We start from the raw sequence: 576716 nt of genomic DNA, 5'->3' as shown, positions 1-576716 counted from the left end.
ATTGGAAAACACCCTATTCATAAACAAAGTTGAATGTCTCAATTTGTGTTCCACTATTGATCAACACTTCTACAACATTTGGCATTTTATTATTCAAGTCCAAGGGAATGACAGAGTTCAGGTTTCTATCTACAACAATACTCACACAGATCAAATTTTTAGATTTGACATTTTGAAAAGCTTCTCTGAGTAGTATAATATTGGTTCTCTTCTTCTAAGTTACCACAAGCTCAATAAGTATTGCAGAGTGAGATTGTTACTCTTATTAGTGATCTTGGAAACCCAAGAATTAATGATCTTGGTGCACAACTTTCATAAGAATTAGGGGGTTTTTATATTATTTAAGTTGCAACTATTTGGCATTGTTTGATATATTCTAAGAAAGTGCATTTGTAGTTGAAACATTGTTTTGAAATGGATCGAATGGATGATGTATTAGAGTTACTGAATACCCTAATACATTCCAGTATTCATGGGATGGTAAAAGTTAGCATGTATTCTCTCTCTAATATTCAAACATGTTTGCAAAATGCACAAGAGAAGATAGAACTTTTGCAACTTGAATCACAGTTACAGAGAGATGAGTTACAACAACATAAGCATCATGACACTCGTCAACAACCAAAAAGTGGTCAAATCAATAACATTGAAACAGACTCCCATCATCAACAAGAAATGGAAGATGTAGTACCCATTTTAGGAGTAGATGTGCAAAAAGATGCAGAGGTTCAGTTTGCACCTCCCAAGCCCATCATCAGACCTTGGGAAGAGCTTGTCCACAACAAGCATAGAACAGGTCTTGGATATGATAAGGAGGTTTCCTTTCATATTCCAGATTACTCAAAGCCCAACCAGTTTCAGAGTATTGGATTCCTTCATGACAGTTCACCTTCAGGTGTTCCAGATTCTGCTCCTCTTCCACAACAACAATAATAGATTATGAAATTCCAACACTATGACCGAGTTGGCCACATGAAAGATCATTATTTTGATCTTCATCCATGTAAGCGTTGTCATAAAACTAGTCATTCTTCAAATAGATGCTTCAGAAACAAACCTCCTATAAGAACAAAGATTCATCTTGGATGGATTGCTTCTTGGCAATGGGCTTCAACAACCAAGAAGATATTTCGCTCATACAATAGGATTTGTTCTCGAATATTAAAAAATCTGGCAATTGAGATCACCTCGTCTTCTCACCTTGTATCTGACAGGGGGGAAGTGATGGTCATCTACAAGATTTAAAGCCACATCAAGCAAGCCTGAGCCCCAACCTACCATACCAGATTCAGAGTTGTAGCCAGAGACAAAGATGCCCCTGAGCATGCGTTCAGTTGGTGACACCTCTTTAAAGAATTGGGGACACTTCCTCTAGCAGAAGACTTCAGCTTCATTCTAGTTTTCGAAGAGTTCTAGGAATTGCAGTAAGCATTCCAGAGTTATTGGTCATCCTTAAACCATCATAGGTTGAGACCTCCTTTTGAGGTTGACGTTCTCCCTTTTATGCAAGGTGAGACCTCCCTTTCATGGTTGAAGGTTTCCCTCTCCAAAACATCACAAGCACTTCCTCTAGCAGAAGACTTGAGCTTCATGCCAGATTTGAAAGAGTTCTGGGAACTGCACTAACTGTTCCAGTGTTGGTGGCCATCCTTAAAACACCTCCCTTTATATCAATATTTCAGAGAGCACATTCAACCTAGTGCTGCCATGTATTTTTGCACATTTTGTATTACATCTCTCTTCTTGGACTCATACATACCCCTTTGGCTTAAGGGGGGAATGTTGGACACCTAATCCTCTATGGGTTGGTGTAGAATGTGAATAGCCATGGGAGTCCAAGAGACCTTGGGATGTGGAACCCAACTATCACACAAATGTGCTATAAATGCATATCATGCCAATAATAATGTATTCAATGTTTATCATCCATCTTTGTTGTTTACATTCCATGTGAATTTAATGCAAACACTACTCGTACTCCTACACTAACGATATATGGACCTAATCACGTGAAGTGATATTTCCAATGCAGCCACCAGCGCATTGGTTGACCCATGTTGGTGAAGACTCGGTCTGCGAGCAACCCAGTTGTGCGAACCAGCAAGCAAGAATGATATAACAATGAAGACAACCATACTTCATGTTTGGTAGTGCCCACGTGACATAAGTGAGTACAAGTGCATGATGAGAAGTTTGTGGACTTATCATGGTGTTTTGTGACACTACGTGCAACTTTGAAGCATAAGCACACTCTTGACTATTACATGCAAGAAAACAAAAGAAACAAAGATAACTTTCATCGTGCACGAGTGCTTGAAATGTAAGATTCCTCCAATGCATGAGCGATGGGATCATGCTATTCGAGTGGAGGAAGTATGATCTGTGAGTGAGATGGATCTTCAATGCATATAAATGAGTGATGAGGAGCCTAGGGTGATTGAATAATTTCATGACTGGAAGTGAGACTAACTCCAAGAGAGTGAGGACCTGACATAACCATCAGCTTGGGATGAAGTGCCTCAACAGTCTTGGGTGTTTCACCCTCATCATCAGGTAGATCATCATAAATCGGTGGCTTCAAAATATTAACTAAGATAAAGTCATGATCGTGATAAAATACATAAACAAATGGATCACGACTGCCATGATCAGAAAAATAAATGATTTCATCGGCATCCTCATGATCAGATGAATCAAACAGAGGGGTAGATGAAAAGCAAACAAACTCATCCTCTATGTTTCTAGAAAAGACAGGTGAATGATCAAGTGGACTTTTAATGAATAGCTTATCCTCTCCGTTGGCGAATGATGGACCAACATCTGGTGAGTCTTGCGAGTGATCAATAATGGGTGCATCCATAAATGAAGGCACACATGCAAAATCATGGATGGTAGGTTCACCAAAGGTGTTAGGAAAGAATAGAGGTGGCTCAGACGGAAGGGAGTCCTCCTTCGCCAAGTGTTGATGCTCAAGCTCTCACTCATACTCTTCGTGAATAACAACACATGTTGGTTGTGCAACACCAACTCCGTTAATGGGTTGTTTCTCATTCACAACAAGTGAAGAGTCCGTAATGGATGAACACAAGACAATATCATCTGGAGGAATACCGAGTGCGAAGACAGAGCTCATAGAAAAGAATGCATATGAGAACTCGAAGGACTCACAACCAAATATACAGGAAAATTAGTTGAAGTGATGTTGGGAGGATGTGAAAGATGAACAGGTGTGTGAGAATGATCTTCAACATCACTAGGCAGTTGTGGAGCTGTTGAATGAGAGGGAGGCAGACAGTCAGTTGAGACAGTGACCACATCCACATGAGATTATGCAGCTCCATCAATGAAGAATGTTGAATCAGTCTTGATATCAAGATTCTTATTGGAACGGGCAGAGTTGTTAAGACAATACTTGAACCAGTCCCAAAGATAAGCAAATTTCATCTGGCTCCTCAAAGCTTGAAAATGAAAGTCATGGATGCGCTGCCAAAAATCAATAACCGATTCATGCGAAGCCTTCCATTGCTGTAACAACTTTTGGTCAAGATGTTCTAAATCAAAATGATATAAAGTGTCTTCAATAAGATCACATAAGTGCTCAAGTGAGTGCATGCTGTTAGCCGGTAGGCCGAGCAACCATCTACGTGGAGATTCGCGAAGTTTGTGTGAAAGCAAGAAGCTATCTTGTTTGTTAGAACACCCATCTTCCTCATGAACCATGGAAATAAAGGCATGTAAATACTCAGGCTAGGCCACTTCACCTTCAACAGCATATGTGAAGGTGGACAAGAGATTGAAAAACTACCCCATGATGGAGACATCTTCATGATTCGAAAAACATCGTGGAGGGAGAAGAGTGCAAGAATCCATGAAAGGTATGAAAAGGTTAAAAATTAGATGAGAGGACACAACTTGTAATCTGGCCCTCCTTCTAGCTCCAGAAATGTTGACGGTGCTGAACCCACCAACATATCAAGGGGATCTCCGTAGTAAGAAGCCCTAATTAGACCTCAAAATGTTTGGTGTAGGATTCCTAGCAGTGGGTCGTAAGGTAATGACTTGACTGTGATGTCTCATAGAGGCAAGTAAGATAACTCTATCAGTAGAAAGGGTGTGACCGTTGCAGTGAGCCAAGGAATGTGAATGAGAGGTTCTAACACAGGTGGGTTGAGATGAGTGCACCCCTTGGCAACCTGTAACAGTACTCAATTGGGAAGGGAACACATGAGCGAAGATGCATCACAAGCTAGAAAGCAAATCAGTTGGCAATCCAAAGTGATGGTTAAACCAACAACACATCTATAATAAGATTCATATAATTTCATACAAAGAAGTTCATACACAACTATGTATTTTAAACAACATATATTGCTAAGTAACCAGAATAGTCCAACTACAATAAAAACATATGCATGAAAATGTGTTGGCTCTTATTAAATAAAGAAGTGCAAGTCCCAATCATACAATACATCCATGTAAACCTGCTAGCCTTAACAGTGGAAAATTACAGCCACATCTGCTTACACGTCCAAAGAGATGAACTAGCTTCGTGTAGTGGAGAAGCCAAGGCGTGTTACAATACTATCCAATCTTTCTCCAAGATAGTCTTATCAGAAGCTTGGCTAACCAAAAGCCTATACAATGAGTTATGAGGGATTATTTATAGCAAAGGGTGGGGTGGCCCTTGACATTCCCCTTTGTGACTGTTCAACTAGCTTCATGACTCTTCACCTACTCTATGACTGTTACATCCACTATTGACACTTGACTTACACTTGACATGACTCAACATTACAATGCACATGTACCCATGTGAACACAATGGCTTGAGCAAGCCAAACTAGACATCACTCTGACTTAGACAACTATAGAAGTCCAACTGCTCAACATCCTCATGCTGATCAACAATAACATATTGATTCCAAGCTCTGTAGTATCTGATAATGTCCATGTGTTCTACAGTGACATCCATCTGAAACCTAAACTTCGCCTCCATAGAATCTAGGTACACTACTCGGGCTCCTTTGTCCAACTCATCTAAAATCATGCACATCATTGTCTTCAATGTGGTCGGACCAGCAACATACTTATGCATGATGTTTGCACTTATAGGCAAGCTTGGGTTGGTGGTGATGTGCATCAACTCGTTGAAGAATGAGTCAAGCTCAAGGCAGACCTGTTTCTTTATCTTATCCTAGGTGAGAGTATTGATTGATGGGATTGCATGCATGTGCACCACAACATCCCTACTCTTAAATACTCGTGCATAGGAGGCCTGTATTCTAGCGATGAATTGTAGGAGCTCTTCCTAAGTCTAGATCTGACTCCAGATACATGCTTTTAGATCGATCGCATTTGGCCTCATCATCTTTGGCAAGTGATGTGGGGTCCCTTGTGCTTCATCATCCATTTTTGCATGTCATCAACAATAGCATGCATGTTCATCAAGATACTTTGACATCTGATACATCTCATCATAATCCTATTCCTAGAAGTCTGCAAGCTTCGTTCCACTGACACTGCTCAAGGTCATCATCTTGGGATCAGTGTGAGAGATGATGCAGTGTATTATGTCCTCGCATGGGAACATGAGATATCTGCATGTAATCTAGTACAAGTGGGATTTTTGAATGTTCATGTACACCTAACAGTCTTCGAGGTGTTCCCCAAAAGTGCTTGCAAATGTTCCATTGACCTCTTGCCACTTTAGTTTGATGTCCTTGTCTAGATACAACTTTGTATCTTCATAGATTGCGCAGACTAGAGAACACTTGCTCAATTGCTTCTCCAGCTGCATTTCCATCAGTGTCTTGAGATCTTGTTCTCTTGGAATCCATTTAGACAAATGAACACCTGAAAGATCTCGAGACAATCAACATGCATGGAAAGAAATATGTCCATGAAAACAAGGAAAATTATGGGGAATGACACAAAACATACCTGGGAAATGGATGAGTAAGATTGCACAATTTCTTCTGGGAGGCTGGGTGACTGGCTTCCAAAATTATGCAAAAGGTAGTTTGGGTTGTCTGGGAGGTAGGATTGGCTTCTAGATCTGCACAATTCTAGCCTGGAAGGACTGCAGGCCCAAGGACTGAATTGCGCAAATTCCTGGGCCAACAGTCACTATCCTCCAGAAATGCGAAAAATAGTCACCTATTTCTGGAGAGGAAGGCAGATCATTCCTTCCCCAGATTACGCAATGCAGTTTTAGTGAGGCAGAGTCCGAGCCAAGGTTGGCTCAACTCGCCGACGGGCAATTGAAAGAAAATAAGACAGTGAATGCATGGCGATAGTAAGTGATAGCAAAAGTGTTTGACATTGCATGCAAAAATGAATGAAATATTCAGCAAACAGATAAACATGCATGTGGGTGAGATGATTTGCCGGTTTGGCAAATGTCCGTGTAAAATAGTTTCATGCATGTGACAAAAGTGAGATAACAATGAAAACTGAAACAAATCTAGGACAAGCTAGTATACATAATGACAACAAGCATTCAAATAAATCAAGCAAGCAACACTCACACAAGTGAATCCACAAAAAGTGATAGAAATGTTGAAAAAGACAAGTTGACGCAACTTTCTAGTGAATAGCTAAGATGTATGTGTCGAAGAGACGTGGGTGTGATGTGGGATGTCAAAGCTCCAAGGACGATGTGAAAGAATGAGCTCTGATGCGTCGAATAAATAAGTTTGGGCTCATGACGCGCATGCCAGATATTTAGGAAAAATCGACACTTGGAGGGAAACTTCTAAAACAACTTTGCATGTATCCCCCAACTGCTAAAAATATCTCCCTGAATCTTGGGATGCCTTTTGCATGTTTCCGTTTGCTATTCTGGGAAGAGCAAGTCATGCATGCATGCAAGTCAAGTTTCCTTGGTCCCAGTTGGAACTGGTCAATTGGACTACTCATGCATGCATCTTCTCAACTGCTTGAGAAAAATGTGGAGTTCTGGCTGGGAGTTGGGCTAACTTCCCAGGTGGTTTACACAATTTCTGGGTAGAGCAGTTGACTGCTACCCAAATTTACGCAAATTCTGGGCTGAGTAGCCTTGTTGGGGAAATTTGGGTAATTTCTGCTGGGAGTGTTGGCTGGTAGAATTGCAAAATTCTGGAGCCCAGTAGGTTGCTAGATAGAATTGCGTAATTTCTAGAGGGAAGGTTGGTTTCCCTCCAGAAATGCACAGTTTTCTTGGGGAAGCTACTTAGCCTACAGTTGGACCAAGTCTGGGTGGACAACTTGTGAGGGAAGTGAATCAAGCTGTGATCGAGAGGTTGCCTTTGTGCATGAAAACACTGAAGCTTGTGTACTTGACGAAGCAAGATAAAGTGTTGTGAAAGGTTGGTAGGGAGGCTCCAAAATAGGCTAAGGCAAAATTTTGGAGGGTGGTTGTTACCGCTACAACACCAACAAAACTATTATAATAGCTATTAATGTTACTTATTCTTTCCAAGAAATACCTATGTCTTATATTTTCAAAAGGGAAACACATAGGGTAATTATTTTTAAACATAACTACTCATTCCTCTCCAAAAGAAAATCCCACAATTCATAATCTTCATGCATGAGAATTTGTTGAAAATATTTCCAAAAAATATAAATGGCTAGCACAAGAATTTAAAAGAAACCATTCAATAAGATAACCTTATTTTATGTGCGTCCCTATGCCTAATAACTCGTGAAAGTTTTTCCCAAAAACATTAACTGTTCTCTTTGAGGAAAATATAATGAATTTTTATCTTTCTACACAAAAGGGTTATATGCATCTCTTTTTCTAAGAAACAATAGCATGAATTACTTATATTTTTAATACTTGGAATCCATTAGCCCATCAAAACTCCTGACGCAATGTTGTATGTCCAAACAAAACTTTTTTGCACTCTCTTATAAATAACAATGGGTAGGGAAGAGATGAATTAGTCCTTTGTTGAACTCCTCACAAGACCAAGCTTCTCAATCTCTTTGGAGGGTGGTTGTTACACTAAAAAATGTCACCATGAATATTTACAGTTAGTATGGCTCTATCAACAGTCATGCTATCCTCTTAGGCAAGTCTTATGCCTCTGCTCTCCATGTCAAACTCCAAAAAGAGAGAAAGTCTTTATAAATGTATTTATCTCTGGGTACGCAGGTTCTCTCAACCTTACCTGCGGGTACGCACCCAATGTTCACAAAAGCTGCGTACTTGTATGCTCTGTATGTAAAGGGGCAGGTGCGTCCCCCTGTAAAGGTCAAAATGCGCAAGTTTCATCTTTAAAAAGTTACTTGTGGTCATTTCTAGAGCATTCTAGAAGGTTGTTCGACGTGTATTGAGCGCCTCCAGATGGTTCATGTACCCCTACCAAAGAGGAACTTATCCCATCAATAAGGGAGCTATCCCATCCAAAGAGGGGATTATCCCATTGATGGTGGACCTAATTAACTTCCTCTTGAAAACTATAAATACAGGCATTGGGCCAGAAGGAGGAGAGGTTGAAAGCTAAACATTTCTAAGGGTAGATGCTGCAGGAATTAGGACTCCCATTTAGAAGCTTGTAAGGAGAGATTACCATCTTTGCTTGTTCTATTTGGAAGTGGGTGAGCTTTGTCAAAGTAAAGGAGAACTCTTGATGGACCCTGGGAGGGACTTGCACAACACCAAGGCTCAGGTTGTAATTGTTCCTTTTGTTTCCTATTAATGCAAATGAGTCCATTCTTCTCAATAACTTGTTATTTATGAGTTGTTTCATGTACTCCTTGGTCTATGTGTTAAATATGTTTTATTTTATGAGATTATCAAGTGTTATTTAATCATTTGATTGTTAGTGAACGCAAGTTTCAAAGTGAAGGAGGAGCTCATCCGGATCAGCGAGGCTAGACTACTACAACAGCGTTGGACTACAGGTAGGATCTAAACACTTGATTTCTTATATAGTAAATGCATGTTTAGAGAAGGATCGCTCTTGTTTGTCTTGTTTGTCATTAGAGAGTCTTAGGCTCCTAGGGAGGTTGATTTGTGTCCGCACTATCGACTCTTTCCACCTGACAAAATGGCGACTCCACTGGGGAATCCATTGATGTGAAAGTCTTTTCCTTTGTATGCAACTTTGATTTGAGAAAAGTCATTTATTTTCTGGTTTTTGGCTCTGTGACTTTGTTTTTGGGTGGGTTAGCTTAGGGTTAGATTCAATTTAAGTTTTTTGGTTTTTTCAGTAGTACGCACCCTCTGAGTATTGCACAGTGTGTACTTGTACGCACTTTTGCTGTGTGCACAGAGCGGGCCCGCACCTGGCTTAACCGGTTGCCTGCGTACCCTGCTAAAAATTAAGAAAATTCCATTTTTTGCATTTTTTCTCTTAGATTTTGCTTTTTATTAGTTTTTACTGCCCAGATCCATTAGTCTCTTGTCAAAGATCTTCACCTGAACTTGTTTCGATAGCATTGAGTGTTTTAGTGGATTTCATAGAAGTTTAAGCCCTAGGGTTTGATTTTTGAGTAGGTCTTGTAGTGACTTTGGCGGTAGAAGTTGTCAAGCCTTAGATCTCTCTGGTTTTGTCAACCTTCTTAGAAGTCGGACCTATCATAAAGTCTACCTGTGAGAGCAACTTACCTTTGAGTGGTCTCTTTGGCAAATTTCGAAATACTTGTTGATTGAGTATTGAATTTCATTTTACAAAAAGAACAAAAAGATTTGAGTTTTGTTTTCACTGGTCTTTTGATTCTGCATTAGCTGGTCCTTGACTTGATTGTGGTCAAGTAAAACAACCTAGAATCATCCTTGTAGGCTTTTGCCTCGTTAGGTTTGCTTAGAGTAAATTTCTTTTTGATTTGCTTGTGAGTCAAGTTTTCATAGATTTTATAGCTTTTGAGATTGATTTTTGTTAAAATAGATTTATATGCTTTATTAAATAAGAGAAAATACAAAAACATCTCCTTTGAAAAGTTTTATTTCAAGTAGCTTTGAGGCATTTTGAAAGAAAAAGAATTTTTCGTGCACGTAAGGAGTGGTCATGTTTGTATGCTTGGAAAGATAAAGAGAATTGTTTCTTTGATTGTCTTTACTAAGAAAGTTGTTTTCTATAAAATTTGCATTTCTCAACTCTCTTAGTTAGGAATTTCATTGAAAGAGAAAAGTAGCGTAAATCATCCTAGGTGCATTTTTGTAGTGGTTTGAGTCGAGTCTACACACCATTGGTTTCACTTCCGCTACCTTTTGTCTTTAAGAAAAACCATAAAATTAACGCTTAAAGTAAAATCAACGTAGTAACTTTTATTTACTAGGGCTCTGAAACACCAATTTAGATCAGGCTAGTGTCTTGGAGTAGGAGAGTAATTAACTCTCCAAGACAACAAAACCAAACAAGTAGCTTATCTTGTGATAGAATAAATCCAATTGTCTCATTTGTACTCTGGGAAAGCTCCTCTTAAAGGAGAAGCACGAGCTCGTGTCCGAACCAGTGAGGGGATCAATCCTCCCTCGTTGGGAACGACACCAGACACGCACGTATTACAAACGGTAAACCTCAGATTAACCATTGTCGAGGAGCCAGGGGTCACTTGTCGGTAAACCTTGGATTATTGTCAAGGAACCGGCAAGGGGATTGAGCTTGATACTCTGCCCTTGCGTGCTGTCGGAGTGTAGACTGTTCCCCCAGGTGCATTTGTTGTGGTTGGTAACCTTAGTGACCATTATCTTTAGGATTCTACCGAGGTGACGGTGGAGGGAAGATCCCACTGTACCTGGAGCAGACGTCGGCTAGACTCACTTGGATTTTTCGGGGGGTTCACTTCACTCGAGACGGTTAAAGTGAAGGAACTTGTGCCGGTCTATTCATTAAGCAGGTTGCCGGTGTAACTGTTCCACCCGCCACTTCTGTACTGAATCCGGCGATGTTGGGTTTCATCTCCAACTAGAGTTTTTGGTCTGGAAGGCTACTGTTTGTGCTTGGTTTGACGCCCTAGATTCTTTAGGCGTGTGATTCAAATTTGTTTGGTTCTTTAGCGACTTTAGGTGGTTTGATTTGAGATTTTACTTTGTTTTCGTGTGTAGTAGTTAAAAGTTTTTAGCTGTGGCGGAATTACCGAGACAGTCCCGTAGACTTCGGGGCAAGTCACCTGAGATTGTTACCGGAACTGATTTGTTGAGGAAACTCCGTAGATCGCGGGGTGGACCTCCTGAAGACGTCCCGGGGCAGTACGAAGGATTGAAGGTCCTTGTAACTCCTCCTAGTGGCAGTAGAGTAGGTTCACCTGAAGAAGGAGAATCTTCCTTGGTAGTCCATCCAGATTACCAAAGTCTAGAGACAGGTTATAATCCTGAAGCTGTTACAGTTTCCGAGCTTGCTGGTAGTTTTTCATCTACTAGTGATATAGGCGAAGAACTTGAAATATCTGAACCTGTTACTCCGACTTCTAGTGTTCCAGATTCACCAAGAGTAGAACGAGTTATCACCGAAAATCTTCCTACTGGTTTGATTGCTATTGAAGAACTTGCTCCAGAGGAAGAAATAGGCGTCTCTAACCTTGAAGATCAACTTACTATTGATCTAAGGGAGCGTGAATCTATCTTTTACAGTCCTCCTAGAAGTACTACTTGGTACCTTTCGTTAACTAACTATTTAGACAACTCAGGGTTAAGTTTTTCTCCACCTCGTACTCCTTTTCCACCTGGAGGTATTTATACTCCTGTAAATATGTCTGGTCAGTCGTCCGTGTTTACTCAAACTCCTGAATCTTTCTTACACGGCGGTCCTTCTGTTCCCACTGGGTATCAGTCACTTTCTGGTACCTTTGCGGGGGCATCTCCTCAACCCGTCGATCATGGGTTATTAGCTGGAAACAATGGTAATAGACCGTTGGGTGTAGGGGACATTTACATGATGTCAGGATCAGTTCCCGTTTCTCAACCTCAAGGTGGCCAATTACCGCCTGGGGGGCAGCCTCAATTAACGCCTGGGGGGCAACCTCAAGGTACACAAATTGTGTCTGGGGGGCAACCTCAAGGCCAGTATGTACCTATGGTACAATACATGCCTCAAGGTCAACCCCAGCCTCAATATGTACCCCAGGGTCAACCTCAGTATCAATATCAACCTCAAGGGTATCAACCTCAAGGGTATCAACCTCAAGGTCAAGGTCAACCCCAGTATCAGTATTTACCCCAAGGTTATCAACCTCAAGGTCAATACTCGAGTCAAGGTTATCAACCACCTCAAGGTCAGTCATATGTTCAAGGTATGGGAACTGTACCTTTCAGTTATCAACCCTACCCTCAACCTGGTTACGGATCTCAGTATCCTCAACCTGTTACGGGTCAATACCCCGGAATGATAGTGTGGGATCCATCACAAGGTCAACAGGTGTTGCAGCCAAGTATACAGTTGTTACCTCAAGCTGGACAACCTGTAGTTTCTGGTTCACCCCAGCAACCGCAACCTGTCCAGTCAAATGTTCAAACTTCTGTAACTTCGGTAGTTACTCAGCCGCCAATTGCACCTAGTACTCCATCTCAAACGGCTGCTGCAACTACCGCTACATCTGCCGCACTTACTTCTGGAGTATCGACAGCTCCGGTTTCTACTGTCTCTGCAACCACTCCTCAGGCATCTTTACCGTTGTCTGGATCTACGATTCAAACCACGGTCCAGATGCCTATAGGTCAGCCTGGTATAAGTACGGTTGTCACTACTCAACCTCAATTTGTTCAACAACCGTACCAGGGACAGTACCAACAAGGGCAAGCTGTCCAACAGCCGGTTTACCAGTATCAACCGTATCCTGGGTACACTTATCAACAACCTCAACAACCCCAGTACGGTCCGGTTAATCCTGGTTTTCCAGGAGGATATAATATCCCTAATGCGATTCCTGTTCCTAGTTATCCTGGATATCCTCCTCCTGGGACTGGTCTTGTGACCCAGAGTTTTAGAGATCCTAACCGGCAATTACCGTTTATCGCAACTTTGGATTTACCAGATTTGACGCGCCTAACGAATGATCCAATTCAATATCTTCAGTTCTGGCCGCCAATGCCAAATAAGTTGCCCAGTGATATACCCAAGTTCGAAGGTAAGTCTGGAGAGGATCCGTCGAATCATGTGATGACTTACCACCTCTGGTGTGCTTCAAATTCTATCTCGGATGATTCGATCCGCTTACGTCTTTTCCAGCGTACACTCATTGGTCTCGCGGCCAAGTGGTACATTGAGTTGCCACGGGCCTCTTTTTACAATTTTAGCCAGTTAGCTACCTCGTTCTTAACTCACTTTCAGTTGCCGGTCAGATACGATAACGGCACGGAGTTATTAACTTCACTAAAACAATCGACGTCCACGTATATTTCTGATCACATTCATGAGTGGAGACGTCGAAGGAGGTTAGTGAAAGTTTTTATTCCGGACCAAATCTTAGCTGAATGGTTTGTTAAATCATTATTACCGAAGATTACTGAAGATGTAGCTAAGGCCGGAGTAGTTACTGAGGAGCAAGTCATTGCTCAGGCGAAGTACCTTGACTTAGTTTATACTCAGTCAGGTACGTTACACGAGAAGATCCCAGATCTTCCAAAATCGAATCAAATCGCTGCTGCTCCTTCGGGATCTCATGCCGCTGATGGTATGATTGGTACGGTGAACACAAAGAGTAAGAAGAAGTCTTCCAAGAGTTCTACTACTCCTATAATCACCTTGCCTGATTCCCCGACAGGAGAGTCTTCTCCTGAACTTTCCGCCGATATTCACGCTGTAGAGTCATCTACGGCCAAATCAAAAAACGGTGGAAAGAAGAAAGGAAAGAAGAAGGCTAAAGCAGACAAGGCTCCGAAGGAGAAAACAGAAAAGTCGGAAACCAATGACGAAAAGCGCAAACCTCGATATCCTTGTCTTATTTGTGAAGAGGATCATTTTACAAGAGATTGCCCTCATCGGGCCGAGGTTGTGAAAATAGTCAAAGGTTCTCCCACTCCTGCTGTGTTGAAAGATCCATTTCCAAAGCAGGAGAGTAAGATGATAGGTTCTTCCTCGACTGCCAGTGAAGAACCCATTTTGATGATGTCTCATGTGAGGATTGCGACTCGGTCGCAAGATTATGGTAGTAAGAATCCTGTTGATGGTAAGGAAGCAGAATCTTCTCATTCTAATCCATCAACCTCAGCTCCTGGTTCCGATCCACTACAGATCGAAAAACCTAACCCGGACTTAGTAATCAAACCGCCCGCCAAGGGTGTACTTCGAAGGTCTGCTTTCAATCCACATGCGAGAGCGGCCCAGAATTACAACATTGTTGAGGACTTAGTTGTTTCACCCTCAGCAATGTCGGCTTTAGAAGTGCTGCAATCATGCCCAGCACAACGAAAATTACTTTTGTCGGCTATCGGAGCTGTTGATGTTCAGGACCCGAATCTGATAATCTTCGATCTAGAAAATAGTACACCGCGTCTACCCCATCAAATGGCTTTCCAAATTCCAGTGATAGTAAAAAACAGGCCTATTCATCGGACTGTAATTGATGAGGGAGCTTCCACGTGTATTATGTCGATTCAGTGTTGGAGATCGCTTGGTTCTCCTTCGCTGAACCAATCCCCGACCATCCTTAAGGCCTTTGATGGCCGTGGGTTCCGTCCGTTTGGTATTCTACAGGAATTGCCTATAGGGGTAGAAGGTAAAACCGTTAGTCTGGATGTGGAGGTGGTTGATGCCCCTCTAGACTACAACCTTCTTTTGGGTCGAAGTTGGTCATATGCTATGACAGCGGTCGTTTCATCGGTCTTCAGAATAATAAAGTTTCCACATAACGGTAAGATCGTGACAATTGATCAGCTGACATACTTTTCATCCGACCCAGCCTCTTCAGAGAGTATCCAGCATGTCGGTAAGACGACAATCCCTTATAGGGACGTTGGCGTAGGTTTAGTTAAAGATTCCGGTTTACTGGGAACTTTTCCTTTCCCTCCAATCAACGCAGACCCTTCATTTGCATCAATTCATATGATTACATCAGACACCATTATTTACGATGATCCTTGGATTGTCCCATCTGAATCTGAGATAGACTCATTCGGTGATGCTATGCCTTTGAGTCCATATGAAATTGCTTATGAAGCCGTCATGTCTTTTACCGACTCGCGTTCAACCCAAATCGACCAAATGAATGTGGTCAGTGAAGAATCACTTTTCACATCAACCTTAGAACGGATAGCGTTTCCCGAAGTCGTGTCATCTGACGAGCAACTTCGCGAAATCCTAAGTGTAGACGATCTACCATGGGAAGATCTTCATCATAGATCTTCGTTTTTACCTGAGGATGATGCTTTTGAAAACGATTTTTCATCTATCTTTACCGCCAATATGTCAACGACGCTCAGAATCCAACGAAACATCCTGATTCAGAGTTGAATTTAGGGAATATTTCTCGCACTATTCCCATTGACATTTCAGTGAAGCCCGGAATTGAGGAAAACATTCATATAGGCCTCATGTACAGAAGATGAAATTCAAACTTACAAGGCCCTATTCCAAGAATTCCGCGATGTGTTTGCCTGGTCTTACGAGGAAATGCCAGGAATCGACCCTGCCATTGTTGTTCATGAAATAAAGACCTACCTGGACGCTAAACCCGTCCGGCAACGGTTGCGTCAGATTCACCCTCGGAAAGCGGCTGCGATTAAAGCAGAAGTCGAGAAGCTGTTGAAAGCAGGTTTCATTTATCCAATCCCGTTAACGGATTGGGTATCGAATATTGTTCCGGTTAACAAGAAACAAGGAACAATAAGAATCTGTATCGATTATAGGGATATAAATCGAGCTTGTCCAAAAGACAACTATCCAACGCCTTATATCGATCAAATAATTGATGATTGTGCCGGAAGTGAAATGTTTTCCTTTATGGATGGTTTTTCGGGCTATAATCAAATCAATATTCTACCTGCCGATCAACCAAAAACGACATTCATTTGTCCATGGGGGACATTTGCTTACTGCAAACTACCTTTTGGGCTTAAGAATGCCGGAGCCACTTTTCAACGGGCGATGTCTTACGCATTTCATGACATCAAGCACATTGTGCAACCGTACCTCGATGATTTGCCTGCTCATTCTTTACATCGAGCTGATCACCTTGTCCACTTACGAGCAATCTTTATGAGGTGTAGGCATTATCGTATTCGGTTGAATCCACACAAGTGTGTTTTCTGTATAGAAGCGGGTCGATTGCTGGGATTTGTTGTTTCAAAAGCCGGCATTCGCGTCGATCCCTCGAAGGTCGAAGCCATCATCAAATTGCCTCCTCCTTCGAGTTTGCGCCAACTCCAAAGTTTGCAAGGGAAAGCAAACTTTTTACGCCGATTCATTCCAAACTACGCCGAGGTCACTAAGGGTTTTACACGGTTGTTGAAACAGAACGCTCAATTCTTTTGGGACGAGATTGCCCAACAATCTTTTGATGCACTTAAACACGCGTTGACCCATGCACCGTTGTTGCATCCTCCCAACTACAACCAGGACTACTTCTTATACCTCGCAGCTTCGCATTCCACTATTGGAATGGTGTTAGTCCAAGAAGATGAATTCAGAACGGAACATGTGATATATTATCTTAGTAGGACGTTAAACCCCACTGAGCTAAAATATTCGCATGTGGAGAAATTGGCCCTGGCAGCCGTTCAAGCTGTCCAGCGTTTTCGTCACTACATTCCTTCTTCGTAAAACTACAGTTATTTCGGATTGCAACCCTATGATTTATATTTTGACAAAACAACTGCTAGGGGGCAAGTACTCTAAATGGATCGTTATCCTGCAAGAGTTCGACTTGGAGTTTGAGAAGTCCAAGTCTAAGAAATCCTTAGTTTTTGCGGAATTGATGTGTGATTTCCCGCGTGCTGACACAGAGACTGTGGCAGAGGAGTCCATTGTGGATGAATCTTTGTTTCTTATCAGTACTTTAGATCCGTGGTACGGGGATATAATCATCTATCTCCAAACCCAAACCTTTCGGCCTGAAGCTTCAAAGTCAGAACATCGAAAAATTCGGTTTCAATCCCAGCAATACAAGATTATTGGAGATACACTTTACCGCCGGGGGGCAGACTTAGTTTTTCGACGTTGTTTAACTCACAAAGAGGCTGAGAGGGTTTTGAATGATTGTCACTCTGGAGCATGTGGCGGTCATATGTCTGGGTATGCCACAGCTCAGAAGGTGTTGCGCGCTGGCTATTTCTGGCCGTCCATGTTTAAAGATTGTATCATTGCGGTCCGGAAGTGCCACAACTGTCAAGTGTTTGATCGCAAGATGCACGCACCACCTGCTCCTCTCCATCCTATAATTTCCGTTGGTCCTTTCGCCAAATGGGGTATCGATTTTATTACTTGTAACCCTCACTCGGCCGGGGGGCATGCGTATATCATCCTCGCGGTTGATTATTTTACTAAATGGGCCGAGGCGATGCCTACATTCGACGCAAGCGGCAAAACAGCTGCAGTTTTTGTATTCAATCATATTATAACTAGGTTTGGTGTCCCACAAGCAATCATCACTGACCATGGGAGCCATTTTCGAAACATCATGATGACTGAGCTTACAAGCCAGCTTGGTTTGCGCCACGATAGCTCTACTCCTTATTATCCGCAAGCCAATGGTTTGGTTGAGTCTATCAACAAAGTTCTGGTTATCATGATCTGACGAACCATTGGTATTCATCGGTCGAATTGGCACAACATGTTATTTTCAGCGCTATGGGCATACCGAACTTCAGTGAAAACTTCAACAGGGTTCACTCCTTTCCAGCTAGTTTATGGCTTGGAAGCAGTGTTACCCATTGAATGCGAAATCCCATCACTTCAAATGGCTGTCGAATTACTCCCAGCTACTTCCGAAGAGGAGAAACGTTTATTATACTTAGCTCAGTTAGATGAGACTCGACGTAACGCTGCATTGGCAATCGAGACTCACGCAAAGCGAATGAAAGCTCAGTATGATAGAAATGTGACCCCTCGAAGTTTTTCGGAGGGAGACCTAGTGCTATTATATGATCAAGCTAACGATAAACTAGGTGCTGGGAAATTCGTTCCTATGTGGCATGGACCCTACATTGTAAAGCGAAAGCTAGCAAAAGGGGCCTATGAGTTGGTAGATTTTGATGGGAACTCTTTGGGTAAACCCAGAAATGGACTTTACCTTAAGAGGTATTATGCTTAAATGATGGGTATGGAGAATGTTAGTTAGGTTAGGTTTTCTTTCTAGCTAGTATGTTTGTTAGTTTAGATAGTGTGCTTAGCTTAGAAAGTGTGTTTTTAGTCGTTATTCTGGCTTATCTTGGTTTTACTCTTGATATTGCAGATGTCGACGCCTCTCCAAACATACATTGGATTTGCTGATGGTGCTTGTCGTAGTACACGGAATATCTCTTCCGCAGCTTGGATTATCTATTCGCCCTCTAACGAGTTAGTTTCTATGCATGGGGTAAGCCTCGGTCAAACGACGAACAACATTGCAGAATACAGTGCAGTAGTTGAATTATTGTCTGAATCTATTACATTTGGAATTCGACGTTTGATAGTGAGGTTAGATTCTGAACTCGTTGTATTACAGCTTAATAGAGTATATGCCATTAGAAATCCTGTGTTATTAAGGTTGTTTTTGAGAGTGCGTCTCTTGGAACGTGAATTTGATTACATTGAATATCAGCATATTCCAAGGTCTTTAAATACATTAGCAGATGCAATTGCTTCTCAAATGTTGGACAGACATTTACGATAATCATGCAAGTAAATTTAAAAACATCTCATCACATATGTTAAACAAAATAAGCCGGTAATAATGATATATATATAGATAGGAGTGTGTCAAAAAATATACATCGTCTTCGATCATAGGTTGAAAAACACCTTATGATCGCCAAAAATGATAAGTACAAAAAACCAAAAATGTCATATGTGTCTACAAAAGTGACTAGCCAATCATTGGTGGTGCTCTCTATACGAGACCACTGCCCGTGCTACCCTACACAAGAACCTCCTAAAAGGTCCTGGTACTGCGACCACATAGCGCTAGAGTCGAATGGGAATATCATCTATGGTGGTCTCTGGTATATCCGCCGTCAGACGCTCTAGATCCTGTTCCAGCTCGGCTAAAGTCTCTGCGGCCGCATCCTGTGGGGCTGGCACTGGTACAGCTGGTACTCTCCTCTCAAAAGCCCGGAGGTTGGCTGGACGCCGTGGACCTACATCTGCATTTTGAAAATTTGTGCTGTCAGTTTTGAGGTGATATAAAAAACAAAAAAAAAAATACATAATTTAAAAACTCGTGGAAAATGAAGTACCTCTGTCGTCCCATTGTTCTCCCTGTGGAAGAACCATGTCCGGATCACCTCAAAAATCTACTCCGGCATACGGAAAGTCCTGGATCGCAAAAACCTGGTCCTCTAACCAGTGAAAATAACCAGCAGGGAATCGAACAACTACCGCGCCCTCGTCAGGATGCCGGGCCATCACCGTAACCCATCGTATCAGCTTTGGCTCCCGAGGACCCAAGATATCAACAGTGAGATGCTGAGGGATCAGCATCGGAACTCTCTCTAAGGCAAAGCTCACAACTAGAGGCCCATATCCAAAGGTCTTCAGTTGTCCGTTCTTTGCCCTAGTCAGTTGGCCCTTCATGTTGGCCGACACAGCATCGCACCAGTTGAAGATGGTGCCTCGAAAACAGTCAATCGCCATCCGCATTTGGGACCTGGTGGAAATATGTAGAGCGGTTGCGCCGCAAATTCTGGTAACCGTGAAAGCTATAACCATGAGTTCACGCCGAGAGATGTATTTGATTTCTATGCCTTTCGCATGGTTTTGATTGGGTATGCACCAATCTGCCCGGAGACTAGCAAGGGATTGGCCACCCGGCCTAGTCCCGGCTAGATTGAGTTGCTCGCCCCTATTTGGCAAGCCAGTGAGAAAGTATATGTCAGAGGGCTCTATCTCGAGCTGGTGCCCTCCGATGTAAAAACATTGCTCATGAATGTTCCATCTCTCAACCAGCCACTCCAAGAATCTCACTTGAGCCCTCATGCCAGGTATGGCCCAGTATTTATATAGTCCGCATGCTTTTAGGGCATCAATGGAAGGTTGGTGACCAATTGCAGCTAAATCAATGTCCTCGTGCTCTCTTTCTCTCCAATCCAACATGGTGAGTGCCCTACACACCAAGAAATAAAGGTTAGAATTAATTTGGGAAAATTTAAATGGTTATTTTTGGGGTTTGGGGTTTCAAATTCCGCCCTTCGCAGGGTACGCACCCCGCGTTTAGGACACAGAGCGCCGGTACACAGCTGGCCTGAAGGTGGGCTGCGTACCCCGACCTTTTTCCTGTGTAGGAAAAGGTCGGGGGACGCAGGTCACCCTTAGGACACCTGCGTACCCCGCAGAGCGGTTTTTAAAACCTAATACCCCCCAAAAACCAAAACTAAAACCTAAAACAAAATTTTAATCGGATGAAATTGAAGAGGAGGATGTTGTGAAATACCTGGAAGAGATGGCGTTCGATTCTGACGGTCGGATTCTCCGCAATGACCACGGGAAGTTTCTTGCCAAAAGCCCTTTTCTCAACCTCAACAGTAAAATTGTAAAAATGACATGGTAAAAAGTCTTTTTATAGGTTTTTTGGATGAATGAATGCTAGGTTTGTTTATTTTTCACCATGGAAGGATATTTTTCAATGTATTTTTGCCTATCTTAAACAGGTATGAGTAATGTGTCGTTTTTGTACAGGACAAAGGGATTTAGGGGGAAAATTGTCATTTTTCACGAACCAAAACATCAGAGTCATCTTTTAAGCCCTTTTTTGACTCCTAAAATATGAAAAGATTGCCGAGCGTTTCTTTTACACTCGTTAAAACGGAATTAAAAGACGGTCCCCTTATAGCCCTTTATTGACCGTAAAAACAGGAAAAGATTGCCGGGTTTTTGTCGTTTGAAACTCGATACTGGAAATAAAACGATGTGTCCTTGATCGCTTTTTACTTTTCAGGTCAGAGACACTAATCATGAAAGTACTCCTTGGTCGCAAGATCAAGCGGTTCTCCCAGGTATTATTTTATACTTTTTCGGGCTTGGGGGACACAAATCTATGAAAAAGTTCAACTTGGAGTCTTCTTAAGTTTTTCAGACTCTCTAAAATTGAAAAACGCCGAGTTTCTCCTATACTGGGCTCGTTAAAATTTCACAGTAGAGGACCTGTTCAATTACAAACAGGAACGAACCACTCCTTCCTAGGGTTCGAATCAAAACTAGGTTGGACTCATCCGAAGGATGAGCTTATAATCAAGCATATGTTATCCTCCTCAAGCTTGTTAAAAATAAAGAGGTACTTGCCAGAAATGGTGGGGGAAAAGAGAGAAGAATGAGCCTATTTGTTATCCTTTGTCTCAGAAGAAACCTTATTACCACTCTTGAACACGGCACTTTTCATTCACCTGGGTTGGGAAATCCTTTACCTCACAGTTGATCAAACCACATTGAAAGTCTTCAGCCGGGTTCCGGGGATTAACTTTGAGTCGTTTATCACCAAGCCATCTGTTGTGTCGTTATGTGTTCAAGAGGTCTGCAAGCAAAACTTTCATCTGCAAAATACTTGTCATCCATTTGACCATCCCTGAGTCAGTCCTTATAGCAACATTTCTTCAACTTGAACAATGATTTCGTGTTGTGGGCTTGCCTGCAACGGGTCGCTTTCTATCGACATCAGCACATTATCTAGAGAGATGACTTAGAAATCGTCAGTACCTTGAAGTCTGCATGCATCAATGGCAGGTTTCTCGCCTTTGACGTCAGTTTACATCATTGACTTTCGATCGAAGGATTCCGTGAAATGTTCGACATCAACTCATTCATTCACATCTCATGGATTGTACTGGGTACTTTGAAAACCATTGACATTACTGGTGGCCTCTCTCACACTTGTTAACAGTTTACATCATCGACTGGTAATCAAGTGGTTTCTACCATGTTCGACATCAACTCATTTATTCGCATGGCTAGAATCGTACCAATTCGGGAAGTAGAAATAAAGCCCCTGGATCTAGTTTCCACCATCCAGGCTACGAGGAGTTTTGTATTCATTATCTAAGTAGACTAATCATAAACAGATGGTTGCGCCCATACTGTGTCTACAAAAGTCTATGATTATGATGTACTACAAGATCATTCCTGTATCAGAGTAGTTAGTCTGTTAGTTAAAGTTTTGATCTGAGTATGGGAATGCCTACCTCAGTGATGATATAATCTTATACATGTATTTTGTGTTGAAAATTGCAGGTTCTGACCAGGCTCTCCACGAGATAATCCTTGAAATGATAAAGCGCTTCACCCTTCCTAGATAAAACAAAACCCTAATCTATTACAGGCTTTGCACTTTAGGGGGCAATCTGTTACAGTAAAAAATGTCACCATGACTATTTACAGTTAGTATGGCTCTATCAACAGTCATGCTATCCTCTTAGGCAAGTCTTATGCCTCTGCTCTCCATGTCAAACTCCAAAAAGAGAGAAAGTCTTTATAAATGTATTTATCTCTGGGTACGCAGGTTCTCTCAACCTTACCTGCGGGTACGCACCCAATGTTCACAAAAGCTGCGTACTTGTACGCTCTGTATGTAAAGGGGCAGGTGCGTCCCCCTGTAAAGGTCAAAATGCGCAAGTTTCATCTTTAAAAAGTTACTTGTGGTCATTTCTAGAGCATTCTAGAAGGTTGTTCGACGTGTATTGAGCGCCTCCAGATGGTTCATGTACCCCTACCAAAGAGGAACTTATCCCATCAATAAGGGAGCTATCCCATCCAAAGAGAGGATTATCCCATTGATGGTGGACCTGATTAACTTCCTCTTGAAAACTATAAATACAGGCATTGGGCCAGAAGGAGGAGAGGTTGAAAGCTAAACATTTCTAAGGGTAGATGCTGCAGGAATTAGGACTCCCATTTAGAAGCTTGTAAGGAGAGATTACCATCTTTTCTTGTTCTATTTGGAAGTGGGTGAGCTTTGTCAAAGTAAAGGAGAACTCTTGATGGACCCTGGGAGGGACTTGCACAACACCAAGGCTCAGGTTGTAATTGTTCCTTTTGTTTCCTATTAATGCAAATGAGTCCATTCTTCTCAATAACTTGTTATTTATGAGTTGTTTCATGTACTCCTTGGTCTATGTGTTAAATATGTTTTATTTTATGAGATTATCAAGTGCTATTTAATCGTTTGATTGTTAGTGAACGCATGTTTCAAAGTGAAGGAGGAGCTCATCCGGATCAGCGAGGCTGGACTACTACAACAGCGTTGGACTACAGGTAGGATCTAAACACTTGATTTCTTATATAGTAAATGCATGTTTAGAGAAGGATCGCTCTTGCTTGTCTTGTTTGTCACTAGAGAGTCTTAGGCTCCTAGGGAGGTTGATTTGTGTCCGCACTATCGACTCTTTCCGCCTGACAGTAATTTCTGCTGGGAGTGTTGGCTGGCAGAATTGCAAAATTCTGGAGCCCAGTAGGCTGCTAGATAGAATTGCGTAATTTCTAGAGGGAAGGTTGGTTTCCCTCCAGAAATGCACAGTTTTCTTGGGGAAGCTACTTAGCCTACAGTTGGACCAAGTCCGGGTGGACAACTTGTGAGGGAAGTGAATCAAGCTGTGATCGATAGGTTGCCTTTGTGCATGAAAACACTGAAGCTTGTGTACTTGACGAAGCAAGATAAAGTGTTGTGAAAGGTTGGTAGGGAGGCTCCAAAACAGGCTAAGGCAAAATTTTGGAGGGTGGTTGTTACCGCTACAACACCAACAAAACTATTATAATAGCTATTAATGTTACTTATTCTTTCCAAGAAATACCTATGTCTTATATTTTCAAAAGGGAAACACATAGGGTAATTATTTTTAAACATAACTACTCATTCCTCTCCAAAAAAAATCCCACAATTCATAATATTCATGCATGAGAATTTGTTGAAAATATTTCCAAAAAATATAAATGGCTAGCACAAGAATTTAAAAGAAACCATTCAATAAGGTAAACTTATTTTATGTGCATCCCTATGCCTAATAACTTGTGAAAGTTTTTCCCAAAAACATTAACTGTTCTCTTTGAGGAAAATATAATGAATTTTTATCTTTCTACACAAAAGGGTTATATGCATCTCGTTTTCTAAGAAACAATAGCATGAATTACTTATATTTTTAATACTTGGAATCCCTTAGCCCAACGAAACTCCTGACGCAATGTTGTATGTCCAAACAAAACTTTTTTCCACTCTCTTATAAATAACAATGGGTAGGGAAGAGATGAAGTAGTCCTTTGTTGAACTCCTCACAAGACCGAGCTTCTCAATCTCTTTGTAGAGCTCCTGATGTTCTTCAGGAATGCAGATTTCTCCTTCGCACCAAATTTTTAGTCTACTACAACTTCTTCTTCGTGATTTAATACCTACAACCTTGTTTGGAAGAATTTAAAATTTCTTCTTGTTTATGTGGATTTGAAGGGGTGTGAGGTAAGGAACAAGTGGGTGGTGGTAATTTTTTAGCCAAATCACTTAGTTGAGTAGTTCAATTTGAGTTTTTGGGAAAGAAGTAGAGTTGTGCATGAGTTGATTGCTAAGATCTAGTTATCTAGTGGAGTTATTTTTAGTGAAACTTAGTTATCTAAGCTCTAGTCTATAATAGATTCATTATGAGATCAATTGATTAGTTGTAACCATTGTTAACTCACTCATCTCTTAGTTAACTAGTCAATTTCCTAAAAAATTCCCTAGTCATACATGCAATTTGAATTACGTAGTGAAGTTGGAAAGAAAAAACATAATGTAATCATTATTGTATACTAGTGAGAGTACATTGTTTACATGTATTAGGTGAGCTAATTTCCTCAGGAATTCATAAGGAAATAAGAGCTTTCATATTCTTTAAGAGAAGGAATTGTGTAAGGAAATAGGAGGAAACATGAAGCCCATTTCTCCTAATTATTAGGCAGAAAATACTCAGGAGGAGGAGATCAATATTATATTGCAGGTTGAGATTCAAGGATTGAAGCTATCATTTTAATAGATCATTGTTCTCATCTAATATAATACAAAAATAGGAGATGTTTCTCTCAGTTGGATTCCCCAGTTAAAAAAAAGCTACATTCATTGTGAATGAATGATTGCATTTTTTTTTGTTGTATGTTTTTCTTTCTAAAAATTGAGTAGAATAAATTTGTTTCTATTGTTTTTAGTTTGAATTCATTAGTAGCTACAAATTTTGAGTTATTTCTAAACAGTTTCAGAGCTATTGAAAATTGTATGTAAACCAGATTCTTGATCACCTTTTAGAGAAATTTTGAATAACAGATTTGTGGTGTAGGAATTCAATTTCTACAAGTGCAAGAATTCAAGTCCATGAATTTATTCAATGTAGGATAAATGTCTTTTAATGGATTGAGGCTTGATTATGCATTGGAGGGAACTTATAATTTCATTGCATGGAAAGACAAAATGGAAGTTGTTCTGGATGACAATGGAGTATTGGAATACACAAAAACATATATTCCAAAACTAGTAGCATTAGATGCACAAAAATTGGCTTAATGGAAGTAAGATACTACAAAATCCAGGAGGATTATCCTAGAAGGATTCAGAGACCATGTGGTTTTTAATTTGCATGGAAATGAGACTTCTTATTCAAAGTGGAAAACCCTCACAAATCTATTCCAAAGAAGTAGTGATGCCTGGAAATTGGCATTGAAAGATAAACTTAGGAACATTCAAATGAATAAAAATGAAATGTTGTTGTTCAGTACCTTTCTAGATTCACTCATATGAGAGATGAACTTGGAGAAGTTGGAGAAAATGTGCCATCATCTAAAATTGTGAGCTTAGTACTCCTTGGTTTTCCAAAGTCCTGGCACAACTATCAAGATTCAATTAATGGAAGAGACAAGCTCCCAGATTAGGAGAGACTCTAGTATGACTTGGTGCAGGAAGATATTAGAAGAAACACTAAAGATGGAGTCACATGCAGAATTGATGAGGAAAAAAACTTTACTATAGTATGAAAAGGAAAGAAATCCCATGGAAAGAAGGCCCAAGGAAAGGTAGAATCCATCCAGAACCATGGCAAGGAGAAATACCTCATTAAAATTAAATTCTTTCACTACCATGAGTATGGACATTGTGCAACCATGTGTCCATACAATAAATCTAGTAAGAAACCTACAACAAGAGTAGGAGGAGATGCTCTCACATCACAAATCGAGTTGGATTTCACTCTCATTGCATGCGTGGAATGTACTGTATGGTACTTAGAATCTGGTGCTTCATTTCTTATGAAGGGAAATAAGGAGTTATTCAACAACTAACTGGAGAAGGACCTATAATTAGACTTAGAGATTGGTGATGATGGAAGGTATAGTATCAAAGGGATTGGAATTTTTACCTTTTAGAGGGAGTCAAGATCCCATATTCACCTAAATAATGTAACGTATGTTCCTTGTCTAAAGAAAAATCTAGTTTATGTAGTTGTACTTGACGACAAAGGATATGATATGGTGTTCATTAGAGGGAAGGCCTATTTGAAGCATGTTTCTTCTAGACAGGGTAAACAAATTGTTGTTCTGGTTAAAAATCTCTGCAAGCCAGAGGTGGATGCATGTGATGCATTGAGAAGCAAGGAAGAACATGTTGAGGGCCGAGATGTTGGAAAGATCTGGCATAAGTGCATGGGATGCACACCATGGAGCTTTCAAAATAATGCAGCAGATCACCTCTGGACTTCCAAAATGCACCCTTGATTAACATGATGTCTGCAAGGGATGCACTATTGGATAATATGTTCAATCCTTCTTCCAGGGTTGAGATAACAAAGCTTAAGCCATATTGGAGCGAGTTCACCCAGATGTGTGTGGACCATTTTCCACAGTCTCAACTACAAAGCACAGGTATTATGTTATCATCATAGATGATTTTCACCACCGTGAGGAGTTCTCTACAGGGAGAGTTGAGCATACCACCAGAGGAGGAGATTTTAATTCCAAAGGAGGATCCTCAGTTAGATCCACAGAGTCAAATCTTGCATAAAGACAAGAGGACATTCCAGGAGGATGATGTGGAGCATCCACATGTGGAGGCATAGAGAGAAAATTGAGTGGAGGCACCCACTCACATAGAGCCTTCCAAAGAAGGTAGTAAGAGGACTAGGATGGTTGAAATATTGGTGCAGGAAGCTCAAGAGTAGGTTGGAGCTCCCAGTTCCTCTCGCAGATAGAGGAGATCAATAGATAGGTATATAGGATATATGACACTAATGTCAAGGTTGATTGCTTATGAACAATCTTCTTTTCAAGAGGTAGTTTCCCAACAGATGTGGGTATATTCCATGGTGGAGTATGACTCCATCATGAAGAATGATGCTTGGGAGGTTGTGCCTAGACCTGAGGGTGGATCTGTTATTGGTTCTAGGTGGGTGTATAAGGTGAAACATGCAACTGATGCCAGTGTTGAGAAGTACAAGTCCATATTTGTGGCAAAAGGCTTCTCACATGTGGAGGGGATTGATTATGAGGATATTTTTTCACTTGTGGCATGTTGTCTTATGGGGACCTAAACCAGGTTCAGAGTTATTTAGCAAAAAAAATCCCTATATTACTGGCCCTTTAGGCATCAACTCATGGAGCGCAGATTGAAGTCTCAGCTGAGGCAGTATGGGGGGATGATAGAACCAAGTTTCCGCACCCTTGAGATGGATGTGATGTCAGTTTAGTCCAGCTAAACTTGCCTTCCTGCAGGTCGCTTCGCACACTGTTCTACCCTCTAGTACCTTCACGATTTGTTATAATTGACTTTCCCACAGCCCTAACCAGGGGCTAAAGTCTTTTCGCGCTACTAAGGCAGCGAACTGTGATATCTCATAAACTATGCCAAGTATCTTACTTATCTTTTTAACAGGTCTTGATTATCTTTGCGTAAACAAATATTCTATATCTCATTCACTTAGCCAATACAATTATACACATTCGTGCATCATATAAGCATTAAAAGTGAAATTCATACCCAGTGTAACAGATGCATAAAAAAAGAAATAAAGATGCAGAATTGATACAAAATTCTCTTTATTAATACTTCCATTGTTTACAAACTTGATTTTCCCTATGCACTCAACTGCAAGGGTCTGCGCACTCAGCTACAGACTACTAGGCCTCTACACACTTAGCTGCAAAGCCTCTTCCTATGCTATGACCCAAAACTAGACTTTACACTTCAAAACTATGCCGCATACATCATTCTTCCTTAGACATTTTGTTATTGATTAACTTAACTACTTAGAGCTTCGCTCTATTTATACAATCCCACGACAACCTTACGACTCTTTAACAAACTACGCACTTCGCGCCCACAAAATGTGGAGTCTTTACATTGGAATTACAAAATTGACCAGAATCTGGGCTCTAATCCCCAAAACTTCCCTTGCAGGATTCTGTGCCCAAAAAGCCCCCAACACAAACATCGTGACTCCCCCTCGAGTCACTCTGTGGGTGTGGAGATCTTTGCATAAAGACCTCCCAAATTTGATTAGATCGCTACAAGTTCGGTAGCGCACTAAGCGGCTGCCTACTCAACTTCCTCTATGCGCTGTTCGGTGTCTGCTTTCATTGAACTGATTCCTTAAATCCTTTCCTAAGTTGCTTGTAGCTGTGTGAGCTTTGCTTCAATGGAGGTTGTAATGGTATACACCTCATCAATCCACAGCTGTAGGCGCGCTTTCAAAACTACCTCCTTATGTCGAGCAACATCCACCTTCTCCTTGAGTGCCTTTGAATTTGAATTCAACTGTTCCTACATTTAGTCCATTAATGCCAGATTGGCGGAATATTTTCAATAATCTAGCCCATAAAGTTCACCTTAAATGCCTGCCACCCACTCCATTTGGCCTCAAACCAAGCATCACATCGTGAATAGTGAATGTAACGGTCACTTTCCGGCAGACCAAGGCGCCAACACAACTGTCTTTGCGCTATCATGGACCTTGTGAAACTTCACTACTGTGCGCAGTCCTGACATCACGCAGTTCCCAAGAAGAGTAGTTTATAATCCCGTGCCTCCTTTCAGCTGCCTGGAGTGCTAAGACTATGCTTCAATCGGTTAGCCAGGTGGCCGGGCCACCTATGTATGGCTTCAAATGACTACCATTCACTTTTCCTAGGAAGGGCTGTCCATTTAACTTAACCAATCGTATCGCGCCACCATCTGTAATCTCCTTAATAACATATGGTCCTAGACAATGCATTCTGAACTTTCATGGGAATTTATTACTTACTATCATACAATAACGCTAGATCGTTTACGTTGAATGTGGGTAGTTTGATGTGTCCATTGTGCCATGTCTTTTCATGCTACTTTTGGACCTGCTGGTGGAATCCAGCCAAAAATCATTCTTCTTCGAGCTCTTCCAGCTACATGAGCCTCTCCTCCAAGGCTCCATGATCAGTCATACCTGTGAGCACTACTATGCACAGACTAGGCACAATGTATTCCATGGGCATTATGGCTTCCACTCCATAGACAAGCCTAAATGGTGTCTATCCTGTCAGTTTCTTGCATGTCGTTCGATAAGCCCATAGCACTGCACATATGCATAGGTCCCAATCACTTCACTGCACATTGCATACCTTGGTCAGCGCATTTCATACCTTGTTGAACACTTCTACACGTAGAATCTTCTGCACAATTTCTCTTCCTGTATAATGTCTTCCCAACATTAAGAGCCATCTATAAGGTCACCCCCCAGCACATGCTTATTGAGCATGTATTTTAGTGCAGAGTATGTGGGCATCTGCGCAATTTGGGGCTTCTCTCCATAGGCCTACATCCACTTGGCGAGATGTGCACACGGGTCATCCTGTTCATCATACTTGTCTGCGAATCGCATCTTAGGCTTCCCAAATCATACTCGCATTTTTCTCCTACATTCGCTCGAATCATCAAAGCTTCCTTTGTGTGTATGCCACCATTTTACAGGCGTAGTGCGCAATGCCCAATCCAAGGCTTGGAAGCATTTCTTTTTTAGCACCTCTCTTCCAAATGCATCCAAGAAGATATCTACCTCATTTAGACCATCATAAGTAGGTAGATATATTACTTCTATCGACACGCCGCACAACGACCTTGTCATCATACTACAGTTCAGCGTAGTTACTTCGTGTAACTGTTTCTGCCATTGTTCTACTTCTTCGTCAAAATCCAAAGTGTAGGAACTTTCGCGCTGCCATGTAATGCATCCATCCATGGTGGGATTCACCTAGTCTTGGTCTCGCATCGTTATCTTATAGGTAAAGTCCAAATCATCATCACTCTCATAGTTGCAAAACGGTTCCGTATAGCACGATCCTTTAGCAGGGTCCAGGGGTACTATTACACACAGTGACTTCTTTTCAAAGATCATTTTTCGCTTCTTCAGATTAATTACCTAGTTCATGTCAGTGGCCTAGTCAATTCCTAGGAGTACGAGGTAGGGATTTCTGTCATAAACAATCTCTATTACTTCAAAATATGCTAGTGCGCTTGCTCCCTCAATATCCACAATTATTCCCTGTAATTGCCCCATAGGTATTATTTTCTCCTGATTCGCCACTCTTAGTTGAATTGGAGACCATTGTAGTGCAAGTCTTCCCATTCGCTCCCATGTCCACTTTGGTAGAACATTTGCATCTAATCCCAAATCTATAATGACTTGATCCATCTCATATTCTCTGATCTGCCCGGTATGTCTCATTTCTCATCCGATTCTTGTTTTATGTTCTCTGATCTTCTAAAATACATGTGGTTCTCCTGGTGTGGTCCCAGCACATCTATTGATGAGTTCCTGTAGCCTTTTCATAGCCTTAATGTCATGTTGTAACTTCGTACATGTTTCAAGGAAATTTTTCAGCATGGATGGGTCCATTTTGGCTCTGGTTTATCTTTGCTTCCTGAAGTCGAGGCATCAATGAAGCTCTTCTCAGCTTCCTCGAAGGTTTCATGAGCACACTCCAAATCAAACTCTGCTTGCTTCGCCGGAGCTTTGCAAACCTAATTACCATCTTTTGGTTGTTTGCCTTTGTCATCTCCCTTCGAAATTCCACTTCGGAGCACAATGTTTACATGCGGATCTTTCTCGCGCGGCTCAAACCTCATCATCTACAGGTTCTGAGTCAGGGGAGGTGGTAACACTCCTTTGTCTCGTATCCTTGCTATTAGCATAAGACAATCTTCTATCTCATGATCAAAAAACGTGAAATACTTACACGATGGGCGCATTGGATTGGTGCAATTGTGGGCATAGTGTCCTATCCCTCCAAAATTGTAGCAAATAAACTATTCAGAACCTCTCCCAGGTCCTCCTCTACCTTGACCTCGTCCGTTCCCCTGAAATCCTATTCATGCCATTCCTGCATTTTGGTCAAGGGGTGGCGTTTTGGCCTAAACCCTGTAGGTGGGGGTTCTATCCATCATCAACTCACAACTTCTGTAGGTATGCTTGTCATGTCCCATCAACCTGCAAAAGTTGCAGAAAAACTATTGTGAATTTTCCATATACTTCTCTAACAAGTGACAATTGTCCGTGGCATGTTTTCCAACTATTTGGCAGATCACACACCACAAAGCAGGCGTCGCACTAGGTCCTTCTTGAGCTTTCAGTCTTAACATCATCGGTCCTGCTCCTACAAGGTAATTTGTAAAAATCAGGCAGTGGCCTTTGTCATGACCCTGGCTCTTGTATTTTACACACCACACTTCTTCGTGCACTTCTGGTCAAACCATCTTATCCTTTTTTAGACTCTGCATCTCTAGGCACATATTATTCAGCTACGCATGGATCTGCTGAACTCCCAGATTAAGATCTTGCATCGAGGTCTCATGTAGCCTCACAACAATCTCTAAGGCCTCTGCATGAGTTGTTATCTTCTGATGCGATAGCACACTCCTTAAATGTGGTAGTTGCGAAGCTACAAACCACTCGCGATGTTGTCCATCTGTCAGATTCATATTTTCTTCATGAATCGTATATTTTAGCCTCTGATCTAGTTCCCAAGGAGTCTCACTTGGTAGCATCATGATCTTTTTAAATCCTACAATTCACTGTGCTTTAGACTTAGTTGTGCTAAATTCTCTATTTAGCACTGTTTGGATATCCACGACTCTCGCATTCGCGTTATCGTTGGAGTAATTAATATACTAGGTCAATGTGCAATCCTATAGGCACTAACCAGTGTCGCCCTCATTATATGGTCATCTATAACACCTTGCGCTTCCCATACAGCCCTTACAATGAACCAGAATTGGTCTGGATCCTCATTTCCCAAACCATTGAACACAGGAAACTTCACTGTGCTTGCCATATTGAATCATGGTTGTGGTGGAGTTTGTACGGATGAAGATGGAGGTGAATTCGATGGTGGTGTGGATGGAGGTGGTATTTGTGGAATTCTTTGTCTTATCAAATTAATATCACTTCACGAAGATACCTTCGCAAGCTCTTCCTCATTTCCTCATGAAGGTGAAATCAAGGGGCTATATTCTAGACCCTTATTTCCTTCGTTCCTATAAACCTTTCCACTTCCCGTAGCCCCGAACATCAACGTAATTGCATAACCCACTTTTTGCACAACATCATTTTAATCCAAGTACTCAAAGACTTTACATACTTACCTCACGGTCCTTTGAGAAAGCATCACTCCGCCTCGCTGTAGCTGACTTAGGTGTCAATTGCGAACTTAGTAATGGATTCTCCTATAATACAATCGAGCTAGTGATCAACAACGTGTGCAATCTTATCCTTTGACGCTTTCAATCTCCGCACTAGCTCTGTGGTCCACAAAATAGGACTATCAAGTTTTTACCTTCCTTGGCTATCTACTAGCTTCATGATCCACTTGTATAGATCAGTAGGAAAGGATGCGAAAACTATTTCATGGATCTCTATATACAGGTAGTTGTCTAGCCACTCTTCTTTTGATAGTCACGGGTTTCTATTTTCCTATGCCTTAAACTCGTGAATTCTTCTGTCTAACCAACCTTCAATTTCTTTCTTAGTTGGATTCCAGTGATACGACATCACACATCTCTCATGCAGATTCTAGTCCCAGCAACGGAACCATTTTTTGGCTTATGGGTGCTTGACCTAGGTTGAGATTTATTTAGCCAAACAAATCCCTACACTACTAGCCCTTTCGGCATCAGCCCATAGAGTGCGGACTGAAGTCTCACCCGAAGTAGTATGGGGGGATGTTGGAACCAAGTTTCCAAACCCTTGAGATGGATGTGATGTCGGTTTAGTCCAAGTAAACTTGCCTTCACACAACTTACTTCGCGCACTATTATACCCCTCAGTACCTTCGCAATTTGTTATAATCAACTTTCATGTAGCCCTAACTAGGGGTTGAAGTCCTTTCGTGTTGCTAAGGCAACGAACTATGATATCTCCTAAACTAACCCAATTATCTTACTTATCTTATTAATAGGTCTTGATTATATTCACGTAAACATATATTCTATCTTGCGTTCACTTATCCAATATAGTTATACACATTCGCGCATCATATAAGCATTAAAAGTGAAATTCATACCTAATATAACAGATGCATAAAATAGTAAATAAAGACATAGAATTGATAGAAACTTCTCTTTATTAATACTTCCACTGTTTACATACTCGACTTGCCCTATGCACTCAACTGCAGGGGTTTGCACACTCAACTGTGGACTACTAGGCATCTGTGCACTCAGCTGTAGAGCCTCTTCCTATGCTATGACCCAAAACTAGAATTTACACTTTAGAACTATCTCGCATACATCATTCTTCCTTAGACATTCTGTTATTGATTAGCTTAACTACTTAGAGCTTCACTCTATTTATACAATCCCATGGTTCGCGGACCATGGCTAGCTCTTCTATAGCCAACATTATATTATCAAAATAAGCGCGGACAACCCTATGACTATTTAACATACTACGCACTCCACGCCCACAAAATGCAGAGTCTTTACATTGGAATTACAAAATTGAACAAAATTTGGGTTCTAAGCCCCAAAACTTCCCTTGGGGGATCCTCCGCCCAACATGGCAATATACTCATCGATTAGGACCATACTTTCTTTAGTTACACTATTTGGGTGGAGTATACACCAAATGGATGTTAAGCCTTCCTTCATCAACGGAGTGGTTGAAGAAGAGATCTACATTGAGCTGCCTAGTGAGTGTGAGACCTTTAACAGGGAGACACATGTGTGTAGGCTCATGAGATCCCTCTATGGTCTCAAGCACGCACCTCATGCTTGGTACACTCACATAGATTCTTATCTTAGTGGATTAGGCTTCACTAAGAGTGAAGAAGATGCCAATATCTACTACATTATGATAGATGGTAGTCTTCTCATCTTAGTTCTCCATGTCGATGATTTGATATTGATCGGAGATGTCAGGTTGATCCATTCTTGCAAGGAGGACATTGCAAGAGAGTTCGAGATGAAGGATATGTGTTTGATGCATTGCTTCATTAGATTTGAGGTGCGACAGGGAGATGGAGAGATATTTTTTGGATAGTGGAAGTACACCTCTGGAATCCTTCATAGATTTCATATGTAGGATTGCAAACCCATGGATACTTGTCTAGGTACTAACTAGAGGAAGGAGGATGCTTCTACAAGGGAGGTTGTAAATGGCACTATCTATAGACAATTTCTGGGCTCCTTGATGTACTTGGTGAACACAAGGCCCGATATTTGTTTTGGATTTAATAATCTTAGTCAGTTCATGGTTAAGCCTTCCAAACTTCACTAGAAAGCAACACAACATGCTCTTAGATAACTCAGATAGGAAGAGCACATCGGGAGAAGTTTTCAGTGTTGGGTAAGTAGTAGTTTCTTAGTACAATAGGAAACGAAGATATGTAGCACTCATCTTAGCAGAGGCCAAGTATATGGTTGCTAGTCAAGTAGCATATGAGGCTATTTGGATGAGAAATATCTTAGTTGGTCTCTTCAGTCAGGGGATGGAGCCTACATTAATCCACTGTGATAATCAGAGTTGTATAAAACTCTCTAAAAATCCATTTTACATGATAGATCTAGGCACATAGACATCATGTACCATCACCTAAGAGATTATGTGCAGAGGAGGATTGTTAAGTTACGATACATTCCTACAGAGGAGCAAGATGCAAACATCTTGAGAAAGGCTTTGTCAAGAGGCAAGTTCGCATTCCACGGGAGCAAGATTGGGGATGTTTAAAACCCTTTTCTTGCTAAGAGGGAGTGTTAAATTGTAGCAAGAAAAGGATTCATTTGACTTGTTCCTTAGTAAAATGGATAAATTCAAATTTCCACTTCAGCAGGATGACTTGAGTTGCAGTTAGCATGAGTGGCATGGCCAAATGACTCAATTAAGTTAGTCAATTCGAGTTTGTGGGAAAGAAGTAGAGTTGTGCATGAATTGGTTGCTAAGATATATCTATCTCGTGGAGTAATATTTAGTGAAACTCATTTATTTGAGCTCTAGTATAAAATAAAGTCAGTATGAGAAGTTGTAACTATTTCTAACTTATTGATCTATTAGTTAACTAATCAATTTACTAGAAATAGCCTTAGTTATGCATGCAATTTGAATTGCCTAGTGAAGTTGGAGGGAAAAGGCATAATGTAATCATTATTGTATACTAGTGAGTGTAAAATGTTTTCATGTAGCAGGTGAGATAATTTCCTCAGGAATTATGCAAGGAAATAGGAGCTTCCCTATTCTTTAGGAGCAGGAATTGCACAAGGAAATAGGAGGAGCATGAGGCCTATTTTTCCTAAGTATTGGGCAGAGAAGACTCAAAAGGAGGAGATCAATATTGCAGTGTTAGTTCATCTTCAAGCATTGAAGTTATCATTGTAATGAATCATTGTTATCCTATGATATGATACAAATAGAGGAGGGCCTTTTCCTAGTTAGATTCCCCAACAAAAAAAATAAATTGTGTTCATTGTGATTGAATGATTTCATGTGTTTCTATTGTATTTTTACCCTTTCGTATATTGAGTAGAAGAAATTTTTGTCTATTGTTTTCAGTCTGAATTCATTAATAGTTGCAAATTTTAATTTATTTCTATAGGTATTTCTATAGGCGGTCTAAATATATACATAGATGAATGCATTCTCATGTGAGAAAAAGAATTTGTAGTACAGGGGCTCACCATAGCCAATATTTTCCTTCTTACACCCCCTTCGTTTAGTTGACCTTGCCTCTTCTCTTGTTTTCACCCTCTGTTTAATTTTCATGAATGTCAATAATTAGTTTTGTAACTAATTCATGATTCTAACCAATAAAATAACATGACCTTAACAATAATATTTCCATAAATGGTAAATGATATTTTAAAGTTGTGTGTGTATGAAAGAGAGATATTGCAATAATTTACTTAACACGTTATTGAAATATTTTATCTACAAATTGTATGTTCCACATTTTTTTTTTTGAAATAATTTTTAAATACATGTCAAATTAATTAACCATACATATTGAAATGTTTTATTTGATCCACTTTAAATTATTATTATTATTATAACACATCTCCCTCTTATTACTTTTATTAGGAAGTGAATGAATTATTTTAATTTCAATTACATTTTTTTAATCTCTAAGCATTGAAATATTTTATTATGGTCAATATTAAAATAGAGTCTTTTTTACTCTCTCTATATACATATACATGAAATTGATATTAATACAAATTAGTTAACATGGAAATTCAAATAGTTTATTTAAATACATTTTCTTTATACCTTAAAGTGAAAATATAAAAATTATTATTTTATTTTATTTTATCTCTCTAAAGTTGATATAAAATTTTGTTACTTTACATGTATATCGAAATATTTTGTTTATGCTTAAGATTGAGTTTGAAATATTCTTACTAGACCTCCTTCATACTAGGTTGTATAACTACTGTATTTAAAACTAATGATATATATTCTTTTTTTTTCTTATTATATACATTTTTTTTCAATTTAGAGAATACTTTCTTCTATTTTAAAATAAGCAAGTGCTAATTCGAAGATGACCATGGAATGAATCACGCATTTCCTTCATACTAGGGTGTAGAATGCATAATTACACATCTCCCTCATATACTTTATATAATGTAAAATAAAATGTCAATATTACTTGATTCCTGCCCATTGAAATATTTTATTTATGTCTTATATAGAATTTTTTATTATCATTAATATTTTTAAATGCCACATGTGGATTTTATATTAAGAATTGAAAGAAGTATACATCTCTATGTTATTAAGTCTTACTTGATTTTTTTACTTCGGATTACTTGTTTTCTGTGGAGATTGAAATACTTTTTTATGGTCAACATTAAAATATTTTATTTTTTACTTTCTATTTATATATACATATACATACAAAGTTGAGGTTTAAATATATTAAGTAATATTATATTCAAATAGTTTATTTAAGTTCTATATTGAAATATTTGTAAAAATATTTTCGCTCAAAAATAAAAATTTGATTTTTTTTTTTAATTGAGATAAAATTGTATTATTTAGCATGAGCATTTAAATATTTTATTTATGCATAGAGTGAATATTATTTACCACATTTAATTAAAATAACCAAATGTACATTAATTTTTTGTTTTTTAAATTATATTTAAGTGTCTAAAATATATTTATTTTTATTTTAAAAGAAACATATTTCAAATAAATGTTAAACACAAAAGAAATTATATATCTCTCATACTAATTAAAATATTTATTTTTCTATTTAAAAAAAATATTTCAATTCAATGTTGAATAAGAAAGAAATTATATCCCATATTGGGTTGTACAATATGAATATAACACATCCTACTTATTATTTTATTTTTATTTTTTAAAAATATACATTTTTATTATTTCTAAATATAAAAACTTAATAATTTAAACATATATTTTTTTCCATATATATATATATATATATATAGATATATAAAATTAAAAAAATCAAATAAAGTTAAATGTTTCAAATATATTTATTTATTTTCTTTTCACTTAAAAGTGAGAAGCACTAACTTAAACTTAACTATTAACTTATTTATATATTGAGTGATTTAAGATTTCTGTGGTGAGAAATTTTAGAATCAATGTTCATAATATTAACCACAATAGTCATGTTTAATATCGACGTTTCAAGTTTACAACAAGACTCATCGTCAGAAGAAATCCACAGAGAAGAGTAAAGAGGAAGGGAATAAATAGCACAAGGAAGGAAAAACAAAGAGAAATGGCTGATCATGTAACCCTAAATTATTAATAGAGGAATAAATAGAAAAAAGAGGGTTTAAAAATGTGAATAGAAAAAATAACGAGGGAAATTAGAAATGAAAATTACAAATGATAATAATAATTACTAATAAATGATATTAATTGTTAATATCTTTTAATAAAGCTTAATTTAAAATAATGACTAATTAATAAAGTTAATAATCATATTATTATTATAAAAAATAATTATTATCATTATTGGTAATAATATTTATTACTAATAATGAGGTTGTATTAATCATGTAATAATTATATTATTAACTAAATTAATAAACATGATACTAAATTAAACCTATACTAATACTAATTTAATATATTTTTAGAAATTAATACTAATGGTTTATATTAAGGGGTGGGCAGATAAATGAGGAGGAAGAGATTAATTATAAATGATGAAAGATACTATTATTATAAAGGTTTAATAGTTATTATTGAAGAAATATAAACAAATCTTATATTTTTTTTTTCTCTGCAAAGACTAAAATCTATTAACTGAAAAGAGGAATAATTTTACAAGGAGTTGAGGCCTTAGAGAATAGAACCCGAGAGCACTCAACACAGCAGAACTGCCCCCTTACAAAAAGAATCTGGGGAGACCAGTTACAAAGAGCTAGAAGACAGATATAGAACCCAGAGATAGACTCGTAGAACGTAGATAGAGACATTGACAACAAAAAAGCCTAAGTACTTGATAAACCAGCCGGTAAATAAACAACCACTTCCCCGAGGGGAAGCAAAAACAACATGTTGAAGATGTTGAACCTTGACTGTGAGCAGAGTTGCCTGGAAGTAGTCACCTGAGCGATATGAAAACCAAAAAGGGAGAAAAAACAGACCCAGGTGGCATTAGACTTCCACATCCTCACCAGGAGTCTTCTCTGCTACCAGACACACGCTACCAATCCTCAAATTTTCATTGCCACCCGTCTCTCTTGCTGGGTTCGCCAAGGAATGACTTGTAGCTCCAAAAGTCCCTTCCCTAGCCACTGGAATTATGTCTTCAAGAGGCGGAATGCCTTTGGGAATTTCATCCTGATCAAACTTATCATTTGTCTGATTCTCCTAGCTTCCCTCATCCATTGAATGTTCACTGCTTTGAGAAGGATCAGGAGCCGTGCATGACAGAGGAGAGATTTGATTTTGTTCTTCCGAAAGGATTATAGTGATGTGAGCAGTAACCAGAGGCCTATTCAGATTGCTTTGGAATTTGAAATGCATGGTTTGGAAATCACTATTTGGAATTGGCTTGCGCACAGGGCTCGGAGGAGGCAGATCGACATGAGAGGAGGGAAGATTGATAGGTGACTGTTCAGGGTCCATAGAGTGACTAACGGTTGGACGTTTGCCGCTTCCACGTCGCCCCCTGGAACGGTTCCTCCCACCCTGGTGAACCATTATGAAGAGCGAAGAGGAAGGCATAGAGAAACCAGAGACAACAACAGGGGGATAAAATGATTGACACAGAGACCGAATCAAACGCGCAGAGAAAGCCCGAGACGGAGATGCAACACGTCTAGTTCTAAATTCAAGAGCTTTAGAAAGCTTACCCCTTAAATTCGTGCTAATCCTACCATGGGGAACCTTAGCATAATAGTACCTCTTCCAGAAGAACAGAGAGCCAGCTTGGAGCTTGCCTCTATTTGCAAGGTTCTGCCTGTCACCAAAAACCACATCAAACCAGGGCCCGGAACAATAAGACTGAGCGCGAGGTGTGAAGAGAACATACAGGATTGCCATGATTATAACAACCACTGTTTTTCTTTGAACAACGCACTCCATTAATGCAAAATTCCTACAATATCCATCCTTCATAATGCTATCCCTCTTGCGTGAGGTGAAAACCTGGGAAGCCATGCTGCCCTGCAGCTGGCAGTACCTGGTCTTACAAATTGTCATGACTGTCATTTAATTCGTTTGTGTCACTCGAATCTGGGGATAAACAAATCTTATATTACAATATTGGTATATTATTATTAAAAGGAATGATTAGTTTATATTAGTTAAGGAAATTTAAGGGAGGAAAGGAAGGGTTATGGGAAGGGAGAGAATTGTGAGGGAGGGATGAATGTGAGGAAGATGAATATGAAAGGTAAGAGGGAAGATTAAATACATGACTAGTCATGTTTGAGAGCTCTAGCGTTTTGAGTGATGGCAGGAATCCAACTTCTGCTTATTTCTAGACCGCCATCTCTATTAAGATTTTTAGGATGCTTTATAATTTCAAGTGCTTCTTGGATTTTCCATTTATATTGATGCTTCTCTTTAGCGATTATTTTAGAGTCTTCAAGGCATATGTGGTGAAATGTCTTATTTGAGTGTTCTACAAGTGAAGACAACCTATTTTTGTTATTTTTTATGTCAGCACCATGCTCTTTGAGCCTTATTTTAAAGGACCTTCCTGTTTCACCAATATAACAATTCCCACATGAACACATTATTTTGTAAACTCCTTTTTGCTAGAGGTGATCCAGAATGTCCATTAGGGGAATTTTGAGGTCTAAAATGAGACTCTTGAGGAAATTTTAAAATAATTGTGGAAATAATAAAATAATATTAGATTATATCATCAGATTTTAGAGGGAATAAAGAAAAAAATATTTTTTCAACTCATATTTTCAACTTATCTACCTATGGGTTTACTCAAATTTCAAGCAGAAATACTTTTTGGATGCAGAATCTGATTCCTAATCCAAAGAGTACCCATGTTGCATACTTTCGATGGACCCTACTACACGAAAAATGAGAAATACATGAAAAACGTGATTGCAATCATACTTTTTCAAGTATTTCTCATTTTCGTGTTAAAGGTTCCATTGAAAGTATGCAACATGGGTAATCCTTGGATGAGGAATTAGATTTTGCATCCAATGAGTACTCATGCTCTAAATGTGAGTAAAACCTTATGGATATAAGTTGAAAATACGAGTGGAAAAAGTAGTTTTATTATTTTATTATTTTTTAATCTTTTAACTTTTTCACTCCAAAAATGGTGAATCATCCCCCATGGTTGACAACATCTTCTTGAATCCTATTGGTTCTTATAAAGTTTATTTTTGTTGTACATTTTTCTTAGGAGGCCCATTTTAGACCTCAAAATTCCCCTAATGCTTTAACAAATCTCATCTTATGTCTAATGGTAGTTAAGGATTTGAAAGAGGTTTCGATACCATTCTTTTTTAGAACCCTGACAAGCTTGTCAGTGACTCCTTGAATGAAAGTAAGATAAGATTTATCGTTAGAAGTTTGAGAGTTAGTAGCAAGGGGTCTTACTTGATTTTTGGTCTTAGCTCTTTTGATGGTCTTAATGATGTCTTTATTTTTATACCCAATGCTTAAAAATACCTTTCTTAAAATATTCAATTTCTTCCCCAACATGATTAGTGTCATATATTCTTAAAGCCCTGGTGAAGAGGGTTTTAAGCACTCCCATATTTTGAGTTGTGTGATGGTGAGATTCTGCATGAAGGTAGTTATCAGTGTGTGCTTTCTTTCTAAACACCTTGTGCCCAAGTGATCCATCTTTATTTCTAAGGAGGAACGAAATGTTGTTGTTTTATTTAACTTCCATTGTGACTTTGATGTCATTAGATAAATTTCTAAGGTGGTCTAGGAAGTTAATCAACTCCTTGTCCCCATGAGGCCAGTTTACACTAGTGTCATCAATGAACCTGATCCATAATTTTTGTTTTAGCAGGCAAGTATCAAGCACATTCTGTTCAATTTTTTCCATAAAGAGATTGGCTACTATAGGGGAAAGTGGAGATCCCATAGCCACTCCTCATATCTGTTCGAATATTTCACCTTGGAAGAGTTTATATCTCTTCAACAATAACTATTAAACCTTATATAATAGTTATCCCACAACCACTCCTAATGTCTGCTCGAAGAGTTTATATTTCTTCAATAATAACTATTAAACCTTTATAATAATACTATCTTTCATCATTTATAATTAATCTCTTCCTCCCCATTTATCCCCCACCCCTTAATATAAATCATTAGTATTAATTTCTAAAAAAAAAAAAATAAATTATTATTAGTATAGGTTTAATTTAGTATCATGTTTATTAATCTAGTTAATAATATAATTATTATATGATCAATTCAACCTTATTATTAGTAATAAATATTATTACCAATATTGATAATAATTAATTCTTATAATAATAACATGATTCTTAACTTTAATCATTATAAGTTATCCTAAATTATGTTTTATTAATAATTAATATCATTTATTAATAATTACTATTATCATTTGTAATTTCCCTCATCATTTTTTCCATTAACATTTTTAAACTGCTATTTTCTATTTATTCCTCTATTAATAATTTAAGGTTACATGGTCGACCATTTCTCTCTGCTCTTCCTTTCGTGCACTATATATTCCCTTCCTCCTTACTCTTCTTTGTGGATTTTTCCTCACAATGAGTCTTGTTGTAGACTTGAAACATCGATATTAAACATGACTACTGTGGTTAATATTTATATATTGATATTTAAATTTATGTATAAATCCCACCACCTATATTACATTCAAATATTTCTCATTGAAATATTATTCATTGATGCTTTATACTCTTAAACTAGTATATGTGATAATTTAATATAACCATGATTATATGTAATAATGTAAAATAACAGATTCTTCTTTATGTGGTGTAAGTCTCTTTATTTGTATATTTGGGTGGGGCATCTTTGGTGGGGCCGGGTAGTATGCCACTTTATTTAGGTAGGGTACACATTACCTAGTTTGTGTCCTCTTATACATATTTTATATAAACATAAATATAAAATTTTAATATGGTAATGAATTATATGTTAATTTGTGATGATATAGATATATATCTACATAAACGATTATGATATTTAATTATTTATATATGTAATTGATTTTGAAAAAATATTATGGTATTTGAAGATTTTGAATATAAATAATATTAATTGGAAATGATAAAATGTTATATATATACCCTGATGGGGTTGGTAGTTGAAGAAACCGCGGCTTAGAATACGGCTCAAAAATCCCCTCCCATGTGTCATTAATATCGATTGAGTGGCCTAAGGATGCTTCACTTGGCATTAGCTTGGTGAAGGTTCTAGAGAACCTTAAACGTTTAATTTCCACTAGTCTAGTCGCAGGGTTTGTGTTTGGGTTTCAGGAGTTGAGGGATAAGTTTGTGGAGGGTGGAATTTCATCAAGTGATTAGTGTGACTTCCAACCCAAGCCATTCCTTGCCCCTTGTTTGAATATTTCAATGATTTGTTATGTATGTAGGAAGAATGGTGTTTCTCTAGCTTCGTTGGTGGCACAAGTAGTTAAGCAATAGTTGATTTCAGTTAGTGTGTGCATGATATTTTCTTGAAAAGGGCGACTTATTATTGGTTCTTAGGATCTCCAACTCTATTATATCACAGGTACATTCTTCCAGGTCGTCCTTTTCCAATGTTCTTTTAGGGAGATTTGAGCAGGTTTGTCTTGTGCTCCTCATAGGCATTGGTGGATGTTGGGTATTTGTCGTGGTGATTGAGAAATCCTTTTGCAACCACCCTGAGGCAGTTGGGAGCCTCAAAGGGTGTAATTTTCCCGTAGGACTTTAGTGTCAAGTGTGGCCAAGTGGCACAGGGTGGTTTCTCTGGGTTGTAAGTTTAGGGAATTTCTTAGTGAGTAGGGTGGCAAGGCGTTTATCGTGTCAAGGGTTGTGACAATCTCACTGGTCGTTTGTGGTCTCATCTTGTAGGTTCTAGGTTGGAACTCACAGGGATGTTCTCCATTGGTGGTTTGCATTGTGGGAGTCACTATTTATTCTCAGCGAGGGGGCAGGTTGGTGGTTGATGCAATGTCAAAATGGATTTTCTCATAAGGGTGGTTGGCCTCAAGGTTTTAGTGCAGTGCATCTTATGGAACAACACGATATTAGGGAGGAGTTAAACCAACAACCCACTAACTCTTTACGAAGAGTCGATCTACCACCTCCATTCGACGGTTTTGAAGCTCATTTGCATCAAGTCACACTGTTGGTGGAAAAACTAGCTCAGGATCATCATGATGACCGCAATGAGGTTATAGCCTTTATATTTATATATGGGGTAAATATTGTATTTCTTTCTAAACTAGAATTTACATGTATATACTAGATATGCAAGGTTGGTCTTTCACTAGGGAGACCATACCATAGCCACAAGTGCACTATTCATAGAGGTATAGGAAATCATGGTTAAACAAAAGAATATATATATATATATATATATATATATATATATATATATATATATATATATAATCTACTTCATTATCCTGACCAATATGGCCCATATATATATATATATATATATATGGGCCAGATTGGTCAGGATAATGAAGTAGATAATCATAATACAAAATAAACTAGAGCATAAGAAGACTAAGCTGAGGGATCAAAGTCAGTAGTAGCAAACTAAATAGGGTCTTTAGCGTTGCTAGGGTTGATCCCTACCAGGGGATGAATGCCAAGACACTAATGTTATCATAACCAAATTGGTGATCAAACTAAGAAAAAACCTCTGAACGCGAATTGGTTAGGACCAGATGAGAACTAGTTAAAAAACTAGACCAAAGAACCAATTGACCAAAGATAGATAAAATATTTGAATTTTAAATAAAAACATATATATTAATCTACATCCATGTAAATTCAAACTATTTATACAATAATAAGGTAAATTTATCACTTACATAACATGTAAGGGTGCACATAACCAAAATACCATCAAGTGCCAGCCATTTATGAAAGGAAAATACAACCACCAATAGGCTCTAGATGGCCTCTAGCATCCAAAAAAATCATGCTTCAACATATACCTACATATTATCAAAATCCATTTCCTATATTGAGATATTCATGATCGATATCACCGTATAAGCATTAAAATAAGCTAGAAAAATGTAGCATGTCAAGTCAAGATTTTCTTTAAGTAACATGTACATTTTTAGGAGGTTCATGATAGAGGAGTTTGAAAACCAGTGCCACTACCATCAAGGTACATAGAGGGCTTGGTGCTCTTGATTAAATACTAGTTCCATACCCTCGTACATGACAAAATCCAATGGAAACATTGCAATACCTTAATCATGAAATCATGAAAAAGTGTTAAGTTTTTTGGATTTTGAGTGAGATCTAAATTATATTTTCTCCATATGAAATTCAATTAGGTCAGAACCACTTTCAAACATCTTGAGTCATTTCATGGTAATGTTAAAAATTTAAGTAAAATGAAAGGTAAAGGAGAATGTCTCTTTTACTTTAAGAATTTAACATTACCATTAATTACATAACAATACAAGGGCCATAGGCTTGAATATTAGGCTACCCCACTCAAAAACTTATGTTTTGTTCTATTTTTATTTATTTATATAAATTGTGTTTGAAATATCTTTGGTTAAATTGTATGAAACCAGACCATATGATACAAAATTAGCTAGTTGAGTGAAAAAAATCTAGTTCAATCCCAAACTGACCATTTCATGTTCTAGAACTCAAACATCCCATTTTCTTTTGATCCCAATGAATAAAATATATCATATAATTTTTTTTAATATAATTGGAACAAAACCTTCTATTTTCGATTCTAGACCTCGAACTGAATTGATTTGACCCCCAAACTAGTCAAACTAGCTAGTTCTACTGATTCCAGTATGGTTCTAATAACACTACAAGGCACTTCTCAATGTGGCCCAAGCATTGACCTATGTACCTTAGATGATGGTGAAGATGCTCTAGACATTGTAGGATGTCATCCTAGTGTTCAAAGCAGTCCATATGAATTCTTCCAAGGAGAAAATTCAAATATCAATAAAGTAAATGGTGTACATGTACTATTTAAAGGGGCCTCACGTATGTACAATATCCAAAACCCAGTTAGATAGATCATTAAGAATATTTTTATTTGAAAGTTGCTGAAATTGGGAAGCCCCTTCTTGTTCCATATTTACTATCTCCTCCCTGATGGAACATGGGGTGAGGTCTCAAAACCTAGCATATAACTCTTTAAGCCTATTGTGTACACGTGTGTCCCTAAGAGGCTTGCACCTGATAGTAGGCTTCCCTTCGATGGACGTGTGCTCACTGATAGGGAATAGTGAAAGGAAAGACCTAGATACATGAGTGGATAGTCGAGAAGATGAGTGGATAAGTTGTGGGCTTAAAGGGGTATTCCACATAAGGAGAGAAGGGGACTCGATAAAAAAGATTCTAATGAAACCAACAATTAGAGAGAAAGAGGGTAGTTAGGCATTCACAGAGAAGCAACAAGAGCACAAGGGTGGACGAGGGAAAATGTTGAGCCTACTAAGGAGGCTGGTAAAAGGAGACGTCAACCTATGAGAGAAGGATTGGTGGATGAATACAGAGCTTTAAGAGAGGACAAGGAGAAATGCAGAACTTCAATAGAGGACTGGTAGGAGTAAGGATGACGATAGATGAAATGAAAGCCAAGAAGGTGAGTGTAGAAAATATTATACTAGAAGTTGTGATCAAACAAAGAGAAGAGAGAAAACCAGAGACTGTCAAGCCGACATTCATTGCAGTGTTCAACTGCCCACAAGGGCTAGTTTCCACCATCCAATAGAATATTGTATCACGAGTCACAACATGCTCACCTGCTTGCACATTCGATGAACTACAAAAGGGAAATAAGAACACTATGCTAATACTTCAAGCCAAATTGAATGTGCCACTATAACTCTAGATGAGGAGGAGAACATGGTTATTTCTGAAGCCACCTTTTGCATTAAAAACAACTCATAAGGAATGCAAATTATATATTTGAAATGAAAAGAAATCAAATAAAAATTTAAAAATATGTTAAATTCTTGATAATCATTTAAGATATGAAATATTTAAATGTATATTAAATATACATATATTTAAGAAGAGAAATAAAAATATAAATGATAAAGTGTAATTAATTAAAGGAAAACAATTTCAATTTAAAAAATAAAATAAATAAATATATATAAATTTATATTAGAATAAATTAGTTTTATTGAAATTGTATTAATATTGATTTTAATTTGGGTTGATATTGTCATTAGTGAAATGAATTTATAAATGATAAAGTATAATTAATTAATTAAACGGAAAATAATTTTTATTTCAAAAAATAAAATAAAATAACATAGTATTTTTTTATTTTTTTTTACTAAGAATAAGTTAATTTTATTAAAATTTTGTTAATATCAATATTTTAATTTTTTATATGGGTTGATATTGTCTTTAATATTATTAACTTTCGCTTTGTATGAATTTGAATTATACCTTCTAAGAGTATTTAAGTTGGTTTGTTTTCTTTAAAAGGAATTTGTATAGTTGCTCAAGCATTGATATTGGTAGAGAAATATACCTAAATAATATTGTATTATTTGAATTTGATTGAAGCAACAATACTTGTAGGCTTGTTGACTAAATATTTCAAACACACAAAGGTATTGTAAATAATAATTTATTATATATAAAATGTATAAGTGATGAATGTTACAATAAGGTCTCGCATATATATAACTAAGCAAGTGTCTTTTTGTGATTGGGCATGTCTTTTATACATGATTTTTCACTTAACTTAATGACTATTTAACATAACCAATATTTGATTATTTAATATTTACATTTATTTTATTTATTTACTTGTTATGAATTATATTCATAACATAGCCCCTTCCTTCAGAAGCTTTGTCGTCAAATTTGCATTGCTAACAATTTATTCATCTTGTGTTTATCATCTCGGCATATGTAATTCGCTGGAACACTGTCTAAATCCCGAGTTATCGATTTTTTTTTTTGATATAATAATTTTTTTGAACTATATATATATATCTACATATATATAGATATGTATAATATTTTTTTTTTAATTAATTAAATGATATAAATTAATTAATTAGATTAATTAATTTATATGAATTGATTAATATATTTTGATTAATTTATATGATTTTAACCGGATGGCTTACGCTTATATGCTTGATCGAAACAACACCAGCCGTTGACCAAATCACGTCGTTTAGGACAACCCGCTCTTTAACAATGCTATGTGTGTTGTTGTCGTCGGTGCAGGAACGAAGAACTGGCCACATGGCACTGCGTGTTGTGTGTGCTATTGTCGTCGGTACAGGTGGACACGTAAGTGTTGCTGTCGTCAGTACAAGAGCAGATAATGGTGGAATCGTTGACATTGACAACTCGATAGACCATGCAGTAGAGACAACGACGGTAGACGCGGGTAGTCACAATGCAATGATGAACGACTGCAGTTGGGAGATATGGAACTTTGAATTGAAGGGCACATGGAGTAGGTGGTGCTGCCTGTAATAATCCTGAATTCAAACAACTTTCACAGTTCTCCTTTGCTACCATGTGGAGTTACCTTGAAATGATGCATTCCATTGGATTCACTCTCTTGTTTTTCTACAGATAGATGCATTGTTGCATCTTGTTCACTATTATATAAATCATCATTATTTTCCTCCGAAGAAGAGCTTCGATGTTCAAAAATATCATTTTCTTCCAACACAACATCAGTGACTGTCTAGGATTTTTTGTGCTTTTTTTTATTTAGAAGCAACAAATCCATTTGATTTCTCAGGTGACAAATCCTTGTTAAAGACTACCTACCCCTTTCTTATGCCATTTCCATAGCCCTCATGAGATACAGCTATATCATTTATCATGCTTTTTCTTTTTACCTCATGAACAAGCATGTTGGAGTTTTGAAGACTAGTCTTCTTTTGTTCTGTTTTTTGTTGAAGATTTATGTAATATTTCGAAAGGGGGCTCATTCCAAATACTTTCTCAGCCTGAAGAAATGAGGATACAATCGCATTATCCTTGGGAGAGAATGATATGTCCTCTCATTTTTTTATTCACATATGCAACATTGCATTCAACCTGATCTATGAGTTGCTTCACTTGGCGCCAAAATCTATCAATGTTGGTTCTTTCATGGAAACATCGTAAAGGTACAAGGACTTTAAATGATAAGTCAGGGAAAGCTACATGATAGCTCCATTGAGCCAAGTGTTCAGTGAGGTGATGAAGCACATAATATACACACTCGTCTTGGAAAGCATGAGTTTTCGAGAAAACTTTTGGCACCTTTAATGCTATTGAAAAGTCAAAAGCTTTCCCATATCCTCTAGTTGGCGTCTTGTCTAGTTCTTTACACTCTAGCATATCAAAAACTAAAGAAGCCATAGGAATAAAAATTCCTCTAGCAGAAGCAAGTGTGTTTAACATTTTGGTACATATAAGCTTCAAAGGGGTATATAGCCTGTGGTAGGCACCAAATGAGAAAATCCAATTAAAATTTGAGCTATGGATAGGAAGGAGGTTGGAAGTCAATATTGCTGGGATTGGCACAAAGAAATGTAAACCAAAGTTCAAAGAATTCATATATTGCCAGCTGTAAGCCTTCTCTAGTTCTTCCTTGTTATTTAATGTGAGAGCACATCGTAAAATCATTCCCAAATAATTAATGAATGTAAATACATGATGATAAGCATTTGATAAGTCCACTCCATAGAGTTCCACAACATAGTTCTTTAGGAACCTCAATCTATTGAAGGTTTGCTGTGTTGACAAAATATGACTTGATGAGACCTTCAAGGTCCTTCCATCGTGGAGTGTATTTCATTTCTAAAATTTCTTCCTTCTTTCCACTTGACAGAGGCATTCACAACAATTTCCTGAATATACCATCAATCTCACCACGAACAGATATCATGATTGTGTTAAAGGTACTGCTGTTTACAATTGTCAAAATTGAAAAAGAGTCATCTCTTCTCCCATCCCCATAGTGACATGCAGTTCTAAAAGCTTGAAGGAAACAACAAAGAGCTCCTATGTTTTGTCACTCCTTTATTTCTTGACACTAAGCATCAACATGAGCAGCTGTGAGGACCTTTTTTGATTTCAAACTTTTGTTGTCACTCTCTTCTAGTTGACCAGGCTTCAGAACACCTTCCTTGAGATTCTCTTTGTCTTCTTCAGAGTCAGTATTAAATTGATGATTGAATTGAAGAAGTACCTTTTCATGTTCTTTTAAAAATTTCAAAAATTTAGGATCCCTCTCTATCTCTAACTATTTCTTGTGCTTATCAATCTTGAACTCTAGTGTCTTATTTTGGCCTTGCAAAGCATTACCAACATCATCAACTTCTTCTTAATTATCTTCCACAAATTCACTTCTAAATATATCTGAGAAGTCATTCTCTTCCTCCAAGGGTAGACCATCACTTTTTGATATTGTGTCCTCAACAAGAGTATCGTCTTCAGTGCTTTGTTCTTCCATCTTGACCTCTACCACAATTGCAGTATCTTCGACCTTACCTTCTGAAATTTTGGCTCGAGAATCTTCTACAACATTCTCATCCATATCAAGATTAGCTTCATCGGAATCCTCATCTTGATCTATGTTAGCTTCATCAGAATCATTATCTTAATCTAGACCATCCTCATCCACATCAAGTTTAGCTTTATTTGAATCCTCATCTTGATCTGTATCAACTTCATCGGAATCATCATCTAGATCATTTTCTGCAACATCTTCATCTTCAACATTATAATCATCTAATGCTTCATCTTGTTTTGTTTCACCATCACTATCATCTTCCTTATTATTGATTTCCTTTTGACATGCTTTAACTTTTGCATATGATTTTTCTAAACGTTGAAATGCTTCTTGGATTTTACTAAACTACTCCATGAATTCAGGACATGAATGTAATGACATATTGTGTGGTGAACAACATTCAAAGACTCGCATGATTATATTGTGCATCATGGCTCTGATACCACTGAATCATCAAAACTAATAAGTTGTTGACTTAAATGTGAAAATACACGAGTATTTGTAATAATAAATTATTATATATAAAATGTACAAGTGATGAATGTACAATAAAGATCCACATATATATACCTAAAGAGGGTGTCATTTCATGACTCATGTCTTTTAGACACACTTTTTCACTTAATTTAATGGCTATTTAACATATATTTATTTGTTATGAATTATATTCATAACATTGATAAGATTAATTTTTGTATTATTTAAATTTGATAAGAAATTTTATATCACCTAATTATTTAATTAGGTGTGTTTATAAATTTGATAAAGAATTTTATGTGGAATGATTATTTAATTTGATATGTTTATAAATTTAATGTTATTGTCTCTTATTTTAGACAATGGTAAGATAAAATAAATTATGTTTAAAAAATGGTTTAATTAACTTTTACAAAATGTATGGTATTGAATAATGTTATTAAAATATAAAAAAATTGTGTATAATTTTTTTTTTTTCATTATTAATTAATTAATTCTTTTCCTTTATGCGTTCTGGACGTAATGCCTAAACAGAAATGAATCTTAAACTAATGATTAATTGCAAATTAATGAATCTTAAGCTAATGATTAATTGCAAATTCACTACGGTGAGACTACGCAGAAGTTTTGTAACACCTCTCCTAATTAGGTGGTGACCCCATTATGGTTTGTCCCTGCCCTCGTTTCCCTCCGACAAAGTTTATGTTTTACTAGGGGTGGACAGCACTTGGGTTTACCATTGGATCGTAAACCGATGGCGATCCCCCCTTTTCGTCGGCGCCTTCCATGGATGGATTTAATAGCAGCCTTTTGTGTCAGTCCGGCCAAGGCTGACCCCACGCTCGGAATGAGGTAATTGGGTTACTCCGCAGTGCGCATTCAGGAATTAGGGTTTGGACATATCCTTTCATAGTTATAACTATGGCTCAAATTGTAGTTTTTACAAATGATTGTAAAGATATAAATATGGGTTCCCTCCTAGGGTGATATGTTGTAATTTATACACGCAAGTGTAAAAAATTAATTGTTGGTTTAATATAAGAGAGATATTTTAATAAATTCAAACCTGACGTAGGTATAATAATAAAAATAATAATAATATTATTCAATCTATATATATATATATATATATATAAATATAAATAATAAAATCAAACTTGACGTCTAATAATAAAAATAAAAATAATATTTGTTCAATTAATATATATATAAAATTAATAGAAATATATTGAAATAAAATATATATATATATATATATATATATATATATATAGATATATATATATAATTAATAGAAATATATTGAAATAAAAAATATATATAGATATATATGATCAATGATGAATTATATAAATATAAATATCATAACTTATATTATTAATTATTATATTTAAGAATTTTATATTTAAATTTAATTAATGAGCAAATAAAAATTTAATATTTATAATTTTTTTAGGTTATTTAATTATTTATTTATATGATCAATGCTATTCATATCACATTACAAATTTAAATATTAAAATTACAAAACATTCAAAGAGAAATTTAGTATAATGTTATTAGAATTTTAATAAAATTAAAAATAAGAAAATATATATATGAGAATAGATTCCTTTTAAGTTTAAATCTACCAACCGCTGTTGAAGTGTAAATTTTTCTTTAAGTTTTACTAAAAAGGTAATATTTCTTCAAGATTTGTACTAAAAAAGAGATTTGCATTTTGAAAGATTTAATCTTCCATAGACATAGATCTAAAGTTAAGATGGATCTATGCTAATATATATAATAATCATAAATAATCCAACACTATTCTATATTATAAACATATATTATGAATGTTAATTTTAATTTAATTTTATTGTATTTATTATAAGTATTACTCATAGTTTGATTTTATTGGACGTGAGTTCTAACAATTTTCAAGGATAAATAAAAGCTCAACTTTTCACACAAATATTCTATTTTTAAAATGTAAATTATACTAATTGTATTTATGGCGATTGCAACTTTCAATGTTCAATAGGCATGGAACAAAATAAATAGTGTTAATAATTGCCTTTGTTCCTTAAACGAAATCTACCGTCTACGTAAAAACTAGCACAACCACATTAATAAATGTGGTTGATATATACCAATAGTAGAGGTGTCAATAGATATGGATTTAATATTAATATTAATATTAATATTGATATTGATATTAATAAATATATAAATATAATAATAATATGCTAACAATAATAATATTATAAAATATTATTATCATTATATTATAAATACGATAATAATTATAACAAATGACAATTTATAATGTAATTATTATATTATAATAATATGATAATATTATTGATATATCAATAATATAATAAATATTGATATTATTATTTTATTTTTTAAATAATGGTTATATTTCTATTAACAAAACTAGATTATGGTCAAAACCAATACAATAACAAGCAACATCCAGTCCATATCTATGAAAAATTGCTTTGGCTATTGGCAACCGATATTCATGGTTTTCTTTCTTATTTCTTCTACTACATTATTCTTATATAATCACCAAAACACCCCATTAAACTTTACATACTTTCATAACATTAAAAACTATATAAGTTAACTAACTTATCTGCATCATCTAGCGCATGTAGTCCAGTTTCGTCCATCTCTTTTGCCTCAACTTCTACTAACTGACCTGCATCCTCTGATTTCAATTGTGTAACCACTTGTTGAATGCCTAGGTGAACCATATTCTCCTCAGCAGGAGCATCTTGAGTGCCTCTGCCTTGTTCATTATTGCTAACGTTCCCAAGCCCAAATGCCTCCTCCAAGATAAAGACAACCGTTATTTCCACCTTTTCCTCAGAAATTTCTACTCTGTGATCTAGGTTCTCAATCTTTGTCATAATTACTTTCAAGGCAACCTACACTATTTCCATATCCTTCCTAAGACTTTCTAACTGGCTCATCACAAGAGAGAAATGGGACCTAGCTTCAGAGATGGTTTTCCCTCTTATGCGCGATGTCATTTTCTCTATTTCATGCTTGAATGCCCCTGAAGAATTCTCATAAGAGTCTCCAACATCGTTTCCAGACAGGGAAGCCATGTCTTTGTAAATGGTAGGATCTGATGCTAACCATAAAGCAAAGGCCCTGGCCAACCATATCCTTAAAGTCGAGATCAACTCCAAGTTGACAGTACCAAGGGTTGCTTCAGAATCAATGCCTCTTGCAAACAAATTCCTTTCCATAGCTTCCTTCTCCAAGAAAACTTCCCATGTGATTGGTCGAAGAAAATCCTCCTCGAAATTTGCATGCATAGGTCCTTCACATCCACTCCACATTAAATCTTGGTTGCCTGCCTTCCAACTGTCCAGGCTCCTATCAAGCTTAACAATTATTATCCACCTGGGGGTGAGATATATGTCATGTCTCTAAGCCTTCTTTCGCATATCATTTGTGCCAAGTAGTTAATATAGCAATGATTTCTCGTGACAGTTGTATCACCCTTCTCTAGGCCACTCCTACAAATTGAGGAAATACATTTAATTCGGGTCATGGAACTTGACATTTAGTTGGGGAGCCTTCATCCACCTTCAAATCACTTTGCTCCTGGATAACTTCCTTATTGGCTTGTTCATCCATGACTTTTTTATGTTCCCTTTTTATGTGCAATAATTCTATAAATTCAAATTTGTCCAATATTAGTATTATTCTTTGCATGGTTGGACTTAGATAAAAAAACATGATGTTTGGACCACTCAATACATTTTTGAATAGTTATAAGGGAGTCACCAAAAACTGATAAATGTGTGATGCCATCTCTAGAGACATTTTCAATCCTTTCCATAAGCCAAGTTCTTCTACCCAATTGTTTGTGGCTACTCTCAGACCCCAAGCAAACTTTTTCTAGATTTTTTTCGTCAGGGCATAGAATTAGCCCTCCCACTCCAGCCTCCCCCAATAAATACTGATATTATTAACCAAATGGATTATTAATATTATAAACCCAATGCATTATAAACCCCAAAAAATAATATCAAACTTGAAGGATTAATATTATAAACCCAAGGGATTAATATTATAAATTCAAGGGATTAATATTGAAAACCCAAGAGATTGATATTATAAACATTTTGGATTAATATTATAAACTGAAGGAATTTATATTATAGACTCAATTGATTATAAACCCAAGGGATTTATATTAAACCTTGGGATTAATATTATAAACCATATCAATAATATTATACCCTAGGAATATGAATCGTTAGATTAATAAACCCAAGGGATTTATATTAAACCTTGGGATTAATATTATAAACTCTATCAATAATATTATACCCTAGGAATATGAATCGTTAAATTAATAAACCCAAGGGATTGATATTATAAACCCAAGGGATTACTACTAAAAACCCAATGGAATAATATTAAACTCAAGGGATTAATATTGTTGACCATGGTTAACCATGATTCACCATAATTGACCATGATCGACCATGTTTCACCAATGTTAACCATGATTGACCATGGTTGATTTTCATATTGAGAAAATCCTATGATAAACCCTCAAATAAATATTATAAACCAAGGTATATAAACCCTATGATAAATATTATAAATGGTAAAATAAAAATGGTTGACCATGGTTGATTTTCATATTGAGACAATCTTTGTCATAATGTGATGTTGGACCGTGGTTAACCATGGTTGACCATGATTGATTTTCATATTGAGATAATATTTGTCACAATGCGACGTTGGACCATGGTTGACCATGCTTGATCATGGCTTATTTTCATATTGAGATAATCTTTGTCACAATGCGACATTGGACCATGTTTGTTCATGATTGACCATGGTTAACGATGGTTGACAATGGTTGATTTTCATATTGATATAGTCTTTCTCACAATGCGACGTTCGACCAAGATTGACCATGATTATAAACCCAAGGGATTTATATTAAACCTTAGGATTAATATTATAACCCCTATGAATAATATTATACCCTAAGAATATGAACCCTTAGATTAATAAACCCAAGAGATTAATACTAAAACCCCAAGGGATATGAACAAAAGGGAATTATATTAAACCCAAGGGAATAATAGTATAAGCCCAAGCTATATAAACCATAATATAAATATCCATGGATGATTTTCATATTGAGACAATCCTTTTCACAATGCGACATTGAACCATGATTGACCATGCTTGACCATGATTGATTTTCATCTCGAGACAATATTTGTTAGAGTGCAACATTGGGCCATGGTTGACCATGGTTGATTTTCTTATTGAGGCAATATTTGTCACAATGTGACATTGGAGCATGGTTGACCATGATTGATTTTATAAAACATGGTGGATGTCACGTCTCCCTAATTAACCTACTATTTTTTAATTTTTTTTACTCTTTTATTAAATACTATAATCACCACTTGTTGTTACTCATTCACTTTCTGTTACTCATTCACCGTGATGATAGTCGACTTATGTTTATTGAATGTAGGGTGATAATGAGGGAAATATAATATTCAACCTAAGTTTAACATGTTCTCCTTATGTATCTATAAATTAACAACATCCTATTTCTTACATGCCTCACTTAGGCAGCTTGTATGCATGGTTTTTACATTGCTTATATTACTAAAGGTCTCATTATGCTTGCAAGCCAATTACAATATTCCTAGGTGGATTTTACATGTCTTTTGAAATCTTGGTGAAGTCTTTGTTTTGTACCACCATACTTCAATGTGGCTAGGATGTTTGCTTACCTACCCCAAGGTTTCTTTTTGGGTTTTGGTTATACCATTCAACATACGATATTTGGTCTTTAGACACTATGGAAGTTAGTGTTTTAATGGGTATCTATCAAACAATAACGTTATTTTTGTTATATATCATATGTTACGTTCCCACTGTTCTATCCTACACGCGACAACTGATAAGAAAGGCAATACCATTGCGCACTACGCGACAAATCCTATCATGCCACGTGTTCATTATCACGTGTTGGTGATATGGGTTTGAAGTTGGTGGTCAATATTGAATTTTGGTGAATGATTCTGATCGATTGAGGCAATCGCACAGTTGATGTTTTCTTTGCAAACCCTAAACCCTTAACCTTATTTTTTTGATAATCATCTATGTGTCACTCTCCGGTTATCTGGGGAGAGTGTTACCAGTGAGTGCCTTGGAAGAAAATTGTGTTGTCATGGAGGAGATATGTGAATTTCCCCTCATAGCGGTTTCACACCTGGCCCTGCATAATGATCTTGGTGTCAAAATCTAACATTGGTGTCATGAAAATGAGATATGGATGACACTTTGTGTTTTCTTTTTTTCTCATTGCTCTGATAGGCATTTCATCATCATGAACTCTCCCTGTGCCTACCCACTGGTAAGTCCTATGCTCTGGCTATAAATATAAGTTCATTTATTTTGCATTCTAGTCCTTTATATGCGCGCACACACAATATACTTTAGTCAATGCGCTAACCTATGAAATATTTGCTTCTTTTATGCAGGTTTCCTCTGCTGCATTTTCTGTGTTGCTTAATCCACTTCTTATGTAAACGTATGTAAAATTTCTCTTTGTTCTTCATTACTCATGTTTTTACTGGTCTTAGTTCAAGAGGTGATTGGGTCTTCCAGGAGCAAGGTCTTGGGTTCGATGCTTGCTCTAGGAAGCTGATATTCGCAGTATAGAATCTTTACTTGTAAGGCCTGCCTCTAATCACCTCAGTATATTCTATTGACAAAATTCCGCTCTACCAAGGAAACAAAATTTGAATTTATTTCACTCTTTGATACCCTCACATAGGTAAAATTCCCAAAATATCTATGTGGTCATCTGCTCTCAGCTTGATCTACATGGAGCTAAGTCTACATTAAGTTTATTGCTGATACCTTCTTATCGAAATTTTGGTAACTATCCTTATTGCTGGCATCATGCAGATTCTTCCCAGTGCAGAGATCCTGTGACCTTTTGATATCGTTGAAGGATATTTTTCGGATTAGGAGAAGAACAACAAATTTCCCAATGAGCCACAGTGTTGGAATGTGAAACCCATAACCAAGTAAATATTATGGTTTTTTGTTCCACGATTTCTAGGGTCAAATTTCATTAACCACAACTACTCTTACCGTTTGTCCATCCTAAGCATGTAAAGGTTTAATGTACGCCTTGTTTTCTTCCATTCTTATTTTATATCCTAAATTCATTCTACATAATTACATATTTGGTTTTGAAATATAATGTTCAGGCTTCTTCTTTTTCCAGGTGACTACAACCCCTTTCGTTAACCTCCTTTCGAGCTCATCTAAGAGGATGTCATCATTAGTTCAGAGAGTCTGCTAGGATTCCAGGTTTGTTATCCCACCTTCTCTATGACTCGAACACTACAACTCATCTTGACCTTTCTGGTCAGTGATGTTAGATTACACATCCATTTCGGAGCACTATCTATATATAAGCCTACTGGGTCATCACCATGTTGGTGTTCTGTCTCTCTTCCTCTCCTATTTACTAGTCCATTATATTTGTCGTGGCTTCTTAAATTGTTTCCAGGCTCAACCGAGGGCATTCCTCAGGACCCTGGGCATAATCTTGTTTACTAGGTTTTCCAGCGTGGTTCTCATGCCATGACTATTATGAAATTGGAAATAGGAGAAATTTTCCCCTTTAGTATATGTTAAAAAAGAATTGAGTTGTATTAATGAACTGAGTTTTTCATATAGCCTTCTCGGGGCTGGTTGGAAATGTAATTCTATCCTTTGAAGTTGAAACAATATAATTATATATTTAGGTCATTCAAATCTATCTTCTGTGTCAAGTAAACCATACTGCTATTGCCGTGTTGATGGCACTTGCCAGTTATGTTAATCGAATTTCCACACAATTTTCTGTTTCATGGTGATTTTATTTTCTTTATTGGCTGCTACCGTAGTATATATTTTTATGTATTTTTATTTTCAATTATTGAGTTGAACCAATGCAATTCTCCCATGTCTTACTTATCTTCTTCATAATTTTTTCCAATGTTTCATACCACTAGTCGTATCATCTATGTAAAGGTGGGTATAATGTTCATTCTATAGATATAACAATAAATAAATAGTTGTGATTGTTATTCTATGTTGTTATTTCTATTACCTCATAGCAATTTCAATCTGTAAATCGATTTATCCTCTTTAGTAAATTTATATTCAAAATTTATAATATTTTTTGCTTGATGATCACGTATACTGACTATATACTAACTTTCTCACCAAGGATTCTAATACTGTCCTAAATCCATTGAGCAATACGTTCTTGCATAGCTCTAAATTCCAACTACTGGAATAGCATGATACGTAATTCGTAACATAATATAATTGGTACTGCATTTTATTTAAAATATATTCTCTGATGAATTTCCTTCTTTACCTGTACCATGCATTTTTAACACATAGAGTGTCGGAATAATTATAAGTCACTCGAAGGTATTTTTTTCTCTGGAATTATAGTTGAATTATTTGATTTAGGAGTATAAATATCTCTGATTTAGGAATCATAGTTGAATTATTTGATTTAGGAGTATAAATATTCCAGTTTCCGATTATATTTTTTGATTATTACTTGTAGTAGATTACTTCACATTCAAAACCCTAATAGGTAGTAAAATAACGAGAATTTCAGCTAATCCTCTATATCCACTAAATTCAGAATTTCAAAGTTACTTATCTATATTTACAAAAATAAGCATATACATTTTAAGTAAGCTATGGAATTTATTTTAGGGTAGAATTTTCAGTTCTCATTACTACATACCCCCATCCTCACCATGAATATCCTTTTCTAGTGACTAGATTTATAAATCAAACCCCATGACTAGAAAGATTAATCTAGTAACAATTATCTTTTTGTCATAACCTCTCTCTTCATCTTAAAGTAGACATCTTACAGTAGACACGAATTATGTGTGTGGTTGATATATAGAATTAGACTACATAAATGCCTGTAAATACCCACACAAGATTACATACGTAGCAAGGTTAACATTCCTTCATGCAGTTGTGAAGTTATATATTTATATATATATCCCTGAGGTCACTTTCACCAATTGTGTGTATAATAATTATTAACTAGTTGGGCATATCTAATTTCTCAATCCTATTAATACTTTTCACCCTATTCATATACACTCCTATGAAGTTAATTAGTCAAAATTAATCGATGTTAATTCTATTCATTCTCTGTGACTTGTAAATCAATGCACTGGTAAAACTGCATGCAACATAGGAATAAAAATCTACTCATTCCAACTAGATTTCTCCTTTTTAAGCAATACAATATAAGAAATCATTGACCTGTAAGTTCATCTCCTAGCTGAAATAACTCTTCAAACCACTGAAATCACTATTCCCCAAATACGTGTGGCTTTATAGAAGATTCAATTCTTCCATAGAGATAACTTAAAACTATAGATAATCTCTAAATTGCAACATTTACATATGATAAATTCAAATAAAAGAATAAAATAACAACGAATTCACATCAAGGAAACAATAGAAATACTTGGGAATTTCACACCTATGTCCACCCAACCTAGAACTGTTTCCTCCAGTTCACCCCCGAGCTAAGAAGGCCTTGCCATGGTATCAACAAAACTCTGTTGATGCCTTCAATAGGTATTTAATACCTTTCCTTCTTGATAAGGTTTCCTTTAGCGGTGTCCCACTTTGTGGACCTTTTCTTATCCACTTGCCTAGGATTTTCCATAAAAGTCTGCCTTTCTCTCCTGCGAAGATTTTATGTTTTTCCATGTTTAGCATATTTCTCTAGCTAAAAACATAATGGATCTTTCTCTCCCATCCATTAAGATTATCTAGAATTTCATTTAGAATTCTTATCATGAAGGCATGGCAAGAATCTCATTTCTAGGTGTCTCATTCTCAAGTACATACATCTCATTTATGTATTAATAAATATTCGTTTACATATTTATTCCAATATTGCCCCCCATGGCTTTCCTGCCATTTTATCCAATATAACTTAATCAAATCAAAATAGTACTATAATAATGAAGGGATATTACAGTGGACGATGGTTTTCCATGATTAACCATGGTTGACCATGATTAATATTATAAACCCAAGGGAATAATATTAAACCCAAGGAAATAATATAAAACCAAGTTATATAAACCGTAAGATAAATATTATAAACCCTAAAATAAACATGTTTCACCATGATTTATTTTCCTATTGAGACAATCTTTATCACAATGCGACGTTGGACCATGGTTGAACATGATTGATATTATAAACCCAAGGGATTAATACTAAAAACCAAAGGGATTATAAACCCAAGTGAATAATATTAAACCCAAGGTATATAAACCTTAAGATAAATATTATAAACCCTAAAATAAACATGGATGACCATGGTTGGCCATAGTTGATTTTCATATTGAGACAATATTTGTCACAATGTGACATTGGACCATGCTCGACCATGGTTGACCATGATTGGTTTTCGTATCAAGACCATCGTTGTTACAGTTAGACATTGGATGATGGCTGATCATGTTTGATTTTCATATTGAGACAATCTTTGTCACAATGTAACATTGGACAATGGTTGACCATGATTGTCACAATGTGATGTTGGACCATGGTTGACCATGATTATAAACCCAATGGATTTATATTAAGCCCTAGGATTAATATTATAAATAATATGAATAATATTATACCCTAGGAATATAAACCCTTAGATTAATAAACCCAAGGGATTGATATTATAAACCTAAGGGATTTAGACTAAAACACCAAGGAATTATGAACCCACCAAAATAATAAACCTAAGGGATTAATACTAAAAACCCAAGGGATTATAAATCTAAGGGAATAATATTAAACCTAAGGAAATAAAATAAACCCAAGGTATATAAACCCTAAGAGAAATATTGTAAACCCTAAAATAAACATGGTAGACCATGGTTGATTTTCTCATTGAGAAAATATTTGTCACAATGCGACGTTGGACCATGGTTGACCAAGATTGATTTTATAAAACATGGTGTACCAATATTGACCATGATTGACCATGGTTGGCCATGATTGATATGATAAAGCTAAGGGAACAATAAACCCAAGGGATTAATACTAAAAACACAAGGGATTATAAATTGAAGGGAATAATATTAAACCAAAGGGAATAATATTAAACCCAAGGGAAAAATATAAACCCATGGTATATAAACCCTAAGATAAATATTATAAAACCTAAAATAAATATGGTTGAACCATGTGACATTAGACCATGGTTGACCATAATTCATCATGGTCGACAATGTTAGACCAACGTTGACTGTGATTGACGATGTTTGACAATGGTTGACAATGGTTGACCATGAATTACCATGGTTTATCATGATTGATATTATAAACCCAAGAGAATAATAAACCCAAGGGATTAATACTAAAAACCCAAGGGATTATAAAACCAAGGGAATAATATTAAACCAAAGGGAATAATATAATCCCAAGGTATATAAACCCTAACATAAATACTATAAACCCTAAAATAAATATGGTTGACCATGGTTGATTTTCATATCGAGACAAATTTTTTCACAATGTGATGTTGGACCATGGTTGACCATGATTTATTTTCATATCAAGACAATCATTGTTACAATCAAATGTTGGACCATGGTTGGCTATGGTTGATTTTCAAATTGAGACATTCTCTGTCACAATGAGATGTTGGACCATGCTTGACCTTGGTTGACCATGATTGATTTTCATATTGAGACAATCTTTCTCACAATGCGACGATGGTCCATGGTTTACCATGGTTGATTTTCATATTAGGACAATATTTGTCATAATGCGGTGTTGAAGCGTTGTTGACCATAATTGACCATGGTCAACCATGTTTGACCAATGTTGACCATGATTGACCATTCTTGACTATGTTTGAAATTGGTTGTGCATGCTTGTTGGGCATGGAAACCCCCCAAGGCATGTTTTGGGGCTCAAAGCCTAAGTTTTGACCGAATCTTATTGTAAAGCTCCACGAATTACAGGCATGGGGTGCAAAAGAATGATAGAGTCACAGGGTTGTCCTCCCTAGTTTTGTAATGTAATGTCGGCTGGATAGACCTACCCATGGTCCACGGACCATGGGATTGTATAAATAGAGTGAGGCTCTAAGAGGTAGAAGAAGCAGAGGAAAAAGAGTCTAAGTGATTGAGTCGTAAGTTGAAGTGTGTCTTTGGGTCGTAGGGTAGGAGAAGGCTTCGCAACTGAGTGCACAGACCCCTACAGCTGAGTGCACAAGGCAGAGTCAAGACTGTAACCAAGGAAGGAATTAATAAAGATAAGTTTTATCATAATTCTATGTATCTGGTCATGGGTTAATGCATGTTTGATATAATTTGCAAATTTCTGTTTATTTACTGTGCGCACTTGTATGAATGGTTTATGTTGTTAAGTATAATTTAAAGCACGCAAGTAGGCTAAAATAATGAACTAAGATTGGAATACGAGTAAGGTCTTGGGTAATAACACAACCCTTGAGTAGGGCTGCACGAAGGAAGCATATTAGGCTGTAAGGTACAGGAAAGTGCGCGAAGCGACTTGCACGCATGGTCAAACCGCGGACAACTTGAGCTCATCAGACATCTCCAAGATGCAGAAACCTAGTTTTAGAACCCTCCCATACTACTTTGGGTGAGTCCTCAATCCGCGCCCCATGGACTGTTGCCAAAAGGGCCAGTAGTACCGAGATTTGTTTGGCTAACATAGCTCTGAACCTAGGTTAGGCCCCAATAAGCTAACAAATGGTTCCGTTGTCGGCACCGAGATTTGCATAGAGATGTTTGATGTTGTATCACTAGAATCTGACAAAGAAAGGAATTGAAGAGTGGTTGGAAAGAAAAATTCATGAGTTCATGGTGTAGGAAAACAGGAATCCGTGATTATCAAAGGAAAAGTGGTTAGATTGCTTCCTATATACGGAAATCCATGAAATTTTCTTTGCATCTGTCCCCTTTGAGTTGTACGAGTGGATCGCGAAGCTAGCAGACAGTCAAGGAAGGTGTAGGCTCGACAAACCTATTATGTGGACTCCAGAGGTGGTGCGTAGACTAGAAGCATTGGAAGATAAGATCACACATGTTGTGGATCACTGGCTTGATCCAATTATAATAGGATTTATCACTAAGCTCGCGGTAGATACTTCAGTCAGCTATAGCGAGGTAGAACGACGCTTCCTTAAAGGACCGTGAGGTAAGTATGTTAAATCTTTGAACACTTGGATTAAAATGCTACTGTGTGAAAAGTGGGTTATGCGAATAAATTGATGTTTGGGGCTACGTGAAGTGGGAGGATTTACAGAAACGAAGGTAGCGCAAAACTAGAAACTAGCCCCTTGATTTCACCTCTATGGAAAGTGAGGAAGAGCTCGCAAGAGTTTCACCAAGAAGTGTGATTAGTTTGATAAAGCAGTGAATTCCGTGCATAACACCCCCACCTACACCACCACCAGTTTCACATCTTCACTCATGTCTTCGCCCACACCACCTCCACCCGGTGTTCAAAGGAGTAGGGAGTGAGGATCCCGACTAGTTTTTGTTTGTGGTAAGGGCTGTATGGGAAGCACAGGGAGTCACGTATGACAATATAAGGAAAGAAACGTTGGTCAGCGCTCTGCAGGATCATGCACTGACTTGGTACATTAAGCATTCCGATGACAATCCGAACGCAGGGATCGTGGATATCCATGCTATGCTAAACAAGGAATTTAGCAAGCCAAAATCAGAGACACAGTCAATTATTGGATTTAAGGAAATCGCAAAGCTTCTAGGAGAGACCCCCTAAGAGCTGGATCAGAGACTAAAGTGTAAAATTCGGAAGCCAATATGACCTTGATGGATGGGCAACACTGCACATGGTTTGTAGCATCGCTAACACCACATCTAAGGAATGCGTTGTCACAGTAGAAGCTAACTACTCAGGCCGAGGCCTTGGAGATTGCAATGAGACAGCACGAGACCTCAATACAAGATCCTAACCTTGGAGTTCAACAGATCCACGCACAGTTGAAAAACTTGTGCCTTGAGATGCAAAGTTTGAAATAAGATAGGACAGCTCACTTAGAAGCACGTTAGGAGGTATGGTGCATAAAATACAAAGGCTAGCGACATGACAAGGACCATTTCCTAGTGTTCACAAACTACCTGGCAAGAGGAGGACCAATTCCATTAAGACCAGAGGCACAAGCAGGACCGAGCGCGACACCTGCATTATGGTGCGTGATTTGTCAAATTGGAGGGAAGCGTGCTACAGATAACTTCCATCTATTACATAAGTATATGCAGAATTCCCAATATTTATTCTGTAATTTTTGTAGGTCAGTAGGCCACGATGAGCACACCTGCATAAGTTATGAACTAATGATGGATTAGAATCCTACTTACACAGTTCGGACTAAAACACGGGCCCTTGATCAAAATACAGGGATGGTGCGCACTGGATTTCACGAGTGCTGACAAGGTTGAGGAGGAATGGGACTAGGAAGAGGTCGCAACCAGCTAATATGTTACAATTGAGGAGGGGCAGGGCATTATGCCCATGATTGTACAAATCCAACAAGACCATCATGCTTATATTGTACCCAGTTTGATCATGATAGAGAGGAATGTCCCACGCTAATAGCGAGGTTGCCCAATAAAGGAGCACTCCAACCTCCCTAGCCTCAGAACCTGCAAATGATGAGGTCTGAGCCATGCAAGGAAGACTCGAAAGTAAATATCGTGCTCTGAAGTGGTATCACGATAGGAGATGACAAAGGCAAGCAGCCCAAAGAGAGTGCTTGGGTTTACAAGGCTCCAACAAAGGAACTAGAATTTGATTTGGAGCGTGCTAAGGAGACATTCATGGAAGCTAAGAAGAGCTTCATGGAGGCCTCCACTTCAGGAAGTAAAGACAAACTAGAACCAGAAATGGACCCATCAATGCTCACTACATTTTTGGAGACGTGCATGAAGTTGTTGTGTGAAAACAAAGCTATGAAGGGACTGTAAGTTCTCATCACTAGATGTGATGGAACCACGCCAAGAGAACTATGCGTAGTCCGTAAGTTCGGGAAGCACACAACGTGAACAGGAAGAGAGATGAGATTGACCACACAGATCAGGGAATATGAAATGGATCAAGTGATTTTGGGTCTAGGATCGGATGCAAACGTCTTACCAAAGCAGACATGGGAGCGCATGGGCAAGCCTACGCTGTAATGGTCTCCTATTCAATTGCGAATGGTGAACCAACAAAAGATCTTACCTATGGGAAGATTACAGGGAATAACGGTAGATATTGAAGGTGTGAGCGCGCTTGCATATTTTGAAGTGATAGAGATTGTTGATGATAGCAATCCCTATCCCATACTACCGGGAATAAATTAGGCCGCTCACATGAAATGAGTGATAAATCTAAAGTAGCGTAACATGATTTTTGAGAAAAAGTCACTATGCGTAGTGGTACCTTTAGACCTCGCGGAAGGATTGCGCTACTCAGAGCTAGTGCGCAACTACGATAGCAATGACGATATAGATTGTATCTACAAGATAACCGCATAGGAGTAGGATTCTGTAAATCCAACAGTGGATGGCAAGATTTCTTGGGAGCGTGAAAGCTCCTGCACCTAAGATTTAGACGAGGAAATAGAACTATGGCAGAACCAGTTACACGAGGTAACCAGGATCAACTGTAACATGATGACAAGGTCACTACGCTACGTGGCAACCGAGGTAAGAGATCTGCCTATGTATGACGGGTTGAGCGAGGTGGATGATTTCCTGAACAAATTTGAAAGAGAAGTACCTGAACAACAATGTTTCGACACTCTGAAATGGGTATTGCGAGCTACGCCTAAAAGGTGGTGGGGTACGCACCAGCAAAATTTTGAGGACTAGTGTGATTGCAAAAGGATGATGCATCTATGATTTGGGAAGCCTCAGATGCAGTTAAAATCTAAGTATGTCAGACAAAACGACTTACGCACCCACCTTTCCAGATGGATACAAACATATGGTACGCAACCTACATGAAGGTGCACCATGTACACGATACGAAACATGATCAGCAAGCAAGAGTAGGCAAGACAATGGCGTGAACAACCCCTCCATTTGAGACTAGGAGGTATGATAAGACCAAGCACGTAGAAGCTTATCCGCATGGAAGCCTTTGACAAAGTGTGCAAAATACTAAACAAGGTCCACAATGTGAAACACACTCACTGGGACCTACGCGTATCAATGGTTCTATGGGCGTATAGGATTACGTGCAAGAACCTGACTATGTAGGCACCGCCAAGGCTGGAATATGAGACAAACAGCCATTTAGCACTTGAAAAGCCTAATCTAGCACTGGTAGGGATGACGGTTCGTGGAACCTTGGAAGCCAAAATCCAACAAGGAAACCTTAGACTCCAATAACTTGAAGAAGAAAGGGTACGGTTAAGAAAGAAAAGCGCTTTGGTGGACACAGAAGTCAAGAAGCTGGAGGATGAGATAAAGGATGATTTTCTCGCCAAAAAACTAGGATGGTAAGGTGAGGTGCATACAATCATGCTAACAAGTTTGAGAACCATCGCCGTGAATTGACTAATCTAATGCCTTGGCTTGGACTGCATATTGCTAAGCATACTAACCAAGGTAGCGTGTTGCAAGTGGTGAAGTGCATGATGCTGATCGTAACAATACAAGGTGGGGATACTCGAGGAACCATGATGAAGGACAAGATGAAACTCTACATGGGTGGTGCGGCCACCTGACTAGCCAAGGGAAGGACATTCTTAGAACCCTAGGTAGTTGGAAGGGAGCACGGGACTATAAACTATTCTGCTCAGGAGCTACGCGATATTGTAGAAGTGCGCAGAAGAAAAGAGTTACAAGGTCTGTGACCGTGCACATGGGGCAGCGTTGCCATGTGGGTTGGCCAGAAAGTGACTGTTGAAGTTACTATTCACGATGGGATGCTCGACTTGAGGCCAAATGGAGCAGGCGACATAAATTTAAGATGCGATTTAGGGCAAGATTTGGGAAAGTTTGCCGCCAAGAAAGCATTAATGAACCAGAATTGTGGGGAATGGTTGAATTCGAATTCAAAAAGTGCTATAAAATACAAAGGGTTGCCCAGCACACAACACTTGGTCATTTGTGAATTGAGCGATTGAGCAGAGCCCTAAGTGTTATGAGCCGAGCATTGATTGAGCCCCTGAATTTGCAAGTGATAGATTGCAACACGGATACAATGGCAACAACTAAGGATGACATGGAGATAGCAAAAGTGACCATTGAGGAGGCTGTGTAGGCCCTAACTGTGGTGGATGTTTTAGAAGGTGCCAGGATTGTGGTAGAAATCTCGAAATCACCACGCACACCAAGCCCCAAGAAGGATGAACAGGCAATGGCTCCCATACCCGTGTCCCCACGGAACTCGCTATGCAGAAAACTGTCGATGGAGGAGAAGGGGAAGCCATCACCATAGAAACAAATGAAGAAGAAGTTCTGTAGGAGCTTATCATCACAAAAGAAGAAGATGAAGCCATGTAGGTGGATACTCAGCCTATACACTCTACGAAAAAATTACCTAACTATGTCCCCTCGTGAAAAGGGAAGGCCAAAGTGCCCAAGGACTTGGACGAGACCAAGAGCTCGCTCCAGACCCACTCCTCCTAGATGGAATTATGTTTGAAGTCATGCACCTGGGCCACATGACAAACATGAAATTCGAAGATTGGGACCTCCCTGACCACGAGAAGTTCCCTCACCTTGAGACCAAAAACCTCATGAGGCAGAACACCACACGGGTGGTGACAACATTAGAGCCGCAAAAGTGTTTGCGTGGAGTGGAAAAGGCCGGGCTGCTGAACCTACTCTAGGTGTTGCATTTCCACCGCGCTGCAATAACCATTTTCATCATCACGTCGCTACTCTACCTGGTGCATGATGGGTGTTTATGGATGGAGGAGCCCATGTCCATCATGATAGACTTGATTCATCATGTCTCCTGGCTTCCATACAAAGGAGAGGACCCTGTGGCCATATCGAAAGGGAAGGGCAGTGATTTGGCCATCGCGGAGGCTATGAAGAAGAAGTACAATTTGGAAAAGAAGAAGAGGGACTACACCATCTCCAACATCAAGGACAAAGAAATACGCCTAGCAACCCAAATGCTCACAAGAAAAGTTATGCATAAGTACCACGCAGACGAGGTACGAAGCCGATGATTGCACTAGCCGAGCAGTGCGTGGAGTGGGTCTAGTTTAACTGGTTCGAATTCGTCTCGATGGAATTTTTAGAGAATTGTTGCGAAGCCCAGGAACAGGGCAAAACGTTCCACTATGCATAGGTGTTGTTGTCCATAGTGCTCATAGTAGGGAATTACTGGAGGATAGTTAATTCCCCATAATTGATAGAGATTTACCAAAGGCCACGAAGTACGCTTCACTCTGGGCCACGAAGGATGCTAAAAGGATACACGATAGCAAGATCTTCTAGGTGCTCATGGAGATGAACATCCAAATGTGGATCAACTGTAGGTCACGGTTGTCACCCACAGTTTACAACCGCCTGTAGAGTTTTGGATAATTTAAGGCAGACATGCGTAACATATATATTAGGGCGCGTGAGGACCCGACTAAACAGTGGACAAAGCTACCCTTTGTAGCCACCGATGACACAATTTTCGATGTCCTGGAGGCATGGCTACCAGAATGGCGTGCCCTAGACATTGCAGAAATCGAGAAATCTATAGCACGAAATAAGAAAGATGATGCCAACATGCGCATTGCACAGTTGGCTGAAAAACGAAGAAAGGAAACAAAAACAACAGAAGTGCAGGCAGTGCGAGAAGCGGCACAGAAAGCAGCTAAGCAGGAAAAGGCTACAACAACAACAGTAGCACAGGAAGCAACCGCGAAGGTGGGTGAGGGCCAAACAATGCCTTCACAGGGGTAGGAAGTAGAGGAAGTAGAAATAGAAGGAGGTGTAGACCCACGAACCGTGTCAACACAACTGAAGCGCCAACACCCGGCAAAGTGGGGAGGGTCACGGAAGAAGGTCAAGGCCTCAAAATTGTCCATTGACCCGATCACCCTAACCGAGGGTGGTCTGCATGACATCAATGAGACGGTGTGTGATGTCACCAATGAGGCTCTCCAAGATTTCATTCAGGAGAACCAGATTGTGTTGGGGGCCCTCATAGCGTAGTTACAGGTATTATAGGTGTGCCCCCCTCAGGTTGGTACCCTTTCAGCCAACCTTGTAGTTAGATCCACGACAACAAAGCAGATGTTGCGTGTGCGGATGATGAACACAATAGTGCTATAGGAAGGCGCACTAGTGACATCAAATGAGGCCGACAGGGCTTCGGTTAACATGCTGAAAGGTCTCAATATTAATCTGGCGGTCCTTCTGCACGAGACATTATATGTGTTGCAGGATGGAATAACTACATAGTTGCGAGCTAGGAAGAGCCACACGCTCCAAGTCCTCAGTGACAGAAGATAAATATGGAATAGCTAAGATTGCAGCATGATGAATTGGTGTCGCAAAATCGACAACTGGTACAGGTGATAGACAATGCTTGCCAAAGCGTCCCTGATCTAGCCATCCCAGCAGATATACCAGCGGAGGCACAGATACATAGGTTAGCAGTAGGGGTCCATGAGGCCTGGGAGGAAATGACAAAGGTTCAATTGGAGTTGAATCTTTAGATCACTGAGCTGTGGTTAAAGGCACAACCATCCACTCCCCCGAAAGTTAGAGAACAACGTGCTAGCACTATCACAACAGGATTGGAGGAAATAGGAGGTGTAGTGCGAGACTACACTAGCATGTTGGAAGAATCACTTGAGATCCTCACAACTTTGCAGGAGGACCCCAACATCCAATTCTTAGAGACAGAGGCGGGAGAACTCCAACAGCAGTATGACAGTGTCCGAGGAACTGTGCAGATAGTGGTCCTCACCTAGAGGCTTGCGAGGATGCAGCAGGCTAAAGCACTGAAGGAGCAGGTGGATGCGACACGACATAAGGAAGCAGTCCTAAAAGCACGCGTCCAGCCTTGGATCGACGAGGCCTTCACCATCACGAAAGACATTGAAGGCAAGCTCGCACACATATAGGGGATGCACACATTGATGCAAAGAAGCACTCCTGACACAAAGGTCTTGGAATAATGGATGCATCATATCCATCAAGAAGTAACTCAGTGCGTTGTTGACCTGTGTGCTGTTCAAGAACAGTTGGAGGGACTCTGCGCAAAGATCGTCGCGCCACGAGAGTGACTCAAGGGCAAGTCACGATGTTTGTGTTGGGGGCCTATTCGGCATGGAATCCCCCAAGGCATGTTTTGGGGCCTAAAGCCCATGTTTTGAATGAATCTTGTTGTAAATCTCTACGAATTGCGGGCGTGGGTGCGAAAGAATGATAGAGTCACACGGTTGTTTGCCTTAGTTTTGTAATGTAATGTCAGCTGGATAGACCTACCCATGGTCCACGGACCATGAGATTGTATAGATAGAGCAAGGCTCTAAGAGGTAGAAGAAGCAGAGGAAAAGAGTCTAAGTGATTGAGTCATAAGTTGAAGTGTCTTTGGTTCATAGGGTAGGAGAAGGCTCTGTAGCTCAGTGCGCAAAGGCGTAGTAGTCTGCATCTGAGTGCTTTAGCCTACTCCTTCAGTGCTTTAGCCTGCTCCTTCAGTGCTTGAACATGATTAATTTTCATATCAAGACAATCGTTGTCCTATTCAGACTTTGGATCGTGGTTGATTTTCATATTGAGAAAATATTTGTCACAATATATTTAGTTGTTGTTTATATTATTATTTTATTTCTTTCTTATTATTATTTATTTTATTTATTAGTTTTATTATTTGGAACAATTAAGTTTGACCATATAATTCTTTTTTAGTTATTTCTATAAGACCTTCCTTTTGTTTAAATAATAATAGTAGTAATAATAATAATAATAAATTTAATTTAATTCATGATTTCTATTTATTTTATTTTATTTTTAAATTTGTCTTCATTTTTTTTAGTGCTATTTATTTTATTTACTTTATTAGTTTGACCATATTATTAGTTAGTTTAAGTTATTTCTATATGACCTTCATTTTCATTAAAACATTAATAATTATGATAATAAAATTAATTTAATTCATTATTTACAGCTATTTGTCAATTGTTAATAAAAAAAATTGTTTATTAATCAATAATAATTATTTAGTCAAAAGTAATTGTTATATTATAAAGACCAGAAAACATCTCTATATATATTTAATTTGATGCCAAGATCTAATTTTTCATCTTGTACTGAAGATGGACCAACTTGATTGTACTGAAGATGGACCAACTTGATGGTACGAAACGTTTCGACAAAAACATTCTCTTATGTGATTTTCACCGAAAGATTTATTAACATAAAAGTTATAGATCACATAAAATTTAATTCATAAATTATTAATATTATTATGATTATTATTATTATTATTATTATAAAATTAAAATTAATTATTATAATATTAGAACTAAAATTATGATTAATATTATAATATTAAAATTATTAAAATTATATTAAATTTATAATAATTATTAATATAATATTAGAATTATAATAATTTTAATTATTGTTATTATTATAATATTAAAATTAATTACGATGATGTTAAAATTAAAATGATTAAAATTATTAAAACTATAATAATGGTTAATATAATATTAATATATTAATATATTATTAAAATTGTTATTAATATTACAATATTATTAATATTATATTACTATTTTCTTTTTGTATTAAAGAAAACTTTAACTATACTGCTCTATGTTTATGATCTCCACACATGATCTACTTTTCTCTCAACGATTGGTGATGTAATTCAATACCTAGCATCGTATTGGTTTGGAGTGAGCACTTATTATATTGTGACCTTATTATTTAAGTTTTGGTAGCAACTTTACTATAATTGTTGTCAAAATAGCTAATTAATTTCTGCATGGAGATTTATTTAAAATTAGCGAGTCAGAGTCAAGTCAAGTTAAGTCATAATCAAATTTAGTGTGTGGTTGCATGTCAAGTTAGTTAGTTGGAAAAGGTTAAATACCCTTCACCATTTTCATTATAATCATCAAGTTGTTGTGTCATCAATTGAAGAGCAGCATCTCCTATGGTTTGTGTGTGTTATTTATTGTTTATCCTCTTTGTGTTTCCAACAAATTGGTATTAGAGCACTAGAAGATGCATGGTCAGGTATGTCTTGCAGCATATCTCATCTCAGAGTGTTTGGATGTGTAGCTTATGCACATGTGGCTAAACAACTAAGAGGAAAATTGGATGATAAAAGTGAAAAATGCATATTTACTAGTTATATTGAGCAATCAAAAGATTACAAATTGTATAACCATGTCACCAAGAAGACCATAATTAGCAAAGATGTCATGTTCAAAGAACAAGAGTCATGGAATGAGACTATAGACAAAATAGTTGATGCACAAGTGCCATTGATGGAAGAAGATGATGTAGCAGAAAAGGAGCAGCAAGAATCACAGGTGAAGACACCAAACTAGCTGTCTAATATAGCTGTTACTTAATAATATTTGTTTTTAATATATTAATAAATTAATATCATAATTTAACTATTATTGTTCAAATATAGGCGTTAATTGAAATTATGGTATCTACATTGCTCTCTATTTAAGTCTTTGCCATGGTTTGCCTCTTCATCCTGTCTTGGTGATGAACCACACTTGTTGGTTTGACACGCTTCGGCTAAAAAATTCTCTTATGAGATTTTTACCGAAAGACTTTTCTTAAAAAATGTGTTATTTAATATTAAAATTGGTAAATTTTTGGTCAATATTATCCATTTAATTACATATATATGTATATGTAAAAACTAAGTGAATTTTTAATCAAATAAGAAGTCCAAAATTTCACTCCAAAATTTTTCCTTTCATTACATATTCACCCTCCAAATTACAAAGAATTTGCTACAATTAAGTCTACAACAATAATTTAACTATCATATAAATAGAATTGATTTCGTGATAAATCGTTTGTCCAATGTTGGTATAATTTAACTCTCAAATAAATGGAGACGATTTTAGATATCATTTACCATACAATGTTACTCTCCACAAAAAGGTCTAGTACTTTAAGAAAACGCTTTAGAGAAGCTTTGGAATCATTGCTAGGGAAAACCATTATTTAAGAAGACATTTTAGAGAAGCTTTGGAAATCATTGCCACAGAAAACCATTATTTAATAAGACACTTTAGAGAAGCTTTAGAAATCATAAAAAAAACTCTAATAGTCTAAACAGAGACAATGGCCTTAAAAGCAACAACTCTTGGATTCGGCTCATCAAAAGTTCTTAAGATCTCTAAAAATCCCACCTTCCTTACCTTTCCCTTGTATTTTCCTCCACATCCTCTATTTTCTTTCCATCCCCTCTTCATAATTCTGAAATGACTCTTCATTCAAATTATTAATAAAATTATAAGTAATAAAATTAATTAATAAAATTATATTATTAACATCAATGAAAAATACAAATTATTAAATAGGATTTATAACATTACCACTATTTTAATAAAACTAAACTACCACTGTTGTTTTTTTTTTTCCAAAGGAAAAAGCGAAACTTTTTATTAAGATTTATAAAAAGTTTACATTGTAAATGCTGAGCATCACTGATCCGTCTGAGGGATTACCATAACTGTTTTACAAAAACATGCTGTCTTATACATCACCTGTTCCTTAGTAAGCTGCTGAAACTGTTCTGTTACCTCTGAACCGAGGTGCCATTCATATACTGAAAATCAGAGGACTGTTTGCACAAAAAAATAAACCAGCATGCCGGGCCTCCTCAACATAGAGGAAAACAACCCGACACCTGATATGGAGTTTTATAAGCCGATCTACCAAAACTGTTATGTTTGTATGGAATTACGAAAATTTTGGAAACAGTAGAGTGAAACAAAAAACCGCCAGAGTGTCAGGAAGGCTGATTATAGGGCGGCTGATCCGTTCTTCTGGTTTGTCCTTGGTCTTCTTCTACGATCTTCCAGCTGCCCAAATCCTGTTGTAGACCGTCTTTAGAAAGCTGGTCCGCTGATTCATTTCTTTCCCTGAAAATGTGGCGAAGAGAGAAACTGTTAAAATAAGATTTTAATCTCTGAACTTCTCCCAGGATTTGTTTTAATAGTTGGTTTCTGCAGGTGCTTTGTCCATTTACCCATCTGATCACTATTTGGGAGTCCCCAAAAATTTGAATTGTGAGGGTGCGCCTTTGAATGAGCCAGCATATAAGGAGTTTCAGGGCAAGTAGTTCAGCATAGTTATTAGAGCCAGTTCCAAGTCCCACAGAAGCTTTTAAGACATGAGATGGGGATTCATTGATGACTAAACCTGCTCCAGCTTTATTGTTTTGAGATGCACCATCAAAGAAAGCCCAGGGGATTCCTTCTGTGATCTGCATTTCTGGGATGATTCTTTGGGGATGGGCTTCCTTAGGCTCGGGGATACTAGAGAAGATGGCAGCGCTCTGGCTTGTGGTGATAGCTATAGGAATTTCCTTATCCTGGAAAATACTCCTGTTCCTAGCTATCCAAATACCCCAGCTAATGATGAGAGGGAGGTTGCGCAGGTTCCCGTTTGGATGAGAGTCCCACCACTTTTGCCAAGCTTCTTGCACAGTGTGTCCATCCCATTCTAACTTTTTGTTCATGAGGTTCCCTACCTCGCCCCAAATTTTAATAGCTTCTGAGCACTTTAAGAAGAGATGGTTTATAGTTTCTGCTTCTGATTTACACAGAGTGCATCTCCCAGGCCCATACATAAATCTGGTCTGCAGGGAGTCCCAAGTTGGGATTCTGCTTTTTAAGATACACCAGAACAGGATTTTTGACTTTGGGGGGCTCTTAAGTTTCCATAGTTGTTTTGACCACCACTCAGGATTTTCCCATCCTTTTCTTGACATAAGGAAATTATATCCACTCTTTGGAGCGTATTCCCCAGAGTCTGCATGGGCCCAAATTAACTCATCCTGTCTATCATTCAGCCGGACATTTGTTCTGAAGAGTTCTTGAGTAAAGGTACTCCATTCGTTCCACCATCTTTGCTCCAGATCCAACTCTTCACCATTCTTCCAAGCTTGGCCCCAGATGGTTGAAGATCCCGGATTTGCCACTTGGCTAAGGTAAAGAAGCCCTTTATCCTCTAACTGCTGAACCAGTTCAGGGGTAAGGGCAAAACTTTCAGTACAGCCGACCCAAGGGTCCTTTCCTATCTTAACCTTTTCTCCATTCCCGACTTTCCATGCTAGACCTTGTTCAATCACTTTAAAAGACTCCAGAGTTGCTTTCCAGATTGCCGACACATTCTTATGGCTCTTGACTGGGTTCCTGATCCAAACTTCCAAAGGAGTTGGATCTATGTATTTCCTTTTAACTGTTCTAGTCCAGAGATTTTCCATCTTAATGAGGCGCCACCCTGATTTTGCTGACAATGAAAGTCTGAAATCGGGTAAACTTTTTATCCCCCAACCGCCCCAGTCTTTTGGTCTCGCCACTTTCTCCCATGCAACCCAAGGGAGAACCGAAGATTCTTTGGATCCTGCCCACAAAAATCTGCTACAGATTCTCCTAATTTTCTCCAGCACACCTTTAGGGACCCATGTTAAAGCTGCCCAGTATACTGGGATGGCTAGTAACACAGATTTTATCAGGGTCAATCTCCCTGCTCTAGAAAGCCATTTAAAGCTCCAATGCCTGATTCTAGCTTCAATTTTTGCAATTAGCCAAGACCAGTCCTCCTTCTTATAATCGTTTGGCTTCAACCAGAAACCCAGATACTTGAACGGGGATGCCATATTGCACATTTCATATGGAAAATACAAGCTGAACTGTTCCTTTTCCTGTCTACTTAGCCCTTCCATAATGATTTGTGATTTCCTGGGGTTTATCTGCATTCCGGTAGCTTTCAAAAAGAGGTCAAAGATATTTTTTAGCTCCTTTAAATCATTTATGGAGCCATTAGTAAAAACCAGAATATCATCTACAAAGAGAAGATGGGATATGAATAGGTTTACTGCTACCTCTATACCTTTTATCTTACCTTCCCTTCTGCTTTTATGAATCAGCTGGCTTAGACCTTCAGCCACCAAGAGGAACAGCAGGGGGGACAGAGGGCAGCCTTGCCTCAGTCCTTTTTGTCCTTTGAAGAAAGGGGTAGCAGCTCCATTTATGAGTATTGCATAACTAACATCCGTGATGCACCCCATGACCCATCTGATGAAATCCACTTTGAATCCAAGGTGCGTTAGGAGCAGGCGAATATATGACCAGTTTATCCTGTCGTAGGCCTTTGATAAGTCAATTTTTATTATAGCTCCCTTCTTGTTTTTCATCTTTACACTATGAAGGACCTCCTGAGCCACCCCTATTGCTTCATGAATTTGTCTCCCATTCAGGAACCCAAATTGTTCAGGAGAGATATGCCTTGATAGAATTGGTTTGATCCTGAGAGCTATCACTTTTGCAATTATTTTATAAATACTGTTGCAAAGGGAGATGGGTCTAAAGTCCTCAAAGGATTCCGGGGCTTCCTTTTTTGGAATGAGAGCAATGAAGGTTGCATTGAAAGGACTATAAATTTCTCCCTTTTGTCTTGATTCCTCCACTACTTCTGATATTTCTTCTCCTATCTGCTCAAAGAAGTGCAAGAATAGCTCTACCGTCCAACCGTCCGGCCCGGGGCTTTTCTCTTTTGCCATGGATTTTATGACACTTTCCACTTCCTCCTTCGTGACCGGCTCCATTAGGAAATCTGCATCTTCCTCCTCCACATATCTGTGAAAACATTGCGCTGTTTGGATGACTTCCGCAATGGTAATCTCACCATTGTCTTTGAATAAAGATTGGAAGTGATTTACCCCAAGGGATGATAGGGCTTCAAATGTCTTAGCCTCCCTTCCATCTTCAGACTTTAAATGCCAGATGGTGTTTGCACTCTTCCTTCCTTTTGCATAATTATGGAAGAAGCTGGTGTTGTCATCCCCAGCTTTGAGCCAGATTGCTCTGCTCTTAAGTCTCCATTCTTCCTCTCTTGCCAGCAGGATTTGATTCTTGTGCTTTTCCAGGGCTACAATTTTCTCCTTTGATTCATGAGTCGCATATCCATCTGCCTCTATGCTTTCGAGATTTTGGAGTTCCTCGGTTATCTTGGATAGGTCTTCATTCTGCTTTAGTTTCCTATCCTTAGCCCACGATATAGTTGCCTTTTTCAGTCTTTTGAGGTTTTCCATAAGTAGAAATCCTTTATTCTCTTGAGAACCTCTGGCAGGATGTATCCATATTTCTTGGAACAGTTTGATGTATGATTCTTCTTGAAGCCAGGAGGCATTGAATTTGAAGGGAGCTGGAGGTTTTGAGGGGCCATTGGAGAGCTCAAGATAAATCGGAAAATGATCCGAAGGGCCCCCTTCTTCTACCCATTGCCTGAATAAAGGAATTGCATTAGATAAAGCCTCATTAATTAGGAAACGATCTAATCTCTTCGCCACTCTGGCAGCTCCAACTCTTCTGTTTCTCCATGTTGGTTTCAGTTTGATGAGATTCGCTTCAATAAGATTATTTGAGGCTAAGAGATCCATAAAAAATTCTGATTGCGGGTCCTCTCTTGCAGCAGGGCCCCAGGCTTCCGCTCTTCCTAAAGAGAAGTTTAGATCTCCTCCCATCACCAGGTAGTTATTCTTCATAAGCGAGTTTCCCATCAAATTATTCCAGAATGGAATCCTTCCTTGACACGGCCCATAAATATTGATGATTGTTAAGGGGAATTCGAATTCTGTGGACTGGCATTCTATCCCCAACACCTGCTTCATTCCCCACCGGTTCCAGATCTTAATTTTACCTTCTCTGATTCCAACAGCCAAGCCTCCAGAGTGGCCGTCAGAATCCATGGCTATAAAGGACCATCCTGGAAGGAGAGCATTAAGCATTGATTCAATGTCCTCCCCTTTCCCCAAAGTCTCCTGAAGAAGGAGAACATCCGCTTTTGAATTCATCACTAACTCCCTAAGGGCCAGTTTTTTGGGTTTACTGGCTAAACCCCTACAATTCCAGGAGGTAATTATCATTTTGAAACAGGTGCGGGGCTTTGCACTGCTCTAAGTGCCCCTGTTATTGAAAGTTGTTTCCCATCTGCCACATCGAAGATAGCCTGGACTTTGGCTTCAGAGAGCTTAGATTTCCTACCCCTTTTTTTCCCTGGCTGGCTCAGTGATGAGGCTGGGTCGATGCCCCCTACAGCAGTCATGGAACCAGGCTTGCTTACAAGGGAGCGGAGGTTATAGGGACATAGGGGTTGTTGGTCCGGGGCAGGGGAGATTAGGCAGCACCCATCACGATTCAAATCCAGGGAGGGGATAGCGGCTGATAAATTTTCAATTGAGTTTTCCAGTTTGCCATCTTCCATCATTACATTTTTAGCATTTAAATCAGAATAAAGAGATTTAATTGTTGGATCATCAGATGAACGTTTATCCATACAATTGTCTTTATTTTCAACGATAGGAGGAGAAGAGAGAATTGAATTTGAATTCATACCCTTTTGATCCTCTACAGGGCTTGGGGCTGCGGTCGATGGTGCCTCTTCAGCGGCCTTCAGAGATTCCCCTGGTTCCGGATCGGCAACATTTCTTTCCTTTGGTGGTGCCTGGGTTCCTGCTTCCTGGCCTTGGCTCCCCTGCTGCATGTCTATATCCATATGATCATCCTCCTGAGCTGCTGGGATCTCCTTGTTTGGATGGAAATGAGGGCGCCTGTAGGTCTTTTCCGTCCTCTCCCTTGTTCTCTGAAACCTTCTCCAGCGTCTTCCTAAAGGGCATTCCTTTGCCAAATGCCCATACTCATGGCATCTATGGCAGCGAAACGGTAAATATTCATAGTCCAAGATTTGTTCAAAAACATAATCTTTGTACTGAAGGATGATTTTCTCTGCCAATCCTCCACTGGGCTTAAGATTAACCAGGATCCGAGCCATTGTCCTGTTGTGAGTTTCCTGAAAAGACATATCAGCCTCCAAATAAGTGCCTAGCCGGTTCCCGATCGCCTTGAACACCGATTCGACCCATAGGAACGATGGCAGCCCTGGTGCTCTAACCCATACCGGGAAGACATCAGCCTTTTCGTGGTCTGCATCAAACATTGGACTCCAGTTTTTAAAAAGCACCGGGATGTTTCCAAGCGACCAATGTCTCTTCATAACCCAATCTGCTGCCTCTTTATTATCGAACCTGACTGAGAACCATCCTTTAGCTAAGGTCAGAACCCGAAAATCTCTAATTAAATCCGATTGCCAGTTCTGCTTCCCCCAGGCTTGAATGAACTCGGAAGAGAATTTCTTCCCTCTGGCTCTGCCAACCAGGGTACATTCAGCGACCTCCAACACTTCTTCAATCTGGACATCCATTCCAAGCACCAAATTCCCTTCTACCCCTTGGGATTTGATCAATCTCTGCTTTTTCCTCTGCCCTTCTGAAGCTTTGGTTCCTCTTGTGGTGTTTCTTAGGGCTTCGTCCGTCTGCAATCCTCTATGAGGATCTGGCCCAGCGATCTGGGGAGAAATTCCGAGCTCCGGGCTAATCTCCTTCTCATAAGAAATCAGAGGATTTAGGGATTCAATCAGAGAGGGATTAATTACCTGAGACCCTTGAACAGATCGCCTTTCTTCCTCCCTTGACTCCTGGATTCCTTCGTAGCTCTGATCCGGTCTCTCAGTCTCTTTAGGGCTGTTCCTGCTAGATGCTAAAGATACTCTTGAAATGGGTGCTGTATTTCCGGCTTCTCCTCCCGGCCTTTGCCCTAGCTTTGAGCCAAGGTTTACAATATCTTCCAAGCCGCCTGAAAGAAACGACCCTGGAAACCCTGGTCTCCCTTTATTTCCGAAGTGGGGTATGATCGAGCTTGTCTGTTGAAATCCCTTGGGCGATCTTGGCAACTGGTGCTGAAACTTTCCTTTTGGGAGTTCTGTTGCCGTCTCATGCGTTTCTTTGGTCGCGATTGAGAGGGTATGAGGGGATCTAACAGAGTCCGAACAGAACGGAGAAGGTGCTAGGTTTTCCACCGTTCCGAAGTAGCGATCAACGTTCTCAGATGTTGGGTCCTTTCCCCAGACAGAGAGAATATCTTCCATAGCTGGGTCCAGGTCAATACCCTCCTCCGGATTAACCATGGTTACAGAGCAGATCACGGTTTGCTGTCCCTACCACTGTTGTTGTTGTTGTTAACCCGCTACATATTTTTAAAAATTAATTGGGTTATTATTTTATAATTAAAGTTTTTATTATTTATTTTATAATTAGAGTATTTTATTATATTTTATAATCATAAATATTATACTTTATGATATTATAAGATTATAATATAATTTAAGATTATAATATATTTATTATTATTATTATTATTATTAATTGGGTTATTATTTTATAATTAAAGTTTTTATTATTTATTTTATAATTAGGGTTTTCATTATTTATTGAGTCTACATTTCATTTTAACTTTTCATGTCTTATATAAATAAGTTATTCTTTAGACACTATTTCCTAAAAAAAGAATTGTCTTGCTAATGGATCCACCTATAAGCCCGAAACCTAGACATTCTTAACTTTAGTAAATCCAAGCATCCAAAATAAAAATAACATTTGTTTACATAATTTTACATCATCATCTAAACACTTTGCCATCTGAAAATCCTTGTCAAATAGCAGTCGAGCCTCCATATGAGATTATGAATGTGGACGCGAAGAATTTTTTAGTCATCCCAATTGGATATCTTCCATACATATATAATGATTATTTATAAGAATATTTGGTGTTTTTATTCAACCATGTTAAGTTTAAGTCAACAGCAGTTTGAAAGTCGGATGGAATAATTATTTAAGTTGAATTTAATTTTAATGTTGAATGGGAGCATTTATCTATGGTTAAGTTGACCCCACCTTCGAAGTGCACATAATTTGTTTTGCATTAAGACTAGCGATAGATCATAATTCAAGTGCACATAGTTGTGTGCATTAAGAGTAGCTGTAGATGATAATTCAAGTGCATATAATTGTTTCAAAGATTAAAAAGATTAAAATTTGCAATGCGATGATCATTATCATTCAAAGGATTATGATGTTAGCTTTATGTGTAAATCTCTTGTTAAAAGATTAAGATTTTTGGATTTGACATTCACACGTAAGTATTTGATGGGAAGATTAAGGTTTTAGATTCCCGTGTAAATCTTTGATTAAGATAAAAGATTATCTTAATCAAAACAACTTTATATGTCAAAACTTGGAGAACATATTCGTTTGTGCTATGGACACTCGACCCAGCACATATGATAATGCGACAAGACATGTTTCTTTACTGGTGTACGCCTATTTGTTTGTATGCTTAGGTACATGCTGTGTTACATTATTTATATGGTACTATGACATTCCCTTTTATATATAGCTTTATTTTACACATTATCAACGGTGTGGGACATACCATTATCACGGGATGTAGTATATGTAGTATTTGGATTTATTTTATAGGTATAAGTTATATTAAATTTTAATATAATAATAAATTATAGGTTAATTTGTGATGATATTTGTATGTGTTAATGTTTTTTAATAGTGAGAAAATTTATTATAATTTAGTTGTCAAATCAGTAGTGAGAGTTATCTAGTTGCTATCCAAAAATAAAGGCTAATTTATCACACTTATTCAAAACAAACCATTAATACGTAAAAAGATAGACTTTCGCTCTAGTTTAACATATTTCCTTAAATCATACAAATTCTTTACCAAGCAACAATAATTTTAAAATATATTCCAAACCCAAAAATATGTGTTAATGAACTAATTATTATTTGATTTTAATTATATATATTTATTTTAATCAAAATAAAATTAAATAATCATTAACATTAACACATACACATATTATCACAAATAAACATATAATTGATATTATGTTGTTTAATTGTTTACTCGTAGAAGGTTGGATTATCAAAGGTATTTAGTCTTCTTCTTTTTTCCTAAGTCTAGGTTAAATTTGTTTACTAGTTCATTTCATGGATTCAAGGTTGATTGGAAAATAATATTTTATTGTGTAAGTTTTTTTTTTCTCATTGTTGAAGAGATTGACAATGTATTTTTGAGGTTTTTTTTGTTTACATGAAAATTATAAACACAATGAAGAGATTGACCATTTATGTTTGAGTTTTTTTGTTTACATGAAAATTATAAATATAATTTAATTATAAAATTTGATATATAATTTTTATTAATTTAATATTTTTTTTTAATTATTGGTTAAAGGTAGTTTTAGTAGTTAGGATTCATGGTGATAATTTTATTTTATTTATTTGGAATCATGATTAATCTCGGTTATTATGATATTAAATCAAGAAATATTTTCTTGGTAGTGACCCATCTTATTCTTGACAACAATCATTATTATATGTTATTATAATTAATTTGTTTTCTCAAAAGAAAAATTAATACAATGTAGGAACATCTTCCTTGCAATTTATAAGTCTAAAAAATCTTAAAAAAAATTATGTTTTCTAGATTTCTAGAAAATCTTGGACTCATGTAAAAGAAAAAATATTTTCTTTAGAAAATCCTAAACTCTATATTTAATCAAGAAGTTTCATAATGAAGAAACTTCCTCTAAACTTTCCCGAGGGGTTGTATCATGAAAAGGAATGTAACTAATCATTTGAGGCATGCAACAAGTTTTGAACTACTCTGGAGGACTAAAGTTAACAATTTGAAGTTCTATGTGAGTGGTAGTCTAAAATTGATTATGAGTTTGTAATTCTTCTATGTCATTTTCATATCAAGGTGAGGTTGTGGAGCCTTTGTAAAGAGTTAATTCATTGAATGAAAGTGTGGTGTGAGACTTCATCGTTGTGCATTGTATGCAATTTTGTGGACACTGCAAAACATTGAAGTGTGGATTGTGAAAGTGTGTGGAATATTGTTGTGTGAAAGTGGCATACAAGTGATGTAAAGAATGCTTTTGGGAGGGAGGTTTGTGAATTTCATTTTGTATTAACCTTTAATAACAAAGTTGTCACCACTAGTAGTTGATGTCTTCAGAAAACTTGGAGCAAATCCAAAGCTTTATCACAATATCACTCAAGCCATGTCCATCTGTGGTTATGCTTAAATACCCATAAATCACCATCTAGTTTTGCTTAGCATATTCAAGTCTTTCTTTTCTTCATCAGAGGAATATATTTTTTTCAAAATAGAAAAGAACATCCTTGCTTTCAATTAAAAGAAGTTGCATATACATAGACTTTTCAATGATTTTCACCGATTCATAGAACTATCCCTCTTCACTTCTGTTTTTTCCACATTTGGATCTAATATATATCTTAATTTGTTATCCTCTAACTATCTCTATCATATACATCAAAATTTCAAAATGAAAAAAAATGTTCTTGGTCTTCATATTGTCTCATGTAACTACAAAACATAAGTATTAGTACTATAATTACATTGCAAAGTATAAAAAAAACTGCTACTAACAAAAATAGACTTAACATTCCTTCATATTCTAATTTTTCCTGAGAGCTTCATACTCCTTTTTCATAAACAATGTACTTGATCAAGTCTGGTTCAATGTTGCAACCTTCTCTTGACAATAAATCTGCAACTTGATTTTGTTCTTTGTAGATGTGTGTGAAGGATATCATTTTAAATGCCTCAATCAACAACCTAATCCTCTCTATCCAGTTAGTTACCGTTGGAGCCTCAAAATCATTAACCAATTTAGCCCTTTTGATAATAAATTTAGAGTATCCAAAGACATAGATCTCATCCATGGCTAGCCACTTGGCACAAAAGATGACACCCCACAGAATAAGAAGCTCCAATCTATTATTTGAACTCATGCCGCTGTACCATCTAAAATGATAGAAATCTCTAGGCCTGATAAAAATGTTCATCACACTACCATATACCTCTGAAGATGAGGCCCTGTCAAAAGATCCAGGTGGGAATTCAACCCATATATCCTTAAACTACATTTTCTGTTGGGTAGGTTCCCCTTTATTGGGACTGTCTCCAAAAAGTATGTTGAATTCTTAAGGTATGTCACTCTCACATCTAGATCATATGGTCAAATATCTTAGCATTCCTAGCTCTCCAAATTCCCCACATGAAATAAAAGAGCAGGGTTTTATAATCCTTAAACTCCAGGAACCACCATGATAGACATTCCCCAATAGAGGACCTTTCGTAAGTGACTCTTAATTAAGTATTTGAAATACTTTGATCCAAATAGAAACCAGAAATTGACACAAAAGAAAGAGATGTACCACATATTTAGTGGAACCATGGCATAAATCACATCTACCTGGTCCATGTATTCCTCTTTTGTGCAAATTTTCCCATGTTAGAATCTTATTGTGGACCACCAACCAGATAAAACACTTCAATTTCTATGGAATGTTCCATTTTCAAGACTTTTGGAAGAACATGTAAATCAAATCTGCACTATGACCTTGGGAGATATGAGAGTATACCTCATTGACCAAAATATGTTCTTTAGTAGTGCTTTCATTTCAAGGCATCAAATCCTCCTTTGTCGACAATGTGATGCTTGCTAAGCCTAGTAATTGAAGGATGTATGCACCCCATTCAACAACTAGTGGACCCAAAAATCTATTTTTCTCTGCCTCCCTCTAATAGCTCATAACCATATTTTGGCCGTGTTCGAAAAATATATCTTTCAAATAGTAGAAGCCTTTATTATGACGCTAATTTAGTAAAGGAAATGACAATGAATGGTTTCCTACCGAACCTCTTATTGCAGCCAATTTGATCTCCACCCTCATCCCTAGGCCCACTTCCTAGCTCAAATTACCAAGAATCCAATGCCTAATTTTCATTATACTTCTCCAAAAAATAGAAGCCTATTTTTTCTTTGGAGCCCCTTCTCTGATCCAATTAACCAACTGTTTGTTCTTTTGATATTTGTCTTTTATAATATATTTCCATATATCTACTCCATTGAGTTCCCTCCACATATTCTTTAACAACAAAGCCATATTAAAACATTCTAAGTTAATGATGCCTCAACCACTTATATCCACCTACCAAGATAGATCCTTCAAGCGAGCTAAGTGGATTTTCCAAGAGTTACCAAAACCAACACACCGAAAATTTTCTATTATTGAATTGATTCTATTAATAGTCTCTTTCGATAACTTTTATATATGCATCCAATAAATGGAGATGATTTAAAGAAGCTACCTGATCATAACTAATCTACCCCCGAAAGAAGAACACCTAAGTGACCATAATGACAATTTTTTTTTTTCAAATTTCTTAATGATCCATTCTCAATTCTTATTCTCATAACCATTCAGTTTAATGAAGAACCCCATATATTTGAACCCTCCATCCATAAGCACCGACTGAACATTTAAAATTTTGGCAATCACCAACCTCAGAGGATCCTCATGGTCATTTTAGATCAATATAGACTTACCCTTGCTCATAATTAAGCTTGATGCTTCCCCAAAACTAGACAGATCTGACGGAAAGCTCTCCATTCTGAAATAGAGGTTTTTCCAATCAGTTGAAAATTGTATATGAACATAAGATGAGAAAGAATAATTCTCTTGGATAGCCTATAACTAGAAACGATACCCCTAGACCATGCCTCCATAATACTCCTACTTAAACCATCAATCACAATAAGGAACAAGAGAGTAGAAAGGGTACATCCCTGTTTGAGACCTCAAGATGTCTTGAAATTCTTTGTTGGAAGAACGTTAAGAATGGCTGCATAATTCACTGTACAAATTCAAGTCATGATCCATTCAATCATCAATACTCTGAAACTGATCTTATGAATGATCAACCTTAACAATTCAAAATCCACATTGTTGTAATCTTTAATTAAATCTATCTTCACGAGGAAAACCTCCATCTGATGAGATTTAATTGAATGTATACATTCTTGGGTAATGGGAACAATATCATGAATCTGTTTATGTTATAAGAAACCAAATTGTTTGGCAGAAATATTATTAGATAACATAAGTTTTATCCTCTTAGCTATCAGTTTGGAAACCAATTTATAAACCATATTACAAAGCGAAATATGACGTGAATTGAAAAAGTAAGAGGAATTTAAAACCTTATAAATACAAATATTGAATGTAGCAATTACTGAGTCCGAGATCAAACAAAGGCAACAAGATTCTTCAACCATAGCTGAAAGTTCCTCTAGCATAATGTCCTAAAAATGAATGAAGAGCTCCACAAACTAGCCATCTCATCCTAGACTATTATCCCCGACCAATACTTTTAATACCCCCAAAACCTCTTCTTTTGTGACCTATCTCCTAATGATTTCCTTATACTTCGAGTCACTAACCATATTGGAAAGAGGTTTATAATCTCCAAGTGTTTGTCAAATTGTACCCCTTCTCTAAATTTGTATAACTGGATAAAAAATAGGACCCCTTCCCTATAAATCTATTTTTATGTAAAGATAGAGTTCCCCAAACCATATCTAATATCCCATACGGTGTTCTTATTCCTTCTAAATGATGCTTGATAATGAAAAAATATAATCTTCTTGTCTCCTTCAGCCACCCACGTCGCCCTACTCTTTATACGCCATTCCTCTTCTTATGTTTTTAATATCTGATTTTTTCTTTCTTCGAGTGCAAGAAGATTTATTTTTGTGGGGGAAAATAAATATCTTGAATCCATTAGATCAACCAATGAATTTATCCTAAAATATATAGAGATCAACTCTCTCATCAAAGCCTTCTTCTTGTCCCTCAACCAAAACTCAATCGCTTTCTTCAACACTTCGAGCTTGTAAAAAATTTTGTCCATACATGAAACTCCATGCTCAAGAAGTGTAGATAGCCAAGTATCTCGAACCAACACTTCAAAGGATTTCTCCTTAATCCAGTAATGGTTAAATTTGAAAGGATAATCCTGGTTTGAGATTTCACCGAACCATTCAAAAAAAATCAAAAGATGGTCAAATAATAATGTAGGGAGGATCCAATAAACCAAGTTCATCATATTCCCTGCCAAAGTTGAATGAATAAGGAAGTGATCTAATATTTTCAAAATACCCTCATTCCTTGAACTCTTGTTCCCCCATGCCAGGCAAATTTTTGTAGGTTTGACATCTAACAATGAGTTAAGAGCAAATAAATCCTTAAATCATGTACCCATCATGTCCTCCTTACTATGGAGTCCCCATACCTCATCCTTATCCATATTAAAATTTAGGTCACTTACCAAAATCAAGGAAATCAGGTCCAAAATTCAGTTGGCTTCAACGTGATCCTAGAACCTCTTCCTGTCCAGTAAAGTGGGATATATATTGGGGAGGTGAAGATACACATTAAACCCTCTCTTAAATATTGATAATCAAATACCTACATCAAAATTAAAAATATTTGAATTTAATCAAATTTGGATCCCACACAGCAACTAGTCCTCCTGAGAGATCAGAGGCACTAGTCACACACACAAACCAGAGAGGACAAATAGTCAATAAATATTCCCACACCTTTTCCCTACAAATCATAGTCTCTTATAATATAACCAAAACCAATTTATAAATGTAAATTATACTACGTAGGGATATTCTTTTCTAGGCAAATTCCAAACCCCTCACATCTAACGACATTACTATCATTTTGGGGAAGTTACCATGGGAACATACCCTCTAAGAGCTTAAGAACCATTAATTTTGACATCAAAATGCCTGACCTTAATCCATTCAATATCATCATTAGGAAGAGGAAGATCCTCCAATGAATCCTTGAAAGATGAGAGAAAATTGAAAGGAGCCATGCAAAATTTCGATACTTTTTTAAATTTAACACCTTTTTTCTTTTGGGTAGTGATGTTTTCATAGATGTTGGACTCACAAAGACTTCCGCCTCAGAGAAAAATGACTCTTGATAGTAAGTGGCTCTATCCCAAAAGCCTCGTCCCATGCTAGGTTTTTCGACTCCACATTTTTCAAGACAAGAGAGGATGATCAACTTAACGACACCCCAAATTTGATAGGTGAAGAGAAATAATTATCCTTCAAAAAATTAACACCTTCCACAAAAATCTTGTCATGCCTTTCACTTGAAGACATAATTTTGTTGCGTGACGACCGATCTGACCATTTGGAGGAGACATTATTCCTAGGCAAAGGCAATGAGGAACCCATCTTCTTGGCCCTATTTTCATGGTCATTACAATTCACTTGAGGGGATACCTCTCCACTGGAATAGGCTAAAATGACATAACTGATGATAGGAAAATTGGCATCAATAGTAGGGGAAGAGGAGAAAATTTTATTACCTATACTTGATAAATTGATGTTTTTGGAATTCTAAAGAATATCCTACATAGAACCTCATTGATTCAAACCAATCAACTCACCATGATGAGAACCCCTCCATCGGTTCGACGTAAACCTCCCAGGGAATTTTTCCATGAAGTGACCCATCGCATGATGGTAGAGGCACCTAAAAGGGACCCCCAATAGTCCAAACATTGCCTAAAAGAGAAAGGTCCCTAGAAGAGATCGATTTATACTGGAAAATCTCTGACATAATCCGTTTCTACTAATACCCAAGTATTTCTCTTGTCGAGGCATCTTAGGTTTCCTTCCTTCAAATAGAAAAATTTGCCAATTTTGTTTGCAATGGATGAAATGGCCTTCTTAGACCACAACTCTAGAGGCAAGCTAGAAATTTTAACCCACATTATATTATGTCATGGCATATCTTTCATAGGGTTAAAGCCAACTTTCCATGTTGGAGTAAGAGAAAGCCCCTACCTTTAACCCATGGAATTGTGGCAATGTGAGCCATGTACTCAGAGCTAAAAAAGAAAAAACAAAACCATATGTTAAATCGATCACTCACCTTTAGCCTATACTTCAAAAGAGGTGACCAACTTTTATCTACCCACATGTTCATCTGATCCCCCAACATCTTGCAGAATTCCCACCTGCTTACTAGTTCCCCTTGCTTCAAACCTTCCACCTTATCCCAATAAACATCCACCTCGAGAACTAGACTCTAAACTCTATTGAATATCTTAATTTCCTTCCCCCATCTAGAATTCTTTCTTGGACCAAAATTAATATGTCCATTGTTTTCCAGTAAAACACCACCCTTCTCTGTCACCCCCTATCAAAATGACCCCCCTCCACGACCCGAAGAAGCCTCTACAAATGACTTGTAGCTAGTGAATTTAGTTTTTTCTTCTGCTAATACTATAACCTCGATTAATTCCTCTAACCTCGAGGAGGAATCGTGCAATAATTTCCTTTCTAAGTCCATTAACCAAAATAAAGCCGCCAGAACCCTAAAGATGCCCCAGACCAGATATTGGGAACTCAGAATGGTAGAGCCTATAACCTCATCCTTTCCTTATCTTTCCTCCATATAAACATGAGAAAACCAAATGTTGAGAGGAAAGGAAGAGATTAAATCTAATCACAATCCTAGAGATCAAACTTGGAGGAAATCCCTACATCACTTGTACAAATATCCCACCACCCACCATGTGTCCTACATGCATGAAGATACCTTGGAATATGCGTGAACAAAGAAAAACACCTCTAGATTGATCCACTCTACTCCCTCTCCAGAATTAGATCTCCCATCGCATCACAATAAATACACCAAATTAATGTGGATAATCTCCCAATCCAATTGCTGAGATGTATCTTGTAGTGATGGAAAAACATTGAAGTGTTTTGTACTCAACATTAGGGGTATATAGGATGGCTTTAATAAAATCCCACCAACCTCCTAACTCAAAATACTTTTGAAAAAATCCCTCCGAAAGCGGAGATGATCCAGGTGCAACGACTATGAAAAAGTTTGATCCTCTGCCTGGTCATAGAGAATGTTTGCATAGGCACACCATCACCATACACTAACAAAAATTCAACCCCAAAACTCTAAAGACCGATAACCAAATCTCATATGAAGGAGATGAAATAGGAAAAATAATGGCCCAAAATACAACAGGGATGAAACTCAGCACAACCCACCTAGAGTGGTAATACCACTCCCATATCACATATGATATAATACCCTGTGGTACCCATACAAACATAACCACCTAAGGAGATGAACCTAGAAGTGAATGCGATCCAAGAACCAAGATAAAAGAGGAAAGAGAAACTGACAACAGTGGAGAGAAGCAACTAATACCATTGAAGGCTCCAACCAATCCCCTTTGAGGAGATATAATAGAAAACATATAAAACCTTGGCAACACCTTGATAGCTAGTAAACAAAGTTTCAAAATGTGTAAACTACCCAATGACTGTCTCAAAAAGATGGATCCCTAAGCATATGCACTATGCATGCACAAATCCTCCCACATCCTTATTCTCAAGTCTTTCTGACTCTATACCATAATCCCTCAACCAGCTCTTGAATGCTCTCACTCCTCCATCTTGGATAGGCATCTCTCAATGGTCTCATGTAAGAAGAAACTACACATCATCAACACTAGCTACACCAATACTAGCTGTGCTAGCGCAACCACAAGTAGCATATCCATTCGAAACTCAAAATCTCTTTCTGTCTCTCTCCCCACTTCTAATATTGCACATTAGACATTTTCTAGATCACGAGGTATGTTTACATCTGTGGCATTAATCTTACCTCCCCTCAGGTCATCACTAGCCATTTATGTCCATTAGAGGAATATATTATCTATATTGTGTGTTTTGGCCACTGAAAAAGATAATCTTGTTCATAAGATCGTCAATTGATTTGGTCATTGGGTCTTTTATATCATTTTTTTACTAAGTATATGATATTGTAGATAAGAATCTAAAGATTGTAACATTTTAGTATAAGCAATATCATTTATGGAATGTAAATCAATATTAACTACATTTTTCTGGCTTTCATTTCGAACTGGTGCTTATTATCAAAAGGTGGTGTAAGTGACTCATAGTGGTCCCCTAGTTTCACTGGTGTAGCTATAGTGGTAAAATTTTATTTTTCATACAAGGGTGCAACAAGTGTACTAAAATGCATTTCGAATCAGATTCCATCTACACGATTTTGAGAACAACAATTAGTTCAAATAAGAAAGAGGTTACCACCGTAGTATATTATTAATGGAAAACAATATTTCTTTGTTATATTTCCTTTATCAGTGCAATCTATATGCCCTAGGTGTTATTCAAATATTGAGGAGTTTTTGAGATATGTTTTTTATATTTGGTATTATTGTGTCCATGAACAGAGCTCTTGCGAGTGATCTAGTTGGTAATTGCTAGTTTAAACTTATAATCTAAATATTTGTTTTTTGATTATATTATTTATGTATTGATTTGTTTTTATAGTAAATCTCACCCAAATTTTTTTATATTAAAAAATAAATAAATAAAATTATATCCTTTTAAGATAAATTAAGATGTCACATAGTGTTTGAGGAGCGAGAGGAGCAGCAGTTGGATGAGGAAGGTTAGCTACAAACCAAGCTTTACAAGAAGAAGTATTAGTTAAAATTTTTGTCTCCAAGAATTGTTGAAGAAACCTACTGATAGCCCTTAATATAGATTCAGAGAAGCTAGTAAGAAAGAAAAGTCATAAAGTAAGGGGATAGAATAAAGAAGGAAGTAGAGGACAATGAAGTTGAATATATCCCATCCAAGGAGAAGGAGGTAGCAATTCTTATTATCCAACATCATCACCAAGAGGGAGTAGTTCCTATCAACCAACATCATCATCAAGAGGCAATGATTCTTATCAGCCAACATCATCAAGAGGCAACAATTCCTATTAGCCAACACCATCATCAAGAGGCAAAGATTTTAGAGGAAAAATTCCATCTCAATGAGGTAGATGACATAATTTTGTAGTTCGATGCTATACATGTGTCATAATTGGTCATAAACATAATAAATGTCTAGAGAAGGCTTCTAGTCAAGGAAGCACACATATTTCACACAATGATACAGAAAGGTATAAAATCATTTGTACATTAAAATCACCTGAAACTGGAGAATCTCTAATGATGAAAATAACCTTATAAAAATATAATAAAGAAGTAAAGGAACATGCACAAAGAAAACATTATTAAGAACTATTTGTAAATTAAGGGAGAAATGTTACAAAGTTAATATAGATAGTGGGAGTACTAATAATATTGTATCTACAAATATGGTAGAAAAATTAAAACTAAAGAAAACCATACATCCCACTCCAAACAAAGTATCATGGTTGTAGAAGGGACATGAGGTACTAGTTAATGTGTAGTTAATGAGAAATGTGAAGTAGAATTTCCTATAGGACACTACAAAGGCTTTGTGATGTTATGCTTATGGATGTATGTCATGAGATATTAGGAGGGCCCTAGAAATATGATGGATATCCATACATGATGGAAAGAATAATACATATACTTTTGAGAAGGATGGTGAAAAGCATACATTCTTTCATATATATATTTTTTTTTCTCAGTAAAAATGAAAGTATACCAAAGAAAAATAATCCAAAAATATTGCTACTTAGTGTCAAGGAGTTTCTGCAAGAAATCAAACATGAGAACGTAAAATTTACTTTGATTAATATGTAAAGGTAGTCATCACAAGCACAAATTTCAATGATTTTCCATAAGAAATTAAAAATATGTTTAATGAATTTTTTCATATTATAGTAGATGATGTACTAGATAAATTTCCTCCCATAAGAAGGATTAGCCATCACATGGATTTGATTCAAGGGGCCAACCTTCCAAATAAAGTAGCTTAAAAAATGACTCCAAAATTGAATAAGGAGATTAAGAGTCAAGTACAAAATTTATTGGATAAGGGTCTCATTTGAGAACTCTTAAGCTCATGTGTTGTTCTAACAGTATTAGCTCCAAAAAAGGATGGACGATGCAGAATATGTATAGATTCTTAAGAAATTCACAAAATTACAATCAGGTACAAGTTTTTTGTTACCCCATATTAATGATCTAATATATTGCTTAAGTGGTGCTGCATATTTTTCTAAAATAGACCTAAAAAGTTGATTTCATCAAATTAGAATTAGAGAAGGTGTTGAATTGAAAACAAAATTTAAAACTAATGAGTTATATGAATGGTAGGTAATGCCTTTAAGCCTTACCAATGCTCCTAGTACCTTTATTAGGTTGATGAATAAGGTCTTAAAAGAATTCATTGGAAAATTTGTTAATCTTGATGATATCATAATTTACAGTTAAACAAAAGAAGAACATTTGAGGTGTATTAGAATGGTGTTGAGATAATTTCTACAAGAGAAGTTCCTAATTAATTAAAGAAATGTAGCTTCATGAATACATAATTATTGTACTTGGGATTTGTGGTGTCAAAGGACGGTTTGAAGATGGATCAACAGAAGACCAAGGCCATAAACAACTAGCCTACCCCAAGGAGTTTTTCTAAGCTAAGAAGCTTCTATGGTTTGGAAAGTCTCTTTAGAAAATTTATCAAAAAATTTAGTGGTAGCCTTGCTCCGATTCTAGGCACAATGAAGGAAAGTAAAAGACCATTTTAGTGGAAATAAGTTGTTAATAAGGACTTTGAGTTGTTAAAGAACAAATAAAATAACAACATGTCCTGCCACTTCTAGATTTTAAAAAACCTTTCCACATTGAAATTGATGCCAATGGAATTGCAATAGGAGTTGTTCTAAGTCAAGAAGGGAGACTCATTGCTTACTTTAGTGAAAAAATCATCGAAGCCAAAACGAAATATTCTTCATAAGATAAGGAGTTTTGTGTCATCATATGAGCATTAAATAAATGGAGACATTACCTCATGCCAAAAGAATTCATCCTTTATACTGAAAATCATGCTTTATAATATAACAAAAAAGAGACAAAATTGAATCAAATACATGTTAAATGGGTTGATTTTCTTCAAAATTTTATATTTTCTATCAAGCATAAAGGCATGCGGTCAAATAAAGTGGTAGATGCTTTAAGTAGAATCAATCTAGTTCTACATGAATTCCAGGTGAATGTTTCAGGGATGGATGAGTTGAAAGATATGTATAAATATGATCCAGACCTCAAAGACACTAATGCAGATTATGAAAATCATGTAAGTAAATACATAACTCCATGGTTATATTACATGATACAAGAAGGATTTTTGTTTAAAGGAAGTCAATTATGCATTCCAAGATGTTCAATGAGAAAAAATATAATAAAAGAGAAACATAGTGGACGATCTGGTAAGAAACTTTTGTAGCATAATTATAGAAATTTTACTTTTGGTCAAGAATGAAGGATGATGTACAAAGAATTGCTAAAAGATACATAAGATGTCAATATGCCAAAGGAAGAAGTAGAATACTAGATTATATCAACTACTAACAATTCCAATTAGACCATCAGACTCTCTAAGCATGAATTTTATACTAGAAATAACAAAAACTCAAAAGGGAAATGATTCAATTTATGTAGTTGACATATTTTCAAAAATGACAATTTTTATAGCATGCAAAAAGACAAGTGATGTGAATAACATAAAAAATTTATTCTTCAAAGAAATAGTTAGATTGCAAGTGATATGAATAACATAGAAAACTTATTCTTCAAAAAAAAATAGTTAGATTGCATGGATTACCAAGAAGCATTTTCCAAATAAAAACACCAGGTTTGTCAGCCATTTTTTAAATCAATAAAATGTAACTAAATAATCGTCTTACTGTATTAATAAAGGCTATTCTGATATGTTTATTGTTGGGGTCTGCAGCTCCAATGAACATGTTCAAGAAAATTAAGAAATTACAAAAGTATTTTCTTTGGAAAGGTTCTACTTCTGAACGCAAATGGCCATTGGTGACCGAGATATGGGTCGGCGAATTAGAGGGATGGCGGATTTTAATAAATTCATAAATGTGAGACTATGTGATGATGGTTAATTGACAGAGCACCATTGTGGGGCACTCTTTGGAAGGAGTCTCCAAATCTTTTTAAAAAACATTTATAATGATAAATGTGAAGTTAAATAAATTTACTCTATTATTTATATACAAATTTTTATAAATAAATTTCACTTCATATTATATATATTTGATCTAAATATAATATTATTTTAATTAATATAGATTTATTTTAACCACTGATCTAATATGACTTGAGAGATCAAATTTTTTCATGTGAAAACTTATTTTAGAGTCCAAAAATTATGTGTAATCTTTTATTGTTTAAATTGTATTTTTGAATGTTATAGAGATTACATAACATGTGTATTGAGCCATTTTATCAATGTTATTAATATATTTTTAATTATAAATCAATATTAATTCATATTAAAGTATTTTATTCATAACCCCAACACTGGATATTTTATTCTATACAACATTAAAATATTTTCTTTAACATTTTTTTTCCTATATAAAAATAAAGTTGATATCACATGTTGAAATATTTTTGAAAAATATGAAGTTTAAAAATATTATTGACATTTTTTTTTAACTTCTAATTACTTTAAATAAAATTATAATATAAATATTTTTAATATAGATAATAATCATAAATAATTTAAAGCTAATCCATATTATAAATTTATATTAAAAATGTTAATTTTGATTTAATTTTGTTATATATATTATAAGTGCTACTCTTCACGCATTTAATTGTATGTGAGATCTAACCATTTTTAAGGATAAATAGAATTTCAACCTTTTCAGTTTTAAAATTTAATAAATATTATTTAAATTTACTTAAATTTATGAAAATTACAATTTTAAATTAATAAATTATAATATTTAACAATTATGGAACAAAATCAATAATATTAATAGCTTTCTTTGTTCCATAAGCGAAATCTACCATCTACATAAAAATAAATGCCCCCACACTGATGCATCTACCATCTACATAAAAATAAATGCCGCCCACACTGATGCTTGTAAACTATAGCAGGGGAGATTCAAAGAAATAAGAAATAAATGCAAATGTGAATGGGAATTCAACTATGATATCAAAAAAGCACGTGAGATTTAAACAAATCGGAATTCAACTATCTACATAAAAATAAATGCCCCACACTGATCCTTATAAACTATAAATGCCCCACACTGATCCTTATAAACTATAGCAGGGGAGATTCAAAGAAATAAGAAATAAATGCGATTGTGAATGGGAATTCAACTATGATATCAAAAAAGCATGTGAGATTTACACAAATGGGAATTCAACTATGATATCAAAAAAACATGTGAGATTCAAACAAATAAGAAATGAATGAATGAACTGTTGAAAGGGATTTCAACTATGATGCCTCTAGGATATCAAAAAATAATCTGGTGGATGACGCGATTGACAGATGAATCTACCGTCTCAATTTACATAGAGATTTGATAACAAAACTTTACCATAACAAACATCGAATTATCAATTGCTAATTGAGTATTCCAAGGCTACATAAGGAATTTTTTTGCCTTATGATACACAGAGTTGGAATTGGCATTTATTTTAAATTAATGATTGATTACAAATTTATCCTCCAGATTACCAAGAATTTGCTACAATTAAGTCTACAGCAATAATTTAATAATTTAACTATCAGATAAATGGAGTTGACTTCATGATAAATTGTTTGTCCAATTGTAGGATAATTTATCTCTCAAATAAATGGAGACGATTTCAGAAATCATTTACCAGACAGTGGTACTCTTCACACAACATGTCAAGTACTTTGACAATCACATATGTTTTACATAATTCGACATCATCATCCAACACTTCGCCATCCAAAAATCCTTGTCAAATACCACTTCAGCCTCTTCGACACCGAGAACTCTTTTGTCGTCCGTATGAGATTTCTTTCACACATACGACAAGTATTTATTATATTTTGTGTTTAGATTAAGTTTAAATTTAGTGATGGAGGAATGAATTATTTATGTTTATCTATGAAATGTCGTGATCAAAATATGTAAAGAGACAGTTTTAATCCTTACATATGCGGCCACCTTCGAAGTGCACATAATTAGTTTTGCATTAAGACTAGCGATCGATGATAATTGAGGTGCGCATAATTGTTTGTATTAAGAATAGGCATAGATGATAATTCAAGTGCGCATAATTGTTTCAAAGATTAAGATTTAAGATTCCCACATTATTGCTCAAGGGTTAAGATTTTAGCTTTATGCGTAAATCTTTATTAAAAGATTGAGATGTTGGGATATGAGATTAACGCGTAAGTATTTGATGGGAAGATTAAGATTTTAGATTCCCGTGTAAATCTTTGATTAAGCGAAAAGATTATTCCATATAACACTGAACTATATCTCAACACGAAGAAATTATTCGTTGGTGCTTTGTACTCTCGACAGAGTATATGTGATAAAGCTACATCACATGTTTCTTTACATGCTGTGTTACGTTATTTATGTGGTACTATGATACTTTATTCAGAGCTTTATTTACACATTAAGAATGGTGTGTATATATATTTTTAAAAGGAAAACTATATTTTTAATATTTGATAGAAAATCAATTTACACATTAAGGGGTGTGTGTATATGTCCATCAATAATGTGCGTGTGAAGTTTCAAAATGGCTCATCCTATTCCAGATTTTAATCTTTGAAAGAAGTATGCGCACTTGAATTATCATCTACGCCTATTTTTAATACAAATAATTATGCGCACTTCAATTATTATCCATAGTCAATTTTTCAATCAAGTGGTCAAGCAAGGGTTCCGTAAACTACAGACTCAAAGCCTTATTATCCCTATTTTTAAAAGTGTGGATACGACAATTATGATGATCAGCCCTCTCTTATCCAAGTTATATAGTATTATTTTGGAAAAGAAGTTGAGCATATGGCTTGAAACTGAAGGTAAGTGGGTTAAAGGCCAAGTGGGTTTTAGAAGGCATCACTCAACAACGGACCACCTGGTAACACTTAGGATCATTGTGGAGAAATGCCGCAATGATAAATCCAATATCTTTTGTTGCTTTGTGGACTTTAGAAAAGCTTTCGACACGGTTCCTAGAAACAACCTATGGAATATATTAAAAGAGTTAAATGTTCCTTTCGAGTTGAGATCTGCCACTATAACGTTATACGAGAATGTAATTGCCAACTTAAAAGCAATGAGGGGTGGTCAAAAGATATTAAGTGTAATATTGGAGTTAAACAAAGTTTCCCCCTCTCCCCTACCCTATTTGACATTTACATCCATAATTTAAAAATTAGGTTAAGACAAAATCTTAGATATATATTTTGGACATTAAATATATCTTGAAGCTTAATTAAATACTATTTAAATTAAATTAAATATATTAAAAAACAAAAAAAAAACATCGCATTACTAATGATACATATCATTATAGGGAGATCGAGTACTTAGATTTATTTTATAGAATATAAGTTAGGTTAAATTTTCACAAAATAATAATTTATAAGTTAATTTGTGCTCTCGTATATACAAAAACATTATTTATTTGTTGGAAATGTAATAATATTTATTATTGAATTTAAAAGTTATTTATTTTTAAATTATATTTTCTAATAATATTATATAAAATATTAAATACATTTTATTTTTAATAATTTTATTATTTAAATATTCAAAATAATATATATATATATATATATGAAAATATTTTGGGCGTTTTTAATTGATTTTTTTTGGGTTTTTGACAAATAGGTTTTATAATAGATTTTGGATCTATACTTTTCTTGTAAGTATAATTTTATTATTATAATTTTTTTTAATAAAATGTTGAATATTTGATTTTGAATATATAAATGTATTTATAAATATAAAACATATTTGATTTATAAATTTATAATTTATTTATTAATTTAATAAAATATTATAATATTATGATTTTTTTAAAATAATAATAAAATTATTAAATAATTGTTTTTATTTATTTTAAATTTTTAATTTTTTTTTAATATATAATATTAATCTTATTTAATCGTTTTGAATTTCAATAATATTTTATTAGAAATAATATTTATTATTAATATTAATTTTTATTTTTATATAGTTAAATTTTAAAGTTATCTAGAAGTTGAAATAAACTAATATAATTAATAAATTTAAATTTAAACGATATATTTTAATTTCTAGATTAGGATTGGGAATTAGAGATTACAAAATTTGGCTATTAACCAAATTCTAGTTATTGAACAACAGGTGATCCATTCACCACTTTTCCTATGGTAGATGCTAGCAGAGGGAGTGTTTTTTCTTCCAACAGTCAAGTTGTTGCCAAACTTAACAACTCAAGGCAATCGTCTACCATGAATCATCCCAATGTGGGACAAAACCTAGATGGAAATAAAAAAATCCCAACAACCATATCTCCCACTAGGGAGACACAAACCTAGAAGTTGCTTACCGAAGGCAACTTTCAACCCAAAATTTCAAGTTCGCTCTAGTCACATCGGAGGCTATATTTAGTATATGGAGGACCATGACCTAATAAGAATGTTCTTAGATATATGACCATCAAAAATGGACATCATCCAATGGATTCAACTTAAATGGAATCCCAAAGGGAAGACAAAACTATAACTGTGCATGAAAGGTTTCTTCACAATTGTCTTTGCCAATATGGAGGATAGAATGGGAGTGTTCGAGAATAAGTCATAATTTTTTAATTCAACTGGGCTTTACCATCATTTTTGGATGAAACATTTTGTACCAAACAAGGAGGATTTTGCAACTACACCGATATGGATTTGTATGTACTCATCTCCAGACGAGCTTTGCTATGAGGAGACCTTGGCAGGAATCATGAATGCTCTTGTAAACTACATCAAGTCCTTGGAGGAAACTAAGCAAGCTAGGGATATATACTACACTAGATTTTACGTATATATGAACATTTTAGAGCCACTTCCGTAGTCGATCGAGATATATTATTAATATGTGCTCTGGAATCAAACTCTTGACTATGAGCACATCCCGTTATAATGCAAACATTTCCATGAATATGACCATCTATACCAAGATTTTGTTTACCTACTACAAGTTCTACCTCTATTGTTCCTCCTAGCCAAGATGCATATGACTATGCCAAAGTGGGGGGTAAGTGCACTAACCCCAAGCCCTTGACCTTGCAACCCACAATGTTCACTTCCAAATAGGGGTCCTCATCTCAAAACCCCTTTGAAACCCTCTCATCCTTAGACATCACTGACCCCCTCCTATCAAGTAGTTGTTAGAGATGGAGATGTAGGATTCGACCTTTCCCCCACATGCCTCCATGACCCACTGTGTTTGCACTTTTGAACCCTCATTTCCTCTTCCATCTCACCTAAAACCCCAAGTACCTATGTCAGATATCCATGAAATATCCCTTCACCCCATTGATGAAATGGAGCTTAAATCCCCCAAATTTCTGAATATGGCGAAATCATGGAAAGAGAAAGACCCCTTCTGTTAATTTGGTAGATTTAGTAATGAATTCCAATCATGGGACTAGATTCCTCTTTTCAATAGGACAAATTTTGATTATTGAAGCACTAAATTTGGACAAGGGAAAGTGTATTTTTGAATTAAATCCCACATGTGCATAAAAGGATAGGTTGGCCCAAAAGAGAAATTGAACACCCACGGATGGATATAAATACAAGACAAATGACCCTCATTTTGACATCATCATTATGATCATTCTTCTTTCTTTATGTTTGCCTCACACAACTCTGAGGTTGGGTCGTGGAGATTGATTCGTACAGGTTTGACATTATAGGGTCCGAAGCTCACACGTGTGTTTAGGGTTTTGGTTTTGAGTCGCAAGCATGACATAAGCAATTTTCATTCACAATCACAGGCACACTAGCTCATGCATGTGTTTGGAGGTTTTTAGCCGCATGCACATCACTCTGAGTGTGCAATTAGAAGCTAGGGTTTGAGTTTTATAATTAACCACAAATTTCGTCAGCTGACCACAAAGTTCGACAGTGGACTGCAAACAGAGATTGTTGATCACAGGTTTCAGAATTAGGGTTTTGATTATTAGCATTATTGGGTTCATCTCATGGATGTTGTTTAGCTGATTTTGCTAGATAGGTTTATGGTTGAAGATATGGATCATTTCACTCTCCCTATGCTAAATCATTCAATGACAATCTAATAAGAAGAAGAATTTGAAAAGGTTTTCCCCATAGTAGGTTTTACCCCAGTCTCTGACCAATCCTGGTGTGTCTATGTTTCAATTCTTTGCCTTTAGTGTTCCTTTATGTTTTGTTGCATTGATGATGATATTGTTCTTTCTATATAATTGCATATGTTGCAAATCTGAATAATATTATGATGTTCTGGGGTGACTTTAACATGGAAATAATGAAACGTAACTATCAAATCAAAAGCAATATAGCCCTAAGAAAATTCAACATGGTTTCAGAGCTGGGATGAAGAAAAGTCATTGAAGATCACCCCTATGAAGACACCTTTGTTGGAAGCAAGAGAAGATGGTGGAGACCTAAAAGAATACTAGGGTTTTAAGGAAAGCCTAGGAAAATTGACTATTAGGGTTTGATGGATATTATGAGGTTATGCTTTGGAAGAAACCCTAGATTATGACAAAGATTTGAGATATGCATGATCAATGTGAATATGTTTAAGCACTTGTGACAGGTTTGATGTAGCACTAGATGGGATAGTCTAAATTAAGCCTAATTGATGATGAAGTTGGTTGAAATATAATGAAGAAAACAATGTTGTATGGACAATGTACAATCATGTCTCTTGAAGTCTAGTTCAAGAGGGAGATGATCACCTCTCATTGAAGATAAGTACGTTTTCTATTTATGTTACTTCTTTATGTATTTACTTTTGTTTAGATTTATTGATTTGATCATTGATTATACTTCCTACATGCATATTAGAGTATAGTGATACTTCTAACCTCCTAATGAGATGTGATAAGTGAATCCTTCTTGACGATCATCTGAGGTGCAGGAAAATATGGGTAGTGTAGGAAGAGAAGAGCTAGTGCTAAAAAAGGAAAGAGGCACATGATGAAAAGTTGACAAAGTGCTCCAGGTACCAATGTCAAATAAGAAGGTGCACATGTATCTGAAGGCTATAAGGTATGCCTATTATATTGTTTTAGGTTCAATATTGGATGGAAAGGTAAACCCTAAGGTATGATGAGAATATCACCTTAATGAATGACTAATATATGAATATGAGAGTAAGTTTGATTATGGTACATATGATATATATTGGTACACAATATTTAAGAAGAACATTTTGTTTTAGACATGCTGGATTTCACAATGAATTTTATAAAGAAGGCTCGAACATTGTTTTTGATATATGGTAACTTGATATCGCTTCGGATAAGCATGATAACCTTGATGATAAAAGTATAACAATAAGAGTTATATTTAGGATCTTCTTATTTACCTTGGTTAGGTTTAGATAAGATTAGTAAATTGGAAAATGTGATAAATCTGGATGCCTTAACTTAATGGTTGGATAATGTAATAAAAAAAAAAGGTGATGTAGTGATTATGATCCTTGGATTATGGTGATACACCTGTCAATTGCCCTAATCATATGACTCTAACCCTTAATAAAAGTTTGATGTCATGCTCATATGTGATGATGATGTAGTTGATGCTAACATGTTATAACCATGATGAATATATGTTTTAGAACATGATATAGTTTGATTTCATGATCTAACAGTTATGTTGATGCATGAAACTGTTATGATAGATAAGTTGATGTTTTGAATGATGATGACTAAAGTGACTTCCCACTGAGAGGGAGAAACTCTCCATAAGATCCCTACACCTATTATAACTTGCATTAAATGCATAAAAGATTCTTTATTTTTGAAGTAAGATTTTTGGACATGAATAGTCAAATATTTGATGTTCTTAGTCTAAAAGAAGTTCTAGTTTGAAAAGAGAAGGTTTCTCCTAGTCTAAACCCCAACCACATAGAAGAAGGCCTATGGGTGCAGTTGTGCATGTAGTTCACAAAAACTAAATCCCTATCCATAAAAAAAGGAGCACACCTAGAGCATGACATTCTTCGAGATATGGAGTAGAAAATAGAAAGTTCTATGAATAGGGAATGCTTGACTTACTATAGAGAATGTGAATGTGTTGACTGAACTTGTGTTTGCAGTTGACCCGAAAATGCATATTAATATTTATTTTTTATTTTATGATTGATTTGATAACAATTGCAAGGGTTTGAAAAGAATTGGCTTATTGTTTAATATAGATTAGTAGTACTCGAATTTTGACATGATGCTTAATAATTCATAGATATGCTTTGACTTACAGATTGATTGAATTTAGTGATAATAAATTAGCGTTTTGATTTGATAACTGATGGTTTTCCTTGATGACAGTGCTATGTGGGCATAGTAACTTTTAGTGACTAATTGGAATTCAATAGTGATTTTTTACTGGCACCATTAGATTTGGAACATTAATTAAAGTATAAACAGTTGTGATTCAGTATGTTGTAATCTCACAATGAATGCATATGACTTATCCTTGATGTATAATGATAAAAATAATTCATATTATAATTAAGCGAATGACCTGATGAAGTTTGATATTGCTTAATAAAAATTTATTGACATAACGATACATGAAATCATGACTTGGTATTTGGATGTGAGCTCTACCTGACACTTGATCTAAATATTTTGTGATAGTGATATTGGTAGAAACTTTTATGACTACAATACTAGTTTTGATTTGACATCTAAAGCTCGTTAACTTTACTTAGTTGATTTAATTGCACATTGTTGATTTGTGTGTAGCTGAGTATATTGGTTTGATCAATATAACGTTTGTAGATACAATTGTATAGTTTGAAGCAAGCTTCCCAAGCCTAGTATGACCGCCTTGGCAGTTACTTGGTGAAGCTAAGAAGATGTGCCAATCCAAACCTCTACTTTAAAAAGTGGTCCAAGGTATGGCTTTGATTTTGGTTTTATATGTTGATGGCTTATTCTTGACAGGTAATGAGCCTTTGATGATCAAAGTAAGAGGAAGTTGGCCTCTAAAGTTTGAAATGAAGAATCACGGCATGACGAATTACTTTCTAAAGTTTGGAAAAGAAATTCTATATCATGAAGCCATTGAATATTTTTTGGAAAGTGGATCCTTGGACACTCCGATTGAATTTCAAGAAGTTATGAAGAGATATTGTTGAACCTGAGTTGGAAACCAATAGTGTATTGAAACATTGGTTTCCCATGTGAACAACCATCCATATATCTATTTATTTTGCATAGAATATGAGTCAATTCATGATTGAGCCACTTCATACACATTGGGTTGCTACCAAGATCACTTTGAGATATTTGTATGGGATGATCAATTTTTGGTATCTGATATTCTACCTATGATATGTGACTGTAATGATTTAATTAGGCTATTTCAGATCATTATTGATGAGATCAACACATCTAGGTGTTGCCCTACTATGAGATTTGGCATGATACTTTTGGATGAAAAAGTTCATAGCTTTGAGCATGGTCGAGGTTTAGTGCGATGTTCCTATGATGGCTAGTTGTGAGGCAGGTTGAAGAAACTCTTTGGAGAGTTATTTTGAATAGGTTCTGGATGTGAAAATGATACATTGTGATAACAAAGAGAGGTATCACATTGACAGATAATCCCATATATAGTTGGGACTAAGATATATTTTTATATTAAGTCAATCCTGCTTTAGAAAACGAGCTTAGGCTTTTAGTTGTTGCTTCCATGAGAGGGAGAATGAATAAGGTATCCTTCTTGTGATATATATTTGTTCTAATATAATATTTTATTTGATGTCGGGCATCAACATGATACTATTTCTATTGAGAAATTATGATTGAACTCTTCAGTGAGTTATTTAAGTCGGTACTAGATATGAGCATGGTGATATGTTTATGATATATAAAGAGCACTGTTGATCGAGGACACTGAGCTAGCTCTTCACTTTTGTCTGAGCTCCCAAGGTGTGGAATTAAGATGGAGGGATCCTAGGGTTCTGGGATCTCTGGATAATAGGGCATCACCTCTATCTGTTACCCATAGGGTCAGAGATGTTTCTCCCCTATATTGGTTTATGTAGAGTATACCCTAGTTGGAATCATACCCACAAGTTGGGCTTGTTAGGAATACAACTCCCCATTTGGCCAATGGGTTGAGAGAGTGCTTAAAGGTGAACAACCCAAGTCGATTATGATGAAGGTGTTCTACCACATGACTACTGAGTGTCATTATTGGGAAGATAAGCAGGAAAAAAGATGGTTTTGATCCTTACCTCATATAGCAAGTTATATCTAACCCATTGGTTGCACAATGAGATGGTTATGATCCTTGCTTGGTAATTTGTATCTCGCTTATTGATCGATGAGATGACTTGGGGTGAGAGTGTCCCATAGGACATTCCCCACTGTCATCAACATCAGGTGAGAGTTTCCAATAGGAATTTCCTCATTGTCATTTCATTCTAGGTTGATATGTGCTCCTTGATGTGGTTCCAAGTTGAGCAGGGCTCCCCGATGATCATTTCTTTGATGTTTCCTGTGTGGTAGCATTGTTCTTCCTGCTGGAAGTGATTTTGGGTGGTATAAGTGGCTCCTTGATAGATAGAGGGTGGTATATTAGGCTCCCTTCCAATGTCAAATTATTCTTCTTTTAGATTTGAGAATGTTTATCATATGAGCAAAGATAATCAAGATATAAGCAGGGATAGGCAGAGATGGGCAGAGATGGACAATGACGTCATTTGATATTTGAGATAGGATATGATTTGATGACAGGATACTTGTGATGATTACATGATGTAATTGTAATTTTTCCCTAGCTGAGAGGGAGTGTAAATTTTGCAACTCAGTGATAAAGCCTAATCATCGGACTAGATTCTTTTTTTTGAGAAGACCAATTTTGACTATTGAAGCACTCAATTTGGACAAGGGAAAGTGTATTTTTGAATTAAAGCCCACATGTGCACAAAAGGATAGGTTGGCCCAAAAGAGAAATTGGACACCCATGGATGGCTATAAATGAAAATCACGTGACCCTTAGTTGGACATCATTATTATGATCATTCTTATTTCTTTAGGTTTGTCTCACACAGGTCTGAGGCTGGGTCACAGAGATTGATTTGCATAAGTCCAAGGTTGCAGGGTTTGAACCTCACACACGTGTTTAGGGTTTTGGTTTCTAGCCGTTAGCATGATAGTCGCAGTTTTTGGTCACAATCGTAGGCACATAGGCTCATGCGTGCAATTGGAGGGTTTCAACTACACGTACAAAACTCTCTGCATGTAGTTGGAAGCTAGGGTTTGAGTTTTACTATTCACTAAATATTTCATTACTTGATCACAATGTTCGTTAGTTGGCCACAAATAGTGACAATTCATCGCGGGCTTTAGAATCATGGTTTTGATTAATAGCATTGTTGGGTTCATTTCATGGATGTTATTTAGTTGATTCTGATGGATAGATTTATGGTTGAAGATATGGATCAATGTACCATATCTTTACTGAATCATTCAATGAAAATCTAATAAGAAAAACAATTTGAAAGGGTTTTCCCTATAGTAGGTTTTCCCCTGGTCTCCAACCAATCCTGGTGTCTCTATGTGTGAATGATTTTATTCTATTGTTCCTTTATGTTTCGTTGCATTGATGATGATATTTTTATTTCTATATAGTTGCATATGTTGTTGAATGATGTTGTAAATCTGAATAATGTTATGATGTTGTGGGGTGAATTTACTATGTAAATAATGAAGTAAAATTATCAAAGCAAAGAACAATATAGCTCTAAGAAAATTCAACACATTCTCCCACCCTCAACACGAGGGTAAATTGCTAAGCACGACATACTTTAATTTGTTCCATGAAGGTGTGCAAATAGTTGCTGTCCATTCCAACTTTGGCATGCTCAAATTCCAATCTCAACCTATGAAAGACTCAACAAAGCCACATAAAGAGGATAATAAAAAGGGGCTTAGAACAAATATATAACATTTGAATGCACTGGGGGGTTTGCTGGTAAATTCAGGGTGTATTAAAGAAACAATGGATGTATTCCCTACCTCCAACTTACCCCTAAAATGAAGATCATCTCATGGAATATACAAGGCCTAAACTATAAAATTAAGCAAAGGGTCCTCAAAGAAAATTAGAAATCTGAAAATCCCAAAGTGATGATGATACAAAAGACCAAATCATCAAGTGAATCCCTCTCTAGCATGGTCAATAAATGTGGTAATGACTATCTTGTACCAATCATAAATTCCAAAGGTAGTGTTGGCAAGACATCTACCTCCCCTCTCATTCACTACTTGATGATATGAACCCATCTCTATTTCTTTGAATTTTTCTATTGATTTCAGATTGTATTTATATATATCGAGAATCTCTTTCATTTTACCCATGGATTAATATTTTATATATCTTGACTTATGGGCATCAATTTGATTATTTTCCCCTATGTTCTAGTGTTTGTGATATCATCCCCAAATTTATAAATTTTCCATGTATTTGAGCATTTATATAACCAGAGAAAGACTATTACAAAATTTGAGAATATTTGTAACAACCCTTATATGTATAAATTTTCAATATATTTTGGTTTAGTTACCATAACTTGTTCGAATACATATGTGTTACACCATGATTTAGGTCTTGATACATATTATAATGGTTTGGTTTCCCTTTCCTGGGACATTCCTATTGTTATTGGCGTAAGTACTTGACACTTTTAATTGTTGATAACTATGTAAATTGGCGCAGGACCTGGCCTTTGGAATAAGTCTGATTTATTGCTTGTGAATATTACAATACCCAAATCTCTAAGCTTTAGAATTGTGGGTCTAACTCTCTCAAATCACAATTATGCAAGTGTCGAGATCAGGGAATAATTGTATTAGGATTATCAAAGTTGGTGATATCATTTCATTGATTGATCCTTTCCACATGTAGCCATCCGATGGATGAAATATCCAACCTTTCATGATTGTACCTTACCATCGAATGCATGATTTGTCTTATTTTTTATGGTTTATTCCATTTTTTTCTATGTTATTCTCTTTTGGTTCATGGCTCTCTCAAAACGATAGGTTAGGATTTCCAGGGTTTGGTGAATCCACAATGATTCAGTGATGTTGAAAAATGGTATTCCCATAGGTTATTAATGTCTCGAGTTACCCAGTTTGAAACCAAAGGAACTGACTTAATAGAAGTGTATGACGATTGTGTCGAACGTTTTAGCGTCGTTGGCTAGTTCAATTTCTATAAGTTGTTCCAAGGTTATAACCAAGTAGTTGCTAAGGAAGTTTCTTCTTGTTTTAATGGTTATAAGGTTAAGATAAGAGATATTGAGTTTATGGTGCATGTCGACTTCATCACTCAGACTAGCTACCAAAATGGGGGGGGTAAAATATGTTTGAAAAACAAAAGGTTCAATGGCATTGCATGGAATAAATTGTTGGCAAGGAAGTGATATACATAAGATATAAAAAGTATTCCTACATCCTATTTAAACCCAAGGTGGAAAAATATGATGTTGTTTCTAAAGAGTTATATCAGCTACGAAGGCTGATATAACCTTGTATTTCTCTACCATATTAGGTCACTGATGGTTTTTCTGGGATATCCATTAAATTTGTCACATTTTATGTATATTTCATTGGTTAATATTTCCTCGGCGTATCAAAAATGCCACAATGATATGTATCTCTCTTTGGTTCATCATAGTCTTATTGCTATATTGGTTAAATTCCATTTGAGGAATTTAGGGTTGGACTAGGAATATTTTCTATTAAGAAATGGTTTTCATGAAAACCCTCTTGTTGAGAAAATTCACTCTCAGGATTCTTCAGACCTAGGTATAATGCCTGATAATACTCTTGTTGAGCCTTCAAGCAATGACACACAATTTAGCAACCTTCATTCTACTCCAGAAGCAGCCTTTTCGATTAAGAAAAGGGATGAGGTTCAAGATCCTGAAGCTGTTCTATTATGCTGTAGTCAAAATAAAAATGTTCCTGTTGAATTGCGTGAGGTTCAAAGGAAATCTATTCAGAAGTATTTGAGAAGGAAAAACCATAGTTGGACTCCTTTAATCCAGACTCTGAAAAATAATTCAAAGATAGTCAGTCGTGATGGGAAAATAATAAACATATAAAAGATAAGTTATTGAATAGGAAAATCTCTCGAATGCGACATAATAAAAAAAAATATCCCCTTCTGATCAAAGTGTTGTTTATTTGGAGGAAACCCTACCAAAGAAGGTTAAGCCCGAGATTACCAATGACTGAGAGACTTTGTAGAGTGTCAATAAGTTACCAGAATAAACTAGAGTAGATAAAGCCACCTCTAAGGCTTTGTTAGACCTTTATTGGCATCGACACTATTTTGTAATTGTTCCACAACTAACCCATCGAATTGAGAAATTAACATAGGAAAATGAACAAGTAAGAATTGGTTGTAGTTGTCATGAAAATTCAAGAAAACAAGAATCAATCAACTCTGTTGAGATCTCACAAGGGCCAGATACCCAAATAATCGTAAAATATGATAGGGTAAAGATTGTAATTTATCTAGAGTTAGAAAGTACTAAATAATGTATTACTTTGATATTTCTTCCAAATACTTGATCAGGTATGATTTTGCTTTCATTTTAAACTTTCTAAAAAAAATAAAATGTTACAAAATTATAATTTTTGTAACAACCTCATCTAGCATCATATTGTTTTCTTAACTACTTGGTATATTTATCATAGGTGAATAGGTTTCCAGAAATATGTCACCACAGAGTACACGGACACCATCGCAGATTACCAAGATTGGCATCAGTTCGCCATCATCAACCATCATGAGGATGTCAAAGAGTTGGTGTTCCCACAGTTGTCCAAGTCATAGTGATGTCTTGCATGGCTTGCTCAAGCCTATTTCATCTCACATGGGTACATGTGCAGATTATATGTAACATCTTGTAAAGTGGAAGTTCAAGTGTCAATAGTTGAATGTAACAATCATAGAGTAGTTGAAGGGTCATGAGGGTAGGTTAACAATCACAAAGAGGAATGTCAATGGTCACTCCACCCTTTGTTATTTATAGTACCTCATAACTCATTGTATAGGCTTTTGGTCAGCCAAGCTTCCGATAGGAGTATCTTAGAGAAAGCTTGGAGGCAGTGACTGTAATGTTCCATTATCAGGACTAGTAGTTGGTCATGGTTGTACTGTATGATTGGAACTTTCACTTCTTAATATAAGAGAGGCAACACGTTTCATGCATATGTTGTTATTGTATTTAGGTTAACTTGTTTACTCTAATGATATATGTATCTGTTTTCTTACGCATGTATGTATAGACTCTTTCTGTATATGTATCTATGAATCTTACTAAAACATGTTGTTGGTTTAACCATCACTTCGAATTGTTGGTTTACCTTCCTTCCATCTTGTGATGCATTTTTTCTCGTGTGTTCCATTCCAAGCTGCGTGTGTACACAAGTTTCCAAGGGGCACACTCATTCTACCTTCCGCGTGTTAGATTTGTTCATGCACCTTCCTTGTCTTGTTGTGCATGTCACACCCTTGCTACCGACAAGGACATCTTACTTACCTCCGCACACAATTGTGGTCAAGGTGATACCGTACAACCCACAACTGTGACACCTACAACAAATAGTCTAAGGTCTAATTGGGACTTCTTACCAGGGAGATCCCCTGACATGTTGGCAGGTCCAACACTATCAACATTTCTAGCACTAGAAGGAGGGCTAGATGACAAGATGTGTCCTATCATCGTATTTTGAATCTTCACACATCTATCATGGATGCTATCACACTCATCCCTTTACGATGTTTTTCGCATGCCGAACGTATCAACATCACCAGGGAGTTTTCTGAACTCTTGTCTGAATTCACATATGATGGTGAAGGTGAAGTGGCCTATCTTGTGTAATTACAAGACTTCTTTGCAATGTTTTATAATGCAGATGGATGCTCTAATGAAGAGGCCAGTCTACTGCTTGCATACACAATTTGTGAATCCCCACAATGGTGGTGCTGGAGTTTTCCATGAGGAAGCATGCACTCACTTGAGCAGTTCTGTGATCTCATTGAATCTACTTTTAATCATTTTGATCGAGAACCTCTTGACCAAAAATTGTTACAACAATGGAAGACCTCACAAGAATTGCCTATGGATTTTTGGGATCACTTTCGTGTATTGCAGTTTGAACCTCCGAAAAGTTGGATGAAATTCTAGTATCTCATGGAAAGATTTGAATATTGTCTTACCAAATATGTCAATCCTAAGAAGAAGTTTAAGCCCAAGCCCCACTCAGCATACTTCGGTGATGGAGTTTCGTAATCATAGACGGGTACAGTCATTGTCACAAGTGACTGTTTACCGTCCCCTCATCAAACAACTCCACCACTACAGAGTGATGTGGGAGAACATGCACACACATCCATTCAACTGTCACATCCTCCCAACATCACTTCTCTCAATTTTTTCATAGATTTGGTTGCGAATCCCATGGGTTGTCACATGCATCTCTTACCTCAACCTCCATCTTCATGTTTTGTTGATCCTCTGGATTGCATTGTCTTGTGTTCTTCCATTCCGAGCTCTACACTTGTTTTGAACGAGGATCAAGCTATCGAAAATGTTGGTGTTGCAAAACCAACCTATGCTATCATTCATGAAGAGTATGACTAGGAGCCTAAGCATCAAACCTCGGCGAAGGATGAATCCCTTCTATCTGAGCCTCCTCCATTTTTCTGTGACATGTTTGGTGATTCTACCATTCCATATTTCGCATGTGTATCCTCATCTATGGATGCACCCATTGTTGATAATTCGTAGAACACACCAGATGTCAGTCCATTATTCGACAATGGAGAGGATAAATTATTCATTGAAAATCCACTTGATCTTTCATTTACCTTTTTCGGAAACGTAGAGGGAAATTTTTTTTGCTTCTCGTCTACCCCTCTGTTTGATTAATTAGATCATGAGGATGCTGATGAAATCATTGATTTTTCAAATCATAGCTGTTGTGATCTATTTAGCCTAGTATTTGATCACGATGATGATTCCATCGCAGTTGATTTTTCAAATCCACCTTTTTATGATGATCTATCTGTCGTTGAAGTCAAAACCCCGTAGATTGTTGAGACACCTCAGCCTAAGTTGATGGTTATGTCAAGTCCTCATTGTCCTGAGGTTGGTTTCACTTCAGATCAGGAAATTGTTGAAACACCCAAGGCTCCTCATAACTCATCTGTATGCATTGAAGATAAATCTCAGAAATAGATTATGCTTCCTCCACTTGAACTACATGATCCCATCACTAATGCACTGGAGGAATCTTACATAACAAGCACACATGCGTGACTCAAGTTGTCTTTGTTTCTTTCGTTTGCTTACATGTCATAGTCAAGAGTATTTAATGCTTAACAGATGCACGCAATGTCACACAACATCATGGTAAGTCCACGGATCATATGTCATACACTTGCACTCAGTTATGTTTTGTGGACACATCTAAACTCAGAGTGTGTTTGTCTTCATTGTTATATCTTTCATGTTTGCTGGTTCACACAGTTGTGTTGCTCGCGATCCATACCTTCACCAACATGGGTCGACCAATGTGCTGGTGGCTGCATTGGAAGTATCACTTCACGTGAGCAGACCCATGCACCGTTAGCTTAGGAGTAGGAGTAGTGTTTGCTTTTGGTTTGTTTTCTTGCATGCATGTTTGCTTCTTACTTTGCATGTTTGTTTGTTTGCTTGCTTGTTTTCTTACTCGCTTTGCTTACGCATTTACTTCTTATTTTTCTTTGTTTTGTTGTTTGTTTGCTTGTTTACATTCGTAGATTAGTTCGCATGAAACTGTGTGCGACTCTTGAAACAAGCTGGGTAAATTACAAGAGGACTTGTGCAATTATCAATACTTGGTTATTTGTCATCCAGCCTCTGCATGAAGAACTTGTTCTGTTCAGTCCATGATACATCAATGGAAAATACGTACTGTTCGAAGTGATCCTTGGTTAAAACACAACACTTGTGCGCTAACTAGTATAACCTACTCTAGTCTGTTGTTTTTGCGTTAATCCTTGTCAGCTCAGTCAAGTAGAGTAAGGTGAGGGGGAAAACCTTAACAAGCACCTCAGAGGTATATATAAACTAATTATTTGAAGGAAAAAAATCTTTTGTTCTCAATAAGTCAGGATCGCTTTTCCCCCTCTGAAATGAATAAGTGCTATGCAGAGTTACGAAAAATAAAAAAGATGAAAATGTAAGAAATTTCAAAAAATGAAAAATAAATAAGGCAAAAGAAGAGAAAGGCTTCCTACATAGAGAGGTGATGCAAGTAACTCTGCCAAGGTACTGACCAGGCTCAGTGGTAGCGGAGCGATGCTTGTGTTCCTGCGTGACTCCACTGGGGTACTGTCTAGGTCTACCAACAGCGAAGCAACACAAGAGATGAAACTAAAACTATGACGATCATATGACTTGTGCATCAATATACCCCTCATTGCCAATCAAAACAACTGTGTTGGTTTGGCTTGGAATGTGTGCCAACAAACCAAGAATTTGGCAGATTCTACATCTTACAATCAAGCAAGTGTGGAAACCGAGACAAACAGAGAACTGAACAATACTTCCGGAGATGTTAGAATTTCTTTTCATGAACAAGGTTCATTCAGAGAGTTGGAGTTCTACCAGTATGTCACCAGGTGTTGTAGCGGCTACAACCACCCACCAAAATTTTTCCTTATCTTCATTTTGGAGCCTCCTTACCAACCATCCTAGCAGCATGTCTTACATTATCAAGTACATAACTTTATCACTTTTTCAGTGGCTTGGCAGCTTGTGTATGTCAGTTTGCTTCACTCCCCTCACAGGCCGCCATTTCGAACCTAAGATAGTTGCTGGCTTAGTAACTCCCTCAGAAAATTGCACAGTTTTGTTGGGGAACCAGCCTTCCCTCTAGAAATTGCGTAAATTTGCTGGGTAGTGTGTTGGGATCAGAAATTGCGCAATGTAGTTAGACATGCTTCCTTGAGAGAATTATGCAATCTAACCCAGCACTGTAGCTCAGCCCAGAAATTGCGCAATTCTAGGCAACAGTCAACTGGAGACCCCAGAAATTTCACAATCCCTCAAGGACAGCCAACTCAACTCCTCCTAGAAATTACGTAAATCCCTCTATCAGTCAAGCAGGTTGTTGCATGTGCCTTTAGGTTGACCAGTTCCCTTCGGGACCCAGTAGACTTTATTTTCATGCATGGGCTTCTTTTTCCCAAAATAGAAAAAAGAAACAAGAAAAAAGCATCCCTAGATTTTGGGGATCTATTTCTAGCAGCTGGAGGTTACATGCAAAGATCATTTTAGAAACTTCCCTCCAAGTGTCACTTTTTCCTAGATTTGTGGAATGCGCTTCATGAGCTTCAAACTTATTTATTCGACGCTTCAGAGCTCATTATTCACATCAATCTTGGAGCTCTCACATCCCACAACACATCTAGGAGTCCTCGCACATTGAGCTTAGCTATATTCAGGTAAGTCCACTTTACTTGTCTTTTGTAGCATTTTTGTTGCTTTTTGTGTTTTGGCTTGTGTGAGTGTTGTCTGCTTGATTTCTATGAAAACTTGCTATCGTTTACATGCATATTAGCTTGTACAAGTACCGTTTCAGTTTTTGTTTGCATCTCACTGTTGTCGCATGCATGACACTGTTTTTCACAGACAGTCGCTGATTCAGGGACTCGTTTCACACACATGCATGTTTTCCCATTTTCTAGATCTTGCATTCGTTGTTTGCATGCATGATCATTCACTCTTGCCTACACTTATTTTCACCATGCATTCATATCTTCATATTTTTGTAGTCGTCTGTTGGCAGGTTTGGGCAACCTTTGCCTAGACTCTCCCTTGCCCAGACAACATTATGCATTTCTAAGAGGGAAGGCTCTGCCTTCCTCCTAGGAAATGTGCAAATCTAGCTAGACAATGTCCTCCAAACTTTCTTTGCGTAATTCTAAGAGGGAGTGTCTGCTGGCCCAGAAAATTGCGTAATGCAATCCTTGGTTCTGCCTGACTTGCCCACTGAAATTGCACACTATGCAATCTCAACACCTAGTAGGTCAGTCAGGATTGCACATTGTGTAATTCTAGCAGTAAACCAGCCTCGTGGTAGTCCAGACTGCCTTTTGCATAGTTCCGGCAGTCAGTCTCCCGACCTCCTAGTGAAAATTGTGCAATCCTTGCCAGCAGTCTCTCGTGAATGTTACATGTCAGTCCTCAAGTTTGCTTTATCTTTAACTGATAGATTTCTTTCCATGCATGTCATCATGTCTCCAGGTATAGCAGGTGTTCGTCCATCTACAGCAGTTCATGATCAGTGGCCTCCAAGAGAGCAGGGTCAAAGGAAACTGACAGAAGCGCAACTAGAGAAGCAATTGAACGAGTGTCTATGAGTTTTCTGATTTACGAAGACATCAATCTGATCGTAGACAAAGACATCAAGCTAAAATGGAAGGAGATTAATGATACATTCTCAAGCACATTTGAGGAAGATCTTGAAGACCATAATGTCTATGTGAACATTCACAAGTCCAGCTTGTACTGGATTTCATGCAGGTATCCCACGTTTCCATGCATGCAAATGATACATTGGATCGTCTCACACACTAATCCCAAGACGATGGTGTTAAGTAGTGTCAGCGAGGCATAGATTGCTACTTTCAAGGCATAGGACTATTAATAGATGTACCACTTACCGAAGCCAGTGATCACGATGGAGACACCCTTCAACATACCCAGCAACAATGTAAACTCCAGGGATATCTTGAAGAACTGGGTGAAGGAGCCAGCCAAGTTCAGGATGACACCCAACCAGATTTACAAGACAAAAATATTATGGAAGGCATATCAGTACTTGGTCATCTTCGTATTCCGCTTGTACTAATAAGAGAGCACAGGGACCTTCCCGCAGAGTTGGGTGATCGCATTGGACGAACTGGCCAGTGAAAGCAAAGCATGCAACTGGTCTTACATGTTGGCTCACAGGTTGAAGGAACAGGTAACAGGACCTCAAAAGCTGCCCAAAGGTCAGTAAGAAGAAATCTACATGTCCGCATACATATTCAATGCAATATGTTCCCATCGGAAGTTCTCAGGCTTGAAGTGGGCATGGACATCAGTAGAAACCTCCGTAAACACTTATTGCAAATTGTTTTCCAAATGCAGCTTCTGCAGAGTCATCACACAGTTGTTAGACTATTTTGTCACCCCGGTGTACAAGATGATATTTGAGAAGGACCCATCTTGCATGTCGAAGGCAACAATGGAGGCAATGATCGACATAGCAGATTGGTATGCCTCAAACCTTTTGGCACCTTCATATGGATGTGTAGTGTAGAGGATCCTGCGCATGTTTTGTTGAGGTTTTCCATGGACATGCTCGTCATGCAAGAAGTGTCCTACCACATCTCGGTAGGATTGTCAACTAGACTACATCAGAAGAAGAAGGCACCCTGTCCCACTCTTCCTTTGTGGATCAGGTTGTACAAGATACAAAATCGCAAGCATGTGGATGCCAAGATAGAAGAGTTTAAAAGAATTACCTTTGGCACTAGAAGCTTCAATCCGTACGACCTGCATTACTTTGTGAAGGATTAATGTGCAAGAGTGCAATTTCCTTGGATCCATCGGGCGTGTCATTTGGCTGAGGAAGACCCATGGAGATATTGTCACAACTTCTCTGGGCCCAATGAATTGGTCAAAATCGTAGTGGAATGGTTAGCAAAGCAGCGTGAAGCAGCATCTAGGAGAGCACCAGCAACAGAGGGTAACATACCTGCACGTGACAAAGCCAAGAGAAAGATGGTTGACAATGCAGAGGCAGAAAAAAGTTGCAAGTTCAGAGCATATCCACTTGTGTAGAAAGCCACTTTGGAGATAGAGGTGAAGAGGTGACAACGCGACAAGAGGAACACGAAAAGGTAGAGAGATAAATAGAGGATGCAAGAAACATTGGAGGAGTTACAAGAGTTTAAGGAGAAAATCCGAAAATAACAGGAGCTGTGTAGACAGGAGATGGAAGCGTAGTAGGGACAGACACAACAGGGGGCACAACATGAAAATATTGATGAAACTATGCCCATACAGGTAGTAGACTCATCTGAGTAGTTGGCATAACGCAGAGAGGGTGAGCAGTCATAGGAGAGGGACTTCAATCAAGAGATTGAACAAGTACTTGAGAAGATGGGATAATGAGATGGGGTAGCTAGAGTTAGAGAAAGACATCGACCTCATGTCTTACCACCAAGAGGTTGACCCACTGACTTCACTGGATCCGGAAGCAGAGCAAGTCTTGAGTGACTATAGAGATATTGAGATCCTTGGAGAGAATGTAGAAGAAGATAAGGACAACATATCACTGACAAGTCACATCATATAGTTATGCAAGCGCATAGAGTGTCTACTCTAGATGTCCACACATATCCTGTGCAGTTTGAGGAACGAGTGGTCGTATCCGATGTGTGCAAACATCCAACATCATTGGCTGATGCTACCAGAGCATATGCCGAAGCCACCAGCTCGAGTGTTCACTTCTTGATAATAGAGAATGAGCAGATGGTTAAGGATTTACAGACAACCAAGCAAGGAGGACAACTGGTTACATCATTCTCCAGAGAAGAGATGAAGAAGGCAATATTGGATGAAGTATCATCCCTTTAGACAATCATGCGGACGTTGTATTCCAGATTTGGTATCATGCATAAGGTAGTTGTACATCTCAACGGTTGGCAGTAGCGTTGTGCTAGGAGAGCATGTATCTTGTCAAAATTGCATACTATAATTGACCACAAACATGGACAATGAGATACAAGGGAGCCCCATTACACTTGCCTAAGATGATGAACGCCATGGCGGTTGAGTTGAAGGCACGCATCTAGAGTTAGATCCAGAACTATGAGGAACTCTTGCAGCTCATCACTAGTTTGTAGGCTTCCCATGCACGAGTGTTCAGAAGCATGGATGTTGTTACGTGTGTGCATGCGATCCCATCTATTGGGTCACTCACCAAGGCAAGGACAAAGAGTCAAGTCCGAATGGAGCTGGACACGTACTTTGACGAGTTGATGCGCATACCCACCAATGCATACTTGGTGATCAGTGCAAACACAATGCATCAGTATGTCACTGGTCTAGCTACACTCAAGACAATGATGCGCATGTTACCAGACGAGTTGGAAAGAGGAGCCAAATCAGTGTACCCAGATGCAATAGAGGCAAGTGTTCACTTCTAGAAAGATGTCACCACAGAGTACACGGACACCGTCGCGGACTACCAAGCTTGGCATCAGTTCGCCACTGTCAACCACCGTGAGGATTTTGAAGAGTTGGTCTTCCCACAGTTGTTTAAGTCATAGTGATGCCTCATGGCTTGCTCAAGCCTATTTTGTCTCACATGGGTACATGTGAAGATTGTATGTAACATCTTGTAAAGTGGAAGTTCAAGTGTCAATAGTTGAATTTAACAGTTATATAGTAGTTGAAAAGTCATGAGGGTAGGTGAGCATTCACAAAGGGGAATGTCAAGGGTCACCCCACCCTTTGCTCTTTATAGTACCTCATAACTCATAGTATAGGCTTTTGGTCAGCCATGCTTCTAATAGGAGTATCTTAGAGAAAGCTTGGAGAGTATTGTAATGAACCTTGGCTTCTCCATAGTGCATAGCTAGTACATATCTTTGTAGGAGCAGGCGACAATGACTGTAACATTCTATTATCAGGACTAGTGGTTGGTCATGGTTGTACTGTACGATTGGAATTTTCACTTCTTAATATAACTGAGCCAACAAGTTTCATGCATATGTTGTTATTGTGTTTCAGCTAACTTGTTTACTCTAATGATATATGTATATGTTTTCTTATGCATGTATGTATAGAATCTTTCTATATATGGATGTATGAATCTTACTGAAACGTGTTGTTGGTTTAACCATCAATTCATATTGTTGGTTTACCTTCCTTCCAACTTGTGATGCATCTTTACTCATGTGTTCCCTTCCAAGCTGCATGTTTACACACGTTTCCAAGGAGCACACTCATTCCACCTTTTGTGCGTTAGAATCGTTCATGCACCTTCCTTGACTTGTTGTGCATGTCACACCCTTTCTACCAACAAGTACATCTTACTTACCTCTACATGCAACTTCAGTTAAGGTGATACCATATGACCCACAGTTGGGACTCCTACACCAAACGGTCTGAGGTCTAGTTGGGACTTCTTACCAGGGGAGATCCCCTAACATGTTGGTGGGTCCAACAACATCAAAATGTACTTTATAACTCCATCAACTAGAATAAAGCTGCTAGAACACTAAACAACTATCCAGATCTATCAACAAAACATAAAGCATTTAGAAAACCATATGTGGCCACTGAAAAGACTCCCCAGATGAGATATGGGGAACTCAGAATAGTAGAGCATATAACCTCATCCTGTCCTTATATTTCCTCCATCTAAAAATGAGAAAACCAAATGTTGAGAGGAAAGGAAGAGACGAAATCTAATCACAATCCTAGAGATCGGACTTGGAGTAAATCCCCACATCACTTGTACAATTATACCACCACCCACCACGTGTCCTACATGCATGAAGATACTTTACAATACACGTGAGCAAAGGAAAACACATGTATATTGGTCTACTTTACTCCATCTCTAGAAGTAGATCTCCCATCGCATCACAATAAATACACCAAAATAATGTGGATAATCTCCCAATCCAATCGCTGAGATGTATCTTGTAGTGATGGAGAAACCTTAAAGTGTTTTGTACTCAACATTAAGGGTATATAGGATGGCTTTAATAAAATCCCACCAACCTCCTAACTCAAAATACTTTTGAAAAATCCCTCTGAAAGTGGTGATGATCTAGGTGCAACGACTATGAAAAAATTCAATCCAATGCTTGGTCACAGAGAATGTTTGCATAGGCACACCATCACCATACACTAACAAAATTCAATCCCAAAACTCTAAGTATCGATAACCAAATCTCATATGAAGGAGATGAAATAGGAGAAATACTAGCCCAAAATACAACAGGGATGAAACTCAGCACAATCCACTTAGAGTGGTAATACCACTCCCATATCACATATGATATGATACCATGTGGTACCCATACAAACATAACCACCTAAGGAGGCGAACCTAGAAGTGACTGTGATCCAAGAACCAAGATAAAAGAGGAAAGAGAAACTAGCAATAGTTGAGAGAAGCAACTAATACCATTGAAGGCTCCAACCAATCTCCTTTGAGGAGATATAATAGTAAACATATAAAACCTTGGCAACACCTTTACAACTAGTAAACAAGCTTCTAAATATGTAAACCACCCAATGGTTGTCTCAAAAATATGGACCCATAAACATATGCACTATGCATGCAAAAATCCTCCCATGTCCTTATTCTCAAGACTTTTTGACTCTATACCATAGTCCCTTGATCAACTCTTGAATGCTCTCACTCCTACATCTTGGATAGACATCTCTCAACGGTTGCATGTAAGAACAAACTACACATCATCAACACCAGCTACACAAATACCAACTGCACTAACACCAACACAAGTAGCATATCCATTCGAAACTCTAAATCTCTCTCTGTCTCTCTCCCCACTTCTAAAATTTCACATCATACATTTTCTAGATCACGAGGTACATCTACAACTGTGACATTAATCTTACCTAGCCTCAGGTCAAAACTACCCATTTATGTCCATAAGAAGAATATATTATTTATATTGTATGTTTTGGCCACTCAAAAAATAATCTTGTGCACAAGCTCGTCCGTTGATCTGGTCATTGGGTCTTTTATATCATTTTTGTACTGAGTATATCATAGTGTAGATCAAAATTTACAGATTGTAACATTTTAGTATAAGCAATATCATTTACGGAATGTAAATCAATATTAACTGCATTTTTCTCACTTTCATTTTGAACTGGTGCTTATGATCAAAATGTGGTGTAAGTGACTCATAGTGGTCCCCCGGTTTCACTGGTGTAGCTATAGTGGTAAATTTTTATTTTTCATACAAGGGTCCAACAAGTGTTCAAAAATCCATTTCGAAATAGATTCCATCTACACAATTTTGAGAACAACAATTAGTTCAAATAAGAAAGAGGTTACCACCATAGTATATTATTAATGGCAAACAATAAGTCTTTGTTATATTTCCTTTTTCAGTCCAATCTATATGCCCTAGGTGTTACTCAAATATTGAGGAGTTTTTGAGATACGTTTTTTTATATTTGGTGTTATTGTGTCGATGAACACTCCTCTTTCGAGTGATCTAATTGGTAATTTCTAGTTTAAACTTATAATCTAAATATTTGATTTGCGGTTATATTATTTATGTATTGAATTTTTTTATAGTAAATCTCACCCAATTTTTTATTTATTTATTTATTTTTATATTAAAAGATAAATAAATAAAATTGATATTTTAAAGATAAATTAAGATGTCACATACAGTTTGAGGAGCGAGAGGAGAAACAGTTGGATGAGGAAGGTCAACTACAAACTAGGCTTTACAAGAAGAAGTATGAGTTAAATTTTTTGTCTCTACGAACTGTTGAAGAAACCTACTGATAGCCCTTAATATAGATTCAAAGAAGCTAGTAAGAAAGAAAAGTCATAGAGGAAGGGGACATAATATAGTAGGAAGCAGAGGATAATCAAGTGGAATATCTCCCATCCAAAGAGAAGGAGGTAGAAATTCCTATTAGACAACATCATCACCAAGAGGAAGTAGTTCCTATCAGCCAACGTCATCATCAAGAGGCAATGATTCATATTAACCAACGTCATCAAGAGGAAATAATTCCTATTAGCCAACACCATCATCTAGAGGCAAATATTTCATAGGAAAAAGGCCATCTCCATGAGGTAGAGGAAGTAATTTTGTAGTTAGATGCTATACATGTAACATAATTGGTCATAAATTTAATAAATGTCTAGAGAAGGCTTCTAGTCAAGGAAGCACGCATATTTCACACAATGATATAAAAAGTATAAGATCATCTATACATGAAAATGCGGCCGAAACTGGAGAATCTTTAACGATAAAAATGCCTTATAAAAATATGCTAAAGAAGTAAAAGAACACGCACAAACAAAAACATTATTCAGAACTATTTGTAAATCAAGGGGAAAATGTTGCAAAGTTATTATAGATAGTGCGAGTACTAATAATATTGTATCTACAAATATGGTAGAAAAATTAAAACTGAAGAAAACCATACATCCCACTCCCTACAAAGTATCATGGTTGCAAAAGGGACATCATGTACTAGTTAATGTGTAGTTAATGAGAAATGTGAAGTAGAATTTCCTATAGGACACTACAAACACTTTGTGATGTTATGCCTATGGATGTATGCCATGAGATATTAGGAAGGACCTAGAAATATGATGGATATCCATACATTATGGAAAGAATAATATATATACTTTTGAGAAGGATGATGAAAAGCATACGTTTTTTTCAATAAAAAATGAAAGTATACCAGAGAAAAATAATCGAAAAATATTGCTACTTAGTGGCAAGGAGTTTCTGCAAGAAATCAAACATGAGAAGGTAAAATTTACCTTGATTAGTAAGTGAAAGGTATTAATCACAAGCACAAATTTCAATGGTTTTCTATAAGAAATTAAAAATATGTTTAATGAATTTTTTGATATTATAGTAGGTGATGTACCAGATAAATTTCCTCCTATAGGAGGATTAGCTATCACATGGATTTGATTCAAGGGACTAACCTTCCAAATAAAGCATCTAATAAAATGACTCCAAAAGAGAATAAGGAGATTAAGAATCAAGTACAAAAAATATTGGATAAGGGTCTCATTTGAGAAAGCTTAAGCCTATGTGTTGTTCTAATAGTATTAGCTCGAAAAGAGATGGACGATGGAGAATATGTACAGATTCTCAAGAAATTCACAAAATTACAATCAAGTACAGGTTTTTATTTCCCCACATTGATGATCTAATATATTGCTTAAGTGGTGTTGCATATTTTTCTAAAATAGACCTAAGAAGTGGATATCATCAAATTAGAATTAGAGAAGATGTTCAATGGAAAACAACATTTAAAACTAATGGGTTATATGAATGGTAGGTAATGCCCTTCAGGCTTACCAATTCTCCTTGTGTGTTTATGAGGTTGATGAATGAGGTCTTAAAAGAATTAACTGGAAAATTTATTAATCTCGATGATATCTTAATTTACAATCAAACAAAATAAGAACATTTGAGGTGTATTAGAATGGTGTTGAGGAAAGTGCTACAAGAGGAGTTACTAATTAATTTAAAGAAATGTAGCTTCATGAAGACATAATTATTGTACTTGGGATTTGTCATGTCAAAGGATGGTTTGAAGATGGATCAAGAGAAGATCAAGGCCATAAACAACTGGCCTCCCTGAGGAGCTTTTCTGAGGTAAGAAGCTTCTATGGTTTGGCAAGTCTCTTTAGAAAATTTATCAAAAAAATTAGCATATCTATGCTCCAATTGTGGACACAATGAAAGAAATTAAAATACAATTTTATCGGACATAATTTGTTAATAAGAACTTTGAGTTGTTAAATAAAAAATAAAATAACAACATGTCCTAGAACTTCTAGATGTTAAAATACCTTTCCAAATTGAAATTGATGCCAATGGAATTACAATAGGAGTTGTTCTAAGTCAAGAAGGGACACTGGTTGCTTACTTGAGTGCAAAAATCAACGAAGCCAAAACAAAATATTCTTCATATGATAAGGAGTTTTGTGCCATCATACAAACATTAAATAAATGGAGACATTACCTCATGCCAAAAGAATTTATCCTTTATACTGAAAATCATGCTTTATAATATAACAACAACAAGACAAAATTGTATCAAATACATGTTAAATTGTTTGATTTTATTCAAAATTTTACATTTTCTATCAAGCATAAAGGCACACGATCAAATAAAGTGTAGATGCTTTAAGTAAAATCAATCTAGCTCTACATGAATTCCACGTGAATGTTTTAGGGATGAAAGAGTTCAAAGATATGTATAAATATGATCCAGACTTCAAACACACTAATGCAGATTATGGAAATCCTGTAAGTAAAGACACAACTCCATGGTTGTATTACAGGATACAAGAAGGATTTTTGTTTAAAGGAAGTCAATTATGCATTCCAAGAGGTTCCATGAGAGAAAACCTAATAAATTTAGAGAAACATAGTGGATGATCAGGTAAGAAAATTTTGTAGCGTAATTATAGGAATTTTACTTTTGGTCAAGAATGAAGGATGATGTACAAAGAATTGTTGAAAGATGCGCAAGATGTCAATATGCCAAAGGAAGATGTTAGAATACTAGATTATATCAACCACTACCAATTCCAATTAGACCATCACAATCTGTAAGTATGAATTTTATACTAGAAATAACACAAACTCAAAAGGGAAATGACTCAATTTATGTAGTTGACATATTTTCAAAAATGACACATTTTATAGCCTGCAAGAAGATAAGTGATATGAATAACATAGCAAACTTCTTCTTCAAGAAGTAGTTATATGGCATGGATTAGCAAGAAGCATTGTCCTAATAAAGGCACGAGGTTTGTGGGACATTTTTTAACTCAATAAAATGTAACGAAATAATCATCTTACTATATTAATAAAGTCTATTCCGATATATTTATTGTCGGCGTCGACAACTCTAATGAACATGTTCAAGGAAATTAAGAAATTACAAAAGTATTTTCTTTGGAAAGGTTCTACTTCTGAATGCAAATGGTCATTGGTGATCAAGATATGGGTCTGCCAACTAAACACGAAATATGTAATTGGAATTAGAAGGGTTGAGGATTTTAAAATTTCATAAATGTGAGACTATGTGATGATGGTTAATTGACAAAACACCATTGCGGGGCACTCTTTGGAAGGAGTCTCAAAATATTAAAAATAAATAAATTATAATGATAAATATGAAGTTAAATAAGTTTACTCTACTATTTATATACAAAAATTCATAAATAAATTTCACTTCATATTATATATATTTTATCCAAATATAATATCATATTAACTAACATAGATCCATCATAACCACTAACCCTAGAGGGATCATGTGCAAACTTATTTTAGAGTGCAAAAAAATACGTGTAATATTTTATTTTTTAGATTTTGTTTTTGAATGATATAGAGATTACATAACATGTGCGTTGAGTCATTTTATCACTGTTATTAATATATTTTTAAGTATAAGTCAATATTTATTCATATTAAAGTATTTTATTCATAACCAACAGGGAATATTTTATTCTATAGAACATTAAAATATTTTATTTTAACATTTTTTTCTATATATAGATATATATATATATATGAAGTTGATATCACATGTTAAAATATTTTTGAAAAGTATGAGCTTTAAAAATATTACTGACATTTTTTTTAACTTCTAATTACTTTACATGAAATTATATCAGGTTATATGGACAACTAATTAAATATATATATATATATATATATATATATATATATATATATATATATATATATATATATATATATATATATATGAGAAAATACTTTTAATATAGATAATAATCATAAGGAAAACCTAAGGAATAGTTAGGGTTTTCCCATCAACCCTACTAGAGACTCTGCTGCTGCACACCACTATCCCCTGCTGCGTTGGCATCTACACCGTCACGGTCAGCTGGGAAACCATCCCTATTTCGTTGTCAAATGGCTCCACGGTCCGTTCTTGCTGTCTCCGGGATTGGCTGCAGCATGTTGGCGATGGATGAAGATGTGGTCGATTATTCGATGGATCCAAATCCCTACGATTCCATCTGGTCAAGCCCTAGCACTTTGCCAAAGGTGTTAGTTTCGAGGTCTCTGGGAACACCCTTTTCGTTGCTGTCAGGTTTCTTGCCCATCTACTCCGATCCCAGCCCTCCTGCGCCCCACCTTCTGTTCTCTGCTCTCTCTATTGCTTCTCCGGGACTTGACTGCCCTGCCCTCTCACCAACCACCCTACATCTCCTCGCTTCATGCATTCCACTGTCCTCATCGTTTGATTCACTGCAACTAGAATCTCCACATATGCCACCCTCCTCTGCTCTCCCTTCATGAGCAGTGTTTTCATCTACAATATACTTCATTCCACTCCTGCCGGATTGTCCACCTTTCCTGCACTCCTCTACTGATCCTAGACCTTCTACCTCCTCGTCTAGTTGTTTCGACATCCCAGTTGTGAACCTTTGGACCTGTAGCCCACAATCTCAGAACGATACTACGGGTACACAGAATCCCCTCGAGGACCACCTGACAGCTCCACGCTCCGACAAAGACAATAAATTTAAGTGTGTCAAAGCCTCCTGAAAGAATCTGGCACTTTGTTTTGGTGAGTGGGTGCAAATGAGGGATGATGTGGATACAAAAAGTAAGGTCTTGGTGGGCAGAGTCAGAGGAAGAGCTCTTACCTGATTGTGCCTCTGGGTCATGGAAATTTGGGGGAATATTCTCATGGAACTCTCACCTATCGCCACTTTGGCTTGATGACGGTTCGCACTAAGCTTTTAGAGGGAGGACTACACCTCTTGGGTCCTTTTGTGGTACTCAGACATTGAGATGGCCCCTATATTGCTCAAGCAATGGAGCCCATTATTCGATCCTGAGCTAGAACAGATGGGTGTTAGTCCGCTTCGGGTTAGGCTACCTTGTCTCCCCCTTCATTTCTGGTCCGAGGATATCTTCACCCACATTGGGAATGCACTTGGCACCTTCCTGGACTATGACATGTCATATGAAACATCAGGAAACAAATACATGGCTCATATATTGGTGTACCTGGACACCAGAGAGGGCTTGGAGGAGCAGATTACATTGCATTGGAGAAGATTCACTCGCATCCAAATCCTGGACTATGAAGGGGTGTCATTTAGATGCAAGAGGTGTCACAAGGTTGGTCATCTTCATAAAGAATTCCACTAGTTACCTCTGCTACTTCTCCATCCAAATCCACGGTTGATGTGGTTCCTGCTACACCTTCATCTACTAAAGGTCAGTCTCCTTGGTCATAGGGTCGAAATACTACGAATTGCAAAATGACTCAGTTGTCATCTTCGGCCTCTCCCCAGCCTCCATCCCCACCTATGACGAGATCCTGGGCTATTGCTATGGCCGCTCGCTCATAGAGTACTCCTTCTCCCCTCTGCTCTGTATCTACTTTTTCTTTATCTAATTTTGCACAACATTTGCATGTCACATATGCATCCATCCCATGCATTTCATCATCACCTATTACCTGCCCACTAAAACTTCACTCTCCATCTATCTCGACCACTCTGTCCTCTATACCTAGTTTGGATACAACTTTCCCCTCTTCGGAGCTCTCGGCCACCTGTGGACACTCTCACTCATACAATCTCCGCTCATGGGTGTCTTATCATCCTGAGCATGTTGGGATTGGGTTGATATCCCCTCCCAAAATCACCAAGATCTCCAAGGGTAGACATTCCTTTATCTCTAAAGCTATCATCCAGGGCGGGGTGGAAGTGGCTCATGGCCGACAATCTACACATGACAGGGTTATTAGAGCATCGATTACCCATCCCTGCTCTCACCCATGAAGTGGGTATCCTTCAATTTTAGAGGAATGGCTAGCCTTGCTAAAAACCTAGCCCTCATAAGACTATTGGATTATGAGCCTATTGACATTATATACCTTCAAGAAAACCTTGGAATGGGTGATCAGATTATCTCAGTTATGTAATCTCTAAATCCGGGTTAGACAATCCATACACATGATGTCATTGGAAGATCTGGTGGCATTTCCCTAGGCATTAATCCTTGCTCTATCAAGATTTTTTCTACTTGGTGGGGGGGGGGGGTAGTTTTATTGGCATGGGCATTTTTTCCTCAGAACTAGGCATGGACTTCAGAATCATCAATGTTTATGCTCCTTGTCTCAACATAGTTGAGTTATCGAGTCATCTTCTCAATCTATCCCTGGTTAACACAGACAATCTCATCGTGGGTGTGGACTTGAATTTCTCTATCAGATATGGGGAATATTGGGGATGAAATTCATAGATGGATCCCCTATCAGACACCATGGCGCAACTTATGGAGCAACACCATTTGATTGATATTCCCATGAACAAGATACAACCTACTTGGCACAACAAAAGAACGGGTGGAGCATCTCTGGCAAGGTAATTGGACCGATTTCTAATCAAGGAACATCTGGTAAGATCTTTGTCTAATTATCGATAGTGGGTGAGATCTGGTGGGATCTCTGATCACTATCCTATATTCCTTGAACTGTCTGGTCCCTTCCCAAAGCCTAGGGCCCCTTTTAAATTCAACTCTACTTGGTTGATGGACCCTTATTACATCAAATTGGTCAATGACTACTGGCGAGCACATCCACCTGCTTAGGGGAGATCCATAACAAAAGGTTTATGCGATAACCTCCATGAGATAAAGAGTTTATCTATCAAATGGGTAAAGGATAAGAGAGATCAGGATGAATAGACTCTCAAGAACATTGAAAACATGTTGGTTGATCTTTTGGATGAGTAGGGTCGAGGATTCACATATGAAGAAGTGAAAAAAAATCTCACTGATCTCAAGACTCAAAGATCTAAGATCCTCAAATATCATGAGGAAACTTGGCGCCTTACGAGTCACGCAATTTGGTTAAAGGCTGGAGAAGGAAATACCAAATTTTTTCATAACTACGCAAAGGGGAGAAGGGCCAGCAACACTATTTAAAAAATGCCTACAAAGGATGGACAATTCACCCACTCCTTCCACCAACTAGCCCATCTAGGCAATTCACACTTCCAACAAGTATTCAAGGCCCCTCTTGGAGCCACAATTACTTAAATAGTTTGAATTGCTAGGATTTTCCCTTGCTTTCTAGACCAAGATGAGCATGATAATATTATTAAACCTATCTCTATGGGGGAACTGGAAATCACCCTAAAATGGTTCAAAAACAATAAGAGCCTGGGTTTGGATGGTTGGTTTGTTGAATTCTATACAACCTTTTTTGACACCATTGGACTCGATCTCCTCAAGGTTGTGGAGGACTACAGGTTATATGGTCGCATGTATGAGGCTATCAACTCTAATTTCATTTCCCTCATTCCTAAAGTGGTCTCCCCACTCTCATTTAATGATTTCCGACCTATTTCACTCTGCAACTACCTCTACAATATTATTGCCAAGATTATTGCCAATCATCTTAAGCCCATTTTATCTAATCACATCTCGCCCGAGAAATTTGCATTCTTGCATAATCATCAGATTCATGAGCCTATTGGTATTACTGAGGAGGTCCTCCACTCCATCAAGATAAAGCAACTCAAAGGAGCCATTCTCAAGATCGATCTCGCCAAGGCATTTGATCAGGTTAGCTAGCTATACATAAGAATGCCCCTCACCCATTTAGGCTTCCCCCCCTCCTTCATTAACTGGATCATGTGCTACATTACCAATGTGTCCTTGAGTGTCCTCATTAATGGTTCAACCTCCAACTTTTTTCATGCCAAGCGCGACCTTAGAAAAGGTTGCCTTCTCTCCCCACTCCTTTTTCTCATGGGAATAGAAGGACTTAGTAGACTAATATTATGGGCTAGAAGGGAGGGGCACTTATAGGGTCTCAAGATAACTAAACATTGTACTATAACCCACCTCCTTTTTTTGTTGTCGATGTGCTATATTTTCTCAATCGTAGTATTCGTGATTCCTCTATATTACATTATATTTTGTTTCTCTTCTCTGCTGCTATAGGTATGGAATCTAATAGGATGAAATCCACTATTACCTTCTCATCTTGCACTCCACAGGAAATGCAGATTGCCACACAAAAATTTCCATTTCTAAGACTACAATTGGAAGATGGGCTCAAATATCTTGGGTTTTGAATCAAACCCCACTGTTACAAAATTGCAGACTGGATATGGCTTGTGGCCAAGGTTGAAAAGAGATTACACAACTGGAACCATAGGTTCTTATCTAGAGCAAGGTGATTAGTCCTCATAAAATTGGTCCTGGAGGCAACATCGGTGTATTGGATGTCTTTGGCTTGGATCCCCAAAGGAATTCTTTCACGGATACAAAAAATATGCTGCAGATTCCTTTGGAATGGATACAAGGAAGGGAAACCCTTTGCTTGGGTGGGATGGAGCCACATTGCACTCCCCAAGAAGTGGGGTGGCTGGGGTTTGAAAGACCTTCCTTCTTTTGCTCATGCACTTGCTGCCAAGATGGGATGGCTTATTCTTACCTCACACAGTCTATGGACTGAAGTGGTACACTACAAATATATATGGCCCTTACAAAATATGGATTGGATAAACCTCCTTCCATGGCAAATAACAAGTACATCTTTGATTTGGAGAGTTGTGTTACATACCCTACCCACTATTAGAAACGGTCTTGCATGGTGCATTAGAAATGACAAATCTGTGCATATTGGCTTGCATCCCTAGACTCGATGTGGAAACATGTACCGAATTCCTCTCGAACTTATTTATTTCCTTAAGAATAGAGATATTCATATGATTGCCAATATTGTTGATTTGGAGTACACTACCATGTTTGTTCAAGCATTGAAATCGGCTGATTATTTTGGCATCCCTATACAATGGCACCAGGCATGGGTAGGTCACATATCTGCAATGATAGAACCCCATGTTCACATCAAGGAGGGTGATGACAAACTTGTTTGGGCTCCAGCTGGGCATGGAGTATACACACCCAAAGAAGGTTATCCTATCATTTATGCTACTCACATGCCACATGTGCATATATTGGTGGCAAGCACTTTGGAAACTTAAAGCCCCCCTACACGAGATTGTTTATGTGGAATGTTTTAATGAACAAGACACCTTTCACATCCCCTCCTAGTGTGTACTATGTCAACAGGGTTAAGAAACAAATGACCATCTCTTTCTCCATTGTCCCATAGTGATCAATATCTGGATGCAAATAATTGAGGCTTGGAATCATTGGAGGGAGGGGACCATGAACCATGAAAATCATTGTCTCCCCCTGATTATATGTTGGACCATCTCGCTGATTAGGAATGGTATCATTTTCAGAGACAAGCTGCTGGTTGGCCATTATCCATTGCCTAGATCATAAATGCCTATCATGAAATTCCACACGATGAACCCACACCATCTTCACGGGTTGTGAGACCTGAAGTCATTAAACGTAATCATTCCTGGGCTTACTTTGATGGTGGGAACAAGGGTGTGGCGGGGGAGGGGGGTATACAAATGCACAAATTTGAAAATCATGTTTTCCGAATAGAGATGGGCTTGGGGATTGGCACTAATAATTTTGCAGAACTTATCACCCTTAGACATTTGCTCCATTTTGCACTAGCACATGATTGCAGACATATACAGATATTTAGGGACTCAAAAATCATCATAAACTGGTTCAATAATACATCTGCATGTCATGTGCACTCTCTCATGAATATTTTGGATGAAGTTATGCTTTTAAAATCACAATTTGAATATATTTCTTGTCAACACATTTACAGGGAGCAAATCAAGCTGCTGACTAGTTACCCAAGGTGGCACGGTCCAGCCCAGGGGGATTTGGCTAATACAAGAGTAGCAATATGACCATCATTTTCAATGCTATCATCTGCCTTATATTGATCAGTTTTACCAGTGGGCTGATAGGCCTTAATTATTTCTCTCGGTAAGGTTTTATATATTTTGTCTATATTATTTACATGAACAGTCATAGTATACCCTATGTGGGTAATTTTGTATAAACATATTTTTTTATGGTTACTGTCAACTTTCAAGCAGCATGTAATTTTCTTAATTAATAGAAAATTGTAATTTTACTTAAAGGGAAAAAAATCATAAATAATTTAAAATTAACCCATATTATAAATTTATATTAAAAATGTTAATTTTAATTTAATTTTATTATATACATTACAATTACTACATTTCATTTAATTGTATGTGAGATCTAACAATTTTCAAAGATAAATAAAATTTCACATTTTTTCCTTTTTAAAATTTCACACTTTTTCCTTTTTAAAATTTTACACTTTAGTCCAAAAAATTGGTTTCAAAACTGTTCACAGGTTTTTCCTCAAAATAAAAATTAATAAATATTAATTAAATTTACTTGAAGATTACAATTTTAAGTTAATAAATTATAATATTCAACCAGCATCGAACAAAATCAATAATATTAATAGCTTCCTTTGTTCCATAAACGAAATCTACCATCTACATAAAAATAAATGCCCCACCCTGATCCTTATAAACTATATCGTGGGAGATTCAAAGAAATAAGAAATCAATGCAAATGTGAATGGAAATTCAACCATGATATCAAAAAAATGCATGTGAGATTCAAACAAATGGGAATTCAACTATGATATAAAAAAACATGTGAGATTCAAACAAATAGGAAATGAATGAACAGTTGAAAGGGATTTCCACTGTGATGCCTCCAGGATATCAAAAAATAATCTGGTCGATGAAGCGATTTCATAGATGAATCTACTGTCTCAATTTACGTAGAGATTTGATAACAAAACTTTACCATAACAAACATCGAATTATCAATTGTTGATTGATTCGATTCCAAGGCTACACAGAGAATTTTTTTGTCTAATAATACAAAGCTGGAATTGGCACTTAAGTTTAAGTTAATGATTAATTACAAATTTATCCTCCAGATTACCAAGAATTTGCTACAGTTAAGTCTACAGCAACAATTTAACTATCAGATAAATGGAGTTGACTTCATGATAAAATGTTTGTCAAATAAATGGAGACGATTTCAGAAATCATTTACCAGACAGTGGTACTCTTCACACAACACGTGAAGTACTTTGACAATAACATATGTTTTACATAATTCGACAACATCATCCACACTTCGCCATCCGAAAATCCTTGTCACATAGCACATCACCCTCCCCTCCGTATGAGATTATGAATCTGGACACCAAAAACTCTTTAGTCGTGATCCGTATGAGATTTCTTTCACACATACGACAAGTATTTATATTCTACGTGTATAATTTGTGTTTAGATTAAGTTTAATTTTAATGTTGGAGGAAGAAATTATTTAAGTTTATCTATGAAATGTTGTGATCAAAATATGTAAAGAGACTGTTTTAATGCCTACATATGTCGCCACCTTCGAAGTGCACATAATTAGTTTTACATTCAGACTAGCGATCGATGATAATTGAGGTGCGCATAATTGTTTGTGTTAAGGAGTAAGATTTTAGCTTTATGCGTAAGTATTTGATGGATGATTAAGATTATATTTGATTCAGCGAAAAGATTATTCCATATAACACTCAACTCATATGTCGACACTTTGGAGAAATTATTCGTTGGTGCTCTGTACTCTCGACATAGTATATGTGATAAAGCGACATCACATGTTTCTTTACTGGTGTATGCTTTTTTTTATATGTTTAGTTGCATGCTGTGTTACGTTAGTTATCTGGTACTATGATACTTTATTCATAGCTTTATTCTACACATTAAGAAGCGTGTGTTTATATGTTTTTTAGGGAAAAATATATTTTTAATATTTTATAGAAATTAAGAAGCGTGTGTATATATGTTTTTTAAGGAAAAATATATTTTTATATTTTATAGAAAATAAAAAATTATAATTTTTTTAGTTATATAATAATATACTTAAAAATTTAAAAATTAGGCTCGACAAAATTTTAGATATATTTTAGACTTTAAATATATCTTCAAACTTATTTAAATAAAATCAAACATATTAAAAAACAAATTAAACATCTCATTACTAATAGTATATATCATTATAGGCACATGTAGTACTTGGATTTATTTTATAGAATACAAGTTATGCTAAATTTTTATATAATAATAGATTATATGTTAATTTGGGATTATATATATATTTTGGGTTAAAAGTGTAAAAATATTTATTATAAAATTTACAATTTATTTATTTTTTAAATTATATTTTCTAATAATATTATTAGAAATTTTAAATATATTTTATTATATATATATATATTATAGAAAATGGCATAAAAAAAATCTAGGTGCTTTTGATTGATTTCTTTTCATTCTTGATAGATAAGTTTTGTAATGGATTTTGAATTTATATTGATTTCTTTGTATTCTTGATAGATAAGTTTTGTAATGGATTTTAGATCTATACTTTTCTTGTAAGTATAATTTTGAAAAGTATAATTCTATTATTTAAGTTTTGAAATGGATTTCGAATTTATATTTTTTTTTGAGTATAATTTGATTATTACAGTTTTTTTAATAAAAAGTTGAATGTTTGATTTTGAATATATAAAGTTATTTATAAATATAAAACCTATGTGATTTATAATTTTATGATTTATTTATTAATTTAATAAATAATATATAATATTATGGTTTTTTAAATAATAATAATATATATATATATATATATATATATATATATATATATATATATAATATTTATTATATTTAGTTATTTTGAATTTCAATAATATTTTATTAGAAATAATATTTTTATTAATATTAATTTTTATTTTTATATATTATTTTAAAAGTTATTTAGAAATTGAAATTATTGGACACCTAATCCTCTATGGGTTGGTGTGGAATGTGAACAGCCACAAGAGTCCAAGATACCTTGGAATATGGAATCCAATGGTCACTCCAATGTACTCTAAATGTATATCATGTCAACAATATATGCAACTCAATGTTTATCATTCATATTCTGCCTCCGCCATGTATGTGTTTAACATGGTATCAGAGCACACGTTCTCCCGCCCTGCTTCATTTTGAGCCACTGATTTTGTGATTTCTATGTTCATGAAAGTTCGGCTATGAGTCCTGCATTTGATGAATGTCCTATCAATTATGTTTTACCTGCATTCTCTTCCTTAATAACTTGCATTTGATGAATATCCTATCAGTTATATTTTAGCTGCATTCTCTGCCTTAGTAACTCCTTTTTGATGCTCTATCTATTCTAATGATATGCTTTCTGATGCTCTGTCCACTCGAAGGCCCTGACATCTGTGCATCACTTATACACATAACTTTCTAGCCTTCATACCCACATCGCTGACTGCTGGTGTTCGTTGAACTCCGTTGAATCCTTGTGCGTTGAGCCAAGTCCTTCTGATCGATTCATTAATTAAGACCCTGTCTTTCTTCTTGTTACCATGGGAGTTGTTGCGGCACCGAAAATTGCGATTAGGTAGAGCACTGATAGCTAACCAAAAAAAGTCACCATGACTTCAAAGATGAGCACCAGATAAATGTAGAGATGTTGGAAGTAGGTGGTCCATGCTTTAGACAACTCACCTGTTAGCCCCATGGGTATGATCAAAAGGGGTAGCCCAACTGCCGTTGAACAAAACAACATTTCCATCTTTGAAGTGGCTAGATTCATTTTAAATATTGCCTCCTGTAAATTCTGAAGGAAAGGATCCATTATCATAGGTCCAGAGACTATTATCACTCCCAAAACATTGAAATTTGGCGACGTTTGAGCACCTGCGAGTGTGAAAATAATTAAACCGACTACGAGAAGTACAACAAAAATATATTCATGCACAAGATACTTCTGCCTTAGCCCAGGTATAAAATCTCCCATCACCATCAACAGTATATTCTAAATTTCTTTGAAGGGTTGTACACTTAACAAAGCTTAAGCTTTGGGTTGATTGTGAATGAACCGCATTGGTGGTTTACGGAGCACTTTTATATTGTTCCAAAGTTTATATTAAATATTGTACAAAGCATGCGAAAGGAGAAACTATGGGAGATCTTTTAGTGATATCTATAGGAAGAGAATAGTTGAGGCAAAGCTTGTAGGGTACTATCTACAATGTTTTAAAAACAAAGCTTCAAACATACATCCAAAGTATGGAAAATAGGTTCTAATGTCTGTGACCTATGCGTTAACACATATTCCTATGCGTTGGTGTTTCATCATATAGTTGAACAATCATTCATTGTCATATGCTATTGTTGTCATATGCTTTGAAGACTATATTGGTATATATATTATTCGATTGCACTAGCTAATGAGTTGAATTTCAGAGAATATCAAGATTCATTGAAGAGTGTGTAGAGAAGCCTTTCAAAAAAAAGGGTTGTAAGTTGCAGCTACTATAAAAGAAAAAAAGAGGATTTTGTGCAATTTCTAGCTGAAGATATTATTTATAAGGTTGTAGAAAATGGCTAGACTTGATGGTGCATTAAAGTTGCTAAATACTCTAATTTATTCCATTGTTGATGAGATGGTCAAAATCACTAGGGACACTCTCTCTCATATTTGAAATTTTTTACAAAACACAAAAGAAAAATTGAATTTTTGCAACTCGAATCTTAGCTACAACAAGCAGAATTACAACAATGGAGTCATCATTCTGTATCTGTTTTTATTTAGAAAATTGAGACGGACTCCCATCAACTGCAAGAAAGTAATCATATTAATGAGATTAAGATTGATTCAGATGCAGTATCCATCTCAAGAGTAGAGTTGAATGTAGAAGTAAAAAATCAACATACGCTTCATAAGCCCATCATCATACCTTGGGAAGAGCTTGTCCATAACAAGCAAAGAACAAGCCTTGGATATGATAAGGAGGTTTCCATTCACATTCTAGATTACTCAAAGCCCATCCAATTTCAGAGTGTTGGATTCCTTCATGACAATTCACTTTCACCTGTTCTAGATTATGCTCCTCCACATTCACAGTGAAAATTTGTTAAATGCCAACACTGTGACCAAGTTGGCCATATGAAAGATCACTATTTTTATCTTCATCCATGTGATCATTGTCATAAAACCACTCATCCTTCAAACACATGCTTCAAAAACAAGCCTCCTGCAAGAACAAAGATTCATCTTGGATGGATCGCTTATTGGAAATGGGCTTCAACAACCAAGAAGATATTTTAGTCATATGTCATAACTTGTTCTCACCTTGTAGCTAATGGGGGGGAAGTGATGGTCATCTACAAGCTTCAAAGCCACATCAAGTGAGCTTGAGCCACAACTTGCCATACCAAATTCAGAGTTGTAGCCAGAGACAAAGATGCCCTGAGCATGCCTTCAATTGATGATCAACCTTAAACCATCTATGTGGGGTCGAGACATCTCTTCAAAATAATTGGGGAGACTTCCTCTAGGAGAAGACTTCAACTTCTTACCAGTTTTGGAAGAGTTCGAGGAATTGCATTAAGCATTCCAGAGTTGTTGGTCATCCTTAAACCATCACAGGTTGAGACCTCCCTTTTCAAGTTGAGGTTCTCCCTTTTTATTCGGGGTGAGACCTCCCTTTCAAGGTTGAAGGTTTCCCTCTTCAAAACATGAGGAGAACTTCCTCTAGCAAAAGACCTCAGCTTCATGCCAGATTTGGAACAGTTTCACGAACGGCACCAAGCGTCCAAGTGTTGGTGGTCATGCTTAAACCACCCCCCTTATACCAACATTTTAGAGAGCATAGTCAACCTAGTGCTGCCATGCATTTTTGCACATTTTGTATTACAGCTCTCTTCTTGGACTCATAAATACCCCTTCGGATTAAGGGGGGAATGTTGGACATCTAATCCTCTATGGGTTGGTGTGGAATGTGAACAACCACTAGAGTCCAAGAGACCCTAGAATATGGAATTCAACGATCACTCCAATGTACTAAAAATGTATATCATGTCGATAATATATGCAACTCAATGTTTATCATTCATATTATGCCTCCGCCATGTATGTGCTTAACAGAAATAAAAAAATATAATTAATAAATTAATATTTAAGTGATATATTTTAATTTCTAGATTAGGATTGGGAATTGAAGATTACAAAATTTGGCTAGCAACCAAACTCTAGCTACTGAACCACAGGTGATCCATTCACCACCCTTCCTATGATAAATGTGAGTAGAGGGAGTGTTTCTTCTTCCAATAGTCAAGTTATTTTCGAACTTAACAACTAAGGGCAATCTTCTACCATGAATCAGCCCAACATGGGACAAAATATAGATGGGGATAAAAAATATCCCAACAACCATATCTCCCACTAGGGAGACACAAACCTAGAATTTTCTTATTGAAGGAAACTTTTGACCCAAAATTTGAAGTTCACTCTAGTCACATCAGAGGATATATTTAGTGTATGGAAGACCACGACCTAATCAGAAATTTCTTATATATATGACCATAAAAAATGGCCCTCAGTCAATGGATTCAACTTAAATGGAATCCAAAAGTGGAGACAAAACTAGAATTGGGCATGAAAGGTTTCTTCACAATTGTCTTTCCCAGTATGGAGGATAGAATGGGAGTGTTTGAGAGCAAGTCATACTTTTTTAATTCAACTGATATTTACCATCATTTTTGAATGAAACATTTTGTACCAAACAAGGAGGATTTTTCAACCACACTGATATGGATTTGTATGACTCCTTGCCAGGCAAGTTTTGTTATGAGGAGACCCTAGTAGGAATCATGAATGCTTTTTTAAACTACATCAAGTCCTTGGAAGAAAATAAGCAAGCTAGGTATATCTACTACACTAGAATTTATATATAGATGAACATTTTAGAGCCACTTCCATAGTCAATCGAGATATATTATTAATATGTGCTCTGGAAGAAAACTCTTGACTATGAGCACATCCTATTCTAATGCAAACATTTCCATGAATATGGTAGTCTATACTAGATTTGTGTTTACCTACTACAGGTTCTACCTTTATTGTTACTCCTAGCCAAGATGCAGATGAATTCGCTAAAGTGTGGGGTGAGTGCACTAACCCCAAGCCATCAACCTTGCAACCCATAGTGTTCACTTGATAATAGGGGCTCTCATCTCAAAACCCCTTTGAAACCCTCTCATCCTTATACATCATTGAGCCCCTCCTGTCAAATAGCTATTAGAGATGGAGATGTAGGACTCGACCCTTTCCCCACATGCCTCCCCAGCCCACCCTGCTTCCACTGTTGAACCCTCACTTCCTCTTCAATCTCACCTAGAACCCTAAGTACCTATGTCAGATATTGATGAAATTTCTGTCGACCCCATTGGTGAAATCGAGCTTAACTCCCTAAAATTTCTAAATATGGCAAAAGCGTGGAAAGAGAAAGACCCCTTTTATTAATTTGGTATCTTAGTAATGAATTCCAATCATGGGACTAGATTCCTCCTTTCAAGAGAATGAATTTTGATTATTGAAGCACTCATTGGACAAGGGAAAGTGTAGTTTTGAATTAAAGTCCACATGTGCACAAAAGGACAGGTCAGCCCAAAAGAGAAATACAAGTCAAGTGTGTTATGAAACCAGCTCACAAAAAGATAGAAAAGATAGATCAATGCCTTAGAAATAAGCCTCTTCGAGGGGGCAACCTCCTTTATATTACACAAATGAACAATTCTTGGATGATACAAATGACAAGACTTCCTTTCTATATATATGAGTCTATGGGTCATAATATAATCAGAGCCTACATAACAATAATAATGTAAGAGCACAATAATAACAATAGTGGGCTTCTATTAGGCACAATAATAACAATATGGGGACTACATGGGCACAACAATACAATAAGGGGGTTGTACTAATAACAATAAGGGGTTACACTAGTAGTATAGGGGCCTAACATGCCCTTATTGTTATTAGTACAACCCCCTTATTGTATTGTTGTGCCCATGTAGTCCCCATATTGTTATTATTGTGTCCCATAGAATCCCACTATTGTTAACTAGTGTAACCCCTTATTGTTATTAGTACAACCCCCTTATTATATTGTTGTGCCCATGTAGTCCCCATATTGTTATTATTGTGCCCCATAGAAGCCCACTATTGTTATTATTGTGCCCTTACATTATTATTGTTATGTCGGTTCTGATTATATTATGACCCATAGACTCCAATATATAGAAAGGAGGTCTTGTCATTTGTATCATCCAAGAATTGTTCATTTGTGTAATGTAAAGGAGGTTGCCCCCTCGAAGAGGCTTATTTCTAAGGCGTTCATCTATCTTTTCTATCTTTTTGTGAGCTGGTTTCATAACAAAGTGACCCTCATTTGGACATCATCATTATGATCATTCTTCTTTCTTTGGGTTTGGATCGCACAACTTTGAGGTTTGGTCATAGAGATTGATTCGTACAAGTTTGAGATTACAGGGTCCGAAGCTCACACAACTTTGAGGTTGGGTTACATAGATTGGTTCGTAGAAGTTTGAGATTACAGGGTTCGAAGCTCGCACGTGTCTCTAGATTTTTAGTTCCAACCACAGGCATGACATAGATAATTTTCATTCACAACCACATGCACACAAGCTCATGCATGTGGTTGGAGGGTTTTAGGTGCATGCACATCACTCTTAGTGTGCAATTATAATCTAGGGTTTGAGTTTTCTAGTTGACCCCAAATTTTGTCAGTTAACCACAGAGTTCAACAATTGACTATAGACAAAGATGGTTGATCACATGCTTCAGAATTATGGTTGATCTCATGGATGTTGTTTAGTTGATTTTGATGGATAGTTTTATGGTTGAAGATATGGATCATTGTACTCTCCCTTTGCTGAATCATTCAATGACAATCTAATAAGAAGAAGAATTTGAAAGGGTTTTCCCCATAGTGGGTTTTTCCCTAGTCTTTGACCAATCTTGGTGTCTCTATGTTTCAATTCTTTTCTTTTATTATTCATTTATGTTTCGTTGCATTAATGATGATACTGTTCTTTCTATATAGTTGCATATGTTGTAAATATGAATAATGTTATGATGTTGTGGGGTGAATTTAATATGGAAATAATAAAGTGAAACTATCAAAGAAAATAACAATATAGCCCTAAGAAAAGTCAACATGGTTTCAGAGCTGGGATGAAGAAAAGTTATTGAAGATCACCCCTATGAAGCCACCTTTGTTGGAATCAACAAAAGCTGGTGGAGACCTAAAAGAATGCTAGGGTTTGAAGGAAACCCTAGGAAATTTCACTATTAGGTTTTGATGGATATTGTGAGGTTAGGGTTTGGAAGAAACCCTGGATTATGACAAAGATTTGAGATATGCATGTTCAATGTGAAGATGTTCAAGCACTTGTGACAGGTTTGATGTAGCACTAGATGGGATTGTCTTAATTAATCTTGATTGCTGATGAATTTGGTTGAAATATAATGAAGAAAAAAATGTTATACAAACAATGTACAATCATGTCTCTTTCAGGCTGGTTCAAGAGGGAGATGATCACCTTCATTGAAGATAAGTACTTTTTCGATTTATGTTACTTATTTATGTCTTTACTTTTGTTTAGATTTCTTTATTTGATCATTGATTATAATTCCTACATGTATATTAGAGTATCTGGATACTTCTAACCTCCCAATGAGATGTGATAAGTGGATCCTTCTTAAGGATCATCTGAGGTGCAGGAAAAGATGGCTAGTGGAGGAAGAGAAGAGCTGGTGTTGAAAAGGGAAAGAAGCACATGACAAAAAATTGATAAAGTTCTCAAGCTACCAATGCCAAATAAGAAGGTGCACAAGTATCTGAAAACTATAAGGTATGTATAGTATATTTTTTAGGTGCAATATTTGATGCTAAGGTAAACCCTAAGGTATGATAAGAATATCACCTTCATCAATGTCTCATATATGAATATGAGAGTAAGTTTGATTATGGTACATGTGATATATATTGGTACACAATATTTGGAAAGCATCTTTCATTTTAGACATGATGAATTTCATAAATAATGCTAGCACATTGTTTTTGATATATGGTAACTTGATACCGCTTGTGATAAGCATGGTAACCTTGATGATAAAATTATAACAATAAGAGTGATATTCAAGATCACCTTGTTGACCTTGGTTAGGTTTCTATAAGCTTAGTAAATTGGAAAGTGTGATAAATCTGGATGCCTTGAATTGATGGTTGGATATTGTAATAAAAGAAAAAAGTGATGTAGTGATTATGATCCTTGAATTATTATGATACACCTGTCAACTGTCCTAATCATATGAATCCAACCCTTGATAAAAGTTTTATGTCATGCTCATATGTGATGATGAAGTAGTTGATGCGAACATGTTATAAGCATGACGAATATGTGTTTTAGAACCTCATATAGTTTGATTTCATGATCTAACAATTATGTTGATGCATGAAAATGTTATGATAGACAGGTTGATGTTTTGAATGATGATGACTGAAGTGACTTCCCATTCAGGGGGAGAAACTCTCCATAAGATCCCTACACATACTATAATTTGCAATAAAATGTATAATAGAATATTTATTTTCAAAGTAAGATTTTTGGACATGAATAGTCAAATATCTTATGTTCTTAGTATGCAACAAGTTCTAGTATGCAAAGAGAAGGTTTCTCCTAGTCTAAGCTCCAACAACATAGAAGAAGGCCTATGGGTGCAGTTGTGCTTGTAGGTTATAGAAACCAAAACCCTATGCATAAAAATAGGAGCACACCTAGAGCATGACATTCCTTCAGATATGGAATAGAAAATAGAAAGTTATATGAGTAGGGAATGCTTGACTTACTATAGATAATGTGAATGTGTTGACTAAACTTGTGTTTGCAGTGGACCAGAAAATGCATATTAATATGTTATTTTGATTTGATTATTGATTTGATAACAATTGCAAGGGTTTGACAAGATTTGGCTTATTTTTTAATATAAATGAGTAGTACTACAATTTTGACTTGATGCTTAATAATTCATAGACATGATTTTATTTATGAATTGATTGAATTTGGGGATAATAAATTAGGGTTTTGATTTGATAACTAATTATTTTACTTGATGACAGTGCTATGTGGGCATAGTAACTTCCAATGACTATTTGGTATTAAATCGTGATTTTGTATTGGCATCATTGGATTTGGCACATTGATTGATTTATAAACAGTTGTGATTCAATATGTTGTAATCTCACAATGAATGCATATGACTTATCCTTTATGTATAATGACAAAAATAATTCATATTATAACTAAGCAGATGACCTGAAGAAGTTTGATATTGCTTAATAAAAATTTATTGACTTAACAATAGATGAAGTCATGACTTGGTATTTGGATGTGAGTTGTACATGACACCTCATTTAAAGATTTTGTTATAGTGATATTGGTAGAAACTTTTATGACTTGAATATTAGTTTTGATTTGGCATCTAAAGCTTGATTCGTTGACTTAGTTGATTTAATTTCACATTGTTTATTTGTGTGTGGCTGAGTATATATGGTTTTTATTAGTATAATGTTTGCAGATACAATTGTATGGTTTGAAGCAAGCTTCCGAAGCCTAGTATGACCGCATTGACAAATACTTAGTCAAGCTAGGAAGATGTGCCAATCCAAACCTCTACTTAAAAAAATGGCCCAAGGTATGGCTTTGATTTTGGTTTTATATGTTGATGGCCTATTCTTGACAGGTAATGAGCGTATGATGATCAAAGTATGATGAAGTTGGCCTTTGATGTTTGAAATGAAGAATCATGGCATGAAGAATTACTCTCTGAAGTTTGGAAAATAAAATTTGTATCATGAACTTATCGAATATTTTTTGGAAATTGGATCCTTGGACACTCTAATTGGCAACCAATAGTTTTTTGAAACATTGGTGTTCCATGTGAACACCTGTCCATATATATATTTATTTTGCATAGAATATGATTCAATTCATGATTAAGCCACTTCATACACACTGGGTTTCTACCAAGCTCACTTTGAGATATTTGCATGGGATTATCAATTTTTGGTACGTGATATTCTTCCTATGATATGTGACTACATGGATGTACTGAGGTTATTTCAGATCGTTATTGATGAGATTAACACATTTGGGTGTTGCCTTAAAATGAGGTCTGCCATAATACTTTTGGATGAAAAATTTCATATCTTTGAGCACAACCGAGGTTGAGTGCGATGTTCCTATCATGGCTAGTTGTGAGGCAGGTTTAAGAAACTCTTTGGAGAGTTATTTTGAATAGGTTTTGTATGTGAAAATGATACATTGTAATAATTAAGAGAGGGATCACATTCACAGACAATCCCATATATAGTTGGGACTAAGATATCTGTATATCTTGAGTCAGTGCTACTATACAAAACAAGATTAGGCTTTTAGTTGTCACCTCCATGAGAGGGAGGATGAATATGGTATCCTTCTTGTGATATATATTTGTTCTAATATAATATTTTATTTGATCTTGTACATCAACATGATACTGATTCTATTGAGACATTATGATTGAACTCTTCACTAAGTTATTTAAGTCGGTATTAGATATGAGCACGGTGATATGTTTCTAATATATAAAGAGCAGGGTTGATCGAGGACATTGAGTTAGATCTTCACCCTTTTATAAGCTCCCAAGGTGTGGAATTAAGATGGAGGGCTCCTAGGTTTGAGGGATCTCTAGGTAATAGGGTATCACCCCTATATGTTACCTATAGAGTTAGAGATGTTGCTCCCCTATCTTGGTTTATGTAGAGTATACCCCATTTGGCATCATACCCACAAGTTGGGCTTGTTAGGAATACGCCTCCCCATTTGGCCAATGGGCTGAGAGAGTGCTTGGAGGTGAGGAAGCCAAGTTGATTATGATCTAAGTGTTCTACCACATGACTATTGAGTGTCATTGATGGGAAGATAAGCAGGAAAAATGATGGTTTTGATCCTTACCTTGTATAGAAAGTGATATCTCACCCATTGATTGCACAATGAGATGGTTATGATCCTTGCTTGGTAAGGTGTATCTCACCTATTTCTCGATGAGATGAATTGGGGTGAGGGTGTGCCATCGGAACATCCCCACTGTCATTGACATGAGGTGAGAGTTTCCAATAGTACTTTCCTCATTTTCGTTCGATTCCAAGTTGATATGTGCTCCTTGATGTGGTTCCAAGTGGAGTAGGGCTCCCTGATGATAATCTATATAATGTTTCTTGGGTGATAGCAGTGGCTCCCTGATAGATAGAGGGTGGTAGCTTAGGCTCCCTTCCAATTTCAAATTCTTATTCTTTTAGATTTGAGAATTTTCAACATATGAGCAGAGATAATCAAGAGATAAGTAGAGATGAGGAGAGATGGACAATGACGTCATTTGATATTTGAGATAGGATATGATTTAATGACAGGATACTTGCGATGATTACATGATGTAAATGGAATTTTTCCATCACTGAGAGGGACTGTAAATTTTGCAACATAGTCATAAATTCGAATCATGGGACTAGATTTCTATTTTAGAGAGGACCAATTTTGACTATTGAAGAACTCAATTTGGAAAAGGGAAACTGTATTTTTGAATTAAAGGCCACATGCACATAAAAGGATAGGTCAACCCAAAAGAGAAATTGGACACCCATGGATGAATATAAATATAAGTTAAGTGACCCTTAGATGGACATCATTATTATGATCATTCTTATTTCTTTGGGTTTGGGTCGTACATGTGTGAGGTTGGGTCACATAGATTGATTCGCATAAGTCCAAGATTGCAGGATTTGAAGCTTGCACATGTGTTTACGGTTTTGGTTTCCAACCATCAGCATGACATTGTTAGATTTTTGGTCACAACCACAGGAACGCAGGCTCATGCGTGCAGATGGAGGGTTTCAACCGCACACACATCACTCTCTGCATCTGGGTTGAATCTAGGGTTTTAGTTTTACTATTAACTGCATATTTCATCAGTTGACCACAGAGTTTGGTAGTTGACCACAAACAATGACAATTGATTGCAGGATTTAGAACCATGGTTTTTATTATTAGCATTGTTGGGTTCATCTCATGAATTTTATTTAGTTGATTTTGATGGATAGGTTTATGGTGGAAGATATAGATCAATCCACTCTCTCTTCGCTGAATCGTTCAATGACAATCTAATAAGAAAAATAATTTGAAATGGTTTTCCCCGTTGTAGGTTTTTTCCGAGTCTCCGACCAATCCTGGTGTCTCTATGTGTGAATTATTTTATTCTATTGTTCTTTTATGTTTCATTGCATTGATTATGATATTTGTATTTCTATACAATTGCATATGATGTTGAATGATGTTGTAAATCTCAATAATGTTATGATGTTGTGGGGTGAATTTAATATGTAAATAATGAAATATAATTATCAAGGCAAAGAACAATATATCCCTAAGAAAATTCAACACCTTCTCCCACCTTGAACACCAAGTTAAATTGTTAGGCATGGTATAATTTAAATTGTGCCATGAAGGTGTGAAAATAGTTGCTCGCCATTCCAACTTCAGCATGCTCAAATTTCAATCTCAACCTATGAAAGACTCAACAAAGCCACATATAGAGGATAAGAGAAAGGGGCTTAGAAAAAATCTACAACATTTGAATGAACTAGGGTGTATGCTGGTAAATTATGGGTGTATTAAAGAAACAATGGATGTATCCCCTACCTCCAACTTACCCCTAAAATGAAGATCATCTCATGGATTATATAGGGCCTAAACTATAAAAGTAAGAAAAGGCTCCTCAAAGAAAATTAGAAATCTGAAAATCCTAAAGTGATGGTGATACAAAAGACCAAATCATCAACTTAATCCATCTCTAGCATGGTTAGTAAATGTGGTAATGACTATCATGTATAAATCGTAAATGGCCAAGGGTAGCGTTGGTAAGCCATCTACCTCCCCTCTCATTCACTACTTGATGATATGGACCCGTCTCTATTTCTTTGAACTTTGCTTTTGATTTCAAATTCTCTCTCTCTTTATATATAGTTCAATAATCTCTTTCATTTTATATATCTTGACTTATGGCCATCACTTTGATTATTTTTCCTTATATTCTAACGTTTGTGATATCATCCCAAAATTATTAATTTTCCATGTATTTGAGAATTTCTATAACCAAAGAAAGACTATTAAAAAATTTGAGAATATTTGTAACAACGATTATATGTATAAATAAAGTTTCAGTCTATTTTGGTATAGTTACCATAAATTGTTTGAATACATATGTGTCACCCAATGATTTAGGTCCTGATACATATTATAATGGTTTGGTTTCCCTTTTTCGGGACATTCCTACCTATATTGGCCTAAGTAATTGACACTTTTAATTGTTGATAACTATGTAACCTGGCACATCACCTGGCCTTTGTAATAAGTCAGAGTTATCTATTATGTATATTATGATACCCCAAACTCTAAATTTTAGAATTTTGGGCCGAACTCTCTCGAACCACAATTATGCAAGTCTCAAGGTCAGGGAACGATTGTAGTGGGGTTATCAAAGTTGGTGATATCATTTCAATGATCGATCGTTGCCACCTGTAGCCATCCAATGGTAGAAAATATCCAACCTTTCATAATTGTACCTTACCATTGAATGCATGATTTGTCATATTTTTCAGCGGTTATTCCAATTTTGTCTATGTTATTCTCTTCTAGTTCTTGGATATGTCGAAACAATAGGTTAGGATTTCTAGAGTTTCGTGAATGCATAATGATTCAATGATGTGGAAAAATCGTATGGCCATAGGTTATTCATGTCTCGAGTTACCCAGTTTGAAACCAAAGGAACTGATTTATCAAAAGCGTATGATGTTTGTGCCGAACTTTTCAGGTTCGTTGGGTAGTTCGGTTTCTATAAGTTGTTCCAGGGTTATAACCACGTAGTTTCTAATACAATTTCTGCTTCTTTTAATGGTTGTGAGGTTACGATAAGAGATATTGAGCTTACGGTGGATGTTGAGTTCATCGCTCACGCTACCTACCTACCATTGGTGGGTAAAATATGTTCGAAAAACAAAAGGTTCAAGGGAATTCCATGGAATAAATTGTTGGCAAGGCAGGGATATACATACGATATAAAAGGCATTCCTACTTCCTATTTAAAAACAAGGTGGAAAAACATGATGTTGTTTCTAAAGAGTTCTATCAACTACGAAGGCTAATGTAACCTTGTATTTCTCTACCATATTAGGTCAATGATAGTTTTTCTGGGATATTCATTAAATCTGTCGCATTTTCTCTATATTTCAGTGCTTAAGATGTCCTTGACGTATCAAAAATGCCAAAATGATGTGTATATCTCTCTATTTCGTCATAGTCTTATTTCTATATTGGTTAAATTCCATTTGTGGAAGTTAGGGTTAGACTCGGAAGCTTTTCTTTTGAGAAAATTCACTCTAAGGATTTTTCAGACCTAGGTCTGATGCCTGATAATGCTTTTGTTGAGCCTTCAGGAAATGACAAATAATTTAGTGACCTTCATTCTTATCCAAAAGAAACCTTTTCGATTAAGAAAAAGGATGAGGTTCGAGATCTTGACACTGTTGTATTATGTCGTAGTCAAAATAAAATTGTTCCCGTAGAACTGTGTGATGTTCAAATGAAATCTACTCGGCAAGGTAAACCTGTATTTGAGAAGGAAAAACCATAGTTGGACTCCTTTGATCTAGACGCTGCAAAATAATGCACAGATAGTCAATCACGACAGAAAAATAATAAACATATAATAGATAATTTATTGATTAAGAAAATCTCTCGAATACGACATAATAAAAAAAAATACGCTTCCAATCAAAGTGTTTTTGATCTGGAGGAAACCCTACCTAAGAAGGTTAAGCTTGAGATTACCAATGACCAATACACTCCCTAGAGTGTCAATATTTCACCAGAATCGAAAACTAAAGTAGATAAAGCCACCTTTAAGGCTTTGTTGGACCTCTATTGACGTCAACACTATTTGGTAATTGTTCCACAACTAACCCATCGAATTGAGAAATTAACATAGGAAAATGAACAACTAAGAGTTGCTTGTACTCGTTATGAAAGTTCGAGGCAGGAAGAATCAACTAACCCTGTTGAGATTTCACAAGGGTCAGATACTCAAATCATAGTAAAATTCGACAAGGTAAAGCTTGTAATTTCTCCGGAGTCAGAAAGTAATAAATAAGGTATTAATTTTTTATTTCTTCCAAATTGTTGATATGGTATGATTTTGTTTTCATTTCAAACTTTCTAAAAACAATAAAAATGATGTTACAAAATTCTTAAATTTTGTAATGACCTCATCAAGCATCATATTGTTTTTTTAACTACTTGGTAGATTACTTGGTAGATTTATCATAGGTGAATTTGTTAGTAAGATATGTTGTTGCTTCACTTGCGGGATACATTTTCATAAATTGGAACTTGTTACAAATTCTCTTGTCAATTATTGTCTTTGGTTACTAGATGTTTTTCATTGGCTATCATGCCCCAACAAACAAAAACAATTTCAATTATTGTTTAATGATACATTTCTAATTTCAGTTCAAGAGGGACATGGTTGATGTAGGAATTTTGTATGTAAATCCATTATTTTGGAATAAGGAAAGGTGGGGGGATTTCTAATTTCAGTTCAAGAGGGACATAGTTGATGTAGGAATTTTGTATGTAAATCCATTATTTTGGAATAAGGAAAGGGGGGGGGGACCATAGTGTGAAAGAGGAATCATTTTTGAAATAGAGAAGTGCATTTTTTACTGTGGAATGAATGAGAAATTTCAGACATCTTGGAGTGGTTTAATTCCATTATTGTTTGTAATATTTGTTTCCATAATATTTATTATAGTTTCAAAATATCTTTTAGTTTATGAAATATATTTGTACTTGTTGGTCAGCTTTGTGCACTAACGAGTGAATTTTTACAATTACATTTCTCTCTTAATTTAAATTTCATCTACTTAGATTTTTTATCTTTTATAAATCAATTGTTCAACCTTTAGTGAGTGGCCTCTTAAGGAGGACAAATTGACTTAGATAGTAGCTTATTTTGAATGATTGTCAAACTAATTGCACTGACTGTTCTTCTTGTTAATGAATATATAATGGATTTTTTTTTTTTTTTTACTTTTTTTTTTTAAAGAGACAAATAGTAGTATTTTATATAAAAATGTAGAAACGGGCAAGTTACCATACATACATAAGAAATTATGTCTCAGAAACATACATATATTGTTCCACTGAGACCCTAATTCTACCATCTTTATACCTATTTCCCACCATTACATCATTTATACTAAAAACTTCCAAAAACACCCCACAAAGATTTACAATCTAACATAACATATAAAAAGAGAAACAAGCTACCTACGACCATCTTGTTCCTCGTCATCTTGGGCTGCATCACAAAGCTGGCTCAAGTTCAAGTTATTTTCAATGGACGGTGCCAAGACGAAATTCACAACATCTTCAACAACCTCTGCCATTGGCACTGGAGAATCACACACATCGAAGACTTCCTTTAACACACAAACAATGGTTGTTTCCACCTTAACCTCAATATTATCAAATTTATACTTATGCAACAATTACATATCCTTCCCTAACCCTGCAAACTAAGCTAGGATGATAAACATTTGGTCTTGGATCTCCTTCAAAATTTTCCTTAATGAATTTTCAATCATCTCCTCTACACTTCCACTGCTCCCGGGTTCCTTGACACCATTTCGGCTGCCAGAGTTTATCGCTTCCATCTTCTTCTCTATCCTTTCTTGCACCACAATAACTTGTTCCTCATATGCAAGACTCATCTTCTATATATAGTCGATGGTTGTTAAGAGAAGAGAATCCCATATTATCGTTATTAATTGTGTTCCCTGCCTACATCTCCTTCCAAGCGCATCCTCCATCCACAACACTATCAAAATATATTCACAGTGATTTTCTAATGTATTGAACCAGATCTCGCCTACTTTCCCCATTAAGAATTGAATGGGAGGAATCCACCTATCCTGCAACATGACCTCATAGCCCAATCACTAACATTTGTAATTTAATGTCTAGCTACCTTCCCCACCTTCCGATGGTAGTTTCGCCATCCCATAGATTATCATTAATACTCTCAGTATAGTGATTATCCTGATGGCCCTTATGTTCTCCATTAATTGCGAATGAATGCCATTCATTAAGTTACATGCCTTTGATTGATAACCCTATCTTTATGTAATACACTTTGCGCTAATGTCACTCCCACATTATCTTGGCAATCAGCCTTTTGATTGTTATCCCATTTGATGTGAAAAGTTTAACTTCTTCCCAAAATTTAAGAAAGATCAAAATCCTAATTAACAATGAGGAGGCTTATAACTCAAATAGATGTTCACTTCTGAGAAGCGATGTACATTTTTGGATCACCACCATTGAATCGCCTATTATAATTAATTTTTTTATACCTTTGCATATGCTTATCATCAAGTCTTGCCAAAGAGAGAGTTCTTTGTCTTGGTTATTAGAAGATTTCCTAATTCCCCAAGTGAACTTTATTTCATATTTTTCTTCGAGGTTAAAATTCACCCCTCCCACTCCTCTGTCCCTGGGGTTACCTTTCGAAGCACCAATGAAAAAGGGATGAACTTGTCAAAGTTTTCTTTGCCATTCTTCGAGGTGTTCCCTAGACAATCTGAAACAAGTTTTTTTTTTCTTGGATACATGTTTTGGATGGGTGGAAAATTTGAGCTAGTCTTTTTGTTTAATACTTAGATCATTCAATTTTGATTCCTCAAATCCCATAGAGGAGGTCACCTAGAAAAGCAATTGCAATCCTTTTATGGCTACCAATTCTGGTGTGCACCTCTTATCACGGAATATTTCAGGGACAACCATCGAACACCGCATGAAGAGGGAGATTGAATTCATGGGAGAGGAATATTAAGAGCACCAAAGGACAAACATTTCATTCCACTCCTCAGTGATAGATAGTAATTGAAATATGGGAATGAGGGAAAGTTTCCATGTATCCAATGTAAAATGGAATTGCAAAAGAGATGTATGATGGATTCCTCCTCCCTACCACAAAGCACGCAACGGGAAGGTCCTTGAATGTTTCTTTTTCTGATATTATCAGCTTTCAAAATTTTCCTCTGAACTAGCTCCCAACATAACATGTTAATATTTGGTAGGCCATCAGTATTCCATATTTTTCCCCATAATTTAGTACGAGGAGGAGAGGGCAGATTATTTATAAGAATATTATATCCCTCCTTGATAGTATAATTCCTTTTGTCCCTCCAAGCTAAATTCTTTTGTCTATTTTACTAGTATCTAAAGATAAAAATCATTTTAGATGCAATAAAAGGGATTGCCACATGTGCAACAAGTGCCCAGGTAAATTCATTGATCTCCACTCATTCCAATTTCCAAGCTCGTCCCAATTGGATATGTCAGAAAGATGGGTAAGACCTTGCTCGACCATCTAGTTTGTTAAATCAAAGAACCTATGATTAGCTATGAAAAATCAAAATGAGGGGAGTAGTCTTTCCACAAATGAATACACTTCCCATTGCTTAGTTTCCAACCCAGCTGATCCAACTAAAACAAAGTCACTACTTTACAAAGCTTCCAAGTTTTTGTTCCTTTCCCTTCCTAAGATTCTCCTTTAGGTCTGAGCAGATTGTTTTTGTAAAAGTTCTTTCTTGTGAAAGCCTTTTTACAGCACTCATTAGAGTCCGAGAGTAGTTTCCAACCTAGCTGATCCAACTAAAACAAAGTCATTGCTTTACAAAACTTCCAAGTTTTTGTTCCTTTCCCTTCCCAAGATTCTCCTTCAGGTTTGAGCAGATGGTTTTTGTAAAAATTCTTTCTTGTGAAAGCCTTTTTCTAGCACTCATTAGAGTCTGAGAGTAGCCTCCAAACCAGTTTTTCTCGCAGACCCAAATTCATGATTTCGGGGTCTCTGATTGCTAAACCCCATCATTCTTTGGTCATCTTACCACTTTCCAATTTACAAGATGGAACTTAATTACATTATTTTTACCTCCCTGAAAAAGGAATTTATGAATTAGGTTGCTCATACTAATGATTATATTCTTTGGAGATAATAACCCAAACCCTAGATACACAGGAAGAGAGGAGAGAACCAATTTGATAAGGGTAACTCTACAACAATATTTAACCATAGAGCTCCCCAAGAATGAATTATTCTTTTAATTTTCTGAATGACAGAATCCTAACCCTCCCTAGATACTTGCTTAAAGGATATTGGAATCCCAAGGTAGGAAAAAGGAGGTTTTACCAATATCAACAGGGAACCCAAGTAAAAGAGAAATTTCAAGCAGAGTAGATCCAAGATAGTTCCAACTTATCAATTGACATTTCTTTTAATTAATCATCCCATAAGATAGAAGAAGGTAGTAGTCCAATATATTGTTTAATCATGAGGCTATAGCTAAGGATGCACCACCAAGGAGAAGGGTATCATTAACAAATTGAGAATGATTGATTTTACGAACATTTATGGCAATGCTTAATCCTACAAGATACCCATCCATTCTAGCAACTTTAAGATTCTATCTCAAGGATTCATCCATTATAATGTACATCAGAGGTGATAAGGGACATCATTGTCGAATACCTCTGGAAGCAAAAAAAAATTGGGTTGGCCTACCATTGATCATATGGGAGATCTATGGGGAACCAATGCAACCATTTATCTAGAAATTATTTCTTTAATGAAACCTAATTTTTCAAAAACAAGGAAGAGAAAGGAATTATTTACCCGATCAAAGGCATTGTCCACATTCAATTTAATAACCATTCCATCTTCTCCTACCACGTTGCTCGAATGAATAGATCACTACACCAAAATAATGTTGTCTAAACTATTCCTATGATGCATAAAACCACCTTGATTCTTTGAGATAAAGGAAGAGAGTAAGGGTTTGACTCTATTAGCAATGATCTTGGTCAGAATTTTATAAGAAGAATTGCACAATGATATAGGGCAAAATCTGGAAAAGTTAGATGGGTTGGATTCCTCGGGAATAAGAGAAATAAAGGAAGATTTTGTTTTCCCACCATTTTTTCTTTTGGTAATTCAACATTCGAAGAAGATCCCTTTTTATAGTAGTCCAGTATATTCTATAGAGTAAAATGGAAAATCCATGAGAACCAAGGGTTTTCTCCAGGTCGAAGGACTAGACCAATTTTCTTACTTCCTCTTCTAATATATCATTTAAAAGAATCTGTTGGCCACAAGAGAGATAACCTGAGGGAGAACAACAAGGAATTACTTGGCTTGGTCAAGAGGAGTATGTTCTTTGTGAAGAAGAGATTTGAAAAAGATAAAGGACTATTCCTTTATTTCTACAAAGGAACTTACCTTTGGTTTCCCCTCAGGTTTAATTTACTTTATTCTATTTCGAGTCTCCTAGAATTTGTATTGCTTATGAAATAAGGTGGTCTTGGATTCCCTAGCTTTTAACCATAAGCTACGGGATTTTAACCTCCAAATATTTTCATCTTGGAAACTTAAAGTGAATATCTGTTTGGAGAGTTCCTTTTCAATACGAATGTGTTTCTCTTTTATTGGAGCTTCTTCCATATATTTATAGTGTTCCTCAAGTTCTTGAACTTTGTCACTCCTTCTTTTACTGAGAAGGTGGTAGTTCTCCTTTCTCCATTTCCTTAGTTCCCGCTTCACATTATTTAACTTTGATTCCCAAACAAAATTTGGGGAGCCCTGTACTATGGTCTTTCATGCCCTTACCACTATATCCCAAACCTCTTCTGAGAGCCCCCAATCTATTTAAGAATCTAGGGAAATGAATGGCTTAGTGATTCTTCACAGACTTATTGATAATAGTTTGTGTAGTCTTCTTCAAATTCACTCTGTTATGTTATTGGGTTGTTCAATTATCAAACAATTATAAAAAATAGAAGATCAACAATAGTACAAGTACAGAAGATGTTGGCTCCATGTCAGCGTAAACCTTTCCTCTTGAGAGTAAACCCTTGAATCTCTTCTTATAAATGTTTAGATGAAGAATAGCAAGACCCTTGACAAAATAGACACCAGGTTACCTCCAAGACATTTTTCACTATCCTCTGCTATGTTTAATCCATAATTCCCTCTAGTCCTTCTTCTTATGTTCTTACTATTTAGTCACTGTCATTGATTCGTCCTTTTCTCGGCTACCACAATCCTTCATTTATGTTGATTTCTTGAGACAAACTTGCATACCCTTCTTTGGTCATGGTACTGATTAAATGTGCCACCACCAAGAGCTATAGTCACCACCGAGATCTGTAGTCACAATACATGCCACCACCGAGAGCAATCACTTTATATGCATACACAATCCTTTGATACCTTCCAAGACCTATCACAATGTATAGATTTTAGAGAGACCTCTGAGATATATCATAGACTTTCAAGATATTACTCTGCTCACTATGTATGCTTTCCTTTTCTTCATTGACTGTGATCTGAACTAATCCGAAGACTTCACTTTTTTGGCTCCACGTTACTCCTTGTATATATATATATATATCAATGATGGATATTTGAGCCAACATGAGTGCCTTGTATCTAAGCCGACATATCATCAAGGAGATTACTTCATTTTCGTAGAGCGGATTTGCATGAGGATAGTGACACTTTTCTTGGAGTGTTAGCCTTTGACCTTATGACTTTGATAATACTTATGATGTAACATAAAATCCTAAAGACATCAAGAAGGAGTATTTGACCTATGGTAAACACCAAGGAAAATTTTAGGGGAAAATATTCGCAAAGTGGGCTAATATTGCATGCTTTTCCAAAAAAAAGATTCACCAATTTCTATTTTTCTAATAATGAATTCGCCCCAATTTTATAGTATAAAATTATTTTACCTTAAAAATTTCCATTATTATATATTGTTTACTATAAAATAATTAGAAATCTAAACATTTTTACAAAATTATCATCGAACATTTTAAAACTTGGATATTAAGGACTAGTAAGATTCGCTATGGTTGCAACACTTTAAGATAAACTTTCATCCTTAAAATTTTCCCTGGTAAAAACATCTTGCTCATGAAGCCCATGATGAAAGGAATAACAATTTTTCTTCATAATATTATAATTACAAGTCATAATGAAAACCAAGCATAGTTACATTTCCTTCAACACTCCCTCTTAACTAGGGAGGTATTCAGTAAATGGTACAAGGTTATTCAACACTGAAGAGATCTCACAAAAAGGTTCGGACTAGAAATCCATCTGTATAGCATCATTATAACCAACATTGTCACATAGCCAGGCCTTGACTAACAACTCTATCTCTTAATAGATTAGAGCACAATGTTGGCGAGATGAATGATGATAGACACCTACATTATTGTCTCTCAAGGTACATACCCACCCTAGTGTTCACTGAGTATGACCTTCTAGGACTATCCTTATCTTGGGTCCCCATCCCTCAAAGAATATCGGTCCTCTTACCTACTCTTACCTTGGATGCCCTACACATCCTCAAAGCGTATCGGATGCCAAATGATTACTCAATCCTCCATCCTTTCTTAAAAATGAAGATAAGGTTAATGTGTCTATCTCTTCCTCTTAATTGAGGAAGATATGCCCAAGTTTCCTTTGACCAGAAACTTGACCAAGCTCCTTTGTAATTAGGAACTTGTTAGAACTCCCACTTAACTAGGGACTCATCCATTCATCATCAACTTATTCTTCATGGGTCCTTTAGCTGCTTGATCAACTTCTTTCCTTGATGTCATGAAATTCAGTTGAGCTTCTTCCTTGTAGGGCAACGACCATCGATCACTTTCCTTCTTATTCCGTCATGTCATTCCTTTCTTCATGGAAAGTGGCCTTCCTGGTATATATTTGGAACCTTCTTTATATGGCTACTTCTTTCTCTTCATGCTTCTTTTAGGAGTTTCCATCCATTGCATGAATGTTGGATGTACTTGTACTTACAAATCTTGTTCTAGTAGCCCTGTATGAACTTCATCCAAATATTATTCAAGAAATCAAAAAATATCATTAAATCAAATCATACCTTTCAAGATGGCTCTTTATCATGAAATATTTTCAGTAGGTATCATCATCTTGCATACTTATTGACACATTTCCCAAAGATATACATTGCAAGGGTCTCCATATTTTTCAGACTTTCATCATAATGTTTATATCTTTCGAAGGAGATTTCCTAGTCAACTCTTCTTGCTCTTTTGGATGTTTATTTCCTTCATCATGGTTTCATAGCTCAAGATCTCTTTCTTCCTCACTCATTCCATTCTCGTGGGTTTCTAATCAGAGTTCTTGTAATCATAGTCAACCACCTCATACTTTATATGAGAAGATATTATGTTGATTTTATCTAGTGTGACTTGTGCTTTTCTGCATATTTTTAGAGAAGGAGATCCTTTTTCTCTTGATCATGCTTCTTAAGTAGAAGTAGTGATCCATGTTACCTGCAACCATATGACATCACATTATAAAATTAAATACAAGCATACATACTTCATTTTACCTTTAGGTCATATATGCTTCTTCCAACAACTTCGTTAATCTCATGTTGATCATGTCAACTTCTTTTACTAGCTTCTTTACCAATATGATGTACTTGCAGCACTTAGAAAACAAGTACAAACCAATTCTATAGAAGCACAAATTGGTCATAACGAAAACTTTATAGTAGTGGAAGCATTTATAATTTTTATAATCAACAAGAGACTACACTATTAATTAATTCAATCATCTAGACCAGGTTTGATACAAACCCGAAGTCATATTATAAATTCAATCATGATTAGATAACTTGAGAAACCATATGATAGACTATTTACTAGAGTTTTGGGTAAACCCTATATTTTATCAATATGAATTGCTTCTTCTAGGGTTTGATGTAAACCCTAGATTTTCAATCAACATATATAAAGAGTTTGTTACTAGGGTTTGCGATAAACCCTAGATTTTCCATCTATAAATTCTCAGCACACAATTTATAGATTCATATGAATACACATAGTAGAGAATTTAATCACTACTAGGATTTAGTTGTAAACACTAGATTTGAATCATCAACCTAGAAATTTCAAACTTTGACTAGGGCTTAACTATTAAACCCTAGATCCCATAATATTTAGAAAATTTGATTAACACATATTTCTAGGAGATAGCCATCATGTATGGACACATTATATAGTTAAACAATACATTGACTAAGACTAAGCTAGGAAAAGAAACATGTACCTAGTGTTTCATTCCCAAGACTTTTCATGGCACAGATCTTGCTTGTAGACCTAACCAAAACTTAGGGTTTTGATTCATTGTAAAAGAAAATCCTTATTCTATCAGAACTTCAAGGGTTCAATATTTCAACCTTAATAGGTTAGATCTTCCATGATCATATAAAAAACCCGACTATAACATTAACAATAAATCAGTTAGTATAGGAATTTCTTCATTAATAGCCCTAATTAGGTTTAGGGTTTCACACATCATCATTTTATGTGAATCACTTAGCAATTTTTATCATTAATATTCTTAATAAGATTTAGGGATTGACATCCTATCAACATCCCCATAGGTTAGGGTTTCCAGAGAACCTTTCAAGGTTATTTCCATTCAAACAATTTAGAGATGAATAGGGTGGTAGATTCATTGGATGATGAATTACCTCAAACAACAATCTTTTACGATTCAACTAAGCTAAACAATATGAGCGTTAATAGTGTATATAGGATTTGACAAAGAGAATAAAAAAACTTTATAATAGAGACATACCTATGAATTTTGAACAACCTTTGTAATGCCTTCCTTCAGACTCCTTCATGTTTTAGCAAGTCCTTCCTTAGAATAGTTAATAGTGGCTATGGTAGCTCCAGGTTAGGAAATGACTGTAGCATCACCATAGGCTAAGACTGAAGTATTATCAAAACTGTGGTATATTAGAGAAGGAGAGTTCGAAGATTATGTTATGACTTAAGTCAAGGTGATGCCTTTGAAGTGGCATCTTTCTCATTTCTGAATTTTCAACGATATTATTTTTATTCACACCACATCCTCATGCCCTCCTCGAGATTGAACTAGCATTGTGTTTTCATCATACCCGAGATTGTGACATATTGTGATTTTTCTAAGACTGTGATATGGTCGAGACCGAGGTTCTGATATATACATCTCTATATTGTAGATATTTCCTCTGTGACTGTGATATAGACACTTCTTCTGAGACAGTTTTGATTATGATAGCACTGAGACCCTTCTAACTAAGACTGTGATATATAAGCATCGTGACCCTTCAGTAGGATGAACACTTCTTCACAAGATTTTCTGTGACATAGTTGATCTCCTTCATGCCCTTCATGAACCATAGCTTTGAAACCATGTTGAAGAATCTAGGGAAATGCATGGCTTAGTGATTCTTCACAGACTTATTGATAACAATTTTTGTAGTCTTATTCAAATCACTTTGTTATGTTAGTGTGTTCTTGAATTATCAAACAACTATAAAAATGAGAAGATCAACAATAGTACAATTACAAAAGATGTTGGCTCCAAGCTAAGGAAAACCTCTCCTCTTGAGTGTAAACCATTTAATCTCTTATTATAGATGTTTAGATGAACAATAGCAAGACCCTTAGCAAAATAAGCACCAGGTTACTTCCAAGACGTTTGTCACTATCCTCTGCTCTGTTTAATCCACAGTTCCATGAACTTGTTCTCCTTATTTCCTTGTTGTCCAGTCACTGTCTTCAATTCCTCCTTTTCTTAGCTACCACGGTCCTTCATTTATGTTGATGTCTTGAGACAAACTTGCATACCTTTCGTTGGTCATGATATGGATTAGATATGCCACTAGTGAGAATTTTTTTTATACATATATACACATGCCACCACCTAGAGAAGTCATTGTATATATATATATATATATATATATATATATATATATATATATATATATATATAGATATATATATATATATATACATTCCTTTGACACCTTCCAATAGTTGTCATAGCATATAGATTTCAGAGAGACCTCCGAGATATATCACAAACTTCTGAGATATTACTCCGCTCACTGTGTATGCGTTCCTTTTCTTCTTTGACTGTGACCTAGACTTATTCAAAGAATTCACTTGTCTGACTGCACGTTGCTCGTATATATATATGTATGAGTCAACAATGGATCTTTGAGCCGACAGGAGTTCCTTGTATCTAGGCTGACATATCATCAAGGATATTTTTGTAGAGTAAAATTGCATGAGGATAGTGACACTTGTCTTGGAGTGTTAGCCTTTGACCTTATGGCTTTCATAATTCTTATGATGTAACATAAAATCCTAAAGAATCAAGAACAAGTTTTTGACCTATGGTAAACACATCTTGATCATGCAACCCATGATGCAAGGAATAACAATTTTTCTTTATAATATTATAATTACAAGTCATAATTAAAACCGAACCTAGTTACATTTCCTTCAGCACAATGTGCATTGAACTCGAAAGGCAGAGGACCTAATTTTCCACCTTTTCCATTTTGATCATATTGGGATGATGATCAAAATCCCCTTAGGATTCTATTGTCGAAGAGAAATCAACGCCTTTGAGTGACTAACAACTACGAATAAAAAAGTGATCCAAGAGAGCTACTATGTAATGAATTCCCATTCTTTTGTTGGAACAAGTGTTTTTCCCAACCTTTGGAATAATATCCAACATATCCCAAGTTCATATTGAGTCTTCCATATGATCTCTGAAAGGATCCATCACTATAGATCCACCTCCTTTTTTCTACATTATTTAAAATGGTATTGAAGTCTCCTCTAGTCACACTATTTATATGAAGATTCCTCCCCTTTAGTACTTCTAAGGAATCCCAAAATTGAACCTTCTCATTATAAAGAACTTGAGCATAGAAATTTATAAAGGGAATTTGTTCTCCTATTTCTCTTACCTCTAACATAGACAACACCTAGGATTTCAATTTTAGTTCTTCCACCATGGATAACAACTTGTTTGACCAAAAAATTTCTAGACCACCAAAAGTACCTATGGATGATTAAATTGTCCCTGAGCACTCCCTCCAAAATACATATGCAGGTTTGAAGGCCTCTGATTCTTCCAACTTTGTTTGTTGAATAAAAACAACCATTGGTGATTCTTGTTTTATTAAATCTCTCATAGCTAGGTTTTTGGCAGGGTTCCCTAGTCCCCTTATGTTCCACGAAATTACTTTCATTTAAAAGGGGATACTTGACTAGGCCCTCCACCATTTCCTCCATTATTTTTCGTTATTTTCCCCCTCATAATTTCTGTAATGACTGACTGACTTCCCAACTTTTTGTTCAACTTCGCTTCCTTTTCCCTCAATTCCTTTTGTCTTAGCCTGCCTTTCTTTTTTGAAATTTTCATTTCTTGACTGCCACAATCATTGTCCCATGATAGATTCTGAGTCATACGCCAAGTGATGACTCTCCTTATTTCCTCATTAACGTTTCCAAGATGATCACTTGGGAGCTCTAGAGCCGGAACCACCCTGGAGGGGGAGGTAGTGTTCTCGATTCTTTTAGATGGACTACACTCAACGACTATTTCACTTTCCTTAACACCTCCTTTTGCTGTTTCCTTTTCATTAAAATTTTATGCTCTTTGAGGTGTAGGAGTTTCATCCTCCTTATAGGGGGAACTAAGAACATAAAACTGATTCAAGGAGGGATGGATAGTGTTTATACTAGTTGAACCTGGGTGCTTGATAGCAACATTACCTTTCGATCCTTTTTTTTCTTCCTCCACTTCTCCTCCCAGGGAGAAGAGGTATCCACATATTTTTTCCCTAATTTAGAGAAAACCCTTACAAAATGACCATAATCATGATGGTGAAGACTCTTGAAAGGGATTTGTTCATAGTACAATAATTGTGTATGCTTCCATTCTCTGAGGGTTAAGTTAATGTATTTTGGTAAACCTTTTTCCAAGTCTATTTCCACACATAATTTAGCATAAGAAAATTGAAAGCACTTCGGTTCATATTTATCCAAATACTTTCCCAACCCATTTCCAGTGGCTCTGAAATAATCATCACTCTAGCAATAAATGGGGCGCCTTGGGAGCTTCACCCCAATGGGGATATCATTGTGGACGTTCTCATCCGAGTTTAAATCTAGAGCTCATTTGTTTAAATGCATACCCCTAGATCCAAGGAAATAAGACCCATTTTGAAAAACAAGGTCTCTATCTTCTTTATTTTCAAATAGGAAGATGAAGAATCCATTTCCCATTGCAAATAAGTCAATCTCACCTTTCACCATAGGTTTCCATGTCTTGCTAATCCAAAGTTCCATTGAACTGGGGGATAGCCACAGCCCAGTGAAATTTATAATGAGTGCTCATTCGGCATAAACAATGGAGGTTTTTTGAGCTCCATCAAGCAGGGTAACATTTTTAATATCCTCTTTTCGCTTCACAAACTTGGACGGAGAAACTGACTTAAGTTGTCTCTTAGGAATAGAAGCCACCAACATTTGAAAGGCCTCAGTGACAAAGGGGTCAAATAGCGGTGGAGGGGGGATGACCCCCTCCGTGGAGACCATTGAAGGAGTTCGGGAGAAGGAAAACAAAATGGTGAATAAGGAGCAGAGCTGAGAGCTAGGTCTAGACACTCAACAAAGTTTGATAGTGGATCGTTTATTATGAATGTTATCTAAGTTATTTATTTTAGTTTTAATCTAATGATCAATTGGTTTAATCCATTAATTGTCAATTAAGGCATGAATTTTATTTAAAGGATACCATTCGTTTAGCAATTTTTCGCTCATAATTCTTGGCCAAGTGCTAACCATAGTTTAGTTGAAATAATTTTCTTATATTTTCCTAGTTTAGTGTTTATTTAACTGTATTAATTCCATGCTTTAATGTTGTTCTTCATCATGTTTTCTTTATTAGATTAAGAGAAGTGATATTTATTCTTTCTACTAATAATATTCATATTAGCTTAGACCTATTGAAGAATATTTTTTACGTTATAATATGTTTGATTTCTTTTAACAATACTAGTTACATTGTCGTTCTAGCCTTACTCTATTTTTGTATTAAATTATAAATGTTGTAATATAATTCTCATTTTATAACAAAAAATTAACCTTTACAGTTTCTCTATATTCATTCAATTTAGGATTCTAGAAATTTCTTCAATTTAAGTTCTAGTAATTCATTGACTTCACTTAAATTAAATAGAATTAGATATTGTTAAGTTAGATAATATCTTAGAATAGTTTACTATATTTTTCTTCGTAAGGAAGAGGAGACCAAAGGCTAAAAGAGCCTTAAAACCCGTCAAGAGTGACCATCCCAAATAGTTGGGGCTATGTGAAGAGCCTTGGTTTGGGTCATTTATCCTTTGTTGACATACGTGTGTCAATGTCTGTGTCAACAAAATGACACTAGAAGGAGGGAATTTTTTACTGTAGATGAAAAAAGGGTATTAATAGAATTCAAACTATGACGACCCCAGTTTCCATTAGGAGTCATGCCAACCCTCCACCTACTAAAATTTCTCAATATTCTCCCCCTTCTTTTGAAGAAACAAATATTGAATCAAATACCCCAATTAGGTCTTAATATCAAACTGATATTGAGTAAGTTCTTTAAAGATCTCGCGAGATTATTTATAGAAGGTAAGAAAGGACTTACCAAAGTTCTGCTTTACGTATGATTTTATCCCCTCGTCTTGTGACACCTCTTGATTTGAATTTACAAGAACCTTCAGTGATAGAACCACATGTCATGTCTACACAAACTACTAGTTCAGTGAATGAGAGGTTGCATGATATTCTCACTGGAAAATTAATTGACTTATGTGAAGTACCTGATCATGAAATAGACTTATTTGGAGGATCTATTTCTCCCCCTTCTCCATCTAGTTCATCCTCATCCTCAGGAGATTCTTGTGAATGAAGTTCATTTGAATCTAAAGATTCCCCAAGAATGGTTGATAACCATGATAATCACGAAGATGATCAAAACTATCCCGCAAATCCTGGGTTAAATCAGGATGTTGTGGTTGTACCTAGTTTAAAACATCCCTTGGAGAAGAATCTTCATACATTCCTTCCCAAATATGAGCTTGATTCCAATATTCTTGTTGAAGATCATATAAAGGCATTTATGCTTTCCATAAGGCATAAAAATTTACGTCATGAAGATGTTGTTTGTTGACTCTTCTCATACACCTTTTATTGAAAAGCTACCACATGGTACTTTGCTCAGCCCCCTCAAAGTATAAATTCTTGGACACAATTTAATAAATCATTTCCGGAAAAGATCAGAGATGAAAACCACCCAAACTACTAGTTGATGAGTTATCTACCATGAAAATGCAAAACAAGGAGAAGGTAAAATATTTTAATATGAGGTTTTTGTCCTTAAAAGGGAAAATTATTGTAGATTCACTACTACGACATAATATTATGATAGCCTACTACATTATGGATCTTCACCATGATATTATTATATGGGTTAAAAGGGACCAGGAAACTACTCTCCAGGACTATTTTGAAGAGAACTTAACTATGGAAAAATATATCCTTGGCGTTAAACCTACCTCAGATAAGCAAGATGAATTCTTTTCTTCCTCTGGTAAGAAAGTATAAACATCCATACAATCCACCAGCAAAAAGAACCAGTTCACTTTAGATTTTAAAATCCTACAAAATGTCATTAACAAAGTTTCAAATGAGATAGTTGACCTTAAAAAGAGGAAATCTTAAGGGTCACCATATAGGGGAAATTTTAAACAGTATTTTAGGATACCACCTATTAATAAACCCACTTTCCTAAATGAAGGTCTAAATATTGAATGGTTGGAAAATATCCTGCAAGCCTTAACATCTGACTATGATTCTAATCCTAAAAATAGTGAAGATAAGGAAGAAGAAATGATTTCTGAAGATAAGGATGAACTTCAACCTCCTTATTTCTCACTTAATGTTTATGAGGATTTTGGGTTTATCTCTGCCTACACACAAGCTAAAACTCAAGCTGAAAAATAGGCTCAACCTCCATTAAATAAAGACACAAAAAAACAAACATCTAATGCTTAGAAAGTTTCTCTCTTGGAAATAGAATATGACCTTATAGATGATATTAAAAATATCAAAGCCAATATATCCCTATACAAACTTTGGAAAATTCCTATTATCCAAAAAAGGTGTAGTATCAGATCACTGACTTAAAAGCTCTCATTGCCAAATATATATGTGCTTATGATAAATATATTCTATAAAATGCTAGAATTATGAAATGGTCTCCTAATGATTCTTCCCTAAAGAAAAAAAATCCTCCAACATTCCTGATAACTTTGCATATTTTTAACAAAAATATTCATAATTGCATGATAGGCACTGTAGCATATTCAAATATTATTCCTTTATCTATTTGTAAAAAAATAATTTCTCAAATGAATCCTTCAGATATAAAAATCATGCAATTAAATCGATCTTTTATTAAAGTTGTTGGTGAATTAAAAGAGTTTTTAATCTGATTTTTGGTTGATAGTAGAGTCCACCAAATAATTCATATCGTAGTAGCAAATATCCCTAAATTCTATGGGTTTTTTCTTAGCAGGGACTGGCTACAACATTTGAAAGGATTCATCGACACTGATTTGACTCAGTTATGGTTTCCTTGGGAAGGGGAACCTAATAAAATAAGAATTAACAAAGAAACTTAGATGAAGCACATAACCATTGATCTCAATGACATTAATGAATTAGCAAAACCAACTCATTTGACATCTATTGCTTCCTTCTTTAGAAATCTTACTGTGACTGTGTTGTAATTTCTAATTTAGAAGAACAATAAGATTGAGAGAAAGTTAAAAAAAATGTTACTTTTGATCATGAAATTATTAATATTAGTGATATGTCTAATTCTGATGAGTTTTAGGTCTAGTCCTTATATTTTGATTGCTCTAAGTCAAAGGAAGGAGTTGGTGTAGGTTGTTTTCTTTTGGATTCTGAAGGTAACCAAATTTGTATAGCTTGTAGAATTGAGTTTCAATTCATGAATAATGTTGTAGAATATAAAGCATTGATTCAAGGACTAGGGAAATATCTTGATCTAGGAATTAAGTCTCTAAAGGTTTATGGAGATTCTGAGATAATAATTAGGCACGTAAAAAAAAATACACATTGCCTTTCAACTCATCAAAAAGTCCTGCCAAAATGAGGTATGGGATATGATGTCAAAATTTTTGGCTTTCAATAGTCAAGTTGTACCTAGAGCTGCTAATCAGGAAGGTGATATGTTGGCAAATATTGCTTCAAAATTAATTCCTCTAGAAAATTTTAATCTCAATGCATTTTCTGTTGAACTACATTTTAGACCTTCCATACCAAACACTATTTCTAATTGGCGTATGTACAATTATCATAGGAAAATCATTATTTTTTTCATATGGAAGGCGCCTTCAAGGATTCAGTCATTGATGAGGTTACACATGAGTATAACCTACAATAATTATTGCGGAAAAGTAAACAGTAATCATTCGATAAGATTATTAAAATGGGAAAACTGATATCTAGGTCTCTTGTAAGGTTAGAACATATTTTTGATTTGCATGATAGATTCAAAAAGGTTAACTATAAAACTAATAGTTTTGTCATGTCAAGCAAAGTCATAAACCTAGGAACTAAAGAAAATCCCTAGTGTGTCCATCTAGGAGTCAATTTTTCACCTCAAGAAATAGTTGATTTTATCATCTTGTTCAAGCAATAGAAACACATATTTGGTTGGACATATAACGATCTTAGGAATTTTGACCTAAACAGTATGCAACAAACCATTCCTATAAAAACCCATACTAAACCTTTTCAACAAAATCTTAGGAAGGTTCACCCAAATATGGAGTTAGTCATGAAAGAAGAGTTGAATAAACTCCTAACATCTAAGATAATTTTTCCCATATGAAACACATAGTGGGTCACTAATATAGTCCTTGTTAGGAAGAAAAATGACACCAACCACCTTTGTGTAGACTTCATAAACTTAAATCAAACATCTTAAAAAGATCATTACCCAATTTTTCCCATGAAACAGATCCTACAACATGTTTTAGGATCTAAGATGTTGTCCTTATTTCAATGGTTTGTCCGAATATAATCAAGTCTTGGTAAATCCCACTAACTGACTGAAAAACGCTTTTAGGAACCCATGGGTAACTTTCGCATACATGAAGATGCCCTTTGGACTTATTAATGTTGGGGTGACTTTCCAGCATGCCATGGATATAGATTTCTGGGGATTTATTAATGAATATGTGGTCATATACTTAGATGATGTCACTATTTTTCAAAACAATGTCCTAATCAACTGTAGCATTTAAAGACTGTCTTTGAAGGATGCATAAAAACATGAATCTCCCTTAACCCAAAAAAATAATTCTTTTTAGTTATTGAAGGGAAGTTGTTAGGGTGTATTGTATCAAAGGAAAGCATAATGATTGACCCAAGAAGAAATTAGATGATTAGGTCTTTAACGCTTCCTAATTCTAATAATTCAGTACAATCGCTTATGGGTAAAATCAACTTTGTAAGATGTTTCATCCCAAGTTTTTCAGAGATCGTTAAACCCATTCACGATTTTGTCAAAAATATTGTTGTCTTCATGTGGGGATAGCCTCAAAGATAAGCTTTTGACATAATAAAAAAATCATTCCAGAAGCACCTACTCTTGTCATCCCATATTTTTACAAGGAGTTCCTTTTGTACACTTTTACCTCTTATTCAGTCTACGTTGTAGTCCTTACACAAAAAATTGATCAAAATGTAGACATTTTGGTTGCATTCATGAGCTCCTAATTTAAAGATGCATAATTTAATTATGCACCATTTGAAAAACAAGCTTTTGCGATCTGTAAAGCAGTCGAACATTTCCTCTTTTATCCACTAAAGTCTAGGATGAAAGTGATTGTATCTTATCGTGCAGTTAGGAACTTGTTTGTTCAAAAGGTTCTCGGTGAAAAAAGAGCACATTCGATGATGACCTTGCAATAATTTGATCTTAAAATTAAAACTTCTCAGATTGTTAAAGGTCAAGGACTTTGCAAGCGTGTTGTTGAATCTGTTTATGCCATTGATAATCATTCTGTCAGTCACGATGACTCTTCTCTTGACAATAAAATGTATTTTATTCAGAATAAAACTTTGTGTACTGATTATGATTATGATTCTTGGTATGTAGAAATAAAATCATATCTAAAAAATGGTACCACTCCATCTCATCTAAATTCAACCCAGCAAAGAGCATTATGACTGAAATCTTCCCCATATCAGATCATTGGTGATGTTCTTTTGAAGAGAAATTATGATGGGGTGTTTCTCCATTGTCTTGAGGAAAAGGAAAATTATAGAATCCTTAATGAACTTGATTCAGGATATGCTCGTGGCCACTTTTGTGGCATGAATACTTCTCACAAGATGTTAAGGGTAGGCTACTATTGGCCAACCATGTTTACAGATGCCCATTCCTTAATGATAAAGTGTCAAACTTCCCAAAAGGTTGCTCACAGGTTAAGTAAGTCCATTTTTCCCTTACATCATGTTTCCATTGAAGATCCCTTTCAAAAATGGGGCTTGGGAATGACAGGGTATGTCAATCACACTTCATCGAAGCAACACAAACATATTATAACAACAACATATTATTTCACGAGATCAGTTGAAGCGATGCCACTTAGTGTAGTGAATGAAAATCAAGTCATAAATTTTCTTGAGAGCCACATCATTTCATGTTTTGGCATTGCTCAATATCTAGTTTTTTATAACGCATCATATTTTTTGATCACATGATTTAGATGCATATGCATTTGAAGAGAGCATAGATATTAAATATTCGACGAACTATTACCCGCAAGGGAATGGTTTAGCTAAGTCATCCAATAAGAATTTGCTAAGAATTTTGAAAAATATTGTATCTAAGAACTAGACAAATTCGCATGTTAACTTTTTAGCACATTATGGGATGATAGGGTTACTCCAAAAGTTTCCATTGGAAACTCCCATTTCTTTTTAGTTTATGGCAGAGAAGTAATTTTGCCACCTCACATTTTTCTGCCATCTCTTCATTTGTCCCAAAGTGTATGGGAAATCAAATCGTTAGCCATGGAAAATAGGATTAATGAATTACTAAGGCTATTAGAAGAGATACTTAAAGCCAAGACTAAATTTGACCTGTTGGCATGTTTGTGTTTCCATTGATGTCACCTATTGTAAGTCATGTACTCATGAGTCATTATGAATCATATTGAGTATGTTGTATACTTGTTAAAGGTTTCCATGACGATGTAAAATAATTCCATAGTCTCAAAAGGTTTTTAGAGTAGGTGTCATGATGTAACAAGGCCTCATCTAAAGCTAAGCTACAACTTTGTTGGAGGTCTAGTTGATGTTGTGTATTGAGTCTTATTGAGTCATGTAGATTGTTTCATGATGTCAAGTTGAGCTTGGAAGGATGTTTTATAGGTGATATCAAGCCCCTGAAGCCTTGTTGCAAGTTTGAGGGAAATATTTTTGTTTTAAATCATGCTCGACCTTGGTTGCATGGAGATAAGCCTATGCATATGGCTAAAGGGATCCAGTCACTGGAAGGTGGGTCTATGCATGCAACTATAGTCTATTTTTCATAGGATTTTCTAAGCAACTGAAAGGAAACACAAAATTGACTTTGGATTTTGTGTGCACAATTGAAATTATTTTGTATTTGGAAAAGCTTATGATCAAAATTTTCCAGACAAAGTTTGAGATAAGTTGTGGGGTCTCTAGAAGTTTATGAAAGTTGAAAATATCAAAAGGATAGTTGAGTAAGTGGCATTATTTTTTCCAGAAGCCTATCTCAATCAAATCTGAAGTGTGTGAAAAGGTTTTGGGTGAGCTTCATCATCTAAAGGATTTATTGATTTAACCATGTCCATAATTTACAAATATGAAAAGGAAAGTTGCTCATTTGGTTGGTTCTTTTGTAGTGTGAGTGAGTGAATGCGCATGAAGAGAGTGCACAAACTAGTGATTGTAGAAGACACTTCAATAGTGCAATATGCTTAAGAAGTTATTCATCAACAATATTTCAGAGTCGTGTGCAGAGATTGAAGATCAGTTTGAAGGGAGTGTGTGTGAAGAGATTTGTTCTCTCATTCGGAGTGTGCAATCGTGGTTGCATGAGTTTTCTTATTTGATGTTATTTGTTTTTAATGTAGTATTGTTTTCAGTTTTGAACCATATTGTCTTATTGAAGAATTGTTTCTACTTGGATTAGGCACTTCAAGATAAGTGCATGTTTATTGCCTATTGTAGGAGTGGGTGCTCCAAGTTGGTTGTAGCCAACACTTCTCATTTCTGTCAAGGAGTGGGTGCTCCATTTCTAGTGGTGGCTAGATGATGCAATGTAAATGAGAATATTTTGAAGAAATAGATAATAAGAAGAAGTAGAAAATAGTTCGGTGGTTTACTACCTTCGAGGGGGGTTTTTCCACCTAATATCTAAGTTTCTACATGTTATGAAACCAGCTCAAGAAAAGATAGAAAAGATAGATCAACGCCTTAGAATTCAGCCTCTTCGAGGGGGAAACCTCCTTTACATTACATAAATGAACAATTCTTGGATGATTCAAATGACAAAACCTCCTTTCTATATATAGGAGTCTAAGGAGTCACAATATAATCCAGCCGACCTAACAATAATAATATAAAGCTACAAAAATAACAATAGAGGGATTCTATGGGGTACAGTAATAACAATATGGGGGCAATAGGAGCACAACAATATTAATAAGGGGTATAACTACAATAGTAATGGGGTAATCACTAGTATTATGGGGACCCAACATGCCCCTCTCCTTCAAAAAAGTGTTGTCCTCAACGCTTGAGTAGTTCTGGATACTTCTGCATAAAATTCTCATCCTCCCATGTGGAATCTTAAGCGGATAAGTTCTTCCACTTGATAAGATACTCTGAAATTGATCGATTTCGTAGCTGTCAAGTTCTTGTTTTTGTGACTGCTTCCGGTTCCAATATAATTTTTCCTTCCTCGTCAAGTTCTGGCAATATTGTTTGAACTGGGAGCTTGTCGCCTATAACCTTCTTTAAACATGAAACATGGAAAACTGGGTGCAATCGAGAAGCTGCAGGAAGCTCCAATTTGTATGCCATAGTACCAATTTTTTGCAACACCTTGTACGAACCATAATACTTTGGTGATAATTTATTATCCTTCTTAGCTTGCTTGAGGGACATTTGCTTATATGGTTGTAGCCGTAGGAATACCCAATCACCTACATCAAAACTTCTTTCACTGCGATGTTGATCTGCCTGTTGTTTCATTCTATTCTGTGCCAACACGAGGTTATCCTTTAAGAGTTGGAGGACTTGTTGTTGATGTTCGATGTGATGTTCCACTGCTTGAACCTTAGAATTTTCTCTTAAATATGATGTGATGGATGGTGGTTGATACCCATAAAGTGCCATAAATGGGGTCATTTTTGTTGCTGTATGGAAGGAAGTGTTATACCACCATTCAGCCAGAGGCAACCATTTGACCCATTGTGTCTGTTTATCAGATACAAAGCAACGAAGATATCCTTCCAAACATTTGTTTACTATCTCAGTTTGCCCATCAGATTGAGGATGATAAGATGAGCTATGAGCTAACTGAGTACCAAGACAAGAAAATAATTCTGTCCAAAAATTTCCAGTGAAAATGGGATCTCTGTCACTTACAATAATCTTTGGGTTTCCATGTAGCTTTTGAATTGTTTCCATAAATGCAGTAGAAACTGTATTGGCTTTAAATGGATGTGATAATGCACAAAAGTGTGCATACTTGGTAAGTTTGTCAACTACCACCATGATGACACTCTTTCCCTCAGACTTGGGTAAACCTGTGATAAAATCCATTGAAACCTCCTCCCAACGTTGGCTTGGAATGGATAAAGGTTGTAATAGACCCGGTGTCTTAATTGTTTCAACTTTATTTTGTTGGCAAACCAAACATTCTGCCACAAACTTTTGAATATCTGATTTAAGGCCATCCCAAAAAAATTCCTTCTTAACCCTGTGGTAAGTTTTTAAAAATCCTGAGTGCCCTCCTAAGGGAGAAGTGTGCAATTCCATAAGAATCTTTTGTTTTAGCTGGGAATTCTTACAGAGGTATAAGCGATCTTTGTACCATAACGAATCATTTTTCCAGCTAAATGTATCAGACGTACTGGAATCTTGTTGTAACTTTCGAATAAGTGCCCACACTTCTTCGTCATTCTTCCATTCCTCCCTTGCTTCATTTATCCAATCTGGTTGGATAATAGAAATGGCGCACAACAATGCTTCCACATCCTCATCCTTTCTTGAGAGTGCATCTGCCACCACATTTTGCTTCCCTTTTTTGTAGATGATTTCAAAGTCATAACCCAACATCTTTGTGACCCACTTTTGTTGCTCTTCAGAGGATAATCTTTGTTCTAAAAAGTATTTAAGGCTATCATGATCCGTTTTTACCTTGAAGTGTCTTCCCATTAGGTAGGGTCGCCATTTCTTAAGTGCATGGAGTATTGCCAACATTTCCTTCTCATAAATAGCTTTGCTTTAAAACTTTCCCTTGATTGGACGACTTTCAAAAGCAATGGGTCTTTCATCTTGCATTAGAACAGCACCAATTCCATTTCCTGAAGCATCACATTCCACAATAAAGGTTTTTGTGAAGTCCGGTGTAGCTAAGACCGGTGCTTGGCACATTGCCTCTTTAAGATGTTCAAAGGCCTTTGTTGCTTCCGGAGTCCATGAAAATGCATCTTTCTTCAATAATGTTGTTAGAGGTGCTGCTATTCTCCCATAATTCTTAACAAACTTGCGATAATACCCTGTCAACCCGAGAAATCCTCGCAGATGCTTTATGGATGTGGGGATTTTCCATTCCTTAATGGCTTTAATTTTGCTAGGGTCTACCTTAACTCCTTCATGAGATACAATATGACCCAGATATTCCACCTCCTGGACTCCAAAGAAACATTTGGATCTTTTTGCATATAATTGTTTCTCCTCCAATAGTTGTAGCACCCTGTCAACATGTTCAACATGATCCTTCCAAGACTTGCTGTAGATTAGTATATCATCAAAAAATACTAACACAAATTTTCTAAGGAATGGTTTGAAAATTGAATTCATCAAACCTTGAAATGTTGAAGGTGCATTGGTAAGGCCAAAAGGCATGACCAAAAATTCATAATGACCCTCATGAGTTCTAAATGCTGTTTTCGGAATGTCTTCAATCTTCATTCTGATTTGATGATATCCTGAACGAAGATCCAACTTGGTGAAGTAAATTGATCCATGCAATTCATCCAGTAATTCATCAATGACAGGAATGGGGAACTTATCTTTAATAGTGAGCTTGTTGAGCTCCCTATAATCCAGACACATGCGCCATGATCCATCCTTCTTGTGCACCAATACTACTGGAGCAGAGAAAGAACTTTGACTCGGTTGAATTATACCAGCCTCTAGCATTTCTGCAACCATACGTTCAATTTCACTCTTTTGGACATAGGGATATCTGTACGGCCTGATGTTTGGAGGAACACTTCCTGGAATCAGATGAATAGCATGATCATGATCACGCATAGGTGGGAGACCTTTGGGAGTCTCAAATACCTTGGAATGATTGTCCAGGACTTTTTGGAGATCTGGAGAAATAGATGATTCCGATGTGGAAACATCTAGCGAACATAATTGTGCAATTACACCTCTTTGCTCCTCTTTTAGAAGCTTTGTCATACCATTAGAGCTGATTATCTTTCCTGGTTTCCCTGCAATACCCCTTAATTCAACTTCCTTTCCTTCCGTAGAAAATTTGATGAAAAGTTCTTGAAAATTAAAAGCTATTGTACCCAAGGATTGTAGCCATTGGACTCCTAGTACAACATCAGCACCTCCCATTGGAATGGAAAGCATTGGGCTAGTCAATACATATTCTCCCATGGATAGCTTGATATTATGGCACTTTCCAGAGAAATTTATTGTTCCTCCATTTGCAATCATCACTTGACACTCTGGTGCTGGATATAGGAAGCAATTCAATTCTTTTGCTACCTTACAATGAATAAAATTGTGGGTGCTTCCTGAATCAATCAACACTATTACCTTTTTCTTCTTGATTTGTCCTTCTATCTTGATGGTTTGAGGAGTGGTAATTCCCGCCAATGCATTACAAGATATGGTCGGATTTATTTGTTCTTCATCTAGGCTTTGTTCCTGGAGTATATCCTCTTCTTTTGACCTTTCTTGCTCCTTTTCTTCTTCCTCTTCACAATCTATGTAGAATAATTTCTTCTCAGCACACTTATGACCTTTAGTGTATTTGCTATCACAACTGTAACAAAGCCCTTTTGCTCTTTTTTCTTCCAATTGTTGTGGTGTCAACCTTATAGGTTGTGGAAGACTAGGGGCAACAACACTTCCGTCTTTATAGTTGTGAGTGGTATGCTTCCTGGTTGCCATAATTTTGCTTTCCATTTTTCTTGCTAACCTGAATGCCTTCTCTAATGAATCAGGTTCCCAAAGGCGAACATCATGTTGGATATTATCCTTTAAAGACCCTATGAACACATCAATCCTATGCTCCTCTGGAATATCTTTTACCCTTATGTTCAATTTTTGGAACTCCTCAATGTGCTCCATTATTGAACCCTTTTGTTTGAGACTTATCAATTGGCTAAAAAAAGTGTTGCTTTTTGTATCCTCATAATGTGCTATCAATTCTTCCGTAAAAATTGCCAAAGTGATAAATTGTTTACGAGAGCAAAGCCATTGATACCATACAAACTGATTTGGTTCCAAATATAAAGTTTCCATACGTACCTTTTGTGTGTTTTGCACATTATTGAGATCGAAGAATTGCTCCATCTGTAATATCCATGTTGCGGGATCCTTGCCATCAAACTTCCTCATATCGATTTTTGGAATATGGTGGGTCTTCGATCCAACATTAGAGTCTATGGAATCATGATTAACATTTCTTTTGTTCTCATCATGAGTTTCCTTTACTACCCTTTCACCATTAGTGACCCTTTCTTGTAGCAACTTCTTCAATTCTTCCATGTCTTTCTTCAATTCTATCTTCAAATCGTCCATCTTAGCTTCTACGCCTTTCTTTAAACCATCCATCTTAGCTTCTACATCTTTATTTAAACCATCCATCTTAGATTCTGTTCCTTTTTGTGCAAGTGACACTTGTTGCACTTGGTCTTGTAATTTTGATATATCATGTTGCATTTCTTCCTCTTCTTCATGAGTCATGCTAGAGCTTTCAGGTTGCTTACTAGGTGTTTTAATTTTCTTTCCTCGGGGCATCAATTACCGATAATAATGCTTTAATATGCCCTTTGAATTCCTTCAAACCAAGCTTATGCAAAAATTTAAAAAAAACTACACACCTTTTTTCACTTTGTAGAAGCCTGATATTGAATCTGATGTATCTCTGGAATTTCAAATCATCCAGTTCTGAAATTGTGACTTGTAGTAGCCTTCTGTGTCCTCTTTCCAATGCCACTAGTCTGATCCAAATTGGATTCTCCAAGAAAGAGTTATGCACATTCTCCCGCAGTGACCTGATTGTAGACTAGTTCAGTAGAGCGAACTTGTATGAAGTGCCACGTGTCACTGTTTAGACCTTTGACTCTAAAAAATATATACAAGAAAACTAAATTCTGTCCTCTTTCTGTAAATGCTTGTGAAATTTCAATCCGATGCTCAGAAAGAATGTTATGACGATTTTCCCCAGGTCACCTGTTTGGAATGTAATTTAGGAGTCTGCAAAAAGACCAACTTCCTCAGATCATATCTCCTCAAATATAGCACGAAAAGCTCTAAAATTTAGATCCGAGGTTTAGCATGAATTCTTCTCAAATGGGTTTTTTTTACGACTTCTGAAACGTCACAGAAAAAATGTTATAGCGAAAATTCCACGATGACCTGTTTGGAGCAGCGAAACCCTAGAATCCAAAGCTCTGATACCAAATGTTAAGAAACCAGCTCAAGAAAAGATAGAAAAGATAGATCAACGCCTTAGAATTCAGCCTCTTCTAGGGGGAAACCTCCTTTACATTACATAAATGAACAATTCTTGGATGATTCAAATGACAAAACCTCCTTTCTATATATAGGAGTCTAAGGAGTCACAATATAATCGAGCCGACCTAACAATAATAATATAAAGCCACAAAAATAACAATAGAGGGATTCTATGGGGTACACTAATAACAATATGGGGGCAATAGGGGCACAAAAATATTAATAAGGGGTATAACTACAATAGTAATGGGGTATTCACTAGTATTATGGGGACCCAACACTACATGTGATGATTGTTTGTGTTTTTCATGTGCATGTGAATTATCTTGTCATATATTTTTAAGTGAATTTCTGAATAAGTTTTAATTATATAAATTTTATAATATTTTTGTAATACTGATTCACAACACACCCCCCCCCCCCCCCCCCTCAACCTTGCCAATACTTGAGTCTTATAATTGGTATCAAAGTCGATCCCTTTGCCATAGCTTGACCATTGAAAGGAGAGATTGAGAAGGGAGAATGGTTGACCATGATGTGAAGCTTCCAATTTTTAATGGTGAGAACTACAATTTATGGAAGATGAGAATGCAGGGGCATCTCATGAGTTTAAGTGTTGATGTTTATTCTACTATGGTGACCAGATATGCTATTCCTGATGTTCTTCCTTCATACCCTAGTGAAAATAAGACTTTTTAAAATAATGCTAAGGCCAAAAAAGGTATTTCGGCAGGACTTAGTGAGAATGAGCTGATAAAAAGTCGTGCATTGTAAACAAGCTAAAGACTTTTGAGACAAACTTAAGAATAGATATGAAGGTGATAAGAAGGTGAAGAAAGTGAAGCTCCAAACATATAGGATGAGGTTTGAGAGCTTTAAAATGAAAGAAGATGAATCTTTTAAAGAGTATTTATGAACGGTTGAAACAGGGACAAATATGATCTAGAGCTTAGATGAAAAATTTGAAGATGAGGTCATTATTTAGAAAAGCTTGAGGTCTTTACGAGTAATATTTAACCCCAAGGTTTTTGTTATTGAGGAGATGTCTGACTTGAGAACTATTACTATGGATAAATTTCTTGGAATTCTTACAACTTATGAGATGCACATTGTAGAAAGAAATTTGAGTCTAGTGAAGAGACATTCAAGGCATCCAAGAAGATCAAGGCTCTTACCAAAAAGCTTAAGAAACTTCCAAATAAGATCAAGGAAGAGGAAAATTATTCAATTAGTGAATATGATGGATTATTTTCTGAGCTTTCCAATAAATTAAAGAGAGGTTCTAGAAAGTATAAAGGAAAGTTTCCCTTCAAGTGCTTCGAATATGGAGAAGTTAGGCATTTCACTACAAAGTGTCCAAATAAAAGAAGTGAAAAGGAGGAGATGAAGAGCAAGGATAAAACTCAAAATTTTTGAAAAGTTAAAGCCAAAAAGAGAAGGATCTACTACTCAAAAGAAGAAAGTGATATTTCAGAAGAAATCAATGAAAAATATTCATTCGAAGAAGAAGGGAACAATGAATGTGTTCTTATGGCTTTTCAATCCAAAGATTGATTATGAAGGTGAGCTCATTACTACACTTGATGAGCTAAGCAAGGCTAAAAAAAGGACGAGTTGTTAAAGGAAGAAATATGCAAACTAAAGGATAATAAGCCTCCTTTAGCTGACAGTTCTCTTAAGACATAGTTGGATGAGCTTGAAAAATTGGAGGAAAAATCTTGCAACAAATTGTGATTAAGAAAAACAGTATGTTTAAGTTGGAAAGAGAAAATGAATCTTCGAAGAAGAATATTGGTGAAGCTCCAATTTATGCACCCATGAAGGGGACATCATTTTACTAAGGAGATATTTGGAAGAGGAAAAAATGAAAGAAAATGTGCTCACTAATCAACTAGAAGAATACAAATTAAATTTTCACAAACTTGAGGAGGAAGCTGTTGCATTAAGGGATAATATATCAAAAGCAGAATCTAAAGCATGTCTAAATGAGAAATTTGTGAAGGATTTGAAACCTTACAAGATATTCTTAATATGGAAAGGTAACCGAAGGAAAAAAATGGTTTGGGCTTCAAGCCTTCTCTACAAAATCTCAAAGATCAACCGAGTACTAGTTATGCAGGTGCATTAAAAGGAAAGGAAAATCAAGCTAATATTGTAGCAACCAAAAAGAGTGTGCAAAATAATGGAGCTAAAATCAAATCAATAGAAAATTAGCAAGTAAACCAAGCAAGATCATCAAATTATTCTCCTCCATCTTGGTTACAAAAAGTCAGGTATCCTACTCTATTTTATGGTTACTGTTTCGCATGCAACAATTTTGCACACAAGGCCATAAATTGTAGGTTGAAGATGTTTCCTAGAAGAAATGTTGATAGATCTAGAATTGCTCAATGGCCAAATATTTTTCATTGTAAATGGAAATAATTCTTTTGCTCCACTAATGAATGAGATCAAGTGTTTTAGATGCAATAACTGTGGTCACAAAGCTAATGAGTGTAGATCTATCTTTCCAAACTCTTTCATGCAGCACACACAAGAGAAATCTAATTAGAAAAAAATTATGAGAACATGAAATAAGAAGGCTCAAAATTCTAAGAATTATGAGGTTATTTTGATAGCTCATGATCAGCCTGAGTAGTGCCTACTTGATAGTTGTTTATCCAAATATATGACCAATGATAAGAACAATTTTTCGTAACTAACATAATACAAGAAAGGAAATACCAGTTTTGGAAATGATGCAACAGTACCCATCAAATCAAAAGGAACAATTAGATTGGACAAGAAGACAAAAGCTATAAATGTTCTCTACATTAATGTATTGAAGAAAAATCTCCTCAACATAAGTTAGTTGTGTGATAATGGTCATGAGGTGAAATTTAGATCAAAAGAGTGTGAGATCAGAAATGCAAAATCAGGAAAGTTGTTGACAAAGGCCATTACAAGCTACAACAACATGTATATTTTTTATGACATCAAGCACACTTGCTGTATGAGCAAAATAGAGGAATTTTGGTTATGGAATAGAATATTAGATCATGTTAATTTTGATAATCTAATCAAAATTAAAAAGATTGGAACAATTAGAGGACTACCAAGGTTGGCTAAACCAAATAACACAATATGCAAGTCATCGCACTTTTGGAAACAAACAAGAGTACACTTCTGCAACAAGACCATTCAAGCTAGTGCATACAAATGTATGTGGTCCTATAAGGAAGAAAAGTCCAATAGGAGAGAGACACTTCATATTATTTGTTGATGACTTCACTAGAGTCACCTGGATTATGCTCATGAAGGAAAAATATGAAGCTTTCATCAAATTTGAGTATTTTAAGGGACTTGTTGAAAATGAAGTTGATTCGAAGACAAAGTGTCTTATATATGATAGAGGATATGAGTACATGTCCAAGGAATTTTATGAATTTTGTGAGGAGCATGGGATCGAGGCAATACTCCATAGCTAGAACATGAAGGAAAAATCGAGTAGTTGAGAGGAAAAATAGGTTGGTCCAAGATATGGCTAGATTTATGTTAGATGAGGCTAGTGTGTCAGATATGTTTTGGGGAGAAGTAGCTCAAACAAAAATATATTTGGATAATATAGTTCTTCTTAGGCCCAATTTTGAAAAAACACCATATGATTTGTCGAAAGGAAGACAAACAAAAGTTGACCACTTCAAATTATTTGGGAGCAAGTGCTACATCAAGAGGACCAAAGACAAGCTTGGGAAGTTTGAACCAAGAGTTTATGAGGGCGTATTCGTTGGATATTATTTGAAGAGCAAGGGATACAAACACTTCAACAAGAGAACCAAAAAGGTAATTGAAGGTATGGATATTGTTGTTTGTTAGTTCTAGTCTTCGCAGCCTGTCACCAGGGATCAACATGAGCTCTTACTAGGTTTGGTTTGGTTAGATGTTTTGCACATGATATTCAGCACAAAACATGTCAAAAGTGTGTCCATCAGAGGAAGCTCGGAAAGAGATTTCCAATGGTATATCACACTCCCGTAACTAGTTTCTCGATCAGAAGATATGATCGAAATGAATGAGTGATTCTTGGTTATGCATGTTTTGAGGTTAGTTGTTGCACACAATGACAATTTTACTACAAGATCAGTTTCTGAAATAATGGTAAGGAATTGTTCAAAAGTGAAAGAGGTTTTTTTCCATCACATACCAAATAACAAAAACCTCCTTCAGTTTATTCACAGGTGCTACTATGTGGGAGATATGCAGTGATATTTGGAGCCTACATTAAAACAAAGCAAATTTTTTATTTATTTTACTGTTTTTGTCATTTTAGTGCGGTGCCATTTTACAATAGATGGAAACTAAATTTGAAAAACCCAATGATTTTTTTGTTCTCCACGAGTCAGATAACAAAAGCCTCTTTCAGTTTATTCACAGGTGTCGTGAATTTGGATATGCGACTAGATCCTTACAGCTCATTTTCACAGATTTAAATTTTTAATATTTTTTGTTTTAGAGATGATTTTGTGGCATAGATTCCAAGCAACTGGAAACAAATTTCCAAAATTTGAGGGACATTTTTCTCCAAAATGACCTTATCTACAAAAACCTCCATTAGTTTTGTAACAAGTGCTATGGTTTAGGAGATACGAGTTCATCTTCAACACATATTTTCAGAAATTCATTCCAAGTTTAATATAACTGATTCTATTTTGAAGAAGATGGTTGAACTCAATTCCCTTAATACATGGATGAGCTAAATGTATAAATTTTATGAATTTCATAGTGTATAGGTTTTATTTTTGCAACAAAAAGAAGCATTTGGACTGTGTAAAGTATTATTGAATATCATAATAAAGCAGTTTTTTCCCTTTAGGACTGGGATTCATCACGGTGCTGATGTTTAGTATGTTTTTCCTGTAATTCATTTACACATTATGTTTTTCTGCCTTATTACAGTATTATCTAAGTGATATATTAGAAATTCATCCATAATGATGCTCCTTTCGTGATGATTTTGCTGTTAGTTGTAATGGTTGTCTTAGCGGAATTCATCCTTGGCTAGATGCTCTGTTGAACAACCTCGTGATTCTCTTTCATCTAAAGTTGTTGTTGCAGATTCATCCTTTGTCTGATGCCTATAGGGCAGTGGGCTTTCTCCCTCATACTTCTCACATTTACAATATTCACTTGGCTGAACATGGCACTTAATTTGCCCCAGGTTCGCTGGCAGAAACTAACATCGATTCCATAGTCCAATCACCCTTTCTCTTGTTGTTTTCGACCCAAAACAAATCCAATCAAATCCGCTGAGCTACTATACCTAGCCTAAAAGCTATATTTGATTCCTTCATCTCCACTGAGATTGATAAGGAGAGAGTCCTCTCCCGACTTGGTAGGGCTAGCTACCAGGTTAAGTGTGGTTTGTGGTTATCCTAGGATTGCCTCCCTTCAGCATGAGGTCAATCTAGGCTCTAACATATATGTTATCACTCAGAATTAACCGCAAGGCTAAGAAAGGCAATTCCGAGGTAACCACAGACCAAGCTTCGATCTGGCATCTAGCCCTGCCAGACCAGAGAGGGCTCTCTCTTTGCCAACAAGATGTGGCTACAATAAATGAAATTTTAGGCTAGATACGGAGTGCAGGGTTTTGTTTAAAAGTTTTGGGTCGAAAAAACAAGAGAAAGGGTGATTGGACTATGGAATCATTGTTAGCTTCTGCCGGCAAACCTGAGGCAAATTAAGTGCCATGCTCAGCCGAGTGAAGATTGTAAATGTGAGAAGTATGAGGGAGAAAGGCCACTACCCTGCAAGCATAAAACAAAGGATGAATCTGCAACAACAACTTTAGATGAAAGAGAATCACGAGGTTGCTCAACAGAGCATCTAGCGAAGGATGAATTCTGCATAAGACAACCATTATAGCTAACAACAAAATCATCATGAAAGGAACATCATTACAGATGAATTCCTAACATATCACTTACATAATGCTGAAACAAAGTAGAAAAACATAATGTGTAAATGAATATGAGAAAAAACATACTAAACATCAGCACCGTGATGAATCCCAAATCCAAAGGGCAAAAGACTGCTTTATTAAAATGATATTCAAGAAAAATTTTACACAAAGCCAAGACGACCTCTCTGCTACCAAAATCGAACCTCTAAATTCATAAAATATATAAATTTTTTCATCCCTTTACCAAGGAAATTGAGCTCAATCATCTTTGTCAAAATAGAATTAGTTACATTAAACTTGCACTGAATTTCTGAAAATAGGTGTTGAAGATGAACTCGTATCTCCTAAACCATAGCAACTGTTACAAAACTGAAAGAGGTTATTGTAGATAAGATCATTTTGGAGAAAAAACTCTCTCAAATGTTGGAAATTCGTTTCCAGATGCTCGAAATCTGTGCCACAAGATCATCTCTAAAACAAAAAATCATTAAAAATTTAAATCTGTGAGAATGAGCGGTAAAGACCTAGTCACATATCCAAATTCATGACACCTGTGAATAAAATGAAAGAGGTTTTTGTTATATGGCTCATGGTTAACAAACACCTCCTTGGGTTTTTCAAAATTGCTTTCCATTTTTTATAAAATGGCACCGCACTAAAATGACTAAAACAGTAAAAAATATGAAAATTTTGCTTTGTTTTAATGTAGGCTCCAAATATCACTACATATATCGCACATAGTAGCACCTGTGCATAAATTGAAGGAGGTTTTTCTTATTTGATATGTGGTGGACAAAAACGTCTTTCACTTTTTTAATATTCCTGTCAAAACTGATTTTGTAGTAAACTTGTCCCTGTGTGCATCAACTGACCTCAAAACATGCATAACCAAGAATCAATCATTCATTTCGATCATATCTTCTGATCCAGAAATCGGTTATGGGAGTGTGATATACCATTGGAAAGCTATTTCCGAGCTTCTTTTGATGGACACATGTTATGAAACCAGCTCAAGAAAAGATAGAAAAGATAGATCAACGCCTTAGAATTCAGCCTCTTCGAGGGGGCAACCTCCTTTACATTACATAAATGAACAATTCTTGGATGATACAAATGAAAAAACCTCCTTTCTATATATAGGAGTCTAAGGAGTCACAATATAATCCAGCCGACCTAACAATAATAATATAAAGCCACAAAAATAACAATAGAGGGATTCTATGGGGCACAAAAATAACAATATGGGGGTAATAGGGGCACAACAATATAAATAAGGGGTATAACTACAATAGTAATGGGGTAATCACTAGTATTATAGGGACCCAACATGCCCCTCTCCTTCAAAAAAGTGTTGTCCTCAACGCTTGAGTAGTTCTGGATACTTCTGCATAAAATTCTCATCCTCCCATGTGGAATCTTCAGCGGATAAGTTCTTCCACTTGATAAGATACTCTGAAATTGATCGATTTCGTAGCTGTCGAGTTCTTGTTTCTGTGACTGCTTTCGGTTCCAATATAATTTTTCCTTCCTCGTCAAGTTCTGGCAATATTGTTTGAACTGGGAGCTTGTCACCTATAACCTTCTTTAAACATGAAACATGGAAAACTGGGTGCAATCGAGAAGCTGCAGGAAGCTCCAATTTGTATGCCATAGTACCAATCTTTTGCAACACCTTGTACGGACCATAATACTTTGGTGATAATTTATTATCCTTCTTAGCTTGCTTTAGGGACATTTGCTTATATGGTTGTAGCCGTAGGAATACCCAATCACCTACATCAAAACTTCTTTCACTGCGATGTTGATCTGCCTGTTGTTTCATTCTATTTTGTGCCAACACGAGGTTATCCTTTAAGAGTTGGAGGACTTGTTGTTGATGTTCGATGTGATGTTCCACTGCCTGAACCTTAGAATTTTCTCTTAAATATGATGTGATGGATGGTGGTTGATACCCATAAAGTGCCATAAATGGGGTCATTTTTGTTGTTGTATGGAAGGAAGTGTTATACCACCATTCAGCCAGAGGCAACCATTTGACCCATTGTGTCTGTTTATCAGATACAAAGCAACGAAGATATCCTTCCAAACATTTGTTTACTATCTCAGTTTGCCCATCAGATTGAGGATGATAAGATGAGCTATGAGCTAACTGAGTACCAAGACAAGAAAATAATTCTGTCCAAAAATTTCCAGTGAAAATGGGATCTCTGTCACTTACAATAATCTTTGGGTTTCCATGTAGCTTTTGAATTGTTTCCATAAATGCAGTAGAAACTGTACTGGCTTTAAATGGATGTGATAATGCACAAAAGTGTGCATACTTGGTAAGTCTGTCAACTACCACCATGATGACACTCTTTCCCTCAGACTTGGGTAAACCTGTGATAAAATCCATTGAAACCTCCTCCCAACGTTGGCTTGGAATGGATAAAGGTTGTAATAGACCCGTTGTCTTAATTGTTTCAACTTTATTTTGTTGGCAAACCAAACATTCCGCCACAAACTTTTGAATATCTGATTTAAGGCCATCCCAAAAAAATTCCTTCTTAACCCTGTGGTAAGTTTTTAAAAATCCTGAGTGCCCTCCTAAGGGAGAAGTGTGCAATTCCATAAGAATCTTTTGTTTTAGCTGGGAATTCTTACAGAGGTATAAGCGATCTTTGTACCATAACGAATCATTTTGCCAGCTAAATGTATCAGACGTACTGGAATCTTGTTGTAGCTTTCGAATAAGTGCCCACACTTCTTCGTCATTCTTCCATTCCTCCCTTGCTTCGTTTATCCAATCTGGTTGGATAATAGAAATGGCACACAACAATGCTTCCACATCCTCATCCTTTCTTGAGAGTGCATCTGCCACCACATTTTGCTTCCCTTTTTTGTAGATGATTTCAAAGTCATAACCCAACATCTTTGTGACCCACTTTTGTTGCTCTTCAGAGGATAATCTTTGTTCTAAAAAGTATTTAAGGCTATCATGATCCGTTTTTACCTTGAAGTGTCTTCCCATTAGGTAGGGTCGCCATTTCTTAAGTGCATGGAGTATTGCCAACATTTCCTTCTCATAAATAGCTTTGCTTAAAAACTTTCCCTTGATTGGACGACTTTCAAAAGCAATGGGTCTTTCATCTTGCATTAGAACAACACCAATTCCATTTCCTGAAGCATCACATTCCACAATAAAGGTTTTTGTGAAGTCCGGTGTAGCTAAGACCGGTGCTTGGCACATTGCCTCTTTAAGATGTTCAAAGGCCTTTGTTGCTTCCGGAGTCCATGAAAATGCATCTTTCTTCAATAATGTTGTTAGAGGTGCTGCTATTCTCCCATAATTCTTAACAAACTTGCGATAATACCCTGTCAACCCAAGAAATCCTCGCAGATGCTTTATGGATGTGGGGATTTTCCATTCCTTAATGGCTTTAATTTTGCTAGGGTCTACCTTAACTCCTTCATGAGATACAATATGACCCAAATATTCCACCTCCTGGACTCCAAAGAAACATTTGGATCTTTTTGCATATAATTGTTTCTCCTCCAATAGTTGTAGCACCCTGTCAACATGTTCAACATGATCCTTCCAAGACTTGCTGTAGATTAGTATATCATCAAAAAATACTAACACAAATTTTCTAAGGAATGGTTTGAAAATTGAATTCATCAAACCTTGAAATGTTGAAGGTGCATTGGTAAGGCCAAAAGGCATGACCAAAAATTCATAATGACCCTCATGAGTTCTAAATGTCGTTTTCGGAATGTCTTCAATCTTCATTCTGATTTGATGATATCCCGAACGAAGATCCAACTTGGTGAAGTAAATTGATCCATGCAATTCATCCAGTAATTCATCAATGACAGGAATGGGGAACTTATCTTTAATAGTGAGCTTGTTGAGCTCCCTATAATCCGGACACATGCGCCATGATCCATCCTTCTTGTGCACCAATACTACTGGAGCAGAGAAAGAACTTTGACTCGGTTGAATTATACCAGCCTCTAGCATTTCTGCAACCATACGTTCAATTTCACTTTTTTGGACATAGGGATATCTGTACGGCCTGATGTTTGGAGGAACACTTCCTGGAATCAGATGAATAGCATGATCATGATCACGCATAGGTGGGAGACCTTTGGGAGTCTCAAATACCTTGGAATGATTGTCCAGGACTTTTTGGAGATCTGGAGAAATAGATGATTCCGATGTGGAAACATCTAGCGAACATAATTGTGCAATTACACCTCTTTGCTCCTTTTTTAGAAGCTTTGTCATACCATTAGAGCTGATTATCTTTCCTGGTTTCCCTGCAATACCCCTTAATTCAACTTCCTTTCCTTCCGTAGAAAATTTGATGAAAAGTTCTTGAAAATTAAAAGCTATTGTACCCAAGGATTGTAGCCATTGGACTCCTAGTACAACATCAGCACCTCCCATTGGAATGGAAAGCATTGGGCTAGTCAATACATATTCTCCCATGGATAGCTTGATATTATGGCACTTTCCAGAGCAATTTATTGTTCCTCCATTTGCAATCATCACTTGACACTCTGGTGCTGGATATAGGAAGCAATTCAATTCTTTTGCTACCCTACAATGAATAAAATTGTGGGTGCTTCCTGAATCAATCAACACTATTACCTTTTTCTTCTTGATTTGTCCTTCTATCTTGATGGTTTGAGGAGTGGTAATTCCCGCCAATGCATTACAAGATATGGTCGGATTTATTTGTTCTTCATCTAGGCTTTGTTCCTGGAGTATATCTTCTTCTTTTGACCTTTCTTGCTCCTTTTCTTCTTCCTCTTCACAATCTATGTAGAATAATTTCTTCTCAGCACACTTATGACCTTTAGTGTATTTGCTATCACAACTGTAACAAAGCCCTTTTGCTCTTTTTTCTTCCAATTGTTGTGGTGTCAACCTTATAGGTTGTGGAAGACTAGGGGCAACAACACTTCCGTCTTTATAGTTGTGAGTGGTATGCTTCCTGGTTGCCATAATTTTGCTTTCCATTTTTCTTGCTAACCTGAATGCCTTCTCTAATGAATCAGGTTCCCAAAGGCGAACATCATGTTGGATATTATCCTTTAAAGACCCTATGAACACATCAATCCTATGCTCCTCTGGAATATCTTTTACCCTTATGTTCAATTTTTGGAACTCCTCAATGTGCTCCATTACTGAACCCTTTTGTTTGAGACTTATCAATTGGCTAAAAAAAGTGTTGCTTTTTGTATCTTCATAATGTGCTATCAATTCTTCCGTAAAAATTGCCCAAGTGATAAATTTTTTACGAGAGCAAAGCCATTGATACCATACAAACTGATTTGGTTCCAAATATACAGTTGCCATACGTACCTTTTGTGTGTTTTGCACATTATTGAGATCGAAGAATTGCTCCATCTGTAATATCCATGTGGCGGGATCCTTGCCATCAAACTTCCTCATATCGATTTTTGGAATATGGTGGGTCTTCGATCCAACATTAGAGTCTATGGAATCATGATTAACATTTCTTTTGTTCACATCATGAGTTTCCTTTACAACCTTTTCACCATTAGTAAGTATTTCTTGTAGGAAATTTGTCAAATCTGTCTTCAAATCTGTCATGTCTGTCTTCAAATCTGTCTTCAAATCTGCCATGTCTCTCTTCAAATCTGTCTTCGAATCATCCATCTTAGCTTCCATGCCCTTTATCTTAGATTCCACTCCATTTATCTTAGATTCCACGCCACTTATCTTAGCTTCTGTTAGCTTTTGTGAGCGTGACATTTGTTGCACTTGTTCTTGTAATTTTGATATATCATGTAGCATTTCTTCCTCTTCTTCATGAGTCATGCTAGAGCTTTCAGGTTCCTTACTAGGTGTTTGCATTTTCTTTCCTCGGGGCATCAGTTACCGATAATAATGCTTTACTATGCCCTTTGAATTCCGTTAAACCAAGCTTACACAAAAATTTAAAAAAAAACTACACACCTTTTTTCACTTTATAGAAGCCTGATATTGAATCTGATGTATCTCTGTAATTTCGGATCATCCAGTTCTGAAATTGCAACCTGTAGTAGCCTTCTGTTTCCTCTTTCCAATGCCACAAGTCTGACCCAAATTGGATTCTCCAAGGAAGAGTTATGTGAAATCTCCCACAGTGACTTGCTTTTAGACTAGTTCAGTAGAGCGAACTTGTACGACGTGCCACGAGTCACTGTTTCAACCTTTGAATCTGAAACACACACAAGAGAAACTACAGTTCATCCTCTTTCTGTACCTTCTTATAAAATTTCAATCTGATCCCCAGAGAAAAAGTTATGACGATTTTCCCCAGGTCACCTGTTTTGAATGTAATTCAGGAGTCTGCAAAAAGACCAACTTCCTCAGATCATATCTCCGCAAATATCACGCAAAAAGCTCTGAAATTCGGACCCAAGGTTCAGCGCGATTTCTTCTCAAATGGGTTTTTTTTGCGACTTCTGAAACATCACAGAAAAAAGTTATAGCGAAAATGCCACGATGACCTGTTTGGAGCAGCGAAACCCTAGAATCCAAAGCTCTGATACCAAATGTTATGAAACCAGCTCAAGAAAAGATAGAAAAGATAGATCAACGCCTTAGAATTCAGCCTCTTCGAGGGGGCAACCTCCTTTACATTACATAAATGAACAATTCTTGGATGATACAAATGACAAAACCTCCTTTCTATATATAGGAGTCTAAGGAGTCACAATATAATCCAGCCGACCTAACAATAATAATATAAAGCCACAAAAATAACAATAGAGGGATTCTATGGGGCACAGAAATAACAACATGGGGGTAATAGGGGCACAACAATATAAATAAGGGGTATAACTACAATAGTAATGGGGTAATCACTAGTATTATAGGGACCCAACAACACACTTGTGACATGTTTTGTGCTGAATATCATGTGCAAAACATCTAACCAAACCAAACCTAGTAAGAGCTCATGTTGATCCTTGGTGACAGGTTGCAAAGACTGGAACTAACATCCGCCTTATTGGGAATGGCAGCTCCTTGGAGGTGTCAAGAACACCATAGACCAAGTGCCTCATCCATTGGGCAATACAACCAAACAACTCATACCAATCCATAAAACATACACATACTGCAACTTGTACATAAACAAATACCGAAAACTGAAATGCTGCCTCAGGCGGCTTATTTATGTACAAATCTAGCCTACTTTGCTGCAAAATTGATAGATCAGACTTCATCGTTGTGCATTGTATGCAATTTTGGGGACGCTGCAAAACATTGAAGTGTGGATTGTGAAAGTGTGTGGAATATTGTTGTGTGAAATTGGCATACAAGTGGTGTAAAGGATTCTTTTGGGAGGGAGGTTTGTGAATTTCATTTTGTATTAACCTTTAATAACAAATTTGTCACCACTAGTAGTTGATGTCTTCAGAAAACTTGGAGCAAATCCAAAGCTTTATCACAATATCACTCAAACCATGTCCATTTGTGGTTATGCTTAAATACCCATAAATGACCATCTAGTTCTGCTTAGCAGATTCAAGTATTTCTTTTCTTCATCAGAGGAATATATTTTTTTCAAAATAGAAAAGAACATCCTTGCTTTCAATTAAAAGAAGTTGCATATACATATACTTTTCAACGATTTTCACTGATTCACAGAACTATCCCTCTTCACTTCTGTATTTTCCACATTTGGATCTTATATATATCTTAATTTGTTATCCTCTAACTATCTCTATCATATACATCAAAATTTCAAAATGAAAAAAAATGTTCTTGGTCTTCATATTGTCTCATGTAACTACGAAACATAAGTATTAGTACTATAATTACATTGCAAAGTATAAAAAAAATGCTACTGACAAAAATAGACTTAACATTCCTTCATATTATAATTTTTCCTGAGAGCTTCATACTCCTTTCTCATAAACAATGTACTTGATCAAGCCTGGTTCAATGTTGCAACCTTCTCTTGATAATAAATCTGCAACTTGATTTTGTTCTTTGTAGATGTGTGTGAAGGATATCATTTTAAATGCCTCAATCAACAACCTAATCCTCTCTATCTAGTTAGTGAGCATTGGAGCCTCAAAATCATTAACCAATTTAGCCCTTTTGATAATAAATTTAGAGTATCCAAAGACATAGATCTGATCAATGGCTAGCCACTTGGCACAAAAGAGGACACCCCACAGAATAAGAAGCTCCAATCTATTATTTGAACTCATGCCGCTGTACCATCTAAAATGATAGAAATCTCTAGGCTTGATAAAAATGTTCATCACACTACCATATACCTCTGAAGATGAGGCCCCGTCAAAAGATCCAGGTGGGAATTCGGCCCATATATCCTTAAACTACATTTTCTTTTGGGTAGGTTCTCCTTTATTGGGACTGTCTCCAAAAAGTATGTTGAATTCTTAAGGTATGTCACTCTCACATCTGGATCATATGGTCAAATATCTTAGCATTCCTAGCTCTCCAAATTCCCCACATGAAATAAAAGGGCAGGGTTTTATAATCCTTAAACTCCAGGAACCACCATGATAGACATTCCCCAATAGAGGACCTTTCCTAAGTGACTCTTAATTAAGTATTTGAAATACCTCGATCCAAATAGAAACCAAAAATTGACACAAAAGAAAGAGATGTACCACATATTCAGTGGAACCATGGCATAAATCACATCTACCTAGTCCATGTATTCCTCTTTTGTGAAAATCTTCCCATGTTAGAATCTTCTTGTGGACCACCAACCAGATAAAACACTTCAATTTCTATGGAATGTTCCATTTTCAAGACTTTTGGAACAACTTGTAAATCAAATCCACACTATGACCTTGGGAGATATGAGAGTATACCTCATTGACCGAAATATGTTCTTTAGTAGTGCTTTCATTTCAAGACATCAAATCTTCCTTTTTCGACAATGTGATGCTTGCTAAACCTAGTAATTGAAGGATGTATGCACCCCATTCAACAACTAGTGGACCCAAAAATCTATTTTTCTCTGCCTCCCTCTAAGAGCTCGTAACCATATTTTGGTCGTGTTCGAAAAATATATCTTTCAAATAGTAGAAGCCTTTATTATGAAGCTAATTTAGTAAAGGAAATGATAATGAATGGTTTCCTACCAAACCTCTTATTGCGGCCAATTCGATCTCCACCCTCATCCCTAGGCCCACCTCCCAGCTCAAATTACCAAGAATCCAATGCCTGATTTTCATTATACTTCTCCAAAAAATAGAAGCCTATTTTTTCTTTGGAGCCCCTTCTCTGATCCAATTAACCAATTGTTTGTTCTTTTGATATTTGTCTTTTATAATATATTGCCATATATCTACTCCATTGAGTTCCCTCGACATATTCTTTAACAACAAAGCCATATTAAAACATTCTAAGTTAATGATGCCTCAACCACCTAAATCCACCTACCAAGATAGATCCTTGAAGCGAGCTAAGTGGATTTTCCAAGAGTTACCAGAACCAACACATAGAAAATTTGCTATTATTGAATTGATTCTATTAATAGTCTCTTTCGATAACTTTTATATATGCATCCAATAAATGGAGATGATTTAAAGAAGCTACCTAATCATAACCAATCTACCCCCCAAAGAAGACCACCTAAGTGACCATAATGACAATTTTTTTTTAAATTTCTTAATGATCCATTCTCAATACTTATTCTCATAACCATTCAGTTTAATGAAGAACCCCATATATTTGAACCCTCCATCCATAAGCACGGAATGAACATTTAAAATTTTGGCAATCCCCAACCTTAGAGGATCCTGATGGTCATTTTAGATCAATATAGACTTACCCTTGCTCATAATTAAGCCTGATGCTTCCCCAAAACTAGACAAGATCTGATGGAAAGATCTCCATTCTGAAATAGAGGCTTTTCCGATTAGTTGAAAATTGTATATGAACATAAGATGAGAAAGAATAATTCTCTTGGATAGCCTAGAACTAGAAATGATACCCCTAGACCATGCCTCCATAATACTCCTACTTAAACCATCAATCACAATAAGAAACAAGAGAGTAGAAAGGGCACATCCCTATTTGAGACCTCAAGATGTCTTGAAATTTTTTGTTGGAAGAACGTTAAGAATGGCTGCATGATTCACTATACAAATTCAAGTCATGATCCATTCAATCATCAATACTCTGAAACTGATCTTATGAATGATCAATCTTAACAATTCAAAATCCACATTGTTGTAAGCTTTAATTAAATCTATCTTCACGAGGAAAACCTCCATCTAATGAGATTTAATTGAATGTATACATTCTTGGGTAATGGGAACAATATCATGAATTTGTTTATGTTATAAGAAACCAGATTGTTTGGCGGAAATATTCTTAGATAACACAAGTTTTATCCTCTTAGCTATCAGTTTGGAAACCAATTTATAAACCATATTACAAAGCGAAATATGACGTGAATTGAAAATGTAAGAGGAATTTAAAACCTTATAAATACAAATATTGAATGTAGCAATTACTGAGTCCAAGATCAAACAAAGGCAACAAGATTCTTCAACCATAGTTGAAAGTTCCTCTAGCATAAAATCCTAAAAATAAATGAAGAGCTCCACAAGCTAGCCATCTCGTCCTAGACTATTATCCCCAACCAATGCTTTTAATACCCCCAAAACCTTTTCTTTTGTGACCTATCTCCTAATGATTTCCTTATACTTTGAGTCACTAACCATATTGGGAAAGAGGTTTATAATCTCCAAGTGTCTGTCAAATTGTACCCCTTCTCTAAATTTGTATAACTGGATAAAAAATAGGACCCCTTCCCTATAAATCTATTTTTATGTAAAGATAGAGTTCCCCAAACCATATCTAATATCCCATACGGTATTCTTATTCCTTCTAAATGATGGTTGATTATGAAAAAATATAATCTTCTTGTCTCCTTTGACCACCCACGTCGCCCTACTCTTTATACGCCATTCCTCTTCTTGTGTTTTTAATATCTGATTCTTTCTTTCTTCGAGTGCAAGAAGATTTATTTTTGTGGGGGGAAATAAATATCTTGAATCCATCAGATCAACTAATGAATTTATCCTGAAATATATAGAGATCAACTCTCTCATCAAAGCCTTCTTCTTGTCCCTAACCCAAAACTCAATCGCTTTCTTCAACACTTCGAGCTTGTAAAAAAAATTGTCCATACATGAAACCCCATGCTTGAGAAGTGTAGATAGCCAAGTATCTCGAACCAACACTTCAAAGGATTTCTCCTTAATCCAGTAATGGTTAAATTTGAAAGGATAAGCCTGGTTTGAGATTTCACCGAACCATTCCAAAAAAATCAAAAGATGGTCAAATAATAATGTAGGGAGGATCCAATAAACCAAGTTCATCATATTCCCTTCCAAGGTTGAATGAATAAGGAAGTGATCTAATATTTTCAAAATACCCTCATTCCCTGAACTCTTGTTCCCCCATGTCGGGCAAATTTTTGTAGGTTTGACATCCAACAATGAGTTAAGAGAAAATAAATCCTTAAATAATGTACCCAACATGTCCTCCTTACTATGGAGTCCCCATACCTCATCCTTATTCATATTAAAATTTAGGTCACCTACCAAAATCAAGGAACTTAGGTCCAAAATGCCATTGGCTTCAATGTGATCCTAGAACCTCTTCCTGTCTAGTAAAGTGGGATATATATTGGGGAGGTGAAGATATACATTAAACCCTCTTTGAAATATTAATAATAAAATACCTACATCCAAATTAAAAAGATTTGAATTTAATCAAATTTGGATCCCACACAACAACTAGTCCTCCTAAGAGATCAGAGGCACTAGTCACAGACACAAACCAGAGAGGACAAATAGTCAATAAATATTCCCACACCTTTTCCCTACAAATAATAGTCTCTTATTATATAACCAAAACCAATTTATAAATGTAAATTATACTACGTAGGGATATTCTTTCCTAGGCAAATTCCAAACCCCTCACATCTAATGATATTACTATCATTTTGGGGAAGCCACCATGGGAACATACCCTCTAAGAGCTTAAGAACCATTAATTTTGACATCAAAATGCCTGACCTTAATCCATTCAATATCATCATTAGGAAGAGGAGGATCCTCCAATGAATCCTCGAAAGATGAGAGAAAATCGAAAGGAGCCATGCAAAATTTCGAGACTTTTTAAAATTTAACACCTTTTTTCTTTTGGGTAGTGACATTTTCATAGATGTAGGACTCACAAAGACTTCTGCCTCAGAGAAAAATGACTCTTGATAGTAAGTGGCTCTATCCCAAAAGTCTCGTCACATTCTAGGTTTTTCGACTCCACATTTTTCAAGACATGAGAGGATGATAAACCCAATGACACCCCAAATTTGATAGGTGAAGAGAAATAATTGTCCTTCAAAAAATTAACACCTTCCACAAAAATCTTGTCATGCCTTTCACTTGAAGGCATAATTTTGTTGCGTGACGACCGATCTGACCGTTTGGAGGAGACATTATTCCTAGGAAAAGGCAATGGGGAACCCATCTTCCTGGCCCTATTTTCATGGTCATTACAATTCACTTGAGGGGATACCTCTCCACTGGAATAGGCTAAAATGACATAACTGATGATAGGAAAATTGGCGGGGAAGAGGAGAAAATTGTATTACCTATACTTGATAAATTGATGTTTGTGGAATTCTAAAGAATATCCTATAGAGAATCTCATTGATTCAAAGCAATCAACTCACCATGATGAGAACCCCTCCATCGGCTCGACGTACACCTCCCAAGGAATTTTTCCATGAGGTGACCCATCGCATGATCGTAGAGGCACCTGAAAGGGACCCCCCAATAGTCTAAACATTTCCTAAAAGAGAAAGGTCCCTAGAAGAGATCGATTTCTACTGGAAAATGTCTGACATAATCCATTTCTACTAATACCCAAGTATTTCTCTTGTCGAGGAATCTTAGGTTTCCTTCCTTCAAATACAAAAATTTGCCAATTTTGTTTGCAATGGATGAAATGGCCTTCTTAGACCACAACTCCAGAGGCAAGCTAGAAATTTTAACCCACATTATATTATGTCATGGCATATATTTCATAGGGTTAAAGCCAACTTTCCATGTTGGAGTAAGAGAAAGCCCCTACCTTTAACCCATGGAATTGTGGCAATGTGAGCCATGTACTCAGAGCTCAAAAAAAAAAGAAAACCATATGTTAAATCGAACACTCACCTTTAGCCTATACTTCAAAAGAGGTGACCAACTTTTATCTACCCACATCTTCATTTGATCCCCCAACATCTTGGAGAATTCCCACATGCTTACTAGTTCCCCTTGCTTCAAACCTTCCACTTTATCCCAATAAACATCCACCTCGAGAACTAGACTCTAAACTCTATTGAATGTCTTAATTTCCTTCCTCCATCTAGAATTCTTTCTTGGACCAAAATTAATATGTCCATTGTTTTCCAGTAAAACACCACCCTCCTCTGTCATCCCCTATCAAAATGACCCCCATCCACGACTCGAAGAAACCTCTACAAATGAATTGTAGCTAGCACATTTAGTTTTTTCTTCTGCTAATATTGTAACCTTGATTAATTCCTCTAACCTCGAGGAGGAATCGTGCAATAATTTCCTTTCTAAGTCCATCAACCAGAATAAAGCCACCAGAACACTAAAGATGCCCCAGATCAGATATTGGGAACTCAGAATGGTAGATCCTATAACCTCATCCTTTCCTTATCTTTCCTCCATATAAACATGAGAAAACCAAATGTTGAGAGGAAAGGAAGAGATGAAATCTAATCACAATCCTAGATATCAAAGTTGGAGGAAATCCCCACATCACTTGTACAAATATCCCACCACCCACCATGTGTCCTACATGCATGAAGATACCTTGCAATACACGTGAACAAAGAAAAACACCTCTAGATTGATCCACTCTACTCCCTCTCCAGAATTAGATCTCCCATCGCATCACAATAAATACACCAAATGAATGTGGATAATCTCCCAATCCAGTCGCTGAGATGTATCTTGTAGTGATGGAAAAGCATTGAAGTTTTTTGTACTCAACATTAGGGGTATATAGGATGGCTTTAATAAAATCCCACCAACCTCCTAACTCAAAATACTTTTGAAAAAATCCCTCCGAAAGCGGAGATGATCCGGGTGCAACGACTATGAAAAAATTTGATATTGTGCCTGGTCATAGAGAATGTTTGCATAGGCACACCATCACCATACACTAACAAAATTCAACCCCAAAACTCTAAGGACCGATAACCAAATCTCATATGAAGGAGATGAAATAGGAAAAATAATGGCCCAAAATACAATAGGGATGAAACTCAGCACAACCCACCGAGAGTGGTAATACCACTCCCATATCACATATGATATAATACCCTGTGGTACCCATACAAACATAACCACCTAAGGAGACGGACCTAGAAGTGAATGCAATCCAAGAACCAAGATAAAAGAGGAAAGAGAAACTGAAAACAGTGGAGAGAAGCAACTAATACCATTGAAGGTTCCAACCAATCCCCTTTGAGGAGATACAATAGAAAACATATAAAACCTTGGCAACACCTTGATAGCTAGTAAAAAAAGTTTCGAAATGTGTAAACTACCCAATGACTGTCTCAAAAAGACGGATCCCTAAGCATATGCACTATGCATGCACAAATACTCCCACATCCTTATTCTCAAGTCTTTCTGACTCTATACCATAATCCCTCAACCAGCTCTTGAATGCTCTCACTCCTCCATCTTGGATAGGAATCTCTCAATGGTCGCATGTAAGAAGAAACTACACATCATCAACACCAGCTACACCAATACCAGCTGCGCTAGTGCAACCACAAGTAGCATATCCATTCGAAACTAAAAATCTCTCTCTGTCTCTCTCCCCACTTCTAATATTGCACATTAGACATTTTCTAGATCACGAGGTATGTTTACATCTGTGGCATTAATATTACCTCACCTCAGGTCGTCACTAGCCATTTATGTCCATCAGAGGAATATATTATCTATATTATGTGTTTTGGCCACCCAAAAAAATAATCTTGTGCATAAGATCGTCAATTGATCTGGTCATTGGGTCTTTTATATCATTTTTTTACGAAGTATATGATATTGTAGATAAGAATTTAAAGATTGTAACATTTTAGTATATGCAATATCATTTACGGAATGTAAATCAATATTAACTACATTTTTCTGGCTTTCATTTTGAACTGGTGCTTATTATCAAAAGGTGGTGTAAGTGACTCATAGTGGTCCCCTGGTTTCACTCGTGTAGCTATAGTGGTAAAATTTTACTTTTCATACAAGGGTGCAACAAGTGTACTAAAATGCATTTCAAAATAGATTCCATCTACACGATTTTGAGAAAAACAATTAGTTCAAATAAGAAAGAGGTTACCACCATAGTATATTATTGATGGAAAACAATATTTTTTTGTTATATTTCCTTTATCATACCAGTCTATATGCCCTAGGTGTTACTCAAATATTGAGGATTTTTTAAGATATGTTTTTTTATATTTGGTATTATTGTGTCCATGAACAGAGCTCTTGCGAGCGATCTAGTTGGTAATTGCTAGTTTAAACTTATAATCTAAATATTTGTTTTTTGATTATATTATTTATGTATTGATTTGTTTTTATAGTAAATCTCACCCAAATTTTTTTATATTAAAAAAATAAAAAATTTAATCCTTTTAAGATAAATTAAGGTGTCACATAGTGTTTGAGGAGCGAGAGGAGCAACAGTTGGATGAGGAAGGTTAGCTACAAACCAAGCTTTACAAGAAGAAGTATCAGTTAAAATTTTTGTCTCCGAGAATTGTTGAAGAAACCTACTGATAGCCCTTAATATAGATTCAGAGAAGCTAGTAAGAAAGAAAAGTCATAAAGGAAGGGGATAGAATATAGAAGGAAGCAGAGGACAATGAAGTTGAATATCTCCCATCCAAAGAGAAGGAGGTAGCAATTCTTATTAGCCAACATCATCACAAGGAGGAAGTAGTTCCTATCAACCAACATCATCATCAAGAGGCAATGATTCTTATCAGCCAACATCATCAAGAGGCAACAATTCCTATTAGCGAACACCATCATCAAGAGGCAAAGATTTTAGAGGAAAAAATCCATCTCAATGAGGTAGATGACGTAATTTTGTAGTTTGATGCTATACATGTATCATAATTGGTCATAAACATAATAAATGTCTAGAGAAGGCTTCTAGTCAAGGAAGCACACATATTTCACACAATGATACAAAAAAGTATAAAATCATTTGTACATGAAAATGCACCTGAAACTGGAGAATCTTTAATGATGAAAATAACCTTATAAAAATATAATAAAGAAGTAAAGGGACATGCACAAATAAAACATTATTAAGAACTATTTGTAAATTAAGGGGGAAATGTTACAAAGTTAATATAGATAGTGGGAGTACTAATAATATTGTATCTACAAATATGGTAGAAAAATTAAAACTAAAGAAAACCATACATCCCACTCCATACAAAGTATCATGGTTGTAGAAGGGACATGAGGTACTAGTTAACATGTAGTTAATGAGCAATGTGAAGTAGAATTTCCTATAGGACACTACAAAGGCTTTGTGATGTTATGCTTATGGATGTATGTCATGAGATATTTTTTTTTCTTGGTAAAACTATACTAATATATTATATACAGAAGTCAAAATTTACATCAGATCAAAACAGAAAGAACCAGGCACCTGATGTGTCAACCTGGAACAGCTGAGACTGCACCATTCAAAAGGACTAGACCATTCAAAAGAGCTAGCCCTCGCAGGGGTGCCAACCAAAAATCCAAATTATCCCGCGCAGGGGAGACTGACATAACCCAGACCATCAACAAAGTTTCTTGAACACAAACAAAAAGCACAGATGATGAAACTAAGCTAATACAGACAGCATTAGAGACCAAAAGACCAGACAAAAGAGCCATGTAGACCTTGAGCTAGGGTGTCTCTATTCTTCCAGTTGCACCTCCTCTACCCGGCACCATCAGTAAGCCTCCCTCTCCGTAGCAGTAGGGGCAGTTTCCATATGGATGTCTTCTGTTTTGCTAGTCCTCGCCTTCTGATCCAGCATGCTTTTCGAGACATTCTCCAGGTCTGTGGCAGGATCCTTTATTTCTTTCTCCGGGCCTGTAGCAGGATCCTTTGTTTCTTTCACCGTGCTGTAAGCATTCACCTGCCCACGATCGTCTAGAGAGTCATTGTCTTACTGGGAATTTTCAATGAATAGAACCGAAACGTGCGCACTGATCTGGGGGTTTTTCATAGAACTGCTGAAGTTAAAAATAGCAGAGCCAAAGGCGGGCAAGGAGGCCGAGCTCAAAGCACCAACGTCCATGAATTGACTAGATTGAAGGGGATTAGCTCCAATAGAGCGAATTCCATGACAATGACAACAGTGGGCAGAAGTATCAGCAACGGGAGTACGTGAAGTAACTCCCCTGGAGGTGCCTCGATGGCTAAGCATGCGCTGTCGAGGCCTCACCATCCTCGCAGGGACCGAAGGGATGAGACCCAGCTCCCGAGCGTGATACAACTCCTTCCTATGAGGAGAGCGAACAGACTGCGGAATAACCCAGACAGACAGCGTGAGGACCCCAACGGAGACGGAGAGGCAGGGCATCTGAGGTTGCAGAGACCTACCTGAAGGAAAAACCAGAAACATTCCCTGACCTGACGCAGTGACATGGTTTAGAACCTCAGCGACCTCAGCTTGGAATGCGGCCGCCATAACTGCAACCTCCAAGTGAGCCGAATAGCCGTGCAGGGCATTAACTCTGCTCTGCTGAATGGCCTTATACCAGCTTCCACTTATGCATGTACAAGCTTGAGCCCAAACGTCTGCCACGTGATGGCACATGGCCGGCATGTGGGCAGCGGTATACTCCCGTCCCATCCTAACTATCACCCGCATCCGGGGGAGCTGCATCTTTTTGGACCAGATGTGTGCATTCTTGAGCTTTGTCATGAGTCAAAATGGTATCCATTTGCCCAGTGAGTAGAGAGTTGTCATTTTCCACCCCCAAATTGGCCATGAAGTCGGCAACCTTGTTACCTTCCCTTTTTATGTGATTGAAGGTGATAGCTCTGTTTCTGTGGAGCTCAAGTTCTATGGCCTCCAATCTTGCTTCGAGCCTCCAGCTGGTAGCTATTTTCCTGGCATGAGATCCATTTAGGAGATGCTTGGCCATATTTATGAGGATCTGAGAGTCTCCTTCCACCTCCAGGGGATGGAAGTTATGACTCCATGCGAGAAGGAGTCCCTGCCATAGTCCCTCTAACTCAGCTGAGTTATTGGTGTCCCATCCAATGTTCCCGTAGTACAGCATCAGGGGTTCACCTTCATGATTCCTTATTATTCCGCCAAAGCCTGCAATTCCGGGATTCCCTTTTGAGGCGCCATCGAAGTTGAGCTTAAACGTGTGCTTTGGAGGGGGAGTCCAGGTAACTTTTTTTTGAATGCTGCTTTCAGAATGGCCTTGCTTGTGAGATCCTTGAGGAAGATGTATTTGCCAGTTTTCCAAAATGGCTTTCTCATTATCTAGAGTAGGCAAGTCCTCCCCCTTCCAAGATCTTAGCCTCAGAGTCTCTTGAAGATTTCTACAAAGCAGGTTCCAAATATTATCTATCGAGGAGCGCTGATTTTTGAATATGCGTTTATTTCGTTCCTTCCATATGCTCCATAGGAGCAACCCGGGAATTAGTTTCCATAGGTGATTGAGGATTTCACTCTTGTAAGGATCCCGTTGCCACTGACGTATTGAGTTGGTGATTTCATTCTCGAGTCTGCATCTTCTTTGACATCTGAAGCTGGCCTTTTCCCATAGCTGATTGGCCAAGGGACAGGAGTCTAGAAGATGTTGGAGAGTTTCCTCATGGGAGTTGCAATTAAAACAAATGGAGGGGCCATGAAAATTTCTGCTCCTGAGTTTGTCCCACGTTAGAATTCTCTGATGTCCTACCAGCCAAAGAAAATGGGAGATTTTGGGCCAAGAGCCAAAACTCCAGATTTTGCTCCAGATTGGGTCCTGGGGAGCAGAACTATTGCAAATGATTTTGTAGGCCTCAGATGTGGTGAAGGCTCCTTTAGGCTGGTATCCCCATCTTAGAATGTCTCTGCTTTCATCATATCTGATTCTTCTTTTGCACAGTTCCCTATCCATCTCCTCAACAATTTGGTGATCTCCATTTGTGATTACTTGGTTGCCCTATTTCCAAATCCTGAAGCCCTGCTCAGTTTCCTGAGTCCAGTACTGCCAAATATTTTCTTGCTGCTGCTCCTCCCTAATGAGGTTCGGTGGCAGGTTAAGTACTCGGCTGAGTTGAGGCATTTGATTCCAGGCATCTGTCCAGAATCTTGCAGTATTACCATTTCTTACCTCCCAAAAACTGTGCTTCTGAATCATTTGGAAGTGTTCTTTGGCTGCATTCCAAATTAGTGAGCCTTTATCATTGGGAGTGAACCTGATGAGCTCTTCCTGGGGTCGGTGATTGGCATACTTGGCCGTCCAAATTGTGACCCAAGGTTTTCCTGGGCTGGTGAGCCATTGCCACCATATTTTAGCTCCCATGATGGCGTTGCTATGCTCGGGATCTCTTAGGCCAATGCCCCCTTTTTCTCTGGGCTTGCAAACAGTGCTCCATTTTACCAGGGCCCATTTGCGATTGGTTGCAGTGTTTCCCCAGAGGAATCCTCGCTGAAGATTCCTTATTCTTTTTAGGACCCACTTTGGCGCAGCAAGGATGGAGAATAAGTATAGCGGCATTGCTTGAAGGACAGACTTTATGAGCACTGCGCGACTGGCTAAGTTCAGAGCTCTGTGCGACCATAGGTTGAGATGGGATTCGAGCTTCTCAATTAGATTACGCCAAGAGGAATGCTTGATGGCGGAGACCGTTAGGGGGGCTCCAAGGTACTTGGAGGGAAGAGTGGCAATAGGGAATCCCAAGATTCGGGCGATTGCAGTCTTAACAATAGGAGGGGTGTTAAAGAAAAAGATCTGCGATTTTGAGCTGTTTATGCTGGTTCCAGAGGCTTCAGAGAAGTCATTGAGCACGGCTTTAAATCTAGAGGCCTCCTGGACAGAGGGGTAACCGAAGAGCATAGTGTCATCTACAAACTGCTGATGGGAAATGGCAGGCGAGTGGTGAATGGAGAGGCCTTTGAGCTGTTGAGAGTGGAGGGCTCTTTTAATGTGACGACCCAGGCCTTCAGCCATTAAAACAAAGAGGAAGGGGGAGAGGGGATCTCCTTGCCTGATTCCACGGGAGGGAGAGAAGGGGCGAGAGGGGATCCCATTCACGAGAATGGAGAAGAAGGAGGAGGAGATTAGACTCATAATCATGTGGATCCATATGGGGCTGAATCCGAAAGAAATTAGCATTTGCTGTATGTAAGTCCAACTGAGCTTATCAAATGCTTTAGAAAGATCAAGTTTTAGGAGCATACCTGCCTGTTTTGAGTGCTTGAGTGAGTGCATGATCTCATGCGAGAGGATAATGCCATCCATAATCTATCTGCCTTCCACATATCCAGACTGTTCCGGAGAAATGAGCAGTGATAAGAGGGGCTTTAACCTGTTTGCAATGACTTTAGAGATGACTTTGTATATGACGTTGCAGAGAGAAATCGGCCTGAATTTGTCCGGGGTGATTGATTCCTCCTCTTTAGGGATTATGGCAATGAAAGTAGAGTGAGGGAAGCACCCAATGATGTGCTCGCAATTCCTCTACCACTTGCCAGACTTCCAATTTTATCAGCTCCCAGAAATTGTGGAAGAAAGTAGTGGTGAAGCTGTCTGGGCCACGAGCTTTTCCATCTTTGAGCTGGGCCATAGCGATATCCACTTCCTGAGTTAGAATTGGACGAAGGAGAAGTTCATTGTGTTCCTCCGTGATTAGTTTTGGCACATTGTGTGTGATTCTTTCAATTGCAGGTCGCCTGTCAATTTCAGGCTCTTGATGAACTTGCTTCAAGTGATTAAGGAATTCCTTCTCAATTTCCTCATATTGTTCTACCCTTTCCCCTCCTTGTTTTTGAATAAAAGGGATGTTATTGCACATTCTTCGTTGAATAGTGGTTCGGTGGAAGAACTTGGTGTTTCATTTGCCCTCTTTCAACCATCTAATCCTGGACTTTTGCTTCCAATATATCTCCTCCTTTCTTCTCTCCTCCAGCTGATTCTCGATGCGCTGCTCCTCCTCAAGGGTTCTTTCTGTGTGTCCTCCTGTTCTTGTTTCTTGCTGTAGTTCCGCCAGATCTTTTTGAAGATCATGTTGTGCCTTGAAAATGTTTCCGAAGGTCTCACTATTCCATCGCTTTAAGTTGAGTTTTAGATGTTTGAGTTTCTGTTGGAATTGGTAAATATTGGAGCCTTCTGGCGGGATGAAGGTTGTCCAAGTTGTGTTAACAAAGTCTTTGAAGGAGGGATGGGTAAACCAGAATTCCTCGAAGCGAAAAGGTCTTCTTGTGGCACTGCCAGGACGTTGCCATTGAAGAGCAATAGGCCAGTGATCCGATCCTGAGTGTGGAAGAATGGCCGCTGATATGTCTCCTCCCAGATGAATCGAGTTGTCTGAAATTAGAAACCGATCCAGTTTGGAGGCAATTTGATGCCTTCCTGCTCTTCGATTGCTCCACGTAAAAGTGCCATTACAGAAATGCAGATCTATTAGAGAGGTGTTCTGGATGAAGTCTTTGAAATGGGTGTTTTCCTGTTCCAATCTATTTCTTCCCCCAATCTTTTCCTCCAATTTGGTAATCATGTTAAAATCCCCCCCTATAATCCATAGCGGGTACCTTCTATTGAAGTTTAGAGCTTCTATGGTGTTGAGGAGAGCAATTTTGTTTCCTGCTTCCTGTGGGAAGTAGACATTCGAGAGATTTCCATGAATATTAGTGCCAATAATGTGGAACGCAGCCTGGATTAGATGATGAGAAGCATGAAAGTATGAGAGAGTAAGCGCTTGAGAGTTCCAAGCAATGGCTAGCCCCCCAGATGCACCAGATGCATCCACAACCACCAATTGACAACCTGGCCAAGCCTTAGAGAGGATAGTACCTAGAGTTGAGCTATTACATTTGGTCTCCTGGAGAAAGCATATTTGCGGCTTTTCCATTTTTATCATATTTTTTAACATTCTGAGTTTTCCTGGGCTATTGAGCCCCCTTAGGTTCCATGAAATGAGCTTCATGATTCACTATTGGTAGAGGGCTTATAGTACTTCGTCAGCTTAGCATACCTGCCTGAGTCCACCAGGATTTTCCCTCTCACTATTGTTCATTGGAGATCAGTTCTTCTTCCCCTTTTTTTGGAATCTTTTGGGGGAAGGCCTATATCCCATTGACTTCCTGATTCGATGCCAAGATGATACTGATGATAAGCTCGAGAAATGACCACTTCCAGTTTGTTGAGCTGAAGCTCTGGGATACTTTCATAGGCCTTCTTTTTGCATGCTGCTTCTAGTTCTAAAATATCTAGTCCATTCAGATCTATGCTTTCTGGTTCTTCCTCCATCTGTTGCACTTGGCTATTTCCTTCTTTGGGAATATCTGAGCTTTGGAGGGGATCTGAAGTTCCGTCTACTTCCATTTCATTGTCTTTTTCTACATGCTTCTCTTTATCTTCCTTGGGGTTTGCTAGGGTGACTTTGGGGGGCTGGGGTTCAGAGGGATGGGTTGAAGCAAGTGGCTGGGCAGAGGAGGAGGGGAGAGCAGAGTTGGACTTAGAGGACGGGTTTTGCTCTTCCGTAGATTGAGCTAGAATTTCAAAGCTGTTTCTAACCGCTGGATCAGAGGTATTGTCTTGCTGGGGCTTTTTCCCTGTTGTTGGTTTTTTATGTGCTCGTTTGCAGTTAGGAGCTTTGGTGAAGCCATCATGGGTCAGAGAGTCAGAGGGGGCAAGAGCATTAACTTTGGCATTTAGGGGATAGTATTTGAAAAGATGCCCTATGGCATGGCATTTACGGCATCGAAACGGGACATGTTCATAGTCTAAGAGTTGAATCCATTCATAGTCACAGTGAGAGAGACTTACCGATTCTGGCAGAGCTTTGTCCAGGCACATGAAGACGCAGATGCGGCCGTATGATGTATATCTTCGCATTTTTGTTTCTTCTGCTCCCTTTATGTATTCCCCTAGACCATTTCCTATGTCTTTGAGAATATCTTCATCCCAGTACTCATCTGGAAGTGAGTACATTCTTATCCAGACTGGTGCCCAAGTGAGGTCTTCCTTGTCTGGATTAAATCTGGCTGTCCATTCCCTTAAGTATAGGCCAGCTGAGTTGAAGAAGTAGGGTCCTTCAACCAGGATTTTGTATTTGTCTTCCAGGCAAAAGAAAATCGCAGTGAAGAATCCTTTTGGGCCTAGCTGCAGAGTCACATCTCCTTTAGGCTTCCACTTCGCTGCAATCCAGCCGTATAGGGCTTTTTCCGTCGGCCAGAACCCTATAAATTTCCCAATGAGGGCATGATCTCTCATATATTGGATTCGTTCTTCTATTTTCTGTCCCGACAGTTCTATTCTGGGCCGATCTGTTGCTATTGGTTTGCAAGTAGTCGAGGAAACCTTCGGGGCTCCTTCTGGTTTGTTCATCCGTCCGGGTATTCCTTCTGTCTTGTCTCCCTGACTGTCTTTTTCAGTGCACTCATTCCATTGTGGGATCTCCTTGTTTATCACTTCCTCATTGACCGAACCAAATAGAATCGTCCGTTCAGGTCCTTGCTGCAGGTTACTTGCTTTGGGGGAGGGCGTTGAAGCCCCCCCCTGGGGAATGTCCATTCGCCTTTCGATCCGTCACTGAACAGCTGAGTAGCGACAGAGCAAGAGGTCAGGTCCGTGATGGCTTTCTGAGCTGAGCAGACTGCGCCGTCTGAGATGTGTTCAGAACCCTAGCAGTCGAGTTCCCAGCGCTAAAAAAAAATCATTATCCAGATTACATCATATTACAAACACACGCCATGTCATGAGATATTAGGAGGGCCCTAGAAATATGATGGATATCCATACATGATGGAAAGAATAATACATATACTTTTGAGAAGGATGGTGAAAAGCATACTTTTTTTTTAGTAAAAATCAAAGTATACCAAAGAAAAATAATCCAAAAATATTGCTACTTAGTGTCAAGGAGTTTCTGCAAGAAATCAAACATGAGAAGGTAAAATTTACTTTGATTAGTATGTAAAGGTAGTCATCACAAGCACAAATTTCAATTATTTTCCATAAGAAATTAAAAATATGTTTAATGAATTTTTTCATATTATAGTAGATGATGTACCGGATAAATTTCCTCGCATAAGAAGGATTAGCCATCACATGGATTTGATTCAAGGGGCCAACCTTCCAAATAAAGTAGCTTATAAAATGACTCCAAAATTGAATAAGGAGATTAAGAATCAAGTACAAAAATTATTGGATAAGGGTCTCATTTGAGAAAGCTTAAGCTCATGTGTTGTTCTAACAGTATTAGCTCCAAAAAAGGATGGACGATGCAGAATATGTATAGATTCTTAAGAAATTCATAAAATTACAATCAAGTACAAGTTTTTTGTTACCCCATATTAATCATCTAATATATTACTTAAGTGGTGCTGCATATTTTTCTAAAATAGACCTAAAAAGTGGATTTCATCAAATTAGAATTAGAGAAGGTGTTGAATTGAAAACAACATTTAAAACTAATGAGTTATATGAATGGTAGGTAATGCATTTAAGCCTTACCAATGCTCCTAGTACCTTTATTAGGTTGATGAATAAGGTCTTAAAAGAATTCATTGGAAAATTTGTTAATCTTGATGATATCATAATTTACACTGAAACAAAAGAAGAACATTTGAGGTGTATTAGAATGGTGTTGAGGAAATTTCTACAAGAGAAGTTGGTAATTAATTTAAAGAAATGTAGCTTCATGAAGACATAATTATTGTACTTGGGATTTGTGGTGTCAAAGGATGGTTTGAAGGTGGATCAAGAGAAGAACAAGGCCGTAAACAAGTAGCCTACCCCAAGGAGTTTCTCTAAGGTAAGAAGCTTCTATGGTTTGGAAAGTCTCTTTAGAAAATTTATCAAAACATTTTGTGGTAGCCTTGCTGCAATTCTGGGCACAATCAAGGAAAGTAAAAGACCATTTTAGTGGACATAAGTAGTTAATAAGGACTTTGAGTTGTTAAAGAAAAAATAAAATAACAACATGTCCTACCACTTCTAGATTTTAAAAAACCTTTCCAGATTGAAATTGATGCCAATGGAATTGCAATAGGAGTTGTTCTAAGTCAAGAAGGAAGACTCATTGCTTACTTTAGTGAAAAAATCATCGAAGCCAAAACGAAATATTCTTCATAAGATAAGGAGTTTTGTGTCATCATATGAGCATTAAATAAATGGAGACATTACCTCATGCCAAAAGAATTCATCCTTTATATTGAAAATCATGCTTTATAATATAACAACAAAGAGACAAAATTGAATCAAATACATGCTAAATGGGTTGATTTTCTTCAAAATTTTACATTTTCTATCAAGCATAAAGGCATGCGGTCAAATAAAGTGGTAGATGCTTTGAGTAGAATCAATCTAGTTCTACATGAATTTCAGGTGAATGTTTTAAGGATGGATGAGTTGAAAGATATGTATAAATATGATCCAAACTTCAAAGACACTAATGCAGCTTATGAAAATCATGTAAGTAAAGACATAACTCCATGGTTATATTACATGATACAAGAAGGATTTTTGTTTAAAGGAAGTCAATTATGCATTCCAAGATGTTCAATGAGAAAAAATATCATAAAAGAGAAACATAGTGGACGATTTGGTAAGAAACTTTTGTAGCATAATTATAGGAATTTTACTTTTGGTCAAGAATGAAGGATTATTTACAAAGAATTGTTAAAAGATACATAAGATGTCAATATGCCAAAGGAAGAAGTAGAATACTAGATTATATCAACCACTAACAATTCCAATTAGACCATCGGACTCTCTAAGCATTAATTTTATACTAGAAATAACAAAAACTCAAAAAGGAAATGATTCAATTTATGTAGTTGACATATTTTAAAAAATGACACATTTTATAGCACGCAAAAAGACAAGTGATGTGAATAACATAGAAAACTTATTCTTCAAAGAAATAGTTAGATTGCAAGTGATATGAATAACATAGAAAACTTATTCTTCAAAAAAAATAGTGAGATTGCATGGATTAGCAAGAAGCATTTTCCAAATAAAGACACCAGATTTGTCGGCCATTTTTTAAATCAATAAAATGTAACTAGATAATCGTCTTACTGTATTAATAAAGGCTATTCTGATATATTTATTGTCGGGGTCCGCAGCTCCAATGAACATGTTCAAGGAAATTAAGAAATTACAAAAGTATTTCCTTTGGAAAGGTTCTACTTCTGAACGCAAATGGCCATTGGTGACTGAGATAAGAGTCGGCCAACTAAACGCTAAATATGCACTTGGAATTAGAAGGATGGAGGATTTTAATAAACTCATAAATGTGAGACTATGCGACGATAGTTAATTGACAGAGCACCATTGAGGGGGCACTCTTTTTGGAAGGAGTCTCCAAATCTTTTTAAAAACATTTATAATGATAAATGTGAAGTTAAATAAATTTACTCTATTATTTATATACAAATTTTCATAAATAAATTTCACTTCATATTATATATATTTGATCTAAATATAATATTATATTAATTAATATAGATTTATCTTAACCAGTGATCTAATATGACTTGAGAAGATCAAATTTTTTCATGTGAAAACTTAGTTTAGAGTGCAAAAAATTATGTGTAATCTTTTATTGTTTAAATTGTATTTTTGAATGTTATAAAGATTACATAACATATGTATTGAGTCATTTTATCAATGTTATTAATATATTTTTAATTATAAGTCAATATTAATTCATATTAAATTATTTTATTCATAACCAACAAGGGATATTTTATTCTATACAGCATTAAAATATTTTCTTTTAACATTTTTTTTCCTATATAAAAATGAAGTTGGTATCACATGTTAAAATATTTTTGAAAAATATGAAGTTTAAAAATATTATTGACATTTTTTTAACTTCTAATTATTTTAAATAAAATTATAATATAAATACTTTTAATATAGATAATAATCATAAATAATTTAAAGCTAATCCATATTATAAATTTATATTAAAAATGTTAATTTTGATTTGATTTTATTATATATATTATAAGTGCTACACTTCATTTAATTGTATGTGAGATCTAATCATTTTCAAGGATAAATAAATTTCAACCTTTTCAGTTTTAAAATTTAATAAATATTATTTAAATTTACTTAAATTTATGAAAATTACAATTTTAGATTAATAAATTATAATATTTAACAATTATGGAACAAAATCAATAATATTAATAGCTTTCTGTGTTCCATAAGCGAAATCTACCATCTACATAAAAATAAATGCCCCACAATGTTCCTTATAAACTATAGCAGGGGAGATTCAAAGAAATAAGAAATAAATGCAAATGTGAATGGGAATTCAACTATCTACCTAAAAATAAATGCCCCACACTGATCCTTATAAACTATAGCAGGGGAGATTCAAAGAAATAAGAAATAAATGCAAATGTGAATGGGAATTCAACTATGATATCAAAAAAGCATGTGAGATTTACACAAATGGGAATTCAACTATGATATCAAAAAAACATGTGAGATTCAAACAAATAAGAAATGAATGAATGAACTGTTGAAAGGGATTTGAATGAACTGTTGAATGAATGAACTGGATGACGCGATTGACAGATGAATCTACCGTCTCAATTTACATAGAGATTTGATAACGAAGCTTTACCATAACAATCATCGAATTATCAATTGCTAATTGAGTATTCCAAGGCTACATAAGGAATTTTTTTGCCTTATGATACACAGAGTTGGAATTGGCATTTATTTTAAATTAATGATTAATTACAAATTTATCCTCCAGATTACCAAGAATTTGCTACAATTAAGTCTACAGCAATAATTTAATAATTTAACTATCAGATAATTGGAGTTGACTTCATGATAAATTGTTTGTCCAATTGTAGGATAATTTATCTCTCAAATAAATGGAGACGATTTCAGAAATCATTTACCAGACAGTGGTACTCTTCACACAACAGGTCAAGTACTTTGACAATCACATATGTTTTACATAATTCGACATCATCTTCCAACACTTCGCCATCCGAAAATCCTTGTCAAATACCACTTCAGCCTCCGTATGAGATTATGAATCTGGACAACGAGAACTCTTTTGTCGTCCGTATGAGATTTCTTTCACACATACGACAAGTATTTATATTCTACGTGTATATTTTGTGTTTAGGTTAAGTTTAATTTTAATGTTGGAGGAAGGAATTATTTATGTTTATCTATGAAATATGTAAAGAGACAGTTTTAATCCCTACATATGTCGCCACCTTCGAAGTGCACATAATTAGTTTTGCATTAAGACTAGCGATCGATGATAATTGAGGTGCGCATAATTGTTTGTATTAAGAGTAGGCATAGATGATAATTCAAGTGCGCATAATTGTTTCAAAGATTAAGATTTAAGATTCCCACATTATTGCTCAAGGGTTAAGATTTTAGCTTTATGCGTAAATCTTTATTAAAAGATTGAGATGTTGGGATATGAGATTAACGGGTAAGTATTTGATGGGAAGATTAATATTTTAGATTTCCGTGTAAATCTTTGATTAAGCGAAGAGATTATTCCCTATAACACTCAACTATATCTCAAAACGGAGAAATTATTCGTTGGTGCTTTGTACTCTCGACAGAGTATATGTGATAAAGCTACATCACATGTTTCTTTACCTGCTGTGTTACGTTATTTATGTGGTACTATGATACTTTATTCAGAGCTTTATTTAGACATTAAGAATGGTGTGTATATATATTTTTAAAAGGAAAACTATATTTTTAATATTTTATAGAAAAACAATTTACACATTAAGGGGTGTGTGTATATTTTGATCAATAATGTGCGTGTGAAGTTTCAAAATGGCTCATCGTATTCCATATTTTAATATTTGAAAGAATTATGCGCACTTGAATTATCATTTACGCGAATGGGCAATTCAATTATCATCCATAGCTAGTCAAATTTTTCAATCAAGTGGTCAAGCAAGGGTTCCATAAACTACATAGTCAAAGTATTATTATCCTTATTTTTAAAAGTGTGGATACAAATAACGGGTCTAATTATCGGACAATTATGATCAGCCCTCTCTTAGCCAAGTTATATGGTATTATTTTGGAAAAGAAGTTGATCATATGGCTTGAAAGTGAAGGTAAGTGGGCTAAAGGCCAAGCGGGTTTTAGAAGGCATCACTCAACAACGGACCACCTCGTAACACTTGGGATCATTATGGAGAAATGGCGCAATGATAAATCCAATATCTTTTGTTGCTTTGTGGACTTTAGAAAGGCTTTCGACATGGTTCCTAGAAACAACCTATGGAATATATTAAAAGATTTAAATGTTCCTTTCGAGTTGAGATCTGCAACTATAACGTTATACAAGAATGTAATTGCGAAGTTAAAGAGAAATGAGGGGTGGTCGAAAGATATTAAGTGTAATATCGGAGTTAAACAAGGTTTCCCCCTCTCCCCTACCCTATTTGGCATTTACATCGACAAGCTAGAAGGTTGTTTAGAGGAAGCAGACTGTGATGGCACGATCTTAGCTCGGATAGTCATCATCCATTTTCTCTATGCTGATGATATTGTTCTTCTCACAAGGTGCTCATCTGATATTGATAAGCAACTTAGACTTCTTAAGGATTTATGCTCTGCCATGGGTATGACTATTAACACTCACATAAAAAAAGTTATGATTATCAAATCCAAGAAGAACACTTATGCTAATTTTATGTATGCCAATAGTAACTTGGAGGAAATGTCTTCTTACAAGTACCTAGGAATTGATATTCATCACAAGCTCAACTGGAACTATAGCATTGAGAAAATGATTAATGTGGGATGGAAAGCTTATTTTGGTCTTGAAAATAATTGTAAAATGACAAACCTCGTAATGTGGGATAGAAAGAAGTTCATCTTTGAAACTTTAGTCACTCTTGTTATCTTATATAGATGCGAGGTTTGGGGTTGCAGCATCTCTAGAGAATCCTCGAGAAAGATTGAGCAAATCCTGAAGTGTTGTATAATGTATAACCTAAAAATTAAAAGCAATACACCCTATCCTATTCTCCTTATAGAAGTGGGTATTTCCCCTATCGAGAGCCTAGCTATGACTAACCTTATGTTGTACAAGAACAAACTCAATAACATAGGAGACCATAGACTTCCTAAGCTAGCTTTAAATTCCAGCCAAAACCACCTAAGGCTCAAACGAGGTTGGTATAAAGACACTAGGGCCTGGTTAAACCATTGGGAGATCGACGAGAATGTTGCATTGCAAAACATTAATAACATTAAAAATATTGTTACTTCTAAGTTTAAAGAAAAAATGTGGTGTGAGAAAGATTTAGCATCTAAAAGAAAATTAAGATATTATAAGGAGGTCATTTACCCCACCCTAGAAGATCAAAAGTATTTCTCTGTTTTAACTAGCTCAAAGAAGAAAATTAATATAGCCAAGATTAGAACCAACTCTCATGAGCTCCATAGTGAAACGAGTCGTTGGGTAGTGACTAAAACACCATGGCTGGAAAGGATGTGCCATCTCTGTGAGAATATGAACATCGAGGATGAAAATCACTTCCTATTAGAGTGTCGTGCCTACAACCACATTAGATCTCAGTTTCATAATCTTTGTCGCAATAGTGACCTTCTTAGCCTTTTACGATGTCAAAATTATAGTGAGCTCAGGAGGCTTCTCTCCTAGCTTTTTGAGCATAGGAATAAAGTCTTAAATCAATCTAAATAATTCATTTCTTTGGGTCCGGTAGACCAAAATTTGGTCTCATAGACGTTAACCACCATCATCATCATATATTTTTAAAAGAAAAAATATGTTTTTAATATTTTATAGAAAATAAAAAATTATAATTTTTTGATCGTATAATATTATATTTGATAATTTAAAAATTAGATTAAGACAAAATGTTAGATATATTTTAGACATTAAATATATGTTGAAGCTTAATTAAATACTATTTAAATAAAATTAAATATATTAAAAAACAAAATAAGCATCGCATTACTAATGATACATATCATTATAAGGAGATGGAGTACTTGAAGCTTTATTAAATACTATTTTAATAAAATTATATATATTAAAAAACAAAATAAACATCGCATTACTAATGATACATATCATTATAGGGAGATGGAGTACTTGAAGCTTAATTAAATACTATTTAAATAAAGTTAAATATATTAAAAAACAAAATAAACATCGCATTACTAATGATACATATCATTATAGGGAGATGGAGTACTTAGATTTATTTTATAGAATATAAGTTATGTTAAATTTTCACTTAATAATAATTTATAAGTTAATTTGTGCTCTCGTATATACAAAAACATTATTTATTTGTTGAAAATGTAATAATATTTATTATTGAATTTAAAAGTTATTTGTTTTTAAATTATATTTTCTAATAATATTATATAAAATATTAAATACATTTTATTTTTAATAATTTTATCTTTTAAATATTTAAAATAATATATATATATATATATATGAAAATATTTTTGGCGTTTTTAATTGATTTTTTTTGCGTTTTTGATAAATAGGTTTTATAATAGATTTTGGATCTATACTTTTCTTGTAAGTATAATTTTATTATTATAATTTTTTTAATAAAGTCTTGAATGTTTGATTTTGAATATATAAATGTATTTATAAATATAAAACATATTTGATTTATAAATTTATAATTTATTTATTAATTTAATAAAATATTATAATATTATGATTTTTTCAAAATAATAATAAAATTATTAAATAATTGTTTTTATTTATTTTTAATTTTTTAATTTTTTTTAATATATAATATTAATCTTATTTAATCATTTTTAATTTCAATAATATTTTATTAGAAATAATATTTATTATCAATATTCATTTTGTATTTTTATATAGTTAAATTTTAAAGTTATCTAGAAGTTGAAATAAGCTAATATAATTAATAAATTAAAATTTAAACGATATATTTTAATTTCTAGATTAGGATTGGGAATTGGAGATTACAAAATTTGGCTATTAACCAAATTCTAGTTATTGAACAACAGGTGATCCATTCACCACTTTTCCTATGGTAGATGCCAGCAGAGGGAGTGTTTTTTCTTCCAACAGTCAAGTAGTTGCCAAACTTAACAACTCGAGGCAATCTTCTGCCATGAATCATCCCAATGTGGGACAAAACCTAGATGGAAATAAAAAAATCCAAACAACCATATCTCCCACTAGGGAGACACAAACCTAGAAGTTGCTTACCGAGGGCAACTTTCAACCCAAAATTTGAAGTTCGCTCTAGTCACATTGGAGGCTATATTTAGTATATGGAGGACCATGACCTAATAAGAATGTTCTTAGAAATATGACCATCAAAAATGGACCTCACCCAATGGATTCAACTTAAATGGAATCCCAAAGCGAAGAAAAAACTATAACTGTGCATGAAAGGTTTCTTCACAATTGTCTTTGCCAATATGGACGATAGAATGGGAGTGTTTGAGAATAAGTCATAATTTTTTAATTCAACTGGGCTTTACCATCATTTTTGGATGAAACATTTTGTACCAAACAAGGAGGATTTTGCAACTACACCGATATGGATTTGTATGTACTCATTTCCAGACAAGCTTTGCTATGAGGAGACCCTGGCAAGAATCATGAATGCTCTTGTAAACTACATCAAGTCCTTGGAGGAAACTAAGAAAGCTAGGGATATATACTACACTAGATTTTATGTATATATGAACATTTTAGAGCCACATCTGTAGTCGATCGAGATATATTATTAATATGTGCTTTGGAATCAAACTCTTGACTATGAGTACATCCTGTTATAATGCAAACATTTCCATGAATATGGCCATCTATATCAACATTTTGTTTACCTACTACAAGTTCTACCTCTATTGTTCCTCCTAGCCAAGATGCATATGACTACGCCAAAGTGGGGGGTAAGTGCACTAACCCCAAGCCCTTGACCTTGCAACCCACAATGTCCACTTCCAAATAGGGGTCCTCATCTCAAAACCCCTTTGAAACCCTCTCATCCTTAGACATCACTGACCCCCTCCTATCAAATAGTTGTTAGAGATGGAGATGTAGGATTCAACCTTTCCCCCACATGCCTCCGCGACCCACCATGTTTGCACTTTTGAACCCTCATTTCCTCTTCCATATCACCTAAAACCCCAAGTACCTATGTCAGATATCCATGAAATATCCCTTCACCCCATTGATGAAATGGAGCTTAAATCCCACAAATTTCCGAATATGGCGAAAGCATGGAAAGAGAAAGACCCCTTCTGTTAATTTGGTAGATTTAGTAATGAATTCCAATCATGGGACTAGATTCCTCTTTTCAAGAGGACGAATTTTGATTATTGAAGCACTCAATTTGGACAAGGGAAAGTGTACTTTTGAATTAAATCCCACATGTGCATAAAAGGATAGGTTGGCCCAAAAGAGAAATTGGACACCCACTGATGGATATAAATACAAGACAAATGACCCTCATTTGGACATCATCATTATGATCATTCTTTTTTCTTTATGTTTGCCTCACACAACTCTGAGGTTGGGTCATGGAGATTGATTCGTACAGGTTTGACATTATAGGGTCCGAAGCTCACATGTGTGTTTAGGGTTTTGGTTTTGAGTCGCAAGCATGACATAAGCAATTTTCATTCACAATCACAGGCACAGTAGCTCATGCATGTGTTTGGAGGGTTTTAGCTGCATGCACATCACTCTTAGTATGCAATTAGAAGCTAGGGTTTGAGTTTTATAATTAACCACAAATTTCGACAATGGACTGCAAACATAGATTGTTGATCACAGGTTTCAGAATTAGGGTTTTGATTATTAGCATTATTGGGTTCATCTCATGGATGTTGTTTAGCTAATTTTGCTAGATAGGTTTATGGTTGAAGATATGGATCATTTCACTCTCCCTATGCTAAATCATTCAATGAAAATCTAATAAGACGAAGAATTTGAAAAGGTTTTCCCCATAGTAGGTTTTACCCCAGCCTATGATCAATCCTCGTGTGTCTACATGTTTCAATTCTTTTCGTTTAGTGTTCCTTTATGTTTTGTTGCATTGATGATGATATTGTTCTTTCTATATAATTGCATATGTTGCAAATTTGAATAATATTATGATGTTCTGGGGTGACTTTAACATGGAAATAATGAAATGCAACTATCAGATCAAAATCAATATAGCCCTAAGAAAATTCAACATGGTTTCAGAGCTGGGATGAAGAAAAGTCATTGAAGATCACCCCTATGAAGACACCTTTGTTGGAAGCAAGAGAAGATGGTGGAGACCTAAAAGAATACTAGGGTTTTAAGGAAACCCTAGGAAAATTGACTATTAGGGTTTGATGGATATTATGAGGTTATGCTTTGGAAGAAACCCTAGATTATGACAAAGATTTGAGATATGCATGATCAATGTGAATATGTTTAAGCACTTGTGACAGGTTTGATGTAGCACTAGATGGGATAGTCTTAATTAAGCCTCATTGATGATGAAGTTGGTTGAAATATAATGAAGAAAACAATGTTGTATGGACAATGTACAATCATGTCTCTTGAAGGCTAGTTCAAGAGGGAGATGATCACCTCTCATTGAAGATAAGTACTTTTTCGATTTATGTTACTTCTTTATGTATTTACTTTTGTTTAGATTTATTGATTTGATCATTGATTATACTTCCTACATGTATATTAGAGTATATGGATACTTCTAACCTCCTAATGAGATGTGATAAGTGGATCCTTCTTGACGATCATCTGAGGTGCAGGAAAATATGGCTAGTGTAGGAAGAGAAGAGCTAGTGCTAAAAAAGGAAAGAGGCACATGATGAAAAGTTGACAAAGTGCTCCAGGTACCAATGTCAAATAAGAAGGTGCACAGGTATCTGAAGGCTATAAGGTATGTCTATTATATTGTTTTAGGTTCAATATTGGATGGAAAGGTAAGCCCTAAGGTATGATGAGAATATCACCTTAATGAATGACTCATATATGAATATGAGAGTAAGTTTGATTATGGTACATATGATATATATTGGTACACAATATTTAAGAAGAACCTTTTATTTTAGACATGCTGGATTTCACGATGAATTTCATAAAGAAGGCTAGAACATTGTTTTTGATATATGGTAACTTGATATCGCTTGTGATAAGCATGATAACCTTGATGATAAAAGTATAACAATAAGAGTTATATTTAGGATCTTCTTATTGACCTTGGTTAGGTTTAGATAAGCTTAGTAAATTGGACAATGTGATAAATCTGGATGCCTTAACTTAATGGTTGGATAATGTAATAAAAAAAAAGTGATGTAGTGATTATGATCCTTGGACTATGGTTATACACCTGTCAATTTCCCTAATCATATGACTCTAACCCTTGATAAAAGTTTGATGTGATGCTCATATGTGATGATGATGTAGTTGATGCTAACATGTTATAACCATGATGAATATATGTTTTAGAACATGATATAGTTTGATTTCATGATCTAACAGTTATGTTGATGCATGAAAGTGTTATGATAGATAAGTTGATGTTTTGAATGATGATGACTGAAGTGACTTCCCATTGAGAGGGAGAAACTCTCCATAAGATCCCTACACCTATTATAATTTGCATTAAATGTATAAAAGATTCTTTATTTTTGAAGTAAGATTTTTGGACATGAATAGTCAAATATTTGATGTTCTTAGTCTACAACAAGTTCTAGTTTGAAAAGAGAAGGTTTCTCCTAGTCTAAACCCCAACCACATAGAAGAAGGCCTATAGGTGCAGTTGTGCATGTAGTTCACAAAAACTAAATCCCTATGCATAAAAAAAGGAGCACACCTAGAGCATGACATTCCTCGAGATATGGAGTAGAAAATAGAAAGTTCTATGAATAGGGAATGCTTGACTTACTATAGAGAATGTGAATGTGTTGACTGAACTTGTGTTTGCAGTTGACCCGAAAATGCATATTAATATTTATTTTTGATTTTATGATTGATTTGATAACAATTGCAAGGGTTTGAAAAGATTTGGCTTATTGTTTAATATAGATTAGTAGTACTGGAATTTTGACATGATGCTTAATAATTCATAGATATGCTTTGACTTACAGATTGATTGAATTTAGTGATAATAAATTAGCGTTTTGATTTGACAACTGATGGTTTTCCTTAATGACAGTGCTATGTGGGCATAGTAACTTTTAGTGACTAATTGGCATTCAATAGTGATTTTTTACTGGCATCATTGGATTTGGAACATTGATTAAAGTATAAACAATTGTGATTCAGTATGTTGTAATCTCACAATCAATGCATATGACTTATCCCTGATGTATAATGATAAAAATAATTCATATTATAACTAAGCGAATGACCTGATGAAGTTTGATATTGCTTAATAAAAATTTATTGACATAACGATACATGAAATCATGACTTGGTATTTGGATGTGAGCTCTACCTGACACTTGATCTAAATATTTTGTGATAGTGATATTGGTAGAAACTTTTATGATTACAATATTAGTTTTGATTTGGCATATAAAGCTTGATAAGTTTACTTAGTTGATTTAATTGCACATTGTTGATTTGTGTGTAGCTGAGTATATTGGTTTGATCAATATAACATTTGTAGATACAATTGTATGGTTTGAAGCAAGCTTCCCACGCCTAGTATGACTGCCTTGACAGTTACTTGGTGAAGCTAAGAAGATGTGCCAATCCAAACCTCTACTTCAAAAAGTGGTCCAAGGTATGGCTTTGATTTTGGTTTTATATGTTGATGGCTTATTCTTGACAGGTAATGAGCCTCTGATGATCAAACTAAGAGGAAGTCGGCCTCTAAAGTTTGAAATGAAGAATCATGGCATGATGAATTACTTTCTAAAGTTTGGAAAAGAAATTCTATATCATGAAGCCATTGAATATTTTTTGGAAAGTGGATCCTTGGACACTCCGATTAAATTTCAAGAAGTTATGAAGAGATATTGTTGAACCTGAGTTGGAAACCAATAGTGTATTGAAACATTGGTTTCCCATGTGAACAACCATCCATATATCTATTTATTTTGCATAGAATATGAGTCAATTCATGATTGAGCCACTTCATACACACTGGGTTTCTACCAAGATCACTTTGAGATATTTGCATGGGATGATCAATTTTTGGTATGTGATATTCTACCTGTGATATGTGACTGCATGGATGTACTTAGGTTATTTCAGATCATTATTGATGAGATCAACATATCTAGGTGTTGCCCTACTATGAGATTTGGCATGATACTTTTGGATGAAAAAGTTCATAGCTTTGAGCATGGTCGAGGTTTAGTGCGATGTTCCTATGATGGCTAGTTGTGAGGTAGGTCGAAGAAACTCTTTGGAGAGTTATTTTGAATAGGTTCTGGATGTGAAAATGATACATTGTGATAACAAAGAGAGGTATCACATTGACATATAATCCCATATATAGTTGGGACTAAGATATATTTTTATATTAAGTAAATGCTACTTTAGAAAACGAGCTTAGGATTTTAGTTGTTGCTTCCATGAGAGGGAGGATGAATAAGGTATTCTTCTTTTGATATATATTTGTTCTAATATAATATTTTATTTGATGTCGAGCATCAACATGATACTATTTTTATTGAGAAATTATGATTGAACCCTTCAGTGAGTTGTTTAAGTCGGTACTAGATATGAGCATGATGATATGTTTATGATATATAAAGAGCATTGTTGATCGAGGACACTGAGCTAGCTATTCCCTTTTGTCTGAGCTCCCAAGGTGTGGAATTAAGATGGAGGAATCCTAGGGTTTTGGGATCTCTGGATAATAGGGCATCACCTCTATTTGTTACCCATAGGGTCATAGATGTTTCTCCCCTATATTGGTTTATGCAGAGTATACCCCAGTTGGAATCATACCCACAAGTTGCGCTTGTTAGGAATACAACTCCCCATTTGGCCAATGGGTTAAGAGAGTGCTTAAAGGTGAACAACCCAAGTCGATTATGATGCAGGTGTTCTACCACATGACTACTGAGTGTCATTATTGGGAAGATAAGTAGGAAAAAATATGGTTTTGATCCTTACCTCGTATAGCAAGTTATATCTAACCCATTGGTTACACAATGAGATGGTTATGATCCTTGCTTGGTAATTTGTATCTTGCCTATTGATCGATGAGATGACTTGGGGTGAGAGTGTCCCATAGGACATTCCCCACTGTCATCAACATCAGGTGAGAGTTTCCAATAAGAATTTCCTCATTGTCATTTCATTCTAGGTTAATATGTGCTCCTTGATGTGGTTCCAAGTTGAGCAGGGCTCCCCGATGATAATTTCTTTGATGTTTCCTGTGTGGTAGCATTGTGCTTCCTATTGGAAGTGATTCTGGGTGGTATAAGTGGCTCCTTGATAGATAGAGGGTGGTATATTAGGCTCCCTTCCAATGTCAAATTATTCTTCTTTTAGATTCGAGAATGTTTATCATATGAGCAAAGATAATCAAGATATAAGCAGGGATAGGTAGAGATGAGCAGAGATGGACAATGACGTCATTTGATATTTGAGATAGGATATGATTTGATGACAGGATACTTGTGATGATTACATGATGAAATTGTGATTTTTCCCTAGCTGAGAGGAAGTGTAAATTTTGCAACTCAGTGATAAAGCCTAATCATCGGACTAGATTCCTGTTTTTTAGAAGACCAATTTTGACTATTGAAGCACTCAATTTGGACAAGGGAAAGTGTATTTTTGAATTAAAGCCCACATGTGCACAAAAGGATAGGTTGGCCCAAAAGAGAAATTGGACATCCATGGATGGCTATAAATGAAAGTCAAGTGACCATTAGTTGGACATCAATTTACCGATGGTGACTTATGGGAATCAATTTGATTATTTTCCCCTATGTTCTAGTGTTTGTGATATCATCCCCAAATGTATAAATTTTCCATGTATTTGAGCATTTATATAACCAGAGAAAGACTATTACAAAATTTGAGAATATTTCTAACAACCCTTATATGTATAAATTTTCAATATATTTTGGCTTAGTTACCATAACTTGTTCGAATACATATGTGTTACACCATGATTTAGGTCTTGATACATATTATAATGGTTTGGTTTCCCTTTCTTGGGACATTCCTATCGTTATTCGTGTAAGTACTTGACACTCTTAATTGCTGATAAGTATGTAACTTGGTGTAGGACCTGGCCTTTGGAATAAGTCTCATTTATCGCTTGTGAATATTACAATACCCAAATCTCTAAGCTTTAGAATTGTGGGTTGAACTCTCTCAAATCACAATTATGCAAGTGTCGAGATCAGGGAATAATTGTATTAGGATTATCAAAGTTGGTGATATCATTTCATTGATTGATCCTTTCCACATGTAGCCATCCGATGGATGAAAATATCCAACCTTTCATGATTGTACCTTACCATGGAATGCATGATTTGTCTTATTTTTTATGGTTTATTTTATTTTTTTCTATGTTATTCTCTTTTGGTTCATGGCTCTCTCAAAACGATAGGTTAGGATTTCCAGGGTTTGGTGAATCCACAATGATTCGATGATGTTGAAAAATGGTATTCCCATAGGTTATTCATGTCTCAAGTTACCCAGTTTGAAACCAAAGGCACTGACTTAATAGAAGTGTATAATGATTGTGTCAAACGTTTTAGGGTCATTGGCTAGTTCAATTTCTATGAGTTGTTCCAAGGTTATAACCAAGTAGTTGCTAAGGAAGTTTCTTCTTGTTTTAATGGTCATAAGGTTAAGATAAGAGATATTGAGTTTATGGTGCATGTCGAGTTCATCTCTCAGACTAGTTGCCTACCATTGGGGGGGTAAAATATGTTCGAAAAACAAAAGGTTCAATGGCATTGCATGGAATAAATTGTTGGCAAGGAAGTGATATACATAAGATATAAAAAGTATTCCTACTTCCTATTTAAAACCAAGGTGGAAAAATATGATGTTGTTTCTAAAGAGTTATATCAGCTACGAAGGCTGATATAACCTTGTATATCTCTACCATATTAGGTCATTGATGGTTTTTCTGGGATATCCATTAAATTTGTCACATTTTATGTATATTTCATTGGTTAAGATTTCCTCGGTGTATCAAAAATGCCACAATGATATGTATCTCTCTTTGGTTCATCGTAGTCTTATTGCTATATTGGTTAAATTCCATTTGAGGAATTTAGGGTTGGACTAGGAAGATTTTCTATTAAGAAATGGTTTTCATGAAAACCCTCTTGTTGAGAAAATTCACTTTCAGGATTATTCAGACCTAGGTGTAATGCGTGATAATACTCTTGTTGAGCCTTCAAGAAATGACACACAATTTAGCAACCTTCATTCTACTCCAGAAGCAGCCTTTTCGATTAAGAAAAGGGATGAGGTTCAAGATCCTGAAGCTGTTCTATTATGCTGTAGTCAAAATAAAAATGTTCCTGCTGAATTGCGTGAGGTTCAAAGGAAATCTACTCTGAAGTATTTGAGAAGGAAAAACCATAGTTGGACTCCTTTAATCCAAACTCTGCAAAATAGTTCACAGATAGTCAGTCACGACAGGAAAATAATAAACATATAAAAGATAAGTTATTGAATAGGAAAATCTCTCGAATGTGACATAATAAAAAAAAATATCCCCTTCTCATCAAAGTGTTGTTTTTTTGGAAGAAACCCTACCAAAGAAGGTTAAGCCCGAGATTACCAATGACTAAGTGACTTTGTAGAGTGTCAATAATTTACCAGAATAAAAAACTAGAGTAGATAAAGCCGCCTCTAAGGCTTTGTTAGACCTTTATTGGCATCGACACTATTTGGTAATTATTCCACAACTAACCCATCGAATTGAGAAATTAACATAGGAAAATGAACAAGTAAGAGTTGGTTGTAGTTGTCATGAAAATTCAAGAAAACAAGAATCAACCAACTCTGTTGAGATCTCACAAGGGCTAGATACCCAAATAATAGTAAAATCTGACAGGTTAAATATTGTAATTTATCTAGAGTCAGAAAGTACTAAATAAGGTATTACTTTGATATTTCTTCCAAATACTTGATCAGGTATGATTTTGTTTTCATTTTAAACTTTCTAAAAAAAATAAAAAGGATGTTACAAAATTATAATTTTTGTAACAACCTCATCTAGCATCATATTGTTTTCTTAACTACTTGGTATATTTATCATAGGTGAATAGGTTTCCAGAAATATGTCACCACAGAGTACACAGACACCATCACAGATTACCAAGATTGGCATCAGTTCGCCATCATCAACCATCATGAGGATGTCAAAGAGTTGGTGTTCCCACAATTGTCCAAGTCATAGTGATGTCTTGCATGGCTTGCTCAAGCCTATTTTGTCTCACATGGGTACATGTGCAGATTATATGTAACATCTTGTAAAGTGGAAGTTCAAGTGTCGATAGTTGAATGTAACAGTCATAGAGTAGTTGAAGAGTCATGAGGGTAGGTTAAAAATCACAAAGAGGAATGTCAAGGGTCACTCCACCCTTTGCTATTTATAGTACCTCATAACTCATTGTATAGGCTTTTGGTCAGCCAAGCTTCCGATAGGAGTATCTTAGAGAAAGCTTGGAGGCAGTGACTGTAATGTTCCATTATCAGGGTTAGTGGTTGGTCATGGTTGTACTGTATGATTGGAACTTTCACTTCTTAATATAAGAGAGGCAACACGTTTCATGCATATGTTGTTATTGTATTTAAGTTAACTTGTTTACTCTAATGATATATGTATATGTTTTCTTACGCATGTATGTATAGACTCTTTCTGTATATGTATCTATGAATCTTACTAAAACGTGTTGTTGGTTTAACCATCACATCGGATTGTTGGTTTACCTTCCTTCCATCTTGTGATGCATCTTTGCTCATGTGTTCCATTCCAAGATGCGTGTTTACATAAGTTTCCAAGGGGCACACTCATTCTACCTTCCGTCTGTTAGAGCTGTCCATGCACCTTCCTTGGATTGTTGTGCATGTCACACCCTTGCTACCAACAAGGACATATTACTTACCTCTGCACACAATTGCGGTCAAGGTGATACCGTATGACCCACTACTGGGACACCTACAACAAATAGTCTAAGGTCTAGTTAGGACTTCTTACCAGGGAGATCCCCTGACATGTTGGCAGGTCCAACACTGTCAACATTTCTGGCACTAGAAGGACGGCTAGATGACAAGATGTGTCCTATCATCGTATTTTGAATCTTCACACATCTATCATGGATGCTATCACACTCATCCCTTTGCGATGTTTTTCACATGCCGAACGTATCAACATCACGAGGGAGTTTTATGAACTCTTGTCCGAATTCACATATGATGGTGAAGGTGAAGTGGCCTATCTTGTGTTATTACAAGACTTCTTTGCAATGCTTTATAATGCAGATGGATGCTCTAATGAAGAGGCCAGTCTACTGCTTGCATACACAATTTGTGAATCCCCACAATGGTGGTGGTGGAGTCTGCCATGAGGAAGCGTGCACTCACTTGAGCAGTTCTGTGATCTCATTGAATATACTTTTAATCATTTTGATCTAGAACCTCTTGACCAAAAACTGTTACAACAATGGAAGACCCCGCAAGAATTGCCTATGGAATTTTTGGATCACTTTCGTGTATTGCAGTTTCAACCTCCAAAAAGTCGGATGAAATTCTAGTATCTCATGGAAAGATTTGAATATTGTCTTACCAAATATGTCAATCCTAAGAAGAATTTTAAGCCTAAGCCCCACTCAACATACTTCAGTGATGGAGTTGCGTAATCATAGACAGGCACAGTCGCTGTCACAAGTGACTGTCTACCGTCCCCTCATCAAACAACTCCACCACTACAGAGTGATGTGGGAGAATATGCACACACATCCATTCAACTGTCACATCCTCCCAACATCACTTCTCTCAATTTTTGCATACATTTGGTTGCGAATCCCATGGGTTGTCACATGCATGTCTTACCTCAACCTCCATGTTCATGTTTTGTTGATCCTATGGATTGCATTGTCTTGTGTTCTTCCATTTCGAGCTCTACACTTATTTTGAACGAAGATCAAGCTATCGAAAAAGTTGGTGTTGCAAAACCAACCTATGCTATCATTTATGAAGAGTATGACTAGGAGCCTAAGCATTAAACCTCGGCGAAGGTTGAATCCCTTCGATATGAGCCTCCTCCATTTTTCTGTGACATGTTTGTTGATTCTGCCATCCCATATTTCGCATGTGTATCCTCATCTATGGATGCACCCATTGTTGATCATTCGTAGAACACACTAGATGTCAGTCCATTATCCGACAATGGAGACGATAAATTATTCATTGAAAATCCACTTGATCTTTCATTTACCTTTTTCAGAAACGTAGAGGGAAAAATTTTCTGCTTCTCATCTACCCCTCTGTTTGATTAATCAGATCATGAGGATGCCGATGAAATCATTGATTTTTAAAATCATAGCTATTGCGATCTATTTACCCTCGTATTCAATCACGATGATGATTCTATCGCAGTTGATTTTTCAAAGCCAACTTTTTATGATGATCTATCTATCGATGAAGTCAAAACCCCGTAGATTGTCGAGACACCTCAGCTTGAGCTGATTGTTATGTCAAGTCCTCATTGTATTGAGGTTGGTTTCACTTCAGATCAGGAAATTGTTGAAACACCCAAGGCTCATCATAACTCATCTGTATTCATTGAAGATAAATCTCAGAAACAGATTATGCTTCCTCCACTTGAACTACATGATCCCATCACTAATGCAGTGGAGGAATCTTACATAGCAAGGACACATCCGCGACTCAAGTTGTCTTTGTTTCTTTCGTTTGCTTGCATGTCACGGTCAAGAGTTCTACCAGTATGTCACCAAGTGTTGTAGCGGCTACAACCACCCACCAAAATTTTTCCTTATCTTCATTTTGGAGCTTCCTTACCAACCATCCTAGCAGCATGTCTTACATTATCAAGTACATAACTTTATCACTTTTTCAGTGGCTTGTCAGCCTGTGCATGTCAATTTGCTTCACTCCCCTCACAGGCCGCCATTTCGGACCTAAGCTAGTTGCTGGTTTAGTAGCTCCCTCAGAAAATTGCACAATTTTGGAGGGGAACCAGCCTTCCCTTTAGAAATTGTGCAAATTTGCTGGGTAGTGTGTTGGGATCAGAAATTGCGCAATGCAGTCAGACATGCTTCCTTGAGAAAATTGTGCAATCTGACCCAACACTGTAGCTTAGCCCAGAAATTGGGAAATTCTGGGCAACAGTCAACTGCAGACCCCAGAAATTGCACAATCCCTTAGGGACAGCTAGCCCAACTCCTCCTAGAAATTACGCAAATTCCTCTATCAGTCAAGCAGGCTGTTTCATGTGCCTTTAGGTTTATCAGTTCCCTCCGAGACCCAGTAGACTTTATTTTCATGCATGGGCTTCTTTTTCCCGAAATAGAAAAAAGAATCCCTAGATTTTTGGGATCTATTTTTAATAGCTGGAGGTTACATGCAAAGATCATTTTAGAAACTTCCCTCCAATTGTCACTTTTTCCTAGATTTGTGGCATGTGCTTCATGAGCTTCAAACTTATTTATTCGACGCTTCAGAGCTCATTATTCACATCAATCATGGAGCTCTCACATCCCACAACACATCTAGGAGTCCTCGCACATCTAGCTTAGCTATATTCGGGTAAGTCCACAATACTTGTCTTTTGTAGCATTTTTGTTGCTTTTTGTGTTTTGGCTTGTGTGAGTGTTGTCTGCTTGATTTCTATGAATGCTTGCTATTGTTTACATGCATGTTAGCTTGTACAAGTATTGTTTCAATTTTTGTTTGCATCTCACTGTTGTCGCATGCATGGCACTATTTTTCACAGACAGTTGCTGATTCAGGGACTTGTTTCACACACATGCATGTTTTCCCATTTTCTGGATCTTGCATTCATTGTTTGCATGCATGATCATTCACTCTTGCCTACACTTAGTTTCACCATGCATTCATATCTTCATATTTTTGTAGTCATCTGTTGGCAGGTTTGGGCAACCTTCGCCTAGACTCTGCCTTGCCCAGACAACATTATGCATTTCTAAGAGGGAAGGCTCTGCCTTCCTCCCAGAAAATGTGCAAATCTGGCTAGACAATGTCCTCCAAAATTTCTTTGCGTAATTCTAAGAGGGAGTGTCTACTGGCCCAGAAAATTGCGTAATGCAATCCTTGGTTCTGCCTGACTTGCCCACTGAAATTGCACACTATGCAATCTCAACACCTAGTAGGTCAGTCAGGATTGCAAATTGTGTAATTCTAGCAGTAAACCAGCCTCATGATAGTCCAGACTGCCTTTTGCGCAGTTCTGGCAGTCAGTCTCTCGACCTCCCAGTGAAAATTGTACAATCCTTGCCAGTAGTCTCTCGTGAATGTTGCATGTCAGTCCTCAAGTTTTCTTTGTCTTTAACTGATAGATTTCTTTCCATGTATGTCTTCATGTCTCCAGGTATAGTAGGTGTTCGTCCATCTCTAGCAGTTCATGATCAGTGGCCTCCAAGAGAGCAGGGTCAAAGGAAACCGACGGAAGCGCAACTAGAGAAGCAATTGAGTGAGTGTCTATGAGTTTTCTGATTTACGAAGACACCAAGCTGATCGTAGACAAAGACATCAAGCTAAAATGGAAGGAGATTAATGATGCATTCTCAAGCACATTTGAGGAAGATCTTGAAGACCATAATGTCTATGTGAACATTCACAAGTCCAGCTTGTACTAGATTTCATGCAGGTATCCCACATTTCCATGCATGCACATGATACATTGGATCATCTCACACACTAATCCCAAGACAATGGTGTTAAATAATGTCAGCGAGGCATAGATTGCTACTTTCAAGGCATAGGACTATCAATAGATGTACCACTTGCCGAAGCCAGTGATCACAATGGAGACACCCTTCAACATACCCAGCAACAATGCAAACTCCAGGGATATCTTGAAGAACTAGGTGAAGGAGCTAGCCAAGTTTAGGATGACACCCAACCAGATTTACAAGACAAAAATATTATGGAAGGCATATCAGTACTTGGTCATCTTTGCATTCCGCTTGTACTACTAAGAGAGCACGGGGACCTTCCCGTAGAGTTGGTTGATCGCATTGGACGAACTGGCCAGTGAAAGAAAAGCATGCAACTGGTCTGACATGTTGGCTCACAGGTTGAAGGAACAGGTAACAGGAGCTCGAAAGCTACCCAAAGGTCAGCAAGAAGAAATCTACATGTCCACATACATATTCATTGCAATCTGTTGCCATCAGAAGTTCTTAGGCTTGAAGTGGGCATGGACATCAACAGAAACCTCCGTAAACACTTATTGCAAATTGTTTTCCAAATGTAGCTTTTGTGGAGTCATCACACAGTTGTTAGACCATTTTGTCACCCCGGTGTACAAGATCATATTTGAGAAGGACCCACCTTGCATGTCGAAGGCAACAATGGAGGCAATGATCGACATAGCAGATTGGTATGCCTCACACCTTTTTGCACCTTCATACGGATGTATAGTGTAGAGGATCCTGCGCATGTTTTGGTGAGGTTTTCCATGGACATGCTCGTCATGCAAGAAGTGTCCTACCACATCTCGGCAGGATTGTCAGCTAGACTACATTGGAAGAAGAAGGCACCCTATCCCACTCTTCCTTTGTGGATTAGGTTGTACAAGATACAAAATCTCAAGAATGTGGATGCCAAGATAGAAGAGTTCAAAAGATTTACCTTTGGCACTAGAAGCTTCAATCCATATTACCTACATTACTTTGTGAAGGATTACTATGCAAGAGTGCAATTTCCTTGGATCCACGAGGCGTTTCATTTGGGTTAGGAAGACCCATGGAGATATTGTCACAACTTCTCTAGGCCCAATGAATTGGTCAGAATCGTAGTGGAATGGTTAGTGAAGCAGCGTGAAGCAGTGTCTAGTAGAGCAGCAGCAACAGAGGGTAACATACTTGCACGTGACAAAGCCAAGAGAAAGATGGTTGACAACACAGAAGCAGAAAAAAGTTGCAAGTTCAGAGCATATCCACTTGTGTAGAAAGCTGCTTTGGAGATAGAGGTGAAGAGGAGACAACGCAACAAGAGGAACACGAAAGGGTAGAGAGATAAATAGAGGATGCAAGAAACATTTGAGGAGTCACAAGAGTTTAAGGAGAAACTTTGAATAGAACAGGAGCTGTGCAGACAGGAGATGGAAGCGCAGTAGGGACAGACACAACAGGGGGCACAACATGAAAATATTGATGAAACTATGCCCATACAGGTAGTAGACTCATCCAAGTAGTTGGCACAACACAGAGAGGGTGAGCAGTCACAGGAGAGGGACTTCAATCAAGAGATTGGACAAGTACTTGAGAAGATGGATACTGAGATGGGGCAGCTAGAGTTAGAGAAAGACATCGACCTCATGCCTTACCACCAAGAGGTTGACCCACTGACTTCAGTAGATCCGGAAGTAGAGCAAGTCTTGAGTGACTATGGAGATATTGAGATCCTTGGAGAGAATGCAGAAGAAGATAAGGACAACATATCATCGACAAGTCACATCATATAGTTATGCAAGCGCGTAGAGTGTCTACTCTAGATTTCCACACATATCCTGTGCAGTATGAGGAATGAGTGATCGTATCCAATGTGTGAAAACATCCAGCATCATTGGTTGATGCTACCAGAGCATATGCCAAAGCCACTAGCTCAAGTGTTCGCTTCTTGATAATAGAGAATGAGTGAATGGCTAAGGATTTAAAGACAACCAAGCAAGGAGGACAACTAGTTACATCACCTGCTAGAGAAGAGATGAAGAAGGAAATATTGGATGAAGTGTCATCCCTTTAGACAATCATGCGGACATTGTATTCCAGATTTGATATCATGCATAAGGTAGTTGTCCATCTCAACGGTTGGCAGCAGCGTTGTGCTAGGAGAGCACGTATCTTGTCAAACTTGCATACTATAATTGACCACAAACATGGACAATGAGATACAAGGGAGCCCCATTACACTTGCCAAATATGATGAAGGCCATGGCGGTTGAGTTGAAGGCATGCATCTAGAGTTAGATCTAGAACTATGAGCAACTCCCGCAGATCATCACTAGTTTGTAGGCTTCCCATGCACGAGTGTTCAGAAGCATGGATGTTGTTACGTGTGCACATGTGATCCCATCTATTGGGACACTCACCGAGGCAAAGACAAAGTGTCAAGTCCGAATGGAGCTGGACACATACTTTGACGAGTTGATGCGCATACCCACCAATGCATACTTGGTGATCAGTGCAGACACAATGCATCAGTATGTCACTTGTATAGCTGCACTCAAGACAATGATGCGCATGTTACCAGACAAGTTCGAATGAGGAGCCAAATCAGTGTACCCAGATGCAATAGAGGCAAGAGTTCACTTCTAGAAAGATGTCACCACAGAGTACACGGACACCGTCGCGGACTACCAAGCTTGGCATCAGTTCGCCACTGTCAACCACCGTGAGGATGTTGAAGAGTTTGTCTTCCCACAGTTGTCTGAGTCATAGTGATGTCTCATGGCTTGCTCAAGCTTATTTTGTCTCACATGAGTACATGTGCAGATTGTATGTCACATCTTGTAAAGTGGAAGTTCAAGTGTCAATAGTTGAATTTAAAAGTTATAGAGTAGTTGAAGAGTCATGAGGGTAGGTGAACATTCACAAAGATAAATGTCAAGGGTCACCCCACCCTTTGCTATTTATAGTACCTCATAACTCATTGTATAGGCTTTTGGTCATCCATGCTTCTGATAGGAGTATCTTAGAGAAAGCTTGGAGAGTATTGTAACGAGCCTTGGCTTCTCCATAGTGCATAGCTAGTACATATCTTTGGAGGAGCAGGTGACAGTGACTGTAACATTCTATTATCAGGACTAGTGGTTGGTCATGGTTGTACTGTATGATTGGAACTTTCACTTCTTAATATAACCGAGGCAACAAGTTTCATGTATATGTTGTTATTGTATTTCAGCTAACTTGTTTAGTCTAATGATATATCTATATGTTTGCTTATGCATGTATGTATAGAATCTTTCTATATATGTATGTATGAATCTTACTGAAACGTGTTGTTGGTTTAACCATCAATTCATATTGTTGGTTTACCTTCCTTCCAACTTGTGATGCATCTTTACTCATGTGTTCCCTTCCAAGCTGCATGTTTACACATGTTTCCAAGCGGTGCACTCATTCCACCTTCCGTGTGTTAGAATCGTTCATGCACCTTCCTTGACTTGTTGTATATGTCACACCCTTTCTACCAACAAGGACATCTTACTTACCTCTACGTGCAACTGCAGTTAAGGTGATACCATATGACCCACTGTTGGGACTCTTACACCAAACGGTCTGAGGTCTAGGGGAGATCCCCTGACATGTTGGTGGGTCAAACAACATCAAAAAGTACATTATAACTCCATCAACTAGAATAAAGCTGCTAGAACCCTAAAACAACTATCCAGATCTATCAACAAAACATAAAGCATCTAGAAAACCATATGTGTCCACTGAAAAGACTCCCCAGATGAGATATGGGGAACTCAGAATAGTAGAGCATATAACCTCATCCTGTCCTTATATTTCCTCCATCTAAAAATGAGAAAACCAAATGTTGAGAGGAAAGGAAGAGATGAAATCTAATCACAGTCCTAGAGATCAGACTTGGAGTAAATCCCCACATCACTTGTACAATTATACCACCACCCACCATGTGTCCTACATGCATGAAGATACTTTAGAATACACGTGAGCAAAGGAAAACACCTCTATATTGATCTACTTTACTCCATCTCTAGAAGTAGATCTCCCATCGCATCACAATAAATACACCAAAATAATGTGGATAATCTCCCAATCCAATCGCTGAGATGTATCTTGTAGTGATGGAGAAACCTTAAAGTGTTTTGTACTCAACATTAAGGGTATATAGGATGGCTTTAATAAAATCCCACCAACCTCCTAACTCAAAATACTTTTGAAAAAATCCCTCCGAAAGCGGTGATGATCTAGGTGCAACGACTATGAAAAAATTCAATCCAATGCTTGGTCACAGAGAATGTTTTCGTAGGCACACCATCACCATACACTAACAAAATTCAACCCCAAAACTCTAAGTACCGATAACCGAATCTCATATGAAGGAGATGAAATAGGAAAAATACTAGCCCAAAATACAACAGGGATGAAACTCAGCACAATCCACTTAGAGTGGTAATACCAATCCCATATCACATATGATATGATACCATCTTGTACCCATACAAACATAACCACCTAAGGAGGCAAACCTAGAAGTGATTGCGATCCATGAACCAAGATAAAAGAGGAAAGAGAAACTAACAATGGTTGAGAGAAGCAACTAATACCATTGAAGGCTCCAACCAATCTCCTTTGAGGAGATATAATAGTAAACATATAAAACCTTGGCAACACCTTTACAACTAGTAAACAAGCTTCTAAATGTGTAAACCACCCAATGGTTGTCTAAAAAATATGGACCCCTAAACATATGAACTATGCATGCACAAATCCTCCCATGTCCTTATTCTCAAGACTTTTTGACTCTATACTATAGTCCCTCGACCAACTCTTGAATGCTCTCACTCCTCCATCTTGGATAGACATCTCTGAATGGTTGCATGTAAGAACAAACTACACATCATCAACACCAGCTACACAAATATCAACTGCACTAACACCAACACAAGTAGCATATCCATTCAAAACTCAAAATACCTGTCTGTCTCTCTCCCCACTTCTAAAATTTCACATCATACATTTTCTAGATCACGAGGTACGTCTACAACTGTGGCATTAATCTTACCTAGCCTTAGGTCAAAAGTACCCATTTATGTCCATAAGAAGAATATATTATCTATATTGTATGTTTGGCCACTCAAAAAAAATCTTGTGCACAAGCTCGTTCGTTGATCTGGTCATTGGGTCTTTTATATCATTTTTGTACTGAGTATATCATAGTGTAGATCAAAATTTACAGATTGTATCATTTTAGTATAAGCAATATCATTTACGGAATGTAAATCAATATTAATTGCATTTTTCTCGCTTTCATTTTGAACTGGTGCTTATTATCAAAAGGTGGTATAAGTGACTCATAGTGGTCCCATGGTTTCACTGGTGCAGCTATAGTGGTAAATTTTTATTTTTCATACAAGGGTCCAACAAGTGTTCTAAAATCCATTTCGAAACAGATTCCATCCACACAATTTTGAGAACAACAATTAGTTCAAATAAGAAAGAGGTTACCACCATAGTATATTTTTAATGGCAAACAATAAGTCTTTGTTATATTTCCCTTCTCAGTCCAATCTATATGCCCTAGGTGTTACTCAAATATTGAGGAGTTTTTGAGATACGTTTTTTATATTTGGTGTTATTGTGTTGATGAAAACTCCTCTTGCGAGTGATCTAATTGGTAATTTCTAGTTTAAAATTATAATCTAAATATTTGATTTTTGGTTATATTATTTATGTATTGAATTTTTTTATAGTAAATCTCACCCAATTATTTATTTATTTTCATATTAAAAAATAAATAAATAAAATTGATATTTTTAAGATAAATTAAGATGTCACATACAGTTTGAGGAGCGACAGGAGAAACAGTTGGATGAGGAAGGTCAACTACAAACCAGGCTTTACAAGAAGAAGTATGAGTTAAATTTTTTGTCTCCAAGAACTGTCGAAGAAACCTACTGATAGCCCTTAATATAGATTCAAAGAAGCTAGTAAGAAAGAAAAGTCATAGAGGAAGGGGACATAATATAGTAGGAAGCACAGGACAATCAAGTGGAATATCTCCCATCCAAAGAGGAGGAGGTAGAAATTCCTATTAAACAACATCATCACCAAGAGGAAGTAGTTCCTATCAGCCAACGTCATCATCAAGAGGTAATGATTCTTATTAACCAATGTCGTCAAAAGTCAATAATTCCTATTAGCCAACACCATCATCTAGAGGGAAATATTTCATAGGAAAAAGGCCATCTCAATGAGGTAGAGGAAGTAATTTTGTAGTTAGATGCTATACATGTAACGTAATTGGTCATAAATTTAATAAATGTCTAGAGAAGGCTTCTAGTCAATGAAGCACACATATTTCACACGATGATATAAAAAGTATAAGATCGTCTATACATGAAAATGCGGCCGAAACTGGAGAATCTTTAATGATGAAAATAGCCTTATAAACATATGCTAAAGAATTAAAAGAACACGCACAAACAAAAACATTATTCAGAACTATTTGTAAATCAAGGGGAAAATGTTGCAAAGTTATTATAGATAGTGGGAGTACTAATAATATTGTATCTACAAATATGGTAGAAAAATTAAAACTGAAGAAAACCATACATCCCACTCCCTACAAAGTATCATGGTTGCAAAAGGGACATCATGTACTAGTTAATGTGTAGTTAATGAGAAATGTGAAGTAGAATTTCCTATAGGACACTACAAACACTTTGTGATGTTATGCCTATGGATGTATGCCATGAGATATTAGGAAGGACCTATAAATATGATGGATATCCATAGATTATGGAAAGAATAATACATATACTTTTGAGAAGGATGATAAAAAGCATACGTTTATTTCAATAAAAAAAGAAAGTATACCAGAGAAAAATAATCGAAAAATATTGCTACTTAGTGGCAAGGAGTTTATCAAACATGAGAAGGTAAAATTTACCTTGATTATTAAGTGAAAGGTAGTAATCACAAGCACAAATTTCAATGGTTTTCTATAAGAAATTAAAAATATGTTTAATGAATTTTTTGATATTATAGTAGGTGATGTACCAAATAAATTTCCTCCTATAGGAGGATTAGGTATCACATGGATTTGATTCAAGGGGCTAACCTTCCAAATAAAGCATCTTATAAAATGACTCCAAAAGAGAATAAGGAGATTAAGAATCAAGTACAAAAAATATTGGATAAGGGTCTCATTTGAGAAAGCTTAAGCCCATGTTTTGTTCTAACAGTATTAGCTCGGAAAGGGATGGATGATGGAGAATATGTACAGATTCTCAAGAAATTCACAAAATTACAATCAAGTACAGGTTTTTATTTCCGCACATTGATGATCTAATATATTTCTTAAATGGTGTTGCATATTTTTCTAAAATAGACCTAAGAAGTGGATATCATCAAATTAGAATTAGAGAAGATGTTCAATGGAAAACAACATTTAAAACTAATGGATTATATGAATGGTAGGTAATGCCCTTTAGGCTTACCAATTCTCCTAGTATGTTTATGAGGTTCATGAATGAGGTCTTAAAAGAATTAATTGGAAAATTTATTAATCTCGATGATATCTTAATTTACAGTCAAACAAAATAAGAACATTTGAGGTGTATTAGAATGGTGTTGAGGAAATTGCTACAAGAGAAGTTACTAATTAATTTAAAGAAATGTAGCTTCATGAAGACATAATTATTGTACTTGGGATTTGTGGTGTCAAAGGATGATTTGGAGATGGATCAAGAGAAGATCAAGGGCATAAACAACTGGCCTCCCGAGGAGCTTTTCTGAGGTAAGAAGCTTCTACGGTTTGGCAAGTCTCTTTAGAAAATTTATCAAAAAATTTAGCATATCTGTGCTCCAATTGTGGACACAATGAAAGAAAGTAAAATACATCTTTATTGGACATAATTTATTGATAAGAACTTTGAGTTGTTAAATAAAAAATAAAGAGCAACGTGCCCTAGCACTTCTAGATTTTAAAAAACCTTTCCAAATTGAAATTGATGCCAATGGAATTACAATAGGAGTTGTTCTAAGTCAAGAAGGGAGACTCGTTGCTTACTTCAGTGAAAAAATCAACGAAGCCAAAACAAAATATTCTTCATATGTAAGGAGTTTTGTGCTATCATACAAACATTAAATAAATGGAGACATTACCTCATGCCAAAAGAATTTATCCCTTATACTGAAAATCATGCTTTATAATATAACAACAACAAGACAAAATTGTATCAAATACATGTTAAATTGTTTGATTTTATTCAAAATTTTACATTTTCTATCAAGCATAAAGGCACACGATCAAATAAAGTGTAGATGCTTTAAGTAGAATCAATCTAGTTCTACATGAATTCCACGTGAATGTTTTAGGGATGAAAGAGTTGAAAGATATGTATAAATATGATCCAGACTTCAAACACACTAATGCATCTTATGGAAATCATGTAAGTAAAGACATAACTCCATGGCTGTATTACAGGATACAAGAAGGATTTTTGTTTAAAGGAAGTCAATTATGCATTCCAAGAGGTTCCATGAGAGAAAATCTAATAAATTTAGAGAAACATAGTGGATGATTGGGTAAGAAAATTTTGTAGCGTAATTATAGGAATTTTACTTTTGGTCTAGAATGAAGGATGATGTACAAAGAATTGCTGAAAGATGCGTAAGATGTCAATATGCCAAAGGAAGATGTTAGAATACTAGATTATATCAACCACTACCAATTCCAATTAGACCATCGTACTGTGTAAGTATGAATTTTATACTAGAAATAACACAAACTCAAAAGGGAAATGACTCAATTTATGTAGTTGACATATTTTCAAAAATGACACATTTTATAGCCTGCAAGAAGATAAGTGATATGAATAACATAGCAAACTTATTCTTCAAAGAAGTAGTTAGATGGCATGGATTAGCAAGAAGCATTGTCCTAATAAAGACACGAGGTTTGTGGGACATTTTTTAACTCAATAAAATGTAACGAAATAATCATCTTACTATATTAATAAAGTCTATTCCAATATATTTATTGTTGGTGTCGACAACTCCAATGAACATGTTCAAGGAAATTAAGAAATTACAAAAGCATTTTCTTTGGAAAGGTTATACTTCTGAATGCAAATGGTCATTGGTGATCAAGATATGGGTCTACCAACTAAACACTAAATATGTAATTGGAATTAGAAGGGTTGAGGATTTTAAAATTTCATAAATGTGAGACTATGTGATGATGGTTAATTGACAAAACACCATTGCGGGGCACTCTTTGGAAGGAGTCTCAAAATATTAAAAATAAATAAATTATAATGACAAATATGAAGTTAAATAAGTTTACTCTACTATTTATATACAAAAATTCATAAATAAATTTCACTTCATACTATATATATTTTATCCAAATATAATATCATATTAACTAACATAGATCCATCACAACCACTAACCCTAGAGGGATCATGTGCAAACTTATTTTAGAGTGTAAAAAGCTATGTGGAATTTTTTATTTTTTAAATTGTGTTTTTGAATGATATAGAGATTACATAACATGTGCATTGAGTCATTTTATCAATGTTATTAATGTATTTTTAAGTATAAGTCAATATTTATTCATATTAAAGTATTTTATTCATAACCAAGAGGGAATATTTTATTCTATAGAACATCAAAATATTTTATTTTAACATTTTTTTCTATATATAGATATATATATGAAGTTGATATCACATGTTAAAATATTTTTGAAAAGTACGAGCTTTAAAAATCTTACTGACATTTTTTTTAACTTCTAATTACTTTACATGAAATTATATCAGGTTGTATGGACAACTAATTAAATATGTATAACATATATATATATATATATATATATATATATAGATATATATATATATAGATATATATATATATATATATATATATATATATATATATATATATATATATATATATATATATATATATATATATATATATATATATATATATATATATATAGATAGATAGATAGATATATATGAGAAAATACTTTTAATATAGAAAATAATCATAAGGAAAACCTAAAGGAGAACAGTTAGGGTTTGCCAATCAACCCTACTATAGACTCTGCTGCTGCACACCGCTATCCCCTGCTGCGTTGGCATGTACACTGTCACGGTCAGCTAGGAAACCATCCTTATTTCATTGTCAAGTGGCTCCGTGGTCCGTTCTTATTGTCTCCGGGATTGACTGCAGCATGTCGGCGATGGATGAAGACGTGGTCGATTATTCGATGGATCCAAATCCCTACGAGTCCATCTAGTCAAGCCCTAGCACTTTTCCAGAGGTGTCAGTTTCTAGGTCTTTGGGAACGACCTTTCTGTTGTTGTCAGGTTTGCTGCCCATCTACTCCGATCTCAGCCCTCCTGCACCCTGCCTTCTGTTCTCCGCTCTCTCTATTTCTTCTCCTGGACTTGACTGCCCTACCATCTCACCGACCACCCTACGTCTCCTCGCTTCATGCATTCCACCGTCCCCATCGTTTGATTCACTTCCACTATCATCTCCACATATGCCACCCTCCTCTACTCTCCCTTCATCAGTAGTGTTTTCATCTACAATATACTTCATTCCACTACTGCTGGATTGTCCACCTTTCTCGCACTCCTCTACTGATTCTAGACCTTCTACCTCCCCGTCTAGTTGTTTCGACATCTCAGTTGTGAACCCTCAGACCTGTAACCCAAAATCTCAGAAGGATACTACGAGTACACAGAATTACCTCCAGGACCACCTGACAACTCTGCGCTCCGGCAAAGACAATAAATTTAAGTGTGTCAAAGCCTCCTGAAAGAATCTGGCACTTTGTTTTGGTGAGTGGGTGCAAATGGGGGATGATGTGGATACAACAAATAAGGTCTTGGTGGGTGGAGTCAGAGGAAGAGCATACACTCTTGCCCGATTGTGCCTCTCGGTCATGGAAATTTGGGGGAATATTCTCATGGAACTCTCGACTGTCACTACTTTGGCTCGGTGATGGTTCGCACTAAGATTTTAGAGGGAGGACTACACCTCTTGGGTCATTTTGTGGTACTCGCACATTGAGATGGCCCCTGTATTTCTCAAGCAATGGAGCCCATTATTCGATCCTGAGCTAGAAAAAATGGGTGTTAGTCCGATTCGGGTCAGGCTACCTTGTCTCCCCCTTCATTTATGGTTTGAGGATATCTTCACCCACATTGGGAATGCACTTGGCACCTTCCTGGACTATGACATGTCATATGAAACATCAGGAAACAAATACATGGCTCGTATATTAGTGTACCTAGACACCAGAGAGGGCTTGGAGGAGCAGATTACATTTGATTGGAGAAGATTCACTCACATCCAAACCCTGGACTATGAAGGGGTGTCATTTAGATGCAAGAGGTGTCACAAGGTTGGTCATCTTCATAAAGAATTCCCACTAGTTACCTCTGCTGCTTCTCCATCCAAATCCACGGTTGATGCGGTTCCTACTGCACCTTCATCTACTGAAGGTCAATCTCCTTGGTCATAGGGTTGAAATACTACGAATTGCAAAATGACTCAGTTGTCGTCTTCGACCTTTCCCTAGCCTCCATCCCCGCCTATGAAGAGATCCTAGGCTGTTGTTGCGGCCACTCACTCATAGTTTACTTCTCCTCCCCTCTGCTCTGTATCTAATTTTTCTTTATCTAATTTTGCACAACATTTGCATGTCACATATGCATCCATCCCATGCATTTCATCATCACCTATTACCTGCCCACTAGAACTTCACTCTCCATCTATCTCGACCACTCTGTCCTCTATACCTAGTTTGGATACAACTTTCCCCTCTTCGGAGCTCTCGGCCACCTCTGGACACTTTCACTCATACAATCTCCACTCATGGGTGTCTTATCATCCTGAGCATGTTGGGATTGGGTTGATATCCCCTCTCAAAATCACCAAGATCTCCAAGGGTAGACATTCCTTTATCTCCAAAGCTATCATCCAGGTCGGGGTGGAACTGGCTCATGGCTGACAATCTACACTTGACAGGGTTATTAGAGCATCGATTACCCATCCCCAATCTCACCCATGAAGTGGATATCCTTCAATTTTAGAGGGTTGGCTAGCCTTGCTAAAAACCTAGCCCTCTTAAGACTATTGGATTATGAGCCTATCGACATTATATACCTTCAAGAAACCCTTGGAATGGGTGATCAGATTATCTCAGTTATGCAATCTCTAAAGCCAGGTTAGACAATCCATACACATGATGTCATTGGAATATCTGGTGGCATTTCCCTAAGCATTAATCCTCGCTCTATCAAGATTTTTTCTACTTGGTTGGGGGGGGGGGATAGTTTTATTGGCATGGACATTTTTTCCTCAGAACTAGGCATGGACTTCAGAATCATCAATGTTTATGCTCCTTGTCTCAACAGAGTTGAGTTATCGAATCATCTTCTCAATCTATCCCTGGTTAACACAGACAATCTCATCGTGGGTGTGGACTTGAATTTCTCTATCAGATATGGGGAATATTGTGGATGAAATTCATAGATGGATCCCCTATCAGACACCATGGTGCAACTTATGGAGCAACACCATTTGATTGATATTCCCATGAACAAGATACAACCCACTTCGCACAACAGAAGAACGGGTGGAGCATCTCTGACAAGGTGATTGGACCGATTTCTAATCAAGGAACATCTGGTAAGATCTTTGTCTAATTATCGATAGTGGGTGAGATCTGGTGGGATCTTTGATCACTATCCTATATTCCTTGAACTGTCTGGTCCTTTCCCAAAGCCTACGACCCCTTTTAAATTCAACTCTACTTGGTTGATGGACCCTTATTACATCAAATTGGTTAATGACTACTGGCGAGCACATCCAACTGCTTAGGGGAGATCCATAACAAAAGGTTTATGCGATAACCTCCTTGAGATAAAGAGTTTATCTATCAAATGGGCAAAGGATAAGAGAGATCAGGATGAATAGACTCTCAGGAACATTGAAAACATGTTGGCTGATCTTTTGGATGAGCAGGGTCGAGGATTCACATATGAAGAAGTGAAAAAAAATATCTCACTAATTTGGAGACTCAAAGTTCTAAGATCCTCAAATATCATGAGGAAACTTGGTGCCTTACGAGTCAGGCAATTTGGTTAAAGGCTGGAGAAGGAAATACCAATTTTTTTCATAATTACGCGAAGGGGAGAAGGGCCAGCAACACTATTTGGAAAATGCCTACCAAGGATGGACAATTCACCCACTGCTTCCACCAACTGGCCTATCTAGGCAATTCACACTTCCAACAACTATTCAAGGCCCCTCCTGGAGCCACAATTACTGAAATAGTTTGAATTGCTGGGATTTTCCCTCGCTTTGTAGACCAAGATGAGCAGGATAATATTATTAAACCTATCTCTATGGGGGAACTGGAAATCACCCTAAAATGGTTCAAAAACGATAAGAGCCTGGGTTTGGATGGTTGGTTTGTTGAATTCTATACAACCTTTTTTGACACCATTGGACTGGATCTCCTCAAGGTTGTGGAGGACTACAGGTTATATGGTCACATGTATGAGGCTATCAACTCTACTTTCATTTCCCTCATTCCTAAAGTGGTCTCCCCACTCTCATTTAATGATTTCAGACCTATTTCCCTCTGCAACTACCTCTACAATATTATTGCCAAGATTATTGCCAATCGTCTTAAGCCCATTTTATCTAATCACATCTCGCGTGAGAAATTTGCATTCTTGCATAATCATCAGATTCATGAGCCTGTTGGTACTCCTGAGGAGGTCCTCCACTCCATCAAGATAAAGTAGCTCAAAGGAGCCATTATCAAGATCGATCTCGCCAAGGCATTTGATCGGGTTAGCTAGCTATACATAAGAATGCCCCTCACCCATTTAGGCTTCCCCCCCTCCTTCATTAACTGGATCATGTACTACATTACCAATGTGTCCTTCAATGTCCTCATTAATGGTTCAACCTCCAACTTTTTTCATGCTGAGCTCGGCCTTAGACAAGGTTGCCCTCTCTCCCCACTCCTTTTTCTCCTGGGAATAGAAGGACATAGTAGACTAATATTACGGGCTAGAAGGGAGGGGCGCTTACAGGGTCTCAAGATAACTAAACATTGCACTGTAACCCACCTCCTTTTTTGTTGTCGATGTTCTATATTTTCTCAATCGCAGTATTCGTGATTCCTCTATACTACATTATATTATGTTTCTCTTCTCTGCTGCTATAGGTATGGAATCTAATAGGATGAAATCCACTATTAGCTTCTCATCTTACACTCCACAGGAAATGCAGATTGCCACACAAAAATTTCCATTTCTAGGACTACAATTGGAAGATGGGCTCAAATATCTTGGGTTTTGAATCAAACCCCACTGCTAAAAAATTGCGGACTCGATATGGCTTGTGGCCAAGGTTGAAAAGAGATTACACAATTGGAACCATAGGTTCTTATCTGGAGCAAGGTGATTAGTCCTCATAAAATTGGTCCTGGAGGCAACATCAGTGTATTGGATGTCTTTGGCTTGGATCCCCAAAGGAATTCTTTCACGGATACAAAAAATATGCTGCAGATTCCTTTGGAATGGATACAAGGAAGGGCAACCCTTTGCTTGGGTGGGATGGAGCCACATTGCACTCCCCAAGAAGTGGGATGGCTAGGGTTTGAAATACCTTCCTTCTTTCGCTCATGCACTTGCTGCCAAGATGGGATGGCTTATTCTTACCTCACACAGCCTATGGACCGATGTGGTACACTACAAATATATATTGCCCTTACAAAATATGGATTGGATCTGCTTCCTTTCATGGAAAATAACAAGTACATCTTTGATTTGGAGAGTTGTGTTACATACCCTACCCACTATTAGAAACGGTCTTGCATGGCGCATTAGAGATGACACATCTGTCCATATTGGCTTGCATCCCTAGACTCGCTATGGAAACATGTACCGAATTCCTCTCGAACTTATTTATTTCCTTAAGAATAGAGATATTCATATGATTGCCAATATTGTTGATTTGGAGAACACTACCATGTTTGTTCAAGTATTGAAATGGGCTGATTATTTTGGCATCCCTAGACAATGGCACCAGGCATGGGTAGGTCACATATCTGCACTGATAGAACCCCATGTTCGCATCAAGGAGGGTGATGATAAACTTGTATGGGCTCCAGCTAGGCATGGAGTATACACACCCAAGGAAGGTTATCCTATCATTTATGCTACTCACATGCCACGTGGCCCCTCCTAGTGTGTACTATGTCAACAGGCTTAAGAAACAAATGACCATCTCTTTCTCCATTGTCCCACAGTGATCAATATCTCGATGCAAATAATTTCTTCACTATCCACTACTATAAGATGACTCGACAATATTACAGTGGAGGCTTGGAATCATTGGAGGGAGGGGACCATGAACCATGAAAATCACTGTCTCCCCCTGATTATATGTTGGACCATCTAGCTAATTAGGAATGGTAAGAGACAAGCTGCTGGTTGGCCATTATCCATTGCCTAGATCATCAATGCCTATCATGAAATTCCAGAGGATAACCCCACACCATCTGCATGGGTTGTGAGACCTGAAGTCATTAAGAGTAATCATTCTCGGCTTACTTTGATGGTGTTGCACAGGAACAAGGGTGTGGGGGGGGGGGGGTATACTAATGCACAAATTTGAAAATCATGTTTTCCGAATACAGATTGGCTTGGGGATTGGCACTAATAATTATCACCCTTAGACATTTGCTCCATTTTGCAGTAGCACATGATTGCAGACATACAGATATTTAGGGACTCAAAAATTATCATAAACTGCATGTTATGTGCACTCTCTCATGAATATTTTGGATGAAGTTATGCTTTTAAAATCACAATTTGAATATATTTCTTGTCAACACATTTACAGGGAGCCAATCAAGCTGTTGACCAGTTATCCAAGGTGGCATGGTCCAGCCTAGGGGGATTTGGCTAACACAAGAGTAGCAATATGACCATCATTTTCAATGCTATCATCTGCCTTATATTGATTAGCTTTACCAATGGGCTGATAGGCCTTAATTATTTCTCTCAGTAAGGTTTTATATATTTTGTATATATTATTTACATGAACACTCATAGTATACCCCATGTGGGTAATTTTGTATAAACATATTTTTTTATGGTTACTATCAACTTTCAAGCATCTACAACATGTAATTTTCTTAATTAATAGAAAATTGTAATTTTACTTAAAGGGAAAAAAATCATAAATAATTTAAAATTAACCCATATTATAAATTTATATTAAAAATGTTAATTTTAATTTAATTTTATTATATACATTACAATTACTACATTTCATTTAATTGTATGTGAGGTCTAACCATTTTCAAAGATAAATAAAATTTCACACTTTTTCCTTTTTAAAATTTAATAAATATTAATTGAATTTACTTGAAGATTACAATTTTAAATTAATAAATTATAATATTCAACGAGCGTGGAACAAAATCAATAATATTAATAGCTTCCTTTGTTCCATAAACGAAATCTACCATCTACATAAAAATAAATGCCCCACCCTGATCCTTATAAACTATAGCGTGGGAGATTCAAAGAAATAAGAAATCAATGCACATGTGAATGGAAATTCAACCATGATATCAAAAAAATGCATGTGAGATTCAAACAAATGGGAATTCAACTATGATATAAAAAAACATGTGAGATTCAAACAAATAGGAAATGAATGAACAGTTGAAAGGGATTTCCACTGTGATGCCTCCAGGATATCAAAAAATAATCTGGTCGATGAAGCGATTTCACAGATGAATCTACTGTCTCAATTTACATAGAGATTTGATAACAAAACTTTACCATAACAAACATCGAATTATCAATTGTTGATTGATTCGATTCCAAGGCTACACAGAATTTTTTTTTTGGTCTAATAATACAAAGCTGGAATTGGCACTTAGTTTAAGTTAATGATTAATTACAAATTTATCCTCCAGATTACCAAGAATTTGCTACAGTTAAGTCTACAGCAATAATTTAACTATCAGATAAATGGAGTTGACTTCATGATAAAATGTTTGTCCAATGGTAGTATAATTTATCTCTCAAATAAATCGAGACGATTTCAGAAATCATTTACCAGACAGTGGTACTCTTCACACAACACGTGAAGTACTTTGACAATAACATATGTTTTACATAATTCGACAACATCATCCAACACTTCGCCATCCGAAAATCCTTGTCACATAGCACATCATCCTCCGTATGAGATTATGAATCTGGACACCAAAAACTCTTTAGTCTTGATCCGTATGAGATTTCTTTCACACATACGACAAGTATTTATATTCTACGTGTATATTTTGTGTTCAGATTAAGTTTAATTTTAATGTTGGAGGAAGAAATTATTTAAGTTTATCTATGAAATGTTGTGATCAAAATATGTAAAGAGACTGTTTTAATGCCTACATATGTCGCCACCTTCGAAGTGCACATAATTAGTTTTGCATTCAGACTAGCGATCGATGATAATTGAGGTGCGCATAATTGTTTGTGTTAAGAATAGGCATAGATGATAATTCAAGTGCACATAATTGTTTCAAAGATTAAAATCTGGAATACGATGAGCCATTTTGAAACTTCACGGGCACATTATTGCTCAAGGAGTAAGATTTTAGCTTTATGCGTAAGTATTTGATGGATGATTAAGATTATATTTGATTCAGCGAAAAGATTATTCCATATAACACTCAACTCATATGTCGACACTTTGGAGAAATTATTCGTTGGTGCTCTGTATATGTGATAAAGCCACATCACATGTTTCTTTACTCGTGTATGTTTTTTTTTATATGTTTAGTTACATGCTGTGTTACGTTATTTATCTGGTACTATGATACTTTATTCATAGCTTTATTCTACACATTAAGAAGCGTGTGTATATATGTTTTTTTAGGGAAAAATATATTTTTAATATTTTATAGAAATTAAGAATCGTAAAGAAAAATATATTTTTAATATTTTATAGAAAATAAAAAATTATAATTTTTTTAGTTATATAATAATATATTTAAAAATTTAAAAATTATGCTGGACAAAATTTTAGATATATTTTAGACTTTAAATATATCTTCAAACGTATTTAAATAAAATCAAACATATTAAAAAACAAAATAAACATCTCATTACTAATAGTATATATCATTATAGGCACATGTAGTACTTGGATTTATTTTATAGAATCTAAGTTATGTTAAATTTTTATATAATAATAGATTATATGTTAATTTGGGATTTTATATATGTATATATTTATTAGGTTAAAAGGGTAAAAATATTTATTATAAAATTTTAAATATATTTTATTTTATTTTATATATATATTTTATAGAAAAAAACATAAAAAAATTATCTAGGTGCTTTTGATTGATTTCTCTGCATTCTTATTCTTTAGATAAGTTTTGTAATGGATTTTGAATTTATATTGATTTCTTTGCATTCTTGATAGATAAGTTTTGTAATGGATTTTGGATTTATACTTTTCTTGTAAGTATAATTTTGAAAAGTATAATTTTATTATTTAAGTTTTGTAATGGATTTTGAATATATATATATATATATATATATATTTAGTATAATTTGATTATTACAGTTTTTTTAATAAAAAGTTGAATGTTTGATTTTGAATATATAAAATTATTTATAAATATAAAACATATGTGATTTATAATTTTATGATTTATTTATTAATTTAATAAATAATGTTATGGTTTTTTAAATAATAATAAAATTAATATATATATATATATATATATATATATATATATATATATTATTAATTATATTTAGTTATTTTGAATTTCAATAATATTTTATTAGAAATAATATTTATTATTAATATTAATTTTTATTTTTATATAGTTATTTTTTAAAGTTATTTAGGAATTGAAATTATTGGACATCTAATCCTCTATGGGTTGGTGTGGAATGTGAACAACCGCTAGAGTCTAAGATACCTTGGAATATGGAATCCAATGGTCACTCCAATGTACTCTAAATGTATATCATGTCAACAATATATGCAACTCAATGTTTATCATTCATATTCTGCCTCCGTCATGTATGTGTTTAACATGGTATCAGAGCACACGTTCTCCCACCCTGCTTCATTTTGAGCCACTGATTTTGTGATTTCTATGTTCATGAAAGTTTGGCTATGAGTCCTGCATTTGATGAATTTCCTATCAATTATGTTTTACCTGCATTCTCTTCCTTAGTAACTTGCATTTGATGAATATCCTATCATTTATATTGTAGCTGCATTCTCTGCCTTAGTAACTCCTTTTTGATGCTCTATATATTCTAATGATATGCTTTCTGATGCTCTGTCCACTTGAAGGCCCTCACAATCTGTGCATCACTTATACACATAACTTTCTGGAATGCATACCCACATCGCTGTCTGCTAGTGTGTTGGTTGAACTCCGTTGAATCCTTGTGCGTTGAGCCAAGTCCTTCTGATCAATTCATTAATTAAGACCCTATCTTTCTGCTCATCACCATGGCAATTGTTGCGGCACCGAAAATTGTGATTAGGTAGAGCACTGATAGCTAACCAACAAAAGTCACCATCGCTTCAAAGTTGAGCACTAGATAAATGTAGAGATGTTGGGAGTAGGTGGTCCGTGCTTTAGACAACTCACCTGTTAGCCCCATGGGTATGATCAAAAGGAGTAGCACAACTGCCGTTGAACAAAACAACATTTCCATCTATGAAGTGGCTAGATTCATTTTAAATATTGCCTCCTGTAAATTCCAAAGGAAAGGATCCATTATCAGAGCTCCAGAGACCATTATCACTCACAAAACATTGAAATTCGGGGACGTTTGAGCACCTGCGAGTGTGAAAATAATTAAACCGACTACGAGAAGTACAACAAAAATATATTCATGCACAGGATACTTCTGCCTTAGCCCAGGTATAAAAGCTCCCATCACCATCACCAGTATATTCTAAATTTCTTTGAAGGGTTGTACACTTAACAAAGCTTAAGCTTTGGGTTGATTGTGAATGAACCACCTTGGTGGTTTACAGAGCACTTTTATATTGTTCCAAAGTTTATATTAAATATTGTACAAAGCGTGCAAAAGGAGAAACTATGGGAGATCTTTTAGTGATATCTATAGGAAGAGAATAGTTGAGGCAAAGCTTGTAGGGTACTATCTACAATGTTTAAAAAAAAAGCTTCAAACATACATCCAAAGTATGGCAAATAGGTTCTAATGTCTGTGACCTATGCGTTTACACATATTCCTATGCGTTGGTGTTTCATTCATATAGTTGAACAATCATTCATTGTCATATGCTAGTGTTGTCATATGCTTTGAAGACTATATTGGTATATATATTATTCGATTTCACTAGCTAATGAGTTGAATTTCAGAGAATATCAAGATTCATTGAAGAGTGTATAGAGAAGCCTTTCAAAAAAAAATGGTTGTAAGTTGCAGCTACTATAAAAGAAAAAAAGAGGATTTTGTGCAATTTCTAGTTGAAGATATTATTTATAAGGTTGTAGAAAATGGCTAGACTTGATGGTGCATTAAAGTTGCTAAATACTCTAATTTATTCCATTGTTGATGAGATGGTCAAAATCACTAGGTACACTCTCTCTAATATTTGAAATTGCTTACAAAACACAAAAGAAAAAATTGAATTTTTGCAACTCGAATCTCAGCTATAACAAGCAGAATTACAACAATGGAGTCATCATTCTGAATCTGTTTTTATTTAGAAAATTGAGACAGACTCCCATCAACTACCAGAAAGTAATCATATCAATGAGATTAAGATTGATTCAGGTGCAGCACCCATCTCAAGAGTAGAGTTGAATGTAGAAGTAAAAATTCAACATACGCTTCGTAAGCCCATCATCAGACCTTGGGAAGAGCTTGTCCATAACAAGCAAAGAACAAGCCTTGGATATGATAAGGAGGTTTCCATTCACATTTTAGATTACTCAAAGCCCATCCAATTTCATAGTGTTGGATTCTTTCATGACAATTCACTTTCACCTGTTCTAGATTATGCTCCTCCACATTCACAGTGAAAAGTTGTTAAATGCCAACACTGTGACCAAGTTGGCCATATGAAAGATCACTGTTTTTATCTTCATCCATGTGATCATTGTCATAAAACCACTCATCCTTCAAACACATGCTTCAAAAACAAACCTCCTGCAAGAACAAAGATTCATATTGGATGGATCGCTTATTGCAAATGGGCTTCAACAACCAAGAAGATATTTTAGTCATATGTCATAACTTGTTCTCACCTTGTAGCTAATAGTGGGGGAAGTGATGGTCATCTACAAGCTTCAAAGCCACATCAAGTGAGCTTGAGCCACAACTTGCCATACCAAATTCAGAGTTGTAGCCAGAGACAAAGATGCCCTAAGCATGCCTTGAATTGATGATCAACCTTAAACCATCTATGTGGGGTTGAGACATCTCTTCAAAATAATTGGGTAGACTTCCTCTAGGAGAAGACTTCAACTTCTTGCCAGTTTTGGAAGAGTTCCAGGAATTGCATTAAGCATTCCAAAGTTGTTGGTCATCATTAAACCATCACAGGTTGAGACCTCCCTTTTCAAGTTGAGGTTCTCCCTTTTTATGCGGGATGAGACCTCCCTTTCAAGGTTGAAGGTTTCCCTCTTCAAAACATGAGAACTTCCTGTAGCAAAGGACCTCAGCTTGATGCCAGATTTGTAACAGTTTCACGAATGGCACCAAGTGTTCAAGTGTTGGTGGTTATGCTTAAACCACCCGCCTTATACCAACATTTCAGAGAGCACAGTCAACCTAGTGCTGCCATGCATTTTTGCACATTTTGTATTACAGCTCTCTTCTTGGACTCATAAATACCCCTTCGGATTAAGGGGGGAATGTTGGACATCTAATCCTCTATGGGTTGGTGTGGAATGTGAACAACCACTAGAGTCCAAGAGACCCTAGAATATGGAATTCAACGATCACTCAAATGTACTAAAAATGTATATCATGTCGATAATATATGCAACTCAATGTTTATCATTCATATTATGCCTCCACCATGTATGTGTTTAACAGAAATAAAAAAAATATATAATTAATAAATTAATATTTAAGTGATATATTTTGATTTCTAGATTAGGATTGGGAATTGAAGATTACAAAATTTGGCTAGCAACCAAACTCTAGCTACTGAACCACAGGTGATCCATTCACCACCCTTCCTATGATAAATGCGAGCAGAGGGAGTGTTTCTTCTTCCAATAGTCAAGTTATTTTCGAACTTAACAACTGAGGGCAATATTCTACCATGAATCAGCCCAACGTGGGACAAAATATAGATGGGGATAAAAAAGATCCCAACAACCATATCTCCCACTAGGGAGACACAAACCTAGAATTTTCTTATCGAAGGAAACTTTTGACCCAAAATTTGAAGTTCACTCTAGTCACATCAGAGGATATATTTAGTGTATGGAGGACCACGACCTAATCATAAATTTCTTAGATATATGACCATAAAAAATGGCCCTCGGTCAATGGATTCAACTTAAATGGAATCCCAAAGGGGAGACAAAACTAGAATTGGGCATGAAAGGTTTCTTCACAATTGTCTTTCCCAGTATGGAGGATAGAATGGGAGTGTTTGAGAACAAGTCATACTTTTTTAATTCAACTCAGATTTACCATCATTTTTGAATGAAACATTTTGTACCAAATAAGGAGGATTTTGCAACCACACTGATATGGATTTGTATGACTCCTTTCCAGGCAAGTTTTGTTATGAGGAGACCCTAGTAGGAATCATGAATGCTCTTTTAAACTACGTCAAGTCCTTGGAGGAAAATAAGCAAGCTAGGTATATCTACTACACTAGAATTTATGTATATATGAACATTTTAGAGCCACTTCCATAGTCAATCGAGATATATTATTAATATGTGCTATGGAAGAAAACTCTTGACTATGAGCACATCCTGTTCTAATGAAAACATTTCCATGAATATGGTAGTCTATACTAGATTTGTGTTTACCTACTACAAGTTCTACCTTTATTGTTACTCCTAGCCAAGATGCAGATGACTTCGCTAAAGTGTGGGGTGAGTGCATTAACCCCAAGCCATCAACCTTGCAACCCACAGTGTTCACTTGATAATAGGGGCTCTCATCTCAAAACCCTTTTGAAACCCTCTCATCCTTAGACATCATTGAGCCCCTCCTGTCAACTAGCTATTAGAGATGGAGATGTAGGATTTTACCCTTTCCCCACATGCCTCCCCAACCCACCCTGCTTCCACTGTTGAACCCTCACTTCCTCTTCAATCTCACCTAGAACCCTAAGTACCTACGTCAGATATTGATGAAATTTCTGTCGACCCCATTGGTGAAATCGAGCTTAACTCCCTCAAATTTCTAAATATGGCGAAAGAATGGAAAGAGAAAGACCCATTTTATTAATTTGGTATCTTAGTAATGAATTCCAATCATGGGACTAGATTCCTCCTTTCAAGAGAATGAATTTTGATTATTGAAGCACTCATTGGACAAGGGAAAGTGTAGTTTTGAATTAAAGTCCACATGTGCAAAAAAGGACAGGTCAGCCCAAAAGAGAAATACAAGTCAAGTGTGTTATGAAACCAGCTCACAAAAAGATAGAAAAGATAGATCAATGCCTTAGAAATAAGCCTCTTCGAGGGGGCAGACTCCTTTACATTACACAAATGAACAATTCTTGGATGATACAAATGAAAAGACTTCCTTTCTATATTTATGAGTCTATGGGTCATAATATAATCAGAGTCTATATAACAATAATAATGTAAGGGCACAATAATAACAATAGTGGGCTTCTATTGGGTACAATAATAACAATATGGGGACTACATGGGCACAACAATATAATAAGGGGGTTGTACTAATAACAATAAGGGGTTACACTAGTAGTATAGGGGCCTAACATGCCCTTACTGTTATTAGTACAACCCCCTTATTGTATTGTTGTGCCCATGTAGTCCCCATATTGTTATTATTGTGCTCCATAGAAGCCCACTATTATTAACTAGTGTAACCCCTTATTGTTATTAGTACAACACCCTTATTATATTTTTGTGCCCATGTAGTCCCCATATTGTTATTATTGTGCCCCATAGAAGCCCACTATTGTTATTATTGTGCCCTTACATTATTATTGTTATGTCGGTTCTGATTATATTATGACCCATAGACTCCTATATATAGAAAGGAGGTCTTGTCATTTGTATCATCCAAGAATTGTTCATTTGTGTAATGTAAAGGAGGTTGCCCCCTCGAAGAGGCTTATTTCTAAGGCGTTCATCTATCTTTTCTATCTTTTTGTGAGCTGGTTTCATAACAAAGTGACCCTCATTTGGACATCATCATTATGATCATTCTTCTTTCTTTGGGTTTGGATCGCACAAATCTAAGGTTTGGTCATAGAGATTGATTCGTACAAGTTTGAGATTATAGGGTCTGAAGCCCGCACAACTTTGAGGTTGGGTCACATAGATTGGTTCGTATAAATTTGAGATTACAGGGTTCAAAGCTCGCACATGTCTCTAGATTTTTAGTTCCAACCACACGCATTTTCATTCACAACCACATGCACACAGGCTCATGCATGTGGTTGGAGGGTTTTAGGTGCATGCACATCACTCTTAGTGTGCAATTATAATCTAGGGTTTGAGTTTTCTAGTTGACCACAAGTTTTGTCAGTGAACCACAGAGTTCAACAATTGACTATAGACAAAGATGGTTGATCACATAGTTCAGAATTATCGTTGATCTCATGGATGTTGTTTAGTTGATTTTGATGGATAGTTTTATGGTTGAAGATATGGATCATTGTACTCTCCCTTTGCTGAATCATTCAATGACAATCTAATAAGAAGAAGAATTTGAAAGGGTTTTCCCCATAGTGGGTTTTTCCCTAGTGTTTGACCAATCTTGGTGTCTCTATGTTTCAATTCTTTTCTTTTATTATTCATTTATGTTTCGTTGCATTAACGATGATACTGTTCTTTCTATATAGTTGCATATGTTGTAAATATGAATAATGTTATGATGTTGTGGGGTGAATTTAATATGGAAATAATAAAATGAAACTATCAAAGAAAATAACAATATAGCCCTAAGAAAAGTCAACATGGTTTCAGAGCTGGGATCAAGAAAAGTTATTGAAGATCACCCCTAGGAAGGCACCTTTGTTGGAATCAACAAAAGCTGGTGGAGACCTAAAAGAATGCTAGGGTTTGAAGGAAACCCTAGGAAATTTCACTATTAGGTTTTGATGGATATTGTGAGGTTAGCGCTTGGAAGAAACCCTAGATTATGACAAAGATTTGAGATATGCATGTTCAATGTGAAGATGTTCAAGCACTTGTGACAGGTTTGATGTAGCACTGGATGGGATTGTCTTAATTAATCTTGATTGCTAATGAATTTGGTTGAAATATAATGAAGAAAAAAATGTTATACGAACAATGTACAATCATGTCTCTTTCAGGCTGGTTCAAGAGGGAGATGATCACCTCTCATTGAAGATAAGTACTTTTTCGATTTATGTTACTTATTTATGTCTTTACTTTTGTTTAGATTTCTTTATTTGATCATTGATTATAATTCCTACATGTATATTAGAGTATATGGATACTTCTAACCTCCCAATGAGATGTGATAAGTGGATCCTTCTTAAGGATCATCTGAGGTGCAGGAAAAGATGGCTAGTGGAGGAAGAGAAGAACTGGTGTTGAAAAGGGAAAGAGGCACATGACGAAAAATTGATAAAGTGCTGGAGCTACCAATGCCAAATAAGAAGGTCAACAAGTATCTAAAAACTATAAGGTATGTATAGTATATTTTTTTAGGTGCAATATTTGATGCCAAGGTAAACCCTAAGGTATGATAAGAATATCACCTTCATCAATGTCTCATATATGAATATGAGAGTAAGTTTGATTATGGTACATGCGATATATATTGGTACACAATATTTGGAAAGCATCTTTCATTTTAGACATGATGAATTTCATAAATAATGCTAGCACATTGTTTTTGATATATGGTAACTTGATACCACTTGTGATAAGCATGGTAACCTTGATGATAAAATTATAACAATAAGAGTGATATTAAAGATCATCTTGTTGACCTTGGTTAGGTTTCTATAAGCTTAGTAAATTGGAAAGTGTGATAAATCTGGATGCCTTGACTTGATGGTTGGATATTGTAATAAAAGAAAAAAGTGATGTAGTGATTATGATCCTTGAATTATTATGATACACCTGTCAACTGTCCTAATCATATGAATCCAACCCTCAATAAAAGTTTTATGTCATGCTCATATGTGATGATGAAGTAGTTGATGCGAACATGTTATAAGGATGATGAATATGTGTTTTAGAACCTCATCTAGTTTGGTCTCATTATCTAACAATTATGTTGATGCATGAAAATGTTATGATAGACAGGTTGATGTTTTGAATGATGATGACTGAAGTGACTTCCCATTCAGGGGGAGAAACTCTCCATAAGATCCCTACACATATTATAATTTGCAATAAATGTATAATAGAATATTTATTTTTGAAGTAAGATTTTTGGACATGAATAGTCAAATATCTTATGTTCTTAGTATGCAGCAAGTTCTAGTATGAAAAGAGAAGGTTTCTCCTAGTCTAAGCTCCAACAACACAAAAGAAGGCCTATGGGTGCAGTTGTGCTTGTAGGTTATAGAAACTAAAACCCTATGCATAAAAATAGGAGCACACCTAGAGCATGACATTCCTTGGGATATGGAGTAGAAAATAGAAATTTATATGAGTAGGGAATGCTTGAATTACTATAGATAATGTGAATGTGTTGACTAAACTTGTGTTTGCAATGGACAGGAAAATGCATATTAATATGTTATTTTGATTTGATAACAATTGCAAGGGTTTGACAAGATTTGGCTTATTTTTTAATATAAATGAGTAGTACTACAGTTTTGACTTGAGGCTTAATAATTCATAGACATGATTTTACTTATGAATTGATTGAATTTGGGGATAATAAATTAGGGTTTTGATTTGATAACTAATGATTTTCCTTGATGACAGTGCTATGTGGGCATAGTAACTTCCAATGACTATTTGGTATTAAATAGTGATTTTGTATTGGCATCATTGGCTTTGGCACATTGATTGATTTATAAACAGTTGTGATTCAATATGTTGTAATCTCACAATGAATGCATATGACTTATCCTTTATGTATAATGATAAAAATAATTCATATTATGACTAAGCAGATGACCTGAAGAAGTTTGATATTGCTTAATAAAAATTTATTGACTTAACAATAGATGAAGTCATGACTTGGTATTTGGATGTGAGCTGTACATGACACCTCATCTAAAGATTTTGTTATAGTGATATTGGTAGAAACTTTTATGACTTGAATATTAGTTTTGATTTTGCATCTAAAGCTTGATACGTTGAGTTAGTTGATTTAATTTCACATTGTTGATTTGTGTGTGGCTGAGTATATATGGTTTTTATTAGTATAATGTTTGTAGATAGAATTGTATGGTTTGAAGCAAGCTTCTGAAGCCTAGTATGACTGCATTGACAAATACTTAGTCAAGCTAGGAAGATGTGCCAATCCAAACCTCTACTTAAAAAAATGGCCCAAGGTATGGCTTTGATTTTGGTTTTATATGTTGATGGCCTATTCTTGATAGGTAATGAGCCTATGATGATCAAAGTATGATGAAGTTGGCCTCTGATGTTTGAAATGAAGAATCATGGCATGATGAATTACTTTCTAAAGTTTGGAAAATAAAATCTGTATCATGAACCTATCGAATATTTTTTGGAAATTGGATCCTTGGACACTCTGATTGAATTTCAATAAGTTATGAAGAGAGATTGTTGAACCTAAGTTGGCAACCAATAGTTTTTTGAAACATTGGTGTTCCATGTGAACACCTGTCCATATATATCTGTTTTTCATAGAATCTGATTCAATTCATGATTAAGCCACTTCATACACACTGGGTTTCTACCAAGCTCACTTTGAGATATTTGCATGGGATTATCAATTTTTGGTATGTGATATTCTTCCTATGATATGTGACTACATGGATGTACTGAGGTTATTTCATATCGTTATTGATAATATTAACACATTTGGGTGTTGCCTTAAAATGAGGTCTGCCATAATACTTTTGGATGAAAAATTTCATATCTTTGAGCACAACCAAGGTTGAGTGCGATGTTCCTATCATGGCTAGTTGTGAGGCAGGTTTAAGAAACTCTTTGGAGAGTTATTTTGAATAGGTTTTGGATGTGAAAATGATACATTATGATAATTAAGAGAGGGATCAAATTCACAGACAATCCCATATATAGCTGGGACTAAGATATTTGTATATCTTGAGTCAGTGCTACTATATGAAAGAAGATTAGGCTTTTAGTTGTCACCTCCACGAGAGGGAGGATGAATAAGGTATCCTTCTTGTGATATATATTTGTTCTAATATAATATTTTTTTTGATCTTCTACATCAACATGATACTGATTCTATTGAGACATTATGATTGAACTCTTCACTGAGTTATTTAAGTCGGTATTAGATATGAGCACGGTGATATGTTTCTAATAGATAAAGAGCGGGGCTGATCGAGGACAATGAGTTAGATCTTCTCCCTTTTCTGAGCTCCCAAGGTGTGGAATTAAGATGGAGGGCTCCTAGGTTTGAGGGATCTCTAGGTAATAGGGTATCACCCCTATATGTTACCTATAGAGTTAGAGATGTTGCTCCCCTATCTTGGTTTATGTAGAGTATACCCCATTTGGCATCATACCCACAAGTTGGGCTTGTTAGGAATACGCCTCCCCATTTGGCCAATGGGCTGAGAGAGTGCTTAGAGGTGAGCAAGCCAAGTTGATTATGATCTAAGTGTTCTACCACATGACTATTGAGTGTCATTGATGAGAAGATAAGTAGGAAAAATGATGGTTTTGATCCTTACCTTGTATAGAAAGTGATATCTCACCCATTGATTGCACAATGAGATGGTTATGATCCTTGCTTGGTAAGGTGTATCTCGCCTATTTCTCGATGAGATGAATTAGGGTGAGGGTGTGCCATCAGAACATCCCCACTGTCATCGACATGAGGTGAGAGTTTCCAATAGTACTTTCCTCATTTTCATTCGATTCCAAGTTGATATGTGCTCCTTGATGTGGTTCCAGGTGGAGTAGGGCTCCCCGATGATAATCTATATAATGTTTCTTGGGTGGTAGCAATGGCTCCCTGATAGATAGAGGGTGGTAGCTTAGGCTCCCTTCCAATTTCAAATTCTTATTCTTTTAGATTTGAGAATTTTCAACATATGAGCAGAGATAATCAAGAGATAAGTAGAGATGAGCAGAGATGGACAATGACGTCATTTGATATTTGAGATAGGATATGATTTAATGACAGGATACTTGCGATGATTACATGATGTAATTGGAATTTTTCCATCATTGAGAGGGACTGTAAATTTTGCAACATAGTCATAAATTCTAATCATGGGACTAGATTTCTATTTTAGAGAGGACCAATTTTGACTATTGAAGAACTCAATTTGGAAAAGGGAAAGTGTATTTTTGAATTAAAGGCCACATGCACATAAAAGGATAGGTCAACCCAAAAGAGGAATTGGACACCCATGGATGACTATAAATATAAGTTAAGTGACCCTTAGTTGGACATCATTATTATGATCATTCTTATTTCTTTGGGTTTGGGTCGTACATGTGTGAGGCTCGGTCACATAGATTGATTCGCATAAGTCCAAGATTGCAGGATTTGAAGCTTGCACATGTGTTTATGGTTTTGATTTCCAACCATCAGCATGACATTGTTAGTTTTTGGTCACAACCATAGGAACGCAGGCTCATGCGTGCAGTTGGAGGGTTTCAATTGCGCACACATCACTCTCTACATCTGGTTTGAAGCTAGGGTTTGAGTTTTACTATTAACTGCATATTTCATAAGTTGACCTCAGAGTTTGGCAGTTGACCACAAACAATGACAATTGATTGCAGGCTTCAGGATCATGGTTTTTATTATTAGCATTGTTGGGTTCATCTCATGAATTTTATTTAGTTGATTTTGATGGATAGGTTTATGGTGGAAGATATAGATCAATCCACTCTCTCTTCGCTGAATCGTTCAATGACAATCTAATAAGAAAAATAATTTGAAAGGGTTTTTCCCGTTCTAGGTTTTTCCCCAATCTCCGACCAATCCTGGTGTCTCTATGTGTGAATTATTTTATTCTATTATTCTTTTATGTTTCATTGCATTGATTATGATATTTGTATTTCTATACAATTGCATATAATGTTGAATGATGTTGTAAATCTCAATAATGTTATGATGTTGTGGGGTGAATTTAATATGTAAATAATGAAATATAATTATCAAAGCAAAGAACAATATATCCCTAACAAAATTCAACACCTTCTCCCACCCTGAACACCAAGTTAAATTGTTAGGCATGGTATACTTTAAATTGTGCCATGAAGGTGTGAAAATAGTTGTTGGCCATTCCAACTTTAGCATGCTCAAATTTCAATCTCAACCTATGAAAGACTCAACAAAGCCACATATAGAGGATAAGAGAAAGGGGCTTAGAAAAAATCTACAACATTTGAATGAACTAGGGTGTATGCTGGTAAATTATGGGTGTATTAAAGAAACAATGGATGTATTCCCTACCTCCAACTTACCCCTAAAATGAAGATCATCTCATGGATTATATAGGGCCTAAACTATAAAAGTAAGAAAAGGCTCCTCAAAGAAAATTAGAAATCTGAAAATCCTAAAGTGATGGTGATACAAAAGACCAAATCATCAACTGAATCCATCTCTAGCATGGTTAGTAAATGTGGTAATGACTATCATGTATAAATCATAAATGGCCAAGGGTAGCGTTGGCAAGCCATCTACCTCCCCTCTCATTCACTACTTGATGATATGGACCCGTCTCTATTTCTTTGAACTTTGCTTTTGATTTCAAATTCTCTCTCTATATATAGTTCAAGAATCTCTTTCATTTTATATATCTTAACTTATGGCCATCACTTTGATTATTTTTCCGTATGTTCTAACGTTTGTGATATCATCCCCAAAATTATTAATTTTCCATGTATTTGAGAATTTCTATAACCAAAGAAAGACTATTAAAAAATTTGAGAATATTTGTAACAACGGTTATATGTATAAAGTTTAAAGTTTCAGTCTATTTTGGTATAGTTACCATAAATTGTTCGAATACATATGTGTCACCCAATGATTTAGGTCCTGATACATATTATAATGGTTTGGTTTCCCTTTTTCGGGACATTCCTACCTATATTGGCCTAAGTAATTGACACTTTTAATTGTTGATAACTGTGTAACCTGGCAATCACCTGGCCTTTGGAATAAGTCAGATTTATCTATTATGTATATTATGATACCCCAAACTCTAAATTTTAGAATTTTGGGCCGAACTCTCTGGAACCACAATTATGGAAGTCTCGATGTCAGGGAATGATTGTAGTGGGGTTATCAAAGTTGGTGATATCATTTCAATGATCGATCCTTGCCACCTGTAGCCATCCAATGGTAGAAAATATCCAACCTTTCATGATTGTACCTTACCATTGAATGCATGATTTGTTATATTTTTCAGGGGTTATTCCAATTTTGTCTATGTTATTCTCTTCTAGTTCTTGGATATGTCGAAACAATAGGTTAGGATTTCTAGGGTTTGGTGAATGCATAATGATTCAATGATGTGGAAAAATGGTATGCCCATAGGTTATTCATGTCTCGAGTTACCCAGTTTGAAACCAAAGGAACTGATTTATCAGAAGCGTATGATGATTGTGCCGAACTTTTCAGGTTCGTTGGGTAGTTCGGTTTCTATAAGTTGTTCCAGGGTTATAACCACGTAGTTTCTAATACATTTTCTGCTTCTTTTAATGGTCGTGAGGTTAAGATAAGAGATATTGAGCATATGATGGATGTTGAGTTCATCGCTCACGCTACCTACCTACCATTGGTGGGTAAAATATGTTCGAAAAACAAAAGGTTCAAGGGAATTCCATGGAATAAATTGTTGGCAAGGAAGGGATATACAAACGATATGAAAGGCATTCCTACATCCTATTTAAAAACAAGGTGGAAAAACATGATGTTGTTTCTAAAGAGTTATATCAACTACGAAGGCTGATGTAACCTTGTATTTCTCTACCATAGTTTTTCTGGGATATTCGTTAAATCTGTCGCATTTTCTGTATATTTCAGTGCTTAAGATGTCCTTGACGTATCAAAAATGCCAAAATGATGTGTATACTCTCTATTTCGTCATAGTCTTATTTCTATATTGGTTAAATTCCATTTGTGGAAGTTAGGGTTAGACTCGGAAGCTTTTCTTTTGAGAAAATTCACTCTAAGGATTTTTCAGACCTAGGTCTGATGCCTGATAATGCTTTTGTTGAGCCTTCAGGAAATGACGAATAATTTAGCACCTTCCTTCTTATCCAAAAGAAACCTTTTCGATTAAGAAAAAGGATGAGGTTCGAGATCTTGACACTGTTGTATTATGTCGTAGTCAAAATAAAGTTGTTCCCGTAGAACTGCGTGATGTTCAAATGAAATCTACTCGGCAAGGTAAACCTGTATTTGAGAAGGAAAAACCATAGTTGGACTCCTTTGATCTAGACGCTGCAAAATCACAACAGAAAAATAATAAACATATAATAGATAATTTATTGATTCGGAAAATCTCTCGAATACGACATAATAAAAAAAAATACGCTTCTGATCAAAGTGTTTTTGATCTGGAGGAAACCCTACCTAAGAAGGTTAAGCTTGAGATTACCAATGACCAATACACTCCCAAGAGTGTCAATATTTCGCCAGAATCGAAAACTAAAGTAGATAAAGCCACCTTTAAGGCTTTGTTGGACCTCTATTGACATCAACACTATTTGGTAATTGTTCCACAACTAACCCATCGAATTGAGAAATTAACATAGGAAAATGAACAACTAAGAGTTGCTTGTACTCGTTATGAAAGTTCAAGGCAGGAAGAATCAACTAACCCTGTTGAGATTTCACAAGGGTCAGATACTCGAATCATAGTAAAATTCGACAAGGTAAAGCTCGTAATTTCTCCGGAGTCAGAAAGAAAGTAATAAATAAGGTATTAATTTTTTATTTCTTCCAAATTGTTGATATGGTATGATTTTGTTTTCATTTTAAACTTTCTAAAAACAATAAAAATGATGTTACAAAATTCTTAAATTTTGTAATGACCTCATCTAGCATCATATTGTTTTCTTAACTACTTGGTAGATTTATCATAGGTGAATTTGTTAGTAAAATATGTTGTTGTTGGAACTTGTTACGGACAATTCTCTTGTCAGTTATTGTCTTTGGTTACTAGATGTTTTTTCATTGGCTATCATGCCCCAACAAACAAAAACAATTTCAATTATTGTTTAATGACACATTTCTAATTTCAGTTCAAGAGGGACATGGTTGATGTAGGAATTTTGTATGTAAATCCATTATTTTGGAATAAGGAAAGGTGGGGGGATTTCTAATTTCAGTTCAAGAGGGACATAGTTGATGTACGAATTTTGTATGTAAATCCCTTATTTTGGAATAAGGAAAGGGGGGGGACCATAGTGTGAAAGAGGAATCATTTTTGAAATAGAGAAGTGCATTTTTTACTGTGGAATGAATGAGAAATTTCAGACATCTTGGAGTGGTTTAATTCCATTATTGTTTGTAATATTTATTTCCATAATCCTTATTATAGTTTCAAAATATCTTTTAGTTTATGAAATATATTTGTACTTGTTGGTCAACTTTGTGCACTAACGAGGGAATTTTTACAATTACATTTCTCTCTTAATTTAAATTTCATCTACTTAGATTTTTTATCTTTTATAAATCAATTGTTCAACCTTTAGTGAGTGGCCTCTTAAGGAGGACAAATTGACTTAGATTGTAGCTTATTTTGAATGATTGTCAAACTAATTGGACTGACTATTCTTCTTGTTAATGAATATATAATGGATTTTTTTATTTTTTACTTTATTTTTTTTAAAGAGACAGATAGTAGTATTTTATATCAAAATGTAGAAATAGGCCAGTTCCCATACATACATAAGAAATTATGTCTCAGAAACATACATATATTGTTCCACTGAGACCTTAATTCTACCATCTTTATACCTATATCCCACCATTACATCATTTATACTAAAAACTTTCCAAAACACCCCACAAAGACTTACAATCTGACATAACATATAAAAAGAGAAACAAGCTACCTACGACCATCTTGTTCCTCATCATCTTGTGCCGCATCACAAAGCTGGCTCAAGTTCAAGTTATTTTCAATGGACGGTGCCAAGACGAAATTCACAACATCTTCAGCAACCTCCGCCATTGGCACTGGAGAATCACACACACCGAAGACTTCCTTTAACATACAAATAATGGTTGTTTCCACCTTAACCTCAATATTATCAAATTTATACTTCAAGTGTATCATATTGATATTCATAGTTTCCATGGACTTATGCAACAATTACATATCCTTCCCTAACCCTGCAAACTAAGCCAGGATGATAAACATTTGGTCTTGGATCTCCTTCAAAATTTTCCTTAATGAATTTTCAATCATCTCCTCTACACTTCCACTGCTCCCGGGTTCCTTGACACCATTTCGGCTGCCAGAGTTTATCGCTTCCATCTTCTTCTCTATCCTTTCTTGCACCAGAATAACTTGTTCCTCATATGCAAGACTCATCTTCTATATATAGTCGATGGTTGTTAAGAGAAGAGAATCCCATATTATCGTTATTAATTGTGTTCCCTGCCTACATCTCCTTCCAAGCGCACTCCTCCATCCACAACACTCTCAAAATATATTCACAGTGATTTTCTAATGTACTGAACCAGATCTCACCTACTTTCCCCATTAAGAATTGAATGGGAGGAATCCACCTATCCTGCAACATGACCTCACAACCCAATCACTAAAATTTGTAATTTAATGTCTAGCTACCTTCCCCACCTTCCGATGGTAGTTTCGCCATCCCATAGATTATCATTAATACTCTCAGTATAGTGATTATCCCGATGGCCCTTATGTTCTCCATTATTTGCGAATGAATGCCATTCATTATGTTACATGCCTTTGATTGATAACCCTATCTCTATGTAATACACTTTGTGCTAATGTCGCTCCCACATTATCTTGGCAATCAACCTTTTGATTGTTATCCCATTTGATGTGAAAAGTTTAACTTCTTCAAAAAATTTAAGAAAGATCACAATCCTAATTAACAATGAGGAGGTTTATGACTCAAATAGATGTTCACTTCTCAGAAGTGATGTACATTTTTGGATCACCACCATTGAATCGCCTATTCTAATTAATTTTTTAATACCTTTGCATATGCTTATCATCAAGTCTTGCCAAAGAGAGAGTTTTTTGTCTTGGTTATTAGAAGATCTCCTAACTCCCCAAGTGAACTTTATTTCATATTTTTCTTCGAGGTTAAAATTCACCCCTCCCACTCCTCTGTCCCTGGGGTTACCTTTCGAAGCACCAGTGAAAAAGAGCTGAACTTGTCAAAGTTTTCTTTGCCATTCTTCGAGGTGTTCCCTAGACAATCTGATACACGTTTTTTTTTCTTGGATACATGTTTTGGATGGGTGGAAAATTTGAGCTAGTCTTTTTGTTTAATACTTAGATCATTCAATTTTGATTCCTCAAATCCCATAGAGGAGGTCACCTAGAAAAGTAATTGCAATCCTTTTATGGCTACCAATTCTGGTGTGCACCTCTTATCACGGAATATTTCAGGGACAACCATCGAACACCGCATGAAGAGGGAGATTGAATTCATGGGAGAGGAATATTGAGAGCACCAAAGGACAAACATTTCATTCCACTCCTCAATGATAGATAGTAATTGAAATATGGGAATGAGGGAAACCTTCCATGTATCCAATGTAAAATGGAATTGGAAAAGAGATGTATAATGCATTCCTCCTCCCTACCACAAAGCACGCAACGGAAAGGTCCTTGAATGTTTCTTTTTCTGATATTATCAGCTGTCAAAATTTTCCTGTGAACCAGCTCCCAACATAACATGTTAATATTTGGTGGGCCATCAGTATTCCATATTTTTCCCCATAATTTAGTAGGAGGAGGAGAGGGCAGATTATTTATAAGAATATTATATCCCTCCTTGACAGTATAATTCCTTTTTTCCCTCCAAGCTAAATTCTTTTGTCTATTTTACTGGTATCTAAAGGTAAAAATCATTTTAGATGCAATAAAAGGGATTGCCACATGTGCAACAAGTGCCTGGGTAAATTCACTGATCTCCACTCATTCCAATTTCCAAGCTCGTCCCAATTTGATATGTCAGAAAGATGGGTAAGACCTTGCTTGATCATCTAGTTTGTTAAATCAAAGAACCTATGATTAGCTATGAAAAATCAAAATCAGGGGAGTAGTATTTCAACAAATGAATACACTTCCCATTGGTTGGTTTCCAACCCAGCTGATCCAACTAAAACAAAGTCACTACTTTACAAAGCTACCAAGTTTTTGTTCCTTTCCCTTCCTAAGATTCTCCTTCAGGTCTGAGCAGATTGTTTTTGTAAAAATTCTTTCTTCTGAAAGCCTTTTTCCAGCACTCATTGGAGTTCGAGAGTAGTTTCCAACCTAGCTGATCCAACTAAAACAAAGTCATTGCTTTACAAAGCCTCCAAATTTTTGTTCCTTTCCCTTCCCAAGATTCTCCTTCAGGTTTGAGCAGATGGTTTTTGTAAAAATTCTTTCTTGTGAAAGCCTTTTTCTAGCACTCAATAGAGTCTGAGAGTAGCCTCCAAACCAGTTTTTCTCGCAGACCCAAATTCATGATTTCAGGGTCTCTGATTGCTAAACCCCATCATTATTTGGCCATCTTACCACTTTCCAATTTACAAGATGGAACTTATTTACATTATTTTTACCTCCCTGAAAAAGGAATTTATGAATTAGGCTGCTCATACTAATGATTATATTCTTTGGAGATAATAACCCAAACCCTAGATACACAGGAAGAGAGGACAGAACCAATTTGATAAGGGTAACTCTACAACAATATTTAACCATAGAGCTCCCCAAGAATGGATTCTTATTTTAATTTTCTGAATGACAGAATCCCAACCCTCCCTAGATACTTTCTTAAAGGATATTGGAATCCCAAGGTAGGAAAAAGGAGGTTTTACCAATATCAACAGGGAACCCAAGTAAAAGAGAAATTTCAAGCAGAGTAGATCCAAGATAGTTCCAACTTATCAATTGACATTTCTTTTAATTAATCATCCCATAAGATAGAAGAAGGTAGCAATCCAATATATTGTTTAATCATGAGGCTATAGCTAAGGTTGCACCACCAAGGAGAAGGGTATCATTAACAAATTGAGAATGATTGATTTTACGAACATTTATGGCAATGCTTAATCCTAGAAGATAGCCATCCATTCTAGCAACTTTAAGATTCTATCTCAGGGATTCGTCCATTATAATGTAAATCAGAGGCGACAAGGGACATCATTGTCGAATACCTCTGGAAGCAATAAAATATTGGGTTGGCCTACCATTGATCATATGGGAGATCTATGGGGAACCAATGCAACCATTTATCTAGAAATTAATTCTTTAATGAAACTTGATTTTTCCAAAACAAGGAAGAGAAAGGAATTATTTACCCGATCAAAGGCATTGCCCACATTCAATTTAATAAACATTCCATCTTCTCCTGCCACGTTGCTCGAATGAATAGATCACTGCACCAAAATAATGTTATCTAAATTATTCCTCTGATGCATAAAACCACCTTGATTCTCTGAGATAAAGGAACAGAGTAAGGGTTTGACTCTATTAGCAATGATCTTGGTTAGAATTTTATAAGAAGAATTGCACAATGATATAGGGCAAAATCTGGAAAAGTTAGATGGGTTGGATTCCTCAGGAATAAGATAAATAAAGGAAGAGTTTGTTTTCCCACCATTTTTTTCTTTTGGTAATTCAACATTCGAAGAAGATCCTTTTTTATAGTAGTCCAGTATGTTCTATAGAGTAAAATGGAAAATCCATGAGAACCAAGGGTTTTCTCCAGGTCGAAGGACTAGACCAATTTTCTTACTTCCTCTTCCAATATATCATTTAAAAGAATATGTTGGCCACAAGAGATATAACCTAAGGGAGAGCAACAAGGAAGTACTTGGCTTGGTCAAGAGGAGTATGTTCTTTATGAAGAAGAGATTTGAAAAAGATAAAGGACTATTCATTTATTTCTACAAAGGAACTTACCTTTGGTTTCCCCTCAGGCTTAATTTACTTTATTCTATTTCGAGTCTCCTAGAATTTGTCTTTCTTATGAAAGAAGGTGGTCTTGGATTCCCTAGCTTTTAACCATAAGCTACGGGATTTTAACCTCCAGATATTTTCATCTTGGAAACTTAAAGTGAATATCTGTTTGGAGAGTTCCTTTTCAATATGAATGTGTTTATCTTGTATTGGAGCTTCTTCCATATATTTATAGTGTTCCTCAAGTTCTTGAACTTTGTCACTCCTTCTTTTACCGAGAAGGTGGTAGTTCTCCTTTCGCCATTTCCTTAGTTCCCGCTTCACATTATTTAACTTTGATTCCCAAACAAAATTTTGGGAGCCCTGTACTGTGGTCTTTCATGCCTGTAACACTATATCCCAAACCTCTTCTGAGAGCCCCCAATCTATTTAAGAATGTAGGGAAATGAATGGCTTAGTGATTCTTCACAAACTTATTGATAATAGTTTGTGTAGTCTTTTTCAAATTCACTTTGTTATGTTATTGGGTTCAATTATCAAACAATTATAAAAAATAGAAGATCAACAATAGTACAAGAACACAAGATGTTGGCTCCATGTCAGGGAAAAACTTTCCTCTTGAGAGTAAACCCTTGAATCTCTTCTATTAAATGTTTAGATGAAGAATAGCAAGACCCTTGACAAAATAGACACTAGGTTACCTCAAAGAAATTATTCACTATCCTCTGCTATGTTTAATCCATAATCCCCTCTAGTCCTTCTTCTTATTTTCTTACTATTTAGTCACTGTCATCGATTCGTCCTTTTCTCGGCTACCACAGTCCTTCATTTATGTTGATTTCTTGAGGCAAACTTGCATACCCTTCTTTGGTCATGGTACTGATTAAATGTGCCACCACCAAGAGCTATAGTCACCACCGAGAGTTGTTGTTATAGATATATACATAGGCCACCACTGAGAGAAATCACTTTATATGTATACACAATCCTTTGATACCTTCCAAGACCTATCACAATGTATAGATTTCAGAGAGACCTCTGAGATATATCATAGACTTTCAAGATATTACTCTGCTCACTATGTATGCTTTCCTTTTCTTCATTGACTGTGATATAAACTAATCCAAAGACTTCACTTTTTTGACTCCATGTTACTCCTTGTATATATATATATATATATATATATATATATATATATATATATATATATATATATATATATATATATATATATATATATATATATATATATAGATATATAGATATATATATATATATATATATATGTATGCGTCAATGATGGATATTTGAGCCAACATGAGTGCCTTGTATCTAGGCCGGCATATCATCAAGGATATTACTTCATTTTCATAGAGCAGATTTGCATGAGGATAGTGACATTTGTCTTGGAGTGTTAGCCTTTGACCTTATGACTTTGATAATACTTATGATGTAACATAAAATCCTAAAGACATCAAGAAGAAGTATTTGACCTATGGTAAACACCAAGGAAAATTTTTGGGGAAAATATTCGCAAAGTGGGCTAATATTGTATGCTTTTCCAAAAAAACGATTCACCAATTTCTGTTTTTCTAATAATGAATTCGCCCCAATTTTATAGTGTAAAATTATTTTACCTTAAAAATTGCCATTATTATATATTGTATACTATAAAATAATTAGAAATCTAAACATTTTTACAAAATTATCATCGAACATTTTAAAACTTGGATATGAAGGACTAGTAAGATTCGCTATGGCTGCTAAACTTAAAGATAAACATTCATCCTTAAAATTTTCCCTGTAAAAACATCTTGCTCATGAAACCCATGATGAAAGGAATAAAAATTTTTCTTCATAATATTATAATTACAAGTCATAATGAAAACCAAGCATAGTTACATTTCCTTCAACACTCCCTCTTAACTAGGGAGGTATTCAGTAAATGGTACATGGTTATTCAACACTAAAGAGATCTCACAAAAAGGTTTGGACTAGTAATCCATCTATATAGAATCATTATAACCAACATTTTCACATAGCCAGGCCTTGACTAACAACTCTATCTCTTAATAGATTAGAGCACAATGTTGGCGAGATGAATGATGATGGACACCTACATTATTGTCTCTCAAGGTACATACCCACCCAGTGTTCATTGAGTATGACCTTCTAGGACTATCCTTATCTTGGGTCCCCATCCCTCAAAGAATATCGGTCCTCTTGCCTACTCTTATCTTGGATGCCCTACACATCCTCAAAGCGTATCAGATGCCAAATGATTACTCAATCCTCCATCCTTTCTTAAAAATGAAGATAAGGATAATGTGTCTATCTCTTCCTCTTAATTGAGGAAGATATGCCCAAGTTTCCTCTGACCAGAAACTTGACCAAGCTCCTTTGTAATTAGGAACTTGTTAGAACTCCCACTTAGCTAGGGACTTGTCCATTCATCATCAACTTATTCTTCATGGGTCCTTTAGCTGCTTGATCAACTTCTTTCCTTGATGTCATGAAATTCAGTTGAGCTTCTTCCTTGTAGGGCAACTATCGTCGATCACTTTCCTTCTTATTCCGTTGTGTCATTCCTTTCTTCATGGAAAGTGGCCTTCCTGGTATATTTTTGGAACCTTGTTTATATGGCTACTTCTTTCTCTTCATGATTCTTTTAGGAGTTTCCATCCATCGCATGAATGTTGGATGTACTTGTACTTACAAATCTTGTTCTAGTAGCCCTGTATGAACTTCATCCAGATATTATTCAAGAAATCAAAAAATATCATTAAATCAAATCGTACCTTTCAAGATGGCTCTTTATCATGAAATATTTTTAGTAGGTATCATCATCTTGCATACTTATTGACACATTTCCCAAAGATATACATTGCAAGGGTCTCCATATTTTTCAGACTTTCATCATAATGTTTATATCTTTCCAGGAGATTTCCTAGTCAACTCTTCTTGCTCTTTTGGATGTTTATTTCCTTCATCATGGTTTCATAGCTCACGATTTCTTTCTTCCTCACTCATTCCATTCTCGTGGGTTTCTAATCAGAGTTCTTGTAATCATAGTCAACCACCTCATACTTTATATGAGAAGATATTATGTTGATTTTATCTAGTGTGACTTGTGCTTTTCTGCATCATTTTAGAGAAGGAGATCCTTTTTCTCTTGATCATGCTTCTTAAGTAGAAGTAGTGATCCATGTTACCTGCAACCATATGACATCACATTATAAAATTAAATACAAGCACACATACTTCATTTTACCTTTAGGTCATATATGCTTCTTCCAACAACTTCGTTAATCTCATGTTGATCACGTCAACTTCTTTTACTAGCTTCTTTACCAATATGATGTACTTGCAGCACTTAGACAACAAGTACAAACCAATTCTATAGAAGCACAAATTGGTCATAACGAAAACTTTATAGTAGTGGAAGCATTTATAATTTTCATAATCAACAAGAGACTACACTATTAATTAATTCAATCATCTAGACCAGGTTTGATACAAACCCTAAGTCATATTAGAAATTCAATCATGATTAGATAACTTGAGAAACCATATGATAGACTATTTACTAGAGTTTTGGGTAAACCCTAGATTTTATCAATATGAATTGGTTCTTCTAGGGTTTGATGTAAACCCTAGATTTTCAATCAACATATATAAAGAGTTTTTTACTAGGGTTTGCGATAAACCCTAGATTTTTCATCTATAAATTCTCAGCACACACTTTATAGATTCATATGAATACACATACTAGAGAATTTAATCATTACTAGGATTTACTTGTAAACACTAGATTTGGATCATCAACCTAGAAATTTCAAACTTTGACTAGGGCTTAACTATTAAACCCTAGATCCCATAATATTTAGAAAATTTGATCGACACATATTTCTAGGAGATAGCCATCATATATGGAAACATTATATAGTTAAACAAAACATTGACTAAGACTAAGCTAGGAAAAGAAACATGTACCTAGGGTTTCATTCCCAAGATTTTTCATGGCACAGATATTGCTTGTAGACCTAACCAAAACTTAGGGTTTTGATTCATTGTAAAAGAAAATCCTTATTCTATCAGAACTTCAAGGGTTCAATATTTCAACCTTAATAGGTTAGATCTTCCATGATCATATAAAAAACCCGACTATAACATTAACAATAAATCAGTTAGTAAAGGAATTTCTTCATTAATAGCCCTAATTAGGTTTAGGGTTTCACACATCATCAATTTATGTGAATCACTTAGCAATTTTTATCATTAATATTCTTAATAAGATTTAGGGATTGCCATCCTATCAACATCCCCATAGGTTAGGGTTTCCAGAGAACCTTTCAAGGTTATTTCCATTCAAACAATTTAGAGATGAATAGGGTGGTAGATTCATTGGATGATGAATTACCTCAAACAAGAATCTTTTACGATTCAACAAAGCTAAACAATATGAGCGTTAATAGTGTATATAGGATTTCACAAAGAGAATAAAAAAACTTTATAATAGAGACATACCTATGAATTTTGAACAACCTTTGTGATGCCTTCCTTCATACTCCTTCATGTTTTAGCAAGTCCTTCCTTAGAATAGTTAATAGTGGCTATGGTAGCTCCAGGTTAGGAAAAGACTGTAGCATCACCATAGGCTGAGACTGAAGTATTATCAAAATTGTGGTATATTAGAGAAGGAGAGTTCGAAGATTATGTTATGACTTAAGTCAAGGTGATGCCTTTGAAGTGGCATCTTTCTCATTTTTGAATTTTCAACGATATTATTTTTATTCACACCACATCCTCATGCCCTCCTCGAGATTGAACTAGCATTGTGTTTTCATCATACCCGAGATTGTGACATATTGTGATTTTTCTGAGACTGTGATATGCTCCAGACCGAGGTTGTGATATATACATCTCTATATTGTAGATATTTCCTCTGTGATTGTGATATAGACACTTCTTCTGAGACAATTTTCATTATGATAGCACTGAGACCCTTCTAACTGAGACTGTGATATATAAGCATCGTGACCCTTCACTGGGATGAGCACTTCTTCACAAGATTTTCTGTGACATGGTTGATCTCCTTCATGCCCTTCATGAACCATAGCTCTGAAAACATGTTGAAGAATCTAGGGAAATGCATGGCTTAGTGATTCTTCACAGACTTATTGATAACAATTTGTGTAGTCTTATTCAAATCACTTTGTTATGTTAGTGTGTTCTTCAATTATCAAACAGTTATAAAAATGAGAAGATCAGCAATAGTAAAATTACACAAGATGTTGGCTCCAAGCCAAGGAAAACCTCTCCTCTTGAGTGTAAACCATTTAATCTCTTATTATAGATGTTGAGATGAAGAATAACAAGACCCTTAACAAAATAAGCACCAGGTTACTTCCAAGACGTTTGTCACTATCCTCTGCTCTGTTTAATCCACAATTCCATGCACTCATTCTCCTTATGTCCTTGTTGTCCAGTCACTATCTTCAATTCCTCCTTTTCTTAGCTACCACGGTCCTTCATTTATGTTGATGTCTTGAGACAAACTTGCATACCTTTCGTTGGTCATGATATGGATTAGATATGCCACCAGTGAGAATTTTTTTATACATATATACACATGCCACCACCTAGAGAAGTCATTGTATATATATATATATATATATATATATATATATATATATATATATATATATATATATATATATATATATATATCTATATATATATATATATATATATATATATATATATATATATATATATATATATATATATATATATATATATATATATATATACATTCCTTTGACACCTTCCAATAGTTGTCACAGCATATAGATTTCAGAGAGACCTCCAAGATATATCACAAACTTCTGAGATATTACTCCGCTCATTGTGTATGCGTTCCTTTTCTTCGTTGACTGTGACCTAGAATTATTCAAAGAATTCACTTGTCTGACTACACGTTACTCGTATATATATATGTATGAGTCAACAATGGATCTTTGAGCCAACAGGAGTTCCTTGTATCTAGGCTGACATATCATCAAGGATATTTTTGTAGAGTGAAATTGCATGAGGATAATGACACCTGTCTTGGAGTGTTAGCCTTTGACCTTATGGCTTTCATAATACTTATGATGTAACATAAAATCCTAAATAAATCAAGAACAAGCTTTTTACCTATGGTAAACACATCTTGATCATGCAACCCATGATGCAAGGAATAACAATTTTTCTTTATAATATTATAATTACAAGTCATAATTAAAACCGAACCTAGTTACATTTCCTTCAGCACAATTTGCATTGAACTCGAAAGGCAGAGGACCTAATTTTTCCACCTTTTCCATTTTGATCATATTGGGACGATGATCAAAATCCCCTTAGGATTCTATTGTCGAAGAGAAATCAATGCCTTTGAGTGACTAACAACTATGAATAAAAAAGTGATCCAAGAGAGCTGCTATAAAATGAATTCCCATTCTTTTGTCGGACCAAGTGTTTTTCCCAACCTTTGGAATAATATCCAACATATCCCAACTTCATATTGAGTCTTCCATATGATCTCTGAAAGGATCCATCACTATAGATCCACCTCCTTTTTTCTACATTATTTAAAATGGTATTGAAGTCTTCTCTAGTCACACTATTTATATGAAGATTCCTTCCCTTTAGTACTTCTAAGGAATCCCAAAATTGAATCTTCTCATTATAAAGAACTTGAGCATAGAAATTTATAAAGGGAATTTGTTCTCCTATTTCTCTTACCTCTAACATAGATAATACCTAGGATTTCAATTTTAGTTCTTCCACCATGGAGAACAACTTGTTTGACCAAAAAATTTCTATACCACCAAAAGTACCTATGGATGATTAAATTTTCCCTGAGCACTCTTTCCAAAATAAATATGCAGGTTTGAAGGCCTCTGATTCTTCCAACTTTGTTTGTTGAATAAAAACAACCATTGGTGATTCTTGTTTTATTAAATCTCTCATAGCTAGGTTTTTGGCAGGGTTCCCTAGTCCCCTTATGTTCCATGAAATTACTTTCATTTAAAAGGGGATACTTGACTAGGCCCTCCATCATTTCCTCCATTATTTTTCATTATTTTCCCTCTCATAATTTCTGTAATGACTGATTGACTTCCCAACTTTTTGTTCAACTTCGCTTCCTTTTCCCTCAATTCCTTTTGTCTTAGCCTGCCTTTCTTAAATTTTCATTTCTTGACTGCTACAATCATCGTCCCATGACAGATTCTGAGTCATACGCCAAGTGATGAGTCTCCTTATTTCCTCATTAACGTTTCCAAGATGATCACTAGGAAGCTCTAGAGCCGGAACCACCCTGGAGGGGGAGGTAGTGTTCTCGATTCTTTTAGATGGACTAAACTCAACAACTATTTCACCTTCCTTAACACCTTCTTTTCGTGTTTCCTTTTCATTAACATTTTATGCTCTTTGAGGTGTAGGAGTTTCATCCTCCTTAGAGGGGGAACTAAGAACATAAAACTGATTCGAGGAGGGATTGATAGTGTTTATACTAGTTGAACCTGGGTGCTTGATAGCAACATTACCTTTCGATCCTTTTTTTTCTTCCTCCACTTCTCCTCCCGGGGAGAAGAGGTATCCACATATTTTTTCCCTAATTTAGAGAAAACCCATACAAAATGACCATAATCATGATGGTGAAGACTCTTGAAAGGGATTTGTTCGTAGTCCAATAATTGTGTATGCTTCCATTCTTTAAGGGTTAAGTTAATGTATTTTGGTAAACCTTTTTCCAAGTCTATTTCCACACATATTTTAGCATAAGAAAATTGAAAGCACTTCGGTTCATATTTATCCAAATACTTTCCCAACCCATTGCCAATGGCTCTGAAATAATCATCACTCTAGCAATAAATGGGGCGCCTTGGGAGCTTCACCCAAACGGGGATATCATTGGGGACGTTCTCATCCAAGTTTAAATCGAGAGCTCATTTGTTTAAACGCATACCCCTAGATCCAAGGAAATAAGACCCATTTTGAAAAACAAGGTCTCTATCTTCTTTATTTTCAAATAGGAAGATGAAGAATCCATTTCCCATTGCAGATAAGTCAATCTCACCTTTCACCATAGGTTTCCATGTCTTGCTAATCCAAAGTTCCATTGAACTGGGGGATGGCCACAGCCCAGTGAAATTTCTAATGAGCGCTCATTCGGCATAAACAATGGAGGTTTTTCGAGCTCCATCAAACAGGGTAACATTTTTAATATCCTCTTTTCGCTTCACAAACTTGGACGGAGAAACCGACTTAAATTGTCTCTTAGGAATAGAAGCCACCAACATTTGAAAGGCCTTAATGAAAAAGGCGTCAAATAGCAGTGGAGGGGGGGTGACCCCCTCCGTGGAGACCATTGAAGGAGTTGGGGAGAAGGAAAACACAATGGTGAATAAGGAGCAGAGTTGAGAGCTAGGTCTAGACACTCAACAAAGTTTGATAGTGGATCGTTTATTATGAATGTTATCTAAGTTATTTATTTTAGTTTTGATTTAATGATCAATTGGTTAAATCCATTAATTGTCAATTGAGGCAAGAATTTTATTTAAAGGATACCATTCGTTCAACAATTTTTCGCCCATAATTCTTGGCCAAGTGCTAACCATAGTTTAGTTGAAATAATTTTCTTATATTTTCCTAGTTTAGTGTTTATTTAACTGTATTAATTCCATGCTTTAATGTTTTTCTTCATCCTTTTTTCTTTATTAGATTAAGAGAAGTGATATTTATTCTTTCTACTAATAATATTCATATTAGCTTAGACCTGTTGAAGAATATTTTTTACGTTATAATATGTTTGATTTCTTTTAACAATACTAATTACATTGTCGTTCTAGCCTTACTCTATTTTTGTATTAAATTATAAATGTTGTAATATAATTCTAATTTTATAACAGAAAATTAACCTTTACAGTTTCTCTATATTCATTCAATTTAGGATTCTAGAAATTTCTTCAATTTAAGTTCTAGTAATTCATTGACTTCACTTAAATTAAATAGAATTAGATACTGTTAAGTTAGATAATACCTTAGAATAGTTTACTATACTTTTCTTCGTAAGGACGAGGAGACCAAAGGCTAAAAGAGACTTAAAACCCATCAAGAGTGACCATACCAAACAGTTGGGGCGATGTGAAGAGCCTTGGTCTGGGTCATTTATCCTTTGTTGACATACGTGTGTCAATGTCTGTGTCAACAAAATGACACTAGAAGGAGGGAATTTTTTACTATAGATGAAAAAGGGTATTAATAAAATTTAAACTATGACGATCCCAGTTTCCATTAGGAGTCATGCCAACCCTCCACCTACTAAAATTTCTCAATATTCTCCCCCTGCTTTTGAAGAAACAAATATTGAATCAAATACCCCAATCAGGTCTTAATCAGAAACTGATATCGAGTAAGTTCTTTAAAGATCTCGTGAGATATTTATAGAAGGTAAGAAAGAATTTACCAAAGTTCTGCTTTACGTATGATCTTATCCCCTCGTCTTGTGACACCTCTTGATTTGAATTTACAAGAACCTTCAGTGATAGAACCACATGTCATGTCTACACAAACTACTAGTTCAGTGAATGAGAGGTTGCATGATATTCTCACTGGGAAATTAATTGACTTATGTGAATTACCTGGCATGAAATAAACTTATTTGGAGGATCTAATTCTCCCCCTTCTCCATCTAGTTCATCCTCATCCTCAGGAGATTCTTGTGAATGAAGTTCATTTGAATCTAAAGATTCCCCAAGAATGGTTGATAACCATGATAATCATGAAGATGATCAAAACTATCCCGCAAATCCCGGGTGAAATCAGGATGTTGTGGTTGTACCTAGTTTACAACATCCATTGGAGAAGAATCCTCATACATCCCTTCCCAAATATGAGTCTGATTCCAATATTCTTGTTGAAGATCATATAAAGGCATTTATGCTTTCCATAAGGCATAAAAATTTACGTCATGAAGATGTTGTTTGTTGACTCTTCTCATACACCTTTTATTGAAAAGCTACCACATGGTACTTTGCTCAGCCCCCTCAAAGTATAAATTCTTGGACACAATTTAATAAATCATTTGTGGAAAAGATCAGAGATGAAAAACCACCCAAACTACTAGTTGATGAGTTATCTACCATGAAAATGCAAAACAAGGAGAAGGTAAAATATTTTAATATGAGTTTTTTGTCCTTAAAAGGGAAAATTATTGTAGATTCACTACTACAACATAATACTATCATAGCCTACTACATTAAGGATCTTCACCATGATATTATTGTATGGGTTAAAAAGGACCAGGAAACTACTCTCCAGGACTATTTTGAAGAGCGCTTAACTATGGAAAAATATATCCTTGGCCTTAAACCGACCTCAGATAAGCAAGATGAATTCTTTTCTTCCTCTGGAAAGAAAGTATAAACATCCATACAATCCACCAGCAAAAAGAACCAGTTCACTTTAGATTTGGAAATACTACAAAATGTCATTAACAAAGTTTCAAATGAGATAGTTGACCTTAAAAAAAGGAAATCTTAAAGGTCACCATATAGGGGAAATTTTAAACAGTATTTTAGGATAACACCTATTAATAAACCCACTTCCCTAAATGAAGGTCTAAATATTGAATGGTTGGAAAATATCCTGCAAGCCTTAACATCTGACTATGATTCTAATCCTAAAAATAGTGAAGATAAGGAGGAAGAAATGATTTCTGAAGATAAGGATGAACTTCAACCTCCTTATTTCTCACTTAATGTTTATGAGGATTTTGGGTTTATCTCTGCCTACACACAAGCTAAACTCAAGCTGAAAAATAGGCTCAACCTCCATTAAATAAAGACACAAAAAAACAAACATCTAATGCTTAGAAACTTTCTCTCTTGGAAATAGAATATGACCTTATAGATGATATTAAAAATATCAAAGCCAATATATCCCTATACAAACTTTGGAAAATTCCTATTATCCAAAAAAGGTGTAGTATCATATCACTGACTTAAAAGCTCTCATTGCCAAATATATATGTGCTTATGATAAATATATTCTATAAAATGCTAGAATTATGAAATGGTCTCCTGATGATTCTTCCCTAAAGAAAAAAAAGCCTCCAACATTCCTGATAACTTTGCATATTTTTAACAAAAATATTCATAATTGCATGATAGGCACTGTAGCATTTTCAATTGTTATTCCTTTATCTATTTGTAAAAAATAAATTTCTCAAATGAATCCTTCAGATATAAAAATCATGCAATTAAATCGATCTTTTGTTAAATTTGTTGGTGAATTAAAAGAGTTTTTAATATGATTTTTGGTTGATAGTAGAGTCCACCAAATAATTCATATTGTAGTAGCAAATATCCGTAAATTCTATGAGTTTTTTCTTAGCAAGGATTGGCTACAACATTTGAAAGGATTCATCGACACTGATTTGACTCAGTTATGGCTTCCTTGGGAAGGGGAACCTAATAAAATAAGAATTAACAAAGAAACCTAGATGAAGTACATAATCATTGATCTCAATGACATTAATGAACTAGCAAAACCAACTAATTTGACATCTATTGCTTCCTTCTTTAGAAATCTTACTGTGACTGTGTTGTAATTTCTAATTTAGAACAACAATAAGATTGAGAGCAAGTTAGAAAAAATGTTACTTTGATCATGAAATTATAAATGTTAGTGATATGTCCAATTCTGATGAGTTTTAGGTCTAGTCCTTATATTTTGATTGCTCTAAGTCAAAGGAAAGAGTTGGTGTAGGTTGTTTTCTTTTGGATTCTGAAGGTAACCAAATTTGTATAACTTGTAGACTTGAGTTTCAATTCATGAATAATGTTTTAGAATATAAAGCATTGATTCAAGGACTAGGGAAATATCTTGATCTAGGAATTAAGTCTCTAAAGGTTTATGGAGATTCTGAGATAATAATTAGGCAGGTAAAAAAAAATACACATTGCCTTTCAGCTCATCTAAAAGTCCTACCAAAATGAGGTATGGGATATGATGTCAAAATTTTTAGCTTTCAATAGTCAAGTTGTACCTAGAGCTGCTAATCAGGAAGCTGATTTGTTGGCAAATATTGCTTCAAAATTAATTCCTCTAGAAAATTTAATCCCAATGCATTTTCTGTTGAACTACATTTTAGACCTTCCATACCAAACACTATTTCTAATTGGCGCATGTTCAATTATCTTAGGAAAATCATTATTTTTTTTCATATGGAAGGTGCCTTCAAGGATTCAGTCATTGATGAGGTTACACATGAGTATAACCTACAATAATTATTGCAGAAAAGTAAAAAGTAATCATTCGATAAGATTATTAAAATGGGAAAACTGATACCTAGGTCTCTTGTAAGGTTAGAAAATCTTTTTGATTTGCATGATAGATTCAAAAAGGTTAACTGTAAAACTAATAGTTTTGTCATGTCAAGCAAGGTCATAAACCTAGGAACTAAAGAAAATCCCTAGTTTGTCCATCTAGGAGTCAATTTTTCACCTCAAGAAATAGTTGATTTTATCATCTTGTTCAAGCAATAGAAACACATATTTTCTTGTACATATAACGATCTTAGGAATTTTGACCCAAACAGTATGGAAAAAACCATTCCTATAAAAACCCATACTAAACCTTTTCAACAAAATCTTAGGAAGGCTCACCCAAATATGGAGTTAGTCATGAAAGAAGAGTTGAATAAACTCCTAACATCTAAGATAATTTTTCCCATATGAAACACATAGTGGGTCACTAATATAGTCCTTGTTAGGAAGAAAAATGACAACAACCACCTTTGTGTAGACTTCATAAACTTAAATCAAACATCTTAAAAAGATCATTACCCAATTTTTCCCATGAAACAGATCCTACAACATGTTTTAGGATCTGAGATGTTGTCCTTCTTTCAGTGATTTGTCTGAATATAATCAAGTCTTGGTAAATCCCACTAACTAACTGAAAACCGCTCTTATGAAGCCTTTGGTAACTTTCGCATACATGAGGATGCCATTTAGACTTATTAATGTTGGGGTGACTTTCTAGCATGCCATGGATATAGATTTCTGGGGACTTATTAATGAATATGTGGTCATATACTTAGATGATGTCACTATTTTTCAAAAGAATGTCCTAATCAACTGTAGCATTTAATGACTGTCTTTGAAGGATGCATAAAAACATGAATCTCCCTTAACCCAAAAAAATAATTCTTTTTAGTTATTGAAGTGAAGTTGTTAGGGTGTATTGTATCAAAGGAAAGAATAATGATTGACCCAGAAAGAAATTAGATGATTAGGTTTTTAACGCTTCCTAATTCTAATAATTCAGTACAATTGCTTATGGGTAAAATCAACTTCGTAAGATGTTTCATCCCAAGTTTTTCATAGTTCGTTAAACCCCTTCACGATTTTGTCAAAAATATTGTTGTTTTCATGTGGGGATAGGCTCAAATATAAGCTTTTGGCATAATAAAAAAAATCATTCCAGAAGCACCTACTCTTATCATCCCATATTTTTACAAGGAGTTCCTTTTGTACACTTTTGCCACTTATTCAGTCTACGTTGTAGTCCTTACACAAAAAGTTGATCAAAATGCAGACATTTTGGTTGCATTCATGAGCTCCTAATTTAAAGATGCATAATTAAATTATGCACCATTTGAAAAACAAGCTTTTGCAATCTGTAAAGCAGTCAAACATTTCCTATTTTATCCACTAAAGTCTAGCGTGAAAGTGATTGTACCTTATCGTGTAGTTAGGAACTTGTTTGTTCAAAAGGTTCTCGGTGAAAAAGAGCACATTCAATGATGACCTTGCAAGAATTTGATCTTAAAATCAAAACTTTTCAGATTGTTAAAGGTCAAGGACTTTGAAATCGTGTTGTTGAATCTTTTTATGCCATTGATAATCATTCTGTCAGTCATGATGACTCTTCTCTTGAAAATAAAATGTCTTTTATTCAGAATAAAACTTTGTGTACTGATTATGATTCTGATTCTTGGTATGTAGAAATAAAGTCCTATCTAAAAAATGGCACCACTCCATCTCATCTAAATTCAACCCAGCGAAGAGCATTATGACTGAAATCTTCCCCATATCAGTTCATTGGTGATGTTCTTTTGAACAAAAATTATGATGGGGTGTTGCTCCATTGTCTTGAGGAAAAGGAAAATTATAGAATCCTTAATGAACTTGATTCAGGATATGCTAGTGGCCACTTTTGTGGCATGAATACTTCTCACAAGATGTTAAGGGTAGGCTACTATTGGCCAACCATGTTTACAGATGCCCATTCCTTAATGATAAAGTGTCAAACTTCCCAAAAGGTTGCTCACAAGTTAAGTAAGTCCATTTTTCCCTTACATCATGTTTCCATTGAAGATCCCTTTCAACAATGGGGCTTGGAAATGACAGGGTATGTCAATCACACTTCATCGAAGAAACAAAAACATATTATAACAACAACATATTATTTCACGAGATCAGTTGAAGCGGTGCCACTTAGTGTAGTGAATGAAAATCAAGTCATAAATTTTCTTGAGAGCCACATCATTTCGTGTTTTGACATTGTTCAATATCTAGTTTTTTATAACGCATCATATTTTTTGATCACATGATTTAGATGCATATGCATTTGAAGAGAGCATAAATATTAAATATTCGACGAACTATTACCCGCAAGGGAATGGTTTAGCTAAGTCATCCAATAATAATTTTCTAAGAATTTTGAAAAATATTGTATCTAAGAAGTAAACAAATTCACATGTTAACTTTTTAACGCATTATGGGATGATAGGGTTACTCCAAAAGTTTCCATTGGAAACTACCATTTCTTTTTAGTTTATGGCAGAGAAGTAATTTTGCCACCTCACATTTTTCTGCCATCTCTTCATTTGTCCCAAAGTGTATGGGAAATCAAATCGTTAGCCATGGAAAATGGGATTAATGAATTACTAAGGCTATAAGAAGAGATACTTAAAGCCAAGACTAAATTTGACCTGTTGGCATGTTTGTGTTTCCATTGATGTCACCTATTGTAAGTCATGTACTCATAAGTCATTATGAATCATATTGAGTATGTTGTATACTTGTTAAAGGTTTCCATGATGATGTAAAATAATTCCATAGTCTCAAAAGGTTTTTAGAGTAGGTGTCATGATGTAACAAGGCCTCATCTGAAGCTAAGCTACAACTTTGTTGGAGGTCCAGTTGATGTTGTGTATTGAGTCTTGTTGAGTCATGTAGATTGTTTCATGATGTCAAGTTGAGCTTGGAAGGATGTTTTATAGGTGATATCAAGCCCCTAAAGCCTTGTTGCAAGTTTGAGGGAAATATTTTTGTTTTAAATCATGCTTTGCCTTGGTTGCATGGAGATAAGCCTGTGCATATGGCTAAAGGGATCCAGTCACTGGAAGGTGGGTCTATGCATGCAACTATAGTCGATTTTTCATAGGATTTTCTAAGCAACTGAAAGGAAACACAAAATTTACTTTGGATTTTGTGCACACAATTGAAATTATTTTGTATTTGGAAAAGCTTATGATCAAAATTTTCCAGAAAAAGTTTGAGATAAGTTGTGGGGTCTCTAGAAGTTTATCAAAGTTGAAAATATCAAAAGGATAGTTGAGTAAGTGGCATGATTTTGTCAAGAAGCCTATCTCAATCAAATCTGAAGTGTGTGAAAAGGTTTTGGGTGAGCTTCATCATCTAAAGGATTTATTGATTTAACCATATCCATAATTTACAAATATGAGAAGGAAAGTTGCTCATTTGGTTGGTTCTTTTGTAGTGTGAGTGAGTGAATGTGCATGAAGAGAGTGCAAAAACCAGTGATCGTAGAAGAGACTTCAATAGTGCAATATGCTTAAGAAATTATTCATCAACAATATTTCAGAATTGTGTGCAGAGATTGAAGATCAGTTTGAAGGGAGTGTGTGTGAAGAGATTTGTTCTCTCATTCAGAGTGTGTAATCGTGATTGCATGAGTTTTCTTATTTGATGTTATTTGTGTTTCATGTAGTATTGTTCAGTTTTGAACCATATTGTCTTATTGAAGAATTGTTTGTACTTGGAGTAGGCACTTCAAGATAAGTGCATGTTTATTGCCTATTGTAGGAGTGGGTGCTCCAAGTTGGTTGTAGCCAACATTTCTCATTTCTGTCAAGGAGTGGGTGCTCCATTTCTAGTGGTGGCTAGATGATGTAATGTAAATGAGAATATTTTGAAGCAATAGATAATAAGAAGAAGTAGAAAATAGTTCGGTGGTTTACTACCTTGGAGGGGGTTTTTCCACCTAATATCTAAGTTTCTACATGTGATGATTGTTTGTGTTTTTCATGTGCATGTGAATTATCTTGTCATATATTTTTAAGTGAATTTCTGAATAAGTTTTAATTATATAAATTTTATAATATTTTCGTAATACTGATTCACAACCCCCCCCCCCCCCAAACCTTGCCAATACTTGAGTCTTATAATTGGTATCAGAGTCGATTCCTTTGCCATAGCTTGACCGTTGAAAGGAGAGATTGAGAAGGGACAATGGTTGACCATGATGTGAAGCTTCCAATTTTTAATGGTGAGAACTACAATTTATGGAAGATGAGAATGCAGGGGCATCTCATGAGTTTAAGGGTTGATGTTTATTCTACTGTGGTGACGAGATATGATATTCCTGATATTCTTCCTTCATACCCTGGTGAAAATAAGACTTTTTAAAATAATGCTAAGGCCAAAAAAGGTATTTCGGTAGGACTTTGTGAGAATGAGCTGATAAAAAGTCGTGCATTGTAAATAAGCTAAAGATTTTTGAGACAAACTTGAGAATAGATATGAAGGTGATAAGAAGGTGAACAAAGTGAAGCTCCAAACATATAGGATGAGGTTTGAGAGCTTTAAAATGAAAGAAGATGAATCTTTTAGAGAGTATTTATGAATGGTTGAAACAGGGACAAATATGATCTAGAGCATAGATGAAAAATTTGAAGATGAGGTCATTATTTAGAAAAGCTTGAGGTCTTTACGAGTAATATTTAACCCCAAGGTTTTTGTTATTGAGGAGATGTCTGACTTGAGAACTCTTACTATGGATAAATTTCTTGGAATTCTTACAACTTATGAGATGCACATTGTAGAAAGAAATTTGAGTCTAGTGAAGCAACATTCAAGGCATCCAAGAAGATCAAGGCTCTTACCAAAAAGCTCAAGAAACTTCCAAATAAGATCAAGGAAGAGGAATATTATTCAATTAGTGAATATGATGGATTATTTTCTGAGTTTTCCAATAAATTAAAGAGAGGTTCTAGAAAGTATAAAGGAAAGCTTCCCTTCAAGTGCTTCGAATATGGAGAAGTTGGGCATTTCACTACAAAGTGTCCACATAAAAGAAGTGAAAAGGAGGAGATGAAGAGCAATGATAAAACTCAAAATTTTTGAAAATTTAAAGCCAAAAAGAGAAGGATCTACTACTCAAAAGAAGAAAGTGATATTTCAGAAGAAATCAATGAAAAATATTCATCTGAAGAAGAAGGGAACAATGAATGTGTTCTTATGGCTTTTCAATCCAAAGATTTATTATGAAGGTGAGCTCATTACTACACTGGATGAGCTAAATAAGGCTAAAAAAAGGATGAGTTGTTAAAGGAAGAAATATGCAAACTAAAGGATAATAAGCCTCCTTTAGCTGATAGTTCTCTTAAGACATAGTTGGATGAGCTTGAAAAATTGGAGGAAAAATCTTGCAACAAATTGTGATTAAGAAAAACACTATGTTTAAGTTGGAAAGAGAAAATGAATCTTCGAAGTAGAATATTGGTGAAGCTCCAATTTATGCACCCATGAAGGGGACATCATTTTCCTAAGGAGATATTTGGAAGAGGAAAAAATGAAAGAAAATGTGCTCACTAATCAACTAGAAGAATACAAATAAAATTTTCACAAACTTGAGGACGAAGTTGTTGCATTAAGGGATAATCTATCAAAAGCAGAATCTAAAGCATGTCTAAATCAAAAATTTGTGAAGGATTTGAAACCTTACAAGATATTCTAAAAATGGAAAGGTCATCGAAGGAAAAAAATGGTTTGGGCTTCAAGCCTTCTCTACAAAATCTCAAAGATCAACCGAGTACTAGTTACGCATATGCATTAAAAGGAAAGGAAAATCAAGCTAATATTGTAGCAACCAAAAAGAGTGTGCAAAATAATGGAGCTGAAATCAAATCAACAGAAAATTAGCAAGTAAACCAAGCAAGATCATCAAATTATTCTCCTCCATCTTGGTTACAAAAAGTCAGGTATCCTACTCTATTTTATGGTTATTGTTTCACATGCAACAATTTTTCACATAAGGGCATAAATTGTAGGTTGAAGATGTTCCTAGAAGAAATGTTGATAGATCTAGAATTGCTCAATGGCCAAATATTTTTCATGTAAAAGGAAATAATTCTTTTGCTCCACTAATGAATGAGATCAAGTGTTTTAGATGCAATAACTGTGGTCACAAAGCTAATGAGTGTAGATCTATCTTTCCAAACTCTTTCATGCAGCACACGCAAGAGAAATCTAATTAGAAAAAAATTATGAGAAAATGAAATAAGAAGGCTCGAAATTCTGAGAATTATGAGCTTATTTTGATAGCTCATGATCAGCATGAGCAACGCCTACTTGATGGTTGTTTATCCAAATATATGTCCAATGATAAGAACAATCTTTCGTAACTAAAATAATATGAGAAAGGAAATACCAGTTTTGGAAATGATGCAACAGTACACATCAAATCAAAAGGAACAATTAGATTGGACAAGAAGACAAAAGATATAAATGTTATCTACATTAATGATTGAAGCACAATCTCCTCAACATAAGTTAGATGTGTGATAATGGTCATGAGGTGAAATTTAGATCAAAAGAGTGTGAGATCAGAAATGCAAAATCAGGAAAGTTGTTAACAAAGGCCATTACAAGCTACAACAACATGTATATTTTTTATGACATCAAGCACACTTGCTATATGAGCAAAATAGAGGAATTTTGGTTATGGAATAGAATATTAGATCATGTTAATTTTGATGATCTAATCAAAATTAAAAATATTGGAACAATTAGAGGACTACCAAGGTTGGCTAAACCAAATAACACAATATGCAAGTCATTGCACTTTTGGAAACAAACAAGAGTACACTTCAAATTCAAGGAGTTCTCTGCAACAAGACCATTCGAGCTAGTGCATACAAATGTATGTGGTCCTACAAGGAAGAAAAGTCCAATAGGAGAGAGATACTTCATATTATTTGTTGATGACTTCACTAGAGTCACCTGGATTATGCTCATGAAGGAAAAATATGAAGCTTTCATCAAATTTGAGTATTTTAAGGGACTTGTTGAAAATGAAGTTGATTCGAAGATAAAGTGTCTTAGATATGATAGAGGATATGAGTACATGTCCAAGGAATTTTATGAATTTTGTGAGGAGCATGGGATTGAGAGGCAATACTCCATAGCTAGAACATGAAGGAAAAATCGAGTAGTTGAGAGGAAAAACAGGTTGGTCCAAGATATGGCTAGATTTATGTTAGATGAGGCTAGTGTGTCAGATATGTTTTGGGGAGAAGTAGCTCAAACAAAAATATATTTGGCCAATAGAGTTCTTCTTAGGCCCAATTTTGGAAAAACACCATATGATTTGTTGAAAAGAAGAAAAACAAAAGTTGACCACTTCAAATTATTTGGGAGCAAGTGCTACATCAAGAGGACCAAAGACAAGCTTGGGAAGTTTGAACCAAGAGCTTATGAGGGCATATTCGTTGGCTATTTTGAAGAGCAAGGGATACAAACATTTCAACAAGAGAACCAATAGGGTAATTGAAGGTATTGATATTGTTGCTTGTTAGTTACAATCTTCACAGCCTGTCACCGGGGATCAACATGAGCTCTTACTAGGTTTGGTTTGGTTAGATGTTTTGCACATGATATTCAGCACAAAACATGTCAGAAGTGTGTCAATCAGAAGAAGCTAGGAAAGAGATTTCCAACGGTATATCACACTCCCGTAACCAGTTTCTGGATAAGAAGATATGATCGAAATGAATGAGTGATTCTTGGTTATGCATGTTTTGAGGTTAGTTGCTGCACACAATGACAATTTTACTATAAGATCAGTTTCTGAAATAATGGTAAGGAATTGTTCAAAAGTGAAAGAGGTTTTTTTCCATCACATACCAAATAAAAAAAACTCCTTCAGTTTATGCACAAGTGCTGCTATGTGGGAGATATGCAGTGATATTTGGACCCTACATTAAAACAAAGCAAATTTTTTATTTATTTTATTGTTTTTGTCATTTTAGTGCGGTGCCATTTTACAACAAATGGAAACTAATTTTGAAAAACCCAAGGATTTTTTTGTTAACCACGAGTCATATAACAAAAACCTCTTTTAGTTTATTCACAGGTGTCGTGAATTTGGATATGTGACTAGATCTTTACAGCTCATTTTCACAGATTTAAATTTTTAATATTTTTTTTTTAGAGATGATTTGTGGCATAGATTCCAAGCAACTGGAAAAAAATTTCCAAAATTTGATGGACATTTTTCTCCAAAATGACCTTATCTACAAAAACCTCCTTTAGTTTTGTAATAGGTGCTATGGTTTAGGAGATACGAGTTCATCTTCAACACATATTTTCATAAATTCGATCCAAGTTTAATGTAACTGATTCTATTTTGAAGAAGATGGTTGAGCTCAATTCCCTTAATACGTGGATGAGCTAAATGTATAAATTTTATCAATTTCATAGTGTATAGGTTCGATTTTTGCAACAAAAAGAAGCATTCAGATTGTGTAAAGTTTTATTGCATATCATAATAAAGCAGTTTTTGCCCTTTAGGACTGGGATTCATCACGGTGCTGATGTTTAGTATGTTTTTCCTGTAATTCATTTACACATTATGTTTTTATACCTTATTATAGTATTATCTAAGTGATATATTAGGAATTCATCCCTAATGATGCTCCCTTCATGATGATTTCGCTATTAGTTGTAATGGTTGTCTTAGCAGAATTCATCCTTGGCTAGATGCTCTATTGAACAACCTCGTGATTCTCTTTCATCTAAATTTGCTGTTGCAGATTCATCCTTTGTCTGATGCCTACAGGGCAGTGGGCTTTCTCCCTCATACTTCTCATATTTACAATATTCACTTGGCTGAACATGGCACTTAATTTGCCCCAGGTTCGCTGGCAGAAACTGACATCGATTCCATAGTCCAATCACCCTTTATCTTGTTGTTTTTGAACCAAAACAAACTCAATCAAATCCTCTGAGCTACTATACCTAGCCTAAAATTTATATTTGATTCAGTCATCTCCACTGAGATTGATAAGGAGAGAGTCCTCTCCCAACTTGGTAGGGCTAGCTACCAGGTTAAGTGCGGTTTGTGGTTATCCTAGGATTTCCTCCCTTCATCCTAAGGTCAATCTAGGCTCTAACATCTATGTTAGCACTCAGAATTAACCGCAAGGCTGAGAAAGGCAATTCTGAGGTAACCACAGACCAAGCTTCGATCTGGCATCCAGCCCTGCCAGACCAGAGAGGGCTCTCTCTTTGCCAACAAGATGTAGCTGCAATAAATGAAATTTTAGGCTAGCTATGGAGTGCGGGGTTTTGTTTGAAATTTTTGGGTCGAAACAACAAGAGAAAGGGTGATTGGACTATGGAATCAATGTTAGCTTCTGCCAGCAAACTTGAGGCAAATTAAGTGCCATGTTTAGCCAAGTGAAGATTGTAAATGTGAGAAGTATGAGGGAAAGAGCCTACTACCCTACAAGCATCAAACAAAGGATGAATCTGCAACAACAACATTAGATGAAAGAGAATCACGAGGTTTCTCAATAGAGCATCTAGCCAAGGATGAATTCTGCATAAGACAACCATTATAGCTAACAACAAAATCATCATGAAAGGAACATTATTACAGATGAATTCCTAACATATCACTTAGATAATGCTTAAACAAAGTAGAAAAGCATAATGTGTAAATGAATTTATGAGAAAAAACATACTAAACATCAGCACCGTGATGAATCCGAGATCCAAAGGGCAAAAGATTGCTTTATTAAAATGATATTCAGGAATTTTTTTACACAAAGCCAAGACGGCCTCTCTGCTGCCATAATCGAACCTCTAAATTCATAAAATATATACATTTTCTCATCCCTTTACTAAGGAAATTGAGCTCAATCATCTTTGTCAAAATAGAATCAGTTACATTAAACTTGGACCAAATTTCTGAAAATAGGTGTTGAAGATGAACTCGTATCTCCTAAAACATAGCAACTGTTACAAAACTGAAAGCGGTTACTGTAGATAGGATCATGTTGGAGAAAAACCTCTCTCAAATTTTGGAAATTCGTTTCCAGTTGCTCGAAATCTGTGCCACAAAATCATCTCTAAAACAGAAAATCATTAAAAATTTAAATCTTTGAAAATGAGCGGTAAAGATCTAGTCACATATCAAAATTCACGACACCTGTGAATAAAATGAAAGAGGTTTTTTTTTATGTGGCTCATGGTTAACAAACACCTCCTTGGGTTTTTCAAAATTACTTTCCATATTTTATAAAATGGCACCGCACTAAAATGACTAAAACAATAAAAAATATGAAAAATTTGCTTTGTTTTAATGTAGGCTCCAAATATCACTATATATCTCGCACATAGTAGCACCTGTGCATAAACTGAAGGAGGTTTCTTTTATTTGGTATGTGGTGGACAAAAATATCTTTCACTTTTGTAAAATTCCTGTCAAAACTGATTTTGTAGTAAACTTATCCCTGTGTGCATCCACTAACCTCAAAACATGCATAACCAAGAATCAATCATTCATTTCGATCATATCTTCTGATCCAGAAACCGGTTACGGGAGTGTGATATACCATTGGAAAGCTATTTCTGAGATTCTTTTGATGGACACACTTGTGACATGTTTTGTGCTGAATATCATGTGCAAAACATCTAACCAAACCAAACCTAGTAAGAGCTCACGTTGATCCCTGGTGACAGGTTGCGAAGACTGGAACTAACATCCACCTTATTGGGAATGGAAGCTCCTTGTAGGTGTCAAGAACACCATAGACCAAGGGCCTCATCCATTGGGAAATACAACCAAACAACTCATACCAATCCATAAAACATACACATACTGCAACCTGTACATAAACAAATACCGAAAACTGAAGTACTGCCTCAGGCAGCTTATTTATGTACAAATCTAGCCTACTTTGCTGCAAAATTGATAGATCAGACTTCATCGTTGTGCATTGTATGCAATTTTGTGGACGCTGCAAAACATTGAAGTGTGGATTGTGAAAGTGTGTGGAATATTGTTGTGTGAAAGTGGCATACAAGTGGTGTAAAGGATGCTTTTGGCAGGGAGGTTTGTGAATTTCATTTTGTATTAACCTTTAATAACAAATTTGTCACCACTAATAGTTGATGTCTTCAAAAAACTTGGAGCAAATCCAAAGCTTTATCACAATATCACTCAAGCCATGTCCATTTTTGGTTATGCTTAAATACCCATAAATCACCATCTAGTTCTGCTTAGCAGATTCAAGTCTTTCTTTCCTTCATCAGAGGAATATATTTTTTTCAAAATAGAAAAGAACATCCTTGCTTTCAATTAAAAGAAGTTGCATATACATATACTTTTCAACGATTTTCACTGATTCACAGAACTATCCCTCTTCACTTCTGTATTTTCCACATTTGGATCTTATATATATCTTAATTTGTTATCCTCTAACTATCTCTATCGTATACATCAAAATTTAAAAATGAAAAAAATGTTCTTGGTCTTCATATTGTCTCATGTAACTACAAAACATAAGTACTAGTACTATAAATACATTGCAAAGTATAAAAAAAACTTCTATTGACAAAAATAGACTTAACATTCCTTCATATTCTAATTTTTCCTGAGAGCTTCATACTCCTTTTTCATAAACAATGTACTTGATCAAGCCTGGTTCAATGTTGCAACCTTCTTTTGACAATAAATTTGCAACTTGATTTTGTTCTTTGTAGATGTGTGTGAAGGATATCATTTTAAATGCCTCAATCAACAACCTAATCCTCTCTATCCAGTTAGTGAGCATTGGAGCCTCAAAATCATTAACCAATTTAGCCCTTTTGATAATAAATTTAGAGTATCCAAAGACATAGATCTCATCAATGGCTAGCCACTTGGCACAAAAGAGGACACCCCACAGAATAAGAAGCTTCAATCTATTATTTGAACTCATGCCGCTGTACCATCTAAAATGATAGAAATCTCTAGGCTTGATAAAAATGTTCATCACATTACCATATACCTCTGAAGATGAGGCCCCGTCAAAAGGTCCAGGTGGAAATTCGGCCCATATATCCTTAAACTACATTTTCTTTTGGGTAGGTTCTCCTTTATTGGGACTGTCTCCAAAAAGTATGTTGAATTCTTAAGGTATGTCACTCTCACACCTGGATCATATGGTCAAATATCTTAGCATTCCTAGCTCTCCAAATTCCCCACATGAAATAAAAGGGCAGGGTTTTATAATCCTTAAACTCCAGGAACCACCATGATAGACATTCCCCAATAGAGGACCTTTCCTAAGTGACTCTTAATTAAGTATTTGAAATACCTCGATCCAAATAGAAACCAAAAATTGACACAAAAGAAAGAGATGTACCACATATTCAGTGGAACCATGGCATAAATCACATCTACCTGGTCCATGTATTCCTCTTTTGTGAAAATTTTCCAATGTTAGAATCTTATTGTGGACCACCAACCAGATAAAACACTTCAATTTTTATGGAATGTTCCATTTTCAAGACTTTTGGAACAACATGTAAATCAAATCCACACTATGACCTTGGGAGATATGAGAGTATACCTCATTGACCAAAATATGTTCTTTAGTAGTGCTTTCATTTCAAGGCATCAAATCCTCCTTTGTCGAAAATGTGATGCTTGCTAAACCTAGTAATTGAAGGATGTATGCACCCCATTCAACAATTAGTGGACCCAAAAATATATTTTTCTCTGCCCCCCTCTAAGAGCTCGTAACCATATTTTGGTCGTGTTCAAAAAATATATCTTTCAAATAGTAGAAGCCTTTATTATGAAGCTAATTTAGTAAAGGAAATGATAATGAATGGTTTCCTACCAAACCTCTTATAGCGGCCAATTCGATCTCCACCCTCATCCCTAGGCCCACCTCCCAGCTCAAATGACCAAGAATCCAATGCCTAATTTTCATTATACTTCTCCAAAAAATAGAAGCCTTTTTTTTCTTTGGAGCCCCTTCTCTGATCCAATTAACCAATTGTTTGTTCTTTTGATATTTGTCTTTTATAATATATTGCCATATATCTACTCCATTGAGTTCCCTCCACATATTCTTTAACAACAAAGCCATATTAAAACATTCTAAGTTAATGATGCCTCAACCACCTAAATCCACCTACCAAGATAGATCCTTGAAGTGAGCTAAGTGGATTTTCCAAGAGTTACCAGAACCAACACATAGAAAATTTTCTATTATTGAATTGATTCTATTAATAGTCTCTTTCGATAACTTTTATATATGCATCCAATAAATGGAGATGATTTAAAGAAGCTACTTGATCATAACCAATCTATCCCCCAAAGAAGACCACCTAAGTGACCTTAATGACATTTTTTTTTTCAAATTTCTTAATGATCCATTCTCAATCCTTATTCTCATAACCATTCAGTTAATGAAGAACCCCATATATTTGAACCCTCCATCCATAAGCACTGAATGAACATTTAAAATTTTGGCAATCACCAACCTCAGAGGATCCTCATGGTCATTTTAGATCAATATAGACTTACCCTTGCTCATAACTAAGCCTGATGCTTCCCCAAAACTAGACAGATCTGATGGAAAGCTCTCCATTCTGAAATAGAGGCTTTTCCGATCAGTTGAAAATTGTATATGAACATAAGATGAGAAAGAATAATTCTCTTAGATAGCCTACAACTAGAAATGATACCCCTAGACCATGCCTCCATAATACTCCTACTTAAACCATCAATCACAATAAGAAACAAGAGAGTAGAAAGGGCACATCCCTGTTTGAGACCTCAAGATGTCTTGAAATTTTTTGTTGGAAGAACGTTAAGAATTGCTGCATAATTCACTGTACAAATTCAAGTCATGATCCATTCAATCATCAATACTCTGAAACTGATCTTATGAATGATCAACCTTAACAATTCAAAATCCACATTGTTGTAAGCTTTAATTAAATCTTTCTTCATGAGGAAAACCTCCATCTAATGAGATTTAATTGAATGTATACATTCTTGGGTAATGGGAACAATATCATGAATCTGTTTATGTTATAAGAAACCAAATTGTTTGGCGGAAATATTCTTAGATGACACAAGTTTTATCTTCTTAGCTATCAGTTTGGAAACTAGTTTATAAACTATATTACAAAGCGAAATATGACGGGAATTGAAAAAGTAAGAGGAATTTAAAACCTTATGAATACTAATATTGAATGTAGCAATTACTGAGTCCAAGATCAAACAAAGGCAACAAGATTGTTCAACCATAGTTGAAAGTTCCTCTAGCATAATGTCCTAAAAATAAATGAAGAGCTTCACAAGCTAGCCATCTCGTCCTAGACTGTTATCCCCGGCCAATGCTTTTAATACCCCCAAAACCTCTTCTTTTGTGACCTATCTCCTAATGATTTCCTTATACTTCGAGTCACTAACCATATTGGGAAAGAGGTTTATAATCTCCAAGTGTCTGTCAAATTGTACCCCTTCTCTAAATTTGTATAACTCGATAAAAAATAGGACCTCTTCCCTATAAATCTATTTTTATGTAAAGATAGAGTTCCCCAAACCATATCTAATATCCCATACGGTGTTATTATTCCTTCTAAATGATGGTTGATTATGAAAAGAATATAATCTTCTTGTCTCCTTCAGCCACCCACGTCGCCCTACTCTTTATACGCCATTCTTCTTCTTGTGTTTTTAATATCTGATTCTTTCTTTCTTCGAGTGCAAGAAGATTTATTTTTGTGGGGGGAAATAAATATCTTGAATCCATCAAATCAACCAATGAATTTATCCTAAAATATATAGAGATCAACTCTCTCATCAAAGCCTCCTTCTTGTCCCTAACCCAAAACTCAATCGCTTTCTTCAACACTTCGAGCTTGTAAAAATTTTTGTCCATACATGAAACCCCATTCTCAAGAAGTGTAGATAGCCAAGTATCTCAAACCAACACTTCAAAGGATTTCTCCTTAATCCACTAATGGTTAAATTTGAAAGGATAAGCCTGGTTTGAGATTTCACTGAACCATTCCAAAAAAATAAAAAGATGGTCAAATAATAATGTAGGGAGGATCCAATAAACGAAGTTCATCATATTCCCTGCCAAAGTTGAATGAATAAGGAAGTGATCTAATATTTTCAAAATACCCTCATTCCTTGAACTCTTGTTCCCCCATGTCGGGCAAATTTTTGTAGGTTTGACATCCAACAATGAGTTAAGAGCAAATAAATCCTTAAATAATGTACCCAACATGTCCTCCTTACTATGGAGTCCCCATACCTCATCCTTATTCATATTAAAATTTAGGTCAGCTACCAAAATCAAGGAACTTAGGTCCAAAATTCCATTGGCTTTAATGTAATCCTAAAACCTCTTCCTGTCCAATAAAGTGGGATATATATTGGGGAGGTGAAGATATAAATTAAACCCTCTTTGAAATATTGATAATAAAATACCTACATCAAAATTAAAAATATTTGAATTTAATCAAATTTGGATCCCACACAGCAACTAGTCCTCCTGAGAGATCAGAGGCACTAGTCACACACACAAACCAGAGAGGACAAATAGTCAATAAATATTCCCACACCCTTTCCCTACAAATCATAGTCTCTTATAATATAACCAAAACCAATTTATAAATGTAAATTATACTACGTAGGAATATTATTTTCTAGGAAAATTCCAAACCCCTCACATCTAACGACATTACTATCATTTTGGGGAAGCCACCATGGGAACATACCCTCTAAGAGCTTAAGAACCATTAATTTTGACATCAAAATTCCTGACCTTAATCCATTCAATATCATCATAAGGAAGAGGAGGATCCTCCAATGAATCCTCGAAAGATAAGAGAAAATCGAAAGGAGCCATGCAAAATTTCGAGACTTTTTTAAATTTAACACCTTTTTTCTTTTGGGTAGTGACATCTTCATAGATGTAGGACTCACAAAGACTTTTACCTCAGAGAAAAATGACTCTGGATAGTAAGTGGCTCTATCCCAAAAGTCTCGTCCCATGTTAGGTTTTTCGACTCCACATTTTTCAAGACATGAGAGGATGATAAACCCAACGACACCCCAAATTTGATAGGTGAAGAGAAATAATTATCCTTCAAAAAATTAACACCTTCCACAAAAATCTTGTCATGCATTTGACTTGAAGGCATAATTTTGTTGTGTGACGACCGATCTGACCGTTTGGAGGAGACATTATTCCTAGGCAAAGGCACTGGGGAACCCATCTTCCTGGCCCTATTTTCATGGTCATTACAATTCACTTGAGGGGATACCTCTCCACTGGAATAGGCTGAAATGACATAACTGATGATAGGAAAATTGGCGAGGAAGAGGAGAACATTTTATTACCTATACTTGATAAATTGATGTTTGTGGAATTCTAAAGAATATCCTACATAGAACCTCATTGATTCAAAGCAATCAACTCACCATGATGAGAACCCCTCCATCGGCTCGACGTAAACCTCCCAGGGAATTTTTCCATGAGGTGACCCATCACATGATGGTAGAGGCACCTGAAAGGGACCCCCCAATAGGCATAAAAGAGAAAGGTCCCTAGAAGAGATTGATTTCTACTGGAAAATATCTGACATAATCCATTTCTACTAATACCCAATTATTTCTCTTGTCGAGGCATCTTAGGTTTCCTTCCTTCAAATAGAAAAATTTTCCAATTTTGTTTGCAATGGATGAAATGGCCTTCTTAGACCACATCTCCAGAGGCAAGCTAGAAATTTAAACCCACATTATATTATTTCATGGCATATCTTTCATAGGGTTAAAGCCAACTTTCCATGTTGGAGTAAGAGAAAGCCTCTACCTTTAACCCATGGAATTGTGGCAATGTGAGCCATGTACTCGAAGCTCAAAATAAAAAAGAAAACCATATGTTAAATTGAACACTCACCTTTCGCCTATACTTCAAAAGAGGTGACCAACTTTTATCTACCCACATCTTCATCTGATTCCCCAACATCTTGGAGAATTCCCACCCGCTTACTAGTTCCCCTTGCTTCAAACCTTCCACCTTATCCCAATAAACATCCACCTCGAGAACTAGACTCTAAACTCTATTGAATGTCTTAATTTCCTTCCTCCATCTAGAATTCTTTCCTGGACCAAAATTAATATGTCCATTGTTTTCCAGTAAAACACCTCCCTTCTCTGTCACCCCCTATCAAAATGACCCCCCTCCACGACCCGAAGAAACCTCTACAAATGACTTGTAGCTAGCGCATTTAGTTTTTTCTTCTGCTAATATTGTAACCTTGATTAATTCCTCTAACCTCGAGGAGGAATCGTACAATAATTTCCTTTCTAAGTCCATCAACCAGAATAAAGCCGCCAAAACCCTAGAGATGCCCCAGATCAGATATTGGGAACTCAAAATGGTAGAGCCTATAACCTCATCCTTTCCTTATCTTTCCTCCATATAAACATGAGAAAACCAAATGTTGAGAGGAAAGGAAGAGATGAAATCTAATCACAATCCTAGAGATCAAACTTGGAGGAAATCCCCACATCACTTGTACAAATATCCCACCACCCACCATGTGTCCTACATGCATGAAGATACCTTGGAATACACGTGAACAAAGAAAAACACCTCTAGATTGATCCACTCTACTCCCTCTCCAGAATTAGATCTCCCATCGCATCACAATAAATACACCAAATTAATGTGGATAATCTCCCAATCCAATCGCTGAGATGTATCTTGTAGTGATGGAAAAACATTGAAGTGTTTTGTACTCAACATTAAGGGTATATAGGATGGCTTTAATAAAATCCCACCAACCTCCTAACTCAAAATACATTTGAAAAAATCCCTCCGAAAGCGGAGATGATCCGGGTGCAACGACTATGAAAAAAATTGATACTGTGCCTGGTCATAGAGAATGTTTGCATAGGCACACCATCACCATACACTAACAAAATTAAACCCCAAAACTCTAAAGAACGATAACCAAATCTCATATGAAGGAGATGAAATAGGAAAAATAATGGCCCAAAATACAACAGGGATGAAACTCAGCACAACCCACCTAGAGTGGTAATACCACTCCCATATCACATATGATATAATACCCTGTGGTACCCATACAAACATAACCACCTACGGAGATGAGCCTAGAAGTGAATGCAATCCAAGAAACAAGATAAAAGAGGAAAGAGAAACTAACAACAGTGGAGAGAAGCAACTAATACCATTGAAGGTTCCAACCAATCACTTTTGAGGAGATACAATAGAAAACATATAAAACCTTGGCAACACCTTGATAGCTAGTAAAAAAAGTTTCAAAATGTGTAAACTATCCAATGACTATCTCAAAAAGACGGATCCCTAAGCATATGCACTATGCATGCAAAAATACTCCCACATCCTTATTCTCAAGTCTTTCTGACTCTATACCATAATCCCTCAACCAGCTCTTGAATGCTCTCACTCCATCTTGGATAGGCATCTCTCAATGGTCGCATGTAAGAAGAAACTACACATCATCAACACCAGCTACACCAATACCAGCTGCGATAGCGCAACCACAAGTAGCATATCCATTCGAAACTAAAAATCTCTCTCTGTCTCTCTCCCCACTTCTAATATTGCACATTAGACATTTTCTAGATCACGAGGTATGTTTACATCTGTGGCATTAATCTTACCTCACCTCAAGTCGTCACTAGCCATTTATGTTCATCAGAGGAATATATTATCTATATTGTGTGTTTTGGCCACCCAAAAAAATAATCTTGTGCATAAGATCGTCAATTGATCTGGTCATTGGGTCTTTTATATCATTTTTTTACTAAGTATATGATATTGTAGATAAGAATTTAAAGATTGTAACATTTTAGTATAAGCAATATCATTTACAGAATGTAAATCAATATTAACTACATTTTTCTGGCTTTCATTTTGAACTAGTGCTTATTATCAAAAGGTGGTGTAAGTGACTCATAGTGGTCCCCTGGTTTCACTGGTGTAGCTATAGTGGTAAAATTTTATTTTTCATACAAGGGTGCAACAAGTGTATTAAAATGCATTTCGAAATAGATTCCATCTACACGATTTTGAGAACAACAATTAGTTCAAATAAGAAAGAGGTTACCACCATAGTATATTATTAATGGAAAACAATATTTCTTTGTTATATTTCCTTTTTCAGTCCAGTCTATATGCCCTAGGTGTTACTCAAATATTGAGGAGTTTTTGAGATATGTTTTTTTATATTTGGTATTATTGTGTCCATGAACAAAGCTCTTACGAGCGATCTAGTTGGTAATTGCTAGTTTAAACTTATAATCTAAATATTTGTTTTTTGATTATATTATTTATGTATTGATTTGTTTTTATAGTAAATCTCACCCAAATTTTTTTATATTAAAAAAAAAAAATTAATCCTTTTGAGATAAATTTAGATGTCACATAGTGTTTGAGGAGCGAGAGGAGCAACAGTTGGATGAGAAAGGTTAGCTACAAACCAAGCTTTACAAGAAGAAGTATCAGTTAAAATTTTTGTCTCCAAGAATTGTTGAAGAAACCTAATAATAGCCCTTAATATAGATTCAGAGAAGCTAGTAAGAAAGAAAATTCATAAAGGAAGGGGATAGAATATAGAAGGAAGCAGAGGACAATGAAGTTGAATATCTCCCATCCAAAGAGAAGGAGGTAGCAATTCTTATTAGCCAACATCATCACCAAGAGGGAGTAGTTCCTATCAACCAACATCATCATCAAGAGGCAACGATTCTTATCAACCAACATCATCAAGAGGCAACAATTCCTATTAGCCAACACCATCATCAAGAGGCAAAGATTTTAGAGGAAAAATTCCATCTCAACGAGGTAGATGACGTAATTTTGTAGTTCGATGCTATACATGTATCATAATTGGTCATAAATATAATAAATGTCTAGAGAAGGCTTCTAGTCAAGGAAGCACACATATTTCACACAATGATACAAAAAAGTATAAAATCATTTGTACATGAAAATGCACCTGAAACTAGAGAATCTTTAATGATGAAAATAACCTTATAAAAATATAATAAAGAAGTAAAGGAACATGCACAAAGAAAACATTATTAAGAACTATTTGTAAATTAAGGGGGAAATGTTACAAAGTTAATATAGATAGTGGGAGTACTAATAATATTGTATCTACAAATATGGTAGAAAAATTAAAACTAAAGAAAACCATACATCCCACTCCATACAAAGTATCATGGTTGTAGAAGGGACATGAGGTACTAGTTAATGTGTAGTTAATGAGCAATGTGAAGTAGAATTTCCTATAGGACACTACAAAGGCTTTGTGATGTTATGCTTATGGATGTATGTCATGAGATATTAGGAAGGCCCTAGAAATATGATGGATATCCATACATGATGGAAAGAATAATACATATACTTTTGAGAAGGATGGTGAAAAGCATACATTTTTTTTTAGTAAAAATGAAAGTATACCAAAGAAAAATAATCCAAAAATATTGCTACTTAGTGTCAAGGAGTTTCTGCAAGAAATCAAACATGAGAAGGTAAAATTTACTTTGATTAGTATGTAAAGGTAGTCATCACAAGCACAAATTTCAATGATTTTCCATAAGAAATTAAAAATATGTTTAATGATTTTTTTGATATTATAGTAGATGATGTACCAGATAAATTTCCTCCCATAAGAAGGATTAGCCATCACATGGATTTGATTCAAAGGGCCAACCTTCCAAATAAAGTAGCTTATAAAATGACTCCAAAATTGAATAAGGAGATTAAGAATCAAGTACAGAAATTATTGGATAAGGGTCTCATTTGAGAAAGCTTAAGCTCATGTGTTGTTCTAACAGTATTAGCTCCAAAAAAGGATGGACGATGCAGAATATGTATAGATTCTTAAGAAATTCACACAATTACAATCAAGTACAAGTTTTTTGTTACCCCATATTAATGATTTAATATATTGCTTAAGTGGTGCTGCATATTTTTCTAAAATAGACCTAAAAAGTGGATTTCATCAGATTAGAATTAGAGAAGGTGTTGAATTGAAAACAACATTTAAAACTAATGAGTTATATGAATGGTAGGTAACGCCTTTAAGCCTTACCAATGCTCCTAGTACCTTTATTAGGTTGATGAATAAGGTCTTAAAAGAATTCATTGGAAAACTTGTTAATCTTGATGATATCATAATTTACAGTTAAACAAAAGAAGAACATTCGAGGTGTATTAGAATGGTGTTGAGGAAATTTCTACAAGAGAAGTTGCTAATTAATTTAAAGAAATGTAGCTTCATGAAGACATAATTATTGTACTTGGGATTTGTGGTGTCAAAGGATGGTTTGAAGATGGATCAAGAGAAGACCAAGGCCGTAAACAACTAGCCTACCCCAAGGAGTTTTTCTAAGGTAAGAAGCTTCTATGGTTTGGAAAGTCTCTTTAGAAAATTTATCAAAAAATTTAGTGGTAGCCTTGCTCCGATTCTGGGCACAATCAAAGAAAGTAAAAGACCATTTTAGTGGACATAAGTTGTTAATAAGGACTTTGAGTTGTTAAAGAAAAAATAAAATAACAACATGTCCTACCACTTCTAGATTTTAAAAAACCTTTCCAGATTGAAATTGATGCCAATGGAATTGCAATAGGAGTTGTTCTAAGTCAAGAAGGGAGACTCATTGCTTACTTTAGTGAAAAAATAATCGAAGCCAAAACGAAATATTCTTCATAAGATAAGGAGTTTTGTGTCATCATACGAGCATTAAATAAATGGAGACATTACCTCATGCCAAAAGAATTCACCCTTTATACTGAAAATCATGCTTTATAATATAACAACAAAGAGACAAAATTGAATCAAATACATGTTAAATGGGTTGATTTTCTTCAAAATTTTACATTTTCTATCAAGCATAAAGGCATGCGGTCAAATAAAGTGGTAGATGCTTTGAGTAGAATCAATCTAGTTCTACATGAATTCCAGGTGAATGTTTTAAGGATGGATGAGATGAAAGATATGTATAAATATGATCCAGACTTCAAAGACACTAATGCAGCTTATGAAAATCATGTAAGTAAAGACATAACTCCATGGTTATATTACATGATACAAGAAGGATTTTTGTTTAAAGGAAGTCAATTATGCATTCCAAGATGTTCAATGAGAAAAAATATAATAAAAGAGAAACATAGTGGACAATCTAGTAAGAAACTTTTGTAGCATAATTATAAGAATTTAACTTTTGGTCAAGAATGAAGGATTATGTACAAAGAATTGTTAAAAGATACATAAGATGTCAATATGCCAAAGGAAGAAGTAGAATACTAGATTATATCAACCACTAACAATTCAAATTAGACCATCTGACTCTCTAAGCATGAATTTTATACTAGAAATAATAAAAACTCAAAAGGGAAATGATTCAATTTATGTAGTTGACATATTTTCAAAAATGACACATTTATAGCATGAAAAAAGACAAGTGATGTGAATAACATAGAAAACTTATTCTTCAAAGAAATAGTTAGATTGCAAGTGATATGAATAACATAGAATACTTATTCTTAAAAAAAAATAGTTAGATTGCATGGATTACCAAGAAGCATTTTCCAAATAAAGGCACCAGATTTGTCAGCCATTTTTTAAATCAATAAAAATGTAACTAAATAATCGTCTTACTGTATTAATAAAGGCTTTTCTGATATATTTATTGTCGGGGTCTGCAGCTCAAATGAACATGTTCAAGGAAATTAAGAAATTACAAAAGTATTTCCTTTGGAAAGGTTCTACTTCTGAACGCAAATGGCCATTAGTGACGGAGATAAGGGTCGGCCAACTAAATGCTAAATATGCACTTGGAATTAGAAGGATGGAGGATTTTAATAAATTCATAAATGTGAGACTATGTGACGATAGTTAGTTAATTGGAGCACCATTGTGGGGGCACTCTTTTTGGAAGGAGTCTCCAAATCTTTTTAAAAACATTTATAATGATAAATGTGAAGTTAAATAAATTTACTCTATTATTTATATACATATTTTTATAAATAAATATTTGATCTAAATATAATATAATATTAATTAATATAGATTTATTTTAACCACTGATCTCATATGACTTGAGAAGATCAAATTTTTTCATGTGAAAACTTATTTTAGAGTGCAAAAAATTATGTGTAATTTTTTATTGTTTAAATTGTATTTTTGAATGTTACAAAGATTACATAACATGTGTATTGAGCCATTTTATCAATGTTATTAATATATTTTTATTTATAAGTCAATATTAATTCATATTAAAGTATTTTATTCATAACCAACAAGGGATATTTTATTCTATAAAACATTAAAATATTTTCTTTTAACATTTTTTTTCCTATATAAAAATGAAATTGGTATCACATCTTAAAATATTTTTGAAAAATATGAAGTTTAAAAATATTATTGACATTTTTTTAACTTCTAATTACTTTAAATAAAATTATAATATAAATACTTTTAATATAGATAATAATCATAAATAATTTATAGCTAATCCATATTATAAATTTATATTAAAAATGTTAATTTTGATTTAATTTTATTATATATATTATAAGTGCTACACTTCATTTAATTGTATGTGAGATCTAATCATTTTCAAGGATAAATAGAATTTCAACCTTTTCAGTTTTAAAATTTAATAAATATTATTTAAATTTACTTAAATTACAATTTTAAATTAATAAATTATAATATTTAACAATTATGGAACAAAATCAATAATATTAATAGCTTTCTTTGTTCCATAAGCGAAATCTACCATCTACATAAAAATAAATGCCCCCACACTGTTCCTTATAAACTAGAACAGGGGAGATTCAAAGAAATAAGAAATAAATGCAAATGTGAATGGGAATTCAACTATGTACATAAAAGTAAATGCCCCACACTGATCCTTATAAACTATAGCAGGGGAGATTCAAAGAAATAAGAAATAAATGCAAATGTGAATGGGAATTCAACTATGATATCAAAAAAGCATGTGAGATTTACACAAATGGGAATTCAACTATGATATCAAAAAAACATGTGAGATTCAATCAAATAAGAAATGAATGAATGAACTGTTGAAAGGGATTTCAACTATGATGCCTCTAGGATATCAAAAAATAATCTGGTGGATGACGCGATTGACAGATGAATCTACCGTCTCAATTTACATTGATAACGAAGCTTTACCATAACAAACATCGAATTATCAATTGCTAATTGAGTATTCCAAGGCTACATAAGGAATTTTTTTGCCTTATGATACACAGAGTTGGAATCGGCATTTATTTTAAATTAATGATTAATTACAAATTTATCCTCCAGATTACCAAGAATTTGCTACAATTAAGTCTACAGCAATAATTTAATAATTTAACTATCAGATAAATGGAGTTGACTTCATGATAAATTGTTTGTCCAATTGTAGGATAATTTATCTCTCAAATAAATGGAGACGATTTCAGAAATCATTTACCAGACAGTGGTACTCTTCACACAACAGGTCAAGTACTTCGACAATCACATATGTTTTACATAATTCGACATCATCATCCAACACTTCGGCATCCGAAAATCCTTGTCAAATACCACTTCAGCCTCCGTATGAGATTATGAATCTGGACACCGAGAACTCTTTTGTCGTCCGTATGAGATTTCTTTCACACATACGACAAGTATTTATATTCTACGTGTATATTTAATTTTAATGTTGGAGGAATGAATTATTTATGTTTATCTATGAAATGTCGTGATCAAAATATGTAAAGAGACAGTTTTAATCCCTACATATGTCGCCACCTTCGAAGTGCACATAATTAGTTTTGCATTAAGACTAGCGATCGATAATAATTGAGGTGCGCATAATTGTTTGTATTAAGAATAGGCATAGATAGATGATAATTCAAGTGCGCATAATTGTTTCAAAGATTAAGATTTAAGATTCCCACATTATTGCTCAAGGGTTAAGATTTTAGCTTTATGCGTAAATCTTTATTAAAAGACTGAGATGTTGGGATATGAGATTAATATTTTAGATTCCCGTGTAAATCTTTGATTAAGCGAAAAGATTATTCCATATAACACTCAACTATATCTCAACACGGAGAAATTATTCGTTGGTGCTTTGTACCCTCGACAGAGTATATGTGATAAAGCTACATCACATGTTTCTTTACATGCTGTGTTACGCTATTTATGTGGTACTATGATACTTTATTCAGAGCTTTATTTACACATTAAGAATGGTGTGTATATATATTTTTAAAAGGAAAACTATATTTTTAATATTTTATGGAAAATCAATTTACACATTAATGGGTGTGTGTATATTTTGATCAATAATGTGCGTGTGAAGTTTCAAAATGGCTCACCGTATTCCAGATTTTAATTTTTGAAAGAATTATGCGCACTTGAATGATCATCGACGCCTATTCTTAATACAAAATAATACAAAGAATTATGGGCACCTCAATTATTATCGATAGTTAGTTAGATTTTTCAATCAAGTGGTTAAGCAAGGATTCCTTAAACTACAGACTCAAAGCCTCATTATCCCTATTTTTAAAAGTGTAGATGCAAATAAGGGCTCTAATTATGGGACAATTATGATCATCCCTCTCTTAACCAAGTTATATGGTATTATTTTGGAAAAGAAGTTGACCATATGGCTTGAAAGTGAAGGTAAGTGGGCTAAAGGCCAAGCGGGTTTTAGAAGGCATCACTTAACAACAGACCACCTCGTAACACTTAGGAACATAGTGGAGAAATGTCGCAATGATAAATCCAATATCTTTTGTTGCTTTGTGGGCTTTAGAAAGGCTTTCAACATGATTCACAACCTATGGAATATATTAGAAGAGTTAAATGTTCCTTTCGAGTTGAGATCTCCTACTATAACGTTATATGAGAATGTAATTGCCAAGTTAAAGAGCAATGAGGGGTGGTCGAAAGATATTAAGTGTAATATCGGAGTTAAACAAGGTTCCCCCTCTCCCCTACCCTATTTGGCATTTACATCAACAAGCTAGAAGGTTGTTTAAAGGAAGCAGACTGTGATGGCACGATCTTAGCTCGGATAGTCATCATCCTTTTTCTCTATGTCATGATATTGTTCTTCTCGCAAGGTGCTCATCTGATCTTGATAATAAACTTAGACTTCTTAAGGATTTATGCTCTACCATGGGTATGACTATTAATGCTCACATAACAAAAGTTATGACTATCAAATCCAAGAAGGACACTTACGCTAATTTTATGTATGCCAATAGTAACTTGGAGGAAGTGTCTTCTTACAAGTACCTAGGAATTGATATTCATCACAAGCTCAACTAGAACTATAGCATTGAGAAAATGATTAATGGGGGATGGAAAGCTTATTTTTGTCTTGAAAATAATTGTAAAATGACAAACCTCGTAATGTGGGACAGAAAGAAGTTCCTCTTTGAAACTTTAGTCACTCTTGTTACCTTATATTAGATGCGAGGTTTGGGGTTGCAACATCTCTAGAGAATCCTCGAGAAATATTGAGCAAATCTTGAAGTGTTGTGTAACATATAACCTCAAAATTAAAAGCAATACACCCTATCCTATTCTCCTTATATAAGTGGGTCTTTCCCCTATCGAGAGCCTAGCTATGACTAGGCTTATGTTGTACAAGCACAAACTCAATAACATAGGAGACCATAGACTTCCTCAGCTAGCTTTAAATTCCAGCCAAAACCACCTAAGGCTCAAACTAGGTTGGTATAAAGACACCAGAGCTTGGTTAAACCATTGGGAGATCGACGAGAATGTTGCATTGCAAAGCATTAATAACATTAAAAATATTGTTACTTCTAAGTTTAAAGAAAAAATGTGGTGTGAGAAAGATTTAGCATCTAAAAGAAAATTAAGATATTATAAGGAGGTCATTTACCCCACCCTAGAAGATCAAAAGTATCTCTGTTTTAACTATCTCAAAGAAGAAAGTTAATATAGCCAAGATTAGAACCAACTCTTATGAGCTCCATAGTGAAACGGTAGTTGGGAAGTCACTAAAACACCATGGATGGAAAGGATGTGCCATATCTATGAGAATATGAACATTGAGGATGAAAATCACTTCCTATTAGAGTGCCGTGCGTACAACCATATTAGATCTCAGTTTCATAATCTTTGTTGTAATAGTCACCTTCTTAGCCTTTTACGATGTCAAAATTATAGTGAGCTCGGGAGGCTTCTCTCCAAGCTTTTTGAGCATAGGAATAAAATCTTAAATCAATCTAAATAATTCATTTCTTTATGTCCAGTAAACCAAACTTTGGTCTCATAGAGGTTAACCATCATGATCATCATTATATATTTTTAAAAGACAAAATATATTTTTAATATTTTATAGAAAATAAAAAATTCTAATTTTTTTGGTGGTATAATATTATATGTGATAATTTAAAAATTAGGTTAAGACAAAATTTTAGATATATTTGGGACATTAAATATATCTGGAAGCTTAATTAAATACTATTTAAATAAAATTAAATATATTAAAAAACAAAATAAACATTGCATTACTAATGATACATATCATTATAGGGAGATGGAGTACTTAGATTTATTTTATAGAGTATAAGCTATGTTAAATTTTCGCATAGTAATAATTTATATGTTAATTTGTGCTCTCATATATTAAAAAAAACATTATTTATTTGTTGAAAATGTAATAATATTGATTACTGAATTTAAAAGTTATTTGTTTTTAAATTATATTTTCTAATAATATTATATAAAACATTAAATACATTTTATTTATAATAATTATATTTTCTAAATATTTGAAATAATATGATGATGATGATGGTGGTGGTTAACATAGGATTAATATGATATATATATATATGAAAATATTTTAGGCGTTTTTAATTGATTTTTTTGGGTTTTTGATAAATAGGTTTTATAATAGATTTTGGATCTATACTTTTCTTCTAAATATAATTTGATTATTATAATATTTTTAATAAAATGTTAAATTTTTTATTTTGAATATATAAATGTATTTATAAATATAGAACATATTTGATTTATAAATTTATTAATTATTTATTAATTTAATAAAATATTATAATATTATGATTTTTTCAAAATAATAATAAAATTATTAAACAATTGTTTTTATTTATTTTTAATTTTTAAATTTTTTTTAATATATAATATTAATCCTATTTAATCGTTTTGAATTTCAATAATATTTTATTAGAAATAATATTTATTATCAATATTAATTTTTATTTTTATATAGTTAAATTTTAAAGTTATCTATGAGTTGAAATAAACTAATATAATTAATAAATTAAAATTTAAATGATATATTTTAATTTCTAGATTAGGATTGGGAATTGGAGATTACAAAATTTGACTATCAACCAAATTCTAGTTACTGAATAACAGGTGATCCATTCACCACTTTTCCTATGGTAGATGCGAGCAGAGGGAGTGTTTTTTCTTCCAACAGTTAAGTTGTTGCCAAACTTAACAACTCAAGACAATATTCTGCCATGAATCATCCCAATGTGGGACAAAACCTAGATGGAAATAAAAAAATCCCAACAACCATATCTCCCACTAGAGAGACACAAACCTAGAAGTTGCTTACCGAAGGCAACTTTCAACCCAAAATTTGAAGTTCGCTCTAGTCACATCGGAGGCTATATTTAGTATATGGAGGACCATGACCTAATAAGAATGTTCTTAGACATATGACCATCAAAAATGGACCTAACCCAATGGATTCAACTTAAATGGAATCCCAAAGGGAAGACAAAACTAGAACTGTGCATGAAAGGTTTCTTCACAATTGTCTTTGCCAATATGGAGGATAGAATGGGAGTGTTTGAGAATAAGTCATAATTTTTTAATTCAACTCGGCTTTACCATCATTTTTGGATGAAACATTTTGTACCAAACAAGGAGGATTTTGCAACTACACCAATATGGATTTGTATGTACTCATTTCCAGATGAGCTTTGCTATGAGGAGACCCTCGCAGGAATCATGAATGCTCTTGTAAACTACATCAAGTCCTTGGAGGAAACTAAGCATGCTAGGGATATATACTACACTAGATTTTATGTATAGATGAACATTTTAGAGCCACTTCCTTAGTCAATCGAGATATATTATTAATATGTGCTCTGGAATCAAACTCTTGACTATGAGCACATCCCGTTATAATGCAAACATTTCCATGAATATGGCCATCTATACCAACATTTTGTTTACCTACTACAAGTTCTACCTCTATTGTTCCTCCTAACCAAGATGCATATGACTACGCTAAAGTGGGGGGTAAGTGCACTAACCCGAAGCCCTTGACCTTGCAACCCACAATGTTCACTTCCAAATAGGGGTCCTCATATCAAAACCCCTTTGAAACCTTCTCATCCTTAGACATCACTCACCCCCTCCTATCAAGTAGTTGTTAGACATGTAGATGTAGGATTCGACCTTTGCCCCACATGCCTCCACAACCCACCATGTTTGCACTTTTGATCCCTCATTTCCTTTTCCATCTCACCTAAAACCCCAAGTACCTATGTCAGATATCCATGAAATTTCCCTTCACCCCATTGATGAAATGGAGCTTAACTCCCACAAATTTCTGAATATGGCGAAAGCATGGAAAGTGAAAGACCCCTTCTATTAATTTGGTATATTTAGTAATGAATTCCAATCGTGGGACTAGATTCCTCTTTTCAAGAGGACGAATTTTGATTATTGAAGCACTCAATTTGGACAAGGGAAAGTGTATTTTTGAATTAAATCCCACATGTGCATAAAAGGATAGGTTGGCCTAAAAGAGAAATTGGACACCCACGGATGGATATAAATACAAGACAAATGATCCTTATTTGGACATCATCATTATAATCATTCTTCTTTCTTTGTGTTTGCCTCACACAACTCTGAGGTTGGGTCATGGAGATTGATTTGTACAGGTTTGACATTATAGGGTCCAAAGATCACACGTGTGTTTAGGGTTTTGGTTTTGAGTCGCAAGCATGACATAAGCAATTTTCATTCACAATCACAAGCACACTAGATCATCCATGTGTTTGGAGGGTTTTAGCCGTATGCACATCACTCTCAGTGTGCAATTAGAAGCTAGGGTTTCAGTTTTATAATTAACCACAAATTTCGTCAGTTGACCACAAAGTTTGGCAGTGGACTACAAACAGAGATTGTTGATCACACGTTTCAGAATTAGGGTTTTGATTATTAGCATTATTGGGTTCATCTAATGGATGTTGTTTAGCTAATTTTGCTAGATAGGTTTATGGTTGAAGATATGGATCATTTCACTCTCCCTATGCTAAATCATTCAATGACAATCTAATAAGAAGAAGAATTGAAAAGGTTTTCCCCATAGTAGGTTTTGCCCGAGTCTCTGACCAATCCCGCTGTGTCTATGTTTCAATTCTTTGCCTTTAGTGTTCCTTTATGTTTTGTTGCATTGATGATGATATTTTTCTTTGTATATAATTTCATATGTTGCAAATCGGAATAATATTATGATGTTCTCGGGTGACTTTAACATGGAAATAATGAAATACAACTATCAAATCAAAAACAATATAGGCCTAAGAAAATTAATCATGGTTTCAGAGCTGGGATGAAGAAAAGTCATTGAAGATCACCCGTATGAAGACACCTTCGTTGGAAGCAAGAGAAGATGGTGGAGACCTAAAAGAATACTAGGTTTTAAGGAAAGCCTAGGAAAATTGACTATTAGGGTTTGATGGATATTATGAGGTTATGCTTTGGAATAAACCCTAGATTATGACAAATATTTGAGATATGCATGATCAATGTGAAGATTTTTAAGCACATGTGACAAGTTTGATGTAGCACTAGATGGGATAGTCTTAATTAAGCCTGATTGATGATGAAGTTGGTTGAAATATAATGAAGAAAACAATGTTGTATGGACAATGTACAATCATGTCTCTTGAAGGCTAGTTCAAGAGGGAGATGATCACCTCTCATTGAAGATAAGTACTTTTTTTATTTATGTTACTTCTTTATGTATTTACTTTTGTTTAGATTTATTGATTTGATCATTGATTATACTTCCTACATGTATATTAGAGTATATGGATACTTCTAACCTCCTAATGAGATGTGATAAGTGGATCCTTCTTGATGATCATCTGAGGTGCAGGAAAATATGGCTAGTGTAGGAAGAGAAGAGTTATTGTTGAAAAAGGAAAGAGGCACATGATGAAAAGTTGACAAAGTGCTCCAGGTACCAATGTCAAATAAGAAGGTGCACAGGTATCTTAAGGCTATAAGGTATGTCTATTATATTGTTTTAGGTTCAATATTGGATGGAAAGGTAAGCCCTAAGGTATGATGAGAATATCACCTTAATGAATGACTCATATATGAATATGAGAGTAAGTTTGATTATGGTACATATGATATATATTGGTACACAATATTTAAGAAGAACATTTTATTTTAGACATGCTGGATTTCACGATGAATTTCATAAAGAAGGCTAGAACATTATTTTTGATATATGGTAATTTGATATCGCTTGTGATAATCATGATAACCTTGATGATAAAAGTATAACAATAAGAGTTATATTGAGGATCTTCTTATTGACCTTGGTTAGGTTTAGATAAGATTAGTAAATTGGAAAATGTGATAATTCTGGATGCCTTAACTTAATGGTTGGATAATGTAATAAAAAAAAGTGATGTAGTGATTATGATCCTTGAATTATGGTGATACACCTGTCAATTGCCCTAATCATATGACTCTAACCCTTGATAAAAGTTTGATGTCATGCTCATATGTGATGATGATGTAGTTGATGCTAACATATATGTTTTAGAACATGATATAGTTTGATTTGATGATCTAACAGTTATGTTGATGCATGAAAGTGTTATGATAAATAATTTGATGTTTTGAATGATGATGACTGAAGTGACTTCCCATTGAGAGGGAGAAACTCTCCATAAGATCCCTACACCTATTATAATTTTCATTAAATGTATAAAAGATTCTTTATTTTTGAAGTAAGACTTTTGGACATGAATAGTCAAATATTTGATGTTCTTAGTCTACAACAAGCTCTAGTTTGAAAAGAGAAGGTTTCTCCTAGTCTAAACCCCAACCACATAGAAGAAGGCCTATGGGTGCAGTTGTGCATGTAGTTCACAAAAACTGAATCCCTATGCATAAAAAAAGGAACACACCTAGAGCAAGACATTCCTCAAGATATGGAGTAGAAAATAGAAAGTTCTATGAATAGGGAATGCCTGACTTACTATAGAGAATGTGAATGTGTTGACTGAACTTGTGTTTGCAGTTGACCCGAAAATGCATATTAATATGTTATTTTAATTTTGTGATTGATTTGATAACAATTGCAAGGGTTTGAAAAGATTTGGCTTATTGTTTAAAATAGATTAGTAGTACTGGAATTTTGACACGATGCTTAATAATTCATAGATATGCTTTGACTTACAGATTGATTGAATTTAGTGATAATAAATTAGCGTTTTGATTTGATAACTGATGGTTTTCCTTGATGATAGCGCTATGTGGGCATAGTAACTTTTAGTGACTAATAGGCATTCAATAGTGATTTTTTACTGGCACCATTGGATTTGGAACATTGATTAAAGTATAAACAGTTGTGATTCAGTATGTTGTAATCTCACAATGAATGCATATGACTTATCCTTGATGTATAATGAAAAAAATAATTCATATTATAACTAAGCGAATGACCTGATGAAGTTTGATATTGCTTAATAAAAATTTATTGACATAACAATACATGAAATCATGACTTGCTATTTGGATGTGAGCTCTACCTGACACTTGATCTAAATATTTTGTTATAGTGATATTGGTAGAAACTTTTATGACTACAATATTAGTTTTGATTTGGCATCTAAAGCTTGATAAGTTTACTTAGTTGATTTAATTGCACATTGTTGATTTGTGTGTAGCTGAGTATATTGGTTTGATCAGTATAACGTTTGCAGATACAATTGTATGGTTTGAAGCAAGCTTCCCAAGCCTAGTATGACCGCATTGATAGTTACTTGGTGAAGCTAAGAAGATGTGCCAATCCAAACCTCTACTTCAAAAAGTGGTCCAAGGTATGGCTTTGATTTTGGTTTTATATGTTGATGGCTTATTCTTGACAGGTAATGAGCCTCTGATGATCAAAGTAAGAGGAAGTTGGCCTCTGAAGTTTGAAATGAAGAATCATGGCATGATGAATTACTTTCTAAAGTTTGGAAAAGAAATTCTATATCATGAAGCCATTGAATATTTTTTGGAAAGTGGATCCTTGGACACTCCGATTGAATTTCAAGAAGTTATGAAGAGATATTGTTGAACCTGAGTTGGAAACCAATAGTGTATTGAAACATTGGTGTCCCATGTGAACAACCATCCATATAACTATTTATTTTGCATAGAATATGAGTCAATTCATGATTGAGCCACTTCATACACACTGGGTTGCTACCAAGATCACTTTGAGATATTTGCATGGGATGATCAATTTTTGGTATGTGATATTCTACCTGTGATATGTGACTGCATGGATGTACTTAGGTTATTTCAGATCATTATTGATGAGATCAACACATCTAGGTGTTTCCCTACTATGATATTTGGCATGATACTTTTGGATGAAAAAGTTCATAGCTTTGAGCATGGTCGAGGTTTAGTGCGATGTTCCTATGATGGCTAGTTGTGAGGCAGGTTGAAGAAACTCTTTGGAGAGTTATTTTGAATACGTTCTAGATGTGAAAATGATACATTGTGATAACAAAGAGAGGTATCACATTGACAGATAATCCCATATATAGTTGGGACTAAGATATATTTTTATATTAAGTCAATGCTACTTTAGAAAACGAGCTTAGGATTTTAGTTGTTGCTTCCATGAGAGGGAGGATGAATAAGGTATCCTTCTTGTGATATAAATTTGTTCTAATATAATATTTTATTTGATGTCACACATCAACATGATACTATTTCTATTGAGAAATTATGATTGAACTCTTTAGTGAGTTATTTAAGTCAGTACTAGAGATGAGCATGGTGATATGTTTATGATATATAAAGAGCATTGTTGATCGAGGACACTGAGCTAGCTCTTCCCCCTTGTCTGAGCTCCCAAGGTGTGGAATTAAGATGGAGGGATCCTAGGGTTCAGGGATCTCTGGATAATAGAGCATCACCTCTATCTGTTACCCATAGGGTCAGAGATGTTTCTCCCCTATCTTGGTTTATGTAGAGTATACCCCAGTTGGAATCATACCGACAAGCTGGGCTTGTTAGGAATACAACTCTCCATTTGGCCAATGGGTTGAGAGAATGCTTAAAGGTGAACAACCCGTGTCGATTATGATGAAGGTGTTCTACCACATGACTACTAAGTGTCATTATTGGGAATATAAGCAGGAAAAAAGATGGCTTTGATCCTTACCTCGTATAACAAGTTATATCTAACCCATTGGTTGCACAATGAGATGGTTATGATCCTTGCTTGGTAATTTGTATCTTGCCTATTGATCGATGAGATGACTTGGGGTGAGAGTGTCCCATAGGACATTCCCCACTATCATCAACATCAGGTGAGAGTTTCCAATACGAATTTCCTCATTGTAATTTCATTCTAGGTTGAGATGTGCTCCTTGATGTGGTTCCAAGTTGAGCAAGGCTCCCCGCTGATAATTTCTTTGATGTTTCCTGTGTGGTAGCATTGTGCTTCCTGCTGGAAGTGATTTTGGGTTGTATAAGTGGCTCCTTGATAGATAGAGGGTGGTATATTAGGCTCCCTTCCAATGTCAAATTATTCTTCTTTTATATTCAAGAATGTTTATCATATGAGCAAAGATAATCAAGATATAAGCAGGGATAGGCAGAGATGAGCAGGGATGGAAAATGACGTCATTTGATATTTGAGATAGGATATGATTTGATGAGAGGATACTTGTGATGATTACATGATGTAATTGTAATTTTTCCCTAGCTGAGAGGGAGTGTAAATTTTGCAACTCAGTGATAAAGCCTAATCATCGAACTAGATTCCTATTTTCGAGAAGATCAATTTCGACTATTGAAGCACTCAATTTGGACAAGGGAAAGTGTATTTTTGAATTAAAGCCCACATGTGCACAAAAGGATAGGTTGGCCCAAAAGAGAAATTGGACACCTGTGGATGGCTATAAATGAAAGTCAAGTGACCCTCAGTTGGACATCATTATTATGATCATTCTTATTTCTTTAGGTTTGTCTCACACAGGTCTGAGGCTGAGTCACAGAGATTGATTTGCATAAGTCCAAGGTTGCAGGGTTTGAACCTCACACATGTGTTTAGGGTTTTGGTTTCTAGCTGTTAGCATGACACTTGTAGTTTTTGGAACCAACTGTAGGCACACAGGCTCATGCGTGCAGTTGGAGGGTTTCAACTGCACACACAACACTCTCTGCATGCAGTTGGAAGCTAGGGTTTGAGTTTTACTATTCACTAAAGATTTCATTACTTGATCACAATGTTCATTAGTTGACCACAAATAGTGACAATTCATCGCAGGCTTTAGAATCATGGTTTTGATTATTAGCATTGTTGGGTTCATCTCATGGATGTTATTTAGTTGATTTTGATGGATAGATTTATGGTTGAAGATATGGATCAATGTACTATCTCTTTACTGAATCATTCAATGAAAATCGAATAAGAAAAAGAATTTGAAAGGGTTTTCCCCGTAGTAGGTTTTCCCTTGGTCTCCGACCAATCCTGGTGTCTCTATGTGTGAATGATTTTATTCTATTGTTCCTTTATGTTTCATTGCATTGATGGTGATATTTTTATTTCTATATAGTTGCATATGTTGTTGAATGATGTTGTAAATCTGAATAATGTTATGATGTTGTGGGGTGAATTTACTATGTAAATAATGAAATAAAATTATCAAAGAAAAGAACAATATAGCCCTAAGAAAATTCAACACATTCTCCCACCCTGAACACTAGGGTAAATTGCTAAGCACGACATACTTTAATTTGTTCCATGAAGGTGTGCAAATAGTTGTTGGCCATTCCAACTTTGGCATGCTCAAATTCCAATCTCAACCTATGAAAGACTCAACAAAGCCGCATAAAGAGGATAAGAAAAAGGGGCTTAGAACAAATATATAACATTTGAGTGCACTAGGGGGTTTGCTGGTAAATTCAGGGTGTATTAAAGAAACAATGGAAGTATGAATTCCCTACCTCCAACTTACCCCTAAAATGAAGATCATCTCATGGAATATACAAGGCCTAAACTATAAAATTAAGTAAAGGGTCCTCAAAGTGTTGTGGGGAAAAATGCCTATGCAGGACGATCCTATCCACCTAAGGTGTGACAGTGCCTTAGCAACAAACAGAGACAGCTATTCTAGTATTCTTCATTTATGAAATAGAATGAAGAGAGATGGATGGACTAACCGGTGTCTTCCGTTTGTCCCTCGATCCAGTTTCTCTTCTCTTGGAGAGTTCCCAGCTACTTGCCTTCTCGCTCGCCCAGCTTCAACAGGTTTCTGCAAGATCATAAGAGAAGAACACTACACAAGACATGGATTCATATTCATAACTAGTTCAGGATTAGAAGTAAACTAAACATACTAATGCAATCATACATCAAAGATACACCAGTATATAGGAGAAACCAAGATAGCTTTATTGATGAATAACAAGGTTCAGGAAGAGATACAACCCAGAGGGCTCCAATCCAGAATCTCCTTCCTAGCAAAATGGAATTCCTATCTTCACCTCCCTTCAAAGCATTAAGCACCCAATGATTCTGATCTCAAACCAACAGCAATTCTTTGCAATAACAAAATTCCAGCCTCTAGATCTCATGGAGGAGAGATCCATATATAGATGTTTGGAGAGAGGATGAGTCAGCTTGAGATCTGACTAGTGTCCTCCCTCTGTCAGTTCTTGATTCCACTTGGAGGTTCTTGCTTCCACTTGGAGATTTGGAACCTCTTACTCATCATAGTCGAATTCCCTGAGGCAAGTGTCATTTTGGAAGCTTCCTGGGTTTTGACACCTTGAGAAATGAGCTTGCCACATGTCCACTCTCGCTCAGCGCAGGTAGCCAGTGTTGGCTTTGACATTCAGCGCAGGTAGCTAGTGTTGGCTTTGACATTCAGCGCAGACAACCAGTGGAGTCATTGACATGATCCTGAATTGACTTGTTTTTGAGCAGTTTCTGGTGGAGAACTTATGTGAATTGTTGTGGTTTGTTAGCCTTGTTCCTCTAGGGGTAGGAACAACATGTTTAGGGACTTTGGATCCCTTAGATTATGGACATTTCATGCTCAATGTTGTAAGGCACAAAAATGTCTATAACACAAAGAAAATTAGAAATTTGAAAATCCCGAAGTGATGATGATACAAAAGACCAAATCATCAAGTGAATCCCTCTCTAGCATGGTCAATAAATGTGGTAATGACTATCTTATACCAATCATAAATTCCAAAGGGTAGTGTTGGCAAGACATCTACCTCCCCTCTCATTCACTACTTGATGATATGAGCCCATCTTTATTTCTTTGAATTTTTCTATTGATTTTAGATTATATATATATATATATATATATATATATATATATATATATATATATATATATATATATATATATATATATATATATATATATATATATATATATATATATATATATATATATATATATATATATCTCAAGAATCTCTTTCCTTTTACCCATGGATTAAAATTTTATATATCTTGACTTATGGGCATCAATTTGATTATTTTCCCCTATGTTCGAGCGTTTGTGATATCATCCCCAAATTCATAAATTTTCCATGCATTTGAGCATTTATATAACTAGAGAAAGACTATTATAAAATTTGAGAATATTTGTAGCAACCCTTATATGTATAAATTTTCAATATATTTTGGTTTAGTTACCATAACTTGTTCGAATACATATGTGTTACACCATGATTTAGGTCCTGATACATATTATAATGGTTTGGTTTCCCTTTCTCGGGACATTCCTATCATTATTGGCCTAAGTACTTGACACTTTTAATTGTTGATAACTATGTAACTTGGCGCAGGACCTGGCCTTTGGAATAAGTCTGATTTATCGCTTGTGAATATTACAATACACAAATCTCTAAGCTTTAGAATTGTGGGTCGAACTCTCTCAAATCACAATTATGCAAGTGTCGAGATCAGGGAATAATTGTATTAGGGTTATCAAAGTTGGTGATATCATTTCATTGATTGATCCTTTCCACATGTAGCCATCCAATGGATGAAAATATCCAACCTTTCATGATTGTACCTTACCATCGAATGCATGATTTGTCTTATTTTTTACGGGTTATTCCATTTTCTTCTACATTATTCTCTTTTGGTTCATGGCTCTCTCAAAACGATAGGTTAGGATTTCTAGGGTTTGGTGAATCCACAATGATTCAGTGATGTAGAAAAATGGAATTCCGATAGGTTATTCATGTCTCCAGTTACCTAGTTTGAAACCAAAGGCACTAACTTAATAGAAGTGTATGATGATTGTGTCGAACGTTTTAGGGTCATTGGCTAGTTCAATTTCTATAAGTTGTTCCAACGTTATAACCAATTAGTTGCTAAGGAAGTTTCTTCTTGTTTTAATGGTCATAAGGTTAAGATGAGAGTTATTGAGTTTATGGTGCATTTCGAGTTCATCGCTCAGACTAGTTGTCTACCATTGAGGGGGTAAAATATGTTTGAAAAACAAAAGGTTCAATGGTGTTGCATGGAATAAATTGTTGGTAAGGAGTGATATACATAAGATACAAAAAGTATTCCTGCTTCCTATTTAAAACCAAGGTGGAAAAATATGATGTTGTTTCTAAAGAGTTATATCAGCTACGAAGGCTGACATAACCTTGTCTTTCTGTACCATATTAGATCACTGATGGTTTTTCTGGGATATCCATTAAATTTGTCACATTTTATGTATATTTCATTGGTTAAGATTTCCTCGACGTATCAAAAATGCCACAATGATATGTATCTCTCTCTGTTTCATCGTAGTCTTATTGCTATATTGGTTAAATTCGATTTGAGGAATTTAGGGTTAGACTCGGAAGATTTTCTATTAAGAAATGGTTTTCATGAAAACCCTCTTGTTGAGAAAATTCACTCTCAGGATTCTTTAGACCTAGGTATAATGCCTGATAATACTCTTGTTGAGCCTTCAAACAATGACACACAATTTAGCAACCTTCATTCTGCTCTAGAAGCAGCCTTTTCGATTAAGAAAAGGGATGAGGTTCAAGATCCTGAAACTGTTCTATTATGTCGTAGTCAAAATAAAAATGTTCCTGTTGAACTGCGTGAGGTTCAAAGGAAATCTACTCAGAAGTATTTGAGAAGGAAAAACCATAGTTGGACTCCTTTAATCCAGACTCTACAAAATAATTCACAGATAGTCAATCGCGACAGGAAAATAATAAACATATAAAAGATAAGTTATTGAATAGGAAAATCTCTCGAATGCGACATAATAAAAAAAAAATATCCCCTTCTGATCAAAGTGTCGTTGATTTGGAGGAAACCCTACCAAAGAAGGTTAAGCCCGAGATTACCAATGACCGAGAGACTCCGTAGAGTGTCAATAATTTACCAGAATAAAAAACTAGAGCAAATAAAGCCGCCTCTAAGGCTTTGTTAGGCCTTTATTGGCATTGACACTATTTGGTAATTGTTCCACAACTAACCCATAGAATTGAGAAATTAACATAAGAAAATGAACAAGTAGAAGTTGGTTGTAGTTGTCATGAAAATTCAAGAAAACAAGAATCAACCAACTCTGTTGAGATCTCACAAGGGCCAGATACCCAAATAATAGTAAAATCTGACAGTGTAAAGATTGCAATTTATCTGGAATCAGAAAGTACTAAATAAGGTATTACTTTGATATTTCTTCCAAATACTTGAACACGTACGATTTTGTTTTCATTTTAAACTTTCTAAAAAAAATAAAAAGGATGTTACAAAATTATAATTTTTATAACAACCTCATCTAGCATCATATTATTTTCTTAACTAATTGGTATATTTATCATAGGTGAATAGGTTTCTAGAAATATGTCACCACAGAGTACACGGACACCATCACAGACTACCAAGATTGGCATCAACTCGCCATCATCAACCATCATGAGGATGTCAAAGAGTTGGTGTTCCCACAGTTGTCCAAGTCATAGTGATGTGTTGCATGGCTTGCTCAAGCCCATTTTGTCTCACATGGGTCCATGTGTAGATTATATGTAACATCTTGTAAAGTGGAAGTTCAAGTGTCGATAGTCGAATGTAATAGTCATAGAGTAGTTGAAGAGTCATGAGGGTAGGTGAACAATCACAAAGAGGAATGTCAAGGGTCACTCAACCCTTTGCTATTTATAGTACCTCATAACTCATTGTATAGGCTTTTGGTCAGCCAAGCTTCCGATAGGAGTATCTTAGAGAAAGCTTGGAGGTAATGACTATAATGTTCCGTTATCAGGACTAGTGGTTGGTCATGGTTGTACTGTATGATTGGAACTTTCACTTCTTAGGATAAGAAGCAACACATTTCATGCATATTTTGTTATTGTATTTAAGTTAACTTGTTTACTCTAATGATATATGTATATGTTTTCATATGCATGTATGTATAGACTCTTTCTGTATATGTATCTATGAATCTTACTAAAACGTGTTATTGGTTTAACCATCACTTCGGATTGTTGGTTTACCTTCCTTCCATCTTGTGATGCATCTTTGCTCCTGTGTTCCATTCCAAGCTGCGTGTTTACACAGGTTTCCAAGGGGTGCACTCATTCTACCTTCCGTGTGTTAGAACCGTTCATGCACCTTCCTTGGCTTGTTGCACATGTCACACCCTTGCTACCAACAAGGACATCTTACTTACCTCTGCACACAATTGTGGTCAAGGTGATACCGTACGACCCACTACTGGGACACCTACAACAAACAGTCTAAGGTCTAGTTGGGACTTCTTACCAGGGAGATCCCCTGACATGTTGGCAGGTCCAACACCGTCAACATTTCTGGCGCTAGAAGGAGGGCTAGATGACAAGATGTGTCCTATAATCCTATTTTGAATCTTCACACATCTATCATGGATGCTATCACACTCATCCCTTCCCTATGTTTTTCGCATGTCGAACGTATCAACATCACGAGGGAGTTTTCTGAACTCTTGTCCGAATTCACATATGATGGTGAAGGCGAAGTGGCCTATCCTATGTAATTACAAGACTTCTTTGCAATGACTTATAATGTAGATGGATGCTCTAATGATGGTGGTGCTCTAAGACTACTTGCATACACAATTTGTGAATCCCCACAACGGTGGTGCTGGAGTCTGCCATGAGGAAGCGTGCACTCACTTGAGCAGTTCTGTGATCTCATTGAATCTACTTTTAGTCATTTTGATCCAAAACCTCTTGACCAAAAATTGTTACAGCAATGGAAGACCCCACAAGAATTACCTATGGATTTTTGGGATCGCTTTCATGTATTGTAGTTTCAAGCTCCGAAAAGTCGGATGAAATTATAGTATCTCATGGAAAGATTTGAATATTGTCTTACCAAATATGTCAATCCTAAGAAGAATTTTAAGCCCAAGCCCCACTTAGCATACTTCGGTGATGGAGTTGTGTAAACATAGACGGGCACGGTTGCTGTCACAAGTGAATGTCTGCCATCCCCTCATCAAACAACTCCACCACTACAGAGTGATGTGGGAGAACATTGCACACACATCCATTCAACTGTCACATCCTCCCAACATCACTTCTCTCAATTTTTGGATAGATTTGGTTGCAAATCCCATGGGTTGTCACATGCATGTCTTACCTCAACCTCCATCTTCATGTTTTGTTGATCCTCTGGATTGCATTGTCTTGTGTTCTTCCATTTTGGGCTCTACACTTGTTTTGAACAAGGATCAAGCTATCAACAAAGTTGGTGTTGCAAAACCAACCTATGCTATCATTCATGAAGAGTATGACTAGGAGCTTGAGCGTCAAACCTCGGCGAAGGATGAATCCCTTCTATCTGAGCCTCCATTTTTCTGTGACATGTTTGGTGATTCTGCCATCCCATATTTCGCATGTGTATCCTCATGTATGGATGCACCCATTGTTGATCATTCATAGAACACACCAGATGTCAGTCCATTATCCGACAATGGAGAGGATAAATTATTCATTGAAAATCCACTTGATATTTCATCTACCTTTTTTGGAAACGTAGAGGGAAAAAATTTCTGCTTCTCATCTACCCCTCTATTTGATTAATAAGATCATGAGGATGCCGATGAAATAATTGATTTTTCAAATCATAGCTGTCATGATCTATTTACCCTCGTATTCGATCACGATGATGATTCTATCGCAGTTTATTTTTCAAAGCCACCTTTTTATGATGATCTATCTGTCGATGAAGTCAAAACCCTGCACATTGTCGAGACACCTCAGCCTGAGCTGATGGTTATGTCAAGTCCTTGCTGTCCTGAGGTTGGTTTCACTTCTGATCAGGAAATTATTGAAACACCCAAGGCTCCTCATAACTCATCTGTATGCATTGAAGATAAATCTCAGAAACAGATTATGCTTCCTCCACTCGAACTACATGATCCCATCACTAATGCACTGGAGGAATCTTACATAGCAAGCAAACATGTGCGACTCAAGTTGTCTTTGTTTCTTTCATTTACTTGCATGTCATAGTCAAGAGTATTTTATGCTTAACAGCTGCATGCAATGTCGCACAACATCATGGTAAGTCCACAGATCATATGTCATACACTTGCACTCAGTTATGTTCTGTGGACACATCTAAACTCAGAGTGCGTTTGTCTTCATTTTTATATCTTTCACGTTTGCTGGTTCACACAGTTATGCTGCTCGCAATCCATACCTTCACCAACATGGGTTGACCAATGTGCCGGTGGCTGCATTGGAAGTATCACTTCACGTGAGTAGACCCATGCACCGTTAGCTTATGAGTAGGAGTAGTGTTTGCTTTTGGTTTTTTTTCTTGCATGCATGTTTGCTTCTTACTTTGCATGTTTGTTTGTTTGCTTTCTTGTTTTCTTACTCGCTTTGCTTATGCATTTACTTCTTATTTTTCTTTGTTTTGTTGTTTGTTTGCTTGTTTACATCCGTAGATTAGTTCACATGAAACTGTGTGCGACTCTTGAAACAGGCTAGGTAAATTACAAGAGGACTTGTGCAGTTATCAATACTTGGTCATTTTTCGTCTAACCTCTGCATGAAGAACTTGTTCTCTTCAGTCCATGATACATCAATGGAAAATACGTATTGTTCGAAGTGATCCTTGGTGAAAACACAACACTTGCGTGCTAACTAGTATCACCTACTCTAGTATGTTGTTTTTGGGTTAATCCTTGTCAGCTCAGTCAAGTAGAGTAATGTGAGGGGGAAAACCTTAACAAGCACATCAGAGGTATATATAAACTAATTATTTGAAGGAACAAACTCTTCTGCTCTCAATAAGTCGGGATCGCTTTTCCCCCTCTGAAATGAATAAGTGCTATGCACAGTTACGAAAAATAAAAAAGATGAAAATGTAAGAAATTTCAAAAAATGAAAAATAAATAAGGCGAAAGAAGAGAAAGGCTTCCTACATAGAGAGGTGATGCAAGTAACTATGCCAAGGTACTAACCAGGCTCGTTGGCAGCGGAGCGATGCTTGTGTTCCTGTGTGACTCCACTAGGGTACTGTTTAGGTCTGCCGACAACGAAGCAACACGAGAGATGAAACTAAAACTATGACGATCATATGACTTGTGCATCAATATACCCCTCATCGCCAATCGAAACAACTGTGTTGGCTTGGCTTGGAATGTGTGCCGACCGACCAACAATTTGGCAGATGCTACATCTTACAATCAAGCAAGTGTGGAAACTGAGACAAAAAGAGAACTGAACAATACTTCCGGAGGTGTTAGAATTTCTTTTCATGAACAAGGTTCGTTCAGAGAGCTGGAGTTCTACCAATATGTCACCGAGTGTTGTAGCGGCTACAACCACCAACCAAAATTTTTCCTTATCTTCATTTTGGAGCCTCCCTACCAACCATCCTAGCAGCATGTCTTACATAATCAAGTACATAACTTTATCACTTTTTCAGTTGCTTGGCAGCCTGTCCATGTCAGTTTGCTTCACTCCCCTCACAGGCCACCATTCTGGACCTAAGTTAGTTGTTGGCTTAGTAGCTCCCTCAGAAAATTGCGCAATTTTAGAGGGGAACCAGCCTTCCCTCCATAAATTGTGCAAATTTGCTCGGTAGTGTGTTGGGATCAGAAATTGCGCAATGCAATTAGACATGCTTCCTTGAGAAAATTGCGCAATCTAACCCAACACTATAGCTCAGCCCAGAAATTGTGCAATTCTAGGCAACAGTCAATTGCAGACCCCATGAAATTATGCAATCCCTCTAGGACAGCTAGTCCAACTCCTCCTAGAAATTACGCAAATCCCTCTATCAATCAAGCAGGCTGTTGCATGTGCCTTCAGGTTGACCGGTTCCCTCCAGGATTCAGTAGACTTGATTTTCATGCGTGGGCTTCTTTTTCCCAAAACAGAAAAAATAAACAAGCAAAAAGCATCCATAGATTTTTGGGATCTATTTTTAGCAGCTAGAGGTTACATGCAAAGATCATTTTAAAAACTTCCCCCCAAGTGTCACTTTTTCCTAGATTTGTGGCATGTGCTTCATGAGCTTCAAACTTGTTTATTTGACGCTTCAGAGCTCATTATTCACATCAATCTTGGAGCTCTCACATCCCACAACACATCTAGGAGTCCTCGCACATCCAGCTCAGCTATATTCGGGTAAGTCTGCTTTACTTGTCTTTTGCAGCATTTATGTCACTTTTTGTGTTTTGGCTTGTGTGAGTGTTGTCTACTTGATTTCTATGAATGCTTGCTATAGTTTACATGCATGTTAGCTTGTACAAGTAATGTTTCAGTTTTTGTTTGCATCTCACTGTTGTCGCATGCATGACACTATTTTTCACAGACAGTCGCCGATTTAGGGACTTGTTTCACACACATGCATGTTTTCCCGTTTTCTAGATCTTGCATTCGTTGTTTGCATGCATGATCATTCACTCTTGCCTACACTTAGTTTCACCATGCATTCATATCTTCATATTTTTTTAGTCGTCTGTCGACAGGTTTGGGCAACCTTCGCCTAGACTCTGCCTTACCCAGACAACATTATGCATTTCTAAGAGGGAAGGCTCCGCCTTCCTTCCAGAAAATGTGCAAATCTAGCTAGAAAATGTCCTCTAAAATTTCTTTGCATAATTCTGAGAGGGAGTGTCTGCTAGCCTAGAAAATTGCACAATGTAGTCCTTGGTTCTGCATGACTTGCCCACTGAAATTGCACACTATGCAATCTCAACACCTAGTAGGTCAGTCAGGATTGCACATTGTGTAATTCTAGAAGTAAACTAGCCTTGTGACAATCCAGACTGCCTTTTGCACAGTTCCGGCAGTCAGTCTCCCGACCTCCCAGTGAAAATTGTGCAATCCTTGCCAGCAGTCTCCTGTGAATGTTGCATGTCATTCCTCAAGTTTGCTTTGTCCTTAACTGATAGATTTCTTTCCATGCATGTCATCATGTCTTTAGGTATAGCAGGTGTTCATCTATCTCTCAGTAGTTCATGATCAGTGGCCTCCAAGAGAGCAGGGTGAAAGGAAACCGACGGAAGCGCAACTAGAGAAGCAATTGAGCGAGTGTCTATGAGTTTTCTGATTTACGAAGAAACCAAGCTGATCGTAGACAGAGACATCAAGCTAAAATGGAAGGAGATTAATGATGCATTCTCAAGCACATTTAAGGAAGATCTTGAAGACTATAACGTCTATGTGAACATTCACAAGTCCAACTTGTACTGGATTTCATGCAGGTATCCCACATTTCCATGCATGCACATGATACATTGGATCATCTCACACACTAATCCCTAGACGATGGTGTTAAGTAGTGTCAGCGGGACATAGATTGCTACTTTCAGGGCATAGGATTATCAATAGATGTACCACTTACCAAAGCCAGTGATCACGATGGAGACACCCTTCAACATACCCAGCAATAATGCAAACTCCAGGGATATCTTGAAGAACTGGGTGAAGGAGCCAACCAAGTTCAGGATGACACCCAACCAGATTTACAAGACAAAAATATTGTGGAAGGCATATCAATACCTGGTCATCTTCGCATTCCACTTGTATGACTAAGAGAGCATAAAGACCTTCCTGCAGAGTTGGGTGATCACATTGGACGAACTGGCCAGTGAAAGCAAAGCATGCAACTGGTCTGACATGTTGGCTCACAGGTTGAATGAACAGGTAACAAGAGCTCGAAAGCCACCTAAAGGTCAGCAAGAAGAAATCTACATGTCCGCATACATATTCAATGCAATCTGTTCCCATCAGAAGTTCTCAGGCTTGAAGTGGGCATGGACATCAGTAGAAACCTCCGTAAACACTTATTGCAAATTGTTTTCCAAATGCAGCTTCTGCGGAGTCATCACACAGTTGTCAGACCATTTTGTCACCCTGGTGTACAAGATGATATTTGAGAAGGACCCACCTTGCATGTCGAAGGCAACAATGGAGGCAATGATCGACATAGTAGATTGGTATGCCTCACACCTTTTCGCACCTTCATACGAATGTATAGCGTAGAGGATCCTGCGCATGTTTTGCTGAAGTTTTCCATGGACAAGCTCGTCATGCAAGAAGTGTCCTACCACATCTCAAAAGGACTGTCAGCTAGACTACATCGGAAGAAGAAGGCACCCTGTCCCACTCTTCTGTTGTGGATCAGGTTGTACAAGATACAGAATCTCAAGCATGTGGATGCCAAGATAGAAGAGTTCAAAAGATTTACCTTTGGCACTAAAAGCTTCAATCCGTATGACCTGCATTACTTTGTGAAGGATTACTGTGCAAGAGTGAAATTTCCTTGGATCCACTGGGTGTGTCATTTGGCTGAGGAAGACCCATGGAGATATTGTCAAAACTTCTCTAGGCCCAATGAATCGTCCAGCATCGCAATGGAATGGTTAGCGAAGCAGCATCTAGGAGAGCACCAACAATAGAGGGTAACATACCTGCACATGACAAAGCCAAGAGAAAGATTGTTGACAATGCAGAGGCAGAAAAAGGTTGCAAGTTTAGAGCATACCCACTTGTGTAGAAAGCCTCTTTGGAGATAGAGGCAAAGAGGCGACAACACAACAAGAGGAAAGCGAAAAGGCAGAGAGATAAACAAAGGATGCAGGAAACATTGGAGGAGTTGCAAGAGTTTAAGGAGAAACTTCGAAAAGAACAGTAGCTATGCAGACAGGAGAAGGAAGCGCAGTAGGGACAGACACAACAGGGGGCACAACATGAAAATATTGATGAAATTGTGCCCATATAGGTAGTAAACTCATCCGAGTAGTTGGTACAACATAGAGAGGGTGAGCAGTCACAGGAGAAGGACTTCAATCAAGAGATTGAACAAGTACTTGAGAAGATGGATACTGAGATGGGGCAACTAGAGTTAGAGAAAGACATCGCCCTCATGCCTTACCACTAAGAGGTTGACCCACTGACTTCACTGGATCCGGAAGAAGAGCAAGTCTTGAGTGACCAAGGAGATATTGAGATCCTTGGAGAGAATGTGGAAGAAGATAAGGACAACATATCATCGACAAGTCACATCATAGAGTTGTGCAAGCATGTAGAGTGTCTACTATGGATGTCCACACATATCCTACGCAGTTTGAGGAATGAGTGATCATATCCAATGTGTGCAAACATCTAGCAGCATTGGCTAATGCTACCAGAGCATATGCCAAAGCCACTAGCTCGAGTGTTCGCTTCTTGAGAATAGAGAATGAGCGAATGGCTAAGGAGTTAGAGACAACCAAGTAGGGAGGACAACTGGTTACATCATCCACCAAAGAAGAGGTGAAGAAGGCGATACTGGATGAAGTATCATCCCTTTAGATAATCATGCAGACATTGTATTCCAGATTTGGTATCATGCATAAGGTAGTTGTCCATCTCAACAGTTGGCAGCAGCGTTGTGCTAGGAGAGCATGTATCTTGTCAAACTTGCATACTATAATTGACTGCAAACATGGACAATGAGATACAAGGGAGCCCCATTACACTTGCCTAAGATGATGAAGGCCATGGCGGTTGAGTTGAAGGCACGCATCTAGAGTTAGATCTAGAGCTATGAGGAACTCCCACAGCTCATCACTAGTTTGCAGGCTTCCCATGCACGAGTGTTCAGAAGCATGGATGTTGTTATGCATGTGCATGTGATCCCATCTATTGGGACACTTATCGAGGCAAAGACAAAGAGTCAAGTTCGAATGGAGATGGACACGTACTTTGACGAGTTGATGCGCATAGCCACCAATGCAGACTTGGTGATCAATGCAGACACAATGCATTAGTATGTCACTGGTCCAGCCGCACTCAAGACAATGATGCGCATGTTACGAGATGAGTTGGAAAGAGAAGCCAAATTAGTGTACTTTGATGCAATAGAGGCAAGAGTTCACTTCCAGAAAGATGTCACCACAGAGTACACGGACACCGTCGCGGACTACCAAGCTTGGCATTAGTTCACCACTATCAACCAATGTGAGATGTCGAAGAGTTGGTCTTCGCATAGTTGTCTGAGTCATAGTGATGTCTCATGGCTTGCTCAAGCCTATTTTGTCTCACATGGGTACATGTGCAGATTGTATGTAACATCTTGTAAAGTGGAAGTTCAAGTGTCAATAGTTGAATTTAACAGTTATAGAGTAGTTGAAGAGTCATGAGGGTAGGTGAACATTCACAAAGGGGAATGTCAAGGGTCACCCCACCCTTTGCTATTTATAGTACCTCATAACTCATTTTATAGGATTTTGGTTAGCCATGCTTCTGATAGGAGTATCTTAGAGAAAGCTTGGAGAGTATTGTAACGAGCCTTGGCTTCTCCACAATGCATAGCTAGTACATATCTTTGGAGGAGCAGGCGACAATGACTGTAACATTATGTTATCGGGACTAGTGGTTGGTCATGGTTGTACTATATGATTGGAACTTTCACTTCTTAATATAATCGAGCCAACAAGTTTTATGCATATGTTGTTATTGTATTTCAGTTAACTTGTTTACTCTAATGATATATGTATATGTTTGCTTATGCATGTATGTATAGAATATTTCTATATATGTATGTATGAATCTTACTGAAATGTGTTGTTGGTTTACCTTCCTTCCAACTTGTGATGCATCTTTACTCATGTGTTCCCTTCCAAGCTGCATGTTTACACACATTTCCAAGGGGTGCACTCATTCCACCTTCCGTGTTTTATAATCGTTCATGCACCTTCCTTGACTTGTTGTGCATGTCACACCCTTTCTACCAACAAGGACATCTTACTTACCTCTACGTGCAACTGCAGTTAAGGTGATACCATATGACCCACTGTTGGGACTCCTACACCAAACGATCTGAGGTCTAGTTGGGACTTCTTACTAGGGGAGATCCCCTGACATGTTGGTGGGTCCAACAACATCAAAATGTCCTTTATAACTCCATCAACTAGATTAAAGCTGCTAGAACCCTAAAACAACTATCCATATCTAGCAACAAAACATAAAGCATCTAGAAAACCATATGTGGCCACCGAAAACACTCCCCAGATGAGATATGGGGAAATCAGAATAGTAGAGCATATAACCTCATCCTGTCCTTATATTTCCTCCATCTAAAAATGAGAAAACCAAATGTTGAGAGGAAAGGAAGAGATGTGAATTCTAATCACAATCCTAGAGATCGGACTTGGAGTAAATCCCCACATCACTTGTACAATTATACCACCACCCACCACTTTTCCTACATGCATGAAGATACTTTAGAATACACGTGAGCAAAGGAAAACACCTCTATATTGATATACTTTACTCCATCTCTAGAAGTAGATCTCCCATCGTATCACAATAAATACACCAAAATAATGTATATAATCTCCCAATCCAATCACTGAGATGTATCTTGTAGTGATGGAGAAACCTTAAAGTGTTTTGCACTCAACATTAAGGGTATATAGGATGGCTTTAATAAAATCCCACCAACCTCCTAACTCAAAATACTTTTGAAAAAATCCCTCTGAAAGTGGTGATGATCTAGGTGCAATGACTATGAAAAAATCCAATCCAATGCCTAGTCAAAAAGAATGTTTGCATAGGCACACCATCACCATACACTAACAAAATTCAACCCCAAAACTCTAAATACTGATAACCAAATCTCATATTAAGGAGATGAAATAGGAAAACTACTAGCCCAAAATACAATGGGGATGAAACTCATCACAATCCACTTAGAGTGGTAATACCACTCCCATATCACATATGATATGATACCATGTGGTACCCATACAAACATAACCACCTAAGGAGGCGAACCTAGAAGTGACTACAATCCAAGAACCAAGATAAAAGAGGAAAGAGAAACTAACAATAGTTGAGAGAAGCAACTAATACCATTGAAGGCTCCAACCAATCCCCTTTAAGGAGATATAATAGTAAACATATAAAACCTTGGCAACACCTTTACAACTAGTAAACAAGCTTCAAAATGTGTAAACCACCAAATGACTGTCTCAAAAATATGGACCCCTAAACATATGCACTATGCATGCACAAATCCTCCCATGCCCTTATTCTCAAGACTTTTTGACTCTATACCATAGTCCCTCAACCAACTCTTGAATGCTCTCACTCCTCCATCTTGGATAGGCATCTCTCAATGGTTGCATGTAAGAACAAACTACACATCATCAACACCAGCTACACAAATACCAACTGCACTAACGCCAACACAAGTAGCATATCCATTCAAAACTCAAAATCTCTCTCTGTCTCTCTCCCAACTTCTAAAATTTCACATCATACATTTTCTAGATCACAAGGTACATCTACAACTGTCGCATTAATCTTACCTAACCTCAGGTCAAAACTACCCATTTATGTCCATAAGAAGAATATATTATCTATATTGTATGTTTTGGTCACTCAAAAAATAATCTTGTGCACAAGCGCGTTAGTTGATCTAGTCCTTAGGTTTTTTATATCATTTTTGTACTGAGTATATCATAGTGTAGATCAAAATTTACAGATTGTAACATTTTAGTATTTACAATATCATTTACAGAATGTAAATCAATATTAACTACATTTTTCTCAGTTTCGTTTTGAACTAGTGCTTCTGATCAAAAAGTGGTGTAAGTGACTCATAGTGGTCCCCTAGTTTCACTGGTGTAGCTACAGTGGTAAGGTTTTATTTTTCATACTAGGGTCCAACAAGTGTTCTAAAATCCATTTCGAAACAGATTCCATCTACACAATTTTGAGAACAACAATTAGTTCAAATAAGAAAGAGGTTACCACCATAGTATATTGTTAATGGCAAACAATAAGTCTTTGTTATATTTCATTTTTCAGTCCAATCTATATGCCCTAGGTGTTACTCAAATATTGAGGAGTTTTTGAGATATGTTTCTTATATTTTGTGTTATTGTGTCAATGAACACTCCTCTTGCGAGTGATCTAGTTGGTAATTTCTAGTTTAAACTTATAATCTAAATATTTGATTTTTGGTTATATTATTTATGTATTGGATTTTTTTATAGTAAATCTCACCCAATTTTTTTTTTTTTCCTTTTTTCTTTTTTATATTAATAAATAAATAAATAAAACTGATATTTTGAAGATAAATTAAGATGTCACATAGAGTTTGAGGAGCGAGAGGAGAAACAGTTGGATGAGGAAGGTCAACTACAAACCAGGCTTTACAAGAAGAAGTATGAGTTAAAGTTTTTGTCTCCAAGAACTGTTGAAGAAACCTACTGATAGCATTTAATATAGATTCAAAGAAGCTAGTAAGAAAGAAAATTCGTAGAGGAAGGGGACATAATATAGTAGGAAGTAGAGGACAATCAAGTGGAATATCTCCCATCCAAAGAGAAGGAGGTAGAAATTCCTATTAGCCAACATCATCACCAAGAGGAAGTAGTTCCTATTAGCCAATGTCATCATCAAGAGGCAATGATTCTTATCAACCAACATCATCAAGAGGCAATAATTCCTATTAGCCAACACCATCACCTAGAGACAAATATTTCATAGGAAAAAGGCCATCTCAATGAGGTAGAGGAAGTAATTTTGTAGTTAGATGCTATACATGTAACATAATTGGTCATAAATTTAATAAATGTCTAGAGAAGGCTTCTAGTCAAGGAAGCACACATATTTCACACAATGATATAAAAAGTATAAAATCGTCTGTACATGAAAATGCGGCTAAAACTGGAGAATCTGTAATGATGAAAATAGCCTTATAAAAATATGCTAAAGAAGTAAACGAACAAGCACAAACAAAAACATTATTCAGAACTATTTGTAAATCAAGGGGAAAATTTTGCAAATTTGTTATAGATAGTGGGAGTATTAATTATATTGTATCTACAAATATGGTAGAAAAATTAAAACTGAAGAAAACCATACATCCCACTCCCTACAAAGTATCATGGTTGCAAAAGGGACATCATGTTCTAGTTAATGTGTAGTTAATGAGAAATGTGAAGTAGAATTTCCTATAGGACACTACAAAGACTTTGTGATGTTATGCCTATGGATGTATGCCATGAGATATTAGGAACGACCTAGAAATATGATGGATATCCATACATGATGGAAAGAATAATATATATACTTTTGAGAAGGATGATGAAAAGCATACATTTTTTTCAATAAAAAATGAAAGTATACCAGAGAAAAATAATTGAAAAATATTGCTACTTAGTGGCAAGGAGTTTCATCAAGAAATCAAACATGAGAAGGTAAAATTTACCTTGATTAGTAAGTGAAAGGTAGAAATCACAAGCACAAATTTCAATGGTTTTCCATAAGAAATTAAAAATATGTTTAATGAATTTTTTGATATTATAGTAGGTGATGTACCAGATAAATTTCCTCCTATAGGAGGATTAGCTATCACATGGATTTGATTCAAGGGACTAACCTTCCAAATAAATCTTCTTATAAAATGACTCCAAAAGAGAATAAGGAGATTAAGAATCAAGTACAAAAAATATTGGATAAGGGTCTCATTTGAGAAAGCTTAAACCCATGTGTTGTTCTAATAGTATTAGCTCGAAAAGGGATGGACAATGGAGAATATGTATAGATTCTTAAGAAATTCACAAAATTAGAATCAAGTACAGGTTTTTGTTTCCCCACATTGATGATCTAATATATTTCTTGAGTGGTGTTGCATATTTTTCTAAAATAGACCTAAGAAGTGGATATCATCAAATTAGAATTAGAGAAGATGTTCAATGGAAAACAACATTTAAAACTAATGGGTTATATGAATGGTAGGTAATGCCCTTCAGGCTTACCAATTCTCCTAGTACGTTTATGAGGTTGACGAATGAGGTCTTAAAAGAATTAATTGGAAAATTTATTAATCTCGATGATATCTTAATTTACAGTCAAACAAAATAAGAAAATTTGAGGTGTATTAGAATGGTGTTGAGGAAATTTCTACAAGAGAAGTTAATAATTAATTTAAATAAATGTAGCTTCATGAAGACATAATTATTGTACTTGGGATTTGTGGTGTCAAAGGATGGTTTGAAGATGGATCAAGAGAAGATCAAGGCCATAAACAACTGGCCTCCCCGAGGAGCTTTTCTGAGGTAAGAAGCTTCTATGGTTTGGCAAGTCTCTTTAGAAAATTTATCAAAAAATTTAGCGTATCCGTGCTCCAATTGTGGACACAATCAAAGAAAGTAAAATACAATTTTATTGGACATAATTTGTTAATAAGAACTTTGAGTTGTTAAATAAAAAATAAAATAACAACATGTCCTAGCACTTCTAGATTTTAAAAAACCTTTCCAAATTGAAATTGATGCCAATGGAATTACAATAGGAGTTGTTCTAAGTCAAGAAGGGAGACTGGTTGCTTACTTCAGTGAAAAAATCAATGAAGCCAAAACAAAATATTCTTCATATGATAAGGAGTTTTGTGCCATCATACAAACATTAAATAAATTGAGACATTACCTCATGCCAAAAGAATTTATCCTTTATACTGAAAATCATGCTTTATAATATAACAACAACAAGACAAAATTGAATCAAATACATGTTAAATGGTTTGATTTTATTCAAAATTTTACATTTTCTATCAAGCATAAAGGCACACGGTCAAATAAAGTGTAGATGCTTTAAGTAGAATAAATCTAGTTCTACATGAATTCCACGTGAATGTTTTAGGGATGAATGAGTTGAAAGATATGTATAAATATCATCCAAACTTCAAACACACTAATGCAACTTATGGAAATCCTGTAAGTAAATATATAACTCCATGGTTGTATTACAGGATACAAGAAGGATTTTTGTTTAAAGGAAGTCAATTATGCATTCCAAGAGGTCCCATGAGAGAAAATCTAATAAATTTGGAGAAACATAGTGGATGATCGGGTAAGAAAATTTTGTAGCGTAATTATAGGAATTTTACTTTTGGTAAAGTATGAAGGATGATGTACAAAGAATTTCTGAAAGATGTGTAAGATGTCAATATGCCAAAGGAAGATTTTAGAATACTAGATTATATCAACCACTACCAATTCGAATCAGACCATCACACTCTGTAAGTATGAATTTTATACTATAAATAACATAAACTCAAAAGGGAAATGACTCAATTTATGTAGTTGACATATTTTCAGAAATGACACATTTTATAGCCTGCAAGAAGATAAGTGATATGAATAACATAGCAAACTTATTCTTCAAAGAAGTAGTTAGATGGTATGGATTAGCAAGAAGCATTGTCCTAATAAAGACATGAGGTTTGTGGGACATTTTTTAACTCAATAAAATGTAATGAAATAATCATCTTACTATACTAATAAAGTCTATTCGGCTATATTTATTATCGGCATTGACAACTCCAATGAACATGTTCAAGGAAATTAATAAATTAAAAAAGTATTTTCTTTGGAAAGGTTCTACTTCTGAATGTAAATGGTCATTGGTGATCAAGATATGGGTTTGCCAACTAAACACTAAATATGTAATTGGAATTAGAAGGGTTGAGGATTTTAAAATTTCATAAATGTGAGACTATGTGATGATGGTTAATTAACAAAACACCATTGCGGGGCACTCTTTGGAAGGAGTCTCAAAATATTAAAAAAAATAAATTATAATGATAAATATGAAGTTAAATAAGTTTACTCTACTATTTATATACAAAAATTCATAAATAAATTTCACTTCATATTATATATACTTTATCGAAATATAATATCATATTAACTAACATAGATCCATCATAACCACTAACCCTAGAGGGATCATGTGCAAACTTATTTTAAAGTGCAAAAAACTATGTGGAATCTTTTATTTTTTAAATTGTGTTTTTGAATGATATAGAGATTACATAACATGTGCATTAAGTCATTTTATCAATGTTATTAATATATTTTTAAGTATAAGTCAATATTAATTCATATTAAAGTATTTTATTCATAACCAACAGGGAATATTTTATTCTATAGAACATTAGAATATTTTATTTTAACATTTTTTTCTTTATATAGATATATATATGAAGTTGATATCACATGTTAAAATATTTTTGAGAAGTATGAGCTTTAAAAATTTTATTGACATTTTTTTTAACTTCTAATTACTTTACATCAAATATATGGATATTTAACTAATTAAATAATATATATATATATATATATATATATATATATATATATATATATATATATATATATATATATATATATATATATATATATATATATATATATATATATATATATATATATATATATATATATATATATATATATATATATATATATATATATATATATATATATATATATATATATATATATATATATATATGAAAAACTTTTAATATAGATAATAATAATAAGGAAAACCTAAAGGAGAATAGTTAGGGTTTTCCCATCAACCGTACTATAGACTTTGCTGCTGCACACTGCTATCCCCTGCTGCATTGGCATCTACACCGTCATGGTCAGTTGGGAAACCATCCCTATTTCGCTGTCAAGTGGCTCCACGGTCCATTCTTGCTGTCTCTGGGATTGACTGCAGCATGTCGACGATGGATGATAATGTGGTTGATTATTCGACGGATCAAAATCACTATGAGTTGATCTAGTCAAGCCCTAGCACTTTGCGAGAGGTGTTGGTTTCTAGGTCTCTGGGAATGCCCTTTCTGTTGCTATCAGGTTTGTTGCCCGTCTACTCCGATCCCGACCCTCCCACGCCCTGCCTTCTGTTCTCCGCTCTCTCTATTGCTTCTCCGGGACTTGACTGCCCTCCCCTCTCATCGACCACCCTACATCTCCTCACTTCATGCATTCCACCATCCCCATCGTCTGATTCACTACCGCCAAAATCTCCACATATGCCACCCTCCTCTACTCTCCCTTCATCAGTAGTGTTTTCATCTACAATATACTTCATTCCACTCCTGCCAGATTCTCCACCTTTCTCGCACTCCTCTACTGATCGTGGACCTTCTACCTCCCTGTCTAGTTGTTTTGACATCCCAGTTGTGAACCCTCGGACTTGTAACCCAGAATCTCAGAAAGATACGCCAGGTACACAAAATCCCCTCCAGGACCACCTGACAGCTCCGCGCTTTGGCAAAGACAATAAATTTAAGTGTCTCAAAGCCTCCAGAAAGAATCTGGCACTTTGTTTTGGTGAGTGGGTGCAAATGGGGGATGATGTGGATACAACAAATAAGGTCTTGGTGGGTGGAGTCAGAGGAAGAGAATACACTCTTGCTCGATTGTGCCTCTGGGTCATGGAAATTTGGGGGAATATTCTCATGGAACTCCTGACTGTCACCACTTTGGCTCGGTGATGGTTCGCACTAAGATTTTAGAGGGAGGACTACACATCTTGGGTCCTTTTGTGGCACTCACACATTGAGATGGCCCCTGTATTGCTCAAGCGATGGAGCCCGTTATTCGATCTTGAGCTAGAACAAGTGGGTGTTAGTCCGCTTCGGGTCAGGCTACCTTGTATCCCCCTTCATTTCTGGTCCGAGGATATCTTCACCTGCATTGGGAATGCACTTGGCACCTTCCTGGACTATGACATGTCATATGAAACATTAGTAAACAAATACATGGCTCATATATTGGTGTCCCTCGACACGAGAGAGGGCTTGGAGGAGTAGATTACATTGCATTGGAGAAGATTCACTCGCATACAAATCCTGGACTATGAAGGGGTGTCATTTAGATGCAGGAGGTGTCACAAAGTTGGTCATATTTATAAAAAATTCCCACTAGTTACCTCCGCTGCTTCTCCATCCAAATCCATGGTTGATGCAGTTCCTGCTACACCTTCATCTACTGAAGGTCAGTCTTCTTGGTCATAGGGTCAAAATACTACGAATTTCAAAATGACTTAGCTGTTGTCTTCGGCCTCTCCCCGGCCTCCATCCCCGCCTATGACGAGATCCCGGGCTGTTGCTACGGCCGCTCGCTCATAGAGTACTCCTCCCCTCTGCTCTGTATCTACTTTTTCTTTATCTAATTTTGCACAAAATTTGCATGTCACATATGCATCCATCCCATGCATTTCATCATCACCTATTACCTACCCACTAGAACTTCACTCTCCATCTATCTCGACCACTCCGTCCTCTATACCTAGCTTAGATACAACTTTCCCCTCTTCGGAGCTCTCGGCCACCTCTGGACACTCTGACTCATACAATCTCCACTCATGGGTGTCTCATCCTCCTGAGCATGTTGGGATTGGGTTGATATCCCCTCCCAAAATCACCAAGATCTCCACGGGTAGGCATTCCTTTATCTCCAAAGCTATCATCCAGGCTGGGGTGGAAGTGGCTCATGGCCAATAATCTACACTTCACAGGGTTATTAGAGCATCGATCACCCTCCCCTGGTCTTACCCATGAAGTGGATATCGTTCAATTTTAGAGGGCTGACTAGCCTTGCTAAGAAATTAGCCCTCATAAGACTATTGGATTCTGAGCCTATCGACATTATATACCTTCAAGAAACCCTTGGAATGGCTGATCATATTATCTTAGTTATGAAATCTCTAAAGCCAGGTTAGACAATCCATACACATGATGTCATTGGAAGATCTAGTGGCATTTCCCTAGGCATTAATCCTCGCTCTATAGAGATTTTTTCTACTTGGTGGGGGGGGGCTAGTTTTATTGGCATAAACATTTTTTCCTCAGAACTAGGCATGGACTTCAGAATCGTCAATGTTTATACTCCTTGTCTCAACAAAGTTGAGTTATGGAATCATCTTATCAATTTATCCCTAGTTAACACAGACAATCTCATCATGGGTGTGAACTTGAATTTCTCTATAGGATATGGGGAATATTGGGGATGAAATTCATAGATGGATCCCCTATCAGACACCATGGTGCAACTTATGGAGCAACTCCATTTGATTTATATTCCCATGAACAAGATACAACCTACTTGGCATAACAAAAGAACGAGTGGAGCATCTCTGGCAAGGCGATTGGACCGATTGCTAATCAAGGAACATCTGGTAAGATCTTTGTCTAATTATCGATAGTGGGTGAGATTTGGTGGGATCTGTGATCACTATCATATATTCCTTGAACTGTCTGGTCCCTTCCCAAAGCCTAGGCCCCCTTTTAAATTCAACTCTACTTGGTTGATGGACCCTTATTACATCAAATTGATCAATGACTACTGGCAAGCACATACACTCGCTTAGGGAAGATCCATAATATAAGGTTTATGCAATAACCTCCTTGAGATAAAGAGTTTATCTATCAAACGGGCAAAGGATAAGAGAGATCAGGATGAATAGACTCTCAGGAACATTGAAAACATGTTGGTTGATCTTTTGGATGAGCAGGGTCAAGGATTCACATATGAAGAAGCAAAAAACAATCTCACTGATCTGGAGACTCAAAGATCTAAGATCCTCAAATATCGTGAGGAAACTTGGCGCCTTACGAGTCAGGAAATTTGGTTAAAGGCTGGAGAACTAAATACCAAATTTTTTCATAACTACGCGAAGGGGAGAAGGGCCAGCAACACTATTTGGAAAATGCCTACCAAGGATGGACAATTCACCCACTCCTTCCACCAACTGGCCCATCTAGGCAATTCACACTTCCAACAACTATTCAAGGCCCCTCTTGGAGCCACAATTACTAAAATAGTTCGAATTGCTGGGATTTTCCCTCGCTTTGTAGACTAAGATGAGTATGATAATATTATTAAACCTATCTCTATAGGGGAACTGGGAAGCGCCCTAAAATGGTTCAAAAATGATAAGAGCCTAGGTTTGGATGGTTGGTTTGTTGAATTCTATACAACCTTTTTTGACACCATTGGACTAGATCTCCTCAAGGTTGTGGAGGACTACAGGTTATATGGTCGCATGTATGAGGCTATCAACTCTACTTTCATTTCCATCATTCCTAAAGTGGTCTTCCCACTCTCATTTAATTATTTCAGACCTATTTCCCTTTGCAACTACCTCTACAATATTATTGCCAGGATTATTGCCAATCGTCTTAAGCCCATTTTATCTAATCACATATTGCTTGAGAAATTTGCATTCTTGCATAGTCATCAGATTCATGAGCCTGTTGGTAGTACCGAGGAGGTCCTCCACTCCATCAAGATAAAGTAGCTCAAAGGATCCATTCTCAAGATCGATCTCGCCAAGGCCTTTGATCGAGTTAGCTGGCTATACATAAGAATGCCCCTCACCCATTTAGGCTTCCCCCTCTCCTTCATTAACTGGATCATGTACTACATTACCACTGTGTCCTTCAGTGTCCTCATTAATGGTTCAACCTCCAACTTTTTTCATGCCGAGCATGGCCTCAGACAAGGTTTCCCTCTCTCCCCACTCCTTTTTCTCCTGGGAATAGAAGGACTTAGTAGACTAATATTACGGGCTACAAGGGAGGGGCACTTACAGGGTCTCAAGATAACAAAACATTGTACTATAACCCACCTCCTTTTTTGTTGTCGATGTGCTATATTTTCTCAATCGTAGTGTTTGTGATTCCTCTCTATTACATTATATTTTGTTTCTCTTCTTTGCTGTTATAGGTATGGAATCTAATAGGATGAAATCCACTATTACCTTCTCATCTTTCACTCCACAGGAATTGTAGATTGCCAGACAAAAATTTCCAGTTTCTAAGACTACAATTGGAAGATGGGCTCAAATATCTTGCGTTTTGAATCAAACCCCACTGTTACAAAATTGTGGACTGGATATGGCTTGTGGTCAAGATTGAAAAGAGATTACACAACTGGAGCCATAGGTTCTTATCTAGAGCAAGGCAATTAGTCCTCATAAAATTGGTCCTGGAGGCAACATCGGTGTATTGGATGTCTTTGGCTTGGATCTCCAAAGGAATTCTTTCACGAATACAATAAATATGTTGTAGATTCCTTTGGAATGGATACAAGGAAGGGCAACCCTTTGCTTGGGTGGGATGGAGCCACATTGCACTCCCCAAGAAGTGGGGTGGCTGGGGTTTGAACGACCTTCCTTCTTTCGCTCATGCACTTGCTGCCAATATGGGATGGCTTATTCTTACCTCACACAGTCTATGGACCGATGTGGTACACTACAAATATATATGGCCTTTACAAAATATGGATTGGTTCCGCCTCCTTTCATGGAAAATAACAAGTATATCTTCGATTTAGAGAGTTGTGTTATATACCCTTCCCATTATCAGAAACAGTCTTGCATGGCGCATTAGAGATGACACATCTGTGCATATTGGCTTGCATCCCTGGACTCGTTGTGGCAACATGTACCGAATTCCTCTCGAACTTATTTATTTCCTTAAGAATAGAGATATTCATATGATTGCCAATATTGTTGATTTGGAGAACACTACCATGTTTGTTCAAGCATTGAAATTAGTTGATTATTTTGGCATCCCTGTACAATGGCACCAAGCATGGGTAGGTCACATATCTGCACTGATAGAATCCCATGTTCGCATCAAGGAGGGTGATGACAAACTCGTTTGGGCTCTAGCTGGGCATGGAGTATACACACCCAAAGAAGGTTATCCTATCATTTATGCTACTCACTTGCCACGTGTGCATATACTCGTGGCGAGCACTTTGGAAACTTAAAGGCCACCCTGCATGAGACTGTTTATGTGGAATGTTTTAATGAACAAGACACCTTTCATGGCCCCTCCTAGTGTGTACTATGTCAACAGGCTTAGGAAACAAATGACCATCTCTTTCTCCATTGTCCCACAGTGATCAATATCTGGATGCAAATACTTTCTTCACTATCCACTACTATAAGATGAAATGACAATATTACAGTGGAGGCTTGGAATCATTGGAGGGAGGGGACCATAAAATCACTGTCTCCCCCTGATTACATGCTAGACCATCTAGCTGATTAGGAATGGTATCATTTTAAGAGACAAGCTACTGGTTGGCCATTATCCATTGCCTAGATCATCAATGCCTATCATGAAATTCCAGACGATGACCCCACACCATCTACATGGGTTGTGAGACCTACCTAATCATTCCTGGGCTTACTTTGATGGTGCTACACAGGAACAAGGGTGTTGAGGGGAGGGGGGTATACTAATGCACAAATTTGAAAATCATGTTTTTTGAATACACATGGGCTTGGGGATTGGCACTAATAATTTTGTCGAACTTATCACCCTTAGACATATACAGATATTTAGGGACTCAAAAATTATCATAAACTGGTTCAATAATACCTCTACATGTCATGTGCACTCTCTCATGAATATTTTGGATAAAGTCATGCTTTTAAAATCACAATTTGAATATATTTCTTTTCAACACATTTACAGGGAGCAAATCAAGCTGCTGACCAGTTATCCAAGGTGGCACAGTCCAGCCTAGGGGGATTTGGCTAATACGAGAGCAGCGATATGATCATCATTTTCAATGCTATCATTGGCCTTATATTGATCAGTTTTACCAGTGGGCTGATAGGCATTAATTATTTCTATCAGTAAGGTTTTATATATTTTGTATATATTATTTACATGAACAGTCATAGTATACCCTATGTGGGTAGTTTTGTATAGACATATTTTTTCATGGTTACTGTCAACTTTCAAACATCTACAACATGTAATTTTCTTAATTAATAGAAAATTGTAACTTTTCTTAAAGGGAAAAAAATCATAAATAATTTAATTTTATTATATACTTTACAATTACTATATTTCATTTAATTGTATGTGATATCTAACAATTTTCAAAGATAAATAAAATTTCACCCTTTTCCTTTTTAAAATTTAATAAATATTAATTAAATTTACTTGAAGATTACAATTTTAAATTAATAAATTATAATATTCAACAAGCAATGAACAAAATCAGCTTCCTTTGTTCCATAAACGAAATCTACCATCTTACATAAAAATAAATTCCCCACCCTGATCCTTATAAACTATAGCGTGGGAGATTTAAAGAAATAAGAAATCAATGCAAATGTGAATGGAAATTCAACCATGATATCAAAAAAATGCATGTGAGATTCAAACAAATGGGAATTCAACTATGATATAAAAAAACATGTGAGATTCAAACAAATAGGAAATGAATGAACAGTTGAAAGGGATTTCCACCGTGATGCCTCCAGGATATCAAAAATTAATCTGGTCGATGAAGCGATTTCATAGATGAATCTACTGTTTCAATTTACATAGAGATTTGATAACAAAACTTTACCATAACAAACATCGAATTATCAATGGTTGATTGATTCGATTCCAAGACTACACAGAGAATATTTTTGTCTAATAATACAAAGCTGGAATTGGCACTTAGTTTAAGTTAATGATTAATTACAAATTTATCCTCCAGATTACCAAGAATTTGCTACAGTTAAGTCTACAGCAATAATTTAACTATCAGATAAATGGAGTTGACTTCATGATAAAATGTTTGTCCAATGGTAGTATAATTTATCTCTCAAATAAATGGAGACGATTTCAGAAATCATTTACCAGACAGTGGTACTCTTCACACAACACGTGAAGTACTTTGACAATAACATATGTTTTACATAATTCGACAACATCATCCAACACTTCGCCATCCGAAAATCCTTGTCAAATAGCACATCACCCTCCGTATGAGATTATGAATCTGGACACCAAAAACTCTTTAGTCGTGATCCGTATGAGATTTCTTTCACACATACGACAAGTATTTATATTCTACGTGTATATTTTGTGTTTAGATTAATCTTTAGTCGTGATCCGTATGAGATTTCTTTCACACATACGACAAGTATTTATATTCTACGTGTATATTTTGTGTTTATATTTGATTCAGCGAAAAGATTATTCCATGTAACACTCAACTCATATGTCGACACTTTGGAGAAATTATTCGTTGGTGCTCTGTACTCTCGACAGAGTATGTGATAAAGCGACATCACATGTTCCTTTACTGGTGTATGCTTTTTTTTATATGTTTAGTTACATGCTGTGTTACGTTATTTATTTGGTACTATCATACTTTATTCATAGCTTTATTCTACACATTAAGAAGCGTGTGTATATATGTTTTTTTTTGAAGTATATATGTTTTTTAGGAAAAATATATTTTTAATATTTTATAGAAAATAAAAAATATAATTTTTTTCAGTTATATAATAATATATTTAAAAATTTAAAAATTAGGACAAAATTTTAGATATATTTTAGACTTTAAATATATTTTCAAACTCATTTAAATAAAATCAAACATATTAAAAAACAAAATAAACATCTCATTACTAATAGTATATATCATTATAGGCACATGTAGTACTTGGATTTATTTTATAGAATATAAGTTATGTTAAATTTTTATATAATAATAGATTATAGGTTAATTTGGGATTATATATATATATATATATATATATATATATATTGGCTTAAAAGTGTAAAAATATTTATTTTAAAATTTAAAATTTATTTGCATTTTTAAATTATATTTTCTAATAATATTGTTATAAAATTTTAAATATATTTTATTATATATATGTTATAGAAAAAGACATAAAAAAATATCTAGGTGCTTTTGATTGATTTCTTTGCATTCTTGATAGATAAGTATTGTAATGGATTTTGGATCTATACTTTTCTAGTAAGTGTAATTTTGAAAGTATAAATTTATTATTTAAGTTTTGTAATGGATTTTGAATTTATATATATATTTTTAAGTATAATTTGATTATTATATTTTTTTTAATAAAAAGTTGAATGATTGATTTTGAATATATAAAGTTATTTATAAATATAAAACATATGTGATTTATAATTTTATGATTTATTTATTAATTTAATAAATAATATTATGGTTTTTTAAATAATAATAAAATTATTATATATATATAATTTTTTTAATATATAATATTAATTATATTTAATTATTTTGAATTTCAATAATATTTTATTAGAAATAATATTTATTATTAATATTAATATTTATTTTTATATAATTATTTTTTAAAGTTATTTAGAAGTTGAAATTATTGGACACCTAATCCTCTATGGGTTGGTGTGGAATGTGAACAGCCGCCGGAGTCCAAGATACCTTGGAATATGGAATCCAATGGTAACTCCAATGTACTCTAAATGTATATCATGACAACAATATATGCAACTCAATGTTTATCAATCATATTCTGCCTCCGACATGTATGTGTTTAACATGGTATCAAAACACACGTTCTCCCGCCCTGCTTCATTTTGATCCATTGATTTTCTGATTTCTATGTTCATGAAAGTTCGGCTATGAGTCCTACATTTGATGAATGTCCTATCAATTATGTTTTACCTGCATTCTCTTCCTTAGTAACTTGCATTTGATGAATATCCTATCAGTTATATTTTAGCTGCATTCTCTGCCTTAGTAACTCCTTTTTGACGCTTTATCTATTCTAATGATATTCTTTCTGATGCTTTGTCCACTCGAAGGCCCTGACATCTATGCATCACTTATACACATAACTTTCTAGCCTGCATACCCACATCGCTGTCTGCTGGTGTGTTGGTTGAACTCCGTTGAATCCTTGTGTGTTGAGCCAAGTCCTTCTGATCGATTCATTAATTAAGACCCTGTCTTTCTGCTCGTCACCATGGCAGTTGTTGCGGCACCGAAAATTGTGATTAGGTAGAGCACTGATAGCTAACCAACAAAAGTCACCATCGCTTCAAAGATGAGCACCAGATAAATGTAGAGATGATGGGAGCAGGTGTTCCATGCTTTAGACAACTCACCTGTTAGCCCCATGGGTATGATCAAAAGGGGTAGCCCAACTGCCGTTGAACAAAACAACGTTTCCATCTCTGAAGCGGCTACATTCATTTTAAATATTACCTCCTATAAATTCCGAAGGAAAGGATCCATTATCAGAGCTCCAGATACCATTATCACTCACAAAACATTGAAATTTGGGGACGTTTAAGCACCTACGAGTGTGAAAATAAGTAAACCGACTACGAGAAGTACAACAAAAGTATATTCATGCACAGGATACTTCCGCCTTAGCCCAGGTATAAAAGCTCCCATCACCATCACCAGTATATTCTAAATTTCTTTGAAGGGTTGTACACTTAACAAAGCTTAAGCTTTGGGTTGATTGTGAATGAACCACCTTGGTGGTTTATGGAGCACTTTTAGATTGTTCCAAAGTTTATATTAAATATTGTACAAAGCGTACGAAAGGAGAAACTATGGGGGATCTTTTAGTGATATCTATAGGAAGAGAATAGTTGAGGCAAAGCTTGTAGGGTACTATCTACGATGTTTTAAAAAAAAAGCTTCAAACATACATCTAAAGTATGGCAAATAGGTTCTAATGTCTGTTACCTGTGCATTGACACATATTCCTATGCGTTGGTGTTTCATTCATATAGTTGAACAATCATTCATTGTCATATACTAGTGTTGTCATATGCTTTGAAGACTATATTGGTATATATATTATTCGATTACACTAGCTAATGAGTTGAATTTCAGAGAATATCAAGATTCATTGAAGAGTTTGTAGAGAAGCGTTTCAAAAAAAAGGGTTGTAAGTTGCAGCTACTATAAAAGAAAAATGAGGATTTTGTGCAATTTCTAGTTGAAGATATTATTTATAAGGTTGTAGAAAATGGCTAGACTTGATGGTGCATTAGAGTTGCTAAATACTCTAATTTATTCCATTGTTGATGAGATGGTTAAAATCACTAGGGACACTCTCTCCGATATTTGAAATTGCTTACAAAACACAAAAGAAAAAATTGAATTTTTACAGCTCGAATCTCAGCTACAACAAACATAATTACAACAATGGAGTCATCATTCTAAATATGTTTTTATTTAGAAAATTGAGACAGACTCCCATCAACTGCCAGAAAGTAATCATATCAATGAGATTAAGATTGATTCAGATGCAGTACCCATCTCAAGAGCAGAGTTGAATGTAGAAGTAAAAATTCAACATACGCTTCGTAAGACCATCATCAGACCTTGGGAAGAGCTTGTCCATAACAAGAAAAGAACAAGCCTTGGATATGATAAGGAGGTTTCCATTCACATTCTAGATTACTCAAAGCCCATCCAGTTTCAGAGTGTTGGATTCCTTCATGACAATTCACTTTCACCTGTTCCAGATTATGCTCCTCCACATTCACAGTGAAAAGTTGTTAAATTCCAACACTGTGACTGAGTTGGACATATGAAAGATCACTGTTTTATCTTCATCCATGTGATCATTGTCATAAAACCACTCATTCTTCAAACACATGCTTCAAAAACAAGCCTCCTGCAAGAACAAATATTCATCTTGGATGGATCGCTTATTGGAAATGGGCTTCAACAACTAAGAAGATATTTTAGTCATATGTCATAACTTGTTCTCACCTTGTAGCTAATAGGGGGGAAGTGATGGTCATCTACAAGCTTCAAAGCCACATCAAGCAAGCTTGAGCCACAACTTGCCATACCAAATTCAGAGTTGTAGCTAGAGACAAAGATGCCCTGAGCATGCCTTCAATTTATGATCAACCTTAAACCATCTATGTGGGGTTGAGACATCTCTTCAAAATAATTGGGGAGACTTCCTCTAGGAGAAAACTTCAACTTCTTGCCAGTTTTGAAACAGTTCCAGGAATTTCATTAAGCATTCCAGAGTTGTTGGTCATCCTTAAACCATCACAGGTTGAGACCTCCCTTTTCAAGTTGAGGTTCTCCCTTTTTATGCGGGGCGAGACCTCCCTTCCAAGGTTGAAGGTTTCCCTCTTCAAAACATGAGGAGAACTTCCTCTAGCAAAAGACCTCAGCTTCATGCCAGATTTGGAACAGTTTCACGAACAGCACCAAGTGTCCAAGTGTTGGTCGTCATGCTTAAACCACCCCCCTTATACCAACATTTTAGAGAGCACAGTCAACCTAGTGCTGCCATGCATTTTTGCACATTTTGTATTACAGCTCTCTTCTTGGACTCATAAATACCGCTTCAGATTAAGGGGGAAGTGTTGGACATCTAATCCTCTATGGGTTGGTGTGGAATGTGAACAACCACTAGAGTCCAAGAGACCCTAGAATATGGAATTCAACGATCACTCCAATGTACTAAAAATGTATATCATGTCGATAATATATCCAACTCAATGTTTATCATTCATATTATGCCTCCGCCATGTATGTGTTTAACAGAAATTACAAAAATATAATTAATAAATTAATACTTAAGTGATATATTTAAATTTCTAGATTAGGTTTGGGAATTGAAGATTACAAAATTTGGCTAGCAACCAAACTCTAGCTACTGAACCAGAGGTGATCCATTCAACACCCTTCCTATGATAAATGTAGGTAGAGGGAGTGTTTCTTCTTCCAATAGTCAAGTTATTTTCAAACTTAACAACTGAGGGCAATATTCTACCATGAATCAGCCCAACGTGGGACAAAATATAGATGGGGATAAAAAAGATCCCAACAACCATATCTCCCACTAGGGAGACACAAACCTAGAATTTTCTTATCGAAGGAAACTTTTGACCCAAAATTTGAAGTTCACTCTAGTCACATCAGAGGATATATTTAGTGTATGGAGGACCACGACCTAATCAAAAATTTCTTAGATATGACCATAAAAAATGGCCCTCAGTCAATGGATTCAACTTAAATGGAATCCCAAAGGGGAGACAAAAATAGAATGGGCATGAAAGGTTTCTTCACAATTGTCTTTTCCAGTATGGAGGATAGAATGGGAGTGTTTGAGAACAAGTCATACTTTTTTAATTTAACTGAGATTTACCATCATTTTTGAATGAAACATTTTGTACCAAACAAGGAGGATTTTTCAAGCACACTAATATGGATTTGTATGACTCCTCTCCAGGCAAGTTTTGTTATGAGGAGACCCTAGTAAGAATCATGAATGCTCTTTTAAACTACGTCAAGTCCTTGGAGGAAAATAAGCAAGCTAGGTATATCTACTACACTAGAATTTATGTATATATGAACATTTTAGAGCCACTTCCATAGTCAATTGAGATATATTATTAATATGTGCTCTGGAAGAAACCTCTTGACTATGAGCACATCCCGTTCTAATGCAAACATTTCCATGAATACGGTAGTCTATACTAGATTTGTGTTTACCTACTACAAGTTCTACCTTTATTGTTACCCCTAGCCAAGATGCAGATGACTTCGCTAAAGTGTGGGGTGAGTGCACTAACCCTAAGCCATTAACCTTGCAACCCACATTGTTCACTTGATAATAGGGCCTCTCATCTCAAAACCCCTTTGAAACGCTCTCATCCTTATACATCATTGAGCCCCCCCTGTCAACTAGCTATTAGAGGTGGAGATGTAGGATTCGACCCTTTCCCCACATGCCTCCCCAGCCCACCCTACTTCCACTGTTGAACCCTCACTTCCTCTTCAATCTCACCTAGAACCCTAAGTACCTATGTTAGATATTGATGAAATTTCCGTCGACCCCATTGGTGAAATCAAGCTTCACTCCCTCAAATTTCTAAATATGGCGAAAGCATGGAAAGAGAAAGACCCCTTCTATTAATTTGGTATCTTAGTAATGAATTCCAATCATGGGACTAGATTCCTCCTTTCAAGAGAATGAATTTTGATTATTGAAGCACTCATTGGACAAGGGAAAGTGTAGTTTTGAATTAAAGTCCACATGTGCACAAAAGGACAGGTCAGCCCAAAAGAGAAATAAAAGTCAAGTGTGTTATGAAACCAACTCACAAAAAGATAGAAAAGATAGATCAATGCCTTAGAAATAATCCTCTTCGAGGGGGAAAACTCCTTTACATTACACAAATGAACAATTCTTGGATGATACAAATGACAAGACTTCCTTTCTGTATATATGAGTCTATGGGTCATAATATAATCAGAGCCTACATAACAATAATAATGTAGGGGCACAATAATAACAATATGGGGACTACATGGGCACAACAATATAATAAGGGGGTTGTACTAATAACAATAAGGGGTTACACTAGTAGTATAGGGGCCTAACATGCCCTTATTGTTATTAGTACAACCCCCTTATTGTATTGTTGTGCCCATGTAGTCCCCATATTGTTATTATTGTGCCCCATAGAAGCCCACTATTGTTAACTAGTGTAACCCCTTATTGTTATTAGTACAACCCCCTTATTATATTGTTGTGCCCATGTAGTCCCCATATTATTATTATTGTGCCCATAGAAGCCCACTATTGTTATTATTGTGCCCTTACATTATTATTGTTGTGTTGGTTCTGATTATAGTATGACCCATAGACTCCTATATATAGAAAGGAGATCTTTCCATTTGTATCATCTAAGAATTCTTCATTTGTGTAATGTAAAGGAGGTTGTCCCCTCGAAGAGGCTTATTTCTAAGGTGTTCATCTATCTTTTCTATCTTTTTGTGAGCTGGTTTCACAACAAAGTGACCCTCATTTGGACATCATCATTATGATCATTCTTCTTTCTTTGGGTTTGGCTCGCACAACTCTGAGGTTTGGTCATAGAGATTGATTCGTATAGGTTTGAGATTACAAGGTCCGAAGCTCGCACAACTCTAAGGTTGGGTCACATAGATTGGTTCGTATAAGTTTGAGATTACAGGGTTCAAAGCTCGCACGTGTGTCTAGATTTTTAGTTCCAACCACAGGCATGACATAGATAACTTTTATTCACAACCACATGCACACAGGGTCATGCATGTGGTTGGAGGGTTTTAGGTGCATGCACATCACTCTTAGTGTGCAATTATAATCTAGGGTTTGAGTTTTCTAGTTGACCGCAAATTTTGTCAATTGACCACAGAGTTTAACAATTGACTATAGACAAAGATGGTTGATCACATGCTTCAGAATTATGGTTGATCTCATGGATGTTGTTTAGTTGATTTTGATGGATAGTTTTATGGTTGAAGATATGGATCATTGTACTCTCGCTTTGCTGAATCATTCAATGACAATCTAATAAGAAGAAGAATTTGAAAGGGCTTTCCCCATAGTGGGTTTTTCCCTAGTCTTTGACCAATCTTGGTGTCTCTATGTTTCAATTCCTTTCTTTTATTATTCATTTATGTTTTGTTGCATTAATGATGATATTGTTCTTTCTATATAGTTGCATATGTTGTAAATATGAATAATGTTATGATGTTGTGGGGTGAATTTAATATGGAAATAATAAATGAAACTATCAAAGAAAATAACAATGTAGCCCTAAGAAAAGTCAACATGGTTTCAAAGCTGGGATGAAGAAAAGTTATTGAAGATCACCCCTATGAAGGCACTTTGTTGGAATCAACAAAAGTTGGTGGAGAACTAAAAGAATGCTAGGGTTTGAAGGAAACCCTACGAAATTTCATTATTAGGTTTTGATGGATATTGTGAGGTTAGGGTTTGGAAGAAACCCTGGATTATGACAAAGATTTGAGATATGCATGTTCAATGTGAATATGTTCAAGCACTTGTGACAGGTTTGATGTAGCACTAGATGGGACTATCTTAATTAATCTTGACTGTTGATGAATTTGGTTGAAATATAATGAATAAAAAAATGTTATACGGACAATATACAATCATGTCTCTTTCAAGCTGGTTCAAGAGGGAGATGATCACCTCTCAATGAAGATAAGTACTTTTTCGATTTATGTTACTTATTTGTGTCTTTACTTTTGTTTAGATTTCTTTATTTGATCATTGATTATAATTCCTACATGTATATTAGAGTATATGGATACTTCTAACCTCCCAATGAGATGTGATAAGTGGATCCTTCTTAAGGATCATCTGAGGTGCAGGAAAAGATGGCTAGTGGAGGAAGAGAAGAGCTAGTGTTGAAAAGGGAAAGAGGCACATGACGAAAAATTGATAAAGTGCTCGAGCTACCAATGCCAAATAAGAAGGTGCACAAGTATCTGAAAACTATAAGGTATGTATAGTATATTTTTTTAGGTGCAATATTTGATGCCAAGGTAAGCCCTAAGGTATGATAAGAATATCACCTTCATCAATGTCTCATATATGAATATGAGAGTAAGTTTGATTATGGTACATGCGATATATATTGGTACACAATATTTGGAAAGCATCTTTCATTTTAGACATGATGAATTTCATAAAGAATGCTAGCACACTGTTTTTGATATATGGTAACTTGATACCACTTGTGATAAGCATGGTAACCTTCATGATAAAATTATAACACCTAGAGCATGACATTCATTGGGATATGGAGTAGAAAATAGAAAGTTATATGAGTAGGGAATGCTTGACTTACTATAGATAATGTGAATGTGTTGACTAAACTTGTGTTTGCAGTGGACTGGAAAATGCATATTAATATGCTATTTTGATTTGATTATTGATTTGATAACAATTGCAAGGGTTTGAAAAGATTTGGCTTATTATTTAATATAAATGAGTAGTACTACAATTTTGACTTGATGCTTCATAATTCATAGACATGATTTTACTTATGAATTGATTGAATTTGGGGATAATAAATTAGGGTTTTTATTTGATAACTGATGATTTTCCTTAATGACAGTGCTATGTGGGCATAGTAACTTCCAATGACTATTTCGTATTAAATAGTGATTTTGTATTGGCATCATTGGCTTTGGCACATTGATTGATTTATAAACAGTTGTGATTCAATATGTTGTAATCTCACAATGAATGCATATGACTTATCCTTTATGTATAATGACAAAAATAATTCATATTATGACTAAGCAGATGACCTAAAGAAGTTTGATATTGCCTAATAAAAATTTATTGACTTAACAATAGATGAAGTCGTGACTTGGTATTTGGATGTGAGCTGTACATGACAACTCATCTAAATATTTTGTTATAGTGATATTGGTAGAAACTTTTATGACTTGAATATTAGTTTTGATTTGGCATGTAAAACTTGATACGTTGACTTAGTTGATTTAATTTCACATTGTTGATTTGTGTGTGGCTGAGTATATATGGTTTTTATTAGTATAATGTTTTCAGATAGAATTGTATGGTTTGAAGAAAGCTTCCCAAGCCTAGTATGACCGCATTGACAATTACTTACTCAAGCTAGGAAGATGTGCCAATCCAAACCTCTACTTAAAAAAATGGCCCAAGGTATGGATTTGATTTTGGTTTTATATGTTGATGGCCTATTCTTGACAGGTAATGAGCCTATGATGATCAAAATATGATGAAGTTGGCCTTTGATGTTTGAAATGAAGAGTCATGGCATGAAGAATTACTTTCTGAAGTTTGGAAAACAAAATCTATATCATGAACCTATTGAATATTTTCTGGAAATTGGATCCTTGGACACTCTGATTGAATTTCAATAAGTTAAGAAGAGAGGTTGTTTAACCTAAGTTGGCAACCAATAGATTTTTGAAACATTGGTGTTCCATGTGAACACCTGTCCATAGATATATTTATTTTGCATAGAATCTGATTCAATTCATGATTAGGCCACTTCATACACACTGGGTTTCTACCAAGCTCACTTTGAGATATTTGCATGGGATTATCAATTTTTGGTATGTGATATTCTTCCTGTGATATGTGACTACATGGATGTACTGAGGTTATTTCAGATCGTTATTGATGATATCAACTCATTTGGGTGTTGCCTTAAAATGAGGTCTACCATAATACTTTTGGATGAAAAATTTCATATCTTTGAGCACAACCGAGGTTGAGTGCGATGTTCCTATCATGGCTAGTTGTGAGGCAGGTTTAAGAAACTCTTTGGAGAGTTATTTTGAATAGGTTGCGTAAAGAGGACGGGATCTGGAGTTCAATCTTGAAATAGAAGAAGTTTCTTATCTTTGGACTGATTGTAAGATTGAAACTAATATGGTCCTCACTTGGACGTGTGTGGGGAAGAAGCAATGGATGCAGATAAAGATCCAGAGCTAATTGAAAAAGTCTAAGTGGCATACCCCATTGGAGATAGAGAGATTGAGCCAATTCTAGGCATGGATCCAGTTCCATTCATTACGCGGAGACAATGACAGGTCCAGTAGCACTAGTAGTAGTAGAACCAGTACCATATCCAATAGCATATGAGTCAGCATGTTAACCACCAGCATCAAAGGCGGCTAAGGCAAAGGTATCAGCGGTAAAGGTAGAACCAAGGATAGCATTACCTTGCCAAGAAGGAGTAGAAGAAGTGGTTTACCCTGTGCTGGTTGCTGATCCAGATGCACGAGTAGGAGCATTTGAACTTGAACTAGTCAATATATTTAGACTATATAGCTTTTTCAAGTTTTTGACCATCCAATGGAAGCATCTGAGCCAATTCTAGTCCCGGTTAATATATAATGCAGTTCGTTTCCTAGATCGATACCGAGATCTACCAGTTGCAAAGCTAGCAGCAGTACCAGTAGATTCAGTTTACTGAGCAAAAGCACCACCCATAGGAGTATAGAAAGTAGTTGATCACCCAGCAGATCCACCAGCGGATGATCCAAATACAGTTTCATATCCTCCAAGTGAAGATTCAGTTTCAGTTGATGATGCTAATGATCTAGTCGAAGGAGAGGTAGAGGCCATTTCATTTCAAGATTAAGAAACATAGCCTTTAGAAGCAGATCTGAAGCGAGTAGTTTAAGGTCCATTACCTTTATATTTATCTGGAAATAATAAATAAACCACTGAACCATCGTTCGGACCATCGGATCAATCAAGATCATTATGACCCGCATCCACTGAAGGAGGTGAAACACCCGCATCAGTAGTTAACCCCTTTCCTAATAATAATAAAGGAGTCTCCTACTAGACCAGCGGACAGAAGGTGATATCCTACCACGGGAAATCCAAATGGCAGAATTTAGCTAACCGTGGCCAAGCCTTTATATATTGCAGGATAGTTCAGTAGCTCAGTGGTCAATAAAAGGTAAAGGCATAGATATAAACATCTATTAAGTTCGATAGCCACTTTGAGAGCCTATTCCAAGGTCAGCACCTCGCCCCTTAGTTTCATTCATTGTAGATCGATACTCACTGCCTCGAGAGTTTTCAATCTACTGCTTGGAGTTCTTATGTGAATCTTTCATGATGTTTATCAGCTTTACCTAACCCTCTTGGCATGGACAACCTTACTCTAAGGATGGAAGTGTATTGGCTTTCACTCTCAGTATAAAGTGCTAGTTCAATACTACTTAAGACTTACTCTCTCTATGGAACCTACTCTCAGGAGGCAAGTAAGAAAGTACAGTGTCCATGGGAAACATACTCAATGGACTAAGCAAGTAACTAACTCTAAGACTTACAACAAGTGTCCAAAGGCAGGCTTGGATGTGAAAATGATACATTGTGATAATTAAGAGAGGGATCACATTCACAGACAATCCCATATATAGTTGGGACTAAGATATTTGTATATATTGAGTCAGTGCTACTATACGAAACAAGATTAGGATTTTAGTTGTCACCTCCACGAGAGGGAGGATGAATAAGGTATCCTTCTTGTGATATATATTTGTTCTAATATAATATTTTTTTGAGCTTGTACATCAACATGATACTGAATCTATTGAGACCTTACGATTGAACTCTTCACTGAGTTATTTAAGTCGGTATTAGATATGAACACGGTGATATGTTTCTAATATATGAAGAGCGGGGTTGATCGAGGACATTGAGTTAGATCTTCACCCTTTTCTGAGCTCCCAAGGTGTGGAATTAAGATGGAGGGCTCCTAGGGTTGAGGGATCTCTAGGTAATAGGGTATCACCCCTATATGTTACCTATAGAGTTAGAGATGTTGCTCCCCTATCTTGGTTTATGTAGAGTATACCCCATTTGGCATCATACCCACAAGTTGGGCTTGTTAGGAATACACCTCCCCATTTGGCCAATGGGTTGAGAGAGTGCTTGGAGGTGAACAAGCCAAGTTGATTATGATCTAAGTGTTCTACCACATGACTATTGAGTGTCATTGATGGGAAGATAAGCAGGAAAAATGATGGTTTTGATCCTTACCTCGTATAGAAAGTGATATCTCACCCATTGATTACATAATGAGATGGTTATGATCCTTGCTTGGTAAGGTGTATCTCGCTTATTTCTCGATGAGATGAATTGGGGTGAGGGTGTCCCATAGGAACTTCCCCACTGTCATCGACATGAGGTGAGAGTTTCCAAGTTGATTATGATCTAAGTGTTCTACCACATGACTATTGAGTGTCATTGATGGGAAGATAAGCAGGAAAAATGATGGTTTTGATCCTTACCTCGTATAGAAAATGATATCTCACCCATTGATTACACAATGAGATGGTTATGATCCTTGCTTGGTAAGGTGTATCTTGCTTATTTCTCGATGAGATGAATTGGGGTGAGGGTGTCCCATAGGAACTTCCCCACTGTCATCGACATGAGGTGAGAGTTTCCAATAGTACTTTCCTCATTTTTATTCGATTCCAAGTTGATATGTGCTCCTTGATGTGGTTCCAAGTGGAGTAGGGCTCCCCGATGATATTCTATATAATGTTTCTTGGGTGGTAGCAGTAGCTTCCTAATAGATAGAGGGTGGTAGCTTAGGCTCCCTTCCAATTTCAAATTCTTCTTCTTTTAGATTTGAGAATTTTCAACATATGAGCAGAGATAATCAAGAGATAAGTAGAGATGAGCAGAGATGGACAATGGCATCATTTGATATTTGAGATAGGATATGATTTAATGACAAAATACTTGCGATGATTACATGATGTAATTGGAATTTCTGCCTTGTTGAGAGGGACTATAAATTTTGCAACTTAGTCATAAATTCTAATCATGGGACTAGATTTCTATTTTAGACAGGACCAATTTTGACTATTGAAGAACTCAATTTGGAAAAGGGAAAGTGTATTTTTGAGTTAAAGGCCACATGCACATAAAAGGATAGGTCAACCCAAAAGAGAAATTGGACACCCATGGATGACTATAAATATAAGTCAAGTGACCCTTAGTTGGATATCATTATTATGATCATTCTTATTTCTTTGGGTTTGGCTCATACATGTGTGAGGCTGGGTCACATAGATTGATTCGCATAAGTCCAAGATTGCAGGATTTGAAGCTTGCACATGTGTTTATAGTTTTGGTTTCCAACCGTCGGCATGACACTGTTAGTTTTTGGTCACAACCATAGGAACGTAGGCTCATGCATGCAGTTGGAGGGTTTCAACCGCACACACATCACTCTCTGCATCTTGTTTGAAGCTAGGGTTTGAGTTTTACTATTGACTGCATATTTCATCAGTTGACCACAGATTTTGGCAGTTGACCACAAACAATGACAATTGATCGTAGGCTTCAGAATCATGGTTTTTATTATTAGCATTTTTGGGTTCATCTCATGGATTTTATTTAGTTGATTTTGATGGATAGGTTTATGGTGGAAGATATAGATCAATCCACTCTCTCTTCGCTGAATCATTCAATGATAATCTAATAAGAAAAATAATTTGAAACGGTTTTCCCTGTTGTAGGTTTGTCCCCAGTCTCCGACCAATCCTGGTGTCTCTATGTGTGAATTATTTTATTCTATTGTTCTTTTATGCTTCATTGCATTGGTTATGATATGTGTATTTCTATACAATTGCATATAATGTTGATTGATGTTGTCAATCTCAATAATGTTATGATGTTGTGGGGTGAATTTAATATGTAAAGAATGAAATATAATTATCAAAGAAAAGAACAATATATCCCTAAGAAAATTCAACACCTTCTCCCACCATGAACACCAAGTTAAATTGTTAGGCATGGTATACTTTAAATTGTGCCATGAAGGTGTGAAAATAGTTGCTCACCATTCCAACTTCGGCATGCTCAAATTTCAATCTCAACCTATGAAAGAGTCAACAAAGCCACATATAGAGGATAAGAGAAAGGGGCTTAGAAAAAATCTACAACATTTGAATGAACTAGGGTGTATGCTGCTAAATTATGGGTGTATTAAAGAAACAATGGATGTATTCCCTACATCCAACTTACCCCTAAAATGAGGATCATCTCATGGATTATACAGGGCCTAAACTATAAAAGTAAGAAAAGGCTCCTCAAAGAAAATTAGAAATCTGAAAATCCTAAAGTGATGGTGATACAAAAGACAAAATCATCAACTGAATCCATCTCTAGCATGGTTAGTAAATGTGGTAATGACTATCATGTAGAAATCATAAATGGCCAAGGGTAGCGTTGGCAGGCCATCTACCTCCCCTCTGATTCACTACTTGATGATATGGACCTGTCTCTATTTCTTTGAACTTTGCTTTTGATTTCAAATTGTTTCTCTCTCTATATATAGTTCTAGAATCTTTTTCAATTTATATATTTCGACTTATGGCCATCACTTTGATTATTTTTCCCTATGTTCTCACGTTTGTGATATCATCCCCAAAATTATTAATTTTCCATGTATTTGAGAATTTCATTGACCAAAGAAAGACTATTAAAAAATTTGAGAATATTTGTAACAACGGTTATATCTATAAAGTTTCAGTCTATTTTGGTATAGTTACCATAAATTGTTCGAATACATATGTGTCACCCAATGATTTAGGTCCTGATACATATTATAATGGTCTGGTTTCCGTTTTTCGGGACATTCCTACCTATATTGACGTAAGTAATTGACACTTTTAATTGTTGATATCTATGTAACCTAGCACATCACCTGGCCTTTGGAATAAGTCTGATTTATCTATTATGTATATTATGATACCCCAAACTCTAAATTTTAGAATTTTGGGCCGAACTCTCTCGAACCACAATTATGCAAGTCTCGAGGTCAGGGAACGATTGTAGTGGGGTTATCAAAGTTGGTGATATCATTTCAATGATCGATCCTTGCCACCTGTAGCCATCCAATGGTAGAAAATATCCGACCTTTCATGATTGTACCTTACCATCGAATGCATGATTTGTTATATTTTTCAGGGGTTGTTCCAATTTTGTCTATGTCGAAACAATAGGTTAGGATTTCTAGTTCTTGGATATGTCGAAACAATAGGTTAGGATTTCTAGGGTTTGGTGAATGCATAATGATTCAATGATGTGGAAAAATGGTATGCCCATAGGTTATTCATGTCTCGAGTTACCGAGTTTGAATCCAAAGGAACTGATTTATGAGAAGCGTATGATGATTGTGCCGGAACTTTTCAAGCTCGTTGGGTAGTTCGGTTTCTATAAGTTGTTCCAGGGTTATAACCACGTAGTTTCTAATACATTTTCTGCTTCTTTTAATGGTCGTGAGGTTAAGATAAGAGATATTGAGCTTATGGTGGATGTTGAGTTCATCGCTCACGCTACCTACCTACCATTGGTGGGTAAAATATGTTCGAAAAACAAAAGGTCCAAGGGAATTCCATGGAATAAATTGTTGGCAAGGAAGGGATATACATACGATATAAAAGGCATTTCTACTTCCTATTTAAAATTAAGGTGGAAAAACATGATGTTGTTTCTAAAGAGTTATATCAACTACGAAGGCTGATGTAACCTTGTATTTCTCTACCATATTAGGTCAATGATAGTTTTTCTGGGATATTCGTTAAATCTGTCGCATTTTCTGTATATTTCAGTGCTTAAGATGTCCTTGACGTATCAAAAATGCCACAATGATGTGTATATCTCTCTATTTCGTCATAGTCTTATTTCTATATTGGTTAAATTCCATTTGAGGAAGTTAGCGTTAGACTCGGAAGCTTTTCTTTTGAGAAAATTCACTCTAAGGATTTTTCAGACCTAGGTCTGATGCCTGATAATGCTTTTGTTGAGCCTTCTGGAAATGACAAATAATTTAGTGACCTTCATTCTTCTCCAGAAGAAACCTTTTCGATTAAGAAAAAGGATGAGGTTTGAGATCTTGACACTGTTGTATTATGTCGTAGTCAAAATAAAATTGTTTCCGCAGAACTGCGTGATGTTCAAAGGAAATCTACTCGGCAAGGTAAACCTGTATTTGAGAAGGAAAAACCATAGTTGGACTCCTTTGATCTAGACGCTGCAAAATAATGCACAGGTAGTCAATCACGACAGAAAAATAATAAACATATAAAGATAATTTATTGAATAGGAAAATCTCTCGAATACGACATAATAAAAAAAAATACGCTTCTGATCAAAGTGTTTTTGATCTGGAGGAAACCCTACCTAAGAAGGTTAAGCTTGAGATTACCAATGACCAATACACTCCCTAGAGTGTCAATAATTCGCCAGAATCGAAAACTAAAGTAGATAATGCCACCTTTAAGGCTTTGTTGGACCTCTACTGATATCAACACTATTTGGTAATTGTTCCACAACTAACGCATCGAATTGAGAAATTAACATAGGAAAATGAACAACTAAGAGTTGTTTGTACTCGTCATGAAAGTTCAAGGCAGGAAGCATCGACTAACCCTGTTGAGATTTCACAAGGGTCAGATACTCAAATCATAGTAAAATTCGACAAGGTAAAGCTCGTAATTTCTCCGGAGTCAGAAAGTAATAAATAAGGTATTAATTTTTTATTTCTTCCAAATGGTTGATAAGGTATGATTTTGTTTTCATTTTAAACTTTCTATGTTACAAAATTCTTAAATTTTGTAATGACCTCATCTAGCATCATATTGTTTTCTTAACTACTTGGTAGATTTATCATAGGTGAATTTGTTAGTAAGATATGTTGTTGCTTCACTTGCCGGTCTTGTCAATTATTGTCTTTGGTTACCAGATGTTTTTTTATTGGCTATCATGCCCCAACAAACAAAAAAAATTTCAATTATTGTTTAATGATACATTTCTAATTTCAGTTTAAGAGGGACATGGTTCATATAGGAATTTTGTATGTAAATCCATTATTTTGGAATAAGGAAAGGTGGAGGGATTTCTAATTTCAGTTGAAGAGGGACATAGTTGATATAGGAATTTTGTACGTAAATCCATTATTTTGGAATAAGGAAAGTGGGGGAACCATAGTGTGAAAGAGGAATCATTTTTGAAACAAAGAAGTGCATTTTTTACTGTGGAATGAATGAGAAATTTCAGACATCTTGGAGTGGTTTAATTCCATTATTTTTTGTAATATTTATTTCCATAATATTTATTATAGTTTCAAAATATATTTTAGTTTATGAAATATATTTTTACTTGTTAGTCAACTTTGTGCACTAACGAGCCAATTTTTACAATTACATTTCTCTCTTAATTTAAATTTCATCTACTTAGATTTTTTATCTTTTATAAATCAATTGTTCAACCTTTAGTGAGTGGCCTCTTAAGGAGGAAAAATTGACTTAGATAGTAGCTTATTTTGAATGATTTTCAAACTAATTGCACTCACTGTTCTTCTTGTTAATGAATATATAATGGATTTTTTTATTTTTTACTTTATTTTTTTTAAAGAGAGAGATAGTAGTATTTTATATCAAAATGTAGAAATGGGCCATTTACCATACATACATAAGAAATTATGTCTGAGAAACATACATATATTGTTCCACTGAGACCTTAATTCTACCATCTTTATACCTATATCCCACCATTACATCATTTATACTAAAAACTTCCCAAAACACCCCACAAAGCTTTACAATCTGACATAACATATAAAAAGAGAAACAAGCTACCTATGACCATCTTGTTCCTCGGCATCTTGGGCCGCATCACAAAGCTGGCTCAGGTTCAAGTTATTTTCAATGGATGGTGCCAAGACAAAATTCACAACATCTTCAGCAACCTCTGCCATTGGCGCTGGAGAATCACACACACCGAAGACTTCCTTTAACACACAAACAATGGTTGTTTCCACCTTAACCTCAATATTATCAAATTTATACTTCAAGTTTATCATCTTGATATTCATAGTTTCCATGGAATTCTGCAGCAATTACATATCCTTCCCTAACCTTGCATACTGAGCCAGGATGATAAACATTTGGTCTTGGATCTCCTTCACAATTTTCCTTAATGAATTGTCAATCATCTCCTCTACACTTCCACTGCTCCTGGGTTCCTTGACACCATTTCGACTGCCAGAGTTTATCGCTTCCATCTTCTTCTCTATCCTTTCTTGCACCAGAATAACTTGTTCCTCATATGCAACACTTATCTTCTATATATAGTCGATGGTTGTTAAGAGAAGAGAATCCCATATTATCATTATTAATTGTGTTCCCTGCCTACATCTCCTTCCAAGTGCACTCCTCCATCCACAACACTATCAAAATATATTCACAGTGATTTTCTAATGTACTGAACCAGATCTCACCTACTTTCCTCGTTAGGAATTGAATGGGAGAAATCCACCTATCCTGCAACATGACCTCACAACCCAATCACTAGCATTTGTAATTTAATGTCTAGCTACCTTCCCCACCTTCCGATGGTAGTTTTGCCATCCCATAGATTATCATGAATACTCTCAGTATAGTGATTATCCCCCTTATGTTCTCCGTTAATTGCGAATGAATGCCAGTCATTATGTTACATGCCTTTGATTGATAACCCTGTCTCTATTTAATACACTTTGCGCTAATGTCGCTCTTACATTATCTTGGCAATTAGCCTTTTGATTGTTATCCCATTTGACGTGAAAAGTTTAACTTCTTCAAAAAATTTAAGCAAGATCACAATCCTAATTAACAACGAGGAGGTTTATGACTCAAATAGATGTTCACTTCTGAGAAGCGATGTACATTTTTGGATCACCACCATTGAATCGCCTATTATAATTAATTTTTTTATACCTTTGGATATGCTTATCATCAAGTCTTGCCAAAGAGAGAGTGCTTTGTCTTGATTATTAGAAGATTTCCTAATTCCCCAAGTGAGCTTTATTTCATATTTTTCTTTGAGGTTAAAATTCACCCCTCCCACTCCTTTGTCCCTGGGGTTACCTTTCGAAGCACCAACGAAAAGGAGTTGAACTTGTCAAAGTTTTCTTTGCCATTCTTCGAGGCGTTCCCTAGACAATCTGATACAAGTTTTTTTTTTCTTGGATACATGTTTTGGATGGGTGGAAAATTTGAGCTAGTCTTTTTGTTTAATGCTTAGATCATTCAATTTTGATTCCTCAAATCCCATAGAGGAGGTCACCTAGAAAAGCAACTGCAATCCTTTTATGGCTACCAATTTTGGTGTGCACCTCTTATCACGGAATATTTCAGGGATGACCATCGAACACTGCATGAAGAGGGAGATTGAATTCATGGGAGAGGAATATTGAGAGCACCAAAGGACAAACATTTCATTCCACTCCTTAGTGATAGATAGTAATTGAAATATGGGAATGAGGGAAAATTTCCATGTATCCAATGTAAAATGGAATTGCAAAAGAGATGTACGATGGATTACTTCTCCCTACCACAAAGCACGCAATGGGAAGGTCCTTGAATGTTTCTTTTTCTGATATTATCAGCTGTCAAAAATTTCTTGTGAACCAGCTCCCAACATAACTTGTTAATATTTGGTAGGCCATCAGTATTCCATATTTTTACCCATAATTTAGTAAGAGGAGGAGAGGGCAGATTATTGATAAGAATATTATATCCCTCCTTGATAGTATAATTCCTTTTTTCCCTCAAATCTAAATTCTTTTGTCTATTTTACTGGTTTCTAAAGGTAAAAATCATTTTAGATGCAATAAAAGGGATTGCCACATGTGCAACAAGTGCCCAGGTAAATTCACTAATCTCCAGTCATTCCAATTTCCAAGCTCTTCGCAATTGGATATGTCAGAAAGATGGGTAAGAGCTTGCTCGATCATCTGGTTCGTTAAATCAAAGAACCTATGATTAGCTATGAAAAATCAAAATGAGGGGAGCAGTCTTTCCACAAATTAATACACTTCCCATTGATGGTTTTTGTAAAAATTGTTTCTTGTGAAAGCCTTTTTCTAGCACTCATTAGAGTCTGATAGTAGTTTCCAACCTAGCTGATCCAACTAAAACAAAGTCATTGCTTTACAAAGCTTCCATGTTTTTGTTCTTTTTCCCTTCCCAAGATTCTCCTTTAGGTCTGAGCAGATGGTTTTTGTAAAAATTATTTCTTGTGAAAGCCTTTTTCTAGCACTCATTAGAGTCCAAGAGTAGCCTCCAAACCAGTTTTTCACGTAGACCCAAATTCATGATTTCAGGGTCTCTGATTGCTAAACCCCATCATTCTTTGGTCATCTTACCACTTTCTAATTTACAAGATGGAAGTTATTTACATTATTTTTACCTCCCTGAAAAGGGAATATATGAATTAGGCTACTCATACTAATGATTATATTCTTTGGAGATAATAACCCAAACCCCAGATACACAGGAAGAGAGGAGAGAACCAATTTGATAAGGGTAAATCTACAACAATATTTAACCATTGAGCTCCCCAAGAATGGATTCTTCTTTTAATTTTTTGAATAACAGAATCCCAACCCTCCCCAGATACTTGCTTAAAGGATATTGGAATCCCAAGGTAGGAAAAAGGAGGTTTTACGAATATCAACAGGGAACCCAAGTAAAAGAGAAATTTCAAGCAGAGTAGATCCATGACAGTTCCAACTTATCAATTGACATTTCTTTTAATTAATCATCCCATAAGATAGAAGAAGGTAGCAGTCCAATATATTGTTGAATCATGAGGCTATAGCTAAGGATGCACCAGCAAGGAGAAGGGTATCATTAACAAATTGACAATGATTGATATTACTAACATTTATGGCAATGCTTAATCCTAGAAGATACCCATCCATTCTAGCAACTTTAAGATTCTATCTCAAGGATTTGTCCATTATAATGTACATCAGAGGTGACAAGGGACATCATTTTTGAATACCTCTGGAAGTAATAAAAAATTGGGTTGGCCTACCATTGATCATATGGGAAATCTATGGGGAACCAATGCAACCATTTATCCAAAAATTAATTCTTTAATGAAACCTGATTTTTCCAAAACAAGGAAGAGAAAGGAATCATTTACCCAATGAAAGGCATTGTCCACATTCAATTTAATAACCATTCCATCTTCTCCTTCCACGTTGCTCGAATGAATAGATCACTACACCAAAATAATGTTATCTAAACTATTCCTCTGATGCATAAAACCACCTTGATTCTCTGAGATAAAGGAAGAGAATAAGGGTTTGACTCTATTAGCAATGATCTTGGTTAGAATTTTATAAGAAGAATTGCACAATGATATAGGGAGAAATCTGGAGAAGTTAGATGGGTTGGATTCGTCGGGAATAAGAGAAATAAAGGAAGAGTTTGTTTTCCCACCATATTTTTCTTTTGGTAATTCAACATTCGAAGAAGATCATTTTTTATAGTAGTCCAGTATATTCTATAGAGTAAAATGGAAAATCCATGAGAACCAAGGGTTTTCTCCAGGTCGAAGGACTAGACCAATTTTCTTACTTCCTCTTCCAATATATCATTTAAAAGAATTTGCTGGCCACAAGAGAGATAACTTGAGGGAGAACAACAAGGAAGTACTTGGCTTGGTCAAGAGGAGTATGTTCTTTATGAAGAAGAGATTTGAAAAAGATAAAGGAATATTCCTTTATTTCTACAAAGGAACTTACCTTTGGTTTCCCCTCAGGCTTAATTTACTTTATTCTATTTCGAGTCTCCCAGAATTTTTCTTGCTTATGAAAGAAGGTGGTCTTGGATTCCCTAGATTTTAACCATAAGCTATGGGATTTTAACCTCCAAATATTTTCATCTTGGAAACTTAAAGTGAATATCTGTTTGGATTTCATTTTCAATATGAATGTGTTTCTCTTCTATTGGAGCTTCTTCCATATATTTATAGTATTCCTTAAGTTCTTGAACTTTGTCACTCCTTCTTTTACCAAGAAGGTGGTAGTTCTCCTTTCGCCATTTCCTTAGTTCCCACTTCACATTATTTAACTTTGATTCCCAAACAAAATTTGGGGAGCCCTGTACCATGGTCTTTCATGCCTTTACCACTATATCCCAAACCTCTTCTGAGAGCCCCCAATCTGTTTAAGAATCTAGGGAAATGAATGGCTTAGTGATTCTTCACAGACTTATTGATAATAGTTTGTGTAGTATTCTTCAAATTCACTTTGTTATGTTATTGGGTTGTTCAATTATCAAACAATTATAAAAAATAGAAGATCAACAATAGTACAAGTACATAAGATGTTGGCTCCATGTCAGGGAAAACCTTTCCTCTTGAGAGTAAACCCTTGAATCTCTTCTTATAAATGTTTAGATGAAGAATAATAAGACCCTTGACAAAATAGACACTAGGTTACCTCCAAGACATTTTTCACTATCCTCTGCTATGTTTAATCCATAATTCCCTCTAGTCCCTCTTCTTATGTCCTTACTATTTAGTCATTGTCTTCGATTCGTCCTTTTCTCGACTGCCACAGTCCTTAATTTATGTTGATTTCTTGAGACAAACTTGCATACCCTTCTTTGGTCATGATACTGATTAAATGTGCCACCACCGAGAGCTGTAGTCACCATCGAGATCTGTAATCACAATACATGCCACCACCGAGAGTTGTTGTTATAGATATATACATAGGCCACCACTGAGTGCAATCACTTTATATATATACACAATCCTTTGATACCTTCCAAGACCTATCACAATGTATAGATTTCAGAGAGACCTCTGAGATATATCATAGACTTTCGAGATATTACTCTGCTCACTATGTATGCTTTCCTCTTCTTCATTGACTGTGATCTGAACTAATCCGAAGACTTCACTTTTTTCACTCCACGTTACTCCTTGTATATCTATATATATATATATATATCTATATCTATATATATATATATATATATATCTATATCTATATATATATATATATATATATATATATATATATATATATATATGTATATATGCATCAATGATGGATATTTGAGCTGACATGAGTTCCTTGTATCTAGGCCGACATATCATCAAGGAGATTACTTCATTGTCGTAGAGCGAATTTGCATGAGGATAGTGACACTTGTCTTGGAGTGTTAGCCTTTGACCTCATGACTTTGATAATACTTATTATGTAACATAAAATCCTAAAGACATCAAGAAGAAGTATTTGACCTATGGTAAACACCAAGGAAAATTTAGGGCAAAATATTTGCAAAGTGGGCTAATATTGCATGCTTTTCCAAAAAAAGATTCACCAATTTCTATTTTTCTAATAATGAATTCGCCCCAATTTTATAGTATAAAATTATTTTACCTTAAAAATCTCCATTATTATATATTGTATACTATAAAATAATTAAAAATCTAAACATTTTTAAAAAATTATCATCGAACATTTTAAAACGTGGATATTAAGGACTAGTAAGATTCGCTATGGTTGCTAAACTTTAAGATAAACTTTCATTCTTAAAATTTTCCCTGGTACAAACATCTTGCTCATGAAACCCATTATGAAAGGAATAACAATTTTTCTTCATAATATTATAATTACAAGTCATAATGAAAACCAAGCATAGTTACATTTCCTTCAACACTCCCTCTTAACTAGGGAGGTATTCAGTAAATGGTACAATGTTATTCAACACCGAAGAGATCTCACACAAAGGCTCGGACTAGTAATCCATCTGTATAGCATCATTATAACCGACATTGTCACATATCCAGGCCTTGACTAACAACTCTATCTTTTAATAGATCAGAGCACAATGTTGGCAAGATGAATGATGATAGACACCTACATTATTGTCTCTCAAGGTACATACCCACCCTAGTGTTCACTGAGTATGACCTTTTAGGACTATCCTTATCTTGGGTCCCCATCCCTCAAAGAATATATGTCCTCTTGCCTACTCTTATCTTGGATGCCCTACATATCCTCAAAGCGTATTGGATGCCAAACGATTACTCAATCCTCCATCCTTTCTTAAAAATGAAGATAAGGATAATTTGTCTATCTCTTCCTCTTAATTGAGGAAGATATGCCCAAGTTTCCTCTGACCAGAAACTTGACCAAGCTCCTTTGTAATTAGGAACTTGTTAGAACTCCCACTTAGCTAGGGACTTGTCCATTTATCATTGACTTATTCTTCATGGGTCCTTCAGCTGCTTGATCAACTTCTTTCCTTGATGTCATGAAATTTAGTTGAGCTTCTTCCTTGTAGGGCAACGACCATCGATGACTTTCCTTCTTATTCCATCGTGTCATTCCTCTCTTCATGGAAAGTGGCCTTCCTGGTATATATTTGGAACCTTGTTTATATGGCTACTTCTTTCTATTCATGATTCTTTTAGGAGTTTCCATCCATTGCATGAATGTTGGATGTACTTGTACTTACAAATCTTGTTCTACTAGTCCTGTATGAAATTCATCCAGATATTATTCAAGAAATCAAAAAATATCATTAAATCAAATCGTACCTTTCAAGATGGCTCTTTATCATGAAATATTTTTAGTAGGTATCATCATCTTGAATACTTATTGACACATTTCCCAAAGATATAAATTGCAAGGGTCTCCATATTTTTCAGACTTTCATCATAATGTTTATATCTTTCCAAGAGATTTCCTAGTCAACTCTTCTTGCTCTTTTGGATGTTTATTTCCTTCATCATGGTTTCATAGCTCACGATCTCTTCCTTCCTCACTCATTCCATTCTCGTGGGTTTCTAATCAGAGTTCTTGTAATCATAGTCAACCACCTCATACTTTATATGAGAAGATATTATGTTGATTTTATCTAGTGTGACTTGTGCTTTTCTACATCTTTTTAGAGAAGGTTATCCTTTTTCTCTTGATCATGCTTCTTAAGTAGAAGTAGTGATCCATGTTACCTGCAACCATATTACATCACATTATAAAATTAAATTCAAGCATACATACCTCATTTTACCTTTAGGTCATATATGCTTCTTCCAACAACTTCGTTAATCTCATGTTGATCATGTCAACTTCTTTTACTAGCTTCTTTACCAATATGATGTACTTGCAGCACTTAGACAACAAGTACAAACCAATTCTATAGAAGCACAAATTGGTCATAACGAAAACTTTATAGTAGTGGAAGCATTTATATTTTTCATAATCAACAAGAGACTACACTATTAATTAATTCAATCATCTAGACCAGGTTTGATACAAACCCTAAGTCATATTAGAAATTCAATCATGATTAGATAACTTGAGAAACCATATGATAGACTATTTACTAGAGTTTTGTGTAAACCCTAGATTTTATCAATATGAATTGCTTCTTCTAGGGTTTGATGTAAACCCTAGATTTTCAATCAACATATATAAAGAGTTTGTTACTAGGGTTTGCGATAAACCCTAGATTTTCCATATATAAATTCTCAGCACACAATTTATAGATTCATATGAATACACATACTAGAGAATTTAATCATTACTAGGATTTAGTTGTAAACACTAGATTTGAATCATCAACCTAGAAATTTCAAACTTTGACTAGGGCTTAACTATTAAACCCTAGATCCCATAATATTTAGAAAATTTGATCAACACATATTTCTAGGAGATAGCCATCATGTATGGAAACATTATATAGTTAAACAATACATTGACTAAGACTAAGCTAGGAAAAGAAACATGTACCTAGGGTTTCATTCCCAAGACTTTTCATGGCATAGATCTTGCTTGTAGACCTAACCAAAACTTAGGGTTTTGATTCATTGTAAAAGAAAATCCTTATTCTATCAGAACTTCAAGGGTTCAATATTTCAACCTTAATAGTTTAGATCTTCCATGATCATATAAAAAACTCGAATATAACATTAACAATAAATCAATTAGTATAGGAATTTCTTCATTAATAGCCCTAATTAGGTTTAGGGTTTCACACATCATCAATTTATGTGAATCACTTAGCAATTTTTATCATTAATATTCTTAATAAGATTTAGGGATTGACATCCTATCAACATCCCCATAGGTTAGGGTTTCCAGAGAACCTTTCAAGTTTATTTCCATTCAAAAATTTAGAGATGAATAGGGTGGTAGATTCATTGGATGATGAATTACCTCAAACAAGAATCTTTTACGATTCAACAAATCTAAAAAATATGAGCGTTAATAGTGTATATAGGATTTGACAAAGAGAATAAAAAAACTTTACAATAGAGACATACCTGTGAATTTTGAACAACCTTTGTGATGCCTTCCTTCATACTCCTTCATGTTTTAGCAAGTCCTTCCTTAGAATAGTTAATAGTGGCTATGGTAGCTCCAGGTTAGGAAAATACTGTAGCATCACCATAGGCTGAGACTGAAGTATTATCAAAACTGTGGTATATTAGAGAAGGAGAGTTCGAAGATTGTGTTATGACTTAAGTCAAGGTGATGCCTTTGAAGTGGCATCTTTCTCATTTCTGAATTTTCAATGTTATTATTTTTATTGACACCACATCCTCATGCCCTCCTCGAGATTGAACTAGCATTGTGTTTTCATCATACCCGAGATTGTGACATACTGTGATTTTTCTGAGACTGTGATATGCTCTAGACCGAGGTTGTGATATATACATCTCTGTATTCTAGATATTTCCTCCATGACTGTGATATAGACACTTCTTCTGAGACAGTTTTGATTATGATAGCACTGAGACCCTTCTAAGCAAGACTGTGATATATAAGCATCGTGACCCTTCACTGGGATGAACACTTCTTCACAAGATTTTCTGTGACATAGTTGATCTCCTTCATGCCCTTCATGAACCATAGCTCTGAAACCATGTTGAAGAATCTAGGGAAATGCATGGCTTAGTGATTCTTCACAGACTTATTGATAACAGTTTGTGTAGTTTTATTCAAATCACTTTGTTATGTTAGTGTGTTCTTCAATTATCAAATAGTTATAAAAATGAGAAGATCAACAATAGTACAATTACACAAGATGTTGGCTCCAAGCCAAGGAAAACCTCTCCTCTTGAGTGTAAACCATTTAATCTCTTATTATAGATGTTTAGATGAAGAATAGCAAGACCCTTAACAAAATAAGCACCAAGTTACTTCCAAGACGTTTGTCACTATCCTCTGCTCTGTTTAATCCACAATTCCATGCACTCCTTCTCCTTATGTCCTTGTTGTCCAGTCACTGTCTTCGATTCCTCCTTTTCTTAGCTACCACGGTCCTTCATTTATGTTGATGTCTTGAGACAAACTTGCATACCTTTCATTGGTCATGATATGGATTAGATATGCCACCAGCGAGATTTTTTTTATACATATATACACATGCCACCACCTAGAGAAGTCATTGTATATATATATATATATATATATATATATATATATATATATATATATATATATATATCTATATATCTATATATATATATATAGAGAGATATATATATATATATATATATATATATATATACAGTCCTTTGACACCTTCTGATAGTTGTCACAACATATAGATTTCAAAGAGACCTCCGAGATATATCACAAACTTCTGAGATATTACTCCGCTCACTATGTATGCATTCCTTTTCTTCGTTGACTGTGACCTAGACTTATTCGAAGAATTCACTTGTCTGACTCCACGTTACTCCTGTATATATATATGTATGAGTCAACAATGGATCTTTGAGCCGATAGGAGTTCCTTGTATCTAGGCCGACATATCATCAAGGATATTTTTGTAGAGTTTAATTGCATGAGGATAGCGACACTTGTCTTGGAGTGTTAGCCTTTGACCTTATGACTTTCATAATACTTATGATGTAACATAAAATCCTAAAGAAATCAAGAACAATTCTTTGACCTATGGTAAACACATCTTGATCATGCAACCCATGATGCAAGGAATAACAATTTTTCTTTATAATATTATAATTACAAGTCATAATTAAAACCGAACCTAGTTACATTTCCTTCAGCACAATCTGCATTGAACTTGAAAGGCAGAGGACCTAATTTTTCCACCTTTTCCATTTTGATCATATTGGGACGATGATCAAAATCCCCTTGGGATTCTATTGTCGAAGAGAAATCAACGCCTTTGAGTGACTAACAACTATGAATAAAAAAGTGATCCAAGAGAGCAACTATGTAATGAATTCCCATTCTTTTGTTGGACCAGTGTTTTTCCCAACCTTTGGAATAATATCCAACATATCCCAACTTCATATTAAGTCTTCCATATGATCTCTGAAAGGATCCATCACTATAGATCCACCTCTTTTTTTCTACATTATTTAAAATGGTATTGAAGTCTCCTCCAGTCACACTATTTATATGAAGATTCCTTCCCTTTAGTACTTCTAAGGAATCCCAAAATTGAACCTTCTCATTATAAAGAACTTGAGCATAGAAATTTATAAAGGGAATTTGTTCTCCTATTTCTCTTACCTCTAACATAGACAACACCTAGGATTTCAATTTTAGTTCTTCCACCATGGAGAACAACTTGTTTGACCAAAAAAATTCTAGACCACCAAAAGTACCTATGGATGATTAAATTGTCCTTGAGCACTCTTTCCAAAATACATATGCAGGTTTGAAGGCCTCTGATTCTTCCAACTTTGTTTGTTGAATAAAAACAACCATTGGTGATTCTTGTTTTATTAAATCTCTCATAGCTAGGTTTTTGGCAGGGTTCCCTAGTCCCCTTATGTTCCACGAAATTACTTTCATTTAAAAGGGGATACTTGACTAGGCCCTCCATCATTTCCTCCATTATTTTTCATTATTTTCCCTCTCATAATTTCTGTAATGACTGATTGACTTCCCAACTTTTTGTTCAACTTCGCTTCTTTTTCCCTCAATTCCTTTTGTCTTAGCCTGCCTTTCTTTTTTGAAATTTTCATTTCTTGACTGCTACAATCATCGTCCCATGACAGATTCTGAGTCATACGCCAAGTGATGACTCTTCTTATTTCCTCATTAATGTTTCCAAGATGATCACTTGGAAGCTCTAGAGCCGGAACCACCCTGGAGGGGGAGGTAGTGTTCTCGATTCTTTTAGATGGACTACACTCAACGACTATTTCACCTTCCTTAGCACCTTCTTTTGGTGTTTCCTTTTCATTAACATTTTATGCTTCTTGAGGTGTAGGAGTTTCTTCCTCCTTAGAGGGGGAACTAAGAACATAAAACTGATTCGAGGAGGGATGGATAGTGTTTATACCAGTTGAACCTGGGTGCTTGATAGCAACATTACCTTTCGATCCTTTCTTTTTCTTCCTCCACTTCTCCTCCCGGGGAGAAGAGGTATCCACATATTTTTTCCCTACTTTAGAGAAAACCCTTACAAAATGACCATAATCATGATGGTGAAGACTCTTGAAAGGGATTTGTTTGTAGTCCAATAATTGTGTATGCTTCCATTCTCTGAGGGTTAAGTTAATGTATTTTGGTAAACCTTTTTCCAAGTCTACTTCCACACATATTTTAGCATAAGAAAATTGAGAGCACTTCGTTCATATTTATCCAAATACTTGCCCAACCCATTGCCAATGGCTCTGAAATAATCATCACTCTAGCAATAAATGGGGCACCTTGGGAGCTTCACCCAAATAGGGATATCATTGGGGACGTCTTCATCCGAGTTTAAATCTAGAGCTCATTTGTTTAAACGCATACCCCTAGATCCAAGGAAATAAGGCCCATTTTGAAAAACAAGGTCTCTATCTTCTTTATTTTCAAATAGGAAGATGAAGAATCCATTTCCCATTGCAAATAAGTCAATCTCACCTTTAATCATAGGTTTCCATGTCTTGCTAATCCAAAGTTCCATTGAACTGGGGGATGGCCACAACCCAGTGAAATTTCCAATGAGCACTCATTCGGCATAAACAATGGAGGTTTTTCGAGCTCCATCAAGCAGGGTAACATTTTTAATATCCTCTTTTCGCTTCACAAACTTGGATGAGAAACCGACTTAAGTTGTCTCTTAGGAATAGAAGCCACCAACATTTGAAAGGCCTCAGTGACAAAGGGGTCAGATAGGGGTGGGGGGGGGTGACCCCTCCTGGAGACCATTGAAGGAGTTGGGGAGAAGGAAAACACAATGGTGAATAAGGAGCAGAGCTGAGAGCTAGGTCTAGACACTCAACAAAGTTTGATAGTGGATCGTTTATTATGAATGTTATCTAAGTTATTTATTTTAGTTTTGATCTAATGATCAATTGGTTTAATCCATTAATTGTCAATTAAGGCATGAATTTTATTTAAAGGATATCATTCGTTTAGCAATTTTTCGCTCATAATTCTTGGCCAAGTGCTAACCATAGTTTAGTTGAAATAATTTTCTTATATTTTCCTAGTTTAGTGTTTATTTAACTATGTTAATTCCATGCTTTAATGTTGTTCTTCATCCTGTTTTCTTTATTAGATTAAGAGAAGTGATATTTATTCTTTCTACTAATAATATTCATATTAGCTTAGACCTGTTGAAGAATATTTTTTACGTTATAATATGTTTGATTTCTTTTAACAATACTAGTTACATTGTCGTTCTAGCCTTACTCTATTTTTGTATTAAATTATAAATGTTGTAATATAATTCTAATTTTATAATAGAAAATTAACCTCTACAGTTTCTCTATATTCATTCAATTTAGGATTCTAGAAATTTCTTCAATTTAAGTTCTAGTAATTCATTGACTTCACTTAAATTAAATAGAATTAGATATTGTTAAGTTAGATAATAGCTTAGAATAGTTTACTATATTTTTCTTCATAAGGACGAGGAGACCAAAGGCTAAAAGAGCCTTAAAACCCGTCAAGAGTGACCATCCCAAATAGTTGGGGCTATATGAAGAGCCTTGGTCTGGGTCATTTATCCTTTGTTGACATAGGTGTGTCAATGTCTGTGTCAACAAAATGGCACTAGAAGGAGGGAATTTTTTACTGTAGATGAAAAAGGTATTAATAAAATTCAAACTATGAGGACCCCAGTTTCCATTAGGAGTCATGCCAACCCTCCACCTACTAAAATTTCTCAATATTCTCCCCCTCCTTTTGAAGAAACAAATATTGAATCAAATACCCCAATCAGGTCTTAATCTCAAATTGATATCGAGTAATTTCTTTAAAGATCTCGCGAGATTATTTATAGAAGGAAAGAAAGGATTTACCAAAGTTCTGCTTTACGTATGATTTTATCCCCTCATCTTGTGACACCTCTTGATTTGAATTTACAAGAACCTTCAGTGATAGAACCACATGTCATGTCTACACAAACTACTAGTTCAGTGAATGAGAGGTTGCATGATATTCTCACTGGGAAATTAATTAACTTATGTGAAGTACCTGATCATGAAATAAACTTATTTGGAGGATCTAATTCTCCCCCTTCTCCATCTAGGTCATCCTTATCCTTAGGAGATTCTTGTGAATGAAGTTCATTTGAATCTAAAGATTCCCCAAGAATGGTTGATAACCATGATAATCACGAAGATGATCAAAACTATCCCGCAAATCCCTGGTTATATCAGGATGTTGTGGTTGTACCTAGTTTACAACATCCCTTGGAGAATAATCCTCATAAATTCCTTCCCAAATATGAGCCTGATTCCAATATTCTTGTTGAAGATCATATAAAGGCATTTATGCTTTCCATAAGGCATAAAAATTTACGTCATGAAGATGTTGTTTGTTGACTCTTCTCATACACCTTTTATTGAAAAGCTACCACATGGTACTTTGCTCAGCCACCTCGAAGTATAAATTCTTGGACACAATTTAACAAATCATTTCTGGAAAAGTTTAGAGATGAAAAACCACCCAAACTACTAGTTGATGAGTTATCTACCATGAAAATGCAAAAAAGGAGAAGGTAAAATATTTTAATATGAGGTTTTTGTCCTTAAAAGGGAAAATTATTGTAGATTCACTACTACGACATAATATTATCATAGCCTACTACATTAAGGATCTTCACCATGATATTATTGTATGGGTTAAAAGGGACCAGGAAACTACTCTCCAGGACTATTTTGAAGAGCCCTTAACTATGGAAAAATATATCCTTGGCCTTAAACCTACCTCAGATAAGCAAGATGAATTTTTTTTTCCTCTGGTAAGAAAGCATAAACATCCATACAATCCACCAGCAAAAAGAACCAGTTCACTTTAGATTTGGAAATCCTACAAAATGTCATTAACAAAGTTTCAAATGAGATAATTGACCTTAAAAAGAGAAAATCTTAAAGGTCACCATATAGGGGAAATTTTAAACAATATTTTAGGATACCACCTATTAATAAACCCACTTCCCTAAATGAAGGCCTAAATATTGAATGGTTGGAAAATATCCTGCAAGCCTTAACATCTGACTATGATTCTAATCCTAAAAATAGTGAAGATAAGGAGGAAGAAATGATTTCTGAAGATAAGGATGAAATTCAACCTCCTTATTTCTCACTTAATGTTTATGAGGATTTTGGGTTTATCTCTGCCTACACACAAACTAAAGCTCAAGCTGAAAAATAGGCTCAACCTCCATTAAATAAAGACACAAAAAAACAAAAATCTAATGCTTAGAAAGTTTCTCTCTTGGAAATAGAATATGACCTTATAGATGATATTAAAAATATCAAAGCCAATATATCCCTATACAAACTTTGGAAAATTCCTATTATCCAAAAAAGGTGTAGTATCATATCACTGACTTAAAAGCTCTCGTTGCCAAAGATATATGTGCTTATGATAAATATATTCTATAAAATGCTAGAATTATGAAATGGTCTCTTGATGATTCTTCCCTAAAGAAAAAAAAGCCTCCAACATTCCTGATAACTTTGCATATTTTTAACAAAAATATTCATAATTGCATGATAGGCACTGTAGCATATTCAAATGTTATTCCTTTATCTATTTGTAAAAAAATAATTTCTCAAATGAATCCTTCAGATATAAAAATCATGCAATTAAATCGATCTTTTGTTAAAGTTGTTGGTGAATTAAAAGAGTTTTTAATCTGATTTTTGGTTGATAGTAGAGTCCACCAAATAATTCATATCGTAGTAGCAAATATCCCTAAATTCTATGGGTTTTTTCTTAGCAGGGATTGGCTACAACATTTGAAAGGATTCATCGACACTGATTTGACTCAGTTATGGTTTCCTTGGGAAGGGGAACCTAATAAAATAAGAATTATCAAAGAAACTTAGATGAAGCACATAATCATTGATCTCAATGACATTAATGAACTAGAAAAACCAACTGATTTGACATCTAGTGCTTCCTTCTTTAGAAATATTACTGTGACTGTGTTGTAATTTCTAATTTAGAACAACAATAAGATTGAGAGCAAGTTAAAAAAAATGTTACTTTTGATCATGAAATTATTAATATTAGTGATATGTCCAATTCTGATGAGTTTTAGGTCTAGTCCTTATATTTTGATTGCTCTAAGTCAAAGGAAGGAGTTGGTGTAGGTTGTTTTCTTTTGGATTCCGAAGGTAACCAAATTTGTATAGCTTGTAGACTTGAGTTTCAATGCATGAATAATGTTGTAGAATATAAAGCATTGATTCAAGGACTAGGGAAATATCTTTATCTAGGAATTAAGTCTCTGAAGGTTTTTGGAGATTCTGAGATAATAATTAGGCAGGTAAAAAAAATACACATTGCCTTTCAGCTCATCTAAAAGTCTTGCCAAAGTGAGGCATGGGATATGATGTCAAAATTTTTAGCTTTCAATAGTGAAGTTGTACCTAGAGCTGCTAATCAGGAAGTTGATATGTTTGCAAATATTGCTTCAAAATTAATTCCTCTAGAAAATTTTAATCCCAATTCATTTTCTGTTGAACTACATTTTAGACCTTCCATACCAAACACTATTTCTAATTAGCGTATGTTCAATTATCATAGGAAAATCATTAATTTTTTTCATATGGAAGGTGCCTTCAAGGATTTAGTCATTGATGAGGTTACAAACGAGTATAACTTACAATAATTATTGCAGAAAATTAAACAATAATCATTTGATAAGATTATTAAAATGGGAAAACTAATACCTAGGTCTCTTGTAAGGTTAGAACATATTTTTGATTTGCATGATAGATTCAAAAAGGTTAATTGTAAAACTAATAGTTTTGTCATGTCAAGCAAAGTCATAAACCTAGGAACTAAAGAAAATCCCTAGTGTGTCCATCTAGGAGTCAATTTTCACCTCAAGAAATAGTTGATTTTATCATCTTGTTCAAGTAATAGAAACACATATTTTCTTGGACATATAACGATCTTAGGAATTTTGACCCAAACAGTATGCAACACACCATTCCTATAAAAACCCATACTAAACCTTTTCAAAAAAATCTTAGGAAGGTTCACCCAAATATGGAGTTAGTCATGAAATAAGAGTTGAATAAACTCCTAACATCTAAGATAATTTTTTCCATATGAAACACATAGTGGGTCACTAATATAGTCGTTGTTAGGAAGAAAAATGACAACAACCACCATTGTGTAGACTTCATAAACTTAAATCAAGTGCCTTAAAAAGATCATTACCCAATTTTTCCCATGAAACAGATCCTACAACGTGTTTTAGGATCTGAGATGTTGTCCTTCTTTCAATGGTTTGTCTGAATATAATCAAGTCTTGGTAAATCCAACTAACTAACTAAAAACTACTTTTAGGAAGCCATGGGTAACTTTCGCATACATGAAGATGCCCTTTGGACTTATTAATGTTGGGGTGACTTTCCAGCATGCCATGGATATAGATTTCTGGGGACTTATTAATGAATATGTGGTCATATACGTAGATGATGTCACTATTTTTCAAAACAATGTCCTAATCAACTGTAGCATTTAAAGGCGGTCTTTGAAGGATGCATAAAAATGTGAATCTCCGTTAACCCAAAAAAATAATTCTTTTTAGTTATTGAAGGGAAGTTGTTAGGGTGTATTGTATCAAAGGATAGCATAATGATTGACCCAGAAAGAAATTAGATGATTAGGTCTTTAACGCTTCCTAATTCTAATAATTCAGTACAATCGCTTATGGGTAAAATCAACTTTGTAAGATGTTTCATCCCAAGTTTTTCAGAGATCGTTAAACCCCTTCACGATTTTGTCAAAAATATTGTTGTCTTCATGTGGGGATAGCCTCAAAGATAAGCTTTTGACATAATAAAAAAAATCATTCCAGAAGCACCTGCTTTTATCATCCCATATTTTTACAAGGAGTTCCTTTTGTACACTTTTGCCTCTTATTCAGTCTATGTTGTAGTCCTTACACAAAAGGTTGATCAAAATGCAGACATTTTGGTTGCATTCATGAGCTCCTAATTTAAAGGTGCATAATTAAACTATGCACCATTTGAAAACCAATCTTTTGTGATCTATAAAGCAGTCAAACATTTCCTCTTTTATCCATTAAAGTCTAGGATGAAAGTGATTGTACCTTACCGTGCAGTTAGGAACTTGTTTGTTCAAAAGGTTCTCGGTGAAAAAAGAGCACATTCCATGATGACCTTGCAAGAATTTGATCTTAAAATCAAAACTTCTGAGATTGTTAAAGGTCAAGGACTTTTCAATCATGTTGTTGAATCTGTTTATGCCATTGATAATCATTCTGTCAGTCATGATGACTCTTCTCTTGACAATAAAATGTCTTTTATTCAGAATAAAACTTTGTGTATTTATTATGATTCTGATTCTTGGTATGTAGAAATAAAGTCTTATATAAAAAATGGTACCACTCCATCTCATCTAAACTCAACCCAGCGAAGAGCATTATGACTAAAATCTTCCCCATATCAGTTCATTGGTGATTTTCTTTTGAAGAGAAATTATGATGGGGTGTTGCTCCATTGTCTTGAGGAAAAGGAAAATTATAGAATCCTTAATGAACTTGATTCAGGATATTCTAGTGGCCGCTTTTGTGGCATGAATACTTCTCACAAGATGTTAAGGGTAGGCTACTATTGGCCAACCATGTTTATAGATGCCCATTCCTTAATGATAAAGTGTCAAAATTCCCAAAAGGTTGCTCACAGGTTAAGTAAGTCCATTTTTCCGTTATATCGTGTTTCCATTAAAGATCCCTTTCAAAAATGGGGCTTGGAAATTACAGGGTATGTCAATCACACTTCATCGAAGCAACACAAACATATTATAACAACAACATATCATTTCATGAGATCAGTTGAAGCGATGCCACTTAGTGTAGTGAATGAAAATCAAGTCTTAAATTTTCTTTAGAGCCACATCATTTCATCTTTTGGCATTTCTCAATATCTAGTTTTTTATAATGCATCATATTTTTTGATCACATGATTTAGATGCATATGCATTTGAAGAGAGCATAAATATTAAATATTCGATAAACTATTACCCGCAAGGGAATGGTTTAGCTAAGTCATCCAATAAGAATTTTCTAAGAATTTTGAAAAATATTGTATCTAAGAACTAGACAAATTCGCATGTTAATTTTTTATTGCATTATGGGGTGATATGGTTACTCCAAAAGTTTCCATTGGAAACTCCCATTTCTTTTTAGTTTATGGCAGAGAAGTAATTTTTCCACCTCACGTTTTTTTGCCATCTCTTCATTTGTCCCAAAGTGTATGGGAAATCAAATTGTTAGCCATGGAAAATAGGATTAATGAATTACTAAGGCTATAAGAAGAGATACTGAAAGCCAAGACTAAATTTGACATGTTGGCATGTTTATGTTTCCATCGATGTCACCTGTTGTAAGTCATGTACTCATAAGTCATTATGAATCATATTGAGTATGTTGTATACTTGTTAAAGGTTTCCATGATGATGTAAAATAATTCCATAGTCTTAAAAGGTTTTCAGAGTAGGTGTCATGATGCAACAAGGCCTCATCTGAAGCTAAGCTACAACTTTGTTGGAGGTCCAGTTGATGTTGTGTATTGAGTCTTGTTGAGTCATGTGGATTGTTTCATGATGTCAAGTTGAGCTTGGAAGGATGTTCTATAGGTGATATCAAGCCCCTGAAGCCTTGTTGCAAGTTTGAGGGAAATATTTTGTTTTAAATCATGCTCTGCCTTGGTTGCATGGAGATAAGCCGGTGCATATGGCTAAAGGGATCCAGTCACTAGAAGTCGGCTCTATGCATGCAACTATAGTTGATTTTTCGTAGGATTTTCTAAGAAATTGAAAGGAAACACAAAATTTACTTTGGATTTTGCGTGCACAATTGAAATTATTTTGTATTTGGAAAAGCTTATGATCAAAATTTTCCAAAAAAAGTTTGAGATAATTTGTGGGGTCTTTATAAGTTTATCATAGTTGAAAATATCAAAAGGATAGTTGAGTAAGTGGCATGATTTTGTCAAGAACCCTATCTCAATTAAATCTGAAGTGTGTGAAAAGGTTTTGGGTGAGATTCATCATCTAAAGGATTTATTGATTTAACCATATCCATAATTTACAAATATGAGAAGGAAAGTTGCTCATTTGGTTAGTTCTTTTGTAGTGTGAATGAGTGAATGTGCATGAAGAGAAAGTGCACAAACCAGTGATTGTAGAAGAGACTTCAATAGTGCAAAATGCTTAAGAAATTATTCATCAACAATATATCAGAGTTGTGTGTAGAGATTGAAGATCATTTTGAAGGGAGTGCGTGTGAAGAGATTTGTTCTCTCATTCGGAGTGTGTAATCGTTATTGCATGAGTTTTCCTATTTGATGTTATTTGTGTTTCATGTAGTATTGTTTTCAATTTTGAACCATATTGTCTTATTGAAGAATTTTGTATACTTGGAGTAGGAGCTTCAAGATAATTGCATGTTTATTTACTATTGTAGGAGTGGGTGCTCCAAGTTGGTTGTAGCCAACATTTCTCATTTCTGTCAAGGAGTGGGTGCTCCATTTGTAGTGGTGGCTAGATGATGTAATGTAAATGAGAATATTTTGAAGCAATAGATAATAAGAAGAAGTAGAAAATAGTTCGGTGGTTTACTACCTTGGAGGGGGGTTTTTCCACCTAATATCTAAGTGTCTACATGTCATGATTGTTTGTGTTTTTCATGTGCATGTGAATTATCTTGTCATATATTTTTAAGTGAACTTCTGAATAAGTTTTAATTATATAAATTTTATAATATTTTCGTAATACTGATTCACCAACCCTGGTGGAAATAAGACTTTTTAAAACAATTCTAAGGCCAAAAAAGGTATTTCGGCATGACTTAGTGAGAATGAGCTGATAAAAAGTCGTGCATTGTAAATAAGCTAAATATTTTTGAGACAAACTTGAGAATAGATATGAAGGTGATAAGAAGGTGAAGAAAGTGAAGCTCCAAACATATAGGATGAGGTTTGAGAGCTTTAAAATGAAAGAAGATGAATCTTTTAGAGAGTATTTATGAATGGCTGAAATAGGGACAAATATGATCTTGAGCATAGATGAAAAATTTGAAGATGAGGTCATTATTTAGGAAAGCTTGAGGTCTTTACGAGTAATACTTAACCCCCAGGTTTTTGTTATTGAGGAGATGTCTGACTTGAGAAATCTTACTATGGATAAATTTCTTGGAAATCTTACAACTTATGAGATGCACATTGTAGAAGAAATTTGAGTCTAGTGAAGCAAAATTCAAGGCACCCAAGAAGATCAAGGCTCTTACCAAAAAGCTCAAGAAACTTCCAAATAAGATCAAGGAAGAGGAAGATTATTCAATTAGTGAATATGATGGATTATTTTTTGAGCTTTCCAATAAATTAAAGAGAGGTTCCAGAAAGTATAAAGGAAAGCTTTCCTTCAAGTGCTTCGAGGATGGAGAAGTTGGGAATTTCACTGCAAAGTGTCCACATAAAATAAGTGAAAAGGAGGAGATGAAGAGAAAGGATAAAAATCAAAATTTTCGAAAAGTTAAAGTCAAAAAGAGAAGGATCTATTACTCAAAAGAAGAAAGTGATATTTCAAAAGAAATCAATGAAAAATATTCATCCGAAGAAGAAGGGAACAATGAATGTGTTCTTATGGCTTTTGAATCCAAAGATTGATTATGAAGGTGAGCTCATTACTACACTTGATGAGCTAAGAAAGGCTAAAAAAAGGATGAGTTGTTAAAGGAAGAAATATTCAAACTAAAGGATAATAAGCCTCCTTTAGCTGATAGTTCTCTAAAGACATAGTTGGATGAGCTTGAAAAATTGGAGGAAAGATCTTGCAACAAATTGTGATTAAGAAAAAAAGTAGGTTTGAGTTGAAAAGAGAAAATGAATCTTCGAAGTAGAATATTGTTGATGCTCCAATTTATGCACCCATGAAGAGGACATCATTTTACTAAGGAGAGATTTGGAAGAGGAAAAAATGAAAGAAAATGTGCTCACTAATCAACTAGAAGAATACAAATAAAATTTTCACAAACTTGAGGAGGAAGTTGTTGCATTAAGGGATAATCTATCAAAAGCAGAATCTAAAGCATGTCTAAATTAGAAATTTGTGAAGGATTTGAAACCTTACAAGGTATTCTTAATATGAAAAGGTCACCAAAGGACAAAAATGGTTTGGGCCTCAAGCCTTCTCTACAAAATCTCAAAGATCAACCTAGTAGTAGTTATGCAGATGCATTAAAAGGAAAGGAAAATCAAACTAATATTGTAGCAACCAAAAAGAGTGTGCAAAATAATGAAGCTGAAATCAAATCAATAGAAAATTAGCAAGTGAACCAAGCAAGATCATCAGATTATTCTCCTCCATCTTGGTTACAAAAAGTCAGGTATCCTACTCTATTTTATGGTTATTGTTTCACATGCAACAATTTTGCACACAAGGCCATAAATTGTAGGTTGAAGATGTTTCCTAGAAGAAATTTTGATAGATCTAGAATTGCTCAATGGCCAAATATTTTTCAAGTACATGGAAATAATTCTTTTGCTCCACTAATGAGTGAGATCAAGTGTTTTAAATGCAATAAGTATGGTCACAAAGCTAATGAGTGTAGATCTATATTTCCAAACTCTTTCATGCAGCACACGAAAGATAAATCTAATTAGAAAAAAATTGTGAGAACACGGAAGAAGAAGGCTCAAAATTCTAAGAATTACGAGCTTATTTTGATAGCTCATGATCAGCATGAGTAGTGCCTACTTGATATTTGTTTATCCAAAAATATGACCAATGATAAGAGCAATTTTTCATAGCTAAAATAATACGAGAAAGAAAATACCAGTTTTGGAAATGATGCAACAATACCCATCGAATCAAAGTGATTAATTAGATTGGACAAGAAGACAAAAGCTATAAATGTTCTCTACATTAATGAATTGAAGCACAATCACCTCAACATAATTTAGTTGTGTGATAATGGTCATGAGGTGAAATTTAGATCAAAAGAGTGTGAGATCAAAAATGCAAAATCAGGAAAGTTGTTGACAAAGGCCATTACAACCTACAACAACATGTATATTTTTTATGACATCAAGCACACTTATTATATGAGAAAAATAGAGGAATTTTGGTTATGGAATAGAATATTAGATCATGTTAATTTTGATAATCTAATAAAAATTAGAATGATTGGAACAATTAGAGGACTACCAAGGTTGGCTAAACCAAATAACACAACATGCAAGTCATCTCACTTTCGGAAACAAACAACAGTACACTTCAAATTCAAGGAGTTCTCTATAACAAGACCATTCGAGCTAGTGCATACAAATGTATGTGGTGGTCCTACAAGGAATACAAGTCCAATAGGAGAGAGATAATTCATATTATTTGTTGATGACTTCACTAGAGTCACCTGGATTATGCTCATGAAGGAAAAATATGAAGTTTTCATCAAATTTGAGTATTTTAAGGGACTTGTTGAAAATGAAGTTGATTCGAAGCTAAAGTGTCTTAGATATGATAGAGGATATGAGTACATGTCCAAGGAATTTTATGAATTTTTTGAGGAGCATGGGATCGAGAGGCAATACTCCATAGCTAGAACACGAAGGAAAAATCTAGTTGAGAGGAAAAACAGGTTGGTCCAAGATATGGCTAGATTTATGTTAGATGAGGCTAGTGTGTCAGATATGTTTTAGGGAGAAGTAGCTCAAATAAAAATATATTTTTCCAATAGAGTTATTCTTAGGCCCAATATTGAAAAAACACCATATGATTTGTCGAAAGGAAGACAAACAAAAGTTGACCACTTCAAATTATTTGGGAGCAAGTGCTACATCAAGAGGACCAAAGACAAGCTTGGGAAGTTTGAACCAAGAGCTTATGAGGGCATATTCGTTGGCTATTATTTGAAGAGAAAGGGATACAAATACTTCAACAAGAGAACCAAAAAGGTAATTGAAGGTATTGATATTGTTGTTTGTTAGTTCCAGTCATTTCAGCCTGTCACCAAGGATCAACATGAGCTCTTACTATGTTTGGTTTGGTTAGATGCTTTTCACATGATATTCAGCACAAAGTTTGCCACAAGTGCGTCCATCAAAAGAAGCTCAGAAGGAGATTTCCAATGGTATATCACACTCCCGTAACTGGATTTTGGATCAGAAGATATGGTCGAAATGAATGAGTGATTCTTGGTTATGCATGTTTTGAGGTTAGTTGCTACACACAATAACAAGTTTATTACAAGATCAATTTCTAAAATAATGGTAAGGGATTGTTCAAAAGTGAAATATTTTTTTTTCCATCACATACCAAATAACAAAAACCTCCTTCAGTTTATGCACAGGTGCTACTATGTGGGATATATACAATGATATTTGGAGCCTACATTAAAAAAAAGCAAATTTTTTATTTATTTTACTATTTTAGTCATTTTAGTGCGGTGCCATTTTACAACATATGGAAACTAATTTTGAAACACCCAAGGAGGTTTTTGTTAACCATGAGCAATATAAACAAAACCTCTTTCAGTTTGTTCACATGTGTCGTGAATTTGAATATGTGACTAGATCTTTATAGCTCATTTTCACAGATTTAAATTTTTAATGATTTTTTTGTTTTAGAGATGATTTTGTGGCACAGATTCAGAGCAACTAGAAAAAAATTTCAAAATTTGAGAGACATTTTTCTCCAAAATGACCTTATCTACAAAAAGGTCCTTTATTTTTTTAAGAGGTGCTATGGTTTAGGAGATACGAGTTCATCTTCAACACATATTTTCAGAAATTCGGTCGAATTTTAATGTAACTGATTCTATTTTGAAGAAGATGGTTGAGCGCAATTCCCTTAATACGTGGATGAGCTAAATGTATAAGTTTTATGAATTTCATAGTGTATAGGTTCGATTTTTGCAATAGGAAGAAGCATTTGGACTATGTAAAGTTTTATTCAATATCATAATAAAGGAGTTTTTTCCCTTTAGGCCTGGGATTCATCACGGTGCTGATGTTTAGTATGTGTTTCTCGTAATTCATTTACACATTATGTTTTTTCTGCCTTACTACATTATTATCTATGTGATATCTTAGGAATTCATCCATAATCATGCTCCTTTCGTGATGATTTTGCTGTTAGTTGTAATGGTTGTCTTAGCAAAATTCATCCTTAGCTAGATGCTCTATTGAACAACATCGTGATTCTCTTTCATCTAAAGTTGTTGTTGTAGATTCATCCTGTCTGATGCCTGCAGGGCAGTGGGATTTCTCCCTCATACTTCTCACATTTACAATCTTCACTTGGCTGGACATGGCACTTAATTTTCCCTAGGTATGCCGGCAGAAACTGACATCGATTCCATAGTCCAATCACCCTTTCTCTTGTTGTTTTTGACCCAAAACAAATCCAATCAAATCCTCTGATCTACTATACCTAGCCTAAAATCTATATTTGATTCAGTCATCTCCACTGAGATTGATAAGGAGAGAGTCCTCTTCCAACCTGGTAGGGCTAGCTACCAAGTTAAGCATAGTTTGTGGTTATCCTAGGATTGCCTCCCTTCAAGCTGAGGTCAATCTAGGCTCTAACATCTATGTTATGACTCAGAATTAACCGCAAGGCTGAGAAAGGAAATTCCGAGGTAACCACAGACCAAACTTTGATCTGGCATCTAGCCCTGCCAGACCAAATAGGGCTCTCTCTTTGCCAACAAGATGTGGTTGCAATAAATGAAATTTTAGACTACCTATGGAGTGTGGGGTTTTGTTTGAAAGTTTTGGGTTGAAAAAACAAGAGAAAGGGTGATTGGACTATGGAATCAATGTTAGTTTCTGCCGGCAAACCTGAGGAAAATTAAGTGCCATGTTCAGCCAAGTGAAGATTGTAAATGTGAGAAGTATGAGGGAGAAACCCCGCTGCCCTGCAAGCATAAAACAAAGGATGAATCCGCAACAACAACTTTAGATCAAAGAGAATCACGAGGTTGCTCAACAGAGCATCTAGCCAAGGATGAATTCTGCATAAGACAACCATTACAACTAACAGCAAAATCATCATGATAGGAGCATCATTACTAATGAATTCCTAACATATCACTTAGATAATGATGAAACAAAGTAGAAAAACATAACTTGTAAATGAATTTATGAGAAAAAACATACTAAACATCAACACCATGATGAATCCCGGATCCAAAGGGCAAAAGACTGCTTTATTAAAATGATATTCAGGAAAAATTTTACACAAAGCCAAGACAGCCTCTCTGCTGCCAAAATAGAACCTCTAAATTTATAAAATATATACATTTTCTCATCCCTTTACTAAGGGAATTGAGTTCAATCATCTTCTTCAAAATAGAATCAGTTACATTAAACTTGGACCGAATTTCTGAAAATAGGTGTTAAAGATGAACTCGTATCTCCTAAATCATAGCACCTTTTACAAAACTAAAAGGGGTTATTGTAGATAAGATCACGGTGGAGAAACACCTCTCTCAAATTTTGGAAATTCATTTCGAGTTTCTCGAAATCTGTGCCACAAAATCATCTCTAAAACATAAAATCATTAAAACTTTAAATCTCTGAAAATGAGCAGTACAGATCTAGCCACATATCCAATTTCACGATACCTATGAGGAAACTGAAAGAGGTTTTTGTTATATGGTTCATGTTTAACAAAAAAATCCTTAGGTTTTTCAAAATTACTTTCCATCTATTATAAAATGGCACTGCACTAAAATGACTAAAACAGTAAAAAATATGAAAAATTTGCTTTGTCTTAATGTAGGCTCCAAATATCACTATATATCTCCAACATAGTAGCACTTGTGCATAAACTGAAGGAGGTTTTTTTTATTTGGTATGTGATGGAAAAAAAAACCTTTCACTTTTGTAAAATTCCTGTCGAAACTGATTTTGTAGTAAACTTGTCCCTGTGTGTAGCAGCTGACCTCAAAACATGCATAACCAAGAACCAATCTTTCATTTTGATCATATATTCTGATCCAGAAATTGGTTACGGGAGTGTGATATACCATTGGAAATCTCTTTCCAAGGTTCTTTTGATGGACACACTTGTGACATGTTTTGGGTTGAATATCATGTGAAAAACATCTAACCAAACCAAACTTAGTAAGAGCTCATGTTGATCCCTGATGACAGGCTGTGAAGATTGGAACTAACATCGGCCTTATTGGGGATGGCAACTCCTTGGAGATGTCAAGAACACCATAGACCAAGTGCCTCATCCATTGGGCAATACAGCCAAACAACTACAAACCCAAAACAGCTCATACCAATCCTTAAAACATACACATACTGCAACTTGTACATAAACAAATATCGAAAACTGAAATGCTGCTCCAGGCAACTTATTTATGTACAAATCTAACCTACTTTGCTGCAAATTTGATAGATCAGGTAATGCTGAGATGCCAGATCAACCAATCAAGTAACCATGACAGTGATGCTGCTTGAAAGTGCTTCAACCAAGACATAAATGTAAATGCTGACAACCATCCATGCACAAACTGAATTTGGCTGTGTGAAAGACAATCTAACTTATCATTCAAACTGAAAAAATGCTCCATATATGCGACAATAGGATCAAAGAAACTAGACTCTGTTTGATGCTCTAACTCCTTAACATAGACCTCCAACTGCAAGTTTTCAATGCAAACATCCACGGACAACTCTATTATTTCTTGTTTTGAAGGAGGGAGAGTTTCCAAGAACTTTTTGGGATCTCGGAATTCATAGGATTGGATCTGATCATTTAAATACTGAATCTCCTTCTCAAAATTTTCAACAACTAACTCAAAGAAACAAATTTTAGCTTTAGGAGGAAACTTCAAAGATCTCAAACATTGAAGCACGGTAATGAAAAATACTTCATCAATTTCAATATCCACTAACTGATCTCTAACTTCTTTTAAAACTTCACAAAACACAGGGTTTGCCACATACCCTGTCATTGGTGATTACCATCAATGTTCTGAAAACTGGATTCTTTGGCAGTGAAGTTGAAGCTCAGGATCTTGAACATTGGAGTCATCAGGTAGATGATTTCAGCCTTCATATGTGTCTGACTGTTGTCCACCATCAGCAATTAGATCTGCAACTTGAATGATCTTTCCCGGAGAAGATCTATCACCTCTTCCCGAGTATGGTCGCCACTCTGTTATCACTCAGAATTAACCGCAAGGCTGAGAAAGGCAATTCCAAGGTAACCACAGAACAAGCTTCGATCTGGCATCTAGCCTTGCCAGACCAGAGAGGGCTCTCTCTTTGCCAACAAGATGTGGCTGCAATAAATGAAATTTTAGGCTAGCTATGGAGTGCAGGGTTTTGTTTGAAAGTTTTGGGTCAAAACAGCAAGAGAGAGGAACAATGTACACTTTGAAAAAGGAACTATAAACTCAAAACGAGAACTTTGCCCAAAAAACCCTTAAAAAACATGAAAAACAGTGCTAAAAATGAAAAGTGTGTATACTAGAATGATGGTTTTTTTAGGGTCAATTTTAAACATGTTTTAAAAATGGCAGTGAGAACGAATTTTTTGTGTAAAAATTGTGCAAAAACCAGCCTGAAAATGAAAAGTGCTAATAATGGAATGATGGATTTTATTTTTAGGGTTAATTTTCAACATTTTAAAAAAATGCCAGTAAAACCGAATTTTTATGTGCAAAAATTGTGCAAAAAACACACTCAAAACGAAAAGTGTTGATGCTCGAATAACACTTTTTTTTTGGGGGGGGGGTAAATTTTCAACATTTTGAAATAATGGTGTAAAATATTTTGTTATGACTCCGAAAAACATTAAAATTTCAAAAAAATAATGAAAACATAAAATTAAAAATAAAAACAATGAAAAAACACAAAAAAAAAGTTAAAAAAAAGATACAAAAACATAAATAAAAATATATATTAAACAAAAAAAATCAATCATAAAAATGTAAAAAACAAAATTAACCTATAAAATATAAGAATTAAAAAATTTTAAAAATTAAAGAAATAAATAATAAGAAAAACATATTTTCAAAAAAATAACATTTTTTTTAATGTGGTAAACCATAAAAAAATTTGGAAAAAATAAAATAAACTATAAAATTAAGTAAAAATAGGAAATTTTAAAAAAGCATTAAGAAAAACTAAAAAAAATAAAAGAAAATTAAAAACAAAGTAGATTAAAAAAGATAGAAAAATAACCAAAAAAACGAAAAAATTGAAGAACTACAAAAATTAAGATTAAAAACATTTTCAAAAAACGCTAAAAAACAAAAATATGCTGAAATTAAAAATAAAATAAAAACCTGAAAAAAAATTAAAATTTAAAAAAAATACACATTTTCAAATTAAACATCATTTTCAAAAACACATTAAAATTAAAAAAAGCTAAATATATTTTTGATATTTTTTAAAATAACATTTAAAATATATAAAAAATTAGAAAAAAAACATTATATATATATATATATATATATATATATATATATATATACAATAAACATATTTAACAAAATTTAATTTTTATTTAAAAAACAATTTTATTAGCCACCGCCCCTACAGGTGGTCCGGCGGTGGCTATTCGATTCCAAGAATCGAATAGCCACTTCCCGGCCACCCCCACAGGTGGTTGGGCGGTGGCTATCTGATTCGATTCTCGGAATCAGATAGACACTACTCTGCCGCCTATGGGGGTGGCTGGGTGGTGGTTATCTGATTCTCAGATTCGGATATCCACCTCAAGGGCGGTCAGGGGGTGGTTATCAGATTCCGATAATCGAATAGCCACCACCTGATCGCCGATGTGGGTGGTTATCTGATTCTCGGAATCGAATAGCCATCGCTCGACTTCCCATGCGGGTGGCTATATGATTCTTGGAATCAAATAGCCATCGTCCAGATGCCCATGGGGGTGGCTATCCAATTCTTGGAATCGAATAGCCATTGCCCAGTTGCCCATGGGGGTGGCTATCCGATTCTAGGAATTAGATAGCCACGACCCAACCACCTGTGGGGGTGGCTGAGCGATGGCTATCCGATTCTGAGAATCAAATAGCCACCCCCACGGGTGGCTGGGCGGTGGCTATCTGATTCTCGAAATCGGATAGCCACCACCCAGCCACCCGTGGGGGTGGTCAGACGGTGGCTATCTAATTCTCAGAATCATATGGCCACCGCTCAGTCGCCCGTGGGGCTGGCCGGGCGGTGGCTATCTGATTCTGAGAATCAGATAGCCACCCCCATGAGCAGTCGGGTTGTGGTTATTCGATTCCGACTACGGGAACTGATACTGTTATGCGTTCAATATTTGTAATATGTGATTTTCGCATTATTTTTTAAGTTAATCATTATTTTTTGAAAAAAAAGTGATTATTATTATTTTTTTGACATGAAATTCATAAAAAAAAAACTATTATTTAACCATTTTTAGTTAAAATTTTCATATAAAAATTGTGATTTTGACATGTCAATTCTAGCAAAAAATTATCAAAACCTGTAGTCTTTTAGTTATATTTATGTTAAAAATGGTTATTTTTATATTGTTTTTTAGAAACAATTATTTCATGTGGATTGAAAAATTAATTAAGTATGTATAAACATGTAGAATATCGAAAATTCAAAATATCGACCTTCTAATTTAAAAATGCAAAACAATAAAAACCTCACTACAAAAAAAATAAAATTAAAATAAAAACAAGAAAATATGAAGAAAATGACCACTTCAAAAATTATTAAATTTAAAAAATAATTATTTACATTTCATACATTAGAAAATTTAAAGTCAAAAAATAGGTCTTTTAAAAAAAGGGTCTGATGCAGAATTACCACTTTTTTAAATCAGCATGAAAATCACTACCATTCTAAAATGCAATGTATATAAAAAAAAATTCAAGTGCCAAAAACTATGCTTTAAAAAAAACATGTGTGTTATGCATCACCCCTTTTCAAAATCAGGTCACTTTTTGCTATCTCTACGAAACGGGTAACAGTATCAGTTCCCGTTTCAAAGTTTACATTGTTGAGGGTGATTGGACTATGGAATCGATGTCAGTTTCTGCCGACAAACCTAAGGCAAATTAAGTGCCATGTTTAGCCAAGTGAAGATTGTAAATGTGAGAAGTATGAGGGAGAAAACGCACTTCCCTACAAGCATCAAACAAAGGATGAATCTGCAACAACAACTTTAGATGAAAGAGAATCACGAGGTTGCTCAACAGAGCATCTAGCCAAGGATGAATTCTGCATAAGACAACCATTACAACTAACAGCAAAATCATCATGAAAGGAGCATCATTACGGATGAATTCCTAACATATCACTTAGATAATGCTGAAACAAAGTAGAAAAACATAATGTGTAAATGAATTTATGAGAAAAAACATACTAAACATCAGCACTGTGATGAATCCTATATCCAAAGAGAAAAAGATTGCTTTATTAAAATGATATTTAGGAAAAATTTTACACAAAGCCAAGATAGCCTCTCTGCTACCAAAATCCAACCTATACACTATGAAATTCATAAAATATATACATTTTCTCATCCCTTTACTAAGGGAATTGAGCTCAACCATCTTCTTCAAAATAGAATCAGTTACATTAAACTTGGACCGAATTTCTGAAAATAGGTGTTGAAGATGAACTCGTATCTCCTAAACCATAGCACCTGTTACAAAACTAAAATATTTTTTTGTAGATAAGGTCGTGTTGGAGAAAAATCTCTCTCAAATTTTTGAAATTCATCTCCAGTTGCTCGAAATCTGTGCCACAAAATCATCTCTAAAACAGAAAATCATTAACAATTTAAATCTATGAAAATGAGCGGTAAAGATCTAGTCACATATCCAAATTCACGACACCTGTGAATAAAATGAAAGAGGTTTTTGTTATATATCTCGTGGGTAACAAAAATATCCTTTTTTTTTTCAAAATTACTTTCCATCTGTTGTAAAATGGCACCGCACTAAAATGACTAAAATAGTAAAAAACATGAAAATTTTGCTTTGTTTTAATGTAGGCTCCAAATATCACTATATATCTCCCACATAGTAGCACTTGTGCATAAACTGAAGGAGATTTTCGTTATTTGGTATGTGATGGACAAAACCCTCTTTCACTTTTGTAAAATTTCTGTCCAAACTGATTTTGTAGTAAACTTGTCCCTGTTTGCAGCAACTGACCTCGGAACATGCATAACCAAGAATCAATCATTCATTTCGATCATACCTTCTGATCTAGAAACTAGTTATGAGAGTGTGATATACCATTGGAAAGATCTTTCTGAGCTTCTTCTGATGGGCACACTTGTGACATGTTTTGTGCTGAATATCATGTAAAAACTTCTAACCAAACCAAACCTAGTAAGAGCTCATGTTGATCCCTGGTAATAGGCTGCGAAGACTAGAACTAACATTGTTAATGAAAATTTTCCTAAATCTAATGAGTCCAAATATGTTGTAGTTGATCACGATTTTATAGAATGTGAGGATCAAGAATTTTCTGACAAGGATGAAGAAGAGGAATAAGGAAGGAGGGCCTACACTTCAAAGAAATATCCATTGAGTCAGATTCAAAAGAAGCACCTGGAAAGTGAAATTATTTGGAACGAAGAGCTTGGAGTGAAAACATAGATAAAGTTGTTGGATGGCTTCAATCAAGCACATATTGCATTATTATCTCAAATAGATCCCAAAAACTTCAATGAGGCTAGAGAAGATCAAATTTGGGTCAAGGAAATGAATGAAGAGCTAGATTAGATTGAGAAGAATAATACATGGGAGCTTGTGCCAAGGCCAAAGGAAAAAAACATCATTGGAAGGGTATTCAAGAACAAGATAAATGAAGGCAGCAAGGTGGTAAGGGAAAAATCAAGACGTGTGTGAAAAGTGTATACTAGAGGTAAATCAGTCCATGTATTATTCCATGATTGAAAGCTTATTGTATCTAACTTCTTCTAGGCCTGATGTTTTGCAAGTTGTAGGATTGGTCTCAATATTTCAAGCTAATCCCAAGGAGACTCATATTAATGTAGTAAAAAGGATCTTAAAGTACCTTCAAGGAAATTTTGACTATGGATTATGGTATCCCAAAGGTAAACATTTCAATTTGATTACTTTTAATGATGCTAATTAGGCTAGTAGTATTGATGACAAGAAAAGTACTTCATGAGCAACTCATTTTTTGGGAGACTTTTTGGTTTATTGGGAAAGCAAGAAATAAAGTTCTATCTCTTTGTCCATTGTTGAAGCTGAATATGTAGCAATAGCCTCTTATTGTACTCACATACTATGGATGAAGAAAAATATTCAAGTCATGCATGTTGAGCATGAAGATCGTCTTCCTATCATGGTAAACAAAACAAGTGTAATAAGCATCTCCAAAAATCTAGTCCTTCATTCCAAGACCAAGAACATACTAATAAAATATCATTTTCTAAGAGAACAAGTGGTGAAAAAAGTTGTGAGGTTGTAGTATGTTGCTTCAGATGACCAAATTGCAGACATCTTCACTAAGCCACTGCCAGGGGAGAAATTTGAATATCTTAGAGAGAAGATGGGTGTTTTTCCTTTTGGTAGGCATCAGGGAGTTCTTCATGGAGTTAGTTGTTGTCATATGGCTTCCACCAAGAGAATTTTCAACTGCAAAATTTAGAGAATGGGTGATGGTTGGTTGTTTGCATGCATTTCAAAGCATCATGAACTGTTTTCTTGTTTCTTCTTCTTCATTTCAAAACAGATTTCTTCTTCATGTCTATTACTTCTTCAAGATGTTGTGGTATCAAGTTTATTCAGGTGGAGAATGTTCAGGGGCTCAGGGGTAGTATTTGTTACATCCCTTCAAGGGGAGTACTTCATCATTGGCCATGTATCACAATGTCTTATGTATTTTCTTTTTCCATGTAAGAACCCCTTCCCATTGATGTCAAAGGGGGAGAGAGAGTTAGTTTTGTATTTTCTCAACTTCATATTGTTGTATGCAAATTTAATATTTCTATTCATAAGCTACAGGTTGACATCATTTGAAAAGGGGGCATTTGTTGGCATGTTTGTGTTGCCATTGATGTCACCTATTATAAGTCATGTACTCTTGAGTCACTATGTATCATTTTGAGTTTGTTGTATACTTGTTGAAGGTTGTCATGATGATTTAAAATGTTTTCATAGTCTTAGAAGGTCTGTAGAGTAGGTTTCATGATGTAACAAGGCCTCATCTAAAGCTAAGCTACAACTTTGCTAGAGGTCAAGTTGATGTTATTTGTTGAGTATTGTTAAGTCATGTAGATGGTTTCATGATGTCAAGTCAAGCTTGTAAGGATGCTTTATAGGTCATATCAACCCCCTAAATCTCTATTGCAAGTTTGAAGGAAAGATTTTTGTTTTACATCATGCTCTGCCTCATTTTCATGTAGATGATCCCATGCATGCGTCTGAAGGGCTCCAGTCATTGGTAGACATGCCTATGAAAGAAACTGTAGTCAAAATTTCATAGTCTTATTCATGCAACTAAAAGGGAACAGAAAATTCAGTCTAGATTTCATCCGCACAATTGAAATTATTTTGTCTTTGGCGAAGCTCATGATAAAAAAATTCTAGAAAAAGGTCGTGATAAGTTGTGGGGTCTCTAGAAGTTGATCAAAGTTGAAAATATCAAAAGTTTAGTTGAGTAAGTAGCTTGATTTGGTCAAGAATACTATCTTAATAAAATCAAAGTGTGTGAAATGGTTTTGGGTGAGCTCCATCATCTGAAGAATTTATTGACATAACCATCTCAAAAATTTACAAATATAAGAAGGAAATTTTCTCATTTGGTTGGTTATTTTGTAGTGTGAGAGAGTGAGTGTGAGTGGAGAGAAAGTGCACAAACTAGTGATTGTAGTAGATACTTCATTATCGCAGTGTGCTTCACAAATTATTCATTAGCACTATTTCAGACTTGTGTGCAAAGATTGAAAATCAATTTGAAGGGAGTGTGTGTGGAGAGATTTTTTCGATCATTTGTAGTGTAGAAATGTGACTACATGAGTGTTCCCATTTAATTTTATTTGTGTTTCATGCAGTAGTGTTTTCAGTGTTGAATCATATTTTCTTATTGTAGAATTGTTTATAATTGGAGTAGGGGCTCCAAGCTAAGTGTATGTTTATTTTCTATTGTTGGAGTGGGTGATCCAAGTTCGTTGTCGCACACATTTCTCATTCCAGTCAAGGAGTGGGTACTCCATTTATAGTGGTGGATAGACGATGTAATGTAAATGATAATAGTTTGAAGCAATAGATAATAGGAAAAACCAATGAATAGTTCAACAGTCTTTTTCCCTGGAGTGGGGTTTTTCCACCTAATATCCAAGTGTCTACATGTGATGATTGTTTGCCTTTTTCATGTGGATGTGAATGATCTTATTATGTATTTTGAAGTGAATTTATGAATAAGTTTTAATTGCAAAAAAATTATAATATTTTCGTAATAATAATTGATGAGCGCTAGTATTTCAATAAGAATGTTGCAACTCCTGAGGATATCAACTTAAATTATCAATCGAGGGTTCGTACAAACTTAAGAGGAGTCGAAACTATATGTGAATCATGCAATGGGTCTTTATTTCATTGATTCAATGCAATGTTGTACACACTTAAGAGGTTGAAAAACTCTATGTGCAGTAGATGGTGTACTTCTATCTAAGTTGGTGCAAGATACTATATAACTCTATGTTTGTAGAAAGAAAAAGCACAACTAATACTAATTTCATAAAAGGAAACCTACTTAATTTTTCAGAAAGAAACTACTCTTATAATTTTCATGAATGTAAATTATATTCCTACTTATAAAAATGTAAACATTAACCTATCTACAGAGTGTAAATGGTACATCAAAAGGAAACCTAGTCTATGTAATAGAAATAACAATGTTGGAAGTGGAAACCCTAGCTTAAGACACATAAAACAAAACCTAATCATGAAATCATTCTTCAATCATTGAATTCAAGATATATTTTGTCAATAGAGTTCCCAAGGTGCTTCATAAAGTAATAATGAAAATCATTATTATGCTATTCAAGTCATGAATCTGTCCACTAATCCAAACTGCAGAGGTGAATTGCAATGGAGAAGAGGTATTTGGTATTACTAAATCACGTATTCAGAGCCTAGGGGTCATGACTCAAGCCAAAGATACAAAAACCAAGAATTTGGCAAAAATCTAGTCAAGTTTACACATGCTATAGGGCTACTACAAGATTGCTACAAGATGGCTATAAGAGTTCTACAATACTGCTACAAGAGTAACAATATTGCTACAGGACTACTACTCCTCGAGATAACTTTTTGAATTCCCAAGAAAATAAAATGAAAATGATATGGGACATTTCTTTTTATAAATTATGATGTCCTAGGACTCCATTCCAAGTGGAATCACTCAAAAATTCCCTTGCTAACATGTGCTAAAAAATAGCATAAAATTACCACTCTAAAAACCAAAAATTCAAGAACTAGTGACCTAGTTAACCTATAAAATATCTATCCTAATAAAGTGATAATGTTATGGGGTAAATTTTTTTATTAACTTGATTTTTTTATGACCCAATCCAAGTGGAATCAACTCATATGAAGCTCATTAACATGTTCTAAAAAATAACAGAAAATTACTACTATTTTGCTACAAGGGACTTCTAGAAATTCTAAATTTGTGAACTAGTAAACCAATCCATGTAGCTCAATTATGAAGATGAATTTTCAAATTTATTATAAGGATGAATCATGCTTGTGAATCTATATATAAATTTAAAAAAAAACTCACTTCAATCATTTAACCAATATGACCTACAACAAAAGAAGCATGAATAGTAAATGTAGAAATAGGAGATGCAAGTGAAAAATACATTCAAAGAAAATAAAAAATTTGTCCAGGAGGGATTTGAGATTCTTGGGATGGCCAAGCCCAAGGGTACTTAGAGTCATATGAAGGAAACCAAGCTTTAGAAGCTAACAATGGCACCAAACTTCATTATTTGAATCAATCCAAGTACATCCCTGATAGAAATGAAAGTGGAGATGCTAAATAACAAGTTTTCTCCACAACAAGACTAAGAAATACATGCTCCTAGAGGAAAATTTGAATGTGGACATATTCAAAGTTATGAGGAAGAACTATCCTTAAAAGGAGGCAATTTTCCCCTCCAAAATCCTTCAAAAAGTGGATTTGGTTCCAAACACTAGGAATCTTCATTAAATGACAGGAAACACATCCCTAGAGTTTTTCAATTAGTGGAGCTCCAGAATTTGTCAATAATTTCATGATATTTTGTTCATTTACTATCCAATATTGTTCCATCCTATATTATGGAGCAAGTCCCTATATTATCTCATTCAAAATTTATTCAATATTTTCTCAATATTCAACAAAAATAAATAATATTAGGCACATAATATGAAATTATCTCTAAACCTTGTAAGAACATATTAAAGCTTAAAAAAAACATTATTATTTGTATAAGGAGAGATTTAATATAGCCTTTATGTGCCTAAGAAAGGCTATATGGGCATTAATTTGTGTCTAGTTTGGAGGCCCATCATACCCACTATTGAAACTGTTGCTCATCCTCTGAGCAACTTATCCATATTCTCACCATTTTGTTCTTCATGCAACTCTCTTCCTTAGCTAATTTTTCTTTGGAGAAAATGGCATATTATTTGGATGGCTTCCTGCATTGGATGGCCTTCATGGACAAACTTTCCATGGTTGCAAGTTGTGCCTCCTTTCTTTGTAGTTTCTCTCTCATAATCTTGTTTTCTAACTGCAGCTGCTCCTTCATGGTTGATTCCTTTAGTCTTAAGTCATCTAATTCCTTACCCATTTTTTGCACCCTTTCCTCCATGAGGCCCACATATTGCAATCTGCATCCACTAATGAGCTCTACCTCTCCCTTTTTGTAATTCTCCTCCTATTAATAAATTTGCAATAGGATCCAATACTAGGTTGTGGAGTGGGTCCTTGGAGTCCTTGTGGACATTATCCCTCCTCTTTAGTTGTTGTTGCCCCTTCTTGTAGAACTTTTTCTTCATTTTATAACAACTTTGTTTTCACCTATTTGCGCCTTTGCTATTTCCTTTGAATATTTCCTTGTTTTGTAAGGCTCTAGTGGCTATTCGACACAAAAATTGTCTTCTTGTAGCAAATTATCTCAATCCTATAGCAACTTTTTTCTTCCCGTAGCAGCTATGTTTTCTCTTGTATCATATTTGTTTTAACCCTTTCCATTTCCTTTGAATATTTCCTTTCTTCCAAAGGCTCAAGTGGATGCTTTGGCCGAATTTTTCCTTCCTATAATATCTATGTTTTCTCATGTAGTAATGTCGATACTCTTGTAGCATTGTTGGTACTCCCATAGAACTTATGGTACTCTTGTAGAAACCAACCCGAATCTTGTAGCAGATATTATTTGCATGTTAGGAGGTGGTGGGTCCACCTTTTTATTTTTATTTTTGTTCTTTTATATAAATTAATTATATAATTTTATTTTATTTTCATTTTTTTCTCCTTTTCTTTCATTACATTCAAAATAAACTCAAAGTTATGTAAGTTAACTGGGTTTGCCCCAAACTACTTTTTGAACTCCATGATAACGTCGCACTTTCTTAAGTTTTTTTTCACGTTTGTCTCATTTATCACCCACATGTGTGGCTTTCATTTGGAGAAAAGTTAGGTAACTCGCTAGATAAGACTAAGGCTTCATGCTATTAATTTTGGCTGTAAAATACCTTTCCTTCTCACACTTTTAATTTTCTCAAGATAGAATACGTTCAAAGGGTGAGGTTAGAGATTTGCATACCTATGCCTTACCATGAGTGTTTTTTTGGTAGGATGTATTTTTAGTTGTGGAGGATGGCTTTGACAAACCAAACGCTGCATGTGATAATCTGTTAGAGGACCTCTAGGTTTTATTGTTGCTCTACTCCTTAGATGCTCTTGATGTGAGTGTTGTAGTTGATCATATGTCTTTTCTAAACAAAGGTAAGGTTGTTTTTCATGTATTTTTTAATTTCTTGAGAAATATTAGTAATTTTTTATGTTCTATTGCTGACTAATTCTTGATGATGTGGGGCTATCCTTCATGTAGATGTTCTTTGGATCAGATGTTGCTATTTGATGAGTGATTAAGAATCTTGTAGCAGCTAATAGAAGGCATTTTAGCTACTTTAGGATCAAAGTTATCATCTCCAAATTCTCCATGGTGGCTAACTTCTAGATCTGGTACTCTATCTATGGTCATGTTTAAATTCCTTGAGCATGTTAACATCATCCTTATGCATATCCCCATGCAACGCGATGAAAAGACTCATGGTTTTTGAGATATGGTAGAAAGCATTTTCTTCCCTTTGTATTTTGTCAGTCCTGTAGCAAAACAAAACCTTCATTTAGCACTTTAGGAAAAAGAGTAAAATGAATGGGAAAGGCTTGGGAATGATGGGTGGATGTTGGAAATGGATGAGGATGATGGATTTGCATGGCATTGGTCCTTTTGGAGAATCTAAGCAAAGTAGGAGAAAGCTCAAGTTTCACTTTCTTTAAATAGATTTTTGACCAACTTTTTATTTTGGTGCTAACTTGTTCTTGTTGTTTGAAAAGGTTGGAGAGAACCTGCATTCATCAGAGAGAGATACATGGAGCAAATAATTTTTTATTTTCATTTTTCCATTTTTTTCTCTTTTCTTAGGCCTACTAGCTACCTCAATGAAGTTTTCAACTAGTAGGTGTGTCTGGGCGCCTCAAAGGAAGTTTTCACTTAGGATATTTTCTTTTTTTTCTCTTCTTTCCAATCTGTTAGTTCCAGTCTTTGCAGCCTGTCACCAGGAATCAACATGAGCTCTTACTATGTCTGGTTTTGTTAGATGTTTTGCACATGATGTTCAACAGAAAACATGTCACAAGTGTTTCCATCAAGAGAATATTGGAAAAATCTTTCCAATAGTATATCACACTCTCATAACCAGTTCTTGGATTAGAAGAAGTGAATGAGTGATTCTTGGTTATGCATGTTTTGAGGTCAGTTGCTGCACACAATGAAAAGTTTAGTACAAAATCGGTTACTGAAATAATGGTAAGAAAAATTTCAAAAGTGAAAGAGGTTTTTGTTCATCAGATAACAAATAACAAAAACCTCCTTTAGTTTATGAACATGTGCTACTATGTGGGAGATATACAATGATATTTTGAGCCTACATTAAAACAAAGAAATTTTTCATAATTTTTACTTTTTTAGTTATTTTAGTGCGGGGCCATTTTACAACAGATGGAAAGTAATTTTGCAAAACCCAAGGCGTTTTTTGTTAAGAACGAGCCATATAACAAAAACCTCTTTCAATTTATTCACAGGTGTCATGGATTGGGATATGTGACTAGATCTTTACAGCTCATTCTCACATATTTAAATTTTTAATGATTTTCTGTTTTAGAGATGATTTTGTGGAACAGATTGCGAGCTACTGGAAATGAATTTCCCAAATTTGAAAGAGGTTTTTCTCCATCATGACCTTATCGACAGAAAAGTATTTCAGTTTTGTAACAGGTGCTATGGTTTAGGAGATAGAGGTCATCTTCAACACCTATTTTCAGAAATTCAGCCCAAGTTTAACGTAACTAATTCTATTTTGAAGAAAATGGTTGAGCTCAATCCCTTAGTACAAGGATGAGAAAATGTATATATTTTATGAATTTCATAATGTAGGGGTTGGATTTTGGTAGAAGGTTGGATACTTGGGAATTCTTGGCACTCTATTGTACATTTGATTTCTGCAATTTTGGCAAAGGAAAGACGAGGGTTTTGCAGCACTTGTTGGGATCCATGTGGCTCTTGTGTTTTGATGGTGTTTTTCTCTATGTATTTGTAATTTCAATGATGTTTATGTGTATAATTTTCCCTTCTCTTTTCTTCTGCAATTAAACAAATGAGTGATTAAGGTAGAATTCATTAGACTACTATGTTATGCCTCGATATTTTGTTTAATTCTACATGTTTTCATCTGTTTGAGGAGGACTCTTGAGACTTTCTTACCCTTCTTAGCCCCTCACTAGTCTGATCCCTCCATCCATTCAATACAAAGCATCAAAACTACTGCCTATCTTGCCCCTACCTAAACTCTGAAAAAATCTGGCCTCATCCCCGTACCCAAAATTTGCCTTTCCTTTTTTCCAACAAAACCCCCAAAAACTCAAAACAAATCCTTGTACTTCATACCTATCCTAAAATTACTTTATATTTCAGTCATCTCAAGCCCCATAGATCATCTTTCGTTGAGATTGATCTGGAGAGAGCCCTCTCCTGTCCTCGTAGGGCTAACTACGAGGCTAAGCGTAGTTTGATGTGGACCTAGAACCTTATCTTTTCAGCCTGAGGCAAATCTAGGCTCTAACATAGTGGCAACCATACTGGGGAAGAGATTCTTTGTTTGTTAGTATTCTTCATTTTATAAACTACAGACAAAGTCTGAAGATTAGCCAGGTAGCCTTTGAAATGCTTTTTCTTTGCATTAGCGCAAGTAGATAAAAGCTACTTCAGTCAATCTCTGATCTAGTCTTATAAACGAAATATCTAACTTGCAGATTGCCCCAGTACAATTTTGTAATCAAGTTCAGATCTGATTGTTGATGGTGGACAGCAGTCAGACACATATGAAGGCTGAAACATTCACCTGGCGACTCCAACTCAATCTAGAGATTCCAGTGCTCACTGATCCATTCATGCACTAAAATAAAATGATAGGGTATGTTGTAGACCCTGTGTTTTTTGAAGCTTTAAAAGAAGTTAGAGATCAGTTAGTGGATATTGAAATTGATGAAGAAGTTTTCATTGTCATGCTTAAATGTTTGAGATCTCCGAAGTTTCCTCCTAAAGCTAAAACTGGTTTCTTTGAGTTAGTTGTTGAAAAATTTGAGAAGGAGATTCAGTAGTTAAATGATCAAATCCAATCATTTGAATTTTGAGATCCCAAAAACTTCTTGGAAACTCTCCCTCCTTCAAAACAAGAAACAATAGAGCTACCCGTGGATATTTGCATTGATAGTTTGCAGCAAGAAGCATGTATTGAGGATTTGAGGCAGCAAACAGAGTCTGGTTTTTCAATCCTATTGCAATGTACATGGAAAATGTTTTTAGTTTAAATGATAGATCAAATTGTCTTTTACACAACCAAACTCGTTATGTGCATGTATGGCTATCATTATTTACATTTGTGTCATGGTTGAAGCACTTTCAAGTAGCATCCTTGTCACAGTTAATTTATTGGTTGATATGGCATTACAAAATTAATTGATCTATCAATTTTGCAGCAAAGTGGGTTAGATTTGTACATAAATAAGCTGCCCAAGCAGCATTTCAGTTTTCAGTATTTGTTTATGTACAAGTTGCAGTATGTATATGTTTTTGGATTGGTATGAGTTGTTTTGGGTTTGCAGTTGTTTGACCATCCATTCCCAATGGAAGAGGCACTGTCTACTTTCCAGAGATCTATAGTTCTTGGCACCTCCAAGGAGCTACCATCCCCATTGGATCCGATGTTAGTTCCAGTCTTCGCAGCCTGTCACCAGGGATCAACATGAGCTCTTACTATGTTTGGTTTTGTTAGATGTTTTGCACATGATGTTCAGCACAAAACATGTCACGAGTGTATCCACCAGGAGAAGCTCAGAAAATATTTCCAACGGTATATCACACTCCCATAACCGGTTTCTGGATTAGAAGAAATGAATGAGTGATTCTTGGTTATGCATGTTTTGAGGTCAGTTGTTGCACACAATGACAAGTTTAGTACAAAATCAGTTTATGAAATAATGGTAAGGAATTTTTCAAAAGTGAAAGAGGTTATTTTTCATCACATACCAAATAAAAAAAACGTTCTTCATTTTATGCATAGGTGCTACTATGTGGGATATACACAATGATATTTGGAGCCTACATTAAAACAAAGCAATTTTTTCATAATTTTTATTGTTTTAGTCATTTTAGTGCGGGGCCATTTTACAATAGATAGAAAGCAATTTTACAAAACCCAAGGCGGTTTTTGTTAAGAATGAGCTATATAACAAAAACCTCTTTTAGTTTATTCAAAGATGTCATGGATTGGGATATGTGACTAGATCTTTACAGCTCATTTTCACAGATTTAAATTTTTAATGATTTTCTGTTTTAGAGATGATTTTGTGGAACATATTGCGAGCTACTGGAAATGTATTTCCAAAATTTGAAAGAGGTTGCTCTCCATCATGACCTTATCTATAGAAAAATCTTTCAGTTTTGTAATAGGTGCTATGGTTTAGGAGATACGAGGTCATCTTCAGCACCTATTTTCAAAAATTCGGTCCAAGTTTAATGTAGCTAATTCTATTTTGAAGAAAATGGTTGAGCACAATCCCTTAGTACAAGGATGAGAAAATGTATATATTTTATGAATTACATAGTGTAGTGGTTGGATTTTGGTAGAAGGTTGGATACTTAGGATTGCTTGGCACTCTATTGTACATTTGATTTCTGCAATTTTGGCAAAGGAAAGACCAGGGTTTTGCAACACTTGTTGGGATCCATGTGGCTCTGTGTTTTGATGGTGTTTTTCTCTATGTATTTGTAAGTTCACTAATATCAGTATCGTGAATGGGAAATCCAATAGGATCTTCTTCATTGTCATCATCTCCATCCATTTCTTATACCTTCTCTTCCACCTCTTCTTCTTCCACCTACAAAAGTGGATGGTGATGTGCTTCTTATTGCACCTCATGATCAAGTGGGGGGGTTAAGGTATTTAATATTTTTTGTTTTTGTTTTTGTGATTTTTTTGAATTAAAATCCTAATGCAGTGCAATTTTTTGTTTTTGAAATGAAATATGCATGACGCAAGTTTTTGTGTTTGCAGAAATGGATCAACTAGGGAAGAAAAAAATGCATAGTTTTACACCCCCTAGTAACGGTGCCAAAACGTGATGAGCCCTAGTATTGCAATAACAATGTTGGAACTCCTAAGGATATTGACTTAAATTATCAACGTGAGGTTCATACAAACTTAAGAGGTTTCGAAACTATATGTGCAACATGAAATGGGTCTTTCTTTCATTGATCTGATGCAATGTCGTACAAACTAAAGAGGTTGCAACAATGTATTTGTAGTAGATTATGTACTTATACTTAAGTTGGTGAAAGATACTATAATACTCTATGTTCGTAGAAATAAAAAGCACAACTAATTCTAATTGCAGAAAAAAAAAACCTACTTACTTTTGTAGAAAGGAAACCTAATTACTTTCATAGAAAGGAAACCCTAGTTACTTTTTCAGAAAGGAAATACTATTCTACTTTGGACAAATGTAAATGCTAATCCTACTTGAAAAAATGTAAACATTGACCTATCTGCAAAGTGTAAATGGCACATCAAAAGGAAACCTAGTCTATGTAATAGAAATAACAATGTTGGAAGTGGAAACATTAGCTTAATATGCATGAAACAAAACCTAATCATAAAATTATTCTTCAATCACTGCATTCAAGATATATTTTTTCAATATAGTTCACAAGGTACTTCATAAAGTAGTGATGAAAATCATCATTATTTTCTTCAAGTCATGAATATGTACACTAATCTAAACTGCAAAGGTGAATTGCAGAGGAGAAGAGGTAAGGCTTAAGAGGCCTTTGGCCTTACTCAATCATGGACTCAGAGCATAGGTGTCGTGATTCAAGCTGAAGAGGAAAAACCAATATTTTGGAGCAAATCTAGTCAAGTTTACATGTGCTACAGGGCTGCTACAAGAGTGCTACAGGAGTAACAAGATTGCTACAAGACCTCTACTCCTCAAGATAACTTGTTGAATTCTCAAGAAAATAAAATAAAATTTATATGGGACAATTTTTTTTTATAAATCAGGATGTCCTAGTACTCCATTCCAAGTGGAATTACTCAAAAATATCCCTCTTAACATGTGCTAAAAAATAGCAGAAAATTGGTACTGTAAAAATTGAAAATTCAAGAATTAGTGAGCTAATTAACCTATCAAATTCCTAAGCTAATGGTCATGGTGTTGGACCCACTAAATTTTAGTGGATCTCCTCGGTAAGAAGTCCCAACTAGACCTCAAACCATTCGGAGGAGGAGTCCAAATATAGGATGGTATTTTGTTGCCTTGACTGTGGTAGTGCGCAGAGATAAGTATAATAATTTTGGGTTGAAGCAAGTGCGTGACCGTATGGTGAATCAAGTGCAATGCATGGGTATTCTAACATGTGGAGGGGAAAAGGAATTTTTCCCTTTATGAGCTTGTAATAGTATGCAACTTGAAAGAAACACATGAGTGGAATTACATCAAAATTTAAAATGAAGAATAGTCCATAAATTAAAGTGACGGGTTAATCCAACAACGCACATTGAACAAGATTCATAGAATTGCATACAAAATAGTTCATAATCACACGTGTAAGTTGAACAACACACATTTCTAAAGCATCAATAATATTCCAACTGCAATAACAACATATGCATTAAAGTGTGTTGGCTTTGATATTATTATAATAAGTGAAAGTTCCATCCATAGATACACCATTGATGACCACTAACCCCAATAGTGGAACATTATAGTCAAGAAAATGTACTCCTCCAAAGAAGTATACTCACTCTACGCAATGGAGAAGCCAAGGCTCGTCACAATATGCCCAAGCCTTTTCTAAGCCTAAGCCTAGCAAAACGCTTGGCTCCCAAAATCCCCTTCTATGAGTTATGAGGTTCTATTTATAACAAAGGGTGGGGTGACCCTTGACATTCCCCTTTGTGACTCTTTGACTACCCTCATGACTCTTCAAATTCTTTACAAATAACTCATTACATAACATGATTACTTTTCACATTCTACTAATGACACTTGGAATTTTGATTACAACATGTTTACAAATAACATTACATTTTCCACATGTACCCATGTGTGACAAAATAGGCTAGATACAACCTAACAAGACAAAAACTATGACTCCAAAGTTTGGGGAAATACCTACTCGGAAACCTCCACTTGTTGCTTCTAGGTCACATACTCATGCCAAGCTTTGTACTATTTTATGATGTCCCCAAACTTCATGATGGTGTCTTTCTGATAGTGAACTCTTGCCTCCATAGCATATGGTCTTGGAACTTGTATACAACTCATGCCGGAGCATGTGAAACATGGTGTTGACCATGACAGGACCACCAATGTACTTATGCATGTAGTGTGTGCTAAACTCCAAGTCATCCTTGGTTGCCTCTTGCCTTAGTTGCTCCATGTAAATGTCGATCTCTAGCCGGACATGGTTCTTGTGTTTAGCTTCGGTGAGGGAACTCATTGATGGGATCCTATGCGTTCTCACCATGACATCTAAACGCTTGTACAACCATGCATATGAGGCATGCATGTTGCTGATGAATGGGGCAAATTTCTCATAGCTTTGGATCAACATCTAAATATTTTCTTTCTCCAACTCTGCTTGAGGCTTCATCATCTTTGGCAAGTGAAGTGGGACCCCTTTTTACTGCATTGTCCACTCCTATACATGGGTGATGACAACATGAATGTTCTTGAGAGTTTGAACAAACTCTTTCCTCCGCTGTTGTAAGCCATGTACGTGGACAATTGCTTTATGCATGGTGACGAATTCATCATAGACCTTCTGCATGGTAGTCTCAAGTGTTGATACTTCAACAAGTATCACTTTCCTCATATCTACCATTGCAGAAACTGCACTTTTCTCTTTGAGTTGTTCAACCTATTGCCTAACAGCTTGTAATTTCTTTGCCATTTTTTCATTCTCAGCCAATTAGAAATTGACATTTCAGCTCGTTGCTCCTTCATAGGCCAAGGTGGCATTGGAAAGGGAAGTTAGATGCTTTTTGACATCTGGAACTATCACCCTTTCCTTCATGAATGCAGGTGATGCATGATCATCTAGAAAGTTCTTCCTCCATGCCTATATAATATTCTTCTAAAACTCGTCAAATGGTTGATTTTACACATCCATAACCGTATCATCATCAAGGAGAACAACTTCTCCTTGCTCGCTCGGGACTTGTTTTGACACTGGAGGTGGTGGAGAGTGAGAGGTGACCTCAGGTGCTCTCTTCACAAGGACAGTTTCTTTATTATGTGGCTCTTGTTCGAGATCCATGTCTGTCACTTCCATCAGTTGCTCAGTCTGTTGAGCAAGCTCCCTATCCTGCATTGTTGGCATTATGTTTCTGGTATGGCTCTATGATTCATGTGTTGTACCTGATGGCAACTCATACAGGTGGCAATGCTCTGATCAGGCTCTCAAAATGTTGGAAATTAAGAGGTACGCAGGAGAATAGTTCAAAAGGTGCGTACCCGCAGGTACGCCGGCTAGGAAGTGCGTTCATACACGCAGGTGACCCGTTCATGAGGTGCGTACCCCCATTTCACTCACTTCAAGGCAGAGAAGCGAGCTCACGTGGGGTTTCTTATGTTTTTTCCCCTGGTATTAAGCCCACCGTTCGTGTTTCTATGGTTTTTGCCCGTGGTATAGGATCTAATTTGACTATAAATAGGGAAGGAGATCACTTGGCCAATGCATCTTTTGCAAATTGAATATCTTAAGATCTGAAATATTGGGTTATCGGTTTAAAAGCTTGATCTATATAAAAGTGAAGTTGAAAGTGAATCTATGAAGAGTGATCTCTCAGGCGCATGATCAGACCTGGGCATCTGACTATCTGTGGCACACTGGGGGACTGCCAATTTGGCCCTAATCAGAGGTACGCAGGTGATTAATTATGCAAGTGTGTGGGTACACAGAGCAGAAGAAGGTGTAGTGCGTGGGTACGCAGAGCAGAAGAAGGAGTAGTGCATGGGTACGCAGAGCAGAAGAAGGTGCAGTGCGACAGAGGTTCAGGTGCGGAGGCACAGTGATAGTACGCGACGCTACAGAAGCCGCAGGTGCGTAGTAACAGCAGAAGTACGTGGCACGATATAAGCCGCAGGTGCGTAGCTACAGTATATGTACGCGGCGCGACAGAAGGTTCAGGTGCATAGATATGCAGAAGGCTTTCTATGGGTATACGCAGGGGAGCAGAAGGTGAAGTGTGGAGCCACGCAGGCCAGATAAAGAAAGACTGCGGATCTGTATTAAGGCATTTATTTGACTGGCTTTTCTCTATTGATAAGGTGTTCTGGGTTTAGTTTACTGTTACTATTGATTTGGTTACTGCAGTTGACTGGGTGATTTACTTGTACTTGATGATCTCTTGATGTTTATGGATCCAATTTGAAAATTTATGAAAAGTGGTCCTTGAAAGAAAAGAAGTAGGGGGTTGTAGCTCCCTTCTAGGAGAGACTGGAAAACGAGAGAGAATTGTAGCTCTCTGCAGGTTGCAGCCTACATACTGGTAAAGGACTTCACCAGTACAAAACCATTGTAAAAGGAGTTTCTAATTTGAAAGAAGATAGAGACATATTGCAGCAGGTGGTTTTCACCCACATTGGGTTTCCACCTTATATCTGGTGTTCTTTGGTGTGACTATCTGTTTTTCTTGTTCATGCTCATTATTTTATGGTACTGACATGCAAAAATAATTCAAAGTATAAATAAGGAATATTTATTAAAAGAACTAGATAATACTGATTCACCCCCCCCTCAGTATTATTTCCAACAATTGGTATCGGAGTAGGTCCTACAGAGAAGCTTAATCACTTGAAGGAAGATCATTCATCATGAGAAACTACGAGAGGGAAGCATCAATCAGGCCACCAATTTTTGATGGGACAAACTTGAATTATTGGAAGGTAAGAGTTACTGCCTATCTTCAATCTCTTGGTACAGAAGTTTGGGATATCATAGATACAGGCTAAACTTTTCCTTTAGCTACTCCTACAGATACGGCCGAAAAGAAGAAATATGAAACAAATTCTAAAGCAGTCAATACTCTGTTGGGATGCTTATCTCAAACAAAATTCGTGAAGGTTATGCAATATAAATCCGCAAAAGAAATATGGGACAAGATTGTCTTCAGCTACGAAGGAGATGAAAAGGTAAAGCGTGCTAAACTTCAAACCCTCAGGATTCAGTATGATAATCTCAGAATGTATAATGATGAATTTGTGGCTAACTATTTCCTTCGGGTAGACGAGATTGTTAATTGCATGAAAAACTTGGGTGAAGAAATAAAAGAGACTATTGTGGTTGAAAAAGTTTTAAGATCATTGTCCCCCAAGTTTGAATCTAAAGTGTCTGCAATAGAAGAAAAGGAAAATCTACGAATTCTTACTATGTCTCAGCTACACGGAATTCTAACTGCTTATGAAATGAGAAAGGGAGGTCCATCAGATAGGAGATAAGCTGCTTTCAAGGCTTCAGGCAAAGGAGACTACTATGAAGCAAGTCACGTGCCAGAAGAAGAAGAAGAAGAATCAAATTTTGTCAGAAATCTTCAACGGAGTACTGGAAGGTTCAGAGGTAAGTTACCTTTTAAATGTTTTGCTTGTGGAAGAGTAGGTCATTATGCTGCAAAATGTCCTCAGAAGGATAAGATTGACAAAGGAAAGGAACCTGCTAGATGGAGCAAGAAACAGAATGCAAATATGAAAAGCTACTAAACTCATGAGGATAGTGATGGTCTATCAAATAGTGATGAAGATGAACGAGGTAATGACTATAAACTTTTAATGGAATTTGAAGATGATGATTACATGGATGCTATAGATGTGGATAGCTTTCATGAAGAAATTTCTAGACTCAAGACATGTATAGAAGAAAAGAATATGATCATTGATACTCTACAATTTCATATTGATGAAAAAGAAAAATATCTTGAAAAGTTAGAAGGTGAAATTGTTGGTCTTAGAAAAGAGATTGAGAAAACAAAGGCTATTAATCTTAAGTTTGTCAAAGGATCTGAAACTCTGGATGAGATCATCAATGTTCAGCATTCTCCTCTAAACAAGACAGGTCTGGGGTATAATGGAGAAACTTCTCAAGCATCCACCTCAAAGTGTTATCTTGATGCAGCAAGAAGGAATGAGCAAAAGCACAATGGAGATCACCAGGTAAAGCAGGGACCAATTACAAACAAAGAGTATCAGGTAAACCAGGGGCAATCCATCTTAAATATGAACAAAAGCTACAACCAGCCATAGGTAAAATCCTCACAATTTGCTTCAAGAATGAATGACAATAGAAATTACAATCGTTTGGCCGGAAGATTTCATAACCTGACGATGAACCACACTGCTTGGTTCGAAACGCGTCGACAAATGACATTCCATGTGATTTTCGCCGAAATCTTTCTCTAACTTGATATGGATCACAGAAGCCTAAACTCTATTAGATTTGATAACCGCAGAAGTTTCTGCAATGGACAATGATTTTCTTGCCATAACTTTGGTCACAAAGCGGCTCAATGTGTTGCATATAAAACGATCATGACTAGAGAAGCTCAAAAGCAAAGAAGTATGACCGGGATTACAAAAAGGACCTATAACAACTTTTCGGTTCTTGAAAATGAAGTTGAATGTTCTATTTGCAATAAATTTGGTCATGAAGATTCTGAATGCAAGAGCAGGTTTCAGCAGACAAAGGAACAAGCCTCAAGCACCAAAACATGGAGAATAAAGGAACCACAAACATAAAGATGTGGGATAGCATTTTATGTAGAGGGACAAGAAAATCTATGGTACATTGACAGTGGATGTTCGAAGCATATGACAGGTAATAAAGAAAAACTTGAATCATATTCTGCTTTAGAAAGGGGAAAGAAAGTTTCTTTTGGAAATGATACTCCTGCAGCTATAAAAGGAAAAGGCACTGCTCAATTAAAAGAAAAGGTCAAAGCTGGAAATGTTTTGTATGTTGATGGATTGAAGCATAATCTTCTGAGTGTCAGCCAGATGTGTGATCAAGGAACCGAGGTGATATTTAGATCAAATGGATGTCTTGTTCGTGATCTTGATATAGGTAAAATGGTGATCAAAGGTAAAAGAACTCCAAATAATCTATACATATTTGAAGAAGGACAACAACAATGCTATCTAAGCAAGGATGATGAACACTGGTTATGGCACCGAAGGTTGGGGCATCTAAGCTTTTCACAAATAAGTAAAGCATGCAAATATCAGGCAGTTCGGGGCCTTCCAGATATCAAAATTCCAGACAACACCATATGCAAATCATGTCAGTTTGGAAAGCAAACCAGAACTAACTTTCTAGAGAAGGAAGGATCAGCTAGCATGCCTCTTGAGCTTGTACATATAGATGTATGTGGACCATTCAGGAAAAGGACACCTCGAGGAGAAGAATACTTGATATTATTCATTGACGATTTCTCCAGGTTTGTCTGGTTAGGACTTATGAAGCACAGAGATGAAGCATTCGAAAAATTCAAATCCTTTAAAGCCTTGGTTGAAAATGAATCAGGATACAAAATTAAGTGCCTCAGAACCGACAGAGGTGAGGAGTTTACCTCAAATGAATTTTTCGATTTCTGTGAAGAACATGGGATAAGAAGAGAATTATCTACAGCTAGAACTCCTCAGCAAAATGGAGTAGTGGAAAGAATGAACAGAACAGTCCAACAAATGGCTCGTGCTATGCTTGATGAGTCTGGAACTCCTGCAACTTTCTGGGGTGAAGAAGCATATGCTGCGGTTGTTATTCTCAACAAAACAAATTTCCGGTTGAACAACACTCAAACTCCTCATGAGCTCTGGTATGGTGAGACTCCTTCGGTAAAGCACTTCAAAATCTTTGGGAGTAAATGCTATATTAAGAATACTGATGAGCAACTTGGCAAACTTGAACCTAGAGCAGATGAAGGCATTCTTCTTGGTTTTTCTCCACACAACAAAGCATACAAGTGTTACAATAAAAGACTTGAAAGAATTTTTGAAAGCATTGATGTAGTGGTTGATGAGAAGGGATACATTCCTAGGCAAGTAAATCATGAAGATATCGAAGAAGATGAAGACTACCCTCAAAGATAGAATGATGAAGAAGAAGAACCTCAAGAAGAACCAGAGGAGCAGATAAGGATAGAAGAGAAGACTGCATCCAGATATGTTCAGAAGAATCATCTAGAATCTCAGATTTTGGGGCAGAAAGAAGCAGGTGTACAAACAAGAAGAACAGTTGCAGAAGCTTCAAGCTATTTGGCATTACTCTCTTCCACTGAACCACAAAATGTGAAAGAGGCATGCAAAGATGAATGTTGGGTCAAAGCAATGGATGAAGAACTTGAGCATATCGAAAAGAACAACACTTGGGAGTTGGTCCCTAGACCAAAGGATAAGAATGTTATAGGGACAAAATGGGTCTTCAAAAATAAATTGAATGAAAATGGAGAAGTAATTAGAAACAAGGCCAGACTTGTTTGTAAAGGGCATGCGCAGCAAGAAGGAATAGATTTTGAAGAAACCTTTGCTCCTGTTGCAAGACTTGAAGCCATCCGAATGTTCCATGCTCTCTCAAGCTTTCAAAACTTCAAAGTATTTCGAATGGACGTGAAATCAGCCTTTCTGAATGGAGACTTGGAAGAAGAAGTATACATTGATCCGCCAGATGGTTTCATTCTTGGAAATGATCCAAATCTTGTATGCAGATTGAAAAAGGCTCTCTATGGTCTCAAACAAGCTCCAAGGGCTTGGTACTATCACTTGGACAAATATCTTCATCAACAAGGTTTTTAAAAAGGATCAGCAGATAGTAATCTTTATATAAAAGTTGAAGACGACAAATTGCTAATACTTGTTGTGTATGTAGATGGCATTATCTTTGGGAGCAATGAAGAAGCTATGAGTCAAAGCTTTGCCTTGGTAATGCAGAAAGAATTTGAAATGTCCTTGTTGGGAGAACTGACATATTTTCTTGGTTTGCAAATCCAACAAAAAGGAGGGATCTTTTTGTCTCAAACCAAGTATCTCAAGCAGATTTTGAAGAAATATGGCATGGAAAATGCAAAACCAGTATGTACAACCATGGTCACAGGATGTAGCCTCAGTGCAAATGATTCATCAGCAGCAATGCATCAACCAACCTACAGATCTATGATTGGAAGTCTACTTTATTTGACAGGTACCCGACCAGACATAATGCATGAAGTAGGAATAGTTGGAAGATTTCAGACAAATCCAAAGGAAACTCATCTTCAGGCAGTAAAGAGAATCTTCAAATATCTTCAAGGAACTCAAAACTATGGCTTATGGTATCCTAGAGATACATATCTCACACTTCATGCTTATACAGATGCAGATTGGGCTGGAAGCGTGGATGACAGGAAGAGCACAAGTGGTGGTGCATTCTTTATGGGTTCCAGATTAGTATCTTGGTTCAGCAAGAAACAGAGTTTGATTGCCTTGTCTACAGCTGAAGCGGAATATGTTGCTGCTGCATCTTGCTGCACTCAACTCCTTTGGATGATGCAGACCTTGCAGGATTTTCAAATCACTTGTATACCACCCATCTCCATCTTATGTGATAATACTAGTGCAATCAGCATTTCAAAAAACCCAGTCATGCATTCAAAAACCAAGCACATACCGATCAAGTATCATTTTCTCCGGGAACAAGTACTTAAACAAAAGGTCAAGTTGGAGTATGTTCCTTCTAAGGAACAAGTTGCTGATATACTCACCAAACCATTGCCCAGGGAGACCTTTGAATACCTCAGGCAAAAGCTCGGGGTTGTTGATGCATCATCATGTTGTTGAATCTCTTTTGATCAATGGTTGTACGCAAGGTTCATCTGGGGTATATGCGTACACTTGCTGGGTTGCAGATTGGTCGAAGATCGAATGGCACAGGTTCAGGGGGAGAATATAATGCATTGTTGGCATTATGGAGGAAGTACATCATGGATGTTGGTCTGAATATTGCTGCAATATGTCTCTATCTCTTTCATGGTCATTTATGGTGTTTGGTGGAATATGGTTCTTCTTTGCAGATCTTGTTTATATTCAGGGGGAGCATGTTCTTAGGGGGAGCATAACCCTTTGCCCTTGATGTCAAAGGGGGAGAATGACGTTGAAAGATTTTGAGGTTGCCATCAAGTCCAAAGGGGGAGATTGTTGGCATTATGTTTCTGGTATGGCTCTATGATTCATGTGTTGTACTTGATGGCAACTCATACAGGTGGCAATGCTCTGATCAGGCTCTCAAAATGTTGGAAATTAAGAGGTACGCAGGAGAATAGTTCAAAAGGTGCGTACCCACAGGTACACTGGCCAGGAAGTGCGTTCATACACGCAGGTGACCCGTTCATGAGGTGCATACCCCCAGTTCACTCACTTCAAGGCAGATAAGCACGCTCACGTGGGGTTTCTTATGTTTGGCCCGAGGTATTAAGCCCGCCATTCGCGTTTCTATGGTTTTGGCCCGTGGTATAGGATCTAATTTGACTATAAATAGGGAAAGAGATCACTTGGCCAATGCATCTTTTGCAAATTGAATATCTTAAGATCTGAAATATTGGGTTATCGATTTAAAAGCTTGATCTATATAAAAGTGAAGTTGAAAGTGAATCTATGAAGAGTGATCTCTCGGGCGCATGATCAGACCTGGGCATCTGACTATCTGTGGCACACTGGGGGACTGCCAACTCGGCCCTAATCAGAGGTACGCAGGTGATTAATTGTGCAAGTGTGTGGGTACGCAGAGCAGAAGAAGGCACAGTGCGTGGGTACGCAGAGCAGAAGAATGCGTAGTGCATGGGTACGCAACGCGACAGAGGTTCAGGTGCGGAGGCATAGTGATAGTACGTGGCGCTACAGAAGCCGCAGGTGCGTGGATATGCGGCGCGACAGAAGCCGCAGGTGGGTAGCAACAGCAGAAGTACGCGGCGCGATAGAAGCCGCAGGTGCATAGCTACAGTATATGTACGCGGCGCGACAGAAGGTGCAGGTGCGTAGACACACAGAGCAGCATAAGGCTTTCTGCGTGTATACACATGGGAGCAGAAGGAGAAGTGCGGAGCTACACAGGCTAGATAAAGAAAGACTGTGGATCTGTATTAAGGCATTTATTTGACTGACTTTTCTCTGTTGATAAGGTGTTCTGGGTTTAGTTTACTGTTACTATTGATCTGGTTACTACAGTTGACTTGGTGATTTACTTGTACTTGATGATCTCTTGATGTTTATGGATCCAGTTTGAAAATTTATGAAAAGTGGTCCTTGAAAGAAAATAAGTAGGGGGTTGTAGCTCCCTTCCAGGAGAGACTGGAAAATGAGAGAGAGTTGTAGCTCTCTGCAGGTTGCAGCCTGCGTACTGGTAAAGGACTGCACCAGTACAAAGCCATTGTAATAGGAGTTTCTAGTTTGAAAGAAGATAGATACATATTGCAGCAGGTGATTTTCACCCACATTGGGTTTCCACCTTATATTTGGTGTTCTTTGGTGTGACTATCTGTTTTTCTTGTTCATGCTCATTATTTTATGGTACTGACATGCAAAAATAATTCAAAGTATAAATAAGGAAGATTTATTAAAATAACTAGATAATACTGATTCACCCCCCCTCTCAGTATTATTTCCAACATGCATTTTTTCACCCTATTCTTCAGTTTCTAGATGTTCTAAATCCTCAACCTGCATGGGTGTTATTTTCTATGTCATCTCGCCTTGCCTTTCTTCTTCCACCTATTTCTGCTTCTCTTCCCTTTCTCTCCTTCTCAGCTCTTGTTCTTCCTTCAACTTCTTCTCCATTTCCTGCAACTTTAGTTCAACTTCCTATAACCTTTGCTTTTCTTTCTTCCTTCACTCTACACCCTTTCTCCACTACTCCATTTTTGCCTCCATTTCCAAAGATGCTTTCTCAGTGATATTATATTCTCTCATCTTGTAGCTTTTCTCTACCTCTAAGTTCTCAACAATATTCCTCTTTCGCTAGTCCTACGCTGGATTGCGAATTATTGTTGTTGTTTTTGTTTCTTCCTACATTGTTGCTACCTATAGATCAACCTTCCAAGTTGTGGCTATACTAACTAGCTCATCGACCTTGGAGTCATTATAACAGTACATCCAAGGGTCCTCCTAATGCCAGCGAAATGTCTCATGGATCCATGGATAATACACCTTCGCACTGTGGTTCTTACAAATGCTGTGGGGATCATATGGATTAAAGTCTTTGGTGCCAAAATAGAACTTAAATATCTCCTTAGCTTTGTCATCTACATCTTTCAAGCTCCTAATATTGTATAATTTGGTCTGCAAAGGAAGAGTGGGCCATGGTGCGTTCTTCTTCCTTTGTAGTCCTATTGATAACCCTATGGAGAGGTGATATGAGACCTCCTTCATGACCAACTTCTCTGTAAAATGGTAAGTTAACTGACATATGCTCAACTGCTTCCCCAATACTAATCTCAAAAATTTCCTTTGATGAAGCTCTTTTGGAGGCCATGTTAACTGTAACTACTAGAGGGATGCTCAACAACTATTGTACCTAGATACAAATAGGACACTCATGGCATGTAAATGGTAGCTTAAAACCAAAAGCAACTTCAAGATAAGATTAAGCAACAAACCAAGATAATGTTGTGACATATTGTGCAATCCCAGTTCACAGAGGTGACTAGATTCCTGCACACTGCATAGTCCCAACAGTCAGTGGGAGAGGCTTCGTGACTGGAACTGCGCAATGTGTAGCTCAGTTTAGGCATAGGCTAGGAGAGACTACACATTTTATAGTCTCAGTGGCCAATACAGGGATACTAGCTCCTAGAACTATGCAATGCACAGTTGGAGCCAGGATAGGGCAGCCTCTGCATAGTTTGAGAAGCCAAGGTAGGGTCCTTTGAGCTCCCAGAATGCATAGTGCATGCAAGGGAAAGCGAGATTCAGGAAAAGGGAAACCCAAGTCTACCATAGGGGAGTGTTAAAATGATCATATCCAAAGGATGGTGTCATTCTAAGTGCAGATATGACTGAGCGATGTTGTATGCAAGTGAAACAAGTGTATGAGTCAATTAAACTGAAGGAAAATGAAGCATGTGGAGAGAATAAAAATGGGGTAATGCATGCGACACTTGGGAAAGGCAAATGAAAAACTTAAAAAAACACTTCTACAAGATAAAATAGGTTAAAACATCAGCATTCATTCAACAAAATAGTTGAAACAACACTCTCACAAGGTAAACTAGAAAAGCTGATGGAAAAGGCGGTAAGAAACTAAAAAAGAAAACTTACCTGGAAAAGAGAAGATGGTCGCACTGAAGGTTACTTGATCTCCTCGAGAATTCTAGAGCTTCAATATCAAATGTGAAAATGGTCTCTGAAAACATCGATTAAATGGATTGGGTTGATTTAGGCTTTACAATGCAAAGGCCAAAAAATCAAGGAAAAATTGACACTTGGCGCAGTTTCCAAAATCACTCAAGTCGCTTTTTACTTTTCCTAGGAAATTTTCCATGCATTTCCTAGAGATATTGTGCATTTCTAGGAAGGATTGGGCAATTCAATGGATCATGCAATGAGAAACTTCTGAGCAAGAGGCTTATGTGCAATTTCTGGGCTGATGGGCTCTCAGCTGCCTCTCATGCTCTCCGCGATTTCCTAGGTGAATGTTAGATGTTAACTAGCTCTGTACAATTTTGGAGCTAAAGGCTCACTACTAGCTTGGACTACACAATTCCTAAGAACAAGACTGGTTTCCCTCAAGGATTGCATAGTTCTCTAAGGCAAGCCCAAAAATGAGTGGAAACCAAATCAACAGATCGGCTTGTGGGTTAGACAGTCAATCAAGTAAGTAGACACATGTGATGCTACGAAGGATGAGGCCCAATCAAAGCAAAGGTACCTAGGTTAGTGTAAGATGAGCTACTATAATTTAGAAGGGAGGCTCCAAAATAAAGCATAGGAAAGATTTTGGAGGGTGGTTGTAGCCGCTACAACATTGGTGACACACTGGTAGAACTCTAGCTCTCTGCATGGACCTTATCTCGTGTAAAGTGAGTCTAAATATTTCGAAATAATTGTTCTATTCTTTAATTGTCATAGCTTCTTCACCAACTTGAGTTAAATATATAGTCCCTACCATGCTCTTTATCCTCACCGCACAAACCAAGCCAAGTGAAATTGATTTTTTTCGATTATGGATGAGGGGTATATAGATGCACAAGTAATATAGATTTTCAAACATTTAGTTTCATCTATGGTGTTTCCCCGCTACTAGCAGACCTAGAAAGTACCCCAACGGAGTCACTTCAGGAACAAAAGAATTGCTTCGCTGCCAACGAGCTTGGACAATACACTAACAAATTTACTTGCTTCACCTCTTTGTGCTAGAATCCTTTCTCTTCTTTCAGCTTTATTTTATTCTTTTATTTTTTTTTATTTTTTCAAAGAAATATGCATAGGCACTTATTTATCTGATGAGGCAGAATAAGGATCCAAACTTATTGAGAGAAGAAAAGGTTTTCCCTTCAGACAAGGAGGTTTATATATACCTATGACATACTTGTTAAGTTTTTCCCCTTCTCCTTACTCTACTTGACTGAGCAGACAAGGGTTAACCGAAAAAAGAAAACCGATTAGAGTAGACAGTGCTAGTTAAGGGTGCAAGCATCATGATTGCACCATGATTCTCTCTAAAAGGAAATTATTTTCCATTAGTGTATCATCGTCTAAAAGAAATGAAATATTCTCATAAAGATAGGGAATAGACAGCTAACCAAGTGTTATTAGTTGTATAAGTTCCTCTTGGATTTCACCCTGCTTCTCTAAGAAGCTAGACATGGTTTCATGTCAAAACTAACCTATGGGTACAGAAGAAAACAAGAAAAATGAAATAAGAAAGACAAAGAAAATCAAAGTAAGTGAATCAAGAAACAAAACAAGAAGCCAAAAACTACTCCTACTCCTAAGATAAGAAGAGCATGGGCCAACTCACGTGAAGTAATATTTCCAATGCAACAGTCAACGCATTAGTTGACCCATGTAAGTGATAACATGATTAATAAGAAAAATATTCAAGAAAACCAACAGAGAAGAAAGATAAAACAATGTAAACCAATACATTCAAAGCTTGAATGCATCCACAAAAAAAAAAAAATGAAAGCACATGAAAGGCACTATGTGGATGTATCATGGTGTCTTGTTGCAATGCATGTGGAAGAAAAACATGTACACACCTTTGAACTCGACAAATGAGAAAACATGAAGAAAGAAGAAAGCTTATGTTTCAAAATAGTGCTTTCTATGTATGACTCCTCCAATGCATGAGCAATAGGATCATTTGATTCTGATGGAGGATGCAAAAACTATGAAATAGATTGATCTTGAATGTGAACAACATAGTGATGAGGAGCCCACATATATTCAACATTTTTCTAATCAAAAGTGGAACTAACCTCAAGGCTACAACAACTTGACATAACCATTAGTTCGGGATGAAGTACCTTTTCCACTTCATCAGAAGATGGATCATCAAAGACCGATGGCTTAGATATATCAATAGTATGCAAATCAGGATTGTGATTAGATGAATTAGCAAAAAGATCATGACAGCCACGGTTAGAAAATTCGAGATGGACAACGACATCCTCATGATCTGACGAATCATAGAGAGTGGGGAAATGAAAACAAGAATTTTCACTCTCTAAGATTCCAGAAATGTAAGATGAGAGATTGGGTGGATCCAGGAAGAAAGATTTGTCCTCTCTGCAATCATATGAAAGACTGGCATCCCACATGTTCTGTCAAATATTAGAAGTGGAAACGTCCAGCGATGAATCTTCACAAGATGGAACAAAAATGACAGTATCGTGGAAGATGTTAGGATAAAGTGAATGAGATGCATACATAAGTATCTCATCCTTTATCGCCAATTCTTGTTCAGGCTCCCACACATACTCATAAAAATTGATAACGCAGGTTGGTTGTTCAACACCAACTTCATTGAAAATTTGATCCTCGTGAACATCACATGTGGAATCCGAAACGAATGAATAAAAAAACCCAAAATATGGAGGATCAAAAGGAACCGGAGGACAAAGGATGAGAAGATGAGACCACGTGTCAACCATCAGGCTTGTAGTCCAAATCTGTGCAAAAGTACTGACTAGGTGGGGTAGGACGAGATGGTGATAGTTCAACAGGCGGATTCAGAACTTCTCCCACCTATTCCTGCAAGGCTAGAGTTGTTTTAAGAGAAGGGGACATAGGTTCACTTGGGACAACAACATTGTCCGTCTCAGATTTTAAAGCTCTACCACCGATATATGTTGGGAGAGAGTCAGAAGACTCTAACTTGTGCTGATTCTTAAAGATGTGAACAAGATATTGAAATGTTCCCTCAGAAAATTTCCAGTCAACTTCATCTTCAAGAAATTCATAATAGCAGTGAAGAAATAAATCATGAAAATTCTCAAGAGACTTTTAGGTGCTTTTCACAAGTTTAAATTTTTTTGATGAGGTGCTTTACAGTCACAAATAATGAAATCACGACATAATTCTATGAACATGTGATTGAAAGAGTGTATAGAGGTTGCAGGAAATGTGTGATACCATTTCTTTACGCACCCTTTCAATGTGAAAGTGAACAAACCATGGAAAATGTCATGTGAGAGGATGTCATGGCTATCACAGAATCTAGAAAAGGAAATTGTGTGCCTGAAGAGGTGTGTTCCATTATATCCATTAAAATTATATTTAGGAAATTCATATATAACATACGTGACCACATCGAAATCAAAAAATTGAGAGAAACATGTTGGGTTTTCAATTTGGACATAAGTCATGAAAGATATGCATAAATTCAAAATAGACTTCAAGGGCTCAGCTTTTTATCTGGCCCTCCTTCTACTGCCAAAAATGTTGACAGTGTTGGCCTCCTAACATTCAAGGGATCTCACCGGTAAGAAGTCCCAACTACACCTCAAACCGTTTGAAGTAGGAGTCCCAACAGTGGGTGGTAATGTAATACCTTGACCACAGTAGTGCATAGAGATAAGTACGATAACTTTGGGTTGAAGCAAGTGCATGACCTTGTGACGAATCAAGTGCGATGCATGGGGGTTCCAACACGTGGAGGGGAAAAGGAAGTGTGCCCCTTAGAAGCTTGTAATATTACACAACTTGAAAGGAACACATGAGCAGAATGACATCAAAAGCTAAAACACAGAATAATCCATAAATTAAGGTGATGTATTAATACAAAAACATGCATTAAACAAGATTCGTATAATTGCATAAAAAATAGTTCATAAGAAAATATGTAAGTTAAACAACATACATTACTAAAGAAACCAGAATATTCCAACTACAATAACAACATATGCATGAAAGCATGCTAGCTATGATATTATTATTATGAGTGAAAGTTCCATCCATACATACACCATACATACATCCACTAGCCCCAATAGTCGAACATTACATTCAAGAACACCTGCTCCTCCAAAGAAGTATACTCGCTCTACGTTGTGGAGAAGAAAAGGCTCATCCCAATACTCCCAAACCTTTTCTATGCCTAAGACTAGCCAAAATATTGGCTGCCAAAAGCCCCTTCTATGATTTATTAGGTTCTATTTATAAAAAAGGGTGGGGTGACCCTTGCCATTCCCCTTTGTGACTCTTTGACTACCGTGATGACTCTTCAACTTCTTTACAAATAAATAATTACATAACATGATGACATTTTACATTCCACTAATGACACTTGGAATTTCACTTACATGATATTTACAAATAATATTATTTGTCACATGTACCCATTTGAGACAAAATAGCTAGAGATAGCCTAGAAAGGCAAAACGCTATCACTCTAAAGTTTCTGGAAGGACCAACTCAATAACCTCCACTTGGTGCTTCTCGGTCACGTACTCATGCCAATATTGGTATTATGTGATGATTTCCCCAAACTGCTTAATGGTGTCTTTATGATAACAGACTCTTGCCTCCATAGAATTTGGGTATATGGTCTTGGAACCTGTATCCAACTCGTCCTGAAGCATGTGTAGCATTGTGTTGACCATGAGTGGACCAGCAATGTACTTCTCCATGTTTTTTGCACTCAAATCCAAGTCATCCCTCATGCCTCTCGGCTTAGCTGCTCCATGTACCTATCGATTGTTAGTCAAACTTGGTTCTTGTGTTTAGCTTTAGTGGGGGAACTGATTAACGGGATCCTATGCATCCTAACCATGTACAACCATGCATATGATGCTTCTATTCTACTAACAAATGAGGCAAGCTACTCGTAGCTTTGGATCAACATATGGACCTGTGCTTTCGCCAGATCTTCCCGAGGTTTCAACATCTTTGGAAAGTGAAGTGGGGCCCCTTTGTACCACATTGTCCACTCTTGTACATGGGAGATGGAAGCATGTATGTTCCTAAGAGTTTGAACAGACTCTTTTCTCTACTTCTGTAAGCCATGTACACAAACAACTTTATGCATGGCGTTGAATCCATCATACATATTCCGCATGGTAGTCTCAAGTGTTGATACTTCAACAAGTATCACTTTCGTCATCTCTTCCATTGTGGAAAGCGTGCTCTGGTCTCTGAGTTGTTCTACCTCTTGTCTGATAGTCTGCAAGTTCTTTTCCATTTCTTCATTCTCGGCCAATAAGAAGTTAACATTTGAGTTTGTTTATCGTTCACAGGCCAAGGTGGCATCGATAATGATAGATGGATGATTTATGACATCTAGCACTATCACCCTTCCTTTCATGAATGTAGGTGATGCATGATCATCTATAAATTTATTCCTTTGTGATTTTAGAATCTTCTTTTACAACTCGTCAAATGATAGATTGTACACATCCATAATCGGATCATCATCAAGGATAACAACTTCTCCTTTCTCACTCGGGGCTGGTTCTGAAACTAGAGGTGGTGGAGACTGAGAGGTGACCTCATGTGCTCTCGCATAAGGTCATTGTCTTCATTCTATGAATCCTACCCCAGCTCCATGTCTGTCACTTCCATCAGTTGCTAAATCTGTTAAGCAAGTTCCTGATCCTACATCTGTTCACCCTCTTCCTCAGCTACCGATTTTTCTGACTCCTCAACCTATATGGGCATTGTCTACTCTGTCATTATGCCTTGCCTTTCTTCTTCCACCTGTTTCTTCTTCTCTTCCCTTTCTCTCATTCTCAACTCTTTTTCTTCCTTAAACTCCTTCTGTAATTCACGCAACTTTAGTTTTGCTTCCTGCAGCCTTTTCTTTTCTTTCTTCCTTGGCTCTACCCTCTTTATCCACTGCTCCCTCTTTGATTGGACCACCGCCAAAGTTTCTTTCTCACTGATAGGTTATCCTCTCATCTTGTGGCTTTTCTCTACCTCTGGGTTCTCGACAATCTTCCTCTTTCCCTTATCTTGTGCTGGATTGCTTCTTATTTCTACTGTTGTTGTCAATTTCTATGTTGTTGCTTCCTGCAGAGCATCCTTCCAAGTTGTGGCTATACTGACCAACTCATGGAGCTTGGATTCATTGCAACAGTACCTACAAGGGTCCTCCTCATGCCAGTGAAATGTTTCGTGGATTTATGCATAGTACACATTTGCACAATGGTTCTTACAAATACCGTGGGGATCATATGGATTAAAGTCTTTGGTGCTGAACTTGAACTTCAATATCTCCTTAGCTTCATCATATACATATTTCAAGTTGTTAATCTCGTATAATCTGATCTACAAATGAAGAGTGGGCAGTGGTGCCTTATTCTTCCTCTACAATCCTACTGATAACCATATGGAGAGGTGATATGAGACCTCTTACATGACCAACTTTTCCATGCCATACCGTGGTAGGACATGCAAAAGCTTATCTTCGCCAAACACTCTGATGAAGGTGCCATTAGGTGAGGCATAACAATCTGCAATGTTAAGTATCACCTCCATTACTTCTTGGGACATGTAAGGTGGATCCTGCTCAACTATTATCTTATACAATGGGATGATGAAATGGTCAGTCCGCCTTGCCATTACTCCTTGATAACTGTAGTAAAAAAGAAACATGCAATAAATGTTGACAACAGTCTCTTTCAATGTCCATGTCTAGCTCATGACAGGAAACTATTGCTTGTCATAGATTGCATCCAATAAGTATGCATACATGTAGATTATCGCTTGCTCATCCTTGGACAGATTTTGGGCATTAGTCCAACCAATTGAATGGCCTTTCATCACTCACCAACTAGTCCAACACAAATACCTAATATTTAGCAAATGTCTTTGTACTCTCTTGACTGTATATTTTAGCATGCAAAGATGATCAAGAATTGGTAGGCCTTCTTGAGAGACTTTGTCTTGTAAACACGATTGGGTGTCTGTATAAACTTTGATAGTTGTTTCACCCAATGCTCGATGATCTCTCTAGTGTTCACCTGGCTATGAGTGGCACAGAAAAGTGTGACCATGCACCTCACCAACTGAGGTAAATGATACATCTGATGAAAGTTCTCCTCCCTAAAGGTGGAAAGCTCTATCCTGCTGACATTACTCAATTTCATAGTCTCTAAATCTGTGTGTTAGCCAATATAGCTAATAATGTCCAAACATGAGAAGGCAGTGTACCTGCATGAAACCTTGTATATGCTTGACTGATGGATGCTAATATATACCTATTGTCCCTCTATGTCTTCCTTGAAGTCCTCTACAAAACTATCCTTAATTTACTACCATGTCAACTTTATGCCCTTCTCAATGAACAAATGAGTGTTTGCATTAACTGGTTAGTTAACTGATATCTGCTCAACTGCTTCCCTAGTACTGCTCTCAACATTTTCTCTTGATGTTGCTCTCTTGGAGGCCATTTTAACTGTAACTACAAGAGAGATGCTAAAAAATTGTTGTATCTAGAGATAGAAAGGACACTCATGGAATGAAAATGTTAGCTTAAAATCAAAAGTAACTTTAAGACAAGATCAGGAATCAACTTGGGCTAATGCTAGGACATATTAGACACTCCTTGTTCATAGAGGTGATTGACTTCATACTAGAACTATGCACTGCGCAGTCCCAACAGTCAGTGGGGGAGGCTTGCTGACTGGAAATGTTTATTTCAGTTTGGGTATAGGCCAAGAGAGACTACACATTGCACAATCTCATTGGATAGGAATAGGAGACTAGCTCCTGGAAATACATAATACGTAGTTTAAGCTAGGCGAATGTAGCCTCTTCAGAGTTCTAGAAGCCAAGGCAGAGACCTGGAGCTCCTAGAATGCGTAATGCATGCAAGAGAAAGAAAGATCTAGGAAAGGGAAGCCCAGATCTGCCCAAGGGGAGTTGACAAGCAGGTCTAAAGGCTGGTGTGATGCTAAGTGAAAATATGACTGAGTGATGATTTATGAAAGTGAAACAAGTGTAGGAATCAATAAAATAGAAGGAAAATGAAGCATATGGAGAGAGTCACCACAACAATGACCGTTAGAGCAAATATGGGGTAATGCATGCGTCACTTGGGAAAGGAAATGCAAAACTAAAAAAAACACTTCTACAAGCCAAAAAAGTTAAACCACTAGCAGACATTTAAAAAAATAAGTGAAACAATACCCTCACAAGCTAAACAAGCAAAAGCGAGAGAAAAAGTGGCAAAAGACTAGAAAAAAAAATTTACCCAGAAAAGCAACGACGATAGCACTAAAGCTTCCTTTATCTCCTTGGGAATTCCGAAACTCCAATATAAAATGTGAAAATGGGCTTTGGCAGCGTCGATTAAATAGACTCAATCAATTTTATGACGTGAAGGCCAAAAATAAAGGAAAAAGTGACCCTTGGCGGTAACTTCCAAAATCACTCAAGTGCCTCCTTTGGAAAGCTAAAAATAGATCCCTATTTTATAGGAATTCTTTTTCACTTTTGGTTTTTAAATTTTTTGGGAAAAGTTGTTATGCATTTCCCAGAGAGATTACACATTTCTACGAAGGACTGGGCAACTCAGTGACTCATGCACTGAGCAGCTTCTGAGCAAGAGGCTTCTGCACAATTAATTGGCTGAGTGGCTCTGGTCTACCTCTAATTCTCTATGTAATTTCCCATATGAAGGCTGAATTTCAACTAGCTCTGTGTAGTTTTGGAGATGAAGGCTCACTGTCAGCTCGGACTGTGTAATTCCTGAGAGCAAGGATGGTTTCTCTCAAGGATTGCGCAGTTCACTAAGGCAAGCCCAAAAATGAATAGAAGCTAAGTCAAGAGATCATCTTGTGGATTAGACATTCATCAAAGTAAGTATACATAAGCCATGATGCAAAGGATGAGGCACACTCAAAGCACAAGTACCTGGGTCAATGCGAGATGAGTTGTTGTAATTTATAAGGGAGGCTCCAAAACGAACCATACGAAAAATTTTGGAGGGTGGTTGTATCTGCTAAAAATCCTAATGAAGTGAAAATGCTATGGGACAATTTTTTTTATTAACTTGAATGTTTTTACGACCCAATACAAGTGGAATAAACTCAGATGAAGCTCATTAACATGTTCTAAAAAATAGCAGAAAATTACTACTATTTGCAACAAGTAACTTGCAGAAATTCTAGTTTTGTGAACTAGTAAACCAATCCAAGTAGCTGAATGATGAAGATGAGTTTTCAAATCTTTTCTAAGGACGAATAATTCTTGTGACTTTATAAATAACCTACAAAACAACTCATTTCAATCATTCAACCAATATGAGCTACAACAAAAGAAACATGAATAGTAAATGCAGAAATAAGTGACTCAAGTGAAAAAAGCATTCAAAGAAAATAAAGAAATTGTACAAGACGCCTATGAGGCTCCTGGAATAACCGAGCCCAAGGACACTCAGATTATTATGAAATAAACCAATCTTTAGAAGCTAAAAATGTCACCAAACTTCATTAATTGAATCAATCTAAGTACATCCTTGCTAGGAATGAAAGTGGAGTTCATAAATAACAAGTTCTCTCCACAAGAAAACTAAGAAATACATTAAACTAGAGGAAAATTCAAATTGGTAATTGTAAAAAGTGATGAGGAAGCATTATCCTTGAAAAGAGGTATCTTTCCCCTCCAAAACCCCTCAAAAAGTGTATCTGGTTCCCAAAACTAGGAATCTTCATTAAATGGCAGGGAACACATTCCTAGTTTTTCTCAATCAGTGGAACTCCAGAATTTTTCAATACTTTCATGATATTTTGTTCATTTATTATCCAATATTGTTCCATCATGTAGTAGTGATCAAGTCCCTATATTATCTCATTCAGAATTTACTCAATATTCTGCAAAAATAAATAATGTTAGGGACATAATAAGAAATTATCTCTAAACCTTCCTAAGAACATATTAAAGAAGAAAAAACATTATTAAGTGTATAAGGATAGATTTAATATAGCCTTTTTGTGCCCAAGAAAGTTTATATGGGCCTTAATTTGTGTCTAATTTGAAGGCCCGTCAATGATTCACCCCCCCGCCCACCTCCCTTGCTCAGTATTGCTTGAGTCTAACATGACCAACATAAAAAAATAGTAAAACGTTGGTTTAACAACAAATCCTCTTCTAATAGAAACCTTGAGGTTGATGATTTGGTTTTAAAGTGGGACAAATCTCACGAAGATAAGGGGGAGCATACCAAGTTCTAGAAGTTATGGTTCGGACCTTACAATATTATAGAAATGTTGTGTCCCAACACATTTTGACTGTAAATTTTTGAGGAACAAATCGAGTCACTTCCTGTAAATCATCTTCTTTTGAAGAAATATCTTGTATAATCAATGTTATCATATACTTGTACATATTGTCGTTTGATTTCAACCTCTTTTCCTTTTCTTGAGCGTGTTGTGTTATTCACTTTTTTATTATTTCATTCCATAGTAAATATGATTGGAAAGTCTTTCTGAAGCCCTCAGCTCCCATATTGTTATTTAGATCAAAAAATTGAAGTATTTCCTTCAAAAATTTTTGATATGTAATTTTTTGAATTTATTGTAATCCGTTACAAGAAAATTTATGTCCTTCCTTTTCAGAAGAGATTCATGTCTCAAAATCAACGATTTGTTTTATCAACTACATCTGTGAAAAACTAGTTACTATAACTTCTTACATCATCCCTTCTCATAATGAGTGGATATTCCTACCCATCTGTTAAACAAATTTCACAATTTTTCAGAGTGTAATTCAAAAATATATAAATTTATTAATTGAAAGATAGGGGGTCTCATTACAATCCGACCTAACATGATCATGAGATCTTAAGATAGGTGGCATTTCCTTATCTAGTCACCAAGCCAGGGTGATGGCTTCTGGTCTTTTGACTATAAGACAAGAGGTCTTATCACGAGCTGACCTATTCACATCCATTAAGTCTTGTGAATGGAAGTGTTATTTTATAGGTCACCAAGCCTAAACATTAGCTTTCAATTAGTAATTTCGATATATATATATATATATATATATATATATATATATATATATATATATATATATATATATATATATATATACAGTTCTCCTATGTAAATATTCCTATTTCCTTGTCTAAGCAAGTCTACCAAGTTCTTTTGATCCATAAAGAAGATGTAGAATGTGGTCTTGAAAATGGATTTAAATATATTCATATTGGGATTATACAGTTTGGAAACAATCCTCTGGTGCGACTGTAGTGTCCTATCTAGGGTGCTTGACTAGGCTATATTTATTATCGACCAGGATGCGTAAACTTAGAGGCATGCGTCTAAAGTATATAGACATAAAGGATTATTAGCTAAGTGGTTATGATGGTAGGTCACAAGACTTCTTTACAGAAGACTGAGGTATGTTACCTATCACCCAAACACCTAGGTCACTCAGTTAATCTACCTAATTACCATGCTGCCGCTCAATTCATTTATCAAATTAAAACACTGTGTATCACTTCAAACCAAGATTTCAATCTCCTTACAGAGACACCATACACGAAACCCCTGTTTAACAAATACTCAGCATTCACTAATATTCATGCAAGCTAAATACATGTGGAAATTATAAACATACTTTGAAATGAAATCAAAGTTCATAACATTGCTTTAGAGGACAACAGAGGATCGAATCCCTTACAGGATACGATTCACGATCCCGGTGATGAACTGTTTAAGCGATCTCATAAACATAAACCATACGCATTCGATTAAAATCAACAACCAATTATAATTACTGTGCGTGTCATGTAATACCCTAAGTTGCAAATGAAAAGGAAATAACAGTATACCAATTTAACGTAGGGCCCATCCGTGTTCCAGAGGTATACTGGACTGTACTCAACCGATTATCAAATCAACGCAACAAGACAAAGATCGTAACTGTAACTGTATTCTTGATATTAAGTTCAAACTCTGTTTCAAACAATACAACGATTACCAATACTAATTACACATGACTGTATTTACATATGTGTTTACAACCCTTACATTTCGAAACCGAATGTACATTCATGATATGGCTGTTGCCGCTTTTATCATGTCGAGATTTTTAAAATGTTTCTATCCTAAACTGATTTCAAAAAGGAAAAAAACTAAATCAATTTAGAATGCTTTGTTGTTGCTGCCTTTGTCGCCAACATGCTATACTTTGATCATTGTTGACCGCGCATGTAGGAAGGTCGATTCTGCTGTAGGATAGGTATTCGTCCATGCTTGGACATTCTACTTTTCATCCCTACCCTTCGTTCTAGCCTAGTTGTCATGCCACATGTCAAACAATGAACCAATTACAGGATGTTGGAACTTCCTGTAGCTATTTTACCAAAATCCCTAGTTCTTTAACATAAAACTCCTAAATCAATTTCAATGCATTTTAATAACTATAGGACTATTAACTAATCAATTTCCAAGGGTTCTAAGAGATATATGATGGAAAGAAGTAGGCAAATGATATATTTTAGGAGGAAACAGGAGGTCATAGGATGGTACCAACAGCGACCTAGACTAAATACCTCATGCTTGACTTGTGTCCTTGATTCCAGAGCCAATGATTTTAATGATGCATTAATAGGAGGTTTTCAAAGTCCTTTAAATAATGGTCCTGCATGGTCTTCAGTAATTCCCCACTACTAGGTCTCATTGATAGATTCTTACATTAATGAATTTTTGCAGTCTTTCATTCAATTCAATGGGTTTAACTTTGCCTCAAATACACAAATAGCTCAGCTTCATACTACAGATTCTATCCATTTTTTCATGTCAAGCATGCCTCCTATAAATTCCAAACTACACAAATGAGCACTCAAAGAAGGATTTATAGTCGGCCCTAGTAATGTAACTCCACTCTAGATTGGATTTAGTGAGCTAACTCTTCCTAAAGAATGGTCAAGTTCATACCAGCCTCTCTCTTAAAAGTATCCCCAATTAGCTAACACATCTCACCGATTGAGAGTAGTATCCATAGGAGATCGTTGGACTAGTCTCAGATTCCAAACTCCGAACCCATTAAATCGAAGTTTTTCAACAAGACTTGACAGAGCACCTATTCCTATGAGATTGTCAGTTTCTACTTTACCTGCTACTAGTTTTGGTAGTCATGTACATATGCATAAATTCGTCTCTTCTCAGTCATGTGTATATTGTCAAAATAACACAAAAAATCCCAAAACAAGATATCAGACTATTGATACTCAATCTAGTTCTCAGTCACACCATGTTCAACATTCTAATTGTCCTAATTATGTCATGATTCCCACATCTGACATAAAAATGTACGATATTCCCAAAGAAAAACCTGGAAATAGAATCACACATACTGATAGAATTTTGGAGCCAACAAATACTACTCCAAAATTAAAAAATGGTTATGTTCAAAGTGATCTTCATTTTTTCCATTATCAATCATCTTTAGAAGCCGAATCTTCTGAGCCAATAAAATTTCTCAATTACAATTATTATTAATCTATATGTTTGGCTCAAAACTTAGATGATTTAACAAACGACATCCCTGAAGTTAAAAATAATGTCAGAATGATACACCAGACATGTGATACTATGTATGCTCATCAGAGTGGTCAAGAGGAGCAATTAAAATAAATCATAAATCAATTACGAGTTATCAATAAGGCAATGTATAGCTTTCAAGACAATTTTCCTAAACGTAGATCTCCTCCCAATTATGAAGAAGTCGAAGGTGAGGGTCTGAATTTTTCTTATTTCAAAAATTCCAGGTCATCTTCTACCCTGTCTTTGAAAGCTATTTGTGATGAATTTATAAATACTTCAAGAGTAACAGGTGGAGCCATATTATCTAGAGAAAAGCTAGATCTAATTAAGACCAAGTTAGAAAGATTCAAAACTTATGAAATCAAGATGGCAGGAGAAGAAGGCATTGGTGAGTCTTCTAAACACAAAAGAAATGAATCATTTCACTTTTCACATAAACCTCCAAGAACTTCAGGGTCTCATATTGGATCTCAACTCCAAACCAATCCATTTTCTAAATGGGCTCGTTTCATGTCATCGACAGAAACTCAAGAAGAAACTACTCCTACTCCCAGTAGCCAAGGATCAACCTTTTTTATTAAGTTTTATTGTTTGAGTAGAGATAAACACTAGTCTTACTTCAAAGGATTAATGCATGGTCCATTCAAAGAAAAGCTAACCTCAAAACCACATGGAAGGATGTAGTCATACAGATGACATGGGCACTAACAGGTAACGCTAGACATTCTTGGGAAACTTTGAAAATATACAAACAACTCACAATCTTAGACAATGAAGATACCCTTGAAGCAATGTTAATGACATTATCCCATGAGTTTCTTGGTACTCTATCAAAAGATTCAAACCATTATGAACAAATTTTCATGTGTTAAAGGTTGTGTAGCCTAGATCTATTAGATGAATACTATTGCACCATGAAAACGTTGTACTTTGAAATCCTAGACCACCAAAATATTGCATATCTACGTCATTATAAAGCATCAATGCCTAGAAAAATTCCAAAGCTTGTTCACCAAGCACTTTTTTCTCAAAATGTCTCGATAGATACTCTATCCTTAGCTTCTTTACAATGACATGTACCTCAAATTATTAGAAATGAGTGTGCAACTTATAAGACTCGTAAGAATTTCAAGAAACAACTAAGTTTCAGTCCTAATATTGCAATCCCTTCTTAGAAACTTACCACTTTGGATGCTTTAAGAACTCCTCTAGAAAGAGTTCTCATATATCCCAAAGTCAAAGGTGAAATTGCTCCAAGCCACCGTATAGAATCCCTAACCATTATAAAATAAGAAAGCATAAAGAAAGAAAATTCTCCAAGAATAGATGTGTATTCAGAAAGAGGTCAAGACCAGCTAGAGAATCAAAATGTTTCATCTATGGGAGAAAATATCACTCGGAAAATAAATGTCTAGAAATGAACAAAAGAGGAATCTAGAACAAGATTATGGAGTTTTTCAACACCTTACATAATCCAGCTGATTGGGATTTAGTATCTGAAACAAATTCTGAGTTTGAATAGTTTTCTGTAAATACTCACTCTGATAGTGACATTGAAAATGCATTTCAGAAGATTTCAGTAATAGATGATGCTACAAGTGAATGTGATTTTACATATCTCATTGATTGCCTTATGTTTTCTTTTAATAATACTCGACAACAGATAGCCAATCTCCATTGGTAGATGTATTCTCTCAATCCATGGCTAGTTATCTCAAGGGGACAAATCCAAGAGAAAATTAATGTATTGAATATGAAATCCCAGCCTCATGAAGACCTTGATCCTACAGAATGGTTTACAATAGAATCTGAACCAAAGCCCAATAGAGAATCAAGCCATGATGTTGTCCTAACAAACATTGGAATACTTGAAGAAAGTCTACGAAGAGATAGACAACAATTGATCAGCATAGTAGAACAAATTAAAATTAAAGTTAAGAAAATAGATGAAATCAATTCCAAATTTATATCCTCTATCTTTGAAAAAGTACACACAACAACTGGGATGAATACAGAAGAAGAACCAGTGAAATAAATCAGTGGCATTGGAGACATTATGGTCATCGTAGTTTCCATCAAAATACTAGGATTCAAAAGCTACCAGTTAGACACCCAAATTGATACAGGAGCCATGAGTAGTTGTTGCAAATAAAAATTTATCCCAACTTATTATTGGCAACCAACAAAGGTACATAAAACATATATCATTAAAATTGGAAAAATTTTATTACAAGGACATCAATAGAATTGAGTTTTTTAGTTATTTTGAAATTCTAAATCCACTATTTAGTTCCAAATTTAATGAAATATGTGTTACATTTCAAAGTTATTAACAAAGAACTCATGAATATTTCTTATGTAGCTCTTGATTTTCTTATATGTATTTCTTCAACAATTGTAGATGTTACTTTGTATAATTACGACACTAGATCTAATATTATTCTCAATCAATATTTTGAAAAAGAAACATGCCCATGATTCTTGATAAACACCAGATCACATTCAGTATCCAAAATGAGAAAGTATCTGTCGCTGCGAAAAAATACATACTCTATCAGTGTTCCTCCTAATAATGTGGATAAAATCACAGAAGCTATTGAACACCTGTCAAAAATAAAAAAAATTGTCAAACATGCTGAGCTACATGGGCAAGAAGTTCTCAAATATATTGCATGTAAGCTTCAGACAGAATGCACAACAGAGAATCCTAATGCATTTTTGTTCCAAGAAAAGTACTTTGTTTCACTTCCTTTCAGGATAGGGTCTGATCACAAGCCACAAAATGCCTCAGCCAACCACATGATCCTTATAGATAGAAATTTGTGCCAAAAATAAATCAGACAATTCTTGGATAGGAGATTGATTGAACCTTGCAAAAGTTCATGGGCATACCAAACTTTCTACGTCAACAATCACTATGAATAGAAAAGAGGTAAAAAGAGGTTGGTGATCAATTACAAGGCATTGAATGAAGCACTAGAACCCATCACATGGCCTCTACCCAGTAAAGACATGCTCCTTGAAAAAATACCAAGTGCTAATGTGTTAGTAAATTTGATTTGAAAAGTGGTTTCTCGCAGATAGGCATAAATTCTCAAGATAGATAAAAGACCGCCTTTGTTGTCCCAGGAGGACAATACCAATGGACAGTTATGCCTTTTGGCCTGAAGAATGCACCTCCTAATATTAGAAACACATGGAGGATATTTTCCATGATTTTGATTTTGTTATTGTATATATTGATGATTTTTTAGTTTTTAGCAGAGAAATACAACAACACAAAAAGCATCTGGAATAATTTTATCAGGCTGTTTTCAAGGACATCTTAGTTCTATCTCCCACTTAGGATAAGTTTATTATTTACTCAAACCAAGAACAAATATCTTGGATTATGTATTTCCCAAGGGAAGATACGACTGCAACCTCATGTTTTGCAATCCCTGTTAATATTTCTAGACCGACTTCCAGATATCAAATATGACAAAAGATTCTTAGGATGATTGAACTATATCCATCAATTCTTTCTAGAACAAGCTAAGGATACTAGAATTCTTTAGCAATGATTGAAAAAGGATTCAGTATGGCTACCAGAGATGATTGAAGTAGTCCATTGCATCAAATATAACATCAATAATTTTCCATATTTATCCCTTCCAGAATAGGATTTACGTTTCATTCTAGAAATTGATGCTTCTAACTCTTGTTTGATTGCTATTATTCTACAAAAGTGTCATAAGAGAGATGAGATTTGTGCTTCTGCTTTAGGAACATTTTCGACAACTAACTTAAAATATCCATCCTCCCATAGAGAAATACTGGCTATTAAGAATGGGAATAAAAGATTTTGCCTTTTCCTAAAAAGTGTGCATTTTACTATCAAAAAAAATCTCAAACGTACGAAAGGTATGCCACAAAATAAAAAATTGTTACAACAAGGGAATTACCAAATCCAATGATGGGCACTCTAGCTTGAAGGAATTGATTTTGATATTATCTACAAAGAATGGAAAGAAAACTATCATGCTGATATGATGAACAGAGAAGGAACATGAGATCTAAAGGTTATATCCATAAAAAAAATTGATAGGAGAAAGTTCTTCTAAAACCCAATCAAAAATCCATTTATGTCCATCATGCCATTATCAGTTCTGTTGGGATTTTTTTTCTCAAAATATTTTATCACTACCATCCAAAATCCAAAAATGATTTTAGAAAAATGGTTCAATTCAGAGAATGGGAGACACATTTATAACATCAACTGGAGCCTCATTAATAATAACCACATCTATTTTGGTCAAGCTAGGGAAAACTACCCAAAAATTGTTTATATCTTTGATTCAAGTATAACTTGGATGGATTATTATGGAATTATACAATGCCAGAGCTTGGGGGAGAATTTTTATTGTAATGTATTGTGAAGATGTTATTTCCCCTTTCAGACATTGGAGCCAATGGATGGATCTGTTGATGTATTCATTGGTTCCAAGGAAAGATGATCTTGGTAAAGTAAGCCCACATAGGAATTTATATTTTCTTCATAAAGACATGGAAGAAGGAAATCTGAGATATGATATCTTTGTATATGATCTTATTTATCAAGGTACCATAATATTGATCACCCCTGACATCTTTGTGACAGGCCACCACTTCAACATCAACATTGCTTATTTTGGAGAAATTGGTATTCTACCAGCCAATTGTGATCCTTTTATGGCATCTTCATTCTTTTTAGTTTTCTTTGGACATGATCCACCTTGGCTCACTCAAATCATACTTGGAATAAATCTTGATCCTCATCATGAAGTACCCATTAATTATGATTATGAATATGATTCTGATAGAAGTCTGAAAGGACAGGATTAGTAGACTCTCATTTCATCTTTCTTGGCTTTCGAGGGGTTCCCCTGTGAAGAATCTCCTATGTGCAGTATGGTGCACAGTTTACCTTCTTTCGTAAGTGGTGCACGATTTACTTGCTTTGATGGGTTCCTCCTCAAGAATCTCCACTGTGTTGACTTTTTCATAATCTACTTTACTTTCTTTCGTGGGTTCCTCCTCAAGAATCTCCATTGTGAGACTTTTTGTAGTCCAATTTAAGTCTTATCTATAGAAGGACCTTATGAAAGTAATATCCTTAAGGACAGTGCGGGATTATTTTTTTAGATATGATTTGAAGTGATCATATCTTTAAGGACAATCCTAGATGATTTGTTTTAGGTTGATTCGAAATGAAGAATCTAGAGAAATGGGGCGTCCCTCAAAATTCCTATATAAAGGAAGGAAGGGCTCAATATTACTCACTTGTAAAGTGATCAAAGTATTTCCATAATAGAAAGAGATTTTTGTGTTTTTAATTTTGAATATCTCTTGTAAGTCTTCATAATTCTTGTGTGTTTTCAATTATAAGTATCTCTTGTAAGTCATTATAATTCATGGTATCACAGCCAAAACAAATGTAGAGGTAGAAAGGTTTTCCTATTAGAGGCAAAAGGTGAAGGTTGTACGTTGTGATAAGTCCCTCTTGAAGACCAGTCGTGGTCATGTTTTGGGCGTGAAGATGTTAGAGGATACCATAATTCTTCAGAAAATATTGAAAAAGGATTCAGTATGTCTACAATAGATGAATGAAGTGTTGGAAATAATATTGAGAGGGGGGTGAATTAGTATTATCAGATCAATAATTTTATTTCCCAAATAGATTTATATACGCTACTTCAGTGAAGTGAACTGGTGTGTACACGCGATTTTGCTTAAAGAAACCATCGTATATGCAAAGAACTTGTCATTTAGACAGTTTATCATGTGTTGAGCTTAAACCAATATATCAGAGATTTATTAGAGAGTGCAATAAAAGTAGAATAAAGCATCACACATAAGTAACTCACATGAACACCAAGATTTAAGGTGGAAACCCAATGTGGGTAAAAACCACCTGCTACTGCCGTCTCTGTCTTCTTTTAATAGTAAGAAAATATGTTTACAATCTTGTACTGGTGCAGACTCATAACAGTACGCAGGCTTATACCTGTAGAAGGTTACAACCTTCTCTCGTTTTCCTGCTTCTATTGGAAGGGAGCAACAAACCCCTAGCTCTTATACTAGCTAATATGTTTACTAGTACGTAGGTGCTAGCCTACAGAAAAAAAACTCCACTCTTCCACCAGGGACCATGTTTCATGAATTTTCAAACTGGATACTCCCGGATCACAACACCACAAGCTGAAGGCCACGTTTCATCAAATTTTCATACTGGACCCATCAAATCCTTTTAAACTTAAACTGCATCAACCAATATTCAGTTAATCTAAACAATCAGATCGCTAACACCAGAACACTGTGTTGAACCCAGAACCCTTCATCGTCATCAAAAACTAGTTGTAACCTCAAAAGTCATGCATTAGAGTGTATAAGCTACTTGGTTGAACCCAACCTATGTCTATACACTACTTCCTTTAACCCAACTTGCGTATATCTTTAAATATACTGATTCATATACTTCTAAACAATAGACTGTACCAATTAGTGACATTCAAAAGATCTACTGTCATATTACATAGTTCAAAATAGATAGCAGCAAGGATCACCCTTCTTTCTCAATCAATCAATCAAACAAACTCAATTACCTTATACAACAGTTCTACGTTCAGGTCTAAGAGGACTTCATTGACAAACATCAGTAAAACAACAAAATTTGATTAGATAGATCAGTCAAATCTGAACATAAGATTTTCTTTTGTATACGCCACTTGGAAGAGTCGAACCTTCCTATACACGCACTTTGGACGAGATGAACCCGCGTACATATCTGCAAATTTTGACTCGGAACATTGCTGCAATTCTAGACTTCAGACAAACCCAGATCATGATAGATAACAAATAGAGCAGGCACAACACATCAGATCTAGTCACAACCAATATCAGATCATTCAAGAATAAGTCATTTCAAGTCTCATGATTCCTGATACAATGTTTAACTCAAGGTGCACATGAATATTTTAGATCCAGTCCCAACATAACCCTGCAACATAATATATACTTCAGATAAAAGCATTCCTTTGAATCTCATTGTTTGCACACCTTGGCCTAATGATCTTCTCCTCCTTATATACTCTTAGGCATTTCTCAATACCCTGGACCAAAACCACTTAGGACCAATACATTGGACAAAATACCTAGGGTCAATACCTTGGACCAAGTGCCTCAGACCAATCACCTCAGACCAAAATACCTTGGACCAAAAACTTGGTTTTCCAACATGTACGTGCTTTTCCTCTAATGAAAGTGCATGTATACGTTATATGCTACTTTTGTTCTATTAAACCACGTGTATACGCGCCTTGGACAAAGTGAACCAGTGTATACCTCTCTTTATTCATTATTTGGAGTGTGATATGTAATCCTTTGTTGTTGGCTTGTTGCACTGTGAACTTTCATCTGAGTGAGTTTCCATCAAGGACAATGCCTATATCATAATACCAAAAATTTCCCCCTTTGGACTCGATGGCAACAACACACCAAGACACTCACCCCCTTTGACATCAAGGGCAAAGGGTGGACCAATATATTATCTCCCCTGTGTTGTTCATGCCCCCCTAAGTACATGTTGAAGTCTTCAATTGAACTCCCATTTGTACATGTTGAGATGCACTAAAACCGTCCATGATCCCCCTGAGCATAAGCAGAGTCTGCAAACATATTGTCCAAACGAATAACATGACTTTATAACTCAACTATGTGAGTATGACCTTCCTATCACCGATGATGCATACATACATCCTTCTCCCAAATAAGTGGGGATATACCAAATTTGACTCATCCACCCAACCAAGTGGGGATATACCAATTGTTTATACATGACAAAAATATAAGTACATCGTCCATCCCATTCAAAGTGGGGATACAAATTACATCATTTGTCCAATACGACTCATTCAAATGTATGAGAAGACATATCACACCCTACAATTTTACATGACTTAAGCAACAAAAAGTATAAATGTTTGAAGCCATAGTTGGACTCAGCAACCATAATTCCAACAATGCCGAATGCGAGTGACAGCTAATGCTCCCCCTGAACCTGTGCTACCTATGCATTGTTAACAAGTCAATGATCAAGGCATCTTTTTCAGTTAGATATAAATTAATGAAAAAATCATATCAATAGACTGTAATCATCATCATCAGACAGAGAACCCATATTAGAGAATGCCTCACTGTTTTTTTTTTTCTGAGAAATGTATATTCTCCTTAACCCATAGAAACTCGTGTGTGTATGTGACTATACTTCATGAAACATGCATATAATAACCATTCTCTGAAAAATTAGATTTAATAGCAGGATGATACAGCAACTACTCCCAGCTTTTGTCTGAGATATTCAAATGTTCTCTGGGTAATGGTTTAGTGAATATATCAGCAACCTGTTCTTTGTAGGGAACATACTCCAATTTGACCTTTTGTTCAAGCACTTTTTCACGTAGAAAATGGTATTTGATGGGTATGTGCTTGGCCTTGGAGTGCATGACTAGATTATTTGAAATACTAATGGCACTTTTATTATCACATAGAATGGAGATGGGTAGAGTATATGTGATCTAAATGTCTTGCAAGGTTTGCATCATCCAAAGTAGTTGTGTGCAGCAATATGTAGCAACCACATATTCTGCTTCAGTTGTGGATAAAGCAATTGAACTTTGTTTCTTGCCGAACCAAGAGACTAACCTGGAACCCATATAGAATGCACCACCACTAGTGCTTTTTCTGTCATCAACACTTCCTGCCCAATCTGCATCTGTATATGCATGAAGAGTAATATCTGCATCTCTAAGATACCATAAACCAAAGTCCTGAGTTCCTTGAAGATATTTGAAATTTCTTTTGACTGCCTGAAGGTGCGATTCATTTGGATCTTCTTGGAATCTTCCAACTATTCCTACTACATGCATGATGTAAGGTTGGGTACCTGTTAGATAAAGCAGACTGCCAATCATGGATCTATAAGTTGGTTGATGTACTGCTGCTGATTCATTATTTGAGTTGAGAGTGCATCATGTTACCATTGTGGTACATACAAATTTAAAATATATTTAAGATATTTGGTTTGTGAAAGAAAAATACCGTCTTTATTTTGTTGAACTTGTAGACTGCGAAAATAGGTAAGTTCACCAAGCAAGGACATTTCAAATTCTTGTTTCATTACTGAAGCAAAATTCTGACTCGTGTATTCTTCATTGCTACCAAAAATGATATCATCAACATAAACAATAATAATTAGCAATTTATCAGTTTAAATCTTTGTATATAGATTTTTATCTGCTGAGCCTTTTGTAAAACCTTGTTGGTGTAGATATTTGTCAAGGCAGTAATACCAGGCCCTTGGAGCCTTTTTCAGACCATAGAGGGCCTTTTTGAGTCTGCATACAAGTTTTGCATCATTTCCAAGAATGAATCCTTATGGCTATTCAATATAAACCTCTTCTTCTAAATCTCCATTTAGGAAGGCTGATTTTACATCCATTTGGTATACTTTGAATTTCTGAAAGCTAGAAAGAGCAAGAAGCATCCTTATGGCTTCAAGTCTGGCAACAGATGCAAACTTTCTTCAAAATCTATACCTTCTTGTTGAGCATACCCTTTACAAACAAGTCTAGCCTTGTTTATGAGGACTTCTCCATTTTCATTCAGCTTGTTTTTGAATATCCATTTAGTTCCTATAATATTTTTATCATTAGATCTAGGAACTAATTCCCAAGTATCATTTTTTCAATTTTCTCAAATTCTTCATCCATGGCCTTGACCCAACATTCATCTTTGCATGCTTCTTTTACATTTTGAGGTTTGGTGGAGGATAGTAATGCTAGATAGCTTAAGGTCCCTATAATAGTTCTTCTTGTCTGTACACCTGCCTCTTTTTCCCCTAAAATTTGAGTTTCTAGATAATTTTTCTAAACATACCTGGACGAAGTATTTTCTTCTACCATTATCTATTCTTCTAGTGCTTCATTGGTTTCTTCTTCAATATGATTTTGATTTGATGTGAGAAAATAATCCCCATCTTCTTCATTGTCGTAATCTTATGTTGATTTTATCTGTTTTGGATTTTTGCATGCTTCATCAACTACAACATCAATGCTTTCAACAAATTTTCCAAGTATTTTATTATAACATTTATATCCTTTACTTCTAGAAGAATAACTAAGAAGAATACCTTCATCTGCTCTAGGTTCAAACTTACCAAGTTTTTCATCAATCCTTTTGATATAACATTTGCTTCCAAAAATTTTAAAGTATTTTACAGTAGGAGTCTTACCATACCAAAGTTCAAGTGGAGTTTGAGTGCTGTTACCCAAACATTTTCTTGGTTGAGAATATTTATGGCAGTGAATGCAACTTCACCCTAGAAGGTTGCAGGAGTTTCAGATTCATCTAGCATAGCTCGAGCCATTTGTTAAACTATTCTATTCATTGTTTCTACCACACCATTTTTCTGAGGAGTCCTTGCGGTGGAGAATTGCCTTTTTATTCCATGTTGTTCACAAAAGTCAATGAATTCATCTGAGGTAAATTCCACTCTTCGATCAGATTTGAGGCATTTGATTTTTCGATCTGATCCATTTTCAACGAAAGATTTTAAGGGTTGGAACTTTTCAAAAGCTTCATTTTTATGCTTTACAAGACCTATCCAACACATTCTAGAAAAATCATCAATGAACAAAATAAAATATTCTTCTCCACGAGGTGACTTTTTCATTGATGGTCCACATAAATCAGTATGGACAAGTTCAAGAGGCTTACTAGCTGATCCTTCTTTTTCCATGAAGTGAAATCTGGTTTGCTTGCCGATTTGACATGGTTTTCATATTGTATTTTCTAGGATTCTGATATCCAAAAGATCATGAAAAGCCTTGAATCTGCATGCTTTTCTTATTTGATAAAAGATTAGATGTCCCAATCTTCTATGCCATAATCAATTTTCATCATTTTTACTTAGATTCACTGTTGTTGTCCCCCCTTGAGTATGTATAAGTTGTTTGGAGTTCTTGTACCTTTAATCACGGTCTCTCATGTATCAATCTCACGAACAACACATCCTTTTGATCGAAACACCACTTCGTTTCCTTGGTCACACATTTGACTAACACTCAGCAGGTTATGCTTTAAATCGTCTACATACACAACATTTCCAGCTTTAACCTTTTATTTCAAGAAAATAGAGCCTTAACCTTTTATGATAACAAGAGTGTCATTTATAAATGAGACATTATTTTCGTTTTCTAAGGAATTATATGATTGAAGTTTTTCTTTGTCACTTGTCATGTGTTTTGAGCATCCACTGTCGATGTACCACTGATTTTATTGTCCTTCTGCATACAATGCTATACCACATCTTTCTGTTTGAGATTCTTTCCTTCTCCATATCTTGGGATTTAATGGAGTTTTCTCCTTTTGAGATGTTTGCCAAACTTTGCTCCTGCATTCAGATTCTTCATGACCAAAGTTGTTACAGATTGAGCATTCTATTTCATTTTCAATAAGAGAAAAGTTATGATAGGAACTTTTCTTGATACCTGTTACATTCCTTTGATTTCATGCTTCTCTAGTCATGATGGTTTTGTAAGTAACACATTGAGCAGCTTTGTGTCCAAAATTATGACATGAAAAGCATTGCCCATTAAAGAAGTTCCCGTGACTATTGAATCTATAGACTTGGTGATTATAGTTTCTATTGATATTCATATTTGGAGAAAATTGAGTATGATTTACTTGAGGTTGGTTGAGGCTTCTATTCATCTGTGGAGTAAATTGAGTCTGATTTACCTGGTGATCTGCTTTATGCTTTGCTGATGATTGTCATATTGGTCACTGGTCTTTGCAACATCAAGATAGCTTTTGGTGGAGGTTGATGGCTTCTGTGATTACGATGCTTCTTCAATATATCCAAGACCTATCTTTACCAGAGGAGAACACTGAACTTTGATAGTCTCATTTAAAGTTTTTGATCCTTCAGCAAATCTAAGATTGAGAGATTTCATTTTCTCAAGATCCTTTCTTAAAACCACAATTTCACATTCAAGTTTTTCATTGTGTTTTTTTTTTTCATCAAGTTGGTATGTTAAGTTATCTATAATCATATCGTTTTCTTCTAAACAGATTTTGAGTTTAGATATTTCTTCATGAAGGTCTTCCTCTTCTAAAGCATCCCAAAAATTATCATCGTAACAAGCCATTAGAAGTTTGTAATCTTGTCGAGTTTCATCTTCATCACTATTAGATAATCCATCACCATCTTCATGAGTATAGTAACTCATTTTATTCACAACTTGTTTTCTATTCCCTTCTACATATTCCTTTCCTTTTTTAAATTTATCTTTATGAGGACATCTAGTAGCATAATGACTGACTTTGCCACAAGAAAAGAATTTGAAGGGTAACTTACCTCTAAACCTTGCAGAACCCCGTTGAAACTTTTTGACAAAGTTTACCTCATCTTCTTCTTCTGAAATATGTCCTAATTCATTGTGTTCTTCCTTTCCTTTTGCCAAAGCTTTGAATGTAGATTCTCTCATATCTGATGGCCCTCCTTTTCTCATCTCAAAGGTAGTTAAGATTCCATGAAGCTGCATCATAGTGATATTCTGCAGATCCTATTTGTCTTCTATGGCAGACACCTTGGATTCAAATTTAGCAGACAAGGATCTCAAAACTTTCTCAACTAAGGTAACTTCCTTAATTTCTTCACCTAGATTCTACATACAATTGACAACCTCATATATATGTAGGAAGTAACTATATATGCTTTCATCACTATGCATCTTAAGAGTTTCATACTGAATTCTTAGAGTTTGAAGCTTAGCACGTTTTACCTGAGAGTCTCCTTCGTAGCTCAGAATGAATTTGTCCCATATTTCTTTGGCTGATTTGAGCTACATGACTTTGACAAACTCTGATTGTGATGGACCTCCCAATAAGGGATTGATATCTTTGACAATGGTTTCATATTGCATTTTACCTATCGTATCTATAGGAATCGCTGTTGGAAATGTATATCCTCCTTCCACAATTTCCCAGACATCTATTCGAAGTGATTGTAGATAGGTTATGGTTCTTATTTTCTAATAAACAAAATTGCTTCCATTGAAGATTAGAGGTCTAATTGATCCCATGCTTTCTTGATTATTCATGTTGATGAATCTCCCTTCAAGCGATCAAGCTTCTTCTAAAGGACCTACTCTGATAGTAATTGTTGGAAATAATACTGAGAGGGGGGTGAATCAATATTATCAGATCAATAATTTTATTTCCAAAATAGATTTATATACGCTACTTCAGTGAAGTGAATTAGTGTGTACACATGACTATGCTTAAAGAAACCATCTTATATGCAGAGAAATTGTGATTTAGATAGTTTATCATGTTTTGAGCTTAAACTAGTATATCAGAGATTTATTAGACAGTGCAATAAAAGCATAATAAATCATCACACATAAGCAACACACATGAAAAGCAAGATTTAAGGTGGAAACCTAATGTGGGTAAAAACCACCTGCTGCTGTCATCTCTGTCTTCTTTCAGTAATAAGAAAATATGTTTACAATCTTGTATTGGTGTAGACTCATACCAGTACATAGGCTTCTACCTGCAGAAGGTTACAACCTTCACTCATTTTCCAGCTTCTACTGGAAGGGAGCTACAACCACCTAGCTCTTGTACTAGCTAATATGTTTACTAGTATGTAGGTGAAAACCTATAGAAAAAACTCCACTCTTCCTCCAGGGACCATGTTTCATGAATTTTCAGACTGGATACTCCTGGATCACAACACCACAAGCTAAAGGCCATGTTTAATCAAATTTTCATAATGGACCCATCAAAGCCTTTTAAACTTAAACTGCATCGAACAATATTCAATTAATCTAAACAATCAGATCACTGACACCAGAACATTGTGTTGAACCCAGAACCCTGCATCATCATCCAGAACCAACTGTAGCCTCAAAAATCATGCATTAGAGTGTATACACTACTTCCTTTAACCCAACCTGCGTATATCTCTAAAGATATTGATTCATATACTTTTGAACCACATACTGTACCAATTAGTGACATTCTAAATACCTACTTTCATATTACAGATTTCAAAATAGATAGCAACAAGGATCACCCTTCCTTCTTAATCAATCAATGAAACTGACTCAATTATCTTATACAATAGTTCTACGTTTAGGTCTAAGAGGACTTCATTGACAGACAATAGTAAAACAACAGAATTTGCTCAGATAGACCAGTCAAATCTAAAAAGAAGCTTTTCTTTTGTATATGCTACTTGGAAGAGTCGAGCCTGCATGTACATGTGCTTTGGCCGAGACTAACCTGTGTACAAATCTGCAAATTTTGACTCAGAATTTTGCTGCAATTCCAGACTTTAGAAAACCCAAATCATGATAGATAACAAATAGAACAGGTGCAACACATCATCTGGTCACAACCAATATCAGATCATTCAATAATAAGTCATTTCAAGTCTCATGATTCGTGATCCAATGATGAACTCAAGGTGCACATGAGTATTTTAGATCCAGTCCCAACATAACCCTGCAACATAATATATACTTTAGATAGAAGTATTCCTTAGAATCTCATTGCTTGCACACCTTGGCCTAATGATCTTCTCCTCCTTATATACTCTTAGGCCTTTCTCAATACCTTGGACCAAAACCACTTAGGACCAATACCTTCGACCCAATACCTAGGGTCAATACCTTGGACCAATTACCTTGACCGAAATACCTTGGATCAAATACCTTGGACCAAAAACTTGGTTTTCCAAGATGCATGTGCTTTTCCTCCTGTGAAAGTGCATGTATACATTATACACTACTTTTGTTCTGTTAAACCATGTGCATACACGCCTTAGACAAAGTGAACCAACGTATACCTCTCTTTCTTTATTATTGGGAGTGTGATCTGTAATCCTTTGCTATTGACATGCTGCACTGTGAACTTTCATTTGAGTGAGTTGCCATCAAGGACAATACCTGTATCATACTGCAAAAATGAAGCATTTGAGCGCATCAAAGATAAAATCAAGATTTTTTCCTCTTTATCCCTTGCAGAACAGGACCTAAATTTCGTTCTAGAAACTGATGCTTCTAACTCTTGTTAGGCTTCTATTCTTATACAAAATAATCATAAGAGAGATGAGATTTATGCTTATGCTTCAGGAATATTTTCGGCGACTGAGTTAAAATATGAATCCTCCCATAAAGAAATAGTAGCTTTTATTCAATTCCACAGGTTTAACTTTGCCCCGAATACACAAATAGCTCAGCTTCATACTACAGTGTGCATCCATTTTTTCACATCAAACATGCCTCCTATAAATTCCAAACTACATAAATGAGCACTCAAAGAAGGAGCAAATAGTCGGCCTTTGTAATGCAACTCCACTCCAGATTGGATTTAGTGAGATAACTCTTCCTGAAGAATGGTCACGTTCATACCAGCCTCTCTATCAAAAGTATCCCCAATTACCTAACACATCTCACCAATTGAGAATAGTATCCACATGAGATGGTCAAACTAATCTCAGATTCCCGACTCCAAACCCATTAAATCGAGGTTTTTCAGGAAGACTTGACAGCGAACCTATTCCTTTGAGATTGTTAGTTTCTACTTTACATGCTACTTGTTTTGGTAGTCAAGTATATATGCATAAATCCATCTCTTATCACTCCTGTGTATATTGTCAAAATAATAGAAAATATCCCAAAAAGACATATCTGACTCTTGGTAGTCCATCCAGTTCTCAGTGACACCATGGTCAACATTTTGATTTTCCTGATTGAGTCATGATTCCTGCATCTGATATAAAAATGCATAGTCTTCTGAGAGAAAAACCTGGAAACAGAATCACACTTCTTGAGAGAAGTTTGGAGCCAAAACATACTGCTCCAAAATTAAAAAATGGTTCTATTCAAAGTGATATTCAATTTTTGCATTATTGATCATCTTCAGAAGCTGAATCTTCTAAGCCAATAAAATTTCTCAATTACAATAATTATCAGTTTGTATGTTTGGCTCAAAACTTAGATGATTTAGCCAAAGACGTTCTTGAAGTTAAAAATCATGTCAGAATGATACACCAGACATATGATACTATGTATGCTCATCAGAGTGGCCAAGAGGAGAAATTAAAAGAAATCATAACTCAATTAGGAGTTATCAGTAAGGCAGTGTCTAGCTTTCAAGACAATTTTCCTAGACCTAGATCTCCTCCCAATTATGAAGAAGTTGAAGCTGAGGGTCCGAAGTTTTCTTATTTCAAAAATTCCAAGTCATCTTCTACCCTATCTCTGAAAGCTATTTATGATGAATTTATAGATACTTCAAGAGTAACAGATGGAGCCAGATTAGCTAGAGAAAAGATAGATCTGATTAAGACCAAGTTAGAAAGATACAACACGTATGAAATCAAGATGGCAGGACAAGAAGACACTGGTGAGTCTTATAAACATAAAAGCAATGAATCATTTCACTTATCACATAAAGCTCCAACAACTTCAGGGTCTAATATTGGATCTTAGTCCCAAACTAGTCCATTTTCTAAATGGGATTGTTTCATGTCATCAATAGAAGCTCAAGAAGAAACTACTCCTACTCCTAGTAGTCAAGGATCATCCTTTTTATTAATTTTTACTGTTTGAATAGGGATGAAACACCGATCTTACTACAAAGAATTAACGCATGGACCATTTAGAGAAAATTTTACCTCAAAGCCACATGGAAGGATGTAGTCATATAGGTGACATGGGCACTAACAGGCAATGCTAGATTTTCATTAGAGGAAATTTGAGGTCTAAAATGGGCCCCCTAAGAAAAATGTACAACCAAAATAAAATTTATAAGAACCAATATGAATCAAGATGATGATGTCAACCATGGGGGATGATTCACCATTTTTATAGTAAAAATCTAAAAACATTTAAAAATAATAAAACTAATTTCTCAAATATTATTTTCAATTTATCTCCCTAAGGTTTTACTCAAATTTTGAGCAGGAGTAGTCATTGGAAGAAAACTTTAATTCCTTACCCAAGGAGTACCCATGTTGTATACTCTTGATGGACCCTACTACATGAAAAATGAGAAATAAATTAAAAAAATTTGATTGCAATCACATGTTCAATGTATTCTCATTTTTCATGTAGTAGGGTCCATCGAAAGTATGAAACATGGGTACCCCTTGGCTGAGGAATCAAATTTTGCATCTAGTGAATCTTTCTGCTCAAAATTGGAGTAAACCCGTAAGGAGATAAGTTGAAAATATGAGTTGAAAAATAGTTTTCACTTCTTTCCCTCTAACATTTGATGATGTAATCAAATATTATTTTATTATTTCCACTATTATTTTATAATTTTCTTAGGAGGTCCATTTTAGACCTCAAAAGTCCCCTAATAGGTGGGAAACATTGAAAGATTCGAACAAATTGAAATTTTAGACAATGAAGATCCCCTTGAAGAAATGTTAATGGCCTTATCCCATGAGTTTCTTGGTACTCTATCAACAGATTCAGACCACTATGAACAAATGTTCATGAGTCGAAGGTTGTTGAACCTAGATTTGTTAGATGAATACTATTGCACCATGCAAAAATTATACTATAAAATCCCAGACCACCAACATATTGCATACCTGTGTCATTATATATCATCAATGCTCAAAAAAATTCCAGAGATTGTTCGTTAAGCACTTTCTTCTCAAAATGTCTCATTATATACTCTATCCTTAGCCTCCTTACAACAACATATACTTCAAATTCTTAGAAACGAGTGTGCAACGTATAAGACCTTTAAGAATGTTAGGAAACCACTAAGTGTTGGGACAAGGTCCCATGTGGTCAATTTTGAGGCAGAAAGCCCAAGTTTTTGTGATGTAAAGTGTAAAGTCTCTGCAAGTTATGGTCATGGAGCGCATAGATAGTAAGTGTCATAAAGGGATTTTCCCTTCTTTTATGTACATTATGTCAGCTTGTATAGACCTATCCATGGTCCACAGACCATGGGATTGTATAAAAAGGAGAGTCTTAGAGAGTCTAAGGTAGTTCAGTTAAGTTCACAGTTGAGGTAATGGGTAATTATAAGGGAAGAAAAAAGAGTCTTAGAGTAGAAGAGAGGACCTAAGGCTATGTGCGTAGAAGCATATAGTAGAGTCTATAGTTGAGTGAGCAGACCCCTCCAGTTGAGTGCACAAGGTAGTCTTGAGTCTGTAAGAAAATCTGAAGCATCAATAAAGAGATTGTTGTGGAAATATCTATGTTTGCCCATTTACTTCTGTTATGAATGAATGTGTTTATGTTATGATAAATATTGGGTTTATGATTTAATACTCTATTAATGCGCAATTCTACATGGCTTACATTGTTATATGAACACATGTAATAATATCTATTTACACGAAGAATATCTTAATGCATGATAAAAATATCAGACACTTAAGCCTATTTGGGTAATAACAGACTTAGGAGTGATTATAGAGGTGCATAAGTGGGTGATTGAAATATTTAGGGTCCGCGAAAGATAATCGTAGACCTTCGCGAAGACCTAGAGGATGGTATGAGGGAGTTATATCGATAAGCCTCAAGGGCTTATTGATGTACATGAAGGAAAGTTTATGGCATAAAATGACATCACAAACATCTCTGGGTGCGGAAACTTGGTTCTAGCATCCCCCCATATTGCTTTGGTGAGACTTTAGTCCACGCTATGTGGATTGATGCTGAAAGAGCTAGTAATGTAGGGATTTGTTTGGCAAACTTAACTCTAAACCTGGGTCAAGACCCACTAAGCCAACAAATGATTTCATTGCTGGGACTGGGATCTACATAAAGAGATGTGTGATGTCGCATCAGTGGAATCCAACTATAAAGGAAATTGAAGATTGGTTGGATAGAAAGACCCACGAATTCATCGCACTGGAAAATAGAAATCCATGATTAGTGAAAGAATAGTGGTCGGAAAGGTCTCTGTACACAGAGATACACAAAATTTTCTTCTGGTCCTTCCTTGTCATATTATACAAGTGGATTGCTAAATTGGTAGATGGCCAAGGGAAGGTGGATGCTTGACAGTCCAATAGTGTGGATCCTAGAGTTAGTGCGAAGATTGGAAGCCTTTGAAGATAAGATCACACGCATTTCCTATCACTGGCTTGATTTTGTCCTCGGAGGATTTGTGACAGATTCGGTAGTCATTACCTCGATCAGCTACAGTGAAGCAGAGAAACGCTTCTTCAAAGGACTGCGAGGTAAGTATTTAAGTTCTTTGAATAATTTGATTAAAATTCTCTTGTACGTAAAGAGTGTTATGAAATTACCTTGATGTTTGGAGCTACGCGAAGTGGAAATTTATTTAGGGATAAAAAGGGAACAAGACCAGAATATAGTCTACCAATTGAGCCTCCTTTGAGTGTCGACAAAGAAGAAGCACAGGCTTCTCCATAGAGCGTTTTCCAGTTAATAAGGCAAGGGTTCCCACAAATACCCCATCCAGCCACACCACCTCCATCTTCACTGCCACCATATACACCTTTTCCGACACTGCCAGCACCTCCATCACTATTCAATATGGTGAATGCGATGAAGTTGCCCATTTTCAAGGGCTTGGGAAATGAGGATCTCAACTAGTTTTGGTTCGTCATGAGGCTATTTGGCAAGGTCAGAACATTACAGATGATCAAATGAAGAAAGCAATGTTGGTTACTGCTTTGCAGAAATGTGTGCTAACTGGTACATTAAGTACGACACTGATAACCCGACGGCTATGTTGGAAGACATTCAGACGACACTAAATAAGGAATTCATTAGGCCCAAATCTGAAGTGCGATCAATTGTTGGATTCAAGGAGATCATGATGAAGCCTGGCAAGACACCCTAGGAGCTGGACTGGAGATTAAAGTGCAAGATCCATGAAGCTAACATGAATATTATGGATGGACAGCACCACGAATGGTTTGTGGCTTCGCTCTTGCCTCATCTAAGGGTTTCTTTATCATAGCAAAATATTGGGACCCAGGCACAGGCCCTAGAGATTGCGATGAGATTACACGAGGCACCAATTCAAGATGATTCTTTGGGAGTTCAGCAGATTCATGCGGGGTTGCAAAACCTTTTTTTAGAATTCCAAAGTCTGAAGAAGGATAGAGCGGCTTGGCCAAAGGTGCATGAAGAAGTTTGGTGTTTGAAATGTAAGAGTCAAGGGCGTGATAAATATCATTGCCATGTCTTTACGAATTATGTTGCAGGAAGAGGGTCGATGCCTTTGAGGCTGGAAGCTAAAGAAGGGCCAAGTACAAGGCCTGTGCTGTGGTGTGCTATCTGTTAGGTAGCTGGAAAAAATGTGATAAATAATTTCCACTTGTTGCATAAATTTGTACAGACACCGCAACAACTTTTCTGCAACTTCTACAAATCAATAGGTCACGAGGAGTGCCATTTCCATAGTTATGAGTTAATGATGGAGAGAATGCCTACATATCGAATGCAAATAGAAACTTAGCCTCTGGATCAAGGAACTATGGGAGCACAAGGAGGATATTAGGGGCGCAGATGAGGTCGAGGCAGAGAAGGACCTGCGAGAGCTTGGGAGAAAGTTATTTGTTACAATTGTGGGGGCCCAGGACACTATGTGCGAGAACATATGAACTCGGCGCACCTGTTATGCTGATACTGTACTCATTTTGACCAAGTGATATAATACTGCCCTGTATTAATAGCTAAGATCTGCAAAAAAGGGACGCAGCCTCAGCAGCCTACCCAGAACCTGTAGATGATGAGGGCTGAACCCCGTGAAGAGGATCATAATATGAATATTGTGCTATGTAGTGGAACGACGACTAGAGAAGATAAGGGAAAGCAACCTAAATAAAGTGAATTGGTTTTCAAAGCTCCATAGAAGGTTGTCTTTGATCTAGAGTGCGTGAAAAAAACCTTCATGGAAGCGAAGAGAAGCTTTGCTTAGACTTCTACCATAGGAAGCCGGGATAAGCAATCTGAAGAGATGGACCCATCCATGCTTACTACCTTTTTGGAGACCTGTATGAAGTTGCTACACGATAGCAAGGCCATAAAAGGATTACATGACTTGATCAACAAATTTGCTGGTAAAGAAAATATTCCTGAGAGACCATGCGTGGTCAAGAAAATTGGTAATAATAAGGCAAGAACAGGGTGTGAGATGAGGCTCACCGCGCAAATACGAGAATATGAAATGGACCAAGTTATTTTGGATCTTTTGTTAGATGCGAAGGTTTTTCCGAAATAGACATGGGAGAGAATAGGGAGACCTGTGCTGCAGTGGTCTTGTATTTAATTGAGGATGATGAATAAACAAAATATTATCCCCATGGGAAGATTGCATGGAGTGACAGTAGATATTGAAGGCACGAGCGCATTGGCAGATTTTGAAGTAATACAGATTTTCGATGATAGAAATCCCTACCCCATGCTCCTTGGGATCAACTGGGACATTGACATAAATGAGGTGATCAATTTGAAGAAGCGGATGATGTCATTTGAAAAAAAATCGCTCTACATAGTAGTACCTCTGGACGCTGCAAAAGGACCGCGCTATACTGAACCAGTCCGCAATTATGAAAGTGATGATGATTTGGACCAAATTTATAAGGTAATGGCGTGAGATCAAGATTTGGTGAATCCAACAGTTGATGGACATATTTCATGGGACCATGAAAGCTCCTTCACATCAGATTTAGATGAGGAATTGGAACACTAGCAGAATAGATTGGACGAAGTGTCTATGCTATTTTGTGACATGATGACCAAATCATTGCGTTGTGTATCATTAGAGGTAAGAAGTTTTCCATATTATGATGATTTAATTGACGTTGATAAATTCTTGTATGCATTTGAAAGGCAAGTTCCAGAGAAGCATTGCTTCCAAGCCTTGGACTTAGCCCTACACGCTACACCTACAAGATGGTGGGGTACTCATAAAGACAATTTCAATGGATGGCGTGAATACAGAAGGCTGATGAGGGTGTGGTTTGGTCATCCAAAGGTGAGATTGATAGAGAAATACAATGGACAGAGTGATCCGTGTGACCACATGGCAAAACGGACTGATGCTTATGGAGTAGAACCGCAACCAGAGTGGTTGCATTTGTTTTGTCACACTTTAGATGTAATACCAATGAATTGGTACTTGGAAACAGAGCTCTGCCATGGCATAGACGAATGGGATATTTATAGACATGGATTCTTGATGAAATTTAGCTTTGAAGATGGATTTGAGTACATTTATGAAGTGCTACAGGAGGTGAAAACAATGATCTTCAAAATCCCCAGGATCCCTTGGATTTGATTCAACCAGGTTGGACCACCCAGCTACGCCATGCACTAGAGTGCTACAATATGACTACTGAAGAAGAAGAGGAGGATCCAAGGAACATTAATATCCCAGAGACAAAAGGTCAATGCGAAGTTGAGGGGCCGCAGATAGAGAATCCAGATATCATTGTGCCACTGAAAACTCTACAAGTGAACATTGGGATAGAGGCGGAGCTGAAGTTTGCAAAGATAGGGGATTACTCGGATGATGTTACAGTTGATAAGGTCACTGAGTTGCTCCACGATTACTAGGATTTGTTCCCTATGAAGTTTTCAAACCTAAAAGGGATAATAGGCGATTTTGGGGTAATGAAGATAACATTGAAACTGGAAGCGACGCCTGTGAAACAAAGGCCATATCGCCTCATTCCTAAGTACAAAGAAAAGCTCCACTCAGAAATGGAAAAAATGTTGGCAACAAGAATCATTGAACCATTGGAGGAGTCTGATTGGGTGAGTCTTATGGTAGTTTAGGAAAAGAAGCAGAAGGATGAAACAAGGATCTACGTAGATCTCAAGAAGCTGAATGATGCTTGTGTACATGATCCTTTTCCAACTTTGTTCACCCGTGAAGTGCTGGATAATGTAGGAGGACAAGAAGCATATTCATTCACTGATGGGTTCTCAGGGTACCATCAGATCAAGATCGCACCAGAAGACAGGAGTAATACTACCTTTGCGACCGAGTGGGGATGATTTTAGTATACTGTAATGCCTTTTGGACTGAAGAATGTGCTAGAAATATTTTCACGTGTAGTCATTACGATGTCCAAAGAGTTCATTCACAAGTTTTGGGAGGTATACTTTGACAATTGGATGGTTTTCGCGCTAGTAAAACACCATGTAGTTAGCTTGCGCTTGATGCTGGATACATGCCGAAGGTATCAGATTGTGCTAAACTTGAAAAGGTGCTTATTTTGCATCCCTCTTGGAATCTTGTTGGGTCATGTAGTGTGCAGACAAGGATTAATGGTTGACCTAGCTAAGATCGGGGTTATAATTAATTTGGACACATCAATAAGTGTTAAACAACTACATGCAACACTGGATCATAATGGTTATTACTGAAGGTTCATCAAGCATTATGCTCAGATTACTGCGCCGATGGAGAAACCGTTGAAAAAGGACGCTACATTCTATTGGAATGAGGAATGTTAATGGAGCCTAGATGTGTTAAAAGAAAATATGGTCACCGCGCCGATCCTAGTCTTCCCGAATTGGAAGAAGGAATTTCATGTGCATGTGGATGCATCATGTATTGCACTGGGAGCAGTACTGACACACACCGGTGAAGGAGAACTAGATAACCCAGTAGGATGTACAAGTAGGAAGCTGTTAAAGGCTGAAAAGAACTATTCGACGACGGAACATGAAGGGTTGGCTATGGTGTACACGCTCTAGAAGTTTAGGAATACTTGTTAGGCAGAAACCCTAAGATGTACACAGACCATTATACATTAAAGTACCTAGTCAACAAGCCTGTGTTGGGGGGGGAATATGCAGATGGCTACTATTGTTTCAGGAGTATGATTTCGAAGTCATTGTGAATCTAGGGTGATTGAATGTGGGACTGGATCATCTATGAGTATTGAAACAGGTGAGGAGACCACTAATAAGGAGGAAGGACTGCTTGATACAACTATTTGCAGTGCGCATGACAAACAATCATTTTGTAGACATCATCCAGTTCTTGACTACGAGAATGACTCCAAAGGGATACACTAGTCAATAGAAGAAGGAATTAGTGGTGCATGCGACATAATTCTTTGTGATTGTAAGTCATTTGTATAAAATGGGTTCAGACAAGATACCGTGATGCTATGTGCCTAATTTTGAATGAAGAAGTATCCTAGCTGAAGCTCATGGAGGAGCTGTGGGAGGCCATTATGCAAGAAAAGAAACAACGCAAAATATTTTACGCACTGGGTTGTGGTGGCCAACATTGCATAATGATTCGAAATCATATTCTAGGGCATGCGATGCATGTTAGAGGACTAGTAGGCCATCACAGAGGGATGAGTTGCCTATGAATCCACAAGTATCATTATAGCCATTCAAAAAGTGGGAAATTGATTTTGTAAGGCTGATTTAGCCTCTAGGAAATAAGATGGGTGTGCGCTATATCATTGCCACGACTGAGTATTGGACCAGATGGGTGGAGGCAAAGCCTGTAAAGGATTGTACAAGGGCAACAATAGTGAAGTTCATGTTTGAATATGTACTAACCAGGTTCAGTTTCCCAAAGGTGTTGATGAGTGATCGCGTTATACATTTCCTTAATGAAACGATTAGCAGGCTGACGAAAGAATTCCAAGTGTATCAACAAAAAATCATGCCATATCATCCTTAGGCTAATGGGACAGTGGAAGCATTTAAAAAGATATTGGAGAATGCATTAACAAATGTTTGCAATACGCAAAGGAATGATTGGGACATGCATGTACCAGCGATGTTATGGGCCTATAGAACTACTTGTAAGAAGTTGAGTGGACAGACACCTTTCAAGCTGGTCTATGGTGTAGAAGTTGTAATGCTGATGGAATAAATTATACCTAGCCTATGCATTACAATGTTCACAGGGATGGTGGACTGTGAAGCCTTAGAAGAGAGGCTCGCACAACTGACAGAGTTGGAGGAAGATAGATTCTTGGCTGGATTCCATCAACAAGTTCAGAAGGAACATGAAAGGGCATGGCACGTTCGACACATCGAAATGTGCACCTTCAAGGTAAACGATTTAGTTTTATTATATGATAGCAAGTTTGATAAATTTCCAAGAAAATTTTAGATGCATTGGTTGGGGCCATATGTTATCATAAAAATTACCAATGGTGGAGCAGTTCAGCTTGTGAACTTGAATGGAGATCCATTTCCCGGAAAGGTAAATGGAAATCGATTGAAGCGATACATCCGGGGATCCGGCCAGATGACTATATGACAATAGCATAGTATTAGCGCTCCAGGTAGCTGCAAGGAGTCACAGGAATATAACCTACACTGCTTGGGTTTTAGAGCTACGCAATGAGGGGTCTGCATGGAATAGAAGGGTGTCATAGTGTCAGCAGATGCGTGAAGGGAGCTGCACTACAGGACGAGAGACTACACAACATAGCTATAAAGTGACCGTTACTATCACTTCTCATGATTTGACTGCTAGAAGATGGTTAAGAGAAGTGGGCAGCTGACATTTAAGGCATTTAAGGCTGAAATCAAGTGTGAAATCTTTGGAAATCTACCTCCAATCTCAAATTTATGAACAGATTTTGGGGGGAACGATCGAATTTGAATTCAAGATTACCTATGAATTATAGATGGTCATCTAGTGAGAAGCACTTTGCATTCTGAGAATTTATGTGTTGTGCTACCTATTGTGCATAAACCGTGATGTCTTTAAGGACTTGATTGTTAGTTCTGTGTTTGATAGATTACCTGAGGAAACCCATAACCTCATTAATAGACTCATGTCTCCACTAGCTAAGACCATTAGTACTGGGGGCGATGTCGCCTCTAAGAGAGCTACCACTGAAGTCGTGAGTATGGAGGTTCCTACAGTAGTGCCTAAGGCGCCGAGGTCACCTAGGCTGAAGCCTATGCCTCCAAGAGAGGATCCCAAGCCAAAGAAGGATAAATAGAAGAAGATGTTGTTGGTGCACGAGTCACTAAGGAAACATACAGCTACACAGGCACAACGGAAAGAAAATCTCACTGCACAGGAGAAAGGCAAAGTGGTAGACCTGTAGGCTGACAAGGGCATGGAAGACATATATTTTGAGTGGGTAGACCCTATTTCGAAGATACCAAAGTACATCCCTCAACACTAGGGCAAGGTGAAGGTCCTGAAGGACCCAGATGAGGGACATTTCCTCTTGAACACCCCTCTGCTACTAGAAAACATAACATTTGAAGGTCCGCGCTTGGCCCACATCCCACACCTAAAGCTTGAAGAATGGGATTTTGGAGACATTGAGCTATTCCCCACCTAGCTACCGATACATTCATGAAGCATGTGTTCTACAAGGAGTGCGATGTCACCACGCTGGAGGCAGTAGAATAGATTCGGGGGGTAAACAAGGAAGGGCAGTTGAACCTCCTAGGGGTGCCTCACTACCACCATGCCCCTATCAATTTGACGGTTATTAAAATGTTGTTGTGCCTTGTGCATGGCAGGTTCTTGTGGTTGAGTGAGTCAATACCAATCACTGATATGCTGATCCTTAGGATCATATTACTCCCTCACTCTAGACTAAATCTAGCAAAGGAATTTGACAGCAATATGAGTGAGCGCAACCTCACCGAGAAGATGAAAGATAAGTTCAAACTTGTTAAAAAATCACGTGGGTACTCCATATTTAGTATTTTTGACCCTGTAGTGGAAGCGGCCACCCAAATTTTGGCTAGCAAAGTGATGAGGAAGTGCCGCATGAATGAGGTACTAACACCAGTGGTCTCATTAGTGGTTCAGTGCATGGAGGGCGTACAGTTCAACTAGGTGCACTACCTATACAACGAGTTCTTCGGGAACTACAGAGAGGCACAAGACCAAAGTAAAAATTTCCATTACTCGCGGCTCTTACTATTAATTGTGCTGGTCGCATGGGAGATGTTGGAGGACAGCCAGTTTCCTCTGATTTAGACAGATTTACTAGAAGAAGTGAAGTTTGCTTTGCTATGGGCCAAAACGACATTGTGCGGGTTCGCAAAAGTAAAATCTTTTGGGTGCTGATGGAGGTAAGCATCCGTGCAGCCATCAATTGCAAGCCATGGTTGTCACCAACCGGTTTTTAGCATTTATCAGCATACGTGGAGTTCAAAGTGGAATTCCACCAAGTTTACATCTGGGCGCTGAAGGATCTAGATCAGAAATGGTATGATCTCCCCTGTTTGGCTACGAATGATGCCATTGTAGAGGTCCTCAAGCGATGGCCAACTGATTGGCACTCACCCTCGGATTTGACTGTCGAGAGTAGCAAGTCCATGGAGAAGTAGAAAAAGGAAGCAACCCGACTGAGGGTGTAGCAGTTGGTAGAAAAGAGAAAGAAGGAGACTGAGGAGAAGGCATGCGCAGAATTGGAATGCATCGCAAAGGAGCAAGAAGAGCGTGACTCTGACAGGAATCAGAAATCTCCTTCACCCCAAATGGAGGATGATGAACAATCAGAACAGGGAGGCAGAGATCTGGAGAGCACTCCTTTTCGCGTAAAGTCACATAACAAATAGGAAAAGGAGGGGCATCGAAAGAAGACCAAGGCCTCCAAATGATCACTTGATCCAACCACCTCAACAAAGGGTGACTTGGACGATATTGGTGATAAGGTAAGAGATACGATAGTGGAACTGCTGTAGCAGTTTGAGAAGCAACAGAGGCAAGCACTGGTCAGTATACAAACGGGTCTGTGAGTTGTAGATCCAAACAACTAGATTGCACACAGGTGCAGGGCAGAGTGGTGCGACATCAACTAGTTTTGCATTAGGGACCACTCAAGCTGTAGAGTTGGTTCGATCCTTGGATCTCTGGGTAGTCGCGTTGCCAGATGGAGCTCTAAGCACGGAAGCGGAAGTTGACAAGGCTACTATAAGTATGTTGAGGAATGTTGAGCTCAACTTGGCTGCGCTCCCCAGTGAATTCCTTCACACAATACAAGAAGGTGCGATTGAGGAGCTTAAGGCCTGAGAACAACACACATTGAGCGTGATCAGTGAACAAAAATTCAACAACGAATAGATATTCATTGAGAATACAAACGCACTAGAAGCCTGGAATAAGGATCAGGAGAGGAATGAGCACACCGTAGCAGTGGTAGCCAAGCATGCAGAACCATTATGGAGCTACATATACTAGAAGAAGCACCGGTGGAGGCCAAGATTAGGATGTTGGTTGCAGGTGTGCACGATAAAAAGATAGAGATGGCCGAGGTTTAGTTTGAATTAAACCTTAGAATCACCGAGCTCGAGTTGAAGTCACAACCTTCAACTCCACCAGAGGTCAAAGAACAACACAAGGCAGTTGTAAAGGATGCAGTAGCGAAAGTGGATGTTGTGGTGGTGGATTACACCGCACTCTTTGAACAATCGATGGAGATCGTTACAACTCTATAGGATGATCCTAACCTGCAGAGGTTGAATATAGAGGCCTAGGAAATGTAGCAACAATATGATGAAGCAAGAGAGATGACGTGCACCATTGCTATATCACATCGATTGACTAAGTGGCATGAGGCAAAGCAGTTGCTCAAACAGGTGGAGGCAGCGCAACGTAAAGAGGGGGTTCTCAATGCTAGATTGGGGCCTTGGTTGGATGAGGCACATGTTATCTTTTCTGCCATTGAAGATAAGTTGGCAGGCTTATAGAGGACACAACTAAAGGTCAAAGAAGACATTACAGGACTAACGACCGAGCATCTGGTAGAGAAGCTCAAGTAAGAAGCCACATAGAGTGCGGGTGAGGTAGCAGTGGCACAAGTCAAGCTGGGAGGTCTCTGCACTAAGATATTCATGCCAACAAAGTGACTCAGGGGTGAGTCATGAGATTTTTTTTGGGGACCTATTGGGACAGGGTCCCCTGCAGTCAATTTTAGTGAAAAAAACCCAAGTTTTGGGGCAGAAAGCCCAATTTTTTGTGATGTAAAGTGTAAAGTCTCTGCAAGTTATGGTCGTAGAGTGTGTAGATAGTAAGTGTCATAAAGGGATTTTCCCTTCTTCCATGTATGTTGTGTCAGCTTTTATAGACCTACCCATGGTCCACAGACCATGGGATTGTATAAAAAGGAGATTCTTAGAGAGTCTAAGGCAGTTCAGTTAAGTTCATAGTTGAGGTAATGGGTCATTATAAGTGAACAAAGAAGAGTCTTAGAGTAGAAGAGAGGCTTTGCACCTGTGTGCACATAGGCCTAGAGTAGAGTTGGTAGTTGAGTGCACAGACCCCTACAGCTAAGTGCGCAGGGTAGTCTTGAGTTTGTAAGCAAATATGAAGAATCAATAAACAGAATATTCTGGAAATATTTTTGTTTGCCCGTTTACCTCTGTTATGAATGAATGCGTTTATGTTATGATGAATATTGGGTTTATGATTTAATACTATATTGATGTGCGATTTTTCATTGTTTACATTGTTATATGAACATAAGTAATAATATTTGTTTACGCGAACAATATCTTAATGGATGCTAAAAATATCAGACATTTAAGCCGATTTAGGTAATAGTAGACTTAGGAGTGATTACAAAGGTCCATAAGTGGGTGATTCGCCTTTTTAGGGTTAGCGAAAGACACACAGACCTTAGCGAAGGCCTAGAGGCTGGTAAGCTGGAGTTATATCGATAAGCCTAAAGGGCTTATCGATTTGCGCAAAGGTAGGTTTAGAGAATAAAACAACATCACGAACATCTTTGGGTGTGGAAACTTGGTTCCAACATCCCCCCATACTGCTTCTGGTGATACTTTAGTCCGCGCCCCGCGGATTGATGCCGAAAGGGCTGGTAGTGTAGGGATTTGTTTTGCAAACTTAACTGTGAACCTAGGTCAGGTACCACTAAGAAAACACTAAGTTTTAGTCCCAATATTTGCAACTCTTTCTTAGAGACTTACCACTTTGGATTCTTTAAGAACTCCTACAGAAAGAGCTTTCATATATCCCAAAGTCAAAAGTGGAACTATTCCAAACCACGGTATAGATTCCCTAACCATTCTAAAATAAGAGAGCATCAAGAAAGAAAATTCCCCAAGAATAGATATGTATTCAAAAGGAGGTCAAGACCAAATATAGAATCAAAATGTTTCATCTGTGGGAGAAAAGATCATTGGGAAAATAAATGTTCTGAAAAGAATAAAATAGGAATCCAGAACAAGATTAAGGAGTTCTTCAACTCCTCACATAATCCAGCTGATTGGGATTTAGTCTCTGAATCAAATTCTGAGTTTGAATACTTTTCTGTAAATACTAACTCTGATAGTGACATTGAAAATGCATTTTGGAAAATTTCAGTCATAGATGATGCTAAAAGTGAAGGTGATTTTTCATATCTCTCTGATTGCCTTATGTTTTCTTTTAATAATACTCAACAATAGATAGCTAGTCTCAAGAGGTAGATCGATTCTCCCAATCCAAGCCTAGTTATCCCAAGGGGACAAACCCAAGAGAAAATTAATGCATTGACTATGGGATCCTAGCCTCATGAAGACCTTGATCCTACAGAATGGTTTACAACAGAATTTGCACCAGAACCCAACAGAGAATCAGGCTATGACGTTGTCCTAAAAGAAATTAGATTACTTGAAGAAAGTTTATGAAGAGACAAAAAACAATTGGTCAACATAACAGAACAAATTGAAATTAAATTTCATAAACTAGATGAACTCAATTACAAATTTGTAGACAAAGTACACACAACAACTGGGCTGAATACATAATAAGAACCAAGGAAATAAATCAATGGCATTGGAGACATTATCATCATTCCAGTTTCCATCAAAATAAAAAGATTCAAAAGCTAGCATTTAGATGCCCTAATTGATACCAGAACCATGAGTAGTTGCTACAAATAAAAAGCTATCCCACCTTATAATTGGAAACCAAAAAAGGTACATTCAAAGCTATTAACAAACAACTCATGAAGATTTCTTATGTAGCTTTTGATTTTCCTATATATATTTCTTAAACAATTGTATATGTTACTCTATATAATTACGACATTGGATCTAATATTCTTCTTCACCAAGATTTAAAAAAAAAACACATGCCCATGATTGTTCATAAACACTGGATCACATTTAGTGTCCAAAATGAGAAAGTATCTGTCCCTGCGAAAAATACATACTCTATTAGGATTCCACCTGATAATGTGGATACAATCACAGAAGCTATTGAAGACCTATCAAAATAAAAAAAGATTGTCAAACATGGTGAGCTACATGGGTAAGAAGTTCTCAAAGATATTTCATGTAAGCTTCAGACAAAATGCACAACAGAGCATCCTGATGCATTTTGGTTCCGAGAAAAGTACTTTCTTTCATTTCCTTTCATGACATGGTCTAATCACAAACCACAAAAGGCCTCAACCAACCACATGATCCCTACAGAGAAAAATTTGTGCCAACAAGAAATCAAGCAACTCTTGGATAGGAGAATGATTGAACCTTGCAAAAGTTCATGGCCATGCCCAACCTTCTACGTGAACAAGCTCAGAACATAAAAGAGGAAAAAAGAGGTTGGTTATCAACTACAAGGCATTAAATGAAGCACTAGAACCCATTAGTTATCCTCTACCCAGCAAAGACATGATCCTTGCAAAAATCTCATGTGCTAATGTGTTTAGAAAATTTGATTTGAAAAGTGGTTTCTAGTAGATAGGCATAAATCATCGGGATAGAAATAATACTGACTTTATTGTCCCAGGAGGACAATACCAATGGAAAGTTATGCCTTTTGGCCTGAAGAATATGTGTCATTATGATACAGATGTTGTCCTTGATGGAAGCTCAAATAGATGATAGTTCATAGTGCAACAGGTTAACAAGAAAGGATTACAAATCAGACTCCAAAGATTGAAGAAAGAGAGGTATATGTTGGTTCACTTTGTCCAAGTAGCGTATACACACTGGAGCACATAAAAAAAAAGAGCGTATACGTATACATGCACTCTCACAAGAGGAAAAGCACGTACAAGTTGGAAAAACAAGGAAATTCAAGAGAAAAGAATACCAAGGGTCAATACCATGGTATTAGCCCACAATATTGAGCGGAGTAATGACTAGCTGATCTTTCCCAAGAATACCATGAGTACAAAGTGGTTTTGGTCTGAGGTATTGACAAAGGATCTAAGTATATAAGCAGGAGAGGATCAAAGGGCTAGATGTGTGCAAGGATTAAATATCTTTTGAAGAGTTAGATCAAATATGAAGGTTATGGGTTTTTGATGCTTTGCTTGATCTAAACTAAGGATGCAACTAAGTGGTTGATGATGGATGATGGATCTGGATCATAAGGCATGAAATGAATTATCATTATGTGGTTTGATCATGGATAGTCTAGATCTAAATACTAATGCATGTTTTATTCTGTAAATGTTATGATCTGGGTATGACTAAAGTCTGGAATAGCTGTGAAGTTTTAAGTTAGTATTTGTAGATCTATACATTGGTTCACTTTGGTAAAAGCATGTATACACGTTGGTTCAGCACATCAAAGTAGCGTATACATTATGAAATATGATGTTTGAAGTTTCAGTTGGTTCTGGTTGTTGTTGCAGAGTTCTAGGTTCTACTACGTGTTCTGGTGACAATGCTCTGAATGTTCAAATTGATTGATTGTAGTTTTCTTTAGTGATGATGGGTTTTCAATGATTGGTTGTATTACAGTGGTGATTGATTTTGAGCTTGAATGTTGTTGATGGGTCGAGTATGAAAATTGGATGAAATAAGGCCTTTAGTTTGTGGTGTTGTGTTCCAGGAGTATCCAGTTTGAAAATTTATGAAATGTGGTCCCTGGAGGAAGAGATAAGGTCGTAGCCTTCTGTAAGTCGGTGCCTACATACAGGTAAACATATCAGCCAATACAAGAGCCAGGGGGTTGAAGCCCCCTTCTAGTAGCAACTGGAGAATGAGTGAAGGTTGGAGCATTCTATAGGCCAACACCTACGTACTGGTAAACATATCGGCCAGTACAAGAGCCAAGGGGATGGAGCTCCATTACGGTAGCAACTGGAAAGCGAGTGAAGATTGGAGCCTTCTGTAGGTCGGTGCCTACATACTAGTAAATAGATCAGCCAATACAAGAGCTAGGGGTTGTAGCTCCCTTCCAGTAGAAGCTAGAGAATGAGAGAAGGTTTTTTCCTTCTACAGGTGGGTGCCTGCATACTAGTATGAGTCTGCACCAGTACAATATTGTAAATAGGTTTTCTTATATTAAAAGAAGACAACAGTAGGTGGTTTTTGTCCCGCATTGGGTTTCCACCTTAATTCTTGGTGTTCATGTGTGTTGCTTATGTGTGATGGTTTATTTTGTTATTACAACACATGGTTATTGTTTAAATGGTTAATAAAGTATTGATGCACTGATTAAAGATCAACATATGATGAATTAACTAAATCACAAGTTCACTGGATATACGGTGGTTTCCGTAAAGACAGTTGTGTGCACACAAGAGTTCCCTTCATTGAAGTAGCGTATATAAATCAGAGTATGAAAAGAAAAAGTTATTGATTTGATCAATATTGATTTAGGCCCCCCTCTTAGTATTATTCCCAACAATTGGTATCAGAGCAAGTACTTTGGCAGAAGCTTGATTGCTTGAAGGAGATCTATAGAAACAATCGGAAAGAAGCTAAAGAAGAAAGTGCCTAAGAAGAAGAAGATATCTCAAAGATCAATGTAAACTTTGAAATGGGAACTATAAACTGAAAATGGGAACTTTGGCAAAAACACCCCGAAAAAACATCAAAAACAGTGCTAAAAATGAAAAGTGTTGATGTTGGAATAACACATTTTTTTTCTTGGGTAAAATTTCAACATGTTTTAAAAATGGCAGAGAAAACCAATTTTTTACGCAAAAATTACCCAAAAAACACCCTCAAAACAAAAAGTGTTAATTTGAAATTTCAACATTTCAAAATAAGCGTAAAATATTTTTATCATGACCTCAAAAAACATTAAATTTAAAAAAAATAATGAAAACATAAAATAAAATAAAAAGAAAAAAATTAAAACAATGAAAAAACACATAACAAAAAAAAGTTAAAAAAAAATAACAAAACATAAATTAAAATATATATTGAAAACAAAACATAAAATAAAAATATAAAACTAAAAAAAAAGTGAAAAAAAAATATCAATCATAAAAATGTAAAAAAAAAAAACAAAATTAGTGGTAAAAATTTAAAAACTAAAAAAAAAAAATTATAAACAAATAAATAGTTTAAAAAAAAATATAAAAAAAAAATTCTTGCAAACCATAAATAAAATTGGCAAAAGAAAAATAAATAAATATGGAAAGAAAAAAAACAAAACAAAACATTTAAAATAAACTAAAAATTAAGTATGTAAAAATAGAAAAATTAAAAAAAAAATTAAGAAAAAAAATTCAAGACAAACTAGATTTAAAAAAAAAAACAATAGTGAAAACTAGGAAAAAAAATAAAAATTAAAAACAAACTAGTTTAAAAAAAAAAACGAAAAAATTAAAATAACTATTAAAATTGATATTAAAAAAAAATCAAATTAAAAAAAAAACAAAAAAACAAAAAAAACCGAAAATGCGTATTTTTTATTAATTTTTTTTTTTTTTATTAAATGTATTTTTTATTAAAAAAAGATAATTGTTTTTTTATTAAACGTACAATTTTTATTAAAAAATAAATAAATAAAATTAAAATTAATTTTTTTTATTAAAAAAAATTATAATTTTTTTGAACAATTATTTTTTTAATTTAAAAATAGAAATAATTAAAAATATATATATATTTTTAAATAAATTTAATTTTTTAATTTAAAATTTAAGAAATTATTAGAAAAAAAATTTAAAATTAAAATTTGTTTTTTAACAGATTTTTTTATTATTATTAGAAAAAAAAACGTTTTGTGGCCCTCCGCTCACCAGTTGCTCGTGGTGGCGTGACTGTGGGCAGAGGGGCCGATTCTGGGAATCGCCCTCCCCCCGGCTACCCGTGGTGGCACATCCGTGGGCGTAGGGGCTTGCGTGCGAGCCCCTCCGCCCACTGTTGCGCCACCACGGGCGGCCGAGGGGCGGAAGGGCGATTCCTGGAATTTCCCTCCCGCCCCTCGGCCGCCCACGGTGGCTCGGTTGTGGGCAGAGGTGCCTACTGGAAGGCCCTTCGCCCACGGCCGTGCCACCATGGGCAGCCGGGGGGCAGGTGGGCGATTCCCGAAATCGCCTTCCCGCCCCCCGGCCACCGTTGGTGATGCGGCCGTGGGCGGAAGTGCCTACGGGCAGGCCCTCCGCCCACAACCGCACCACCATGGGCGACCAGGGAGCAGAGGGCAACAATTTTATTTATTTATTAATTAATTAAAAAAATCCGTTAATTTTTTTTTTAATTTTTAATTTTTTTTTAATAAATTTTTAAACTTTAAATTAAAAAATTAAATTTATTTAAAAAATATTAAAATATTTTTAGTTATTTGTATTTTTAAATTGAAAAAGAAAAAAAAAATTCTTTCAAAAAAATATAATTGTTTTTTCTAATTAAAAAAAAAATATTGTTTAAAAAATATTTTAATTTTAATTTTAATTTATTTTTTTTAAATAAAATTTTTAGGTTTAATAAAAATAATTAAATATGCATTTTGTTTTGTTTTTGTTTTTGGTTTCTTTTTCTTTTTATTTTTATTTTTATTTTTAATTTGAATTATTTTTTTTTAATTCAAAAATAGGCAACCTTTTTTTATAAATTGTAAATGTTTTTTTTTTATCTTTTTTTTTTTCATTTGAAAAGACATATTTTATGCCACCTTCATATTTTTTTGGGCCTTTTTTTTTATAATTTGATTTTATTTTTGTTTTTTTTTAATATTAATTCTACTAGTTTTTTAATTTTTTCGTTATTTTTCTATTTTTTTTCCTAGGTTTTGCTAATGTTTTTTCTCAATTTCTCTATTTTTACTTAATTATATATATATATATATATATATATATATATATATATATATATATATATATATATATATTTTTATTTTTTATTTTTTATTTTTTTTCTTTTCCAAATTCTTTTATGGTTTATGAGATAAATTTTTTTTAACATTTTTTATTTTTTATTTTTGTCTTTTCTATATTTTTTTTATATTTTCTTTTGAGAGACAATTATTTCATTCGGATTGGAATTTTAATTAACAATGTATAAATATGTAAAATATCGAAAATGAGAAATATCGACCTTCTTCTTTAAATATGCAAAACAATCAAAACCTCAATACAGGAAAAAAGAAAAAAGAAAACAACAACAACAACCAAGATAATATGAACAAGAAGACCACTTCCAAAATTATTAAATTTACAAAATAATTATTTACATTTCATACAATAAAAAAATAAGTCTTTTAAAAAAAGGGTCTGATGCAGAATAACCACTTTTTTAAATCAGCATGAAAATCACTACCATTCTAAAATGCAATGTACATAAAAAAATTAAAGTACCAAAAACTATGTTCTAAGAAAAACATGTGTGTTCTACATCACCCCTTTTCAAAATCAGGTCACTTTTTTTCTATCTCTACAAAATGGGTAATAGTATGAGTTCTCGATTTAAAGTTTACGTTGATAAAGGAACAATGACAACAGGAGAGACAATTGGACATCAGGTGGAAGAAAGTATTCAGATTCAGAATCACCTCAAATTGAATATGAACAAGCAAAAGAAGTATCAGTTACAAATTTTAGGTCCTCTGGTGATACTTGTCTCTGTTCATGCAATGTTGAAGATATTGAAAATGAAAGCGAAAGAAATATAGAGGCAAAAATGAAAAGACTCACAAATAAAATTAAAGATCAACAAGATCTATTTAACAAAAGATAGTGTGCCTTCAAAGACAAGGCTACCAGGTTCAAAGCTCAGCTGGAGGAAGGAAACTAAGGAAGAAGTACAAGGAAAAGGAAAATCAATGTCAAAAGTTGCAAGATGAAGTGACATCATTAAGAAATGAAGTAAATGAAAAGAGTACAACAATCAACAGACTTAAATATATATCCAGTTACTATGAAAGTTTTCAAGCTAATATCCTCTCTCTAAAAAGAGATCTTGAAAATTCAAATAAGTAGAATGAAGAACTACCTCAAGCAGATGAAGAACAAGAAAATGAGATTCTCAAATTAAGGCGACATGTGGAAGAAGGAAGAAAGGCTGAAGAAATCTTGAAGAAGCAATATCTGTAAAAGGAAGAGTAATATCAGGTTGAGGTAAATATTTTAAAAGGTAAATTAGAAGAAAAGGATAAACTATTATGATTTCAAGACAATACTAAGATTTTGGATAATATTCTTAGTAGTCAAAGGTCTCCTACCATCAAAAGTGGTCTTGGATTTCATGAAACTATTGAAGGTGAATCTAGCTCACAAGATGAGGCAAGGAAATCTGATGCAAAATATGAAATGCTCAACAAGGATATAAGAGTTCATCCCCATCAACAACCAAGGAAATAAAATCTTCAAATAAAATCATTGACTCCTAACTATGGAAGTGATACTCGGTTATTTCCTCTGATGAATAATGCTGAATATTTTGTATGTCATAATTTTAGACATGTTGCAGCGAGATGTAGAAGTAGATTGGTTCAAGCTAATAACAATCACATAGAGAGATCATCAGCTTCCAAGTACTTTAAGGGATATTATTTCTCTTTCAATATGTTTGGTCAAAAAGACATTGACTACTATAGAGGGCATATGAAACATATAAGACGTTATGCTTGTAACAAGTTTGGGCATATAGCTAAAGAATGTAGGAGAAAATTTCATCCAACATACCAAAAGGAGAAAAAATCATCACACTCAAGGTATGGAAGAAGAAGGAAGTACAGTCAGAAGGATGTGGCATAGCACAGTATACAAACATAACAGACTCAGGGGGAGTTGAAAGTGTGAAATTTCATAATTCCAATTCTCATACGCAATTATCATGAAGACAAGTCACGTCTATATGCGAGTTCAAAGTTACGCAGTCACATATATATCGGTTTGAGGAAAAAGTAGTGGGATGGACTTGGAAAAAGGGGTCTGATATGGTTCAGTCAATTATCAAATATATCTTCTGATTCTGATTGACGATGATTACAGTCTGCTGATAATAAGTAGAAGTGCTCTTGGCCCTCATAAGTTATTAATGACTTGATGTATATCTGATTGAGGATGATGCCATGATGATTCTTATTGATATTTTCAATGATCACATCTAATAGCGAACAACTCACACAGGTTTAGGGGGAGTACATGCTTCTAATAATGCATTGTTGGCATTATGTTAGAAGATCTCGGTACATGAAGATTCTTATACTTCTTGATCCACATAGATGTTTTGATTTAGGTGACTCTTTTAATGATGGACATATACAGGCTATCGATCTTGATGTTGCTGATAGACGCTGATGGGGCATATCATATACGGTGTATGATAGTTGTTGATGACTATCATGGTCTTGTTTAGATTATTGGTCCTTGTTATAACTGTAATGTATATCATTTGATGTAAAGGTCATGAAAATACCTAATTTGTAACCCCATTATGCATGGGAAGGATGATGTAATAATTGTTATTTCAGTCATGTATAAACATTTGGTATATACTTGGTTGGATGGATGAGTCAAAATTTGGTGTATCCCAACTTGGTTGGGTGATTGATGTATGTATGAGTCATTGGTCTTAGGCATGTCATACTCACTTTGTTGAGTTATAGAGTCATGTTATTCTTTTGAAAAATATCTTTGCACACTTTGCATATACTCAGGGGGAGCATGGACAACACAATCAATATCAAAGAGGGAGAATATCTTGGTCCACCATTTTCCCTTGATATCAAAGGGGGAGAGTATTTTGGTGTTGTGGTTACCATCAAGTCCAAAGGGGGAGATTGTTGGCATTATGATAAAAATGTTTTCCTTGATGGAAACAGGTTAACAACAAAGGATTACACACCAAACTCCAGAGATTAAAGAAATAGATGTATACATTGGTTCACTTTGTGCAAGTAGAGTATACACGCAGGAGCACAAAACAAAAAGAGAGTATACGAATAGACGCACTCACCCAAGAGGAAAAGTGCATACATGTTGAAAAAACAAGGAAATTCAAGAGTAAAGAATACCAGGGGTAAATACCATGGTATTAGCCCACAATATTGAGCAGAGTAGTGACTATTTGGTCCCTCCTAACAATACCATGGGTACTAAGTGGTTTTGGTCCGAGGTATTGACATAGGATCTAAGTATATAAGGAGGATAAGATCAAAGGGCTATATGTGTGCAAGGATTTAATATCTTATGAAGAGTTAGATCAAATATGCAGGTTATGGGTTTTTGATGCTTTGCTTCATTTGGACTAGGGATGCACCTAAGTGGTTGATGATGGATGATGGATCGGGATCATGAGGCCTTAAATGAATTATCATTATGTGGTTTGATCATGGATAGTCTAGATATAAATACTAACACATGTTTTATTCTGTAAATGTTATGATCTAGGTATGACTGAAGTCTGGAATAGCTGTGAAGTTTTAAGTTAGTATTTGCAGATTTATACGTTGGTTCTCTTTGGTAAAAGTGCATATACACACTGGTTTGGCACATTGAAGTAGCATATACATTATGAAATATGATGTTTTAATTTGGAGTCGGTTGTGGTTTTTGTTGCAAAGTTCTGGGCTCTATTCTGTGTTCTAGTGACAGTGCTCTGAATGTTCAAATTGATTGATTGTGATTTGCTTCAATGATGATGGGTTTTCAATGATTGATTGTATTACAGTGGTGATTTATTTTGAGCTTCAATGTTGCTGATGTGTCCAGTATCAAAATTGGATGAAATAAGGCCTTCAGATTGTGGTGTGGGGTTCTAGGGTTATCAAGTCTGAAAATTTATGAAACGTGGTCCCTAGAGGAAGAGAGAAGGTTGTATCCTTCTGTAGGCCAATGCCTACGTACTGGTAAACATATTGGCCAATACAAGAGCCAGGAGGTTCGAGCTCCCTTCTAGTAGCAAATGGAGAACGAGTGAAGGTCGGAGCCTTCTATAGACCGACGCCTACATACTGGTAAACATATCGACAAGTACAAGAGCCAGGGGGTTGGAGCTCCCTTCGAGTAGCAGCTGGAGAATGAGTGAAGGTTGGAGCCTTTGGTAGGCTCGTGCCTACGTAGTAGTAAATGGATCGAGTAGTACAAGAGCTAGGGGGTTGTAGCTCCCTTCCAATAGAAGCTGGAGAATGAGAGAAGGTTGTAGCCTTCTGTAGGTGGGTGTCTACATACTAGTACGAGTCTGCACTAGTACAAGATTGTAAAAAGGTTTTTCTTATATTAATAGAAGACAAAAACAAGTGGTTTTTGTCCCATATTGGGTTTCCACCTTAATTCTTGGTTTTCATGTGCGTTTCTTATGTGTGATGGTTTATTCTGTTATCACTACACATGGTTATTGTTTAAATGGTTATTAAAGTACTTATGCACTGATTAAAGATCAAAATATGATGAATTAACTGAATCACAAGTTCACTGGATATACATTGGTTGCCTTAAAGACAGTTGCGTGCACACATGAGTTCCCTTCATTAAAGTAGCGTATATAAATCAAAGTATGAAAAGAAAAAATTACTGATTTGATACATAATGATTCACCCCCCCCTCAGTATTATTCCCAACAGAATGCGCCTTCTCAATTTTAGGAATGCATGGAGGATATTTTCCATGATTTTGATTCTGTTATTGTATTTATTGATGATTTGTTAGCTTTTAGCAGAGACATACAACAACATAAAAAGCATTTTGAATAATTCTATCAAGTGTTTTTCAAGCACGGGTTAGTTCTATCTCCCACTCAGGATAAGTTTATTATTGTTCAAACCAAGATCAAATATCTTGGATTATATATTTCCAAAGGGAAGATACAACTGCAACCTCATGTTTCGCAATCTCTATTAAGGTTTCCAGACCAACATCAAAATATCAAATATGTCAGAATATTCTTAGGATCTTTGAACGATATCTAGAAATTCTATCCAAAACAAGCTAAGGATACTAGAATTCTTCAGCAAATATTGAAAAAGGATTCAGTATGGCTACCACAGATGATTGAAGCATTCCAGTGCATCTAAGATAAAATCAAGAATTTTCCATCTTTATCCCTTGCAGAACAGGATTTACCTTTCATTCTTGAAAATGATGCTTCTAACTCTTGTTGGGATGTTATTCTTCTACAAAAGAATCACAAGAGAGATGATATTTGTGCTTATGCTTCAGGAAAAATTTTGGCAACTAAATTAAATTATCCATCCTCCCATAAAGAAATACTAGCTATTAGGAATGCGATTAAAAGATTTCAACTTTTCCTAGAAAGTGTGCATTTTATTGTCAAGACAGATCTCAAACATATGAAAGGTATGCTGCAAAATAAAAAATTGTTAGAACAAGGTAATTCACGAATCCTATGATGGGTACTCTTGCTCGAAGGATTTGATTTTGATATCATCTACAAAGTAGGTAAAGAAAACTATCTTGGTGAAATGATGACTAGAGAAGGAACAGGAGATCCAAAGGTTATATCCATCAAAAAGTTTGAGAAGGGAGAAAGTTCTTCTAAAACCCAATCTCAAATCAATTTATGTCCATCATGCCATTATCAGTTCTGTTGGGATTGTTTTTCTCAAAATATTTTATCACTACGATCAAAAATACAAAAAATGATTTTAGAAAAATGGCTTAATTCTAAGAATGGGAGACATAATTATAACATCACTTGGAGCCTCATTAATAGTAATCACATCTATTTTGGTCAAGCCAGCAAAACCAATCAAAAGTTGTTTATATGTTTGATCCAAGTATAACTTGGATGAATTATTATGGAGTTATGCAATATGCTAGATCTTGAGGGGGAATTTGTATTGTAATGTATTGTGAATATGTTGTTTCCTCTCTCATACATTGGAGCCAATGGATGGATCTACTGATGTATTCATTGGTTCCAAGGAAAGATGATATTGGTAAAGTAAGGCCACATTGGAATTTATATTTTCTTCATAAAGATATGGAAGAAGGCAATTTGAGATATGATATTTTTGGATATGGTCTTATTTATCAAGGTACCACAGTATTGATCACCCCTGATAGCTCTCCGATAGGCCACCACTTCAACATCAACCTCAATTATTTTGGATAAATTGGTATTCTACCAGCCAATTGTGATCCTTTTATGGTGTCTTCATCCTTTCTAGTTTTCTGTCGACATGAGCCACCTTGGCTCACTCAAATCATACTTGGAATAAATCTTGATCCTCATCGTGAAGTACCCATTGATTTTGATTATGAATATGATTCTGGTAGAAGCCTGAAAGGACAAGATTGGTAGACTCTAATTTCATCTTTATTGTCTTTTGAGGGGTTCACCCATGAAGAATCTCCTCTGTGTAGTATGGTGAATGGTTTACCTGCTTTCGTAAGTGGTGCATAGTTTACTTGGTTCCTCCTTAGGAATATCCATTGTGTTTACTTTTCCGTAATCATCTTTACTTTCTTTCATGGGTTCCTCCCCAGGAATCTCCATTGTGTTTACTTTTCGGTAATCTGCTTTACTTGCTCTCGTGGGTTCCTCCTCAAGAATATCCACTGTGTAACATTTTCTGTAGTCCACTTTAAGTCTTATCTATAGAAGGACCTTATGAAAGTTATATTTTTTAAGGACAACCCTCAATGATTTGTTTTAGGTTGATTTGAAATGAATAATCTATAGAAATGAGACTTCCCTCAAAATTCCTATATAAAGGAAGGAAGGGCTCAATATTACTCACTTGTAAATTGATCCGAGTATTTTCATAATAGAAATGGATTTCTCTGTTTTCAATTCTGAGTATCTCTTGTGAGTATATATATATATATATATATATATATATATATATATATATATATATATATATAGATATATATATATATATTCATCATTTTTATCTATTGTATATTGAGATTTTCTTATAAAAATATGTATATTTGTGTTGGTTATTATATCCTATTGTTGATTAGTTATCTTACATGTTTGCAAATTGAACTAAAGGAAATATGTTTCAATATCTGCCATTTAACTCTGATATTTTCTTTCATAAATTGTATGTAGAGATAACTAGCCCTTCCGAGTGAGTGCTAAATGTTGGCAAGCCAACTACATCCCACTCATTCACTATTTGATGATATAGGCCACTCTCCATTTCTTTGAACTTTTACCCATGGATTAAGATTTTATATATCTTGACTTGTGGCCATCATTTTCATTATTTTTCCCTATGTGGCAACGTTTGCGACATCATCCCTAAACTTATCAACTCTCCATGTATTTGAGCATTTATATAATGGAAGAAATACTATTACAAAATTTGAGAAATTCTACAACAACCTGTATATGTATAAATTGTCAATTTATTTTGGTTGAGTTATCATAATTTGTTCGAATACATATGTATTACACCATGATTGAGGTCCTGATACATAATATAATGGTTCAGTTTCAATTTCTTCGGACATTCCTACCTATCTTGTTCTATGTACTTGACACTTTTAACTATTGATAACTATGTCACCTGACACTTACCTAGTCTTTGGAATATGTCTGATTTATCACTTGTGAGTATTACGATACCCCAAGCTCTAAACTTTAGAATTGTGAGTTGAACTCTCTCAAATCACAATTATTCAAGTCTCGAGGTCAAGAAATGATTGTAGCAGTGCTATCAAAGTTGGTTATATCATTTCAATGATTGATCCTTGGCACCTGTAGCTATCCGACAGATGAAAATATCCAGACCTATCGTGAGTGTACCTTACCATTGAATGCATTATTTGATAGATTTTTCAGGGGTTATTCCATTTTCATCTCTATCATTCTCTTCTGGTTCATGGCTTTGCCTAAACGATAGGTTAGGATTTATAGGGTTTGGTGGCTGCACTGTTGTTTGGCGATATGGAAAATTGGTATGCCGATATGTTATTCATGTCTCGAGTTCCCTGGTTTCAAAAAAAAGTCACTAATGTTTTAAAAGCATATGACAATTGTCCCAAACATTTTCAGGTCATTCGCTAGTTCGAGTTCTTTAATTTGTAAGAGGGTTATAACTAGACAATTGCTGAGGCATTTTCTACTTATTTTAATGGACGTAAGGTTAAGATAGGAGATATTTATTTTATGGTGGAAGTCAAGTTCATCACTCATGCCACCTTCCTTCCATTGGAGGGTGAGATATGGTCGGAAAAAAAAAGGTTCAAGGGCATTCTATGGAAAACAATTGTTAACAAGGAAGGGATATAATTATGATATAAAAGGTATCCCTACTTCCTATTTAAAACCTAGGTGGTAAAATATGATGTTATTTCTTAGGAGTAATACCACCTATGAAGGTCGATATAACCTTGTCTTTCACTACCATATGAGGTTACTAATGGTTTTTATGGGATATCCATTAAATCTGCCTCATTTCCTGTATATGTCACTGGTTAAGATTCCCTCGACATATAAAAATGTTTCACTGATTTGTATTTCTCTATGGTTAATCATATTTTTATTTCTATAATGGTTAAATTCCAGTTGAGGAAGTAAGGGTTAGATGGGAAGCTTTTCTGTTAAGAAATCGTTTTCATGAAAACCCTCCTATTGACAAAATTCATTCTCAAGCTTCTTCATACCTAGTTATGATGCCTAATAATACTCCTATTGAGCCTTCAACAATGATACGCATTTTAGTGACCTTGAGTCTGCTCCATAAGAAACCTTTTCTGTTAAGAAAAGGGATGAGGTTATAAAGCCTCAAACCATTGTATTATGTCGTAGTCAAAACAAAAATGTTCCTACAGAATATTGTGAGGTTCAAAGGAAATCTAGTTGGCATGGTAAAAATGTATTTGAGAAGGACAAATACCAGTTTCATCCTTTGATCCAAACCCTACAAAAGAATGCACAGATAGTCAGTCACAACAGGATAATAATACAAATATGAAAGACAAATTATGCAATAGGAAAATCTCTCGAATGTGTCGTAATAAAAAAATATCCTCTTCTAATTAAAGTGTTATTGATCTCATGGAAACCCTACCTAAGAAGGTTAAGCCCGATATTACCAATCACTAGGACACTCCCTAAAGTGTAAATAATTCACTACAATAAAAAACTAAAGCAGATAAAGTCACCACTAAGGCTTTGTTAAATATCAATTGGCAGCAACAATATTTAGTAACTATTCCATAGCTAACTCTTCGAATTGAGAAATTAACTCAAGAAAATGAACAACTAATAGTTTATTTAGTAACTATTCCATAGCTAACTCTTCGAATTGAGAAATTAACTCAAGAAAATGAACACTTAATAGTTTCTTGTAGTCATCAGGAAACTTCAAGGCAGCAAGAATCAGCCAAGTTTATTGAGATCTTACAAGGATCAGATACTCAAATAATGGTAAAACATGCTAGGGTAAAGCTGGTAATTTCTCCAGATCCAGAAGTACTAAATAAGGTCTTAATTTGTTACTTCTTCGAGACAATTGATAAGTTATGATTTTGTTTCCATTTTAGAGTTTCTAAAAACAATAAAAATGATGTTATAGAATTATAAATTCTATAACAACCTTATATAGCATCATATTATTTTCTTAACTACTTGTTATATTTATCAAATGCTACTTTTTTGGTAAGATCTATTGTTACTTCACTTACGAGATATATCTTCGTGAATTGGAATTTGTTATTGACAGTTCTCTTGTAAGTTCTTGTCTTTGGTTGGTAGTTGGCTTTTGATTGGCTATCAAGGCAAAATAACCAACAACAATTTCAATTCTTTTCTAATGATACAATTTTAATTTCAGTTCGAGAGGGACATGGTTGATGTAGGAATTTTGTATATAAATACCTTATTTTGGAATAAGGAAAGGGAGGGGGAGGTGGGTTACCCATAAGGTGAAAGAGGAATAATTGTTGAAATAAAGAAGTACATTTTTTAATGTGAAATAAATGAGAAATTTCAAATGTTTAGGTGTGGTTTAATTCCATTATTGTTTGGAATATTTATTTCCATATCCTTTATTATAGTTCTATAATGTATTTTGGTCTATGAAATATGGGTGAAAGCATGGAGATGGGTTACACTTTTTGGCAAAAAATGGCATCTTTGGGTGGAAAACATAATGGCTCAATCGAGCCATTTAAGCACTCAATCAAGCCTTTTTAAAGTGCTCAATCAAGCTTCTTTAGCAATAAAAGGATAGTTTGGTGGAGGGTTAAAAGAACCTTGATCGAGCTATAATGCTCGATCAAGCATCGAGTGATAGTGTGCTAGTAGGTCAATTGAGCTATTGGATCATGGAGCGTTCAAATCAATCTCACCAAACACCCTACTAATGTCCTAAAGGGTCAAATGAAGGTAAATATTCTATCTTATGTCTTTCTTATTTATTTATTTTGCAAAATTAAACAAATTCATTAAAAAAAAATGTACAAAAACCATGAAAACTCAATAATTAAAAAACAAATAAACCACACAAAAACCATGAAAAAAACAATCTACAAAAGAACTTATAAAATCACAGAACCAAAAAAAATCCATTAAAAAAAACTTTCAAAACAACTTAGAAAACCACAAGACCAACCTAGAAAACAATAAAAAAAACCCTTCAAAACAACTTATAAGACACTTTGAAACCAACAAAAAAAACTATAATTTAGGTTTTGAATTTGTTTCTTACTTGAAATATTTTGTTTACTATATGCATATTTTCTGATTTCGAATGGTAATTTTTTTTTTTCTAATTATTTTAGGTTTTAAATATTTTCCTAAGGCATTTTGTGAAATATTTTTTCAATTTTTTTAAATTTTTTGTTATTTAAAATGCATTTTCTATTTTTAGCAAAGAATGAAAATATACCCCAAAAAACTCCAAAACATAAAACATTGAAACTTTAACCAATAAAAAAGTAAATTATGAACTTGAGATTGACATGATGAATATGATTGCTCATGGTGAATCTCTGTTTGTAAAACAAGAAATTTATTTTACTTTATTATTTTAAATTTAATTTAATTTATATTTTAATTTTTTTTTAATAACGACTCTAGTTTTAAAAATAAAATATTAATCTTTAAAGCTAAAAATCCAAAAATGAAAATTTTCCTATTTAATTAATTTATATATAAAAAACATTTAAGTTAATTATATATAATATCTAACTACATATAATTATAACATTTAACATAACATATATATAACATAACACACACACACACACATATATAACATAGTATGTTACATCATTTAGTTCATAACACATATATATATATATATATATAGATATAGATATAGATATAGATATAGATATAGATATAGATATAGATATAGATATAGATATAGATATATAACATAGCTTTATAACTATTTAGTTTATAACATAGAAATTTACAATTATTTAACATCCATAATATAAATCTATTTAACACACATACATAACATAGCATGTAACATAACTATAACTATTCGTTAACTATGTAACTATATAATTAGTTAAATATAACTATAGATTTAAGTATATCATAAAGTTATAACACACACACACATATATATATTAATGTAACATAAATTTTTCTATAAATGTTTAACATAACATAGTTCTATAATTATTTAACATAACATATATATATATATATATATATATATATATATATATATATATATATATATATAAGTTAACATATATAACTATATATATATATATGTTTGACATAACATATGTAACATACATATATATATATATAGATAAAGTGTAACATAACATAATATAGTGTAACATGTATTGTGAAAAACTATAACATAATATAACTATAACATCTAACATAGCATAGTTATTTAAATCATAACATATGTGTGTATGTGTGTCTATATATATATACATACATACATACATATATATATGCCCTCAATAGGATGAAGCTAAGGATTAAAGTGTAGCATTGATCCCTCTGTGGGATCATGCTACATCTCATATCACATTAGAGGATGTTACAACCTCTCATACATGGAGAATAACAAGATAAAGAACATCCCTGCCAATTCACTGACTCATCTTGCATTGTCTTTGATGCTGGATAACATCAATATGTTGATTGAAACATACTAGAGGTTGGGCCTACATAGTCTCATATTACATTACATATAGAGGATTAGGAGGCATGAGGTAAGAGGCCCATATTCTTGTGAGGTGGTGAAAAAGGCCACCAAGGACATTGATGTTCATGGGGAGTTGTTCGACATCCCTTCGAATCTTCCTGCTAGACATAGAGGTCCATTTTGACTAAAATATTTTAGGAACGTTAATGAAACCCCTTTTCTGTATGATAGATTCATTGGAGCATCGAGCTAGTTCCCCCATCATGACCAGGTCACCATTTATTTTCCCAAATATTTATATGCAGAGTTTGTGTTACATATGAGGCTGTATTACACTAATACCATATCTCATTATTATGGAGTCAAATTGGGACATTTCTATGAGCATGAGGGGGCTCCTAGGGACCTTGTGCATGTACCGCCATCTCCAAGATTATTTCCACTACCTCTTGGAGATTGGTATTATCGACAAATGTAGAGTAGTTGTCACAACGTAGTGGTGAGACTAGGGAGGCTATTGCAAACGACATGCGGATGTCATTGGCCAGTGCAAGCGTTACATTATATGGAGAGATTAGGTGACCTCCACCATTGCCCCGTGACCCACCAGTGCCCTTATATGATGATGCATTTCTCCTGGGTTCACCCTTTGACCAACTTTTGACATATACATGTATGTATCGCGATGTCATTCATGAGACTTGGAGGGTGCATGACTTGTGTGACATAGATCAGGTACATATATATATATGAAATGTTTGACTCTTATTGTCAAATTATGCATAATTATTTATATTAAAATTTCTATTTGGTATTAGATTGATTTTATATTAATAAGTCCATGATAACATGTAAACACACCCCAACTACATGTATGAAGTTATGAGGTCATTCAAGGGGGTAATTGATCAGTCAAGACATCATTGACCAGAGAATGTTTCCATGGATTATCCTCCACCTCCACCTTCGCCTTATATATTCACTAATGTGGAGGACAGTCACTATGTACAACCACATGGAAAGATAGTCAAGATAAACTTTTTTATTCCTAATATTTCAACGTTTTCTTTTTTTTTTAAGTTACACATTTATGCTAATTAATTTGTAGACTACCTATAATTTGTCCTTGTCATTATGTATGCAGGCATGTATGCAAAGTGTTGTTGATACCACTACTATTTGGAAACATGAGTTGGATGTTGGGTTTAGAGGCACTGGTGATGTGGGTCCGTCAATGCGAACCCAAATCATTGAGTCACATGCAAGGGAGCACCAAACCCAGATTCATGATAAAACACCCATCCTATCTAAATTGCATTTGGGCTCGACTGAGGTTAGTAGATTCATGTACATATGTAATTAAAAATTTGGTTGAAAATAATTTAATTGCATATCATTTATTTTATACAAATAATGATCTAATTAGTTTGAATTTGAATGTGTTATATTACAGTATTGCGTATGGACACTTACTTTGCTCAACAAAACTCACATAGTAGTCTTGGTTGTACTTAGAGTGTCATAGTTTGTATATTCTCAAGCTCATTTCATAGGGCTCATTTCATGTGTGATACAGAATTTGTATATTTTCATACATTGGTAATTTATGGATGTACATGATGGGCATTATTTTATTTTATGGATGCTTATTATTTCAATTTATGGATGTTCATGTCATATTTGCAATTTGTATATATTTTCATATGGGTAGTTTATTGATACATGTATTCATTATTTCGGTTATGGATTTGTATTAATCTTGTTTATGGATGCTCTTTAATTTTTGAAGTTTATTGATTTGTTAGAATTATTTCGCTAATTTAATAATTTTTCTATACACTTTAACTTTTATTAGTAAAACATATGTTCAATTTTGTTTTCTAGTTTCACAGACTAAGAAAATAAGTACAATCTTAAGTTATGATGCAAGTCACTTTGATACTTAAAATGAACTAAAATATATTGTGTATCAATTAAATATTGAACATGGAAAGAATTCCAATCATGCTTCATATTGGCTTGTAGAAAGCGTCTTTTAGTGCAATCAACATGTATCTTATTACAATTCAATTTTAAAAATAAATTATTTGGATTATAAAGTCATCCATATATATATGTGTGTGTGTGTGTGTGTGTGAAATTTTTTGTGACCCACCCATATTCCATTGCATGGACAACTTTTTTAAGTATTTCAATCAATTTCTTATCTCAAGATTCAATTTAGAAAATAGGATTTAAATAAGTTTTATTCAATTTTAATAAAACATGTCATGTAAACAACAAATAGGTTTTATTCAACATTAGTTATTTTGATATTATCTACAAAATCTTAGTGAAATAGGATATACGTCAATTGTATTGAAATTTAATATATAGGTCAAAAAATAATATATGACAATATTTCTATAATATAATTTTATAAACTTTCCTAAATTTACTAGTTAAAACCAAGTATTTCATCAATTCCTTATGATGGAAATAAGTTTTATTCAATTTTTAAAAACTGAAATATGATTGAAATAAGTTATATATTCAATTTTAAAAGATGTGGAGATGTAAAGGTTATAAAGAAAAGTTTTATTCTATTTTATTTCATTTGAGGTTATCTACAAATGCTTAGTCATAATGCACGTCATCAATATCTTTTTTGTGCTTACACTAAAATCAATGCATAGTGTTAAACTAATTACCTTGAAATTAATCTACACCATCCATGTCGAGCTACATCAAATCATAAATAAACATCTTCACTGAAATTAACGGATCTAATGCAACAAATCAAATAGGATGATAAATCAACATCTACACCAAAATCAATGCATCTACTGCAAACAATCAAATAGGATTAGAAATCAACATCTACTTTGAAATCAATGCATCTAATGTTGCAAGAAATCAAATAAGATTATAAATCAACATGTGCACTAACATCAATGCATCTAGTGCTAGCAATCAAATAGGATTAGGAATCAACATCTACATTGAAAGAAATGCATCTAATGCAATCTCAATCAAACAAGACAAAAAATTAGCATCTTTAATTAAATTAATGCATCTAATGCAAGCAATCAAATAGAATTAGAAATAAAAATCTACATGAAAATCAATGCATCTAACGCAAGAAATCAAATAGGATTAGATATCAACATCTATACACTGAAATTAATGCATCTAATTCTTGAGAAATTTTCTTCCCTTTCTCTCCCCCCTCCATCTATATCGATATCTCCCTCCATCTATCCTTCTTTGACTCTATATATCACCCTCAAACACACACTCCCTCTCTTCATATCTATCTATCTATTCCCCCTCCCTCTATTTATGTCTTCTTCCCTATCTCCCCCTTCCATCTATATCTCTATCTCCATCTATATCTCCTTCTTCATTGCTATATATCACCCTACAAACATACACATTGTTTCTCCATATCTATGTATATCTTCATCCCTCTCCCTCTCCCTCTCTCCCTCTTTTCCCCTTCTCTCCCTCTATCTCCCCTTCTATCTCTCTTCCCTCCTAATCTCCTCTCTCCCTCTCTCTCCATCTCCCTTCCCACTCTCTCTCTCTTTCCATATCCCTTTCCACTCCCTCTCTCTTTCTCAACACCTTTATCTCTATATATGTCTTTCTTCTTACCTCCCTCTCTCTCCCCATCAAACTCCATGTCTTTCTCTCCTTCCCTCTCAAGTCCTCTCTCTCTTATTTTCTCTCCCACATCCCTTTGCCTCTCCCCCTCGTCACTCACTCACTCACTCTCTCCGTACATCTCTCTCTCTCTCAAGATTTGTTCCTCAACTTTGTTGAATATCTCCCTCTCTCTCTCATTCTCTCTACCCTTGTCTCCATCTCTCCTTATTTTTCTTTCTATCTCACACCCAAACATACACACTCTCTCCCTTATATTCACTCCATCTCTCTCTCTCTCCACCTTTCTCTCTCTATATGTCTTGAACTTCTTCCTTCCCTCTCTTTCTCGGAGACTCTCTCCTCATCTCCCTCTATCCATATTTGTGTCCCCCCCTCTCTCTCTTATCCTTCTCTCCCAGTCTCTCTCTTCTATATTTTATTTTTTTAAAATAATTTGACAATTAAAATGCTATTTTATTTTGATGTCGTACAATGTTTTTTTTTGTATATAATACATATTTAAAATGCAATATTTCAAATGTGTGTTGTACATTCACCTGCAGGGAAAATGATACACTCGATCAAGCCCCTGTTGACCAAGTATATGTCTTGATCGACGGTTTACAAAATCCTCACTGTTCTATCTGAAATTGAAATTTAGGTGCTCGATCAAGCCTCTTAAGTTCTAAAATCCACAATTTCAGCACACCTTCTGCAAAATTTCCTATGACACCATTTTGTACTCTAGCGAACTTAAGGCTAAATATGTCCTTCGGTTGTAGAGTTGATCACGTTGGATTCATGAAGGAATCCTCTATCCAATGGTATATGAGTTTGACATTTGCAAATTCATATGATATTTTTCATCTAATTTCTTTTAAACATAATGTTTGAAATTTTTTAACTATTTTAAAGAGGTTGAATAAAAAATCAATATCATAAAATATATAAAATGAAAAAATTTCAAAAAATACCACTATCTTCGTTTACGAGTCCTCTTAAAAGGGGAAATTTTGGTTTTTTAATTTATTTAAATAGTTGAAAAAAAACTTACATGAATGCGTGTCTGCAAAATGCAATTGAAATATTACTTCTTCAACTTCGAAAAATAATAAAAAATATATTTTTGCAAAAAAAATAATAATTAAAATATGAAAACTTAGCTCTCTGTGTAGATCATGCTCATATATATATATATATATATATATATATATATATATATATATATATATATATATATATATATATATATATATATATATATATATATATATATATATATATATATATATAGATATATATATCTTTTAAAAATTATGAATTTTAGACTAATTTATGTTACGTGAACACATGCATACCTCTTAATATGTGTGAAAATTTGTAAGGAAAATCATTTTATTTGATGGAAAATTGACATATTATACGAAACTAGGACAACAACATAATTCTCCACAATTTGTCTTTTTACTTTGAATCAAAATTCGCAGTTCTTATATGAATTATGAGGTCTTCAATTTGATAAAAGAGGAAAAACTTAAAATTTCATCGTCACATTTGGCCCAAAAGTGTAACCTCTTTTCATGCTTTCACCTATATATTTCTACCTGTTGGTTGACTTTGTGCACTAACAAGAAAATTTTTACAATTACATTTCTCTGTTAATTTAAATTTCATCTACTCATATTTGTTATCTTTTATAAATGAATTGTTCAACCTTTTGTGATTGGCCCCCTAGGGAGGACAATTTGATTCAAATAGTAGCTTTTTTTAAAGGAGTATAAAACCAATTGCATTGTTCTTCTTGCGAATGAATTTGTAGTGGATTGTTTATTATGAATGTTACCTCATTTATTTATTTCAGTCTTGACCTGATAATTGATTGGTTTAATTCTGATTAGTTAAGGCATGAATTTTATTTAAAGGATATCATCCGTTTTAACACTCTTTCACTCATAATTCTTCGCCAAGTGCTAATTGTAGGTTAGTTGAAATGAAATTCTTATATTTTATTAGTGTGGTGCTAATTTAACAGTATGAATTCCATGATTTAACCTTGTTCTTCATCTTGTTTTCTTTATTACAATAAGAGAAGTGATAGTTATTCTTTCTGCTAATAGTAGTTAGATTAGCTTAAATTTTTTGAAGAATAATTGTTACATTATAATAAATTGGATTTATTTTAACAACACTATTTACATTATTATTCTAGCCTTACTCTATTTTTGTATTATATTATAAATGTTGTAATTATGATTTTTTGTCAGAAAATTAACCTTTACACTTTCTCTAGATTCATTCAAGTTAGGATTACATAAATTTCTTTAATTTAAGTTCTATTAATTCCTTGACTTCATTTAACTTAAATAGACTTATATATTATTAACATATATATTATCTTAGGATATTTTAATGTATTCTTTTTCGCAAGGAGGAAACCAAAGGCTAATGGAACCTTAAAACCCGTCAAGAACGACCATCCCAAATAGTTGGGGTTGTGTGAAGAGCCTTGGCCTGGGCTGTTTGTCGTTTGTTGACATAGTCGTGTCAATTCCTATGTCAACAGTTACTCTGGTGTCTTGGTTATCATATGTAATGCTGAAGGGGTTTAATACCTAAACATGTTTATTATCGATCATATTTTAATAATCCAATTCAAGCTAATTGGATCCATTGAAACATGTTTTCTCTCTAATATTTATGGCCCAACCTCCTTAAGAAGTAAGCCAAACTTCCTTCGTTCAATCACTAGAAAGAATCATATCCTTTCCCTTATATCCCTAGTTCTTGGAAAGGATTTTTGTCTTGTCAAATCACTTTGATGAGAAATGAGGAGGAGTTAGAAGGGATGATTCAAACTCTATTATATTTCAAGAACTAATATCAAACCTCCACTTTGTTGATCTTGACACCATAAACAAAGATTTCACTTGGATTAATCGCACGGTAGGAGAGAAACAAGTGTCCTCAAACTGGACCAATTCATAGTCACAAAATCTATAATCGCTTGGGATATGTTTATAGAGGCTTTCATTGTCCTAAGCCATGGCTTAGACCATTGGCCCAAATACTTGAGCATTGACACACAATATAAGTCGCACAATAACCCTTTATCTTTTGAAATATTTTGGCTTCAACACCATTATTCTTAGGTAAACATTAAAGTATAATAGGGAGAAATGTAAGGCATAAAAGGACCTTCCATGTATAGGTTCCAACAAAAATTCAAGAACATTAATTGGTAGCTCAAAGGTTGAAATAAATCCAAGTTTGACAATATTATTGACGAGAAATGTAAGATAGAGAAAAAATGGAGGCCATATAACGAAAAACCATCCTACATGGTAGATTTCATTATTTAATCAAGGAATAATCCATTACCCTAACTAACCTTAAGGAGTGTATAAAATATGAAGAACTCCTATGGAAACACAAATATATATTTTGTTGGCTCAAGGAATTGGAAATGAACAAAACGTTATTCATAAATCAATTCTTCAGCATCATCACCATAATTGGAAAGTTTTTGTAAAAATTATTGTAGGTGACCAGTTACATGAATTCTAAAAGATAACTTAGGAGATAATTTTCTATTACTGGAGCATTCTAGCAGAACCTCCTAGTAACAATTCTAAGGTTATTCTCCACATTAAATAACACATACCTTGCCTAGTCATTGCCAAGCAGAATGAAGCCTTGCTTCAGGAAATCACTCTAGAGAAAGTAGATGCAAATGTCAAGGGAATTCCAAGTAAAAAAGCTCCTATCCCTAATGTATTCACTGTAGAATTCTTTTAGGCTTGTTGGCCTATCACTGGCCAAGAGGTTTTGCTTGTAGTGGAAGAATCTATGAGAACCAAATCCATTCTCAAATCTCTTAATGCTACCTTCCTCGCATTAGTTATAAAGTAAGAAAATTTGGAGGAGCCAAATGACTCAACCCATTTCTCTTTTCAATGTTATCTATAATATTATAAAAAAAATCATTTCTAATTGAATCATTCCTGTCCTCCCCAAGATAATATCGCTTGAGCAAATCAGGATCATAGAAGGTCACCAAATTCTTAATGGTATTATGGTAGCACATGAGGTCATTCACTCATCGAAGGTTTAATGTAAACCAATAATTCTACTCAAGCTTGACCTATACATTTTTTTTGAAAATATTAGCCAAAAATATTTGTTCCAAATCCTCCAATCTTTTGTCTTTTCCCTTGAATGGATAGAATGGAGTGAGAACCTTATATATTTTGCTTCCTTTTAAATTCTTATCAATGGATCCCCTCATCACAACTCAAATCCTCCCATGGCATTTGAAAAGGTGACCCTCTTTCTCGATCCGTATTCATTTTGGCTATGGAGGGACTAGGGAAATCCCTCAAAGTGTGATCACCATGAATTTTCTCGAAGGCCTCCACCCTTTTGGAGAATACCTACCACTCACTCACCAAGAATTTGAGGATGACACTGTGGGAATGGGCATGTCATCCATCTCAAAATATCATGAGTTCCTATGAGTCCAAAAGATGTTCCAAGCATGGATATCAATAAATTGAATTTTTTTTTTTTTTTCAATAATCCAGTCCCTATAAAATTCATATAACTAATATTATGGGCTACCAAAAATTTAAGCTCCTATCAAAATATCTTGGCACCCTAGTGATTAAGATCTCCTTGAGGTGAAGTGTATGGGAGGACCTCATAATGAAAGTTAGTAATAAGTTGGCAGGATGGTCCTTCCATAAATTGAACATTGTAGGTAGACTAGTCTTATTAAAATTTGTACTTCAAGCCCTTCCCATGTACTTCTGCTTAACGTTAATGACACCATCATTGATCGTTCAAGAGCTCAAAAAAATTCTACATAACTTTCTTTTGGGAGGCTACAATTTGGAGTGAAAATGGTCTCTGGTGGCTTGGGAAAAGATTTGTAAACCAAAACTTGAATGGCTTGGACTGTGTGATCCTTAAGCTATGGAAAAAATATTAGGAGAAAAAATATGGTGGAAATGGATAAAAGGAGGCTTTGATCTCTAGAAAATTATCCTGAATCTTAAATATGCTCCCCATACTCGCTCAAAATATTTGTACCATTTAAGCTCCTTGGTAGTTGGATCATCTATATTCTCCTTAGCCAAGCAATGCATGCACTTAAACCAACAATTTTTTTTTGGGAAGTCAAGGATGGAAAAACTACCATGTTTTTGGAGGACTCCTCGAAGAAATTCCCAAAACTCGGAGAAAACTAGAAACTCAATGGTATGAGAGAAAATATTGTAGCTCAAAGCTACACCAAACTTGTTGATCATTGGAACAATGTTGAGTACTCATATCAATGGCCCCAATGGCTACCACCTAAATTCTCGAAATGTAAACCAAAGGAAGGCCATTGTCAGTATTTCTGGAGCAACCTCCAACTGAGAAGGATCCCTACATCCAATCAACTAGACAAACTAAGATGGGGCTATATTGCAAAATGAACCTTCACTATCCAAGAGGATTATCATTTCGAATTATCCCATGAGTCAATACCTATGGAAAGGGTATTGGTAAATATATGGAAGCAATACTCTTGGTTGAAAAAAACTTTCTTTCTATGGCTATTATTCCAAAAAATACTTTAACTTGGAATAACTTATTAAAGCATGGCTATCAAGGGCCATTCAGATGTCCTATGTGCCTTCAAAACTTGGAAAATATGGAGCATCTCTTCAACAATATCTTATTTTCTTCTGATATTTGGGTGTTTCATGAGAATATTATCTCTTTCTTAGATAGATACCCCCACAATATCCTAAACACCATTTACAGCTGACATAAAGACACTTTTTCCAACACATCTCTCAACCACATAAGGATGCTCACCCCCATTTTTATATTTTGGGCAATTTGGAAAGAGAGAAATCTTAGAATATTCAAATACTCCTCTATGCATGTCGACCCTCTTTGGCACTTTATCTTGGCTACCATTAAACAAACCTTCATTTCTCACCCTTGGTTCACCTATGACTAGCAAGCCTACATAATTGTTTCTTAGCTCCTCCGATGATGGCATCTCATCCATTGCAACCCCCTCTACCCTCTACCCACCCTCTCAACCCCCACCTCTCACCTAATATCCCTTCATTTTGTTTCCATCCTCCTCTTGATTTCCTCAAGCTCAACTTTGGCAGAGCATTGAAGGGAACCCAGGTCCAATCGACCTTGGTGGTCTCATCGGAGATCACTATGTTAATCCACTCTATATTTATTTAGGTTATATGAGTATAAAAGATAATAATGTAGCATAACTCACTGGTCTTGAGCCTATAATAACATTCTACAACCCAATATGATGGAGATGTTTGATTCTATATGTGCTCAATGTGGAGCTGACACATGTCCCTTTTAAAATAAAAATAAAATTTTATCTAAATTAAAAATGTAATGTTAGATATAATAGAAAGCAAAAATGAATAAACTTGCTAGAGAGAGATAAAGTAACTATAAGTGAAAAAATAGTATATTTTCACTTTGATTTTGACCAAAATCTATAATTCTTTTTAAAAATACTTCAAAACAAAATTGTACGAATTTTATTTCAACATCAATTTCATATATATCTATATAGAGTGAGATGGAGTTAAAGAAAAAAAGCCTATATTAATGTTGACCATAATAAAATATTTCAATACCAATTGAAAGTAAAAAAAAATAAATTAGATCATAATAAAAATAATAAAATATAAATGTATAATTAATTCAACTTAATATAATGTTAGTAGGTAGCATTTCAAAGATATTGTTGATCATAAAAAAATTTAGTGTGGGTCATAGATAAAATACTTCGATGTCCATGTTTAGTAAAAAATTTCAATATCAACTATATATATATAGGATTAATAAAACATATATATATATATATATATATATATATATATATATATATATATATATATATATATAGATATATAATCTTATGTCTAAAAATATTCAAGTAATCTTAGTATTCTACATTTTAGCCTCTTTTCAAGCATATTGTTTTTGTCAAGTTTGTATGAAATTCAATAAGAATTGCAATTTTAAGTTGAGTAGTCGAGGCAATTCAAGTAGTGAAGGGGATTTTCAAGGCATTGAATTCATTTTTGCAATCAAAAATATAATTTAAAAAATTATATATATATATATATATAACCACAGATCTATCAAGTGTAAAGGGGGACAAAATCTGTTGAGATGTTTTTTTCAAGTTTGTATCTAAAAAAATTACTGTGGTTGTTTTCTACATCGATGATTAAGATGCATCTATACTAGTACTTTATATATGTGTGTTATTTTGTCACGTTACAAAATTAAATTAAAAAATAAAAATAAAAAAATTGATAATAATATTAGTAAGAATTGCAATATATTCCTCTTAAATCTAAATTTACCAAGAGTTTAGAGGAACTAAACCAGCTGAGGTATAAATCATTCTTAATTTTTGCACTCAAGAATAGGTTTGCATCTTAAGAGATTTTATCCTCTCAAAACTTAGTAGATATGGAATCGACATAGATCTATACTGGCATATATAATAATCATAAATAACCCAACACTATCTTATATTATAAAAATATATTATAAATCCTAATTTTATTTTCATTTTATTCGTCAATAAGCATATATATAGCAAGTCAGGCTGGATATGGGGTTGCAGAATTTTATTTTTCTTTTAAGGCTATGGACAGGATTTATGGTTCACCAAATATGTTGCGTTTGAACATCTGATCTATGACTACTATTTTGAGGAGTGCGAAGCGTTAGAAGTTTATTTCAATTTTCCACTAAATATTTCGCCATTGTACACATATTTCCATTTTTCACTTGTGCGTTACATAGCAGGTTAATTAATATTTTGATACGAAATATATTTGAAACAATCGTTCAAAACAACCATCTTTTACACGTCCTCAGGTATGGAGCATTGTATCGAGAGACGTGGTGGCCTCTCGCCTACCAAAAGAAGTGACATTACGAATTTAATTTAATCTGGTGGTCATTTTCATAGTGGAGAGAATTAAGTGACTTTTGGTTTTGAGGGATTCATTCTTCAGTTATCCACCTGCGAGCAGGTTCGATATGATGACCTTTCCATGCCATTTACCATCTGAAATCCTAATATAATATGCATATTTCCATTATTATTGAAGCTTATTTAAAAACATTTCATGGTGTTTCCCTGACATTAATGGTGTTTTTGAATATTTAATGGTGTTTTTCGAGCGATTCTGGTGCACGGGCAGTGTCATGAAGAAGATGAAACATTGTTTTTCCAGGTACTCGAAGGGTGAAGGAGAGTGGAAATTGTCCAAGAAAGAGACAGGGGTCTGATTTTGGTGGCCACCTGTCTCAAAAGAATAAGTAATAGAATACCTTCGGTCTAGGAAGATAATGGGGAGGATAAAAGTTTTATGCACAAAGTCACTTTAGTAAACTAAAATTTCACGATGATTTTAGCTTGAAACAGAAATGCTACTAAAGATTTACATGATTTTGATTTTGTTTTCTTGGTTGGATTTCACGACTGGAAACATCAATTCCTTCCCGATTATAACATTCATGGATACATTATTGTTGATGTCCAAAGCAACCACTCATTCATTTTGAGGATGTAGTCGTTTCATATGAATCTCCTATTCTAATGGCTAGTGTTGACTTCTATTCAGCTCCATTCTTCGATCAAGTTGTTTTGATTCTATTTTCGCGAGTGATATATGCATATTCTTAGTATGTGTGGTTATCACATTATTATTTTTACTATAATGGTTGTTATTAGTATTGTTTTTATTTTAAGAGAAATATCAGTAAATTTAATATTATAATATTAAAAAATTATTTCGAATTTCAAATTCAATGTGAATATACTTAAATAAATTCATTGAGTGAACGCTAGTTGATGGTTTTGTATCTAAGCAATGCGTATTTTAAAGAAAAACACATCGACTTTAAGATTTGTCTACTTCGAACATGATGAAGGTGTATCTCTAAATTTAGAATAAGTTGAGCTATCATAAAATGATTTTTTTGGGACCAACTTCATTTTCTTTTCTTTGTTTCTTAAGTATTTTCGACTCAACAACATGCGTTTGAAAATTAAATGCATTGAGCCAATGCCACTTTAAGAGCTCTATGGATATGTTTTTTTAATGTGTGGGAACACAATTGCATGTGAGCACCAACAAATGAAATGGTGTAGTTTCCTTCAATGCCCCCCGTCTCTATGCCTCAACAACATGTGTTTGAAAAAGAAATGCATCAATCGAACACCACTTCAGGGCTCTCAATATCAATAACGCACATTTGAAACAATAATATATCGTGACAGCTTCATCATGCTTTGATTCCTCATAATTAAAAAGAAGTTATCACAATATAATATATTTTAATACTAGCAATTTCTCCTAAAGGTACAAAGCTACACCAAAGGAATAGAATATTTGAGAAGATTATCTTACCACGAGGAGATCCCACTGCTAAATGCATGCACATAAAGTTTTTCAAACTCTTCAACATAAGCATCATTAGTCATTTCTTTGAGTAGATCTAAATTGCTTCTTGATAATAATACACAGATAATAGATATCTAACACTGCTCAGAGATGTTAGTAAGGCACGTACAAATATTTGAGAAGGACTCGACATATCAAAGAAATGTTGTTAGTCTAGGCAGAGACTGTTCATCCCAACCAATTGTAAAGCCTCATTTTCATATGCTTCCCTCCAATTAAAATTTGACACGTCGAGTGGGTTATTAATGTTCACAGTGTTTAAGGTCATGGTTATTTATTTCAAATAGAATTAAAGACCAGGAATTTTGGATAGCAAGAATGATGGGAAGAAATAGGTTGTTTTTGGGACTATGGAAAGTATTATTAGTATTCAGAAAGATATAGTTTCTACTTTTTTCACTGTAGTGTGGTGTTGGAGCAAGAATGGCAATGAAAACATAGGAGGTGGAATTAGAGAAGAGGGACATTCTTCCAGAGGTTGAAAGAGGGACACTCTTCCATAAAACCAAATATAAATTCATTAATCAACCACACAAATAAACCACATGATCAAAGTTCAATACTCCATATGTAAGCACCCAACAATTCAACTATTCCTTCCTCAATTAGATGGCTATATAATGCATTTGTTGACAATTTTCTTGGAAAGGATCCACACATATCTCTATTGTTCTCTCTTTGAAACTTTATTTTCTTTAGTTGCTCCCCAGTTATTTTTTATCTAGTGCAGTGGAATTAACAGAGACTAGAACAATACTTATAATTACAAGCATGTGCGTTGAAGCCAGACGGACGAAGATCAACTTGAACAAATTTCAAGCAAAGCTAAACAATCAATGGAAGGCACTAGTCGTGTAGCTGAACCAAATCATACTTCCATTAGGTCTAGTTTTATTGTTATTGGTGCTAATACTAAGGTTTCAAATGAGGCTGAGGCATCCTTAGGCTTTTATCTAGATGATTTTTATGTAGCTCCTGTTGATGATCCTATGTCCAGTAGTGGTGATGAGTTTGATCATGATGAGGAATGATCATGTTGATCACTAATATGTAGACTTGTAGTCTTGTAGTAGACCAATGGCCCATATCGTGTAGCATTTTTTTTGGACTTTATAGGCAATTTAGTGCCACATTTGTTATGTATTTTGTTGATGATATGTATTACACTTGGTGCCATTTTGATTCAAACTTTGCATATTTTGTCTTTATTGGTTTATAATCATGGTTTTAAATATTAAAAGTAATTATTTTCATTAAAATTAATTATTTCATGTATTTTTTAAAATTTAGTTCATTGAGATTTGACAAGTACCAACTTATTAGGTTGACTAGTTCTAGTATTGAATACTATGGATAGAACTACCTATGTGTGGCCTCCATATTCAAGTGCAATAGAAAGAACCTCCAAAAGTAGAATAATATAATCATGTGCCCATGGAGATTTCCTAGAAGATTGAACTTTGGAAGCAAGTGCTACTACACTTTTGACAAAACAGGAAGCCTATGAAGCTACAATAGGTGTGAGAGGTTTTCATATTGGAGTTAACCTAGATGATGGTGTATTTTCAGAACAAAAATTTGATAATTCCTTGGAATTTTTCTTTGTGATATTGTTTGGACCCTAGTGAACAGGATGCACAACGTTTTTAGGGGAAACAAAGATGGAGCTCCCTTTTCCATCCAAGAATCCATTCCTTGCAGTGGCTATTTTTCCCTCCCATTCCTCTAATTTCCTCTTGGCCATCAATATACTAGGGTTTAGTAGTATAGATTGAGGAAGTCCCTCAAGGATACCAAGGAAACACACATCACCTCTACACACCATCCTAGTGAACACAAAGGAAATGCCAAGATATGGAGATTTAATCTTACTTGATTACAATGTATAGAGGCAGGAGCAACAAAATTCCCATGAACTCTTACTCACAAGTTCATAGAAACAACTATAAACATCCTTCAAATTTCTAGCAAAATAAGACAAAGTTCAAATGTCGTATGTGTTTATGTGTTCATCTATTTATTCGATACTCTCTTGTTGTGTCTATTTCTATGTATGTTCATCTTACAAAGTGATCTTATTTAGAATATTAATTTTTAGTGCTAATATCTCCCTCATATTATAAACAAAATTCTTTCATTGTGCTTAAGGGTTCATCAATTTTTGCAAGTGAAATGAAGAGTTTTTACGTTAATTTTATGGGCAATTTAAGATCAACCACAAACTAAACAACAACATAAACATGTATAGAACATGATAAAAAATACATTACAACAAGCACATGATAAAGGATTTCACCCCTCCTACGCTACGTCTCCTTGGTCCAACTTCCAATCGCTTGGGCCTCTCTATTATGTTCAAAAGTGTAAAAATATGTGATTACAATGCTCAAATGCTTTTGAAACTTGCTTCAATCAATCCAGAATGTTCATAATTGGCCATATAGCCTCTTCTTGCATCCAATTTGGTGAAAAACTAAAGAAATTATGACCTCTCTTAGTCTTCCCACTATTTGTTCCACAAATTGCTCCACATCCGACAGGAACCCACATTTTTGCTCCAAAAATCCGCTAACTGAGCAATAATTTTGTTGCGCGACAAGCCATAATTTTTCAGCACCGATTGTCCATCACAAATTGTAATCGGCGAGTATGGGAAGGCTTTAGGTTTGTGTACACTGCTAGAAATTGTGCGATTGCGATGTGCCAAACCTGACAACACTATAAATTGGAACTGATAAACATCTCAAATCCGGGAACTTATCACAAATTGCAGTTCGGCAAAGTATCGAGGTCTTGTATATGTCAGACTCTTCACTGTGTTGCGATTTGCAATTGCAATATTACATCGCAACCCAAACCTGTCGGGACTAATTCTATAGTGCCATGTGATATGTGCTATCGCATCGCAACCCAGTACCCGCCAAGGGCAGATTCTGTAACACCTTCGTTCATCGATGTGTGATTTTGATCCATTGCATCACTACTCTGGCCTATTTTTGAATGTCTTCCCGCCTGCCTTATCGCATCACAGACCTTCCCTGCTCAAGGGGATGATTTTTAACACCGACATGCCATGATTGTGATTTGTGACATGTTGGGGCCAGTGGTGGCTTGCCACTTCGTGCCTGCTCATTCGCTGAAGGGCCTTGCCACATCATCCAATCCTATCATGTGTCCAGGTGAAACATGAACTTTGACTTGCTCTAACTTCTGCATATGAGCTCCGATTTGAATTTCGTTTGCACCATTGGAATCAGAATGATGAGCTATTAGATATGAAGCTAAGTTTATCAAGATTCTGACACTTTTATCTTTTAGCCTAACTTTGAGCACCTAATCACTCCTCCCCATTGGAATTCTTTTGGACCCCAAAATATCATTTTCAATTGTCCTGCAAGTGAGGGTACAATTCCCTCACCTTTCCAATCTCGATCCATTGATCACTGAACTAGATGTTGTGATCTCCACGATTCTTGTCGTACCTTTTTGTGTACTTGCCTTTAACCTTTTCAAGTTGTTCTTGCACTATTTGACGTACCATTTGGATTCGTTCATTAAAACTCTCGCTTTTTCCATGTTACTATTAGTAACATAATCCTTCTTACCAAGATGATACAATACATTATGATGTAAATGGTAAACAAATTCCTCCACTTGATTCCTTTGACTCAAGCTTGAATATACATCTTGAAAGTGTGTATTTTTCTGAACATATTTTTAATGTAAAACAAAATTATGCTTGAGGAAAGTAGTTATACAAACTATAGGCCTAGAAAGTACATCAACAAACTTGTCACTTATACCTTTCTTATACCCTTTGATTGAGTGGAATAGGAGAAGAAAACTCATCCATTGGAAGTGTCTTTTTCATTGCAACTTAAACACTTTATCATTGAAAATTTATAAATGAAAATAAATGGGCTTACCACATTGCAAAAAGACTGTGCCCATGGCATAGTCACATGCAACAACTTGAAACTTAAATGACTATCTCAAGTACGGAAGAGTAATTACTAGATCTGGATTGATATTTTGTTTTAAAGCATCAAATGCCTCTCATTTATTTCCTCCCCACTGGAATACCTTTTGCACAACTGCCAACGAATGAAAATGAACTACAATAGAAGAAAAGTTAACAAAATTTCTCCTCGAGCATTGGACTGCTCCCAAAAAACCTCTTATCCAAATGACTATCTTGAGCGTGCCTACGTAAATTATGAGCAGAGCAAAGGTATATGTAGCTTCACAAGGATGTATGATTCATTCACTATGTCTTCGGGAATGGAATCAATACCACCACAGACTATTACGACATCAATCTTGGAGAGTTCTAACTTCAACTCACCTTCTCCACGTCCCACGCAGACTGCCAAAAATCCTTTGGGAACCTAAACACACTTGGAAGAACCAATTTCACAACTCAAGTACATCAAAGAAGTTTTATCCAACATAAAGTTTGACATCTTCAAAAACTAATTTTCTTAACATACAAAATCAAGTATTTTTTTCTCACACATGACATGTTCATAATGAATTTTTTTGAAAATGAAAATATCATCCAAGTAGACTATCCTGACCACATAGTAAAGGAGTAGGCCGAATGATCCTCTTATTCAAAAATCCGTAGATTTGTGTCTTAATTTATGTGCTTTCCATCACTGACATCCTGTACATGCCAATGTTAGGAAGAAGACACTTTTGTTGCAAATGTAAATCTGGTTGGATTCCCCTCTTAGGAAGTAATCCCTTTGATTCCTGAAACATTTCATCAGATTGGTTAACAACGTCAACCAAATTAGTTTTCAAATTTGAATTACAACCATCAAATGCTTCATAATCAATATCATTCTTGGGTTTGATCATGAGAAGCACAAGATTCTTGCTCGAATTCACCAGTCTTTTCATCTTTCCCCCATTAACAATCGAAATATTTTTTTTCTCTGTGAGATCTCACAATATATTCTACTCCATTTTTGAATATGTGATATTTGTTTTCATTTCGATGGAAAATAAATTTTCTGTCATAAAGGTATGGGCTTCCCAAAACGATGCCACAAATATCTAACAACATGACGTCAAGCTCCACTTCATCTATGAATTTTGCAGTGATTGCTAATTTCAATTTACACTTTCTCGTAACCTATAATTATGCATTGTAGCATGATCGACGCCATTTTAAGGTTCAAGGCAAGTGATTTAATGCTGGCTCAGTCTCGAATTGCGCTGCAATTCAATGCGCGCATGGCTCCTCCGTCCTGGTTCAAGCTCATCAGCATGGCGCGCCTCCATTCTCCCGCTGCGGTTTTTGCCTTTGCTCTTTATATTATCATGTGGTCTCAGTTAGTTCATCATGTCCCTCCTGTGGCCTTAGCTGCTTGGCTCTGCAATAACTCAGGCTTCCGTAGCATCCCTGTCCTGCCGGGTCTACTCTGTCTCAGCCATTTTCTCAGTTTCCCCGGTGCTCCTTCAATGCCTCGCAGTCGAGGTATTCTGAGAAGGGGGGCTCGTTCTGGAATCAGAGTAAGCCCCTCGCCTTCAGAGCCCCAGTATTTAACCCGAATTGCTTTGGCTCAGCCCTCTTCTCCGGAGTCTCACCAGGAGAGAGCCAACCTAAACAGCTCATACCAGTCTTCCAGTTTTGTTTTCCAGAGTCGGCTCAATAGACCGATGGTTACAGTGAAATTTTCTGTGTTTATCTCTGAGGAGGAAACCCACCATCCCAGCTCGACCCCTCCGGCTTCCCCCAGTTCTCAGGATGAAGGCGTTCTGCTCGGAGATATGACGGGGCTGGTTTATCACCCGGACTGCATCAACGAGGGAGCCCCTGCTTTGAATGTTCCTCAGCAACCCGCTCAGTCCATGGAAGAAGACAAAGACAGAGAACCAGCTCATTTCCCTTCTGGAAATTTACACCTAGTAACGGATTTAGCTGGAGAACTGCTGCTGGACGAAGAAGGTTATGTCACTTGGGTAGCCTCTCCAAGTCCGGTGAAGGAGGAAAGGCAAGCCTCTCCAAGTCAAGCAGACTGATTCTCCTCCGGGTGCTCGATATGTTTTTTGACTCTGTGTCTATGGTTTTACAGTTTAAGTCTCGTGTCTGTTTTAGTCTTAGGCTTCAGATGGTTATAGCAGTCTTAGACAATTCAAACTCCTTTTTCTGTTATAAAGTCAGTCTTGATAGACATCAATGTATTTTTGAAACTACTGAAGGTTGGGCGTATCATAGTCTAGATATTTTTTGTCAGAATGTCAGGGATAGTAATCAATTTCTCAAGGTCTGCACACAGACATCATCTAGATTATTAGGATTAAACATTAAGATAGGGTGCCTGAGGTAACTGTGTAAACCCCCTATGTATTTCAGCAAAGTGTCCACACCTAACATTAGAGACCTTTTTCTGAATTCTTGGGTGTAATCTTGAACATTTTGACCTTTAAGTTGTCTAACGTTTTTCCAATTCATGATAGCTTTCCTCATATAAGCTAGAACGTAGAATTTTCTTTTGATTGCAGCAATGAAATCATTCCAAGAAATAGATACCTTACCATGTTTTTTAATCTCCTCTTGGGTCTTTGATTCCCACCATACTAGTGCTTCACCCTCCATTCTCAAGGAAGTTATCTGAATCTTTATGTCATCCTCTTGAAGGTTTTGAATCCTACAATAGACCTCCAACTGACAAATCCTATTATCAAGCCTATCTCCCTTCACTTCACCATTATACATGGGCAACTCTCATTTAACATCAAGTTTTAAAAAAGATGATTTACCAATTCCTTTTGAAGTATGATGATGAGTATGAAGATGCTTGTGAAGAAGAATATGAAGAAGATGGTGGAGAGGGTGGAGGTTTGTCTCCATTTCCACTACCTCCTCCTAAAGAGCCTTCTCCTTTGGGAGGTTTGGAACTTTCTCCTCGCAACCTGCTATTCCTCTCTTCATAGAGGATCTTCACCATCTCTGTCATGTCAAAGAAAGTGCTTCTAAAGGTCTTATCATCTTATGTCATGTTTGTAGGTTCTCCTTCATGATACATGATCTCTGCAGTTTCAACTACAACTTGAGGCTGAAGTGATGTTGGAGATTGTGGCAACCTTGCTCTCCTTCCCCTTCATAGTTCAGCGAAGTATCGGGGTCTTGTATATCCAGGACTTTGCACCATGTTGCAATTTGTGATTTTGATATTGCATCGCAATCCAAAACTATCGAGGCCAATTATGTAGTGTTATGCGAGATGTGCAATTGCATTGCAACCCGGTACCTGCCGGGGGCCAATTTAGTAACACCTCACTTCGCCGATGTGTAATTTAGATCCATCACAACCATTCCCTGCTCATGGGCCTATTTTTAATGCCGACCTGCTTGCGCTTGTAATTTTCGACATGCAGGGGCCAATGGCAGATTTCCACTTGGCACCTCCTCATTCACTGAAGGATCATGCCACATTATCCAATCCTACCATGTGTCCAACTCAAGCTTGAAATTTTACTTGCTCTAACTTCTACATATGAGCTCAGATTTGAGTGTCATTCACACCGTTGTTATCAGAATGACTAACTCTTTAATCTTTAGCTATGTTTATCAAGATTGTGACACTTTGATTTTTGAGCCTAATTTCGAGCACTTGATCACAAAGGGATATCGCGAACTGATGGAATGAATATATCAATAGATTAGTGATTTCCACATAAGTGGTCCAAATGCATAAAAAGTTTGTTATACTTTCTGCAACATTAAGCATAAGTTTGACTTGTTAGTAGTTTCCACACAAACCATGAAAAACAAAGTCAACCAACCCCTCCATAACCTCGTCACCAAATCTGACTGCTAGATTTAAAGATCTGATCCATTACATGCAACCCACGAGTACCACATAGAAGAAAACCTATTGTTGAATTAAAAGGTAGTGCAGTAGAAAATTCAATAGAGGATGTTTATCACGACCTCAAAAATATGTTGGTAATATTGACTTTGACTTGGTAAAAACTCAGGATAAAATGTAACCTCACCTTCAGATAGAAATATGCACTAGACGGAGAGTGTACACCTATAAAATGACCCCTTTTCAATTTCTTCGTCGTATTCAGTTTCCTCATCATCGTATTCTCGAAACAATTTATTTTTTTTCAATCCTAATGGTCCACTCAAACTGAAAGATGGCTCTATTTCATCAATTTCAATGTACTCGACATCCATTCTTTCTACAAACCTCTCGTCACTATAGCTTAGAAACCATGATAAACTACATTTTATTCCCTTCCTTGATAATTTCTGAAATCGAGGTTTGATTCTAGTTTCTAAGCTATAAGTGAAGTAAGCAGGTAAATTGCAATATTCCTAATGGAAATTTTACAATGATACCAAAGACATGCAAATACAATAACACAGAAATTTTCATAAACAAATGCACATGAACTAGAAATTTTTGCAAATCCCCAAACTGGCCAAGATTTTATTAATAATATCATTGCGTGGTACAAAGAGTTGGAGTAAATGCACCTGGGTTTTCGCAAGGCAAGCTACAAGCACTAAGTGATGAGTACAAGTAATCCCAACGGCTGCAATATCCAGTTCCTCCAGAAAACTATGCTGCTACTCCAAAATTACATTGCTACCTAACTTCGACTCTTGATTTTCACAATCTAGAGTGCCCAGAGAACTCTACAAATTTGGGAGTGTGATCCTTGCCCAAAACCCATAAAAGCCCAGAAATGGATTTCCTTGGTTCCAACCTTCAAAAATTGACCATTCATAGCTTGACCCTCCTCCAAATACGAATTATGTTGTTGTGATTTATCTTATCAATATCTGCACTCCCACCTCCATCAATCCTCCTCAAATGTCCCTCCAAATGATCTCCCAACTCCCCAACTCCAAAATTCTCGGGATAATGTTGCCCCAAAAAATCTCACTCTAATGACTTCGCAGTCCCTATGCTATTGTTACCCTCCCTTCTTTGTGTTGTTGTTACTCTCCCTGCTCTCTGTTGCTGCTACTCTCCCTCTTGTTGGAACTCATCCTCCATGCTGCTATTTTTCTGCTGGTTTGACTTGACCCTCCTACTGGTACTTTCATGTTGTTGTAACTCGGCCTCCTTGTTGTTACTTCCCCTGTTGTTGTAACTCGACTCACTGCTACTGTTATGACTTGGAATGAAGTAGAACTCCCCCCTAGGGCTGGCACTCGAAGTCCACTGAAGCAAGGGTTGAGACCTTCGCTCAGAGCCACTCATGTGTTAAACAACACACTATTGGCTCAAATGAATAACTAAGTCAAATTCAATTTTCAAATAGACACAAAAAGACACTTATTGCTCCCTCATTACTTCCTTTTATAATTGTTGGCCATGCATTCCTTCTGGGTCACTCCACCAATTCGATTTTCCCCATGGAATTCAAATTCCTTCTTCCTCAAGTGCGCACTTTATGTGGGCACCATATTCCACTATCAATTTAATATTTCATTTTCTCTAATGTTGGTGCCCTCCATCTCTCCAAAACTTAAGTGGGGACTCCCTCCACCCACTTTTCCTAAGTTTACATGCCAAGATATTTTCCAGCACCCAATTTCAAAAATAGGAATTCATATTAGCAAAATTAATTTAATTGGGGGCATTATAGTCCTCCCCATGAGAAATTTCTTGTCCTCAAGCATTGCTTGAATAAGAACCCTCTCGATTTACTGACCCCAACATTCTTTGCACACAATACTGAGGTCTCAAATGTACCACTAAACCATCCCTCATCTCTGACTCGTCCTTCCAGGAACCCAAGCCATCCTAATTAGCATGAGGCATCCCTTGCTCCACTCGTTGTCCAACGTAGCATAAGCACCAAACATCCCCTGCGTACCGCCACTAAGTAGAGCGTCATGATAGTATAAAATTTTGATCATCTCCTCGTGAAATTGCTCTACCAAATAGTCTCTCTCGTGCACCTTAGGAGTAGACCCCTGAAGACACAATCCAATCCTTGTGGGATGAAATCCTCACCTTAGTGTGCTTCCCTTGATCTCCTCCTACTGATCACCCTACCAAACTGGTGAATTCCCCCACACCACCAACAAGTCACTAAAACCTAATGGAAGAAATGGATGACCTTCCCATATAGAAGCCCGCTCATCTCCATGGGTACTTGAACTTCTAAGCCTTGCTAGTCCAAAATCCCAAGCTATTCTAAGAGGGGTGCCACCATGAGGTCATTGCACCACTCTGATCATGATGGTTTTCACATCACATGCAAGATGTATCCCCCTCTCCTAGGACTTGATAGAAAAATATCTATGGAGTCCCAATGCATATGGCCCAAGAATCCCCACGATGTCATGACCTACCCATCCAAAACTTACTTTTATTTGTGCTAGGAACAAGGAAAACCAGTCTAGCCATGTGGCAAAGGCCTCAACGCTCCCCCACATGTCAAATCAAGTGGGATTTGGGTCATCCTCTGTCTTTCTCCAGCTCATTATGAAACAAAGTGTCCAATCAACCAGCCAGATCCTTGGATCCCATAACTAGAATGGATACAACATAGTCTTGACAACTTTTAGTGCCAACTTGTACCACATCTCAAGCCCCTGCGTGCAATCGATATATGGCCTCCTTACATCATAGTCCAATTTGGTGCATACGAACCTCCCTTGAATCGGCCATACCACGCACCAGGATTTATCATCCTGCCTCCTAAAAGTGCTCCCCAACACCATCTAGAGTCTAAAGATATGCCTGTATGTAAGGTCCAAAAACTATTGTGGATGCTCCTAAGACACCTCAGAATGTCTCACCGAAAGGGGGTCATGCCTCTCCCTAAGCGTGGGCTCAAGGGTAGTGCAAGTGTTACCTCTATAGAAGATTGGACTACCCCCAACCCCGCATCCACCAACCCGCATCTTGCCCATATGCCACAACTATAAAGCCTCTTTTGTGATGCACCGTGCCCCATTCAATTGTCTCAAATGAACCTCTTAGGTTCCATTTATCATAGTGAGAGCATCAAGGGATGTTATCAAAGTCCTCGACGTTAGTGTGAAATGCTGGTGAGTGATAAAGTGAAGCTCACCATCAGCGCTATGATCAACTCACTCTCCAAATTTGAGTGTGCCAAACCTAATGGATTTATTGATTCCCTCATCAGGAGGTCTCTCTGGAAAAAACACCTCAATAAATTTGGTGTGTATCATCATGCTCTTCTGCAGACATTTACACACCCCAACACTCCACTACATAGCCCTAAACTTTGTGGCACAACTTCATGCACCACTGAATATCAACTCTCAGTTGCCATGCCACCATGTACCATATGCCATCCCATATGTGCCCATCCATCTGCCACTTTGCTAGTACACCCACCATGATGTGATCTACACCTCCTCATTTACCCAGGTACACCTATGTGGCTCAACTCCTCACATGAAATCGAGAATAGCGCCACCATATCGAACCTAAATAGCTCTAGTTCCCAATGCATCAATGAGAAAGCACTGTCTCCATATGATGCCCTATCTGATGGCTTGACGATGCCACCTCCTCCTACCAACTCTTGCCAGAGTAGTCTAACCATCCTATGATCCCATGTCAACCTAACATGCCATGACAACTCATGAAATCTTCTTGCTCCTCTGTCAATCCATCTTGTCACTAGTTTTGTCAGAAACTGTGAAGGAGATATGAAAAGGTGTGTGTGCCCAACCACTGAGTCCATCACATAGCTACTACCATCACCTACCGACTCCATGCTTTGATGGATAATCCCACCTGGATCCCAATAATAGTCTAGCCCTCGAGCCCCTCTAGTAATCAACAGCCTTCGTTGAGTTGTGGCCATGGATGCATCTAACCTCCTAGCTAGCTCCACTGGATACCAACTCAATATCTCTCGCCATCCAACCCCAAGGGAAGGATCGAGAGCATAAAATCCCATACATGGAACTAACTCTCCATCCTGCCAAGGATGAATCCTGTGCAACTCATGTTGCCTCATCTCACCATCCTGGTCAACACATAAAATATGTCGAGGTGACTTTGCCTCTCCATCTCCAATGTGTAGTGGTAACCTACTAGTTCTACCGACATGTAATGTTTGAGTAGGGTTTCCCCATCCCTCCAATGTGCACTGCAACTGAACCATTAGGGAACCTAATCATTCCCCAACGCGAGTCATTTTGGTCACTGACTCAAAACAAACTACTCTCATGCCCTCCAACTCCCCATTCTAATGTAAAATGGCCTCCCGCATTGTCGTGGCCTTCCTTCTCAATGCTAGAAGGCTAGCCCATAATTGATGAAACTATGGAGGGCATCTATCCTTTGCAAACTCAATCATTGCTCTGGACCCGTTTGTCTCTTCTGGTACCTCCTCAATGACAAGTATGCCTCCAGGCACTCCGTCAACCTACTGTGGGTAGCCGTCATCTAGAAACTGGGTCATAACACTAGGTACCTCATCAACTGTTGGCATCTCATCAATAGGTGACCCTACGAATGTATGCTCTACTCCCTCAACCTAGGTGTCATTTGGAGCTACCAAAGAGGCCTCCAACAATGGTGACTACTGCGCCACACAAGGTACATCAATGTGCCCCTCACCATCCTGTGTGTACTCATACTCCACCTCCTCCTCGAGCTCCCGACATCTAAATTCTAATCCCCACCAGCAGAAATATCTTCTCGTCTCATTCTCTAACTATCCTCATCCTATCCACTCCCTTTGAGGGGGTATGGTGTCCTTTCGGTCAACTCTTTCCACGGGCCTCCGTGTGAACTCTATGTAGGATGTGATACGTAAATGACCTAAATGGATCAGCCCTTGGTACCATCACTCTGTAGTATCTCCATCCAAGTGCAAAGTGGCATGTTTAATAGCATCCTCCTCCCTCATGGGGTTTAGCCGGAAATATGTGTCCAATTTTAGTGCCCATTTTTTGATAGAACTCCTAGGTTAACCATCAAAGTGGGTGAGGGTAACTTTTTCCTCAATGATACTCACTCTCCCTTGAGCCATGGGTTTGTCTATAGTTCACCCATCATAGTGCATACATGCTCAGATATTACATGATCTATTTGGCTACTCCACAACTAGCCAAGATCATGCTCTGATACCACTATAATATTTCTGATGGAAATTTTACAATGATAACAAATACATGCAAATACAATAACACATAAATTTTCATAAACAATTGCACATGAACCAGAAATTTCAACAAATCCCCAAACTGGCAAATAATTTATTAATAATATCAACTTGTGGTACAAAGAGTTAGATTGAGTGCACCCGGGCTTACATAAGGAAAGCTACAAGCACCAGGTGATGAGTACAAGTAAGCCCAACAACTGCAATATATATTTTCTCCAGAAAACTGTGTTGTTGCTTTAAAACTACACTGTTGCCTAACTTCAACCCCTGGTTTACCCAATCTAGAGTGCCCAAGAAATTCTAAGTATATGGGAGTGTGATCCTTGCCCAAAACCGAAAAAATCCCAGAAAGGGTTTTCCTTGGTTCCAACTTTCAGAAATTGACCCTTCACAGCTTGGCACTCTGACAAATACCACTTTTGTTGCTGTGATTGATCCTGTCAATCTCTGCACTGCTACCTCCAGCAATCCTCCTTAAATGGCCCTCCAAATTATCTAGTAACTCCCCAACTCGAAAATACCCAAGATAATGTTTCCCCAATAAATATCACTCCAATGACTGTGTAGTCCCTGCATTATTGTTACCCTCCCTTATGTGTGTTGTTGTTACTCTCCCTACTCTGTGTTACTACTACTCTCCCTATTGTTGGAACTCAGCCTCCTTGCTATTAATTTCATGCTATTGTGACTCAACCCTCCTATTGTTACTTTCATGTTGTTGTAACTCGGCCTCCTTGTTATTACTTCTCCTGTTGTTGTAACTCAACTTACTATTTTTGTAACTCGACTCACTGTTGTTGGTATCACTTGGAATGAAGTAGAACTCCATCCTAGGGTTGGCACTCAAATTCCACTGAAGTAAGGGTTGAGATCTCCGCTCGAAGATACTCACATGCTAAACATCACAATATTTGCTCAACTGAGCAACTAAGACAAATTCAATTTTCAAATAGATGAAAAAGGACCCCTATTGCTCCCTCATTCCTTCCTTTTATAACTCATGGACATGCATTCCCTGTAGGTCCTTCCCCCAATTCAATTTTCCTCAAGGAATTTGAATTCCTTCTTCCCCAAGTGCATACTTTATGTCGGCCCCATATTCCACTATCAATTTAATCTTTCATTTTCTCTAATGTTGGTGGCCTCCATCTCACCAAAAATTAAGTGGGGACTCCCTCCACCCACTTTTATTAGGTTTACATGCTAAAATATTTCCCAATGCCCAATTGGAAAAATGGAAATTCATCTTAGAAATATTAATTTAATTGGGGAAACTACATAAATCTCTGAGGTCTCCTAATGATGTTCATTTCATGCCTAAAATAATTGAAACTGGTTGTCATAACATCCATGTTGAGGGCGAGCAACTGAGGGCATGTGACTAACATTTTTGTTGTGTCTTCTGACAAAAATACCCACACTCTAATATGTTCAATCCATTTAAATATTGGATCCTGACTAAGGCCAACAACCTATGGCATTTTCTCTAGAAGCTTACCAAGTTCTTTAGGTCCGATATTCATATATGACTTTAAGAAGTGTTATTGCAATATCAATTTTGGCTTTAAATCAAGACCAAGGATATCTAGATATTGCACTATAATAGAAGCAAGCCTTGGTTTAGCTTACAAAGACCAGTTTTAAATTTGGAATGAAAAGCGGTCTCGGTATGGCATAAAATGCACAAATTAGATTGTTCAAAGGACAAACAGGAGATCGACATACCCTTTAACAGAAAATTATTACGAAAAGAAAATTTTCTCTTGCATTAATGCCTCCAGTAGTAAAAATTTCCTGATCAACCTTCTAGTGGGTTCAATCCATGTTGTCTTGCACATTGTTTATAATAGAGATAAAGAATGGTCCATGTATAGAAATTGAAGAAATTTTCCAATTGCTTTAAAATATAGTTTAGACTTGGGGAATTATCTACACCATTGATGAACCAAAATTAACAGAGGTTAAAACCTTCTAAAAACCTTTAATCACATAAGATTAGTCTTTTATGAGGGCTTTTGGATCAAAATAGAATAACCCATTATATGAATCAAATTCAAAGACAATATCTGAAACTGATCACCAAACAACAGAGGTAATATAACAGTGATTCCTTTAAGTGTGAATGAGTTATGGAGTCCTCCTTTGATGCGCTGGAGTTAGAGGTCGTCAACCACGCAGTTCTACTAGTGGAGAACTCAAAAATCTAATCATTTCTCTTTCCCATGTGGTCCAAAATTGTCGGAGAGACGAAGACAAAAAATGAGCCATATGATTGGATGAATCTATCTAGCCAAAACCCATTATAGGAACACCTTTAGTGTAATTATCTCTTTTTTAATTCATAATATAATATGTTTAATATCATAACATATTTTTGTAAATATTATCTCTTTCTTCAATTCATAATATAATATATTTTGGTTTTGGTTTAATAGAAAATATTTTTATTAACATATATTCTTATTTATTAATATTAAAATAAATTTTAAAATATTATTTTAATAATAAATATAAACAATTAAAATTTATATTTTTATAAGGTATCATTTTTATTTTATTAATAATAAGAGATATTTTTTATTTATTAACTATGAGTGTGATTAACCATGAATTCATTGACCACATGGTGTAAAGGCTACAATAAAAACTTCCAATTATGATCCAATCAAATATTTCAAAAATACTTTTTGCAATAATATTGATAAATAAATATTTGTTTTATTACGTTAAACAATATAAGTTGCACTAGTCAATCCTAAACTAATATGGGTCAACACGCAAATTGATTGCTACTCTTGCCTTGGTAGGGATCAAGAAGAGGTTCAATGTTATAAATAAAAACTCGGTGGAAATTTGTAGGTTTTAACCCTATACAGAAATTACCTGCATACGAATTCTAAAATGCAAAAAATAAACAATGCAAGATAATAACACATAAAACACATATATATAGAGATTTTCCCCTGGATCACAAAACCGAGACTACTAGCTTGATTTTTCATTATGTTCCTTTCAATGTTACAATACATATATATAAATGTTGAAGCATCCAATACCATGGACCGAAAACCATCGTGCCCAAAACCATGTGCGAAAACCATGCACAAAACCATAGGTAGGTTTGCCCCACCTAATATAGGGTCCACAAAAAATTTTCCCAGGGTGCTGCAACAGACCCCATAGAGGGGGGCTACCCGCCCCCCTCAAACCCCCTTTGACCCCCTTGTAAACTATGTAGGATATTTGTGGAAAGAATATAACACAACCCAACATTTTACCACTTGTTGTTTTCTTTCGACAAGAGAGCTTAGTCATTTATCTAGCCCTGCAACGCTCATTGTTTCTCTACACCAAGAGAACTTCTCAGAGGTCACAGATTTTTTCAATGCATCTGTAGTATTCTTTAAAGCGTCCACCTTTACCAGCAACACCTCTTTTTCTTCTATCACATCCCTCACAAAGTGATACTGAACACCAATATGCTTTGTCTTTGAATGGTAAGTAGGGTTCTTTGCCAAGAAAATTGCACTTTGGCTATCATAGTCTATCCTTATAGCTCCCTATACTAACCTCATACTTCCTTGCCTATGGTGAGCAACAGTATTGAAGAAATAATGTTGCAACTCCTGGGCTTCCTACTTTACTTTTATCAACCCAGTAGTTTGTAACAAACTTGGAAACGACGGTGATGTATGCACAAGTACTAGTTCTTACTGCAGGCTGTCACTTGGTCAATTGGTGCAAGATCACTAGGAGCTCAAGCCAACTTCTATGGATTCTAGAAGAAGCTCTATATGTGATGAAAGAAAGGAAAGCTTACTCTGTAGAGGCTACTCTACCTGCAGAAAGGAAAAGAAGACTGAAATGTAAAGTAAACCTAGCAAACCCTACTTAACCAACGAATCCTACTTTTGCAGAAAGAGAGATGAAAAACCATGAAATGAATTCCATTACCTACTCAGGAAATAAAATAAAAAAAATCTACTCAAGCTATTTCTAGAAGTAAATGAGAAAAAAACATATTTTTGGATTTTTGTGTATTTTTATGTGAAATTGTCATGCATGTAATTTATTTAATTGTGAATGTGACAGTGATTAGGTGGAAATGGAGGGCAGCCGTTTTGGGAGTTGAGAAGATGTAGGATGGTGTGGATGGGTCTTACGAGGTCTCAGGTGGCCTTCTGGAAGATTTTCCCGCAATCATACTTCAAAGGAGGCCTACAGGAAAATCTATAGGAGGTTGCAGGGGATCTACAGGAGGTCTACAGGAGGATGCTGAGAGTAGTTTTTAAGGTTTTGAAGGTGTGAGAGTGGGTGGAAAGGGTAGCTGAAGGCTGGGATGATGTGTTAAGGCACCTAGGGGTAGCCAAGGATTGCTAGGAGAGGAAAATATTGTCAAGAGAGAGGAAGAAATCCTATGGAAAAACGTAGAAAACTGAGGCAGATTTGAGGTGAACGTTGGGCGACCTGTAGGACATAGATCAGGGAGAGAATGTGATGGATAGTAGGTTGAATTTCTATGAGAATAGATTTGCTGCAAAAGGACCTGAAAATCAAACAAGGAGATCGAGCAAGCAAGGAAACTAAGTACATTAAAAAAACAGAATTTTGCATCAAGCTAATCCAAATTATGAGCTATGAAAAGAAATGCCGAAGAATGCTATAATGAGAGAAATCATGGAAGGAAACTTATTGCATGACAGAAATGAGCATGGTGAAAGAGATCTAAAGCAAATCATTAACCTTATAACAAACTGCAACACTAGAAATCCTATGGAGAAGGTAAATCTGTGTTTCTTTATGGCAGCAGAGGGTCTTGGCCTCAATTCATGGTCCCAAAGGGAGGAAAGGAGGCCAAAACTCTGTTGATGGCCTTTTTGTATCTTCTTTCTATCATTGTTCAACCTGCTATAGAAAACTCAAATGGAACAACCTTCTAAATCATCAAAAGTAACCTATTCTTAACCAAGAAAGAAATTTATCTAAGAATAACTAATCCATAAACTAAAACAAAGCATATAAATACAAACAAGAGGAGCTTGGCTGCTTGGATTGTGCCCTAACCCAAGAGCTTTAGCCCTCTGAAGTAACTCAGTGCTAGCTCAAAAAGTATCTCATCTTTATTATCAAAATAATAATAGGATTACATGAAACTGTCAACAAAAGTAAGCTTGAAGTTGAGCAGAGCAATGCTACAACAAAAAGTCAAAAATTTGACTAACTCCCTAATGAGGCCATCAGACTTTCTACTTATACAATTGAAGCTCCCAACAGATTCCTTAAAATCAAGGAGCATTGGCTCCCAAAACTTGAGATAAACAATAGTTATCCTCCACTTGCTCAGCTACCTCCTAGTGCATGGATTTGGATATTTGTGCTCCGAGATGCATGAAGGAGAATTCGAAGTGGGGAGTCATAAATGAGGGGGATACCCTCCTATAAATCCTCTCCTTTGTTCACTTTGAATTATTTCTGCCAATTTTCTATTAAATCTTTGACTTTGTCTTCAAAATTCAACAAAAATCTGCATTAAACACATATTAGACTCCATGGCAACATAACCAACCCAACTCACTCCATAAGCATAAATATAATCAAAATACATGCAATAAGCTAAGAGAATGGTTGATTAAACTATGTTAGGAGGAAAAATCAGCCCATGTAATTACCCATTTATGGGGCTCATCATCACCCCCCTACCGAAGGTGTTGCTCATCCTCTGAGAAACTTAGTCCATCTCCTCATCTTTGATGGCCCTGGTGGCTTCCCTAACATCCCATGCTTCTGATGTGAGCTCCTCTTCTTTGTCATGGAATCCTGCCTTTCTATCCACCTCTTCCCACTGTTGTTACTCTTCTTCCTCCTTTCTGCCTTCTAGCATGGCTAGCAGTAGTGGGGGACTCAATTTGAGGCCAATCCAATTGACCTTCAAATTTTGCATAGAGGGCTTGTACAATGGCAATCTCCTTAATTCTTTTTTCATCCTTGTTGGGGAGTGATACTCCGTGATCCGCAAACTGTGTGGTAGGGTGTTCCACCTCCTCGTACAAGCATGAATACAGTCACCCCCAAGTAATCTTTCCATATCCTCAAAATGTGCAATGGCTTGAGCCTGATCATTGATATACTTAGGGGCAATTTGGGGATTATTTGTAAGCAACTGGTGTGTGCTGATGAGAGCGATGCGATCTGATGGCTCAGCTTTGATCATTAGGGGCTCATTCTGCTCCTTTATCATCAACTTTCCTATTTCTATTTCCCTTAATTCCTCATGATTCATCCATGATGCCATCGCCATTAGTTGTAGGTACCCTAGCTTAGCATTGGGGTCCCACACTTTCATGTCGGTGAGGGCCATGTTATACAAATAGAACACTGCTATTTTTGCCTTGTCTTCTAATGAACTTTGGTAAGATAGGTCCATAAACTTTTTGTAATCTTGGAAAGGCATTGTGCCTCTCTGTTCCAAAGTCTTTATTTGAAACTGCAGCCATTAGTCCTTGAGGTATAATCCATATGATTTTGTTGGTGTTCTGCATTGCAGTGCCTCCATGGACCAACTAGCCATGCATGCCAATTGTGTCTCTTTTTCTTGCAGCTGTCCTTTTAGCAACTCATTTTTTGTTTGAAGGTGAGTTCTTGTAATTTCTTATCTCTGTCTGACAACACTTAGTTCTCTACCCATTTCTCTGAGTTAATTCTCCATATGGCCAATATCCTCAACTCCCGTGGATTTGGTGATTTACATCCACCTATGGCTTCTTATCCTTTCTTTCTCCAACTCAAAAAAAAGTGGGATTGCAAATTTCTGTGGAATGATTCTTCCCCCCTCAAGAAGATTGCAATAAGATCCCACACTAGGCTGGGGGTTTGGTTCTTGAGCCTTTTTTTCTTCCTCCTTCCCCTGTGACTGTCCTTCTAGTATTTTTTCAAGTTTTTCAGTCTCCTGTAGTCTTTGCAGGGTCTCCTGTAGAATAGTCTGTGCCTCTCGTAGGGCTGTTTTTGAGTCTTCTAGTTTTACTTTTTCCTTCCATGTGGGAGATCTAGGAGTCACCCTTTCATCAGTGATAGGTTCCTCGGAAGGGGAGTCCTTCCCTTGGGTAGAGGGGAAATCTTCAACAACAATGGGCACTTTAAAATAAGGTTGGGGTTTCCCTTGTTTGATCCTTGTGCTCTTCCTAGCCCTGAAGTACATTGAGGTCTGTCTCTTCCTCTTTTGTTTTGGTTTAACTGGGGTGCTAAGGGAAATGAGAGCAGTTGTTACCTCTCTTTCTAGGGTCTCAGGAGACACCTCTGTCTTTTCTGCCCCTTTTTCTCCTCCTTCTATCTTCTTCTCTATCTCTGTTGGTTTTGTTTCCTCCTGTCATATTTTGGTTTCTTCCTCCTCTGTTTTGGTTCGTCCCTTCTCTGTTGTGGTTTGGACCTCCTGCCTTCAACTTAATGTTGGAGTCTATGAGGGACTGCAAGAGAAAATAGGGGAGGCTAAGTTTCTGGGGGGTTGGAGTGTTCATGACATATCTCAGCTCATGGAGAATTCTAAAATGGCAACCATAAACTATGCTATACCTCCCTTCATAGGAAATATACTTGATGATTTGGTAACTGACCTCATCCCAAGGGTAGGGTATGCATTTACTTCTAATGCCATTTTTGTCTTATACAGGATGTTCATTGTTTTGGAAGAAGATTTTCTTGGCACACTGTCCAATTGGTTTTTCATCTTTGCTCCAAGGTAATCCAAGAGGAAGGGTGGTAACCCTACTGATAAATTCTAGGGTTATTTCCATGGAGATACCTCTAAAAGTAATAGTGGCATGGGTCCTTGAGTGAGGGACTAAAGAAAGGGAAAATTCCTGAGCAACTTCTTCATCAAACCCTCAAAATTTCTCAAAAAATGGCATCCAATTTGCTCTGGTGAATATGGCTACTACCTAGGGATGTTCATGGAGCATGGTTGAATTTGTGGGCTCCTTCCTCATGAATCCCCCTGTCATTTTTCTTATACCCCTTTTGAACACCAAATGATGGAGACAAGAATTTTGTAGAAAACAGGAAAACGGAGAAAAACTGTGTTTTTTTCCCTAAGAAAACGGGCATAAATTATTTATGTAATTCCTCTTCTTCTATGGACTCAATTCTTCCTTAAAATTATATCATTCCTTGCACATATTGATAATCACAGTGGGTATGCATAGAACCTACCCCCTCAAGCAAGAAATCAAGCAAAAACCCCGTGTTTTCTCCTTAAAAACAGCTTATTGCCCCTCCTGTAGAACTGCTTGTAGGTTCTCCTGTAGAACCTGTAAGTGCTCTGTAGAATGCCAATAGTAGGAGGATGGATGAAAGCGATGGAGAATGATGGTTTTGAGGCTATGGAGGTGAAAAAGAGCTTGTTGTAGCTAAGTGGATGAGGATGAAATGGAAGAAAAGGTGGTGAAGGAGTTTCGAGGAGGAGTACTTATTTCTTCTTTTAGATATTTCTGCTGAGGGGGTGAGCTGGAAAAAAATGTATGTTGCCATATTTGGACCGTTGGTCCCCACTCACCTTGTCATCATGCTTTCTTCCCACAATCACCTCCCATCATTGCATCAGAGTTTGCAAACCCTCCACTACCTGCCCTTGGGATTTTTCTCTGAGTTTGACTACATGCACATGTGGTGGAAACTCCAGATGAGCGCAGTCAATTGCATGGGGGTGGCCAGTTAACTGGCCACCTTTTCTCATTCAAATCTAACCATCTCATTCAAATATGGATATTTTTCAATTACATCAATGCAACAGAGGAGCGGGTTAGTCACTTACCTGTGAGTCGAATGTATGTCTTGTGAGGCATTTTGGCTCCTTTTGCTGCTTCATGCTTGTATTTCCTTTGTTGCATGCCTGTATTTCCTGTGCTGCATGCTTTCTACTTTATGATGTGTGGCTATTTGTTTTGTGCAGGTATCCTCTAGCTAGATCTAGCTTTAGATGTCTCTGCCAATCCCATGGTTGAACTTCTTTTGCTGCTATGGCTTAATTTTAATGGGATCAGCTCCTATAGGAATTCCTACAGGTGCTCCTGTAACTGCTTTTCCCTTTAAAATTTTAGCTGATTTTTGTGCTAGGAGCGATGAGGATGATGCCAGAGATGCCGATGGATATGGAGAGGTACTTGGTAAGCTGCATGTGAGATTTGAGGTGTTTCTCCCTTTATTTTTTCTAAAAACTGGTTTCTGTGTTTTTTCGACAGGAAGGGGAAAAAATGATGATGACAAGGTGGTGCAGGTGTGGGATGGATGAAAAGGAGTATGTATAGTTGTAGGAGGGTCTACATGCTCTTCATGAAACTTCCCATCCCCTCAAACTACTTACTGGAACCATTTCTAGTTCTCTGTGATTTCTACAGGAGCCTCCTGTAGAAAACACAGGGCCTACTGTAGAACACACAGTTCCCGCAAAAAGAACATAGTGGGGTGGAAGAGAGGTCAAAAATTATGGAGAAGACTGTGGAGGAGATGAAATAGGATTTCTGGCATCTTCCTTTGCTCTCTATGGCCCTCCTGCAACCTACAATGCAAACTAAAATTCAATTTTCTTTTTCTTCTTTTCTTTGTTCTTTTTTTTTTTAAAGACAACTAGGGCGCCTCAAGGAGGTTTTCACTCTGATTACCTACCCTGGGTGCCTCCAAGGGAGGTTTTCACCCAGATATCTTATTCTCTTTTCTTTTCTCGTTTTCTTTTTGCATCACTGAGCCACCTTAGAAGAGGTTTTCAACCCAATGATGGGACTCAAGCGCCTCATGGAGGTTTTGACTTGAGTCCTTATTATTTTTTCTTTTTTTCCCTATTTCTTTAGTGTGTGGGGCCTGAGACATGCCCCACTACCATCACCGTTTTATTCATATTTTCAATGAACTCTCGCTTGCAGAGGGGCTTCTTGTAAATTTTCAACCTATGTCAATTGACAAGCATGGGGATGGCTTCCTCATCAGTCGTTCTGATCAGAACTGAACCATTGTCATTGCATTTTTCCACAGTGTAGGGTCCCAACCATCTTGTCCTCAGCTTGCCCTTAAAGTCTTTATACCTTGAATCATAGAGTAGTGCCCAAGCTCCTCTGAAGCTAAACTACCTCTGTGTGGAGGAGGGCCTGCAATATTTGTTCATCCAATCAATTGAGTTGGAGTATTCTTTCCTTATATGCATGGTTGAGGTCTAGGTCCAGCTGATCTACCATCCTTAGTATATTGTATTCAAATTATATTGACAACAAAGCCTTCTTTCCATAGACTAGTTCATAGGCTGTGAACCTTGTGGTGGTCTTTCATGTTGTGTTGTAGGCCCAGGTGGCCTGAACTAATCGGTCTACCCAATCTTTTCTACTGCTTCTCACTACCTTGGTCAGAATTCCTTCCAAAGCTTTATTAGTGACTTCTACCTAGCCATTGGCTTATGGATGGTAACGGGTGGAACTCTTGTGCTTGATTTTATGATGTGTGAGCAGGTCTTCAATCAAATTGGAAGTGAACTAACTGACCTAATCTGTGACCAGTTCTCTTCGATACCTGAATTTATAGAATATTTTTTCTCTCAAAAAATCAGGTACTTTTTCCTCTCTTGCTTCCTTGATTGTTTTTGTTTCTGCCATTTTGTTAGATAATCGGTGCACACAATGATGTATTGCTTCTATTTTGAAGGACAGTTGATAGGACCCACAAAGTCCATGCCCCACTTCTCAAATGGCTCAAAGGTAACTTGAGGTTACATGGGAATCTCATCCTTTTACACCGATCACATTGGTTGGTGTATCTCCTCACATCTTGATGAAGAGTGGGCCAATAGTAGCCTGCTTGCAATATTTTGAAGGCAGTCCTCTTTGCTACAAAATGGACTCCATAAGGCCCGTCATGATAGGTCAAGAGAATGTCAAAGACTTCCTCCTCCCTGACACATGTTCTCAAGATCTGATTTAGGCCAAGTTTGAAAAGATTGCCCCCAATCCAGGTGAAAGGGGCACTTTTCCTCATGATCTTGCTCTTCTCCTTTGAGGACAGGTGTGGTGGAAACTGTGTTGAAACCAAGTAGTTTTCTATAGCAGCAAACCATGGAGAGAGTACTAAGATAGAAAATAGGTGTTCATCTGGCATTTGATCATCCACCATTCCTTCTTCATCTGCAGGAAAATTTACTCTAGACAAAAAGTCAACAACAACATTTTCTTTACTAGGCTTATCAACAATGGTCAAATCAAACTACTGCAGTAAAAGAAACCATCTAATAATGCGAGAATTTACATCTAGTTTTTTCATTAAATATATAATTGCAGCATGATCAATGTGCACAAAGGTTTGATAGCCTGTGATATAATGTCTAAATTTGTTTAAGAAATTCACTATAGCTAGGAGTTCCTTCTCGGTTACCATGTAGTTTAATTCTACCTTCAAAAAATTTTTGTTTATAAAGTATATGGCATAAGGTAACTTTTCATCAATTTGTTCTAAGGCTGCTCCTATTTCTTTGTTCAAGGCATACAGTGAATGTGGAAAGGTAGGCCTAGTTTGGGCCTCCTAAAATTGCGGTAGTTACAAGTTTGCTTTTCAAGGTATTTAGGGCTTCATGACAGTTTTCAGACCATATGAACTCGACATCTTTTCCTAAAAGACCAAACAATAGAGAGGCTAACTTACTGAAATCCTTAATGAATCTTCTATAATATCCAGCTAAGCCTAGGAAACTTCTGACATCTCTCACCTTTTGAGGAGGTGGGACCCTTTGGATGATGGCAACTTTGTTGGGGTCCACTTGCAGTCCTTGTTGAGATATTGCATGACCTAGCACGATCCCTTTAGTCATCAAAAATTCACATTTATCTGGACTGAGGGACAGGTTCATTTCAATACACTTGTCCAAGACTTTTCCTAGGTTAGATAAATCTTCCTGAAAGTTAGAACCATAAGGAGTGAAATCATCCATATATATTTCCACTGCATCATGAACCAATTCAGAAAATATACTCAATACTTCTCTCTGGAAAGTGGCTGGAGTGTTACACAAACCATAAGGAAGGACTCAATATGAAAAGGTACCCCAAGGACAGGTGACAATGGTCTTATCTTGGTCTTTCGAGCTGATTTGAATCTAGTTGTACCCCCTAAACCCATCTAGGAAGGAGAAAAACTTTTCCCCGCCAGACCATCTAACACTTGATATATGAAAGGCAATGGAAAATGGTCCTTTTTAGTGGCTTTGTTCAATTCCCGCTAATCGACACAAATTTTCCACTTACCATTTTTCTTTGGCACTAGCACCAAAGGAGAGACCCATTCACTGTCAGAGATGGGGTAGATGAATCCTGCATCAAGTAATTTTTGCAATTCTTCCTTAACAATGTCTTCAATGGTTGGATTCATCCTCCTTTGAGGTTGCTTGACTGGTTTGCAATCTTCCTTGATGTATATATGATGAGTACATACTGAAGGGTGCACTCCCATCATCTCCTTATAACTCCAAGCGAAGGTATCTAAATGTTTCTCAATAAGCTGCACAACTCCTTCTCTTGGGAAGTGGATAGGGATGGATTGATTTTAAAGGTTCCTTTTGGGCTGAACTCTATATTCTTAACACGGAGAGAGATCAATTCAGCCACACAGAAATCAGTGAAGGGATTGTCTTAGGTTTATTTCACTATATCTTCTAATGGCAAGGTATTGGGGGGTGGATTCTGAATTAAATTTTCAATGATATTATCCTCATCTTGTGGTTTCCCCCCCATGACAGTTTCTAATGCACAAAGTGGTGTAGAATAGACCTCATCCTCATCCTCCTCCTCCAACTAGAGAGGTAGATCATGTTATAGCAAGGGTTGGGTGGGAAGGTATAGGACTAACTGTTTAGACATATGCCCATTCTTGATGGTCATGTTCCCAGCCCAACAATTGATATAGGCATTGGTAGTAGCCAACCAGGGTCTTCCCAGGATGATAGGATACCCATTGAGCTTTTCCTTTGGCTGAAGAACTAATAAATTAGCAGGGTACACCCAAGAATCAATGGAGACGATCACATCTCACACAATCCCTTCAACGGTCACGATGGAGCGGTTTGCTAACTACAGTACTGTCGTGGTCTTCCTCAGGGAGCCCTGGAGGTTAAGTTTGAGTATGGTGTCCTTTTTCATCACATTAATGGCAGCTCCTAGATCAATGAAGGTATGTGGGATCATGGTTCCGTTGATGTGGACATCAACTATTGGGCTTCTAGGGTCTAGATATTTCAGACAAATTACCTACCCCAACATCAGGTTAGACAGTTGTCCTATGACATTGATGGTTGGGGCATATCTCTTATGCCTACCTGGATGCCTAAAGCACTTCTCTTTGATCATCCTATTGTATATAGGGATATCTTTTATGGCTTGGAGAAGTGGTATCTTCACACATAACTGTTTCAATTCTCCTAGAAGTTTAGTCTCTTCTGGGGTGGGGTATGTTGTCCCGAATAGTCTCTCAAGAAAGGGTGGAATTGCTTTACGTTCACTTTCCTCTTTATGTTCCTCAACCTCCCTAGGTGGAGGCTAGCTACTAGGATAACCTTCCCAGATTGCAGGTTAATCCCCTAAATCTCCACAGCATATGTTGGGCATGATGATTCCACACTATATACTTGTTGAGCCTATCTGTTGTTCGGGTTTGGGTTCAGCTGGGCAGGCATCTGGGGTTTCCTTGGTGGAGCAGGAGGTAATGGTTATGCTTGAGTAGGTGGTGGAGGCAAAAGAGTAGGAGGAGAGTTGTACTGGGGCCTCCACCCCTCATGACATGGATTCCATTGAGGTTGTGGCTGAGCATAGGATTGGAATGAATGAGTAGCTGGTTAGGCATGGTATTGAGATGGAAACAACCAAGGAGGAGGCATGGACCAGGAGAGCTCCAAGAAGGTATGGAAGTGACTTGGTTGGGGTTGTAGTATTCCTGAGATGTCCCTTGCATTCCCTGCTGGTATGGCCTAGGTCCATGCTATCTCCTTTGGTTCATGAAATAAAGTGGTTGAGTGGCTCCTTCAGCCCCTTGGTATACAACTTTAAGTCTGAGAAAGGACGGACACTTGTCTATAGAATGATCTTCTTCACAAACTAAAAAAAACTCTATAGAGTTCAATGGGCATTCGTTCCTAGGATGCCTCCTAGTGCACCTAGGACAAAAAATGGCCAAAGCCCTCTCTGCTTCCTCTTGTTTCCTTTTGATATGCAAGGTATCCATTTGCATGGAAAGAGTCTGCAACATCTTACTCTTGAAGTCTTCCAGCATGTTTCCAAGTTCACCTTTGATGGATGAATTGGATGAGGAGGTATTGACTATGGGTTGACTCCCCCTACCTCTCTTTCTGGCTGCTCTAGAATGGTTTCTAAAGGCAGTGTTTATGTCCTCATAAGGTAGTTGGTAGATGTCTCCCCCAGCCAATAAATGGAGGGTGTCTAGAAGGTCTTCTGGAATTCCCCTGAGCAGGACCAACTTCAGAGATTCAGGGTCAAGTGTGCACCTAGCCCTTTTGTAACAGAGTTGGAACCTCTCTTTATAATCTTCCAACGATTCATCACTTCCCATGGTCATTCGAAAGATTTCTTCCCTGGTATCTTTTGAACTACAATAGTCTCGGTATTTGTTATTAAAGGCCGGTTGCATCTGAGCCCAAGTTGTGATGCTATTGTCAGGTAACCCCATGAACCAGCGCAATGCTACATCCTTGAGAGTAGAAGGAAATAGTTTCAAGTTTTGCTCATCTTCTGCGCAGTCATAGGTTCAATAGATGACAACAAACTCAAACAAGAAGGTGTCACGATCTTCTGCGGTCAAACCATGGAAGTGAGGTAGGGTTGAGGGACATATATTCTTCATTTTGTTGTCCCCATTGGTCTCCTAGATGGGAAAGGTACCCTCTATTCTTTCTCCATTCTCCCTAGCATTTATGTTCTCAGCCATTGTCTTAGGAGGGATGTTTTCTTCTTCTTCTTCCCCTATAGGTTCTTCCAATATCTCTGGTTGTTCACCTAAAGGTTCTTCTTGATCACTGCCGCCGAAGAAGAGAGAAGGTTGGCTATGTGTTATAGTGGGGGTGTTGGGCAAGAATTTTTCTGAATTTTCTCTGTTCCTACGAGGCATGAAAGGAAATATTTTCGGTTGGTTTTTTTGTTTTCACTGCTTGTACCTGCAAAAATGAAATTGATTGAACAAACAAATTGCAACTAATTGAAATGAACTTGTTGAAATGGAAAGTGCGGAATCTAAAATGAAAGCAGGGAAATTACTGAAATGGAAATTGCAGAATTGAAAATGAAAGCAAGGAAATGCATAAATTAAAAGAAACAACTATTCTATTTTTGCTAAAATGAAATTTGCAGAATTGAAAATGAAAGAGGGGAAATGTAGAAACTGAAAGAAACAATTACTCTACTTTTGCCGGAATAAAATACTTAGAAAAATGTTGCGATAGAAAATAGAAGAAAGTAGTAATCACAAAATACTAAGACGCTTCCCCAGCAACAACGCCAAAAGAGTGGTGAGCACCAGTATTTCAGCAATAATGCTACAACTCTTGGGCTTCCTACTTTACTTTTATCAACCTGGTAGTTCGTAACAAACTTGGAAGCAACGGTGCTATATGCACAAGTACTAGTTCTTACTGCAGGCTGCCACTTGGTCAGCTGGTGCGAGATCACTAGAAGCTCAAGCCAGCTTCTATGGATTCTAGAAGAAGTTCTATATTTGATGAAGGAAAGGAAAGCTTACTCTACAATGGTTACTCTACTTGCAGAAAGAAAAAGAAGACTGAAATGTAAAGTAAACCTAGCAAACCCTACTTAACCAACGAATCCTACTTTTGTAGAAAGAGAGATGAAAAACCATGAAATGAATGCCATTACCTACTTAGGAAGTAAACAACATCTACTCAAGCTATTTCTAGAAGTAAATGAGCAAAAAACATCTTTTCAGATTTTTATGTATTTTTATGTGAAATTGTCATGCATGTAATTTATTTGATTGTGAATGTGATAGTGATTAGGTGGTGATGGAGGGTGGTTTTGGGACTTGAGAAGATGTAATATGGTGTGGATGGGTCTTAGGAGGTCTCAGGTGGCCTTCTGGAGGCTTTTCCCGCAATCAGACTTCAAAAGGAGGCATACAGGAAAATCTACAGGAGGCTACAAGGGATCTATAGGAGGTCTACAGGAGGATGCCGAGAGAATTTTTGAAGGTTTTGAAGGTGTGAGAGTGGGTTGAAAGGGCAGCTGAAGGCTGGGATGATGTGTTAGGGCACCTAGGGGTCGCCAAGGATTGGTAGGAGCGGAAAAGATGGGTTGGCAGAGAGGAAGAAATCCTATGGAAAAACGTAGAAAACTAAGGCGGATTTGAGGTGAACTTTGGGCGACCTGTAGGACATAGATCAGGGAGAGAATGTGATGGCTGGTAGGCTAACTTGCTGTGAGAGGAGATTTGCTACAAAAGGACCGAAAAATCAAACAAGGAGATCAAGCAAGCAAGGAAACTAAGTACAACAAAAAAACAAAATTTTTCATCAAGCTAATCTAAATTATGATTTATGAAAAGAAATATTGAAGAATGCTATAATGAGAGAAATCATGTAAGGAAACTTATTGCAAAACAGAAATGAGCATGGTGAAAGAGATCTAAAGCAAAGCATTAACCTTCTAAAAAATTGCAACACTAGAAATCCTATGGAGAAGGAAAATCTGTGTTTTTTTGTGGCAACAAGAGGGTCTTGGCCTCAGTTCATGGTCCCAAAGGGAGGAAAGGAGGCCAAGCCTCTATTGATGGCCTTTTTACATCTTCTTTCTATCACTGTTAAACCTACTATAGAAAAATAAAATGGAACAACCTTCTAAATCACCAAAAGCAACCTATTCTTAACCAAGAAAGAAAATTATCTAACAGCAACTAATCCATAAACTGAAACAAAGCACAAAAATACAAACAAGAGGAGCTTGGCTGCTTGGATTGGACCCTAACCCAATAGCTTTCACCCTCTAAGGTAACTCACTGCTAGCTTAAAAAGGATCTCATCTTTATTATCAACATAATAATAGGATTACATGAAACTATCAACAAAAGTAAGCTCGAAGATGAGCAGAGCAATGCTGCAACAAAAAGTCAAAATTGTGACTAAATCCCTAATGAGGCCCTAGGCCTTTGTACTTATACAACTGAAGCTCCCAACAGCTTCCTTAAAATCAGGGAGGCCTGGCTCCCAAAACTCGAGATAAACATAAGTTATCCTCCACTTGCTTGGCTACATCCTAGTGCATTGATTTGGCTATTTGTGCTCCAAGCTGCATGAAGGAGAATTCGAAGTGGGGAGTCATAAATGAGGGGGATACCCTCCTATAAATCCTCTCCTTTGTCCACTTCAAATTATTGCTACCAATTTTCCATTAAATCTTTGACTTTGTCTTCAAAATTCAACAAAAAATTGCATTAAACACATATTAGACTCCATGGCAACATAATCAACCCAACTCAATCCATAAGCATAAATATAATAAAAAAAAATGCAATAAGCTAGGAGAATGGTTGATTAAACTATGTTAGGAGGCAAAATGAGCCCATATAATTACTCATTTATGGGGCTCGTAAGCTTTCATCAGTGGGTGCCATGTATTCTGCCTCTGTAGTTGATAGTGCCACTACAGATTTGTTTCTTACTCATCCAACTGATTGCACCTCCAAATAAGTTAAACACATACCCACTTGTAGATCTTCTCTGATCCAGATCTTTGGCCCAGTCTACATCAACAAAGCCACGAATATCCAAAACTCTCTGCAATCTTGGTCTTCCTTGGTAGCACAAACCATAATCACCACTGCCATGAAAATACCTGAAAACTTGCTTCACTACTGTCCAATGCTCCTTCCCCGGTTTTGACATAAACCTGCTCAATACTCCCACTACATGTGCAATGTCTACTCTAGTACAGACCATCACATACATCAAGCTACCAACTACACTTGCATATGGAACATAGGACATGTCCTCTTCCTCTTCTTGTCTCTTGGGACATTATTCAACAGATAAATTTACACCTACAGGAATAGGAACCTTCACCGGTTTACTATCCTGCATATTAAACCTCTACAATATTGTCTCGACATACTTCCTCTAGTTTAACCAGAGCTTCCTCTTTTCCCAATCTCTTTTAATTTGCATGCCAAAAATATAGTTTGCAACACCAAGATCTTTCATGTCGAATTTGGAGGAAAATTGTGTCTTCAAATCCTGAATAATTTCTTTGTCATTTCTAACCAGCGACATGTTATCCACATAAAAGACCAGATAAATAACATGGTCACCAATTAATTTAAAATACACACAGTGATCTGCTTTGCTTCTGGTGATGCCAAGTCCTCGTATAAATGTATCAAATTTTTGATACCACATCCTTAGTGATTGTTTTAGCCCATATAGAGACTTCTTTAACTTGCATACCGGTTCTTTCTTACCCTCCACCGTAAAGCCTTTAGGTTGCTTCATGTAGATCTCCTCTTCCAGATCCCCGTGGAGAAATGTTGTCTTCACATCCATCTGTTCTACCTCACAATCAAAAGAAGTAGCAACAAATAAAAGTAATCTAATAGAAGCTACCATAGCAACAAGAGAAAAAATATCACCAAAATCAATTCCCGGCACATGGGAATCACCTTTTGCTACCAACCGACCTTTGTATTTCTCCATTTTTCCTTCTGCATTTGTCTTCTTCTTGAACACCCATTTGTTGTGAATGGGTTTCCTTCTAGCTGAAAACTTCACCAGATCCCAAGCCTTATTTTTGTGCAGAGATGCCATTTTATTAACCATGGCCTCTTTCCAAAGTTTTCCATCCTCTGAATCTACTGCTTCCTTCATAGTTCTAGGATCATAATTAGTAATAGATAGATAAAAATTTGAACAGAAAGCAAATGGACTATACCTTTCTGGCTAACTTCTTTCTCGAACTAATCTTCTCACAACTGAAGTTTGTGTCTCTTCATCTTCTGATTCCTCTTCTGTTGTAGAGTCTAATTCTTCCTCCCTTAGTTCAAACTCTATCTTCTTAGGTTCCTTGATGGGACTTCATGTTTAATAAAAAATTTCACCTCTCTGAACACCACATCTCGGTTGTAAACAACCTTCCTTATTAATGGGTTCCAAAGCTTATAACCCTTTAAACCCTCCTTATACCCAATAAAGATGCACTTTTCATATTTTCTATCCAAATTTATTCTTTTCTCCTTTGGAACATGTACATATGCATCACATCCAAATACCCTTAGATGTGAAAGAGAGGGTTTCTTACCAATCCATACCTCTTGTGGAGTCTTATCCTCCAACACTTATGAAGGTGATCTATTGACCAGGTAACATGTTTTCTCCACCACCTCTGCCCAAAATTCTTGTCCTAACCTAGCACCACTGAGCATGCTTCTTGCCCTTTCCATCAACGTCTTGTTCATTCTTTCTGCAACTCCATTTTTCTCAGGTGTGTATGGAGTAGTCTTCTGTCATAATATACCAAAATTATTATAGAATTCTTCAAATTCCTTGCTGCAAAACTCTTCATCATTATCTATCCTCAACACCTTTATCTTCTTCTCTGTCTGCTTTCCCACGAGAGCTTTAAATTCTTTAAACTTGTCAAAGACTTCAGATTTCTTCTTGAGGAAATATATCGATATATTCCTTGAGAAGTCATCTATAAATGATACATAGTACAGAGAATTACCAAATGATGGTACCTTCACATGTCCAAACACATCACTGTGCACAAGCTCTAATATTTGTTTCACCCTCTTACCACCAGAGGGGAAACTCACCCGATTCTGCTACCCATATACACATTTTCCACAAAAATCAAAATCCAGAGAGCTATTAGTCATACCTTCTACCATACCTTTACCATGAAGTATTTGAAGGGCCTTCTCTCCAATATGTCCAAGCCTTTGATTCCATAGCATGGTCTTTTCTCCAGAGACCACTATATTTTCTTCTCCACTTTCAAGAACCATAGAACTGTTGCACCCATCAATAACAATGATTACTTGTAGCTTGTACAGAGTTTCAATCCGAACTCCCCGCATCAATACCAATGCTACCCAAACCATCTTGCAGGTATCTTTCTCGAACACAGTTTTTACACCTTCATCATCTAGCGTGGTTACAAAAATCAGATTTTTGGCCAATGCAGGAATATGCACAACACTCGAAAGTGTTCTGACCCTTCCACCTTGCAACTTCAACTTTACTTTTCTGCAACCAACGATTCTAGCCTTCTTATCATCCCCTAAGAGGACATCACCACCATAATATTTCTCACACTCACAGAACCAAACTCTATGAGGAGTGAAGTGAAAGGATGCACCTAAGTTAATCAACCATGCCTCATGATCTACATGTGTACTTGAAGAAGCCAAGTATACATCACCACCTTCATTTGAGGTGGTTTTCACCTCTACAGAAGGAGCATCATTAGATCCCTTTCCTTTGTCAGGAGCTCTAGATTTACAGTCCCTTTTGTAGTTCCCTTCCTTTCTTCATTTCCAGCACACCACCTTTCCATGTTTTCCTGGAGATTTAGATCTCCCACTCGATGACTTGTTTTTGTTTCTGTTTTGGGACTGTCCTTGTACATACAAGGCATCATCATTTTGGCTCTCCATATTTTTCCATCTCATCTCCTCCGTCAACAAGGATGAGACTATTTCATCAGACTATATGGTAGTTGCATTGCTACCTATGACAATAACCAGAATATCCCATGAATCTATTAGAGAACACAACAAACTAATGCACTTATCTTCATCTGAAATTTTAGTATCAACAAATAATAACTAACTTACCACAGTATTAAATGCATTACAGGCTCTGTCACCGAGTCTCCATATTTCATCCTCAGGTTATACAACTTTTTCTATAGGAACAATTTATTCACCAGAGACTTAGATTGTTACAAAGTCCCTAACTTGTCTCACAAAGCCTTCATCGTAACCTCCCCCAATACATTCAACAATACTAAATTTGAGACACATAATCGTATTGTGCTCTTTGCCTTCCAATCAAACTTCTTCCATTCTTCATCAAACACTCATGTTGGTTTAGTACTCAGATCTACTACAATCCACGGATCTTTATCCACCAACAGATCCTCCATCTTGAGTTTCAATAACTCAAAACTCTGACCATTAAATTTCTCGATCTTTATCTTTCAACTGCTCGCCATCTTCTTTCACTTCCAGAATCGATCCCACAGATGTCCCACTAAACAGGGTCTACCACAACCCCGAGCGAAACCCCTCAACAACAAAGGCATCCCCTTGAAGCCAAAACAACTCTGATACCAAAAGTAGGTTTTAACCCTGTACAAAAATTACCTACATACGAATTCTAAAACAAAGAAAATAAACAATTTGAGAGAATAACTCATAAAACACATATACACAGAGATTTTCCCTAGGATATCAAAACCGGGACTACCAGCTTGATTTTTCATTATGTTCCTTTCAATGTTACAATACATATATATACATGCCAAAGCATCAAATACCATGGACAAAAAACCATCACACCCAAAAGCATGTGCGATGGAAGGGATTTAATCCTAGGGATGTGTGATGGTTTTGGTATTAATCCTTGGGTTTAATATAAATCCCTTGGGTTTATAATCATGGTCAACCATGGTCTAGCATCACACTGTGACAAAGATTTGTCTCAATATGAAAATCAACCATATTCAACCATCATCAAGCATGGTCAATCATGGTCAATCATGATCAACCATGGTCCAGCGTCACATTGTGATAAAGATTGTCTCAATATGAAAATAAAACATGGTCAACCATGGTCCAACGTCGCATTGTGACAAAGATTGTCTCAAAATGAAAATCAACCATGGTATAACGTTGCATTGTGACAATAATTGTCTCAATATAAAAATTAACCATGGTCAATCATGGTCAACCATGATCAACCAGTGTCCAATGTCACATTGTGGAAAAAATTCTCTCAATATGAAAATCAATCATGGGCCAATGTCACATTGTAATAAATATTGTCTCAATATAAAAATCAACCATGGTCCACCATGATGAAAAAAAATTGTTTTAGGGCTTGTAATATTTATCTTAGGGTTTATATACCTTAGGTTTACAATATTAATCTGTTGGGTTTAATATTATTCTCTTGGGTTTTTAGTATTAATCTCTTGGGTTTATTAGTTCCTTGGGTTTATAATATCAATCCCTTGGCTTTATTAATCTAAGGGTTTGTATTCCTAGATTATAATATTCTTGATGGTATTTATAATATTAATCCTAGGGTTTAATATAAATCCTTTTGGGTTTATAATCCATTTGGTTTATAATATAAATCCCTTAGATTTATTAATCCCCTCGGTTTAATATTATTTCCTTGGGTTTATAATGCCTTGAGTTTATAATATTAATAATTCATTTGGTTAATAATATCAATAATATAATCATATTATTATAATATAATTATTATTATTATAAACTACCATTATAATTGTTATCGTATTTATAGTATAATGATGACTATATTTTATAATATAATTATTGTCACTGTATTATTATTATATTTATATATTTATTAATATTAATATTGAATTTAGATTTATTGATATTTATGGGTATATCAACCACACTTAATAATATAATTGTGCATATGGTTGATATATATTTATTAGATATATCGAGTTGATTATATATATTTTAAATCTTACTCTTTGTTTGATTTTGTTATAGGTAAGATATAATAATTTTCAAAAATAAATAAAAGCCTAGAGTTTCATACCAATATTTAATACTTAAAATTTTAATTATACTAATTGAATTTATGGTGATTGCAACTTTAAACAATCAATAGGTATGGAATAGAATGATTAGTGTCAATAACAGCCTTGATCGATATGCATGAAACAAAATGATTAGTGTTAATAGTGGCCTTCGTTCCATACCTGAAATCTACCATCTACATAAAAATAAATGCCCAACGCTAATCACACTAATCGTTATAAACTATAGAGGGGGAGATTCAAAGAAATAAGAAATCAATGCAACTATGAATGGTAATTAAACTATAATTTAACTATAATATCCGAAATCTACCATTTACATAAAAAGAAATGCCCAACGCTAATCACACTAATCCTTATAAACTATAGCGGAGGAGATTCAAAGAAATAAGAAATTAATGCAACTATGAATGGTAATTAAACTATAATTTAACTAAAATAATTTCCTTAGGCTGCTGCACCAGACACCTTAGAGGGGGGCTACCCGCCCCCCTCAAACCCCCTATGATGCCCCGATAAATTCGGTAGGCTTGTCATGGAAAGAATAGAACACAACCCAACATTCTCCCACTTGTTGTTTTCTTTCCACAAGAGAGCTTAATCATTTATCCAACCCTACAATGCTCATTGTTTCTCTACACCAAGAGAACTTCTCAGAGCTCACAGATTTTGTAAATGCATCTACAGTATTCTTCAAAGTGTCCACCTTTACTAGCAACACCCTTTTGTCTTCTATCATATCCCGCACAAAGTGATACTAAACATCAATGTTCATTGTATTTGAATACTAATTAGGGTTCTTTTACAAGAAAATTTCACTTTGGCTGTCACGATCTATCCTTATAGCTCCCTGTACTAACCCCATACTTGAACACAATCTGTGCAACCAAACTGATTCCTTGCTTGCATGAGAGGATGCCATGTATTCTGCCTATGTACTTGATAGTGCCACTATAGATTGTTTCTTACTCATGCAACTGACTGCACCTCCAAATAGATTAAACACATACTCACTTGTAGGTCTTCTCTAATCCAGATATCCGGCCCAGTCTACATCAACAAAGCCATGAATATCTATGATCCAGGTGGATATTGGTGGCCACCCGCCGAGTCCACTTGGACCCTGACCATGGTTTCTTTTAGCTTTTTAGTTTCCTTAATTGTAGCATAATTTAATATTTTTAGCAGTTTTTTTGGCTCCTGAAGTTCCGGAGCCGTTTTGAGGCCCTAAACGACGTTTTTTGGGAAATCTGGGGTTAGCATGGGTTCATGGACCGATGTTGCCCTTCCCAAAGTTGTAGTGCTTAGATAAACATTTCTAAAGAGCTATTGTACGCGTCAAACAGAGATCGTATGCCAAGTTACGACCCCGGGAAATTCATGTTCCAATTTACCCAAACGGGGCCCATAGTTTGGTGTTTCATCTTTTAGGGTTAGGTTTTGGGATGTTAAGGGTTTTCCATTGTTTCTCAACAATAAATAGGCCTTCGAGCCTCATTGTAACATAGTTCAGAGGCATGTAGCCACCACATCTCTTTTTAGAGATATGCTACCATTGCCCTAGCTATTTATTTCCATTTTCTATTTGTAGGCATATCTCAATATTTTACATTAATGAAATGAAGTACTATTTCCATTGTATCTTTGTGTTTATGGTTATCTCTGTAATTTGCTTTCTTCTTGATTAAATATGGATCAATCCAAAACTTTGTCCAATCCTGGTCTTCCTTGGTAGCAAAAACCATAATCACTAGTGCCATCCTAAAAACTTGCTTCATTGTTGTCCAATGCTCCTTCCCTGGTTTCGACATAAACCTACTCAATACTCTCACTACAGGTGAAATGTCTAGTCTAATATAGACCATCGCATACATTAGGCTACTAACTGCACTTGCATATGGAACACATGACATGTCTTCTTCTTCTTCTCATCTTTTGGGACATTGTTTAACAGATAACTTTACACCTACAGGAATAGGAACCTTGACCGATTTACTATCTTGCATATTAAACCTCTGCAATATTGTCTCGGCAGACTTCCTCTGGTTTAACCAAAGCTTGCTCTTTGTCAAGTCTCTTTTAATTTCCATGCCTAAAATATAGTTTGTAACACCAAGATATTTCATATCGAATTTGGATGACAATTGGGTCTTCAAATCTTGGATAATTTCTTTGTCATTTCCAATCAGCAACATGTCATCCACATACAAGACCAGATAAATAACATAGTCAGCAATTAATTTAAAATACACACATTGATCTGCTTTGCTTTTGGTGATGCCAAATCCCTATATAAATGTATCAAATTTCTGATACCACATCCTTGGTGACTGTTTTAGCACATACAGAGGCTTCTTTAACTTTCATACTAGTTCTTTTTTACCCTTCACCACAAAGCCTTTAGGTTGCTTCATGTAGATCTCCTCTTGTAGATCCTCGTGGAGAAATGTTGTCTTCACATCCATCTATTCTACCTCAAAATCAAAAGCAACAACAACAAATAAAAGTAATCTAATAGAAGCTACCTTGGCAACAGGAGAAAAAATATCACCAAAATAAATTCCCAACACCTGGGAATAACCTTTTGCTACCAAATAAGCTTTGTGTTTCTCCACCTTTCCTTCTACATTTGTCTTCTTTTAGAACACCCATTTGATGCTAATGGGTTTCCTTCCAGCCGGAAACTCCACCAAATCCCAAGCCTTATTTTTGTGAAAAGATGCCATTTCATCAACCATGGCCTCTTTCCACAGTTTTCCATCCTCTAAATCTACTTCTTCGTTCATAGTTCTGGGATCATCATCAGTAATAGATAGAGAAAAATTTGAACAGAAACCAAATGGACTATACTTTTCTGGCTTCCTTCTTTCTTGAACTGATCTTCTCACAACCAGAGTTCGTGTCTCTTCATCTTCTGATTCATCTTCTGCTGTAGAGTCTGATTCTTCCTCCTTTAGCTCAAACTCTATATTCTCAAGTTCCCTTGACAGGACTTCATGTTTAATAACATTTTTCACCTCTCTGAACACCACATCTCAGTTGTACACAACCGTCCTTGTTACTGGGTTCCAAAGCTTATAACCCTTTAAACCATCATTATACCCAATAGATGCACTTTTTAGATCTACTATACAACTTTGTTATTTTCTCCTTTCGAACATGTACATATGCATCACAGCTAAATACCATCGGATGTGAAAGAGAGTGTTTCCTGCCATTCCATGCCTCTTATGGAGTCTTATCCTCCAACACTGATGAAGTTGATCTATTGACCAAGTAACATGCTTTCTCCACCACCTCTACCCAGAATTCCTGTCCTAACCCGACACCATTGAGCATGCTTCTTTCCCTTTCCATCAACATCTTGTTCATTCTTTCTACAACTCCATTTTTCTCAAGTGTGTATTGAGTAATCTACTATCGTGATATACCACACTTCTTATAGAATTCTTCAAAATCCTTGCTACAAAACTCCCCACCGTTATCTATCCTCAACACCTTTATCTTCTTCTCTTTCTAGTTTTCTACCAGAGCCTTAAATTCTTTAAACTTGTCAAAGACTTCAGATTTCTTCTTGAGGAAATATATCCATGTATTCCTTGAGAAGTCATCTATAAATGATAAATAGTACACAGACTTACCCAGTGATGGTACCTTCACAGGTCCAAACACATCACTGTGCACAAGCTCTAATATTTGTTTCGCCCTCTTACCACCAGAGGGGAAACTCACCCAATTTTGCTTCCCATATACACAATTTTCATAGAAATCAAAATCTAGAGAGCTATTAGTCATACCTTCTACCATACCTTTACCATGAAGTATTCGAAGGCCATTTTCTCCAATATTTCCAAGCCTTTGATGCCATAGCATGGTCTTTTCTCAAGAGACCACTAGATTTTCTTCTCCACTTTCAGGAACCACAGAACTATTGCACCCATCAATAGTAGTGCTACCTTGCAGCTTGTACAGAGTTCCAATCTGAACTCCCTGCATCAATACCAGTGCTCCTCGAACCATCTTGCAGGTATCTTTCTCGAACACTATTTTTACACCTACATCATCCAGCTTGCTTACATAAATTAGATTTCTATCCAATGCAGGAATATGAAGAACACCCGAAAGTGTTCTAACCCTTCCACCTTGAAACTTCAACATTAATTTTCCGTGACGAACGATTCTAGCCTTCCTATCATCCCCTAATAAGACATCACCATTATCATATTTCTCATACTCCCAAAACCACTTTCTATGGGGAGTGAAGTGGAAGGATGCACCCAAGTCAAGCAACCATGCCTCATGATCTTTATATGTACTTAAAGAAGCCAAGTATACATCACCACCTTCATCTAAGGTGGTTTTCACCTCTGCAGAAGGAACATCATCAAATCCCTTTCCTCTGTCAGGAGCTTTAGATTTACAATCCCGTTTGTAGTGCCCTTCCTTTCCGCATTTCCAACACACCACCTTTATAGGTTTTTGTTAGGCCCCTAAACTACTAGTGTAACCCCTTACTATTATTAGTACAACCCCCTTATCATGTTTTTGTACCCATGTAGTCCCCATATTGTCATTATTGTGCCCCATAGAAGTCCACTATTGTTATTATTATGCCCTTAAATTATTATAATTGTTATGTCGGCTCTGATTATATTATGACCTTTTAGACTGCTATATGTAGAAAGGAGGTCTTGTCATTTGTATCATCTAAGAATTGTTCATTTATGTAATGTAAAGGAGGTTTCCCCCTCAAAGAGGCTTAATTCTAAGGCGTTGATCTATCTTTTCTATATTTTTGTGAGCTGGTTTCATAACATTTGGTATCAGAGCTTTGTATTCTAGGGTTTCACTGCTCCAAACGGGTCATCTGGAATTTTCACTATAACATCTTTTCTCTGACGTTTCAAAAGTGAAAAACAAAACCCATTTGAGAAGAAATCATGCTAAAACTAGGGTCCGAATTTTAGGTCTTATCTCGCTGTATTTTTGGAGATATGATATGAGGAAGTTATGGTTTTTGCAAGCTCTTCAATTTCATCTAAAACATGTCCTCGTGGAATTTTCGCTATAAAGTTTTTGCTATGAAGTTACAGAAGCTAAGAAAAAAACCCATTTGAGAAGAAATCAATATGAATCTCGGGTCTGAATTTCAAATCTTGGCTCGATATATTTTCATATAAATGATCTGAGGAAGTTATGGTTTTTGAAGACTCCCGAATTACATCCTAAATAGGTGACCTTGGAAAATCATCATAGCTTTCTCTCTATGCATCAGATTGAAATTTCGTAAGGAGTTACAGAAAGAGAACAACATGTAGTTTTATGTATATCAATTTCAAGTACTAAGGTTGAAACAGTGACATGTGACGCTTCATACAAATTTTCTCTACCGAACTATTCTATAATCAAGTCATCATGGGAGATTTGGCATAACTCTTACTTGGAGAATCCAATTGTGATCAGACTTGTGGAGTTAGAAAGAGGATGCGAAGGGCTACTACAGGTCATGATTTCCGAACTGGAAGATGGAGCAATATTTTGATCTACAGATGGAGCAATATTTTGATCTACATGTGGTGCAACTATTACAAAAGGTACGTATTTCTTCTTCATATTTAGAACCAGATCAATTTTTATTGTATAAAGGGCTTTGCTCTCATAAACCACTTGTTACGTGGTAAATTTTCATGGAGGAAATGATAACACATTATGAGGATACAAAGAGAAACACCTTCTTTAGCCAATTGATAAATCTCAAACAAAAGTATTCAATGGCAGAGCACATTGAAGACTTTCAAAAATTGAATATAAGGGTAAATGATATTCCAGAGAAGCAAAGGATTGATGTCTTCATAGGTAATTTAAAGGATAACATTCAACATGAGGTTCGTCTTTGGGAACTTGATTCATTGGAGAAGGAATTCAGGTGGGCAAGAAAAATTGAAAGAGAAATTATGGAAACAAGGAATCCCTCACTCACGACTATAATTATGAAAGTGTTTTTTCTCCTAGCCTTCCAGAAACTACAAGGTTTACACCACAACAATTGGAAGAAAAAAGAGAAAAATGGCTTTGTTACAATTGTGACAGAAAATGCACTAAAGGTCATAAGTGTGTTGAGAAGAAACTATTTTACATAGATTATGAAGAGGAGGAAGAAAAGGATCAAGAAACATCAAAAGAAGAGGATATACACCAAGAACCAACCCTAGAGAAAGAAGAAATGAATCCAACCATATCTTGCAAAGCATTGGTAAGAATTACCACTCCTCGAACTCTCAATATAGAAGGACATATCAAGAAGAAAAAGGTTCAAGAAGTGAAAGGTCACATCGAGAAAGAATAAATGAATCCAACCATATCTTGTAATGCATTGGCCAGAATTACCACTCCTCAAACTATCAATATAGAAGGACATATCAAGAAGAAAAATGTTCAAGAAGTGAAAGATCACATCAAGCATCAAGAAATGAATCCGACCATATCTTGTAAAGAATTGGAAGAAATTACCACTCCTCAAACTCTCAAGATAGAAGGACATCTCAAGAAGAAAAAGGTTCAAGTAGTGAAAGATCACATCGAGCATCAAAAACAAGTTCTCCAACTTTTAAAGGATAACGCTACTTTGGTGCAGAATCGAATGGAACAACCGGTAGATCAACATTGCAGTGAAAAAAGTTTTCATGTAGGTGATTGGGTATTTTTATGGCTACATCTCAAGCAAGTTGTTTATGAGAAATAAATGTTGGCAATACTACATGCACTTAAGAAATGGTGACCTTACCTAATGGGAAGACTCTTCAAGGTAAAAATGGATCATGATAGTCTTAAATAATTTTTTGAACAATATTATATTTAGAAGAACAGAAAAAATGGGTCACAAATATGTTGGGTTATGACTTTGACATCATCTACAGAAAATGGAAGAAAAATTTTGTTGCAGATGCACTCTCAAGGAAGGATGAGGATGTGGGAGCATTGTTTTGTGCTATTTCTATTATCCAACGAGATTGGATAAAAAAAGCAAGGGATGAATGGAAGAAGAACGAAGAAGTGTGGCCACTTATTCAAAATTTGCAGAAGATCCCAATTCAAACAATATTTCTAGAACTTGAAGAGGAAGGAAAAATCATATTGGAACCTGGAGCAGTCACAGAAACAAGAACCTGGCAGCTACGAAATCGATCAATTTCAGAGCATCTCATCAAGTGGAAGAACATATCCACTGAAGATTCCACATGGGAGGACAAGAATTCTATATAGAAGCATCAAGAACTACTCAAGCGTTGAGGACAACACTTTTTGAAGGAGAGAGGCATGTTAGGCCCCTAAAATACTAGTGTAACCCCTTACTGTTATTAGTACAACCCCCTTATCATATTGTTGTACCCATGTATTTCCCATATTGTTATTATTATGCCCCATAGAAGCCCACTATTGTTATTATTGTGCCCTTAAATAATTATTGTTATGTTGGCTCTGATTATATTATGACCACTTAGACTCTTATACATAGAAAGGAGGTCTTGTCATTTGTATCATCTAAGAATTGTTCATTTTTGTAAATTAAAGGAGGTTTCCCCCTCGAAAAGGCTTAATTCTAAGGTGTTGATCTATGTTTTCTATCTTTTCATGAGTTGGTTTCATAACAGTTTTCTTGGAGATTTAGATCTCCCTCTAGATTTAGATCTCCCACTCAATGACTTATTTTTGTTTTTGTTCTGGGACTGTCCTTGTACAGACAAGGCATCACCATTCTGGCTCTCCATATTTTTCTGTCTCATCTCCTCCATTAGTAAGGATGAAACTATTTCATCAAACTGCAAGGCAATTGCATTGCTACCTATTGTAATAACCAAACTATCCCACGAATCTGGTAGAGAACACAACAAACTAATTCATTTATCTTCATTTGAAATTTTAATATCAACAGACAATAACTGACTTACCACAGTATTAAATGCATTCAAATGCTCTATCACCAAGTCTCCATCTTTCATCCTCAGGTTATACAACTTTTTCCATAGGAACATTTTATTCACCAGAGACTTATATTGGTACAAAGTCCCTAACTTTTCCTACAAAGCCTTCATCGTAGCTTCCCCTAATACATTCAACAATACTGAATTTGAGGCACACAATCATATTGTGCTCTTTGCCTTCCGATCCAACTTCTTCCATTCTTCATCGGACACTCATGTTGGTTTAGTACCTAGATCTATCATGATCCATTAATCTTTATCCACCAACAGATCCTCCATCTTGAGTTTCCATAACTCAAAACTCTGACCATTAAATTTCTCGATCTCTATCTTTCCACTACTCGCCATCTTCTTTCACCACCAGAATCGATCCCACAGATCTCCCACTGAATAGGGTCTACCACAGGCCCAAGCGAAACCCCTTACCAACAAAGGCATCCTCTTGAAGCCAAAGCAACTGTGTTACCAAATGTAGGTTTTAAACCCGTACAGAAATTACCTACATACGAATTCTAAAACACAGAAAATAAACAATTTGAGATAATAGTACATAAAACACATATACACAGAGATTTCCCTAGGATCCCAAAACTATGACTACCAACTTGATTTTTCATTATGTTCCTTTCAATGTTACAATACATATATATACATGCCAAAGCATCAAATACCATGGACCGAAAACCATCTGGAAAACCATAGGTAGGTTCGCCCCACCTAATATAAGGTCCAAAAAAAATATCCCTGGAGCGCTACCCCGGACCCCATAGAGGGGGCTACCCACCCCCCTCGAACCCCCTGTCACCCTCCCACTACGCAATCGGCACAATGAATGGGGGCCTCTACACCCCCCCCCCCCAACCCCTCGATAAATTAGGTAGGCTAGTCGTGGAAAGTATATAACACAACCCAACAAAATTATTTTAGACATTTTTTCATTAAATTGAAAAGATAAAAGGCTATAAGGGCATAACTACTTAGAGATTAAAGTACAATTATTTTTTATTAAATTTATTGAAACAATTTAAATTTAATTACAAAATTTGTAATTTTTTTTAATATAATATGTTTCCCCTCTATGATAGATTGATCATAGTTCAAAATTAAAGTAAAGTTTAGAAGAAAATAAATTTATAGTTATAATTTTTTATTAAAATTAAAAATAAAGAGGATTATTAATTTTATCATATATTAGTAATAACAGTAACCAATATTTGCTTCATAAAAATATATATGAACTTTATTAAATAAATATAATTTCATGTTTTTTAGTTAAATTTGAAATTAAAAAAATATTGTTAATTATATATTTAAGCATGTTTATTTTGGAATAGGACTTCCAAAATTTTAATTTAATTTTCAATAATTATTAAGTGGATGGAAGGGCTTTAACTTCCATGGAATATTTAGAATATTATTAATAGCATTTGCAAATTAATAATTGAGATTTATCTTTAAAGTAGTTATGCTCATTCCACTCTTTTAATTTTATTGATTAATTACACAAAAAAAGGCATGTGACCAAGTGTCATACAAAATGAATTGTGGTTTCATAATAGGGTTTATGATATTGTGTTTAATATTGGTTTTATTATTAGGGATCATAATATTGATTTTATAGTGTTAGGGTTTATAATATTTCATTTAATAATAGAATTTAATTACGTCGATAGAAAAATATTGTCTCAATATGAAAATCAACCATGGTCAACCATGTTTATTTTACTATTTATAATATTTATCATAGGGTTTGTATACATTAGTTTATACTAATTATCTTAGCGTTTATCATAGGATTTTCTCAATATGAAAATCAATCATGGTCAACCATGGTCAGTCATGTTTAACCATGGTCAACATCAGTCAAACATGGTCGACCATGGTCAACCATGGTCAATCATGATCAACCATGTTTAGTCATCATCAACCATGGTCAACCAGGGTCCAACATCACATCATGACAAAGATTGTTTCAATATGAAATCAGCTATGGTCAACCATAGTCACATTGTGACAGATTGTCTCTTGGTCCAACATCACATTGTGGTAACCATGGTCATCTATGGTTAACTATGGTCCAACGTCGCATTGTAACAAAGATTCTATCAATATGAAAATCAACCATGTTCCAACATCGCATTGTGACAAAGATTGTGTCAATATGAAAATCAACCATGGTCAACCATGCTTCTTTTAGGGTTTATATAGCTTGGGTTTATAATATTAATCCCTTGGGTTTAATGGTATTCCCTTGAGTTTATAATCCCTTTGGTTTTTAGTATTAATCCCATGGATTTATTAGTCCCTTGGGTTTATAATATCAATCCCTTGGGTTTATTAATATAAGGGTTCATATTCCTAGGGTATAATATTATTCATAGGGTTTATAATATTAATCCTATGGTTTAATATAAATCCCTTGGGTTTATAGTCATGGTCAACCTAGTCCAACATTACATTGTGACAAATATTATCATAATATGAAAATAAACCATGGTCAACCATGGTCCAATGTCTCATTGTGACAAAGCTCGTGTCAACATGAAAATCAACCATGGTCAACCATGCTTATTTTAGGGTTTATAATATTTATCTTAGGGTCTATATACCTTAGTTTTGTAATACTAATCCCTTAAGTTTAATTTATTCCATTCGAATTATATTCCCTTCCATTTCTAGTGTTAATCCCTTGGGTTTATAAAATCAATCCGTTGGGTTTATTAATCTAAGGGTTCATTCTCCTATGGTATAATATTATTCATAGTATTTATGATATTAATCCTAGGGTTTAATATAATTCCCTTGGGTTTATAATCATGGTCAACCATGGTCCAACCTCACATTGTGACAAAGAATGTCTCAATATGAAAATCATTCATCTTCAACTATCATCAACCATCATCAACCATGGTCAATCATGGTCAACCGTGGTCCAATGTCACATTGTGACAAATATTGTCTCAATATGAAAATAAACCATGGTTGACCACAATTAACCATGTTCAATAACGGTTAACCATGGTCTAATGTCGCATTGTGACAAATATTGTCTCAATATGAAAACCAATCATGGTTAACCATGGTCCAATGTCACATTATGAAAAATATTATCTCAACATGAAAATCAATCATGTTTAGCCATGGTCAATCATGGTCAATATGAAAACCAACCGTGGTATAGCATCACATTGTGACAAATATTGTCTCAATATAAACATCAACTATGATTAACCATCATCAATCATGGTCAACCATGATCAACAATGGTCAACCGACGTCAACAATGTTCCAACATCACATTATGGCAATGACTATCTCAATATGAAAAATAACCATGGTCATCCATGGTCAATAACCATGGTCACATTGTGACAAAGATTGTCTCATGGTTCAAGGACACATTGTGACAACCATGGTCATCCGTGGTCAAACATGGCTAACCATGGCCGAACATCACATTGTGACAAATTTTGTCTCAATATGAAAATAAACCATGGTAAACCAAGGTCCAATGTCGCATTCTGAAAAGGATTTTCTCAATATGAAATTGATCATGGTCAACCTTGGTCCAATGTCGCATTCTGACAAAGATTGTCACAATATGAAAATGTGTGAAATTAAACCATAATCTATTGGGTTCTCAATATTAATCTCTTGGCTTTTTAGTATTAATCCCTTGGGTTTATAATAATAATCCCTTGTGTCCAATGTCACATTGTTACAAAGATTATCTCAATATGAAAATCAATCACGGTGAACCATGGTCCAATGTCACAGTGTGACAAAGATTGTGTCAATATGAAAATCAACCATGGTAATCTATGGTTAGCCATGTTTATTTTAGGGTTTATAATATTTATCTTAGGGTTTATATATCTTGGGTTTATAATAGTAATCCCAGAGGGTTTAATGTTATTCCCTTGGGTTTATAATTCCAATCCCTTTGGCTTATGAATATAATGGTTCATATTCCTATGGTATAATATTATTCATAGAGTTTAGAATGTTAATCCTAGGGTTTAGTATAAATCCCTTGGGTTTATAGTCATGGTCAACCATTGTCCAACGTCACATTGTGACAAATATTTGTCTAAATATGAAAATCAATCATATTTAACCATCATCAAGCATGGTCAATCATGGTCAACCATGGTCCAACATCACATTGTGATAAAGATTGTCTCAATATGAAAATAAAACATGCCCAACCATCGTCCAATGTCGCATTGTGACAAAGATTGTCTCAAAATGAAAATCAACCATGGACAATCATGGCCAACCATGGTCCAACGTTGCATTGTGATAATAATTGTCTCAATATAAAAATTAACCATGGTTAATCATGGTCAACCATAGTCAATAACCATGGTCACATTGTGACAAATATTGTATCATGGTCCAACATCACATTATGATAAGCATGGTCATCCATGGTAAATCATGGTCAACCATGATCAACCAATGTCCAACGTCGCATTGTGGCAAAAATTCTCTCAATATGAAAATCAATCATGGTCCAATGTCGCATTATGACAAAGATTGTCTCAATGTAAAAATCAACCATCGTCAACCATGGTGAAATTTTTTGTTTTAGGGGTTATAATATTTATCTTAGGGTTTATATACGTTAGGTTTACAATATTAATCCGTTGGGTTTAATATTAATCTCTTGGGTTTATTAGTTCCTTGGGTTTATAATATCAATCCCTTGGCTTTATTAATCTAAGGGTTCATATTCCTAGAGTATAATATTATTGATGGTGTTTATAATATTAATCCTAGGGTTTAATATAAATCCTTTTGGGTTTATAATCCATTTGGTTTATAATATAAATCTCTTAGATTTATTAATCCCCTCGGTTTATAATATTAATAATCACTTACATTTATAATATTAATCCCTCGGGTTTAATATTATTTCCTTGGGTTTATAATGCCTTGAGTTTATAATATTAATAATTCATTTGGTTAATAATGTCAATATTTATTATATTATTGATAATATCAATAATATAATCATATTATTATAATATAATTATTATTACTATAAATTACCATTATAATAGTGATGGAATTTATAATGTAATGATAACTATATTTTATAATGTAATTATTGTTATTGTATTATTATTATATTTATATATTTATTAATATTAATATTGAATTTACTTTTATTGATATTTATGGGGTGGGTCAATTACATTTAATAATATAATTGTGCATATGGTTGATATATATTTATTAGATATATCAAGTTGATTATAATATTTTAAATGTTACTCTTTGTTTGATTTTGTTATAGGTAAGATCTAATAATTTTCAAAAATAAATAAAAACTAAGAGTTTCATACCAATATTTAATTTTTAAAATTTTAATTATACTAATTGAATTTATGGTGATTGCAACTTTAAACGATCAATAGGTATGGAACAGAATGATTAGTGTTAATAGCGGCCTTGATCGATATGCATGAAACAAAATGATTAGGGTTAATAGCGCCCTTTGTTCCATACCCGAAATCTACCATCTAAATAAAAAGAAATGCCCAACGCTAATCACACTAATCCTTATAAACTATAGCGGGGGAGGTTCTAGGAAATAAGAAATAAATGCAACTATGAATGGTAATTAAACTATAATATCTCTCTCATATCAAAAAAGCATGTGAGATTCAAACAAATAAGAAATGAATGAACGGTTGAATGGGAATTTAATTGTGATGTCTTTCGCATATCAACCCTAATAAGTTGGTCGATGAAGCGATTTCAAAGATGAATCTACAGTGTCAATTTCCATAGAGATTTTATAACAAAACTTGAGGATAACAAACATTGAATTATCAATTGCTAATTGATTCAATTCCAAGGCTACATAAAGGATTCCTTTTGCCTTAGGATAAACAGAACTGGAATTGACACTTATTTTATGTTAATGATTCATTACAAATTCAGCCTCCGCGTTACCTGGAATTTGCTACAGTCAAGTCTATAGCAATAATTTACATATAAATGGAATTGGTTTCGTGATAAACCGTTTGCCCAAATGGTGGTATAATTAACTCTCGCGCTGCAGCCTCCGTATGAGATTATGAATGTGGACGCGAGGAACTCTTGAGTCCTCCCTATGAGATTTCTTTCTCACACATATAAAAGTATTCTACCTATATATTTTGTGTTTTTATTTAAGAATGTTAACTTTAGTTTTAAAGTTGGATGGAAGAATTATAATTTACTTTAGTTTAAAATGATTTTTTTGTCCTGAAAGTCATGGATATTTTGGTCATATTTTGAAAAAAAATTGACAGGGATTTTTCTAAATCTAATTTACAGTTGTTAAATTTCAAGATTTTAGGTGCCCCACAGATTTTTGATGGTGATGAATCTATTTCCACCATTAAAAACAAAACATGATTCAAACACTGCCTTTACAAGACTTTTTAAAATATTTTTACTTAAATTTTGACCACTTTTAGCCTTTCTCACAATTCCTCCTACCTGAAGAATATTATAAATTTATTTGAATATTATAAATTTATTTGAAGAATTATTCTTATAAATTTGAAGAATTATCTAAATTTATTTATAGATACTTTGTGAAAACATCTTTAAAAAAACCTTTTAATCACGAAAATATAAATAAAAAAAAAACTGTTTTGATTCCACATATAACCCCACCTTCGAATTGCACATAATTAGTTTTGCATTAAGACTAGCGAGAGATGATAATTCAAGTGCGCATAACTGTTTGCATTAAGACTCACTGTAGATGATAATTCAAGTGCACATAATTGTCTAAAAGATTTGGAATAGGATGAGTCATTTGGGAACTCAACGCACACATTATGTCTCAAAGGATTAAGATTTTAGCTTTATGTCTAAATCTTTTATGAAAAGTTTAAGATTTTGGATTGAGATGTTAGGATTGGAGTTTCACGCGTAATTAATTGATGGGATGATTAAGATTTTAGATTACTGTGTAAATCTTTGATTAAGTAAAAAGATTATTCCATATAACACTAACTTATATGTCAACACTTTTGAGAACTTAATCGTTGGTGCTTTCTACTCTCTACCCAGTATATGTGATAATGCGACATGACATGTTTCTTTATTTATGTGGTTACGTACATGTTGTTACGCTTCTTTGTTTATATGGTTACGTACATGTTGTGTTACATTAGTTATATGGTATTATGATACTTTATATATAGCTTTATTTTAGACATTATCATCGGTGTGGTAAACATTATTATAGGAAAGGTAGTATTTGGATTTATTTTATAGAGTGTATGTTATTTTACATTTTAATATAATAATAAATTATATTTAATCTGTGATCTATATGTGTTGTGATGATATATATGTGTTAATGTTAATGATTATATATAAAAGTTTTAAATTTAAACATTATTTATTTATTAAAATATGGTGATGTTTATTATAAAATTTAGAAATCATTTTATTATTTAAAATTATATTTTTAATAATACTTATTATAAAATTTTAAAGATATTTATTTTTAATAATTATATATTTTAGTTTATATAATATAAAATAGATAACTATGAGATGTATTATTAAGGTATTGTGAAAGTTATGAGTTTGAAATTTTGTGGGAAAAATTTTATTCATGCTAAGGGTTGGTGTGACTTAAGTCTAATGTGATTCCCAGGTGATTTTGATGGCTTAAATGCTCTTAAGATACCGTTTATCAAATGTTAAACCTCCAATCATCTTGAAACTTACAAAACTTAACAAAGAAACAAAAATTCTATATTTAAAATTATATATATATAATCCTTCCCTTTAAAATTTTTTTTAAAAGAATATCTCACATTATCTGTGTTGCTCTTCATTCATTTCTTCAAATGCTTTGCTTGCTTGATATTTTTGTAGTGGATTTTGGATTTATGTTTTTTTGTTTTTTTGAGTGAAAGGTATATTTATATTATTATAATTTTTAAATAAAAGTTGAATATTTAATTTTGAATATATAAATTTATTTATAGATATAAAAATATGTAATTTATAATTTTATAATTTATTTATTAAAATAATATAATATTATAATATTATGCTCATGGGATGTAAAATAAATGGTGATGGGTGTACTCTTAAGTCACTCTATAATGTGAAGGTCACTCGTTCAAAACTTTGTAGGCAAAAATCTAGTCATGTTAAGTGTTGATGTGACCTCGGCCGGGTGTGATCCGTAAGTGATTTTGAAGGCTTAGATACCCCTCGGTCTTGGTTTCTCACTTAAAAATTAAACCTATAGTCATCTCTAAAATACAAAAGCAAGACAAACAAAAAAAATATTATAATTTTTAAATAATAGTAAAATTATTAAATAATTATTTTAAAATTTATTATTTGATAATTTGATTTTTTTTAAATATATAATGTTAACCATAGTCACTAACATAACATAAAGAGGTTTTGAATTTCAATAATTTTTTATTAAAAATATTATTTATTATCCATGTTTATTTTTATTTTTATATAATTATTTTTTAGATTTATTTAAAAAATTGAATTATGAAATTAATAAATATAATATTTAAATGATATATTTTTAATTTCTAAATTAATATTGGGAATAGGTGATTGCAAAATTTGGCGAGTAATCAAACCTTAGTTATTGAATCAAAATTGATTTGTCCATTGCTTTTCTTATGGTAAATGTTGGTGGGGGGAGCAATTCTTCTTCCTACAATCAAGTTGTTGTTGGACTTAACAACTCAAGGAAACCTTCTACCATGGATCAACCGAATGTGGGGAAAAAGCCAAATGACAATAAGCAAAAGTCACAACAACCATGTCTCCCACCAGAGAGACATAAGCCTCGAAGCTACTTACTAAAGGAAGTTATCAACCCAAAATTAATTGGAAAGTTATTAGACATCTAGCCATCAGAAAAGGCCCTCACCTAATGGATTCAACTTAAACAAAAGCTTAAAGGGTAGAAAAAACTAGAATCTAGTGTGTAATAACCCTCCCTATTTTGATCATGTAAATATCTGTACTCTACAATGTTTAGGTTATTGAACTAGGTGATATATTATGGAGCATGCATCTCCATGTAGTTGCATTAGATATCGTTGTGTCATTTTTGGCTTAGTGACTAAAGGAGAAATTATCTAAATATCGTAAATTTGTGCACACTTTTCTAAATTAATAAAATAAGGCTCATCGCGGAGCCCACTCTACGAAAAGAGTATAGGGGCTGAAACTCTAAGGTAAAAGGCAATAGTTGGGTTCCAGTGGAAATTGTACGCCTTGGGATATAACAAGGAGAAAAATCATGGAAAATTCGTAGATTGATTCCTCGGGTATTAAGAATCTTCCCTTTTCTTATATTAGTAATATTGGTTGAGTTTGGGACTAGGGTGAGATCGTCAGAATAGGAACGAAGTCGAATTTGAGCAGTTGTCCATCGGCCTAGGTGTATGAATGACCAATGAAACATATGTATATTTATATTGGAACGATAATCATGTTCAAAGGAGAAGGAAAAGGGGTTTTTCCGAAATAAAGGACCCCTCGTGCAATGGAAATAAGAGTATAATTTAATAAGAGAATGAGGGAGATATGGCTGGAGCATGTAGGAGAGAGTAAAGTTCAGTTTATTAACTTTAAAAATTAATAGACTGAGATTTATAATGAAAACGTGAGTTTTAAAAAAAATGATTAAGGAGGTCTAAAGGAACAAGATAAAATAGAGTAAATGTGCAATCACTGCATAAGGGGGGTAGAGTTTTGGACATAGTTAATAGGCCAACGAAAGGACCTGCTATCATTGTGGTATCAAAAGAGAAGTTATTTTTTGAGTGTTTGCCTATAGAGGGAGATTATATCCAGTGGGTGTTGCAACTAGTAAAGACGAGAATGTGATGGACCAGAGAGGTAATAATTTCTTTATTTATTTTAATGGTGAGTAACATCTTGATAATTTTGTAAAGACATGATTGAGAAGGTAGGATATAGAAGTGAGACAAAGGGATAGGAGGTAGAAAAAGGAAGTTTCCCAAAAGGAGGGACACAGTACCAGATTCTGAAAAGGAACGGGTTTGGGAGTAGAAACAAAGAGAACTACCTAGAAGAGGAAGTAACGTAGACGAAGAAATTTCTAGCAAACAGTAGAGATACAATCAGAAAAAGAGAACCCAACTAAGGAAGAGATACTGAAGAGAAATGCTTGCAGGTAACTGGTCATTAAGTTATTTAAATTTTGGTAAGAAAATAATTGCAGGTAGTAGTAGATGTGGATGGCACAACTATGACCAATGAGAGTTGTTAAGGATTAGCAAAGTTTTCAGAAGACATGGTAAATAACCCTTGCAATAAGAGAGGTTGTTGAAGAAGAAGATTTAGTTGCAGTTGGAGAGAAAAGGAGATAGAGGAGGTCCTCAAGAGAAGAGAACCTGAGGTGTTCTCAAGACATAACCAAGATAATGCAGAAGCCACAGAAGAGCAAGGAGTGCTCAATTAGTTCCAAAAGAGGGAACTAAGGGACACCAGTAACCAGGTGGAGGTGAGGTGTTCAGCTAACAAGCAATGAAAAAGGATTGTTACACGGGCTTATTTACAACTCGCAATGGGTAGATGAAATATTAGAAGAAGGGAAGAAAAGATATGGCTACCAATGACCATAATCAGGGTTCAAAGAAAATCCATAACAAAGGAGAAAATGATGCCACGAGGAATGTTATGCATAAGAAATTACTCAAGAGGAAATTGATAATTAGATATATGAGCTAAAAGAGAGGCTCAAATTTGTGGAGATGATGCTTGAATAAGAAGAACAGAGACAAATATTGGACCTGAGGAGGTTGTTAAAATTACTCGTTAGATTGAAGGGTTTCAAGAAGAAGATACCTAAGAGACGAGGGAAGGAATTGAAGCACCTACTAAATGCTTCAATAAGAGAGGAAGAGTTCAGAGTAGTTGAGCTTACGACTGGAGCAATGTACACTTGTGAACTAATGAGAGATGGCATCCTCAAAGAAGATGGTAATGCGTGACTTTCTTACAATCTCATGGAATGAAATTAAATTCCAAATAATTGGAAGGAGCTTCCAATAAAGGATGTTGATGAGACACTAGTCAAATGTCTCAGGGAGTGTGGAGAAAGTCTCGTGAAAGAGATGGTGATAGAAATACCAGAGGTGGCTTGATCACCTTTCATATTTAAAACGGGTGAAATTTATGTGAATGCAGACCAAGGATATGGTTGGAATGTCCAACTGAGAGAAGAAGACACAAGGGTTGCCTCGCAAACCTAGAGGAAGGCAGAGAAGGAATGTTGCCAGAAATTTCCATAATAGTAGGTGAGAATAATGATGTTGATGGGTCCCAAATCCCATGGTATTGATGGATGTGAGCAGGAAGTTATCAAAGTGGATTATGTGGCGCCAAGACCTAGGGAAAAGCTATAACAAGGAGGAATGATGAATTTGTTCATATAAGAATTCGTCAAAGGCCAAACATAAAAGGTCTATCAGTTAGAAGAAGAGAGTCAGACCTCTGGCATTGAACGAGATAGGTGAAAAATAAAGTCGATGAGACATTTGAGCCTTGGAAAAAGTTTATTTTTTGTTGGGTCGAGCTTGTTTAAACATCCAAGGATTTAGTAGGGAAAATCAATAGTCAGTCTCCGGCATTAAAATGCCACAAAATTCTAAGGAAGAGGAGCGAGTCTCTGACCACCGACTCCGGTGAGCGACTAGTTGGAGCTCAGGCTTTGGAAGTTAAGCTTCACTTGAATTGTGGTGAGATCCCTTACTCCTGAACTGGAGTGGGACATGCGAAACATTTGTTCTGCAAATAAATAATGCTCATATTTGAGGGATATAACAAGGAGAAGAATTGCAAAAGGTTTGTAGATTGATTCTTGGGGTATCAAGAATCCACCCTTTTCTTATATAAATAGAATTAGTTGAGTTTGCGACTTAGGTAAGACTGTAGGAATAGGAACGAAGCTGAATATGACCAGCTATCCACCAACTTGGGTGTATGAAGGACCCACAAAACAAATGCATATTTATATTGGAACCAGAATTATGTTTGTAGGAAAAGTGAAAGGGGTCTGTCATAAATAAAGGACCCCTAGTGTAACAAAAATAAGAGTTTATAGTTTAATAAGAGAACGAGGGAGATGAGGCCAAAGCGTGGAGGAGAGAATCAAGTTCCTTCTATTAAATTTGAAAATTAATAGGCCATGATTTATAATGAGAATCTGACTTTTCAAAAAAAGATTAGTAAGGAGGTATGAAGGCACGAGATAATAGAGAATAAATGCATGGTTGCTACATAAGGGGGATAACGTTATGCGACATAGTTAGCAGGCCACCAAAGGGGCCGACTATCAAATAAGGCTCAAAACATCTGAGAACTTCAAGGAACAAGAAATTTTTTTTGCAAGTGCATATCTTTGTGCCTAGAACTCAAAATTTTGCTCATGAGTAGTCAAAAGAAAGCTAATTCCAAGTCGATTATAACCATCTGCCTAGAATTTTGGATTGAAACTAAAAGAAAGCTAATTCCAAGTCGATTATAACCATCTACCTAGAATTTTGGATTGAAACTAAATTTTCTAGGAAAATTTGAAGGAAATCTACAAGATATTTTAGGGGATAAAAATGGCCTAGCATGTTGTAGGGTTCTGGAAGGCATAATTTTCATCCCAAGTATTAGAATTGAGCAAATTAATAGTGAATGGAAATTTATTTATGAGGAGAACATTCTAATCAACCTAGAATTTGGAATTAGGTGAGAATTGTTTAGGAAAACTTCACATAAAGTTATAGATAGAAAAAGGATAACATGGATATTTCATAGGCTAAGATTTCCAAGGGCATAAATTTTATACTCGATAGCTGAATTTGATGAGTTACTAGTTAATAGAAATATATTGGCAAGAATAATATGTTAGTAAACCTAGAATTCAAATCTAGGTAGTCCTTTTGACAAGAATCCCCGCCCCCTAGAAAGCTACAAGAGTACAACAAAATTATGCTAAAATTTCATAGGACTGTGATCACTGAAGAAGGGGTTTTTGAGTTGAGTACAGTGAACAACAAAGAATTGACATTGACTAATATAAGTGTTGAAATGAAGGCATTGAATTAAGATTGTAACAATATAAAAAGTGGTTACATATGTCTAGGAAATAGTGATAGGATATCTAAACATTATTTTTGCATATCTTTTGGAATGGAACATAATTGTTTTATGTATGAAGGTTGCAGTACATTTTTCTAATGAATTACATTACAATATTCTATTCTTGTCTTTTATGTATAAAGTGATAACCATGGTGAAATGAAAATGAATACATATACAACTATGATGGTCATAGGCATAGCAGATACAGGTGGCTAGTAAAAGAATATGAATAATGAAGAGAGCCATAGAGTAGGACAATTATGCTAGTTGAATTTTATGATATGTAGGAGAATAGAAGGGAAATTTTCTAAACCCTCTCTTTCTCATGTATTCTAAAATATTATATGCAATGTTTATACATATATGATTGTGTTGTACATATATGTGTTATACAATCTACATATATTTCATGTTATAGATAAATATGTAATAACACTGGATTTTGATAGGGTATGACAAATTGGTAAACTCATTATGAGAAGGAGGTTAATTATATTATGGTTTTGGTGATACGGTTAAATATTTATAGGAGATGAAATTTCTTGATATTGATTAATTCTTATTAGGAGTGGCTCTATTTTACAGGAATTTTATACTTAATCCCTTTGATCAAGGTCATTATGAAAATACAAAATCTAAAAGGGGCAGTTATATGGCAGATTTCAAATAGGAGGCTTGCCTATGCCAATTCAATGTTATCATATTGTCACAAAGAAAAGAACATGCATAAAATTCCTTGATGTTTCTTATGATAGTTTGTAACAAGAATGATATATAAGAACCTTAGGCAATGGTTGTAGATATATTTTGTTGCAGGGATGCAGATCGTGTAACCAATTTCTGAGCAGGGAATGACACATACAATACAGGTACACCAATTTGTTTTTTACAAGGTTATGTCAGATGATTAACAGGTTTATAACAGGTTTGTCACAGAAAAGAAGACAAATTAATGATAGGTTTATATACCAATTGTCATAGAAATATGACAAGATAAGATATTTTTGTAACAGGATCAAATATACATTTTGTTATAGGAATATAGGTGGTATAACTAGGATAAAGGTGGCACAAAGATTTCCTATAAGAATAACAAGTTGCTAACAGGTTGTACTAAATTCGTCATAGGTAAGTGATAGGTGTATTACATATTATAACATGTTTTCACAGGTAGGTGGTAGAGTTATAATATGTACAATAGGTTATAGGTATATTTCTCGTAGGTAGGTGATACATACATTATAGGTTGTAATAGACTTGTTGCAAGTAGGCAACAAGATCATTATAGGTTACAACAGGTGTATGGTCATATGTGGTGACAAGTTCATTGGAATGGTCACAACTGGTATACAACAAGTTTGTAATCGGGCCATTATAGGTGTCATCACAAACTTAGGAAATGTTATAACAAGTCTTGTGACTAATTTACTACATGATGATTGCAGGTTGTTGGAGGCCTACAATGGATATTTTAGTAGGTATTGTATGCAGGTTGTGAAAATCGCTTTGACAGACCTTGACAGGTCACAAGTCCATGCTAGGTGTATGGAAAAACTAATGACATGTTGTGTAGGGTTTTGTCACAGGTCATAACCAATTTGTTACAACTTGGGAAACGAAGTGTAATAAAGTTCAACTAGAATTCCAAGCTTTAATTAATCACCAAAATTAAGAAAATGGGAAACTTAATACGGATTTGGTGAGGAGAATATTTTAACTTGAGAAAAAATACAAAGAATTAGAGAAAAGAGAAGCTCAAAATCATTTTAGGGGATTGTAGATGATTTGGCAATCAGGTAATATGAAGTAACTATAATAGTTCTGTGAGTTGAACATATTAATTGCTATTTAAAATAGAGACAAAGCAATAAGAATAATGGTAACGAGAGGAGCAAGAATAGTAAGAAAAGAAAATATTCACATGCAGGAATTGTTTGCAACAAAAAAAATTAGTGAGACTGCAGGGTCATTATATGTAAGAGTTAAATATAGAAATTATATACAAGGATGGTAGACAATGTTTTTATGCAAGAATAGTGCTTTATAGCCAAGGCACAAGGATGCCAACATGGCATGAAATTATTTTTAATTGTTAAATTGCATGAAAATTGGAAATGTGTGTTTGTGTGTTTATATGAATGTTTGCATGCATATGATTGATGTTTATCTTTCTGAAATGAGGAATGTGTGTGTGTGTGTGTGTATTTATATGAATGGAAATTAATTTTTGTTGATGTTAATTCCAGTTTTGATGTCCTCTAGGTGCACTGAAGACATTGTCAAGCTTGCACACTTACCAACATGGGGTGAGGACCTCCAAATCTTGCTAATGCGTGGTTGGCATCGGAAGTGTAGAGGATGCCCCAAGATGAATCCATGTATGAGGACATGGACTTTGCATATACAAAGTGGGAGCTTAAGTTATTTTTCATGAAGAAATTCAGATTATGGATATATGATGCACCAAGGACAATGCATAAAATAAGGGTGGGGAGGAATATAATAGCCCTCTTGTTTTGATCATGTAAATATATGTACTTAATAATATTTATGTTATTGAGTAGAATGATTTATTATGCAATGTGTCTTCCCATGTAGTTGTGTTTAAGTGCCAGTTTTGGGTAAGTGACCAGGGGAGCCAGGATGTAAATATTTGAAATTTGTACATATTTGTAGAAATTAATAAAATAAGAGAATTTCCATATCCCACTCCACAAGAATAGCATGGGGAATGATAATCCAATGAAAAAAGGAAACAATTTGGTTTTGGTGGAAAGTGTACACCTTAGCACCCATGTGGCTTCAAGGGAGTTCCACATGGCCAAAAAGGCCATGTATTTATATAAGGGTAATGTTATTCTTGAAGGAAACATCCATTCAATGATTATGATTATGATGATTCATTCGTTCATTATTTAGTAACAAATTTAGAAAACTAAGTCAAGTAAATTGATGGCTAGTGAGTCTTGGTGTTGGACTCTGGAACTGATCCAATTTTTATGTCAGCTCCAAAGTAGCTTCGGGAGCTTGGTGGCTCTAAGGGTTTTTTGGCCTTTTTTATGGCTTGGTGTGATGGAGATTTAATGGGGAACTGAGCTCGAAGATAGTTGGAGTTTCCTGGCTTGGCCTATGCTACTAATTTAGGGACTTATTTTTGGATTCATTATTCATCACTTGGACATTAGGTTGCAATAGGGCTCCTAGAGTTGTTGGCATAGATTTTTCTAAAAAAATATACGTCACCCTAAAGGTAGGATCCGTCGAGGGTTTTGAGTTACACTACTTGGGTATCGGTCAAGGGGAAATGAGCTTGTGACTGGAGATGGAGGCTGCCAAGGTTGGTGCAGTGGCCTAGGTTTTTAGTTTTCTTTTCAAATTGTTTCCTTTGGAGTTTTTGTCCCAGCTCGGGGGTGAACTATTGTTGAGCTTATTATTCACACAATCTATGGTTGGGAGGAATATGGAGAGCCTACAGTGAGTCGACTCTTCATTACCAGATAAGTGCTCATTGTGCCATATTTTTTTTGTGGTATTTTTATGTATATTTGTAGTATTGATGTTCCATGCATTTATATATATGCTTTTTGTCTTGGTTGTAAACCCTAGCCAGGGTTTGGTATGAGTGTATGAATTATTTCTGATGTGTTTTCAGGTTAATGTATGTTTTGTTAATACTTTATGTTTACATTGTGGTATTTAATTGATATTATACATGATGTAAAATGTTGTATGGAATATTGTATGACATTACAGAGTCTATTAAAATTTCCAAGATTAGGTTAAAACCTACGATAAAATCAAGAATGTACACTTCTGCAATTAATTCAATGAGATGTGTGTAGTGCTATTGAGTGTTGTTTCTTGGTTAAGGGTCAGGGACACTACAAGACACAAAGGGTTTCTTCACAATTTCCTTTATCAATCTAGAGGACATAATAAAACTGTTTTAGAAAGAGCAATAATTTTTAAATTTTTAATTTTTTTTATGGGTGGTCCGTGAACGCTTGGTGGCCCTACATCCATAGAAAATCTCAATAGATCAAACTCAAAGGGAATCTTTTAAAGCCCGTCAGCTAGACTAGCAGGGCCTAACCCAAAGGACATCAAGGAGAATTGACCTTGTGACCTCCCGATCGATAAGATACTTAACAACAAGGACTCGACCTGTTGAGCTAGCCCTTGGGGCTTGCAATACTTTTCTAATTCATCTACGTTTTCGGTTCATTTTTGTATGAAACATTTTGTACTAGAAAAGGACAATTTTGTAGCCGCACTAATATGGATTCACATGTACTTCTTGTCATGGGATTTTTGAGAGGAGGATACCCTAGAAAGAATCATGGATTCTCTTGGAAAGTTCATCAAGTCCTCAGAGGTGACTAAGCAAGCCAGAGATATCTCATATGAGATCTAGAAGAAAATTCTTGTCTATGAGTGCATCTTGTTCCAATGCAGGCATTTCCATGAATATGGAAAATTCCTTTAATTTCTACAAGTTCTACCTCTATCATTCCTCTTATAGCTAGGATGCAAATGATTTCACCACAGTGGGGGGCAAACACACTAACCATAAGCCCTCCAACTCACAACCCAAAATGTCCACTTCCAAAGAGGCATCCTCATATCAAAACCCCTTTGATATGAGATGTCATAGAACATTGTAACACTTGAAGAAGGCATCATCTAACATATTTCATTTATTAGTACACATTAATGTTCTCTATTGTGATTTTAAGTTGAAACAACTAAACTGAGAAGAAACAATAGAGTACTTGTAACTTTTAAACATATATTGCATCATAAATGGGTGCATTTTTGGTCGAATGTGACACCCTCATAGAATTGGCCACATGGAGGATATTTTTTTTTTATCTTCATCCTTATGAGCATTGTGGAAATATTTTTCGTCTTCTCATCTTGTATTTGGAAGTGGGGAGTGGTATAATTGTTTGATATTGAGGCTTCTAGTTTGAATCCTCATGAACAAACTATCATGTACAAGTGACCTTCAACCATTGTTAGATCCAAAACCTTAAGCTTAAGCTAGAGTTAGAGTTGTAGGTAGAATAAAATCCATATTCACGATGTGGTTTGTGGTCATTCTTAAACTACCATTTAGTAGAATATTGATAGAAATTTCTGGATAATTTTCATCTCCAAATCAGCATTTGTGAGTACTTCATGTTAGGGAAATATATCAACTTCAAGCAAAATTAGATTTTTTTTGGAATTGATAAGCCTTATAACCAAGTTCCATAGTTTGTGTTTATCTATAAACTACATTTAGTATAAGAATTAACTTATAATATCCATTGGGTTTGTGGTCATCCTAAATCCTCAAATTTTGAATGCACATTCAACCATTGGAAATTGTCCTCCTTTATCTTCATGGACATACAAGAAACCCTTGGGATTAAGGGGGAATTTTATATAGCTAATCTATTAGGGTTATGATGAGGAATACAAATTATCATTAGGATTCCAAGGGACCTTGGTAGAAGAATCCAAAGGTCATAAAACCATGTGCTTATGCATACATATCATTTGAATAAAATGCATCTCATTCTTCTAATCTATTCTGGACCATATGCCAACAAAGTGACTAGATCCTAGGTCAATTAAAGTAGAGATAGCTTGTTTAGAAATATTACCATCAACTTCCACCACTGAAGCTTGGTGGTATTCCTAATGATCATTTGATGTAGCATATATTTTTCAAGTAGTCTTGGCTATGTCATTCATTGTTGCAACTTCTTGTACATTGTAGGTGGGCTTAATGGTTTCCTTCCTATGAGGATAGTTACTATGAATATTCTCTTATCCACATCCTCCACACCTCATAGGCCCCTTCTAAGGTTACCTTCAATTTCTGAGTACTAGCTCTATTGGTTTGGCTCCACTTGGAGATGGAAAATTCTGGTAGAAGCTACTTCATATTGGATAAATTGGTTTAAAGTTTCTTAATTGATTCTTATGTTGTAGAGGCTTAAATATTTCCTTTATTTGATCAAATTTCTCCTTTTTCTTTTCTTTCCACATCTTGTTGAATTTTGGTTTTTTCTCACTTTGTTCATAACAATAATTGACCTTTTCTTTTGTCTCATCAAGAGTCTTAGAAATTGTGGTCTCATTAAGAGTAATATATTTGGGGTTATTATGCTATTATTACTTTCAATCTTTCCACAATCTAGCTTCTTTTATCTTCTATAGGTGTTGTTTTATTTTTTGTAAGATTGTTAAGATTTTTGGCCTTTTTTAATTACATATCATAAATTTATAATGTGGTTTGAATTCCTCTTTTAAGAAATTATCAATGTTTTGTGATTCCATGGTTTCCATTTACATAAAAAAAAAGATCCACGGGCATGGGTTATCAAAATATGGAGCCCGAAACCATCCAACAAAGAATTGGTTTTATGAAAAAGTGAAGTTTACCCAAACTAACATAATAGTTCATAGAGTAGAAGGCTATTTATTAATTAATGGATTATATTTATGACAAAGTGAAGTCTACCCAAACTAACATAATAGTGCATAGAGTATAAAGTTCTCTATTAATGAATAAAGTTATGAAGATTCATGGATGACAACCATATGCTCTGGGTCGTAGATGAGAAAATGATCAAACTTTTCTTAAAAATCACACATATACTATTCTAGCCATATAAATGAAATGGTTTGTAAACCCCAATAGGTATCAAAACATGTACTTCATGATACATCTCACATTACCAAGATTATAAAAAATCATAAAAAATAACTAAATTGTAACTTATTTTAAATAAGTATTATTATTATTAATTATAAAAGGAATCAATATATGAGTTAAACATATATACATCTAAAAAAGCATGTAACATGAATCTCAACCATGGAGATTCGTCCCCACTTTATCATAGATATTCTTAACTTGTAGATAAGCTTTGTTGCAATACAATGGCTTACCAATACCACATTCCCAAAAAAAACATAACACGCACTCATGAGATATTTCTCATATCACATATTTTTTGAATTAATCAATTTAATTAAAACAAAAGAAAGGGCATAAATAAATTTTAAATAAATCTCAATCTTTGATATGTGACTATTACTTATAGTATTCTATGGAGGTTAAATCCCTACCGTCCACCTAATAAATATTGATGATTAAATTAAATTTATGGAAAATTTATTCTCTAATAGACACATTTATTGGTGTAATTGTATCTGAACTATGTGTCAAATTGAAATTAACAAGAGTCACACAATTCCTTTGTGCTAGCTAATTTATATACATTTTCTAGTGTCATTTGAACTTATTGAATTAAGTGCAAGGTTAATATGAGTACATTATGGTGGAATAATAGAAAAATAGAAAGTGACTATACATATGTTGCACATGCAAGAATTATTTTGTTGTAGGAATCAAGTTATCATTCTATACCAACTATGTTTCAACTATGAAGACAAATTTGTCACAATAGGCATTGATTTACAGAATTGTTCCTTGATTGAAAGGAAGAAAATGTAGTTGACCAATATACTCAAATAAGATGATGGAATGAGTGGCATGATTCACAATATATTCCAAACCTCGGGCTTTGACTATAGAACATATGATTGAGACTTAAATCAAAGCAATTAACAATTTTGGACATTTTATTATTATTATTTAACCATGATTTAGTCTCATGCTATAACACATTAATATTAGCACAGAAAACATACCCTGAAATAAGGAAAGAGGCTTACCACAACTAGCATGACTAATAGCTACCAGCTACTCTCAATATTTCAATGTTAATGTCAATTAAACAAAGGAAAAATCATGCAGTATAACACCTACAATCCAGGACAAACCCACCATGTATGGTTTCAAGACAAACACCCTTTCAAAATTGAATTATCATACTAATACTAGATTGTATAAATTGTGGCACTTATTTATAAGAAATCTTTGAATTAAGCCCCCAAAAAAGTAAAATATTAAACCATGGAGAACAAGAAAACAACTTGTTTGGTAAATGGAGTCTTTATTGTTAGAAACTACAAAATACTCTAAGAAAGAGAGAAAATTCTTAAATATATCGTCCACAAATTTATTGAGAAATGCAACAAGAAAGTCTCAATTTGACTTTGCCTTGGTCAAATTGAGAAAATTTGAATTTCCACATCAACAGACAACTTGGATATACTTAACTCGTGTGACATGGCTCTTGTAACTTAGTTAGATCATTAAATTCAAGTTAGAGGGATTGGATTTTAGTTAAGCATGTGTGATTTCTAATTGTAGCAATCAAGGTGAGTTATTTCAAGCTTTTTTCAATTAAACTAGTTCTAACTATTTATAGACCTAGTGGAAGGTCAATTGTGAAGTGGGATAGTAGTCTAACTTAGTGATCATCCAGATAATTGATCAATCATCCGAAAATGGCTAATGCATGAAGAGAATTCAAGTTCCCTAGTTGTCATGGAGATTTTAAGGAAGTGTAACATCAATTGTAGACTAGTCTTGAGTGTACAGGTGTTGTAAGCAGTCAAATGACCAACCTTGGGAATTGCACAATCAATTGGAGGAAAAATCCTAAGTACCAGGGGCCTAATTCCTCAAGATTTGCACAAGGAAATAGGGGCTCAATTAGAGGCATAAATTGACTAAGTCTGGGTCAAACCTTCTCATTGAGTAGAGAGATAGGTTATTCACTTGCATGTTGAGCTCAAACAAAGCTTGAAATTGTAATACCTATATATTCATCTAATTTAATACAAGCAAGATTAATGGGTTTTGAGCATTTTATTTCCCGTAGAAAAATATTGTGCATGTTTGTTATTTCTCATTGCATGTGTAACAACCCTAGACAAAATTTCATGTAATAAAGTTAATAAAGACAAAATAATAACCAAAGTCACGGAACACGTATTCCAAGTTGAGTGTTGGTGAAAAAATCCTAGTGTGGGTGTTCATTTGGTTTATTATGGCTAAGGAAATTTTCAAAGGCAATGGAAAAGTCTTTGGAAAGGGAAAGTGGCATGTATTGGCATTTATTTATAAAAATAATGGAAATGAGGATAAAATGAAGGTGAAAGGTCATAGGTTGCATGTGAAGAGGAAAATGAAGGAAAATAATGGAAATTGAAGAAAATAGACGCCTAATTAATAAGAAGCCTTATGAGGATTAGTTGGTACCTTTTTTTCAGTCCAATTTTGGGGCGCTCTCTTTATTCTCTCTCTCTCACTCTTTGACACTTGGAGAATTTTTTGGAGCACTCTAGCATTGGATCAAGGAAAGCAAAGGAAGGACCAAGAAGGAAAAAGGAAGCAAAGATCAAGTAAGGAAGAATAACATCAAGTAGCTACAGTGGGATTATTTGTAGATATTGATTTGCATGTGTGATTTCCTTGCTATATTTGGCATGCATGGTACATGGATGTGTGTATTTAGTTCTCTTGATTTCATTGACATGGGATTTTCTAGGTGTGACAATGTTCTTTAGTCTTTCCTTACCATTTCTAGATATCCATGGCGTGATGGGTTCTCTTGTATTTGGTTGAGATGGATTTCCTAATGATTTTGAAACTGAGTGAGGTGGTCTCTGAAAGAAAGAACACATGGCTTAGGAATCCCTAGACTGGACTGGGATTACGGTAAATTCAGATTTTGTGTGCCTCGATGGCCCTAGGAATCCTCGACCGGTGAATGGTAGGATATATGATAAATCCTAGAGGTGTGTGCCTTCGATCATGCCTAGAAATGATTGACTGGTGAATGGTGGGATATACGATAAATCCTGGAGGGTGGAGTCTTGATTAAGCTTAGGAATTCTCAATTGTTGTATGGCGAGATATATGGTAAATACTAGAGACTAGGAGATAAGAAAACTCATCACCTTGTAAGTGGAGAAATCAGACGACATCCATGCTTGTTTTGTGCCTAGTGATCCGGTGGCGATTGTGCTAAAGCCTGAGGAAACCTGGTTTGGTTTGGTTTTGAGTCCCACATTCGTGCTTGGAATATGGCATGAGAGTGATTGGCTGAAATAAATATTTTGTTCAGCAAATCTATGGTCGGGTATTTCGTGGAAGTCCCATTCCTAGTTGGCTTTTGCATTCATCAATAATATCTCCTTCTCCTTGGTATTTCATGTGTAAATGTATTAGATTATATGTGAATTATATGTTTTTTATATCCTTATTATTTATGCTAGTTATATGTTGGCTATGAGTATGTTTCAGGACAGACTTGATGTATGCATCTCATCATGTTTTGATTAGTAATTGAAAGTAAAATGGATATATGACCTAATAGATGATAATGCAGTTATTGTGATATGACAACCATGATTCTTTATGAACCTCAGATAAGTGTGAGACCCCTATGATTAGATCTATAGTTATGACTTGTAGAATACATATTTGTGACATGTTTGACGAAATTTCTATCATGGCTAGTAGGGGTCCAGTCCAGTCAAGTGTTTGCATTTGTACCTTTGTTCCAATTTCATTTATCATTTCTAAAATTTTCATGAAGTTCTAGGCAGTGGCCTGAGTCCTGGCCCTGAAAAAGTTTCACAACATTCGGATTCGATGGATCAGAACTAGCTGAAAGAGTCAACAGTCGTTGGCATGCCCTTAATGTGGGAGCAACTAGAAGGCCTGAATCACATGCACCGATTGTCATGGGAGAGGCTAGGGGTTCAGATCAGTGAAATTCCAAGTTTCCTCATGGGTTGGTCACCTGGAAGGGTTGGTTGGCTCCTGAAGGTTTTGTAGCATGTGCAGGAGGTTAGATTGGTTTGATTTTGTTGGTTCCACTTTCTTAATTGTACATGGGGAGTTGAATCAAAGCATAGTAGCCTCTCTTCACATGTTTACCCTAACAAACTAGTTAACTTGGGTAAATGTGGGAGTGGGGTACTACATAGTTGTATCAGAGCATAGTTCACCCCTTGTACTTGATGGGTGGTGTGTTTCTCAACCATTCATGTCAATTGAATAAATATGTTCTTTATGTTTGTGCTCTATATACTTGTTGTGTATGCATGGCAATGGCCATGGTTACAGTGGTGTTTCCATGTGAGAGTGGATGGTGTTTTGTTGGATGTGGTTGTCATAAGCATATGTTGGTTATGCATTGGTTTTGCATGTCGGTGCTCATATATTGTTATACATACATTGATATGGTTGTAGTTGTCATGCATGAGGTCATGGTATGTGGCTGGAATGGTCATGCATTGATAATTAGATAGTGGTTAAACTGATGTTATATGCTGATGTGATTATGATTATACATGTATCATTCTAATTTGGTTGATCTTGCAAATGAGATATTCTCCCTGAGCTATAATAAGGTATGTTGATTATGTTATGTTTTGGTTTTAGCTGACATGGTGTAATTGCAGGAAAGAGATCAAATATGACTAGTAAGATGGTAGACGATAGTTCACAATATTTTCCCTATGGGTCAGATGAGAAGCATGGTGTTAGGAATTATTCTAACTTAGTAGAAAAACTGAGAAGCTTGAAGGAAAGAACAAGAATTTCCAAGGCAAATAATGACAAGATCATTCACACACAGGAGAAACAAGCAGAATTCAATGAAGTAATCTTTCAGAGTTTATCAGAATTGTAGAGAGCAATACCACTTAGGATCAACCATGGGTCATATGGCAGTAGATCTCATGGTGGGAACAGGTTGGATAGGGATGACACAATTGAGCTCCAAGCATTGACATTGCTATTTTCAACTTTTATGTGATGCATTAGACCTGGACTTTTTGACAATGAGAAGTTGGATTTTAAGATACATCTAAGTTAGTTTTAGAGGGTTGAGACCCTTGGGTTTGGCCCAACCTAGAGGCTTTGGTATTTCTTCTTGTACTTATGTTTCTTCTTAATTCCAGACAGTTCCTAGTTTCTTACATTTCAGTAGAAGTTAACCTATAAATCTTGTGGTTGCAATCTCTACATCACCTCTCTTGTCACGGGAGAATGAGTGGAAGGATTCACAACCACATTCCAAAAAGATTGCGTTTATGATTTATTAAAAATAGATTCGTATTAGTTGTCTTGTTTACATTTTCTTTCTATAGTTTAGAAGTTAGTTCAGTGAGTAGATCATTGATTTGCATGAATTAGATGTCATTTAAATTCAACTCATCTTTTCCATCATAAGTTATTTGATTTTTCAAATGATAAATGGATGCATGAATGTGATTCATTGTAGACTTGATTGATCTGCAGGGAAGGGCACCTTCATCAGCTCCATCTTGATCACTTTCACCTTTTGCTTCCACCTCGATTCTTTGTCCCAAAATTCATGTTTTATAAGCTATTATGTCTAGGTCACCTAGAGCACTCATCCTAGTGAAAGACAAGCCTCCGAGAGGTCCTAAGCTTGGCTAGGGGCTCAAACCAACCTTGTTTTATTTTCTTCAACTACTATTCACCTCTCCATACCCTAAAGCCAATTTTTTCACCTTCAAAAACCACTAGGATTCCCTCTTGTAGCATTACAAACCTGCCTATAGAATCAGAGGTTTGCCTATAACATTGCAGGCATCCTATAGAAATCTCTTGTAGCAAACCTGTAGCAGCATTTTTCTTCATCATTTTCGACCCACATTGCAACTTTGACCTAGCATAGATGCATAATGACCTTCGACTATGATAATATGATCAGGAAAAGCTCCTAGGCCACTCCATACCTTCCTTGTCTTCACTGCAAAAACATAGTAGAGTTAGTTTCTTGATCGTGAAAATAGGTTATTGATTTATGAGCAAGTATGACTAGGTAGATGGTACCTAAGATTCTGATTAGTAGTTTTATGAATTATGCAAGATAGATTAGTTTCTTTTCTGTGAGTAGATGAGGTAGTGTGATGAATTCTACAAGATAACATAGCTTCATTTCTATAATTAGGTTATCCTTTATATTTTTATGAATTAAGTAATTAGGTTTTTACAAGTTGATTCATTCGCATTTCTATTTTCACACTAGAAGCAATTTCCCATTTGACCTTTTATCAATCTTTCATTCTAATGCAGTAGGAGAAAGGGTTATACCTATAAAATATACAAGAACCTAGCCCACAACCTAGCTTGAACTCCTACTACAAATTCATTGAAGGAGGGAGGATTATCCCTAAAACATTTGCAGTGCCACTCGTGTATGAGCTAGAGATAGAAAGAGGAAGAACCCATAGGTGGATGAAAATTTCTAAATCTAAGAAGGTAGAGGATGTAGGCCTCATGTAAGAAAAGGTCATTGAAATGAGCAAAGAGTTAAGTGCACCAAGAATGAGAGAGTCTATAATGAAGGAGCATCTATAGGCATAAAATATGAGGTTGAGAGAGAGGCTGCAGGAGAAATAAACACAACTTTCCACCATGGCAAGTCTTTCCATGGAAGCACTGCAATGAAAATAACCATCAAAGTCTTATGCCCTCTTTCGCAAAGAATAGTGCCTACAATTCCAAATGAAAACCTTGGCACAACATGGATCTATGTCCATTTAGGATTACAAATAGTTCATTGAATTTTGCAGCCAATCTAACATGGAAGACAAAGAAAAATTAGTTGAATTTTGCATGCACAACCTCACTCTAACAAATATGATTTTTTGGGATCACAATGCAAGATTGGTAGATATGTCGTTGATGACCTTAACATCCTGGATGACTCGGGAGGAGACAAGAGCTAAGGAAGTGAAAAGGGTAATGATAAAGGAAGAAAAGGAAGCATTGTATATCAAGGCAGATCTAGTGAGCCTGAGGGTTATCATTAGAAATCATGGCCTCATCTCCAATGATGTTGCTTTAGCACCTAAATACCTTTCCAACCAAGAGAAAACCATCCTACACTTTTAAGACACACTCAAGTTATTGGGAACAGAAATCCCGCAAGCTTTCCAAAGGAGATGGCATGCCTTACCCCACAATCTACAGATCAAAGAATATCACTCTCCTAAAAGGCTAAGGAATTCCTTGGAGAGAACACCATTATATAAGGATATCATGCAGAGGATGAAAGTCAGGTGGATAGGACTCAAACTCAGTCCACCCTTGCTACTAGGCTTACAAGAACAAAGAGATGAAGCAGGAGAGAAGAAGGAATGGACAGAAATAGAGAAAAATGTAGGTTTTTACCCCCAATATGGTAAACCATCTGAGGAGCCTTGGGATGTCAGGAAGGCCACCAAGGCCATGAAAGAGTTTCACATGGATGAATGAGTTTCTCATAGGATTAGAAACACCTTCAATAGGGGGGTGATGATGAGTCCCTTCAATAGGTACATTTTCAAGATTAATATTCCATCCTTCAGCCTTAAAATTACCCTTCTCTTGCATTAATTCATATTTTTCGTTATATTATGCTTAATAAGAGGAGTAGAAGATGTTTTATCATAATATGTGGCCTAATGTGGTTTAATTGTAGGAAAACGAAGCATTTTTGAGGCTATTATTATGCAAGGGCTCAATGGAGACAACTAGGACAAAATCTATGGGGTTTGTCCACCTCCTTAACTCCATAAACTCAGATTTGGATCACCATATCCTCTCTCACCAGTTCGAGTTCATTGGCAGCCGAGTGACTCCTAGTCCAAGTGAAGATCAGGGAGGATAAGATCCACCATTTTTTAGATCAAGGAGGGAACCATTCCTATTTTTAAGGGAGTTTCTTTCACTGCCCTTTTGTATAAATAAACTAGAGGAAAATCTCATTAGGATTCAATTTTTTTTTCAACTAGTTGTAGCTATTGAGCTCCAAGCATTAACGTTGTTATTTTCAACGTTTATGTGATGTATTAGACTTGCACTTTTTTATAATGAGAAGTTTGATTTAAGTTGCATCTAAGTTAGTTTCAGAGGGATGTGACCCTTGGGTTTGGGCCCAACCCAGAGGTTTTGGTCCATCTTCTTGTACTTATGTTTCGTCTTGATTCCAAGCAGCTCTTAGTTTCTTGCATTTCAGTAGAAGTTAACCTATAAAATATTGCGGTTGCAACCTTTACATCACCTCTCTTGTGGGAGAATGAGTGGAAGGATTCACAACCACAACCCAAACAAATTTTGTTTATGATTTCTTGGAAATAGATTAGTATTGGTTGTCCTATTTCACATTTTCTTTATATGGTTTAGAAGTTAGTTCAGTGAGTATATCAGTGATTTGCATGAATTAGATGCCATTTAAATTCAACTCATCTTTTCCATCATACGTTATTTGATTTTTCAAATCTTAAATGGATGCATGCGTGTGATTGATTGCAAGGCTGATTGATTTTCAGAGAAGGGAACCTTCATCACTTCCATCCTAATATCTTTCACCTTCTCCTTCTGATGAGCCATAGTATTGCAACAAGAATGTTGTAACTCCCAAGACCAACTTTACTTTATCAACCCAGGGTTTCGTACAAACTTGGAGGTGATAGTGCTATATACACATCAGATGCATCATTCTACTCATGTCACTTCTCAACTGGGGAACTTCACCATTAGGATTCAAAACCATTCTACTATTGAACTAAAAGGAGTCTAGCTACTAAAGGTAGAATGTAAAGGCTAGTTCTAGTGTAGAGAAAGTAAATGCTTTTCAATTTAGGAAATGAAAGTTGCCAACTTGTAAATGTTATGAAATGACATAAATGACTTGTAGAAAGGAAACTATGCTAATCTTGCACTTGATCATCTAGCTACCAGGGCTGCTTGAAAATAGAAGGTTATTCTATCATTTCAAAATTCAAACATGCATGCATTAACTATCTCATTCACACTTGCAAAATAGATAAAAGTTCTAATTTCTAAATACAAAAATATAAAATCTAATGTTATCTGATCTTACAAGAGGGAAAGGAGTGAAAGGATTGGTCTAGGTGGCACTTCCGGTCATGGAGTCCAAGCTAAGGGGTTAGCCTACTCCTTCACTAGGCTATGCTATCATTTTAGGTCAAAACAGGGTCAAAATAGACTACTACAAGTTTGCTACAGAATGTCTTGAACTATTACATGATGCCCTGAACTGCTATAGGAAGTTTGTTGAGAGGTTTTGGAGGGTAAGAATGTTGAGATGAGGTTTTGGAAGGGTGTATGATAGTTTTAAAATGTATGGGGAAAGTGAAAATCACTTAAGGCCAAGCCCATAGTCCAAGAAGGTTGGATTTTCTTAAGACAACTTGCTCACGGTGGCTGGAAAAAAAAGGTCCAGAATATGGGTTGGCATCCATCAGCAGAGGGTAGAGAAGGCCTAGATGGAGTTGGTATGAGGAATCCCTGCCTACAGATCAACAACCTTATAATTTAAATTGATTCTTTTTCATTTACAAGTCATTACATGTCAATGCGGAAAAGAAGAGTTGAATTTGGAAAATCTGATCTAACTATTGCTAAGAACTAGATCTATGAAATGGACTACCTCATAAGATACAACAATCTTAAGAAGTAGAATAACAATTGTAGACATTTCCAAGAAATCATAAAAAACTATCTAACTAAGGCTAAAACTTAATCTATGCAATAAACGAAAGACAAACTCTATTTTTGGGCTATGAGGGTGGGGTCCTCTAATCATGATCCCATGAGGGAGATGAGATAGGGGTCACTATCACAATATTTTTGATGCATTTTCCTTCACTAGACTGCAACACTAATCTACTCTTCAAGATAATGGAAGCATGGATAAGAAACAACTTAATTAAATATCTAAGCTAAAAATAAACATAAATAAAATTCAACAATTAATCAACATTCTAGGCTAAGAATACAGATACAAGGGAGGAACTTCTACTACTAGGGTTGGGCCCTAGCCCAAGAGCTTCAGCCCTCTGAGTCAACTCAATGTTGTATCAAAATATAATTTCCCATTATCAATCAAAAAGTGTCAAATACATCATAACAATAACAATGAAATATTCATTAGCTTAATGACCTCTTGGCTACAATAAAATTTCAAATCCTAACGAGTCCCCTAGCTTTCTTATTTATACAAGAATGGAGCTACCAATAGATCCCTAGAAGATAAGGATGCTTGGCTCCCTAACTCGAGTATAGGTGGGTCTAACTCTTCCTTCACTTGAACTGGCTTGTCTGCCAATGAACTTAGCCTGCTTGGCTACTAGTGAACTCAAGTTGATGAGATAGAGTGGGAGATCTTCAACTGATTTGAGGAGTTAAGGAGGGAGACCACCTCCTAGAATCTCTCTTTCTTGTCTACTCTAAGTTCCTGCACCCAAATCAACTCAAACTTGCTCCAATTCCTACATTTAACACACATTAGGACACATGACATAGTAACACATCTTTACTCCTCACATTAAGCATAATATAACAAAATTTGTGGATAAATGTGAGAAAATACAATTTAATAAGTTGGAGAATGGCATTGTGACCCTTATAGTTTACCTATTGATGAGCCTCATCATCACCCCCCTACTGAAACTGTTTCTCATCCTCTAAGAAACCTAGTCATCTATATCCATGTCCTTCATGGCCCTGGTGGCCTCTCTAACATCCCAAGTTTCTGTAGATGGTGTCTCTTCTTGAGGGTAGAAGCCTGCATTTTTCTCTATCTCTTCCTACTGCTTCATTTCCTCTTCTTTCTTCCTTCCTTCCTTTAGACCCAATAGAAAAGGTGGACTAAGATTCATTCCAATCCAATTGATTTTCAATCTCTGCATGGCCCTCTTGTACAAATGTGTTATGGCAAGTGCATTTTTCAATCTCTCAAGAGTATGATATTCTATAATCTAGAGACTGTGTGGCAGGGTATTCCACCTTCTCTGACATGCATGTTGCCTCTCTATCTCCAACATCCTGAGTGTGTCCTCAAAGTGATAGATGACTTTTTCTAGGGTGGCAAGGTATCTAGGTGTCAGTTTAGCATCATTGGAAATGATTTTGTGATTGCTGATTATAGCCACATAACTTATCTGCTCTCCTCTGATGTAGAGGGGTTCGTTTTTTTCCTTTGCCAATACTCTTTTCACCTCCTCATCCCTGGCTTCCTCATGCCTTATCCATGATCCAAGGGCCATCAGCTGCAAGGCTTCCAATTTTTCATTGGGGTCCCAAATATTCCTGTCACTTAAGGTGAAGTTGTGTAGGTAGAACTCAACCAATTTGGCTTTGTCTTCCATGCCACTTTTCTCACACAACTCAATGAACTGTTTATAATCCTGGAATGAAATGGACCTATGCTCTACTAGTGTCTTGATTTGGAACTACATCCATTAGTGTTTTAGGAAAAGTGCCTAGGATTTAGATGGTAGTCTACATTGAAGTGCCTCCATGGACAGGCTTGTCATTATGGCCAATTGAGTCTTCTTCTCTCGTAATTTATCCCTCAACCATTGTTTTTATTCCTGCAATTATGTTCTCATGTTGTATTCTTTATCCCTCAACTCACTCAACTCCTTGCCCATTTCTATGAGTATTTCTTTCATAAGGCCCACATATTCCACTTTCTTAGATTTGGAAATCTGCATCCACCTATGTGTCCTTCCTCTCTCTGCTTTAACCTCAAAGAAGAGAGAGAATGCAAATTTCCATGGGATCACTCTGCCTCCTTCAATGAACTTGTAATAGGAGATCATATTTGGTTGTGGGATAGGCTTCTAAAGTTATGTAAAATCTTCATCCTCATGTACCTATTGTGTTGCCTCCTTGCCTTATTTTTGTCCCTTTTTCTCCTCTTGTAGCATTTTTTGTCTTTGCTGTAACACTACCTGTGTTTCCTGTAGCACTGTCTGTGTTCCTTGTAGCTGAAATTTTCCTTTCTATTGGAGTGTGACAGGTGCCTTGGGTTATTTAGAGGAGGTTTCCCTCATGACAGGATTCCTTACATAAGTTACGGGAGTCTTTGAGATGGCTCCAAGAGATGTGGTATCTTCAACCTTCCTTTCAATATGTTCGAGCTCCTCTCCCTTGTTAGGTGATTCTTCAATTACAATAAGGGTCCTTGTCGGTGCTTGTGGCTTCCCATATCTAATCATAGTTATTTTCCTTGTTTTGAAATACAGGGGATTTTTCCTTGACCTTTTCTTCTTGGATGTTATGGGTGTGCTCAAGGCAGCTAGGGCAGCAACTGCCTCCTTTTCAGTGGATTCAGGAAACAACCTTTGCTACTCTGGAGACATCTCCCCTTCTACTTCTTCAGCAATTAAGGCTAGGTTCTCACCAAGTGCAAGGACTTGGGTCTCATGGAAGGTTTCTCTGTCTATATCTCTAAATGTTGACCAGAGGAGGAACTCTTGATTTACTCAAAGCATAATCCATTATTAGCTTTATGACACCATGGCGTGTTAATTTTTATTGCTTTCCCTCTTTCACCTTCTGTCTCATGTCTATGATGGATAGTAGGAGAAAATAAGGCACACTGGGTCTTTGGGCTATAGGAAATCTGGCTCGAAATCCCAATTCATGGAGCAGCCTAAACTGATAGCCATAGACTACACTCAATCTTCCTTCACAAGAAATGAATTTAAGGATGTGGTAGGCTACCTCATCCCAAGAATGGGGAAGGCTCTCCCTTATAATCCCATTTTTGTCTTCAATTGGTTTCTCATCTTTGGTGAAGAAAACTTTCTTAGAAAGGGTACTTTTGGCCTTGTCTTCCTTTCTCCATTGGACCCCTAGTGGAAGTGTTGTCACCCTATTGATTGCCTCAAGATTAATGGTAATGGATAGCCCTCTCACCACAGTGGTAGCACTTGTTCTTTCTTGAGGGTTTAGATCCATGGAAAACTTATAAATTATATCATCATCATATCCTTTAAGAAACTCAAAGAAGCCTAACTAGTGATGCTTCCTAAATATTTCTAGCATAGAGGGATGAAGGTGAATTCTCAATGTATCTATTGGATCTCTCCTATTGAATCCCCCTCCCATTTTCTTCCCTATCTTCAGCTAGGTGTAGGAGGTTTTCTAGGATAGTTCAGTATGAATTCAAAAGTAGATGAGAGATAAACTTTAGTTGATGATTGTAATTACTACAACTCCTTATAGACACAAAATTATTTACTCTTTTAGTCCCAAACTCTTTTTAATTCACAAGCTGACTGTGATTACTAAGACAGTTCAGAGTGTACCAATATGAAAATCACAGACAAAGGAGAGATATATTACTTAATTCTCACTATAATGCTTGGTATAATGATAATTAAGGACCAAGTTGACCCTAGGCACTGTTATTGCACCCTTGCAGGCTTCCTGTGGAATTTCAGTGTTTCCTGTAGCTTCCTGTAGCCTTCTGTACTTCCTGTAGATGTTTTTTATAGATGCCTCCTGTAGGATTTCCAGAGTAGGGTTCGACTTTTTCGATGGCTTCCCAAGCTGGTCCCTATCTCCTTGATTTCAAAATGAGCGAAAAATGCAGGAAATTTTGGATTTTATGTTATTTGTGGTCAAGGCTCGGAGCGTTGTGTTGGCTGTTGATGGTACGAGTTTTCCTCATTTGGACCGTTGACCCACCTCGGGTGATCATTCTCCTATTCCTCGTAATCATCACCCACTCCCTCTTAACATATTTCGACCTCCCTCTTAACTAATTTCGACTGATGTGTCACTTTTGCGTGGCATGTTGACTGATTATTACTTTTTGTTCACAAGCTGAGGGTGGCCAAGTGAACTTGCCACCTCCAACTTATAAAAAATACCTTTCCTTGACATTTAAACAATTTTCATTATTTCATACCTATGGAAGAGCTTATAAGTTACCATACATGTGCCTACCTGGTGCTTGATCAATGTATGTTGGAGTGTTGGACTACTATGCTACTGCTCAGGGAAGTGCTTCCTTGCCCTTTTGTTTGTGTATTTCTTTTTGCTCCTGTATAACTGACTGCTTGTTTTTATTCCTATGTGTAGGTGCTTGATATCTCAGGTGTTTCTATTGTTGTGGAGTCTTGCTAGGAATATCAAGGTGCCCATGCATGATGGTACCCTCTCTTCCTCTTGGATGGGAAGAAAACTAGATTTTAGGCTTGATGCAATGGTGGCATGGGCTACTACAGGAGATCTTGTAGCAACCCCTTTTTTCTTTTCAAAGGTTTTTTTCTTTAGAGGGATGTTGGGAAGTAGTGTAGGGGTTGGAGGATGATAGAAAATCCCTGATGGAGTAGTGAAGGATTGTGGCAATGGAGGACATGTCCTATGGGTTTTTTTTTTCTTTTGAAATTTTCACTATTTTTTTGAATGAGATAGAGCTTAGGTATGGAGAGATAGTTTTTTTTTGTTAATTAGGGTTGTATGTATGATGGATGAGTGGTTGGATCAAGTGAAGAGACCCTAATCAACCTAGGACATGCCATACATAAACATGTTTCTATCATATCCCTTTTCCTGTAGCATTTCAGGGTATCCTGTAGTGCTACAAGATCTTCTTGTAGGAGCTACATGACATCCTGTAGCAAACTAGAGAATGCCAAAAAGTTGATTTTTGGGCCCTAAGGATGGATGAGAGTGGTAGGGACATGGTTGACATGGATGGTATGGAGTGGATGGTGGGGGAAATGGAATGAAACTTGAGCATGTTGTCCTAGCATCTCTTCATTTTCAATTGTCTTCAAAACCTAAAAAATCACAGAATTTATTAATGGAAATATTGGAGTTCCCTATCATGGTATTCCTTTTTTTTAGGGACACACATGCTACCTCAAGAGAGGTTTTCAACCTACCTGCCTGCCCTGGGTGCCTCAAGGAAGGTTTTCACCCAAGGATCTTTTATTTTTCTCTTCTTTTTTTTTTCCACTCCTGGGCTGCCTCAAGGTGGTTTTCAACCTAAGAGTTGGTCTCAGATGCCTCATGGAGGTTTTCATCCAGGCTTCTTATTATTTTTTTCTTTTTATTTTCCTTTTTTTCTTTTTTCACAAATAAAAATAGTTTTCAAGAATGTTGTGACTTGGAATCTAGGACACTTCCAATCACATTTTCCTCCTTTCTAATGTTTATGTTAGAAAATTATATATTACGGAGCAATGGAACACATAAAATATTGCAGAAATATAAACACAGAAAACAAGAGAGACACAGATATACGTGGTTCACCCAGTTTGGGCTACGTCCACCCCGAATGGCCAGTCCTTCCTTTCTATTATCCAGCGAAATGAAGAGACACAACCTACAGCAAATCCACTGTAATATCCTCTATTTTCTCTCACAGTCTCACCTCTCGGTTTCTCACTCACACAATACACATCTATCACACAGCCTCAAATACAATACCCTCATACAAAGAGAGGGGTTGCCTTCTAGGGAAAAAAACCCTAAACTAAACATAAGTTCTACCGTCAGATCATCCGCCTAATGAACGGCCCAGATTGACTAGAAGTTACTATACTTTTACAAGGCAACTTTATAGCTGTTTTTAGCTTCGGGGGCATTGCCCCCGAAACTGCCCGCTCGGGGGGGGGGGGGGCTCCCAAAGGTCGCAGCCGCCCCCCCTGGACCCCCCCTGCAGCGAATATTTTACAGGCGGTGTTGCCGCCCCCATTTCGAACTGGGGTCCTATGTGGCGATACCTTTGAATATAGAAGATAATCAGGCTCCACACCCAACGGTTTCTAATGAACTCTTCCCTAGACAGAGGTCTTTTGTAAGCCTTCAATCTGTATCCATTGAAAAGCAACGGAATACGTTCCTCATCAATGGTCCTTATTTGAACAACTCCATTGTTATGGAACTTCTCTTTCAGGTATGGGCCTAACCACCTTGTCATCAATTTGCTTTTGAAGTCCTTGAACCCAGAGTCATATAGAAGAGCCCAATAACATTCTTCAAAAACCTTGTCGTTAATGTTCTTATCATGCCAAACCTTCCTCTGTACTTGGATAACTTTAGTGTGTAGGAGGGCCTGCATTCTAAATTCATCCATACCATTCAGCTGGAAAAACCTCTCTTGTTGGGCCTTTGTAACATCTAAATCCAATAGTGCTTCCATTCTCAAGGTGTTGTATTCAAACTCAATGGAGAGAAAAGCCTTCTTTCCATAGACCAAGTCAAAATGAGTGAAACCAGTAGTTGTCTTCCAAGTTTTATTGTAGGCCCAAGTGGAATCCACTAATATGTTTACCCAATCCTTTATGTTACTACTCACAAGCTTTGTGAGGATTCCTTCTAGTTCTCTATTGGTGACCTCTACTTTTCCATTGGCCTGAGGATGATAGGTCGTATATTTTATATGATTTATCCCATGTTGCCTTAACAAATTTTCGATCAGATGTGATGTGAATTGAGCTCCCTGATCGATGACTGGTTCTCTAGGGTACCCAAATTTGTAGAATACATTCTCCCTTAAGAACTTAGCCACGTTCTCCTCTGTTGCTGCCTTGACAGCCTTGGTCTCAGCCCACTTTGTCCAATAATCAATGCATACAATTATGTACTTTTCCTACCCTGATGGTGGATCAAGTGGTCCAATGAAATCCATGCCCCACTTGTCAAATGGCTCTAAATCCACCTGAGGTTGAAAGGGAATTTTATCCTTGGGAGTAGTTTTCCCCATCCTCTGGCACTGATCACATCAACTGGCGTATCTTATTTCATCTTGGTGGAGAGTGGGCCAGTAGTAGCCAGCTTGCAGAACCTTGAAATTTGTCCTCTTAGTAGCAAAGTGACCTCCACAAGGCCCATCATGGTAGGCTGAGAGGAAGTAAAATAATTCCTCTTCCCTAATACATCTCCTCAAAATTTTATATGGTCCCATTTTGAAGATATTTCCCCCAATCCAAGTGAAAGGGGCACTCTTCCTCACAATTCCTCTCTTCTCCCTGGGTGACAAATTTGGAGGGAATTTTGCAGCAACTAGGTAGTTGGTTATGTCAGCAAACCATGGAGAGAGAACTGAAATAGAAAATAGGTGTTCATCTGGCAGCTGGTCATCAACCATCCCTTCTTCATCTATAGGTAAAGCAAGTCTAGACAAAAAATCTACAACTACATTTTCTTTACCTAGCTTATCAATGATAGTTAAATCAAACTGTTGTAATAGAAGCAACCATATAATAATTCTAGCATCCACATTGGGCTTGTTCATGAAGTACTTGATAGCAACATGGTCAGTATGCACAAAGGTTTGATAACCAAGCATGCAGTGTCTGAATTTTTTCAAGGAATGGACAACAACTAGAAGTTCCTTCTCAGTCACAGTCTAACTCAGTTTAGCCTTAGACAATTTTTTTGCTAATTAAGTAAATGGCATAAGGAAACTTGTCATCTATCTATCCCAGAGCTACTCCTATAACTTTGTTAGATGTATCAGCATGGATGTGGAAAGGAAGAGCCCAATCTGGACTTTTAAGTATGGGTGCAGTAGTCAATTTGTCCTTCAAGATTTCTAGGGCCTCTTGGCAACTATCTGACCAACAAAGTTCAGAGACCTTGGATACAAATGCAAACAATGGTGAGGCTACCTTGATGAAGTAATTGATAAATCTCTTATAATATCCAGCTAAGCCCAAGAAAAAAGAATACGTTTATGATACAACGATAAGAAGTGAAGTTACAACAACCCCTTTACTTGAGGATTCAGACGCCCACAGGCCAAAGGTGCTGGGAATTAGGAAATGAATAGAGTTACTTGCCTATAGAAAACAGTGAGTAGATATCATATGGCCCTTCGGGAATATTGATGAGTCGTCGCCCTGCCATTCACTGCTTTAGTGACCTTACCGCATTAGTTTGATTTCGCCAGTGGAGGATTGAGAGTTCCTCTGTGAATGATGGAGAGGGGGAACGGAGCAGCGGAGAAGCAACTATTATAACACCTAACATCCCTCTGCTTTTGAGTAGTATGGCCCCTTTTTATGATGGAAATTTTATTTGGGTCCACTTATATTCCCTCCTGAGATATTAAATGGCCTAGGACAATCCTTTCATTCATCAAGAATTCACACTTCTCAGTACTAAGTGAGAGGTTCATTTCAATTCAATTCCTTAGGACCTTCCCCACGTTAGAGAGAGCCTCAAGGAAATCACACCCATAGCATCAGGGGATTTTTTAGGTCTAAAATGGGCCTCCTAAGAAAAATGTACAACCAAAATTAACTTTATAAGAATCAATAAAATTCAAGATGATGATGTCAACCATGGGGGATGATTCACCATTTTTGGAGCAAAAAAGTAAAAAGATTAAAAAATAATAAAATAATAAAACTACTTTTTCAACTCTTATTTTTAACTTTTCTCCTTAAGGTTTTACTCAAATTTTGAGCGAGAAGACATGTTGGATGCAAAATTTAATTCCTCATCCAAAGAGTACCCATGTTGCATACTTTCGATGGACCCTACTACACAAGAAATGAGAAATACATGAAAAAGCGTGATTGCAATCACATTTTTCATGTATTTCTCAATTTTCATGTAGTAGGGTCCATCGAAAGTATGCAACATGGATACTCCTTGGATGAGGAATCAAATTCTACATCCAAAGAGTGTTTCCACTTGAAATTTGAGTAAACTCATAGGAAGATAAGTTGAAAATATGAGTTAAAAAAATAACTTTTACTTTTTTCCCTCTAAAATTTGATGATGTAATCTAATCTTATTTTATTATTTCCACTATTATTTTATATTTTCCTTAGGAGACCCATTTTAGACCTCAAAACTCCCCTAATGGAAGTGAAATCATTCATGTAGATCTCTACTAAGTCATGAACTAGCTCAACAAAGATGCTCAGAACCGCCCTTTGAAAAGTGACAGGGGCATTAAATAATCCAAAAGGAAGGACCATATAAGCAAAGGTACCCTAAGGGCAAGTGAAAGTAGTTTTATCTTTGTCCTCTATGTTGATTTGGATCTGATTATAACCATTAAATCCATCCAGAAAAGAGAAGAATTTCTTCCCTGCAAGACCATCCAAGACTTGATCAATGAAAGGTAAATGGAAATGGTATTTCTTAGTGACTTTGTTCAACTCTTTGTAATCCACACAGATCCTCCACTTTCCATTTTTCTTTAGGACCAAAATTAGAGGAGACACCCACTCACTATCTGAGATGGGGTAAATGAACCCTGCA

General features: G+C 35.9%; 1 protein-coding gene, 1 long non-coding RNA gene and 1 pseudogene across 2 annotated transcripts; 1 reads left to right on the top strand and 2 right to left on the bottom strand.

The window, feature by feature from the left end:
• Window positions 1–48950: 48950 nt before the first annotated feature.
• LOC149226565 (nucleolar complex-associated protein 2-like) lies at window positions 48951–54066 on the bottom strand (annotated as a pseudogene).
• A 3183-nt stretch (window positions 54067–57249) lies between these two features.
• On the top strand, window positions 57250–58981 carry LOC149226564 (uncharacterized). Its single transcript, XR_016247056.1, has 2 exons — window positions 57250–57569; window positions 57697–58981. It is a non-coding gene; the product is annotated as an uncharacterized LOC149226564 (long non-coding RNA).
• Window positions 58982–204343: 145362 nt separating this feature from the next.
• LOC149226563 (uncharacterized) lies at window positions 204344–205360 on the bottom strand. The gene has a single exon (XM_089380234.1). It carries the CDS (start codon window positions 205358–205360, stop codon window positions 204344–204346), a length of 1017 nt encoding a protein of 338 aa, XP_089236360.1.
• Between the last annotated feature and the right edge of the window lie 371356 nt (window positions 205361–576716).

Source organism: Pinus tabuliformis, chromosome J (genome assembly GCF_031772625.1).
Source record: "Pinus tabuliformis cultivar Carrire ecotype Pingquan chromosome J, CPIR1, whole genome shotgun sequence".
NCBI lineage: Eukaryota > Viridiplantae > Streptophyta > Pinopsida > Pinales > Pinaceae > Pinus > Pinus tabuliformis.
The sequence above is the reverse complement of the archived record's forward strand: the minus strand, read 5'-3'. Positions and strand labels throughout refer to the sequence as shown.

Bases quoted from the DNA above. Each gene is read 5' to 3' on its own strand.
- LOC149226563 (XM_089380234.1), bottom strand. From the start codon at position 205,360: ATGGAAAAGCCGCAAATATGCTTTCTCCAGGAGACCAAATGTAATAGC.